The 576,716-nt window shown below is 38.9% G+C and overlaps 2 protein-coding genes and 1 pseudogene across 2 annotated transcripts; 1 reads left to right on the top strand and 2 right to left on the bottom strand.

Annotated features, from left to right (window-relative positions):
- Window positions 1-110,717: 110,717 nt before the first annotated feature.
- Window positions 110,718-111,295, bottom strand: LOC118834026 (annotated as a pseudogene).
- A 10,306-nt stretch (window positions 111,296-121,601) lies between these two features.
- Window positions 121,602-129,630, bottom strand: FABP5 (fatty acid binding protein 5). The gene is given in 6 exon segments (XM_036744300.1): window positions 121,602-121,866; window positions 122,547-122,648; window positions 123,067-123,239; window positions 126,293-126,467; window positions 126,469-126,567; window positions 129,544-129,630. Coding segments are annotated over 6 exon segments (690 nt in total). The 3' UTR covers window positions 121,602-121,812.
- Window positions 129,631-338,028: 208,398 nt separating this feature from the next.
- Window positions 338,029-574,374, top strand: PAG1 (phosphoprotein membrane anchor with glycosphingolipid microdomains 1). Its single transcript, XM_036740325.1, has 10 exons — window positions 338,029-338,587; window positions 378,173-378,217; window positions 413,745-413,804; window positions 484,380-484,446; window positions 532,601-532,810; window positions 534,658-534,709; window positions 542,782-542,878; window positions 544,370-544,977; window positions 559,121-559,180; window positions 569,619-574,374. The coding sequence occupies exons 5-10, from the start codon at window positions 532,686-532,688 to the stop codon at window positions 569,964-569,966; spliced, it is 1,290 nt and encodes a 429-aa protein (XP_036596220.1). The 5' UTR covers window positions 338,029-338,587; window positions 378,173-378,217; window positions 413,745-413,804; window positions 484,380-484,446; window positions 532,601-532,685; the 3' UTR covers window positions 569,967-574,374.
- The last annotated feature ends 2,342 nt before the right edge of the window (window positions 574,375-576,716 follow it).

Below are 576,716 nucleotides of genomic sequence, written 5' to 3'. Positions count from 1 at the left end.
GCTAGATTTGGAGAGGCTGAGAAGTAAGTGAATAGTGAGTAAGTGGAAGTAATTAGTATAGATGATTCTAGTAGTCTGGCAATGAAAAGGAGAATTATTGAATAATAGCTTAAAGGGTCAAGTGAAAGTTGCTTTTTTTAACAGTGGAGGAGATAGTAAAAAAAATTGAGAAGTCAGTCAGTCAGTAAACATTTACTAACTACCTATTATGTGCCAGGCATCGTGTTAAATTCTAGGGATATAAAGAGAGGCAAAAGATGGTCCATGCCATCAAGAGGTTCTCAAACTAATGGGGTAGACAATAAGCAAACAAAAATACAAACAGATTATATGTAAGATAAATAATGAAGACATATAAGAAGATAAATAATGAAATAATGAAGAGAGGAAAGGCATAAGAATTAAGAGAAATTGAAAAAGGCTTCCTGTAGAAGAAAGGTATAGATAAGAAGAGATTGAATGTAAGCTCCACAAGTTCAGGGAGTGTTTTATTTTTGTATCTCCAATACCTAACAATGCCTGGCACATAGTCAGCACTTAATAAATGCTTACTGAATTGTTTAAAGGAGGTGCCCATCTAGGGGAGATGGTGAAATGGGATCAAGGATATAGAGAGGTTGTTCTTGATAAGGGGTAGGACCATTTCATGAGAGACTGGTGCAAAGGAGAAGCAAATGGGAAGGATTTTGAGATGTGAAGGAAATGAGAGAATTCAATGTGTATGGCAGGGTCAAGTGAAGGTTTTTCAAGGATGGAAGAAACTTGGGCCACATCTCTAATAATCTAAATTTTATCCATTGGATGCCCATCAATTGGAAAATGGCTGAACAAACTGTGGTATATGATTGTGACGGAATACTAAGGCGCTATAAGAAATGTAGAGCAGACTGGTTTCAGAAAAACCTGAGAAGACTTGTATGAACTGATGCAAAGTGAAGTGAGCAGAACCAGGAGAACATAGTACACAGTAACAGCAATATTGTAATAATAATCAACTGTGAAAGACTTAGCTATTCTGATCAATATAATGATCCAACGCAATTCCCCAGGACTCATGATGAAAAATGCTATCCACCTCAAGAGAGAAAACTGATGAACTTTGAGTACAAATTGAAGTACAATTTTTTTATTTTTTAAATTTTTCTTGCCTTTTTTCCAAGAAGGCTAATATGAACATATCTTTTACATGATTTTACATGTATCATTGATATCATATTGCTTGCCTTCAAGTGGGGGAGAGATGGGAGGGAGGATGAGAATTCAGAACTTAAATTTTTTAAAAACTTAATGTTAAAAGTAAATAAATAATAAGTTGATTTAAAAAAATAACCTCCCCCCCAAATAAAATAAATTCTATTCATTCTTCAGATCAAATCTCCTCTCTAAAGCCTCTTCTAACCATTCTGGACTGCAATGGTCTTTCCCCTCTGATATCCAGTTGCACTTATAGTCACTTCCAATTAATTGCATTCCTGTTCTTTAATGCTTTATAAAACATTGTTTTTTCTTTTTAAATTCAGTTTAAATGTTAGCTCCTTCAGGGGAAGAACCACTTTTATATTTCTTTTTTATCTCCAGTAACACCTAGCTTGATACTGGACTTGAGCTAGTCATGAACAAATTCTTGTTGAATGAGATTGGCTTGAGAGGACAAGCAACTGTCTGAATTTCTTCAATGAGTCTTTATTACATGGCTACCATATCAGTGTTTCCCCACAAATATAGGTAACATATCATTGTACATGTTTGGGTTGGACTAGATGTCTCCCTTCCCACCCTGAGATTCTGACGTTCTGCTTTTCTGTCATCTCTCATCTAGGCCCTCATACTAGCCTCCTAACTAACTGGCTCTTCTTCCTCCAGTCACTATATCCCAATAATCTGCAGTACTTTGCCCTGGTCAGACCTCTTCTAGAATAATGAGTTCCATTTTAATTGCTGCACTTCAGGAAGGACATAGAAAAATTACAGCAGCTAGGTGGTGTAAAGGATAGAGTGCAAGGCCTGGAATCAGGAACACCTGAGTCTAAATTTGGCTTCAGATACATCTTAGCTGTGTGACCCTGGCCAAGTCATTTAATCCTGTTTGCCTCAGTTTTCTCATCTGTAAAATGAGCTGGAGAAGGAAATGGCCAACCACTTCAATACCTCTGCCAAAGAAACCCCAAAAGGGGTCATGAGACTCAGACACAACTGAAAAACAACTGAATAATAACAAGTCAATAAGTTGGATAGAATCCAGTGTGGGTAAACCAGGATGGTGAAAGTAACCAACACTGTACTATATGAGGATCAGTTGAAATGACTTGTGATGTTTAACCTGAAGAAGAAGAGACTTCTTTGTATTTAAAAGGTTGTCAAGTAAAAAGGGGATTAGCTCTGTTCTGCTTGGCCCCAGAGGGTAGAAACTAGTAGCAGAAGACAGGAATTTGAAAGAAGCAAATTTAATCTTAACATTCAGAAATGTTTCCTAGCAATTCAAGTTGGTGGAATGAGATGCCTTGGAAGGTGATGGGTTGTCCCTAACTGGGGGTCTTCCAGTAAAATCTAGATTTGCTGGTTACATTCCAGGGAAATTATTTTTTGTACATGAGCCATATTTGATGGCATCTGAAGTCTCTTCCACCCCTGAGATCCCATGATTCTGTGAAGTGATTTCACCTTGATGGGCTTTGCTTTCCTCAATGTTAAAATGAGAGAGTTACACAAAATGATATCCAAGGTCCCTTCCAGTTCTCATGTTGTCTGAGAACAGAAAGGGGGAAACAAAGTGTTTTCAATATCTTATAAACATATGAAACCATTCCTGACTTCAGGGATCTTATTTCCTATTGGAGGACAAAGCCTGGACATATGCACATATACCTAACATATACAAAATAAGTACTGGGTAATTTGAAGGCAGAGGAAACAGAAGCAGAGAGGAGGATCAAGAAAGGCTTCTTGGAAGAGGTGCATGAGCTGAGCTTTGAAGGAAGTTTTTAGAAGAAATTTTTTTCAGTGATCAAGTATGTATTTTTTTCTCCCTCCAACCTCTCCAGGGCCCATTCCTGACTCCTTACTATGGCCCAGAAGCTTCCTTGCCCTGGAAGTTCACTCCACATCTGTTCTTCTCATACTAGAAGTGTATTCTATACCTATGGCCTTTTACTCTGATTGACTGGTTCCTCCTAGGACCTTCCTTTTAAGGAAAGTGTTCAGGCCAGCCATATCTTAATTCCTCTATAGGCTCCACTCCTAACTCTCTGGACTTTCTCTACTATGCACAAAGGCCTCCTTGCCCTGAAAATTCAGTGATGTATCTCTCTCTCTATCTATCTATCTATCTATCTATCTATCTATCTATCTCTGCCTATACATCAATCCACCTTCCCTGACACAATGTAAGGTCTTTGAGGGTAGGGATTTTTTCATTTTTGTTTTTGCATCCTCAGCATAGCATAGCACCTGACTCATATTAGGAGCCTAATAAATAAATGTTTGTTGACTGATTTATTGATAAGAATTATGGGGGTGGAGCCAAGATGGCAACAGGAAAGCAGGGACTTGCTTAAACTCTCCCCCAAATCCCTTCAAACACCTGTAAAAATGGCTCTGAACAAATTCTAGAGCTGCAGAACCCACAAAATAGCAGAGGGAAACAGATCTCCAGCCTAGGAGAGCCTGGATGGTCACCAGGAAGGGTCTATCACATGGTGATGAGAGCTGAGGGCAGCCCAGCAGGGGCCACACCAGGACAGACCAGACCTGGAGTCAGCCAGCCAGAAGAGGACCTGGGGCCATGAAACAGTGAGCTGTGGCGGTTACCAGACTTCTCAACCCATGAACGCCAAAGAGCAGGTTAGGGGGAAACTGCGGGATTGAGTTCAGAGTGGTCTGGCTACCAGCTCTGGGGGGTGGAGGAGGTCATGCAGCCATGGCAGTGGCAGCAACAGGAAGCTCCTGAGGCTGCCTCCAGAGTGCTAGCATCAGCTGCTTCTTGAGTCCCTGGCTCACAAGGTGGGAGGAATCTAGCAGCAGATTAGAGTGGGAATGCAAGGAGCACTTTGTGGGCACAAAGGCAGATTCACTTGCTGTGCCCTGCTTGGATCTGAATTGCTGTCCTGAGCACTGCTGTGACAGACCCTGGGGTTCGGTGGAGTAGAAGTAGCTCTGAAAACAGCAGTGCTTGGACCCTAAAGCTTGGGACAAAGTACTCTCTACTCTACAAGCAGTCATATCCTGACAAAAAGCTCAAGGGTCAAGTAGTTGGCTGGGAACATGAACAGGCAGTGAAAATGAACTTAGACTCAAACTCAAACTCTAGATTCCTTTTTTGGTGACAAAGAAGATCAAATCATACAGCCAGAAGAAGTCAACAAAGTCAAAAAGCCTACATCAAAAGCCTCCAAGAAAAATATGAGTTGGGCTCAGGACATGGAAGAGCTCAAAAAGCATTTGGAAAAGCAAGTAAGAGAAGTAGAGGAAAAATTGGGAAGAGAAATGAGAGTGATGCAAGAAAACCATGAAAAACAAGTCAACAACTTGCTAAAGGAGACCTAAAAAATTACTGAAGAAAATAACACTTTAAAGAATAGACTAATCCAAATGTCAAAAGAGCTCCAAAAAGCCAATGAGGAGAAGAATGCCTTGAAAGGCAGAACTAGCCAAATGGAAAAAGAGATCCAAAAGACCACTGAAGAAAATACCACCTTAAAGTTAGATTGGAGCAAGTGGAAGCTAGTGACTCTATGATTTCTATGAGAAATCAAGATATTACAAAACAGAAACAAAGAAATGAAAAAATGGAAGACAATGTGAAATATCTCATTGGAAAAACCACTGACCTAGAGAATAGATCCAGGAGAGATAATTTAAAAATTATTGGACTACCCAAAAGCCATGATCAAAAAAGAGCCTAGACATTGTCTTTCAAGAAATTATCAAGGAGAACTGTCCTGATATTCTAGAGCCAGAGGATAAAGCAGAGATTGAAAGAATCCACTGATGCCCTCTTGAAAAAGATCCCCAAAAGAAAACTCCTAGGAATATTGTGGTGAAATTCCAGAGCTCCCAGATCAAGGAGAAAATACTGCAAGCAGCCAGAAAGAAGCAATTTGAATATTGTGGAAACACAATCAGAATAACACAAGGTCTAGCCGCTTCTACATTAAGGGATCGAAGGGCTTGGAATATGATATTCCAGAGGTCAAAGGAGCTAGGATTAAAACCAAGAATCTCCTACCCAGCAAAACCTGAGTATAATGCTCCAAGGCAAAATATAGATTTTCAATAAAATAGAGGACTTTCAAGCTTTCTTGATGAAAAGATCAGAGCTGAATAGAAAATTTGACTTTCAAATACAAAATACAAAATACAAAAATCAAGAGAAGCATGAAAAGGTAAACAAGAAAGAGAATTCATACGGGACTTACTAAAGTTGAACTGTTATGTTTGCATTTCTACATGGAAAGATGATGTGTGTAATTCAGGAGACTTTTCTCAGTATTAGGGGAGTTGAAGGGAATATAGACAGAGGGCACAGGATGAGTAGAATATGAAGGGATGATATCTAAAAAGATAAAATAAAATTAAAGGATGAGAGAGGAATATATTGAGAGAAGGAGAAAGGGAGAGATGGAATGGGGTAAATTATCTCCCATAAAAGTGGCAAGAAAAAACAGTTCTGTTGGAAGAGAAGAGGGGCCAGGCGAGGGGGAATGAGTGAATCATCAGATTCAACTTGAGGAGGAAATAACATACACACTCAATTGGGTATCTTACTCCACAGGAAAGTAAGGGAAAGGGGAAAAAAGGGGGAGATGATAGAAGGAAGGGCAGATAGGGGGAGGAGGTAATCAAAAGCAAACACTTTTGAAAAGGGACAGGGTCAAGGGAGAAAATTGAACAAAGGGGGACAGGATAGGATGGAAGGAAATATACTTAGCCTTTCACAGCATGAGCATTGTGGAAGTGTTTTGCATAATGATACATGTGTGATCTATGCTGAATTGCTTGCCTTCCTAGGGAGGGTGGGTGGGAAGGGAAGAGGGGAGAGAATTTGGAACTCAAAGTTTTAAAAGCAGATGCTTAAAAAATTAAAAAAAAATTTTTTTGCATGCAGCTGGGAAAAAAGATATATAGGGAACGGGGCATAGAAATCTATCCTGCCCTACAAGAAAGCAAGGGGAAAGGGGATTGGGGGGAATGGGGTGAAAGAGGGTAGAGCTGTCTGGGGAATGAGGCAATCAGGACATATGCCATCTTAGAATGGGGGGGGAGAAGGTAGAAATGTGGAGAAAATTTGTAACTCAAAATCTTGTGGAAATCAATGTTGAAAACTAATATATTAAATTATATATATACATACAGAATCCCCCCCAAAAAAGAATTATGGTGCGGGAAGAGTTGTATATATCTAAATGTTGAAGGCTAAGGATAGAACCTGAGAAGTGTTCTCCATATTTATGAGAGAGGGAGATCCATCAATTTGATCAATTCAAACCTCTCTTAAGCAGTCTTCTCCAGAGGATGGTGAGTTAATAAAGGTTTCCTAAATATGCACACTAGGGGATCAGTGAATCCCCACTATACCTAGAAAGCTTAGCATGAATTCCTGTCTGAAAATGGAAACATCAACATGGACAAATTTGATAAAGAAGTCCCAATTCTTGCCAAAATCTGAAGTAATTTCCTTTGTGGTTATGGATCTTTGAGTCAACAGTTTGGCTTTCTTTTTCTTCTTACTTTTTCCCCAAATGAAACCTGGCTCATTGCCACAAAGGAGGGGCTTTCTCAGAACAAGAGTATGGACTCGGTTCCCATGAGCTATTCCCATTAAAAAGTTGTTTACTACCCCCCTTATAGCCCATCAGAATTATCTAATTATGGCTAAGTAACTAACCAAGACTGTGTGAATCCAGGGACAAAACTGCTGATGGTCGTGGAGACACACCAGCATGCCTTCAGAAGTGTGAACTGAGAGAGTGAACGGACAGAACGTGGACTTTTGTTCTAGCACAGAGGAGTGCTTATGACTACCCCCAACTTTTCTTATCCTGCTACAGCCTGCTATAACTGGGCGGAAGGGGTGGTCTGGTCTTTGTTTCTGTGTGGGTGGGTGAAAGAGTGCTTCCTTCCTGGAGTGGTTCTGGAGAATATCATCTCCATGACTCCCATCTACTGGTCTCCACCCTCCGCACACACACACATTGGATTGAGGGTGGTAAATGAGAAGCTGAATCTGGGAGAGTGTGAAGGACCAGAGTCACAAGCCAGTGGAGGACAAATAAGGAGGTGATAAGATAGGTCATCTCTTCCAGAGTTACTATAACCATAGTCTGGACTGTCCGAGGCATACACCATCCTCTTCACTCCTATTGCCACTGTTCAATATGTTGTATCCTCTTGCCCCAGGTGAAAAGATTTCTAGCTATGCCTCTGAATCCTGTCAAAGCTATACTAATCAGACTGATTCCAGCCCCAAGCTCATTCATTGACCCTGCTCATATTGCCAATATACTAGAAGTGGGCTATTCCGGAGTTAGGAGAAAGGCAGTTAAAGCAAGTACATAGACTACTCACGGAAATGAAATAGATAAGGCTAATACGAAAACACAATGAAGAAAGGGAGGGAGGGAAAGAGAACTACTTCCCTTTCCTGGGTCAGAATTGAGTAGGAATAGACCCAGAAAGAGATAGTGATCTAAGACAATTCACGAAATCATTACACACACCTTTGCTGAGCCCCATTGGTTGCTTGTGCTGTGCTCAGAGACTGTCTCATGCTGAGCAGGATGAACAATAAGGAATTGTGTGGCCTTCTCTGCCAAGAGTATTTTCAGCTACACATTCTTCCAGAGTGGCCCAAGATGGTTTTTGTATATTCTCAATGGGCCTGTGTGAGCAGTTTGACTGACTATCAGATATGAATTAGGGCTAAAGTCTTAAAATGGGCCCTTAAGTCTAGGGATGACAGAGAATGGTGTCATCCTTTATGAAAGGAATGATCTAGAATCTACAAATATCATTGTGGTTTACCTTCTACAGAAAATCTTCCGCAAAAGAGTGATTCAACACTAACTTGCAGCTGAAACTAAGGGCTTCCCTGTACAACATCAGGAAGCAGTAAATTCAAAATATAAGTGATTAGAATAATCTACAAATATGGAAATTTTAACATGATATTAGAGTTCATTTTTTAAAGAGTATAGCCCAATCATGGCACCAATCCCAACTCTTCCCACACTCTCTCTATTCCTAGGCTGGCTTGCTCATCCCAAGTGCTCCCACTCTCTCAGGTCAGATCCCCAGAGGTTGGAGGAATACTCAACTACAACTCACCTTCAGGGTTCTAGGGGTAACACCTGAGTGGGCAAATGCATAGGAGAGATTTAGAAGAAGAGAAACATGGTACAGACTCTCCCCTAGAAGGAACCACCAACATTTAGACCTAGGGGTATTCAGGAAGGACTAGCACTTCTGATGTGAGGGCTTGCTGAGCCCTTTTCAGGGCTGCTTATCCACCTTTGGTGTTTACCTTCACCCAACTCTCAGCTGGGGCTCCAAGAAACTGTGCCACGCCCTGGTAAAACCATATTATCAGAAAGGCTAGACCAAGTTGAGGGTAACTGACAGACCTCAACCTCATCAATGAGTTAGGAAGGTGTACCCCAAGCATGTGAAGACTCCTCTGGGAGAGTGACTGGATAAGAACAGTTTGTTCCAATAGCAGGCGTGCTCAGAGCTTGTTCAGCCATCCAAGATGCCGTGGTCATCCACTATATCTCAGGCTATCACCAGTCATCCTGACTTTTGTCTTACAAATGGACTTCAATGACTCTGGAAAAGAGAGTGAGGCTGACAATTTTGTGCAAATCTGCCTCACTTAAATTTAATTCCTGCACAAGTGAAAACATGATGTCATTAGTCTTTGAAAACAAAGGACAAACAACAACTGCTATAGCTTCTGAGCCCCTACTGGTGGGCTATGTATAAAATCAGTCGCAATGACACAATTGACTCTTAAATATTAAACAAATGAGAAGGCAAAGTTTTTTTAAAAAAAATTATCATAACATTTACTGAAAAGAAGTAAAAAGCAAGAATAATCGAAATATAACAGTCCATCCATAAACTCTCCCAGCAGTGGATACAGTGTCTGTAGGGGGGAGCAGAGGCATATGCTTATAGAAGTAAGTAAGGTACATGACTAGGGAAACCTGAGGCAATTCATGGCTCTAGACCATAGGTCTAAATGTTGGTGGTCTCTTTTAGGGGGAGAGTCTATACCCATGCTTCTTCTCTTCTAAATCTCTCCACTCTCCTGTTGGAGAAAACTGTGTCTGCTGCTCTTGGGTCACTGAAGCAATTTTAAGCTCTTTCATTAAGCAGCAGCATTATGCTCTTTTGGTGATATAGCAACCCTAAGCCTGGGATCATCAGCTTTCCATGTCTGCTCCCTTGGCTGGGCTCTGAAGCAGGGTTAAGCTATTTCAGTGACAAGCAATTCCATTAAACTGGAAAACTGAAAAGCTACTCAGCTATGCCCTCTGAACTCTGAGGAATTTCTCCCTCCAGAAAAGTCAATAGAGGACAATGTGGTCAAGCCCCTTAGGGGTTTCTCCTCTCTCAGGTTGTAGATGGTGCCAGAAGGCAGTCACCCCACCCAATTCATCAGAAGGATGGTTATGCTTCCTCCAATTAGCTTCCAGAAGTTACCAGGACCCCACAAATACCTGCAGAGATGGTAATCTGTGCTTAGCCCCTGTCAGCATCCATATTCTGTAAGCTGATTTCTCTCAGCAGTTCCTCCTATAAACTTTTCTGTATGTTCTTACACCGGCTTCTCAAGCTTCTGCTCTTCTGATCTCATCTCTCTGTAGCTCTTCATCTAGTCATCTCTGGCTTCTCATTCTTAAAATCAAGACCTCTCCTTATGAGGAGAGCTCCATCTCTAATTCAGGTAAACTCAAGGTCCATAATTCTTTCAGGTCAAATGCCAAGTAGAATTTTCCCATAGTCTCCAGATAGTTCTGTGATTTATACTTTCTCATCTGTGTCCTTCAAAATTCTGAAAACAGTCAGATGGAAATGAACTGATGGAGAACCATTCTCATTTCAACCATTCCCATCTTCAGTCAGTAATCACGCTTTTGATCTGCTTTCAGATAAGTTCTTGGTACATTTATTTGCAAGGCAGTTTTCTCTTAGATGCTTAGAACTGTCTCAAGCTGCTTCTCTCACATGTTACAATCCCCAACTTTATAAATGCAAAGAGAGGGGTGTTAATAGTTTCAAAAAAGGAGAATAAGTATTCATGGGTTCTCTTCTATGGCTTCTGGGGGACTGGGCAATATTACATATTCTGGTGTGTCTCCTAGGAATATCAAGGTAGTGGAGTAAGGTACCTCTACCTATCTTAACTTCATGATCATGGGCTTAAGATGAAAAACTCTTGCTCTTTATTCAACTTCTAATCTGAATTTATTTTTTCCAAGGAGGCATTCTATTAAGATGAGACTACAAAAAAATGACTGCATGTATTCCAGAATATTTGACAGTTATATTTCTCATTGTAAATTAACAATTTCAGGTTTGTTTTTGTTGTATTGCTATTTGCCAATTTCTAATGAGTTTGACCATTCACTAGGACATGATCATTCCTTGTGTGAAGCAAAAAAAATCAAGATTGTAAACCTGCAGAGCTAAGGACCATGTTGTTCATCCTTCATTGTCAAAGAGACCAATGACATCACAGGAGTGATGTCTTCACTTGCTCATAAGTTGGATTTAAGTGAGGCAGAGCTGCTCAAAGTCACCAGCCTCACCTTCTTCCAGAGTCATTCCAAGTCCAGAGGCAGGTCAAAAGTCAAGATGACTGGAGATGGCCCTGGATGCAGTGGATGACTTTGGAGTCTTCAATGTCTGACCAAGCTCCAGCATTCCACAGAGCCTGCTTCAGCTGCCTTCGTGGGCATAGGAATGAATTGTTCTCATCTGCTCATTCTACAGGGAGAAGTCTTCATATGCTTGGTGTAGACATCCCCCAACTCACCAATTGGTTTGAGGCCTGTCATTTAGCAAGGTGTGGCCATCACAAATGCTACAGCTTCTTGGAGCCACAGGTGAGAGTTGGGTGGTAGGTGGATACCAAAGGTGGATGAGCAGCCCTGAAAAGTCTCAGCAATCTTTCATACCAGAGGTGCTAGTCTTCCTCGAATACTCCATATACCCGCTGAGGACCATATCCCTTAGGGAAAGGAATCTTAGCTATGAAATATCAATCTGTCAGCCAGGTACCTTTCTATCTCTATTGTATGCCCCTTGTTAGTTGATGATGGAAGGTTATAACAACATGCATAATTCAACAGAACCTGGTATCAGCATTTGAAAGGTAGTTTGTAACCTTCTTAGTAAATATTTGAGGTTTTTCCTTTTCTCTTTCTAATTGTTTTAATATATAGGTCCAAAATATCTCTTTGGGCCTCAATTTCCTCATCTATGAAATGAGAAGACTAGACTCAATGACCTCTAAGATCCCTTTAATTTCTAATTCTATGATTTGATTCTATAATATAAACCATCAGACAAATGAAAGTTTTTTATTCATGATTTATAGCCCACTTGTTTCCAAAACGATTTGAGCCAACACAAAAATATTTTTGATCTACAGTTTTGTATTCAAGACAGAAAAATTCTTAATGTGTAAATCCTGAAGAAGCCTCTATTTAAAATGTATGATTCTTACAACATAAATGGATGTGATTAATGGATGCTTTGATAGTTCAGTGGCTTATGCTCTCACCAATTCAGGCGTGGGCTACTTTTGCCATTCAGTTGATCAGTCAGTAAACATTTATTAAGGACCTAGTATGTGCCAGGCACTGTGTTAAGCATTGAGGATACAAGCAAAAAAAAAAAAAAGAACACAATCCTTGCCCTGAAGGAGCTTATTATCTAACAAGGGAAGACAACACACAAAAGGAAGCTGACAAGAGGGGGGAAGGAAGGTACCATGCATGGGGATGTCATGGAGAAGTCCAAAGGAGCACAGCCAGGTGGGAAATGAAGAGAAAACTGGCCTGGTTACGTTCCTTAAATGGAGGTTTGGGGAGGAGATCTCTTCTCTATCTGGGTCAGGAATGTGGAAAATCACAATGCATTCACATGTACATGAATCTTGCATGTGTCCTGCATAGGAGATCCACCCAACCTCCTAAAGTTTTCCTCTACATTTTTTGGCATTGCATGGATATCAATAAAGCAGCAGTGCTCAGAGGATGAACCCCTAGAGATCTCTGAGACCATTTTCAGGATCCACAAGGTCAAAACTATTTTCGTAATAACACTAAGACATTTTAATTTCTAATATTTAATGTCTAAATATTTTAATTTCTAATATATCGATACATATAACCCACATAAACAAAAGCTCTTTGGGATCCTCAATGATTTTTAAGAGTGTAAAGTGTAAACTTTTTGAGAACAAAAAGTTTGAGAACCATTGCAATAGAGCATATAGGCCGGTGCCATCCATCTTGGTGATATTCTTTATACTATTTCTCTGGTTTTGTTGTTTAGTCGTTTCAGTTATGTCCAACTCTTCACCGCCCCATTTGCTGTTTTCTTGGCAAAGATACTGGAGTAGTTCGCTATTTCTTTCTACAGCTCATTTTACAGATGAAGAAACTGAGGCAAACAGGATTAAATGACTTTCCCAGGGTCACACAGCTAGTAAGTGTCTGAGTCATATTTGAACTCAAGTCTTCCTGACACTAGGCCCAGCACTCTATCCTCTATGCCATCTAGCTACCCTATTTCTCTGGTATAGTTCTTCATTGCTATGTTACAGCCAACTCATGATGACCGTATCCCTTTTTGTTGCCCTTCGAGGGAGTTGCAACATTAATTCTTTAGAGGCTGAACGAATACGGTTTTTAAAAAACATGACCCTTGTTTCAGGGAGAAGCACTAGCTGACTTTCTATTTTAGCCTTCATTATGTGTCTTTTACCTTGAACCCTTGCAAGTACCACCTACAAATAAGAGACATAAAATTATAGAGCCATTAAGATTTCCACAGAAAGGGACGTTGACAATTCCAAGAGGAGATGTAGACCCAAATTACAGTCCTCAATTAAATCAACCTATCAATGAAAATTTAATAAGCTATTATTATATACCAGACACTGTCCTAGGCACTAGAGGGATGAAAGCAAAATTGAAATAATCCCTATATTTAGGAAGTTTATTTTTGTTGGGACGGGCAATAGGTACATACGTAAGCATATACAAAATAAATGCAAGGTTGATCGAGGAGGAAGGCACCTGTAGTTGAGGGAATCAGGAAATTATTTCTTTGGTAATGTTTAAGTTTAAGTTTTGAAAGAAACTGGGAATTCAAAAAGGTGAAGGTGAAGGAGTGCACTCCAGTCATAAGGACCACCCATACAAAATGCATCCATTCCTTCCTAAAGCATCCTCTGGAAGCACACAGTAGGTCCTTAATGCATATTTTTTAACTTAAAATGCTTGCTGAATTAACTGCACATCTGTTGTGGAAGAAATAAACTGCACGTATACTGTGGCTATTAAAAGGACATGGAGAATAGTTTAGATAACTTCCCAGTTATCTCTGTTAGGGATAAAGTTAATGTGGCTCAGGGCCACCAAAAACATGGTCCCAATGCCCCAGGGAAAAGTGATTGCAAAGAGTCAAGAGAGGAAATGTTACATAATTTTCCCACAAAATGGAGAGGTATTTTCAGGTTTACTTGCTTATTTATTTTCTAACAATAGATACTTATCCTAGTTCCTTTAAGATATGCAGTTCAAAAAGTATAAGATTTGTTTATATGGATTAGTGTGGTAAGTGTCCCAATCTTTAAAATAAAATTGTGCTTATTAATCTTGCCATACTTATAATAAATGTTTTAAAATGTACATTTTCTGATTGAGAATGGTCGAAATTTTCTCTCAGAATCCACATTCTGCCCACTAACGTAATTCTTGATTTCTTCCTAGAAACAATCCTCTTATTTTTATTTTTATCATCAATTTTCAAATTCAGAGACTGCAAGTGTTCTGTTTTTCTTTTACAAATAGGTAGACAAAAGGTCTTGTTGTGAGTAATGTTCTGGTCCTGGCCCCCAAAGTCAGGAAGCAGTGAAGGAGATTATTTAACATAGAAAGAAGCTGCCCAACATCACTTCCCTCTCAGGCACTTACTTGTACATAAGGTAAATGCGAAGGAGTTTGTATTTTATTCTAGAAGCAATAGGTAATCATTGAAAGTTCTCAAGCAAGAAAGTGGTCAGACTTACACTTTAGGAAGACTTTTTTGGCAGCTGTGTAGAAGGTATATTGGAGAGGGGAGAGACTGGAAGCCTGGAGTCCAATGGGGAGGCTGCTGAGATTCTCCAGAAGACTGATGATGAAGGCCTCAATTAAGGTGGTGGCCATATGAGCCAAGAGATGGGAACAAGATGCAACCTAACTGGATATGGGAGTTAGTAAAAGAGAAGAGTCAAAGGTGACGCAAATGTGGCAAAACTGAGAAATTACAGTTGTGTTGACCTCAACAGAAACAGAGAAACTTGGAGGAGGAAGAGACTTGGGGAGAGAGATGATGAGTCTAGTTTGGGGCCTACTGAGTTTGTGATATTCACCAGACACCTAATTGAAGATGTCAGCAGTCACTTGGCAATTCATGATTAAAATTCCAGAAAGACAAGGGCTGGATATACAGAACTGGGTGTTATACGCACAAAGAGGTAATTGAACCCATGAGAATTTTTGAGGTCATCAAAGGAGAGAATGTAGAGATAGAAGGCCCAAGATAGAGCCTTAGGGTACCCTCAGTTAGGGGTTAGGACATGGAGTCTTCAGCAAAAGAGACCTCAGAGATTAAATAGCAAACTTTTCTTGCTCTTACCTTCTCCACCCCCAATTCCAATTCACTTCCTTCTTAGCATTACAACTATCTTCTGATACCAAAACAGGCAACTAAGGGCAACAGTTTTTCAGCTTCCATTAATGTTCCCTGAACAGTGCATAATAAAACTCCCATGCCATATCATGTGTCGCCTGCAGCTCTGGAGTCAGCATTTGTGAATGTGCTGATCCATTATTAGATACTAATCTACTTCTTTGCTGTGTAAAAGAAAATCACAATCAATTCAATGCTATCTCATGAGAGCTGCCCACATTAAAAAGCTTTTTGTTTCAATTTCAGGTCCACAATAGGCCACTTCACAAGTTAGCTGGGGTAGGCAAGTGGCACACCAATTGAATTCCCATCCATTTGGGGCTTGGTTTGGCTTATAATCAATATGAAATCAGACATTACTTGCTTTCTAGATCGCTCTCCTGCCCACCCACCCCCCAGCCCAGAATGACCTTTCCTGACTCTATGTGTTTATGACAATGTACTATTCGACATTTATGGATTGCTTTTTACATTTCATTCACCTATGCAGATGTATATGGGCTGCTAGGTGTCGCAGTGGATGGAGTGCTGAGCCTGGAGTCAGGAAGACTCATTTTCATGGGTTCTAATCTGCCCCCAGACACTTAGCAGCTGTGTGGCTCTGGATGACTCCCTCAAACCTGTTTGCCTTTGTTTCCTCATTTGCAAAATGAGCTGGAGAAGAAGATGGCAAACAACTACAGTATCTTTGCCAAGGATATTTTTCTTTTTCATTGGAGGAGCAGAAGGGGAGGAGAGAGAAAGCGAAAATAGCTAGCATTTATTTAGTGCTTTAAAGTTTGCTAAGCGCATTACAAACATCATCTCATTTCATCTTTATAACAACACTGGGAAGTAAGTGCTATTATTAACATCATTTTGCAGATGAGAAAACTGAGGCAAACAGAGATTAAGGGACTTGTGTAGGGTCACAGAGCTAGTAATTATATAAGGCCAAATTTGAACCCTGGTCTTCCTGATTTGAGAACAAGTTCTCTACCCATTGTGCCACCTATCCCCTCCTCCCTGTACATCCTCAAATACATTTGATATGAGGTAAAATGAAGAGGTAGGGCACGTTCGCCTTCTACTTTTTATTTCTCTCCTTTTTCCTTATTTCAGCACTTCCCTCAGTCCAGTTGCCCACTGCTCCCTTGTTGTCTCTGTCTTTTTGCCATCATTCATTAATTTGTTTGGGAAAATGTATTATCCTTCTTTTTGCAGACATTTCAGTGGTCTCTGCCTGCTATCAGAAAGATGTGCTTTCAATTTTGGCCTTAGATACTTACTAGTTTTGATAAATACTTATTCCCTTCTTCCTTTCCTTTGGTATTTTCAAAGATGGCTCTTGTAAAAAGATCATTTACCCAAAGGAGTGAATTTTAATAGTTGACTTTCACATAGAAAATTGAAATGGTTTTTTTTGGGGGGGAGGGGCTACAAAGGAGCACACCTCCCAATGTCCTTCAAATTATGCTGCATAGACATCTTAAAGCCTACTCCTTATGCATAAATTCTGCAGAACTGAGCATGTTTAGTGACTCCTGGCTACAAAAATTAAACCTAGTCTACCAGTCCCTACCTGGGTAATTTTTGCAAAGATCTCTAGCCTTTTCTTCTCATTTTTCAATCTGTAGTCTAACATATAGCAATTGGTAATTCATAGAACCTCATATATAATCGGCTCCAACCCACTTATAGTATTCACAGCAACCTGAGTCCCAGAGAATTGAAATAACCATTGCCAGCCAAGTAGTAAGTGGCTAAGACAAGATTTGAACTGAGGTCTTCTAAATGCAAATCCAGTGCTTTCTCCACCAGGACCTACAGCTTTTTAAAAAGGAATTGTAAAGCCAGAACAGAGTAAACCGTCTCTCTTTGCCCCCAATAAGGTGAGAGGAAAATTGAAGACTGGCCAGTGTGTGTTGTGTTCTAGGTTACGCAAGGAACACTTAGCTTGCAGATGGTCTTTGCAGAGGATTTACAGTTTAGAAAAAGCACTCATGCCAGCTACAGTCACCAAAATTTGGGGCAGGGAGTGGGGACTAAGGTTAAAAGGAAGATTATTCTCTCATCTTCAGTCTCAGGCTAATGTTCACTTCTAGTCCGGTTAATCTACATTTTTTTCTGTTGCCTTAACACTCTGCTCCCTCATCTTCCTTTGAGGCAATTAAAATGTACGGGTAGTTTTAACTGTGAGAAGGAAACATGCTCTTATAATACCACCTTTTCAATTGAAACAGCAATAACTGCAGCAGTTCGGGTGGGTGGTAGGGTAGAAAGTGCTTAGACCCAGCCACTGCGTGGTTTCTAGTAGGAAAGGTATGATTCGTGAACAGGAAAGAAAATGATTTAGATTGTTTATTACTACTGTGAGTCCTTCTTGTTTGTTTTTTTTTATTTTGTCTTGATGAAATAAAGACCGTCCTGTACCCAATATATGTTGTTACCTTGATGCTTGCACTCAAGTCCCTCTTACCTACATCTGTGGAAACCAAAACAGAAGCTGTATTCTTAATTTCCCAGAAAAAAAAAACCTTTGAGTGGGAGCGATCCATACTAAAAAATTATGGTATGGCCCCCTAAGATTGAACCTCATTACTGTAATCCTAAAGCTGGAGTTCTGGATTTTAAGTTACACTTTCATAGCCCTGCAATATAATCACACGTAATTAGGAACAAAACAATAATTTAAAAAAACTCTACTTTTCATTGCTTCCTTTTCCCAGGAAGAATATTTTGAAATAATCACAACATAAACTTCTATGTTCTGTGGCCATTAACTCTTTATTACACCACATATCAGTTCAATGGTTAATTGTTCAGTCATGGTTTTCATTCATGAGCAGGTATTAACATGGGCCATATTTAATGTAACCAATCAAAGACAATGCCTTTATGTTTATTATAGGTTCTCTGGGCAAAGCCTACCCATTATTTATAAGCAATGTTCTTGACAAACAACATTATGCTTGGGAATCAGCTTAGAGCTCAATGGGCTGAATTGTCATTAAGTGCTCAGAGTGAATGTAAATAGTGATTGTTTCTGTTTTGGCCAGAAGCCCTGAGGGTCTTCATTTTACCCGGTTTGCCTTTTTTTGAGTAGATAAAAGAAGCCATTTTTGCCTCATTTCTTACCTAGCCTTAATCACTGAATGGACATTGTCTCAGACAAACTGAGACCTGGGAAAGACCTTAGCTTAAAAAGGCCAAGGCCTTCCGTTGCATCCTAGGCCATGTCCAGTTGTCCCGATTTGTATCTTGCCACTGGACCCAGATGGCTCCAGAGGAGAGAGCGAGTCTGGTGACTTTGCACAGCCCTCCCTCACTTAAATCCAATTCCCTTGCAAGTCATGACATCACCTTCCTGATGTCATGGTCCTCTTTGAGAATGAAGGAAAAACAGCAACAATCTAGAGAGCTGTGATGCAATCAAACAACTACGGAGATTGCTAAGGAAAAGGAAGCTAATGGTGGGTGAGAAGTCTTGCCTCAATGACAATGAACTACATATAGCATTCATTCATCTCTGCATGGGCCCTTGGACTTTGTCCCTTAAAAAAACCTACACATGGCTATTTATAAAGCTCCTATAAGCATAATTGAAAGATGACTCTTTGGAAGTTGTAACCGTCTTTGAACCTTCTGGACTGCAGACACCTGACATTTTTCACTATTTGTTGGTTATGAATAGAGAGATTCTTCAACTCAAAATTGGTAGCCGTGTGTTTTCATTTTTTAAGTATGATTTTTTCTTTCAATTGAGAAAAATGTTAAGAAGAAATAGAAAGGGAGGGATCCAGGTGTAGTGGAAAGAGTACTTCTAACACTTAATAGTTATGTGACCCTGGACAAATGACTTTTCAGCCTTGGTTTTCTCATCTGTAAAATGGGGATAATGATAGAACCTAATTCACAGGGTTGTTATAAGGATCTATTGAGATAGTATATGTAAAGAACTTTTCTGAATAGATGTCAGTATTATCATTATTATTATTATTATTATATAGTTGTCATTGCATAAAAGACACATGTCCAAGATGCTTAATCCCTCAGCCTCAGGTAACTCTCTGACACATTAAATTCTAGATGAGTTGTGATCTTCATTGATGAAGGAAATTCCCAGATGAAGAAACTCCATCTACCAATGCAAGCAAATACCTTCTCAGTAACCCACTCCTGGAGAGTTGCTTAGGGAAGTAACAGGCCAAGTCGCTTACCCAGAGCACCTAGCCAATATGGGTCAAAGGTGAGATATGAATACAAGTGTTCCTGATTCTGAGGACCTATTCCATCTTCTATGCCATACTGTAATAAGGCATTGCAATAATACTTTACTAATTACTTTGGCCTCCAGATCATGGATGAATGAGCTAAACAAAGAAAGTAAGCTAGATTTACATCACAACCCTGCCCTGCCCAAACCCCACTTTTTTTTCCAGAGGTGCCAAAAGGATTTCCAGTCCAATCTCTTTATGCTGTAAATGAAAGGAAAAAAAAACCAGAGAAGTGATGATTTCTGCCTAAGATTACATGATTAGTAATAATAATGTAACCCAGCTTTGTTCATGCCCAGATCACCTCAGATGGAGGCACCCATATGGGAAATATCAGGAACCTGCTTCTGGGAGAAAACATCCTGCATTTGCCTACTCCATGAGAGGGTGTAGCCAGAATGGCCTTTGTTTTCTTTGAATGACTCAGCTTACCTCATTGAGCCTCTGGACACTGTGGCTTGCTCTTCCGGGGCAGGAGGCCCAAGGAGCATTCCAGGGAAGCAGACAACTTCCTGTGTGATGAGTCATGGGGCTGGCTGAGGGGAGGTGTTAACAGCTATGCTAGGGGGAGGGGCCAAGTCAAGAACCAATCGGCCCTGGTCGTTCAGGCGGTGCTTGATGATGTCAAAAACTCTATAAGAGGGGAGAGGACAGCTTGAAGATTCTCTCTTCCTTTTCCGGTTGGAGCCAGAGACAGTTACAACGACAGTTACAGCGACAGTTACAGCGACAGTTACAGCGACAGTTACAGCGACAGTTACAGCTACAGTTACAGCCACAGCCACAGCTGAAGCAGGAGCTGCCAGTAGCAGAGCTGACCTACGGGAGGAAGCTGAACAAAGACTTCAGTCCAGTGGGTAATCTTATTACCATAGAGGGGGAAACATGATTTTGCTTTACGCAATCATGCTTCTCTGTAGCCTCCTGGTTACTCTTTCAAGGCGTACTTATTGGGCCTGGAAGCTTTTGATCAATATATCAAAATGGGGTTGCTGGTTCATGGGTTGGTTACTGTGGAGCCTAAATAAATGTTTTGATTCTTCTGCCTTCTACTTTGAGAGTTTCTTATATCCGGCGGTTCCGAACGTTTCAGACATGTTTATGATCCTCTTTGAGATTATAAACTCTGCCCTCCTAATACAGAGGGAGCAGCCTTTTCCCACTGGCTTCACGGCCAGACCAGGTTATGTCTTTAAAACTGTCTGGCTCGGTCTTGTTCTATCTTTTCAGCTGCACCCAGGGAGTGGAGATCTTTTTATCTGCAACAGGTTAATTGGCTTGCCCAGCTTCACACAGGTAGTAATCAGTGTTGTGGAGAATGAACCCATCTCCTCTGAATTCAGTAAGTACTCTTTCCACTAGACCTTGATCCCTTCCTTTCAATTTCTTCTTAACATTTTTCTCACTTGAAAGAAAAAATCATATTTAAAAAATGAAAACACACAGCTACCAATTTTGAGTTGAAAAATATTTCAGGTAAATAAGCATAGAAGATTTGTCTGCTGGGGAATCCATGTAGAGATTCACACCAAAGCCATCCAGGGCTTCCAGGTGTGACTGCAATAGAAAAGTAGGCCTTTCTGCAAGACTTCTTTATTTGCCTGGTTTAGAAGTGACTGGACACATGGCCAATCCCTGTGTCTTCTCCTAGTGACTATTAATGAGGACACTGAGAGGAGAGCTGCCCACAGATGCTTGGGTTCTTCTCTCTTATTCTGTTCATTCAGGCCTCCTCCCAGCATATCTAATGAATTTGGCAAAACATCCTGGCCAGTATGCCCACTTAGTTCCTCTTCAAGAAACCCAGACACTAAATCTCCTGTCAAGTTCAGCTCCAATTCACCCTAACATTGAGCTTTCTTGGCCAATGAAATCAAATGTTCAAATAAAAAGGATTCAGAAAGTTTGCTTCCTTTTGTCCTTTAATTTAAAAAGAAATAAATAAGGAATAGCAGAAAGTGGGGAGTGGGGCAAAGTGGAAATAAATTTGGATTTCCAAACAAAAAGATGAACAAATCAAAAGCAACAGGAATCCCAGAGAAGTGTTCTTGAATGACAAATGTATAAACACTTTGTGCTACACCTCTAATTTGTAAAAAAAACAAAATGAAACAAAACAAACAAAGCTCCAATTATTTTAAAATCAGTGATTATGGGAACTAGTCAATGGTGACTCAGGCACTGGTAGTTGGTGTCCTAGAAAAAGAGGATTTTCTTTTTAGAAACTTTAATAGACATTACCTTTTGGTGATTGCCAAAATTCCTTCCCCACCCACCTACCCACTCCCATCCTTCAAACACACACACACACACACACACACACACACCGATTTCTTTAAAACAAGGATTGCTTATCTAAAATTTGGTTTTCTGTTTTAATGTGAGATGCCCCCACTCTTTTACATAACTTTGCTTGGGAGAAAGGCTTTCTGCCTCTGTAGATATCCAGTTAAACAGCTCTGAATTTCCAGTTCCAGCTGTTTGCTGGGGAGCTTAGAAATAGGAACTAATAATAGTAATATCAAAAACTATAAAAATACCGGTATCTATATAGCACTTTCAGGTTTGCAAAGTCCTTTATATATATTGTTTCATTTAATCCTTACAAAAGCCCCATAAGGTATTGCAGCTATTATTGGTTCTATTGTACAGATGAGAAAACTGAGGCTCAAAGAGGTTAAGTGACTTGCTCAATATCCTGTGGCTAGTAAATGTGTGAGATAGAATTAGAAATTGCCACTCCCTAGCTAAATTCTTAATACCTGCCTCAATAACTGGTCCAGAGACCATGACGAACTATCTCTTTCTGCTCAGCTCCAGGTCTCCCTCTCTGCAGGCCTTGCTCTTCTGATAGCTGAGTGGCTTGTGTGGTGCTCCTAGCAATCCTTCACTTTACTACCTGGCTATCTTCTCACCAGTTTCCTTGCCACAAGGATGAGCTTTCCAATTCAAGAACCATAATTAAATCAACACTGACACTGCTACTGGGAAGGGCATGTCAACCCACTCCTCTGTGGCTCCACTCACCATTCTCGTAACTTTCTGAACCAAAATATCCCTCTTTGGACATCACTTATAAATACCCATTAGAATGTATCCATCAATCAAAAAACATTTTTTAACACCTACCATGTGCCAGGAAAGAGGCAGCTAGGTAGGTGGCTCAGTGGATTAGTGCATATGTCGTAATGGGCTGCTAGGTGCCGCAGTGGATAGGATGTTGGGCCTAGATTCAGGAAGACTCATCTTCCTGAGTTCAAATCTGGCCTCAGACACTTAATAGCTGTGTGATTCTGGGCAAGTTACAACTTCTGTTTGTCTTATTCCACTGGAGAAGGAAATGACAAACCAGTCCAATATCTTTGCCAAGAAAACCCCATGGCCAGTATGGTTCATGAGTTCATGAAGAGTCTAACATGATTGAATGACAACAGCAATGTGCAGTGGGGTGACCAGTAGAAAGAGTGAAAAAATTTGAACTTGCAAGTAGCTTACATTCTAATGAGGGAATCAACTAGTACTTATAAAAAATATACAGCATACTTGAAAATCAAGGTAGTTTAGCAGGAAGGGCACAATCAATTGGAGGGATCAGGAGAAGCTTCATGCAAAAGATGATCTTTTCAGCTGCCTCTTAGAGGATGAGGGCAACTTTCCAGGTCAAAGGTAAAACATGGGAGACAGCCAATGAAAAAGCTCACAGAGAAGAGATAGGGTGCTGTGAGTGAGAAATAGATGGAAGACCAGTTAGGCTAGATCAGAATGAGGGAAGGGAAGACAGATTGAGGCTGGTTGTGTAGGGCTTTAAAAGCTAAACAAGAGGTTTGTTTGTTTGGGTAATCTTAGAAGCAAGCAGAAATTGGGGAAATAGGGAAGTTGTAAGATCTTCACTGTAGAAAAATTACTTTGGTAACAGTATTTAGGATGGATGTAGTGTTGAGATACTCAAGACAGGGAGACCAATTAGGAGTCTGTGATAATAATGTAGGCAAAGGATAATGAGAGCCTGAACTAAGGCAATAAATGTTTAAGCAGAGAGGAAGGGTCAGATGCAAGAGTTCATGTATAGGTGGAAATGTCAAGTTTTGGCATCTGATTGGAAATGTGGGGTGAAGGAGAGAGGGAGTCAGGAATGCTGATGATGGGAGCCTGGATGGATGTAGGTGACTGACAGGAACAGAAATGTAAGCTCCTTGAGGGCAGAAACTATTTCCTCTTTTGCGTTTATTTCCCCAACAATTAGCAAAATGCTTAATAATTTCACATAGTAAATGCTTAATAAGTGCTTTTTTCTTTCATTCATTCAATTTCCCAATTTTAGATTCAACCACTTTCAAAGCCCAGACTATGTTCTCCATACCTTCCAATCATCTTGAACACAGTATAATCTAGAGAAAAGAGCAGGGAACCAGAAAATCCCATTTCTCACTGCATGATCAGTTTGCTGAATGTTCTTCACAAGCCACTAGGCTGATATAATTATATTAGGCTTTTAGTGAAATTCAGGGAACATAATGAAACCTGCCTATGTCTGCATGAATAATGCTAGTGAACTATATTTTAATAGGGTTGCTTTTAGCCCTGCAGAGGGAAGGAAGAACATATTAACTCACCTTGTGGCCTCAAAGAACTATGATGCCATCTAAGGAGTAGCATATGTAATCTAGTTATGGTTGATTATCATAGGCTTTAACTGAAATATGGTGCCACTCTTGTTTTCTCAAATAAACTGAGGTAAAACGTAGTTTAATAAATAACTCCCCATTCAGATGTAAGAAGAGGAACTAAAACACAAATTGTAGCCCATTATTCTTAGATAGGAAGCTGACCATCATAGACATAGCAAGAGTTCAAATACACTAACCTCAAGAGCCATGTTGTGGTGGCTGGGTTCTGTATGATTCCAAGGTGTAAGGAATGAAAATAACTGATATTTTCCCAGGGAGTGGGGTTGGAAGGTGAGAGTGACATGGGCAGTGACTTGATTCTTAAATTTTTCCTTTTCTGACACCATCTAGGTAAAGCGGTCTCAGTTTCTTTTGTGTCATGGATCTGGTAAAGTCTCAGAATATTGTGCCATAAAAATAAAATATGTAGGATTACAACGAAAAGCAATGATATTGAAATTCAATTAACAAATACACATAGATGTGTGTGTGTGTGTGTGTGTGTGTGTGTGTGTGTGTATCCAGCCAGGTGGTGCAGTAGATAGCATGCTGAAGCTGGAGTCAGGAAGACTGAGTTCAAATCCAACCTCAGACACTTACTAGCTGTGTTACCCTGGGGAAGTCACTTAACCCTGTATGTCTCAGTTTCCTTATCTGAAAAAAAAAGACCTGGAGAAGGAAATGGCAAACTACTTCCACATCTTTGCCAAGAAAATCCCAAATGGGGTCACAATGAGTCAGACACAAGTGAAATGACTGAAGACATTACCTCCCTCCTTAGGAATATTGTACTTTAAAAAAATTATCGCCCAATTTTTTGGATACCATATCACATTCTCTAGTCATATTAAATTTGCAGTCCACTTATCATTCTAATTTTGTTTTATTGTTGTAGCTGTATTTGTTGTTTTTTTGTAGGACCTGTTATATATTTAAGGATAGGATATAAACTGGGCCTATGATTTTATTGGTAGGAACTCCTAGACGAGGAAATTCCCTCCACAGATGCACACAGGCATCTTCTTAGTAACTTATAGTCTTCAAGAGCTGCCAACAGCACATAAAAACTAAGTAACTTAACTCTCTGGAGGGAGATACTGGGTAACGCAAAAAGATAAGGACTAAGATAACTTCTTTTATTAGATATTAAATTTAACTCTTACGAACAATCATTAGAAAGAGAATTCTGAAGAAACTAGCTGCCATCACAAGAGAGATGAATGGTAAGACTGCATTTACAGAATTGAAGAGAAGGCAAAAATAGTGGTGATTGTTTTATTGTTTGTTGTACTGTGAAAAACAAATAAAAATAAGGAGAAGACTTGGATAAGAGCTACACAGGAGTGGGAATGAATGGATTCAATTTGTATTGTGAAGGAAACACTTAAATTGATGAGATCACAGATTTATTTGAATGTTTGAATACACTGTTAACAAATTATGTATCAATAAACTTGATATTTATTTAAGCCTAGGTTATTGAGGGGTTTAAAAGAAAAAAAGGTAAACAAAAGCTTATGGGAAAAGAAATTTCTCCTGTTTAATAAATATTATTTAATAAACTGGCATGGGGGCTCAGAGAGAATTGATTAATTAATGAAAGATGTAATTTTAGTAATTAGTGTGGAAATATCAGAATATCCCCTTTGATTGCCTTAAAACTAGAATGGGAGTAAACAAGGCAATAAGTCAAGGGGCAGGCTAAGGGGTGGAGCTTTGGTGTGGTTGTTGATTAGATTGCACACCCCAGTTCCCCATAGAGTACATGTGAAGGCCATTGGCTCTAAACTGTAATATTCTACCATCTAAAAGGCACTACTATAGACACTTGATAGACAAAGAAAATATGAAATAGTTCTTGCCCTTGAGAGAATTATATTCAGTGGGGTGTTGGTATGTGTAAATAGACTATGCATGTGAATATGCAAATACACAGCAATTATAACAAGGAGAAAACAATAATGTTTGAGGAGATCAGAGAAAGTCTTATGTAGGAAGTGGCACCTGAGCTGAGTTTTGCAGGTAGCTAGAGAAGACAAAGAAGATGTGAGGAGGAAGTACATTCTAGACATGGAAAACACGTACGTTCTGCATAAAGGCAAAAGAATTACAGAAGCATGAAATAAGGTTACAATAAGTGGACTTATTGTGAATGGCAAATGATTAGTAGGCTAGTTTGATTAAAATAGGGAATGCATAGAACAGAGTAATATGGCATAAGACAGAAAAGGTAGCTGAGACATAGACTGTGGAAGACTTTAAATGTTAAGCTGAGGATTTTGCATTTAATCTAGTGGCTCTAGAGAGTCACTGAAGATGAGGGTTTGAGAATAGGGTTATGATTTTGTCAACTTCGAAGAATGGATGAAGAGGGGAGAGAGCAGAAACACAGAAGATAATTAGGAGGCCTTTGTAATAGTAAAAGGGAGATGATAAAGCCTTGCACTAAAGTTGTAGTTGTGTGAGTGGAGAGGAGACAGATGAGAGAGATATTCTGGAGGCCAAATCAACAAGACTTGGCAACTGATTCTGTGTGGGGCTGTAGAGAGTGGGAAGAGTGGAGGATGATGTTGAGGTTGGGAGCCTAGCTAGAAGGATGGGAATAGAAAAGTTTGGAGGAAGGAAGGACTTGGAGTAAAAAACATAACAAGTTCTATGTTGGACATGTACTAAAGATTTTTTTGCATTCAGATGCTTAAAGTTGTAGAGGAAAACTAGAATGCATATTCTTTAAAGTCATTCTCAGTTTAAAAATTATAATATAATGTTCTAATAAGCCAATGAAAACTGATTATGTTTTTGGACTTTAATATTTCAATGGATGCATGAGCTCACCATTGTCAGCACTCCCTTCAATGGTGCAGATTACAGCCTATTCAAACTACCTCGTAAGATTTTGTCTGAGTCCTTCTGTAAGTCTTCAATAGAGGACCTAGTTAATGTGCTGGAGGATTTACTTACTAGGTGTTTTATTATTCCTTGGGTACGAGTGCAGTATTTGGGCTTTCTACCTACCTGCCTCCTTTTATGATCATACTTTTCATGGGTGTTATGCTCCCCACCCCAACCCTCCCCTCTTCCGAACTCTCCTATTTCTGTTGGAGCTATTACTATCTTTCCATTCTGGATAGAACTATCTGTTAGGTTGTCTTACTGGTGTGCCTGATACCTTAATTCAGTTCAATTCAATTCCACACACATTTATTAAATAGCCTCCTATATAAGGCACACATATATAAACAGTTCTTGACCTCAAGGAATTTAAATTCTACTGGTGGTGGGTTGCTGAGGGATCTAACTTGTACACAACTAACTAGATAAATGAAAAGTAAATACAAAATAATTTCAAGAAGTTGAGAGTGCTAACAACTCATTTTCGAGTGGTATAGGACAGAAACTTTGAAAAATCATCTTTTTTTCCCCACAGGATCATCTGGCGTAAGGCTTCATGGTTTCCTGAAGAAATCATCCTTCTTCTTCTCCAGCCTCACCCAAGAATAAAAATCCGGTTGGCACATACAACTATTATATAGAATGTAAAATTTTATAGATCTATATATTTCCAAGGTCCTTTGAAGTCATTAACCATGCATTCCACATAGTATTTCTGCCCATTTTATTGCCCTTTTGTAGGCTAGGAAACTGACACCGAAAGGTCAAATGATTTCCACAGGTCACCCAACGAATTAGTAGTTGGAATTCAGAGTCTGGCTTCTAGACTCGTGCTCAGACACAGGGTCATATTGGCTTCAGCCATATAATTCATCATTGTTCTATTGCTGCCGTATACAGTAGCTTCTTCATTACCATTTATTTGTATTTTTGCCTGGTACAATCTTCTCTTGCTCCCTTATGCCTTTCTAGATGGACAACACAAAGAACAGAGTCATTGAGCACCCCTCCCGCTCCTGCGTGAGTGCAAAGGCCTGGGGTAAGAGATCCAAAAAGATGCTTTGGATAGAACTGTATGCTCAGTAAGCCCCACCTTGCTGCAAGTAAGAAACAGTGCCACTATACACAATTAAGCATCAAACAATTTAATTTTATTAGTGACACTGATTAATATAGATATCAGTTAACTCCAACCACCAACTTTAAAGTATCCCCTAAAGTTAAGATCTCCTTCACCTTAGGCTACTCGAAGGATTCCCAGAGTTAAGTTGGGGTGGGGTAAGAGTGCTCTCCCTCCACCTTCCCAAACACACACACAGACACAGGGCTGTGTGTGAAGCAACTATCCTTGTCTAAAAGGAAGGTGTGGCGTAACTGAGGCAAGAAAGAACAAGTTTATCCTTCTTGCTTAAGCCTGCACAAAGAAAGTGCCAGCTGTTGCAACGACTCTCCTAAAGGATGAAGGCAAGAAAACTGATGAAAGACATGGGTTCATATAGGTGAACGTGCATTCCTCTGAGAGTTTACATGGAACAGTGAAAAGAACGTCAGGTTTAGACCTAGGGAGGGCTTAGGTTTGGGTCCCAAGGGCTGACATTTGCTAGCTGTCTGACCATGGGCAAGCAACTAAGCACTCTGAGCCTCAGTTTCTTCATCTTTAAAATGGGGATAATAATAAATGCAATACCACCTGCCCAGGGTTATTGTGAAATTAAAATAAAATGGTGCAATTAAATACTTCATAAAACTCAAGTCCTTTGTAAATGCAAGCTATCACGACCTGTACCAAACAGCTTTTCCAAGTTCTAAAAAAAGGGTTACTCTCACACAATAGAAATGAGCTTGTCTCATTTTTTTTCAGTTTCCTATGCCTTTTCAATCCTTTAGATTGTGTTTAAAACTTTAAGGGGTTGGGGCAGCTAGGCGGTATAGTGAATAGAGCACTGGCCCTGGAGTCAGGAGGACCTGAGTTCAAATCTGACCTCAGATACTTGACACATTTACTAGCTATGTGACCTTGGCCAAATCACTTAACCCCAATTGCCCTGCCTACCCCACTTCAAAAAAAATGAGTCAAAACTTTGAGGGGCACTATAAAGTTGGTAATTAAATTAACTGACACCTGTGTTAATCAGTGTCCCTAATTAAATAAAAATAACTTTGGTTTTCAAATTGTGAATGGGAGCAGCCTTTCTGACTTGGAGCAAGGCAGAGTTTTTTTTTAAAATCTGTTTTTCCAATATATCAATCAAAGGCTAGATTCTTCTGTCTAAAGCCACCCCAGCTTTTTGCAAGCATTGGCAAACTCTGGCCCACAAGCCAAATTAGGCTCACAACCTGTACCCAACCCTCTCCAAGAATGGTTTTTACATTTAAATTTACATTTAATTACTTAAAATATTTACAATAAATTAATAAAATTTATTAATTATCCTTAGCTCATTGGCCATACAAAATCAGGTGGCAGGATAGATTTGGCCTGCGGCGGGGCATAGTTTGTTTACTCCTAGAGTATAGAATACAGTACTAGCTATATTCCAAATAAATTTATGTTTATATAAATTAAATCTGGTATTCATCTTACTTTATTTGACTGCTTACAGAAAATAATAATGAAGTATACAGGCATTGTTATGGGTTATCTGTCAATACTAAACCTAAGCTACTGCTTTCTCTCTGTTTATTATCTCTAGTTCATGCTGTGAACGTCTTGTATATTGTTCTTTATATATTATCTCCCCATTAGTAGGGAAGCTCTCTGAGAGCAGGACTGGGTCTTTCGGTTGGAGTGGGATGTGTGGGGTGGGGTTTGGTCTTTTTTTGTTTCCTCAGCACTTAGTACAAGGCCTGGAAGATAGTAGTCACTTAATAAATGCTAAGTGATTGAGTATCATAAAGAAATGACAGGGAGATAAAGGATATCTCAATGAAATTTTTTAAAGATCATGGTGATATAATAAAAATAGCCCATCTATATAAATGGGAAGTAGGATATTTTATTCTCAAATATAGTTATTAAAATCTGATGACCGTGCCTTGTAATGATCTGAACCAGGATGAAACAACAAATGTCTAAGGAAATGTTGCAGATGTAATTGAGGTACTTGAAAGACAATCTTCTGCTAAATCCTGCTCTGATGCCTCATGATGACACAGAAGTAACACTATCAGCAGAGTGTAAGCTCTACCAGGCTGATCACACCAAGCTGGAAAGGCTTTGAGTACAGGCCCAATAATGGTTCTTATTTCTATCACCCAAGGACCAGCTAAAGTAAGCTTGAAGATGCTCACTACCACACTAGACCCAGCATGATGAATTCTTCAGCCAATAACAACTCTCAAGAACAATTTGCAAAGTTATGGAGGGTTTGAGTTCTTCATCAGTGTGTGTATTGGGTGGGGGAGTCACAGGCAGAGATAGAGGGGAGGACTGGCCTTTGATGCCTATAGCAATGAAGTCACTGCCCCTTAAAAAGGAACAAAGTTGAAGTATTGCAAGAAAATGCATTTTTCACTAAAAAGGCTTCTGCCAGTTTTTCCCTGTGTGGGCACTTTACCTATTAATGAGTCCCACAGATTCTATTCTAATTACTACCTCCCTCAAATAGTTATTGTAAGTAAGGAAAATGCTTTGTCAACTTTAAAGTGCTATATAAATGGGAGCTGTTATTATTTTTATTACATAACCAAAAATATAGCAACCTTAAATCTGCGAACATCTCACCTTAAAATCAGAAGTTGACTCGCAGCTTTGTTTCTTTAGCTGTGTTTACTGATTAAGACAACGTGTATTTGGCAGAACTGGATCAGTGGAACAATTGGTTATGGGATACAAACCTGTCTAAACTGCCAATTTCTACATAATTGATATGATCAAGCAAGTGGGACTGTAAGTAAGCTCTAAAGACAGCCAAAAGAACCAGTCTGACCTTGTGTTGGCACAGTACTTTTCAACTGGGAAGACAGAGCCCAAATTTCACATACACAGTGCTATATAAAGAGGTATTGAAGGAACAGGAGAAGATAAGACTCTGGTGAGACATATTACTTGTCTTCAGATATTTGAAGGGTTGTTGTCTAGCTCATAGGATCATAGACTTAGAGCTGAAAGAGACCTTAGAGACTACATAGCCCACTTCTTCATTTTACGGGTGAGGAAACTGAGGCCCAGCAAAGCTAAGTGACTTGACCTGAGTCACTTAGGTTACAACCTATATCATGGCAGAGGTAGGATGCAAACCAGATCTTCTGACTTCAAATCCAGTTCTATTTCTGCTGTACCAATAAACTTTTGGAAGAAGGATTAGGTGTGCTCTGCTTGGTTTCAGAAGGCAGAACTAGACAATGGGCAGATAAAGGAAGGAAAAAGGCAGGAAGGCAGGAAAGAAGGAAGGAAGAAAGAAAGGAGAGGAAAGGAGAGGAAAGGGGAAAAAAAGGAAAGGAGAGAAAGGAGAGGAGAGGAGAGGAGAGGAGAGGAGAGGAGAGGAGAGGAGAGGAGAGGAGAGGAGAGGAGAGGAGAGGAGAGGAGAGGAGAGGAGAGGAGAGGAGAGGAGAGGAGAGGAGAGGAAGGAAAGGAAAGGAAAGGAAAGGAAAGGAAAGGAAAGGAAAGGAAAGGAAAGGAAAGGAAAGGAAAGGAAAGGAAAGGAAAGGAAAGGAAAGGAAAGGAAAGGCAAAAGGAAAGGAAACGCAAGAGGAAGGAAGGAAGGAAGGAAAGCTCTTTTTTCTAATTGTTACAATCACTTGCTTAACTCAGGGTCATAGTCAAACGAAGCCTTCAAAGTGTAAGGAAAAATTTTCATGTTGCAAGCTAATGGTGGAGAAAAATCAGATATTACATTCCAAAGGGATAGAATATTGGAAATGGTCTCTTAAACTTTATCAAATTTGAATCCTCTACTATTCTGAGACTCTTTTTGCAAGAGCTTCACATTTTCCAATCACACTCCAGCCCTAATATCGCTCATTGCACAGAGGCTGAAATTAGATGAGGAAATTGAGGCCTGTTTGGTCATTTGCCCCTAGGTCACAGAGCAGTAAGTTGAGATTCAAATTCAGATCTTCTGACTTTCAGTCTAGCATTCTATCTCCTATACCTCTGTTAGAATTGTCACTCAACACTGGGCCATGCCAGTTGGGCAGCCATGCCAGGTACATGAACTCACTTTCAAGCTCCAGAGAGGCAAGAAAGAGGCCAATTTTTTATCTTCTTTTGAGAGATCCCCCTTTGGAAAAACAGAATTCCCCCAAAAGGGGAGTTAGTACTTGTGTCCATGCCCTCAGATTCTCTGTCTTTTCTGTTTTGCTTACTCCGTACTCTTGGTCAACTCTCTTGTCTGATCATAGCAATACAAACATAGTTACCAGAGAGAGAAGCACCAACATCTGGGTTTTCAAAGCTGGGGGTGGTGTTCCTTAACAGCTACCTAGAGTCTTGTCTGGCCTAAACCACTGGGGAACCTTTCTGTGGCTCTCTCTACTGCAACCACCAGTCAGTGAATAGCCCCTTTCTCTTCCCTTAGTGCAACTGAGGAGACTGCTTGTTTGTTTGTTTTTTAGGGGACTTTCATATCATCCAGGGAGAAAAGAGCAAAAGGAAACAAACTTAGAGAGAATTGCTTCATTTGCAAAGCATGATAATCTTATTCCCCAAATATCTCTAAACTACCAGGACCAGTTAGCCAGCTTCCTGATCCAACTAAGTCTTGCTCCCATTTCCATAATACTTGGGCCTGCTTCTGCTAGTAATGGGTCAGTAACTAGCCGTGTTACCATGTAATCAGAAAACTGAATATCTCTGAGACTCATTTTCCTCATGTGTAAAATGATGATAATATTTGTATTACTGGTCTCACAAGACTGTTGTAAAGAAAGCTCTTTATAAAAGTAAAATGTGAAATAAATGTATTATTTTCATTTACATGTAGTCAGTGTTTTTTTTTAATTTGTTCTACAAATTAATGAGGCAGACTGGAAGCAGAGTTGGGTTGGAATTGTAGCGACCTCTCCTGAGTTCCACTGCTAAGCCTTTGATCCTTGGCAAGTCACTTTGTCTCTCATGGATGAGTCTATTATCCTATGATCAAATGATTTCTATAATCCCTTTCTACATCTGAAATTCAAAGATTCCTAATTTCTAACTACAGAGTAATTTAAGCAGGAAGAATAAACTGATTCATTCTCAGCAAATGCTAATTAATTTCAATCATAATGCAGAATGAAGGAGATGTAGGTCTATTCGAACAAGTTCAAAGTGGAAAAAACAATGAGAGATAAAGTAAACAGAAGAGAATCCACCTAGCATTTTTGATATATTCTTCATGGTTTGTGCCTATAGAACATTAGTTCCTTGGTATTAGTGAGGAATTAAGAAATCGACCTCATTACGAAATTAGCAACCTAAAACCTACAAAATGCCCTATAATTATCAGGTTAGTGTGGTAGAGGGCAGAGGCAGGACAGGGCATCTGTGTGCACTAGTTCAGTGCCAAAATTCAGAAAACTTCCCATCCTCTCATTCGTAAATTGCATCCTTGGTCTATGCCAGGGGTGGGACATGTGACCATTTGCTCTGTAAAATTTGGATTTAGTCAAAAGGCTGCACTTAAGGATCTAGAAGGCCACAAGTGGCCTTAACACCACAGGTTGCCCACCTATGGTCTATGCTATTCAACTACCAAGGCTTTGAACTTTCACCAAAATGCTCACAAAGACTTATCACAAAATAAATATCTACATGGCATGGAATTGTTGGCATTAAAACACGCATGTCTATAAAAAGTAATGTGATAAAACATCCTTTGAATTGCACATGTAGACAGGCAGGTGGGTACATACACCCCTCCTTTATATCTGATGTGGCTTAGTCTGCCTTGTCTACCTATTTCAAACTCTGCCTGAGCGGCCCAACAATAGCAGTAAATCTCTTCTCCAGAGTGGCTAGAAATTCAAGGGGATGAGAGAATTGGTATTTAGCAAGCCCCATCTACCTCCATTTTCCAAGTATTGGTTCCTTCACTATAATTTCAGTCTCTGTGCAATGAGCTTGGAGCTGGAATATGATTGGAAAATGTGAAGCTCTTGCAAAAAAGAATTTCAGAATTGTGGAAGATTTCAATTTGATAAGGTAGAAGAGATCATTTCCATATTCCATTCCTTTGGAACATAATATATTATTTTTCTCCACCATTAGCTTGCAACATGAAAAATTTCCCTTACCCTTTGAAGGCTTAGTTTGACCGTGATCCTGAGGTAAGCCAGAAATTGTAACAGCTAAAAAAGAGAGCTTTTCCTTCCTTCCTTTTTCCTTTCTTCCTTCTTTCATTTTTTCCTTCCTACCTCTCTCCCTTCCTACCTCTCTCCCTTCCTTCCTTCTTTCTTGCCTTCCTATCTTTTTCCTTCATTCTTTCCTTTCTTCCTTTTTTTCCTTCCTTTCTTCATTTTTTTCTTCCTACTTTTCTTCCCTCCTCTTTCTTTTTTCCTTTGTTTCTTTTTCTTCCTTTCTTTTAAATAGTCAGCAAGCCGCCAACACACTCTTGGAGGTCATCCACTACAGCATTTCAGATCATGCCAGAACATGTCTTGACATTGCTAAGGCTATTGCTAAGAAAGAGGTTTCCAGGAGCCAGCTTCTGTTGGGTCAAAGAATTAGCTAAGTCTTCAAGTAACCTTGAGTCAGCCTTTGCTTCTTGCCTTATTTTCTCTTCTTTGTAATACTTGCTAAGAATGTGGTAATAGAGCTTAAAGGTTATTATTTCTTATTCACATTGTATAATGAAAAAAAAGCCTCCGGAAAGCTATAAAAGTTGGGGTTTTAATGAGCAAGAAGGGCTGGTAATGGCAGTGAAATTGACAGAGGTGCCCTTTAAAGGGAGCAGGTAGCAAATCTTTAATGCATTTGACTGGGCTACATCTGGTCCTTTCTTCGTATTACAGATCAGTGAGGAAAAGCAATGACAGTAATTAACAATGACTTTCTGGTTGAACTTTTCAGGCTGAAGGTCATTCCACGGAAGACATGGAAAAGCAGAAAGGAAAGTAATTATGCTGGTTTCATGGTCGGAATCCTAATTTTTTTGAGCCGGCCAAATAAGTGGTAGCTGACAGCTTTCCTTTAACAAATGCAAGTTGAACCAAATGTCCCCAGGGTTGCAGACAGGATGTTTTCACAGAAAGATCCTTCGAGAAACAGATGAAATAAACAGCAGTCACTCTAACATTAAAATCTGTAGCAAATCAATGCCTTGTCATCAGCTCTGACGGCCAAACTGGCAGAATTTCCCTGTCAGATCTCATTGGGGGTATTTTAATTTTGGCAAGCTAAACTGAATAAAACTGAGAATCCAGTAGGAAATGAAAAAGCCTGGGTTGGATTATGTTTTACAGGCCTCACAAGCCCCTAAATGTAATTTCCCTAACTTGGATCCAGTTTCAATAGCAGTTTCTATGTTTTGCATGATCATTGTTTCTTAGGAAATTTTCAGTATTTAGATTCACATATATAAAAGTTTAAATATTATTAGTTTACCAACATGAGATCAAGTCATCATCTGGTTTGCAAATTTGAATACTCTCTAAGCTCCATATTCTGGCTTCTCCACACAGCATTGCAAACTCGCCAATGGAAAGGACATTAAAAACTTGCCAACCAAAGAAACACGGAAGGCTCAGTTTCTGGAAAGTGCTACATCTCAGTGGATGAGCTAACAAATATCATAGAAAGTCTCCCAGGAGACTTTCCTCCTGTAGAAAGTCTTTCTTGCAGCAAGCCTTCCTCCCAGGAGTTGGATACAGCTATTTAGGTTAAATTTGGCAAGTATTTATTAAGTGCATACCTCCTGCTAGGCACCATGCTAAGTGCCGGGGATACTAATATAAGCAAAAAGAAAGACATCCTTTTGCCTTCAAAGAGCTTACAGTCTAATGAGGGAAGCACACAAAAGGACAAAAAAACTAGAAACAGGGGTGATCGTGAAGGTACCCACAAGGGTGAGGGGTTCTTGAAGTCCAGAAACTCAGAAACACAGCAAGGATGTGAAGGAGAGTCGGCTGGCCCGGGCCCTTCCACAAAATAGAGGTTCCAGTAGGAATGTACCAATGGGGAAAAGGGGCCAGCATAGTGGAGGATGTTCTAGATTGAGAAGGCTGCAGGGAAAATGGATGTTCCAGGAGGAGACTGTAGATGAGGTATGACATTGAAAACACCCACTATGGGTCAGACACTAAGCTAAGAGATAAGGATAGAAAAACAAAATTTAAAAAAATCAAATCTCTCAAGGAGCTTTCATCATTCTGGGAAGGAGAGATAAAGAGATGAGGGCATATTATTTATTAATTAAAATCTCATCATCTGTGATTATATTCTGTCACTACATCAAATGACATAGGAAGCAAACCCACCCTCCAACATATGATTAATATAAATATGTAGAAAATAAATACAAAATCATTTTTAGAGAAGAACATCTGAGGGAAACAGGAATCTCTTTTCTTAGGGGACCTGATGATGTAGCTATGGCTCATGTTTTCTTTTCCTCTATTTTTCTGACTCCGTCTTTCCTTTGTTCCTCTCCTGGTGCTCTGGACTTCTCTGCCATTCTCCAGCTACCTTCTCATCCTGGAAGATCCCTCTACTTTTGCTGCCCCCTCTTCCCACTGGTGAGTTCATCCCTGAACCTCTATTTTGAGGAAATGCCCAGGCTCACCAATTTGTTGTTGTTGTAACCCTGTTTGGAGTTTTCTTAGCAAAGATACTGGAGTTCCTCGCCATTCCCTTCTCCAGCTCATTTTACAGATGAGGAAACTGAGGCAAATAGGGTTAGGTGACTTGCCAACAGTCACAGAGCTAATAAGTGTCTGAGGCCACATTTGAACTCAAGAAGATGAATCTTCCCGACTCCAAGCCCAGCAGTTAGCCCTTCCTAAGACCTTTATTGCAGTTTTAAAATTAAATGTATGAAAAACATACTTATCTAACTAAAGTCTACACTGGAATAACACTATGACCTGCTGAGCTTATGCATAAGTTTCTGAAGAACTTAGTTCCTAATGAGATCATAACACTTATGTTCCTTGGACATACTCACCCCCACCATTTACATATCAACTGTGTCACTGAGGCTGTGTTATTCCTAAAGCAAAATTCTTTGCTCCTAATTAATAGGTATAGGTAATTAACATTTTTATTTAATCAAATAATGTTATATGATTAATCTCTCTCCTCATTAATCAATACTTAGAGTTTGTTTTTTAAAATATTCATTGGTGTACAATCTATGATTTTTGACAATCTCCTTTATATCTTTAGGAAACCTGAACTACAACTGTCAAACTCAAGATTAATGGAATATAGTATTATAGGTCTATGAGTATATGTGGTAGGAGTAATATTTGACTGAGTCAGAAGGCCTGAGTTCTAGCTTTGACTTTGCTATTAGACAGCTTTGAGATGTTAGGAAAAGTTTTATGAAGTAAGGGGATTGGACTAAATAATCTAGGACAGGGGTGGGGAACCTGCAGCCTCGAGGCTGCATGTGGCCCTCTAGGTCCTGTGCATCCCTTTGACTGAATCCAAGCTTCACAGAACAAATCCCCTTAACAAAGGAATTTGTTCTGTAAAACTTTGGACTCAGCCAGAAGGCCACACCCAAGGACCTAGAAGGCCACATGTGGCCTTGAGGCCACAGGTTCCCCACTCCTGCTAGGCCAACTCTAGGCTCAAGTCCTTAGTATAAACTTTTAGAATATATTTTTGATAACTGCATTGCAATACAGTTAGTTTCCTTTGTAATCCTATGTATATTTTTGTGTTTAAAAATATCATTTGGAGGAATCCAAAGGCTTCGCCAGACTGCCAAAGGTATCTATGACCCCCAAAAGATTAGGCACCTCTGGGCTAGATGTTCTCTCCTAATTCTAAGATTCTTATTCTAAATATTCACTATTTCAAATGCATAAATGGTCTCAATATGGGTACCCCTTCCAGTGGTACAGATCAAAACTTCCCAGAAATCCTCCACAGAGGCTCTATGTAATTTATGGAAGGCCTTCCTTTAGCTCTTAAAATTTGGGGGGTTCCAGTACAGTAGTCAGGCTGTATCTGTTATCCCTTGCTCACCTCCTTTTCTAATTTCTTTTTTTTTTTTTGAATGTACATTTTTTAATTCTTTTCAGTGGTCAGTAATTCACAATTCTTTGGCCAAATTTAGGCACCTAAAGTGATATCCATAGTGTAAGATCATATGTTCAAACCTACAAAGTGATGTAACATTAAATAAAAAGTCCAATACTGAGATTATTTTAATCTCAGTAATGTTGACTGCTGTTTTCCTTGCACATTGCTTTCAAATATTCATGGCATTCAACTTCACCTTTTATAGTTTGCCTTTTCATGTTTCTCTTCAATCTTGTGTTTGAAAGTCAAATTTTCTATTCAGCTCTGGTCTTTTCACTGAGAAAGCTTGAAAGTCCTCTATTCTATTGAAAATCCATATTTTGCCTTGGAGCATGATACTCAGTTTTGCTGGGTAGGTGATTCTTGGTTTTAATCCTAGCTCCATTGACCTCCGGAATATCATATTCCAAGCCCTTCAATCTCTTAATGTAGAAGCTGCTAGATCTTGTGTTATTCTGATTGTGTTTCCACAATGCTCAAATTGTTTCTTTCTGGCTGCTTGCAATATTTTTTTCTTGATCTGGGAGCTCTGAAATTTGGCAACAATATTCCTAGGAGTTTTCTTTTTGGGATCTATTTGAGGAGACGATCTGTGGATTCTTTCAATTTCTATTTTACCCTCTGCTTCTAGAATATCAGGGCAGTTCTCCTTGATAATTTCTTGGAAGCTGATACGTAGGCTTTTTTTTTTTATCATGGCTTTCAGGTAGTCCAATAATTTTTAAATTATGTCTCCTGGATCTATTTTCCAGGTCAGTGGTTTTTCCAATGAGATAGTTCACATTGTCTTCCACTTTTTCGTTCCTTTGGTTCTGTATTATAATATCTTGATTTCTCATAAAGTCACTAGCTTCCATTTGCTCCAATCTAATTTTTAATGTAGTATTTTCTTCAGTGGTCTTTTGGACTTCCCTTTCCATTTGGCTAATTCTGCCTTTCAAGGCATTCTTCTCTTCATTGGCTTTTTGGAGCTCTTTTGCCATTTGAGTTAGTCTATTTTTTAAGGTGTTGTTTTCTTCAGTATTTTTTTCAGTATTTTGGGGGGGTCTCCTTTAGCATGTCATTGACTTGTTTTTCATGGTTTTCTTGCATCATTCTCATTTCTCATCCCAATTTTTCCTCTACTTCTCTAACTTGCTTTTCCAAATCCTTTTTGAGCTCCTCCATGGCCTGAGACCAGTTCATGTTTTTCTTGGAGGCTTTTGACATAGGCTCTTTGACTTTGTTGACTTCTTCTGGCTGTATGTTTTGGTCTTCTTTGTCACCAAAGAAAGATTCCAAAGTCTGAGACTGAATCTGAGTGCGTTTTCGCTGCCTGGCCATGTTCCCAGGCAACTTACTTGACCCTTGAGTTTTTCAGCAGGGTATGACTGCTTGTAGAGTAAAGAGTACTTTGTTCCAAGCTTGAGGGGATGCACTGTTGTTTTCAGAGAAATTACAGCCAGCTCTGCCACACCAGCACTCCTCCTTCCCCAAGAACCCCCAACCCGGACTGGACTCAGACTTTATGCAAGCTCTGACTCCTGCTCTGATCTGCCACTTAATTCCTCCCACCAGGTGGGCTTGGGGCCAGAAGCAACTGCAGCTGTAGTTCTGTAGCTGCCCCACCTCCGCTGCCCCCGGGGCAGTGGCTGAACTACAAACTCTTTCCACTCTCTCCCTGCAGCTTTTCCCACTGACCTTCTCTATTGTCTTTGGTGTTTGCGGGTTGAGAAGTCTGGTAACTGCCACAGCTCACTGATTCAGGGTGCTAGGGCCCGCTCCACCCAGCTCCTGGTCTGGTTGGTCCATGCAGGCCACACTGGGCTCAGCTCCCCTCCTGCTCCCAGCTCTGTGTGCCATAGACCTCACCCAGCAACCATCCAGGCTGTCCTGGGCTGGATCCCTGCTTCCCTCTGCTATTTTTATGGGTTCTGCAGTTCTAGAATTTGTTCAGAGCCATTTTTTATAGGTTTTTGGAGGGACTTGGCGGGGAGCTCACGCAAGTCCCTGCTTTCCAGCTGCCATCTTGGCTCTGCCCCACCCCCCTTTTCTAATTTCTTACTAAATAAAATTTTGCACCACTTCTACACAAGTCATTTTTGGTAATGTGCTACATCCTTCTTTTTTGTCATTTTTTTTGTTTTGTTTTCGTTTGGCTTTATTACATCCTTCTTATGTTCCTGATGAGTCTGCCACTTTCTATCACCTGTCTTGATTCTGTATCCAGTTTAAATAATCATTTTGAAAATTCTTCAGCTATATTGAATTCTGGTCTTATTGGCAGGCATCTATTATATTTCTTTGATCTTTTTTTTATTTCCCTTGCACTGAATACTTTATTTTACTTGTCTGCTGGTTCCCGTTGCTCTCTACCTGGGAAAATCCTCTTCTCTTTTCAACTAGAACTGATGTAGTATTTGCAGTATCTTTCAACATAAAATCACCCTTAAAGGGGCACTGGAGAAGCATTACTCTCTTCATTTAGCCAACGGTCACTTTTAAGTCGGGCAGTCAACAAGCACGTAAGCCCTTGCTATTGTCGGACACTGTGTTGAGTGCTGGGGATACAAGGAACAGCAAAAACATTCCCCACCCTCAGCGAGCTTATGTTCTAGTGGGGGAAATAGCATGTAAATAATTAGACATACACAAGATATATGCATTCACTTGAGCCTAAGAACTCCAAAGTTCAACTGGCTGGCCATCTTTGAGCACCATGGATCAGTGCAACCATCTGTTTAATCACCAAGACGTTGCGTTGACCAAAGAGAACAGAGCTCATAGGAAAACAGCTTGAGTTGACTCTGCGGGCGTGGTAAACTAGCCCGCAAGTTCTTTACTCACCAGAATGCTGTATTTTTCCATTAAATTTTAGCATCTCCTTGTATTTAATGGCTGCAAAACCTGCTTTGCTATTTTTATTTTTCCCTTTCAGAACAAGTAGTGAAGGGTCGTTGTTCATTCTTCCTGCTCAAAGAGGACCAATGGCATCACAATGTTGGGGTCAAAGTAGTGTGTTTGACTGCAGCCGATCAGTCCAATACGAGCTTGGAAGGCTCTACAACAGGTCAGGCACAAACAGTATGCTTGAACATTTGAGATGGAGATGTCTCTATATTTGTACATCTCACATTTCCTTTGTGCTACCACGATTCTGCTTTGCTCGTAGAGGACAATGCCTTCTTTGAGTTGGGCATGCCAAACTAGATGGTCCTGTGCCATTGTCTATCATGTCTCACAATTGATACTAAAGTTCTTCAGAGTGATCTTGAATGTGTCCTTGTAAGAAGTAAAAAGGTAAGAAGCAGGGAAGAGTAATAAAAACTAACAGGTACTAAGACTTTGGGGATACCCTGTACATCTTGGTTATCAGACCTTTACCTGAGAAACTTGCCATACCTATCTTTTTCATAGGAGTAGAATAAGAGACTTTGGCAAATGCCTCCTACCTGTTCTGTACATGCAATTTCATAATTGCTGTGGATTTACCCACTTGGAGGTATGTTCATACTAGGCAGTGACAATTTGTATAAGGTACTGCATTGTGACAGTCAGTTCTTCTTCATTAAGCTGAGTGAAGCCAGGATTCATCTGTGTGGTTTTGCCTACCTTCTGGTGGTCACTCTCTAGCCTCTGGCTTCAGTTTAGTGGCAGATGCAGAATCTTGGTGAGATGGGAATAGCTCTGTCTGAACTGGGGGTGGGGTTTTAGTGTCCAGCGTTTCTGGGGTTGAGGTTCTCTAAATGTAGATTTGTCCGAGGGAAGGAATATCTCAAGTCAACAAGGTGGGGGATGGGAATGGTTAGCTGCTTTCCAAAAGCTGGAGTTTCAAAAATAAGAAGACACAAATTTATAAAATATAGTAACCCCATTTCAATAGAACTCTAAATCTCTTTCTTCACAACAACTCTGTGATGTTATTATGAACCTGATGCATGCATTATTATCCACCTTTAACAGAGGCTGAATGAGTCAGCAATTTGCCTGTGGTCACAAGTAAGTTTCAGAGCTGGGATTCCAACCCTGGTCTCCTGATTTATAGAATCTTACGAAAAATACCTGAGAGTTGGATGAAACCTCAGCAGTCTTCCAGTCCAACCAGTAAATCAAAGGGAATCCCATGATTCTGCAAGTGACCACCCAGCTTAAAGGAAGACTGCCAGTGACAGGTAACTCACTTCTTCCAAAGGTAGTCCATTCCAATATTTTATAGCTATGCAATCTGTCCTTTAATCAAATTCAAGTCTGCATTATTTCAATTTGTACCCATTTCTTGAAGTTTTGGCATCTGGGGTCAACTAGAATAAGATTAACCCACAGTCTATATAATAGCCCTTAAAAGATTTGAAGACCTCTATTGTGTGGACACTATCTTCTACTCTTCCAACTAACATCCTCAGTTCCTTCACTAGCTCCTTGTGTGGTTTGATCTCTAGCTCCATCAAAGTATTTATTGACTTTTTCAGAATATGCACCAGCTTATCAACATCCTTTCTGATATAATATGTGGTCCCAGGAAATGAAAATAGTATAGTATGGTATGGTATGGCATGATTTCTAGCTCCATCAGAGTATTTATTGACCTTTTCTGAATATGCGCCAGCTTATCTATGTCCTTTATGATATGATATGTGGTCCCAGGAAATGAAAACAGTGTGCCAGATGAGGTCTGACTAGAAGAAAATACAGTGAGGCCTTCATTTCCCTTTTTCTGGGCTCTATGCTTCTATTAACTCTACTGAAGATGTCAGTATTTTTGTCTGTTGCATTATACTGTTGACTCATAATTGATCTTGAAGTCAAATAAAATTCCCAAGAATTTTTCATAAGAATTGGTGTCTAGCCATCTATTATTTCTGGAAAAAATTTTTATTTAAAAATCCAAGTTTAGGATGTAATAGAACTCACAACTCAGGGCCTTATAAAAGCTTGGATTCACATGAATTGGATTCAATCATGGGGGTCCAATTCCAAGAAGGTCATTTTCCTCTCTTTGGCTTGATTGCCCCACCTGAACCAATCTCTAAAAATACCATGGTACAACTTATGTCTAGGTTTTCTCAAATATAGGCAAAAGGGAGCCCGAATCCCATATAGGCACTTTTCAGGTGCCAACTGCACATCAGGCATGGAACAGCTTTATTTCATCCCATAGAAAATATCAAAAGATGCCAAGGCCTTGCTGGAGTACACAGACAGATACAGAAACATAAAGCCCTGAAATAGCCCATCTGCTCCCCTGGAAAAGAATCAATGACAATTAGTGGTTGCTACTAAGACAAATTATTCTCATTCCAGTGAGTTCTTTCCCATACAACCTTACAAAGTGTCTTTTAGACTTGTAGCACGACCTGTATTTAGATTACTTCCCACTGCCTCCGTTCCCCTTCCGCTAGAGAGAAAGATACACTGGGACTGCTGAACAAGCAAACCCATTCTCACCAGGTCTTCACACCATCACTTTCTCAGTAACTCACTGACTTTTTTCTCCAAGTGCACCCCTGCACAGGAACTCTGTGGGTTATTTCTCTTCTTACCCCAAGGAGTGCCCTGTCTCGGGAAATCCACAGAGGAGCTGGGGTTCATGAATGGTGTTCATAAACTTCCTTGCAGGATAAGTGACATATGCTTTTTTCATAAGAATTAAGATTCATTAATAAACTAAACTCTAATCTAAAAAGCTTTTGTTACATACCTACTACATGTAAGGTATTCTGCTATGCCTTAGGGATACAAAGACAAAAATTAAAATAGTCCCTGCCCTCATGGAGCTTACATTCTACTGGGAGAATGCCATATGGAAACAGATGAATATATTCGTGGTAAATTAGAAGGTGAAAGGGGAACAGAGTTTATGCTTCTGCTGTAATTCAGTGCTGTGCTGCTCTTGGGCAGAGGGGAAAGGAGAAATTCTCTCTCCATTCTCACCACTTGATGCACTCTGGAAGAAGGTGCCAGGGAAAAGGAGAACGGGTAATCTTGAAGATAAAGACAGGATGGAAAAAGAGCTGGACTTGGTTTCACAGTTTACCCAAAGGGAGGAGTGATTGATTTTTAATCAGCCATTCATCAGAAGGCAGCCTCAGCCTCTGCAACCCAATTAGAATGTCATCAGTGGACATGCTCACATTTCATGAAGTGATATCTCCAAATGGTGTAAATTGTGTAAACTTATCAGGTTGAGGATTGAAAATTCTTCAAATTGATCAAAGGCTTTCCTAATCATCCTTTGCTCTAATAGTTATCAGTTCAGTCATTTTTCAGTACTGCCTGACTCTTCATGACCCCATCTGGGATTTTCTTGGAAAAGATACTGGATAAGTATCTTTGGATAAGCAAAGATACTTGCCATTTCTTTTTCCACCTCATTTTAGACATGAGGAAACTGAGGCAAACAAGGGTAAGTTACCTTCCAGGGTCACATAGCTAGTAAGTGTCTGAGGCCACATTTGAACTCAGGAACATGAGTCTTCCTGACTCTAGGCCCAGTGCTCTATCCACTGTGCCACCTAGCTGCTTCCTAATAGCTGTATTTATCCCCATTAAATTTCATATAATTAGGTTCAGCTCATCATTTTAGCTTTTCAAGATATTTTGGACACTAATTCTTCCATCTATTATGTTAGCCATCCCTTCCATCTTCATGCCATCAGTAAATTTGAGAAGTGTGCTATTTGTGACTTTTTTCCCCATGGTGTTTAGGAAAGAGAATAAACTGGTGAAATAAAAGGCATATAATTTATGATATGTAAGTAAACAGATCTATATATGCACACATATACCATTCCATGCAGGTCTTGTTGGGATATACCTAAGATGAAATATTCGTCTCATTGCTTACGCATAGATCAACATCATTCTTGGTCAGTGAGATTTAATCTTGCATCAGATTAGTCATTGCTTTGCCCCTCTGATTGGTGAATCACACTAAATCACCGATTATGCTCTTGGAAATACATTGCATTTGCACGCTTGATAAATTTAACACATTGGAAAGTATACTTAAGTACTTTACTGCATATTATGTTTTTATCTAATCCAACATCAGAACCTTTACTATGTGCCTATTCACTAACTCGCTTGCCAGAATTGAAGGAGAAAGGGGTGTCAGAGAATAAATGAAAAGCCATAGAGTTACTTTAATTCTAATGCCATCTCTCTGTTAGCTATTTCCTACTTATCCTGTATATAGCTGGTTTGTACGTATTTGTTTGCTTGTTGTCTCCCCTTTAAATTATGAACTCCTCGAGGGCAGGGAGTCTTTTACTTTTCTTTGCATGGGTTTTACCTCAGCAAATTGGCAAAGAGGACAAAAGATGGTTGTGGAAAGACGGGCAAACTAAATGCATGGTTGGTGGAGTTGTGAATTAATACAACTATTTTGGAAAGCAATTAGGAATTTTGCAAATAAAATAAATAAAACGTCCATACCCTTTGGCCCAGAGATTCTACTTCTAGGCATATAGAGAAGCATGGGAAGATGAACATGAACTGATGAGGAACAAAAGAAACAGAGCAAAAGAAACAATATCTACAAAGATGACAACAGTATAAATGGTAAGGATGAAATCCACAAAATAATTTTTTAAATAATGTTGGAAAATTACAAAGAATATACATGGCCCCAAAGAAGAGATATGATAAAACATGTCCTCCTATTCTTTCTCAGAAGTGATAGGTCTATGATTGTGGAACACTGTATATGTAGTCTGATTTCTAGGGAAGTACTGGTCAGCTTTGCTTGTTTTTCCTTTCTCTCTCTCTCTCTCTCTCTCTCTCTCTCTCTCTCTCTCTCTCTCTATCTCTCTCTCTCTCTCTCTCTCTCTCTCTCTCTCTCTCTCTCTCTCTGTGTGTGTGTGTGTGTGTGTGTGTGTGTGTGTTTCTCTATCTCTCTTATAGCACAATTCCCTGAGAGAGGACAGAGAGATGAATACAGGGGAAATTTTAGGTAATGTAACAATAAAATTTATTTTTTTAAAAAAAGAAAGAAGATCTAATGGAGTGCCAGGGCACCTAAAGGCTAATCCAAACCACAAGTCTGCTCTTTCCCCAAGTCATTGTTAAATCATACATTTCAAGCTGGAAAGGGCCTTAGAGATCATCTGTCTTGGATAAAGGCCTAAGTCCAGCTAAACAGCTGACACTGAGAAGTAGCAAGTGGAATGTATGTCCATAGTTGAAATCATGGCACCATTTCAATCTTTATCTGAAACTGTTTCGATTTAAGAATGTAATATCATAATTACCTGTCTTAGCAAGCTAAATCCACAATTCGTAAGGCAAAAAGAGGAAATAATCCTTACAAGAGTCTAGGGATCATAGCTTTAGAGGAGCAAGGGATTTTAGAGGGCATCTAGTCTAACCTCCTTAATTTTATAGATGAGAAAATTGAGTCCCAGAAATGAGAAGTGATTTGTCCAGTCACACATGTAGTAAGTGGCAAAGCCAGAATTTGGACACGAGGTCTCTTGACTCCACATTTAGCATTCTTTCTACTGAGCTGGTGCTGTTCTGAAAGCTATTTTAAACACCACACAATCTTAGTCTCTTATTCTTCTCAAACGTTTAAATCCCAATGGCTCCAGATGGTTAAGGGGAGAAGGGGTTGGCCTTCAAAAAGAGGCAAACACATTTTCTTGTAATATCTCTCTTTGTAGCTATTATAAGAAAATGTGTCTGCCTTTTTTTGTTTTATTATTCTACTGCTATAGAAATGTTTGTTTTATTCCTTAAATTAAAAATAAAAGAAATTTTAAAGAAAAGGGAAAAAAGAGGCAGACAAGCCACAAGCAGAGCATCACTAATTTTTTGCTCCATTCAATTAAAGAAACATTGGCAAATGTTGAAGCTACGCAAGATGTAGAAGTAAACATTCCAGGGTCTATCCTTATAATTTGTAGTCTCACAGATAAAGAGAATATAACATGGGAAGAAGGAGCACTAAAGGTAGCCTACTGCCTAAAAACTCTAGTGGCTCCTTATTATCTCTAGGACAAAATCTTAAGTTCTCTCTCTGTTTGGCACATAAAACTCTTCACAATGTGTCTTCTTCCTATCTTTTAAGCTTTCTTGTATATCACTCATCTCCTGGTAGTCTGAGGTCCAGGTCTACTTCCCACATGATGATTCATATCTCATCTCCATGCCTTCCCACTGGCTGTTCTCCTCTCCCCCTGCCAGGAATGTTCTCTCCTTCCTCACTTCCACCTTGGAATCCCTTGCTTGCTTCAAGATTCTGCTCAAGCATCTACCTTATGAGAGAGGTCTTTCCTATCTCTGCCTCCAGCTACCAACTACAGTTTCTGCTGCTCTCTCTTCTAAAGTTACCTTGTATAGCCTATTTTGTATATGTCCTATAAATACAACAACATACGTATATCATAATTTATGATGTGTAAGATAACAGACCTATATATGCACACACATACCATGCCATGTAGGTCCAGTTGGGATATACTTAAGATAAAATATTTGTCTCATTCCTTACACAGGAATCCACATCGTTCTTGGTCACTGAAGATTGATAATGTCATTGAAGAGACATCATGTGTGCATATATATGTGTACACATACACATACTACATATATACATGCATATGTATATAAACATGAATTTTACATACATATCCATACACACATATACATAGGCATTACATACATATATATGTATACATATGTATATACGTAAAAACATACATTTATTTCTACTTCTTGAGGGCAGGAACTGTTTCATTTTTGTCTTTGTGCCCCTAGTGCCTAGCGGATTTCCTGGCACTTGATTTGAAAAGCAGTTGATTGATTTGAAAGGTACAGACAAGATAGGGAGATAGGGAGTAGGTAGGGAGAAACCAGTGTGGGCTCCAGGTCCAGGAAGGCTTTCTCAAGGAGAGAGAGCCCTTGGGTGTGGTCTAGAGCTCTTGGATTGGCAGGCACCAATAATACTCTAGTTTGAACTACCGGGATATCTCTTTACCCTCACCCGAGTGTGCTGGGCTTGGCACAGTGCAGAGGATGAGTAGGCCCTTTGAGGGGCTCACTCTCTTGCTGCCCATCTCAATGCCTCACTGCCCAGATACTGTCTCAGGCTCTTGGATGTCTGCTTGAAAGATCCCTCAGTAACTACCTGCTTTTAAAACAAGCCTGGTCTATGATTTCTGTAAGGGCTGGAGTACAGGGGTCTCCAGAGGTGATGCCACTGCACAGGGCTGTCATTGAGAGATGACATTGTCTTTGGGGACCCCTGTGCTCCTGCCTCCTTTTGCCTTACAGAAACCACAGACTCAGGCTTGTTTTCAAAGCCGTTAGTTACTGAGTAGTCTTTTAGCAAATATCAAGGACTGGTAGCAGTAGAACCACTTGCCTCTTAAGAGGCTCCCAGCTGAGCATACATATAACAGATATCAAGAGATGTCCAAGTGATTTAGACAGAATGTGACTGACACCCATCAATCCTGGAGCCCTAGACAACACTCCAGGGTTCTACCTCCCTAGGAAGCCTTCCTAGACACTGTAGCTCACGCTGGTCTCTCCCTACCTATTCCCTATCCTGTCTGAAGCCTTCAGAGACTGCCTTTAAAATCAATCCTCATCTCCTTTAAACTCAAGAAGAAGATATTGATCACAGAAGAAGAATTTCCTATCGACTTCTAGATTCTTCACAGGAAGAAAGCTGCTGCTTGCTGTTACGTCTAAACTGATCCATTCTTCTTGGTTCCTGGCATCTTTAGCTTAAGATAAATGTTAATTAACATCCAGGACTGGTAATCACAGCTCACAAGAAATTTTTAGGAGCTAAAGAAGAATCCACAGAAATGAGGTGAGGGTACTGGAAGCTAGAGGTACACAAACTTAAACAATTAGAATTCCAGTTTGTGAGAGGAATGCTCATACTCAGGGTATGATTATGCAGGGACAGCCAAAAGCTCGGCTTGGTTAGGCAAAATCACCATCATTGTGCACCAGCCCATCCTCACCTTTCCCCAGGGCCATTCCCTTCTCAAGGTGACCTTCCTTCACTTGCTATTAGGATACATGAGGATGTTCAGTACATACCCTCATGCTGTCATGATGACCCGACCTTTTTTTCCCATCTATGAAGGGAATTGGACTCCATGTCTCTGAATGATGTCATTTTCCCAACTTGGCATCTCGTGAGTGTAGTTTATCATCAGTGACAATCTTGCTGTGCACTTGGGAAAGGAGGATATTTAGAATTTGGTGGAATTTTCCACCCATGGAAATTGAATCAGTTCTGTCATTCTTCCCACCGTATGTTGTTGTTTATTTCCTAATCTATCCACAACGCTTTTTAAGGACTGTGCTTCTTGATGTTTATATTTATGACATTTCCTTTGGTCCCTTACAGGATTTGTGAAGAAAGTGGAAATTGTCCTTGATCATCTAAAATCTCTCTTCCCTCGCATTGTTGTTCCTCCGCTCTACACAAAAATATTTCAGGATATCCCTTTCCCTCTTTTTCATATTCTCTTGCTCAAGTGCATAGAAGGCAGCTTCCTGTCCTCTTTATCTGTGTTGCACTTGGTTCAGGTCACCCTCCTTGTCACTAGTCATAATTCTTTGCTTATTCTTTATTCCAGGCAGTTCCTCCTCAGTTGTGGCTTTCTGCTGACCAGTGGTGGCCCTGTTCTCTGTTGATTTCATTTTAGTCCAGAGGTCAATCCTCTGGACTACACTATACATACTAGGGAATTGTTGTTCATGTCTAGTTTCAGTGATTTGGGAAAGTTTTCCCTCTTCTTCATTTGCCCTACTTGACACTAAAAAAAAAACCTCATACCCTTTGCCATCTCCAACTTCAGAGAACATACAAATTGTTTCTCTTCTGAATGCCTCAGTGGTGGGGTGGAGTAGGGTCCCTCCTTTGACTTTTAGAACAGAAGTTTGGCTTCACTTAGTGCATACACCCTCCAACTTTTATACAGCAAAGCAAGCATATCATTGACCTTGGGCTCAAATTTCACTCTAAAATCTGTAGTCCAGTGGAATGACTGAGCAGACCCAGAAGGCTCAGAGTGGTTAAGTGTTTGTGTGGGAGCAAGGGAGCTAATGAGAAGGAAATCAATCATATGGAAAATGTAGCCCTGCCTTCTGACTCAAGGACTCAGAATAAGGTGGTTGGAAGATACCATGCTAGCAATGCCTGAAACTGCTTAGAAGATGGACTCTCTTTTAGGCCATGGAAGATCATCTTGGAAGAGGTAGGGCTGTCTGGGGGCACCAAACAGCCTAATGGTGGTATCTTATCTGACCACTTCTTCAGCATAGCTCTCAATGTAGATAAACCATTGGGTTTTTTTTTGGTGGGTTGGGGAGGGATGTACGGTGTGGGTTTTGTTTTTTAACAGAAACAGCCTCAGAATAATAGCAAGTCAGATCTGGAAAGGAACTGTAGACCAGTGGTGTCAAACTCAAATAGAAACAGGAGCCACTAATCCATAATTAAGGATCCCTTCAACCTACATGTTGACATAGAAAGTTACATTATCTTTGTTTTATGGTACTATTAGTACAATTACTAAATATTTAGTAGGACACACTGCCTCCTACTAGAAGAGCTGCCTGTACTAGTACTAAAGTCTTGCTAAACATTTGCCAATTCCACTTTAGTCTTGTTCAGCAGCACTCTGGTGTCCGTGGGACACATGCATCTGCACCTAGGTGTTTGACACATCCTCTTTAAGCCATTTAATTCAACCCTTCTCACTTTACGGATGAGAAAAAAGAGGCCCGGAGAAGAAAAGTGACCTTCCCAAAGTCACATGGCTAGTAAGAGGCAGAGTCAGGACTCCCACCTTGAATTTGAGCCTGTTACTTACCCACTACATCACTATGACTCCTACACTCGCCTTGGTTCCTCCCCCTTCCCCTGCCCCCGGTGATCTGATCCTGATGCATCTCAATGTACACCACTCCCCCTTCTGCTCTGACACCATGCTGCTCACATGTGCCTGATATGGGAGTCCAGGCAAACAACATTATTATCTTCAGGCAACTAAGGCAACTTTCAGAGTAGCTGATTGTTTGCATGGCTTATTTGCAGTTCCTTTACCCCCAGATATTGAAGAAATCCAGGCCTAGCCAAAAATGAAGTGTCCCACACTCACCAGCCACCGTAGTGTCTGTGCTTGGCTTCAACCTCAGCCATTCTTCTAAATCCCAGTTATCAACACCTGCCACTCTGGTGCCATTACTCTTGCTCAAAGACTAAGTCCTGAGTCCTTCATCTTGTCAAGTTTGCGTCGGTTCAATATATTCTGAGCAAGCTGATTTCACCAATAGTTATTCTTAGTCCTGGGAACTGGGTTTCAATTCTGCTTCTCCCACGATATCTGTGCACACAACATTAGCCAATGGCCAAGTCATTCATCAGTCAGTGTAACTGGACTATCATCGATTTAGAGACAGAAGAAACTTTCAGAGGGCCAACTAATCTAATCCCTTCATTTTACAGATAAGGAAATTGAAGACCAGAGAAGTTAAGTGATTTGCCCAAGGTCACACAGAGAGGAAGTGGCAGAAGGAAGGTCGACTCCAGGAACCAAGTCCTCTGACTCAAAGGCAGCCCTCTTTTCACTAGCAAGAGGCTCTTCTTAGCAATAGTGGGCAAGGGCAGGGATCCTAGGAATACCTTCCACAGTGAGACAACTACTCCTTGTATATTATACATATATCCTACAACCTATTTATTAAGTACACAGGCAGCATGGTATAGAGTTTATAGACCAGGGTTGAAGCCTCAAAAACCTGGGGTCAAGTCCATCCCTGACTCATAGTGGCAGTGTAACCTGGGACAAGTCACTTGACCTCACTGAGCTCTAGGCAGCTCTGTAAGACAAAATTGTTGCAGAGAAGATACCTCCTTGAATCTGTACAGGGGATTTCCTCATCTGGGAGTTCCTGCTATATAACAGGTATAGTATAGATACATATATATGTATATTTACATATATATATGTTTTATATATATATATATGCATGTGCATATTCAACTAACAAAGCTTAAAACTACACTGAGACTTTTGGAACACTTTGTGGGTATACACACACACGTGCGCACGTGCACACACAAATGCAAACACACACATGTTCACGAAGAAAAATCTACTTTATTATGCTTGAATCTCTCCTTCACTAACAACATATATTACCAGTTTTCCCAAGAAAACCCTCATGTGTTCCCTCACATTCACCCTTCTGTCTAGGCTTATCGTGAACTCACACCCATCCAAAAGAGAATGACATCCCTGTCTTAGAGAGGACTACTTGCCTTACATCAAAAGAGCATTGGATTTCGAGTCAGAAGATTTAGCTCTGCTACTGACCTCTTGTGTTACCTCAGGCAAATTATCTAACATCTCTGGGCCCCAGTTTCCTTATGAGGAAGATAGAAGCAATGATCCTTCCAGCTCCAAACCTATGATCTTATTGTCTATATAGTTCCTGTTGGAAGACATATTTGTGGCTGTTGGGCTTGTGGGAAAAGACTACCTCCTACCTTCAGCAGCTGGTTGAAGGTGACACTCCCCCACCTTTCAGTACTCACCAACCACTGATGATCCCTGAAGCACAAAGAGAGAGGAGGGAGGGCAGGGGAGGGAAGAAGCTTGGGAATCAATTGTTCATCCATCTTGCTAAACCACTGGGGAATGCCCAAGGCATCCTTTTGCAATTGTCAGAAACTTTCCTCCTTGCTCCAGATGAGGAACAAGGTGATCAGCATTTTGCTGTAGTTATCAAACTCCATCTGGTAGGGCTGATTCATTTCCCATTGCCTCCTTTATAATCACTGTCACAAATCTAAGGGCTTCTGTGGGCTCCAAATGCAATTTCAAAATATCTTTCCTTTACCTATCTTGTTTCAAGTCAACTTTTTACTCTAAGCTATTCATCTTATAGCATGTCCGGTCTATTATTCCATTGGCTCCTAAGAAGGAACAGACTCTGGAATGTTTAAATGTATTTTAAAAAAACCACAAACACCTTTAGAAATATTATTTGGACTCATTTTTCATTTATTGCTTCATGCCAAATTGTTTCCTAGTATTCAAATGGACCAAAGGATCGTAAGCATTTTTGGTACCTTCTAAAATTAGGATAGGGACCTCAAAAGCCATCTTATCCAAACCTGATGAGACTCAGGGGGAACAAATCAAGGACTTGCTCAAGGCCACTTTGGTAGTGATGATCAGGAGCGAGACTGAACCCAGCTTCCCTGACTAGCTAGAGAGCCAGCTCTTCTTCACAACAATAAGACTATCTCAACCATGATGTACTCATATGATCAGGCTTTGAGAGAAATATGATCTTTTAATGGATCTATGAATTTAGTCGCTATGCTAAGAATACTTTCTTCAGGATGGCAAAGCACTCCCATTTAATTATTTCGTTGAACCACAAGTTTGCTTCTCATATATATTCTCAAGCTTTTAATTAGTCACCTAATTATGATCTCTATCCTAATAACAGAGGAGTTCTTAGGGAAGCAAACAATCCATTATTGCATTTCAGCTGCCTGTCATAGCCTCACGTCAATACATTCCTCCCTCTTACCTTCATAAGTCAAAGTCCATTGAGTAATGCGTACCTAAGGCAATAGTCATGTGACTTTCTCCATAAGAAGAAAAGTATATATAATAGCTATATTAAATATATGTACACATAGAAATGTAGCTGGGTATATGTATACTGTACATGTAGATGTACACACACACACACACATATATATATATTCATATATGTATAATAGTTGTGTATTTAAGGCAAAAACTACCACAATTATGGAGCCTTGTCCTTACAGGATGAAGGGATCAAATTGCTTACTTCTCCCCCACCCCATTATTCCAGAGCACACAGAGTCCCTGGAAAGGGTCATTTAAAGCTGCCTTGTATAACCATTTAGAGAGAACCCCTCAATAGATTTACATGGAGCCAAGAGAAAGAGAGCAGAGATCGAATGCTCTTCTGACCCAAAGAGCAGCTATTGGGGGAGTATTCTTGGATGGGACACAGGCAGAACAGGCAAGCCAGCAATCAGCACTTTCAATATCCTACATGGGAACCTCTGTCCTACTGCCCCAGCACATCTCTGTACTGTTTCTGTGTCAGCACCAGCAGTAGAGGAAGTAATTCCTCAATCTGAAAATAAGCCCAGGTACAGAAGATTCACTTCCTTTTGCACTCTGAGGGGGCCCCATTTCCTAGTATGGATAGACAAGCTGTATTTGATACCTATTGTTAAGTATGCTGGTCACACGGGGATAGGGAGGGATCACCAATGGACAGCCCCTGTGCTCCATACGCATTCATGTTTTCAAGGAAAAACCTTGGCATGAAGGGTAGACATGAACAAGAGTTGCAAAGGATTAGAGGGCATGAATGGTTGTGATCTGCATTACTGGTGAGATCATAAATCTATCAATGTGTCTGATACTCAGGATCTGAATACATTTGACAAATTTGATCCCTATGAGACTATTACTATAATAGTGGATATAATTTCTATTTTCTAGGTAGAAAAAGTAAGATATGGAGAAATTGTCCTTTACCCAAGATTAGCCACAACATAAGCCCTTCCTCTAGGGCTCTAGGATCTGAAAAATGAGTTGATGGCTCTAAACTTTATCATTGTGCATGTGTGTATGTGTGTGTGTGTGTGAGAGAGAGAGAGAGATAAAGACAGAGACAGAGGAAGAGTGAGTTGAGACAAAGTCATGTACATAAGGGGAATAAGAAGCATTTTAGAAAATCCGAAGCATTGGATATTAACTCTGTACTATAGGTTTATACCGCCTTTTTACCAAGGATCCTATTCGGGCAATTTTTTTAATACTTCCTTGTTAGACAAGCAGAAAAGTATTATCCCAACTTTATAGTAAAAAATTGGCATTAAAAGATGACAGTGCCCTGTTAGGTCACAAAGAATGTCTTCTGTTTTGATGTGATTTCCCTTTTCAGACTCAAGACTATGGACTTGGATAGCAGGAGGACTTCTGATTCTCCATCCGTCATCCTGCTCCCTAAAACACATCACTAGGGCTTGGTGACAGACCCTCCACAGACTGATTTGCTGACTTCCCAAAGGACAGCACATGTTGGAGAGCCAGTACATTGCCTGCTATGAGAAGAGTCTTCAGATTTAAAATGAACAGAGTGAGAGTTATGGAACCCACGGCCCTAAACACGTGTCCCACAGCTTTTTTTTTTTTATGTCACAATTGTACAAAAGATCTGGCTCTTGTTACACGCACTTGTGAATATCCTCTTCTAGAAGCTATTTGCTGAGCTTCAGATTGGCATCTGTCCCTCTCGGTTATTCATCCATGTGGGAGAACTATGCCAAGAGAGCACAGCATGGGCTTTGTGAGGGTGAAGAGTCAGCTGCGCGAGTCCTGCTTTGCCTAATCGCTTCTTACCGGGTAGGCAGGAGCTCTGTTCGGTCAGAGCCAGCTTTTGTTCGCATCAGGTCATTTCCCAGCCTTCCCATTGGCTAACAAAGCAATTCTCTGCTACTGCAGAGCAAGCCTGGGCTCTGCTGAACGATCATCGCCCTGCCTAGAACCCTCCATTCACCACCCAGGAAGCACTGTCATCATCACACCATTTTCCTATCTGACATGGCACAGCGCCTGAGATACCTCAGCACATTCAGCAGAGCCAGCCTGGAGAAAAAAATTGGGGGAAAAGATCACACAGCCATTTGTTTCTACAACCAGAAAGCCACATCGATGGCTGAAATTGCTGACAGCTTGTTGCATTTTCACATCCTGGCATGGGGGGTGGGGAAGAGGGGCAGGAGTAAATATTCGCTACATTACTTTACTTTTAGAATAAGAATGGAAAATATTTGCCCATTTGCAAAGGTAATTAAGAGAACAGTCAGAGCTCTCCAGGGCTGAGGTCTTTTGAAACCCAGAAATTCCCACTGGAATGTTTCTTGATGGCAAGATTAAATTCCCTTTATACATATAGGATCTGGCATGTTTCCTGGCAGCCCACCATCTAATAGATTTGTGGAATGAAATTGTGGCTCTTTGTAGCAGAAGCTGATTTATTTTCCCCCCCCACAAAGTTAGTGGGTTAGATAGAAGAAAACAATAAATACACACACACACTTATTATTACTTTACTATTATAAAGTGGGAATGCAAAGAACACAGGAGTCAGAGGAGACAAGATTGCTGTTTTCAATGTTTGAAGGGCTGTTAAGTCAGTAAAGATTCGACTTGTTTTTGGTGACAGAGGACAGAACTAGGCACTTCGGGGAAATTTTGCAGAAGACTTCTGCTAGGAAGATCTTCCAAATCCATTAAACAAACAACAAATATTTATTCAGAACCCATAGTGTCCTACATACTATATTAGGCAAAAAAGAAGCAGGCTCTGAACTCAGGGAACTGCTGTGCTATCAGAGGAAACAGCACAGATTGTAGGATGCAACCTCTCCACATATAAGTCCCAAAATGCACCCAAAGTAGGTAATTTTTTTGGAGGAGGACATACTAGCAGTGGGGTAGGCCAAGAAAGGTCTCATGTAGTGGGAGATACTTGAGATGAGTCAAGTATTCTAGGAGATAGAGGTGAGAAGGAAAGGTATTCCAGGCATGAGGGAAGATCCAGAGATAGAACGGTTTGCGTGAGGACGAGCAGGAAGGCCAGTTTACCTGCAACAGAGAGTGTGTGAAGGGAAAGAAATGTATGATAAAGCTAGAAAGATAGGCTGAAACTAGGTTGAAAAGGTCTTGGAATGCCAAGCAGAGGACTTGGTATGGCATCTAAGAATTATTAGTAGTAATTTATAATATAATTCATACAGGGCTTTAAGGCTTACAAAGCCCAGTTAATGTTAATGTGTCTGAAACAGATTTTGAACTCAGGCCTTCCTGACTTCCAGGTCCACCCAGCTGTCCAACCTAGCTGTACAAATTAATTCTTTTCACTACCTTTGACTACTCTCAGAGTGTTGCTTTCCCAGAATAATATTTAGCAATTTGATAACATTTTGAATTGACAAAGTAGTCAACTCTGTTATTCCTTGCCTCTCAAAAGGGGACTGCGAGAAATATTTTGCAGATAGGAAAAATATAAGTGTAACACAAAAAGACCAGATTACCTAGGCATGTCAAATAATAGTAATTGCTTAGGTTTGTCAACCCCCAGGAAAATTCACTAGCCCAAGAGCCAGTGACATTTTTAGACTTGAACATCAAAAGTGAGATTTCGCTGGGCCAATTATATATAGGATGTTACTGGAAAGGCAAAGGCTTTGGGGAAGAGGGAATGTGAAGAACAAACGGAAACACTGACGTGGGAGAATATATGTCTATGCATATGTATTGGTTCAGTTAAACATCTACTACAGTCAGTTCTGCTACAACATGAAAGTGTGTTCCTAAAAATCACAGAGGCAAACAATAAAAAACACAGGGTTTAGGAGAAAAATGTGGTTGGGACAAACATTTCATCGTGAACATAAAAGAAGATAGGAACCTAATAGAAATGGTGGCACAGTTTTGTAAATGTTAAATAATTGTTTTTTCTAAACTACTACAGTGAGAGTAATTTTCAGTACCTCAACAAAATAGTATGAAAAAGTTTGTCAATTTAGCATAACAGATAGTGTGGTAAGAATAGTTCTATTACCATCATGAGATAGTTTATCAACTCAGCATGATGAATTCCACTTTGTGGTAAGCCTCCATTTTGGGATTGAGCTGGGTGGCACAATAGATAGAGGGCCTGGAGTCAGGAAGCCCTGAGTTCCAATTCAGTCTCAGACACTTCCTAACTATGTGACTCTGGGCAAGTCATTTTACCTCTGTTTGCCTTCATTTCCTCAACAGTAAAATGGGAGTAGTTACAGCATCTGCCTGACAGGGTTGTTCTGAGAATCAAAGAGAGAATATTTGTAAATTGTTTAGTATTGCACCTGGAATACAGTAGGCACTATATAAATGCTTATTCCCTTCCCTAATAAGCTGTTTTTAAAAAGTAAGATAGGCTTCTGTGTGGTATGATGTAGTAAACAACATGAGTGGATTCTTATAAACAACCGACAAACATATGCAGACCCTCCTCCTTCTGACTCTACTATTTCTGCCATTGGTACCACCATTCAGATAGCTTTCCAGATTTAAAATGTTGATGTCACCTTTGACTCTTCCCTTTTGTTCAATTTTCACATAAAATGAATCACCAAGTCCTGTGGAATTAACCAGGGTAAGATGCTTCAATTGTCCTATTATTTTATGCGAAGAGAACTGGGCTTTCAAAATGAGGAGGTTAGACTCAATAGTCTCTGAGTTCTCTACTAGCTCTAAATTTGTGATTCTATGATTTGTACCACTGGAAGATCATTGAAAATCATTAACTTTTTAAGAAAGTTTTGATGTCTTTTTTTTTGCATCACCATAATTTTTTCTAGCATCCTTCCCTCATCCCCTCCCACAGAGCCATCCCATATAATAAATTGTATTTTAATGACAAAAAGAGGAAAAATCATGCCTTTCTGTATTTGTCACATTCGCCCTTTCTTATAGCATTGTAATAGTTTACATTCATGTACCACAATTAATTTATCTATTCCTTGATTAGTGAACACCTACTTTGTTTTCAAATTCTTTGCTATCACAAAAGGCACTGCTGTAAATATTTTGGTATACATGTTGTTATTCAGTCATTTCCGACCCTTCATGACCACATTTGGGGTGTTGTTGGCAAAGATACTGGAGTGGTTTGTGGTTTCCTTCTCCAGCTCATTTTACAGGCGAGGAAACTGAGGCGAACAGGGTTAAGTGACTTCCCCAGGGACATAGAAATAGTAAGTTTCTGAGGTTGGATTTGAACTTGGGTCTTCCTGACTCCAAGCCCCATGCTCTATCCACTGCATCACCTAGTTGCCCCTTTTGGTATATATTAGTGCATTCTTTTTATCAACAGCCTTCTTTGGGTATAAGCCTATAAATGAAGTCTCTGACTCAAAGGATATGGACATCTTAGTCTGTTTGCTTAACTACACATTACTTTCCAAAATAATTGTCATGTTTAAATTTTTCTTTTTAAAACTTCTACCTGTTCCTCCCAGTTCTGTCATTTGATAGGCCAGGCAGAATGAGTCTAACCTCTTCCTCACAACAATCTTTCAGATATATGAAGATAGCTCTCTTCTGTCCCTATAAGTCTCTTCTCTTCCCCAAGTGGAGCATCCAGTCCTCATGAAGCATGAATCTGAGGCCCTTCCAACTCCACATTGATACTTCTCTGATTCTGTCACTCATTTCCAAAGGGGTGAATTGCTCCTCCTCCATATAAAACAAGGATGAGCATGCTCTCACATCCCTGGATGAAAGCTGCTATACAAGCAAAAAGAATTCCTGTTTACAAATAATTATCACCCACCCATATAATTCCGTTGCAATTCATGAATTGCTCTGGCTGTGGCCTCTGGACCATTACCCTTTCTTCTTGGCTCACGGAATCTGAAGGCACCCAACAGTTGTATCTTTTTCACCACTGGGTCATTAAAATGAATGAAGTGTGCATTCCACTAGCTTGCAGGGCTGATCATCTCAAATGAAAAATGAACTAAGCATTGGGGTCGGCTCCAGGCATCCCAGTGTGCTCCTGATTAAGAACTAGAGCTACAAGGGGAGGAAGATTCAGCCACCTTTTTGAATGGCTCAGTAGTAAAAAGCTTATGGATTATTATATGAGACTCTGTCCAATGCATCCTCACCATCCTCCACTTTCTTTTAGGCCTACTTGCCATAGGATCCCCTTTCCCAACGTCCATTGAAGTAAATCTTACTTTCTCTTAAATGTAGTTCTGTCTTCTAGTATGAATCACAATTAAGCTATTTCTCTAGTTTGTGATGTGACCTCTTTCCCTTGGCATCACCCTGGGCTCAGAACTCATTTAATAAGCATTAATTAAGTGCCTACCATAAGCCAAAGCCATCAAGAAAGGCCTCACGTAAGTGGTAAGGTCTGAGCTGGACTTTGAAGGGAGCTAGGAATCCTGAGGGACAGAGGTACTGACATCCCCTGTTCTAGACCATTTTCTAGACATACACACACACACACACACACACACACACACACACACACACATGAAAGTATATGCAAAGTAACATAGTGGGGAGAGGGAGGGCACTAGTAACTAGGGGGATGGTCTCATGTAGGAGCTAACACGTGGGCTAATCCTTGAATGAAGCTAGGGATGTTAAAAGGCAGAGGTGAGGAGGGAATGAATTCCAGGTGTGGGGGCCAGCTCACATAAGGGCACAGAGATGGAATGAGGAGTGGCAAGTAGGTCAGTTTGTTTACAAAATAGAGGGTATGGAGGGAGGCCCTAAACAGGAACATGAGGTAGTCCCAGAGGCCTGGCATGAGGTGAAAGGCAGGGAATTAAGGCCTAAAGTCCCAGAATCAATAATTTGGTATGAGGTAAGTAACGGGAGAAGAAGCATGGCATAGTGAATAGTGAGCCATCCCCTGAGTTAGGAAGAAAAAGATTTGAGTCCTTTCTCAGATACATACTGGCTGGGTGATCCTGAGGAAAGCCTTTAACCTCTCAGTGCCCTGGCCACTTTGTGCTTTGGGAATATCTATTCAGCAGCCTTGAGGCTCTGGGTAAACACAGACCATGACATTATTTGAAACCCCATTTGGAAAGAGTGGAGAAGGCTACTGTAGCCAGGTATTTCCAGTACACATAGAAGTCAGAAATGTCCTGCAGACAAACCAAGATAACACAATAGAACACAGGTCATGGAATTAAAAGTCCAGAGAGAGGAGGTAGTGTTATGTCCAAAATATCATTTGTCTGTCTGTCTGTTTGTCTCACTCTCTGTCTCTCTTTCTGTCTTTCTCTCTGTGTGTGTCTCTCTGTCTGTCTGTCTCTCTCTTCCCTCTTTCACTCCTTCTCTCTCTTTCCTTCCTTTCTACCTTCCTCCTTTCCATTCTTTCTTCCTTCCTTCCTTCCTCCCTCCCTCCCTCCCTTCCTTCCTTCCTTCCTTCCTAACTATGCTTTCATTAGCACAAGAAATTCCAGGAGAGGAACTCCCTTGGCCAATACATACCTGTATCTTCTCTGAAAGTCTTAGAGAGTCCCTGGAGGCGCTGAGAAATTATTTGAAATAAATGAAAACTTTTATTGTCCACAAGAAGCACACGTTTAAGGCAGGGTTTGAATGAACCCAAGTCTTCTTTCCTCTGACTGGCTCTCTGGCCACTATGCCGTGACACTTTACCTTGTTGCTTACTCTATGCCAGATCCTTGATTCTGAGACCCTGGCCCTTGCCTCCCTAGATCTCCTGACATTGCTAGGCCTAGGACTTCCTCTGTTTAGGGTCTGGTTTCTATTCTACACCCTGCTTCTACTTCTGGCCCTTTCAACTCTGTGTTACCAACATTGGCTCCTGCTTAAAACACCTCTATTGCCTTCGGCTCTTTCAGTTCAAGACCTGGATGCCTGCCCCCTGATTTCTCCCTACTTGCCTTTTGATTTTATGCCACAAACACCCCCACTGCCTGTAGGCAACATTCTAGATGAAATCTCTGGAAGGAAGTCAGAACCATGGAACCTGCACTAACATCATTCCCTATACAGTCTCAACCTCAGGCCTTCCCAAGGGCAGGATCATGAAGGAGAGAATACTCCCCTCCAGCTTCCACTGAATTCGCCACAGATGATCATCTCCTCATTGGCTTCTATGGCAACAGCTCTCTATAAATGGAAGTGGGAATGATACAGATGCAATATTTATCAAACAAGCAATCAATATTTATTATACGCCTACTTTGTGCCAGGCACTGTGTCAAGGGCTGGGGTTACAAAAAGAGGCAAAAGCCAGTCCCTGCCATGCTCTCTCTCTCATTTGTGGGTTTTTGCACTGACTGTCCTCTATGAGTGAAAGTCTCTCTTTCTAATTTATAGGACTAGAGTATCTGATTTACCTGGGTGTGTCTCACTTTCCAAAACAGGTGTATTTCTGAAAATCTGGTAGATGTATCAAGTTTTAGAAAATGGTATCACACTAGGAAAAACATTACTTAATGTAAACATTGGTAAATTGTTTTTAGTGTGAATAATCATACCTAATTTACCAGTTTCATAATGTTTTCATATCTCATATTTCCTCCGATGGTAATCAATCATCTTCTAGTTGGACTCCCTAACTCAAATATTTCTCCACTCCAATCTGTCCTAGACCTAGCTGCCGAAGTGAATTTCCAAAAGCATAGGTCACCCCTTACAAAATCAGCTCCAATGACTCCCTGTTCTTATAGGATCAAAAATAAACTTTTCTTCAGCCTTTAAAGTTTTTAAAAACCTGGCCCCTCTCTATCTAGTCTTCTTAGACATATCTCCCTTCCATATACTCTATGGTTCTTCCCACTCTGTACCATCCTTCCTGAGGTTCCTCACACAAGACACTCCATCTCTCATCTCTGGGCCTTTCCACTGACTGCCCCCATGCCTGGAATTCTCTCCTTCCTACTCTCTATCTCTTAAAATCCTTGGCTTTCTTCAAGATGCAGCTCATGTACCACCTTCCACAGGAGCCCTTTCTGGTGCCCTCAGGTTTTAGTACTTTCTATTTGGGCCATGTGGTCAATTCCTTTAGAATGAAGGCAGGGTCCATTTTTGCTTTTTCACCGTATGTATCCCCAGGGATCAATATAGTACCCAGCACTTAGTAAATAATGAGCAAATACTTTCTGAATGTTAGATTGATTGGCAGATGATGGTTAAGTTCCAGCATCCCACCAAAGCCTGTAAAAAGAGCAAAAGAGACAGAAATTTCAGGAATGAGGAGGTAGCCCTACCAAAGCCAGACTCCATCTGGAAGAAAGAGTTCAATACAGTTTAAGAAGAATATCAATAGGCTAGAGAGCTCAGAGAAGAGGGCAACCAGGATGGTGACGGGTATTTTGTTAATATCCTGTGAGGATTGGCTCATGTTCTCAGAAGAATTAAAGTTATAAATAATTCAAAGAAGCCACAGTGGGTATAAAATCAGGTACAGATGCTAGAAATGTTGAGGAAAATGAGAGGTTGGATCAGGTCTCTTACTGAGTTGTGAGTGGAGAGAAAGCCAATTAAGAAATAATGTCTTCCTTAGACGTAGAGTGTACACATTCCAGTAATAATAACATTTTATTATTTCTGGTCTTGGAGTAGCATTGCAGTCTTATACACTCTACTAGGCCTTACAGAGGGCAGGAGGGAAGATAAAGAAGTAGGTTAACTTCAGCACTGGTCACAGTGCTGGCACCTGGCACATAGGAGATACTTAATAGTAGAGCACCAGCCCTGGAATCAGGAGGACCTGACTTAAAACCCGGCCTCAGACACTTGACACACTTACTAGCTGTGTGACCATGGGTGAGTTGCTTAACCCCAGTTGCCTTGCCTTCCTCCCTCCCCCCCAAAAGAACCAAAAAACAAATAAATGTTTACTGACTGACTGAAATGGGATTTATGGAATCACAGCTTTGGAACTGGAAAGGACCTTATGGCAGTCATGTAATCTAAAGCCCTCAACTTTACAGGTGAGGAAACTGAGTTCTAAAGAAGCTAAGGGATGTGCTCAAGACCACACAAGAAATACCTCCTGAAAAGCCAGGGTGCTGAGGGGCCACAAAGTCATGCCAAATGAGGATCAGTTAAGGAAGTGAGAACATTTAGCCTGAAGAAGAGAATGCTCACAAGGGACATAATAGTTTTCTTCAAAGATTGGAAAGACTGCCATGAGGGGAAGAGCTTACCCTTGTTCTGTTTGGGCTCTGAAGATACTTACTGTGTGACCCTGGGCAAGTCACTTAACCACAATTGCTCCCCCACTCCCCAGAAAAAGTATCCAAAGGGTTATCACATAAAAGAAGCTTATTCTGCCTACTTCAGAAAGCAGAATTAATATTAAGATGTGGAAATTGTAGAAAGACAGATTTAAGCATAGTGTTACGTACCTCTGAGCTGGAATGGGAGAAAATTGTGCAGAAATCATTAGGATAATGCAATATTACATTGTGTGGACCTATAGTGGGTGACTTATAGGAGGGCATGGACTTGAATCTCACAGGACACAGTGATGGGAATGTTATTATTAGAGAGATGGCCTGCATCTGTGAGGTCACTGACCCATCGAAGTCTTATTCTTGTATGCTTGGGTGGCCTTAGATCTTTCTGAGTGAAGAAGAGCCTCAGTGAATAATGGATACATATATGTATGATCTTCTGCTCCATCCCTCTATGCCTTAGCCTGGTGGCCAAAATTGATTTTTCCCACCTCCACGGAACCAAATGAGAACTATAGAAAAGCTGTGACAAGAAATGGCTCACCCAACCCTATCTCCTTGAGACTGTCATCCCTCTGCATCTGCTTCTGGTTGCCTTGCCCTTATACTCAGACAGACTCTCTGACCTCAGATGACTTGCTTTGGCTTGGGATTGCTCTTGAACTTGAGACCGAATTTGAGACCATCTTGTTTGGCCTTCTTGGATCTCTGAGACCTTGCTGTTCACTCTGTTGTGTGCTGATACAGTTGTGATGACTCAATTCTACCGCTCTCTAGCTGTGTGACCTAGGGCAAGCCATCTGACCTCTCCTGGACTCAGTTTCCCATCTGCAAAATGAGGGGATCAGACCAGGTGACTTCTAAGGTCCCTTCCTGCTTTAAATATATGACCCTATTTTGTTATAATGCTGTTGTACTCTGATAGTATGATAACCACGCTTGTGCTACTAACTAATCAACTAATCCTTGACGTATGTCAGACTCCTCTAGTACAGTTATCCCTTCCACCTTGTGGGGGTTAGGGACACAGTGCCCCTTGTGATCTGGAAAATTCACGTAGGGGCACCTAGGTGGCGCAGTGAGTAGAGCACCGGCCCTGGAGTCAGGAAGACCTGAGTTCAAATCCGGCCTCAGACATTTGACACACTTACTAGCTGTGTGACTTTGGGCAAGTCACTTAACCCCAATTGCCTTTTCCTTCCTCCCTCCAAAAAAAAAAAATCCATGTAAATCTTGTTGGCCTTCCCTTCATACCAGAGAAGAAGTCTGAATTTTTTCTTTTTCTTTTATGGAGTGTTTACAGTACCTTATTGTAAAATCTGGTTTAAGTAGTTGGTCAGAGGCTCTGTGTTATCTGCTGGCCTTTATCTGTAGCTTCCACAAAACTCCCCCCAAATTCCCATTTAATTTCTTATGCTGACCCATCATGTATAGAAACCATGAGAGGGAAAGTTGAGATGTGGACTGGATAACTGTATTTATCAGTATGTCCTAGATGCCACCAATAACCTTCCTGGCCATGCCCCAATGCTGACACCCAGAAACTCACTCTCCACCCTCCTCCCATTCTCTCCATCTACTCTGGCTTGTACTGGGCAGATTGGAAAGTTACTTCACCATGGCAAACCGGCTGTGCCTTCTGTGATTAGCAGCCTATGGCCTACATGTATAATGAAATCTGTGTCTTTATGTTGCAAGTATTTTCGAAATACGCTACAGGTGTAGCCTGCTTTTCAGTATGTGGGTTGCTTGAAACCTTAAGCCTAGTGGCACAAAGTCCTCAAGTTATATCCCTTTTCCTCTCCAAATCCCAGCTTTGTGGAAGTCTTCACAATTACTGTTTCTGCCACTAGATGGTGCTTGAGGGTCAGTAAGGCAATCTGCTGACTGAGTACATCCTTCTAGTTTGGACAGTCTTGAGAAGCAAGTTAAAATCAGCACCCAATAAATAAGCAAGTGAGAAAAAAGGAGATTGGTTTGTTTATTTTGATGACAGTAGGAGAATGTGTTCTAGCTAGAGTTTTTCCTTCCCTTCATTATCTATGACATGTAGTATAGTACAGAGAGAAAATCAGCTGAAAATCAGGCAGGTGTAGGTTTGAGTCCCACCTTTGACACCTAGTGTCTGTATAATTCTAGGAAAGTCACTTAGCCTCACAGGGCCCTGGTGCTCAAGTGCATTGGAAGAAGGAGTTTTACCTTACATGTTCTGTCTCTATCCTTTATTATCTAGAGAGAAGGGCAATAAAGATAAAGTAGTGTGGAAACCTAGCCCAGGATAGCTGATTGTAGAATTTTTAAGTTGGAAAGGAGCTTAGAGGTCATGTGGTTTAACCTCTCATCTAACTAACACAGGACTCTTCACAGTGTCCCTGACATAGATACTACTCTCCACGTGAACATTTATAGTGATGAGGGATTTATTATCTAATGGAGCCAAATATTACATTGTGGTAGCTCTTTCTGAAGAAAGAAAGAAAGAAAGAAAGAAAGAGAGAGAGAGAGAGAGAGAGAGAGAGAGAGAGAGAGAAAGGAAGGAAGGAAGGAAGGAAGGAAGGAAGGAAGGAAGGAAGGAAGGAAGGAAGGAAGGAAGGAAGAAGGGAGGGAGAGAGGGAAGGGAGGGAGGGAGGGAAGGAAGGAAGGAAGGAAAGGAAAGAAAATAAAGAGAGAGAGAAAAAAAAAGAGTAAACATTTTCAAAGTTGTCTTCTTTCTTTTGAAATCTCTCTCCCTTTAGCTTCCACCCATTGGTCCTAATTGTATCCTCTGAAACCACTCAGACTAAACTTCAGTCCCTCTGCCACATAAAAGGCCTTCCAGTTTTATAACCCCCCCACCTCCAAACTCCTTATCCCCAACCCAACAATAAACCTTTATTTGATCAGGCTAAATATCCCTGTTTCTTTAACTCTTCCTCATCTGACATAGTTCCCTGGCCCTGTTTCTGTGTCCCACACAAGTCCCACTAGGGCAGAGGTCAATACGGACTGTCGCCTCCCCTGGGCTGGACATTATATTTTTATTAATTCAGTCAAGTTTGTATAAGCATTTTTTTTGTATAAGCATTTTGTTGGCTGCCAGTTCACATCATTGGCTCATAATGACCTTGCAGTCAACTAGAACTGGTGGGTCTTTTTCACGGGAAGTATTTCTCAAACTTATCACCATTCTCCACTTGTGCAAGTAATGTTTGGAATCTGAATGTAGGCAGTCACAGTTATCACTCTTAAATTGAATGTTCTTAGCTCTAGCCCATCTTTCCAGTCTCACATACATATGTAGGCATGTGTGCATGAATGTACGTATATTCTTCTATCTTTGAACCAGTTCAGATGACACCAGGGTTCAAGTGTTTCCTGCTCCCTTCCCCCATTGCAAAAACCTCTTCCTTTTGAGTCTGTTTATTGTGAGGTAATTTTCCTCATTCTTCTCCCCGCCTCCCAGTGCATCCCTTCTTTTTCTTATGAGATCATCTGAGCTCCTGTCAGTGAGAGCAGAGGGTACTCTAGGGAGAACAGCACCAACACCTTTGGGCTTCCTGTAACACACCAGCCAAGGTGCGCAGAAAGAAAAGAAAGAAGGAGAGGATAGAGAAGGGTTAGGGAAGTCATAGTAAGAATGGCACTGGTGGGAATAGCAGAGACCAGTGGGTTGAGGTTTGCAGAAAGAATTTTTAATGGAGGAAAAAATGAAAAAGAAAATACAAAAGAAACACAAAAGAAAGTTGTCCCAAGGTGACACAGTGGATAGAGTGCCAGACCTGGAAGCAAGAAGACTCATCTTTGTGAGTTCAAATTTGGCCTTATATATTTACTAGCTGTGTGACCCTGGGCAAGTCACTTAACTCTGTTTGCTTTAGTTTCCTCATCTATAAAATGAGCTGGAGAAGGGAAGGGCAAACCACTCCAGTATTTTTGCCAAGAAAACCCCAAAATGGGGCTACAAAGAGTTGGACCCTACTGAAGTGACTGAACAAGAAAAACAATAAAAGTAATTATTAAGGATCTCAATTCTCTCACTCAACACATAAGCTATCCCTATGCCCTAGCTTTGTGTCATCTACAAATTTTATGCAAGATGAATGAATGAAAATGCATTTGTTAAGTATTTACTATGTGCCAGGCCCTGTGCTAAGTGCTAAGTACAAAAAGCATGTCAGTCCCTGTCCTGAAGGAGTTTATTAGTCTCCTAATAAGGAAAGTTTATTAGTTTCCTATAAAGAGGTGGCCAGGGAGTGGTGTTTTAAGCAGCAAAGTCACAGAGATGACAACTGAAATCATTGGACAATTTATTAGCATGTCCTTTCCAAGAATGATTGTCTTGATTTTATTACTATTCCCAGAAAAAGAAGTGGAAAAATGAGGAAGGGGGAATGTCTGGCATAAATACAATCCCGGATAATTAGAGTGGGCCAGGGAGTGCCTAGATATGTTGAATTCTCACCAATCAGAACTGCAGTGCCCCAGGGCTAGGCCTGAAGTGTCTGATCTGAGGCAGAATGTAAAACAAGAAAGCAAGATATAAAAATGTCTGGAGTTCCAGCAAATGCTAAGGAAAATGTTGAACAAAACAGAACTAAAGACAGACCCTTGTATCACTTAGTCAACAGACATTTATTATATGCCTAATGCATACCAAACACTGTGCCAGGGAATGGGGATACAAATTAAAAAGTGAGACAGTCTCTGCCCTCGGGCATCTTACATTCTACTAAGGGGTACAATATATTTACAAACAAGTGGGGGGGGGTGTTAGTTGGCATGTTAACATAGAAGACACTAGTGAGAAGATGGCATCTCTCCATGTGGAGGACCACTAGCGGGCTGGGAGAATCAGCACGTTAATTAAGGGAAGTGCCTTGGAGAGAAAGGCTCTGGAACATGTGTAGACATTCTGTTACTGGTTCTGGCTGACTGACCACATATTGAAGAGAATCTTTGGCTGCACAGGTGGATTCCAAAAGGTCTGCCAGTTTCAGTTTCTGTCTCTTCGCTTCATTCACTTCTGGGAGATCTCAAGTTCTCCTTTGCACATAATTCTAGGAAAGCCACTTAACCTCACAGGGCCTTGGTGCCCAAGTGCATTGGAAGAAGTAGTTTCACCTCACTGATTTGGGGAGTTTTGAAGGGTCAGGAGATGGACCCACAAGAATCTGGGATTCAGAGTCCTAGCCATGATTCTCAGCCAGTGCAACATCAATGCTTGGGGAAGGAAGGCTCGTCTTTGGAAAGACCTTAGATTTCTCTGCCTAGCAGAAGCTGAGAAGAGGACATGTCTAGCAGAGAAGCCACCACCTTTGGACATGAAACTATTGCGCCCAAAGCTGTGTATAAACTGAGCTAAGTAGAACCTACTGCCCCACCTCCCAAGGTAATATAGGGGATGATGCCCCTGAACTTTTGGGGTTTGTATGCTTACTTTTGCTTTATCTTTGAAGTAAGTATCTCTTTCTAAAAGAATAGAGTGATAGTCATCAACCGCCCCCCCCCAAAAAAAAATAGAGAACCTTCAAGGTCCTGAGGTATCCCCAGGAGGAGATATAACAAGTCTTGCCTGAAGAGAGGGCTAGAGTAAACACATTATATAGGTCAATCCTAAACATAGACAATATAAATCTACACAGTGATAGAACACAAGGTAGAGCTATCTTCATGAAGCTTCAGGTTTAGCTTTTCTCAGCCACTATTAACTACTCCTAGACATTGTCAGGAAGCAATTAGATGGCTCAGTGGTTAGAGTGCTGGGCCTGGAGTCGAGAAGACCTGATTCAAATCCACCCTCAGACACTTATGAGCTTCCTTATGAAGTCTTTCCTAATTCCCAATTGCTAGTGTCCTCCCTCCCAAACGACATCAAATTTAACTTTTTGGTATATTTGTGCTTATCGACTTTACATTTATGCAATATACATTTTATATATATTTTTGTCTCCTCTATTTGAATGTAAACTCATTGTAAGTAGGACTTCTTTCAGTCTTTTTACTTGTCTCCGCAGCACCTAGGATTGTACCTGGCACATATTAGATACTAATTAAAAACTTAGCAATTATTGTTAATGGATCTTCCCTCTCCTTCAGTTCATACTTTTAAGCAAGTCCTATTAATTTGATTTTCGAAATATCTCCCGTATCCATCTTCTCTATTCCCACTGCTACCAGCTTAGTAAAGTTCTCATCGACACCTGACTAGACTATCACAATAGCCTCCTTACAGGTCTTACAGGTCTTTCCATCCATCCATTATACACATATTTATGGCCCACGTTCAACCATGTCTGGACCCTCCATGGTCTGAGGTTCTAATGGTGGAGAAATTCAATGAGATCTTATTCTTCTCGTTGAATTTCCTCCCTAACAATTTAAATGAGCACAGGCATAGATAGTCATTTATTCTCATGCCAAAGATCCAGGAAAGTAAGCATTGAATTATAATACATTCAGTCCTAACAACAATGAATGAAGAAAAATCATATCAGCCATATGCACAAAGGAGTACAATTTCATTTCCCTGAACCACAATGAATAAAGGAAGAAAAATAATAACAGGCATGGGTACGAAGGAGTACAATTTCACTTCCCTAGAGTAGAGAAATTAGTCCCTTGAAGATGAATGGCTCCAACAGGGAAAGGGTGTGCAAAATTTTAGCAGTTTGATACTCCTGGATAAATTCAGGTTTGATTCAATTGTCTGCTTCCCAATCACTGCTATCTTCATGAAACTTCAGGTTTAGCTTGTCTCAGTCACTATTAACCACTCCTAGACATTGCCAGGAAGCAATTAGATGGCTCGGTGAATGGAGTGCTAGGCCTGGGGTCAAGAAGACCTGAGTTCAAATCCAACCTCAGACACTTACTAGCTATGTGACCTTAGGCAAACCTCTGTTTGCCTTAATCCACTAGAAAAGGAAATGGCAAACCACTCTAGTATCTTTGTCACAAAGTTAGGCACAACTGAACAACAACACTTGTCATCCTCTTCCATAACTATCTTGGTTTTGTCTGCTTGTTCTTCTCTGATCAAGACTATTATTTGTGTGGAATTCAATAGCAAAATAAACAAATTTAAATTTAAAATCTTGTATCACTGCTAGTCTTCTGTGAAGCTTCCACTGTTTCACGTGGTCATGAACCTGGAAGATAACATCATTCCTTCTCTATATTCTGAAAAGAATATGGAATACCCAGGTGTGCCAGCACACAGCCTCATAGTCAATGGAATCTTTGTCCTCCAATAAACATTTGTGCTCCAGGCCCAGGCACCCTAGGATATGTAGTCCTTCTCCTATCTGACCTACCTGTGACATTTCCATAGTATTTTAAGGCTTACAAAGGATTTTCTTCACAACACCCAGCTCCTATGACTCCAGATCCTTTCTGGATCTATGTATAATAGACATAGACTTATTAGACGTAAGTCTTCCTCTGAAAGCAGATGCTGCTGATGCAAAATGAAGTAAGCAGAACCAGAACTACACTGTACACAGTATTGGCAACATTGTGTGATGATCAACTATGATAGATTTAGCTCTTCTCAGCAATACATTCATCCAAGACAAATGCAAAAGACTAGTGATGGAAAATGCTATTCACGTCCAGAGAAAGAACTGATGGAGTCTGAATGGAGATCAAACCATACTATTTTCACTTTATTTTTTTTGTGGGTTTTTTTCCCTTTTGGTCTGTTTCTTCTTTTACAATATGACTAATATGGAAATATGTTTAACATAATTGCACGTATAACCTATATCAAATTGCTTACCATCTTAGGGAGAGGGAAAAAATTTGGAACTCAAAATTTTATATAAAAAAATTAATGTTAAAATTATCTTTACATGTAATTGGGGGAAAATACTGTTTTTTAAAAAATCAAAAAAAGAAAGAAAGCAGATGCTGATAGCCCCACCTGTTGTGAAGCACTCACAGACTTTTTTCTTGAAACTCCACCACCTTTCCTTAGACTGTACCCTCTTTGATAAACTGTGGTGTGTGTATAGTATATCGTGCCTTACAGAACAGCAAGAAACACACAAGTAGAGAAGTAATTGTCCTACCTTATACAATTGGGTGTACAATATATTCATAGAAACATGGATGGGGGAAGGGAATTAGCAATAAGTTCCTCCATCATTCCTCTGGTTCAGAAGTTCAGTGAGTCCATCTTAGATCTGAGATAAAATACAAATGACTTTGTTTCACTTTAAAGCTCTTCATGGTTGGGGTGCAGCATACCTTTCCTGGCTTATTTCTCATTACTCTTCATCATACATTCTATGTTCCAGTTAAACTGGGCTACTTTATATTTTCTGTATCCAATGTTCCATCTCTCATCTCCGTGCCTGTATAGGAATAGGGACCGGCCCTGAGATTTCATTGATAGAGAGGGGTCCCAGTTAAAGAAGCTCCCTCTGCTGATGCAGATGTACAGTTTGGGAGAGTTTCCCATAGCACTGAAGTGTTGTGTGACACGCTCAGGGTTACACAGCCAGCTGTGACAGAGCAAGGCCTTGAATCCAGGCCCTCCTGGTTCTGAGACCAGGACCTCTATCACTGTTGTTAACTATGTCACTATGATTATGAAGTATAACTTTCCAGTCTGCTTACACGTTACTCTGACACATTCTCTTCAGTCCTGTGATGCAGTCCTCTCCATGCTCTTCCACAATCAAGATACTCCACCTCTCAGCTCTGGGCATTTTCTCTAGCTGCCCCATGCCTGGAAAGCCTTCTCCCCTCCACTCCAACTCCACTCCACTCAGGCTTCTTTTAAATCCCAAGGAAAATTGCATTTTTATTGGAAGTTTCCCCAACCCCTCTTAATTCTAGTGCCTTCTCTTTCTTAGTGACTTCCTATTTGTCTCATATATAGCTTATTATATATATTTATTTGCTTGTTGTTTCCCCTATTAGATTAGAGGATTAGAGTGCACTCCTTGAGGGCAAAGACTTCCGCCTCTTTTTGTATCCCCAGTGCTTAGCACAGTGCCTGGCACATAGTAGGCATTGAGTAAGTGTTTATTGACTGACTGATTTATAACTCACATTTGTATCACAGTTTGAAGTTGCAAAATATTTTCCCCACAGCAACCTGTGAGGTAGGTAGTATAAGTATCATTATTCCTATTTTAGAGATGAGGAAACTAAAAGTTAGTAAGGTTAAATGAGTTGTCTGGGGTCACTTGGCTAGCAAAAGTTGAAAGTGACATTTGAGCCTGGGTCTGCCCTTAATCTAAGGCCACGGCTGTTCTGGAGCCAGACCAAACAGCTGATTGTTCAACATCCATCAGGAGCATTTACACCTCAGAAATTGGCAAATGCTCTGAATAAGCCCTTGGTTTACTGTTTTATTGATTTTCTGGCTAGGCTTAAGAAAGTGTTAATAATGCAGATGAAACTTCAAGGTATGTCATGGTTCTTTTTTTTTTTTTTTTTTGAGAGAAGAGTGTTAAACATTTACCAGCTCAGCCTTATCCAAAACCCAGGGATCTTTTCACTACATTATGTCACCAAGGCAGTGATACACTGGCCAGCAGGCCAGACATGAAGTCAGGAGGAAATGGGTTCAAATTCCACCTCTGAAACACGCTAATCCTGTGCATGATCATGGCACTTCTCTGAATCTGTTTCCTCATCTACAAAATGGAACTAATTATCTCATAGGATTGTTGTAGGGCTCAAATAAGACAATGTATATATATACATACACACACACACACACACATATATAGTCAATATATTGTGTGTGTATATATATATATATAATATCTCTCTCTCTATGTGTATATATATATATATATATATATATATATATATATATAGTCATCCCTTCCATATCATGGGGCCCTTGTGATCTAGAAAATTCACACATTGGCCCTCCCATGTATCAGCAAAGTCTGAATTATTATGCTATTAAAAGATAAAATATGTTAATATTATATAACACTATATATTTATTTTATAAATTTATGAGTTTCTAAACATTTTCTGTGTCTTCTACAGCTTCCACAAAACAACCCAAAATTTAATTTCTTTTGCCAGCCCATGATATGTTACAACTGCAGTGGGGAAAGTCATGATGTGGAAGAGGTAAGTGTAATATGCTTTACAAACTTTTCAAAATTCCTAGATTGCAACCAGGAATGTTAGTCATTGTTAGGTCCCACTGCCTTTTAAACAACGTTTTTTTTTTTTCTTGTATGATTGTATAGGGAACTCTCTATGAAGTAAACCTTAGTGCAGATTGCCCACTGCTCTCCAGTTTGTGGTCTTAAAGAGTTGCCTGGACACTGAGGGGTTAAATGATTTGCCCAGGTCACACAACCAATATGTGTTAGGGGCAAGTCTTGAACTGGGGCCAAAGCTTCTTGGAAATGAGACTGGCTTACCACCCCTTAAACATGCTGCATCTCACAATGATTGGAAACATTCTTTATCTGCTAACCCAGCTCGGCTCTGGTCACCTCTGTCAACTGAAGGGCAGCCCATGATGTATTTTCCATAAAATATTCTTTCTACCTTGCTATTGTGCATCTGCTCCTTCCCAGCCTCAGGGATCTTACAGATCCCAGAGGCATTCTATGCCCTGCCTCGAGGTGACAGAAGGCAAAGCCCGCTCTCCCCAGACTTCATCTCTGCTTGTCTTCCTTCATATCTCATATTCACACCTATCTCTTCAAGCTACAGGGCTGAGAATCCTAGTACGGCCTTTCTACCAAGAGAAGGGAGATTCTACACATTCCTCATGAGGGCTGGCTCAAAGAAAAGTCAAAAACATAACATGAAACTGATTGATAGACTTCCCATTCACCTAGACTCTCACAGGTAGAAAATAACTAGTGAGTTTGGTTTTTTTTTTTTTTTTTTGGTAGCAAAAGTGAATTGGTGGGTATTTTGTTTTTTGGTTTTTTTTTGTTTTTGTTTTGTGAGGGTTGGGGAGAGGTGGTTCGAAGGTCATAGTACATCATCTGTGGTTTTGAGTGTCAGCTTGATTTTGCAAAAGGATCTTAAGAAAGCTGCCATTGTCATCACTGGCTCTGTGATATACTTACTATGAGCAGTTTTCAGATACCTAGAATACAGCCTCAGCTCCATTCCTCAAAACCCTTAGCAATTCTTTGAATTGCTTTACCAATAAGGCACTTCCTTACGATAAGAGAGATCATTACTCAAGCATCATTTCCGGCAAGTCTCTGAAACTCGAGACTACATCTGTCTGGGAAACCAGTGAAGTGTTATGTACCTTTCAAGGTCAGCTTCTAGAGTGGGCTTTTCCCCCCACTTTCCTTTGGGTCCTTGTTTTGGTGAAATAAAGGGAATTCATTTTTCCTCTCCCCCTCTCAAAGTCTATGTATTAATTTTAGAATTGCGAATGCTTGAGGGTTTATGATTTTTAAAGGGAAAAAGAACCCAGTCAAATGATTACTATCCTGAGTGCCTTTAGCAGTGTGGAAAAAAAATGGTTGCAAATAAAATTCTCTCAAATAGAAATGAATAAGCTCCTTGAGAGTATGGATTGTTTCTTCTTTTTCTTTTAATCCCAGTAAATACTTGTTAATTGACTAATTGCAAATTTTTCCCCATTTAACAAACATGTATGTAGATGAAGCTGCTCTGGGCTCCCCCGACCTACCCCACTTGCATAACCATTAAGTGCCTATTATGTATTCGGCATTGTGCTAAGTGCTAGGGATTCAAAGATCCTTTCCCCCTTCAAAACAAACAAAAAAAAAAACCAGTCCCTGCCCTCAGGGATCTTGTATTCTCCTGGAGGGATAGGACAGACACAGCTAAGCAAACACAAGGTATTTTGAGCAGAGGAGGAAGACTGACAGTTGGGATACAGGTAGTTGAATTGAGGAGGACATGCGCCAGAGGTGTGATGGACAACTTGTGTAAACACACAACAGAGAAGAGAGATTGAGTTCAGGGAACAGGTGAAGTCCAGTTTGGCAAATGTTACTCCCCCACATACGTAAAGCATGTGAAGGGAAGTAATGTGAAAGAAGGCTGGAAAGATCAACTATGTGGGACAATTACAAAATCCTCAGTGCTTAACTAAGCAACTCAGTGGATGGAGTACTGGTAGGCGGAAGGCCTGAGTTTAAACCCTGCTTCAGACACTGCCTATGCGACCCTGGGCAAGTCACTTAACCTTTGTCTTCCTCAGTTCCATTGACTGTAAAATAAGAATAATAGTTGCAACTATCTCTAAAATGGGATATTTGTAAAGCACTTGGCACATAGCTGGCACTTAATAAATGCTTGCTTCCTTCCTTTCTCCAGAAGCCAAAATAATAAGATCCACCCTAATGTCAAAAGAAGGGGAAGGAGTGTCTAGAGCAAAGAGAGCCTCTCTTTCAAGAAGTTATGATTGTTAAAAGTTGTCAACATACAAAAATGTTGCCTTAGGAGGACAATTAATATGCAAATGGGTAAAATGGATTTTTAGAAACCAAACATACAAAAATTATACTTAATTTTCTAGAAATACAAAGGATGGTTCTTATTTAACCTTGGTATTACTTGAAGGACAAGCAAGTGCTTTTACAAGCTCACAGAGTTAAATGGTGGCATAGTGAGAAGAGCCCTGGACAGGGAATTAGTGACCATTCGGGGCTCTATCACCAGATGTTTGACACTGGGCAAGTCACATAACGTCACAGAGCCTCAGCTTCCCCTTCCATAAAATGGACACATTAGACTTGATTTCTAAAGGTGCTTTTTGTCTCAGATTTGGTGATTTTGGAAGAAACCACCTGAAATTAGTCTGGCTCTTTGCTTCTTAATTAGATAGCAGATCAACTAGCAAAGACTGATATTTCAGTCTCAAAGATTTCCAAAAAGAAAGAAATCATTCCATAGTTCCTGAATGAATTAGCCATTCTTGTCACGGGTTCTTCCTTGTGTCTAAACTAAGCCTCTGCTAAAAGAACTTAATACTGTTTCCTCTTATGCCTTCCTCAGAGGCTATAGAAAATAGCTGATGACTAGACTCTTCTATGTTGCAATAACTACTCATTTTCTTGAGTCACTTCCACCTTACAACACTGCTGCTTGGCTTTTGTGAGGACTAGATCAGGGTAAGCTCTTAAACAGTGGTGGCTAGATAAGTTAGCTCATCTCAGCAACTTTTCTTGGTGTGTGTGCTTTGAAAGCTATTATTTAACTTAGAAGAAAGCAGTTGTGTTGACATGCCAGGCTATGACATATCTTGCCATTATGGGGGTGAAGAGGGAAAGAAAGGAGATGCTCTGATGTCCTATTAATATATACTATCTGTCCAGGTTTTTTGGATATTTTTTAACCTATTGCATTACCTATTTCCTATTTTTTTTACCTATTGCATTGCTGGCTTCCAGAAATAGCCCCTCTCCCCATTGCCTCTGAGTCGAGAAATAGAGAGTAGAAGTTGTATACCAAAAATGGAGAGGCATCATGGCACAGTGGAAAGTGTGCTGGATTTGAAGTCTGAGAATCTGAATTCTAATTCTGCCTCTGCCACCTGTGTGACCTTGGGCAAGTCATTTAACCTCCTTGGGAATCAGTTTCCTCATCTGTAAAACAATTTCATTGGACTGGATGGCCTTTGAGGTCCTTTCCAGCTTTAGATCTCTGATCCTATGAAGTAAAAGGCATGCATGAAGTCCCAGGGAAGTCCATCAACTAGTATATTTACTAAGTACCTACTGTGTGCCAAGCACTGTTCTGTGCACTAGGTACACACAGAAGAGCAAGAGACAGTCCCTGACATATATATATGATATATATATATATATAGATACACACACATACATACACATGTATATACAAATATACATATATGTGTGTATGTATACATACACACACATATACATATACATGTATATTTAAATAGGAGGTAATCAACAAGGGGAAGAGGTTGTAAGTGCAGGAGACTAGAAGAATGATGATGGTGCTTCTTAACAGTAACAGGGAAGTTAGAAGGAGCGGTGGCTTGAGAGGAAAAATAATGCTGATATTGAGAAGAGTTTTTGTCACCCAAGGAGGCAGAGCGCAGAAACAGTTTTTCCCAGGTCAATGACCAATGAGTCCAGAGTAATACGGGTATTGTCAAGTGCAAAAGGGTGTCTGAGGTATAAAAGAGGGAGAAGTACACGCTGGGGACCTCGGGCTCCCAGCCGTAGAGTTAAGGATTGGGTAGCAGATTCATAAGGATGAGTTACCCAATTGCCCTGCCACCCAGATCTAAATTAGAGAACTAGAACTGAGCTAACGCGAAGGATGGGACCACCCTAAAAGGGATCGGTAAGTAAGGAAAGAGGGAACTAAAAAAAAAAAAAGAATCAAACTTCCTGAATTTGGCATATATGACCAAGATTAAAATATAACACTCGGTAACTTGAAAATTTCTCTTGTATATATTTCCCTGTAAATCCTTTGAGAAATAATAACACCAAAGAAAAGTTATTTGCAGGAAATAGGATAAGGGAAGAAGGAAATCAGTTGCATCCTCTTTCTCATCTAAACTGCGGTAAATGGAGAACACAGTCCAGCAAGGGAAGTTTTAAAAAAACTAACAACAGTAGAGAGCACAAGCGAGCAAGCCCTGCATCATATTGGTGAAAGGCATTACAAGCACAGAATTTTTGAAAGGATCACAGTCATCTTCTAGAATATTCGCCTATGATAGAAAATGCTGTTGTTGCTGTTACTTCATTTTCAAAGAATACCAGTGACATTGCGGGCGATGTCTTGACTTGAGCATGAATTGGATTTAACTCAGGCAAAGTGTTGCAAAATCATCAGCCTCTCTTCCAGAGTCATTGAAATCCAGTGACAGGATGAAAGTCAAGATGACTGGTAATGGCCCAGGATGCAGTAGATGGCCTTGACATCTTCGATGCCTGGCCAAGCTCTAAGGGCTCCCTGGGGGTGCCTGGCTGTTGGAACAAATTGTTCTCAGCCCCTCATTCTGCTAGGGAAAGTCTTCACATGCTTGGGGTAGACATCCTTCTAATTCACTGACAGGTTTGAGCCCCATCGGTTACTCTCCACCTGGATTAGCCCATCTGCCAAACCATTTTACTTGGGTGTTACTGCTGAGCATGCTACAGCTTCCTGGAGCCACAGACGAGAGTTGGGTGAAAGTGGATGCCAAAGATGGATGAGCAGCCGTGAAAAGTTAGAAATTAATCCTCAGTACAACACACCTGATAAGCAATCATCCGGACTGTCTTTGAAGTCCTTCAAGGGAAGGGACTCTGCTTGAGGTAGTCAATAAGTATTTATTAAGCTCCTACTGAATGCTAGGCACTGCTCTCAAAGAGGTTGTAGCCTAATAGAGGAAATAGCATAGCACTATATACAAACAAGATATAAATGAGATAAATTAGAGTTAATCAACAGAGGAAAGGCACCAACATTTAGAGGGATTGGGAAAGGTTTCTTGCAGAAGATGAAACGTTAGCTGAGACTTGAAGGAAGCCAGGGAAGTTAGGAGGCTGAGATGAGGAGGGAGAGAACTCCCAGCATGGGGGACAGCAAATTTCACTTTTAGGTAAGTGTAATTATTAGGACTTTTTTTCCTGAGCTCAAGCATAAATTTGCTTTTATCAGATTCTGCCCATTGCTCCTGGGTCTGTCCCCTGAGGCCAAATGGGACAAGTCTTCAACATGACAACCCTTTAAATACTTGAAGACAGCTTACAATCTCCCCACCCCAAGCCATGTCTTCTGCAGACTATGAATACTCATTTCCTTCAACCTCTTTATATGAAATCTCCTGGTTACCCTCCTCTGAGCACCCTCCAGTTTAACTACATCCTCAAAGAGTGGCACCCAAACCCAAACCTAATACTCCAGATGTGGTCCAAACAGGGCAAAATAATGTGGTGCTATCATTTTACTCCTGGAAGCAATGTCTCTCTGTCAGTGCAACCCAAGAGTATGCTAGCTTTTCTGGATTTCCTGTCACAGACACGCATAGATCTCTTGTAGAGCTAGATCGATTTCTGTACCCCATTGCCTGTATATACGTGTCTATTATTTGACAGACACTTACACGTGCTGCAGATAACAAAGAATGAAATAGTGCCTGCCCTGAAGGAGCTAACACTCTTCTTGAGGGAAACAACACACACACACACACACACAAATCTATAGTATCCACGGGTATACCAGCCAACCCTGAAAGAGCATTTTCATTGGCTCTTTCCCCATGGAAAGCTCTATGGAGGCCTATGCATATCGTGCTGTTTATTTATTTTCAGCTTGCGTTTCCTTAAACCCCTAGATCTGTTGCCTTTGCTTACCACAACCATTTTCTGAAATGAATCATGACTTAGCAAATGCTCAGCTGTGACTCAAGGTCTAGAGTTCCTGTGAATGACTCTCTTAAACAGTAGCCTCCGAGTTCCTGGATCTCTATAGTTCCACATAACCACTGATAGCCACCCCTTAGATCTCAACATCACTCAGAACTACTCCCCTTCCAAGATCTCCAACTGTAAAATTCTCCTCCCTTAGGACAACTTCCTCTATCCCAAATTCTCCCTCCCTTATATTTTTCGAACTTGCTGTTCTTTCCCCCATCAATCATGGCCTGCCAAAAAAACTCAGTGAAGACAATGGAAAGTTGGATAGTGTATTTACTAATTCTGAACATTTAACAGTGAATGTAAGCAAACAGCTGGCCATAAGAATATCTTGCCAAGAAATCTACAATCCAGATTTTTCCTTTGGAATATCTCCATTTATTCACAAGAGTTCATATCTTTGCCATGTGCTGCTGCCTCTCACAAACAATTATTCTACTATCATCTAAAGTCTACAGGCTTCCCTGTTACTTCCTAAAACTCCTTCTAGACCACGTATGCCTGTAAGGACATTTGTCTTTTTGAGGTATTTAAATGCCTTCTAAAATAATTATAACTCATTCTACAGGTTCCTGTTTTCCTCTCTCACGGCTGCTTATGTCCTACTCCCCTCCTCAAAATAATCGAGGAGAAAGTGAGGCTGGCAACTTTGCATAGCGCTGCTTCAATTAAATCTGATTCACTTGTGAGTCATGGCATCACCTTCCTGATGTCATGGTCTTCTTCCAGAATGAAGGACAAACAATAACAACAACCTTGTATTTACTGTGTATATTGTGCTAATATATGTGTATATATTTTTGATTGGATTGCAGAGACATTCTGTAAAATATTCTTTCTTTCTTTCTATTAGAGTGTCATTTACCTTAGAGATTTAGAAGAAGTCATCAAACCTTTACTTCCTAAGTGAGTTGTCATATGTAGCAAGATACACACTGAGTCAACTGTATATATCTGATTGCATTGGGAAGTACCAAATTCATTGGCCAAATCATTCAAAGTTTATTTTGCTCTTTGTTTTTTTGCCTTGCAAACACAGTGAAAAGTATATAGGCTGGGGATGTGGACAGGGAATGGGTTCCTTCCTCTTTTACATGGCCAGTGTAGGATGAGAGCTGATACTTACATAGCTGAACTCCCTGACTTCAATAATCGGCATATATGTGAATCGATAATTGCCATATATGACAATGAAGAAACCTAAAGATTAGATTACAGGAATAATTCAATTCAATAAGCATTTATTACATGCCTATTATTTTAATTATTTTTTTCTCTTTTTATTATTTGATATTTTTAGTTTTCAACATTGATTTCCAGGAGATTTTGAGTTACAAATTTTCTTCCCATTTCTACCCTCCCCCCAGTCCAAGATGGCATACATTCTGATTGCTGCTTTCCTCAGTCTGCCCTCCTTTCTGTCACCCTACTTATCGCCTTTCCCCTTACCTTCTTGTAGGGCTAGATAGATTTCTATACCCCACTGCCTGTATATACGTGTCTATTATTTGACAGACACTTATAGGTGCTGCAGATAACAAAGAATCAAATAGTGCCTGCCCTCAAGGACCTTACACTCTTCTTGGGGGAAACAACACACACACACACACACACACAAATAAATATATAGTATACACAAATAATGCAAAGTACTTTTGGAGGGTCAGGGAGCATTAATGGGGGCAGGGGGGAGGAGTCAGGAAACACCTCTGGGAAGAGCTAGTATTGGAGATGAGCCTTGAAGGGAGTTTGGGTTTCCAAGAGGAAGAAATGCAGAAGGAGGATATTCCAGGCATGGGGACAGCCTGTGGAAAGTAATGGAGGCAGGAAATGGAATGTTGTGACCGGAAGCAGCAAGTAGTGCAATTGGGCTATAGCATAGAATGCATGAAGAGGAGTCATGTAAAATCAGCTGGAAAAATAGGCAGGAAATAGATGGCGAAATGTTTTAAATGCCAAACAGGGGAGTTGGCGTTTTATATTATGCTGTTGAGATAAAGTTATATAAAGAAGAGGATACTAAGAGAAGGACACAAACAAATCATCCCATGTACCATATAGTATGATAGTTCAAGACAATCCTGGGAATCTCAGAGAATTTACCAGGGACAGTACATAGAGATCTCTCTTTCCTTTCCAAAACAACAAACTAGATGAAAGTTGTGTTTGATGTCTTCCAGACTGCTTTTTTTTGTGCCTCTCCCCACTCCTGGCACCACAATAATCCCTGACAGGTAGATTATTCAGCTTCTGCTTAAATACCTTTAGTAATGAGAAACTCTCCTACTCATGTTGCATTTTGAACTTTTCTAAATGTTAACTAGTGAGGATTTAAAAAAATATTTTTATCGAGCCCAAATCTGTCTCCCTGTAACTTTAAACTCCTTATCCTCATTCTGTCTAATGAAACCACTCCCTCTTCCGCATGGCAGCTCTTCTATCACTTGAGGACAGCAATCACATTTACTCTTACTCTTAAGTCTTCTGTTTTCCAGGATAAAGATCCCCAATGCCTTCAATGAATTTTCAGATGACATAGTTTCTCGTTCCCTTGCCATCTGGGACACCCTGGTCTAAAGAGTTTCAGTTCATCAAAGCACCTCTTCAGATGTGGTTCCTAGAGTAAAGAACAATGCGCCAGACACGGGCTGATCAATAGAACACAGGGCGAACACTGGCAAGCTGACTTTGGCTTGTCTAATTCTTGTTGTTAGCTAGTTGTCAACTAATCCATGTAAGGTGCCAGCAGGCAGCAAGGCATAGTAGAAAAAAAATCCAGTTTGGAGTTAGGAGTCCTGGGTTCAAATCTTTCCTCTTCCACTTATTACCTGTATAAAACAAGTTACTTAGCTTCATGGAAGAATGAGCTCCTTTGTCTGTAAATTGAGATGGTTAGATGACGCAATCTTAAAGGTCCTTTATGACTCAACTCCTATGAAATCTTATGGCTCAACTCCAGCACTCAGCACAGGGCCTGGCACATAGTAGGTGCATAATCAATGTTTATCGGATTGGATCTTGAATGGTAACATATTAAGGTATAATCCCATTCAAGAGTATCTGCATCTGCCATCTCTGGGTCTTTGTTCACTAGGCTATTCCTCCGTGTCTACACTCAGGTTGTTGAAATTCTTACTTTCCTCAAAGGTCCCACTAGGATGCCACTTATTCCACAAATGCTTCCTTGAACCCCCTCCCCTCCCTTGCCCCAAGCTAAAGTATCCAATTTTTCATACAGTATTAGACCTCTATTTTTCATGTGACACATCTATGTATTTTTTGTTATTTGAAAACAAGAGTTAAATAGTCTTATAAGTTTTGTGAAGCACTTTGCATAGAAGAGAGGAATTATGGGGTAGTGGAGGGAATAGTAACCCTGGAGGTGGGAAGAACTGGATTCACATCTCACCTCCTAGCCTCCCCGAACCTCAGTTTCTTCATCTAGGAATTGCTAGGAAAAGGAGAGCATAGTGGAGTGCTGGGCCTGGAGTTAGGGAGACCTGAGTTCAAATCTAGCCTCAGATACTTGTTAACTGTGTGATTCTGAGCAAGTCACTTAGCTTCTATCTGTCTTGGTTTCCTCAACTACGGAATAGGGATAATAATAGCACCCACCACCCAAGGTTGTTGTGAAGATCAAATGAGATAATATTTGTAAGTGTTTAGCACAATGCTCGGCACATTGTAGGCACGTAATAAATGCTTGTTTCCTTCCAGTTCAATATTTTATCTCTTCACACAAGCGCACGAGAGCGCACGCGCACGCACACACACACACAAACACACACACCAAATTTGTTCTATGAAGTTTGGATTCAGTCAAAGGGCTGCACTTGAGGACCTAGATGGCCACATGTAGCCTCGAGGCCACAGGTTCCCCACCCCTGGGTAGCCTGTAGTGGGTATTTAATAAATGTTTCCTGAAATTTTTTAAAACCCAAAAGCCAGTAATATTCAAATGAATGAATCTTGGTTGAATTTCAGCTGCTAAGACAAGCATTAGGAGAGATACTTTCAGCAAAAGGGCCCTACCAAAAGCCTCTTAATCTTAAATCGTGTAGCAATTGCCTGCCTACTCCACCTACTCTTAAGTACCCATAGGATATATCGATACTATCCTTTGAAATACAACAGAAAGAATTAAGCTACTACCGTGTTTCTTTGTAGACTCATATTTCAATTTGATGTTTTATTACAAAATTCTCGTTATCCAAAAGAAAAAGAAATATTGTGTGATTATCTGTTGCTAAAACTTGAGGATGCTTAGTTTCGAGAAGAGAAGATTTAGGGAAGACATGACAACTATCTTCAAGTATTTGAATGATGGTCATATAGAAGAGAGATCAGATTTTATCTAGTTAGCCTCAGCGGAAGAACTAGAAGCAATGATGGATATTACAGAGGAGAAGGTTTTTATTCAATATGAATGTCCTAATAATTAGAACAACCCTGAAAGGCAGGGGATGCCTTAGGAGATCATTAATTTCCTGTTACTGGAAGTCTTCAAGTAAAAGCTGGATGTTCACCATTCAGAAATGTTGTAGAGGGAATTAACGGGTTGAGTCCTCCCCTGGCTAATGGGCCATGGCTGGAAGAACTGGCCTGTGCAGGAAATTAATAGGCTTAAGTCTCATCTATGTCTAAACAAATCATAAAGGATCACGATGGCCAAATTCAAAGCCAGAGAGAGATAAAGAGTCAACAGAGTCAAAGAATAAATAAGACCAAGGTCAGAAAGTCCAAATCTTCTAAGTGCCCTCCAGACTCTAAATCCATGATTCTACGATATTACGTCTGTCCATTTTCTGATACTAAGGATATTTAGAGATGAATATTAATTAAATGAATGAATAAAATTAGAAGAAAACTATCACTCATTGTATATCTGGGATAATGATGAAACAGAAAGAGGTCACACAGGACTGAGAACCACATTGTATTTTTCTTTGTTTCTCAGGTTGCCATGGCCAACAAATGAATCATCAGTAGCTTAACCCGGTGTCTGGCCCATTGGTAATGAGCTTCTCTATACTTAGGTCTTCCATCTAATAAACATAGCTATTGCTGAGACCATGCTTAAAGCTTCTCCTATTGGCCATTCTTAAAAGTCTTTCCAGCTTGGTAGGACCTGAAAGAGCTTGGGCTCTGCTGGGATAACCTTTGAGAACCGAGATTCATGTCCACACCGTGATGATGAATAGAATAAGACTTTCTATAAATGAGACATGAACAGATGGTGACCTGAATGGTGGGAAGGAGCACACACAGCAATGAGATCCTAAGCGCAATGAAGTGTGTATATAATGATACAAAAAAATTAACACTCTTTAGCGAGGGGACTAGAAATCAATTGAGAGAATTTATACTAAAGTTTTCAGAGTAAGTGATCTGAATTCTTCTCTCCAACCCCAAGTATTTTTGGCATGAAAAATTGTCAACATTCTCTCTCTGTCTCTCTGTGTGTGTGTGTGTCTCTCTCTCTGTCTCTCTCTCTTTTTAAAAAAATGACTCAATTTCCAATGTCAATATCAACACTCAGTAAAAGAATGAAGTGATGAAGAATCTGTAAGCAATAGAGTTGCTCTGAAAGGAGAAATCATTGTGGAAAAGGGACACACCTTCCTCCTCCTTACCACCAGCAACAGCTGCTGACCAGCTGGCAGATAAACATGAGAGCCCTGTTAGTGGCAGCACTGCCCAGAAGCATTCCTCTTTCCAGAGCAGCCCTCACTGCCATCCTCTGGGGAGGCAGCTCCTGTGTGGAAAAGCCCAATCATTCCCACCAACTGCCACCCACAAGACAGGCAAGTCACCTACTCTGAAGTGTCAAGTCCCCTGAGGGAGAAAGAGAGAGAGAGGAGGCAGCATATGCCAGGTAGATCAAACTGCCCCCACCATCTCCCCTCAGACATTGATGGAGATAGCTCAGAACCTTGAAGTCAAAAATATTTGGAAAAGCAATGCTTCCTCCTTAGTGCCCACAGCCATCATCATGGAAAGTCAAATATGTGGGGATTCGACCTAGTAATTTTGCCTGTAGCTACTACTGTCAAAGCTACTGAAAATTCAGAAAAAAAAAGTTTTTGTCACCAAGTTCCTTAGCACCATCAAATGGTTCAACATCAGAAATGGATCCCATTTTGTTAGTAGAAATGACATTAAAGAAAAAACATTACCATCTACTTTGCTTCTGCTCCCTAAGGACCATGGGAACTTTCTATCTAACTTAGAACTGAAACCTTCTATGTGTGTTGTCTCCTTCATTAGAGTGAGCTCCTTGAGAGCAGGGACTGCCTTTTCTACTTGTCACCTCAGGGCTTAGCACAATGCTTTGCACATATTAAGTGCTTAACAAGTACTTTTTTCATTCTTTCATGAAGGAGAAAGGCATGAAATGATTTCATTCCATTTGCAACATCTTAAGTGCCAATAGAAATATTTTTTAAAAGTCACGGTGAAATTTATGGTTGCTTGAAATTATAGAGCAGCATGACAAAGTGGCTAGGATACTGGGCATTGAGTCAGGATGACCTAGGCTCATGTTGAAAACCAAAAATAAATAAATAGAGCTAATAGGAAAAAAAATTTTAAAGGAAAATCATGAATGCTGGAGACGAAGGAAAATTGGAACATTAATGCGTTGTTGGTGGAGTTGTGAATTGATCCAACGATTCTGGACAGCAATTTGGAACTGTGTCCAAAAGGCTATAAAACTGCCCCTACCCTTTGATCCAGCATTACCACTTCTAGGTCTGTATCCCAAAGACATCATAAAAACAGGAAAAGGACCCACATGTGCAAAAATATTTATAGCAGCTCTTTTTGGGGTGGGTCAAGAATTGGAAATTAAGGGGATGCCCATCAATTGGAGAATGGCTAGACAAGCTGTGATATATGAATGTAATGAAATACTATTGTTCTATAAGAAATGATGAGCAGGTGGATTTTAGAAAAACTTGGAAAAACTTACATGAACTGATGCTGAGAGAAGTGAGCAGAACCAGGAAAACATTGTACATAATAATAGCAACATTGTGCGATGATCAACTTTGATAAACTTAGCTCTCCTCAGCAATTCAATGACCTGGGACAATTCCAAAAGACTCCTGATGGAAAAAGCTATCCATATTATGGAGACTGAATGCAAGTGGAAGCATATAATTTTCTCTCTCTCTTTTTCTTTTTGGTTTTCTCTTTCTTGTGGTTATTCCCTTTTGCTCTGATTCTTCTTTCACAACATGATTAATATGAAAATATGTTTAGCATGATTGTACATGTATAGCCTATATCAGATCACATGCCATCTTAAGGAGGGGGAAGGGAAGGGAGGGGAAAAAATTTGGAACTCAAAATCTTATAAAAGTGAATGTTGAAAACCAAAAATAAATAAATAAATTTAATTTAAAAAATATAAAAGGATGGCCATATCAGTAAGGTAAAATTCATGATTTCTGAGAGGACCATGAGCATGCCTGAATGGTTCAGAATCCCAAAGTATAACGAATTCTCTAGGTAGAAGGCAAAGGAAGTATAACATTTATTTAGACTCCAAAGAATCAGACTCAAGGACCAATGCCCCCAATTTGATAGTGTGGCAATAACATTCCAAAAGCCCACCTCACTATAGTGACAAGCAGATTATAACAAAATATTATAGCAGGAAACCAAACCATACTTGTGCTTCCCCTCAATATAAGAAGATCACTTACGAATCCTAACTCCCTGATCAGCACTCTCTCCTGTAGCTCTGCTGACTCTAAGTTCTGAAACTCCCTCTTGTGCTCAGCAATCTCTGCTCTGCACACTCTAGAAGTTGGCCCTTGGCTTCTGAATCCTGCTGCTCTCTGCTCCCCTGCTTTGGCTCCATTGTGTCCAGTTCTGCTCTCAGTCCTCAGTTTCTCCTGTTTCTGCATTCTGGTCTCTCTTTTTATACAGTCCTTAGAAGTCATCTGATTGACTAGAACTTAGGCATATACCATTGGCTCTGGTCTTAGTAACTCCCTTAGGGCCCTGAGGGCTTCACGCCTCTCTCAAACTAGCAAACTAGTTTGCTAACTAGCCTGGTGCCTCACATCTAATTAGTGAAAGGGTGTGGGCCTGTCCCTAATCAGACCTTCCTTTGTTGGCCTCACCTGAAGCCTATTCAATCCTATTCAATGGGCAGGAAAGATCTTTTCACTTACTGATTGGCTTTACAATGACCCAGGTTCAAATCCTGCTTTAGATACTTATTATCTCTGTGATCCTGGACACATAACTTAATTTTTGTTCCCCTTAGGCAATTGCGTAGAACTTACTAACTCTTAGGTGATAGTGAACTGCCTTAATGCATTGAATTATCATCACATGAACATTTTAGTTTGATTTAAAAAAAACTGAAATAATAAACTCTCTGAATTTCATAATTTTTAACAAAAGGTAAATTTTGAAGTCTCAGTATACCTACAGTTTTCCAACTATCCTCCAAATTTCAGAATTTTAAGGCTATCTCTACAAAACACAAACAAATAGAAAACTGGGGCAATTACTCACATTTACTCAAACATTCAAATGGATCTCTTTTGTCACTTTCTATTGATTCAGAATCATCCTGTGTGACTCTTGTCCGTGTTATCCCTCAAGTTTACTTCAAGTTCACATGCTGAGGTCCTTCTTTGCTTTCTCTTTATACCTTGGAGATACCTGTGGAACAGAATAATGGCATATACATGTTACCCCTACTACGTGCCAGGCATTGCGCTAAGCACTTTATAATTATTATCTCATTTGATCCTCACAATATCCCTGGGAGACAAAGGCTATTTATCATCTCCATTTTACAGATGAGGAAACTGAGGCAAACAGAGGTTAATTGACTTGCCCAGACTCACAGATTTAGTAAGTTTTGGAGTCTGCATTGAACTCAGATCTTCCTGACTCCAGACCAGGTGCCCTATCCACTGCACCATCTAGCTACATCTAGGTAAATTTTACATTGGTCATCCTTCAGACTCCACATGTGAACAGCCCATCTTCTTCTTTCATCATACATTCATTTTATTATGTCATTTACACCTGTTTTTACAGTTCCTTACTTGTTATGTGTTATAGCCTGTTAACTAACATGTGCCTCTCCATTGCCTTCTTAGTCATTTTTAATCATTTTTAATTCTTTGGAGGCAATAGAATTCCTTGACTCATAGCCATACATGTGTATAATAATACCATGGAATATTGGTATTAAAAATATGGACCTTTGTTTATTGGAAAAGTTAAGGATCATAACAGTTTTACATTTTCTTGAAGGCAATTAAATTTGTTGTCCTTTCATATTTAATTCTGCGCCCAACTTCACGGAACTTTTTCAGATCCTGACATACACATAAACACAAATGTATGTATGTTATACACACATTAATACCCACACATTGATAGATATGTCCTGTGGATGGTTTGTCTAATTGCATGTAATAATCTAGTCCATAGGCACTCTTTATCCACTTGTTTGGTTAGGCTAATGTCTTTTCAATGCTTATACAACACTTCTGAGGGTCTCTACAAATGCTCCAGGAATTGAGGCAATCTCATTTGTAAAATAAGAATGTCTGAAGGGCCTTGTCATCCCTGGTGAATCTCTCTTTAACGTTTTGCCATATCTGTGCCATGACAATGGCAAAATCCTTATGGTGAGCATATTCTCCCATTCTTTTATGCTTTCTGTTATATTAGTAGTCCTGTAAGATTTTCTTTCTTGATGTAATTTTCAAAAATCTTGAGTAACTGTGATGCAGGCCTGAAAGATAGGCTATTAGAAGAATTCTTTAAGGTGAAATTTTGTTCCATTTTACCAAATGCCTTTTTTATCATTAACAAACAATAGCCACAATGGAGTCTCATATTCTTTATAATTTTCAGGTAATTGTATATTATCAAATGTTGGTTTGAGAGGCACTGTGACTTAGTGGATGGAATCAGGAATACTTGTCTTCAAGTCCTATCCCTGGCACAGATTGGCTGTATGACTGTTAGCAAGGCACTGAACCGCTGAGTGCCCCAGGCAACTCTCTAAGGCATTAAGTGACAGAGTAGGAGCTGATCTGCTTTGGTAAAGGGGTTTCATCATGAAGAGTTCATTATACCAATAAACTCAGAGATCTAGTTTAAAAAAAACAAAACAAAAAACAAAGTCATGGAATAATGCTTGTGAAAGCTGAACTATCCCTGACTGATAACTGAATCAAAAACTCCCCTGATACCTTTGTAGATAAATCCCATAAAATTTTGATATAGATGGAAAACTAGGCATATGGGTTAGTAGCTGTGAATATTCTCTCAGTCAACTTTTTAAAGTATTAATAAGGTTCAAGTTTTTTCCATACCTTTGTTATCATCTTCTCTTTCATATGCTTGTGAGAATTGACCCCTTAATATCATTCGATTTCAAACAAAAAAAATAATTTTAAAAAAAATCTGAATATTTAGGGTAAAATCTATTTTAGAATATAAATTATCCACTTAAATATTTCAATCCTTTGTTTTCTTTGATCCATAAAGAGACAGACTTAAGGAATTAATTATGACAGTACATGTTAAAAGAGTAGTGGAGACTGGGAAATAAACAATGAAGGGTTTTCTGTGGGAAATTGCTACAAAGGAATTTTCTTACCGAAAACGAACATCTAAAAAACAGCTGAGTAAAGTGAAATTTCTTTAAAAATAACTCTTGGAGGGGACTGAGTTTCTCAGAGATGGAGAAATCCCTCCTGAGTACCTCATTTGAACCTGTTCTATTTTAGCTAAGGATATAGAACATGTTTTTGCTTTTCTTTATTGATGTAATAATCAGTCTCCATTGATTTCTGGTGTGAGTAGGAACTATTCGGTTCTCCTTTAATTCCTGCCTGTTCAATGACAGACAAAAACATCTGCTCACTTACACACCATTTCTACAGATGAGCCAAGATGAGAGAAAAATGGCTGCTAGCCCTACTTCTGCTTTTCCTCCTCCAACAATGACACATCATCATATTTCCAAATCATAAAGGAAGGACAATTAAGTGTCGAGTGGAACCACTAAGCTTTCACTTTTGACAAGTGCGTCTGATTCTCCTTTCATTATACATTTGCTAAAAGTAATAGATTTTTAAAAACTTAATAGTATTTTATTTTTTCCCCAATTACATATCAAGACAATTTTTGGCATTCATTTTAATAAGATTTTGAGTTCTGAATTTTTCTCCCTCCTTCCCTCTTGCCTCTTCCTAAATTGGTAGGCAATTTGATATAGGTTATATAAGTGCTATTATGTAGAACATATTTCCATATTAGTCACAGTGGAGAAAGAAGAAAGAGATTAAAAGGAAAAAAACATGAAAAACATTAAAGTGAAAAAAGTATGCTTTGATCGGCATTCAGAGTCAATCAGTTCTTTATCTGAATGTGGATAGCTTTTATCTTCCTCAGTCCTTTGTACTTGTCTTGGATCATACTGTGTAGAATGTTTTCCTGGTTCTGCTCATTTCACTTTGCATCAGTTCATACAAGTGTTTCCAGGTTTTTCTGCCTGTTTATCATTTCTTATTGCACAATAGTATTCTATTACAATCATATACTACAACTTGGTCAGCCATTCCCTAATTGGTGGGCATCACCTCAATTTCCAATATTTTGGCACCACAAAAAAGGCTACTATACATATTTTTGCACATATAGGTCCTTTCCCTTTTTTTTTATGATCTCTTTCATATACAGACCTAGTTGTGGTATTACTGGATAAAAGGGTATGCAAAATTTGGTTGCCCTTTGGTCATAGTTCCAAATTGCTCTCCAGAATGGTTGTATCAGTTCACAACTCCAACAACAGTGCTCTAGTGTCCCAATTTTGACATCTTTCAAACATTTATCATTTTCCTTTTTTGTCATATTAGCCAATTTGATAGGTGTGAGGTAGTACCTCTGAATTGTTCTAATTTGCATTTCTCTAATCAAAAGTGTTTTGTAGCACTTCTCCATATGCCTGTAGATAGCTTTGATTTCTTCATCTGGAAACTGCCTGTTCATTTTCAGATGAAGAAATTAAAGCTATCTATAGTCCTATGAAAAAATGCTCTAAATCACTATTGATTAGAGAAAGGCAAATTAAAACAACTCTGAGGTGTCACCCATACCTACCAGATTAGCTAAAACAACAAAACAGGAAAATGATAAATGCTAGAGAAAATGTGGGAAAATTGAAACACTAATGCACTGTTCGTGGAGTTGTGAACTGATCCAACCATTCTAGAGAGTAATTTGGAATTATGCCCAAAGGGCTATAAAACTGTGTATACCCTTTGACCTAGCAATACCATTTGTAGGTCTGTATCCAAAATACATCATAAAAACAGGAAAAGGACCCACATGTACAAAAATATTCATAGCAGTTCTTTTCGTAGTGGCAAAGAATTAGAAATTGAAGCATTGCTGAACGAGTTGTGGTATATGAATGTAATGGAATACTATTGTACTTACTATAAGAAATGATGAGCAGAGGGACTTCAGAAAAACCTGGAAAGACTTATATGAACTGCTGCTAAATGAAATGAGCAGAACCAGGAGAATATTGTACACAGTAACAGCTTCATTGTACAATGATTCACTTTGATAGTCTTAGCTCTTCGCAGCAATGCAAGGTTCTAAGACAACTCCAAAAGACTCACAATGGAAAATGCTATCCACATCCAGAAAAAGAACTTTGGAATCTGAATGTGGCTGGAAGCATACTGTTTGCTCTCCTTTTCTTTTGCTGTTTTGTTTTGTTTCTTCTTTCTCATGGTTCCTCCCATTAGTTCTACTTCTTCTTTCCATCATGACTAATGTGAAAATATGTTTAGTATGAATGCACAAGTAGAGTATATATCAGATTGCATGCTGTCTTGGGGAGGGGGAGAAAATTTAAAATTCAAAATCTTATGGAAGTGAATGTTGAAAACTAAAAATAAATTAATTAAGACTGTCAAAATTATATATGCAGAATTAAACATTTTACCAGTCTTGGGAAAAAAAAACTGCCTGTTCATATGTTTTGACTATTTCTCAACTGGGGAAAAAACTAATAGATTTTTAAAAATTTCTGTCTTCTCCTCTCTCTAGAGAGACATAGATATATAGGTGCATCTATATATCTGTATCTACATAAACGTATATATACACATACATACATATACATGTGTGTATATACATATATTATATAATACATATATATGTGTATAGACATATATACATACATACATATGAGAGAGAGAGAGAGAGAGAGAGAGAGAGAGAGAATGTTCCCAAAAATTTTACTGCAGTTTTAAGGTTTAGCTTACTATAGATCAGTGTCTTTTGTGATTATATAATATGTGTGTGTACACACATTATAAAAATATACATATACACACATTCGTATATATATGCAAATGTACAAAGCATATATATGTATACTTATATTTATTCTTGTCTCCTCCATAATAGAATATTTTTCACTATTTCCTAAAGATGAAGGAAGTGGGTGCTTTTAAAAGATTTGTTAAATCAAATTGGGAAGCTAGGCGGCATAGTGGATAAGGCACCTGGTGTTAGGAAAACCTGAGTTAAAATCTGGCTTCGGGCATGTACCAGCTATGTGACCCTGGGCAAATCACTTAACCCTGCTTGCCTCAGTTTCCTCATCTTTAAAATGAGCTAGAGAAGGAAGCGGCAAACCACCCTTTGTCAAGAAAACTCCAAATGGGGTCACAAGGAGTCAGACATGACTGAGATGACTGTACAACGAATGGATCAAATTACAATTTGCTTAATGTCCTGAGGATACCCTGACACTTCTAGACCAGCGAGTATAGACAAGGGTTAAAAAACCAAAGTAAAAGAAGATTGAGGGTAAATTGTCGACAGTTTAAGTTAAATAATGAGACAATTTTTTCATAGACTTTTTAGAATCCATCTGTTTAAGTTTTTACATTCTCTCAGGGCAGACGTTCCCCTTTGGGATCAAAAGATTTTGGCAGCCGGCACTTGATTAGCTTGAAAGAATCCCTTGTCCTGATTCTTCCCTGTGTGGGAGAAAGAAAGCCTGAGGCAAACTGGAGAGAAAGTCTGTTCCCACCTCCCTGTGGAGCTGGTGCTGGGTCACAATACTGACCCCCAGCACCTGAAAAGAAAGTCTCTGCGAGGAATTAAAGTGGTGGATGAAGGCCTAGTACTCTTCAAGGAGCATGGTCAAGTTTCCTTAAACCCCCAAACAGGTCTTTCCCTATGGGGACTTGTTGTTCTTCGATTGGATGATTGCCAAAAAGGAAAACACACAATGCAGAATTTATGTCCAGAAACATTTAATTTGGATATAACTTTCCTTCAAAATTATTCCTGTTTGTTAACACCTTAAAGTTTCCAAAATGCTTTCTTTAAAACAATGCATTGAGGGAGTTTTATATTATTTTATCCTTTTCATTCATTTTACAATCCTACTAAGTAATACAAGCATTATTATCACCCCTGTTTTTAGGATCCCAGATTTAGAGCTAGAAGGGACCTTTTAAACTGTTTAGTTCAATGCCCTAATTTTACAATTCAGGAAACTGAGGCTTATAGAGGTTAAGTTGCCCAAGGTCACAGAGGTAGTAAAAGAGGCTGGATTTGATCTTAAATCTTCTGACTCCAAACCCAGTGCTTTTTGTTTTGTTTTGTTTTGTTTTTCTGTTTTATCAAACTACCTATATATAGAATTCTAGTCCAACTTCCACATTTTATAAAAGTAAAATTATATACCCAGAGAGTAAAAGTTATGTGTTCAAGGGCATAAGGAAGAAAATGGTAAAGGTTATATTTGAAAAAGAAAATCATGACTTTTTTATTGCTTTACAGCCTACCCATGAGTAATATTAAAAAATGCATGACCTGCTGACAGGTGGCTAGAGAGAAAAGGACCTTGAACATCTGGAGCTGATATTAACAGGGCTAGAGCCATTATTATTGATATTATGGATCTTTCTCCATGGAATAAATAGAATTTTAAGGGGATGTGAATAAAAGAGCTGTCAAGTGAGAAGACAAGGTGCAAATAAACATGCAAACCACACAGTGGCTAGACAGATACAACAGATAATGCTTATCAAGTAGGTGTCCGCCATCAACTTGGCTTTTTTATATCATTTCAGTCCTCTGCTATTGTGGCCAAGGCTTGGAATGGGTGACCTTAAGGCACCTTATAGACTTATTTTTATTTGAGTTTATAGTGTAAATTTTTAAAAGGTCTGTTATATAAATGCATACAATATTAAAGCAGTTGGTTGAAAATTTATCAGATCGACTAGCCAGCATCATGGAGATTAAAAAATCAGTTTGACTTCAACAAGCTTGCAGATATACACATTCTTTTGAAATAGTAGTTAATATACATTCACATTGTTGGCAGCATTAATTGCCATTTGCAAACACATTTCATAAAATTCCCTTTAAAAAGATGATGTATTCAGAGGTACCCTGGAAGAATGGAATGAGTGCGGAGTAAGAAATATTGGAGTTCAAATCCTGCCTCTCACACTCTGTGACCATGGACAAGTGGCTGAAACTCTGAGCCTCATATTCCTCATCTGAGAAAAACGGGTATAACGTTGCCTGTAATACTTCTAAAGATGGGGTTGTTGTGAGGCTCAAGTGAACTAATGTATGCAAAATACTTTGCAGATGTCAAGTCCCAGGTAAACATAAATTGTAATTACAAATCTAAATCCTTTATTTAAAAGAAAAGAAATGGGGATTTGTGAAGTATGCTTGAGGAAATTGAGAAGGCATGAAGTTAAATTAATTTCAAGGAAGAGCATTTCTGATGCCTCAAAAGCTTTACAAACTGTAAACATATACCGTATGAAAGCTACGCCTCTGATGCAAAAGCACAAATGGATATGGCTTCATCATAATTCCACAGAATCACACACTGCTTGTTAATGCTCAATTTTTACTGTTGCAAAAAATGTGATATTAAAGTTATCGATAGGCAGCCTAAGTAAGGCAACAAGTTACTTCCAACTATTTGAAAAGTCTACTTGCTAATTCAGAAACTGGTGCTGAAATTAGATTTGAATGAAGTAAAACCACAGCCGGTTTGCAAAACTTTATATCTAGTGTGGTACAAATAAATACATTTATTTATGTAAATTTACATAATTATCTTTATGTAAAATTAAGCTTTGGGAACACTTTATATTATCTTTTTGGAAGACGGTCTTGATTAACAAAGAATTCCCTTCAAACTACATGTTTCCTCAAGCACCATTGTAGAAGACATTGCCTGCTATGGGCCAAGAGTTGGTTTTCAATTCTTATTTCTGTTATCTTATTTAACCCTTACAACAATATGAGGCATTTACTACAAATATTATTTTTGCAGATGAGGAAACTGAGGCTAACTGAGAGGTTAGATGACTGGCTCTATGAGGCAGCATGGTGCACGGGCTCAGGACCACAACACTTTTCACCTGGATTATCTCAGCAGCCTCCTAATGAGTCTCTCTGATGAGGGCACAGTCTCTGGGAACTCCCTTGAATCTGGAGTGCAGTCTCTGGGAGCCCCCTTGAACTGTCCTTGAATCTTCCAACTAGATTTGGCCTTCCCCTAAGGCCACAAGCCTCACATTATCATTAGGCCCAAATCTCTATCTAAACCTCGCCCTCTATTGTTACTTTAGATATGCATGCCTTCAGTTACTTCCCAACCTAGATATTCCTTCAGGAACTTCCTGCCCTTGATCCCATTCTCTTGGTTCCTGGACTCTGACCCCACCTTATCCTCCTTAGACTTCCCCTCAAGACCCTCCCTAAACCCCTCCTCTAGTCACCCCAGACCACCCCTCAATCCCTCCTACAATCTTTGTGTATATAATCTCCTTCTTGCCTCCATGAAGGCGCTCAGATTCAATCTAATTCGGTAGGTTGAATCTGGCCCGCTTATAAAAACAGGCGTCACAAACGGTGGGATTTCTTAAGACAGCCCATTATGGTGAATCCCTAATAAACTTTCTCTTTTCCCTTGGCTGAGAAGGCTTGAGTCGAATTCTTTCGGCAGGACCCGGCGTGTAGGTATTATGGGGTCTCGAGCACCCCTAGAAACATATGGTTTCCCTACAATCATCATTTTTACCAATAACCTCTTCATCTCTGCTTCAAATCTCTCTCCTCTCTAGTTCATTCTCCATACAGCTGCCAAAGGGATTTTCCTAAATCATGATTCTGACTAGATCACTCTCCTACTCTAAAAAAGCCCTACTGCTTTACTGTCATCACTAAAACCAAAAATAAAATAAAATGTTTGGGTCTTTAAAGTCCCTCACAAGCTGGCTCCAGTCTACATCTCCACTCTAATATTTCTCCCTTTCATTCACTCTGTGGTCCAGTCAGACTGGCCTTCTCTCTTCCTCTCAGATGATTCCTCCCACCACTATGTTTCAGCACATGTATACATAGATAGGTCATCTCCCTCACAGAATGTAAGCTGCCTCAAGCAACACTATTTCATTTTTTTTTGTCTTTGTTTGTATCCCTACCACCTCTTGCCTACTGCTATAACCAAGTCCCTGGTATGTAGTAGGCAGCTAATAAATTTTTTGTTGTGGTTTTTAAATTTTGTGTGTAGGAAGAAATCCTTGTTGATTTGGGTTTTGAATGCTGACTCTACTATTTACTATGTATATGGAAAAGTACTTCTCTATACTTCAATTTTCTTCTGGAAAATTACAAGGCTAAACTAGACCATCTCCAAGTACCCTGCTCACCATGAGTCACTGAGAGCAAAACTGTAGCTTGTACCCAGCTATCTGAGTGCCCAGCCCACAGCAGGGAATCAATACATGTTTGTTCTTGATGATTGTGCTATTAATAATACTTTACTAATAGTACTTTTATTTTTGCATGGTGTTTTCAGATTTCAAAGCACTGGCATATACAGGGTGTTCCAAAAGTCTTGGTCCAGTTTTAAGTTTTAATAGCTTGAGTAAACTACAATAGCTCAAGGCCGTTAAAGCTTTAAACTGCACTAAGACTTTTGGGACATGCTATATTATCTTTCTTGAAGATGATCTTAGATAACAAATGAGTCTCTAAATCAGCTTTGAGAGAATAAGTCATTGTGACTCTTATAAATATCCAAATTTAACTGTAAAAGACATATGAAGAAAGACACACTATCTGCATCCAGAGAAGGATCTGACAAATAGAAGCATGTATAGAATAATTTTACACATATATACTTATTCGTGTCTAATGGTAGCCATCTCTAGAGTTGGGGGTGGGAGGGAAGAAAAAAATTTTAAGAAGAATTTCCATTAAACAGAATAGCAAGTTGTACATAATAGATTTGCAATTTTATGTGTAATCATCTTTTTTATTATACTATATTATGGAAATGCTTGTTTTATTTCATAAATTAAAAATAAAATAAATAAGTGTAGGGGGAAAATGAGTCCCTCAAAATGAACTGTTTCCTCAAACCCCATTGTAGACAGAAGATAATCTCTGTTATTGTGCTGAGCATTAGTTTTCATCGGTTACTGTCATTGATAAATAAAGAAAATGCCTCTGGCTTGTGTTTAAAAAGGAAAAATAAAGTGCAGACAGCATGATGAAATGACAAAAAGATTGTAATAAATTGCAAGATTTTTTTCATTACCTACCTGTGCCTTAATGACCACAGTACAAGATCCAAGACACTGGGCCCCGATGCAAACTTGTGCTACTGAAAAAGGTATTTCTGCATAAAAGTCCCAAAGGGCTTGAAAACAGAAAGAAAGGACAGATATAGTTACACTTTGGAAAATGTTGTCTGAACTCCCAAGCAGGAACAGAAAAATGAGGGGATGGCAAACTGACTACCGTGCATATTTTTTTAGCTGCTAAAATGCACAGACAATTTAATGCAATTAAGGAATGGCTAAGGGGCTAATAGCAGAGTCTGTTTCAAATCTTGGATCTGAAACTTTCTAGCTGTGGGACCACAGGCTATTCGTTTAACCTCTCCGAAGCTAATTTAACCTCTCAGCTTCATTATCTGTAGGATGGGGGTAATGTTTTCACTATCTTCCTTAGAAAGTTGCTATGAGGAAAATACTCTGTAAACACTAAAGCCATGTAAAGCTGTTTGTGTTTAAGTAATTTTTTTAAGTGTCAAGATACCATCTCAATAAATTATCTATCAGTTCAGGCCTCAGGACTTTCTTGCCTGAAGAAAAGAAAGAAAATATTCTCAAACTAAACTTGTCTAAAATGGAGCTCATTATCTTAACTACTAAAACCTACCCATCTTTTGAGCTCCCACGTTTCTCCCAAGGGCACGGCCATCCTTCCAGTAATTCGTTTGCAAATTTGACGTCAGTCATTTCCAATTCCTCTTTCTCACCCATATTTCCAAGTTGTTACCAAATCTTTTTGTTTTGGCCTCTACAACACCTCCTACATCTATGCCTTTTCCTCCACTAATGCCATTGTGCTTCAGGCCAGAATCACCACCTGGATGATGGCAATAATCTCCTAATTGATTTTCTTACCTCATATTACTCCTCCTCTATTCCACCTTCCACATAGTTGGCCTAAGTGATTTTTTTGATATGCAGATCTGACGATGATGCTCAACTACTCAGTAAATTTCAATGGCTGTCTGGGATCTGGGATCAGATAGACATTTTTAGGATCGAATGTAAACTCTTTTGCTTGGCATTCAAAGTTCTTCCCAACTTACCTTTCCAAGCTATTACGCATTACTTCCCACACCCTACAATCCGGCGAACTGTCTTTATTCCATATGCATGACATGACTAGGTGACATAATGGATCGAGCACTGGGCCTGGAGTCAGGAAAACCTGAATCTGAATCCAACCTCAGAAACTCATGAACTGTGTAACCCTGGGCAAGTCACTTACTTTCTGTCTGCCTTAGTTTCCTCCTCTGTAAAATGAGGATAACAGCACCTGGCTCCCAGGTTTACTATAAGAATGAGATATTTTAAAGTGCTTTGCAAACCTTAAAATGCTATATAATTTCTAGTTGTGATGATGATGATGTCAGAGGCAGTATGTGAAATCAGGTGTCTTCCAACTCTGGGTCAAGCACCTTTTGTCTTCTACAACATCTCTTCTCTTTTGTTCTTTGAATATAATTATGCCAAAGAGAATCACTAAATTGCCCTTTTTCTATTTTCTCCATTTGAATTGATACGGAAGACTTAAAAAAAATCAGCAGAATTTGGAGATTTCTAAATTTTCCTGTTTATGGGCAAATCAGTGCTACAGTATTTTTTTTAGAAATTGGAATCTCACTCTGGAGATTATTCTATCAGGATACCTAAATCTTCAATCTATAGTCTTGGACCCTAGACCACGACAGGCTCTAATCTTGACTCAAAATTGTCCTGAAATCCCAGGGCCATCCAGGCTCTTCAAGGAAGCTGTTTTGTTCAACTGAAGTTGCTTGTACCAGTCGAAGAAAGAATCTGACCAGATAAGCCAGGAAAAATATTTAATAAGCTTCAATAGCCTGGAGATTATTTAATTATTGGAATTGATCTAATCCTCCTCCCCTCTCGATGCATTTAATTTCCTTCAAGTTTAGGTATCAATCAGTATATAAGATAAGAATATCTCAACATCCCACATTGTCAAAGGTAAAAATCCTTCACCTGCCCAGGTCTCTGAGATCAACTAATTTCATGAACCAAAACAGGTCTTTCCAATAAGCAGGGAACAGAGGACTATTTTTTAAAATATGCATGTATGTATGGGTGTGTATCTATCTTTGTTGTTGCTGTTTAGTCATTTCAGTGCTGTCCTACTCTTTGTGACCTCATTTAGGGTTTCCCTGGCAAAGATACTAGTGGTTTGGCATCTCCTTCTCCAGCTCATTTTACAGGTGAGGAACTGAGGCAAACAAGGTCAAGTGACTTGCCCAGGGTAACACATCTATCTATTCTTTCTATCTATCTATCTATGTATCTGTCTCTCTAATTATAGATAGATGTGTTTGATGACTTTTTTTTGGTAATCGGACAGAATTGATTGAATAAACCAAATCTTCTGTCACCATTCGCATCATGCCCCTTAACTATGAGTATACCCTAAAACCCTCTTCTGGGCCCTTTTCTCTCTCTTATATACTTACATAGTGAGAAGGACAGGTTACATAGTGCAGCAGATAAGAGCTCTGGACTTGGCTTCAGGAAGATCTTACCTCAATTTCCAACTCAGACACTGACTAACTATGTAACCCCCAGTAAGCCAGTTAACATCTCTCAGCCTCCGTTTATTCACCTGTAAAATGAGGATAATAATAACACCTAGCAAGAGTTGTTGTGAGGATCAAATGAGATAAAATACCCACAATGCTTTGCAAACCTTAAACTATAAATGCTACCCATTAGGATTATTGATGGCCTCATCGGTTCCATTGGATTCATCAGCTCTCTGCAGACGACTCCTCTATGTACACATCCAACTCTAATCTTTCCTGAATTTCAGTCTTGCATCACTAACTTCTTATTGAACTTGTCAAACTGAATTTCCTGCGGAACTTATTATCTTTTGCCCAAAATCCACCCATCCCTGTTCTGATTTCATATTTTTCATTTGAGGGGGCACCACCGTTCTTCTAGTCGTCCAGCTTTGCAGCCTTGGTGTCTTCCTTGGCTTCTGAATCTCACCCATCCCACATAGCCAATCATTCACTATGTCTTTTCCTTGCTACCTCTCTCATACTTGTCCCCTTTTCTCTAATCACACAGCCATCACCTTCATTCGGGCCCCCATCACCTCTTCCCTGATGCCCCTCTCCAATCCATTGTTCACACAGGTGCCAAAAAGATTTTCCTAAAATTTTTCCTAAAATTACCCTGTCCCTTCTCTACTCAACAAATTCTAGTGGTTCACTATCATCTCTAGCAACAAATATAAATTTCATTGCTAGGCTAATAAATAGGATAGGGTGCTGGGTCTGGAGTCAGGAAGATCTGAATTCCTATCTGGTCTTAAGCACTTGTTACTTTTGTGACCATGGGCATGTCACTTAACCCCTTCCCATTCAGTTTTCTCAACTGCAAATGGAGATAATAACAGCCCCTACCACACAGGCCTATGGTGAAGGTTAAGTGAGATAATATTTGTAAAGCGCTTGGCACAGTGTCTGGCACATCATAGGCGCCTAATACAAGTTTATTCCCTTCCCCTTCTCAACTTGGCCCCAGCCCAGCTATCCAGAATTATTATATATTATCACATACTTAGTCCAGCCAAACTTGCCTTCTTATTTTTCATCACACATAACACATCATCTCCTAGCTGATAAAAAAATGGCTCCTCTGTTTCCTAAACACTCCGCACATACAGTCTCTTGCCAAGTTATCATTTGTATCTTCACAGCATGTCCTCTCTCCACTCCCAGCCATAAATCTAGTTCAGACCCTCATCGCCTCTTGCCTGGACCATTGTAAGAGTCATCTTTTAACTGGCCTCTCTGCCTTAAGCTTCCACTCCGGTCCATCCTGCATTCAGCTGCCAAAATGATTTTCCTAAAGCACAGAACAAACCATATGATCTCCCTACTCAATATATTCCAGTGATTCCCTATTAAGCCCAAGAAAAAATGTGAAATCCTGTGGTATTTAAAGTCATTCATGACCGGGCCCATGCTTCTACTTCTAGTCTTCTTAGAATTGATTTAGCTCCATGTGCTTTCCGATCCAACATTTGCCTTCTTGCTATTCCTGACACCTAAACTACCTCTCTCAATTTCATGCCTTTTGCTGGCTGTCCCCAGACCTACCACGCTTTGCCTCCTCACCTTTGCTTTCTGGCTTCCCCAATTTTCTTCAGAATTCAGCTCACATTCCACCTTCTGTAAGAGGACTTTTCTTGGTCTTTCCTGCCCCCTGATTCCTAGTGCCTTTCCTCTGAGAGCTCCATCCCTTTTCTCTGTGCATGTCTTATATGGACATAGTTATTGGGCAGCTAGGTGGTGCAGTGAATAGAGCACCGGACCTGGAAGACCTGAGTTCAAGTCCAGCCTCAGACACTCACTAGAGGTGTGACCTTGGGCAAGTCGCTTAACCCTTATTTACCTTAGTTCTTCATCAGTAAAATGGGGACACATAGGAGAAGGAAATGGCAAACCACTCCAGTATCTTTGCCAAGACAACCCCAAATAGGGTCACCTAGAGTTGGACACAACTGAACAACATCAACACGTAGTTGTTGGCAGGTTGTCTCCCCCAGAGGAATTCAAGCTCCTGGGGGCAAGGAATGTGTTTTTACCCTTTTTTGTATCCCCAGCACATATCACGGCACATAATAAGAGCTCAAAAAATACTTGGGCCTGGCACATAGTAAGAGCTCAAAAAATACTTGTGGACTGACTTGCTGGCTGACTTTCTCCACATCTTTACACTGGTTATTTCCCAGTCCTGGCATTCACTTTCCTCCTCATCTTCATCTTAAAATGCTTTGTTTCCTTCATAACTCAGTTCACATGCTACATTTGTTATAAAGCCTTTCTCAGTCCTCCCAGCTGCCAGTATATTCCTCTCTCCAAATAACTTCATATCTATTTTTTACATATTTTTTTTTCTCGGAGCACAGCGCCTGGCACATAGTAGGTGCTATACAAATGTTAGCAATTGATGATGATGATGATGATGATGTCAGAAGGGTGCCATGGTTCTTAGGAGTCATATGACACTGCTTCTTCTTTAATGTCACTTCCAATGACAAAATCCTATCAGTTCCTGATGTTGCATCATTTAACAGTCACCAAGGAGTTTGGTGACAAGAACTTTCTTATCTGGGTTTTCAACAGATGTGACTGTGGCACTTGCAGGAGCAAGTCGCCAGGTTCTAGCTCCATAAAGATTGTTTCCCAGGGTCATAGCTGTGGACAGCGGGCTGGAAGCATTACTATTCCAAAGGCTATTGGATCCAAAGTCCTGGGCTGTCTCCCTCAGGATCTGAGGTCCAGGTGATGGTAGTGGTTTGACTTGCCTGGCACATGCTGCCTCCCGTCTCTCCCTCAGGTTTCCTTGCTGCCTCAGCAAGGCTAGCTTGTCAGTGCTGTGGATGGCCGTTGTTCTTGTTGAGGACTATGACATCAAGGAGGTGATGCCATAACATGCAAGTGAATTGGATTTAAGTGAGGCAGGGCTGTGCGAAGTCACCAGCCTCACTGAAGCCTTCTGGGTCCAGTGGTCAGATTTGGATCAGAACAACTGGAGATGGCCCAAGATGCAGTGGGGGACCTTGGTCTTTTCAAGGTAAAGTGTTTAACAGGTCTCAGTTTGACTAAGGTAGTGCCCACTCAGTGATTAAAGCTTAATAAAAATGAGGCAAAAATGGCCTCTTTAAAAAAAAAAAAAGATCTGAGAAGGGAAGACCCTCATGGTTTCTGGCCAGAACAGAAACAGTTGTTATTTACATTCATTCTGAGCCAATCAGGGCCCAAACAATGACCATGTAGGGCTTGGCCTGTGATTGGCAGAGGTGGTGCATTGGCAATCAAGATGAGCTTTCAGCACTTATTCAACCAAGTGACCTTGAAGACCTTGGTCTTTGTTTCCTTGATTAAATTAGGAGTTCTTGATGACCTCCTTGCCTCAAGGGAAAGCCTAGTTTACCTGGGTTTGAGAGACATGTTTGTGACATCAGAGGCTTTTAGACCACTGTGGGTTTAAGTCACATTTTTGTGACGCTTTTGGGTCACATGGGTGAGTCGCATGTGTGACTCACCTTTGACCCTGAACAAGATATATAAACCCGGAGGTTGGCTTTCTCCTTTGGAGCTCTGAGCCACAGCAGGAGTGGTGTGTGACTCTGGGCCAGCCATTGTTATGAGCTCCCTGGCTTTGGAGAAAACTCAGATGTTGATGCTTCTCTGGTAACTGTATATTGTGATTTTGTCAGACAGAAATCTGTCTGTTGATTCATGTTTATTTGCTCTGTTTGTATTTGCTCTGAAGCTCAGAGTGCTGGCTTTTCCCCCTGAGCTGAGTGAATGATATTTGTATGTTGGATTAAAGTAAGACTGTTAACCCCTTAATGTTGCTTTTCTTAGTAAAGCAGATCAAAAGAGTATGTGTTGGCAGCTTTCTGTGTGCAGGTTGTTGGTGGGTCTTACACCCCTTCAGCAGCCACTAGCAGATTGTTGCTACAGATGGCTGGGCCCTTCCACATAGGAGCTGCTTCCCCAGATGATATCTATAAGGACTAGCCTACAAACAGTCTGAGTAGTCTGTGGGTGCTGCAAATCTCAAAGTTGTTGCACTTATCTGTCTCTTGGTGGCAGCTGATCAACAGTTGTTGCTGGTGGTAAGGGGGAAGAAGGTGAGCCCCTTCTCCACAATGATTTCTACCCTCAGAGTAGCTCAGTTGTTTATAGCTTCTTCTTCACTTCGATCTTTCTACTGGGTGGTGTTATTAGCAATGAAAATGGAGCAATTTTTTTTTCAGAAAAGGAGATTTAATGTTGATAATTCTTTCATGCCAAAAAGTATTTGGAGGCAAAATTTCAGATAATTTACTCTGAAAACTTTAGTATAAATTCTCTTAATTGGTTTCCAGTCCTATTTCTCTCTCTCCTTCTTCTCCTTCTCCTCATCTCTCTCTCTCTCTCACTCTCTCTCTCTCTTTTTCTCCATATATACACACACACATATATAGATAGATAGATAGATAGATAGATAGATAGATAGATGGATAGATAGATATACTTTAACACTTCATTGTAACTGAGATCTTATTGCTGTATGTACATCTACCAATAGCCCTGTGAGGTAGGGACTATTATTATCCCCATTGTTCTCATCATCCTGGTGTGGAGATGAGCCCAGGTTTTCAAAGGTTACCCCAGGAGAGCCTGAGGTCTGGAAGGTCCTGCCAAACTGGAAAGAGTTTAAGTGTGGTCTCAGCAGCAGGAAAGGCTCTAAGTATGATCTCAACCACAGTCTGTGTTTACTAGGTCGAGGAGGACCTGTATATAGAGAGAAGCTTATCACCAATAAAATATACACTAATTGATGTTACTAATGATTCATTCATTGACCATGACAACATAGGAAACAAAGAGAAATACAATAGGGTCCTCAGTCTTATGCAACCTCTTTCTAGTCTTTCATCATAATAGATACATAATGGGTAATAGTTTTCTTCTTAATTTATTCCTTCATTTAGCTTAATATTCTTCCTTAAGATTTTGTGTATCAGAAAGTAGAGAAAATATCATAGAATCATAGATTTTGTGTCTGAAGGGCACTTAGAAGTCCTCTATTCTAACCCAAGTAGGCTGGTCTTCACAGGAATTACTTCTGGGATGATTGCTCTGAGGGTTGGTCAGGAAGTAGGGCTAGTAGGCTGAGTGGTGCCACATCCTGGGTTCCTGTACCGCCTGTTCATAGCAACTGGTCAGTAATTGTTACTAGTGGTGATGAGGAAGATTGGAGCCTTCCCTGTAACAATTTCTCCCCTCAGTGATGGCAGTAGGGGGTTGGATGGAAGCCAAGAGGTTTGAGAAACATTGCTACTCTAAAGGTTCTTGCATTCAAAATCCTAAGCTGTCTCCATCAGGGTTTTAGGGTAGATGATGGTCAAGGGGATGGCGGATTGACACATGCGGCTTCCCATCTCTCTTGGGGTCCCTGCTGTATCAGCTCAGATGACTTGCCTCCCGTGTCATAGTAACGCATCCCATTGAGAGGTGGATAAGAAGTCTCTCCTTTAATGAACCATAGACAGGTATGATAAGGATTCCCAAAGGTCTACATCACACAAGGACTAATCTTATGTCCAGGCTTCTTGTTTACATGATATAATTTGAAGAGTACTGGGAAATATGCCTAAAAATTTACCTTTACTCATCTGTCACATAGCTCAAAATTTCTTTGAGTGATTCTTTCCTTTCTTTCCTCTAAGATCTAGACAGAGAGAGAGAGTGGGAGTTTAATTTTGTGTGAAAGCAGAGGCAAAGGAGGAGAATAAAGGAGAAAAGAGGGAACAATTTTGGAGAACGGCATATTCCCAGAGAAGTTAGGCCTGAATGCTAAAATCCTAGGCTTTGTACAACAAGGTAACAACATGAGGGGATGGGAGCCTATGTGTTAGGGTCTGCCAAAGAGGAAGGAGAGACACTATACAAACTTCACCAACTCTAGAACTTTAACTCTGGCTTGCTTCCCTGGAACCGATTTATCAAAGTTCTGATCTCTAAACAATTCAGATACTTTGAGCTGATCTCTATCCAATACAACTGGTTTGGGATTTGACCTCCAGCTGCCTTCTGTGTCCATAGTTGGCTTCATGTTCTCTAACGTAGGACAAGAGGATCAGCCACTGCCACCTCCATCCACTAGGAGTGACATATTATACTCCTAAAAGTCACTCTTGTGACTGAACCTGATGTCAGTAGCCATGTACTATAATCATTTGTTGGCTAGAGAGATACAATATATATCCCATTCAAGATGGAAGCTTTTCATTTAAGGAATAACCTAGCCCCCCCCCCCCAAAAGTTCATTTATTAGTAATAATAGAATGATAGATTTAGAACTAGAAATGATCCTAGAGACTGACTTGTCCACCCTTTCATATTTTATGAAAATGATGCATATAGAGATTAAGTAATTTATCCAAGGTCACAAAAGTAGTAAATGCCAGCTATAAGATTTATACCCACATTCTCTGACTCCACATGTAGGACTCTTTTCATTATATTAAAGGGACTAAACTAAATTAATATTTATTATCACCAAGTACCAGAGCAAAAAAGGCAATATGTCCATCTTTACAGACTGCTCGAGAATTACATGAAATAAAGGTCAGAAACAAGATGACAGAGTGAGAGGTCACAACTGCCAAAAGCTCTCCCATAATCTCTTCTAAAATGACCACAGAAAACATGCCAAACCAAATTCTGAGTGGGAAAGCCAAGAAAAAGTCACATTGAATTATTTTCCCAGTCCAGGGCAGCTAAGGAAAACAGAAAAAGAGGTCTGTGGACACTGGGGTGGACACTGGCCAAGAACATAGGACAGTGGAGGCAGCACCAGGTGGTGGTGGCAACACCAGGCTGTGGGCAGCAGCCAGAGCAGGGAGTAACCCCAGCACTCAGGGACGTTAAGAAGACTGAAAACCTGGGCGGAAAGAGATCCTGAAGGATGCCTGTACTAGCACTGGGCACAGGATCAGAAGCCATTTAGCAGCTCTTTCACCTATTACTCAGTTCTGGGTCACAGTTCCACAATGGAAAGGAACAGTCACAGTTGCAAGGGAGTAGATGTCTGACCTAAGTAAGGGCCAGAATGCAGATCAGGAGGACAGGGAACAGACCTCTCCCCCAATCACATTATGATGGAAGGACCAAAATCTTACAGGTCTCAGACCAAGCTGTGAAAGCAACAGAAGGACACAAAAGACAGATACTCAGGCTAGTCATTCTCCTATTTATTAAGAATAGATAATTAGGGAAACTAGTCTTGCTAAAAGGTACCATTGACAGTGGATTAATATCAGTACTGAACATATATGTACCAAATGGCCTAGCATCCAAATTCTTAAAGGTAAAGTTAAATGAGTTACAGGAGGAAACAGATGGTAAAACTATTTCAGTGAGGGACCATAATTTACCCCCTTTTAGACCTAGACAAATTAAACTATAAAATAAACAACAAAGTTCAGGAAACAAAAAATTTTTTTAGAAAAGTTAGGTATTGACCTCTGGAGAATGTTGAATAAGAATAGAAAGGAGTATACCTATCTCTTTGCTTACAAGGCATCTTCACAAAAATTGATCATGTATTAGGGCATAGAAAAGTCACAAGCAAATGCAGTAAAGCAGAAATATTAAATGCACCTTTTCAGGCTATAATGCAAAAAAATCACATTCAATAAAGATCTTTTGAAGTAAACATTAAAAATTAATTGGAAATTAAATAATCTAATCCTAAATAATGAATAGATCAAAGAATAAATCACAAGAACAATTAATTTCACTAAAGATAATGATAACAAGACAACATACCATAATTAGTGTGATGTAGCCAACACAGTGCTTACGGGAAAATTTATATCTCTGAATACGTACATCAATAAAAAAGATGAATGAATTGGGCATGCTACTAAAAAAATTAGAAAAACAACAAACTTTAAATCTTCACTTAAATACCTAAGTAGATATCTTGAAAATCAAAAGAAAGATTAAAAAACTGAAAGTAAAAAAATTGAACAACTCAGTAAAACTAAGAGCTGGTTTAAAAAAATAAAACAGATAAACTATTGATTCATTTAATTTTTAAAAAGAAAGAAGAAAACCAAGTTACCAGTATCAACAATTAGAAGGATAAATGTGCAACCAAGGAAGATGAAATTAAAACAGTTATTGGGAGCTGTGTTGCCCAACTCTATGCCAATAAAACTGACAATCTAAATAAAATGGATGACTATTTATGAAAATTTTAATTCCCCAGGTTAAAAGGAGAGAAAATAGAATGCTTAAATAACCTTAACTTTGAAAAAGAAATGGAAAAAACCATAAAAGAATGATATGAAATGACCTAAAATAATCCAATTCCAAAGAAAATATTACTAATACCTGGAGAAAACTCAACATGCAAACTATTTAAATTTTATAGTCAATCTACCCAAGGAAACATTCATCTTTTCATTGCTCCTAGTAACAAATGTGTGTATGTGTGTGTTAAAATTTACAAAGCACTTTTTTTGACAAAAAGTAAGTTTATTTTGACATCTCTAACAACTATGCTACTAGCAGCTGCTGTGGAGATGTAAGACCAACAACACCAGCACACAGGAATGCTGCTAGCACAGATTCTTTGATCTGCTTTTCTAATTAAACATACATATATCATTCACTTAGTTCAGGGGAAAAAGTCAGCACCCTGAATTTCTGAGAAAACACAAACAGAAATTATAAGCAGAAATTATATAAACAGAGCAAATAACACCAATCAGCAGACAGGGCTTCTGTCTGTCCATAGCAATATATACATAGTTACCAGAGAGAGAAACACAAACATCTGGGTTTTCGAAGCCAGGGAGGGGGGCGCTCCTTAACAGCTACCCAGAGTCTCGTCTGGACAAATCATGCAAACACTCTTCCCAAGAGTGAGCCTCTGAAGCAAAATGGTAACATTAGAATATATGTATATATATGTATATATATATGTGTGTATATATATATATATGTATGTATGTATGTATGTATGTATGTATGTATATGCATGCATGTATGTATATGTATATATGTATGTATATATACATATACACACACACACACATTATACACACACACACACACACACACACATACACACATACACTTTTTCAGGGTCAGCCCACAGAGGGCGTCACACCCATGTGACTCAAACTTATGTGACTTAGGCTTTCTTGTGACTTAAGCAGGTCACCAAAGACTCTTAATTCAATCAAAGACTTGATTCAAAGGCAAGGCTCAATCAAAGGCACTTGACTACCTTAGTGCTGGGAAGCATTCCAAAAGAAAAAACAGCAAAAAGTCCCACTTTGCTTGCCATTACATCTGAATAAGTGTTGACTCCTCAGGACATGGCCTTTGGCATCTTTTCCAACTTATTCATCAACTTGTTGCACTATGCCTTTCTCAGAAACACAGATGCCATCCAAAAATTTTCTGATATCCTTGTTTTTCACTGTGGTGGCCTGTTGGATCAGGGACACTGAGTTTGAAACAAGTTCAATATCTTTTCCTTCAAGAATTAACTCATCTTTTTGGGCTTGAGAAATAGCACAAGCCCCACCTGGTCTTATGCGCACTTTAGGATACATTTTTCATCCAAGAAATTTCTGATTTCAGCAAGCAAGCCATTGATTTGAATAACAACATCGATGGGGAAGGGAACATACACAGACCTCATCTTGTAACGAAAACCCAGGGTAATGCCTTTGATCATGTTTTGTACATGACTACAGATTGTGCGCATAGTAGCAAGTTCTTTTTGATTTCCCTACTGTTTGTCTACCCAGAGCCTTTTTTTCTTCTTTCCAAGCAGACTGAGCTCAACATTGATATGGTTGAATTCCCTATGGAGGATTCCTCTGGGCCCCTTCACAATAACTGTCTGACCCTTAAGAGAGATGTCAACATTTTCTGGGATGTAGAAAGTCTGGTTGCTTAGAATGGTCTTCATTCTGGTAGCGAAAGGCCCAAAGCACAAAACACTTTTAATATGCCAAGCAGGCAACCAGCAAACATATATCAAGTACTTACTTTGTGCCAAGAAGTTGGCTAAACTCCAGGAATACAAACTCGGCAGAAAGATAGACAGTCCCTGCCCTTGAGGAGCTTACATTCTGATGGGAGAAAACAAACTACAAAGCAAGAGGGCAATGCCCAGACGGGAGCTTTGTGAACTAGTCTAGAAAATCAAAAGCACAGCCAGGAGGAGGATGAAGTACGGCTAGCCTGGGCTCATCGCCAAAATGGAGGCCCCCAAGAGGAATTCACACATGGAAAAGGATGGAAAGCATGGTAGAGGGATGTTGCAGGGCAAGAAGGTGCCATACACTAAAGGAAGTTCCAGGGTAAAACAGCAGCTGAATCATTGTGAAGTGCAGAGTATGAAGCACAGTTCTGAGGGGAATGATCATTGCTTTAGGATCGTGTCATCTCATTATGGTGGCACAGTAGTTCAATGAATAAAGAGTAGGACTTTGAGTCTGGAAGGTTTGGTTTGGAATCCTTCTTCTGATACTTGCCAGCTATGACCTTGGGCAAAGTTTTCTAACCTTTGTGGAATACACTTTCCTCATTTGTAAAATGAGAAGACTGGACTACATGACCTCCAAGTTCCCTTCTGGCTCTAAATCTATCACCATGATCCATCCTTACAACAACAACCACCTTGTGAGGTAGATGATATGAGTATTATTATGTCCATCTTACAGCTTGGGAAACTGAGGCTCAGAGAAGGTGGGTAGCTTTCTGAGGATCACACAGCTAGTAAGTATCAAAGATGGAATTTGAACCTAGGTCTTCCTTATTGTACATCTAATGTCCTATCCAATACATGTTTCCTCTTGGATACTTGGGTTGAATCTATATCCGATAAAACTTAAACCAATGAAAAACATATATATGTATGTGCATATATATGTATGTATGTATATATATGTGTGTGTATATATATGTATGTATGTATGTATGTATATACTCTGTTCTTTTTGTTGAGAGCATAGCAAAATTGAATGAGAGCATCAATGTACAATGATGGGATTCTTTTTTTTTTTACTAAATAAGAGCTTTTCCCATTCTCAACAGAAGCCAGCTTCATTAAGGATTATATACAGCTCTAGGTATAAGAAGAGAATAAAGAAAGCATTTTTTGGCAGAGAGGTGTTCCAGGGTGAGAGGGCCCAATGTGAACACAGGAAGTTTCAGGATGAGAAAGCTGTCAAGACAAAGAGGCAAAACCCCAAAAGTCAGAAGTAGAACTGGGAGTGGAATGATCAGTCTAGATCTCTCCCAAAATGAAGGCTCCAGGAGGAACTCACCAATGGAAGAAGGGAACCAGTATAGTGAAAGGCTTTTCTAGGGTGAGACAGCAGCTGAGAAATGGAGGCAAAGTCCAGAAAAAAAGCCTGTGGAATACAAACTGTGTTTAGCCTATCTATGATCGAATTTTAATGAAAATTCAGGACTTTTAGGGACATGTCTTAAGAGAATGCTTATGCTATGTTAATGCCTTCAGGGAATTGATACAAAAACTTGTGACATATAGTGGCCATATCAAAGTAAACAGAAGAGTCAAGGAACAGGAGTCAGAGGGAATAAGGCTATAGTATCATGGATTTAGAGATGTTGGGGATCTTAGAGATTACCTAACCCAACTTCCTCATTTTACAAATTAGGAAATTGAGGCCCAGAGATAGGATTTGAACCCAGCCAAATCTGGTGTTTTTTTCCTCTTTACCAAAGGGAAGAAGGAAGAATCTCGTTATGCCAACTCAAAGCAATTCAATTCAACAAATATTTGTTGACCAAGGCAGTGTGATGGGCACTTTGCAAGGTCCCTCGCTCACAAGCACTTCATAACCCCTTAAATTATCTATATATGTGGACCAATTCTAAAATCTACAATTTCATGGAAAACATTGCTGAGGCTTGAGGCTTGAGGAGAGCCGCAAAAAACCAGAGAGTAGCCTAATGAAAATGAAAAGCACTGGCCTGAGTTCACCTTCTAGCACCACAGTTCACTAGATATGTGACACTGTGAAAATCACTTTTCCTCTCTTTATCTTGGTTTCTTTATCTATGAAATAAGGACATAATACATGTATGCCAGTCTCACAAGGTTGTTGTCAATCATTCAAACCAACATTTATTAAGCACTTAGTAATTGTGAGGAAAGTGTGTTATAAGTCTTAAGGTTCTATGTAAATATGAGTTACTATTATGAAAGGCTAAAACAAGCCTCATTCTCATTTTTATCATTGAGATAGAATTTCGTACCTCACATGCACAACCACACTTTGTACTATAATCATTTATTATATAATAATAGGGAACACTTTAATATCATGGACAGTTGGAAAGGTATAGTCAAAATCAATAACAGAAGGCACCTTTATTAAGATACTAAAAACACTGCTAATGGTTATCCATATTTGTATGGAAATATTCTTCTTTATACAGATTTTCTCTAATGGGCTAGTAGTATCCATTTTTCTCTCCCAGGGGTGATTTTTTTTTCTTTCTTGTTTACATAACACTACATTTAGAAGAAGTCTAGGTAACAAGCTTTATTAATCATTTACTATGTGCCAGGCACTATAATGTTCAGAGCACTAGTGTATCAGTTCTAATTTCAAAGGAAAACTAGCCTTAAATAGTTAAAGTGATTTCCTACCCATCCAGCACTCCTGATCAATTTTTGAAACGTTTTTTTAATATATGGCTTTTTTGTTAATGTTATATCAACTCCTGCTGATCAGCATTCCATGTTAGCAGGTGCGTATGCTTACTGTACAAGGCAACAGAACTATAAACTTATCTGTTAAAATTCCCCATTCCTCTGGGAACCACTGCCTGTATCCAGAACAAAGAATGTTGATTTGAACTAGGATCTTTTCCTAAGGTATAAGATTACTTCCTCAGAAATTGGAAAAGGAGCTTATAATCTCATATCATAATATAGGCATTATTTCTAGGTATGCCATGTTTACGGTATTGCATATTGCTGTAAGGCTTGCATATGCATATGTTGGTATACATATTTCTTCCCCACAGAAAGGAGAAAGCAGTGGTTAGGCACAGGGGTGGGGAACCTGCGGCCTCCAGGCCACATGGGGCCCTCTAGGTCCTCAAGTGTGACCCTTTGACTGAATCTAAACTTCACAGAACCAATCCCCTTAATAAAAGCTTTTCTATAAAACTTGGACTCAGTCAAAAAGCTGCACCTGAGGACATAGAAAGCCCCATGTGGCCTCGAAGCCACAGGTTCCCCACCCCTGTTAGGGCAACAAATTGTAATAGTTAACCTAGGTTCTGTTGTTGGCCGTATCATAACTTTCCATATAACCTTCAGTAAATCATATCTCCTTCCCATATAGGAAGTTTTTACCTTTTTTATATACCACTTGCTAGAGTTTTGCGTGAATACTATGTTTAATGGAAGAGTTCATAAACTTTGGGTTGTAATGTAAATCTTTTTTCCCCTCCTGGCTGTGCTTAAGATCCTGAGGACTCTGTCACCATGCCCTCCTATGAAAGCCCTCTCCTGCAATAACCTTCTTCCATGCTGGCCACCTCCCATCACTGAATTCCTTTTTGGGACTTTCAGTTTGGGGAGAAGCTCAGGCCCCCTCCAGGCTTCATTCCTCTCCCATTTTTGCTTCTGACTCTAGGACTTCGCCACCACGCCCCTGCACAGGTACCCTTTAATGTGTATTCTCCCATTAGAATGTAAATTCCTTGAAGGCAAAGACTGTCTTCCTTTTTTAGTTGCATTTATATCCCTAGCACTCATCATAGCGCCTGATACATAGCAAGTGATTAATAAAGCTTGTTGCCTAGATTTCTTCTAAATGTAGTGTTATGTAAACACAGAAAAAAATAAATCACCCCACCATAACTTGGGCAGGAAAACTGAAGATTGTAGAAAGCAAGAATAAAAGGGGAGGAAGCATTTTCATCACTGCTTCCAAATGAAAGGTCTAATGAAAGCAATGGTTTGGGGGAAGAATAAAAGACAGGAAAAGAGGACGTCTTGTTACAACAGTATCAGAGGTTAGAGCTTGGGGTTATGGGCCATCAATTAGGACACGAGGATTATGGGATCTTGGACAGGGATGGATTGTGTTTGATGAGGGCCATGAATAATACATTTGCTTGGAGATCTATGGATCAGATCAAGAAGGTCATAAACTAAAAATAGGGCAGAAGGAAAAAACTGCCTTTGTATAAGTACCAAGCCAGTTACATACGTGTACGTCTGTATCGTGTCTATATATGTAACACCCTCGGGGAAACACAACCCTAAAGCTCCTCACACCTGCCAGCCCCTCCCACCAATCTGCCCTTTGCTCGACTGAGTTGGCTGCTGGGGCCTCTTTCTCACCTCCCCACCCCCACCCCCTCTCTGCCTGAAAGTCTAGGGGCCAGCCACCTTGGCGCCAGAGGCTGAGCCCTTCCCCCACTCTCTCACCTCCCCCCCCCCCCCCCCCCCCCCCCCCCCCCGCCCAGCTCTGTGGCAGACTAATGGGGAAGGGGATGGCTGCTCTGCCCCTCCCCAGGCAAATGCCAAGCACTCTCTTGAATCTCAGTCAAAGTGATAACTCAGAAAGACCTTAGCTTAAAAAGGCCAAGGTTCCCCACTGCATCCTGGGCTATCTCCAGTTGTTCTGATCTATATCTGGCTACTGGGCCCAGAGGGGTCCAGAGAAGAAAGTGAAGCTGGTGACTTTGCACAGCCCATCCTCACTTAAATCCGATTCACTTGCAAGTCATGGCATCATCTCCCCGATGTCATGGTCCTCTCCATCAAGGAAGGACAAACAACGATATGGACATGTACATACATAGGAAGAAAAATAGTAGAGGAAAGGCCCCCATTCGTATTCCCATGAGAATACCCAAGAAGAGGGGCCTTAGACATTTAAGAGACCTTCACACAAGGAGGTAAATATAACTTTTAAGTATCACTGAGGTTTTTTGGGATATAAGCCGTGAATAGACTATTCCAATGGAAGGGTGTGCCTTATTTCAAAGGAACAATACTTATTTTTTCATCTGTTTATTTTATCAAGGAGAATAATGTTTGTTCTAAAAATGACTAATAGAGAATTGATACCTGAGATAAATAAGGATATAGTAAAAGATCATCTAGACCAGCGGAGTCAAACTCAAATAGAAAAACATCTCTGAGGGCCACGTATTGACTTAGAAAACTACAAATTAACATTATCTATGTTGTATTGTACTTTTCATAAAACCATTTCCTAATTACATTTTGGGTTCTGACTCTAAGTCTGCAATTTTGCAGGCCATGAGTTTGACACCTCTGATTTAGACCCCCTGATGAAGTCAAATAACCAGCCCAGGTGAGTTATATCTCTGGGAACTGAAGGAACTGGCAGATGTGATTGCTGATTCATGGTCAGAAATATCGGAAATGGAAGAAGTGCCACAATGTTGGGAAGGGGAAAAAATATCCATTGGCTAGTTAAGGATTAGCCACATCCCTGTTATCCTTAAAAAAAAAAAAGTAAGACAAACTCTTTAAACAGATAGGCAAATCAGGAGAGAGCTCTGAGGAGTGTTACCACTGGGAGTTGAGAAGGCCAACATCAATTATCAGGAATTGAATTTCAGAGAGGCTCAGGTTCAGCTGGCAGAGACACTGTACCAAGGGGAGCAATATGAGAATTATACAAGTAGAGGAAGGATTTGGGGACCTTTCCGTGCCAAAAATGGGAATTCCCTTGGCCACATCTATTCCCTAAGCATGTACCTTTGCACTAGTATATTCTATGTGAGTACCATTCCTTTATTCTTTCCACAGACATGCTCTGTATAGTTGTGGGAGAATGCCCCTTAGGTTTATGAAGGAATGATTTGTTACTACTGTTTTTATGACACCATTTCAGAAAATGCCTTTGCTTTGAGCTGAGTCTTCTAGCAGACTATTAAAGGTAAACAAAATTGGTGCAGGCTCATGAACTACAGTTTTAGGACACAGCATGGGCAGGGAAGGGAAGGAAGTGTTAATTCCACTGGGGACTCCATCTGCAACTATGAATTTGGAGGTGACACATTGGAAAAATTCTAGTACAAATCATTAGAGAGATAGTTGGTCAATGTATAGAAAGGGAAGCCATGACTGCAGAGAACCAGCCTAGCTTCATCAAGAACAAATCATGCTAAACTAGTCTTTTTTTTCCCCTTTTTGACAGTTACTAAACAAATAGATTGGAGAAAGCTGTAGATGGTGGACCTAGGTTTTAGCAAGGCATTTAATTGATAAGAGTATTTCATCATACTCTTATGGAGAAAACTGAGTAGATAATAATAAAATTGTGAAACTGGATAAAATGGTTCATAGAATAGCATTAAATATTAAAAGCATTGTATTCACTCCTGTAAAGAAATACACAGGCCTCAGGGTAAATAGTGAAGATCAGTGGTTTGGGTGAGGATTGAGGAAAGGAGAAACATATAAGATATCATAGTGGGTCTATTTTTAAAACCACCTAGCCATAAGCAGGAATCCTATAATAAGTTCAGAAGGAGATCACAAAGGTGACACAGAGGGAGGATACTATAACCGCTGGAGACTTCAAATATTTTTCTTGTTCATTGTTTGCTACCAGCCCCCTGCTGAAGGCAGCACATAGTGGGGTAGCTTCTAGATATGGAACCCCAAAAAGACCTTCACACTCTTGTAGATGTCCCAGAACTCCTCAGGGTACAAATTTATATAGAGTTTAGGGGAAGAACTGCCTGGCACCAATAGGAGACTGCCCTGTCATCCATAAGCATAGGGGAATTATAGTCAGGATCCAGTGAAATAAGAGTATTTTCTTAATTGCATAATAAGGAATGAGGGATAAGTGGCAGAGATATAGGGGACTTAACTGGCTCAGTGGATAGAGCACCAGGCCTGGAGTTAGGAAGACCTGAGTTCAAATGTGGTCTCAGATACTTACTACCTGTGGACCCTAGGAAAGTCACTTAACTTCTCATTGTCACCACATTCTATGCCAGTTCCTATAAGTCTTTCCATGTCTTTTTGAAATCAACTATTTCCTCACTTCTTACAGCTCAGTAGAATTCCATCACATTCATATACCACAATTTATTTGGCCATTTATTAACAGGCTTAATTTCCAGTTTGTTACCACAAAAAAGGCATGTTGCAATAAATATTTTTGTACGTATAAGACCTTTTCCTACTTCTTTGGTTTCTTTTGGGAATAGGCCTAGCTAGGGTAGCTGGGTCAAAGCACACACTTTGTTTAGTAACTTTTTGTGTATAAATCTAAATTTCTTTCTAGAACAGTTGTACCCTTTCACAGGTCCACCAAGAGATTATCAGTGTGTTTTAATTTCCACAGCTGGTTAGGCATAGAGCAGTCATGCAATTAAAGGGATTTGTCAAGTACAGCTTGGGGAAGGATCCCCTTCAGTGGGTTCATCCATGAATGACATATTGGTATCAGTTTTTCAGTCTGGCTGCTAAGCCTACTTCCTGGGTTTATGTTGGACTTGATTTTCCAATAAACCTGACACTGTAATCAGAGTTACCACTACAGTCAATTTGATAAGCTAGCACAGCCCCATTGCAATCATGGCAGTCACTTGGATGCCCCACAGCAAGGGACTTGGGCTGAAAATGCTGAAGAAAACTCTCTAGGCCCTTGTATGTAGGCACTCTATTCCTACAGCCACTTGGGTTCTGGTGTCCAGGAGACTCAGAAAAGTTCTAGCTTCCCCATTTGGCCATGGGATAGTACTGGGACATATGACCTGTGGTTCTTCCCTGCTGCATGCCCACAGGGAGAAGCCAGCCTTTGGCTGGGGGTGAGAGAGTAAGGGGGTGAGATCAGAATAGAAAATATCTGGGGTGTGATTTCTTCCCCTTCCTCAGAGGGAGATGGGGACAACTGGGTTAGGGGCCAGAGATTTCAGTCAAACAGAGCACAAACCTTTCTTGGGAATAACCTGGTCCTCAGAGGTACTTGAAGGTTCCCCTGTAATCCATTCTAAAGGTGACTCCCCTCCCCCTTCCTGTCTTCTTCATCCAGATCTTCCGGTTTTGCCCCACAATCCTGGCCTAATCATCCCCTAGATCTGCATATCTGTAGACTACGAAGCAAGGTCCCTTCTGTTTCCTGATTCCCCACTACAAGTATTAGTTCTTAAAGGAGACTTTGCTGTTTAAGCTGGCTTTATCTGCTTAATCTATTTTATCTGTTAGCAAAACATTACTACCTCTTTCTCCTCCCCCTCCTTTGGTCAAAAGGGAGATTGGGGCGGGGGGGGGGGGGGGGGGGGAGTTTAAAAGAGGAGAAAAAGGGAAATTTCCCAGACCTGTAGGTCTGATATCAAGAGGTTCATAAATCTTACAGACAGCTACAAAAAGTTATCACTTGAGTCAGATGTGGTTACAGTACAAGTTCTATCTCCATTTGCACTTTTTTGTGCAACCAGCCTTTCTACAGTTGTTGCTACCACCATGAGGAACAGTCAAGGGATAGAATCCTTAGCTCCCTTAAAGCTTAATTTCTTGTGTTTGAATGACCCATTGCTCAGAATCTTGGGCAGTTCAAGGCACATCCTCAACCACTGAATGTCCTCATAATCTAAAACTCCTGGACACTTGAACATTGCACCCAATGGGTAAAAAACTTCCATCCCCAAGGGGTTAATATCTTATTCTCAAACAACTCACTGCTTGAAGTCCTGAGGCAGGGGGAAAGAGGTGTCCAAAAAACACTTGACCCCTTCAACATCCTTGTTAACATTCTCCTGAGTTCCCAGTCATTCCTCTCCTCAGGTAAGATTCCCATCACAGTATCATTGCCCTTCCTGAGGAATCCTTTCCTTCTTCCCCTCCATCCCCAAAAGGCTACCTGGCTATCTGTGCTCTTCATATCCCACTTCTGGCAACAATTTGTAGTGCAGCAGAGTTGGAGTAAAGAACAGCAAAGCCACACAGAAATAGCATTTAACAAAAATGTCTCACAAAACAAAACTCATGAGGGAGGAACAGATGCCAACAAGACTCAATCACAGTGTATGGCCACCTTTGTCCCTGGTAGCACATAGTGGGGTAACTTCTAGGCATGGAATACTGCAATGGCTTTCTCACTCTAAGCTGACTCCCAAAGGTGAATAAACTATATGGACAAACATATAGAAGACTGCCCTGTCCTTCATGGGAGAACATAGTTAGGATCAGTGAAATGAGGGTATCTTCTAAACTGAATAGTAAAAAGTGAAGAACAAAGGGCAGAGTGCTAGGAAATATAATTGTAACTTTACCAATCCACAAGAGGCTGAGGGATTGTCAGGGAATGGCCAAGCATTTCGGTTTATGAGATTTGTCACACATGCGACCAGAGGGCTTGGAGCTGTATAGTTTTCACTTGTTCACAGTGGACTATTAGCCGGGGACATAGTATAGCCTTAACAAGGGATGTCAAAAATATATCTGTCAGCAGTCTTGCTAATATAATCAAAAAGACTTTTAAGATGAAGAGAAAAAGGGGAGAAATCAGCTTATGAATAAACAAGCAAGACACTGTAGAAAATAGTAACTAAAATAATGAAAGAGTAACATTAGAAAAGACCAGTAATTCACAAAAGATAAAATCCAAGAAAGGAATCATCAATAAAACCCATGGCCTCAGATATCTATACAAAAATGTACAAATATTGGTAATGAGTAGGAAGAACCAGAGGTTCTAAAATAAAGTCAAATTTAGCCTCATATGTATTGCTGAGATTTATAAGAATGGGACTTGGTGACTGGAATACAACTCTGGAAAGGTATACCTTATTTACAAGAAGTAGAATGTGTAACAAGAGTCATGGAATATCATTGTATATTAAGTCTGCCAGGTCTGGAAAGGAAGGGAGGGTCCTCGCCTCTTGGGCCAGCCATTCTATTATGCTCCAACCACCCTCCCCAGCCTCTTACAACTTTATACTGGCTGCTAAATATTTAATATCAATAATAGTCACCTTTCCACTAAGCAGTCAGCTTTAATTTTAAGACTGAGATTTAAAGAGGAGTTTGGGGGGATGGGGGTGTTGGTTTCTATTAGAATGACAACTATTACAGTGTTTACAGCAAAACTACCTCCATAAATACAGTACTGGGTTGTATTTTCAAATCACAGTGACCTTATGACTGGTCCAGAGTATAAAACTTATTTAAAATTAACTCAAGTGAATGTTTACTTCTAACTCTACTTAAATGAAAGACAAGAGGGTCTAGTAACAGCATAATTCTTTATTTACTAGCCAAAACAATCCTAATTACATCAAAGCTTGGAAATAAAACTGTTTGCAAGTAGTCAGTCACTGAGATAACAGACCAAAGTAAGAAAAAAGCAAGAGAGTTTGGTTGGAGAATTTGCTCATTGAACTGAGCTGGTTCGTTCATAACAGCTAATTCCTGTCCTGTATGAAGATGGAATTTCTTTACTTGGCCCTCTCATAGACCCTGTGGCAAGTCACATTGTTCATAATGCAGTCCTGTGGAGAGGGAAAGAGTAGAGATTAGAACAGATTTGTGTTAACATCTTGGTTCAGGAGTATAAGGAAGCGTAGAGCAGAATGTTGTATGCTTTGAGAACTTATCATGGCATCAAAAATGTAGAGCAATCCAGCAAAAATGGTCTCTGGGACAGCCCATGACATTTTGGAACCTTAGGACCTTACAGCTGGGATAGGACCAAACTTCATTTTACCACTGAGGAAACTGAGATCTAGGTAGGGAGAGTTTTTCTGAAGGTTCCATGGCTAATGATATAACTGTTCCACAGGGTTGCTGTAAAGAAGGCATTAGTAAACTGTGAAGCAGTATCTAAGTGAGGGCTATTCATGAAAGGAGGAGTCGGAAAGAGCCCAGGTAGGAATCTGTAGATTACTCAATATAAACTCACTGCCGCCAGTAGGGAAGACAATGCTCATGCTTAGAGGCCCACCCGCCTATGATCAATAAGCTGTGTAGTGCAGAGAGTGTTCAATTTGGAGACAGTAGACCCAGTTTCAAAGCAAGGGTAGTGTTTGCATCTTGGACAAGTCATTTGTATTGGGGGCTTTGGTATCCCTGCTGCTGGGCATGGTTCTATTTACTTTCAGTGACATGGTTCAATTTACTTAGTTTAGAAATAAAGGAGGAATCGAAGAGATAGGGGAGGCTTTTGACTTACCACCAATAACTTTCCATCATCTACTTTTCGTGTTATTGTGGTTTCCTTCCCATCCCAAGTCTGTCGCTGGATCAATGTATCATTTTCAAGGGTACAAACAGACTAAAGAAAAATAAAATGTCCAGATTGTATTGTCAAGTGAACATTTCCTAATATGAGTGTTTACTTGATTGAGACCTTTGACAGAAGATTATTTCTATATTTGCAGCTATTTCCCTTGTGAAATTTTATTTGCTATGATTATACTCTAATACTTTAAGAGACATTTTACACAAGCCAAAACTTAGAATATCATATTGAAATATTTCAGCCTTCAAGCTCCCTAAACTATTTTTGTAAATGAATTTTAGTTGTACGAGTTGATGTTTACAAGCTTCTTACTTCAAGATCAATAAGGAAAACATATATGTCCTTTTTCATTTGGTTTTTAACTAAAAACAGTAGAAATTTTAAAGAGGAATTAAACTATTTTTATGGAAGTTACCTCAGCCGTAACAAAGCACAAAATGTCATTACTGACCCGAGTTTTCCGGCCATCAGCTGTGGTTTCATCAAACTCCTCACCAAGTGTGAAAGAGAATTGCGAAGTTTTTATGCTACTCTCAGTCTTAATGGTACATACGCTCCCATTTTCAGAGATATAAACATCTGGTTTGGCCACTCCGGCCATTTTCCTCAGGGCCATCCCCACTCCTGCCAAAGAAAGTTACAAAATGTTAAGCCACATAAAGACTTGACGAAAGTCACTTCTTTGTAGTATTGCATTCGAAATGTAGAGTCCAACTGAGTTTAGCCCACAAGATGTAGGAGAAAAAAAAAAAGATTACTAAAGTTGATTTACTCAAAATTGATTTATGACACTTAGTGGAAGTTAAGTGAAATAATCAAGCCTGGAAACCTCCAGAGCTTAGTCATGCTTTCATGCTTCTCCATACCATTTGCTCTGACTCTGCTAGCATTCTTCCTTCTTAGTCAATACTATTGATGGAGACAGGAAAGTTATTTGAAGATGTTCCAATAAGATAATTTGGTAATTCACATTATACTTCCAATTTCCAAAGGGGAGATTTCAAAGTAACAGGTTTTTAGAATAATAACAGAGGAATTTCAAACATGCTTGCCTTGTCTGCCACCACCACTACCCCACAACACACAAAAAGGAGTGAGTCCTCAGATAGATCTGGAAAGAACCTCAAAGGTAATTTCGTTTGATATACTCATTTTGCAGATAAGTTCAGACTCAAAGGAGGTTAAGTGACTTGCCCATGGTTACACATACAATAAGTGATCAAGCCAAGATCTGAACCCTAGTCCTCTGAAAATTTACTATTAAAAAAAAAAGAACCTATTTGCAAAATTACCTAATTACCAATTCAGCCACACATTTAGGGACTTGTTTTACTAACTAGGCTCGAGATGAAAAAATACTACTTAATCTTAATACCATAATGTAGTTTTTAACGATCTGTTAGATACTGCAACTAAAAGTATATAGTAAGTGATATTTTATTTGCATACTGACCTCTGATGTCAGAATCATTTTTAGTATTGAAATGGAGCACATTTTATACATGTAAAGAGGCCAAGATAAAATTAAGTGATATTTAATGAAAGAGCTGGATTTTTGAATCCCAACACAGTGTTTTTGACCACATACCCAAGCCTTTGCCTTGAACCAATTCATCCACTGTTTACTCACACTCTCAGGTCACAAAATGAAGTATTTGAATCTCAGCAAGTCCAACTGCCCAGAAATGCTAGCCTTCATCCCAAAGAATTCCTCCCAAACAAACAGCACCCCTCCAAGAAAAGGACAGTTCTGGGAGAGAACCCAACAATCAATTCTGTGCCTTCTGAAATGTACCTGGTCCACTCAGCTTCAGGACAAAAGAAACTATTAAGAGTTTGGGTTTTGTTTTGGGCTTTTTGTTGTTGTTGTTTGTCTGTTAGTATAAGCAAGAAATTCTACAGCTCCCTTGAAGCCATTCTAATAAGTTTAATAACAAGGAGTTCAACTTAGTTTTCAATTCCTTTATCCTTAATGTAAGGATGAAAGACAGCAGTCACCAGACAGTTCTGACAGTCTGTCACAACTCCTCCAATTTTCCTCAATCAGCACTGAACTCTAACAACCAAGACTAAGGAATCAATACTATTGACGTAAGAAACACTGACGCTGCAGGCCAGAAAAGCAAACACCTTTGGAAGGAAGCAGGAATTATTTGAAATGTTGTTTTTACTGTTCGGGGTGGGGGTGGGGAGGTGGAGAACCAGGAGAGTATTAAGTATTCTCAGCTCCCAGAGCAGTGTTGGAGGTTCTTGGAGTGTTCATCAAATTCAGTGACTTGTATATTTATCTCACAGGGAAAACTAGCTTGTTAGGTCCTTAAAATAAAAAACTGTATCTCAATCTTCTTTAGATCCCCATTCAGAGATCCAGATAGGGTGCTTCGCCCATTGCAGATACTAAATAAACGTCTCACGTGACTAAAATAGCAAGAGACTTCTATTTCCTTCACAAGCACTGTAGAAAGAAGATCAAAGACGTAGATCTGAAATGGACCTTGGAAGTCAGCTAGTCCAACCTCCTCAGTTTACAAATAAGGAAACTGAACTGAGAAATAAAGTGATGACTTGCCCAAGGTTAGATATTTATAAGCAGCAAAGCTGGGATTCAAAATCAGGTTCTCTGACTATAAATCCTACACCGAGTGTCAAGATATACGAGTTCTAGTCCTGGCTCACTCATCATATCACTTTAGCTGGGCAAAGTGTTGCTCTGGGCCTCAGTTTACCTAGCTGTAAAACCAGATGGCTGAACTGGTTGATCTGTAAGAGGTGCATCAGATCTAGTTCTTTAGAGCTTCCTAGCTGCAAAGATGAAAGGAAAAGAGTAGGTGCTCTCTACTGCATGGCACTGATCATTCTCCAGACAGACTGACTTTTTGGAGAAAGCCGGGAGAATGAATTTCCAAAGGCACATTTTTGAGCAGCAACTGCAATTCCCAAGGATTAGGATACCAAAGAAAGGAACGCCAGGTAGATTCAGGTCCGCCAAGCCTGTTAAGTAGGGTTGCTAGGCTAATTCATCCACCTCTTCAACCCCCCCGCCCCCTCCGCGGCAAAACAATCCCAGAAAAGAGAGAGCCCTAGCGCCACACCCGGTGAACTCTCTCCCCTCCCAGTGAGCAGGATGCTTTTACAAAGGCAGGTGCTATGGCCCTCATGGCTTCCAGAAACTTTAAGGAGAGAAGCTCAGGAATGAATGAAAGCAAGAGCCGCTGCTGCTTCCCCAAACCAGCAATCCCTGATACCACCATGCCTCCCTGGGAGTGAGCACGCCAGGATCCTTCCCTGAGGCCCACCAGGGCAGGATCCCGAAAGAGACGTGGACTCAGCTAAGGCAACCTGGCCTTTGTCCATGAACAAAAGAGCCAGCTACGTGGAGAATCAAGGGAAAATTAAGAGCGGGGAGAAGCGGGCGGCCACAAACATAGAGGGGAAAGGAAAGAAGGAGGAGGAGGAGGAGGAGGTGGTGCTAGGGCTTGTTAATTCTGCAGCCCCAGCTCCCTCCCGGGCCCAGACCCTGCGGGAGCCGCCACGCGGCACCAAGAGCACGCTGAGCACAGGCTCAGCATCCCTCCTCCGGATCCCGCGAGCAAAGGCCAGACAGAGGTGCCAGACTGACACACATCTGTATGCACGCGTGCGCGCGCTTCCCCCACAATAAAGAAAGTATGCCTCACCCAATTCCTTCATGTACTCGTCAAATCCTTTACTTTCCACGAGTTGCCATTTGCCCAACAGCTGCTTAGGAAGAGCCATGGTGAATTCAGGCGAGAAGAGGAGGGAAGAAACCCTGAAAAGAGCAGAGGGTTCCGCAGAAAGGTAGAGGACCGGCGTGCAGACCGCCCCGGGTCGGGCGCCTCCCATATATAGAGGTCTGGCCATGTGAGGCGGTGGGTTGGACCAATGGTAGCAGAGGAAGCCCGGCCTCTTTCCATTCCCCCACTCCACCTCCCTACCCCCCTCAATTTTCCGAGTGGGTTAAGAGGTGTGAATGGGCTTCACCTGCCAAGAGCCTCCCTGAGCCTGGGGGGACTCCCGTAAGCTCCAACCGCAAGCTCGGACACGCAGCTACCCCTCCCAAAGCACCTCGCACCCCTGCCCTACCCTGCCTCTGTCCAGACAGAAGTGCCTATTTTTCCCTTTACTACTCTAAGAAACCATAGACAAGAAACTGGAGAGGGGAAAGGGAAAGGATCCTCAATCTCTCTCTCTCTCTCTCTCTCTCTCTCTCTCTCTCTCTCTCTGTGTGTGTGTGTGTGTGTGTGTGTTGTATGTTTAAATCGCCGATCTGGTGTGAGTTCCAACTAAAAATCTGCAGGATGTTCGCCTGCAATCCACCTAATAGGCCAAGCAAGCACATTTGCGTGAACAGTGAAAAGTGCTGAACAAACATTTGTTAATTGATAAGCAGCTCCAATTGGCCTGCTTTCTCCACTCCACCTCCCCCCAACACTCCATTACTTCACTTTTCTTGAGAGGGAACCTGAGCCCACCCACATTTTCTTACTAATAAGAATAGCTGTCATTTATATAGATCGCTTTAAGTTTTACAGTGCATTTTACGTACCTGCCTGGCAACTTTCTCCTCCTGGGGACTCTGGTTTTTCCAGGATCTGAATACCTACTTCATTCTGACAACCAACCCCTCCTTCCCTGGCCACAGGCAGAAACTGAGACAGCTAAGAGATCCCTTCTCGTTTTAAATCTGATTTCCTTATTTGTAACTGAGATGAACAAAATAAATATAGATTGGAACTGAAATGTCGTTATCTGCTACAGGAAACAAGCCCTGTTGTGGTCTAGGGAAACTGGACGATAAGACAGGGGGCTATATCTGCCACTTCAGTGATGTAAAGAACTCCCTGGGTAAGGAAGCCCAGTCCACTGCAGGTTGGCACTTTCTCTGAAACTTAGTTTTAGAGTGTTGTCTAGAGCACTTTGACGTGAAATGATTGCTCCAGGATTGCGCAGCCAGTATATGTCAGAGATGAAACTCTAATCCCAGCCCTTTATTCACTGCTTCACTGCTGTTAGCTGCCGTTGTGCTGGCTGCAATTCCCCGTTTGTGAATGATTTGAGCTCATACAGTTGTTTCACGCTTCTCAGTCTTTCCTCAAAATGGACTTCGAATTAAGTTTGTCCTACTTAAACCAGGGACATAATTATTCTGGGGCATTTGGGACTATTGCCCCGTTTGGGGATATCTTTGCTGTTTGTCCTTCGTTCTGAAGAGGACCATGACATCAGGAAGGTGATGTCATGACTTGCAAGTGAATTGGATTTAAGTGAGGGAGGGCTGTGCAAAGTCAGCAGCGTCACTCTCTCCTCCGGAGGCATCTGAGTCCAATGGCAAGATATTCCCTCCACACCTCCAGCTCCAGCCAGAGGATTTAGGGTCTGTTGTTTGCTCTGGAGTTTTTTGGAGTAGCTACGTCATTTTCAGACAGATGCCAAGGACCCCTTATGTTGAATCAAAGTAGGGGAAATTGAAGAAGACACTGGATGCAGTCAGCAAATGCCTCCTTATTAATGGCCAGCCAGAAAGGCATAGCAACCAATTACAATTACACCCGAGAAGCATAATAATGAGCAATAATTCAGGCAGCTACGGACATAGATGGAAAGAGGGAATGGTTCCCTTCACCTATATTTTAATGTGCCCCATGACTATTTCAGAGGTCCTGTTATTTCAAGAGTCCAAATGTAACCTTGATTCTAGTAGTAACTCATTCTGTTTTGACTCTCTCTCTCCCTCATTATTTAACCTCTCTTTGCATTAGTTTCCTCAGTCTTAAAGGAAAAAGACTGTTAATTATATCTAAGATCCTTCCTTTCTTTAATTTTGGAGTTACCATGAGAAAAGCTTTAGAAATGGATACAAAGGTTCTCAGTTTAAATATGAACTATGCCATATAACTACCTGTGTGATCCTGGCCAAGTTATCTGACCTCTGTGGGTCTCAACGTCCTTATCTGTAAAATGAAGGCTTAGATTAGATGAACTCTGAGACCTCTCCAGGTCTAAATCCATGATTTTGTGATTTTGTTTAAAAAAAAAACTTATGGAAATATACTTCCCAAAATCTAAGAGAGAATGAAAATACTCTATTTCCACCTAGTGGTGAGAATATAATATTTATTTTGTGTATTCATATCAATGTGCTAATATCAGTGATTTCTCAATTACACATCTCAATTACATAAGTTGGTTATGTGCAATATCTTTACTTATGTAACTGTTTATTTGACAAATAGCTATGAAGTATCTCCTGTGGTCAGAACATTTTGCTGGAGGAGGTAGAAAAGACTGAGATGAGATGTATCTGTCTAGTAGATGGATATGCACATATATAGTGAATGTGTAATATCTATGTATATACACACACTATATATATGTATATATATACTAACATACACTATAGATATACACATACATACACATATGTATACATATATATAATGAATGTGATTGCCGAACCACTCTCAGTGATCTTTGAGAGATCAAGAGGAATAGAGGTGTATCACAGTAAGGACTAAATGAAAATCAGCATGAACAGGTCACGTCAAGCTAATTTTATTTCCTTTTTTGAGGAAGTTACTAGACTGATAGAACAAGAGGGCGCTATAAATGTGATTTACCTTGATTTTAGCAAAGTTTTGGACAAAATCTATCATGCTAACCTTGTGGACAAGACAGCAAAATATCGACTAAATATTATTAGGGATAGATGAATTTGAATCTGTGTGTGTATACATAAATACATGCATACATATATGCATGCATTTATATCCATCTCTCCTCTGAGCTTTAGAACTGCATCACCAGTTACATATTGGAGATCTCTTCCTGGATATACCATAGACATCTCCAACTCAGCATGCCCCCAAAAGAACTCCTTCTTTCCCTTAAACCCATAGCTCTCCCTCACTTTCCTCTTTGTGTTGAAGGCACTGGTATCCTTCCAGTCACCCATGTTCACAACCTTGTCATTGTCTGACTCTTCCCCCTCATCCATGTTCCATATCTAATCACTTGTCAAGGAGATTCTACCTCCATATCTTTCATATCCATTCCCTTCTCTCTGCTCACACAAAATTTTAAAAAAATGAATGATCTACGTGCAGGTAATAGAACATATGCTATGCATTGTTGACAGGAGTGGTGGCGGAATGGATCCTTTGATCACCTTGCAACACCCTTAATTTCCATAATTAGTACACTTCTCATTTTTGCATATTCCCCTCAAGTTACATACAGCTTTCTTATATCCAAAGTGTACTGGACTTGGGATCATAAGAGTGGGTAATCTGAGCCTCCTTAATTTAAGCTTCAGTTTCCTCATCCATACAATGAGGATGAGAATGATTACTTGCTTTACCCACCTTATAGGCTTATTGTAAAAATGCATAGAAAGTAGTAAATAAATGTTATTGGTATTATTATAAACTAAAGTGGGAAGCCACAGAAACTAAACAAGTACACATAGCAAATGAAAAAGAAAAAAAGGTCAGGGCTAATTCAACAAGAACCAATGGTTTCTTCTCTCTCTTCTTCCAAAAGGAGATGGTTGGTAGGGGGAAGAACTTAGAAGGTACCTGTTAAATCTGACTTTTTCCTCTAAATCACTTCTCTAACCCTTTTCCCTTCTGGCACGTTTTACATTAGACTTACTTTGAATTCCGGGCTTCCACCCAGACCTTGGAAGGGTGGGGGTAGTGCCATGTTTGAAAGTAACACACAAAATTTAGGCAACAAAATCCCGGAAGGTGCAGAGGTCACCTGCCTCTTGCCTGTACTGCATAAGAAAAAATTCCCTTCCTGAAGAACCAGGAAATCTTTCATTCTTTCTCATATATATCACAGTGCTTTTTTATATCATCTTAAGGGAGTTTGTAGAGGTCATCATAAGCACATCAATCTCATTGCAGGGGCATCTGAGGTCATCTGGTCTAACCTATACCTGAACAAGAATTTTCACTACAACATCTCCACCAAATGATCATCCAGCCCTTTCTCTGAAGACTTCCAATGAAGAGAAACCTCTCCAGGTGGCACATTCCACTTTAGAATGGCTCTAATTATTAAAATGCTTTGTTTTGTTTTCTTACCTTCATTCTAAATCTGCTTCTTTTCAGCTTCCACTCATAATTCTGCCTTCTGAGCACAAGCAGGTGCTTTTTGCGTTTTCCATCCAGAACATTAGACTGGTGTATTTGGCAATCCAAAGGTTATATTCTCAAGTTGCTTTCCCTGTTCAGAAGAATTTCCTCATTATTCATGGCACAGAAAGACCTTGTGTAAACAGCACTCTTTTCTGCACTGGGATAAATGTTTTGTTTCAAAGTCCTTTTGCTTGCAATTGTAGCCTCTATCTGCAGTGATTGACCGTCAGTGCTTAACCTTTCCCTTTCACCTTAAGGAAAATTCCATCCTTTTACTCCACAAAAGTTGCCGGTTTCTGATTTCTATTCAACAGTACTGTGTGTGGACTGTTTCCCAAGAGTTGCCAGTTGTATTGCATCACAAAAAGCATTTCAATGACAAAAGTCTTCCTTAGGATTACTCTGCTTTGTCTCCTTATAAGACAGTCTCATATCTAATTATGCTTTGATGGCAAAATGAAGCAGAAGTTATAGTGGATAGTACCGGACTTGAAGGCAGGAAGACCCAAGTTCAAATCCTACCTTGGACACCTACTACTTGTGTGAACCTGGACAAATCACTTAGCCTTGGTCAGTCCCAGTTTCCTCTGTAAAATGGAGATAATAAATAACAGTACCTACCTGATAGCCTTATTGTGAAGATAAAATAAGAGAATATAAGCAAATGCTTTTAAATCTTTAAGCAGTATTTAAATTTTAATTATTATTGTTGTTGATTTAAAGAAGAGAATTTATTTAGTCGACTTGCCTTAAGTTCACCAATGGCAATAAATATATTTGTTTTGAAATTATTATGTATTGGTTATTTTCAGATTATCAAGTTTATTTTTCCTATGCAAGTGCATTCCATGCATATATCACTCTTACTGGTCTTGGGCAGCATCTAAGGGGTAAGGGCAGGCCAGAAGAGACCAGAACCAGGAATCCAGCTAAAACAGAGAGATTTGAAGGATCTAGGCAAACAAATTGTCGTGATATAATCAGTTAATATAGGAGAAGATGTAAAGAATAGCAGAATTCTAGAAAGGAAAATCTAGAAGATTGCACATGGGACATGACTATGCAGGCGAGCTGAGTCCAAGATCTGAGAGGTCAGGCAGAATGGAATAAGTAGAGAAGACTGAGGTTTAGGGGAACAATATCACCTTAATATTGTCTGAGTCAAAGGAGTATAATGTCCTTCTTGCTCAGGACCAGAACTGAAGTCAGAATGGGAATAGGATTGATCCCACAGATAGGGGCAAATAAGCAGAAATACTCCAGCCTAGTATAGAGGAGTACTGAGGTATAGAGCCATATAACTCCTTGGCAATACCTGCATTTCGAATTTTTCATTCTTCCAGTGAAAATAAGTATGAAGTAGCAACAAATTGAATCAGTTGTTTTATTTTCTGTACTAAGACGCTTTTTCTTTGGACTCTAACATCACAGTCTGAGATGTGCTTCTTGAGGAGGTAGAAATGACATAGAAGAAAACAAAGGAACAAAAATGGGAGCAAAAGCTGGACTAAACCAAGTTTACACAGAGAAGATCAATGCTGACAACACAATTTTGAGGAATTTGAGGGGTCAGTTCCCAAGGTATCTCAAGGAGAGGGAAGATACCAATGACATGGGGAAAAATCCTAAACATTTTTTTAAGAGGGGGCCACTAAGAGAACATGAATAGCCATTGACTCATATGTCTACTTTCCTGTCTGTACAACAGTTTTATTACACTAATCTGCATATGCAGAGGGCAACCCTGGTGAGGGTAATAGAAAAGCATCAGATAGACTTTTACATGTGATATGCATTTTTACCATCACCTAAATGACTGAAAGATGTAGGGAATATAAAGTCCCACTCTGCCTATTATTTGTGTCCTGTAAAAAATGGCCTTAAACATCAAAGCAACCTCCTGAAATCAAATGAGTTCAAATGAGAAAATATATGTAAAGTTAAGGCACTGTACAAGTGAGATATTAAAGCGTCTCCTGCTGCAAACATATGCCAAAACTATACACAATCATTTGGAAGATATCATAGCCAAGAGGTCTTTATTTGACAATCCTCTGATTATTAATACCAGGTGAGGCATAAAATAGGGTTACATATGTTCATCAGACATATTTGTTACTATCATAGACAAGATCTAGTGAAGATTCTAAGTCAAAAAGTGTTCCCTCTGAGGTTCTTTAGAAGCTCCTGTTTGCAGACAACTGTGCTTGTAGAGTTCAAGCTCAAGAACAGACAATATAGAGCTTCTTAAATGTGAATTTAAATGCACTTAAAGGAGTTTGGCCTGACTAGTCACACAACAAAGCAAAGGAGATAAAGAATGTCTGTTGGTCAGACCATGGAATGGACTATAAAACTTCCCTGGCATTACATGTATCTGTGTGTGTATGTATGTGTACACATATCTTGGACATCACAAACTGAAAATGAGCTGGGTTCCGAATTAAACAGAAGGAAGAGAATGAGTTTATTTGCCTTTGGGAAAATGCAATTTCCATCTTTTTAACACCAATATTATTCTGGTCATACTATAAGACATGGAACACTACAGTCACTGAGGAACTGAAATAAAGGATTACCCAAAGGCAACAGTGGCGACATAAAGCATGTCATTAATGAAATATGATCAAACAAGAAGATGGGTTGGTCAATACCAAGCTCTAGGGATAATTGATGCTTTAATAACAGTATAGCTCTGGTGCTGTACTAGCATTCTTGCAATGTCAAGAAAATAACACATTAGGTGGATCCCATCTTTGGTAAATGTGTGGGCAAACATAGACAATAGTCACATAGAACAGACAGAAATACTACACTGGCATAGGGAATATTCACATCATCACTGGAGTGTTTGAGTAGGACCTTTCTAAATGGCAGAACTTTTACAGATTAATCTATTATCTGAACCTTGTCCTTATGAGTGATGGGAACCCCTAGACCACCATTCCTGCTCCTGGTCCAGCCATGGCAGTCATCCAGGGAAATAACTCTTGCAGAACAAGAGGTCAGCCATCCCACCAACTGCCACATACAGGTCAGGCAAGCCAATCTAGCTAAAGAGTCCAGGCAACCTGAGGGAGAGACAGGAGGTATCAGGTGCCAGGCAAGTCAACCACCACCATTTTGATCACTGTCTCCCCTGAACTCAAGAACCTTGGGAATAGCATAGTTTCCTGACCAGTGCTCTCAGCCATTTTTCAGGGATGTAGAGATGCAGGCTGGCAACTGTTCCTACAGGTGCTATCGTTACGGCTACTGAAAACACAGAAAAAAAAGTTCTTGCCAGCAAAGTCCTTGGCATTGTTAAATGGTTCAACATCAGAAATTGATGTGATTTTATCAGTGGAAATGACATAAAAGAAGAGGAATTAACATCTACTTTGCTGCTGCACCCCAAGGACCTTGGGACTTTTCCATCTCTGTCTTGAAGCTGAAACTTTCTGCATCTGTTGTCTCCCCTATTAGCATGTGAGCTCTGCGGGAGTGGAGATTGTCTTACTATTCTCTTGGCATCTCCAGAGCTTAGCATAGTGTTTTGCCAATGATAAATGTTTCATTTATTTATTCTCTTGAGAAAGGTAACTTCTATAGTATGACTGCCAGAGCAATCAAAACTACCCAATTGTCTAAAAAATCATACATGGACTTGCTACACTAACTAAACTTGAGAATATCTTTAGTGAATAGGAGGTACTATAAAAAGTACAATGAATAAACTAAACTAAAAAGTACAAAAATATCTACAGCAAATAGGAGGTACTATTAAAAATTATAGAAGCCCCCAAAATAATAATAGATACTGGACTTTTAAATTAAATAAAGGATGTCACTGAAGCAGCTCATATCCTAAACGATACGTTTAAATGTAAGATTCATAAGATGTCACATCACTTACCTGATATATCTTCCTTTTTTCTCCTTCTATAGTAATAGGTTTACCTTTTTTAGCTAGCTTGTTATAATATGTTGGAAAAGTACATACAGTTTAGCTTCCCACTCCTACACTTCTCTTAAGTAGTGGCATAAATCAAAATTCTGAGCTTTCAAACAAAAATTCTGCGAAGGGCCCAATGCTTTGGTAACTAAAAAAATAGCCCTTTTTTCCCTAGTAGAGAAAACTCTTGAGTATTTTTGTAAAATGCCATGCATACATACTCTCACACACATTCTGTGATGTGACGAGGTGAGAGGAAGTTATCTGGGTTCCTGTTACTCCTGTGATCTCTGATTTACCTCCTTTCGTGTTCTTATGATCTGTTAGGGAGTACACTGGACTTGGAGTCAGGAAGATCCTTAGTTCAAATCCAACTTCATATACTTACTAGCTATGTGACCCTGGGCAAGTCACTTAACCTCTCTCTGCTTTGGTTTCCTCAACTGTAAATGGGGATAATAATGGCACCTACTTCCCTGGGTTGTTATGAGGACCCAGTGAGGAAATATTTGCAAAGCTCTTAGCACAGTGCTTGCCACATAGCTTGATAACTGCTTGCTTCCTTCCTCCCATCTTCCAATTTTTAAAATAAAAAATCTGGAATAGTCTCCAAAAACAAACTATGATGAGATATTAATTCTTTTAAAACTTTTCTTTTTAATTACGAAAATCACCAACAAACATGAACACTTAACAAAAAAAGAATAAAAATGGATTATATGTTAAACCATTAGTTTCTGCTATGTATTCAAGTTTGTTATATATTTACTTGTTATACATTTAAGTTTACGCATTAAAGTTTGCCTTTAAAAAAGATGTATATTAAATTTAACATGACAATAACAAAATTTCCTTCTGTGTCCCTTTCTGAACTTATTTTTATGTGTATTTTAATGTCTTATTGAAGCTATTTTCTTATTTTTTAAAATCTCTCTATCACTATCCACTATTCCCTGCCCCCCTACATAGAATCCCTCCACTGAAACAAATAAATATAGTCAAGCAAAGCAAATTAACACACTGCCTAGGTCTAAAAGAGCATGTGTCACTACACCTCCAGTCCACCTCTCTGCCAGGAAGAAGAAGGAAGCATATTTCAGCATGAGTCTTCTGAACTCATGATTGCTCAAGTTATGGCATCTTTCAAAGTTAATTTCCTTTACATTATTATAGACACTGTGTAAATTATTCTCCTGGTTCTGATCATATAATTTTGTGCTGGTTCATACAAGTCTGACCATGTTTCTTTGAATCTATCAGACTTGTCATTTCTTATGGCACAATTATATTATGTTACATTATCTCAAATGACACAACAATTCCGAGATGAAAGAACTGTGAATATCAATATTACCATTTTACAAATGAGGAAGCTGAGGCAATTAAGTGACTTGCCCATGATCAGAGAGCAAGTAAATCACAGAAGTGAGATTTGAGAGGTGTTTTTTGCACTATATTTCTCTGACTCTCAGACTATAGCAGAACGGATATGAAGGAAAACCAACTAGGAAAAAAGTAATTTGCAAAAAGATGATGCTCATAACAAAAAACTATGGATGAAGACTCAATAAAACCATGGGTGACCAACTAAGAAGACAGAATGAAATCTTATCTAACTATAACATTTAGAAAAATTTTATTCTATGCCGAAGCAATTAAATTCTATTCAACGAACTTTGATTGAGCACTTACTTTGTGCCAGGCACTGTGCTAAGACAAAAACAAAACAGTCCTGGCCCTCCAGGGCTTATACTCTATTAAGGGAAACAACATGTACAGAGATAAGTAAATTGGGTGGGAATGCTAACAGTTGGGCAGTATCTGGGAAGGCCCCATAAAGAAGGTGCCTCTGGAGCCAGGCTGCGAAGCAAGCAAGGGATTCCAAGAGGCAAAGTGAGGAGGGAATGCATTCCAGGGATGGGGGCAGTTTGTAAAAAGCCATGAAGGAGAAGATAGGATGTTGTGAAGAAGTGGGGAATAGGCCAGCCTAGCTAAAATATGGATCATATGAGAGGGACTAAATCCCTCTGCAAAGATAAATGGGAACCAGATAATGATCTTACAATATGAAGGAGAGGGTTACTGAAAGAAGTGAGTAGTTCCTCCAGGTTGGTAACTGGAACTAATTAATTAATTGCCATATTACCTTCTTGTTTAAACTCTCTTAAGGATTTTTTATTGTCCTTCCAGTCCCAATAATATTCCTTTTGGTGAAAAAGATAGAAATAAAATAAATTTCAAATATTTCTTATTTTGCCAACATCATTAAAAATGTCTTCTTTGTTGACCTTTGTTTTCCTCACCAGCCTCAGATCGTTCTAACTTTTAGAACACCTGACACTATTTTTTTACAGCACCTTGCCACAATTTTGTATTTATCCTTTGTCATCTGCCCTTACTTTTATCATCTGATGAATAGAGGTGGATATGAGTTCTTGCATATTTACCTTGGTCCCCCTTGGACGGCTCCCTCTTTCCTTCATCTTTGAAGTTGTTTCTTTTTGATTTCTTAAGAATTTCATTTTTGATACTATCCTTCTTGGGATGACTTCAGCTGAAATATTTTAGGCAACAGGATCTAAACTATCTTTTCTCTGAACCCTTTTAAATTTGTTCTTTAAAAATCTAAGCTGCATGTCAGACTGCCCAGAATTCCATTCCTCTTTTGCAAATTCTAAGGTGGAATATTCATTTCACCCCAACATTCCTATCATATATATTTCAGCAACAAATTCTTTTCCCACTATGTTTCTCCTTGACACTGATCTCCAAATATCTTTCTACATGTACTTCTTTATGCACTGCTAACTATTTTTTTCCTATCTCTGTGCTACCATCATTGTGGAAGAAGAGGTCATTATGGGCTAGAGGCAAGTTAATATTTTATCTGTGTTACTTACTGATTACTCAACATGACCACCTAATTCACCACCTAATTGTCAATTCCTTACCATTGACCCTTTCCTGACTTAGTTCAGCTAATTCTCAAATAACAGATATTAATCTTTTCCAATTTAGTAAAAATTGCTAATGATTTTATTTTAATGACTTGGTTTTTGAGAACTCATGGTTACCATGATGGGAAGGGGCCCTAGGACTTCTATGGAGGCTGCCTAACATCTTCCTAAAATCCTATTTTTGTTTGTGTCAATCTCCATCTTCAAGAATAGTCAATGAGTTCCAACTACTAACCTCATCAAATCTAAATTCCTCTATCTGAATCTCAGGACTCACTCTAATGTGACTTTTTTCACTCTATCCAATGTTAGTTCAAAACAAACAATTTATTCCAGCTAAGATGAGCTGAAAAACAGCTATTTCCTCCTCACTGTTTTCTGATCATGTCATGCTTATTCTCGCCATCAAACCATTTTTAATATTATACTCCCCAATGTGAATGCCTCCTCAGTTACCTCAGTTGACATTTTCCTCTCTCTCCCCTGAGCTTGTTTGTTGCTTATTTGTCTGTACCTCTCATTTTAACATTGAATCATTTAGCATACTGTAGGTTTATTACATTTCCACTGCATCTCATTTCTCACAATCAGATTAAGGTAAGGGACTATATGATAGGATATCTATATGACGGATGCGATGGGATGCCCCATTGCAGAGTTGGAAAAGCACTAGAGATGGAGGACCTGATTTTGAATCACAGTTCTGCTACATACCAGCTGTGTGACTTAGAATAAGTCACTTCACCTCTTTAGCCTCAGTTTCCTATTTATAAATGATAGAATTGGACTAAATGACCTCCAAAGGTCCCTTCTAGACTTAAATCTATGAATTACTGATTGTACTTCTTTCTTATCTCTATAGCATCTTGAAATACACGTTAGGCATTCAGCAAATACTCTGGCAAATGAATGAGTTCAACTCATAAACCTGTCCCAAAACATAAATTTCTAGGATAGATTTAGAGTGAGGAACCAGAGTGAAATATAACATAATGTGAAATTGGACAGCTAGGTGGCGCAGTGGATAGAGTACTGGAACTGGAGTCAGAAACACTCATCTTCCTGGACTGAAATCTGGGCTCAGACACTTACAAGCTGTGTGACCCTGGACAAATCACTTAATTCTGTTTGCCTCAGCTTCTTCATCTGTAAAAATAAGTTGAAAAAGGAAATGGCAAGCCACTCCAGTATCTTTGCCAAGAAAAACTCAAATGGCGTCACAAAGAGTTAGACATGACTGAAAAACAACCAAACAGCAACCAAAAAATTGGAGTCTTGCCTTATGAAAGGAAACAATTAACAAGTATGCAATGAAGTTTTCATTCCCTCTGTAACCACATTTTAGCTCCATGCATAGATCCCCTAAAGAAAAGGAGAGATGATGTTTTGCACAGGTTCTCACTTCCCTAATTGTATCAGCTACGGAAGCAAATTGCTTTTCAGCTTGTACTTGATAATCTAATGCAACAATGTGTTAATTTTTTGTTTTTAACTGAAATAAACATCTCTGAAACTAAATAAATAGAAGCTCTCTACTTTGATTTTATTTGTCTTAACTTGTATGATATCATTAGAACTATCCAATGATTTGCTTTAGAGAATTTTCATGAAAACAGTGGTTTACGCTCAGTACCTTGTTTTGCCAGATCTATGGTAATAAATAATTTACTTTTGGCTGATCAAGTGGGTATAGCAGAAGTCTAAACCTTAGTACTGCAATGCTCACAAGGGTCTGAAGTTATCACAGACAAAGCCTACTTACTTTAATTATGAAGATGCTTGCCTGAGCAAAGAATCACTTCCGGAGTTAGGAATCATGACACAAAGCATGTTAGAACCCAGTATTACTTTGTTCTGTTGCTATTTCTAAGCGAAGCTAGTGTTTGATTTCTGGGAACAATTTAGTTCAGCTTAGGGCAATAGTAAGTACAGCATCATGTGGTTTAGACGATAAAAATGATCAGTGAACAAGTCAGAACAAGAAGGTACAGCACCCTAGCCAAATCCACAAGAACCAGAAAATCCTGTTATAGTCTCTGTCTCTGACATCACCAACAATCTCAATCCACACTCAGATGTAAAAAATCTCCTGATGCACACACCTAGCTTCTCTTGTGTTTTTTTTTGTTTTGTTTTCCAATAGAAACTAAGCTTTGTCCCGGAGGGAAGGATTTAACCCTTTTATGACAACTTTTCATCAACCTTCTGGCATAGTACAATGCATTCTCACCTCTATAATTATATTTTCAGGGAAACATCATTTAAAATTGGATATAAACAAAGCAAAAATAAAATTTTACAGCAACAGTAGTAATAGTGACTGAGCCTGTGATTTCAATGGTAAAGAACTACTGGATGAGGACACTTTCTCTCAACACAGGTTGGTACCTTTTCTGCTACTTATGCAGCCTTTAAGAGTTATCTCTAGAGCACCGAAAGGCTAAGTTACTTGTCCAGAATCTCAATATCCCTCTGTGTCAGAGGCAAATCCAGTTATTTCTTTCTCTGAGCCTGGCTGTCTGTACACTATGCCAGGCTATCTTTGACGTTAGGGTTAAAGCAACCAGAGACAATGAATGTATATCAATATTAAACATGTGTACATTAAATGGCAGAGCATCTACATCAATGAAAGAAAAGTTAAATGAATAGAAAAAAGACACAGAAAGTAACACAACAATATTAGGAATCTGTAATGTTCTCTTAGACAACAACAAATACATACAGAAAGATGAACAAAAGGGATCATACTGAAAAGAGCAAACATTAAAGAATATATGATATGTAAAAGATGTATTTCTCAACACCACATGACACGTTAATAAAAAGCAGACAATATACTAATTCACAAAGAAATTGTAAGTAGAAATATTAAACACTTTATATACTAATAAAGGGAAGCTAGGTGGCACAGTGGATAGAGTGTCAGGCCTGGAGTCAGGAAGTACTGAGTTCAAATATGGCCTCAGACAGTACACTTATTAGCAGTGTGACCCTAGGAAAATCCCTTATGCTGTTTGTCTTATTTTCCTCATCTGTATGATGAGCTGGAGAAGGAAATGGCAAACCCCTACAGTATCTTTGCCAAGAAAACCACACATGGGGTCACAAAGAGTCAGACACGATGGAAACAACTAAACAAATACCATAACAAAATAAAAAGAGTAATACATGAACACCAGCAAAAGATATAGGCTTAAATGGAAAGCGGATCAAAGCACAAATTGTGGAAGTAGTTAATAACAGTGATAACGAAACAACATAAAACTTCTAGTAGCTATATCAATCCTCAGAGGAAAATCTTAGCCCTAAAAATACATAGGTGGCACAGTGGATAGAATACTAGACTTAGAGTCAGGAAGACCTGAGTTCAAATCCAGCTTCAGATACTTAGCTATCTGACTCTGGGTCCTCAAGACTTGGTCATACCAATATGATAAGAATAATGATACTGCCTAAATTAATGCACAAATTTAATGTTATGCTGATCAAGGATTTAAAGAGCTAGACAGATAAAATTCATTTGGAGGAACAAAATATCTGGAATCTCAAAGGAAATAATGGAAAAAAGTAGGAATAAGGAGGAATAATACTTTCAGATGAGTCGATAATTAATTTCTCTTCTAAGCCATTAAGACTTGCTTATCCTTGGTTCAAATTCTTGCTCTGTCCCTATGTGATCTTGGGTACGTAACCAAACCACACTTGGCCTCAGTTTCCTCAATTATCAAATGAGGGGTTTTGAGTAGTTAAACTTTGGACTCTCCCAATTCTGAATCTATGATTTTTAAAAAACTGAATAGGACTGCAAAATCTTTTATTAAGTTTTTTGGAGTCTGGGACATCTCTAAAGGAGTGAGGCAGATGTAGGTGGGTATGTGTTGAATCAAAAGTTGCAAACAAGCTTCCTTATGAGAATAGAATGAGTATAGTCCCAAGACTCATATATTCCCAAAATAACCCCTCTCTGTTTCTACGATCTGTATCATAAGATTTTAAGTTGGAAAAATCATCTAGTCCAACCCCTTCATTGTAAGATAAAGAAACCAAGGCCTAGAAAAGGGAAGTGACCTGCCCAAGATCATAGAGATAGTGGTGGCTAAGCCATGATTCCAAATCCAGCCATCTTTCCACTACACCACATTGCAGAGACAAAGCCTGATTATTTTGGAAGGCGTGTCTAGTTGAGAGTATGGCCACTTGCCTTATCAAGATAGCTGAAGAACCAAAAGAACAATACATATGAACCACAACAACGTAAATAAAAATATCACCAAATGAAGATGGTCTCTAAGTAAAAGAAAAACCAGTGACGGTGCTGGACAGCAGATACTGAAATGTACCTCCCTCCTCACGGCATGGAGACAAGGAACTGAGCAGCAGAATGTTGCATCCGTTGTCAGAAATATTCCCTGTGTTGATTCTTTATGCTTATTTATTTTTTTTTATACAAGGGAAGATTCAATCTAGGGGAAGAGAGTGTGTTTTTCCCTTCTAGAAATGCTTGTGATATAAAGACAAAAGTAATCCACAAAAATGTGGGTTTTTTTTCCCCTTAAATACAGCTGATAGAATGGCCCCTTGCCATAAATAACCACTGCAACTCCTGGCAGCTCCAAGCACAAGCTAGCTGGGACTATGTGGCTGCTGGCAGCTTCATACCTGGAATGCTGCCTCCTGTCTTTCTGTCTCGCTGCTCGCTGTGTCTCTGCCTGCCTCTCTCTCTCTCTCTCTCCCTCCCCACCCTTCTCCCTCCTTTTCTTCATTCTTCCTCCCTCCTTTCCTCCCTCCCTCACTTTCTCCATCTCTCTTTTCTTTGTGTTTGTTTCTCTTCGTCTTTTGAATTATGGATCAAAGTAAAGAGTCCTGTAGTTTCTCCCACATTTTTTTATAGATAGAATTTAGTCCCTTCTAAACTAACGGAACAGTAAAAGTAATGGCAGTGTGAACAATGATAAAAAATCAATGTCATTGAGACTTTTAACTTGTCCTTGGAGGAAAAGAAAGCCATTAGAATCTAGAATCACATTGTTTGGGAGGGGCTTAAATAAAAATGACTCTAACTTGTTGAACAGGAAGATGGCAAAGCTTTTTGTGAATTAGAATCATTCCTACTTTGACCAACATAATTAGAATGCCATGCACAATTCAACTGTAGTTACTGGCTGGGAAAAGTTCTGCTGAGCAGCAATACTTTCCCCCACAATAATATGACCAAGGGAGGAAAAAGAAAATCATTAATCATTTAAGATATTTTTATTCGACTTCTGGGGGTGGAGCCAAGATGGTGGCTGGAAAGCAGGGACTTGTGTGAGCTCCCCACCACATCCCTCCAAAAACCTATAAAAAATGGCTCTGAACAAATCCTAGAACTGCAGAACCCACAAAATAGCAGAGGTAAGCATGGATCCAGCCCAGGACAGCCTGGATGGTTGCTGGATGAGGTCTATCACGCACAGAGTGGAGGGGAGCAGAGCTCAGTGTGGGAGGCAGCAGGACCAGCCAGACCAGGAGCTGGGCAGAACAGGGCCCAGCACCCTGAATCAGTGAGCTGTGGCAGTTACCAGACTTTTCAACCCACAAACACCAAAGACAACAGAGAGGTTAGTGGGAAAAACTGTGGGGGACAGAGTTCGAGGTTGGGCTACTGCCCCAGGGGCAGCGGGGGAGGTGCAGCTACAGAACTACAACTGCAGTTTCTTCCGGCCCCAGGCCCACGTGGTGGGAGGAATTAAGTGGCGGATCAGAGCAGCAGTGAAGAGCCTGCTGAAGATTTGCGTCAGGTCCAGGTTAGTGGTTCTTGAGGAAGGCGGAGTGCTGGAGTGGCAGAGCTGGCTATATAGAAATAGCTCTGAAATCAATGGTGCATCCCCTCAAGCTTGGAACAAAGTACTCTTTGCTCTACAAGCAGTCATACCCCGACTCAAGGGTCAAGTAAGTTGGCTGGGAACATGGCCAGGCAGAGAAAACGCACGCAGATTCAGTCTCAGATTTTGGAATCTTTCTTTGGTGACAAAGAAGACCAAAACATACAGACAGAAGAAGTCAAAAAAGTGCAAGAGCCTACACCAAAAGCCTCCAAGAAAAACATGAACTGGTCTCAGGCCATGGAAGAGCTCAAAAAGGAGTTGGAAAAGCAAATTAGAGAAGTAGAGGAAAAATTGGGATGAGAAATGAGAATGATGCAAGAAAACCATGAAAAACAAGTCAATGACATGCTAAAGGAGACCCAAAAAAAATACTGAAAAAATATTGAAGAAAACAACACCTTAAAAAATAGACTAACTCAAATGGCAAAAGAGCTCCAAAAAGCCAATCAGGAGAAGAATGCCTTTGAAAGGCAGAATTAGCCAAATGGAAAAGGAGGTCCAAAAGACCACTGAAGAAAATACTACCTTAAAAATGAGATTGGAGCAAATGGAAGCTAGTGACTTGATGAGAAATCAAGATATTATAAAACAGAACCAAAGGAATGAAAAAATGGAAGACAGTGTCAAATATCTCATTGGAAAAATGACTGACCTAGAAAATAGATCCAGGAGAGATAATTTAAAAATTATTGGACTACCTGAAAGCCGTGATCAAAAAAAGAGCCTAGATATCATCTTTCAAGAAATTATCAAGGAGAACTGCCCTGATATTCTAGAGCCACAGGGCAAAATAGAAATTGAAAGAATCCACAGATAGTCTCCTCAAAAAGATCCCCAAAAGAAAATTCCTAGGAACATTGTCGCCAAATTCCAGAGCTCCCAGGTCAAGGAGAAAATACTGCAAGCAGCCAGGAAGAAACAATTTGAGTATGGTGGAAACATAATCAGGATAATCCAAGATCTGGCAACCTCTACATTAAGAGATCGAAGGGCTTGGAATACAATATTCCGGAGGTCAATGGAGCTAGGATTAAAACCAAGAATCACCTACCCAGCAAAACTGAGTGTCATGCTCCAAGGCAAAATATGGATTTTCAATAAAATAGAGGACTTTCAAGCTTTCTCAGTGAAAAGACCAGAGCTGAATAGAAAATCTGACTTTCAAACACAAGAATCAAGAGAAGCATGAAAAGGTCCAGAAATCATTTGAGATTCCAAAGACCCTTGTCCGGATGCCCGCCATTGAAAGGAAGTCCATGCCAAGAGATTTCTACCTCTTCCCAGGAATATACAATTAAGCAATAATACTAACACTTGACAGGAATCCAGGTGATAATATACTATGCAGTCCTGAAGAACTTCTTATTTCCAGAAGAACAATTCCAGATGCAAAATCGTTTTAAAACTTGTGCCGTCATTAACATACCGTTAAAAATGGACATTTCCATCTCTGCTTTTTTGTTTTTCCTTTCCCCCTCAAATCCTGAAATGCTCTGCCCAAGGAGAATTCCATTTCCAAATCCTACCTTAAGTTGCATACCTTCCAAGAATTAAACTCTAATAATTTAATTCCTCATTTGTATTTCTCTTTCTGGTACCTAAAACCCTTATTATTTGCAAAATATCTGGTGACATTTGATAATAATCTGATATGTTTTACTTTTAAATTGTGAATATACTTTGTGTTTCCATGTGTATTGCTAGCTCCTTTTGATCAGTGATGATGCTTACGCTCTCACAGTTCTTCCTCTCATAATTTTTGCTCCTTGTTTTTAATTAAACATTGGAAAACTGTTTTCCATTGATTTAAAAAAAAAGATATTTTTATTGGGGTGGGGAGAAAGGAGGTGGTGGTAAGAAACAAACCAGATGAAACTGGATGACCTTGGGCCTGTCACTTAACATCTCTAGGTTTGTTTCTTCACCTATAAAATGAAAGAATTGGATTAGATGACTTCTGAGATCTGTTCCAGCTCTAAAATGCTATAAATTTAGAAGAAAGATTATTTATATCAATTTCAATATTTGGCTCAGGAAACATATTATTCATTGTAGGAAATCATAATGATACTCTCCAACCTGCGGATATAAAGTGGCTACTAGAAACATAACCCTGCAGAAAAGCTGGAATATGTCAAACCTGTTAGTTTTCAGAAAGTAGAGATATGGACTATTGAATGAGATAGCATGTGATCTGGTGAAAAGAATATATCATCTCGTGAAAATTAGAAAACCTAGGGTCAACTCTAAAGTAATTAGTCAAGTAATTTACTTTTCTTGACCTCAGTAACCTCATCTTTAAAATGAAAGGACTACCTGTTTTTTTCTTTTAAAAAAAATCTTTGTTATAAGAGAGGGTTGTTTTGGAGGGGGAGAGGAGGGAAATCTAGACAATGTAAAAAAAAAAGTATCAACATCTAGGTCATGTGGCCAACAAGATGGCAGACTAAATATTTCCTTTGAAAGAAAAGGAGGTGGGGGAGGGGGCAGGGTCCACCAGGCCTGCTAAGGCTATTCCCCACAGAAGTCACTTGGGGCAGAAGCTGAGGTCAGTGAAAAGTAAATTCACCAGTGTGGGAGGAGGCTGAGAGTTTTGAGGTTCAATCCCCAGGGAAAGCACTATGAGAGAGGAAGGACTTAGAAAATGAGCAAAAAGGAGACTATAACAGGGAAAAAAAAAACAACTAAAAATAACCAAAGATCTCAGGAGAAAGAAAATTCAGGTAAAGATCTTGAGCATAAGCCATTAAAAAGAAAGAACATGAATGCCAAAAAAAAAAAAGAATATGACCTCTAGCCCATTTAAAAGCCTCCAAGAGCTCTGAACAAATATTGTAGGAAATAGAAAATTGAATCAATACCTGATGAGACAGAGGACTCTGTGGATTCCCAAGAGAGCATGGAACCACATCAGAATGTTCCTGAATGGTTCAAGAGAGAAATAAGAATCATGAAAGCAGAATATGTGGCCTGCTCAGTAGAAATAAAACTGACCTATTTTCTATTTCCCAGGTATGATATTCCTATGCTGCCCCTGTGTCTTTTCAGGGGCTGTCCGCCATGCCTAGAATATTCTCCTAGATCCTAGAGCTAGAAGGACCTGTGGTGGGACCCAGGACCCTAGATATGTGGTTTTAGGCCAGGTGTCTGGCAGTTTAGGTTTGAAATTGGAACCAGATGAATTCATTATTGAAGATCCAACTTAATTAAGAAAAGGAGATTCACTTAGCTACATTAGAGGAAGGATATCAAGTGTGTTCAGCAAAGACATTATGTTGTTTCATTTGAATACAGCTTCCTGTGTTGTTGCCTGTCAAGTTTCAGAGCTCTGTGCTTGGAAATCAGGAAGCCATGTCACCTTGGTCTCCTGAACCAATCAAATTTTAAGAATAGTTTTAACACCTTTTAAGGAAAAACTAGACTAACCTCCATGAGATGAGGCCTTAGAATGTCTCCCATCCATATATCAAAATCATTCATGATCCCTTGAAACATGTAACAACAGAAATAACTCTGTTCAGTGATCTTCTAATAATAAACATCACGGAGGCATAAAGAATGAGATACATAATTATAAAAAGTGCTCACCACCATGTTAAAGAAGATTCAGGGCAGAACCCAGGTTGAGAAGGGATTCTCTGTATTTGGAAATGTGCATGAGAAGTTCCTGTTTACAGATGACCTTGTGTTGATTACACCAACACCCAAAACATTACAGAGCCTCCAGGAAGAGAAATCACTCAATGGAGTTTGGCCTGCCCATCCACACAGGAAAGATCAAATGGATGAAGCATGGATAGATATCCTATAGAGCTTGTCCATCAGTAAGTAAATCTGGGACAGACAATAAAGATGGGCAATGAGCTGGGCCCAGAGCATAATAGGAATAGAAGAGTGAACTGAAATGATTTCAGGAAATTATAAAGCAATTTTACTGATTCCAAGCTTCCCATGAAATCAAATGCTCACTTTTTCAAAATAAACATTTTATTGTTGTTGCTATATGGTATCAAGCAATGCTTCAAAGAACTAAAGATAAGTATCACACAGAGGGTAATGGGAAAAGCTCATACCAAGTGTGAACAGGCTGCAACACTTGACCAACTAGCAATTCCAAAAAATAAGAGTAGAGGATGTCATCAAGGAACTGTATGATTGGAAGAGGTCAAGTAGCAAGAATATTATTGATAAATGGCGAATGTGCCCCATCAGTTGTCCTTCTAACATCAGGGAAATTTGAGAGAAGTCTTCATCATGCTGGGTGGATTCTTTATGGTGAACTTTTGAGAGAGGATGGATCTGAGTCACAAAGGCTGGGCAGACCAGGGTGAAGCTGCAATTTATATCTTTGAAGGGAACTCCCAAATGGATGAGATCAATGATCCCTTTGAATGTTGAATGAAAATATAATATAGGTGCCTCCACCTTGCTCTCTGTCTTGGTGCCAGTCCACACATCCAGCCCAACTTAACCAAATGTCTAATGTCAGAAAGTTGATTTAATCTTTTTGTCTCATTTTTTACCTATATATCTAAGAATTAAATAAAATGCAACAAACTATTTAGGTTTTTAATAGACAATGTTTTCTTCACATTTAAAGGACAAACTGAAAGCCAACATTTAGGAAAAAAGACCAAAGCTTCCAGAATCCCACAGTGATTACTTTAAATAGTGTGGCAGGGTTGGGGGGAAGCAGAGAGCTTAAAATGAATAGATAACCCACAATAAAGTTGGCTCCTCAAAGAAAGGGAAAGGGAGGGAAGGAGAACATCAGGGTCTCTTTTTCCAACTCAGATTTGAGCAGCAGGGATGATTTTGTCCAGTTCATAACTCATACTCTGATTGTGCCTTTCACATCTGGATCAGAATTATCATGGAGCTCATGATGGTTCGGAGGGGCAGCTAGGTGGCACCATAAATAGAGCAACAGCGTCTGGGGTCAGGAGGAACTGAGTTCAAATTGAGCCTCAGATATTTCCTAGTTGTGTGACCCTGGACAAGTCATTTAACCTCTGTTTCCTGAACTATAAAATAGGGATGATAATAACCCCTACTTCCCAGGGTTGTTGACATAACATAATATTTGTAAAGCACTTAGCACAGCTTCTGGTTCATAGTAGACACTTAATAAGTGCTTATTTCCTTCCTCCTTCCTCTCTAATGTCTGCTCTCTATGGTTCCACATGTTTCCTCACTTGAGACTGCTCACTGCTTCTTCTTTCTGAAAGCAACTCTCACCTAAGGTCAGGGCCAGAGGTGGACTTCATAACTTTGGAAACTGTGCAGACCCATCCAGTCAGAAGGACAGGTACCAGAGTGACTCCAGGCTCTGGAGTTCTTGCCTTCTCTGAGTGGAGACAAAGATGGGCTACATGTAAGTATTCTTTATTTTAACCTGTGAACATGTTGCATCCCCCTAATAGAATGTAGGCCCCTGGAGGCCCTCTTAGTTATTTGTATCCCCAGTGCCTGCCTAGTCCAATGCCTAGACCAGGGGTAGGGAACCTGAGGCCTCTAGGCCACATGTGGCCTTCTAGGTCCTTGGGTGTGGCCCTTTGATTGAGTCCAAGTTTTACAGAACAAATCCTTTTATGAAGGGGATTTGTTCTGTGAACTTTGGATTCAGTCAAAAGGCTACACCCAAGTGGGTGGAAGTTGGTCTTCTCTTGCTCCCTCTCAGGGGAGTTTTCAAAAGTGTGGAGCAAGACTTCACAATAGAGAAGGCATAAGACTCTTTAAGGTCCAAAATTACAAGCTATTTTCTACTGTAATTTCTACATAAACACAACTACTTTTTTCAATGGAAACAAAATTCATATAAAAGTTTACAAAAACAAGAGTAACATGGTAAATTTCCTCCAACTGACAGTGAATGCTGTACAGTAATAATTTAATATGGTATGTGCAAATGAGGTCAAATTGGAGTCAGTGCATGTTGAATCTTGACAGGACCATGATCCATCACCAATACCATCAGTCAACATAGGTTCCTAAGGAAGGTGAGTTATATTGGCACTGCCTAAAGTTGAACCATCTTTGTATGGAATTTAAAAGTCCAATATCTGTTCTATTTTTCAATGTCATTGATTTTGGTAAATATAACATAGTATTTACCAAATAAGCTGGTTTTTTTTCCCATACACATAGCCCACTCAACTTTAACATTTTAAAACTTGAAGTAATACAAGGAGAGATTTGGACAATAATTTGAAAATTTAACAATTAAATTTAATTGTCTTCCATATTTTGTTGTTGCTAATTTTTAAAGTGAAACAATTCCCTTTATGATAGATAAATGCATAAGCAATTTGAAGGAAAAGTTATTTGAAACTAGTACAAGCAAAGATAAGAAAAAACATTTAAATAACAAAAATAAACAAAGTAAAAAGCCAAAATCCAGAAAATATAATCCATTATATTTGTCATTTAGAGGCAACATGATGGTAGAGATAGCTGACCTCAAGACCCAGAAGATCTGGGTTGAAGTCCTATCTCTGTTACATACTAGCTGTATGACCTGGGGTAAATTACTTAACTTCTTGGTATTTTAGGCAAGTTTCTAAGATAATAAGGATCAGAGAAAGTACCAACTGACCTTCATAAAGGGAGCTTTCCTATAACAATGAAATTATAGGTCCAATCCCTACCCCTATATTTATCAATGGAGTTCACAAGTACTGTTATCAATGGGGAGGAAGCAATGCAGTGTTTGTTTCATATGAATGCATTAGTTCATTAGCTACACAGAGCATAAACACATAAATTAAAATGACATCTTGAAAGTGTAAAAACAGAATACACTGTCTTTCAAGAGAATTTTTCCTGAGAAAATTAGGTGTTTTTAATAAGCAAACCATACTTCTTAGAAAATGTCTGTGACATCAAAAAGGATTGCTTAGATCTTTTAAGGCTGCTTATAGGACTGCTAAACATAAAGAGCTTCATTTGATAGGAGGACCACTGGTGTGATCTATAGCTATTTAATAGAAATGATGCTTGGTAAATTACATTAAAAGAGGCTTTGAATGCTTCCACTTGTAGGAAATATGATGGGAAGGAGAATTTATCTAATGTATGAAGACCCTTGTAATTACTTGAGAAATGAAAATCTTCCTATTTTTAATTGCAAGGGGATGAAGGAACAAATGCAGTTTAAAATGTCCATTTGATAATATATGCAAAATATATCTTGTGATAGGATTAATATCCACTGGTGTTTTCCCACAACATGGGTTAGGTTTATTTCTCCTTTTTCCCACTGTGAGAAGGATTAGTTGTTCCTAAATGGGGACAAAACGATTTCTGAGATTTGATTGACCCTTGCCTTCCTTGGCCTAGCTTCCTAGTTACCTATGAGCCTAAAATGTTCCATCCACATGTAGTTGGAACAGGATGTGTTTCTGACCCACAAGTCATAATACTCTGCTTTGAAAACCAGATGTGTTTCCATGTGGAGACAGGAGTGGGAGTGGGAGAGAGAGGGGCAGGAGAGAGGAGTCTTATCCAGATAAGCTAAGTGCCACTGCATTCTTTTTGAATCTCATTGTTCTGTTAGGGCAAGGTAAGTCTTTTGTTAACTGTTCAGCGATTTGCAATCACCTCATTTCATCCCATCAAATGTGAATTAAGAATGCTGGCATTAGACCCATCTCTAATAGTTGCTGAAAATGATATTAGGGAATATTTGTTACTTTGGAAATCTGCTGATGGCAATGCCATAGCAGGAGAAAATTTCCATTTAATTGACAATAGTATAATATTGGAGAATTGCATTGGGCTTATCTTCTCATTCACTTCTCAATCCCTGGGCTGGCTTCTGAACTGAAACTGTTCTCTCCAAAATTATCAATAATCTCTTAATTCTTATATGCAAAGGTCTTTTTCTCAGTCATCACCCCTCTTAACTTCTCTGTAGCGTTTAACATGAACTACCTCACTGTCCTAGAAACTCCTTCCTCCTTGGGTTTTATGGCACGGCTCTGTCTTGGTTTTCTTCCTTTTCTTCTTTGATCACTCATTCTCAGTCTTATTTGTGGGGTTCAATAATTCCTAATTTCTATATTCGTCTTCTTTTTTAGCTTATCTATAGGCAGTACCATGATTTGTGGAATGATTCTGGCAAAATTTGGAATGGCTGCCTCTGATAGTGTAGCAAAAGCAAACCTCAGAAATAAAAAGAATGCCCTCACATTTAAGTGAGCCGTCTTTAAGTGAGCTCATTTGTCAAATATACTTAAATTTATATAACATTTTTCTCAGTACAAAGAGTTTTACATACATTGTCTTATTTGATCCTCACAAAAAAGCTACAAAGTAGATAGTGTTGTTTTCACCATCTGACAGATGGGAAATTAAGGCTCAAGGAAATGAACCCAAAGTCACAGATTTTCTGCCACTAAGTCCAGTGTCCTTTCCTTGGTGCTATCCATGTCTAGAACTAGTTACGGAATGTCCACACACGTTCCACAGTCTCTCTAAGGCACTTCCCTTACAGAACATCATAATTCTCCCAGCAGTCATCTCTGCAGTGTCCTACATAAGGAAAGATTTCCTCAGCCTCTGATGGAGGCTGCACAGGTGTCAGACCCCCATTACATATAGAATGCAACAAAGTAAGAATTAGTGTTTTTCTCTTCTCTTTTTCTTTTCCTTTACCCTCGAATCCATGCAATTGCCACAGAGGAATAGAAGTAAAGGATATGTGTGCATGTGACTTTTCCACGGGCCCCATAAAATGCTAAGAAAAAGGCAGCAGTGGAAAAATATTGATAAGACCTGCTTATAAACTGCCTCTATGTGGATCAGTTTTATTTGTTTGGTCATTAGATAAATACTAGCTTAAATTTAAATGCATCAAAATGCCAATTACCTTTTTGTCATAATGGAAAATGTCCTTCCTTTTCCTCTCATTGATTTGATGTATAGGATACTCTGCCTTTGGTATATTAAGGGTTCATACTGTCTCTAGTTCAAAATGTTCTTATTCTACCATAGAGAGAGAAATTCCTTGTCTTCATCATGAATATTAGTTCAACAACAAAAAGAACAACAAATGGGACCTTCAGGCAGATTTCATAAACAAATGCTTCCAGCAAATGGTCCTTTTCTGGATATTTGCCATGAAGTACATAGCGCCATCTGCACTTCCCAGGAGGCGAGAGAGGAAATTAACGGAGATGGTCATCATCTGGTGAGTCATTCATCAGTATCACTGTGCTCTTGTGTACAGTGTCCGAATGTGTCCTTTCCTCCCGTCCCCTCTCTCTGCACCTCAGATCCTAGTCTTTCCTCCTTCTCCTCCTCCTCCCAAACCCAAGGATTTTGGTAATTCATTCTATAATGCATATGTGCTATGGCCAACTTATTGAGTAGATTGTGTGGTACCAAGGAAAGGGTACCCAACTTGAAAGCAGAAGATCTGGGTTCAAGCCTCATCTGTAACATCCCTAGCTGAGTGACTTTGGACTTATTTCCTTGAGCCTCAGTTTCCCCACCTGTCAAACAGTGACAGGAACGCTAATACTAATACTACCTACCTCACAGAATTTTTGTCAGGATCAAATAAGACAATGCACGTAAAGCTCTTTGTACTGAGAGAAATGTTACGTAAATATAAGTACGGTACAAACTAACAATAAAGGACGTGAAAAGAGGAGCTGACTCATTTAAATGTGGGGGCTTCTTTTTGTTTCTGAGGTTTGCTTTTGTTTTTTCCATACAATCAAAGCCAGCTGTTCAAAATTTTTTGTACTACCTATTGATAACAAGAAGGAGGAGGAGGAGGAAGAGGAGGAGAAGGAAGAGGAAGAGGAGGAGGAGGAGGAGAATGTAGAAATTAAGAATTATTGAACACCTCATTAAATTGTATGAAGGGAAAAAAATTTCCTTTGACAATGAAACAATTGGTTTAAGAAAGTTAAGTTCACAGTTATAAATCACAAAGCTTTCTCTCTTTCTTCCGCATATGTTCATTGAAAAGAGGGGTTCGCGGGTAATCTGTTAGACTGGACTGGTTTCTACGTAGCCAGAACGGCTCTTTGTGCCTATAATAGCTTAGCAGGAAGAGGAGCCATGGATTTAAATCAATTCCAGGAAAATTCAAGAAAGTCATCTCTCTCATCCCTTCTTAGTACAGAGGAAAGATGCTAGAGTTAGAGTCAAAGGATCTGGGTTAGAGTACCAGTTCTATTGTTAACTACCATAGATAGATGTCATCTTGGGCAAGTCAGTCTCTCTGCTCTGGACCTCAGTTTCCTCATCTACATACTGAGGCTCCCTTGGAACTATCTAAAAATAGAATCAGCTTCCTCAGGAAGTAGTTGGTTCCTCTCACTGGAAGCCTTCAAGCAAAAGCTGAATGATCCCTGTTGGGCGTGATGTATTGGTGGCTAGTATTATACCTACCACATAGTAAGTGCTGAATGAATATATGAAAGAGCACTTATCCAGCACTTTCTATGTGGTAGGTATTGGGGTTATGAATACAAAAATGAGATAGTCTTTGTCTACAAAGCTCTTACATTCCAATGGGAGATAACGCATAAAGCATGTGGTGACCAAAGAAGTTTTGGACTAAGTCACAAGAACTGTTCAGAGAAGCCCAGGGCAGTTCATTATCATGCCCTTTCCCACAGACATGATACTACTGATCTGGATTATAGTCCCAAGGACTAAAGGTAGAAAAGAGATAAGGCATTAGAGGGTACCTAGTAGCAGGGTGGATAGCAAATAGCCTTTGAGGGCCCTGGTTTCCTGGGGCATGCCTGGATGGGGTATAAAGCATGACCTGGGATGGGCTAGCCTAGAGATAGAGTTAGGTGAGATTTCACTCACTTACCTGCCCACCTGGAAAGCTCAACCCAATGGAGGAATTCCAGAGCTGAGGAGATTAAGCTCCTTAATTTCTGGTTTCTGGAAGTCTGGTGAAGAAGAGGATTATCTCAGGAGGATTAATAAATGTATGCGATTGGTTGCTTGATGGTGTAGAAGGCATTTTTTGTTCAGGTGATGGTTGGATTACATGGCCTCTGAGTTCTTTTACAACTCTGGAATTCCTGGGACCATGGATCTAGACCTGGGAGGGATCTCAGAGGCCATCTATTTTATAGTTGAGGAAACTGAGGTCCAGAGAGGTCAGGTGATTTGCCCAAAGTGAATTACTCACGGCTAGTAGAGCTAGGATTTAAATCCAGCTCCTCTGACTCCAGTTCTAGCACTTTTCCCACTCTATCTGGCTGATTCTAGATAATCTCTAAGTTACCTTTCAGCTCTAAATCTGTGATAAGGACGAACATGGTGCCACAGAATAAATACTGTTTGGAGTCAGAGACTCCAGCTCCAATCCCAACATTGCTATTTACTCCCTCTATAACTTGGGACAAGTTACTAAATCTCTAGGGACCTCAGTTTCCTTATTTGTACAATGAAAAGGTTGGACTCAATGGTATCTAAAGTCTCTCTACCTCTAAGTGCAAGTTACTATGATTACCCTATGTTCTCCTCCTTGAGCACTGAGACATTTATAGGCACGTGGTAGTATAACTGTTTTTTTGTAACAAACTTATCCCTGGCATTACCCTTTTTATCCAGAATGAACTTAGCCGAAATATCATTTCTCTTACTTATTCTGTCCTTCCTTCACTTATAATAGCTCTGTAGTTACCTAACAGAATTAGTTCATAATGTACTATCTGTACATTTGACATGGCTTTGACATTCTTAGGAGAATTTTTTTTAAAAAACACCACCAGTATACCCAGTTCCATGAACACCTTTTACTTCTAGAGTGCCCATCCCAGGTAAGTTTCTTAGAGGGTATGGTATGTTTCCAGAATTTCAATCCAATTAATATTAACTAATTGCATACTCTGGATTAGGTTCTTTGCTAAGTGCTAGAGAAACAAAGAAAAGTTCCACAGTTCCTACAATTAAGATACTTCTACTCTCCTGGAGGGATCTGACATGTATACACATTAGTATAACATGAGGTTTGGTGAGATGGGGGCAAAAGAGATTTAAAAAGAAAAAGAAAAGCTACAGAAAATTTTCAAGGAAGAGAGAAAGTCTAACAATCGCTGGAATCAAAAGAAGACTTCATGGAGGAGATGGCAATTGAGTTGAGACTTGAAAGGAGAAAAAATTTCTAAAAGGTAGAGGTGAGAAAAAAGTGAATTCCAAGGATAGAGGCTGGTCTGCTCAGACGTATAGGACCATGTATAGGAGGCATTGTGAAGACTATGTAGAAATCTAATCTTCTCATTTTATAGACTCTTGAGAAAAATGAAATTTAGAGTATTTAAGGGATTTGTTCAAGGTCAAAAGGTAGCAAGTGGCAGTCACAGGGAGTGTTAATCTAGATTTTGTCCCAGAACAGAGACAGAAAATGCTTTCTTGGGTTCAAAGAAGAGTTAGCCATTAAGTCTGAATGGAACATAGAGTTTGTGAAGGACAGTAATGGGAAATACGATTGGAAACAAATTGGAGCAAATTGTGGAAGTCCTTATGAGCCGGGATAGTTAGGGTGGCAAAAATAAATAAATGCATTAATAAACGAATAAACAAACAAAAACCAAGTCCTTATGAGCCGGGATAGTTAGGGAGGCAAAAATAAATAAATGAATTAATAAATGAATAAACAAACAAACAAAAACCAAGACTTGATTGGGAGTGAGAGAAAAGAGCCAGAAATAACTGAGACTTCAAGCTGGGTTAAGCAGGAATGTAAGTGCTATCAGCAGAAACAGAAGCTGGAAAGAGGGATGGATTTTTCAGTTTGGGTCATGTTGGATTGAGGTGCTAGTGGAGCATTCAATTAGAAATGCAGGACTAGAATTCAGGGGAGAAATTACAAATATAAATATATCATAGCAACTAGCACTTATATAAAGTGTCATGCTTTGCAAAGTGTTTTAACACGTTATCTCATTTCATTTGTTATCTCACTTGAACTTTATAATAGCCCTCTAAAGTAGGTGCTGTTATTATCCTCATTTGGCAGATGAGGAGACTAAGGCTGAGAGAAGTGAAGTGACTTGTTGTTGGTGCCGTTGTTCAGTCAATTCAGTTGTGTCCGGCTCTTCGTGACCCCATTTGGGGTTTTCTTGACAAAGATACTGGGGTGGTTTGTCATTTCCTCCTCCAGCTCATTTTACAGATTAGGAACTGAGCCAAACAAGGTTAAGTGGACTTGCCTAAGGTCACACAGCTAGTAAGTGTCTGAAGCCGCATTTGAACTCAGGTCTTCCTGACTCAAGTCCAGCACTCTCTCTACTGCACCACCCAGCTACATCATCATAGGACCAGCTTTTACTCATACAGGCAGTTCCCAGTGTGCTGTACCAATGCATAGCAGCACCCATTCTATACCTTAATAGTCCTAGAAGGTTGCTTGGAATACTAAATTAAATAAGTTACCAAGGTGACTCTGATGTAGACTGTCTATACATTACACACACTGACCTTGGCTATATGGATTTCCAGAAAAGTCTGACATAAAAATACTAGGTGACTAACATAATCCTTAAACTGCCTTACATGAAAGAACTAAATTAATTGACCAGGTATGCTGTGCAGCATAAACATGGCTTCTTCCAGCCTCCATCTTTCACATCCCACCTCGAGAAAGTGAATGTAAAACATCATGATAAAAACTCACAAGTTAGCCCTCCTTAACAGTATTTTACCCCCAACTACATGTAAAGATAGTTTTCAACATTCATTTCTGTAAAAATTTGAAATCCAAATTCTTCTCCCTCCCTCCCCAAGACAGCAAGCAATCTGATATAGGTTATACATGTACAATCATGTTAAACATATTTCCACATTAGTCATGCTGTAAAAGAAGAATCAGAACAAAAGGGAAAAACCACAAGAAAGAAAAAAAAAAACCCTGAAAGTGGTATGCTTCGATCTGCATTCAGACTCCATAGTTCTTTCTCTGGCTGTGGTAAGCATTTTCTATCATGAGTCTTTTGGAATCATCTTGGACTGTTGTGTTACTGAGAAGAGCTAAATCTATCATAGTTAATTATGGTATAATGTTGTTGATGCTGTGTACAATGTTCTCCTGGTTCTGCTTACTTTACTCAGCATCAGTTCATATATGTCTTTCCAAGTTTTTCTGAAATCATCCTGTTTATCATTTCTTATAGCATTCTTATAGTATTCTATTACATTCATGTACCACAACTTCTTCGACCATTCCCCATTGATGTGTGTCCCCTCAATTTCCAATATTTTGTGACCTCGAAAAGAACTACTATAAATATTTTTGCACATGTAGGTCCTTTTCCCTTTTTTATGATCTCTTTGGGACATAGACCTAGCAGTGGTATCCACAGTTTGGTTGCCCTTTGGGCATAGTTCCAAATTGCTCCCCAGAATAGTTGGATCAGTTCACAACTCCACCAACAATGCATTAATGTTCCAATTTTCCTGTTTTTTCTCCAATATTTATCGTTTTCCTTTTCTGTCATATTAGCCAATCTGGTAACTGTGAGGTGGTACCTCAGAGTTGTTTTAGTTTGCATTTCTCTAATCAATAGTGATTGAGAACATTTTTATATGATTATAGACAGCTTTAATTTTTTCCTTCGAAAACTGCTTGTATGTGTCCTTTAACCATTTATCAATTGGGCAATGACTTGTATTCTTATAAATTTGACTCATTTCTCCATGTATTTTAGAGATGGGGCCTTTATCAGAGACACTGGCTTTAAAAATTTTTTCCCAGCTTTTTCCTTCACATCTAATCTTGGTTGCATTGAGGTTTTTTTGTGCAAAAACTTTTAAATTTAATATAATCAAAATTATCCATTTTGCCTTTCATGATGTTCTCTGTCTCTTGCTTTTTCATGAATTCTTCCCTTCTCCCCAGATCTGACAGGTAAACTATTCCTTGCTCTCCTAATTTGCTCATGGTATGATGTCTTGTGTCTAGACCATGTACCCATTTTGACCTTATCTTGATATAGGGTGTGAGATGTTGGTCTATGGCTAGTTTCTGCCATACTATTTTCCAGTTTTCCCAGAAGTTTTTTGTCAAATAGTGAGTTCTTATCCAAGAAACCGGAGTTTATCATATAGTAGATTACTATAGTCATTTACTACTGTGTCTTGTGTACCTACACTATTCCATTGATCCACCATTCTATTTCTTAGCCAGTACCAAATAGTTTTGATGATTGCTGCTTTATAATTCAATTTTAGATCTGGTACAACTAGGCCACCTTCCTTTGCATTTTTTTCCATTAATTCCCTTGATGTTCTTGATCTTTTAGTCTTCCAGATGAATTTTGTTATTGTTTTTTCTAGCTCTATATAATCATTTTTGTTAGTTTGGTATGGCACTGAATAAGTAAATTAATTTAGGTAGAATTGTCATTTTTATTATATTAGCTCGGCCTACCTATGAGCATTGATATGTTTCCAATTGTTTATATCTGCCTTTATTTGTGTGAAAAGTGTTTTGTAATGGTATTCATATAGTTCCTGGGTTTGTCTTGGCAGGATGGCTTCTAAATGTTTTATATTGTCTACAGTTATTTTAAATGGAAATTCTCTGTCTCTTGCTGCTCAGTTTTGTTGGTAATACATAGAAATGCTAATGATTTATAGGGGTTTATTTTATATCTTGCAACTTTGCTAAAGTTGTTAATTGTTTTAAGTGTTTTTTTTAGTTGATTCTACAGGATTCTCTAAGTATCCCATCATAACATCTTCAAAGAGTGATAGTTTTGTTTCCTCGTTGCCTATTCTAATTCCTTCAATTTCTTTTTCTTCTTTTATTGCTAACACTAACATTTCTAGTACAATATTGAATAATAGTGGTGATAATGGGCATCCTTGTTTCACCTCTGATCTTACTGGGATTGTTTCTAGCTTATCCCCATTATAAATAATGCTTGCTGATGGTTTTAGATAGATGCTGTATCTTGTCGAGCTTTTTCTGTTTCTATTGAGATAATCATATGATTTCTGTCAGTTTTATTATCGATGTGGTCAATTATGTGGATAGCTTTCCTAATATTGAACTAGTCCTGCATTCCTGGTATAAATCCCATCTAGTCATAGTGTATTATCCTGGTGATAAATTGCTGTAATCTCTTTGCTAATATTTTATTTATAATTTTTGTATCAATATTCATTAGGAAAATTGGTCTATAATTTTCTTTCTCTGTTTTGGCTCTTCCTGGTTTAGATATGAGCACCATATTTGTATCATAAAAGGAATTTGACAGGACTCCTTTGCTTATTTTTCCAAATAGTTTATATAGTATTGGAATTAGTTGTTCTTAATTGGAATTATTTGGTATAATTCAACAAGTTAATCCTCAATCCTAAAATGGTTTACCTACTCCACACCTGAGAATAGCTTGCTAGTGCCCTGCCCTTGGTTACTAAACTGTTGTAGTTCTCCTTATAGTCCAGAAAGTGCTTACAGCTTGGGTGGCAATAGTTTGCAACTAAAAAGTGACTCAACAATGATGAAACTCCAGATAGTCTAGTAAAATAAAAAGGGACACATTCAGGGTTCTTGCTCTGACTCAGCCCAACACCTTGGGTGAGTCATATAGTTACCTTCTACTGCAATCATACCATGGAGCCTGTTCTTCCTATGTATCAACCTTGCAGAAAAGTTCCAAGCATCAACAATTAAAAAAAATAGAGATCATTGAGAGAACATTGAAGCAGGCAAAGTAGTGTAAGTATTCCTAGCATTTCAAATATACCAATAGCGTCGGCTTTACAATTTCACTTTTGTTCTTTGAGTTAGGTAAAGGGTTATTTAAAATTTCACTGTCTTTTGGGGGCTTCTCAAATGGCTCCAACTAAATTATACAAGTCAGGCACTACTTATAAAATATTCAAGCTAGAAAGCACCTTAGAGAACCACTTCACTTTACAGATGAGGTAAATGAGGCCCAGAGACATGAAGTTATACAAGGTAACACAGCTAGTAAGTGGCAGAGCTAGAATTTGATCTCAAGCTTTTTCTGGGCCTCAGTTTTCACATATTTAAAATGAGATGGTTAGATTATGTTATCTCAAAGGTCCTTTCCAGCTCTAAATCCTAAAACTGTAAATAATAACATGTCTAGGTGGCACTGTTCCCTTTGCCCTTTACCATGACCCCTCCTATCTTTGTCTTTTATTTTTAATACAGCATTGAGTTGCCCACACAGACAACCTCTTTCCTGACCCTTCATCTATTGCCTCTCAGGTTCACGTTATCAATTGGAAATGTGATATTTAACCCATACCCAGAGAATTTAAGATAACAGAATTCCTAACCCTCATATCATTGGCAATTTTGGCCAAACCTATATTCAATTTATAAACAGAAATGAGGAAAACTGGACCAGAACATACATACAATGTGAGCTTGGTTCTTTTTTCGCATGTTCCTGTTGGGTTTACCAAACAGTATCATAAGTCATAGGAGAATATTGGTGTTTTTAAAAAATGCTCTTTGGCAGTAAGGTAAGCCCTAGCACAATTTCCCAAATGGGAGACTGGGGATGCTTTATGCCTCCAAATCATGGAATACTGTCACCTTGAAAGCAGAAGAATTATAAATGACTCAAAGAGCAATGGAAAAATGTGTGGCAGGAGCAAGTCAGCAATAGCATAATACCATGATGACTTGCCATCATCAAGGACAAACGTGTATAACTTGAAAATGAAGGGGGCTAGTTATTTAGGAAGAATGAGGGGCGACAGATGGGCAGCCCAAATGCTGCACTAATATCCATGAAATATTAAAAGACCCAGGGGAGGATCTCCAGAAGGTTGGGTCTATCCTCTGTGGAGTATTTACAGAAATAAAGGAACATATGGGATAAGAAGGTATAGACAGGTTACAGTCCATGCCAGTGGAAGAAGTACCCACATCAATGAGATCATGAATCCATGGAAATATCAGAAAGCATGACCCTAGAGTCCCAATTGATTTATTCAAGTCATCCAATCTCTGCCTCAGCTTCTTCACCTGTAAAATGAGGATAATAATAGCACTTACCTTCCAGGGTTATTGTGATGATAAAATAAGATAATTTTTGAATTAAGTGCTACATAAATGCTAAAATTGTTTTTGTTGTTTCAGTTATGTCTTTTGTAACCCCATTTTGGGGTTTTATTGGCAAAGACTCTAGAGTGGTTTGCCATTTCCTTCTCTAATTCATTTTACAGATGAGGAAACCGAGGCAAACAGGGTTAAGTGACTACACAGCTAGTAAGTGTCTGAGGCCAGACTTGAATTCAGTTCTTCTTGACTCTAGGCCTGGCTCTCTATCCACTGGGTCACTTAGCTGCCCTGCTAAAATTATTAGTGTTACATTATATATAACTGGCAACAAAATCATAACTCATATTTACACAGCACTTTGTATTTTACAAAGTACTGAACTTCATCTTGCAGATGAAGAAACTGAGGCTAATAGAAGTTAATTTGTCTATGGTCACATTGTTGACAGAGGCAAAGACTTGTCTCACATCTTCTAGGACCAAGTCCTCAACCATTTCCTCTCAAACACACTGCTGAAAGGGCAGAGGCATCTAATTGCAGCTTTCCCAGTTGCCTTAGGTTTTATCTCCAGGGTAAGGCTGCCCACTCTGATATCAGGTCCCCATCCACAGAGCATTCATATTTTTTTCCCTCTTGGTTGTGTTGGGGTTAGCCATCAGTAGGATAAACCTAGTCGTTCCATTTTAACCTGGCAACTGGGCAGACTGGTGGAAGCAAGCCCAGCAAATCTGATTGGTCCTATGGTTGCCTCTGAGTTTCATGTCCAATTTAGGGCAGACTCATAGCAATCCCGGGAGAATATAGATTTACTAGGTGGAGAGGAGCATAAGTCTAGAGGTTCTGAAGAAGTCTATTAATCAACAAGAATTTATTATGCATTTACTATGTGCTAGGGACCATGCTAGGCATCAGTGATACAAATCAAAGAATGCTTTGAAGGAGATTACCTTCTCATAAGAAACACAGCATAGTACAGTAGAAACATATAAGTTAAAAATCTGAGAACATGTTTTACTTTAAAATTGCTTAAAAATTCATCTCTGGGAACTCTGGTTTCCCTAGAGATAAAGTAGAAGAATCAATGCTTGTGTATGTTCCCTCTCTCTTCCTCCCCCCAAACTCTCCACCCACCCCCAGGTAAAAATAAAAGAGAATTCCCTCACAGTCTCTACTTTCCTTATGTCTACTTGCATCCAAAGCTATATAGTGTAGAGAGGCCAGTGTTATAAAAATTATGAGAATAATGCTACCTTCAAATGCTTGCCTTCATAGCCTTGGGTAGGATAGGGAGCAGTTATTAAAGATGTGATAATGCAACCATCCCCATTCTACTCTGTATCCTGATATATGAGATAGTGTAGTTGGTGTTAAGTGCTCTGATTTCTATTCAAGATTCCCCTTCCTCTCCCTCTCACCACAATGAACCCTATATGAATTCAAGGTATTGTTATTGGCATAACTTAATCAAGCATGAGGGGGACTGCAACGCTCTAAAAACTTAAAGTGATTCAATTAAACTGAAATACAAATTGTGCACTTCTGCAATGCCATTTCTTCTTGTTGTACTCCATCAGTTCTGTTCAACATCAAGTCACAAGTGACACTTTTCATTTTTTAATTGCATTTTTCATGCTCATCATCATTGGCCTAGTAGCAATTAAATATGAAGAAAATCACTGAAGCAAGAAGTGAGGCTCAAAATATTAAAGCCCCCTAAACCTGTGCTCACTCACTGAACTCTCCCCAGAGTAAACCACTAATCATATCTTCATCCTTTTCTATTCTGATATCTTTTTACTCTTACAAATATCTAAAAGAGTGGGAGGATCAAGAGAAGGAGATTCATTTTCAGAATGAGTTTGTAAAAATTCAGCACAAAGAGCTAACCCATTTTTTATTTTCCAGGACTAGAGAAAGCACTGTTCTCTTCGTTGAACCAAGATAAAGAAGAAACAAGCCTTCAAATGTTTATCTCGCCATACTGATGACAAAGTTCTTTCACATACATAATCTTACTTAGTCCTCCTAACAACCCTGTGTGGTATTCAGGGATTTCTATGATCTTCATTTTACATATGAGGCAACTGATCCGGAGAATCGTTAATCTGACTTGCCTAAGCTCACAAGACTATAAGAGCCAAGTCAGAAGTAGAACTTACCGTAGGTCCTTTGATTCCAATTTCTACTGCACCATGCTGCTTCTTAATTACCAGCCAAATTCTCATTATCTTCCCTCCACTATGGACCACTTCTATGAACAGAGTTGCCTTGGCTCCATGCCCTATATCCACAAAGGGCTGTTATATGGGCTGCCCAGAAAGATGCCAGAAGATCCGATTGCCGGTTTCTAAACAGGATCTCATCCAGAATATTGCTCTTTCTTCTGGGGGGCTTCGCCTCTTGATGGGAAGGGAATGACTGAGAGAGCCACGTACAGCTTTTCCCATTGATTTTATTTCAATGACTTTTAGAGGGATGGGGTGCTTATGATGGTTGCTGCCATTTCAAGGGTCTCCTATTTACAATTCTTTCTCTTTATAAGTTGTCCCCCTCTTAGACATTCAGTCTGAATTTACATTCCAGCAATGCTGGCATGGATCTGGACCACAGAAACTTTACACTTCCACATTTTCCCCTAAATAGAGTATTTCTCATCCTCTGTCTCCACAAAATCTTCAAACTATAGAAGCAAAACTCCCAACTTTTCCAGCAGTGCAATGGGTTACAACTATGAAACTGGCTCCCTCTGTTGATTGTTTCAGGAACTGTAATGCTGTTGTGATGCTGTTGAGCCATTGTTAAAAAAAATGTTTCCCACCTCGCCCTCCCTCCCCAAATACATGTCAATATGAAATACATGTCAATAGAACAAAGGAGCAGTGGGAAGACTGATTTTATAGAATCCAGTACTCACTCTAAGAGGACCATTCTGAAGATATAGTGGTAGAATAGTTGAAATTATTTTATGTTGCAACATAGTTTAAAATAGCAGAATCTATAAAGTTTCCTTTTTTCTCCATTTTTCTATTGGTGTTATGAAAAGGAAAAGCATTTATTAGGCATTTACTAGGTAACAAATACTGTGTTAAATGAAGGGAATACCAATGGAAAATTGAGATAGTCCCTGCTCTTAAACGTCTTTTACACTAATTGGAGGAGAATCCAACCACAGGGTGGATGGAATGACCCTGGATTCGCTGGCAGTGCCAATGGCAAGACCCAGGGGGCCCTAACGCTGCTGTATTGGAAAGGGGACATCCTGGGGAGATCCAGCAGATGGAGTTCATCACCATTCCACGCCCAGCAGCAGCAACATTGTCAAACATTCTCTCATTTTAAAGAGTTATATATAAAAAGATAAAAGACTGGATCAAGAGCAGAAATCTCACAGCATTTACATGCCCCCCTTCCTGCCTACATGTGTTTTCCTGTTCATTTTTTTAATCACACAAGGAGACTTCAAGATTTTTATTTTGATCTTCTTCCCAACATCTTCATTCTCTTCCAATCTTTTAAAAACAGATTAGGGCTAGGCAGGGCTGTTATTAATTAGTATCTGTTTTCCCTCATGAAAGCAGACTGAGGACTATAATGAAACATGGCTCCAGAAAGAGTAGCCAGACACATTTTTTTTAGATAAGGGAAGAAGAATGACTACATACATATTTAAGCAGTAAACTCATTACACCAGGAAATTAAGGAGCAATGAAGAAGTACAGATTCCTCTCTTTTATTGCATCTGTAATTTTCTAAAACCAAAATTCAAATGCTACATTTAATATCCTGAGGGGGTAGTTTTATGATTAAAGCCAAAAACCTATTTGTGCTTTTAACACTTCTCCTCAAGCCTATTTCAAGCAGAAAAATGGAGAGAAACAAATATCCAAAGCAGCTGGGAAACAGACTTTGCTCTTTTATGACCTTAATGGTTTATTGTTGATTTTTTAAAGAAGAACTTACATATATTTCTCCTAGTTCCCATCTCTGTGTCCCTTCTCCTCAGACCTACTTCCTTGAAAAGAAACAGACCTAAAGTACAACCTGAGGTGTAGAACGGACTGCCTAGGAATCTAGCCATACTAGAGGTCTTCAAGCAAAGGCTAACTTCAATGCCTTTCTCTTGTAGGTACGGGAGAGGGGTTTCTTGGTATGGTATGGGTTGAGACACATGGCATCTGAGGTTTCTTCTAACTCTGATTTTTTTAAAAAAAACCTATCCTATGATATCTTGCCTGTTCTTGTGCCATCCTGTCTTCAGCATGCCCCACCTCCAGTTCTATACTACTGCTTAAACAGTTCTGATGGATTATAACGAGGTGATAGCAAATGTATAAACTATTTCAGAAGAGGGGAGGAAGGGAGGGAGAAAAATACGGAACTCAAAATCTTGTAAAAATGAATGCTAAAAATTTTCTTGACATGTAACTGGGGAAAAATAAAATAGTATTAAAAAGATTGTAATGAAGGAGGAAATGATGTTTATTTAAATGCAAAGAGATTGACATAAAGATTATAGGTTATGATATGTTCCTGTTAACAAATACAGTATCTATACTTGGTCATTTATAGTGACTAAATTAATCTGTTACCATCTTCATCTCAATTTGTAATGTATAGGCCTTGTCTACAGCTAAGACCACACCTGCATTCCTAATCTGAAGAGAAGAGATGCCATTCCATCTCACCTAGTCTCCTACCTGGACTCTCACCTTCAGGATCTAGAGAAACGGCACTTCTTCAGCTCCCACTCAACCACTGGTGCCTTTAACTGAGCTGCCTAAGTCCCTGAGAAGATTCTACCTTGAGGCCAAACCCTTAGGAATGTTGATAACTTACCTGAACTCATTCTTCAAAGACTAACTTCTACTCATTCATTCCCTCCCCGTCCCAGTGATTCAGAATCTGTATCTGTCATCATTCAAACCCAGTTCTCTGTCTCCCACTACCTGAGATCCTTCACTCCCATTCCCCTCAACCCTACCCACCCAGTATCCCACTCTAAGGCTACCCACCCCTTCCACTGTGCTTTTTGGAATGCCTGCTCCATAGACCTGCTTTCATCTTGAATCTTCTCCATTGCTAATCCTTCCATCTTCTGGTTTTCACTGAGAATTGGCTCCCTCCTGAGACACAGTCTCCCTGGCTACACTTTTCAGCACTGGCTGTACTTTCACTCATTCCCCCAACTCACTGGTTGAGGTGGGGGAGTTGGAATATTCTTTGCTCCCCATTGCCACTTTCATGCTCTCCCTCTACTACCATCACTTAGTAATCTCATCTTCTTTGAGGTTCATTCAAGGTATATCCACCACCAATTGAAATTCTAGTGGCTATTGTCTACTGACCTCTACGACACTCTGTTTCTTTTCCCTCATTGAGTACAGGGCCTGACACTTAGTCTTTCCCTCCTCCTCAACTCCTGCTTTCATACTAGGAAACTTCAACATTCCTATTGATACTCCCCCCAAAACTCTAATCTTCCAGTTCTCTAACTTACTCATTTCCCATGACCTATTCCTCCACTCCACCTTTAGCCATATACAAAGATGACCATATCCTTAACCTTGCCATCACCCACAAATGCACTACATCCACATCATCACACCTCTCTTTCTGCCTTGCAACCCCAATACTTGTTTTTCATCCTTACCTCATCCTCTAATTCTTCCACCCCTCAGTTCTTTCCCAGGCCATCACCCCTAACTAGGTATGCTGTCCTCCACTGCCCATCTTGATCTCTTGATGAACTAATTCAACTCTACATTCCTCTGCCCTTGAGTCCCTTGCCCCCTTATCCTATTATCGATCCTTCCTTGCCAAGCCTCAGCCTCAGATTATTCCTACCATCTGCTGCCATTGCTCTTAAAGAAATAAGGCGGATCTCCCTAGCTAGGAAGGCATAATAGATAGAGGGCTGACCTTGAAGTCAGGGAGGCCTGGGTTTAAGCCCTATGTGTGACCTGTGTGCATATGTGTGACCCTGTGCATATCACTTGAGCTTTCCGTGTTCTAGGAAACTTGTTCATACTTTAAGTTGCAGAGAAGTTGCATTGGGAAGGAGGTTCTCCCTCAGGAAATTCCCTATATCAAGGCAATTACATGTCCAGAACTTAGCATTCCTGAGCTATGCACATTATATTTTCTCTACTAGAACCATCACCTCTACCTTTTCTGCCCTGGTAACCTGAATTCCTACCCTGGGTTCCTTTGTTCTCCTAAGTACATTTTTGCCTTATCTTGCTGGAACCTAGGCATCCACTGCCAAATCTTGGTACATTCCATATCATATGACCCCTATCTTTCTAGCTACCCTATAAGTGGCTGTCTTCCTCCATTAGAATGTAAGGGGGAAGAATCTGACTTATACTTGAATCTTCATTCCTTAGTATAGCATTTGGAACATAGTAAATGCTTAATAAGTTTCTCTCTCTCTCTCTTTCTCTCTCTCTCTCTCTCTGTCTCTCCTCCCCCTCCTTCTCCTCTTCCTCCTCCTCTTTTCCTCCCTCCCTCTCTTTCCCATTTCTCCCAAGGACCCCATCTCTGACGCAATTCCAAATGGTTCCTAGGGACAGCTAATTGTCCAAGGTTCTATATATTTGCTATGTAGTAACCTACCTTCTTGATCCTTCCATTTTGTATGTTGTAAATGCTCAAATTTAAAGAGGAAAGTTTTCAAAGAATATCCCTTAAGGGATACCTATGGGGAAATGTTCCATGCTTAATAAATAGCTAACCAGATTGGAAGGGTAACAGTATTGTTCATATAAAGCAAGAGAATCTTTCCTATTTGAATAATCAGTCCTTGAGCTCCCAATAAGAATAAAAAAAGAAAAACACAAACCAGATAATAAATGTTACACTCTAGTGCATGCCCTATGGATAAAACTGACGTTATTGTGGGGTGAAATTCTCATCTTATCTCCCAAAGTAGAAGGGAGGAGCTCTGGAAAAACACATTCTCACAGCAAAATCAAAGAAAAGAACTTCTTTTTCCAATGAGAAAAAAAAAGCTTTGGATTTGAGACTCCCCCTGTCAAAATCTGATGCAGAAAAAGAATAAATTGTCCATCTTTTGCCCCTGTTAAGCTGGATGAATGGAGAGATTGCTTCTCTTCAGTAAGAACCTAGAAGATATATATTAATATATGGCTCCTTAGAGTGAAAGCCTGGTGTAAAGTGGTTGGTAGGTAAGTTAGATATTAGTCCTAGCCCCCAAGCACAAGTATTATTCAATATAAAAGTCCTATTCAGCCTGCATTTCACATTGTCCCTGCCCACACTTACCAGTGCACCCCACACCAAATTTCTTACTCCATATCTCTAGGCTATCAGAATACAACTATTCACATTTACATAGTGACTTTCCTGTTAGAGAGTAACACATGTTCCCACTTGAGTCTCATAATAACCCAGGGAAACAGGTATTAACAGATATTATTGTTATCCCCACTCCAGGGCAGCAACAGGACATAGTAGACACAATGCTGGGTTTGGAGTGATCAAGGCTTGGGTTTAAATCCTGCTTCTGACACTTAAGAGCTGTGTGACCATGGGAAAGCTACCCAACACGCCTTGGGAAACTCTCTAATAATATGTTACAGGTGGATTGTAGTTGGCTTTGGTGGCAGGAGTACCAACATCAGAGAGCCACAGACCCACATCTTCCAAATCCAGTGTTTTTTTCTCTCAAGGGTTACCTCTCAAACCACAGATCTAATAAGTTACCATATCTTGCTATTTCTATCTTGACCACACCACCCACATTCACCTATTCTCTTCACTCAGATAGCTACCACTTTAGCTCAAGCCTTCCTTGGCTCTAGCCCAGATTATTTTAACTTTCTCATGACTGATCTCCCTGCCTTAGGCCTCCCACCATTCCAGCCTATCCTACCCACCCCTCCCAAAGTAATTTTCTCTAAATGAAGATCTGATCCTCTACTGCAGTGGTTTCTCATTGTCTCCAGGATAAAAAGATAAATTTCTCGTAGTATTTTAAAGCCCTTCTAAATCTGGTGCTGACATATCTTTGCAGTTTCATTGATCATTACTCCCTTCCTCACTATTCAGCAAACTGGTCTTTCTGTTCCTCACCAGCACACTGCCCCTCCCATCAGTTCTTTTGTGCTGCCCATCCTAGAGTCCTTTGCCCCTTCACTCCTGCCTTCTAGAGCCCCCTTTTTCCTTTTAGAAGACTCGACTCAAGCTTCTTCATAATGTCTTTCCTGATCCCCCAACTGCTACTCTTCTCCTTCCCAAAATACCTCAACCCCCAGTGCCTAAATCAGCGTCTTGTATGTTAAGATGATTTCTTCAAGGCTCTTTTGCTTGTTTTTATAATTGAACTAGAGGACCAAGAGACAAGGGGCATGAGAAAGCAATAGACACCAATATAGAATGGAAAAAAGGTTAAAGAAATGGTGGGGAGAGATTCAAAAAAGGAAATTTTCTTCACATGGGGGATACAATTCCAAATATCTACATAAATCAAGAAAGCTCCCCATTTTCATTATTGTTTTATAAAATATCACTTTAGCAGGAATGTTATTTTCAATGTGGCAACCTCCAGCTTCAAATACGCTTGATACCCAGAGCCATAATCAGCATAGGGCAAGCAAGGCTTTGTCCCACAAAGTCAATATCCATGGGGAAGAAGCATTTGTCCTTCTGCCCTTTGGGTAATTATTTTCTATGTGGCCAGCCTCATGGTCCTTTGGAGTAAAAAGATGGCTGCCAGCGTACCCACAGAACTCTCCAAGGGAAGATCTGTTCTCTCCTGGCTCTGCTGCAGCTAACTGCGGTGGGACTGTTCTCTGCAACCATTTTACCCACAACATTGACCCATTTAGAATGTCCTCTGCCCCTCTATTCACCACTTCAGCTGAACTTGCTGTAGGCCAAGTTTCTGCTTGCTAAAAAACCGCTCATGACTTTGCCCAACAGTTAAAGCCTCTCTTTTATGTCCTAACTCTCAATCCTTCAGTGCTGCTCTCTTATCTTCCTTAGTATGCCAATGCCTGCTAGCATTGTGCTTTCTACATAGTAGGCACTTAATTATTTGTTGACAACTCCTCTGATGTGATGGGCAACTAAAAAGCCTGTTTTGATGCCCCTTTCTGGGGATGTCTTTCTCTCCTAGCTACACTTTCTTCATCATTTCACAAGGAATCCCCACCTTTAATATGTAAAAAAAAAAAATGATGTTGATGATAGATGGAAGAAAGAAGGTACAAAGATCCCAAGGAAAGCAAAGGGAGCCAGCAAACCTGGAGGAGTACCAGTAGAAACAGGCCCTTCTTCACTGACAGCTGGTTTTGAGAAGTGACCACCTCTATTTTGCTTCTGGGTCTCCTTGGAAACCCTTGAAGTCTCTCCGTGTTTAGAACAGCTGCTGGCAGGATGCAAAATGAATGCAGGAAGACTTTGGTTGGGGAAGTAACCACAGGGGTATGCTTATTATTTACAGAGGGCTACAACCTACGATTGGCAAGACTTTCCTATTGATTAAGAAGAAGGCAGAGGGGATCCTGCACCTTGTAGCAAGCTGGGTGAGACTAGGGACTCAAACGGCTCCCACCTGGGAGTGAAATCACCTACCAATGAGCTTAGAGAAAGAGAAGAGGGGGAGGAGATTAATTCCACAGTGGAAATTGGCAATTGCTGTGGATAAGTCAAGGCTTACTTAGGATCATAGATTTAGACCTAGAAGAGGTCATTGAGGACATTATAAATGAGGAAACCAACACCCAGAGTCACATAGGTAGTAAATAGAGAAACTGGCATTTGAACTCAGGTCCTTTATCTCCAAATCTAGCATTCTTTCCACTTCTTTGCAGGAGGCAGTCACCTCAGTGGCATAATTGGAGGGAGGATGGAATGTCCTGCCTGCCAATGATTTCTCTCCAGACCAAACGCCACCAAGTAGTATTGTGATTGTTCAGTTGTTTCAGTTGTGTCCAACTCTTCATGACGCATTTTGGGGTTTTCTTGGCAAAGATACTGGAGTGGTTTGCCATTTCCTTCTCCAGCTCATATTACAGATGAGGAACCTGAGGCAAACAGAGTTAAGTGACTTGCCCAGGATCACACAGCAAGAAAATGTCTGAGGCCAGATTTGAACTCAAGTCTTCCTGACTCCAGGCCCAGCACTCTATCCACTGTGCCACCTAGTTGTCCTTGTTACACCAAGGAGTACAGAGCCCCTTTTAGAAATTCATTTGGATTTAAACATAAAAGGGGATATCATAAGTAAATTAGGGGAGCATGGAAAAATGTACCTGTCAGATATACAGATAAGGGAAGAGTTTATGACCAAACAAGAGATAGAAGAGATTATAGGAAGTAAAATAGGTCATTTTAATTACATGAAATTAAAAGGCTTTTGCACAAACAAAATGAATGCAGCCAAAATTAGAAGGAAAATGGGAAACTGGGGCAGGGGAAGATTTGCAACAAGTTTCAGTGATAAAGACCTTATTTCTCAAATATATAGGGAACTCAGCCAAATTTATAAAAATAAGAGCCTTTTCCTGGTTGAAGGATATGAAGAGGCAGTTTTCAGAAGAAGAGGTCAAGCTATCGATAGTCACATGAAAAAAAAAACTCATTAAAGAGGCAGCTAAGTGGTGCAATGAGTAGAGCACCAGCCCTGGAGTCAGGAGGACCTGAGTTCAAATTTGGCCTCAGACACTTGACACACTTACTAGCTGTGTGACTTTGGGCAAGTCACTTAACCCCAATTGCCCTGCCTTCCCCACTCCCACAAATAAATAAATAAATCACTGCTGATTAGAGAAATACAGATTAAAACAACTCTGAAATACCACTTCGTACCTATCGGATTGGCTAATGTGACAAAAAGGGGAAACGACAAACGCTCAAGGAGATGGAGAAAAGTTGTAGACTAGTCCAATCATTCTGGAGAACAATTTGGAGCTATGCCCAAAGGGCTATAAAACTTTGCATACCCTTGGACCCAGCAATACCACTACTAGGTCTCTATCCCAAAGAGATCAAAAAAAAAGTGAAAAGGGTCTGTTTGTACACAATTGTTTATAGCAGTTCTTTGTGTTGTGGCAAAGAATTAGAAGTTGAGGGGATACCTATCAATTGGGGAATGGCTGAACAAGTTCCAGTGTACGGTTGTGATGGAATACTATGGTGGTATAAGAAATGATGAACAGGATAATTTCCAAAAAGCCTAGGAAGACTGATATGAACTGACGCAAAGTGAAGTGAGCAGAACCAGGAGAACATTGTACACAGTAAAAGCAAAGTAAGGTTGATCAACTGTGAAAGATGTAGCTGCTCTGATCAAGACAATGATCCAAGACAGTTCCAAAGGATCAATGATGAAAAGTGTCATTCACATCCAAAGAGAGAACTGATGAATTCTGAATGCAGATTGAAGCATATTTTATTATTGTTAAAAATTCTTTTACATACTTAAGGAATATTTAAGGAAGGAAAAAAAGGAATCCATTTTGAATTTTTTTTAGTATTTCTTTCCTTTGGCATGGTATGTTTCTTACATGAAAATTCTGTATTTCTGGGAGGAGTGACAAATTAAATTTACTCCATTCCAAAACAGGGGTTGTTCCCTTTTAATAGAGCAAAAGGGTAAGGTCAGAGTTTTGTCTTGTCTGGCTAAGGAAGGAAAGGCCTAAAAGGGCAGAAAGGGGAAACATCTGAAAACTAGCTTTGCTTCACTGTTTGCTTATGGCCTGGTCTACCAGAAATCAGCGTTCTTAATCCATTGATATTTGAATGGACCCCCTTGATATTCTAATGAAATCTTCCCAGAATGGTGTTCTTAAATGTATAAAATAAAATACATAGGATTGCAAAAGAAACCAATCACATAGAAATACAGTAATCAAGATAGTTTTGTTTTAAGTTTGTGAACTTCAGATTAGGAGCCCCCATATGAGATCGTACATTTAGTGCTAGAAGGGAACCTCAAAGGCCATCTAATCCAAGCCTTTCATTTTATTAATAACATTGAGTCTCATTGAGGTTAGTTGACTTGTTACAGTGTCAAACTAGTAAGCATCAGAAATAGGATTTGAACACATCTCCTGTGACTCTAAGTACAAAGTTGTTTATGCTGCACCACATAAGACTATGAGCCAGCAGTTCTTGGGCTTTTGGTCTTAGGACCCCTTTATACTCTTAGAAATTATGGGAAGATCCACCAAAGGGCTTTTGTTTACATGAGTTATATTGATGGGTGTGCTGGTAAATGTCTAATCTACTCCTCTAGGTAAAAAAAAAATATGCATGACACTTAAGTTTAATCTGAGTTATTAACATTTTCACCATTGCTTTCTTAAGTCTAGACCACCACCAAAACAATGAATCGAGCCTTGATTTGTAGTATTTGCTACTGAAAATTTAACAAATGGGTCTCCCCAGTCAGGCTGGTACCACACACTCCTACATACATTTTTTCCCCCTGGAGGCCAGTTATTAAATATTTATAAGTGCAGGACTGGATATTTATCAATATTTACTATGTTAGAAAATTTTAAAACTTAGTATTATCATGAATATGGTTATGATCTCATAGACTCTAAAAGGGTCTCAGAGACCTCCAGGGAGGGGTCCTTGGACCATACTTCGACAACTGCTGCTATATGCAATATCCTTCCCCTTAATTTTGTGTTTAATTCTTAAATTGGTCAAATGAGCAAATTTGAATTCTGCTCATTCACTTGGACCTAATCTTCTAGCGTTTTAAAAACTAGTTCAGGATTCATTTAAATTCTGTCTTTCTGGAGACTATTTCACTAGACTTTCAATGAGAGTTTGAAAAATCCTGATATTTGGAAATCTCCCTGAAACTGCCTCCGCAGGAGACAACTCCATTGTCCCAGTGTGTGACAAGCCCAATCTTAGAATTTTGCATATCATTTTCTATGCAGCTAATAACTTGAAATAGTTAGGAACTAATCATCTCAGCATGGTAATATACCTGCTGTTCTAGGCTAGGCAGAAGATAATTACAACTTAAAGTATCAAAGGAAAGAAAGAAAGAAAATATAACGTAATCCCTTTTTAGAGAATAGGTCCAATTGTGGAAAAATCATATAAATGAGATTTCAGAAATGCTTGTCTTGTGACACAGATGTCAGCCTCCTTGAAGAAGGGAGAGATAGCCTTAGGCCAGTATCCAATCTCAAGTCTCACCTAATAAAAGAAGCTCATTGACACTCTTCCCCCCTCCCCTTCCTAGGAATGGAAGCCAGGAACTCATTAAAAGAAAGCACCCTAAATGTTCCAAGTCCTGAAAAGTACCCAGTCAAGCAGAGAACCCCATAAAAGAAAAAGGCAAGGCTTTTTTTTTTTGAAAGATCAGGGGACACATTCTATTTGGCTCTCACCAGAGAGAGGCAGATGGCCCTGGCAGGATGTTCTAAGATCCAACGGAGGACAGCAGACAGCCGGTGGCTGTGCTTGTTTAAGCCCGCCATCAGAAAAAGAGTTAAACAAGTCATTGCAAAGGAAAAGTGATGCATTGAGTTTATGGATTTCAGGAAGTAAGTGGAGGTGGTGACAGGGCAGATGTGACAATGAAACATTTTCATCTTTTCATGGGTACACAGCTTTAGAAGCCCAATAAAGCTTATCTGTTTGTTGCGTTTTTACTAACTTAAAATGGTAACAACTCCCTGGAGACTCATATTTGCAAAAGCAAAACGGGCCCTTATTTGTTTATAATGAGAAGAATCAAAACCCACGCCTGCCTGCCTGCTTGTGTGAGACGTGAGGACCCAGGCCTTACATCCTTTTACCATGGAGTCTTGTCTATTGAAAAAGTAACTTTGCAGCTATGATCTATAGAAGTCACTTTCATATCACTATCAGATTAATCTTCGTGAAGCACAACCCCAATTACGTCATTCTCCTACTCAAAAATATTATCTTAGTACTGAAAACCTTGAAAAATCTTGACCCAACCTACCTTTCCATCTTCCTCCGTCTTTTCTCAAGCTGCACTTTTTCCACTCTTAAAATTATTGATGATTCACTGAAGATCTCCCTTTTATACACCCTATAACCCACCCAAATTGGAATACTTGGAACTTTTTGAACATGTCCTGAGCTTTACCACCTCCACACCTTTACCCAAGCTGTTCACTTCAACTAAAATGTTTCAACCCCCTCCACGAATTTTTATAGTGAAGTTAACAGGGAAGTGATGTCCCTCCACCCTGTTTCTACGTTTGCATGTTACACCAAATCAGTAAAAGTCTGCACAGTTTTAGCTGATATTTATGGTGAAATCTGAAATCCACATTGCACAAGCCATCATGCATATAATAGCATAATTACATTAGTATGACTTTTTGATCCAAGCCTCCTAGCATGACAACAAAAGCAGAAAGCAGAGCTGGAAACAATGGGCAGAGGTTCCAAAGAGGTAATTTTAGGTCTCATATCAAGAAAAACTTCCCTACAATTAGAATTATCCTAAGATGCAATGGGCCACCTTCGATGGGTACGAAGACCTCCCTAGCGGTCTTCAGACACAAGCTAAATTATACCTTGTCAGATTTGTTGAAGTGGGAACACCTGTTTGTTCACATGTTGGACCAAATGGCTTCTAATATCCCTTCCATCTTGGAGATTATGTGAGAATAAAACATTTGTCAAGTTTGGAGTGCTTTAAACAATTTGTCGTCTCCTTTGGAAAATTCACTAGGCTTCCTGCTCTCTTTCACAAGGTTTCAGAATCAATATCAATCAATCAAATTCAGAATCAACAATTCCTTGTTGATCCAGGTCCAATGGCAGGTACTGGTAGTGCTACTCAGAAGTACCTCCATTTATGAGACATTGTTCTATTTTTCATCTGTGCTAATGAATTTGTGTCACAATTTTGTACAGATGGGGGCAGGTAGGTGGTGCAGTGAGTAGAGTGCCGGCACTGGAGTCAGGAGGACCTGAATTCAAATTTGACCTCAGACACCTGACACACTTACTAGCTGTATGACCTTGGGCAAGTCACTTAACTCCAATTGCCCTGCCTTCCCCACTCCAAAAAAAAAACAAAACGATTTTGCACATATTACCAAAGCCATATTTCAGTCTTATCTACCTGTATTTTGGACACTATTCCTTCTATAAATAGAATAGGATGCTAATAAGCATGAGAGAGATGAGAAGTAAAATAATTATTCTTACTTGGAATATGGTAGCACCTTGATTAATTGATACCTAAATAGTCATAACCTTCTATTCATTCAAATTTCTTCCCTGGATTTTCTTCATTACAGAGGGATAAATGACAACAAAATAAATATATCAAAAATCCTTTTGTTACTACCTGGTCTTTCCAATCTCCTATAACCTGATGAAATGTAAGATCCTAAATCATCAAAGACAGAGTGAATTAAGTTTAGTTTATTGTACTCTTACTATGGCAGGAAAATGGAGTAATCTATTTTTAATTGCTTTTTTTTTACTCTGAATATAAATATCAACAAACATGAACATTTCACCATACAAGGAAGAACAGAAAAGAGAATTGTTACGTGATGCTCTGAACCTCTCTTGTGTAAACTTAATTTTCTGGAAATGTTGCAAAGGAGTTTGAGTCTCAAAGGCAGAAAGATCTGGGGTCAAGTCCTATCTCTATCACGTACTGGCTTTGTCACCCAGGGCAAGATACTTCAACTCTCAGTGCTCTAGGCAACTTTTTATGACCATAAACTGCTAGCAAGTTGCCAACCTGTATTAGTAGAGGCATTTTCTTTCCTGGGAGCTTCTAATCTGATAGAGTAAAAAAAAAAAATAAACTGGGTTGAAAAAAAAATCACTAACTTTTCAGTTAAGGAAAATTCAATTGGTATAAATACTTCATTCCTGAGCATTCTATTTAATCATGGGTTAATTAAGAAATTAGAAGACTAATTTAAGTCATTTAGTTGATTTAGCATAATATAGCTATCTGCCTTCCCCTTAAATTTTCACATTAGCCTCCTCTAGCCTTTCTTATGCTCAATATTGTAGACCAACGAGAATGGAGTCATGACCCTGCTTCTTTATAGGCAGCACAGAGAGTGTTAGCCAATTAAAAGAGAGTAGGATCTTTTTGGGGGGCTCATCATACCAGGAATTCACTGGGGCAGGGGGAGCAGGCAATTGTCATGAGGATAGGACTCAGAGTCCAATAATGTAGATCCTAGGAATATAAGCCAGGAATAAGAACCAAGGAAATTCCAGTCATGGAGAGATAGAGACTTGGTAGGAATCAAAGTATCATGTCAGGGCATAGGATAAGGGCATAAATTCAGGATCTTAGGGCAGTCACAAAAACTATACAATCCTTAAACTGCATTGAGAGGCATGTTATAGAGGATTACGGAGATGATCATGTACTCTACCCTGATGTTCTCAGGCCACATGGGGGGTGTGCTCTATAGTTCTGGCATCACATTTTAGGAAGGACATTGGGAGGTTAGATAGCCTTTGGGGGAGGGAAATCAAGATGGAGAAGGAAGCCTTAAATTCATGCCGTATGATGACTACTTGGAGGAATGAGTAATGTAAAGCCTAAAGAAGGGAAGCTATCTTCAAGTATTTGAAAAACTATCACATGGAAGAGGGATTAGACTTCATCTGTTTGAACTCAGAGGCTGAATTAGGATCATTGGATGGAAGTGGCCAAGATGCTAATTTAGGCATTACAGTTACAGTTATCCAAAAGTCTAGTGGGCTACCTTGGGTGGAAATGGGTTTTGCTCTGTGTAGAGGTCTTTGGGCAAAGGCTGCATAACCATTCATTAGGTATGTTGTAGAGGAGATTCAGGAATGGGTTGGACTAGAGTCCCACTGAGGCTCCTTCCAGTTTTACAATTCTGTGGCTTTTTCTAAACTCCAGGAAACAGGCAAACTGGAGCTGAGAAATCAGAGATGGGGAATAACTCAGTAGGGGTTGGGAACATAGACTGCAGTAACAGTAGCTGACAAGTGTCATCAGTTATAGGCCATTTTTATGTAAAGGCAGCACCTACGTCTACTCACACTTCTACAATCAGTCGCACATCTTAGCAGTGGGTGCATCTGATGACAACAAACACCAGACAGTGTTCCCAACACTGACTGTCCTTTCAGCACTTATTTTCCCCAGCAAGTACATACTGGCAGATATAAACACAAATACTGATGTTTGTGTAAAGCATCTTAAGTCTCACATTTGTCAGTACATTATATGTTTAGACCATAAGGCTAAAAAGTGATCATGAACCAAGATAAATCTGTATTTTAACAAAGTCATATATCATTCTTACTTGACCTTGGTGCAAAATGTCTCTTTCACACTCTCATTCATTATCACTGCCTTTAAGCAGTGAGTAGGTACAACTAGTATTCCATGGTGTGGCACATTATATGTTTCAAGTTTATTTTGGCTTTGCTTTTCATCCAGCATTGCATAGTTAATCATTCTGAAATGCAATAATATGTTTTTCCTCATCTTCCTCAAACATAAATTTTTTTTTTAAAAATTGGTTCATTGCCCAATGATTTTTTTCTTTTCTATTAAAATACTGAAAAATTGGTTTTGAGAGGAGAAATAATATTATTCATCATATATTCAATTTCCATTAAATTTTCTATTTAAATTTTATTTATCCTAAGCCTAATTTCTCTTAGGTCTGGCCTGATTTTGTTTTCTGGTTCTGGATATGAAGGCCTATGCTAATTACATGATATAATTAAGTCTACATCAATTCTCTATGAGCGAACCAGTTGCTATCTTCCACACCCACTGTAATTCAACAGAGAAATCACTAGATGGCAGAACCATACCTTAGGTATAATGTTTAAAACAACAGGAGCTCTCCTTGACCATTACAATTAAAGACTATTTTTTCACCTTACAATTACATATAAGAGCAATGCTTGAAGGTGTGTACTTCCACTCAGGTCTGGCTCGATATTGCTATGATCTTAGTTCCATATAAAGTTCAAGTAGGAAAAAAAATTATCTCTAGATTACTTAACTCAGCAATTTAAGGTTTCAAAACTTGAATATCTCTAAAAATGTATAGTCAAAATGTGTATTTCATGCATTATAAAATATCAGAGTTCACAGAAGAGGGAAATTAGATCATTCATTCCTTTGTATTCTTTCCCAATAAAGTATCTTAAGGGTGGTTTATGTAATTGGGTAAATCTCTGATCTCAGAGGACAGTTCCTAATATTGCTTGTGTGTCATTGACAACAGTTTATTTGCAAACCTATATGGATGCTAGTTATCATCATCATCTTATTTTTCTTCTTCCTACTATTATTATTATTATCTGCTCCACTGAGTTTTTGGAAAAGCTACTCATTGCAGAAAGGAGAAGAAAGCAAAGCTAATTATCAGAGCTTCCTTTCCCTTCAAACTAAGCCAGATCAACATTTCAAACTCTTTATAGAAAGGACTTACCTTGATACTCCGTGCCTACTCCTTTCTCCTTCAGACTGCTATGCCTTAAAATTACTTGAGAATATAATTATCACAACCTGAATATTAGATTTGACCAGGGCAACTATAAACAATCATGAAATCCAACACACAAATTCATGAAAACAAGTCAGGTTACCCCAGTTTAATTTTTTTTAATTATATGTAGCTAGCTAAAGGCTTATTCAGAAAGATTAAAACCAACACTTCAACATATGTTGGCCTTGCAAAGAGCTGACCTCTATGTCTGGATGCATTCCAATCTTCTCTCTGCCTCTTAGAATCCTTAGTCTTATTCAAAAGTCAGTTCACGTACCACTTCCTGTGTGGAGTCTTCATTGATCACACAAGTTATTAGAGCTCTCTTCTTCTTCAAATTAACATATATTTTATTATGTTTTCATTTTTTAGCCCCCAGTAGAACACTGAAAGAAGTTTTTCATTTTGTATTCCCAGTACCTAGCGCAGTGCCTTATAAAAGAGTAAGTGCCTAATAAATGCTTACTGAAATGGATTGGATTGGAATAGACCCTATATAGTAGAAGCCCTTTCCCCAAGGTCACCTCCTAACAGGTGAAAGGTGAGTTCCCCAATCTAACTAATGACTTACTGAATGTAACCAAATCTCTTGTATTGGACAATCCATAAAGGCAAAGACTAGATATATCGAGTCAGAAGCTCCAGGAAAATTATGGTAAACATGGGGTGTGCCTGGCCACATAGTCATTCTTCAGTTCCTGGCAATTCAGCTGCCATACAGTCTGTAAAATAATATGAAAACACTATTCTTCACATTTTTAAAGAAGGGACTCCCTATGTATTTATGGAATTTCTCCTTGCCTATTAACTCTCACCTCCACCTCCACCACCACTATCAGAAAATAAAAAAATTAAAGTTGGCTTTGGATGAATCCAGCTTTTATCACTTCAGGTAAAATTATCAATGTAGAACACAATGGGAAACTTCGATTCTGAAGTGGGAAATGATAGAGACCACTTAGAACCATGTACGTAAGGAAAATGGAGTACATATGGCATTTTTTTTTTTGCTAGAATATGTCCCATTAGACCATGAGCTCCTTGAGAGTAAAGTCTGTTTTTTACCTTTGTTTTTTATCCCCTTTTTGACTTGACTTTAGGCTGTGACATTTAAGGAGGATTCAGGCTATGATAAATCCAGCATATAGAATCTATCAGAACAAGTATATAGTGGGCTTTTAAATACATATGTATATTATATATAGTATGTGTATATATGTATATATGTATATAAATGTGCATGCATGTATGTGTGTATATACATATCTACATATCTCTATATTACATAATTTGTATAGATTATTAAGATATGAATACACCTATGATTTTATTAATATAAGAAATTACCAGATAAGGACATTCCATCTACCAATGTAAGTTTTTTCTACCATTTATATTTTTAGATTTATCTAGAGCACTAAAACATTAAGTGACTTGCCCAGTGTCACACAGCTAGTATATAACTGAGGCAGGGCCTGAACCCAAGTATTCCTGGTTTAGAGACCAGGTCTCTAAGCACTATGTCACATATATAGAATATCAAAATTCTTTGAATATGGAAAAAAGACTGTAATTCATCTCATATCATCAACTACCTAGTGGATATTTTTAATTAGATATCCCATATGTATCTCAAAGTTACCAAGTCCAAAACAGAACTCATTATTTTTTCCCCAAAATTTTTCCCTCTTTTGAATTTTGCTATTGTTGTCAAAGGTACTATCATCCTCCCAGCCACCTAGATTTGAACCTTGGTGTCATGCAAAGCTCCTCACTCTCACACACTTCACATATCTAATCTGGTGCCATGTCTTGTATCTGTTCCTGAGCTACCTTAACTCACCTGGACTGTAGTTAACAACTTTCTGACTGGTTGGTCTGCCTCAGGTCTCTTCCAACTCCCACCCATTCTTCACTCAGTTGCTAAAATGAATTTCCTAAAGCATAGATTGGACAATGTTGCCTCCCTTTCTTAATAAATTCCAGTCATTCCCTACTACCACCAGGACATCTAGTCCAATATCTTTGTTTTACAGATGACGAAATGGAGGTCAAACAATGTTAGCGGTTTGTTCCAGGTCACACAGGTAGTAAGTGTCCAAGGTAGTATTTGAACTCAGGTCTACTGCCTCCAAAGTGAATGCTCTTTTCCATTATCCCATGCTGCCTCATGACAATACTAAGAGGGAAATACTACAGTCCTTAGTAGGTCTACTTTATAGATGAGGAAAATGAGGTTCAGAGAGATGAATTAACTGTTCCACAGCCATACAACTAACAAATGGCAGAGGTGGGATTTGAACTCAGGTCTTCCTGACTCTTACTCTAGCTTTCTACCTGCTGTATCATATAGCCTCTATCATGAAAGGTCATGTGATGTAACTGATGCAGACCTAGCCTTGAGTTTGAAAGCACTTTGGCTTGAATCTAGCTCTGTGACTCTGAATAAATAGTTTAAACTTTCTGAGCCTCAGTTTCTTCATCTGTAAAATGGAGTTAATAATACCTGTAGCACCTACCTCACAGGGCTGTTGTGAGACTCAGATGATTGCTATGTCTTTTGGAAGTTCTAAAGTAACTCTATAAATTTCCATTATTTCAGATCTAGCATATGTCTGTTTCAACTGCAATGGAGTCCAACTGAGAAAAGGTCTTAAAGGGGTTGGAGGCTTTTTCAGAATGATCATAATTTACATAATTTTCAGAAATGAAACTGTATTAAAATGTATTTCTCTAGATCTATGCCCAAATGGCAAACCTTATTGCTCTTGTGGAGTGAAGGAACGCACATTTACACATAAAGACAAAAAAGTTGTCATAATCCTTCCCTTCCTACCTACCCATCCAATACTCACTCTCTACTTCAGTGTTGCATGGAATCATAGCACTTAAAATCAGCCCTTATTGATGTGCCATCTGGAGGAGTAAAGAAGAAGAAAACATAGGACCCAAACTTGGGGTTCTTCCAGTGTAATCCCACCCACACAGAGGACTTTTGCTATTCAAATTTACTTTTTGATGCCCAGCATAGGTTTAGATAGACCTTGGGTTGCTGTTCCAGCACACTCAGGGGAAAACACTGCCACAGCCCTTTCCATTAAAGGAACACATCCAGTTCATGATCTATACATGACTCTATCTGTTGATGAGATAATATTTAATACTCTTGTTCTGCTTTTCATATGCCAACATCCATTTTATCTGTCTAAAAGATATTCCAATAGAAATCAAAAATGGTGCCCAAATCTCCTTGTACAGTATCTAGCTTATCGCCATGTATAATTTAATAAATGTTTCTTGATATGATGGTGGTGGTGGTAGTGGTGGTGGTGGTGGTGGTGGTGATGATGATGATGATAGTGATGATGATGATGAAGAAGAAGAAGAAGAAAATGAGAATAGGCAGCTGGGCAGCACAGTGTATTGATAGAGTACTAGACCTGGAGTCAAGAAGACCTGAGTTCAAATATGTCCTCAGTCACTGACCAGTTGGGTCACCCTTTGCAAATCACTTAACCTCTTCTAGCCTTAGTTTTCCCATCTGTAAAATGAGGGTAATAATAGTACCTACCTCCCAGGGTTGTTTTGAGGATTAAATGAGATAATAGTTCAAAACACTTCACAAACCTTAAAATGCTAAGTATTGTTATTATTATTAATGAGAATGTAAATCATGATAGATGTTGATATTGTAAGTGATAGAGATGATGGTGGTATGGAAATGGTGATAAATTTGATGAAGGTGATATGATGGTTATGGGAATTGTAATAAAATTGGTGAATATATTGGTGATATTATCATTTTTAATGGGTTCAATGATTATCTCTGTTCAGATGGTGAGGGTGCTGGAACAGCCACCCAAGGTCTATCTAAACCTATGCTAAGCATCAAAAAGTAAATTTGCAGCCCACAGTTCTGTATCATCAACTTCCTTCTGGACATCTCCATACCTACATGTTCTTTCAGATGTTCCATTAGTTCCATCATCTCAAACTCAAAGAATCCAAAACAGAACTCATTATCTTTCCTCTGAAACCCATTGCTTGTTTTAACTTCCTTATTTCTATAGAGGGTGATACCACCCTTCCAATCGCTCACTACACTTCCAGTCACTTCTTCCTTCTCCCTAACTCCAATAAGTTGCCAAGTCATATCCGTTCTATCTCCACAACATCTCTTTCATTAATCCTATTCTCTTCACTTATGTGGACACCCATGTTTGGACTCTCATCAGTTTTCCCTTTCATTCATCCATTCATTCACTCCTCAAGAAACTTTAGTGTCTCCATATTTAGCTGTAGGGCAAAATACAAATTTCTATTTGGTATTTCAAGCCCTTTGCAATCTGGCTTCTATTGATCTTCCCAGAGTGATTTCACATCACTCCCACTCATTCAAGGATGTGATGGAACCAGCTCAAATACGCTCTTAGGAGCCAACTGATAAATTTTCAGTGTGAGCATTTACAATCTTGGAATCAGCAAACACTACAGGTTTGGGTTTGATTTATTATTTTGTTCATTGCATAGACTTAAGCAAGTGATAGGGAGAATGTTAATAATGCAGATTAGATTTTAAAATGTGTCATGAGTAATTTGTTTCGTTAGCTAGCCGTTGAAGACTTACCAATGCACTCCTGTGACTCATGGAATCTATATTCAGCCAAATCATACCATGTGGCTATTGCCTAAACTCAACATTCCACTTCCTGTCTTCTTTACCTCACACAGAAAGTCTCCCATATGTCTGTTTCTCTCCCTCTTAACCTCTGCTTCTTGAAAATCTTTGATCCATTCAGGTCTTAACTTAAATTCCACCTCCTACATGAGCTCTTTCCTGACCTCCCATTAGGGGTTAACAGTTTCCTCACTTCCAATATTACTCTAAATTTACTTTCTTTATACTTCTATTTATCTTCGTATATTTCCCACCCCATTCCCAATAAAATAGACTGTGCCATTTGAGAAGGGCTAAAGATATGACAAAACTGGTAGGCATGCTTATCAAGAATCGCATGAGATGCTGTTTTTGTACTTTTCTGTTCGTCTTCTTGTAGAAAATGACTAATATGGAAATGTTTTATGTGATTGCACATGTATAACCAATATCAGATTGCTTACCATCTTAGGGAGGGGATAGTGAAGAGGGAGAGAGGGATAGAATTTGGAACTCAAAACTTTAAAAAAAATGTTAAAAATTGTTTTAACATGTAATTGGGAGAAAAAAATATTTTTAAAAAAGAATCATGAGATATTCTAGGGATAGATTGATAGATATACATATATATCTTACATAAATACTATATACATAATTTACATAATTATACAATATATGTATATATATTGTATATATATATGCATATATATACATATATATATACATATATATATCATATATATATATATATATGATGATACAATATCATCACTTAAAAATAAAAACAGAAAAAAAACCAGAAGCCAGGGGAAACATTTGAATGTGGAAAAGCAAAGTATACATAGGGGCTGTTTCATCTTTATCTTTATATACCCAGTGTCTAGCACAGTGCCATGTACATGATGGATACTTAATACGTGTTTATTGAATTCCGTTGAATTGAATTGAATTCGATGGTGCTGACAATGGCGATTCGAGGCGGCACGGTGGAGAGAGTTTTGGGCCTGGAGCAGAAAGACTCCCATTGTCCTGAGTTCAAATACGGCTTCAAACGCTTGCTAGCTGTGTGACCCTGGGCAAATCACTTAACTTTGTTTGCCTCGGTTCTCATCCTTATCATGAGCTGGAGAAGGAAATGGCAAACCACTCCATTATCTTTGCCAAGAAAACCCAACTGGGGTCACGAAGAGCAGGACGGTACTGAAAAATGACTGACTCACAACAACAACAATAATCGTGATTGAGACGGTAATCACAGTGATGTGATGGTGTTAATGGTGATGGTGGTAATGAAGAAGAATCGCTCATACATGATGGGTACTTAATAAATTCTCCCTGCAAGCCATATTTATGCCCTTAGACAACCCTTTCTTATATGGAGACACATATCTTAAATAGGTAAATCCTTAATATCAAACTTGACAAGTTCTCTAGACTGCAAAGAGGATCAATGATGATCAGGAAAGATAGTTTGAGGTCTCTGGAGCTATTTAATAATATTTTCTTCTTTCCCAGGACAAGACCAGGTATCACTATTTTCAGTGGCATTATGTAAACGTGAATAGGTCCTTCTAGCTCAAGATGTAAAATGAGAATTTATTTGGGGGATATGGTTAACGTGGAAATTAATTTTGCTTGATTATGCATATTTGTAGTTATAAGGGATTTGTTAATGAAGAGAAAGAACAAAGGAAATAAGCATTTATTAAGTGCCTACTGTGCACTGTGCTAAGTGCTTTACAAATATTATCTCATTTGGTCTTCATAACAACGTTGTGATGTAGGTCCTATTATTATCTCCATTTTACAAATGAAGAAACTGAGGCATACAGAGGTTAAATGACCTACCTAGGGTTACATAGCTAGTAAGTGCCTGAGGCCTGATATTTTAACTTCAATTGTCCTGACTCTGGGCCGAATGCTCTATCTACTGTGCCACCAAGCTGTCTGGCAGGGGCTGGGGATGGAGAAGAAGACTAGAGGAGGCGTAGGAATAGAGCTCCTTCTCCTCTTGCTCCTCTAAAAAAGAGACATAAAGTATCACAATCAGGACAACTTTGGAAGTTATATGCTGAATTTATGACAGTTTTTAAAAGTAAAATGAGCTCTACAAAACAGATTCACAGTTTCGTTTATAATCCTCTCCTATTCTACAATGTTTATGAAATGCTTGTCTTATTTGCTGTTTATTAAGCTCAGAATTTTTTTAAACGTGAAAATTTTTTGAAAAATTGGGCCATGCATATTGCCCCACTAATCTGTTCAGACACTTTTCCTCAGTGGGAATAATGTGCAGTGCACAGGCACGAAGAATCTAAGTTGAGTTACCAGTGATATTCATATCTCTGCTCTTTCTGCCTTGTTCTTCAGTCTGGTTATGTACCACTTTCTGTACTGGTGAATGGTGGTATTTAGTTGTGGGAAAGTGTCATAGCCAATTTGACAGTTTATTAATCACAAAATAACATTAAATCTCTGGCTTTCAAAAAGGAAGGAAGGAAAGAAGGAAAGAAGGAAGAAAGAAAGAAAGAAAGAAAGAAAGAAAGAAAGAAAGAAAGAAAGAAAGAAAAAGAGAGAGAGAAAGAAAGAGAAAGAAAGAAAGAAAGAAAGAAAGAAAGAAAGAAAGAAAGAAAGAAAGAAAGAAAGAAAGAAAGAAAGAAAGAAAGAAAATGGACCATAAAATCCCTTCTGTAGCCCTACATCCCTTCAGCCCTGACATGGTACAACTCTTCAGAGATACTTAAACCAAATGATTCTATATGAACTCTAGCTTCTATGTGTAAACCGGAATAAATTCTCCGTCATTATTGAACAAGAGCTAGTAGTCGCATCACTGTCAGAGGTATCCCCCTTTTTAAGGGTCTATAATAGTTGGTCCTACTAACTGGCTCACGATATCAACGCAACTACAAACTTCTTCAGTTCAGCTTTCATCAACATGGGTGTGTAGTCTTCAGTCACTTTGAAGGGAAAGGGCGACATAAGGTGGGGATTAGGGGGAAAACAAATTCCCCTGCTTTTCTTTAAAACCTGCTTATTTTATATTATCTCGACTCTCTTGCTCTTTTATAATTATAGTAAGCAAAACGAAATTTTATCATGTTGTTTAAGAATGCACTCAGCAAAGTTATGAAAGCACAGTTATAAAGATTATAGCATACATATTTATTTACTTGATTGGGGAATCCTAGAGCACACATAGCAAATAGAATTTCCAAGAGAAATTAGTGTAGAAATTATGCCAAAATGCAAATTCAATTTCACAAATATTTCCAATAATGTCAAAAAATTACTGAGGTAAATCAATTTTAAAGAAAATTAGTGCATATTTTTCCTGTATAGATGAAAGGAATCCATTCATCGTCAGAAGAACTGGGTTCAGGATCTCAGGTATACACACACACACACACACACATACACACACACACACACACACACGCACACGTTTATTAAGTACCTGTGATGTTTCAGGCACCAGCCTGAGTGCTGGGGGCACCAAGATAGAAATGAAATAGCCCTGTCCTCACAGACCTTACATTCTATTGGAGGAGACACTGTGAACATATATATATATAAGCATACATAAAATAGATTACAAGGTCAGCAGGGACAGAAAGGGTGGGGGGTGGAGAGGGCAGGTGTAGCTAAGGATCAGGATGAGCCTCCTGTGTAAGGTAGCACATGCTGTATCTTTTAAAAGAACAGGGATTCTAAGAGGTAGAAGTGAGGAAAGTATATTCCTGGTGTATGGATGGGATAGCCAGTTTGAAGAGACTACAGATAGAAATTTGTTGTTGTTGTGGTTGTTCATCCTTCCTTCTTGAAGAGGACCAGCGTTCTGTGTGAGGAAGACTAGTTTAGCTTGACCCTAATTTATCTGAGGGAAACTAGGTGGAATACTTGAACAGAGTGCCTGACCTGGAGTCAGGAACACTCATTTCCTGAGTTCAAGTCTGGCCTCAGAAACTTACTGTGTGACCCTGGGCAAGTCACTTAACCCTGTTTGCCTCAGTTTCCTCATCTGTAAAATGAATTAGAGAAGGAAATCTCAAACCATTCCAGTATCTTTGCCAAGAAAACCCCAAATGGAGTCACAAAGAGTCAGACATGAATGAAAAATTACTGGAACAACAATTTACATGAAGGGGAGTGCTGTTTGTATAAGGCTGAAGAGTGGGGCTGGAGCCTAGTTGTGCAGGCCTTTAAAAGCAAACAAAACAAAACACAAAGACAAAAAAAAAACCAAGAAGTTTATATTTGATCCTTGAAGTAATAGGGAGCCACTGGGGTTTCTTGAGTACTTGCGAGGTTATAAGAAAAGTGATTTGTCTACCTCAAAGTGCTATGGAAAAGCAAATAAATAATCCTATCCATTGTCCACATAGCTACCTAAGTAATTTTCCTAATGTTGATCATGTCGCCTCCCTAATTCCAATGGCTCACTGTTACCTCCAGGATCAAACATCAAGCGTTTTGTTTGGCATTTAAAATGCCTCCCAGCCTGGCCTCTTCCTACATTTCTAGTCTTCTATGATTGAACTACAATGGACTCCTTGTTCCTTGCTCATGGCACTATAACTCTCATTTCTGTGCCTTTTTACTGACTGTCCACTATGCCAGAAATGTTCTAGTGTCCTTAACATCTCCCTCTCATAGAATTCCTGATTTACCTTCAAGACTCCACTGAAACCGCACTTCCTACAGGAAGATTCTCCTAGTCCCCCAAGCTCCCAGAGCCTTCCCTTCTAAGGTTATCTTCCACTGATTACACCTAGTTGTATACACCTATTTATTTACATGCTTTCTACCCTATTAGAATGTAAGTTCCTTAAGGTCTAGGTCTGTTTTTGCCCATCTTTGTATCCCTAGACTTTAGTGCCTATACATGGAAAGCACCAAATAAGTAATTGTTAATTGATTGATTAATAATCATACACTATTGATAAAAATTATGCAGATGTACCAATGAACTTGGTAATGGATAAAAATGAAATTATGTGTTTGGGAAATCTCCATTGTGTTAGAAATTTAAACAGGGGGCACTTCTGCATATTAGCACGAAGGAGCCAAAGACTTAGAAGATATGAGACCAATTATTAGCTTGACTAATGAAATCCCAAATGACCTCAAGAGTCCTGACAGTATGTCAGAAACATTTCCTGCAGTAACTAGTGCCAAAAAGTCCTCTCTGCCTGTCTTCTGAAAAAAGTGAGGAATTTTCCCACAGAAAAAGAGGGAAAGAAACTGTTGTAAGGCAAAGAGTAATATGCAATATGAACCATGTGACATACTTAATCATGGGCCCTCAGGGCATTCAATATGGTAGCAAGGCAACCAAGGCCTTAAAGGTCATAGTCGAGGAGCACAAATCAAACGCAAGAAGGGAGACGAAAGAATCCTGGTCGGGAGGCATTTTAATGAGATGAAACATCCTGTCACATCCTTAAAGTTTATGGGTATTGACTGTGTTCTCAAACCCCCAAGGGAAAAGAAAGCGCTTATTAAAACAGCGAGAAGCACACACTGCATTTAGGAATGAAATACACTACTGCTGAATGCGAGCAACAAAGAATTAGATTGGGCTGTATTTTTACTTGGGCAGTAAAATTGTAAAGAGGGGAGGAAGAAAGTGCATTTCTCTGGTCTAATGATCTTTCCATCTCATTCAAGGAGCCCATTGTTGAGAGGGAGGAGAGACTATGTGCACACATTTTCATGGTTCCAGTTTGGGGGGGTGGGTGGGAATAAAAACTAAGCTAAATCCAACCCCCGGTGGATTTGCCCACAAAAGTAAATAAAATCTCGTATGTGAATAATTTACTGGGAGTCAATGAGAAGCTGTGTGGTCTCGTTATCACAAGCTAAATGTCAGCCTCTCAGCTGTTGCTACTCCCCCTACACCCCCAAGATTGCCGGAGTAATTTGGGCAAATCAGTTGCCTTCTCTGAACCTCAGGGCCCACATTTCTAAAAATGGCATTTCTCCACGTTAATATAAGCTTCTAATAAATGATATGTGGGTGTGTTGAAGATGCAATATATTAAGGCAATTTCCCCAATTATGAATAGAACAACACTAATGAATGTCAAAGCCAGCCCAACTCTCATGAAATAATCATACCCTCTACTTAGAGCACATTTTTCTCCGAGGAGCCAAGAGCACTTTAATAGGAGGGAAATGCTTCTCCCTTTAGTGGAAAATTGTCAAAAGGTTTTTCTTCGAATATGGAGGAAGATAAATGGCAATCATTTCAACTCACTCCTATCTAATTCTCAGGACACCATTCACCAGGCCTCAAACTGTTGATCCAAGGGCTTTCTTTAGGAAGATGAGAGGAAAACGGGGGTAGTTTTTCTTGTACTGTATGTTATCTTAATTCATCTTTGGATTCTTAGAGTTAGCTTAAAAAAAATCCTTTTCCTGGCTTATTCATCCATTCAATAAAACCCCATAAGGAGATGCACACAAAGCCTAGATTCTAAGGCATTGTGAATGAACCATCAATGTTTTAATTTGTACGGTTATAAGTTAGGTCCTTGTAGATTTAAGAAGATAAGTTTTCTTATGAAAAATCACTTACTATTAATACTCTCTAGGAAGGAGATTGACAAAGCCCTAGCTTAAAACAAATGTCATGTAGGCTTTTTCTTCAAAGGCTCAAGAGTCGGATCTCTTTAAAGAGATTGCTCCTTAGCTTTAGTCAAATTAGAGCTTCCCTCAATTTCTCATCTTTCTTCTCCCTCCCACACTTCCTACCCACCCCCAACATTCACAGGACATACCATTGTGTCAGTGGAATAGAGTTGTGCAATAGAGGATAACAGTAAAAAAAAAATCAATATTATAAATTCTTTCAAATCAGTGAATCTTGGCATTTCCTCACTCATGGTCAGCTATCAGTTTCATCACAGAGGCTTGCACTCTGCTTTTAGGTTACAAATGTAACACTCCTCCATTGCTACAGATCTAAGTGAAGGGTGTAGCCATAGTAACTATGAGTGGTCCTTGGTGTACAAACAAGGCACCAAGTGTGAGGGGACACTTGATAAATATGATTCGATGCTTATGATAATTTTCCAAATGCATTTCCAGGCCATTGCAAAATGTCATGAAAATATATCTCTCTTAAGCACTCATTTATTTCTTTCCAAATGACTAACATGATAGAAATAATCTTCTGGTCCAAATATTTCATTATTTTCATATTTTTTCCTTGCAATGGGCTAGTCATATGTATCTAATTTCCTTCTAGAATCTAAAATACCATGGTCTCTAGTGACTATCCTTTGATCATCGAAAGGCCAGAAGTAGGTGAATTCTTTGTTTTCTTCTTCCCCCTCCGGTCTCCTTTTAGTCATTTCTCTCTTCCCTGTCACCTTTACCAGAGCAGAAGTGTGGAACAGGAAAAGAATGGGCATTGGTCAGCTGCACTGATCACAAGCTGCTTTTGTCAAAACTATTCAGGGAAGGAAATGTAAAGCGGTGGCTGCAACAAGATTCTGCATTGCATATGTTTTTCATTTACCCATGCTGTGCCTCCCTTTCATCAGCATGATTATATAATTGAATTATTACGTATAAGATGACATCTTACATTAGACAGGGCCATCCTGGATTATGAATTTCCATCCCTTTTAACAACAAAATCCCCAAATGTTCTTTAGGGCCAAAGGGGTGGGAATGGGAGGAGATGGAATCCTGATCTCTTTTTCCTTTTTTCATTGGAAGTCATATTTATTTCCTGAGCCACGAATGTTTGTATTTCTTATATTTATCCTTTTTAGGGGGAATTTTAGAGCTGGTCCTATTCAGCTTTCATGATTAGGCATTGACAACCTTTTCGTGTATATCTCTATTCTAATTCTACTCATCTATCCATGCAAGACTTGAAGTCAGGAAGGTGCGAGTTCAAAGGCTGTCTCTGACACTTTTTGGCTGCGTGAACATGAGCAAACCACTTAACCTTTCTGAGACTCAGTTTCCTCCTCTGAAAAATGGGGATGATAATATCTGTAGCATCTACCTCAAAGTATTTTTGAGAAGCTCTTGAGATAATGTGTGGGAAGAGCTTTGCAAACTTTAAAGGCCTTTTGTTGTCCTTCGGTCATATCCAATTCTACATGACTCTATGGATTTTGTCCATAGCATTTTCTTGGAAAAGATACTGGAGTGGCTTGCTATTTCCTCTTCCAGTGTGTCCCCATTTTCACACATGAGGAAATGAGGCAAATAGGAGTTAAGTAACTCGCCCAGGGTCGCATAGCTCATATGTATCTAAGGCCACATTTGAACTCAGATCTTCCTGACTCCAGGTCCAGAGCTTTATCCACTATGCCACCTAGCTGTCCCTTAAAAAGCTTTACAGGGAGGGATCAGGACAAGGGAGGGATTTTTAGTGGGGAGAATGAGGGAATAGATAAAGGGAGTTTAGATTAAGGGGAATGGGGGGATAGGGGAGGGATCCTTAGAGGGGGTAAGGCAAGTAATAGGAGGGCAGGGTGGTTGGTGGAGGAGGGGGGTAGGCAAGTAATAGGAAGGCGATGTAGCAGGTAGAAGTAAAGTAGAGGAGGCAGGAAGGATAGGAAACAAAAGATATGTACAAACATAAAAAACAAAGATCAGGAGTAGATTGTGTTTGGGAAAGTATATGTCTATATATATGTGTATATATGTGTAAGCGTATGTATATATCTGTATGTGTATGTAAATATCAAGAAATATCTAAATTATATTGTAGCTTTCTGGGGTGGCGGGGGAGGGGAAAAAAGAACAAGGTTAAAAAGTGCACAGCAGAGAACAAAAGAAAACACAAGGAAGCAAAGAAAAAATGGACAATTCTCAATACAAGGTGTATTATTTATCATACAGGCTTTCTTGAAATGAAAATTTATTGTTACATATTTTGAATCCTCTCCTGTGTTCTGCTATGCAAATGACATGCTTTTTTTCTTTCTTATTTTATATTTAAGTTTCAATATTTAAGTTTATGATATGTTTTTGTTTCTTTTCTCTATTTCGTATTTGTGTTCTGGTAAAATAAAATTTAATAAAAAAGAAAGCTTTATAGGGTATAAATAAGATTAAAGCTACACCAAGGCTTTGGGGACATCCTACCTAAATATCCATTATCACCATTGTGACCTACCCTAGCAACCCCATTACCATTCTGGTGCACACCCATCTCAAGAGATACACATAGATTTTACCAGGTTCCGACCAGAGTCATGCTTTTGCCCATCTTAAATTTCTTCATTTTACTACTAATAAGTAGCACAAGTGTGCGTGTGTGTGTGTGTGTCCATGCACACACACGCACGTGCACATTTCTTTCACCATCTTCATGATGAGTTAGACATGAGAAGGAAGCATTCCATTGGTTTGGTTCACCAAAGATTGCTTTAATGTCACACAATAAGAGACCCATCCTTTGGGCTCCTGACCACGGGACTCTGCCATCTAATAGCAACCACAACTTGTATTTCTGTGACAGGGTTTACAGAGCATTTTTCCTGGTACCTGTACCAGGAAGGGAGTAATAATTAATCCCCAATATACAACTGAAGAAAAAGAGGCTCAGAGAAATCTATGGGGATTCTAAGTGTTGGGCAATGAATTTGAACCCTGGACCTAGGACTCTTACATTATATCACGTTTCCTGTAAAGCTGTACAGAACAGACAACTACAATTAAGTCCCAAAATCCAGTTATCATTACAAATAGAAAAAGACACCTTCATTGCCAGGCTTTATGTAATAACACCATCCTCTTAGCATAAAAAACAAAGCAGCAACAAGAAAACTTAGTGTTCCCACACATTTTTCATGAAACAATCTATGCAAATTATTTTTTTGTGGTTGTTCAGTCATTTTTCAGTTGTGTCCAACTCTTTGTGATGCCTTTTGGGGTTTTCTTGACAAAGATATTGCAGTGGTTTGCCATTTTCTTCTCCAGTTCATCTTTACAGGTGAGAAAACTGAGGCAAACAGGGTTAAGTAACTTAGCCAGGGTCACACAGCTAGTAAGTGTCTGAGGTCAGATTTGAATTCAGGTCTTCCTGACTCCAGGCCATGCACTTCTATCTACTGTGCCACCTTGCTTCCCTAATAATTTTTTTACCTTGCATTTTATCTAGGTAAAAGTAAGAATTTATCATAATTGTATACCATACAAATTTTAAGTATACAATAAAAATAATGTAAAAAGTATTTGTTGAGATATTTTATCATTTCATATTCATAACATTAAATCATAACTGTAATATCATTAATGTAATGGATAGACTCATTTCTCAGTATAGAGATTTTTTTCTCAAATTTGCAGTAATTGGCTATATAACTAATCATAATTATTTTTCAGCCACTACTTTTAGACTGATATTTTGTCCTCATGACAGCTATAGCACAAAAATCTATTTGGAATAGAAAAAGCATTTATAAAATACCTACTGCGTGCTAGGTACTTTGCCAAATGGTTTACAAACATTACCTTACTTGATCCTTACAACAGCCCTGTGAGGTAGGTGCTATATTATCCCACTTCCCACCCCCATTTACAATTGAGAAACTGAGGCAAAAAAAAAAAAGATTAAGTGACTTGTCCAAGGTCAAACACTTAGGAAGTATCCAAGGCCATATTTGAACTGAGGTCTTCCTGATTTCAGGCCCATTGCACCACCTAGCTGCCTTCATACAAATAAGATGTTATGAACAGTAGGAAAATCTGCATCACTGTGCGTGATAAACCACTGACAACTAAGATGTTACAAATTGTTCGGGTTCAAATGCTTCTTTTGATATACTATCTTTTTTTTGAAGCTGTCAACTACTCTCATTTATATGGAATAGGACCAAATGTGTCACAATTAGCAATGGCAAATGAGTTATTTAGAACTATCTCGATCTTTAAAATGAGAATTGCTTCTGTAGACTGACCAAATGATTAGTAAGCAAATCTTTACTTTCTGTATTTCGTTTGCAGGGCAGGTAGAAACATCTAACGTATGTTTGTAAGTGTATTATCAATAGCTTTAGTTTCCTTTATGGATCAGATTATGAATCTGAGGAGTCCATACTGATGTTTTTAGAGGATGGAGTTTTTAAAAATATCCACCAAATAATATACTTTCAGGCAGAAATGTTTGTTATAAAATAAATTTGCTTCATCTTTTTTATTATTGTCACTAAGCAAAATGGCAGTCTTTGTTTAGCTCAAACACCTTTCAAAAATTTTGACACATGAAAGCCACCATGTACCTCAACTATATAGACACACCTCATGGCCTATAGCTTCTCACTAAAAATCCTTGTAAGTGATTATGAAGCATGTACTACATCCAAACAGCACAGTTTAAACAAGTACTCACAGACCTATGTGCTGTCCCAACATTGACAGAGCTCCATTACCATAAAGTCCAATATAATTCTCATATATAATAACACTTCCACCCCCAAAATTCTGCCAAATGTATTGAAAATTTCTCATCAAATGGCATTGCCATGAAAAGATTGGCAACGTAAATACTATTACTTAATTCCAGCTTCATCAATCTATCACACGTATGTAATCAAATGTAATCAAACTATTAATATCAGCTTATCAATCTATCACATGTGTGTAATCAAATGAGCATCTCTAGAAATAATGCTAGTTCATCCACTTGCAATATAAGATAGGAAGATTTTAATTTCTCAATTAATTGAGAAGCAGTATAGCAGAGTAGATAAAAAGTTGGCCTTGGAGTCAAGACCTGGGATCAGTCCCATCGCTGACCTTGTGGAAGTTATTTAACTTCTCACAGTCCCCAGGCTACTCTCTAAAACCATAAATCTCAGAGAATGTGCATTAGTTGAGGAAGTCTCTCACTGAAAGTCCCTGACACCAGTAAAGCCAAAGGTCTGGTCAAAAAAAAAAAAAGAAGAGGAAAAGAAAGAAACCAATTAGCAAAACAATGGTCTTCAGAAATATGAGCTATTCTCCTTCATAGTAAATTATCTACAAGAGGAACATTCAAAGCTGCTTTGTACACAATTCACCAAGCAGTGTTTCCACCATATCTATAGCTGCTGGTAAGATCAACTTCTATCAAATGAGAATTTACAAACATTTAAGAATTCAAGAAGAATTTTGTATGATGTAAGAATCCTTTTGGAAAAGGTCCTTTTTGCTTACTAAATGCTTCTCATTTTCTCAAGAAATATTCTCTTGTCTTGCCAAAGTATTCCACATGAATGCTTTCAAGATGTTTTCAGGTTTTATGCTCTGGTTAAAGAACTTCTGCGAAGGAAACGCATCATTTTTTTTGTTCAGCAATAACAGTACTTGCTTGTCTCAAAGATAAAATATAGAGAATCATATTTGCTCAATTGGGGGATTTTTTTATGTGTGTTTATATATTTCTGCTACTTAAACTGCCTCTATTATCTTTGCTTGTTTTAAGTCACTCCAGTTGATTTTCTTTTCAAACTGCTTATGTCATAAAGGCATATTATTTCTTTTGAAAAAATAAAGAAAATAAAATGTAAGACAATTGAATTTGAATTTAACTGTTGAAAACTTCAAACTATGACTATTCTTAAGTTATTTCTATTTTTTAAAAACTGCAGTCTCTTTGGAAACCAGCTTAGTTATACTGTGCTTACCAAAACTATTAAGAAATATAACAATTATGGTACTCCTAACTTTCACACAAAGATTGTTTAACTGCTAGTCAATATACTTCACATTCAAACACGTCGAACAGAGCAAAAACACAGCTCATCTGTATCAGGAGCCTATGTTGCTAATGAGTAACCATGATAGTGGATCACACCAGTGTCTAGATTTGCTGGCTTATATTTCGTCACATTTGTTTGTGTTCTATTACTTATTGTGCTGCAGTCACCGTCGGTTGGAACGCATGTGACATATTAATCTTGCTTTTTTAAAAATTTTATTTCAAATTCATTATTATTGAAAAAGGTAGATATATTTACGTATTTATAATATATGTAATATATTATTATATATAATAATATCATATTATTAATTATATTATATAATATTATATTGTTATAATTTATTCTGTATTATAATATATTGCTACTAATGTTATATTAATATGTTATAATAATATTAATATATTGTGATATAATATTTTATTAATAGACATAATATTATATTATAAATATTTCTATATTTAGTGGATATGTTGGAAAATATTCGGAAATTCTGGTCATTGTTTTCTTCCTCCCCTCCCCTGAGAGATTCTCCCATCTTACGCTGGACAAATTCTCCAGAGTTTAGAGAACACTGGCAAAATGAAGTGGCAAACTAACTCACTTATTTTATATAAAAATTTCCACATATACATCCATACATGGTGTCTTAAGACATAATTTCTTTGCAATATTTCCCAAGGCAGGTGAAATTCCAAAGATTTTTAATGATCTAAAAAAATCATACAATGATTTCACTAATGACTATGCTTTCCCATATGCAATAGCTTTTCTAAGAAGGATTGTTTCCAAATATTTTTTTTTAATTTTCTTCTTTCATTTAAAGAATCTACATCCTCAGCACATCACCAGAAATTTATGTCATTTATACCAGGAATTAAATGTCATTTCTCTAACACCTATCAAAATTTCTTAAATCATGTTCTGGAGTCTTTGATGTTGAAGGACAAATGATTAACATCTGTTCTCACCAGAGAGTCTCTAACCTTTGACACTGTTGAGTGAGTTAATCTATAAAAGAGTTGACCTTCTGGTGGTTAGGTCAGAGATTTTAATAGGTAGAACATTTATAAAAGGATAAATTGGATATTTCTATCTTAAAAAAGCCCTTTGTTTTCTTAATCGTCCTTTTAGGTCACTGATTACGTTGCCTACCTTCATTTGGAATGAGAAGACATATTTGTCTAACAGTGTAACCAGTGTTTAGAAATATTCCAAATGTTTACATGAAAAAATTTATGTATTCTACATAAAAATAATGTCCATGAGAATTTCTCATTTATATATTGAGGGATCATGTTGATTTGATTTATAGTTGAACCAAAGTAAGAGTCAGCTTGCTATAGGAAAATAAGACCAAACTTGCGGGGAGAAGACATAGTATTATAAGACCATTATAATATTGGATGGTCTTGATAATCTTGAGATGGCCTTGAGACCACCATGACAGTTTTGCCTTAAGGGAGGCTGTAGCTTATAAAATCTATGCATGGAAATGTCTGGTTTTTGTGCCCACGGTCACATAGTCAATAAGTGTCTAAAGCCAGATTTAAACTCAGGTGCTCCTGAATTCAGGCCAGTGCTCTATCCACTGTGCAACTTAGCTGCCCCCTGGAAACTATTGTTATGAGATTAGGCCTGATGGTCTTGAGACCATCTTGATAGTCTCCCCTTGAGGAAGGCTGTAAGCTTATAGAACACACTCATGGAAAAATGCTGACAATAATATTTTTAAAGGTCTGTCCCCCAAATATTATTTTGTCTGCCATCAGCTTGTTTTTCTCCCTCATAAACCCTCCAAATAATATTTTACCCTGACCTTGATATACAAAATGGCCAGCTCCAGGGGGACCATCCTAAATCAAAATATAAGGACCCCACTTTCAGAAGGGTACTTTGGAGCACACCCTCCCCTCCAGTAGAAATATACCTTCCTATTGAATGGACCTGTGTTTCCGTGTTCCCCAATGCAGTGCTGCCTTTATAAAAGTTATACCCTATGTTAGTGTATATGCCAGGTCCCTTTTTCCTTTCTCCCCTTCCCCTTCTTTCATATTGCTTGCAATAAAGCTTTGCATTGAACTGATTCCCACTATTCTCAGCATCCTAACTTATTAAGGGTTCTTTTCCCCAAAAGCTCTGACTGGCCCATAGGCCTCTCCTTAGACATAAACTGGGTACCCACACAAGGACTTAACCTATTGAGAGTCACACCTATGCTGGGGGAGTATGGCACTGTGAGCCCAGTTGTAGAAAGTGAGAGTCAGTAAAGGAACCCTACATCCTCCTGAGAGGGACTCTCTTATGCCAGAGGATTGCCACAAAACACACAGGCTTACATGTGACCATGGACATGTCAAATAACTTCCAAAAGCCTCAGTTTCTTCATCTTCAAAATGTGGATATTGATGCTTACACGATCTACCTTACAGGGTTGCTGTGGAAAAAGCAGCTTCTAAATCTTAAAGTGCTGTGTAAATACGTGCTATTAATATGCCTACATGGAAGAAAAAGAGTGTGAGAAAGATAGATAAATTAACATATCAAAAAGGAATTTTGGTTTTCCTAAAATGAATGTATCTAAATTGGCATTCTCTCCTGTAATTGTGAATTATTTATTTATATGCTTGGAGAGGCCAAATAGAATTCATAGACGAGAATAGTGGTCATGACAGATGAAATAATGGATCCAGATTTTTTAAAAAATGCATCAGTAAGAAATTTTGTTCAGGGGAATCCTTGATCAATATTATGAGTTCCTTTGATTAATATGATTAACACGTGAAAGCAGGTATGCTAGGTTGAGTTCTGCTTTACAGTGTATATAGTACTTTATTTTCTAACATAACTTGTTTTTACTATTTACAAGTGCCAAAATGTGCTACATATTCTCTCTTTTTCCCATATGTTTTATTCAGGACTTTTAAATTTATATCATAGTCATTTCTGGAAAGAAAGAAAAAAAGAACACTTTCTCTGACACTCAATAGAGTGACTTCCTGTGGCAATGTATATACATACATATATATATATATATATATATATCATACTGCCTTACTCCCACTTCTCTGCCATAATGCTTCATTATTAATTCTCTAGTAGCATTCCTGGTTTTTCAGTTACTCAGAGTTTGGCTTCTGAACCAGTGACATAACACCTTCTTTTGTTGTATTATCATAATTATGCCAATTATTCTGTTGGTTCTGCTTATTTTACTCTGGATCAGTACATCCAAATATTCTGAGGTTTCTCTGCATTCCTCATGTAATACTTCCTAGCAACATAAAGGAAGGAGGGATCTTTCCTAAAGCAGGGCTGGGAGCCCATCATTAGAGTTTTGATACATAAAATTAAAAAGCCTTTGCACAAATGCAATTAATAAAGATAGAAAAAGAAAAGAAATTATGGAGTAGGAAACTATTTCCATCAAATATCAGTGGTATTGACATAAATACAGAACACCAAAAGCCATCCCCAACAGGTAAGTGGTTAAAGTATATGAACAAATAGTTTTCAAAAGACAAGAAGAGCTAGGTTCAAATTCTGCTGACCTGTGTGGCCATGGTCAAGTTACACAACATCTCAGTACCACACATATTCCTCTAACATTGCAGTTGAAGACAAGATGCTGATGTGTGTTGGTGGAGGGAGTTTTAACAAAGAGAGTTCCCAGACAGTTGAAATAATGGATCCAGATTTTTTAAAAATGCATCAGTAAGAAATTTTGTTCAGGGGAATCCTTGGCCAATTTTATGAGTTCCTTTGTTTGATTAAGCTTTTTGTCTAGATTCAGGAAGACACCTCACAATATAATGTATATCCATGCATGTCAATGCCTTGTTCAGAGGATGCAGACAACACAGATTGATTTTCACTGCCTGGGGCTACATCTAAGATGATGAACCCATCTTGACCTCTTTTGGACTTCCCTTTTACCTTCCGCCTTTTCTTAATTCAGAAGACAGAAGAGCATGCAAGAGAGTGGACCTATGTCTCTAGGTGCGTGGTTGGGGTTTAGGAGAAAGAGTTGAATCTTGCCAACCCTAGGAATCTACATCATTCACATTTACACAGACCATTCCCCCTAAGAACCAGTTATTGCTACTTTGGAATTAAGTTTATTTACCAATAGCCTTCTGAGCCCTGGTCAGAGGCGATTTCCCAGTGAGAGTAAGAGTGGACTTTCCTTGTCCAAAAAATAGAAACACGTAGGGCTTTAACAGAGCTCCTACTGAAATGCATGGCAAAATACCAATTCAACTACTTAAATGTTATTTTATAGCACTAGAAAAAAGAGAAATGAAATTCAACAGGAGAAACAAAACATCAAGAATCTCAAGGAAAATACATTTTTACATAGAATATAATGGGGCTTAGAAGTACCAAGTCTCAAAGTACTGTTTTTCAGTCATTTTCAGTCGTGTCCAACTCTTTATAGCCCCATGTGGGATTTTCTTTGCAAAGATACTGGAATGATTTGCCATTTCCTTCTCCAGCTCATTTTACAGATGAGGAAACTGAGGCAGACAGGGTTAAGTGATTTGCCCAGGGACACACAACTAGTAAGTGTCTAAGGCCAGATTTGAACTCAGAAAGATGAGTCTTCCTGATTGCAGCCCCAGCACTGTATTTACAGAACCACCTAGCAGCCCCTCTCAAACACTACTACAAAGCAGTAATCACTTAAATGATTTATACTGGCTGAGGTATCTGGTGCTTCAGTGAATACAGCACTGGGCCAGGAAGACCTGAGTTCAAATCCAGCCTAAGACATTTCCTAGCTTGTCAAGTCACTTAACCTCTGATTGCTTGACAAAAGGAACAACTGGAGAAGGAAATGGCAAATCGCTCTAGTATCTTTGTCAAGAAAACCCCATGGACAGTTGATCCACAGGGTCACAAAGAGTCAGACAGGACTAATCGACTGAACAGCAACATCAAAAGACATAGAGTCATCAATCAGTAGAACAGATTAGATATACAACATACAGAAGCAAACAAGCACAGTAGCCTAGTGTTTGGTAAAACCAAAGACCACAATTACAGGGATAAGGACTGACTATTCAACAAAAATTGCTAGGAAAACTAGAGAGAAGTCTAGAAAAAACTAGTTATAGACCTGTACTTCATAGCATATACCAAGATAAACTCCATATGGTTATATGACTTAGTCATAAAGCATGAAATTATAAACAGATTAAGGAGCAAGGAAGAGAATGCCTTTCAGGTCTATGGATAAGAGAATAGTTTATGACCAAAAAAGGGATAGATAGGATCACAGAAAATAAAAAGAACAATTTTAATTACATTAAATTAAGATATTTTAGCATAAAAAAACTAAGGCAGTTAAAAATAGAATAGAAACAGGTAACTTTCCAGCTAGTTTTGCTAAGGTTCTTGTTTCCAAGATATATAAGGAACTGATTCAAATCTCTAAGAATAAAAGCTATTTCCCCGATCAAAAAATAGCCAAATGACATGAAGTGTGGAGAAATCCAATATGAAAAAATGCTCCATGTCACTAATAATTAGAGAAATGAAAATTAAAGCAATTCTGAGGTCCCACTTCACACACATCAAATTGGCAAATTGACCAAAAAAAGAAAGACATTTGTTGGAAGGTCTGCAAAAAAAAGAGGCCCATCAATTCACTGTTAGTAAAGCTAAATATAGAATCAGTCAATTAGGAAAGCAATTCAGAAATATGTTCAGAAGGTAACTAAACTGTGCATGCCCTTTGACCCATAGATACCACTATTTGGACGATGCCCAAAGAGATAAAAGCAGATATGTGTTCATGCACATAGCCCAAGGAAATAGTTCCTGAATAATGTGCATGGGCTTCAACCTCTGCTGTAAAAATGAGAAATTTCTTTGCCCTGGGCAGTGTGATCCTAGCATCTACCCTTTCTGTTGAGGAGAATAAAATTTCCTGGGCAGTACCAGCTTTATGGGTCATTTTGTGAATAATCTCAAATTTGAGAATTCAGGAACTGAATCTCTCAAGTTCAAGAGTTCTACCTTGGGGTCCAGAGATTGGGGCCAGAGGTTGGATTTCAGAGGGTCCATGACTTGAATGGCAAAAACAAAACAAAACAATCATCTTTATTTTTACTAATCTTGGGTTTCTTTTGTAATATTATATGTTTTACTTTATGCATTTAAAAACATTATTCTGAGAAATAGTCCATAGACTTCACCCCTTTGTTTTGTCGAGGTAATCAGGGTTAAGTGACTTGCCCAGGGTCACACAGCTAGTGAGTGTCAAGTGTCTGAGGCTGGATCTGAGCTTAGGTCCTCCAGACTCCAGGGCCATTGCTCTAACCACTGTGCCACCTAGCTGCCCCTGCCTTTTTATTTCCAGTGAGAGAGAATGAATTCAGTTTTATTTTGTCCTCTTGGAACTGTCCATGTACACTGTTTCTGCTACCAAAGAATGGGAGGGGAAGAAAGCTCTGCTTTACACTTTCTCTCAAATGTAAGTGTGTACTTGGTACAGAGCTGGCAGTAAACATCTCTTCCATGTTTTTGGCTCCTGTAGATTACACCTTCAGTACCATTGTAAATAATGGTGTAATATTAATTAAGTTGGGACTTTTTTTACTGTTTTAGAATGATAAGTTAATTAAGTCTCTTTGATTGAGTCTTACTAGGAGCTAAACCCCAGGCCCATGCCCTTTTACTACTAGGTGTAAAGCCCCAGGCCCAAACCCCTAATTACTAGGTGCTAAGCCTATGTGGGTGTGAAGCCCTCAGGGCCCTAAGGGGAGTAGCTAAGACCAGAGCCAATAGTAGGTGCTTAAGTTATGGTCATTCAGATGATGTTTGATGACATCCAAAGACTGTATAAAAAGAGAGAACAGAGCTGTTTGCTTGAGGCTCTCACTCCTGGAGAAGTGTTGGCTTGGGACTCTGGGCAGCTGCTCTAAGAGCCTCCTGGCTTGTCAACCCAGATGTTGATGGTTTCTTGGTAACTATGAGTTGTGATCTGGTCTGTTTATATTGTGTATGTTTGTAACTTGTTTGTATTTGCTCTGAAGTTCAGGTTGCTGGCTTTTCCACCTGAACTAAGTGAGTTTATATGTATATGTTGGTTTAAAGTAAGATTGTTAACCCCTTAACGTTACTTTCCTTAGTAAAGCAGATTGGGCTTGTGTTGGTCTTTCACCCCCACAACAACTGCTAGCCTAATTGTTGCAACAAAAGGTCAAGTGAAGAACCAAGGGAAATCTGCTGGAGAGGTCTCCTGGATTTACCATGGAAAAATTCACTGGAATGATTGCACTTGTTTCTATCTCTGTCTGTGAGCTTCTGTGAGTCCTCTGGATCTTCTGCATTTTCTCTGGGGTGAAATAAAGGCTGTCCTCTCTGATCTGCATTTATTACATTGAGGGCTTGTGTACATAGGAGCTGAGAACACTTTTTATTTAGGGAAACCAAGACACAAACTATAACCTAAGACATTGTGGGAGCTTTATTCAAAAGAAAAGCTGGGATATGAAGATAAAAGTCAAAGAGAAAAATTGGTCCTTATTGACTTAGGTCCTAGAAACAGATTTGCTCCATATGAGCCCAGGACCATGGGTTAAACGTATGTCACAAAAGAGTTATTAAGTGAAACAATTTTTCAGTTTGAAAATAGGCATAATTTTCTTTTTATCCCTAAAATTATTCCTAAGGGTGCCATTGATATATTCCATACCAAAGTTATCCATGGCCAAAGTAGTTTAGAAAATATTTTTATAGACCATAACGACTTACAGAAGAAAAAACTGCTTATCTAACCCAACCAACAATCCTATCCAATAAACATAACATGCCAGGCACTTTGCTAAGCATTGGGAATACGATTAATAAAAAGAAAGCTCTCAATGAGCTTACAATTTAAAGGGGAGGAACACATAAAAGGAGGTAGGAAAGGAGAAAGGAACAGGACACAGAGGGATACCCAGCACTGAGGCATTATGTTCCCTGGAGTTGAAATCAGGCAGGGCAGCAGAAGCAAAATGGAGTGATCTAAGAGTCCAGTTTCTGCCCTCTGTTGTTGTTTGTCCTTCGTTCTCAAAGAGGACCAAAGACATCACAAGAGTCATTTGGAGGAATTTGGTACTCCATGTGCTAGCCCTCCAAAGAGAGGGGAGAGGAGACTGAGAGGAAGTAGAGTAAATCACAGCTTGGGATAGCAGCATGACAGTGGGTTTAGAAGTTATATAGGGAGATAAAAGGTAGAGGTGAAAGCAAGTCATCTATGGGTCACATCTATTGGTTAGAACATGGCTTCCAATTTATTCTTCTCAGTCAGGAGATAATTTCCTGACCAATGACCATCTTTTGGACCCAATGGATAGAGAACTGAGAACAACAACTACTGAATTATACTATAGCTTAGTATGTAACCATGTCATGAAGTTCTTTGATTTACTAAATTCGCCTTCCAAGACCAACTGTCAAGAAGCCGATGAGCATAGAAACATAAGATGGTAAAAGTGTATTTGACCATTTTTCTTACCAGCCTGAACAATCTTGCTGTCTTTGCTATCTATATTTTTTTTTGGTAAGGATATCACCAATCTGAACTCCAAACAGATGGCTCCTGTTTGGCTCACAACTAGATAAACATCTGGGATTGGCTCAAGTGAGTTAATTTGGTGTACCTTTCCCAAACCTTGTCAGTCCTCCAGGGATTATATTATGCTCTGAACATCATTTTCACTTAAACTTAAATATATTTTTCAGTGTTTTAAAAAATCAAGTTCTGACTGACCCTGGGGTGGAAGCAGATGGACAAGCCAATCTCTATGTTCTATTTTTAAAATCCGTGAGTCTGTAAATCTCATATTGTTGAATCAGCATGACCTCTTTTATTTTCCTAAAGACTTATTTCAACTGCTTCATCTCCAAAAGCACACCCTTTAGGGAAATTAAAAGTTTGGCAGCTAGATTTTCTTATTCATGTTCCTACTAATGAAAATAATTTAGGATGATCTTGCAGAAACTGAAGCTTTTCATGCTGAGCTATTTTATTCATACTAGAATTCCCTTCTAGACCTGGTTCTTCAGAGAAAAACCAAAAATTTATGAACTTAATTAAATGTAAGTATCTTCCAGTAAAAGCAAAAAGTGGAGAAACCATCTTTTCATTTTATAATTCTCTTCTTTTTTTCCTTCCACATGAAAATAGACATTTCCAATTGGGGAAGAAAGGGGAAGTGCTATTTGAAGTAATCAGATGTGACAAAACACAGATGAATTATGCAGTTGGCAGATGATAAAATATCAAAAAGGAACGAAAGCATGATTGGGGATGGAAATTTTCAGATCGAATTTTCAGATTTAAGATGTTGAGAAAGAAATATAACTGTGATTCAAAAGTGATTATGTTTCAAGAGGTTCAAAGGGAGCATTACATAAGCTTTAGCCATTTTAGGTAATAGAAATCCACTTAATATAATATACATTATTAAATATCTTTACATAAGAGAATGCAAAGTAAAATCAGAAGCGTTGAATATTAAACATTTCTTGACTTGGAGGAAATAACCTGATAAACATTATAGAACATCTATAATATAATGTATTTGACTATCAAATCACTTAAAGTTGTAGATAATGAAAGACAGGGAATAAAATAACTTAATAAATCCAAGAAAGAAAGAAAATAAGTATGGGGCATCTTGATTCATCAAAGAGAAGATTCTACCAAAACATATTAGAGAACTAGAAGACACACTGAAATAATGTTTATTAGCAGATAAGTTTTCAAGTCACATTTTATCTTAGGTGGAAGCATAATCCAGATTTTAAAAAGGTAGCCAGAAGTGATCTTTAATCTCTGACTTAAAATCACTAGTAACACCCATCATTCTTAATCTTTTCACTTTCCCTAAGCACTCAGAAACCCGCCATTTCTCTATAGGATTGCAGTTATATGTCTGGTTTCCTGTTAAACACACAATACCTTTGGATCCAATCCAACCATCATACCATTAACTACTTTGCCCTCAGGCCTTATGCCTCACAGCTGAGAAATCCAGCACAGAGGGCAAAGCAGACTCACTTCATTTAGGAGGCAGAGAACTGTGCTTATGGTTGGGAAGATGGCTTCAGAGATACTGAATTAGAAAGAAAAGAATATGAATTAATTGTTTTAAATACACAGAGGAGAGTAAAAAAGAGTTCAGAAGAGCAAACAGTTAAACAGAAGAATTGGTGTTGCCATGTTAAAATTGATATATAGGGTTGTTTTTTTTTTAAAGAAAGTCTATACATAATAGACTCATGGTTTCATATACGATACATTTTTTTTCAGTTCTTTGTATATGGAAATGTTCTTGCTGGGGATGTCTGTCAGGGTCATAATTTTCCTGACATCAAGTCTAAGTTTGCCCCTCAGCAATTTCCTTCCATTACTCCTAGTTCTATCCTTCGAAGCTAAGCAAAATAAATCTAATTCTATCCACATGACAGCCCTTCAGAAAAGATAGCCATGACCCCTCTCCCCAACCCCCACCCCAGATTTTCATCTATAGACCAAATAACCCCAGTTCCTTCAAATGATCCTCACATGGCAAGAACCTGAAGCCCTTTACTACTCTGCTTGTCTTCCTCTGGATAATCTCTATCTAGTAAATTCATTTTCCAAGTTGACTGAGAACTGACCACAATACTCCAGAAGTGGTATCAACATTGTGGAGTACAGTAGGATTGTCATCTCCTTATCCCTGGATTGCTTTTTACTTCTCCAATTAAATTTTAGGTTTCTTTAGGGTCAGTTTTCTATATAATTGATTCTTTCCCATAATGCTTAATAAAAGATTTTCTGAATTCAGTAGGTACTACATAAATGTTAATTATTTCACAATTTTTAAAGCTATTTTTTCTAAGGATTAATCCATTGATCAAACTGTGATCCAGCCTTCCATTTTGTGAAACTGGAGGCACAGAAGAGAACTAAGAGGAAGAGGAAGAAGAAAAAAGATCACTTACTCTAGAATCAAACTTAGATGACTGTGAACAAGTCATTTAACCTCCCTGAGTCTCACTCAGTTACCTCATCAATAAAATGAGGTCAGATTACATAGCCTTTGAAATCTCTTCTAGCTCTAAATCTACAATTCTATGTAATTGGAACAGTGAGAGAGAGATAGAGAGAGAGGGTTTGGGGGGAAGAGAGTGAGAACTTACAAAACCTACTACATTTGGAAAAAATGGGTTCCAATTTCATAGGTTTTAGAGTTAGAAGAGATTTCCAAGGCCATCTGTAGATATCTAAATCTATGTAGATATAGATAGACACACATTTATACGTATATATGTAGGTATGTATGTATATAAAATTGATGTTACCTTGATGATGAACACGATTACCCCTCAGGGTCTACTGGAAACTAGTATTAAATCAGTCTGTGGTGCTCAAATGAAGCAATGATAAGGCTGATCTACAGAACATGTGTCGATGTTCTTCTGTTGATAATATATCACTACAAATTTTCCTTTGTTCTTTTCCTAAATCATATCAAGTTTTGGGTTCACATTAATATAATTGACCTGAATTTATGTGCCACTAATAAGGGTTCAGAAAGCAAATCTTCCAGTTCTTTTCATTTTCTGGGATGGGTCATATTTTCATTCTCTTTGGCAGGAAGAAGGAGGAGGAGAAAGAGGAGGAGGAGGAAGAGGAGGAGGAGGAAGAGGAGGAGGAGGAGGAGGAGGAAGAGAAATGTTGAGTGGTTCTATCTCTAATCTGTTGTTGGTTTTCCTCAACCTATCCACCCCAAGCAGCCATGCTATCCCTTCTTTGATCTTCTTCTTTTCTCTGTATAGATAAAAGAAATTAATTTTTGCTGTCTTTAGCTTTTCCTTGCCAGACTCATTTCATTCTGACCTCCAAAACTCTCAACCCTATTTTTACAGAATCATTCTACGGTTTTGACATTCACCCTGCTACTATCTGTTTTGTTCCTGTCTTTTTAAGATCTCTTCAAAAAGTCTAAGCTGATAAGTTTTCTGGGCATCCACCTCAGTCTCTCTAAGTAACTTCCCTTTTCTTTCACTTTGGAATTAATTATCTTTAGAATTTCATTCTTGAGAGCTTTCTATCTCTTCTAGGCTTACGTGCCCCATGGAATTTCTCTTGATGGGGTCTTCCTTATTGTTCCTTATGGCATTTTCTCCAGTTGTCCATGACTAAAATGCTCTCCTCATCATCATCACCCTACTGGTTTCCCTGGCTTCCTTCAAGTCCTATCTAAAATCCCATTTTCTATAGAAAACCTCTCCAAACCCCTCTTAATTCTAATGCCTTTCTTCTTTTGATTTTTCTTATATATAGCTTGTTTGTCCATATTTGTTGTCACATGTGTGCATATTTACACATGCACATATTTGCACTTATTTACTTGTTTTTTCTCCTATTAGACTATGAACTCTTTGAGGGAAGGGTCTTATGTTTCCTCTTTTTGTATCTCCGGTGCTTAGCATAGTGCCTGCATATTCAAGGAACTTAAATGTTTATTAATTGACTGTTCATTTGATCTGAGAACTTTGAAACTGATTGACTTTCCAAAAATCTAGGGTATATACCAGACTATGTCTGAGTTTTCTCACCTTTATCACAAATTTCTAAGGTGTCATGTTCACTTGCCCCCAAGTTTTCCATCAGTTCCACCCCAGCAACTAGTTTCTCCCTGTTAATGACAATTAGATCCACAATAAAATTTGCCTTTTGTTAATTCCTCTACCTTTGGAAGAATTATCATTAGGGCCAATCAAGAGGGTATTAAGTGACTCTACTTTCAGCAGGGAGAGAGCAGTCAGGCAGATCATTTAAGTCCCAACCCTCCCCTACACTGTTACATTATGATTCTGAGCCATTCTTGTGATGTGATTCCTCAACTCCACATCTATTCCCTATCTCTATCTAGGTAGAGTATATACCAATGATAATATCACTTATTTATCTTCTTCCATTGATCTTTGCCCAAATGTTTTCCACCATGGTTCTACTTCTGATTCCCAAATCTCTTTACATAAGCATGCCTTCTCAATACGATGCTATTCCTCTTTTATTTTATTTATCTTGTTCCACCTGAGTAAAGTATACCTTCCAGATCCATATTCCAATTATGGAATTCATTCCACTAAGTCTCAGCAATATCTAAAGGACAAATTTCTTTCCTTGTCTTAGGATTTCCATTTCATCTTGCTTATTGGCTATACATAGCCCATTTTTAAATGAAAAAGCTAAAGCTTTGTAAAGATTGTATTGCTGACTTCTTTTTTGGATTCTGTCTCCTATGAACTTCTGGATGTCATTGTTGGTATTCTCCTAACATAATAATAACTTTCTAAGGTATCTAACTTGGTTGAAATACATAGTTTTCTCCGTTTCCATTCCTTTTAAGGGCAAAGCTCTTTTGATTAGATTTGTGAGACTCTGGGGGGAAAATGGGGACAGCTAGATGGCACGCAGGGTGCTGGGCTTGAAGACAGGAAGACTCGTCTCCCTGAGTTCAAATCTGGCCTCAGACACTTACTAGTTCAGTGACCTTGGGCAAGTCTGTTTGCCTCAATTACTCATCTGTAAAATGAGCTGGAGGAGAAAATGGCAAACCACTCCAGTACCTTTGCCAAGAAAACCTCTTATGGGGTCACAAAGAGTTGGACACGACTGAAAACAACTCAACAACAAAAGAGAAAAAAAATTTTTTTAGCAGCTCTTATTATGTATTCTCTATCCCTATCCCAGAATTCCTATATTTTAAGCTGAGGTCCAGAAATCGAAGTCCCCACTTTCAGACAACTTTTGTTAACCAAATGTTCACTTCCCAAATCTGCCTCTCTCTTCTGAATCCATTACTCACAATTGGCGGCGGGGTTGAAGATACTACCTCTGTCCTTGTAACCTTCAGATTCTTATCTAAAATTTTATAATCTTTAGCAAGGGTTTCTAGATTCCTTTTGAAGTATCATTTGTGCCTCTATTTATCACCGGAAATGAGTAGTAGCTGTCCAGCTTGACAAGTCTTGGGAGGTTTTCTGTAATGGCTTAAATACCTGCCACAGCATGACAGCAGACTTCTCTGTTTTCATGCTGACAAATAGCTACTTCATTCTTTCTTCCCCTGGCCTCTGTTGGATGATCTCTTATCTGAGAGGATCTGTAAGTTTAGTACGTCATTACATAAAGGACAAGTGTTGGGTTCTGCTTATTAATGTACAACTCCCTCCTCTTTGTGAAAAGACTTATCATATTTGTTTCTTAGCTCTAAAAACTCAGCAGGGGTCCCCCCACCCCCACCGTGCCTGCTTTCTCCTCTTCATGACATACTTCTATGCTCAAAATTCCTGACACACACACTGACATGTATCTGCTTCTTCAGATCTTTTTTCCTTCTTTGAAACCCTCTTTTCCAAGAAATTCCATTTAAAATTATTGCAGACAATATAAAATACCTGGGACTTTACCTTCCAAGACAAACCCAGGAACTATGTGAACACAATTACAAAACGCATTTCATACAAAAGAAAGACAATTGGAAACAACTGGAAAAATATCAATTGCTCATGGGTATGCCAAGCCAATATTATAAAAATGACAATTCTACCTAAATTAATTTACTTATTCCATCAAACTACAAAAGAATTATTTTATAGAGCTAGAAACAATAACAACAAAATTCATCTGGAAAAACAAAAGGTCAAGAATATTAAAGGAATCAATGAAAAATGTGAAGGAAGTTGGCTGTAGTAGTACCAGATTTCAAACTAAATTACAGAGCAATAATCATCAGAACAAACTGGTACTGACTAAGAAATAGAGGGGTGGATCAGTGAAATAAATTACAATGACCATAGTAATCTAGTGTTTGAAACCCCAAAGGTACAAGCTTTTGGGACTAGAACTTACTATTTGGCAAAAATTTCTGGGAAAACTGCAAAGCAGTCTAGCAGAAACTAGGCATAGATCAACATCTCATATTGTATACCAAGATAAGGTCAAAATTGGTACATGAGTTAGACATAAAGGGTGATATCATAAGCAAAATAGGGAAACATGGAAAAATTCACCTGTCAAATCCATGGATAAGGGAAGAGTTGATGACCAAACAAGAGATAGAGATGATCACAGGAAGTAAAATGGATACTTTTTATTTCATGAAATTAAAAAAATGTTTTGCACAAACAAAACCAATGCAGGCAAAAATAGAAGGAGAACAGGAAACGGTAACAGGGCTGGAGAGAATTAAAGCAAGTTTTTCTGATAAAGGCCTCATTTCTATAATATTCAGGGAACCAAGTCAACTTTATAAAAATAAGATCCATTCCCCAATTGATCAATGATCAAAGCATATTATCAGACAGTTTTAAGAAGAAAATCAGTGCTATCAAGAGTCATATGAAAAGATACTTTAAATCACTATTGATTAAAGATATGCAAATTAAAACAACTCTGAGATACTACCTCACACCTATCAGATTGCCTAATATGGCAGAAAAGGAAAATGACAAATACTGGAGGAGATATGTGAAACTAGGTTCTCTAATGCATTGTTGGTGGAGTTGTGAACTCGTCCAACCATTCTGGAGAATAATTAGGAACTATGCCCAAAGGACTATAAAACTGTGCATACTCTTTGATCCAGCAATACCATTACTAGGTCTGTACCCCAAAGAGATAAAAAAAAATTTTAAAAAGGAAAAGAACCTATATGTACAAAAGTTTTATAGTACCTCTTTTTGGGGTGGCAAAGAATTGAAATTTGAGGGGATGCCCATCAGTTGATGAATGACTGAACAAGTTGTGATATGTGATTGTGATGGAATACTATTGTACTATACGAAATGATGAGCATGATGTTTTAGAAAACCTGATAAGACATATAGGAACTGATGCCAAGTAAAATGAGCAGAACCAAGAGAACATTGTACACAGTAACAGCAATAGTGAAATGATGATCAACTGTGAAAGATTTAGCTACTCTGATCAAAACAATGATTAAAGACAGTTCCAAAGGACTCATGAAGAAAAAAGCTATCTGCGTCCAGAGAATTCTGAGTGCAGATTGAAGATACTTTTTTCACTTAATTTTTTTTTCTTTCTTTTGTGTAACATGGTTAGTATGGAAATGTGTTTTGCATGATTTTGAATGTATAATTTTATCATATTGCTTGCCTTCTCAATGGGTGGGGGAGAGAGAGAATTGAGAACTCAAAATTTTTGAAATGAATGCTAAAAAATAAAATATAATTATAAAAAATTTAAAATGAAGTCTTCTTTCTACTTTTTCAAGGAACAGTTCCTTCCTCCTGATAACCAAGACAGTTGGAAGGCATTCCTTAAGCTCATTTACTTTTTCTACAAAGAGAGAAACCATCTGCATTTTGAGCATAAAATCCAATAGTCTCAACTATTGCAGGGCTATACATGTCACACACTCGATGAAGGTCACTGAAAAATTATACATATCCTCTATACTTACTGGAAACAAAATGCTTGGACTTTTTCTTGCTTTCTTGGACAATTGAGAATTCCAGCAGATGTCTGGCCTGCAGATTTTAATTTTCATTAATAACACATCACTTACCCTTTGTTCCATGGTCATCATTGAGCCTTGGTTTTTCAACCTAGCTGAACAATGGGGTCATCTGCCCAATGCCTTATGGACTTGACCTTTGGATTGGAGACCAATGATAGTTATGGAGGAAGAAGCTCTCCAGCTAGAGACTTCAGAGGGAACTGGACTCAAGCAAACATAAATATATGCATATTCATGTCTTTATATTGAGAATTTAAAAGTAATATAACACCATCTAGCCTAGCTCAAAGGTCTATTAATCTGTCTGCTACTTGCTTACTACGATCAGAACCTCATTCCAACCTTGCTTCTCCTTAACACCTTCTCATACCAGAGTTTGGTCCTATTTCTATCTCAGATACCACTTTGATCCTACTGGTTCCATGGGTCAGCTCCCAGTTTCTTGACCTTGACCTTTTGTAGAGTTTTTGACTCCTCCCTGCCAGTTTCTCAGCCAACACTCCCTTCCCACATCAAGGGTGAGTGCAGTCAGCAACATGGATCCTGACCAGGGCTGGGTGACTATACATTACCTGATATTTTAGATTCAGAGATTCAATGTATAATACTGCATGAGCTCTAATATTATAACAGAAGTCTTTTTGTTTGGAAGCTTTTCAATCAGCATTAAGGGGAAACTAAGAGAACTCTTCTTGCCATATGTGGAGCAGAGTAAAACTGATGATTACCATGGAGTTCATTCCCTCTGGCCCACAGCCATACTTGGCTCCTGTCCCATCCAATCCTCCAGATTAGCCAGGGTCAGGTTTTGTCAACACTTGGAATGGAAAGCTTCCAGAGAAAACCCCAGGTGTTACAAGAGGTGTGTTGATGATTCAGTGGCTGGCACTCTCCCTTCTGAGTTAGTAATTAACCCCAGCATGCTATTACTGGCATGCTGTTCTGCCTGGTTCCCGTGGTTTACATAGTATGAAAATGAGGCTCTTCTCTCTTTAAGGCAGGGCAGGCATGGGGGCTATAAGGCACCTGGACTTGACTAAATTCAGATTGACTTGGCCTTCTAACTGAAACTGCCCAGGACTTTCAGTAGAAGGCCTTGATTGCTCTACTTCCTTTCCTGAAAGGACTGATTGATTGATTGAAGAAGTGGAGTGAATGAAAAGCACTGAACTAAGTGCTGAGGAATCAAATATGAAAAAGACAATCCCTGGCCTGGAGGAGTTTACATTCTAATAAGGTGAGACAACATACATAGAGGAATGCTGGACAGAGGAGGTTATTTCGATCTGAAAAGTCACAGGGATGACGAGTGATGCCATAGGGCAGCTGATCTGTATACCCTTCCTGAAGACAGTGGAAGCATTTTTAAGTACTCTTTCCATAGCTGAAATGATGGGTGGGGTTGGGGTGGAGAGGATATGGCAAAGAGAGAGACAGAGAGACAAAGACACAGAGACAGACACAGAGAAAGAGACAGAGATAGACTAAATGAGACAAGAAGATGACTGAGGAGAAGTTAAGAAGTTCTTTTAAAAATATGTATTAGGGACACTTCATATCTGTGTGGCTTCATATCTTTTAAGTGATAGTTGAGTAAATTCTTAGTCTATGGTCTTCAGCATTGCTTGAACTTCTAGATGATGTGAAATATGGATCTAAACCAATGGCTCCTAACCTTTTTTATATCATGGACTCCTTTGGAAGTCTGCTGAAGTGTATGGACCTTTTTAGAGTAATGTTTTGAAATAATTGAAGGAAATGCTAAATTTCAGTTTGAGTTTAGAAAAAATAAAGATGAAATTTATTTTCCCCATCCAAGTTCATAGACCCCAGGGTATGAACCTCTGTTCTAAAAGAAGGTCACCAAGAACCTGCAATTTGCAAACATGGCAATAGACCACAGACACCTAATGCTCTGAGTGGCCACTATGATAGTTCTCAAAGGAACTAGGGGAAGAGAGTTGCAATGAAAATCCCAAAAAGAAACAACAATCAAGCTACGTTATGTCTTTTGTCTGACCTTTTATCAGTTCATTATCTGCTCATTCACATTCAGCTTCTTTCATTAGAGCTCACCTTCATGAAATGAAAAATGCTTATGTCAGATGGATACTCTGTTCTCCCAAATTCCTCCCATTGCAGGCTGCTTAGAAATCAACCACCTTGAGAAGGAAAAGTTGGGATAGGGATAAATAAATCTTTCTGGCCTAGATGTCTTTCCCAGTCATTACCCAGGTGATCAATTCTAAGTTTACATATTAATTGAGATATATTTAGCTCAGCTCATATTGTCAGGAATTCCAGGTGGTTGGGGGAAATAAAATGTTTTCCACAAAGATTTGAGGAAGGGGGAAGAGATCATTAATCTAATCAGGTAGATTCGAGGAGATTTAACTGTTACTGGCAGGTTGAATCAATTAAGGTCTTCCATCTTCTAAATATCAAGGAGTTTCTGACAGTGCCTAAAAATTGGTTAATTAAAGATCCATTCAGAAAACAGGGTAAATAAATGAATTAATATCTAGACCACATTCCTACACTTGATTACAAATCACTTACTGGAAGATATTGTAAAAACAATGCTACTTGCCACTACTGTGACTGTGTAAGGCCAATAACATCAGTACACAGCAGGGGCTACTAGCATAGGTTCTTTGATCTGCTTTACTAAGGAAAGCAACTTTAAGGGGTTTACAATCTCATTTTAATTAAACATACATATTCACTTAGTTCAGGGGGAAAAGTCAGCACCCTGAACTTCAGAGAAAACACAAACAGAAATTACAAGCAGAAATTATATAAACAGAGCAAATAGAGACAAATCAACAGACAGGGCTTCTAGCTATGTGACCAAGACATTACATACATAGTTACCAGGAAGAGAAGCACCACCATCTGGGTTTTCAAAGCCAGGGTGTTCCTTATTGGCTACCCAGATTCTCCACATCAACACTCTTCCAATGAGTGTGCCCCAAAGCAAAACTTTTCCTCCTGTAGTTCTGAGAGTTCTAGAATCTAAATTCTTGATTCTGAGTTCAAAGGCTTTCCTCTGGGTATATATACCCTTTTTCAGGACCTAAGGGCTTCATGCCTCTCGAGGGCTTCAGACCTCTTGTGACCTAATTAGCAAAAGACTATGGGCCTTCCTACAAACAAAGCCAAGACTCAATCAAAGGCACTTGGTTGCCTTAGTGCTGAGAAGGACTCCAAAAGAAAAAACAGTAAAAAGTCCCACTTTGCTTGCCCTTACAGATATAAGTAAAATTATACGATCAGTCAATCAAAAAACATTTATTTATTTTGCTAGGTACCATGATAGGTACATGAATACAAAGAAAGAAATAATCTCTACTCTAAATGAGCTTACATTAAACGGGGGAGACATGTAAAATGTGTATGTGTATAGTTATATGTATATATATGTGGGTGTATTTATATGTGTGTATGTATATATATACATACATAATATAAAACAGAACACACACAAATACATATATACATAATGAATATAAAGGGAATAAATATTAGGTAGCTCTCTCTAAAGGTCACTAACAGTTGGGGGTGGCAGGTATTGGGAAAGGCACCATGTAGGCAGCTGAGTGGCACAGCAGATGAAGCATAGGACCTCAAATCAGGAAGACCTGAGTTCAAAACCAGCTTCAGACACTGGTTATGTGACCCTTGGAAAATCACTTAACTTCTGTATGCCACAGTCTCCTCACCTGTAAAATGGGGTTAATAACAGCACCTACCTCCCGTTGTTGTCATGAAGATAATATGATGTCATATTTTGAAAGTGCTTAGCAGATCTTAACGGCCTATATAAACGCTAGTTATTATTATTGTTGTTATTTAGAAAGTAGTACTCGAGCTAAGAACTAAGTTTTAAAGGCATAGAAAGGGATTCTATAAGGCAGAGGTGAGGAGGGAATATATTTTAGGCACGGAGAACAGTCAATGCAAATCACTGAGACCAGAGATAAGAATATGGTGTGAAGAACAGAAAGAAGACCACCTTGGCTAGATCACAGTTAATGGGAAAGGGAGTAACAGTGTGCAATGAGGCTGGAAAGATGATTTGAGGCTAATTTGCAAAGGGCTTTGTACTGGCAATCAAGATGAGCTTTCAGCACTTATTCAACCAAGTGACCTTGAAGAGTTTGGTCTTTGTTTCCTTGACTAAATTAGGAGTCCTTGATTACCTCCTTGCCTCAAGGGAAAGCCTAGTTTACCTGGGTTTGAGTGAAATGTTTGTGACATCAGAGGCTTTTAGACCACATAGGTTTAAGTTGCATTTTTGTGACGCTTTTAGGCCACGTGGGTGAGTCGCATGTGTGACTCACCTTTGACCCTAAACAAGATATATAAACCTGGAGGTTGGCTTTCTCCTTTGGAGCTCTGAGCCACAGCAGGAGTGGCACATGACTCTGGGCCAGCCATTGTTATGAGCTCCCCAGCTCTGGAGAAAACTCAGATGTTGATGCTTCTCTGGTAACCATATATTGTGATTTTGTCAGACGGAAATCTGTCTGTTGATTCATGTTTATTTGTTCTGTTTGTATTTGCTCTGAAGCTCAGGGTGCTGGCTTTTCCCCCTGAATTGAGTGAATATATTTGTATGTTGGATAAAGTGAGGTTGTTAACCCCCTCACCACTACTTTCCTTAGTAAAGCAGATCAAAAGAACCTGTGCTTGCAGCGTTTTTGCTGTTGGGCTTGTGTTGGTACTTCACCCCCACAACAGCTGCTAGCCGAATTGTTGAAACAGGCTTTAAAAGCTAAACAGAGGAATTTTAATTTTATTCTAGCAACATTAAGGAACCACTGGGATTTATTAAGTAGAGGAGTGACGTGGTCAATTCTGTGCTTAAGGAAAATCACTTTAGCTGTTATGTGGAAGATAGATGCAAGTGAGGAGAGACTGAGGCCAGGAGACCAACTGGGAGAATGTTGAACTAATCTAGGCAAAAGGTGCTGAGGACCTGAACTGAAATTGTGGTAATCTGAGTATAGAGAAGGGGTCAGTCAGATACCTAAGATTCTGTGAAGGTAAAAACAGCAATATTTGGCAAATGATTGGATTTGTCAGGTGAGGGAAGAGTGAGGAGGACAAAAATGAAGTTATAAAACTGGGAAACTGGAAGAATGGTGATACAGTTTATAGACAGAAATAGGAAAATTTAGTATAGAGGGGTGGGCTTGGGGTGGGAAGATAAAGAGCTCTGTTTTGAACTTGTTAAGTTTAAGATGTTTCTGGGACATTCAATTTTAAATTTCTGACACACAGTTGATAATACAGGACTGAAGCTCAGGAAAGAGCCTGGGGCTGGATATATAGGTCTGTGAGTCATTTGAATAGAGATTAAAAATTAACCAATAGGACCTGATGAGGTCATTGAGAGATCATAGATAGTGAAGAGGGTTCAAGGCAGGGTTTTGGGGAACGCTCACATTAGAGGGAATGAAAGAATGAAATGTATGATGAACCAGGAGACTGAAAAGGAGTGTTCAGATAAGAAGGAGAACCAAGAAAGAGACTACTATCATGGAAAAAGAGAGAAGAGAGAATATTCAAGAGAAGAGAATGCTCAACAGTGTCAAATACCGCAGAAAGATCAGGAAGGATGAGAAAGGAGAAAAGAATATCAGATCTGGCCATTTGGAGATCATGTTAACTTTGGAGAAAGCAGTTTCAGTAACTGAGTGAAGCTGAAAACCTGATTCTAAAGAATTTCGATTTAGGAGTGAGTGAAAGAAAAGCAAGTCAAAGCAATGAGTGTTGAAACTTTTTTTGAGATCAGAATTAAATCAACAGCTTTACATTGTTCTTTTTCTCTCCCAGGCATTCTTTGGGGTAATTAAAAAGACACGTTTGAAGTTTCTCCCAAGGAAAATGTTTTGTTCTCAGCACTCTTCCATTTTCCTTTTTGCATATCCTCCTCCATTTTTATAACAAACCAACTATATAACTAGAAGTTGTCAAATAAAAAGAAGGGGAAGACGGTGATTTATTTGGACATTAATGAAAAGTTGAATGTCTTCGTCTCATGGACTGCCTCTTTTAAGAGCAATAGGAAAGAGTTTTTAAAGGGGTTTTGTTTTCAGAGTAAATTATGCATTCAAGAGGTTGTCCCTTCACATTATAGTAATAATAACACCTGACATTTATATAGTACTTACTATGTGCCAGGCACCGTGCTAAACGCTTTACAATTATTATCTTATCTGATCCCCTCAATAACCCTGGGTCGCTGTTTATTCAGTCAGTTGCGTCAGACTCTTCTTGACCCCATAGACCATATACTCCAGGCCCTTTTATCCACTGCCTCCTGAGGTCTAATCAAGCTCATGTTTGTTGCTTCCATGACACTATCTATCCATCTCATCCTCTGTCATCCCCTTTTCTTCTTGCTTTCACTCCTTCCCAACATCAATTTCCAACATCTTTTCCAATGAGTCCTTGTCTATCTTCTTGCGTGGCCAAAGTATTTAAGCTTCAGCTTCAGTATTTGACCTTCCAGTGAATAGCCTGAATTAATTTGTTTAATTATTGACTGATGTGATCTCCTTGCTGTCCAAAGACTCTCAAAAATCTTTCCCAGCACCACGATTCAAAAGCATCGATTCTGTAGTGCTTAGTTTTCCTCATAGTCCAACTCTCACAGCTATAGATGGCTACTGGAAAAAGCATAGCTTTAACTATAAAGACCTTCATCAGCAAGGTGAAGTCTCTGCTTTTTAGTATGATGTCCAGATTTGCCATAGTTTTCCTTCCAAGGAGTAAGCATCTTTTAATTTCAGAGCTACAGTCACCATCTGCAATGATCTTTGCGCCCAAGAATATAAAATCTGACATCGCTTCCATTTCTTCTTTCTCTATTTGCCAGGAAGCGATGGGACCAGTTGCCAAGATCTTAATTTTTTTTTTATGTTAAGCTTCAAGCTAGCTTTTATACTTCCTTTTTCACCCTCATCAAGAGGCTTCTTAATTTTTCTTCTCTTTCTGCCATCAAAGCCATATTGTCTGCATATCTGAGATGGCTGCTATTTCTCCCAGCAACCTTAATTCTGGCTTTTGATTCATCCAGCCTGGCATTTTGCATGATGTATTCTGCATATAAGTTAAATAAATAAGGTGATAACATACAGCCTTGCTATATTCCTTTTCCAATCTTAAACCAATTAGTTGTTCTATGTTGCGTTCTAACTGTTGCTTCTTGGCCTGCATACAGGATCCTCAGGAGACAAGTAAGATAATCTGGTACTCCCATCTCTCAAGGACTTGCCTGAGAGGTAGGTGATATTTTTATCCCCGTTTTACAGATGAGAAAACTGAAACAAACAGAGGTTAAGTGACTTGCCTGAGGTCACAAAGCTGGTGTCTGAGGCTGAATTTGAACCAACCTGACTCCAGTCCTAGCACTTTATCTCCTGTGCTATCTAGCCCTAATTTGTCTCCTGATTTCTTTATGGTCAGCTGAAGATTGGCCATCTCTACCCAAATCTCCCACCAGTATCTCAAACTTTTTTGTTGTTTTTTGGAGAGGGGAAGGCAGGGCAATTGGGGTTAGGTGACTTGCCCAAGGTCACACAGCTAGTAAGTGTATCAAGTGTCCGATGCCGGATTTGAACTCAGGTCCTCCTGGTTCCTGGGCCGGTGCTCTACTCACTGCGCCACCTAGTTGCCATGCAGCATCTCAAATTTAAATGTATCGAAACTGGAACATATCATTCCCCCTAAGCCTGTGTCTTCTTCAAATTTCCCTCTTTCTATTGAAGTAACCACCCCAGGCCTCCAGTTTTCTAACCTTGGAGTCACCCTTGGCTCTCCCCTCACTCACCCTCACCCTCAACCTCCACATTTAATCATTGCCATGTCAATATGTATCCCATTTATCTACTTACAAGGCCACCACATTGGTTTAGGCCCTGATCACCCCTCTCTGTTCTAATAGCTTCCTAATTGGTTTCCCTGATTTCAATCTCCCACATCTCTAATTCACCCTTCACTCAGCTGCCAAAATAATCTTCCAAAAGCACAGAAAATAGATTATCTAAACAAGCTGATCTCAGAAAGATAAATTGAGCTGAGCAAACCATACACAAACATCCCCCCCAAAAACCTCCCCTGGACCCAATTTTTAAACATTTTATCAAGTATATAAATAACAAATAGCTCATATCTGACATAAATTTTCCCTAAAATAGAAAAGGTACATTTATGAAGTTCTGGCTATGAAACATTTCAATACATTTAGCATCAATATGCACATTTTTATACCTGTAAATTCTAGAAATCCAAATATAAATTCTATTAAATATCCATTTTATTTGAATCAAGCTATTTTGTCACACTATACATTAAACACTATAGCATTGTATTTGGATTACAGAAGAGGATAGTTTGTTGTTTTTCATATGTGGAAAGAATCTATGAGAGTTCTTATCCTGTGCATCTAAAGAAAGGTAAAGGTGGACAAATAGATAAGACACACCAGAAGTCTAGGTTTATGTGCTACTTTTTTATTTGAAATTAGCAAACCAAGTTATCAGAAGCTAAAATTCACTTTACAGATATTGATTTTATCATTTCCAAAAGCTATAAGTTAAATAAATCCAATCATGAATTTAATAAAATATGATTTTCTAATTAAACAGTTCTCTACAATGTAAGCTGAAGGATACCAGTATTAATATAGCAAGGATATTTTAAAGTTACTAGATAATCCAATTAAAAAAAAGAAAACCAGATGTTTAGAGGGTAGGGTACAAACCAATGATTCCATTCATATTTAAAAACTCCTTCCAGCAATACAAATAGGTAACTTTTAAAAAAAATATAGCTATGTTTGGGAGCACCAATAGATCCAGTGACTTGGCCAGGTTCAGACAGCTGGTATGTTTCAGAGACAAGACTTAAAGCTGAAAACTGGGGGTGGGGGGGGGCAGGGCAGGGGCAGAATTTGCAACAAGTATCTCTGATAAAGGCCTCATTTCTCAAATATATGGAGAACTGAGTCAAATTTATAAAAATACAAGTCATTCCCCAATTGATAAATGGTCAAAGAATATGAACAGGCAGTTTTCAGACAAAGACATCAGAGCTATCTATAGGCATATGAAAAAATAATCTAAATCACTATTGATTAGAGAAAAGCAAATTAAAACAACTCTGAGGTCCCACCTCACACCTATCAGATTGGCTAATATGACAAAAAGGAAAATATTGAATGTTGTAGGAAAACTGGGACACTAATGAATTGTTGGTGGAGTTGTGAACTGATCCAGCCATTCTGGACAGCAATCTGGAACTATCTAAAGAACTGTAAAAATGTGCATGCCCTTTGATCCAGCAACACCATTGCTAGGTCTATATCCCAAAGATATCCAAAAAAAGGGAAAGGGCCTATATGTACAAAAATTTTTAAAGCAGCTCTTTTTGTAGTAGTGTAACAGCAAGCACCCTAGCATACCCGGGATGGCCTGCTAGCACAGGTTCTTTGATTTGCTTTACTAGAAAAGATAGCTTTTTAGGGGTCAACAATCTTCTTTAATTTTATTAATTAGTTCAGAGGAAAAGTCAGCCCTCTGCACATCAGAGAAAATATAAGCAGAGAAATTAGACCAACAGACAGGCCTCTGACTGCCTGAATCAAAGCAATATTGCTATACAGTTTACATACACCACTGGATCAAGAAAGCCTTTACCTCTGAGCAGGTGGGAAGCTCTGAATATATGGCTACTCAGAGTCTCAGCCAGGGAATCACAAGATCCTTCTCATAAGTGAGCCCCTGGAGCAAGAGCTCACCTCTCAGAATATGTACTCTTTCAGCTAATAGGCTCAGAGCCAGAAGGCATCACAACCCTTGCGACTCAGAGCCTAATTAGCCTAGAACTAACAGGAGCCCTTAATGGGCTCCACGAGAGGCCTATTAATGGACAGGGACAATCTTACATTCCATTAACATTACAGGTGGCTAAGAATTGGAAATCAAAGGGATTGGGGAATGGCTAAGCAAGCTGTGGTATGTGATTGTGATGGAATATTATTTTGCTATAAGAAATGACAAGCAGGATGATTTCAGAAAAACCTGGAAAGACTTACATGAACTGATGCATAATAATGTGAACAGAACCAGGAGAACATTGTATACAGTAACAGCAATATTGTTTGATGAGAAACTGTGATTGACTTAGCTATTCTCAGCAATACAATGATGTAAAACACTCCAAAAGGACTCTCTAGAGAAAGAACTGATATTGATTGAACATAGGCTGAAGCATGCTATTTCCACTTTCTTTCATTTTTTCCTCTTATTTGAGCCTTCTTGTATACAATTACTAATATGGAAATATTTTATATAATTGCACATGTATAACCTATATCTGATTACTTACCATGTCAGGGAGGGGAGCAGTGATAGAATTTGGAACTCAAAACTTTAAATAAAAATGTTATCTTCCAGCCTCCAAGGCCAGCCTACTATTGTCTACTCTGGGGTGTATGTTAAGGGAGGATTAGCGCCTCTCATCTGAGAGCTTGCTGAGCCCTTTTCAGGGATGCCCATCCTCTTTTGGGGTCCAATTTCACCCAATTCTCACCTGTGACTCCAAGAAGCTATAACATGTGCAGCAGCCACACCTCAGTAAACCATCATGGCAGATGGGCTAAACTAGGTTTAGGGTAACCACAGGGCCTCAAAATTGTCAGAGAGTTAGGGGGATGTCTATGTGGAGCATGTGAAGACTTCCCTTGGCAGAATGGGTGGATAAGAACAATTTGTTCCAATAGCCATGAAGGTCACTGAAGCAAGAGATGTGGAACGCTTAGAGTTTGGTCAGACATTGAAGACACTAAGATCATCTGCCACATCCCGGGCCATCACCAGTTGTCCTGACATTCATCTTACCACTGGACTTTGATGACTCTGGAAGAGAAGGTGAGGCTGACAACTTTGTGTAACTCTTCCTCACTTAAATTCAATTCACAACCAAGTTAAGACATCACCTATGATGTCATTGGTCCTTTTCAAAAAATGAAGAACCAACAACAACATTTGGGGCATCAAACTCAAATAGAAAAGGGGCCAATGAATCTGCACATAAAGATTGCTCTGGGCCCATATTGACTTAGTTTTTAAATGTAATGTTATTTATATTTTATTACATTTTGTCAAAATATTTCCCAATTACATTTTAATCTGGTTCAGCTGTAGTGGGCCTGAAAGCAGCATGTTTAAACTCTAGGCCAGGGGTATGGAACCTTGAGGCCACATGTGGCCTTCTAGGTCCTTGGGTGTAGCCTTTTGACTGAATCCAAGTTTTACAGAACAAATCCTTTTATTGAGGGGATTTGTTCGCCATTTGTTCTGCAAAGTTTGGGTTCAGTCAAAGGGCTGCACTTGAGGACCCTAGAGGGCCACATGTGGCCTAGAGGCCGCAGGTTCCCCACCCCTGCACTAGGCAGTACCACTCTGCCTTCAAAATTAAACTTACCTAAAAACAGAAATAACAGAAGCAGCTAGGTGGCACAGTAGATAGAGTGCTGGGCCTCAAATCAGAAAGATCTCTGAGTTCAAATACAGCCTCACACACTTAATAGCTCTGTGATCCCGGGCAAGTCACTTAGTCCTGTTTGCCTCAGTTTCCTTATTTGTAAAATGAGCCAGAGAAGGAAATGCCAAACCACTCTAGCATGCTTGTTAAGAAAACCCCAAATGGAATAATGAAGAGTCAAACACAACTGAATAACAACAACAAAAGAGAAATAACGTTACTGGTTTATTTTGAAGGGCCAAGCTGATTGAGTGGAAAAGGTAACTAACAGTTTCTGTGGTAAGAAGTGCCTTTCATTGTAAAGTGATTTCAGTTTTGAAAGTCAAAAACATCAACAGTACAGATGGAACAGTTTTAAGGAACGATGTGTTAGGACTTTGTTTCCAAGGAAAGTTAGTCATTAAAAGTGCTGCCTAATTTCTCAAAGGCAAGTCAGCCCACTCTTTTCCAGGCCCAGCTCACTGTCCCTTTTCTTTAACCAAGATAAATGTACTAACAGACAAACTCTGTGGTTTGCCTATCTGTACAAATCGTGATCCAGAAAACACACATGCTTTATTCATTTGATTTCTTCTCTGCAACAGTTCAAATAAGTCTTTCCACGTCTCTTTGAAATCATCTATTTCATCATTTATTATAGCACAATAGTATTCCATCAGAGGCAGCTAGGTGGTTCAGTGGATAGAGTGCTGGACCTGGAGTCAGGAAGCCCGGAGTTGAAATTGAGTCTCAGATACTTAGTAGCTGTGTGACCCTGGAAAAGTCGCTTAGCCTCTGTTTGCCTTAACCCATTGGAGGAGGAAATGGCAAACCACTCCAGTATCTTTGCCAAGAAAACCCCATAGATAGTATGGTCCATGGGGATATGAAGAGTCAGACACACCTGAATAACTGAACAACAACAACATTCCATTACATTTACATGCCACAATTTATTCAGCCAGCCCTCAATAAATGGGCATCCCTTTAATTCCAGTATTTTATGATCAAAAATATTTTTGTATGTATAGGACCTTTTCCTACTTATTCGACCTCTACTTAGTATGGGCCTAGCAGTGTAGCTTAGTCAAGACATATGCACTATTTAGTAACTATTTGTATATAATTTCAAATTGCTTTGCAGAATGGTTCTACCCATTCATGGGTCAACCATTAATATGCCTGTTTTCCCATAGTCCCTCTATCATTGATCACTTTCCTTCTTTGTCATCCTTACCAATGTTTTGTGTATGAGATGGAATCTCAAAAATGCCTTAATTTGTATTTCTCAAATCAGTAGTGATTCAGAGCATTTTTCCCCCAAGCTTATATATAGATAGCCTGGGTGTCTTCCCTTGAGAACCATCTGTTCATATCTTTAGAACATTATCAATTGGGAAATGGCTCTTATTCTTACAAGTTAGAATCAGTTCCATATATGTATATATAATATAGTTATATGGATCTCATTTCATATGTATGTGTGTATATTTTCATACACAGACTGAGACTTTTATAAAAGAAATTTGCTGCAAAGATTTTTTCTTGTTAATCATTTCCCTTTTAGCCTTAGCTTTATTGGATTCATTTATACAAAACCTTTATAGTTTTGTATCATTAAAACTATTTTATCTTTTGTGATGATCCTCTTCATCCCTTATTTGGTAATGAACTTTTCTTTCATCCATAGACCAGATAAGTAATTGTTTCCATGTTTCTCTAATTTGCTTATGAGGTAACTTTTATATCTAAGTCACATACCGGTGGAATGGGGTGGAGGGTGGGGAGGAGTTGTAAGAAAGAGAAAAGGAAGGGAATAAGCATTTATATAGCTTCTACTATGTGCCAGGTCCTTTACAAATATTATCACATTTGATCTTCATAAGAACTCTGCAAAATAGGTGTGATTTTCCCTATTTTACACTTGAGGGAGATGAGGCAAAACAGAGGTTAAGTGATTTGCACAGGCTCACACAGATAGTAAGTCTCTGAGGCTGAATTTGAGCTCATCTACCTGACTCCAGGTCCAGCAATCTATGCATTGCATCACCCTAGCTTCCTAAATTCCAGTTGGAGCTTATCTTGGTGTGCAGGTGTTGCTGTAAATTAAATTTCTTCCATACTGATAATTCTACCAGAAGTTTTTGTCAGATAGTGAGTCATTATCCCAGTAGCCAAAGTCCTTGTGTTCACTGAATATTAGGGTACTAGATACATTTGCTTCTTTATGTTATATAGCTCATCTGTTTCACCATTAGATCTGTTTTTTAGGCAGCACCAAATTGTTTCGAGAATTACTACTTTGTGATATAGTTTGAGATCTGATGCTATTAGGGCCCCTTCATCCCCGTTTCTTTTCTTTATTTCCCTTGAGATTCTTGACATTTTTTGCCTCCATATAAATTTTATTTTTTTCTAGTTCCAAGAAGTAATCTTTTAGTAATGTGATTAGTATGGCACTGAAGAAGTAAATTCATTTATGTAGCATTGTCATTTTTGTTATGTTGATTCAGCCTAGTCATGAACAATTAATATTTTTTTTTCAAATTATCTAGGTCTATATTTGTTAAGCAATAGTTTGTAGGTGTGTTAATATTTTTTCCAATTATTTAGGTCTATATTTGTTGAGCAACAGTTTGTAGGGTATATTAATATAGTTCTTATGTGTATCTTAGAAGGTAAATTACCAAGTATTTTATAAATTACATGTATATGGAATGGAATTTCTCCTGCTGGGTTTTATTGATATAAAGAAATGCGGAAGATTCGGTGTGGATTTATTTTATATTGTTGAAGATCTCCTGAAGAGCAATGGAAAGGCATGCTTTCTGTTTTGGTGTTTGGGGTTTGTTTTCACTTTTGTTTTTGTTTGGCCTATGTGCAATGTTATCAGGGTTTACTTCCATGTACATTTTTTTCTAGTATTTTTACCTCTTAGGCGATATCATGCTTTTGTTTTTAAAAGAGCTATTCCATGCGTGATTGATCAGCCTGTTTCTGCTTCCTGTTTGGTCTCTGTGAAAATTGCTGTAGAGCTCAGTTTAAAAACAGTTTTCTTCTGTTCGAAAGTATTTTTCAAGTGATTAGAAAAAAATACGAAAGCTTAGTGCCTTTCATAAACAGATTATGCCAGGGATTTTGGCCAGACCCAAGTTGTAAAATGCAGAATTTAGTACAAAAATATCTCTGCACTAATGTTGGCAACTGCTAGAAGTGAAAGTGATATAAATGCCATAATCTCCAAAGGAACCTCTTGTTGGAAAAATATCATAAGGACTTCCATTACGTGCAATCTAAACATAATGGTTGTATATCCTTTTCGGGCATTTTTTTTTAACAATTAAAGAAAGATATGGTTAAAGTAAGCAAGTTGATTATACGTTCTGTACAGTATACAAATGTGTAGTTTTTAAAAATCTTATTCTTAATCATGTTTCACAATGTTTATAATCAGTAACTTATAGTAATATGGGATTTTTAAAAAGGAATTTTGTTTTTGGGGGAGAAAGCGTGAGTACCTAGACTACCTGTTCATCTATGATGTCTATTATTAATGCATGGAGAAAACTAACTTAATTTACATAATCATAAAAATCAAGGCACCATGATTCACCTAAGAGGAGACAAATAGCCACCGTAGAGCCACTTTACAAATCCATACCTAAGAAAGGATGGCCACAAATCAATATATATTCTGTATTGCCTAAAGTTACAAATAGGAAAAACCTAAATATGAAAGACTAATCCCCGAGGTCATAATTATAGCTCCAGGTTTCTCTGCCTCCTTCAATAATACCATGATTATCTGAAATCAGTTCCCTGCCATGAATAATAAATTTATTTCTCAGTACCAAAAAACCTTTCTGCTATCATTAGAATGTTATTTAATTTGACTTAATGTTGTTGTTGTTCAAGTTGGGTCATGAAAAGGTTTTCTCTTTGCGGTTTTCTCAGCAAAGATACTGGAGTGGCTTGCCATTTCCTTCTCCAGTTCATTTTACAGATAAGGAAACTGAAGCAAAGAAGGTTAAGTGACTTGCCCAGGGTCAGCTAGTAAGTGTCTTGAGGCCAGGTTTGAACTCAAGTCTTCCTGACTCCGGGTCCAGTGCTCTATCTACTTCACTACCTACTTGCCCTTGACTTAATATTATTAAAATAATGTTTCAGTGAGGAAAATATGGTTATATTCCTGGTAGATAAGAGTTGTTAGCAATGAGCTATTCAGTTAGTTTGATTGGTTTAGCTGGCCAAACAGGTGCATTTCTTTTAAGATAATTTTCACTAAAATACACACATTGCAAGAATCAATTGGTCTATAATTATAGTCAATGAACATAATCACTTTTCAGCAAGAGTCACGTTTCTGTGTGAGGATGTTCACCATATATATTGCAAAATCAAAAAGCAAAAGTGAATTATCTATGATTGTAACTCAATGGAAATTTTCCAATATAAATCCAATCCCTTCTTTATAGTTCTGTTTAATCAAATGAGATATCCGTAAAGTACTTAGTACAGTGCCTGGTACATAGATGCTTGGGCAGCTAGGAAGGAAGGAAAAAAGGAAGGAAGGACCTATTAAGTACCTACTATGTGCCAAGCACTGTGTTAAGTGCTTTACAAATATTATCTCATCTATTCCTCTCAACAACCCTGAAAGATAGGTGCTGTTATTATCCCCATTTTACAAATGAGGAAAGTGAGGTTGACAGAGGCTAAGTGACTTATCCAAGGTCATACAGCTAGTACATATCTAAGGCTGGAATTGACTGACTCCTGGCCCAGCACTCTATCCCCTGTGCCACTAGGTGCCCCTGAAAATCATTCTATATTTCTTAGAAATATTTTTTTCCAAAATATAAAGGGAAAGGAGGTATATGGGCTATAATATCAGAAATTATTATCTCATTTCCCTTACACAGGGCCGACAATATATCAATGACTCCCACCACCACTACTCCTCATTGAGGCGAAAGTCTAGGTAGTTGACAGCTAATAAGTATAATCAACGGTGTTTGTGAAAGCTATAACACCACACGCACACAAACACACACACACACACACATGCATGCTCATGCACACACACACACTCGCACACACACACACACACATGCACACTCGCACACACACGCATGCACACGCGCGCACACACATGCACACACATCATGCAAGAGCACACAGGGAGGAAGCCATGACAACACACTTGGAGAGTAAAAGCGCAAATAAGCAGGTATGGCTAGGAAGAAGAAAAGCAGAATAATGTATGTTTTGGAAAAAGGATTAAGACCCTGAGGCTTCCTCCTCCCCATCATCAAGTTAATAGCCCATCAAGCAGACACGGCCTTCTGCTGATGACTTGCTGCTGCTCCTGCAAAGAAAGATGTTGTTGAGTTCCACACTTAGAAGACTTTCAAGACTATTTGAACCTCCATTTCTGCTACTGTCTTAAAAATCATGGCTTTACGTGGATCACTCTTAGTAACAGTCAGATTTATTTGTATGAAACATTATAGGATTACTCCCCCTCTCATTGGCTCCTGCGAATCAATCTGTTTTCCCTGAAATCTGTTCATTCAGGTCTGGGTCTGGGGAGCAGTGTCTCATTCTATTTCTCAGCAAAATAGTGGTTCCTGATAGGAATTCTGTGTATCTCTAGTTCATCTGTAGGAACTGGAGGAAACCAAGAAGATGACCCTATCATTATGGGGAATGGCCATCAACGGCTGACCAACTGCCCCTGATATAGCAAGCCACAAGCCTAGCTGAAGCAGCAAGACATCTAAGAGAGAGGTACAGGACAAGTTCTTCAGACCCTGGTGGAGACAGTCCAGGAACCCGAGCCCCCAAACCTTGTCAATTACAGGGCTTCCAAGACCACTATCCTTGCTTCCTGCCTAGCTTCTACAGCCATCATCGAAGAGATGGACCCCTATGGAGAATGGACCCATCATCCTCACCACCACCTGTGATGAATGAAAAGTCTGAGAGACATAATTTATGGGTGATTAACAATAAATGTATAAATTATGGCTAGCAAATAATTAATAAACTGAGGTCAGTGGCTTTCTCTTGTAAACCAAAGTTGCCCATTGGGGGCTGCTGAATGTTTAAATACCCTTTGAGAGTAAGTGTTCCCAACAGGAAGGAATCAACTCTGATAGGTTAACAATTAAGGAGAATAAATGTTATAATGAGGGGTGGACTTATTCTAAGGAAGGGCTGGGGAACATGACTCTGATTAAGTCACCCTTGGAGAAAGAGACTCATTTCCACAGCCAGATCATTCACTCCAGCAATCTATCCAAAAAAAAATCTATCCTCCACCCAGACCACTTATAGTAGTTGAACAATGTATCTGGAATTTACCTAGATAAGATGGACTTTACCCTTCAATCAGAACTAATCTCATCATCAGTCCTGTCCTTCAGAGGCTACCTTGACCTAATAACTAAATGAGGAAATAGAAAGGGGGGAAAGCCTGGATCCCCCAATATTAATTGATTATCAATAATCCTTTCTCTCACACCTAGAACAACCAAGAATCAACTGCCATCACCGGAAGCCCAAGAGCTCTGGGAATAGCAACACTTCCTAGATCCCTGGCCCTGCTTCAAAACTAGCCCCCAAAGCCATCCTCCAGGGAATCATCCCAGTGGAGAAAAGGCTAGCCTTTCCCATCAACTGTCAGCTATCTTGTCCTCTACCAGAGAGATAAGCTGACCTAGCTGAAACATCAAGAGAACATGAGGGAGAGACAGGATGTAGCATATGCCAAGTAAATCAAACCACAGCCCCCACCTCCCCTCAGATCCTGATGGAAACAGGTCAGGATCATGAGCCACAAATTCTGGGAAACGGCAGATTCTCCCCACCCCCCACCCCCAGACCACCAGCCCTGCTCCCCCCTTGACCCTAGAAGCCAGGGTGACTCCTGGAAATCAGCTCTTGTGATGAAAACTGGCAACTGCTTCTAAGCAGCTAGGTCTTATACGGGATAAAGCACTGGGCCTGAGTCAAGAAGACCCAAGTTCCAATTCAGCCTCAGATACTCACTAGCTGAGTGTCCCTGGGAAAGTAACTTAACTTTTGCTTGCCTCAGTTTCCTCATCTGTAAAATGGATATCATAATAGCACCTACCTCCGAGTGTTGTCATGAGGATCAAATGAGAAAATATTTGCAAAGCGCTTAGCACAGTATCTGGCACATAGTAACTGCTACATAAATGTCAGCTCTTATGATCATGACGATGATTTTACAAGTACTACAGGCCCTGCTTCCTCGGTAATCACAGCTACCGAATACTCATGGAAGAAAGTTCTTACCACAAAGTCCTTGGCATCGTCGTGTGGTTCAACGTAAGAGATGGTTGTGATATTGAAAGAAGATGCATCATATTTTACTTTCCTTCCCCACCTTAAGGACTACAGGACCTTTCCATTTGACTATAGCTGCAACTTGTTATATGTGTTGTCCCCACCTGTTAGAGAGTGTGCTTCTCAAGAGAAAGAATTGCCTTGCTTTTCCTACTGGTATCCTCAGTGCTTAGAACTGTGTTTGCATACAATAAAAACTAAATAAATGCTTTTTTCATTCATTCATTCATTTATGAGAATTTGTCCCAGAGTCAACTAACCTGGTTCTTATGTAAGGTGTAGTTCATAGTTATCTATGTTAAATACTATTAAATTCTATTCCATCACTACTATATTTTGGTTCACATACAAAATTCTATCCTCAGTGTACTTCCAAAAAAAACTTAATTGAACTAATGGTTGGTCTAAGTCATCTAATAAAATATGCCCTAAATAGCAGCTATGGAAAGTGATAGCTTTCCTGACTACATTTTCACTCTCTTTCTATCTCTAGCTTATCTGAAATCTTAGGACCAGCACTTAATTTCAGCAACTGAGATACTCCACTCTGGGAAAAGCTATTAAGTTCAGTTCAAGCCTTTTGAAACATTAAAAGTACTTGCAATCTTGCCAGAGCCATTAAAAAAGATCTGGGTTGCTGTTTGATATGGGGAAGAGGTTGATCGCATCTTAAGCAGAAATAGAGATCTTCCAAAACTCTCCATCATCTCTGAGGCCCAGAAACTATGCCTTTGTGGGAGTTGGATTAGAAGGAAGGAGTGGAGGATGGGAATTTTCCCCTTCTCACCTACAGATATTCATGACATTCTTTTGACAGTTATGTACAGAGAAAATCTTTGACTCAATGAATTAACTTGATTATTGCCTGAATGAAAAATAGATAGTAAAAGAAGGGGGAAAAATAAATTCTTTGCACCTCTCTAATGCCTTTCAATCCTGACTCATTTATTTATACCCTTATTATTCTAATCCCAGGTCTGGACTGAATAGATACTAAAAATAATGCTCAAAATATAGTAGTTTTATGATGTGGTTATAGGTTCCTTGGGGAATAGGAATAATCCACAAAACTCATTTTCTGGTGTGATGTGAGAGGTTAATGTGTTAACCAAGGGCTCCAACCAAATGCTTGGTGGGACCACTTGAAGGGAGAGATAAGAGGAAACACTCTGCATGTCTTACCAGATTTGTTTTCTATCCCTTAAACTGCTCTGAGATGAGCCAGAAGAACTGCAGGGAAATCCTCCAAGCTATAAAGAAATTAAATAATGACGAGCCTTTCACTAACACCTTTCATCTAAGTATTTTCAAGCACATTACAATTACTACCTTATTGGTCCTTGGAACACCCTGACACAGTAGCTCAGTAGTAAATGTTATCTATATTTAGCAGGTGGAAAATCTGACTGAGAGATTAAGCGATACATCCAAATTCTTATATCGCTGTTAGAAACCTGAATGAGAATTGGGTCTTCGGATTTCTACTATATTTCTCTGCTATGTGAACCATTCTTTTTCCCTAAGAATTAAAAATTATAATAGTATACATATATGGTTACAAAATGCTTTCATCTCAGAGTCTCATAGAAGTTTTGAGATGTAAATAGAATCATAGGATGCCAAAGTTAGAATGGACCCTAGTATTAACATTACTACGATTTTACAAATGAAGAAACTGAGGCACAGAGAAAAGTTGTGAAGTACCCACAGACACAGCTAATAAACAGTAGTCGAGATTTGAATATGGGTCTTTTAATAGCCAGTCCAATATCCTTTCCACTATTCCATATTATCTCCAAGGAGGAGTAGAGGAATAAAGACTTTAAGTGGCAGAAACAGAATATGCCTTATTTCCACACAAGATTCCTGTCCTCCCAGCCGCTTGTCTGTTTGGTTTCAATTCCTGCTCCTACAGGATTAACTTGCCACCTGGCCAGTCATCTCTGCTATGGCCCTCAATCATTTCTTTGGAGTTACGCACCAGTTCTTGATGAACCAGGGTACTTAGCTTCTTTCACCAGTATGATAGTACATAGCTGGAAGCCAAAAGGTGGCATATGGATGTGAGGCATTAGGAATAGCACATTTGGAGTTTGAGGCAGAGTAGCACAGTGTATAGAAAGCCAGGCTCAGACTTAAGAAAACCTGCCTTCAAGTCCCATCTCTGACATATTGGCTATGTGACTGTGGGTGTTCAATCCTTTCAGTCATGTCTGACGCTTCGTGACCCCATTTGGGGTTTTCTTGGCAGGGATACTGGAGTGGTTCACCATTTCCTTCTCTAGCTCATTTTACAGATGAGGAAGTGGAGGCAAGCAGGGTTAAGTGACTTGCCCAGCGTCTCACAGCTAGTAAGTATCTGAGGCCAGATTTGAACTTGGGAAGATGAGTCTTCCTGACTCCAGGCCAAGAGCTCTATCCACTGGGCAACCTAGCTGTCCCGTAACCATGGGTAGGTAAGTCACTTTAATCTTCAATGCCCCAAGTGATTCATTAAGATGGGAAATTATACAGCACTTGCTGATCTACATCCATAAAGAGAGCTTAAAGCTTCTAAACCAATGAAATCACAACTCTGGTCCCCTCAAAAAATGTTCTGGAGTTTCTATTCCACTAACATAAAAGATGATTTCAAACTCATTAACTATGCAGGGTAGTTACTACCAACATCTGCATTCTCTACTGGAATGGCTCTGGTGAATCCCAGGGCTCTCTCTAGCAGGAACATTGCTTTTACTTTGGTGAGAATACTTTCCATTTTAATGATCTGTCCATCTTGGCCTTTCGCTTCTTCACTTCTACAAACATTCATTAAGCACCCACTGTGTACAAGGGAGTAGTCTGCTAAACACTAAAGCAAAGCAGAACAAAAGGAAAAAAACAAACAAAAACTGGGAAGCTCCGGGCCCTCAAGAGGCTTACATTCTACTAGTAAGATACACAGATCAGTAGAGATAAGAGGGAAATAGCATTAACCACTGGGAGGAGGCAGGGAGAATAAAAGAAGGCTTCAGGGAAGAGGTAGCTTTGAGCTAAGCCTAGAAGGAAAATTCTAAAAGGCAGAAAATAAGGAGGAAGTAGATTCTAGCTATGGGGTCTGGCCTGTGAAAATGAACAGCCACAGCAGATAGCATGTACTGTTTAGCTACAACTAGTAGTTCAGTTGCCTGGAACATGACACTTGAAGGAGAGTAAGGGAAAATTAAGCTAGAATGGTAAATTGGAGCCAGATTGAGGAGGATTTTGCCAGGCTGAGTTTGGCTTTATCCTAGAGACAATAGGGAATCCCTGAAGGTTTTTTCCTAGGGGAGTGGTATGGTCACATTTATGCCTTAGGAAGATTACTTTGACATCTGTGGGAAAAATAAACTGAAGGGGTGTGGAGGGGGCAAGGATCTTGTTACACTAGCAAGATGATGAGGACCTGAACTGAGACAGTAACTGTGGGCAAGGAGAAAAGACAGACACAAAAGATTTCTGGTTTGGTCTCTGACCTTTGTCTCATCTCTCTTTTCAATCTCTCCCTTGACAATCTCAGTCATTCTCAAAGCTTTAATTATCACCTTTTTGCAGATGTCTCTCATATCTGTATGACCTTCACTTCTTTTCCAAGCTCCAAACCTGAAGTTCCAGCTGGCTGCAGGACACTTTCATCTGGAACTCTACCCCCAACTCGGTATGTCTAAAACCAAGCTTGTTATCTTTCCTCGATCATCTGCTCCTCCTCGGATTTCAAAATCTTTGTCATTGGCACTATCATCCACTCAGTCTGCTGTCTGAAACTTTGGTGTGATTCTCGACTCTTTCCTTTTTTCTCACTTTTTATATATGATCGGTTAACAAGTTCTATCAGTATTACCACCACAATGCCTCTTACACTCATTTCCTCCTATCTCATCTCATTTCCACAACACTAGACCCTCCTTGCCTAGATGATCACAATAGCTCCTGACTGGTCTTCCCAGGCAGCAAGACATAGCATATAGAATGCTAGACATAGAGTCTAGAAGTCTTGGGTTTGAATCCTTCCTCTGATGCTTATTAGCCATGTGCTCATGGCTAAATTCCTTGGCCTATTTCATCTTTAGCTTTCTCACCTGGAGAATGAAGATTGTAATGCCTACCTCAGTGTTGTTATGAAACCATGTTTATAACTTTAAAGTGTTGATTTAATGTCAGTTGTTATTCACACCTCTACTCTCTCCCCCTCCCTATCTAAATTTCATTTTGCAGCCATACTAATCCTTCCTTGTGCATAAAGCTAGACATGCATCTACTGTATTCAAAACCTGTCAGTAGATCTTCTGTTGCCTGCTAAACAAAGTTCAACTCCCTTTGCCTCATTCAGATTCTTTGACAATTCATCAGGACTTTACCAGCTTATTTTATGGTCCAATCTTCTGTGTACTCTGTGCTATAGCCAAATTACATTGTTTGTCATTCCAAAATGCAGCCTGTGCTTCCTCCTTTGTTTTTAAAATTTCCTGTGATTGAGCAGTTCCTCACTTCTCATCCTTTAAAGCCCAACCCAAATTTTGTGTCATCCAGGTAGCTTCCCTGATCTTTGATTTTAGTAACAAACTTTTTTTCTCCCTCAGACACTGAGAACTCCATGTGCCATCAGATATTAATCTCCAGTGTCATGCTGTGCTATGTATCAGAATTTTCATGTAGCAAATACCCCTCCTAAAATGTGAGCTCCATGAAGGTAGATTTGGTAAGGCCCATTATCTGCCTCAAGTCACTTTTGTGGTTTGATTTGCTTTCTCTGTAGGACTATGTCATTCACCTACTCAGTTAACTCCAGTGGCTCCCTATTACCTATAGAATTAAATAAAAACTCCCATTTGCTATGCAAAGCTCTTCAAATTCCTGGCCCCAGCCTGCCCGTCCTGCATTGCTATAATCACACACATCCCTGCATGCATTTAAGTCAAAGACAAACTAACTGGATTTCTTGCTATTCCTCAGTCATAACACTGCATTTCCCATCTAACAGGAACTTACTGCCCCCTCACTTCCACTTTTAGAATCCCATTTTAAAGGGGCCTTCCCTTGACACTTCTTAAACAGGTCTAATCATTGAATGGTATTGCCTCACTCAGAGTGGTAACTGAGAAAGACCTTAGCTTAAAAAGGCCAAGGTCTCCCCCTGCATCCTAGGCCTTCTCCAGTTGTCCTGATCTACATCTGGCCATTGGACCCAGATGGTGCTGGAGCAGAAAGTGAGGTTGGTAACTTTGCATAGCCCTCCCTCACTTAAATCCAGTTCGATTGCAAGTCTTGTCATCATCTTCCTGATACCGTGGTCCTCTTCAAGAATGAAGGACAAATCACACAAGAACACAACAATCTCCTTCAAGGTTCCTTCTACAGCTGATCCCTGCAGTTGCTAGGGTCTTCCCTCCTGAAATTATCTCTTATCTACTTTGGATATCCCTATATGTATATATAAGTTCCTTGAGGGAACTCTTTGCCCCAAATCCCCTGGCACAGAGCAGGTGCTTTCTTACTGATTGTTGCTGAGTATCTAAACTTTCTATTTCCTGTCGTGTCCTGGAAAGGCAGATGCTTAACAGCTAGATGTTTAATGATATTTGTTTGAGAGAGAGGTAACAACTGTTGAAAGCAGTCTCCTAGAAGAATGGGTTGAGATGAAGCTGAGGATACAAGCCAAAGGATTAACTTGAGCAAGGGCAGATAACCTCTTCTGAGTTGGAGGAATGAGATAAGAATGGAAATTGATGGCTACAGTATAGAAATGGAATATTGTTATAAATTTCAAGTACAGAATTAATTTGGTGTTGTTGTTTGCTCCCACCAACAGATCCTAGCTCAGTAGCTTGGAGTCAGAAGATTTGGGTTCAAATCTCACCTCAGACACTTACTAGCTTTGTGATTCTGGAAAATTATTTACCCAGTTTATCCTTGAGTTTCCTATTCTGCAAAACAGGGATAATCATACTTGTTCTTACAGAGTCAATATAAGCAAAATGCTTTTAAAATGTTAAAGTGCTTTGTAAATGTGTCATTCTTCTTGTAATTATTGCCATGATCCAAGACCCCCTAACTGTACCTCCTTTAAGACACAAGATAGCTTGGAGCACCATGCCAATGTGGTCATGAATACATAAGCTTTGTCACTTGACAATTCATCTCCATTATAGCCAACATTAACCATTCCTTTTTAGGGATACCCTGATGGTGACCCATGATACCTTAGCTCCCATTTTCCACTTCCTTCGTTCCTCTTGGTTTAATGATGACACTACCAGCTGATTGAGTTTGGACTATGGTTTTTAACTATAGTCATGATTACCCTTTGGCTATAATGCTTTGACTTTAGCAGTCTTCTCTGTGTGACTAAGGATTGTCCCCTCTTATCCTGAGCCAACATGAAGCCGATGTCAAGTGTAACAGGAGCACTGGCCAATGAGCCCAGTCCTTAGAGCATTTATAGAGTCCTCAGCTGATGCTATTCCTCCATGGACTTTGGAGCATGCACAGATATTCAGTAACTGCTTCCAGTCTGCTACACATGTGGGGAATAGGGGTCTCTTTCATTTGGATGTATAATTAAAACTGGGATATTCAAAAGGCAAAAGACCTCCAGAGCTGGGCCTCTTCTCTTTGTGTGACTTTATTTCTGCCTGGTGGCATTCTAGCCAGAGGAGAGAGATGATGCTGTAAAGGGAAAGGCCTTTGCCTTTTTTCCCTTTTGAGGCCAAGTGGCTCATGAATAAGGACCTCTGTTCTTTGCCTCAGCAGTTCTTCTTTCATTTTAGGTGAAGAAGTTTAGAGGTTATGACCTTGAGAATCTCAAAAAGTCGTGAGAGTGAGCCACCAAGATGTCCAGAAGTAGAGACCACTCCACAGTTGGCAGCTAGACAGTCCAGTTTTGAGGCCCCGAGGAGCAATCTTCAGGACTGTAATGGTAATGTGAATTTGAAGATCTTTCCCACCCATTAATAGGCCCATGTAACCTTCTTATGTCACAGGAAGCCTAAGTCACAAGTGGTGGGAGGATCTTGCTGCAGAGAGGAACAGGAAAGGGTGGAGCAGGAAATGCTCAGAGCGGTTAGAGCTGAGAGAGAGCAGAAATGTGCCAGCTGTGCTGTGGGTGATTGTTGGCGGCAAGGCCCCAGCAGGGAGCAGGAATGGTTTTGGGGTGGAGTTGTTCTCTGCTGTGATAATGTGTATTAATTTCTTTGCTGCTACAATAGATTGGACTTATTGGTTTGGGGATCTGGTTCTCTGGTGTCTAAATAAATGATTTACTTCTTCTACCTTCTATATGGAGAGTCTCTCATATTTTGTGATACAGAACCACACAGGCATTTTGATAATTATCGTCTATATTGTGATTATTGCCTTGCTAATACAAGGACCCAGCCCAATAGTAGCTGAGATGAAGACCTACCCAGTGGTGATGGCTGCAATTGGATGTGAACAGTCTGATGCTATATAGAAACTCTATTAAATGAGTCCACTCTCCTCAGGGACCAAGGTGGTGGCAGAGAGAAGAGCATGCGGCAGAGGTCTTATGAAGGAAATGTTTGTACTTCCATTCTTGTTATATCTTCAAAGTAAATATCTCTTTTCAAAGGACAATTTATGTTAATTGAGTAAAATGGTTAATAGTCTAGTTGCTGAGGGTTGGGGGTAGGAAACCAGTCCAGAATGGAACGAGGTAGGGAGAGAAAGCTGATAACATTAGAAAAAGGTACCTCAATCCCTCAGGGATACCTTTAGAACCTACAGGGGGAGATGTAGCCTCCCTTGCTTTGGGAGAGTATTCACTACCCTCCCAAGGGTTTAATTATCACCTCTATACAGATAATTCCACTATATATCCAGCCCTAGGCTCTTCTCTGAACTCCTGTCCCACATCACAAACTGCCTATTGGATATTTTGACCTATATACTCTATACACATCTCAAACTTAACGTGTCTTAAAAACGGAACTCAGAGAGTAAGGCCATAGTACTTGCACTTGTTCAGATATAGGATCATAGTATTAAGAGGGGTAAGTGTTCTAAAAGATCATCTGGTCCAACCTGCTCATTTTACAAGTAAAGAAACCGAGGCCCAGAGAACTCAAGTAGAACTCAATATTCTGCAACACTATTCTGTCTCTGTTTCACAGGAATGATATCTAGTAACTTGGTCCTCTGTCACGTTGGCCTTCCTTTGTCCCCACTGTAGGTACTTCTTATCCACCTTCATCACACTCAGCTGTCCACTGTGGCAGTTGCTAGCCATCTCAACCCTTTACTTCTGATGGTTCTCAGATTGGCTGTGAAATCTTCCTCATTTTCACCTTCCTGACTCTGCTAACAACTCTGAACCCCATCTTGCAACCACTAACCCTGAGATCCCCTAAAAATAATGTTTTCACACATGTCCAAGACATCACCACAAGGTTTTGAAAAACTTGTCAAATTTTAAGAAAATCTCTTAACCTACTTGAATACATTTATCTTACAAATGATTAACATCAAAGGGGGACCTCTTTCATAGAGAATGACTTTTCTATAGACAAGAACGGTGAAGGCATCTGCTCTGATGAATTTTTTGTTTCATAGGGTGTTTATATAGGCAGGTCAGCCGATCACTGTAAACAAGGACCGTCTGCTAGGGCCTAGAAATGGCCTTGTTTTATAGAGCCCGACTTCATAAAAATATTCTTTAAAATGGGATTCTACCTTTATTCAATTGGTTACATAATGGCAGGGAATTTCTATACTGATATATCAGTAGGCTTTACAATTCAAAACAGAGTGAAAAGGGGGGAAGGGAAGCTGGAGGGAAGCCTGATACAAAAAAAATCAAAAGCACAAGATTTATTGCATGCAAACACCATAATCCTGTTTGGTTTTCAACAAGGAACCATCTGTTTTCTAAAAGATGTCCTCCCAGGAACATAATATTTCATATACACATTATAACAGGCCCAGCTTTTCTTTACCATGGGGGTCACATGCATAAAAAATAGAGCCTCACACAGTGCTTTTTATGTAGTATGTGCATAATGCTGTTGAGTCATTTCAGTCGAGTCCAATACTCTGTGACCCCATTTGGGGTTTTCTTGGCAAAGATACCAGAGTGGTTTGCCATTTCCTTCTCCAGCTCACTTTATAGATGAGGAACTGAGAGAAACAGGATTAAATGACTTGCCCAGGGTAGCTAGTATGTGAGGGCAGATTTGAACTCAGGTCCTCTTGACTCCAGGGCCAGCATTCTATCCACTGCGTCACCTAGCTGCCCTGTGCTTAGTGTTGCTTGTGGTTAAAAAGTAGCCTTCCCAATACATAGCAATCAGTAAACATTTATTAAACACCTACTACGTGCCAGGTACTGTGCCAAGTGCACAAAAACAAAAGTTAGTTATCATCATTCAAATTCATGTTATTTGGGCTAACCCTAATTATTCATAGCAATAATGTTTCTTTTCCTTTTATGTTAGTAGCTATAGTTGCCCCCAAAATGGAATGGAATGAACCATGAAGGAGTGAGTCTCCAGTTATTGGATGACTATCTGCTAGGGATACAGTAAAACAGATTTTTGCATTGAAGAAGGGCTGGCCTAGATCGGCTATACAGTACCTTCTAGCTTTGACTCTCTCATCCTTGTTTTTAAAGCATTCATTCTATCTTTATCAAACTAGGCTTCCCAAAATTCTGCGGTAAAAACAGAAGTTTATAAGGCCTGACCTTCGGCCATTAAAATCCATAATGGAGGTTGAGCTTTTCAGTACCTGTACAGAGCAGTCATGACGCTGAGCAGCAGAATTTTAGAACCCACAATAAACTCTATCTCCATTTCTCTTGAAATCCAATTCCCTGTCTCACTTACGACAAAGGTCTGAAATAAATAAAGAGAGAGCCTTGAAGAGAGAGAAGTTGAAGTGAATTTTATTAATTAATAACTTAACCTTTATACAAATATAATATTCTTTCTGAATAAAATTCTCTTGGTTCAAATGGAGCAGTTGCTTTTTCTACAGAATAAATAGTTCAGTTAAAAGTGTAAAATTGAATACAATCTATGTTTTTAGTATCATTTAATAATTTTTTATCGTGTTTGAATTCATTTTTTTAAAAAGAACAAAAACCAAAAAACGAATTGAGGCATCAGTTCAGCCAACCTGTTTGCCTGCGTACAGAGACAATGTCTGAAGTTTTTAAAATGTTTTCAAACAAGGCTTATACTTGTAGTTGCTGTTTTGCATTCTTGTCATTTCTTCTCTATCCTAGCAGAAGGCTTTTAAGGGAAACATAAAGCAGACAAAGATAGAATATTGTTTATGGTACAACTCTTTTGCTAATGGAATAAACAAAACAACAGAATGAGAGGGCTGGTCCTGGTATATCCTGTAGCAAGATAAGGTGGCATGATCTTCAAAGCACATACCATAAATGCCATTTCTGCGTAAAATAATGAAATGTCAGAAGCGGGAAGAATCTCATAAATCACAATTATTCATCTGTTTCTTCATTTATTACACATACTGCACACAGCTATGGAAGTGAGATCTCTGCTTCAATTAAAATGACAATTGACCTGATTGGCTGAAACATTGTCTCCTATGAAAAAACAATCTCGTCCAAATTCAGTGATTTTACTTTGCTTGTTATTTGTTCTTTCTCTACCTCAATTTATATTTATAAGTAATAATAGTAATAATTAACATTTATAATCATTTTACAGAAGGCTCATTTACAGTGACCGTGAGAGGTGTTATTATTATCTACATTTTACAGATGAGGAAACTGAGGCTCAGAGATATTAAGTGACATCCCCAGGATCATACAGCTAGTAAATATCTGAGGCAGGCAGTTTTGAGAATCATTTAAATATATGAAAGTATGCTTTGACTTGTGGCAATATAAATGAAGAGTTATTTTGTCTTTCTACCTAAGGCAATTAGATTGCATCCAGATACTGTAATTTGGGACAGATTCATCACCAGAAAACCCTTGGTTTGGATTCCGCAGAAAGTCATGCTTCACCCAGGATAAGATGATTCCCTGAAATCTCATCAGCATGCTGATTAATTTGGTTTTGGATACTCAACACCTCAACTCTCATTGGGATTAAAGAGTTGACAGGTGGAGTTCTAAACTTCTCTCAAAGTTTTTCTTTATAGAGGTTTAGGATCTGAACTTTCCATTAACTTTCCACTTACCATTAGCAGCTCTGTTAGGTTTGGACTCCACAGAGCATCATCCCTACCCCCATCCCATACTTCCCATCCTCTTTTCTGCTTTCTTTTGGATGTTGCCTTCCTCCATTAGGTGGTAAGCTCTTTCAGAACAGGAACTCTTTCTTTTTCTTATTTGTACACTAGCTTTAGCACAGTACATATAAAATAAATGTTTTGTTTTGTATTCTATTGTTTTCTGTGCCTAGTACCTTGGGTAGCACTATTTCACTAGGTGATCTCATCAGTTCCCATTGATTTAATTATCCTCTCTAGACTGATAATTCTCAAATCTATCATGCCCACACCTCTTTCCTGACCTCACTCTCATATCTCCAACTGCTTTTCAGACATCTCAAACTGAATGTCCACTAGACAGATTCAACATACTCAAAACTGAATTCATTATCTTTCACCCTAAATACCCAACTCTCTAAGGCTCCCTATTACTGTCAAAGATACCACCATCTCCAGTCCACCCAAGCTCAAAGCCTAGGTGTCATCCCCAACTCCTCACTATCTCTCACTCCCTACATCCAATCTGTTGCCAAGGCTTGTCTATTTCACCTGTACAACATGTCTCCAACATGATCCCGCTGTCCTCTGATAATGCCACCACCCTGGTGCAGGCCCTCATCATTTCATGCTTAGATTATTGTACCAGCCTACTGGTGGGTCTACCTGCCTCAAGTCTTTCCCCACTCCAAGCCATCTTCCATTCAGGCACCAAGGAATTTCCTAAAGCACAGATCTAACCGTGTCACTCTCCTACTCAATAAACTCCAGTGGCCCCCTATCACCTCTCAAATAAAAAATCTTCCATTTGGCCTACCTTCCTAGTCTCCTTACACCTTACTGCCTTCCATGTACTCTTTGACCCAGTGACACGGGCTTCCTTGCATTTTTTTCTGGCTGTCTCCCATGCTTGCAATGTTCTCTCTCCACACTCCTGCCTCCTGGCTTCCTTCAAGGCCCCCAACTAAAATCCCATGTTCTACAGGAAGCCTATTTCTTAATTCTAGTACCTTCCTTATATTAAATATTTACTATTTATCCTGTATATAGCTTGTTTGTACATACGGACAATCCTCAGCTTTAACAGGGGAAACATTCCTAGAAAACAGCACAAAAGTTAATAACGCAAATGTTGATACATTGAATCTATGGGAAATAGGGGGTTAGGTTCCTGCAATCACCAAAAACTGTAATCTTTCACTAGAGATTACTGAAAATACATTCTTCTGCATACAATTCCTTATAATAAAACATTAATTCTGATAATACATACTTTTCCTAACATAGTAACTATGAAATAACCTATAAAATACAATGCAATACACAAAATAAAATTGGCAACATGTAAAACATTTTTTCTCACTAGTAATTCCCTAAAATTCTATGACCTTCTGCATTAATATCTCAGTTAAAAAAACCCATTACTTTTAGACAATATTCATTTTTTCATAACACATGAAATCTACAGTACTATAAATACTATACAGCAAATAAAATACTTAAAACGAAACGATTTTTTAACTTGGATCTTACCTTCTACTGTGTATACTGTTGTAAACTATACTGTTGTAAACTATACTGTTGTAAACCTCTCTACCTTGGCTGCTCTCTCAAAACCAAGGAGAGGTTACTGGGACTTTAGTCACTGCTGTCAGAAGACACTGAGACTGGCGAGGTTTTGACCTCACCTCCCATATTCTGTCCTTCGTGGCTGGTGGATGGAATTACATACCAGCTTGAAATAATGCATCAGTGATGTCTGCTTCATGCATGGTTTGAGATCCTTAAAGGTCTTGGAGTATGGGAGCAGAGCAGGTGCCAGTTGACTTTAACCTTGAGGCCACAGTAGGATCAGTAGCCTCAATGTCTCTAGCCAGCTGGTCAATTATGCCAACCCACCCTAGTATGACACCAATGGTACACAAATTTGTACGCATTGCACCTCTCATTTTTCATTCTACTGCACAGCTGTGAATGTACATGGCTGCCAATAGAAAAGTGAAAATGAGGTTACTAATAAAATCATGCAAATGCTTGACAACTGTAACACTTTAATGCAAGAATGTTGAGAATTGACCATTTATTTGCTTGTTGTCTAACCCATTAGATTGTGGGCTCCTTGAGGGAGGGTACTGCCTTTTTCCTTTTTTTTGTATCCCTCGAACTTAGTACAGTGCCTGAAGCATACTTAGTAGGTGCTTAACAAATGTTTATTGATTGTCTGACTGCCATATGTACCAGTTGAAACACCAGTAATCCACTGGGACAAAGGGCTATGCATGTTCCCATCCCCTCAGTGGTTTAAGTATGTTATTTTGCTAACTTGATCCCTTCATAACACTTTTTCATAACACTTTTCACTAATTCATTACAAGAAGACTTGGAATATGTTCATTTTTGTTGCTAGACTGGAAGACTGGGAATTATTTCAAACAGCATATTCAACTATACCATATAACCAAATTCCACCACAAATAAAAAAACTGAAGGTCTAATGAAGTTATTTGTTATATTTAATCTATAATGGGTATATAAGTCACTGTGATTTTCACATTTTCACGTGTATAAGTAGATTTGGGAGAAGTGTATTCACCAGAATATAGCACAAAAAGCGCCTGTATTTCTATTGCTGGTGGACACGCATATTAAGACAGTGATGCGGACCCTGCCTGCTTCAGCAATTTCATTTGAATTCCAGTCAAAGAAGATCCTGGCATCAAGGCTCACCTTAGGTGCCCCAGACTCCGCAGGGTGTTTTTTTTAGCTGAGTCCCTGAAAAATATTAAGAGGACAAAAGACCACAAGCAATCAGGAATCTAACAAAAGTTTTTTTAAATTGTCTAAGCCAAACCTGATAGTTATGTGGGAAGGCTAGTAGTTATGCATTAAAGATGGCCATCTTGTCCTTGTCAGGGAAAGCTTTTTAGAAACAATGCTAGAGAGGAGTGGAAGATGGCAGGAGAGATTGTGATCATGAGAACAGTGTGAAAGCCCAGCAGAAACAACACAAAATTCAGTGGAGATGAAACAGCCAATATACCAGGAACGGCAGCAAAACAGATGGCAATAGTACAATGCTAGAATCAGAAGACATTGGTAGCTCTGTCCTACTGAAGGTACAGTGCCCGTGGCCATCTATATGCCCTGGTCACATGGGTTGCTGAAATCTGAGCTCTTTACTTACATACCTAGACCACAAAGCTCTCTAGTATGTGTCCCTTCATAAATGTTCCCTACATGTGGGCTCTCAAAGTGTGTTCTCTAGTCATCTGCATTTTCTGTGTGTATATACTGGAGTTGTGGTAACTTCTGAGAAAGTATACCCCATGTGTACATGGGGGAGATTTTCTCTTGTCATTTTATTTGCCATGCTGTTTGACTAAATAGCTTTGGTTTCAAACTAATGTTTCCTCTGGCTGAATGGTAAAAATAAACACATTGGAAGAGTGTTGTAAGTTCTGGTTTAGAGTAGGTGCAGACCTGAACCCAGGAGAGCTTTTTTGAGGCTCTATATGAAAAAAAGCATCCTAGGTACTATATATGCTATAACCTAGATCAATAATAATAGCAATAATAACTAATATTTATATAGTATTTACAGTGTTCCAGTCCCTGTGTTAAGTGCTTTACAATTATTATCTTATTTGATTTGACCCTCACAAGAACTTGTAATGGCAAGCAAAGTGGGACTTTTTGCTGTTTTTTTCTGCTTCTCAGCACTAAGGCAATCAAGTGCCTTTGATTGAGTCTTGTCTTTGTTTGAATCAAGTCTTTGATGACCTGCTTAAGTCACAAGAAAGTCCAAGTCACATGACTTTGAGTCACATGATTGTGATGCTGACCCTGAAGAAGTATATATATACTCTGAGGTTAGCATTTTGCTTTGGGGCTCACTCATTGGAAGAGTGTTCATGTGATTTGGCCAGACGAGACTCTGGGTAGCTGTTAAGGAAGCCCCTGGCTTTGAAAACCCAGATGTTGATGCTTCTCTCTCTGGTAACTGTATATGTACTGCTATGGACAGACAGTTAGAAGCCTGTCTGCTTATTTGTGTTATTTGCTGTGTTTATATAATTTCTGCTTGTAATTTCTGTTTGTATTCTCTCTGAAGTTCAGGGTGTTGACTTTTTCCCCTGAACTAAGTGAACGATATATGTATGTTTAATTAAAGTGAGATTATAAACCCCTTTAAGTTGCTTTCCTTCAGAGAAGCAGATCAAAGAACCTGTGCTAGCAGCCCCCTGTGTGCCGGTGTTGTTGGTCTTACACCTCCACAGCAGCTGCTAGTAACATTGGTGTTACAGAACTCTATGAGGAGATACTACTGTTATCCCCTTTTACAAATGAGGAAACCAAGGCAGACAGAAGATAAATGACTTGCACAAGGCCACAGAGCTAGTAAGTATCTAAGGATGGATTTGAGGTCTTCTTGAGCTTGTCTTGACTCCAGGCCCAGCACTCTATCCACTCCACTATCCATTTAGCTGACAGTTGTGTGGGAGGGCTAGTAGTTATTCATTAAAGATGGCCATCTTGTCTGTCTCAGGGAAAGCCTTTTTAGAAACAACACTAGAGAGGAGTAGATGGCCTTGAAGCGCCCAGAAGATGGTAGGAGAGATTGTGATCATGAGAACAGTGTGAAAGCCCAGCAGAAACAACACAAAATCCCTTAAGAAAAGGGATTATGCTACATGCAAACTTGTGCTGTGTTCCTAGCCTAGTTTCATAGATTGACCATTTCCTGAACATATATGGACATTTTCTACCTCTAACCTTCATTTACACTATTCCCTAAACCCAGAATAACCCCATTTCACTCTCGAATTCACTTGATGAATCCATAACCATTTTTCAAGATAAAGCTCAAATGTTACCAGGGGTGTGTTAGTAAAGTTTAACAAAATATTTAACAAACAGCTCTCCAAAAAAGAGTACAAATGACATACTTTTAAGTTAAATCTGCATTCTCAAAATTTTCTCCACCACTTTCTTAAGCCTAGACAATAAGCAAAACAAGTAAAGCCCTGATTTATAGTGTTTGCCAATTTCCAAAATGTAAGTATGTGTGCGTGTGTGTGTGTGTGTGTGTGTGTGTGTGTGTGTGTGTCCAGTCATTTTTCAGTTGCGTCCAACTCTTGTGACTCCATTTGGGGTTTCCTTGGTAAAGATACTGGAGTGGTTTGCCATTTCCTTCTCCAGATCATTTTACATATGAGGAAACTGAGGCAGACAGGGTTGAGTGACTTGCCCAGTGTCACACAGCCACTAGGTATCTGAGGACAGATTTGAACTCATGAAGATGAGTCTTCCTGACTCCAGGCCCAGTGCTCTATCCAATGAAATCTGATCCACTTGACCAGAACTGATGTCTTCATCATAATAATGATGATGACGATGATAGCTAGCACTTACAGAATGCTTTAAAGTTTGCAAAGCACTTTACAAATATTATCATATTTTATCCTCTTACCTCACCACTGAGAAGTAGGGCTATTATCATTCCCATCAACAGATGAGGAAGCAGATAGAGAGGTCAAGTGACTTGCCCAGGGTCACACAGCTAGTATCTGAGGCAAATTTGAACTCAGGTTTTCCTGAGTAGAGGTCTGACGCTCTATCTGTTGTCTCACCTAGCTGCCTAGTGATCATCTTCTGAAATATCCCAGTACCTTTGAGTTTTCTTATTTGCTTATGTAGCATTTTATGTTATACTTATTTGTGTATTTGTCCAATCTCTCTATTATGTTATAAGCTCTTTAATGGCTAGACCCTGTTCTATTTATCTTTGTTATCTCTCCACACCTACCACAGATCTTCACACGTAGGAGGCACTAAATAAGCCTTTGTTAAACTGAACTAAACATAATAGATCCTCATTATAGAAGAATCAAGAAAAAAAAGATAGAGATCACAGAAACAGGAAGTCCAAGGCCATCTAATCAAACCCTCTACAATATCCCTAAAAAATTATTCAAGCATTGGTTTGAAGATCTCCAGTAAGAAAGAATCCAAGCCCTCCAAGGCATCCTATTCTACTTTGGGATAGCTAATTCTCAAATGTTTCCTTACAGTGGGCCTAAATCTGCTTTTGTACCTCTCCCCTACTAGTCCTTAATTCTGCCCTCTAGTGCCAGACTGAACAAATCTAAGGGTCCATCTTCAACATGAAAGTCCTTCAAATACTTGAAGACCACCATCATCCTAAGCACCTCAAAGTCTTCTCTTCTCCAAGCTAAACATGGTAAGTTCCTTTGACTATTCCTCAACGGCCTGATTCCAAGGTCTTTCACTTTCCTGGCCACCCTACTCTGGATGCTGTCCAGCTTATCAGTGTCTAACATATGGAGTCTGCTGCTAAATACTATATCCTTGATAAAGCAATTGTCTCAAATATCAATGCAAGTATAAAGCAAGTCACATTTCTACTAAGAAAATAGTTTTGTATAATAAACATAAGCATAATTTTAAAATATTAATATTAGTATTAACGGCTAGTATTTATGACAGCTAGTGGAACAGTACATAGAGTGCCAAGCCTGAAGTCAGGCAGACTCATCTTCTTGAGGTCAAATACTAGCAATATGACCTTGGGCAAGTTGCTCCACCCCGTTTGCCTCAGTTTCCTCATTTGTAAAATGAGTGGGAGAAGGAAATCGCCAGCCACTCCAGTATCTTTGCCAAGAAAACCCCACATGGGATCACATAGAGTCAGACACAAGAAAGCATTTACATAGCTAAGGTTTAGAGTTTGCGAAGCACTTTACAGATATTAAATGAATGTCATTGTCCTAACCCTGGGTACAATACACCTTCTATCTAGGAGTCCCACTTCGTGGCAGTATCTGGGAAGTATAATGTGGAAAGACCAGGTGGAAGCCAATCAGAAAATTCTCTTAGAAATGTATCTGATGCTGTAAGAATGGAATCACAGATTTAGAGCCTGGAGAGACGTTAGAGGTCACACAATCCACTCCCCTCAGTTTATATAAAGGAAACAAAAGCCCAGCAACCTCAAATGACTTACCCAAAAATACACAAGTAGTAAGTCACAGAGCCAAGATTCACAATTGAGTCCTATAACTCTAAGTACAACATTCTTTCCATTATGCTATCCAGTTAGGGCCAGGAGGTGCCAAGGTGGCAGCCAACCAAAAAGCCTTTCTCAAAGAAATGAGGAGAATATAAGGAAGGAAGAGGAGGAGAAGGAGGAGGGCATGGTGGGAAGAAGGAGAGAAAATAAGGGTTTACTTACTCCTCAACAGAAGGAAGGAGGGATATTGTAGACAAGCCAGGTTAAGGTACCAGGGAGCACCAATCATAGGTTTAAACCACCCAAATTATGGTAGAACACTGGGGCGTCTTAAAAGGATAGTTTAGTTTGCTCCTGTGACCGGCTGGGAAATATTTGTATGTGTCTTCTGGCCCAACCTATTTTCAAAAACATGAGCATGCAATTATGGGTACTGCTATAGCCAGGATTTTAGAGAATACCAAGAAAACAAGCTTTAATCATCTATAAATGAGCCTGCGTCCATTACTAGCATACTGGCTCATCATTAAATTAGTTACTTTTTTGCATTGTGTAATCTCATTAGGTAGGAAAATTCTGGTCTATTGTCTCTGACAAATCCTTTATTAATGTTACTAATTATGTCAGAATGCTGCAATCAATAATATAGTTCACTAAGGACAGACAATGAAATCTGATAAACCAGAAGGAAAAAAATAATTTACTATTAAAAACAAAGTCTTCTCATAAAAATAAGATGATGTACATGAGTGCATTTTGTAAAGTGTAAAGAGTATGCATGCAATTATAAGTTATTCTTTTGCCATGCTTATTATTATTATTATTCTTCCCAGAAAAAAAGAAATCTTTGATCAGCATGAAGGCTGAGAATAGTTCTTTTTTTTTTTTTTAAGGTTTATGAAGCTGCAAAATAGCTAGAGAGAATTTAGTGTCAAAAGTCTCATTAGCAGCGAGGTGGAAAGAGAAAAGGGAGAAAGGTAGGGAAAGGGAGAATGAGCTGAAAAGTGGCTAGAAGTTGGATTTCTGCTTAAAAACTTGCTGCTGCAGACAAGACCTTTCTTCTTGCTCCTTTTTGTACTGAGATTGTAGAAGGAACCTGCTAATTATGGATCAAAGCCACTTGAGCAATCATTTGTCATTTGGGGGGGAACAGACCTATGACTTCATTATTATAAAGAGCTCCCCATGAGGAAAATCTCTCTATTCTGGGGATTGGCCCTCACTCTACAACTTATACTTTTAGAAAGTTGCCTTCGACCCTGATAAGTTATATGGCTCAACTAGAGCCGAACAACCAGTGTATGTCAAAGGCAGGACTTGAACTCAGGTCTTTTTCACTCAAACCCAGTTCTCTAGCAACTATAGCGACTACCTTTCAACTTAGTGTCATATTGTGAGAAAAAACAGGAAAAAGTCTCTCTCTCTCCCCCCCACCCCAAGGTGAATATCTCATTATAAATAAATTCTTAGTAGTCTTCAGCATAGTGTATAACAGAGTCATTTCAGTTGTGTGCCTCTCTGTGACCACATTTGGGGTTTTCTAGCAAAGGCTATTTCCTTCTTCAGCTAATTTTGCAGATGAGGAAACTGAGGCAAATAGGGCTAAGTGACTTACCCAGGGTCATACAGTTAGTAAGTGTCTAAGGCCAGATTTGAACTCAGGAAGGCAAATTTTCCTAACTCCAGACCTTGACCTCTATCTACAATGCCATCTGGCTGCCCAATGTAGTGTATAAATTTGGCAATTTGCCACAGCTGTTGGCCATACAAGTTAGTCATAAGCATGACCAATAAGAACAACAAAGAACTCAGGATCTCATTTCTAGGAAGGATTGTAGAAAAGGAAAATTTTGTGGTGAACTGCAGAAGATGAACTATGTTTCAATTCTCTCTTCTGACCAAATTTTTCCATGCCAGAAACATCTATGCATCTGTAAAATGCAGGTTGACCTCCTTGCCAGAAAAAGATGGTGAAAGGACTGGAATAATACCCCTCACCTCTTCTGGTTATTATGGAAAATAAAGTTCTTAGCAGGATGTGAGATGCTTCAAAGAGAAAACAAAGAAAAAGACTGAAGAGACAGGGAAATTCTCACTTGCATCAAGAGGTGCCTAATAATCAGAATTCACAGTATAACAGAACTTTAGAGTCCTTATGGACTTCAGCATCCATTCTAGACCAACCCGTTGCCTACAGGAATTATCCCTACAGCATATCTGACAAGCCGTTGTCCAAAGATAGATTGGGCTATCTCAGAAGGTCTTGAGTTCATCTCTTAATGTCTTATTAAAAAAAAGTTTCAACGACCGCTTGTCAGTTATGTTGTGGAAGACATTCTTATTTGGGTTCAGATTAAATTAGATGGCTTTCAAGATGCTTCCTAACTCTGAGATGCTGTGATTCAATGCTTCAAATTAGAGAGGAGAAGACTGACAGAAAGAAGGGTAGGACCACTGCCTATCTGGTTACGTAAGAGTTTGGAAACTTCTCCGATGTGGCATTGGATGTGATGATTGCCCTGCATTCATCAGAGGTTTCTGCAGAATGCTCCCCTTCAACCCTTCATTGCAACTGTTGCGGTTTGGGGTGCTGGGAACCCCAAAATGTGAGGGTACGGGGGAGGGGGTCTGCCTGGAAAAAACTCAATCACTCAAGTCTTCTTTCAGTCAAGCGACAAGGTTTACTTTAACACCGGTAGCATTCATACTCCTAGTATGGGCTGGATTACGTGAGTTCTGAAGTCCAACCCTATGATTCCAAAGGAGGAAAGGAAACAAACATTGGGGCCAAACACTCCGTTAAGCACTTTACAAATATTATCTCATTTGATCCTCTCACCAACCCTAGGAGGTAGGTGCTATTATTATTCCCATCTTAGAGTTGAGGAATCTGAGGCAAACAGATTAAGTCACTTGCCCAGGGTCACATAGTAAGTGTCTGAGGCTGGATTTGAACTCAGGGATTCCTGAGCTTTCACTCATGACTGTTTATATAATACAATGCAATACAGGACAAGATAAGACAAGACACATTTATTAAGCACCTACCGTGAGAGATGGGGGAGGGTGGGAAGGGTTTTGTTTCTACAGAGTTGAAGGTGTCCTTCTACCCCTCCCCCACCCCAGCTTTAGCAGAATGTAAGTCAGGCGACTGATTGGAACTACTTCCAGTCAGAGTTCTGATCTAGCAGAAACCAGGCCTCAGGTCGGTCGGTCGGGTGAAAGTCAGAGGCTTGTGTGTGCGATTAAATGAGCCATTTGAGGACGGCATGACATAGGCAGTCAGGGGGTTGTATCTGGCCAATGAAGAGCCTGGTGGGAGAAGTCAATAAAGGACTGGCGTCCACCTGAGTCCTTTGTACTCTCCTGTACTCTGTTCAGGGGATGTGCCCATTTATTCAGACCGAATAAATGTAAAACATAATTAGAACACCCTGCTTGGGTGGCGTCCTTTCTCATGAGAAAGCAATAAAATTCCTTTCCACTTTCTACCTTGAGAAGCCTCTGAATTTAATTTGGGGAAGGGTTGCTGTCCCACACACAACTATGTGCCAGGCACTGTGCTAAGCACTTTATGAACTAAAAGGAGCAACAATAAAAGAAACTTAAATTATAGTATTAACTTGTATATTGATGAGAACGACCAATAAAATAACAACCAAGGGTCATGTTATTGCTTCAGAGACCAAGGCAGTTGTGATGAAATGTGTTTTTTGTCTCAGCAGCTGGATAAGAACCTCAACCTCTGCACCGATTGGTTGTTGTTCAGTTGTTTCAGTTGTGTCTGACTCTTCGTGACCCCATTTGGGGTTTTCTTAGCAAAGATACTAGAGTGGTATGCCATTTCCTTCTCTGATTCATTTTACAGATGAGGAAACTGAGGCAAAGAAGGTTAAGTGACTTGCCCAGGGTCAAATAGCTAGTAAATTTCTGAGGCCAGATTTGATCTCAAAGATGAGTCTTCCTGACTCCAGGCCTGATGCTCTGTCCACTGTGCCCAGAAACAGGCTTTTGCATCACTGCCCGGCTATTTCTAAATCATGTTTTTCTGTATGTATATGTGTGTATGTAATCCAAACTCTGGCTAGGCCCCCATATATGCTGCCTTTCAGCACTAAATGTGAGCTCCTTGAGTGAGGGACTCTCCTGTTTGTTTCTTTTTGTATTCCCAGTGCTTAGCACACAATAAGTGCTTAATATATGCCTTTTCATCCATGCATTCAAAAAGAGAAAGGCTAAAATCAACCACTTTTGACTCCTTTTCTTCCTCAAACACCAAATAGTGCTATCAGGCTATGCCAGATCAAGTATCATTTTGTCTTGGTTACAAGAAAATGGAATGTGAAAGAAATGGAGAAAAGTCATTAAAAATAAAAATAATATGAAGAGGAAAGCAAAATTATTTTTAGAATAATCTAGCTGTTCTCAGACTTCAGTGTTTAAGTAAAAATATAGATTTAAGATGTACATTTAGTTATAAGTTTTGTTAATATACACCCCAGTCTTAATTGATTAATGACTTAAAGGCATGGATTTTTGCAGCCTTATTAGCATAAGTGGAATATCAGCATGCAAACATGGAAATGAATTTAAGGAAATTGTTAATGATTCATTATGCAGAGTAATTAGATTTTTGTATGATAGGAGCAAATGCATTAGCAAAAACAATTATGCAGTAATACAATGAAAAACCACTCTTAGGGGAAAAAAAAAGTCATTAAGATAATACAATGGACCCTTTGCAAGGGCTCATCCTCTACTGCCTTAGACTGAGTCACAACCAGCTGTTACCATCTGCTCAAGAGAGCCTTTGGCAGATATACATTACAAAGTGCTGCCAAACACTTATCTGTTCAAAATGTCTACCCCCAGAACTCTCACAGACTGAATGTCTTTGAGAGATAGCAAATGGCTCTACAATCAAACTGCTTCATATCATTATTAGGGGCCCCCAAGAGAAAAAAAAAACAAGATAAGCAGGAAAACTATATTCATGGGAAACTCCTTTGGCAGTTTCTGCCTACCTTGCCTCTTCAAACCTCTTCCTGTTTATTGAGGGTACATTGATGTGGAATAAGAAGGTTGGTATTCAAATCCTCCTGCTGTTTGTTACTTAGTACCTGTATGTCTTTGGCCAAGTCATTTCCCTGGGTCTCAGTTTCTTCCTTGGCAAAATGAGGAGGTTGGCCTAAATGATCGCCAACATCCCTTTCGGTTCTAAATTCGTGATCATATAAATCAGATGATTCTGAAATAGTCCAACCCCACCTCAGCCTAGCAGAATTAACAGATGTTAAAAGATCATAGATAGATCTTCCAGAGCTGGAAGAGTTCTCAGAAGCCATTTAATCAAAACCATTCCTTTTACAAATAAGGAAACTGAGAACCAGAGTGACTTGCCCAAAGTCACAGAGCTACTAAATGACAGAGGCAGTATTAGAACACAGGTCCTTTGATGCTAAAGCCAGTATTTTTGCTTCTGACTTGGAATCAGAACACAACTAATATAGTTTCAAAGCCTACCTCTGAAATTTATTAACTGGGTCACCATAGGACCAAACCTCCATCAATAAAATGGAGATAACAGTACCTGTAGTCCCCAGGCATTCCAGTGGGATAATATATACTATACATTGTATGGGACACAATTGACTAATTTTAAGGGACTATATAAAACACCAGCTAACCAGCCAGTAGGAGCAGTGGGAGTGAGTGGTGATCCTGATGGGCAAGGTCCCACGATCAGTAAGGTCTTAGAAATATCATTCCTTCTGCTTGCAGGGATGTCTTAGAGAATGACTACAAAGGATGAGAACATCTGAAGCTTCCCCTCACCTGGACCATGCTGCCTTGCACAGACTGAGCCTCTGGCAACAGGAAGAGAAGGAAGCATTCATCTGCAGAGTCATTGTGATCCTGACCAGATCTAAATTTATTAAGAGCCACCCAGAATAATTCAGGTCAAATGAAACTTTTGTTGCCTGAAATGCCCAGACAATCGAGGCCAAAGTGATTCTCTAACTTCCTCCCTTTCCCCTCTCCCAACCCCCACCTCCACCTTGAGTTATTGAGGCGTTTGCCTCAATTCTTCATTTGACTTTGCAGGTCCAGACATAACTTGAATATGAGTAATTGGAAGCCTGGTGTATGAGGGGGTGAGGAAAGGGGAGAGGAGGAAGGGGAGGGGTGTGATGAAGAGACTTGATACATGGAGGAACCCTGTGAGCAATCCTGGCAGTCTACCAGAAGAGTTTGCATCTGTGGACGTGTTGACTGCCTGAATGCGTCCAGGTGGCAGTTTGAAACCAACCAAGTGAAGCTGACTCTCTAGACAAGAAATAATAGTCATTTTCACAAATGATTAGGAAATGCTGGTTTGAATTTTAAACTGATGATTTGGGGTTACATTAGCACAAATAAAATGTTTGATTTCTTCCTGACTAATTTATCAAAAATTCAAAGGCATAGGTATGCAAATGAATAGTTTTTCATTCATCTCATTTCTTGATGGCTTTGAACTGAGAAATTTTTCCGTGGGGATTTCATCTGAAATCAAAAATAAAGGAAATATGGTAGTACAAGAAAGAATATATGAAAAATTAATGACCCAAATAATAATACTATATTATAAATGGCTTTGAAGAGGAATAAATCATACCAAATAGGAGAGGCAGGGTAGTGCAGTGGATAGAACACTGTACTTAGAATCAGGGAGACCTAGGTTCAGATCCAGCCTCAAACTCTTACTAGCTATGTGACCCTAGGCAAGCCACTCAAGCCTGTCTGTGTCTCCACATCCTCAATGAAAAAATGAGAGGAGCTGGTATGATCTCAAAGGTTTTTTCTAGCTCTAAATCTGTGATTTTATCAATATCAATATCAAAGAAACCTCAGCTGGTCTATTATTATCCTTAAGGCTTTTGTGACCAGGCTGCTATAGGCCACAAGACCATAGTTCCTTCAGCCACTTTCAGCAAAAAACCTCATTGTTGCATGTAGCTCAAAACCAAAAATGCCTAGCAGTGTGTTAGTACATGTTTAACAACTAGCTGGGGTTGGCTGGGGCAGGGGGGATTACCCAAGTCACAGTTCAAACTCTATGATTAATAATTTCTCCATCACTTTCTTAAGTCTAGCCAAACAACAGAAGAAGAAATCAAGCCCCTATGTATAGCTTTTCTGAGGTGTAAATGCTCAGACTGAAAATTTAACAATTAGCTCTCCAGTGCATGTTTGCCTACCATTTCTTGAATTCTAGAATCACAAAATCTTAGAATTTAGAGGTATCTTAGAAGCAATGTATATAGGAAAATATATAGTCTCCTTAGCTTGACCCTGTTCGGTGTGTTTCCTAACCTTTCAGCATGGTCCCATGAGCAAGACTTAACTTTGCTCTCCTTTCCTTCATGTATCACCCTTCAAATTCCAGTCAATCTGATGGGGTATAGGCTCTGGGAACCCCCTTGAACCCTACCTTGAATCTTCCCACTTGATCTGGAGTTTTCTTGAGACCATATGCTTTTCATGCCCAAAGATGTTACCTTTAACCTAGCCTAGCTCTCCATTGTAGCCTTCAACTATTTTCCACCCTTAATCTCGTTCCTGGAGCCTGACCTCTAGTCACCCCAGCCTCCTTAGACTCCTCCTCAAGACCCTCCCTAAACCCCTCCTCTAGTCACCCCAGACTACTTGGCCACCCCTAGATCCCTCCCTAAGTCTTTCTGTATATAAGATCCATCTTGCCTCCATGAAGGCACTCAGATTCAGTCTAGCTCAGATTCAGTCTGGGTCAGATTGTTCTGCCTGACTTAGCATTACAAATGCTCAGGTTCCTTAAGATGGTGAATCTTTAATAAACTTTGTTTTGCTTTGACTGAAAGAAGGTTTGGGTCGAATTCATTTGGGCAGGACCCAGCGTGTCAGTGTTCTGGGGTCTCGAGCACCCCTAAACCTCAATAAATCTAGACTTGCTTTTCCCTGCTCTCTTCCTGGTTTACAGCCCACATACTTGTTTTGGCCACACCTCAACCCTGCAATTCACTCTCTCCCTCCAACTCAGTTGATATACTCCTCTTCCTTCAAAGCTCAGCAGTCACATTTTTCATGAAGCCTTCCCTGACTCCCCACCTGACCCCAACCCCTGAAAGGATTTTCTCCCTTCTTAATTGCTTTCTAGATCACTGCTTTGCCCTTATCCCACTTTACTGCGATGGGGCAGTTAGGAAGCCCAGTAGATAGAACAGCAGGCCTGGAGTCAGGAAGACCTGAATTCAAATTCAGCCTCAGACACATACTAGCTGTGTGACCCTGGGCAAGTCACCTAACCCTATTTGCCTCCGTTGCCTCATCAGTAAATGAACTGGAGAAGGAAATGGCAAGCCACTGCGGTATCTTTGCCAAGGAAACCCCAAGTGGCGTCACAAAGAGTCAGACAGGATTGAAAAAAATGGCAAAATATTTTATTTTGCATTATACTTATTTGTACGCATATGGGTGATTCCTGGTAGATTCCTGGTAAAAAATTCTTGAGTTCCTGGAGGGTAGGTGTTGTGTTCCTTTTTTTATGTCTATAGCATTAGCCTCTAGTAGAGTAGCTTTCATGGAGTAGGTATTTGTTTAAGACCAGATCCATGATCTCATCAATGGAAGAAACTCCCACAGAGGAACTTTCTCTCTCAATGATAGATATCTTCTCTCCTTTTAGCTTTTTAGGTTTTTTTTGGAGGGGAAAGGCAAGGCAATTTGGGTTAAGTGACTTGCCCAAGGTCACACAGCTAGTAAGTGTCAAGTATCTGAGGCCACATTTGAACTCAGGTCCTCCTGACTCCAGGGCTGATCCTCCATTCACTGTGCCACCTAGCTGCCCCTCTACTTTTAGTTTCAGAAAGTTGTGTGGGGCACTAAGAGGTTAAGTGACTTCCTCAGAATCACAAAGCCAGCATAGGACAGAGGCAGGATTTGAATTCAGACCTTCTTGACATTGTGACTTAGTTTTATTTCTATTATACTATCCTGTCGATCAACAAGTATTGTTGAACTGAATTAAGTCTAACTTCTAAAGGAAATGTGAACCCTCCCTGCAGTTTCCCTCACCAGTCCAGCTGGTCATTCATATGCATTTATTAAGCGCCTCCTATGTGACAGACATTGTGTTAAGGGCTGGGAACACAAAGGAAGCAACGTACACACAGGATGTCGATGGGGTAAATTGGAAATCATCACAGAAGGAAGGCACTAGAGTGAAAAGGGTTGGTGAAGACCTCCACCTGAAGAACTCCAGTGACACAATTCACTATCACACAGGGCACCCTTTCCATTTTGAAATAGCACTAATTGTTAAGAAGTTTTTGCTTCTATTAAGGCAAAATCTGCCTCACTGTAATTACTGCCTGTTGGTCCTAGATTTGCCCATAGAAGCCAACTAGAATAAATCTAATTCCTCTTCCATATGGCAAACATTAACATCTATGGAGATGATTATTGTGTCCCCTACTCCCCCCCACCCCACAAAGTCTTATGGCTAGATATCCCTAGATCATTCAGCTGAACCTCATATCGCATGGTTGTCTACCATCTCAAGAATGTAGCTGCTGCTGATGCAGAACACAACAGCAGTGGCAGGGGACTGAGTGACTTTTAATAGCTGAAGCCTCAGTGAGCCAAGATGGCTGAATACAAGCAACAACTCAGCTGAGCTCTCCTAACATTCCTCTCTAAACAACTTTGAAATAAAATCAAATTCTGGAATGGCAGAGCCAACAAAAGGTCGGAGTGAGACATTTTTCCAGCCCAAGACAACTCAGGAGGTCAGCAGGAGAGGTCTGTGACGTTGAGATGGTGGTCGGCCTGGAGTGCAGCGGAAGCCACAGCAACGACAGCAGCAGGCCTTGGAGGCAGCTGCAGCAGCAGCTTCAGGAACTCTTAGGCCACAAGAGATTAAGGGGGTCAGACAACTGGCCAGAAAGAGATTACAGGGCACGCTTTGCTGGCACCGAATTCAGTATCCTATTGAAACTGCTTATATGCGGTTCCAAAGAGGAGCACTAGTACTTGTGGCTGCAGGAGAGCAGAGGACCTGGTCAAAGTTCCAGGCCAAGAAGAGCACTAGCATTTATGGCTACAGGGGAACACAGTCTCTTCCTGGGTAAAGACCAGAGCACAAGTCAAAAGAGCAGGTAGATCATACCACCTTGGAAGCAGCAAAAACTTACAGACCCCCAGAACCAGTTCCAAAAACAGCAGCACAAAAAAACCTGGAGTGTCCTGCAATGCCCCCTGAACCCCAGGAAGCAGAGCCCAACTTTAGCATAAAGTTAAAAGTCAAGAAATGGGCTGGAAAAATGAGCAAACCACAAAAATGAACTCAATCACAAAAAAGCTATTATGGTGCTAGAAAAGATCAAGACACAAACTCAGAAGAAGAAATGGTGTCAAAACAGCTACAAGCAAAGCCTCAAAGGAAAAGAAAAAAGTGAATTGGACACAAGCCCAACTAGAATTATTGGAAGAATTCAAAGAGAATTTTTATTTTTTAAATTTTTTTAATATTTAATTTATTTATTTTCAGTTTTCAACATTCACTTCCATAAGTCTTATATTTCCCCCCCCCCCTTTCCCTCCCTTCCCCAAGATGGCATGCAATCCAATATGGGCTCTACACATATGTTCCTATTAAACACATTTTCACATTGGTCATGTTGCATAGAAGAATTATAACAAATGGGAGAAACTATGCGAAACAAACAAAACAAAACAAAAGAGAAAAAAAAGAGACTCCATAGTTCTTTCTCTGGATGTGGATGACATTTACCATCATGAGTCCTTTGGAAATGTTTTAGGTCCTTGCATTGCTGAGAAGGCCTAAGTCTATCCAAATCAGTCCTCAAAGAGGATTTTAAAAATCAAATAAGACAGGTAGAGGAAAAATTGGGAAAAGAAGTGAGAGCAATGCAAGAAAATTATGAAAAGTATTAAAAGCTTGGTAAAAGAGGAACAAAAAAAATGTTGAAGAAAATAATGCCTTTTAAAAATTTGGCTGAATGGTAAAAGAGGAACAAAAATCCACTGAAGAGAATGCCTTAAAAAGCAGAATTGACCAAATGAAAAAAAAAAAGGTACAAAAATTCACTGAAGAAAAAACACCTTAAAAAGTGAAATTGACCAAATGGGCAAAAAAAGATACAAAAGCTCACTAAAGAAAATAATTCCTTAAAAAAATTAAATTTGAGCAAGTGGAATCTAATGACTCCTTAAGAAATCAAGAAACAATAAAACAAAGTCAAAAGAATGAAAAAAAAAATAGAAGAAAATGTGAAACATCACATTGGAAAAAACAACTGGCCTGGAAAACATTGAAGAGAGATACTTTAAGAATCATTGGATTACTTAAAAGCCATGATTAAAAATTTTTAAAAGCCTAAACATCATATTTCAAAAAAATTATCAAAGAAAATTGCACTGATAGCTTAGACCCAGAAGGCAAAATGGAAATTGAAAGAATCCACAAATCACCTCCAGAAAAAGATCCCAAAATGAAAGCTTCCAGGAATATTATAGCTAAATTCCAGAACCTCAGGTTGAGAAGAAAAAATCATAATCAGCCAAAAAGAAACAATTCAAATATTATAGAGCCACAGTCAGGATCACACAAGATTTAACAACTACCATCTTAGAGTAGTGGAGGGCTTAAAATATGTTATTCTGGAAGGCAAAGAAGCAAGGATTACAACCAAGAATCACCTACCCAGAAAAACTGAGTACAATCCTTCAGGGGAGAAAATGGAAATTTAATGAAATAGGGGAATTTCAAGCATTCCTGATGAAAAGATAAGAGCTGAATAGAAATTATGACTTTCAAATACAAGAATCAAGAGAAGCATAAAAAGTAAACATAAAAGAGAAATCATAAGGGACTCAATAAGGTTAAACTGGTTACATTTTTATATAGGAAGATAATAGTTGTAACTCCAAAGAACTTTATCATTATTAGAGCAATTAGAAGGAATCTACACAGAGAGAGGGTACAGGTATGCGCTGACTATGATGGAATGATCTAAAACAAAATTAAGGGGTGAGAAAGAGGATGCACTGGGGAAAGAAGGAAGAGAGAGGAAGAACAGGGAAAATTGATTCACATAAAAGAGGCACCCAAGAAGAGCTTTTGCAGTAGAGGGGGAAATGAGGGAGGGGGAATGGAGGGCAACACTTGAACCTTACTATCATTGGAATTGGCTCAAAGAGACAATAACACTCAATTGGTATAGAAATCTATCTTACCCAATAGGAGAGTAGGAGAGGAAGGGGATTAGAGAAGGGGGTAGGGGAAACTGATAGAAGGGAGGGTGGATTGAGGGACGCAGCAATCAGAAGCAAAACAGACTTTGGAGGAGGGACAGAGTAAAAAGAGATAGAGAAAAGGTTAAGCAGGGGAAAATAGGATAGAGGGAAATACACAGTTAGTAATCATAACTGTGAATGTGAATGGGATGAACTCACCCATAAAATGGAAGTAGATAGCAGAATGGATTAGAGACCCAACTCCAACAATACATTGTTTACAAGAAACACACTTGAAATGGAGAGACAACGTGGAGGGGAAAAATAAGGGGCTAGAACAAAATCTATCATGTTGCAGCTGAGGTAAAACAAAAAAAGGTAGGAGTAACAATCATGATCTCAGACAAAGCAAGAGCAATAATAGATCTAATTGAAAGAGATAAGCAAGGAAACTACATTTTGCCAAAAGGTATCATAGACAGTAAAGTAATATCAATAATAAATGTATATGTACCAAATGGCATACTATCCAAATTCTTAAAGGAAATGTTAAATGAATTATAGGGGGAAATAGACAGTAAAACTATACTAATGAGGGGCCTCAACTTTCCCCTCTCAGAGCTAGATAAATCTAACCATAAAATAAAAAAGAAGTTAAGGAAATGAATACAATTTTAGAAAAGTTAGATATAATAGGCTTCTGGAGAAAATTGTATGACAATAGAAAAGAGTATATCTTTTTGTCAGCTGTACATGACATCTTCACAAAAATTGACCACGTATTAGGGCATAAAAATCTCACAAACAAGTACAGAAAAGCAGAAATATTAAATGCATCCTTTTCAGACCATAACGCAATAAAAACTATATTCAAAAAGGATTGTGGAAATATTGATTAAAAATTAATTGAAAACTAAATAATCTAATCCTAAAGAATGAATGGGTCAAAGAACAAATCTTAGAAATAATCAATAATTTCATTAGCGAATTACAACAATGAGACAACATGCCAAAATTTATGGGATGCAGACAAAGCAATATTTGGAGGAAAAATTTATATTGCTGAACACTTGCATCAAGAAAAAGAGTAAATCAATTAACTGGACATGCAAAAAAAAAACTAGAAAAAAAACAAATTAAAAATCTTCAATTAAACACTAAATTGGAAATCCTGAAAGTCAAAGAAGAGATTAATAAAACTGGAAGTAAGAAAACCGTTGATCTAATAAATAAAACTAGGAGCTGATCTAAAAGGGAAAAACAATAAAATAAATTAGATAAGCCATTGGTTAATTTGAAAATGAGAGGAAAAAAGAAAATCAAATTACCAGTATCAAAAATTATAAGGTTGAATGTACCATCAATGAAGATAAAACAAAAGCAATTATTAGGAGTAATTTTGCCCAATTATATGGCAGTAAATCTAACAACCTAAGTGAAATGGATGAATACTTACAAAAAACATAAATTGCCCAGACTAACAGATGAGGAAATAGAATACTTTAGTAACCCTAGCCAGAAAAGGAAATTGAACAAGCCATAAACAAGCTCCCTAAGAAAAAATACACATGACCAGATGGATTCATAAGTGAATTCTACCAAACATTTAAAAAACAATTAATTCCAATACTATGTAAACTATTTGGGGAAAATAGGCAAAAATGGAGTCTTACTAAATCCCTGACATGTCACCAGCAGGCAGGTATTTACTGGAGCCATCCTGAATTGGCAGACAAGAGTAGATTGTTAAATTTTCAGTGTGAACATTTTTACTTCAGAAATTGGCAAATACTACAAATCAGGATTTGACTTACTGTTTTAGCAATTGTTAACTTAAGAAAGTGATGGAGAAAAGGCTAATAACACAGGTTAAATCACTTTAAATTTAAAAGTGTTTCATGTGTCTTTTTTTTTTAATGGTGACCCTGTTTTTAAATATTTACCAGCCTACCCCTGAGTACAGAAAGAAGCATGCAGGCCTTTGACTTAGAACACAGAATGCTTGAAGTAGAATGGTAAGCAACAGATCTGGAAGGGTAGGTGGCAGTAAGATTATGAATGACTTTAAAAGCCAAACACAGAAATTTGTATTTTATCCTAGAGGCAAGAGGGAGCTAATAGAGCTTTTAGTGAGTACTGTAAGAAAATCAAATTGGCAGCTCTGTTGGGTAGGGATATGAGAGGAGAGAGATTGGAGAGTAGGAAATCAAGGTAGAAGGTACTGCAGATAGGAAATTGATAGAACATTGGGCCTGGAAGACCTCCATTCAAATGTGACCTCAGATACTTCCTAACTATGTGACTCTGGGCAAGTCCCTTAACCTCAGTTTCCTCATCTGTAAAATGGAGATAATATTAACAACCAACCACAGAGTTATTGTGAGGATCCAATGAGATAATGTTTGCAAAAGTACTTAGCACAGTGACTTGCACATAGTAGAGGCTTGATAAACATGCATTTTTCTTTCTCCCTATGAGAGTTGTTGTTTGTCCTTCATTCTCGAAGAGGACCAACGATACCAAAGAGGACCAATGACCAGTGATATCATGATTTGCAAGTGAATTGGATTTAAGTGAGGCAGGGCTGTGCAAAGTCAGCAGCCTCACTCTCCTCCAGAGCCATCTGGGTCCAGTGGCCAGATAGAGATCAGGATGACTGGAGATGGCCCCAGAGGCAGTGGGAGACCTTAGTCTGTTTAAGCTAAGGTCTTTTCCAGGTCTCAGTTTGTCTGGGGCAGTGCTCGTTCAGTAATTAAGGCTACGAAATGAGGCAAAGAATGGCCTCTTACCTAGTCAAGAAAAAAAATCAATCTGGGAGGGTAAAAAATGGAAATAATTGCTACTTATACTTACTCTGAGCTATCAAGGCCCAAACAATAACCAAGTGAGGCTCAGTCTGGGCCCTATTGTTGGTCAATCAATGAGAGCCAGAGTGATCTGGGTTTAGGGCATGGTCCTTTAAAAAGAAATCTAGCCCATATACCCCAAGATATTTTGCAAGGTTTCAGCAATCAAAATTATATTGTTTTGGGCAGAACAACTACAGATAAGGGTATGATTTCCTATGTGGATAGAGAGAGGAAGGAGAGTAGGAAGAGAAGGAGGGAAGGAGGGAAAAAGGAAAGCAGGGAAGAAAGGAAGGAAAGAAGGAAGGAGGGAAGGAGGGGAAAAGGAAAGTAGGGAAGGAAGGAGGGAAGAAAGAGAGGGAGGGAGGGAGGGAAGAAAGAAGGAAGGAAGGTTGGTTGTTACTAGTCCTTCATTCTCAAAGAGGACCAATGACATCAGAAAGGTGTTGTCATGACTAGCAAGTGAACTGGATTTAAGTGAAGGAAAATGTGCAAAGTCATCAACCTCATTCTCTCCTCCAGAGCCAGCTGGGTCCAGTGTCAAGATATAGATCAGGATGACTGGAGATGGTCCCAGATGCAGTGGGAGAAGAAGTCTAAGATAGATATATTGTAAATATCAGATGAGTGCTTTCTCTTTGGCTGTCACAATCACACTGTTAACACGTACTGAGGCTGTAATCCACTAAGAAGGCAGCATAAAATAGTGGAAAGAGAGATAAATTTTGAGCCTAGGATTCGAGTCTGCAATCCTAGCTCTGCCACCTTGATACCTCTGTGGGCCTCCATTTGTAAAATGAAGAGGTTGAAATATCAGAGGTTCTCCACTTTTTTTGTGTCATCCTCTGGCAGTCTGGTGAAGCCAATGGACCAGAATCATGGCTGTTAAACACAAAAATACATTTTATGTAAATATATTTATATAACACATTTAAATACAAAGATACCTAGGATTAAAAGAGACACCAATCATATTGGAATAGTTATCAAAAGAAAATTTAATGCAAGTTCAAGGACTCCAGGTTAAGAATCCCTGAACCAGATGAACTCTAAGATCTCTTCTAAATCTAAGATCTGATGAAATCTTTAGTTCTTTTTTTTTTTCTATAGGTCATGTTTTATGATGGCTATAGCTTTAGATGATAATTTATAACACCATAATTCTAAAGCCTGATAGGAAAATAAGTGTGCGTGATGCCCAAAGAAGATCTACCAGATCCTATGAGTAAAGTCATTCAAATATTGCAAAGTTAACGCCTTATTAGCTCTTGACCTATTGCCTGATTTTCTTTCCTTAATTGCAAAACTCATTTCTCTTCTGAGTACAGATATGCAGATCTGCTGCTGTTTCTTCCTGTCTTGATTATATTTCAGAGAGAAACCTTGAAATACTGAAGCATCACCTCTGGAACTGTGAAAATCAAAGGACCATAGGATTAGTCTACCTTCATTATATGAATTCACCATGGAAACAGCATAAAATAAGAAAAGAAAAATACAAGAGAAAAGCAAATCTAAATCGCTAGGAGACTTCCACCCAGGTGATCGAAACCATAGCCCGAGGTCTCATACCTGCACATACCCTATACACAAGACTTTTAGGGATCTCACATCCTCGAGGCTCTGAGTCTATATGGGCATCAAATGGTTCATGTAGTACAGCTACCCCATCGATTGCCACCATATGAGTGATGAATGTTTATCCACCTGGACCGGCTGCAGAGCTGATGTGATTAATCTCATTTATGGAGGCAGATAAATAGAATTTTTTAATGTATTACTGACACCTTTTGTTTTTATGTCAGTCCTTTCTGAAAATGCTCCCCCTCCCCCATCTCCATTTTCAACTGTCTTGTAACACGGAGAAACAATTAAGCAAAAACATCCTATTCAGACATGGTTTCTGACATCTATAACATCCTACCCTAGTCGTCTCTTACCTCTGTGCTGAGGGGAGGGAAGTATGTTTCATTGTCTGTTTTCCACGACCATTATTGGTTTGTCAATCAAATAGAACATTACAGACCTAATCATTTGTTTTATGCTTTGTGAGCCTCCAAATTATATAAATGAGTTATTTTTTATTTTAATTGATTTTTATTAATTTGATTTTTAATTTTATGGAATAGTTTTTGAAAATTATTTTAAAGTATGATTTCTAGAAATTTAACAAAAATTTTGAATACCTACTATGTACAAGACACTTTTCTACATACCATAGGGGATATAAAAATCAATGAGGCACAATATCTTGTATGCCATTCGAAGGTGTTTGGCATGTGTTTCTTAGGCTTCCACCAGGAGGCTATTATGTATGTCTGAGCACGGAAGGAATGTCAATCAGATTGTGCTTTTGAAGATTATTCTGGCAAGAGGACTAAAGGTGGAAAAAAGGGACCAATAGAGAAGTTCTTCTAATCATCTAGATGAGAGGTAATAAGGGGAAGACCTAGGGTGATGGCAGTGGGATTTGAAAGAAATGATGGTAATTAACATTGTGTGAGGGATAAGAGAGAGGAAGGAGTCCAGTGATTGAGGTTTTCAGTTTGGCTGGTTAAGAAAACAGCAGTACCACTGGAGGATTTCTCGGATCTGTTCTTGTTTGTTTTAAATTAATCTGGTTACTCCCTCCGCGATCAGTCAACAAGCATTTATTAAAACCCCTCCGGTGTGATGAGCATCATGTTAAGCACCAGAGATACAAAGACAAGAGTAAAAGATTCTCCACCTTCAAAGAGCTTATATTTATAACCTGCCAAACTAGATCTTCTTAGAAGATAGTAGAAGATAGAAGATAGTCTTCAGGAGTTAGAAGATAGCCTTTAAGAGTTGTTATGGATGAAAGATTAATTATCCTAGGTCACAGGGGTTGGGAACCTGCTGTCTCCAGGCCATGTATGTCCCTCTAGGGCCTCAAGTGTGGCCCTGTGACTGAATCCAAACTTCACAGAACAACAATTTGTTCTTGGCCTCGGGGCCAAAGATTCCCCATCCCTGTGACCTAGGTCAACCTGGTGATGAGTCCTTTGAATCTGGTTAGGTTTGTCCTCAGCTGACAGATGTACCAGGCCCATACTTTTCCGCCCAGTAGGTCCTGCCAGAGCTGACTTTGGCGGAAGATAGGTAGTACAGGGGACAGAGTGCTGAGCTGGCATCAGGAAGAGCTGAGGTCAAATCCCACCTAAGGTACTAATAGTACTAACCTCAGGGTTTGTGGTGAGGTCCAAATGAGATAACATACATAAGATGCCTTGCAAACCTTAAAGCACTATATATATAAATGCTTATCGTTGTTATTATGTATAATTGGCATGATTTTCTAGAGTCTAGACTCACCGCCACAGTACAACGAGGCATCAGAGGAAAATTCTAGAAGAAGATAGCAATAGCAGCGCATTGATAACTCATGTTTATCGAATGCATTACAGTTTAGAAAACTTTAGGCTTCATTTAAAAGAAATACATTCGCATTACGAGCTTTTTTCCCCAAGAGCCCTTCTCAAGGTCTCTAAGGATGCTCTTTCCCAGAAGGGCCTTTCTCCAACCTTGGGCATTATTTGGGGGGTGAGGGGTGAAGGGCCCTCAATCTGATCTCTGAGAAGTAAAATGTGCACTTGCATGTGCCTTGCTTTCATTAAACTACTTTAATTGTAGTGGGTAAAGCTATTTCTCCCCAGGAAGAGATAATCAACCCCAGCATATGAGACATTGCTCATAATTATATTGTAAGGGATGGAAAAATAATGAAGAGTATTCAGCAACTACTTCCTCCACATACGGCAGGATTAAGATCATTAGCAGTGGCGTGTGGGAAGAGAAGGGCATTATGTGTTTTCTTTCCCAGAGCGGTGCCCTGGGACTTTTGTGACTTTCTGCGCCTGCTTCACTGTGAGTGTGTTACCAGGCAGATTCCCTGCTGAGAAGGTCTCCTACTTTGAGCACTCGTGTACAGAAATATTTTTGCAGCCCTTGATACCCACAAACTATACGCTGTGGAAGTTGGCTTCAGTTATGAGGTCCAAAAGACCACCCAGATTCTCCTCTGGTTACTATGACTTTGTGAATCCAATAAATACCATTTGAAATGAGTAGAGCGAGTTTGTGGCCTGAAATAGATTTGTTATAGAGAGGTTTCGGTAGGGATGTTTGTTGTAATGTGGTTCATTCTAAAGCAGCAAGTCCTTTTCTTTCTCTCTTTTTAAGTTATGCACAATATCAAAGGAATATCATTATTATATTTGCATATGTGTTATTTACCTGTAATTTCCCACTGTGGTGAGTGTTGGAGATTTGTTTATCTTTTCCTCTGTTTTGAATTATTCAATCTCCATATTTAAATCACAGTTAATTAAAATCAATTCATTCAAAAATATCAAGGATTCAGAGCAAAGAGGGACCTAAAAGGTTACCTAATATGATCTCCTCCCCGTATAAATGAAAAAAAAAAAAAACTGAGGCCCAGAAAGGTTAAATAACTGTCTAAGGTCTTAATGAAAGTAAATAAAGCTGGGATTTCAACTCAGTCCCTCTAACCCCAGAGCCCATGCTTTTCCCATTCCACCACTGTATAAATGCTTCAAGTTGCTGTAAGACAATAGCAGGGAGAATACTTCAAATTGGTTTTTTATATTAAAATACAGATTAAATAACTGTTAACACACAGTCACAGAATGTCCCTCATTGCGAATCTCTGTGGCTCTGTAACTGGCAGGGGTATAAGGTGACAAGGGAATGTAACATGCATTACAAGCATGTAACAAGCACCTACTACATGCCAGACACTGTGGTAAACACCTTTGCAAATGTTATCTTATTCGATGCTCACAAGAATATGTGCTATTATTATCCCACTTTTTCAAAGGAGAAAACTGACTTGCCTAGTGTCTGAGGTCAGATTCGAACTTAGGTCTTCCTGACTCCAGGCTCAGCATTCTGTCTTCTGTGCTACCTAGCTGCCTCTAAGGACATTGGCCTTAAGAGAGTCATTTTAACAAGCTGCAAAAAATTGGAATGATGGAATCTTTCCACTGCATCTGATTTGATGACCCCCAGCCTCCCCTCACCACAAACACAGGCTTAGACCAGACAAAGTGAATGTATCCTATCTTCTATGGCAGTCTTTGGATAGATTACATACTTTGTGGATTTTCTACAGAGCATTTTTTATCCTGACCAGCTCTCTCTGGCCACCAAGCATGTTTCTGCTCTGCTTCCCCTCATCACCCAGATGCTGTGTCCCCAAGGAATATAAACTACTTTAATATTATCTTAAACCAAGGAATTAGGAAGGTCGATCTCCTGTGAGTGAGATTAGATAAAGCATTCAAACTTAAATAACTTTTAGAGTATCTACTATTTGGGGCTGCTTGAGAAAATGCAAAGAGAAGCAGGCAAATGAAGTATCAGGAGATGTGCCTGGGTTGTAGTTCAGGTCTTAAATTAACTCAAGGCATTTTCAAGAGAGCTTGGGATGGACAGCCAACTTCATTAAGAAGCTTGGTGGGAAGGAGACATGATACCATTGGGACCAGTCGAGGGAATCCCCTTTATCTGTGTTTTGCATATGAAAAACCCCAGAGCCAGAGGATGGGGCTCTAATAAAATAAAAATCATGGGGAAAAAGTCTTATTGAAGACGCCATTGTTAATAGGGATTTTTATCAGAAAACTATTGGTTTTCAGTTTCCAATTTTTTAAATATATAGGGACTCTCATTCATCTTACCAAAATCCTAATTCTTATAGATTCATTAGTATCGAACCAATGCTTTTCTCATGTTTCAATTCTGTATATATGCATTCTTTTCAGATGTACTAAACCGGGGTGAGGAACCTGGGGCCTCGAGACCTATGTGGCCTTCTAGGTCCTCAAGTATGACCTTTTGTCTGAGTCCAAGTTTTATAGAGCAAATCCTTTTATTAAGGGGATTTGTTTTGTGAAGTTTGGATTCAGAGGCCACATATGGCCTTGAGGCTACAAGTTCCCCACCCCTGTATTAAACAAACAACAACAAAAAACTACCTACACACACAAAAAAAATAACTCCAAGAAGTCTCTTTTTCTTTTCTAGATCATCATTTTTTTCATCTGCCAAAAAAAAAAAAAAGGTGGGACTAATTCAGTAGTTCCCAAACTCTTCCAATATAAGTTCCCTTTTTAAATATAAAAATAATCACAGCCACACACAGAGACACAGGATAGTAGTTATCCCCCCCATTAGTCACTGACTAATGACAGGGATGACACATGACAGGGTATGAAACCCTTGCAGTAACTCCTTGGGCCTTCAGGTATCCACAGTTCTTAAGACAGGAAACAACAGACTCGATGATCTGGAAGTACCTTCTAGCTCTAAGATGCTATAATTGTATGGACTAGACATACTTCTGTTTTTTTCTATTTGTGTGAAAAATAAAGGAAGAGAAGATAGTCTGTGCACATGGCAAGGGAAAAGGAAGACAGCCAGAGTGAGCCACAGCTGCCCTTACGACATCAGGAGAAATTAAGGAAGGCCTTTGAGGGTGCATTGGGTGGACCTCTGGGGTGAAGACCTGGGAGGAGTCAGAGCCACACAGATTGGCCTGGCATGGATGGCTTGCTATCTGTGTCCCTGGAGGGAACGCCTAAATAAAAAAGACCACAGAATAGTAGAGTAATATCACACACAGTGTGTTCTTCTTTTACAGTGTGCTCACATACATGTGTGCACATACATATATATTTCTCTCTTAACATCTTTCTATCATCTATCTCTTTTGGACTAGACCTGTAATGTCCATTGATATAGGAATCTCCTGATAAGGAAACTCTTGTATTATGTATGCATGTGTATTTGTGTGTGTGTGTGTGTGTGTGTATTAAAGGGCGGGGTGGAGGACAGTGGAAAGGACACTGAGTTCAAGTCTCTCCTCTGCCACTTACTAGCTACGTGATCTTGGGCAAACAGTCTCAATTTCCTCATATATAAAACAGAGATAACAGTACTTGTACTACCAGACTCCCAGGGTCAAATATGGCAATAGATGCAATATGAATGGTAAAACTTAAAGTCCCACACCAATGGAAGTTTTTATTAATATTCAGTTTCAGGCCACTTAGTGTTGCTGTTCATTTGTTTTCAGTCGTGTCTGACTCTTTGTGACCCATTTGGGTCACATTTTCTTGATAAAGATACTGCAGTAGTTTGCCATTTCCTTCTCCAGCTCATTTTCCGGAGGAGGAAACTGAGGCAAACAGGGCTAAGTGACTTGCCCAGGGTGACGCAGCTACTGAGTTTCTGAGACTGGATTTGAACTCCTGACTCTAGGCCTGGTACTCCGTCCACTGTGCTACCCACCTGCCCAACTTAGTGTTTAGTCATTTTATTTTTTCATTTAAATTTATGATAAATTTAATAAGCAAAAGTTTTCTAATTGTGTTCGTCTCAGAATGCAGATGAAAATGCTTTCTTTAACATTTGAATTATACTTTGCTTGGATCCTGAATATTTTAATGAAATGGAAAAAATTAATTTTCTCAGCAGTTTGGGAAAATTAAAATGCTACACAAGTCATTTTTTTCTGTAGATTCATGTGTGAATGGAATTCTTATTTATGTCTGCCACAGACATTCCACCTGTAAATAAAGAGGAACAGAGTACTCTTTTATAACCATCATAGAGCATTTGTAACTCTTTAATGGTTTCTTTAAGAGATAGGTGTTGTTTAGTACGTCTATCAGCAAATAACTCCCTAGGGCACCAAGCTCCTTTGTCTGCCATGTGTTCATCATGTATTTCCTAGACCCTCCTAGGATCAAAGAAGAAAAATACACCCTTAAAACAATGACCCCTCTGCATCCATGCTCTACATTCCCAACCCCACCCCTAACCTTTCTCTGCTTTGAAACCATCGCTGACATGTACTGCTGGTAACCTCTGTAGCTGTCAGAGAGATGGCAGCTGCACAGAAGCTGACCCTGTGTCAAGAAAGACCCCAATGGTAGTCCTAGGTCCCCAGGGGTCATACTGTACATGTCAAATCTTCTCTTGCTGTAGTTCAAAGAAAGCTGATCTCATATACAATTGTCAAAACATCTCCTTTGGAAAATATCTGATAAAATGTAAAATGATGTTCTTTTTCTCCGTACAGAAATCCTTCAAGAGTGTGAATCACTTTCACAGGTCAGAGTAGAGAGTTCTAAGATAATAATACTTGACTAGAAGAGAAGAAAAAATCATATTAAAAGGATCATAGATCTAGAGCTGAAAGTAATATCAGAGGTAATCTAGTACAACCACCACGTTTTATAGATGAGGGAACCAAGACTAAAAATCAGGCTAAGTGACTTGCCCAAGGTCATACAGATAGTGATAGAGTGAGGATTTGAATCCAGGTCTCATAATAGTAATAGTCATTTCTAACATTTACAGAGTGCTTACTAAATGCCAGGCATTGTGCTAAGGGTTTTACAGACATTATCTTATTTGGTCCTCACTATAATCCTGGTGAGTAGGTGCTATTATATTACCCTTATTTTACAGATAAGGAAACTGAGGCAAACAGGTGAAGTGACTTATCCAGGGTCACACGGCTGGTAGGTGTCAGAAGCAGGATTTGAACGCAGTTCTTCCTAACTCTAGGCCCAGAGCTCTATCCACTGTGCCACCTACCTGACATAACTCCAAGTTCAGCAGCCCTTTCCTCTTCTTAGAAAGGACCAAAGAAATGATCCAATCCAATTTCATCATTTTACAAATAAGGAAATTAAAGCCCAGAGAATTTAAGTAACTTATTCAGGATCACACATTTGTAGCAGAGGCAGAAGTGTCCTGACTCCCAACGAATCAGGAGTGACTGACACTTCAGCAAATAGAGGCAAGATTAGATTAGAAAAATTATAAGAATCAATTGTATTTGATGATAAAGCTGGCTTTTGTCCACCCGGCACTTAGATAATTTTGTTCTCTTGCCCCTGTGCTGTAGAGTGAAACTATCAAAGGATGAAAGTAGCAGCGGGCTATGTAAGTAGACACCACAGTTTCGTATTCTCATCTCTGCTGCCAGTTTCCTGTTTTCCTTTGTCTTCTCTAGAAATAGCTTTCTATACTTACTACAAAGTGAACTGCTCTTTGACGAGCCTTTCTGTTCCTAAAGATCCGTCTATAATTTCATCTACATTTTTTGGCAAGGTCTGAACTGATACTTTAGAGAAATCCTGGTGAGGCACCAATGCACAAATACAGATCTGCACTTCATTTTTGACATAGCCTTCAGTGAGTTGCCTGGGACAGATACCAAAAGGTTAAATGACTGACAGCTACTATATGCCATGGCAGGACTTCACCCAGGTATTCCTGACTCTGAGGACATCCCTGCGCCCACTAGGCCACATAGCCTCTTTTTCCCTGCATCAAGGCAAGAAAAAGGTTGAGTCAATTATTTCAATACACTGCCAAATGAGATAATAAATGCAAAGTGGTTTGCAAACCCTAAAGGATAGGGCCAAGGGCCCGTATCTAAGATTTCATTAGTATAAAGAATTCTTAGGTGAGAAATTCCTTCCTCTGCAACTTATACTTTTAGAAACCACTGGGAGGTCACATGACTTGCCCAAGATAACAACTCATATGTCAGTCAGTCATCAAGCATTTATTAAATCCATCTTATGTACCAGGCATAGTGTCAAGCACCAGTGATAGAAAGAAAGGTAAGAATACCTCAAGGAGGACATATAAACAACTATGTACATACAGATAGACTGATAGATCAATCAATTCATCTAAATAGATCTCTATCTATCTGTAGATAGATAGATGATAAATAGGTCTATATCTATCTATAGGCAGATAGATAGATATTTATATCAGTCTGTATTTCTATCTCTATCTATGGGAGAGAGAGAGAGAACACGTAATCTGAAAGCAAAGGCCCTGGCAAAAGGGAGGACCAGGAAAGGCCGGTTGTAGAAGGTGAGATTGGGGCTAAATTGGAATGAGGGCAGGGAAGGCAGGAGATGGAGATGAGGAGAGACAGCCAGTGAAGAGGCACAGGCCCAAGCCATGAAGTGTCATAGTTAAGGAACAAGGATTATGGAGTTCATGGAGGAGAAAGAGTCAAGTATAAAAAGGCTAAAAAGGGGACAAAAGGCAAGGCTGTGAAAAGCTTTAAAAGTCAAACAGAATATTATATATTTGTTCCTGAAGATCATAGGGGGCCAGGGGAGTTTATCGAGTATGGGGCATGGAGGGGGGAAATGATACGGCCAGACCTGCACCTTAGGAAGCTCACCCTGGCAGCTGTGTGGAGGTTGGATGGGAGATGGGTGGGACTTAAGACAAAAAGACCAAAAGGAAAACTATTGCAGTTATCTAGGACTGAGGTGCTAAGAGGCTGCACCAAGAAAAAACTCCATGAGTGAAAGAAGAAGGTAGAAATGACAAGATTTGGCAACAGATTGGATGTGTGAGGTGAATAAAAGGGAGGAGTTGAGGATGAAGCTGAAGTTGCAAGTCTGAGTGATTGTGTGGATAGTGGTGCCCTGGTGACATAATGAAAATGAGAGAGGTTATGGAGAAAGATAATGAGTTCTGTTTGAGACATGTTGTGGTTGCAATGCCTACAGAACGCCTAGTTTGAGATGATCAATAGGCAGTCGGTGACGTGAAACTGGAGGTCAAGAGAGAGATTATGACTGGATAAGTAAATCTGAAAATCTTCTGCAGAAAGATGATCATTGAACCCAAGGAAGTTGATGATGTCATGAAATGATACAGTACGGAAGGAAAAAAGAAGGTGGTCCAGGACAGAGTCTTGGGAAAACCCACAGATAGTGAGCATGACCTAAATGAAGACCTTGGAAGGGAGATAGAGAAGCGGTCAGACATGGAGAAGGAAAAAGCAGGAAAGAGTAGTACCATAAAAACTTGGAAGAGAGTACCCAGGAGAAGAGGGTGATTAACACTGTCAAAGCCTGTAGAGAGGTCATGAAGGATGAACAGAGAGACAAGGCTACAAGATTTGGCAATTAAGAGATCTTTGGTAACTTTGGAGAAAGCAGTTTCAGTTGAATGATGAGATAGGAAACAAAACTGGGAGAGGAAGGAGAAAACTAGAGGAAAGGGGGTGAATATACCAATTATAGATGGCTTCCTCAAGGAGTTTAGCCATGAAAGGGAGGTGAAATGCATGATAGCTTTAGGTTTGCTTGGATCAAGCAAGGGTAGTTGGGTTTTTTTTAAGTTAGAGAAGATATGGGAATATTTGTGGACAGCAGAGAAGCATCCAGGAAATAGACAGAAATTGAAGATTAATGAGTGTATGTAAATAATAGAAGGGGCAATCTACCAGAAAAATTAGGATGGAATGGGATAAAGGATGCATGTTGTGGAGTTTGCCTTGGCAAAGATACGGGCCATCTCTTCATATGAGACACGGGTGAAAGAGGACATAGTGAGCAAAGACATGTGAGTGAGATGAGATGAAGAGGAGGGAAGAAGAAGGAGCTCTTGGTAAATGGCCTCAGTTTTTTCAGTGAAAGATAAGGCAAAGTCCTCAGCTAAGGGCAAGAAGGGAAAGTTGAGAATGGACGAAGAGGTTTAGAATGGTCCCTCTCCTGAGTAGGATAATAAATCTGTTAGGCAGGTGTGAAAGGATTGCCTTGCTGAAGTGAGGGTCCAGTTGAGATGATGTCACATAAATGCTCCATGTCAAAGGTGGGACTTGAATCCAGGTATTCCTGCCTACAAGACTAACTCTCTTTCCACGGCACCATTGAGCACACCTAAAAGTGCCATATAAATAATAGTTACCATTATTATTTGACTTTTATTATTATTATCATAAGTTAAAGTTTTTCTATAAATTAAAGAGGCTTTGTAATGCTCTTATCTCCTGGTCTCTTCCTATCCCCTCTTTTTCTCAAGGAGGGTCTCTTCCCCATAGGTGATAGAGAGAGGAAAATCAGGCCACCTATTTATAGTTCTCAGTTGCTGGCCTATAAGAGACTGTGGAGTGGGGGTGGGGTGGGGTGGGGGGTCTCGTGGCAGTGCCAGCTTGCTAAGCAGGATGATAAAGGGCACTTGCGTAATGGCTCTAACACTGGATGACTGACTAGATCTTTCTCATCTCTAATTACTGTGATTCATTGGCTGTTAATTCCGACAGAAGACCAACACATCAGAGACAAAACTGAATAAATTAATTCTAGTCCTCCAAGCCTGAATTATTAACAAAGCAACTAATCTGATTGGGAGGAGGGAGAGAGGGAAAGCATTACAGCTGCACAATTTCATGTTGTAATCACTGCTGTTATCTTCTGAGGTTTATAGTCAATAGTTCTCTGAGAATTTTCTGTGCTGAGGACTGCATATTGATTTGGGGAAGAGTGAATGAGTTTCTAAATACATAAAGCATTCGGGGTGCACTGAGAACAATTCACTTCCCTTTTTCTTTTCTTACTTTTTCTTCTGACATCAAGTCTCATGTGACAGCAGTGGCTTATTTTTAGCTTTTCGTTAAGACATATTTATCAAGCAGGGTACTTGTTTGCCAGTGTGAACACTTAAATAATTAAATTAAATTTCTCCAAAGTAAGAGTTAAATCTGATTCCAATATATACATAAATTGTCAGACATGGTATAGCGGTCACTCATGGGGAGGACCCCCACTTAGAATGGTATAATGGTTTTTTTTTTAAATAGTAGCATTTGAATTCACATGCAAGGCCCTTCAGCTGTCAGAAACCTCAGCATGAGTTCTGATGTTACAGCAGAGTAGACATGTCCTTTCTGACCACTGTTGATTCTTCCCTTGGGTTCTTCTGCCCTAGCTCCCAGGTGTGAGATTGAGGAGGGCTGGCATTCAGATACTCTTCCAGGAGGGACCTCCACTCCTCAATAGGAAGTGTCCTGTAAGAACTTGAAGCTAGAACAAGATATAAGCAGGAGAAGGTACCCCTGCATAGGGCCCCAGCAGGGCTACTTCCTGTTTTTTGCTCCCTGTCTCACTACAGCAAGAGCTGAGCAACAGTCATCATCTCCAGCATCAGTGTTTTCTCTTCTAACTCAGCAAAGGGCTAAATTGATTAAAATTCTGTTCTATAAAGCACACATACAATGTCCTTAATATTGGGCTTGAAAACAGTCTGAGTAAAAATGCTGGATAATTATCTGCTCACGTTTAGGTGGCCTGTCACTTTACAATACAAAGCACTTTATGTATAAGGATTCTCACATAACTCACATGGGGAGGTGGGTAGCAAAAATATCGTGGTCATCATTTTACAAGGTTCAGAGAGGTTAAGAGGCTTGCCCTCGGTCACATGCCGGTAAGTGGCAGAACTTTGACTGGAAGCCCAGGTCTTCTGACTTCAGATCTAGAGTATTTTCAGCTACTACCACACTGCCTTGAAAGTGATTCTGGAATCTCAAAAACTGAGCTGCAGTTAATTCTCAACTATCCTCGGGCAGATTGTCCATATTTTGTCTTACCTAGCAAATCTCACTTCCCAGATCGTTGATAATTAGCATTTAAAACCCTCTCCCCCTGCCTTTAAAACTCCTACCCTTCCTCGTGAAAGGGAAAGTCCAACTTCCACCATGAAACTTTGCCTAAGCATTTCAGTTCACAATCAGCTCTCTCACCAAAGAACTCCTAATCTTTCATTCAATAACTATTAAGAACTTACAATCTACATTTACTATAAAGCATTACTGGGTACTGCAAGGAAATAACAAAAAAAAAATGGATACAGACTCTGCCTTTGAAGAGATTTAGCCTTTAGTGACTATCCCTCTAAGTACTTAATCATGTACTGTTATTTAATTTTGCATATGAGCATATGTTGTTACCCTAACTAAAGTATAAACTCCTCAAAGGCAGGAACAGTATCGCATACGATCTTTATCTCCTCCATGTTGCCATGCACAGTTCTGTGGAATGAATAAATAAATCTCCAGGAAAAGCCTGAGAGAGAACAACTCTTTCATGAGGCAGTTATCCTACATGTAGCACATGAACTCAGACTCGTTATCTTAATCCCCACTATCCCTGGTAGATGAAGTCCATAGACCCTTCCTAGTTTTTCTCTCCTAGGGGTTTTGAGGGTACCTCTGAGGGCCTGGGAAATGTTCTAAGACTGTTATTGCTCATGAGTTCCCATCCTATATGCTCCCCCCCACTCATATCAATTGCTAGTTAATATCTCCCCAATTTAATCAATTAATATCAATTAGTGTTTAAAAAGGGATGCTCAGAGGGCATAACAAGTACTTATGTACAATGACATCCCAGACAGGAACACACTCTCCTCTCTCACTTTGGTCCCTGGGGAGAGTAGGCTCAAACTTAAAGCGGTTATTACAAAACATCGCCCCCCCCACTCCCACCCCGATCGAGCCCACTTCTGGATATGACATAGCTGATGAATAAGTCACTCTCTTAATCACAGGATACAGTGTGTAGACTTCCAGAGCCATTCACTACTGGGTTTTGGTCAAGCAGGCTCCTCACCAGACTCAGTGACTATAGATCCTGGCAGAATCTGCCACTGATTGCAAGGGTAATACACCCTTATAGCATTCTGCCTCTGATAACCAATTACCTAGAAATAATTATAAATATAGAAAGGCAAATGAAACAGTAGTGCTGTGTGTTGGTGGGATTGGGATGGGAGGGAAGAGATCCTGAGGTTCCTCTCCCACTCAGAGGCCTCCAATTGTTCTTGCCTTGCTCACAAGGAAAGAGACAGATTTTATTTGTTTGAACCTTATATACGTATCCTCGGGTCCAGTTTAGCAGGTAATTAAAAGGTCTTTTCTCAAAACCCAGTAAACCAACAGGAAAGTCAGAGAATGCCTGCACCTTGTCTCAAGCAGAGAGAGAAAGAGATCCTCCATCAAGCATTTCCAGAAGCAAGCTCACTAAACTGCCATGTATATTGTCAGCAGGTTGAGAATACTGAGCACGCTCCTAGCACTGGAAGTTGGCCAGTTTCTCCTTCACCCTAATATGGAATTAATAGGACATGGGACTACTGAAGAGATTAGATTGTAAATTCCTTCAGGGAAGGACTGTCTTTGGTCTCTTTTTGTATCCCCAGGGCTTAACACAGGACCTATTACATAGCAGGCAGGTACTTAAAAATGTTTAACTGACTGAAAGAGCTTTCCTCATTCTTCCTATATAAGAGGTACGCTGTGTTTCTCCATAATTTGTTTTGAAGTGAATACCCAGCACACAAGACACACATATCCAAATGTTAATTCGAAGACCTGCTGATTTTCAACCACTTCTTATGTGGAATTGCTTCCTTCTATCATTATTTTGGCACTATGGAATATGAATAACCTAAGTGAGAGATTGAGAGGCAGTTCTGTGTAGCGGACAGAGTGCTCAAGTTGATTTCAAATCCTATCTCAATCACTTCCTGAATGTGTGTGACCCAGGGTAAGTCACTCAACCTCTCTAAGGCTTGAAAATCTTCATTTGTAAAATGGGGGGTGTGAGGAGGTGGATTCAATTACCTTTGTGCCAAAAAGACCATTTGATCACATTCAAAACCACCTTGGTTACGATTCCCACTTTAGTAATATTTTGCATGATAAAAACTACAACATTTCACTGGCAAGCAAGCACAGGTTAGATAACGAAATAATCCACAGCGATGGCAAGTCGGGATTAGTGTGAAATAGAGCTGTGCAGTCTCTACCGGATAGTTTTTTGATATACTTTCAATTGCCTGCTACACTATTACTGTTATTATGGCATTACTGTGCCCTTTTTCCTCATAAATAAATCCTAGCAAAGCATGTGTGGTCTGGAGGCTGTGGCAGAAGGGAAAGTGGGGATGGGTGCTGAGATCAGGATGCCGGGCTACACTGACAGAACTGCAGAAAAGGGACAGATAATTAGAGATCCTGGTGGGGCAATTCTTTGAACTCAAGATGTCTGATTACTTCAGTGATTGGGTAGTCAGATGGTTCACTAGAGAATAGTGATTGTTAAAATTACCTTCGAAGGATCTGATCTCACCTGTAAGTAGGCTTTCAGCCAGATAAAGGATCTTACTTTATACTTTTCAGAACACCTTCACAGCCCTCCAAGACAGGAAAGTATTATTACCCTCATTCTGCGGAAGAGGAAACTGCAGGATGGAGAAGTAGGTTTCCTAAATTCACTTGGCTAGAAAGCCCTGGAGCCAGAATTTAAATCTGTATCACCTGACTCTAAGTCTAAATTTTTTTCTACTACACTACAGCAAATTTTCAGGAACTGTCTTTTTTCTAAACCTTTGCTGTACCGGTAACTAACATAGACTCCTTGTACATAAATGTCTGTTAAACTGATTCAAATTGAATTAAATGATTCATTTTTTCCTCCCTTGATAGGAGGAATATCTACCAGAGTCCCCTTTCATGCACCCTGGGATAGTTACTTTTCCCTAAAAGATATTGAAACCTTCCTGAGGATATAAATGGCTCAAAGAGAAAAACTCTGGCCATTGGTGTTGCTTCCTGGTCACCTGAGTACAAATTAAACAAAAGGAAAGCCCTCTCTTCCCTGATGCTTGATCTACAGACCACCCTAGGCAGAACAGAGGAAGGAGAGGTAGGCTCAACTACTCCAGCACAGTGTCCTCAGTGAATATTATTGCTGAATATCTTTCCTCTTCTGTCATTAAGTAAGTGTTTTAACTGGCATTTTCTATGTATGAGTGTTTTATTTCATTCTAATATTAAACCTAAACTATCAAGAAACTGGCCTAGGTCAGCCCTTTCCCACAACATTGGCCTTCCTGCCACTTTCCAGACCTTTCATTTCACCTGGAAGATCCTCCCCTATCCCCTCTCCGCAATATGAGCCTTTCAAAGCTCTATTTCATTCTCATTTCCTCATGGAAGCTTTCCATACTTACTTTAATCAGTATAAAAGGGCATCTTCTTTTCCTCTATCATGGACCATCTGTTACTTGTCCTTTGCTCTCAAAGAAGACCATGGCACCAGGAAGGTGATGCCATAACTTGCAAGTGAACTGGATTTAAGTGAGGGAGGACTGTGCAAAGTCACAAGCTTCACTTTCTCCTCCAGAGCCATATGGGTCCAGTGGCCAGATATAAATCAGGACAACTGGAGATGGCGCCCCCATGGACTAACAACACACACGAGCATTTTGTTGAGAATGTATCTGTTATGCATTTATTTGCATTGCTCTTTTTTCTCACAGTAAATGGTAAGATCCTTTAAGAACACACACATAAACAACAAGTGACCACATATTTTTTATCATGCTCAGCATTGGACACTTTGGGCCACCAAAGCCATATAATGATAGAGAAACACAGACCTGTAGAATTTTAGATATCAGACCTGAGAACTGAATAATATAGTTAAGAAAGCACTGAGTGGGAGGGAGGGAGAACTTGGATTTTAGACCACACTCTTGTGCTCCAATATGAGTATATATTGTATGTATTATCTTCCTTGATAGAAGATAAGATTCTCAAGGACAGAAACTATTTGATGTATGTCTTTGTGTCCCCAGTACCTATCGCAGTGTCTGGCACACAGTAGGTATCCAATAAATGCTCATTGATGGATGGATGGATGGATGGATGGATGTTTGGATGGATAGATGGATGAATGGATGGATGTATGGATGAATGGATGGATGAATGGATGGATGGATGGATGGATGGATAAATGAATGGATGGATTTCATTAATGCGAGTATATATTTTTCACCAGGATAAATCATAAATCCTCAGCACCTTCTCATCCTATGAGAGTTTTGTCTGTGACCTTCACTAAATCCTCCATAGAGAATCTTCTCAACACACTGAAAGACTTCCCCTAGGTTTTTAAGATTATATGGCCCCTGGTACAGTGCTCAGTTCCTTCATCTATTACTGCTTACCCTCAGAACATGATCAACCAGTCTCCTTTCCTGGTCCTATGTTTCTTCAATAGTATCATCTCTCTACCATTTCTTATGTGAATGTCCTTGCGGACAACATGTTGTAGTATACTTATTCCCACCATGGAACTTTCATTTACCCTTTTGAGTGGCTTGCAATTTGAATTCTTCTGAACATGTGATATTTTAAAATTCATAAGCTCACAACATCACTGATGGCACATCGGAGTTAATATATATTTATATATCATATGTAAACAATATTTATTTTATTTATACATATGATATATATCAATAAAATATATTTAATTCCTAAATAAAATATATGTCACATATAAATAAGCTATGTTTATTTTATTTTTATTTATAAACAGCTTGAAATCATGAAAAGCGCTGTGCCCTTTCCCAAATGTAATCCAGCCTATTTGTCTCCTCAAGGTCCTTTTTGTGGTCCAGATCATTAACTGGCTGCAGTGCCTGTCCAAGGTATAAATACTGATGAAATAACTCAATGATCTTTACTACTCCACTCACTAAATTGGTAATCATGGGCCAACCACTTGGGCTCTTTAGGAGCCCTCATCTGTGAAATGAGAGAGGTCAGATAGAATAAAAGAGCTGAAAAGGATTTTAGAGATTATCTACTTCAAGCCCACCTTCATTTTCAGATGAAGAACTGGAAGTGGGAAGGAGTAAAGTGACTTGCCTACATTCACACAGTTAGTTAATGGCAGTGAGAACTAAAACGCAAATCTATAGATTACCAAAAAGTAAGTGGTGTGTATAGTGAATTGAGTGCTGGATTTGGAGTCAGGAAGACCTATGTTCAAATGGTCCATCCACCACTCACTAAGTCCATGTGGAACCATAGGGAAGTCACTTAATCTGTCTCAACCTCAGTTTCTGCATCTGTAGAATGGGGTTGTTGTGAAGATGAAATAGGATGACACAAAGTAACCTTGGCACAATTTATAAGTGCTAGCTCTTATTCTCACAATATCCCAGATCTGGTCTATAGCAAGCAGAACAGAAGAGAGTAAGTCTATCATTCCTTGCTTTGCATAATCTGCCCTTTATCTAGGTGTCATAAGCGAATCAAATGTTAAACGAAGAGTCAGGAAGACCTGAGTTTGAATCTTGCATCGGACACTTATTAGCTGTGTGACCCTGAGCAAGACATTTAATCTCTATCAGCCTCACTTCCCTCATCTATAGGATGGAGTTAATAACACTACCTACCTCCTAAGGTTAGCATGAAGATGTAATAAGATAACATATGTAAAGTGCTTTGCAGACCCTAAAGCAGCATAAAAATGTGAGCTACTATGCCAGCTATTTCAACGCAACCCATTACTGAATTAACTTGGTCTGCCACTTCACACTGTTGACTCATTTCAAACTTGCCCCAGATCTGTTTTATATAACATGTTGTCTGGTCACTCTCTCTTCATCACACACACACACACACACACGTGTATATGTGTATGTATATACATATATACATATATAAACATGTGTATATGTATACATGCATATACATACACATACATATACATACATATGCACATATATACATATATATGACATTGATTTTTTAATGTTAATTTATTTATTTTTAGTTTTCAACATTCACTTCCATAAGTTTTAAATTTTCTCTCCTTCCTCTCTCTCTTCCCCCTTCCCCAAGACCACGTGAAATCTGATATAGGCTTTACATATACATTCCTTGTGAGCATATTTTCACATTAGTCATGTTGTATAGAAGAATTAGAACAAATGGGAAGAACCATGAAAAAGAAAAAGCCAAAACAAAACAAAACAAAAATATTCTACTTCGTTCTGCATTTAGACTCCATACTTCTTTCTCTGGATGTGGATGGCATTTTCCATCATGAGTCTTTTGGAGTTGTTTTAGGTCCTTGCATTGCTGAGAAGAGCTAAGTCTGTCAAAGTCAGTCATCACACACTGTGGCTGTTACTATGTACAATATTCTCCTGGTTCTGCTCACTTCACTCAGCATCAGTTCATATAAGTCCTCCCAGGTTTTTCTGACATCTGCCTGTTCATCAAAATGGATTTTTTTAAACCAAGAATGGAACTGAGTATTTAAACCTATACAGGTCATCTTACTAGAGTCAATCACAGTACTATAGATTCAAAGCTTGAGATAATCTAATTCAACTCCTATATTTAATTAACAAGGTTTTTGTGATAGTTCTCTCCTGTCCTCCTCCTACCTTTCTGACCACTACTTCTCGGTCTCCTTCCCTGTTTCTTCATCCATCCAGATATCCTGTTGGTCCACTAACTGTGGTGTATCCCAAGGCTCTATTCTGGACCCTCTTCTCTTTTCTCTCCATTTCCTCACTTGGCCTCAGTAGCTCCTATAATGGAGGACTAAGCAATGAGCTGAGTCCTTATGAGCCTTCCCATGGTGCTCTGCCAGTGCATTCCTCATGTGGACTTTGGAGCAGGCATCAACATCTCATAACCAGTTCTGGTCTATCATGTACATAGTAAAGAGTCTCATCTTAGATTACCTGTACCTGTGTAGCCAGAAAACTTCAGATGACTTCTTCCTGCCTAATGATGTTCCTGAGAAAGAATAGGGAGAGAGAGAACAAGAACCTAACTACTATGAGACAATTCTGTGTGAGGAGAGGTCTCAGGCCTTAACCATCCAAGGGATAGCCCAAGGTATGGCCCGTGAATATACACCTTGGTTCTTTGCTATCGCATTTTTTTTCTTTACTTCAAAATAATTATCCCTTCGTAAAAGCTAACTGATGTTCATTGGTTAACTAGAACTGAGATACTAATCTCTGTAGATTAACAGTGGGACACCCCCCGCCCCCAAGAATAGGGAGTCAGGCCAATAGCATTAGAGAAAACCCTTCAGAAGGACTCCTATAATCCTGAGGGTGAGATGTGACCTGTCTTGCTCTGGGAGAATGAAGGTGAAGTACTTGCTATACTCCCGTGGGCTTCATTATCATCTACAGATGATTCCCCCAATTTATTTCTCCAGCCCTAGTTTCTCCCCTGAGCTCCAGTCTGGCATTACAAACTGCCTATTAAGCATTTTGAATTGGATATAGTATAGGCATCTCAAACTCAGCGTGTCTAAAATTGAACTCATTATCTGTTCCCCACAAACCCACCCCTCTTTACAACTCTCTTTTTCACTTTAGGCGTCACCACTATCTTTCTAGTCACCCATGTTCACAACATTGGTGTCACCCTCAAGTCTTCACTCTCCATCATTTCACATAGGCAATCAACTGCTAAATCTTGGTGTTTCTATATCCACATTCTATATCCCCTTCTCATGCTGCTGCCACCCTAGCCTAGGCACCAATCAATCATCCTGGACTATTACAATAGCCTGCTGATTGGTCTCTGTCTCATCTTTCTCCATTTCAACACACAAGCACCAGAGTGATTTTCCTAAACTGCGGATCTGTCCATTCTATACACACACTCCCTCCCACCATATAGACAGTCACTAAACTCCAGTGGTTACCTATTACTTCTAAGATAAATATATCCTGATTTAGCATTCAAAGATCTTTATCACCAGCCCCGTTCCTGCCTTCTCACTCTACTTACACATTATTCTCCTCCATACTCTCTAGAGTTCAGACATAATAGCCTACTTCCTATTCCTCACAGATACTCCAACTCCCATTATCATGCCTTCGTGCTGTCTTCCATGCCTGGAATGCCCTACTGCCCACCTTTTGACTCCTTCAGGGCTCAGAGGTTCAAGCACCATCTTCTACCTACAACCTTTCCAGATCCACCCAGCTACTAATGCCTTTACTTCTAAGCTTTAACAAAGGGATATTTACTTTGAACATGTAGAAAAAACAGGAGTACAAACATTTTCTCCCAAACCCCAACACTCTGGGCACACTCATGGCTTGTATATGCACATTTTGTCTCCTCCATTAAAATGTGAACTCCTTGACTACAGGGATTATCATTATTTTTGTCTTTTTATTCCCAGTCTTCTTACACCCCAACAGTTTATCTTCTTCAATCCATTGACATACACCTGGCTATTCCATGAACATGACATTCCAGCTCTAGGCTCCAGGCATTTTCTCTGGCTGTCCCTATACTGGAATGCTCTCCATCCTCTATTCCAGTCTCTCCTAGCTTCCTTTGTATCTCAACTAAAATCCCATCTTCTACAGGAATCCTTCCCCATTCCCTCTTAATTCCAGTGCCTCCCCTCTGTTCATTATTTCCTATTTATCCTTTGCTTGTTTTGTGTATATTTGTTTACGTGCTTTCCCCCTCATTCTATTATAAGCTCCTTGAGGTCAGGGATGGTCTTTTGCCTCTTTTATATCCCTCATACAATCTCTGCCGCATAGTAAGTGCTTAATCAATGTTGATTGATTCACTGAAAGTTCTTAATATTTAGCAATTACTTAATCAATGTTGATTGATTGCTTTTTGAGGAAACCATCCCAAAGAAATGATTTGCTCAAAGTCACTCTACTAGTAAATGGCACAAGCAGGATCAGAACACAAGACCTCTGTCACCATATTCTGCACATTTCCTGCATTGCCTCTCTCCATAAAGGAGATACTATGCTAGCCTTTGAAAAATTTTTTTTAATCCTGACCTCCATCCAATAGGTGCACAGGACTTCAAATCATTGTTTTAAAAAAAAAAACAAACAAGCTGCTAATATTTAGGCCCAAGGACAGCCACCCAGGCTCCACTTTAGACATGTTTCCAAGTTGAGATCAGCCCATTATTTTTCCTGGTGTCTAGTCCTGTGCACCAGTATAAAGCAAGTACTGATAAGGGGAAAAAATACATAATGGGTCAGTCCTTCACTGAGAGACACTGCAACTTTGTGTTATATGATGGCAATCATGAAGAATCTGCAAAGTTAAACTATAGTGTCAATGCTAGGTTGGTTTTTTTTTCATACTTGGGGTATTTTTTGCCTTTTTTCTTTTTTTGCCTATGGTCTAATTTAGAGTTTGGCCTAATTTCTTTCAGACTCCAGTCTGAGGGGACTTTGTTAATTTGCCCAATTGGAATAACATAATGTGCATTCGTGCACATAATACAACAGTAGAATACACAAGATATACTAATTCAGGTTCTTTTGTTACAGAAAGAACAATCATAGAGTATAAATGTAGATTTTGTAATTTTAATCTGGGTCTTGGGCACCTTGCCACACATATCATGGCCAGTTTTCCTTTTATTATAATGTATTTTGTTTCATGTCTGAGAAATGATACTATGCAACTCTCTGCAGATTTACCAGTTAGGGATGAGCTAAGATTTTTTTTTCCCCATTCAGTGCCTACTGTGTAGTTGAATATTAGAAGCAATAAAAGAGAACTCAAGCTCTTTTCCCACTGGCTCTGGCATTGCATAAACACTCTGTCTAAGGGAGCTGTAGATAAGGAAAATAATCGAGTGGGGTTAGATGAGTGAGTGCATCTACAGGAAGGAGATTAAGAAAAATAGTCTGAGGGAAGAGGGCCTCAGTATAGATAGAGGAATAGAATTGCTTTCACTATGGTCCATTTCTTTATTAAGTGCATCTCTTGATCACCCCAAGACAACAAAAAAAAGTGAGCCTATTGTTCATTGAAAGGAACCTGCTGCATCAAATGGCTGTTAGGTGACAGTTAAGATGAAGAAATGGCTGTGGTGTTTCTACTCCAGACCTATGCCAAGGCAAAATGTGGTTTCCTGCTAGAATCTTGAATGCTGTTTTCTTCACCAACTCAGTTTGGATGATTAATTTAGGGTTGTCGATGTGATATTGGTCACCTTAGGGGACCCTTTGCTGTGAAGCTTGGGAGTTGCTTTCCCTAAGCCTATAGACAGACAGTATATCATTGTGTCAGTTATCCAGTGCCGGCTCCAAATAACCTTCTTAAAAGGCTGTATTGGCTCATCCGGCCACCAGAGGTCAATGAGTCTAAAAATGCCTAGGCTACTCCCCCACTGAAAACTTAAAATGGGATGAGGGTACAAAAACAGTTTTGATTAACCCTTCTGTGACTGAGTACTAGTTTTGCTAGGAGATGAAATGGAATCTTGCTCAACGCATTAAAATATGAAACCTCTCTACTTAGCTCAGAGCCCCCTGCCCATCAGGGTTCTACTCTCTCAGTTCACTGCTCACTGCATTTTTAGATTCATATAGTTAATATACTATGATCAATAATTTGTTATATATAGAATAAAGTGAAAAGGAAAATAAGCCATACTTCCATAGAGATATTCACTTCTGACCATCTTCTAACACTGTGCCCTCTCTCTTGCCCCTAGTCCTTTGGGTATTGCTGGCCATATACATTTGAGTTATGGAAGAGGGATGGGAGAAGAAGTATTTGATTAGGATCAAACCTTACAGGCTAATTAGTCAGACCTCTTCATTTTACATATGAAGACACTGAATCCAATTAGGTTAAATAACTTGTCCAAAGTTACTCTGATATCAAAGGTGAGATTTGAACTCTGACTCTGTCCCCAGAACCCAATTTCCTTTCTGCTATACTATGCTGCCAGTTCATAGAATAAAAACAAAGGAAAATGAGGGAGATGATGAGGGCACCCACTGCTTGTCAGACTCGTGGACTAAAAGGAAAATGAACTTCTCCAACTCACAAGACAAATGAGATTCACAATAGTTGACAGTTACATTTCTTGTCTCTGTTTCAGGACTGGATCCTCTCCAATTATACTCCAACTATACTGTATAGACTTTTGGTTATTTTTAGGGCATAGCCTGATCAGTACCCATCTGTATCAGCCCTTCTTCTAGAATTCCAGACTTCAGAGACAAAGGGAGGCAAAAAGGGAGACTGTAGAGATAAGATCCCTGAGTCACTTCTGATCTCAGCAAGGACAAAAATGGGTGAGGTGATAAATTTGCTGTGCCAAAATCATCAGAAATTGGTCTTCTAAATCTCTTTGTCCATGAATCATTTTCTTCAGTCCAGAGGAAAACAATTCAGGTAGAAAAATGGGCAAATAGAGGCCTACGTGATAAGGATCTCCCACTTCTCATCTTATGAAAAACCCCTTCTAACCAGGAAGAGAGGTTACAGGAAACCACAATATAGAGGTAGCTAAACACAGTGAAAAGTTAGCTGGATCAGGAGACAAAGAACCTAAATTTGAATCCTAGTTCTGCCTTGTGTTCACTGTATGATGTTGGGCAAATTACTTAATCTTTCTAGGCCTTAGTTTGCTAACCTCTAAAATCAGACTAGATAAATTGCATGTCCCCTTCCTACTCCAAACTTACATTCCTTTGAATGTGAACCATGTCAGCCATTTTTTCTTTATTTTCTTAGATTTTATAACATTTTATTTTGTTTATTTTTTGCCGTTCCTGATGTCTAGTGACAAATACCTCTTAAAAGTCAGCACCATTTGGGCAAGTATGATCCAACCGTCTGGAAAAGTTATGTAATGATGGAAAAATAGCAGCTGCTAACACTTCTACTCTAAATTAGCTTCTATTTATTTTGCAGGTACTTTGTGTATGTTATAGATACTCACATTGTACATATTATACATGTCAACTCCCCTTTTACAATCTAAGCTCCATGGAGACAGGGATAAATTCATTTTTCTTTTTATATCCTCAGTGTTTAGCATACCAAGTTTATGAGAAGCATACACTAAATGCTTACTTGCTTGATTAATAAAATAAAAAAAGTGCATTTATATAGCCACAAGGCAAACTCAGTGGGAGAAATTTTTGCCTACTATATGTCTAACCAACCTTTAAAGGACATCTCAAAGGCTACTTCCTCCATGAAACCTCTGAACTCCTTAGCAATTCAGAAACAACTGATGGTGTACTGGACAGAGCTCTGGGCCTGGAGTCAGGAAGACCTGAGTTCAAATCTAGCCTCAGATGCTTCATAGTTCTGTGACTCTGCGAAAGTCAGTTAACCTCAGTTTGCCCAACTATAAAATGAGAATAATAATTGCGCCTACCTTTCAGAGTTATTGTGAGGATCGAATGAAATAATAATTGTGAAAAGGCTTAACACGGTGCCTGACACATCAGACAACAATAACCTCCTTCCTTAGATTTTACATATTTCTTTGTTTATGCATCCCTCTAAGACACTGATCATTTAACATTGTGTCAGAAAGTAATTTTACCTTTAATCCTCCTAGGAGGCTGAAGATTTCACCAAGACTGGACCTGTGTCTTACCACTCATAGTGCCCAGTACGCTGTTCTGTATACAGTCTAGGTGCACAATGAATGTTTAATGGGTGACTGACTGACTGACTAAGAATGAATGAAACTCATTCCACAAGTACTCAGCAGCCTGGTCCCTCATGCCAGTCCAACGTCAGCATAAATGCCACCAACGTGGCTGGCTGCTATAGGATTTTCTGGAATGCCCAGAATATGAAATTCCCATTCTTTACCCCTTTCTCACTAGCTATCTTACCTAGGCATCATCTTGTCTGTAGTGGCTCTGAAAGAAAATCTTTAATGATGAACGCTGTTGTTGGGGAATTTTCTACACACTATATGGTTTTAATTACTACAGGTGTTAGAAATAGGCTTTTCTTCTGCAGCCAATTATTCTAGTGATTCAAGTTAGATAGGCCTGTACACATGCAAAATAAAAGCAGAATCAGAATAGAATGGGATGTTTTGACAAAAGTATTCAGCTAAAGGTTGGGCTGCTAATATAAAGCATGTGAGCATATCAAGTGATTTATGAATGGCTGAAGCAGCAGTAGCACAGCCTTGAATTACAATGAGGAGAGCAAGCTAGCTATTAAAAATGTAGACTGGTTAATAAAATTGCATTTGATTAGAGAAAGATTTGGGGATCATCACTAATGGATAATGGTTTTAATGCAGCCAAGTTTTGTTTTTGATTTATAATACCCACCCTTCATATGAGGCTCAGAATTCAAATAGGCAAAATTGTCAGATGCCCCTACATATAGCCCTATCAGGCTGATCCTGCTTTAACAAATGGGCCCTGTGCTATGCCTAAAGGGAAAGAGATCTTAGATTTTCTTGAATGAGAGGAAAGAAAAATTCTTGAAAATCTGTATTTCTTTAGAAAACACCCCACTATCATTCCTTCCCTAGCCTACATCCTGAAAAATCCTTACGCATAGTTGTGTTTTAAAATCATTTGAAATCCTGTCAGAAATAATTCCTGTGACAAAAAACCTAAATGAATGAAATACAGATAGAATGACACATGAGAAGGTGAACTCCTAGCAGAGGTGCTATTTATCATTATTGAAAGGCAAATAATAAGAAACAAAAACCTTCCAAATGTCATTTGTTCCTGATGTGCTGGCATACTTAGGATCATAAAGCTAGAGTTAAAATGATGTCAATGTTAGCAAGTCCAGACCCTTCATTTTCAGAGATGAAGAAATTGCATGTGCCCTAGGTCACTCAGGTAGTAAGCGTCAGAAGTAGAATTTGAATCCAGGTCCTCTGACTCCAGATTCAGAGTTTTCCATGAATGATGTAACTATGAACTTGTGAGGGGGTCAGGGTGGACTCACATGGCCTTTACACTAGTTCAGGCCCCTATCACTTTTTATACTTAACCCGGACTACTGAAATAGCTTTCTAATTAGGCTTTCCAGCTTCTAGTCCCCTACTCACCATGCATGACAAACTGTTTTTCTCAAAACAAAAGTCTGACCATGTAACTCTCCTACTCAAGAAGTTTTAGTGATTCCCTATTGCCAGCATATTAAAATACAAAGTTTACAGCCTAAGCTGTTTCCCACCTGTCGTTCCAGATTGATTTCACATCGCTTTTCCTCAAGCGTTCTCCATCTCTACTAAACAAACCTAATTGCTCTTCCCCAGGCATGACACACTATCCCCTGCTTCCATGCCTAGGTACAAGGGTTAACTGCTTCCTCACTGGAGATTCTTGGAACTCCTAGCTTCTATTGAATTTTGCTAGGTGGCACAGCGGGTAGAGTGCTGGACTTGAAGTCGAGAAGACTCATCTTCCTGAGTTCAAATCTGGACTGGAGAAGGAGATGGCAAACCACTCCAATATCTTTGCCAAGAAAACCCCACGGATAGCATTAAAATGATAAAAGATATAACATCTGAAGATGAGCCCCCCCGGGTTGGAAAGTGTCCAACACGCTACTGGGGAAGAGAAGAGGACAACTACAGGTATCTCCAGAAAGAATGAAGTGGCTGGGCCAAAGCCAAATGGAAGCTCAGCGAATGATTTGTCTGGTGATGAAAGGAAAGCCCAATGCTACAAAGATCAATACTGCGTAGGAACCTGGAATGTAAGCTCTATGAATTAAGGCACACTGAATGTGGTCAGGAGGTGGAAAGTTTAAACATCAACATCTTAGGTGTTAGTGAAATTAAATTGTCAGGGATAGGTGGATTTAATTCAGATGATTGTTAATATACTACTGTGGGCAAGAATCCCTTAGAAGAAATGGAATAGCCCTCACAGTCAATGAAAGGATGAGGAAAGCAGTATTGGTGTATAATCTCAAAATTGAAAGAATGCTATCTGTTTGAATACAAGCAAACCATTCAACATCACAATAGTAAAAGCCTATGTTCCAGCCACTGATGCTCAAGAGGCCAAAGCTGCTCAATTCTAAGAAGACCTACAACATCTTCTCAAAATAACACCAAATAAGATGTCATATTCATCATAGGGGATTGGAATGCTAAAGTAGGAGATCAAAAGATTGACCTTAGAATACAAAATGAAGCAAGTCAGAGACTAATAGTTTTGTCAAGATAACTCACTGGCCATAGCAAACACTCTTTTTCAACAACCCAAAAGGTAACTCTACACATGGACATCACCATACGGTCAATATAGAAATCATATTGATCATATATTTTGTAGCCAAAGGTGGAGAAGCTCTATATAGTGAGTTAAAAGAAGACTTGGACATGACTATGGCTCAGATCATGCTCTTTGTAGCTGACGTGAAGCTGGCTAAACAAACTGTATATAAGAATTAGCATCCAAAAGATTTTTGACAAGCTAGAGCTTCGGGATGAATGAGATTCAATGGATAAATGTAAAGTCTTACACTTAGGTTCAAAAAAGCAACTTCATAATAAAAGATGAGGGTAGGACATGATTAAATTTCAACTTATTGGGGCAGCTAGGTGGCGCAGTGAGTAGAGCACCGGCCCTGCAGTCAGGAGGACCCGAGTTCAAATCCAGCCTCAGACACTTGACACATGTACTAGCTGTGTGACCTTGGGCAAATCACTTAACCCCAATTGCCCTGCCAAAAAACAAAAAATAATTAAATTTCAACTTATCAGAAAAAAAGATATGTGAGTTTTATTAGAATGTGAGCTCAATATGAATCATCAGAATGATATCACAGCCAAAAATCAAATGAGATCTTGAGATAAATTAATAGAAGTGTAGAGATAGGGACTGGATTTGCAATATCCTTAATATAGGTAACTTCTAGATGAGGAAACTCCTTCTACTAATACAGATTGACACCTTCTCTAAAAATGACAGCCTCAGAGAATTGCCTAAAGCACTGAGAGGTTAAGTGTCTTGCCAAGGGTTACACAGCCAATTTTTAGCAGAACTGGGACTTGAACCCAGCCAGGTCTTCCAGCCTAAAAGACCATTTTTCTATCCATTATGGAACACTGTCTCTTTATATGTATAAAAAAGGCATAGCTTCCAGAAATAAGGAAGTGGTAGTCTTTCTACACCCTAATCAGACCACATCTGGAATATTATATTTAATTGTGGACACCACAGTTTAAGAATGATATTGATAAGCCAGAGAGAGACTAACTAGAGTAGGGCCACCGGAATTTTGAAGGGTATTGAGTCTATGTCATATAAAGAGTGATTTAAGGAACTAGAAATGTTTAGCAAAGAAAAAATAAGACTCTGGTGAAGAATGTTAACAATTTTCAAGTATTTGAAGGGTTATCATGTGAAAGTAGGATTAGATTTGTTCTACTCAATCCCAAAGGTCAGATACAGGAGTAAATAAGTAAAACCTGCAAAGAAGTAAATTTAGGCTTGATATCAAGAAAAGCTTCCTAACTGTTACAGTGGAATACAGGAACCAAGTAGTTTCATCAAGACAACGATTTATTTAGCAATGTATGCGCTTGCAAAGACAAACCAGGACCAAGGCTCTCAGTAGTCTAGGACACAGGACCTTGATTTCTACGTAGTTGATGTACAATAAATTCCCTTAGTTCTGTTTAATTACAGGCAAGAGTCAAAGTTAACAGTCACAGCAAAGTTCTACATTATTCACAGGATATCATAGCCAGGTTCAGAATTAACAAGGGAGGAAAATTTCTTGTTAAGAAAGGAAAGTAGCATGATGGGGAAACTGAGTCAAGAGGCTTCTACCTTTTGCCTGTTCAAGGTTGTCCCCTCAACTCTCCTAGACACAGATAATCATCTATAATAGTTCTCAGACTGCACTCCCTTTGGGCAGCACATGACATTCCCCTTGAATGGTGGACTATTGGCTTAATGACACTTTAGACAACCATACCGGACATAAAAAATTAGAACAATATCAGATTACCTCATTTTACCTCAAATAGCAAAATTTCACTAATCATGACATAGGGCTAGGTTATTCTTCTTCTCACGCTGCAATATATATAGTTAACAATGAGCACATATAAGACCATCTTATTTGTCCTCATTAATAATTTAAGAGTAATTATATTCTGGAATTTCATGATAGTTGACTCCAAACCCTAGAAAAATGCTGACTATAGTAAGTTTCCAATCTATATTGCCTATTCATCCCTAAGGCAAGATTGAAATCTTTGAATCTAAAGTCTGTTGTTACTAAGTTGGCTCAAAGACTTGACTTCAATTCAGAATATTTATTAGCAGGTACAATTTCATAATTTTCACAAGTGATAGCCAAACAATCTATCAGATAAAACTCACGTTTTACTATAAGCAGACTAATAAATTTTCCCACTTTGGCTGGAAGTTGGTTCTAGCTTCTCAAACTTTAGTACTATAAAATTATATCACACATTGTCAGCATGGCTGATAAGATCTTATGACCTCAACAAGTAGAAAAGTCCCAGGGAACTTCACAGATAAAGATAACTTGAAGAGCACTTTGCTGTGTTCTCCCAACAGTAAGTTATTGTTATTGTTATTATCCATTTTAAAGTAAATATACACTTATTAAATATTTAACAGTTTTCAAACATTTTACCACATTCTTTTAACAACTCAATTCACAATCTAATAGTATCCAGATTAAAAGAGAAGGCACTTTTCTAAAAACAGCATTTCTGATACAATGGTTTCCCAAATTTTACAGCATAAGAAAAAATTTTAGAAACAATAATAACATACACATTATCATGTATTTAAAACATGGAACAAAACTTATTACCTGTACTTCAATTCAGTAGAATGCATTTCCAAATTTTACATTAAAAACCATTCATTTTTATCACTTTTGGCATTCTATATTGATTGTATTCAAGGGTACTTACATTTACTAACATTCACAAAATGCTTTCCATGTCTCAAGCACTGTGCTAAGTTCTTTACAATCATGAGATCCTCACAACAACCCTGGAAAGTGGGTGCTATTATTATTATTCCCTTTTGAGGTGAACTGAGGTGAAGTAAGTTATTTAAGGGCATATAGATTTTGCATTAGGTTCTGATTTGCCACAATTTTCCTGATAAGAAAGCATATCTCACTGTAAATGAGACCACATTATAATTTCATTTCAGAACAAAATTTCAACCAAATCAAATCTGGATTTATAATTACTAATGGTAATATTTAAATACAAATTTCCCAAGGGCCATCAGCTACCAGCATTTCAAATTTCATTTTCAGTTAGCTCATGTTTAAAGAGAAAAAAACAATTCATGGTGGTACTCCCATCTCCCCACAACTTTTCTTTCTTTTACTTTAAAATCACCCAATGACCTAAATGAATTCCTTTTACACTAATCTAACCCCGCCTGGCTTTATTTCTCTAGTCTTTATTTCCCAAATATATCCCAGACTGTATAGAACTTATCTTTATTCCACTGAATTTTCCTTTACAATTTGACACAAGTTTTTATTACACAAAACCAATTAATTGCAAGACACTTGCTTTTAGGGTTCTTAAAAACTTGCAAATTCAAGTTCTATTCTAATACCTTTTGGTAACTTTGCTTCTAGTTTACCTAAACAACTAAGTTCTGTTATATCATTCACAGAAGAAATACAGGGGTAACACAAAACAGTCTTCCAAATTATATTTTATTTGCTTTTAAGTTGTTCCTTGATGTAAAACAAGCTTCTCTCTTTTCATGGTCTAGCAATAGTTAATAATAGGCAGCTCTTAAATTTAAACTGCAAACCTATTTTTTTTCCTTTTCTCTAATCAATGAAATCACCTTCCTTCGTTGCACTAAAACAGTAAATCTGTCAGTTTCCAGGGAAAGAGTAATAAAAGTCTAAGTGCTGTTTCCATGTCACTTTCACAGAGTTTGATTCTTATTTTTCCTTAAAACAAACTCTACAGAGTAGTATCTCAAAACTCATTAAAACATTTCAGTATTTATAGAAACATTCAAACCATAATTTGGAAATTCACATTAGAGTAATTTCAGTCACTAATTTAAGCTCTAATTAGTTTACAATATCTATAGATCCCTGCAGATTGGGAACAAAGATTCCTTTCCTTCTTTTCTGTGTCTTGCCTGCCTCCCCAACTGTAATGGCAAGCAAAGTGGGGCTTTTTGCTGTTTTTTCTTTTGGAATGCTTCTCAGCACTGAGGCAATCAAGTGCCTTTGATTGAGTCTTGCCTTTGTTTGAATCAAGAGTCTTTGATTGACTCAAGAATCTTTGATTTCCTGCTTAAGTCACAAGAAAGCCTAAGTCACATGAGTTTGAGTCACATGGTTGTGACACCCCCTGAAGAAGTGTATATATACTCTGAGGTTAGCATTTTGCTTTGGGGCTCACTCACTGGAAGAGTGTTTGTGTGATTTGGCCAGATGAGACTCTGGGTAGCCATTAAGGAGCCCCCCAGCTTTGAAAACCCAGATGTTGGAACTTCTCTCTCTGGTAACTATGTATATATTGCTATGGACAGACAGTTAGAAGCCTTGTATGCTGATTTGTGTTATTTGCTCTGTTTATTTTATTTCTGCTTATAATTTCTGTGTGTGTTTTCTCTGAAGTTCAGGGTGTTGACTTTTTCCCCTGAACTAAGTGAATGATATATGTATATTTAATTTAAGTGAGATTGTAAACCCTTTTAAGTTGCTTTCCTTCAGAAAAGCAGATCAAAGAACCTGCGCTAGCAGCCCTCCTGTGTGCTAGTGTTGTTGGTCTTACACCTCCACAGTAGCTGCTAGTAACATTGTTGTTACACCAACTTAACTATAGTTAGAAATGTAGAGAGAGAGAATATTTTTTCTGAAGACTTTGAAAGTTCCTCAGAAAAAAAGTTTCACTTTCTGCACGCTTTTTCCTTTGTCTGATCAGGGCACGGGAAGAAGTTAGTTTGATTCACCAAGACATAAAATAAAGATAATACGACAAGACCAACACATAGAAGCAAAGTTTGTCCTTCTTCTTTCACACTGAAAGCTTTATCAAAAATTTGTGAGAATAAGTCCCTTCTTGATATTATCGAAAGCTGGGAGAGCTATTTTGAAATAAGAAGTTCTGTAAACCATCAGGAGAAAGACCTTCAAATATAAAGGAACGGAAATCAGATAATGCAAGACTATTCTACACACACCAGAAAACACAAGAAGGAACGGAATAATGTGTTCCAAAGAGCAACAGGGCTCAGCATATAGCCCAGGTAGCCTACCCTGCAACTCTGAACTTAACCATACATGAAAAAAAATGGACATTCTATAATAAAGAGAAGTTTGAAACAGTTTTAGAAAGAAAACCATAACAGAAGAAATTATTTGCTTCTTGAATACTCAAAAAACAGAAAGGCAAGCATGAATAAATGCAGGAGGTAAGGATAGAGGAACAGCAGAGAGACCAGGAAGATCCTCTTTCTAAATGTACATAAGGAGATAGGGGTGGACAGGAATCTAGAGGTAAAGGTGAAAAGGCTGATAGAGGGCATTCTGTATAGAACCTGACAACACCCTAGTAAATCAATGTTTACTTTTTCTTTTGTACTACATTACACTATGGGAAGATACATGAAATGGGGAAAGGGGAACAGTGTGTGATTTGCTGAGGTCAAGTCATGGGCTAGCAATGAGGGAAGGGTGACCTCTGTGGTCTCAGAAAGAGAAGAACCTATAGGGAAGTGGGTGAAGAGGAGGGGGGAAATATTGAAATGTGGGGAGAAAGGAAAGAAGCCTTATTTTGGTGGTGGGAGAGGGTTCCACCGATGAATGTTCCTATGGATGGGGAAAGATGATCTATAAAGGGAGATGAAGACTGTAAATTGGGTGTGACCTGGAGGATTTGGTGCTTGAAAAGTCTACTTGTCCTGGGGTGGGGAGTGTTGGAAGCCCTAGGGGCAACCAGCACCTGAAGGAGTGGGAGAGCGTGGACAAAAGGAAGAAATTTCCAGGCACTGCATTTTACCTTTCTTTGTATGTCCAGAACTTAGCCTGGCACATAGCAGGCACTTAATAAATGCTTATTGACTGCGTGACAATATGGCATGGTCTGTAGTTCCATAACCATTTTAGTCATTCACCTATGGGTAAGCTGCAGTTTATCAATGCTCTTCTTATCTATGTAATAAGCAAAAAAAAAAATAGGGAAATGCTTTCTTTTTTTTTTTTTTACAATTTTCATAACTCTTTCCAGACAATTAAATTAACATTTATTAAGTGTCTACTGTGTTCAGCAAACTGGGAAATTCCAAATTTGCATAATATCTGATGGTTATAAAGTTCTTCAAGTTCCACAAAGAGCTTAACCTGTGTTATTTCTTCTGAACCTCACAACTACCCTATGAGACAGATGTTATTAGTTTTATTTTACAGATGTGGAAACTGGAGATTGGAGATCAGTCCATGGATACACAGCTAGTAAGTGTTGGAGGAGGGATTTGAGCCCAGGTCTTCCTGACTCCAAGTCCAATATTGTACTCTGGTCCAACTTGCTACCTCTAGTAGATTATGGAACTTACATTCTGTTACAGGGGACATGAGATATATATATATATATATATACCCACCCACACCCACACCCACCCACACACACACACACACACACACACACACACACACAGATAATGATAATACTGAATAATATATGATAAGTGAATTTAATATTTGGGAAAAGTCTTATGTAAGGTCTGAGGCAAGGAGATCATTACTGACTGGGAGAATCTTTGAAAACTTCATGGAGGAGAGGTATTTGAATTAAATATTGAACTTTAAAGTAGGATTTCTTAACTTGGGGTTGGTGAACCTTAAAAAAATTTTGATAACTATATTTCAATATAATTACTTTTGTTTACTATCCTATGTGTTTCTTTTTATCTTTTTTTTACATTTAAAAACATTAGTCTAAGGAGTCTCAGGCTTCACCAGACTACCAAAAGGATTCATGACATACAAAACGTTTGAGAATCCCAGATCTAAAAGATGGGTGAAAATTCATCAGGTAAAGAGAGAGTAAGCGATGATATAAGGCATTTTAGGCATTAGCAATAGTGTAATCAAAAGAAACCAGATGGGAAAGCACTGCTTATATTTGTAGGACATTTGACAAACATTTATTAAATCCTTACTGTATACAGAGTACTATGCTAGGTACTAGGAAAGTATACCTTCTAGTCAATAGCCCAGGTTGGTTGGAGCATAGAGCACATGAACAGGAGTAATAGGAGCATATGACTCCCAGGGTTGTATATCTAGTCCAAGCTTTTCTCCTGAGCCCTAGCCTGCCATCACCAACTTCCTATTAGATGTTTCGTACTGGATGCCCTGTAATGCTGTGTGGATAGTGTTCTCAAAAACAGAACTTATTTGTCTAACCTACCCTTCTTACAGACTTCCCTATTTCTATAGATAACACTACCATCCATCCAGTCACCAGATGTCACAACCTCAGAATCATCCTCAACTCATCACCCTTCCTCAGCCCACATAGAGGATCAGCTGCTAAATCTTGCTATTTCTATTCTATTCCGTCTCTTCCTCCCCTCAATAGGCTGGAACTACCCTAATATAGTCCCTCATCACCTTTCACCTGATTTGTTGAAAGAGGCTTTCGAATTGTCACCATGCTTTCTCTCTCTTTCCAGTCCAATCCGTCCTCGATGTGGCTACCAAAAAGACTTTCCAAAAGAGCAAGTCAGACAGTTACTCCCCTACTTCCAGTGACCCCTGAGTACCTCTAAGATCAAAAATAAACCTCTTTGTTTAACATTTAAAGCTTTTCATCACCCGACCCCCACCTACCTTTCCAGCTTTATTATACATTGTTCTTAACACACTATACAACCCGGTAAAACTAGCCTTCTTATTGTTTTTCACATGAATGAATGAATGAGTGAATGAATGAATGAATGAAAAAGCATCTAAGTGCTTACTATATGCCAGAAACTGTGCTAAGCACTAGGGATACAAATGAAAATTTGAAGATAGTCCTTGCCCTTAAGTAGTTTACCTTCCAACAGGAAGAGACAACCCATGTTGGGAATGGTGGCCACAGAAGGGCATTTTCATTTGGAAAATTGCTGGGATAGTGAATAGAGCAGTAAGGGAATAGAGTGAAATACTCTTTCTAGTAGCAAGTACAGTATTGATTTGATTACAATTCCAGGACCGGAAAACAAATGCATGTGGAGAGGGAAGCAGAGGGTAAGCACACACTGGCAAGTCAGCTGACAAGAAGATGCCAAGGAGAAAAGCTAGAGCTGGCCTAGATAAAGTGTTCCATCAGAGACACTCACTGATCATGACAGCAGGGGCTGTAGGGCAAGAGTTCCAGGGCTCAGAGGATACTCCACCAGGGCACAGTTTCTGGTCCAAATAAAGAAAGCTAGTCAAGAAAAATGGCAAGTGAGAGTGTCTGACATTCCATTCCATCTGCCATCTCTGCTTTTTCACTAACAGTCCCCCATACTCAGAATTTCACTAACTCCTCACCTCCACCATTTTTCCTTCAAGGGTCAGCCCAGGCATCACTTTCTGCACGAATCCTTTCCTGATTCTCCCTTAGCTGCTAGTGCCTTCTCCCTTAAAATTATTTTATATTTATTTTGCATTCTTAAAATAAATCTACACATGTCTAATTTGTCTCCTCTAATAGAAAGTAATCTGTCTGAGGGTAGAAGGCTTTACACTTTTGTCTTTGGATCCCTGCCAACTAATGTAGTTCTTGGCACAGAGTAGGGATTAATAATTGCTTATTAATTGTTGATTGATTCAGGTAGCCTGGTGACAGATGAAGAAGCCCTTGATTTTGACCTTGCTTAGTAGGCACCAGGAAATATAAAGATAAAAACTAAATCAACGTTTACCCTCGAGGAGCTTACATTCTACCGGAGGAATATAAAAAGTACAGTCAGGCAGTCAGTGATAAATATCTATTAAGCTCCTACATAGTGTAAGCACAGTATATTGAATCCCAGGGGATACAAGGAAAGGCAAAAGACAATGCCAGCCCTCAAGGGACTCATAATCTAGAGGGGAAATGACACATAAAAAGAAATTGGAAAGAAGTAGGGAGAGAGCACCCAGCTTGGGGTCATGATGAAATCCTAAGTCCAGAGGAGTGCAACCAGGTTGGAAACAAAGAGATGGCTGAACTGGGTGCCTTTGAATGGAGGTTCTGGGAACCTCTCTCCACCCTCAGTAATCAGAGGGAGGGAAGGGCCTCAGAGGCAGGGAGTACTAACGAGGTATGAGTTCCAGGATTGCTGTGTTTAGGCAGAGTTAAGAGGTTCCTAGGACGTGATGAAGTTCAGAGGAATGCAGTCTTATGGGAAATAAAGGAGGAAGGATCTTTGAAGGAATCCAGAGATTCTACTGGGCAGCTAGGTGGTTCATTGGAATTGGAAAAGCCCTGATGTTGGGAAAGATTTAAAGCGAAAGATGAAGGGGATGGCAGAGGATGAGATAAATAGAGAGTATAATGGAAACAAGGAACATGAACTTGGACAGATTTTGAGCGATAGATAGTGGAGGACAGAAGGACCTGACATGCTATGGTCCACAGAGGTCATGAAAAGTGGGACGCAACCAAATGCATTCAAGACATGGGAAACCACTTGCGCAAAGCCACCAAAATGAATGATGAAATGTGAAGTATGAGGTATAGTTAGGAAACCAGATTAACGAATTGAGAATTCATGAAGACAGAAAGCCACATGGGTCCAGATTGTGCAGAACTTTAAATACCAGGTTAAAGATGTTGTATTTTGTCTTAGAGACAACACAGATTTATTAATTTTTTTTTAATATAGTTCCAAGAGGTGCCCGGTAAGACTTGAGTGAAAGCAGATCTACAAGAGACTAAAGACAGAGACAAGGAAAAGAAAAGAGCAAAGCCTTTAGAGGGAAAATAAACCTTCTCCACCCTAGAAGGGTGGGACTGAGAATACCTTAATTGCAAATGAATCCAGCTTGACGAGAGTATGCCTCCAGGCCATAGACTGCATCCACACCTCGGTCCCTAAACAACTCATCTACATAAGATTCCCAAAGGAAGTGAAAATGACTAAATTAAAAGGAATAACCCTAAGGCAAAATGGAGTGGCTGAAGAGGGAAAGGTGTTGAAAGGCGAGGCAGGTCTTGTCTCTTTTCTGGCCTAAAGGTGATAACCCCAGAGCTGAGGTGAGAGTTAAAAAGAATCTCTGACTTCCTAAACCTCAGTTAGTCACTGCCCTAGCTGAAAGAGCTCGGTTGCCCTTAGCTGAAGAGAGTGCAATAGCAGTCCTCCTAAGCCCAGCTGGACCAGCCAGTCACTGACGGTGGAAAAGACTACTGCTGCCCATTGAAGAACAAACATCCCAGGAGGCCGGAGATGGATGGGTCTTGCAGGGACAGCTTGCCCCAAGAAGAGCACAGTTGCTGAACCGCTCACCCAGCACAGCTCACGGTGAGTCACGTGGCTTAGCCACTGACTGACCTGCAGACTCTGTCCTGCGGCAGTTTGGCCCATCCAACAAGTGGGCAGTGACTGGGAAGAGGGAGTAGAGTTGAGGAGTAAAAGAAAGACTTTTTTTTTCTTTTAGTAAAATTCATGAACTTTGAGCATAGTAAGAAGAAGATAATGAAGATTCATGGGAGAGAAAGGATCTTATGGATCTTATCCAAGACCAATTACCTCTAATTGCTGACATATATAAACAACATCATTAAAGGATTTTTTGCATCATTTTGTTGAGACCTGCAATTTCATCAATATAGAGAATTCTCCAGTTAGGAAATTCCTAATACTAATGTAGATCATCAACTATTCTGTAACTTATAGCCTTTTGTAAAGGTTGTCAGGGATGGGGAACCTGTGGCCTCGAGGCCACATGTGGTCCTCTAGGTCCTCAAGTGTGGCCCTTTGACTGAATCCAAACTTCACAGAACAAATCCCCTTAATAAAAGGATTTGTTCTGTAAAATTTGGACTCAGTCAAAAGGCTGCACTTGAGGACCTAGAAGGCCACAGGCGCCCCACCTCTGGAGGGGGATTTGCTCAGAGCCAGCCATAGTTAATATGGCAAGATTTGAAGCCAGGCAGGTCCTCTTGCCTTGGAGGCCAGCTTTCCATTCATTACCTTATACTTATTTCTCTCATTAAAAATAGATGGGAGAGGAGGTAAGGAGAACAGAGCTTGCAGATATAGAAATATGAAATGGATGGCATATTATAAGATTTCATTGTATTCATGACTCAAGAACAGCAGTTTATTCAACAAATATTTATCAGAGGTCTACTATGTAAAAGGCCTTGTGTTGTTGCCAGAGAGGGTATAGACTAATCATCACACACACACAAATAACTTTCTTATAAGGGAGAATGTGATAAACACAAAGTAAGATGAGAAATTTGAGGAATGACTTTTCTTCTCTCTACTTTCCATGTGCAACCAGTCCTTCAAGACTCAGCACAATTCTCTCCTCCAAAAAAGCCCTCTCATTCTTTGATTTCATGTAGCAATGATTGTCTGTATCACTTTCAGCTGAGTGGATTCATGGATGTTTAATGAGTATTATATCATTAAGACCTTAAAGACAGAAACTTCCTGGTAGAGTCGGAGCTGGGGAGAGGACAGTGTCCATTTTAGGAATGAAGGATGTCAGGAATAGAGACAAGAAAAAAAAAAGAGTACAGGATGAAAAATGGAGATAGACAGTGGTTTATTTGGCAGGAATATGGAAGCAGGGTGGGGAAGATTATGAATAGACCTGAAGTATCTGATAAAAATTTAAAGCTTTGAAAACTAGTGATCAGAATAAATGTGCATTTGTAAATATGCATATACATATTTATATTTACTATGTACTTATGTAAAGCTTCCCATTGTCTACAAGATTGAATCCTTTGTCTGGTATTCCAGGCCCTCTATAATCAGTCCCATGTATTAGCTTTCTAAGCTTATTTCATGTTACTCTGGAATTGTGTATAGTAGCCAGACCAGTTTCTTCACTTTGATCCAAGTGGGTCTTATTTATTCTCAGATCAGCACCTTTCCCTATACAATTCTCCAAACTCGGAATGGACTCTGCCTTTCCCTATGCCTTTCTAAATCCCATTGATCCTTCAAGCCCTTCCTTAATTCATAGTGGATCCATGAAGCCTTCCCAAGTTACTCCATTCCCAGAGTGATCTCTTTTTAAAAACTTACTGTAGCACTTACTATCTATGTCATAACTTCCAGTATTTGAATGTGGAATTTTTGAAATCAAAAGGACTATCAAAATCATCTTTTCCAACTCCAGGGACTCAGGGTTTGTGCTGGGTTAAAAGTGAGCATATCTGGCGTACACCCTTCGAAGGTTCGAGGATGAATTCACCAATTGGAGGAGGAGGAGGCTGCAGAAGTAGAAAAGTGGCCTTAAATATTATACCTTTTGTTCCAGAATAAACTATAAACATAGTCAAATAAAGGTGAGGATTTATAATAAGCAGAATAATGCAAAGGAAAGAAGCCCTAAGAAGAAACAAAAAAGATCCATGTTCTGGTCTTCACTCCACCACTAATTGCCATGTAACTTTGGGCAAGTCTGTAGGCTTTCATTCCATTACTTCGAAAAATAAAGATTATAAACCAGATGACCTGTAAAGTCTCTCCCAGTTATAAAAATCTGTTAATCTATGAATAATAGCAAAACTTGCTTTTTTCTATCTTGTCTTACTCTCTACCTCCACTTACCTTCACCCTCTGCTTCTCAACATCTCATCTATTTCTCCTCCTCTTTCTGCATTGATTTGCCTGCTGTTTGCCATTTCTGCTTATGTTCATTTCTACATTTTCCTTGACAACTGTCCACCTTATGGTCTAATGATAATAACATCTCCCATTTGTATAGCTCTTACTGTATGTCAGGTACTATGCTAAGCACTTCACAGTTATTATTTTATTTAAACCTTATGACAACCCTGAGAGGTAGGTGCTGTTATTTCCCTCATTTTACAATTGAGGAAACTGAGGAAAATAGAGGTTAAGTGACTTGTCCCGGTTCACACAGCTAGTATGTGAGGCCAGATTTGAACTCATCTTCCTGACTCTAGGCTCAGTGCATTGCATCACCTAGCTGCCCCCTAATTCATTCTTCCTGTGTTGTTGGATGTCCAATCTTAATGGACCATCCTGGATCAAACAAATCACTGGAAGAATAAGATGAAGAGTTGATTATCTCTCCTAGCTGCTAACATATAGTTAAGTATATCTCTCCTAGGGAGACATAAAGGAACCCATAAAAGAAAAATAATAACCTTGTAGATTAGTCTACTGTTTTTCTTCTCTCCGCCTCTCCCTTTCCTGCATCCTTAATTCTTCTTATCCTCCATCTCGGATGTGCCCCTTTTGAGATATAAAGTTCCAGAGTAACATATTATATCAGGACAAACTGATGTGTGACATTAATATTAGGAAAAATAGAGGAGGGAGCAAAGGAAAGGCAGGGGAAAAAAGAAAGGAGTCAATGAGAATTTGTTCAGGAGAGTGGGACTTACTGTTTTTAAGTGGCATAATCAATATTGTCAACCCACTCAATCAGTAATTTCTGATTAAAATTCTAAATACATTCATCCGTATGCTCTGGGGCATGATTTTGAATAGTACATATTCCGAGTTGAGTTAGGCTGTCAATCTTGCTATTTATTCCTATTTTTAAGTTGAAAACAAAGCCAAACACTTAGACATTGTAATGACTGATTTTGGCCCTGGAGAAGACGTTAGGAAACTTTGCAGTAGAGAGGCAAGGGCCTATGTGTGAGGAATTATTATATTTGGTCTTTGTGTCAACTGTCCTGCTTGTTTTTCTTTGTTACAAGGGAGGACTCATTAGGTGAGAGCTGGAGTATATCAGGAAATAATTATGATGAAGCAAAAAGTATCAGAACATTTAATTAAACAAAAATAAAAAAATATTTCTAAGTTACAATTATCATGAGTTTTTTGCACAAAAAAACCTTAATGTAATAGTACATTTAGGACAGTACCACCTTCATGCTCCCACCCCCCCCCCCCACCCCTGCCCCCAGTACCACCAGGTCTTTACAAAAATAATTGAGAACAATTTTGCTTGGAAATTAGAAGACAGTGATGTCACGATAGATGTCCTCAACTATTGGAAAATCCATTTTGTTAAGAAGGGATTAGACATGTTCTACTTGACTACAGAGACCAGAACTAAAATAAGTGGATGGAAGTTACAGAAAGGAAAACTTCCTAACAATCGGCATAGCCAAACATGCAATAGGCTGCCTTTGGAGGTAGTGGGTTTCTTCTCTCCGGATATCTTCGAGCAAAGGTTGGATGACTACCAGCTGAATATATTGTAGGATTGTTGGGTGTGCTTGTTTAGCATGTTGTCTTTTATCAATGCTTTTAAAAAAAAATATCATTGTCACTACCCAATGACTCCTCCAACATGAACCCTGCTCAACCATTCCCTTGGAATATGTAAGTAAAGGGAAACTAATCAATACATTGACTAAATCTGAAAATGTATGCTTCCAACCATATCTATATTCCATTATATTAATTAATTTTTTGAAGTTGTAAATATGCCGTTTAACATGATGTTTAACACATGTTTAAAATGATGAGCTAAAGATTCAGTATGGAGGAGATGTAAAACAAAGATTTTTATGGTCACCAAAATTATTCACTTATCGTGAGGTTTGGGTAAAGATGATGGGGACCTGCTTCCTGGAAACTAGAGGGATGGATTGTGAATGGCTGTTTTGTGTTAATCAACCCCTTGATTGGTAGCGTACTTTTTCATTGACTCCATAGACAGAATTGTCAAATGACTTTGACTCAACACTTGCCCAAACTTTTGCTATGTTAAAGGCTAAGGGTGGTCTCACAGCCAGTGACACCACATAAAGGGGGAAAGGCCCTGAAGGCTGCCTGCATAGCTACCTCAGGCTATATGGACCCGAGAAACAGACCTGGGTCTTTGATCTTTTTGTCCCGTCTTTTCTCTTCAAGGCACAGGAAGCAGAGTCTCTGATATGGCCCAAGAGCATGAGCCACGGGGATCTAGGGAATCAGACTGGATATTGTAGCCAGCCCAGCCACAGTGCCCTGAGGATCATGGGTCTGAAACACCAGCTCAGCAGAAGTGAACACCGCCAGCCTCAGAGTTAAATTTTGTGGGACCGGCGCTATTTGGAGGTGACCTAAAGTATTAGCCTAATCTTCCTTTATTCTCCAGGGACTCAAGTGGTACAGAAAGAATTGTGGGGCCTGAGGAATTGGGGGAATGATAATAGTAGTAGTACTAATGTTAATAACATGTATATAGCACTTTAAGGTTTGCAAAGTGCTTTACAAATATCATCTCATTTTGTGTTAATAATAACATGTATGTAGTACTTTAAGGTTTGCAAAGTGCTTTACAAATGTCATCTCATTTTTTTCCTCATTACAATCCTATATATTTGAAGTAAATTATGCCTTTGAAAAAGCTAATCTTTATGACACTAATGCATTATTTATAGAGTTGTGAACTGATCCAACCATTCCGGAGAGCAGTTTGGAACCATGCCCAAAGGGCTATAAAACTGTGCGTACCCTTTGATCTAGCAATACCACTACTAGGTCTGTATCCCAAAGAGATTTTTTAAAAAGGAGGGAGGAGGAAAGAACTTATTTGTACAAAAATATTTATAGCAACTCTTTTTGTGGTGAAAAAGAATTAGAAACTGAGGAGATGCCCATCAATGGGGAAATGGCTGAACAAGTTGTGGTATATGATTGTAATGGAATGTTACTGTGCCATAAGAAACGATGAGCAGGATGATTTCTGAAAAAACCTACAAAGGCTTACACGGACTGATGCAAAGTGAAGTGAGTAGAATCAGGAGAACATTACACAACACAGTAACAGCAATATTGTATGGTGATCAACTATGAAGGACTCAGCTATTTTCAGCAATACCAACGGTCCAAGACAATTCCAAAGGGCTCATGATGAAGAATACTATCCACCTCCAGAGAAAGATTTGATACAGTCTGAATGCAAGTTGAAGCATACTATTTTTCACTTTCTGTATTTTTTGTGTGGGTCAGTATCTTCTTTCAATCGTGACTATTATGGCAATAGGTTTGCATGATTGAACATGTATAACATATCAAATTGCTTATTGTCTCAGGGATGGGGGAGTTGAGGGAGGGAAAGAGAAAATTTGGAACTCAAAAACTTTTAAAAATAAATGTTAAAAATTGTCTTTACACATAACTGGGGGAAAATAAAATATTTTTAAAAAAGAAAAAGCTAATCTGATGTTAAATGGCTAGATGGAAATGGAGTACAAGTCAGTGGTCCCCTCAGTAGGGGAACCCAGCCTGTGGGGATTTGAGCCATAGGCAGAGGAAAAAGAATCCCTGCCCTTCCACCAAATTCCTGGTCTCTGAGAACCCTGAGGTAGTAAAATATAACAGGCCTGGTCTGGAAGATGTTTTGTGCAGGGTCCAAGTAAAGAAGGATTTCCTACTGGGATGGAAGGGGAGGATGGAGAATTCTATAGATGTTCCTGCTTGTAAAAGGCTTGGGCTGACTCTTTAAGCACTAGAAAGCTAAAAAAGGCCTCCTCAGCAAGATCCATAGTTACTCATAGCAAATCAACTTAGGGAAATATGGATGAGGGGAGAAGAAAATGAATAAAGAATACTTATTGTTCAAACCATAATTTGCAGTTGGATGATAATAGCGGTTATTTATGACCTTTTAAGATTTACAAACTGCTTTACATATATTATCTCATTTGATCTTTGCAACCACCCTGTGAGACAGGTGCTGTCATTATTATTGAGGAAACCGAAGCAAACAGAGGTTAAGGGATTTGCCCAGGGTCACACAGCTAGTAAGTGTCTGAGGCGGAAACAGAACAAAAGTCTTCCTGCCTCCAGGCCTAGCACTCTATCTTCTGTGCCACCTAACTGCCCTGTGACCCTGGGCAGATCACTGGACCCATTTGCCTCAGTTATCTCAAATATAAAATGGAGATAATAAACAAATCTACCTCACAGGATTGTTGAGAGGCTCAAATGACATGATATTTGTAAAAGCACTTAGTACAATGCCTGGCACGATATAAAGGCTTATTCCCTTCCCTGCCCTACTGATTAGCTATAAAACCGGAATTCCATGGATGTAGTGATCCCTGACCCCTTAGGTCTCCTCTTCTTTCTGGTGTCCAAGTATAAGGACAATTTTATTAGCTGTTCTGAGGATCAGCTTGGGGTGGGGGGGTGGGGGTGGGGGTGAGGGGTGAGAAGGGCAGTGCACTTCCCCCTACTCAACTGCAAATCCAGCCAGGGATAGGATCATTTCCAGTTTCAATCTCCTTTCCTTTAGGACAGGGCCTTGTGAGATCTCAAAAGGCTGACGGCATCTTCCCCTTTCTGGGCACCCGAGAAACAGGATTGCAGCTTCCAGAACAGTTGTAGCAGGCAGAGAAACAGAAGCAGACACAATAAAAGAGGGTAGGGATAGAGAGAGGGAAAGAGACAGACAGACAGACAAAGAATCCATCAGAAATAAAGAGCCCCCTTGGTGCTGATTAGATGATGATCAATGGAGGTAAAGTGTAAACTGACTGACTAGCTGTCCTAGAAAGGAAAATGTTTGCAAATGTTCTAAGGAGGATTGAATCTTATCTTTGCAACTGATTGTGCTAGGCCTAACAAGTCAGTGAATTTTGCCCTAATCATTCTATGATTCTTTATTGTTTAGTATTTCTTTTTCTGCATAGGAATAAAAAACTACCTGGTCTATGTCTGATTGATGTTACATATTGGGTAAGCTAGTGCCAAAAGTGTATTTATTCAAGGAATTCAAGGTGTGTGGGTGTGTGGGTGTGGGGTACAACACTGGGTAATCGAATTCCCCAATTGAGAAGAGAGCCAAACCCAACATAATGAACTCAAGGCAAACTTCAAGGACATAAGGAGCACAAGATGGCCACAGGTCAGCAGCCCAGTGGGGCCCGGCTAGCCATGATGCAGTGCTAGACCAGAAACATATGCCCAGAAAGTGAGATGGGCTAGCCATGTGACAAAAACTGAGAGGTGGTAGATGGACAGTTCAATTTCTGCCCATTAAAATTTAACACATTTTGAGAAAGGCCTCCAACTCGTTGGGTAGATTCTTTGTGGATAATTTCTGGGATGACCTGCACAAGATTATTGGAGGATGAAAACTTTGATAGGACATCATCTGCACTGTTGCCAAGGGTATCTGTATTGAGATCACAAATTCATTGAAGAAGGAAAAAGAAAAAAATTGAAAGGTTAAATACTGATACATCAGAAAGAACATTCCCTGACTGATTTTCCATCTGTTGCTATGTTGATAAATCAGAAAGAGGTGTTCAAGGAGAACTAGCACCTCTAGTGTGAGGGCTAAATGAGTCCTTTTCAGGACCGCTCATCCACTTTTGGTGTCTATTTGACACTCAACTCTCACCTGTGGCTCCAAGAAGCTGTAGCATGCTCAGAGCTCACACCCTGGAAAAACCACTGTTACAGACAGGCTAAACCAGGTTGAGGGTAACCGACAGGCCTCAAACCTCTCAGTGAGTTAGAAGGCTGTTTACCCCAAGCACGTGAAGACTTCTCCTGCAGGATGGAAAACCTTGATAGGACGTCATCTGCATTGCTGTCGCTGTTGCTGGCAGAACGCGCGGAGGTGAGCAATTTGTTCCAATGGCCAGGCATGGTCAGACATCAAAGTCGCTGAGGTCATCCATTCCTGGTTGTCTTTTATCTTGCCACTAGACTTCAATGACTCTGGAAGAAAGGATGAGGCCTGACTTTGTACAATTGATGCACAAGTCAAGACAAGACCTGGTGGTGTCCTTAGTCCTCTTCGGAAATGAAGGACAAACAACAACAACAACAAGCAAGAATTGAAGAGGTGGAGGAAGTTGGCAGGAGAGATAAGAAGTTATGAAATGCTTTGTGTGTTCACGATTTGATTTTTTAAAAGCTATTTTTAAAGTAAAACATAGATATAACCACTGCAGCTTCAAAGCCCTCCTAGCTGAGCATAATTAGAGCTGTTAGATTAGAATTGGATTCTGTAAAGAAAGGGTTTTTTTTAACAATAAATATGGTTTTTGTGCATCTCTTATGTTCCTTCATGTTTTGTAGCATGTAAACTGGTTTTGTAGCTAACTGGTATTGCTTTCCACATCCTGTATATTGCTATTTTTGAGCTTCCCTTTGAAGTAAATGAAAACTCTGCAGATTAAAGCAATAAGCAAGGAGAAAAGAAAACCACTAATCTTGCCTTTTAATATTTAAGAGTAAATAAGGAAAGGCATTTTCTTGACAGATTACAGAAATGAAAATTATGAGGTATTTCAATTACTCTGGAGTAATTTACCCCAAGATGAGAGGATAGAATTGTTTTGATAAAGCAAAGAATATACAAATAAATGTTGGTTGTTGTCCTTCGTTCTCGAAGAGGACCAAAATGGCATCACTATGTTTCAGTCAAGATTCAATGCATCCGACTGGCTGATTAGGCCAACATGAGCTCGGAATGCTCTACCACAGGTCAGGCACAAATGGTCCGTGTAAGCATTTGGGAATACTCCAAACTTGTGTATCCTGCATTTCCTTTGAGCTGTTTCATTTCTGCTTTGCTCATAGAGCACAGCACCTTCTCTGATGTGGGCATGCCATGCTGAGTGGTACTGTGCCAATGTCTCCCATGTCGCACAATCAATTCCAAAGTTCTTGAAAGAGACCTTGAGATGTCCTTGTATCACTTTTTCTGACCACCATGTGAATGCTTGCCCTGTGTGAGTTCTTCATAAAATAGTGTTTTTGGCAAGCCTACATTTTATATTGGAACAGCGTGGCCAGTCCATTGGAGTTGTGCTGAAGCAGAGTTTGAATGCTTGGCAGTTTAAGTAAGGACCTCCATATCTGGTACCTTATCCTGCCAGGTGATCTTCAGAATCCTCCTAAGACAATTCAAATGGAAGCAATTCAGTTTCTTGGCATGGTGCTGGTAAACTTTCCAGGTTTCACAGGCATAGAACAATGAGGTCAGCACCACAGATCTGTAGACGTTCAGTTCGATAATCAGTCCAATACCTCTTCTCTCCCATACTTCCCTTTGGAGCATCCCAGACACTGAGCTAGCTCTGGCAATGCCTGTGTTAAACTCATTATCAATGTGTACATCCCTGGAAAGCATACCACAAGATAAATGAACTTATCCACAGCATTCAAAACTTCTCCATTTGCTGTAATTGATGGTTCCACATATATGGATGGTGTGGTGGTGGCTGATGGAGCACCTGTGTTTTCTTGGTGTTAATTGTTAGGCCAAAATTAGCGCAAGCAACAGAGAATTGCTCCATGCTTTGTTGCATCTCAGCATTGAGTGCACGATAATCCCCAAACAGATTGTAGAAACTCCCTTTACCAAGACAGATTGGAACCTATCTACAACCTAGTATGTAATTTGTAGGGAGTACTAAGATTCTAAATGGTTAAATGACTTTTCTAGGGGTCAGACCGTGATAAATAGTGGTAAAATCTGAATCCAGGTCCCCTGATTCCATGCCCCTCTATCCACCCTACCACGTTATTTCCTTCCTTAATAAGAATTTAATACTAATTTAATTGAATTAAATTGTATTCTATTATCATTATACATTGCCTCTATAAATCTTGATTAAGAAATATAGATATAACTCCCATCTCTTCTATTTCTTTAATTAAAAGTTGACAATCAACTGCAAGTCATTATTTCTCTAAATCACTGTTTCTGAACCTTTTTTTTTTTTTCAGTATTAGGATACCCTTTTAAATGTCAAAAAATTTCCCAGGCTCCCACAGTACAGTAGTTGTATTTTTGGTATCCACTTACAAGATACATAATGACCAAAGGCTACTACCAATTCTGTAAAGTTTTGCATTTTGTTAATCGCATCAGCACCTAGAATTATTTAGAGAATAAAGGCCTAGAGGATGGAAAGCTGTCTTGGGTTCACGCCCTGCTTCTGACACCAACTAGAGGTGGGATCCTGGACAAATCACTGAATCTCTCAGTGCCCCTTGGCAATTCTTAGGTAGGTTTCAGAACAGTTGCCAATTTGCATTGGTACAGTTCCTTTACAGGTGGGGGGAGGGAGTAGAGGGAAGGGATAAACATTTATATAGCTCCTACTATGTGCTAGGGCCCCAAAGATGGGGAAACTGCAGCCTCAAGACCTGTTCTGTGAAGTTTGGATTCAGTCAAAGGGCAGCACTTGAGGACCTAGAGGGCCACATGTGGCCACAAGGCCTAAGGTTTCCCCGCCCCTGCAGCTAGGCAATGTACTAAGCACTTTACAAATATTATCTCATTTAATGAGATAAAAGAGGCAGCTGGGTGGTGAAGTGGGTAGAATTCTGGGCCTGGACTCCGAAAGACCTGAGTTCAAATCCAACCTCAGATACTTACTAACTGTGTGACCCTGGACAAGTCACTTAGCCTCTGCCTGCCTCAGTTTCCTCAACTGTAAAAATGAGGAAAATAAAAGCACCTACCTTCCAGAGTTGTTGTAATGATTAAATGAGATAAATAAGATAGAAAAATGAAATCACAGACTAGGTTAAAAAAATCTATATAAGTAATCCTTCTTGAGAAGGATACTTGGTGCTGTTTTGCAGTTTTCAAAAGCTTGAACCCTCTCTGAAATGTTTTTCATGCCCATTTTTAGTTCAGTTTCTCAATAAGGTATCTCGATTGAAAGCATGCATCTTTCATTCCTGGTCATGTTTGCTCATTTTTCTCCAACTTCTTTATATTTCATTCTCCCTTTCACTTTCTCCTCTCTTTCTCTCATTGAAGAAGGGAAGAGAAAGATGAAAATAAATGAAACACTTTTCCAGAAGTGTTTTTCAAATTATGGTCCAAAGTTTATTAGTAACTTCCAAGAAGGTTAGACTCCAAGTACTCTACAGAAATGGGTCCAACACATTATTCTAAACACTGGGATTAAATGAGTTTTTAAATGACACTCCATGTTCTTTAGAAGCTTAAATAGAGCTTTAAGGTTTGCAAAGCACTTCACAATATTATCTCATTAGGTCCTCACAACAATTCTGGGAGGTAGGGCCTATTTTTTAAACCCCCATTTTACAAATGAGGAAAGTAACTTGCCCAAAGTCACACAGCTAGCATGTGTCTAAGCCTGGATTTGAACTCAGGTCTTCCTAACTCCAGTCTATCCACTGTGCCACCTAGCTTCTTTGATATGACATACACACCAACAAGCATTTGTTACCTACTTACTATGTACCGAGTACTTTGCTAAACTTTGGGGACAGAAAATAAAAAATGAGACAGTCACTGACCTCAAGATATTTACATTCCAATGGGAGAGACAACCCAAATATGGTCTGGGAAGTCTTAGAAATGGTGCGTGGAACAATGGGAAAGTTCACTGAGTGAACATGCTCTTTCCAGAGGCAAGATCGTGGTGATTTGATTATCTTTCTGAATTCGGAAGGGGTGGGAAGAGGTCTAAGTTCTGGGCGCTCAGGCAGCTAAGTGAAGGTTAGTCCAGACACAAGTGACTTCCTTCCTTGCAGGCATGACTTCTTAGTGGTCCAGTTTGGAGGGTAGAATAATGCAGAAGCATAAGGGACCGGGACTTTTTGCCTTGGCAGCAATAATTGGGACAATTTCACCGGCTCCATTCTTACTAAGTGAATTTGATGTGGCTTCTTGAAGAATCAAGGTAATTGGCACTAGCTGCCTGCTTGATAAATTAAATTACTCCCTCTCAGCTATACTTCCCCTTCCCCAAAATGTTAAGTGCCTTGAGGCTTAGGACTGTTTTTCATTTTATTTCTGTATCCCTTTGCACATTGTAGGCAACTAACAAACTCTTATTGGATGATTAAATGAATTGAGACAACAGGCATAACAATCAACTGATGAGAATAAGATTGACTCAAAATATGAATGGACTGCCTTGAGAACTGGAGCTCCCCTTCACTGAAAGTCCTCAAGCAGAGGCCACTTGTCAATATCCTGAAGAAGGAACTTCTAAATGGGATGGGAGATTCAAGGTCACTTCCAACTCTGGGATTGTTCAGCAGTATGAAAAAGCACAGGATTTGAATCAGAAGGCCTAGGTTCAAATTTGGGGTTGTACCTGTGGCCAAATCACTTTAGATTTCTGGGTTTCAGTTTCCTCATTTGTAACATGGGGGGTTGGACTGGACTTCCAAAGCTCCTTGAAGCTCTACTAGTGCTGTCTGTAATATAAATTTGAGTATGGTTTGTGGCCTGTGTGATTGCTTTCTAATCATGCACATGGCCAAACAAATAGCTCTGTCCTTTATCATTCTATCCATGCTTCTAAACCTCTGGAATTTTAGAATGTAAACTCCCAGACAACAGGCACACTGTTGGACTATTCCGCTTCCCCACCCCCTTCCCCCCAGCCCCTTACTTTTTATGAGAGTTGGCCAGAAAGTAATGTGTGATCTCCCTTCTTAATCATTAACAGCTGCCCAGCTGCCTTCATCTATATTCCCTGTAATCTCACAGATAGGCCCTCTGTAGCTGTAACTCAGAATGACTCCAGGATGGTTGACAAATAGAGATCCGTTTCAGAGAGCTGCTTTTGCTTATCCATAATCAATGTGTGTGGGCTCCTCAAAAGAATGCACTTCTTACAGTCTCTGACAACAACCCAGAAGAAAAGATCCAAAATGGTTTGAAGAATCCTTGGGATGAGGGATAAGCTTCCCAATGTGTCTGCTCTGGAGGGGAAAGGCAGATTTTGGATGTCTGTGTTTGTACCTGCACACTGTGCATCCATGGGGGCCAACATGTAGGCAGGTAGATGCAAGTGTGGATCCATGCATTCCTGCCAGAAGTGGGGAACTGCAATGGGACGTGGGACTTTTCAAAAAGAGAATTCTGGAATAAGAAGCATTAAAACTTCAGGATATTATGCTAGTTGAAGGACCCTGAGGAATTAAGGGTTTAAACAAAAGACTAACAAATCAGCAGTCACCAATCTGCATTTGCCAGTAATGAGCAGTTTAAATAACCTTAGGAGGCATTTGGTCTTCTCCCATTTCATTTCTCTCACCTATAAAAATGAGAACATTAAAGTGGCCCAGGGGCCTAGGATAGAAGCAGTCACATTTTAATCTATGAACACTGTATTTTGTTTTTCCTCAATTGTCTGTAATTTCAATTTATTATTATAAATATTATTAATTATTATGAAATCATAATGTCAATGTCTGACTTGGTTAAATGAGTGGAACTAATGCAGCATGAGGAGACATCAATTGCTCTTACTATGATGCCTAGGATGGCAGTAGAAGTCATAGCAGCTTTAGGGCTAAGGAAAGACATTGGAGACAAATAAATCCCTAGGATCTGGGCCTCATCCCTCTATTCATCCCTCATGAGTAAGAATGGAACAGAAAAATGCTTTGGCTTCTACTTAGGAAAATGAGGTGGAGGTGGAGGAGAAAGGAAATTAAAGAAGGAATTTGCAATGGACACAGAATCTCCTAGTTCGGGCTACTTTTTCCTATTTTGGTGGTGTGAATCACTATGACACTGTTCATCCCTAATCCAGAAGAACCCTCCTCCCCATCCCCTTCCCACCCTATCCCCTAAAAAATAATGTAAGCTCCAGGGCCTCCTTCAAAATTTAAGACGGTTCAAAACTGGTTAAGAAGTTGACAAAGTTTGACCCCTAAGATCCACTGTTAGAAAAAACAGATTTGACCTGAACTCTTGGCAACCACTACCAGTGGAAGCTAATTACAATTAACCCATGAACTCATTGGATCACTAATGCCCAAGAGCTGACAAAGTCAAACCACCTAGAGATCCATGAATACAGGCCTGCAAAACCAGAGGATTCTTTGGAACTGATGTGATCTCTACGAGCCAGGGACATAGTCCTATTTATCCAGGAAGCCACTGGACACATACAGTACGAAGGGTCCTAGGGATAGTGGCAGAGATCTTCCACTGACAAGGACAAGACCAGAAATTACAAGAGGGATGATGAGACCACATAAGTCAGAGATGGCTAGCCCCTGATATCAGGGAATCTGAGCAGAAAGCGCATCTCTTGGTATGTGGTCTCTCTGAATCAAGTAACAACCTTTCATCTTAGTGTTTGCCAAGTTACTTAAACTACTGGGAGCCTGAATCAATCAGTCAGTTCCTTGGGGAATTCAGTACTGAGGGGAATGAAATAATCAATCTGCAGTTATTTATTGAATCTATTATATGCTCGGTACAGTGTTAAATAAGCTTTCATGTTTCCAATCAACACAGAAGAGGAAGATTTAAAGCTCTTTAAAATTATTCTGGTGGCCCAGTACAAGTTATAGTAATAAGTATTCCCTAAAATAAAGTACAACAAGAGAAGGGCTTGTGAGAGCCTTGTTCTTATGAGTGTGTACAGCATTTAATATCTGAGACAATTTCCTTTGTGGACTTTGGAGCATGTGTAGGTATTCTGACTATTTCCTATCTACTTACCATGTGGCAAAGAGGGACTTTTTTGATTGTCTTCTGAATCAGAACATACCAAAACAAAACAAAAAAAATACATTAATCAGGCAAATTGAGTTCTTCATTGTGATCAAAGGGAAGACATGCCATAAGCCTTTGAGTGAGGAAAGGCTTTGGGCCTTTATTTCCCTAGCTGTTGCTTCTCTCTCTGTTGCCTACCCTTTCCTGCTCTTAGGTGCAGGAGTATTGAAGATGAGATATTTGTAACCTCATAAGCGTCAAAAAGTCAGAAGTCATTACTAGGGTTTACTCACAGTGAAATCCAATGAGACACCAATGACCAGTTTCAAGAACAAGTGATCAGAGCGTCAGGAAATGAAGTCTATACCAGAATTTACTAGCAGCCAAACCTGGTGAAATGTCAAAGACCTGCTTGACCCAACTTAGATAGAAGGCATCCGAGACAGTGTGCCCTGTAATAAGGAAGTGACATATAGTAGCATTTGAAAGTGAACTTTGGGGACAGAAGCTTTATAGCAACCATTTTAACTTTGAGCTTACTCTTCCCTGTGGGCAGAGATGATATAGAGGAGAATATGCCCCCATATTGGATTTGTGTTCTTGCTTTATCTTCTCAGTAAGTATCTCTTTGTAAAAAACTAACAATTTTTAATTATTTAAATGACATTGGGGGACTAATCACTGGGTGAACCAATACTGTAAGGAAGATAACTATAAATGATAGTGGGGAAAACATACTAAAATGGGAGCTTAAGCCAATGGCATTAAATAAAGATATCCTGACCCTTCAAGTTTAATCCTAGGACACTGAGGGGGAAGATGAAGCCAGGCCTCAAGAGACCTGATTTGACAGTACAAGTGGGAATTGGGATAAGAACCCCCAGAATCTACACAGGTTTACAAAAGGTTACAGTAATCCTACCTGCTCTATAATCAGCAAAGCAAGTACTGGATCTATTTAATATGCAACTAATAATTTCTGAAGTTCATCATTTAGAGGTAGTATGCCTTCAGCAGGGGTGGGGAACCTGTCTCATGTGGCCCTCTAGGTCCTCAAGTGAGGCCCTTTGACTGAATCTGTAAAGTTTGTGAAGTTCTGTGAAGTTTGGATTCAGTCAAAGGGCAGCACTTGAGGACTTAGAGGGCCACATGTGGCCTCAAGGCCACAGGTTCCCCACCCCTGTTAGAGGGTTCGTGCCTAGAGTGCTTGACATGGGACTAGAGAGACCTAAGTTCAAAGCCTGGCTTTGACACTGACTTTGCAACCATGGGCAAAATCATTTAACTTCTCTGTGCTACAGTTTCCTTATCTGAATAATACAATAATATTATTATAATAATATTAATAATAATAATAATATAATAATAATAATATGAATAATATGATAAACTTTCAAATGCCAAATAAATGTCAGTTAATATTAAATTAGAGAAAGCATGCTGAGCATCCTGTCTGTTACCTTCATCTAAAATGAATTGTTATATAGGGAATGGAATCAAATTTATAAAATAAGAGCCATTCCCCAACTGATAAATGGTCAAAAGATATGAACGGGCAGAATTCAGAAGAAATCAAAGCTATCTATAGTCATATGAAAAAATGCTCTAAATCACTATTGTTTAGAGAAATGCAAATTAGAAAAACTCTGAGGTACCACCTCACACCTATCAGAAATGACAAATGCTGGAGGGGATGAGGGAAGATAGGTACATTAATAAACTGTTGGTAGAATTATAAACCGGTCTAACCATTCTGGTGAACATTTTGGTACTATGCCCAAAGGGCTATAAAACTGTGCATATCCTTTGACCCAGCAATACCATTACTAGGTCTGTACCCCAAAGAGATCAAAGATTGTGTATTCTAAAAACTAATAGTCTAAATGTGATAACACAGATTCATGGGCCCGTTTTCTAAAGCAAGTAGGTAAGATTTTACACATCTATAAATGTTCAACTATAACCAAAGATCAAAATTTTTTCTTTCATTTATTCACTGGGCTTATTGGGCTAGATATTCTGTGGGGATCTTAAAACCTAGCTGATATTTTTAAAAAATCATTTACACAAATAGCTGCAATATAAAACAGTATGTGTTAAGTGCACACTGGGACTATAGGCAAGTGCTACAAGGGTACAAAGGGTAATCAGGGAAGGTTTCATGGAGGTGGTAAGAATGGAGCTGGACACTGAAAAATGGAAATGGAAGATTGAGGTCATTCTAAGTTTGGAGAATAGAATTAGAAATTAAAGGAGGCAGGGAAAGATAAAGTATGTTTAGGCATCTACGAGTAATCCAGTTCGGTCAGAGCAAAAGTTTTATGTAGGAGTATAATGAAAATGAGACTTGTTTGTTTGTAATTCATTTTAGATTTTTGAAAAATCTGTTTCCATTGAAAAGTCTAATCCTACCTTTTCCAGAAAACATTTGCATGATTCTACATTTTTTATTTTAAATGTAGACAAAACAACTTTTTGTGAATTTTCCTGTTAGTGGTTTTAATAACAGACGTCCTACTGTTTGTTGGACTGATCAGACAAATCTGAAAGACAAGGTATTCTGCAATGCAACAGCAGAGTGATGTACCAAAGCGATGATTCAGATGAAGAAGATCTGAGTTTGAAGCCCATCTCTCATTGGCTAGCTGTGTGACCATGTCATGTCTTTAATATTTCTTAGTTTCAGTTTCCTCATCTGTAAAGTTGGCACAGTAATACCTGTAGTACCAGCCTCAAAGGTTATTTTGAGGCTCAAATAAGAGAGTCAACTAGAAATATATCAAGTACCTACTATGTACCAGGAACTGTGATAAGTCTCGGGAATATAAAGAAAGACAAAAGAAAGTCCCTGCTGTCAATGAGCTCACGGTCTAAAGGAAGAGACAACATGCAAACTATGTACAAATAAGATATAGACAGAATAAATTGGGGGTAGTAAGTGCTAAGATTAAGGAGAACTGGGCAAGGGTTCTTATAGAAAGTAGGACTTTAGCTGAGACTTATAGGAAGGAATAGATGAGGAAGAAGAAAATTACAGGGATGGGGAACAGCCAGTGAAAATGCCAAGAACTATACAGTGTCATACGTGAAGAATAGCAAGAAGGCCAGTGTAGCTGGATCACAGAGTTTGTGGAGAGGAGTAAGATATAAGATGACTGGAAAGGTGGCAAAAGGCCAAGTTATGAAGGGCTATAAAAACCAAACAGAGGATTTAATCTTTGATTATGGAGGTGATATGGTCAGATGTGCTTTTTAGGAAGATCAAATCAACTGCTGAATGGAGGATGGACTGAAGTGGCGAGAGACTTGAGGTGGGGAGACAAACCAGCATGCTGTTACAATAATCCAATTGTGAGATGATGAGGTGTTGCACCAAGATGGTAGCAGTGTCATAGGAGAGAAGGGGGCCCTATTCTAGAGATGTTTCATAGAACTTGACATCTGATTGCATACAGGGTAAATCTTTGCCATATAGATATTGTTGTTCAGTTGTGTCCAACTCTTTGTGACTCCATTTGGGGTTTTCCTGTCAAAGACACTAGAGTGGTTTGCCATTTCCTTCTCTGTCTCATTTTACAGATGAGGAAACTGAGGCAAACAAGGTTAAGTGACTTGTTGAGGGTCAGACATATACTAAGTTTCTAAGGCCCCCTTTGAACTCAGGCCCTCCTGGCCTGAGGCCCTATGATCTATCCACTGTACCACCTAGCTGCCCATATAGATGTCATCTATGATTATTATTGGGATCACACTTTTTGAGATAGTGATTTGAAATATGTACCAGGGAAAATTGCAAATCTAAAAATGCTATTATTGGTTCCATCTACCAAAATGCTAATTTTCTGGCACTACTACCCTTTGTATATATAAACCAAAAGAATCATGCTTCTTTGTTCTTTTATAGCCAAGAGAAATTATGTTCCCATGACTTCAGACAGTTGTTATGCCTTTTTCTGACTTCTGCCACTTATATATTAGGCTCCTGCAGATCATTACCAATATCAACATCTGGCGCTGCTTGCTTCCCTGTCGAATGAAGTGCTTCAATTTCCTCTATTTCTTCAGTAACAGGAAATACCATTTGTGCTTTGGTGGAATTTAGGATTAAATATTTCTAAAAGCAACTGTTGTTTTTATAAGACATCTTGAAGTGATGATTTATTTTGTGTGCTCTTTTGCCTGTAAATTCTTCTCTCCATCTGAACTGAACCAAAACCCCCCTGCCTACACATCCTGCTATTAGATCGCTCAGCTTTTCTTTCCTCCATCCAGTCCTATTTCTTGAGTACCTAAAGTATATAAGGGATCCTACTGGGTACAAATCATCTCCAGCACCCAAATGCCAATGGCTTCTGGCTACTGTTCATCTGGGGCAGGAGGTGCTGCCAAATATACGGGAAGCACAGCCAGCTCCTCACTCACAGAATGTTATCATTACTTCTTCTTTCCCTAATAGTTAATGCTCCACCTGTCAAGAATGATTCTTGCACATGTAAGAACTTAATAAAGGTTTGTTGATTTGAATTGACCATCTTTCTATGTGAAGGAAAAAGTCCAAAAAATAATGATTGGGGGACAGATAGTATGATGTTGGGGGAAAGAGTATGGGATCCAGGGTCATAGGAGTTAGATTCAAATCCTGACTCTACTACTCACTTAAACTTCTCTGGGCCTCCGTTTCCTCATCTATAAAATAAGGCGGTTGTATTAGTTTAGTCAATGAATTACTAAACATTTATTAAATGACTACTATGTGCCAGCACAGGGCTAAGTCTTGAGGATACAAAAAGAGGTAAAAGACAGTCTCTGCCCTCAAGAAGCTCACAGTCTAATGGGGGAGACAAGAAACAAACACACACAATCAAAGCAAGCTAGATATAGGATAAAGAGGAAATAATCAACAGAGGGAAGGCACCAGAATTAAGAGAGGTTGGGGAAGACTTTCTGTAGAAGGTGAGATTTCAGTTGGGACTTAAAGGGAGCCAGTAGGCAGAGAGGAAGAGGGAGAGCATTCCACTTGGCAGATAGCCAAAGGAAAATACTTGGAGCCGAGAGATGGATGTCACAGATCCTATTTCCACTCATATAGTTACTAATATTCTAGTTACCAAATGAAATAGTTTATGTAAAGCATTCTGAAGTGAATACTTCAATTATCGATATTATTTTTACCATTATTACCACCAATATAGTGAGAAGACAATGCTCCCTGCTGAATACAACCACAGAAATCCCATCTCCCATTATTCAACCCATCAATAAGCATTTATCAGGCATGTGTCAGGTACTGTGTTAGGTGCTGAGGATACAAGTACAAAGAATAAAATATTTCTTACTCTCAAGCAGCTAATATTCTAATGAAGGAGGTTACACAAAGAAACACCCTCCTCTTCACAAAGAAAGCAATATTTTCTTCATAGAGTAATAGGATTTAGAAGTGGAAGAGACCTTAGACATTATCAAATCCTCTTGTCCTTAGCCCTCTCTCTCTCTAATATCAGGGAACATTTTCTGAACAGCAGGTAACAAAAGGAGGGAGGCTCTAGACAGGTGTATCTCATTTTATTGTGCTTCGCTTTATTGCACTTTGCAGATATTGAGTTTTTGGGGTTTTTTGTTTTGTTTTGTTTTACAAATTGAAGGTTTGTGCCAACCCTGCATGGAGCAAGTCTATTGGCACCATTTTTCCAACAGCATGTGCTCACATTGTATGTTTCTCATGTTTTGGTAATTCTCGCTACATTTCAAATTTTTTCATCATCATTATATGCTATGGTGATTGGTGATCAGATCTTCGATATTAAATTGTTTTAGGGTGCCCATATAAGATAGCACACAATCGCAAAATGGTGTGGGTGTTCTGACTGCTCCGCAGACTAGTTATTCCCCATCTCTCTCCATCTCTTGGGACCTCTCTATTCCCTGAGACAAAACAATATTGAAATTAGGCCAGTTAATAACCCTACAATGGCCTCTAAGAGTTCAAATGAAAAGAATAGTCAATTGATATGGCAAACTCCATTGTTGTCTTATTTTAAAAAATTGCCACAGCCATCCCAACTTTTAGCCACTACCACCTTGATCAGTCAGCAGCCATCGACACCGAGGCAAAACCCTCCACCAGCAAAAAGATTATGTCTTCCTGAAGGCTCAGACGATGGTTAGCATGTTTTAGCAACAAAACATTTTTTAAATTACAGTATATACTTTTTTTAAGATGTAATACTATTGCACACTTGATAGTATGCAATATAGTGTAAACATAACTTTTATATGGACTGGGAAACCAAAAAATTCATGTGACTGGCTTTATTGTAATAAATTATTGTGGTAGTCTGGAACAAAACCCACAATATCTCCAAGGTATGCCTGTACTTTGGGGAGGCATAGAGGAGTAGAAGTGGAAGAAAGAACTGAGTGAGAAACATAGAAGAGCCACCACTACCTTTATTGCTAAAGATTATTGGCACAAAAATATGGCATGTTACTGGAAGAATAGTATCAATCATACTAATGCTTAGAATGAGGTAAAGTGGTGAGGAAAACTATAAACAAAAAGGAGTTTTTAGCTATATTGAGAAAAGAAGAGATTCAAAGAATAGATAGGGCCATTGCTCAGGATGGATGGAATGATGAGGATGGATAATAGATAATCCAATTCAACAAACGTTTATTTAGTACCAACTATGTGCCAGCTATGGGCAGTTAGGTGGTACAGTGGACAGAGCACTGGACGTGGAGACAGGAAGATCCACATTCAAATTTGGCCTCAAATGCCTACTAGCTGTGTGACCCTGGTCATATCACTTAACCCCTATTTGATTCAGTTCCTCATCTGTAAAATAGTGATACACTGGAGAAGGAAATGGCAAATCACTCCAGTATCTTTGCCAAGAAAACCCCACGGAAAAATGTCCATGAGGTCACATGGACATGACTCAACAACATGTTCCAGGCCCTGTGCTAAGTGATAGGGATACAAGTAAGAAAAAGAAAGATAGTTCCTGCCCTTGAGGACCTTACCGTCTATTGGGAGAACACAACACACTAAAGAAAGCTGAGAAGGGGAAAGAAGATATGATGTTATATGGTGTCAAAACCGAGCAGAGAAATTGATAGAGAGTAGAAAGTTACCTAGAGAGTTGAGATCCCAGCCCTCTGTAAAGGAAGGTTTTGAGAGGAGTTTAGTGTTCTGCTCCTACTCCCACCCCCAATCAGAGGGGAGAAGCCACTGAGGAGCTGAGAAGCTGTTGAATATTAAAAACTGAGTCAACCAGCATGATGAGATTTCAGATGATCAGCTTCTCCTGGGTGAGACGTGATGTTCCATGGATAAATAAACAGATAAAACTTAGAGTGGCTCCACCTATTTGCAGTTGTTTTTTTCCTGTCAAATAAAATTATGGAAGAATAGAACAAAGTGGCTAATAGCAGTGTTAATATCCAAGATAAATAAGGAGAAACATAGCTCCAGCTGTCCTTTATGAGCTCAAGTTACTGGTCCAGGTGAACTCCATCCCAGGATACTGAAAGACCTTGAAGATACGCTGACTGAACCACTTTCAATTATCTTTGAAAAAGCATATGGAATGAAAGAAGTGCTACAGAACTAAAGGAGGGCAGATATTTTACATAAATGAAAGAATGAAGTTTCCAAAAATATAGGTTGGTGTGCTTCTTTGATTCCTAGCAAAACTCTAGAATGAATTAATGAGCTAGTTAGTGAATATCTAGAAAAGCAAACATTAACCACAAAGAGCAATGTGGCTTCATTAGAAAGAAGTCATTGAAAGCTTGCAGGTCCTCTGCCTGAGCAGTCCCTGAGATCCTGGAATAAAATAATACTCACTATCCCAAGAAAGCAGTCAGAAGACCAACCCAGACATTCCCTGCAGAAGTACACAGAGCCCAACCCCAACCTCAAGCTTGAAAGCAGCAAGTAACCTAGAAGAATGAGCAGACCAAAAGAGAATAAATACCGTAAAAAGCTATCATGATGACAGGGACATTCAAGATAAACCCAGAAGAACAGCCATAAGCAAAGCCTCCAAAAAAACCCAAAACCAGACCATAGTTTGGGTACAAGTTCAATTGGAATTCCTGGAACAGACAGAGCAAGAGATTGGGTCATTTTTTTTTTTAAATGAATGAAATAAGGGGGAAAGGGAAGAGGGGAAATGGAAAAGAACTGAGAGCTATGGAAGAAAGAATAGGAAAGGAAATTAACAGTTCAACCTAAAAGTTTCAAAACCTTGCCCAAGCAATAAACTCCCTGAAAAATGGAATAGACTAAGGAGAAGAGAATGACAAGAAATATTAAAACAAAGTCAAAAGACTTAAAAGTAGAAGAAAATGTAAAGTCGACCAATTTGGAAAACAGATCTAGAAGAGTCATTCATGAATCGCTGTACTGCCTGGAAGGCATAACCAAACAAAAGAGTCTAGACAGCCCAAGAAAGAACTGCCCAAATCTTTAGAACCAGGGGACAAAGTGGAAAGAGAAAGAATCCACCTGTCATCTCCTGAAAAACACTCTAAAATGAAAACTCCCTGGAGGATTATAGACGAATTCCAGGGTTTCCTGGACAAAGAAAAAAATATTTAAAGCATCCCAAAACAAAGAATTCAAGTACAAAGGAGTCACAGTCAGGATGATACAATATTTAGTGGTGACCATCATAAAAGAGTGAAAAGTTTAGAATTCAGAAGGCAAAGCAAATGGGCTTACTCAAAAAGAACTTACCCAGAAAAACTGAGTATAATCATACATGAGGGAAAACAGACTTTTAATGAGATAGGAGATGTTTAAACCTTTTTGATGAAAGAGCTGCATAGTAGTTTTGAAATTCAAAAACAGGAGTCAAGAGAAATAAAAAAGGAACAATAATAAGGGGCTAAACAAAGGTAAACTATTTATTTTCAAATATGAGGAAGATGATTAATGTGTCCCCTCTGAACATTATCATCATCACCAGGGGTCATAAGAGTCTAGTTAGACAGAAGGCTCGGAAGTGCTTCTGTTATGTCTTGATGATCTTAAGAACATAAAATGAGGGGAAGAGGAGAGTGGGAAGGAGGAAGGAAGATTGGAGAAAATTTTTTCACATACTGGAGGTGCTAAAGTAGAAGTCTATACAAACAAGGAAGGGGTGAGTGGAGATGGTGACCCTTGAACTTTATTTTCATCTGTTCTCATTAAAGGAAGGAAGAATATACACACAGAGTTAGGTCCAGAAATATATTTCACTAAACAAGGAAAAAGGAGGGAAAGAGAACAAATGAAGGTGAAATATGTGATTGGATAGATTAACAGAGGGATTAGTCCTAGGTAAAACAAAGAATACATAAAAATGTTTAGAGCAGCTCTTTTTGTGGTGGCAAAGAATTAAAAATGGAGAGGGTTCCCATTACTTGGGAAATGACTGAACAAATTGTGGTATATAAATATGATAAAATATCATTATGCTATAAAAATGATGGAGACGATTTCAGAGAAATCTGGGATGACTTGTATGAACTGATGCGTAGTCAAGTGAGCAGAACCAGAAGTTTATACAATGACAATATTGTAAAGACAAATATCTTTGAAATACTTTGGAATTTTAATCAGTGTAATGACACATGACTCATGATGAATCATGCTACCCACCTCCTTATAGGACTTAGAGGGCAGATGGAGCCATATTTTTTTTTTTCTGGACTGGGCGAATGTGGGAGTTTGTTTTCCTTGATTATATGTGTTTGTAATGAGCATTTTGTTTTCCTTTCTTACTTAATTAGAGAGGGGGAGGTAGAAGGGAGAGAAGGTAGATTTTTTGATTATTGAAAAAAATTCATTAAAAAAAGTATACCAGACTTTTAAAAACTGGGTTACATGACTGATAGATCTTATAACTCAGTTAACTGACAACATTGATTTCAGTTACATATGTGACTAAATCTCTTATGTTATTTTTGTGAATAAAATGGGGAGATCACAACTAGATAATAGTATAGCCAAATAAATTATGGCACTGGTTGGATGGCTAGACCCAAGAAGTAGTCATTAACAGTGTGATGTCACCTTGGAAGTAGTTTCATATGGAGTACCCCAGGAATGTGTGCTTGGCCATATGCCAAGATAATATTTTTACCAGTGACTTGAATAAATGCACAGATGGTATGCTTGTCAAATCTTAAGATGACACAGAGCTGGAAAGAATAGCCAAAACACTGGATGACAGAGTCAGCATTGAAAAAAATCTGGACTCTTAACTCTTGAAAAAGGTCTTCTATGTTCTCAGAATTACCTTACCCAAGATTTTGGTTTTTTGGTTTTTGGTTTTTTTTAGGCAGTCTTCAGGAATTAGTATGCAGTGCAGAACCGTAATTGTCTTAGATGATTCCCCATGGTTGGGAAGAATCTAAGAAGATCTCAGTCCTGGGTCTCCTCCCTTTCTCTGAATGGAGAGGGTAGAGGGTCATCAGACACGTCCTCCCAGATCTTCTCTTTAAGGAGAGGGCCCAGGGCAGTCACCTTGTCATTTCTCACCAGGCTAAAATTTTTCATCACGTCCCTGCATGAAGTACTCTCTCCACCCTTTTCAACTTTTTTATTTGTTGTCTTTCTTTGTATCCCAGTACTCAGCACAGTTAATAAATGTTTATTGACCATCGACTATTATTTATTGACTAATACGGGATTTAATAAGGATTAATGCAAAGTCTCACAGGGGCCTAAACAAATTCACTTCACAAGTCCAAGATGTAGTAGCTGTGTGGGTAGCAATTTGTACGAAAGCAGTTGTGGGGTTTTAGAGGACTGAAATAGAAGTTCAATAGAAATGAACAGCATGATACAGCAATTTGAAAAGCTAATGGTATATACTAGGTCTGTAACCCCAAGACAGCCAAAAAAAGAGAGGTGGGGAGTGGGGGATGGACTTATTTGTACAAAAATATTTATAGCAGCTCTTTTTGTGGTGTCAAAGAATTGGAAATTGAGGAGATGTTCATCAATTGGGGAATGGCTGAACAACTTGTGGCATATAGTAGTGTGATTTCAGAAAAACCTGGAAAGACTTACATGAACTGATGCAAAATGAAGTGAGCAGAACCAAGAGAACATTGTGCACAGTAACAGCAATATTGTGCCAAGATCAACTGTGAATGACTTGGCTGTTCTCAGCAATACAATGATCCAAGACAATTACAGAGGACTCACGATGAAAAATGCTATCCACCTCTAGAGAAAGAACTCATGAAGTCTGAATGCAGATAGAAGCATACTATTTTTCAATTTCTTTATTGTGTGTGTGTGTGTGTGTGTGTGCATGTGTGCACACACGCATTTGGGTGCATGCACATGCATGCACATGTGCCTTCTTGGTCTGTGTTTTCTTTCCCAACATGACTAACATGGAAATATATTTTGCATGATTGCACATCTGTAACCTATATCAAATTTTTTGCTGTCTCAGGGAAGGGGAAGAGGAGGGAGCAAGGGAAGGAGAGAATTTGGAGCTCAAAATTTTTTAAAACGATGAATGTTAAAAATTGTTTTTACTTGTAATTGGGAAAGAAATAAAATATCATCAGAGAGAGAGAGAGAGAGACAGAGAGAGAGAGAGGAAAGAAGGAAGGAAAGAAAGAAAGAAAAAGAAAGAAAAAACAAGAGAAAGAAACAAAGAAAGAAAAAGAAAGAAAGAAAGAAAGAAAGAAAGAAAGAAAGAAAGAAAGAAAGAAAGGAAGGAAGGGAGGAAGGAAGAAAAGCTAAGGGTAATTACAGTAAGAGGGGCAAGCTTCCAGGAATAAGGAGGTGTAGTACTTCTGTGGTTTGTCCTGATTTTGCATCTGCAACGTCTCTGTATCTTGATGTCTACATTTAGAGTGTCATGTCCAGTTCATAGCACCATATTTTAAAAAGGTTATTGATAGCTAAAGAATGTCCAAAGGAGGGCATCTGGGATTATGAAAAGATCCTTGGTTCAGAGATTTGGAACTGAAAGGACCTTAGCTGTCATCTAGTCCAATCCCTTCATTTTACAGATTAGACAACTATAGCAAGATACTATGCCCAAGGGCACACACTTAGTAAGAAGCAGAGCCAGAGTGTGATTCTGCCCCCAGTCTAGTGAACCTACTTTACCTCTCTACCTCCACTCATGCTATTTTCAGGATTAGTTGACCATAAAGGGAATGTTTAACTTTGAGGAAAGAAGACTAGAGGTACATGACAGTTTATCTCAAGTATTTGAAAGGCTGTGATGTGCAGGAGGATTAATTTGTTCTGTTTGGCCCCAGAGGGCAGAAGCTGTGGGTAGAATTTTGCAAGAAAAACTCCCTAACAGTTAATAGCTCTCCAAAAGCGAAATGAGCTGCCTTGGGAGTAGTGGATTCCTCCTTCACTGAAGGTCTTCGGACAAAGGCTGAATGACCACTTGTTATGTATGTTATGTTCAGATACAGGTTGACCTGGATGACCTCCGAGGTCCCTTCTACCTCCGATTCTGTGATTCTCTCTCTGTTGGTGATCCAGAGACGCTAGCACTCACAAGAGCTCTCACTCAAATCCCCTTTCTTCATCAGCTTCTATACCTCAGTCTCAGCACTTTTCTCACTCCCTGATCTTTCCCCATCTGCTGCTTAGGACTACAAATGGTGTTTGATTAACAGAGCATAGCATTTTCTCTGATTACCATTTAAAGGACAAGTTTATATTAATGGTGTTATTGTGTGAAATGGCAAAGCTAGAAGAATTAAAATTGAATTTAAGAAGAACTTTCCCAACAGCTCTAGTAGAAATATCTCTCTCTTTCCACAACCTTTTTTTTTTAACTTCAAATTTCAAGAATCCATGATTTTACGGACTGGCCATTCCATCCATTGCCACCCTTCACTGCTTTAGTAGCTGTTCTTTATGAGTTGTTAGGGCCACAAATATTAATCCCCTGTTGGCCAAGTTATGGATATGCCTCTCATCCCTAAGCTAGAATGTCAGAGGGATCAAATTTGGGGCTCACAAAACTCCAGTGTGCCCAGAGAAAACTCCAGAGTGTAGCTGCAATCAGATTAAAAATGGTCTACACAGCCATGTCAAACTCAACTAGAAACACATCCGTGCCAGCTGCATATTGACTTAGCCACAAATTAACATTATTTTCTATTGTATTTTTATTTATTTTATTAAACATTTCCCAATAACATTTTAATCTTGTTCCAGCCTTCAGAGAGGCAACTTGTTTGACATCTGTGGTCTACGAAAGATATACCAGAAACCATGCCCTGTAGGATTTAACCCTTTCAACTCTAGAACTCCCACCTTGGTGACCATGCTGTCTTGATTGGTGAGTGCGTCACTTCTAGTCAACCCCAACCACAATCCACTTGCAACGTAGAGATATCCTTGTCTCTCAGCATATACTCATTTCCTTTCATCCTTGCTTTCCAGTTTGCAAACTATAATCAAGTCAATATTGCCACTGAATTAATTTACCATGCTGGCAATTTTTCAAACCAAACCACTCATTCTAAAGTGATTTCCCCATTCGAATGCAAGCTCATTGAAGGCAAGGACTTTTTTGCTTTTATGTTCATATACCCAGTGCATAATATAATGTTCAGCACACTGTGAGCTCTGATTAATATTTCATTCTTCCATACAGGCATGCATTTGTTGTTGGACCTATTCTCAAAACCTTCCAAAACTTGGAGTCTACTGGTGTCTTTAAGAACCTAAGGTCACCTTCATGCCAAGATGCAATACTGATGTAGGGTTTACATGAAAGAGTCCTTTTAAAATAGCTGTGGGGGAGATCTTATTCCAAACATTCCTATTCCAAGTGATGTCAAGATGTGTGGGGTTAATAGGGCAATGGACAGGGGTAATTTTCATACTTTAATCTGCAGTACAAAGGCATCACCTCTTTCCACTTTTACAGCCGCTCTACCCCAGCTCCCATAATTTCCTTCTCTCAGTTAGAAGCTCCTGAAATGTCAGGTTCTTAAGCCCTGATTTTTCATTTCAGTGCACTATGTGGTCACAGGACATTAGGAAGCTTTACCTTGATCTCTCTGAAATGCCTTCTCTACATGCCGTCCTCTCAAGGGACCACTAACGACTGAGTTTTGACAGAAAAGGAAAGCACTCCTTCCTACCCTTTTAAAAACTAGAGCCAAATATGCTTTATACTAAAAACAATAGCAGACTTCAAGTTATAAATTTTAACTTTAAATAGCATCTTGATAGACCCCTATTGCCAAATGCCAACTAGGAAATCCCTGAAGGGATTATGAAACAAAACTTAGAAGTCTGTGGGGCTAGGGATAGGGATGGGCTCTGTGATTTCATTAGTATGGAGAGCTCCAAAGTGAAGAAATTCCCTCCACTAATGTAGGTCAGCACCTTCTCTCAACTTACAATCTTAGAGAGTTACTGAGAGTTTAAATGACTTGCCCAGGATCAGACAGACATTAGAGTAGATTGCCTTGGGTAGGTGAAACATTTACGATACTCTAGTTTTTAAAAATCCATACCTTTATTACCTTTTGATGCACTGTATTTTGGTACTGATAGATTTAGTTCTCAATATACACATGGGGTGACTATGTGGTCCAGTGGATAGAGTTCAGGGCCTTGAGTCAGGAAGACATGAGTTCAAATGTGGCCTTAGATTAGACACTTAATAGCTGTGTGACCCTGGGCAAGTCATTTAGCCCTGTTTGCCTCAGTTTTCTCATCTGTAAAATGAGCTGGAGAAGAAAATGACAAACCATTCCAGCATCTTTGCCAAGAAAACCCTAAGTGGGGTCCCAAAGAGTCTGAAAGAACTGAAACAATAGAACAACAAATAAACTGACAGTTCCCAACTTAGAAATATTCAACCTAAGAATAATTTAGGAAAGGATGAATCTTGCACTAGTGGGTTTTGTTGTTGCTGCTTTTAGCTGCTGAGACTGGAGTCCAAATCTAGCTCTACCCTCGCTACCCACCAGGGCTGCTCTCACCAAATAGCTATTCTCCTGACTCAAATTAATTTATCCACCTCCCTGTTACTGGAAGCCTCTTCCAGCACTACCCTGGGAGCCAAAGCCAATATTTAGAGAGGTTCAGGGGACTCAAGGCTGAGGAATAAAAAGGGCTTGAGAATGAGAGATTTGGCTTAAAGTTTTTGTGGGCTAGTCTGGGAACCTAATCATCATTTATAACCCTGTTTCTATGAGAGACTACATTCTAATCAATCACTTTTCTAGAACACAACCCATTCAGAAGTTGTGGACTATCTGAATTATTATAAGAGGAATTGTGTTTTCTGTCTATTTCAAAGAATTCTCTCGTAGAGATTAAAGATCAAATTCGTTCCAGGCATAGCTTTCACTCTGTGCTCACATGAAAAGAGAACTTGAATAAATCTTTTCCAAGAAACAAGTCGAAACTATAATTTAAAATATTTTTATTTGTGAATTTACTTTCCATAGCTTCTCCTCCCATCACTGCTTTTGGGTCTCTGCATATATTAGCTGCTTATCCACAATAGAAAATAAGCATAGAACTCATAGATTTTCAGATGAAAGATGATTTCTAAGTGAAAAGCTTGCACAAATTATAACTAACAATTCCAAAGACACAAACACTGGGCCAAATACTTTTAAATTTAGTGATAATTTTACCATTCTCTGCTGAAATAAAAAAAAGGTTAATATAAATCCATCTTTTATTTGGTCTTTTTTGAGTAGGCCGGGAATAATTAATATGGAGACCTCAGCACATGGATAATGGAAGCTATCACAAACAAGGCCCTTAAAGAACCTGAATATGAGTAGAATCTTAACCCAGGAAATAAGCCTGCTTTGCTGACCTATAAGGAATATAGGCCTTGGGAAAAACTGTGGATATTATCCCTGCCTCTCTGTAGGGAAACCTTATAATAATAATAATAATATATTAATAATAACAGCTTTCATTCCAAATCACTTTCACATACATTAGATATAACAGCACCGTAAGGCAGAAAGTGCAAGTGTTAATATCCACATTTTGCAGATGACAAAACTGAAGATCAGACAGGTCATGGGATCATACATAGATTCTGAGCTGGAAAGGCCCTTCGAAGTCATTGAGTTCAACTACCTCATTTCACAGATGAAGAAAGCGAGTCTCACAGAGGTTAAATTACTTGCTCAAGGTCACATAGGCAGGAGACATAGCCAGGTCCTCAGGCACCAAATTCAGAGCATATTCTAATTCACAATGCTGCTTATTATATGATGGGATTCACTTGAAGGTCACATAGACAGCTAGGAGCCAGTCCGGAGTGCTAGATGTAGGACTAGATAAGACTTTAGTGACCCCTGAATGCCTCATTTGAGGCAGCTGGGTGGTACAAGGGGTAGAGTGGGCCTGGAGTCAGGAAGATTCATCTTCCTGAGTTCAAACCTGGCCTCAGACACTTACCAGTTGTGTGACCTTGGGCAAATCACTTAACCACGTTTGCCTCAGTTTCCTCATCTGTAAAATGAGCTGGAGAAAGAAATGGTAAACCGCACCAGTATCTTTGCCAAGAAAACTCCAAATGGCGTCACGAAGAGTTGGCCATAACAAAAAAAAGTCTCACTTTACAAATGAAGAAACTGAGACCCAAAGGTGTTTGGTGACTGCCCAGAGCAGAAGAGAGGTAGCCAAGATTGAGACTACTATAACATGAGTAGCAATTTTTAGAGCCTTCCCTTTTCTGGATGTGATCAAATTTCAAAACAAGGTATAATGTATTTTGTGAGTTTAGTGTCCATACTATTGGCTCAAAATGCAATTACACTGGGCTGTTTTATATAATTCGAGCCTGGTACTCCTGAATTTTAATATTCAACTTAATTTAATTCAACCAACATTTGTTAAATGCAATTATTTTAATGGCACTATTCTAGGTGCTGGGAACCATAAGAGGAGAGACTATGTGGAGCAAAGGAAAGAGATATATTTGGTATCAAGAGATTCTAGTTTTAAATCCCAGTTCTTCCACTTACTTTTCTATTGGTGTGTCCTTGGGCAAGTCACTTGACCTCAGTTTCCTCACCTATAACATTAAAGGGTTGGACCAGACGGCTTCTAAATTCTCTTCTGGCTCTAAATCTGTAATCCTATAATCATTGTTCCTACCTTCCAGGAGTTTACCCTCTACTGGGGAGGAGATACTATGTAAACACTTAAGTTCTAGTGTTAATAAGTAAAGGGAGACTTTAAGGATGCGGAAAACATTTTCAGTTGGGACTTCATGGAGGCGGTTTTTAGCAGCAGATTAAACGGAGATCTTGGACATCCCTAATGGGTTTTGAAAAAGTAAATGCTTTGTAAACCTTAAAACACTATATAAATGTGAGTTAATCTATTCTTTTTCGGTCGTTTCTGTATTATTTCTGAATGGGCTTCAAAGGTCTTTTTTGGTCTAGCCTGGGAACCTAGCCACCACTTTAAACGTATTTTCCTGGGAAAATGTAAACAAAAGAACTTTGGGACCTAGCCTGAGGTTGGAGGTTTCTTCCACCCAGCTGAGGAGAGGGCTCAGCTCTTCTGCCGCACCCCGCCCTCCAGCCTCCTTCCCCTCCCTCCCTCCCTCCTTCACTCAGTGACGTGCCGCAATGGCCTCTATCACACAGGCTCTGGGGGAACATGCGCACTGCCGCCACTTGTTTCTCAGCTAGCCCGAGCTCGCCGCGGCTCTTGTCAGTCTCCGCTGTGCGGGTCAGCGAGCGGACTGCACCGGCTGCGGTGCCCCCTCGGGAATGTGACTGGCCGGCGCCTGGGAGGCTTGGCGGCTTGGCCGTGCGTCTTCTCCGCCTCTACCTTTCCTCTTCTCCCTTTGCTTTAAAAAAGAAAGAAAGAAAAGAAAACCCAGCAAGTTCCATCAGACTGGAGACACACTCCAGAGGCTCCCGCGACCGTGCAGCTTCTTTACAGGCGACGGCGAAGGCACCGGTAGGAGTCGCCGGGAGCTGCTCCGGGTCGCGTGTCGGTTCGGAGGAATCCCGCAGCCCTAGCCGCTGCTTGCAGCCCCGCTGCAGGTTGTGGCTCCCGGAGCCCGTGCCCGGATCCGAGGCTCGGTGCGGACCGCGCCAGCAGCCTTCTTCCACCATCTACACTGCAACCACTGTCTCCTCCTGCGCTCCTGCTCCAGCTTCTGCTCCGACACAGCCGGGCTGGGCTGGAGCCAGGCTCCGCAATCCCAGCTGCCACCCTAGAGCCTAGGCTGGGGCCGGTGCTGCAGCCAAAGGCGTCTGGATCCCAGTAAGTTCAATACAGTTTTTCTGAAGTTGAATAAGGGGGCGGGGGACGAGGGGAGGAGAAACTAAGAGGCAGTGCTGGTTTTGCGTGTGTTTGTTTTTGTGGAGGGGGTGGGGGGAGGACGGAGAGAATCGCGTTGGGTGCTCGGAGGAATTGGCTTAGGGCCCCCTCTCTCCTCTCCAGCTGTGTTTCTGGGCTTAGCTGCAGCTTGGGGCTCAGGGTGGAAAGCGAGCACCTACCTTCGGGCTGCACATAGAAAGGGGAAAGGGTATCGGGTGACTGGTTGGGGTGGGTGGGCTACTTACTGGGTGACAACCCTTGAACCTCTGACGAAGGCACCAGTTGGAAGCGTGCTCCGCGAGGACAGGTGCTCTGATGGTATTTTGCCTCTTGCTAACCGCACATTCCAAACATCTCTCGTGTGTGTGTGTGTGTGTGTGTGTGTGTGTGTGTGTGTGTGTGTGTCTCCTAGGCTGATATTGTGTCTCATGTCAAGTCTGCGCTGGAGTTGATTCTGCGGGTTTCCGTCAGGCTAGGACTGCAATGGACTCGTGTCTTTTGCGTGAAGGGAGCCAAAAGGAAAAGCTGTTTTTTCCAGGTCACTGGTCTGCGTATCTACCTCAGTTCTCAGTACTGACGGGCAGAAGTTGTTAGCGTTAGGAACAGATCCCTTTAGGGGGAAAATAGATTTACATACAAATCCAACACTTAACGTTGGAGGTGGCATAGGAAGAAACATTAAAACGAAGAAGCAGCTCTAGACACATGTTTTCATGTAACTTTAGGAATGCGGGGGAAATTGACAAAGGGCAAGGATTCAGATTGAGAGGACTCAATGACTTTACCTTAGCTGTCATTGTTCATGTGAGGAGAACAGTGAAGTCTCTCTCTGAGCGCGTGTAATAACTCCATCTCTCACTGCAGTGTCTGCAGCTTTGGGGCTCCCTTCTATTTGGTTAACATCCAACTTCATCAGTATTTAATGCAAATGCTGACATGCTATAGGAGCCAGCCGTTTGAATCATAGTGCACTTTTCAAATTGAAAAGCCTTCTCTTAATAGAATAGCACAGAAGGAAGAGCTGAGTCTATTTTCAAAGCAGCACAAGGAATCAGATGCATAAATCACTTTTGAAAATCAGATAGATACACAATGTGACTGCCTTTGAAGACTTTCCTTTCTGTTTTTTACAAAAAGTAGAGAACATGCTTGCCAGACAGTTGTTGAGCCTGAAAGTTAAGTGTACTGATGGGTCTAATTAACTTAATAAACAGAGAGAATGATTTATGGGTAGCTGAACTGTACTACTTTGAAGGATAGAACTCTTTAACCTTTCTTTCTCATCTGTCCCCCAGAGGATTCCTTTTAAACATGGCAATATATCATCATTGGTGTTTAATTCTTGAGTTGATTAAATTTATAAGAGAAGTAGATTTTGGAATTCAACATTACTGTGAGGCTATTAAACAGTGACTGTAGAAAAAGATTAAAGAAACCACGTTAGGAAGTATCTGATTTAGAAGCCATTGAAAACACTATGCAGAATTGAACTCATTCCAATGTCAGGATATTTTTCTTAATTTGGACTTAAGATAAAAGGAATTAATTCCATTATAAGCACATGACTAGACGTTCAACTGAGAGAAAAGTACATTTTATTTAAGATATTTTGTTATACAGAACTCTTGTTCTGGGTTCTATGTATGCATATGTTGTCTAACGGAGTAGATTTTTTTTATACCTTAAGGCAAATTATAAATTTTTAATTTTTTTCATAAAGCATGGAATATAATGTTATTTTTTTAAAGTGCTATTGTTAGCTCATGGCAACTTATTTGAAAATATCTTGGTCTCTTTTAAATATCTACTTATTTTGGTTTCTTAGGATATTTAATATTAATGATAGCAAAGACTTACAATTTACGTAGTATAATGTATCCTTTTACATTTAAAAAATTTTATGTGTATCACTGTTCTAGAAAATGTGTTTCTAAATGGGATATGTTGTGGGTCTTTGATAAGTGGTAGAGGTAGCAAGAATTGTTTGAGCAAATTGCTATTTTTCCTGTGTAACACTACCGACCTTTTTCCTACCTTTGTAAATACAACTGAAATGACTTGCTACAGATCCTAAGCCACAAAAATCCATCAAATTTATCCATCTAACTTTAAAATTTTTTTTATCTAATACATCATCCTATTTTTTTGTATGTTGCACCATTGTATAAATTAAATAAGAAATATTTCTCCTTCACATAATATAACCATCTGTCACCATTTGTTTGAATCCCACTGTCTCTTCAAGAATGTGTAATTTTCTTGTTATATTTTGCTAAAAGACTCCATACTCAAGTAAACTTCATTAAGTAGTCTTCTAGAGATTGAACATGGGTTGTGTATACACTGTTTATAATGTGTATCTTTTTACTATCTCCAGGACTCTGATAAGCAGTTGGGTGGAGCAGTGGACTGGGCACTGGGCAGGGACTCAGGAAGCTGTTCAGTTGTTTCAGTTGTGTCTGACTCTTCCATGACCTCATTTGGGGTTTTATTTGCAAAGATACTGGATTGGTTTGCCATTTCCTTCTTCAGCTCATTTTTACAAATGAGGAATTGAGGCAAACAGTTGAGGAAACTGAGGCAAACAGGGTTAAGTGACTTGCCCAGAGTCGCACAGCTGTTAAGTATCTGAGGCTGGATTTGAACTCAGGTCCTCCTGACTTCAGTCCTCATGGGACCCAAGAAAACCTGAGTTCCAGTTCAACCTCAGATACTTATTAGCTGTGTGTCCCTGAGCAAGTCACTTACCCTCTGTGTGCCTCAGTTTCCTCAGCTATAAAATGCGGATAATAATGACACCTACCTCATAAGGTTTTAAGGATCAAATGAGATAATATTTGTAAGTACTTAGCACATTACTTAATAAATGCTTGTTTTCTTCCTTCATATGAGGGACATAGGCAGTTGGGTTCATGTAAACTCTACCTTTTCATTAACTAAGATATTCTTTTTTTTTTTTTGGCAGGGCAGTTGGGGTTAAGTGACTTGCCCAAGGTAACACAGCTAGTACATGTGTCAAGTGTCTGAGGTTAGATTTGAACTCAGGTGCTCCTGACTCCAGGGCCGGTGCTCGCTCTACTCACTGCTTCACCTAGTTGCCCCTAACTAAGATATTCTATCAGAGATTATGGAGGCATCCTAGGCCTGTGTTTATCCCCATGCTCCTGGAAAAACATGGCTCCTGCCTTCAAGGAGCTTACAGTCTACTAGTTCAGGGAATAAAAGAAAAGTAAATGTCATCTGGGCAGCTAGGTGGCACAGTGGATAGAGTGCTGCTGGGCCTTGGGTGAGGAAGACTGATTTCCTTCCCACCCCCTCACACCCACTTAATAGTATTTTATTTTTTCCAGTTACGTGTAAAGATAGTTTTCAACATTCACTTTTCTAAGATTTTGAGTTCTAAATTTTTTCTCCCTCCCTCCCCAAGACTGCAAGCAATCTGGTACATGTACAATTATATTAAACATATTTCCACATTAATCATATTGTGAAAGAAGAATCAGAACAAGGAAAAACCACGAGAAAGAAAAAAAAAGCGAAAATGGTATGATTCGATCAGCATTCAGACTCCATAGTTCTTTCTCTGTATGTGGATAGCACTTTCCATCATGAGTGTTCTGGAATTGTCTTCGATCATTGTATTGCTGAGAAGAGCTAAGTCTATCATAGTTGATCATTGTACAGTGTTGCTGTTACTGTGTACAGTGTTCTCTTGGTTCTACTCACTTCACTCAGTATCAGTTCAGGTAAATCTTTCCAGGTTTTTCTGAAATCTGCCTGCTTATCATTTCTTATAGCGTAGTAATATTCCATTACATTCATATGCCACAAATTCAGCCATTCCCCAACTGAGGGGCATCTCCTCAATTTCTAATCCTTGGCCACCACAAAAAGAGCTGCTATAAATATTTTTGTACATGTGGGTCCTTTCCCCTTTTTTATGATCTCTTTGGGATATAGACCTAGTAGTGCTGTTTCTGGATCAAAGGTTATACAGTTTTATAGCCCTTTGGGCATAGATCCAAATTGCTTTTCAGAATGGCTGGATCATTTCACAACTCCACCAACAATGTGTTAGTGTTCAGTTTTCCCACATCTTCTCCAGCATTTATCATTTTCTGTTTTTGTCACATTAGCCATTCTGATAGGTATGAGGTGGTACCTCAGAGTTGTTCTAATTTGTATTTCTCTAATCAATAGAGCATTTTTTTCATGACTATAGATAATTTCAATTTCTGCATCTGAAAACTGTTGAAATCCTTTTACCATTTATCAACTGAGAGGAAGACTCATTTTTTCGAGTTCAGATCTAGCCTTAGACACTAGTTGTGTGACCCTGGGCAAGTCATTTAATCCACTTTGCCTCAGTTTCCCCATCTGTAAAAGGAGCTGGAGAAGGAAATGGCAAACCATTTCAGTATCTATGCCAAAACAACAACAAAAACCACAGAAATAGGGGTCAAGAACTGTTGGACAAGACTGAAAAAACTTGAACGACGACAAAATAAATGTCATATGCTCTGTTTTGAAAGTGTTCTGGCCTTTTGAAGGTAGGAGAAATCACTTTTAGTGGGTAGAAATCATCAAAAGATTTTATGAAGGTAGTATTTGACCTGGACTTTAAGGACTGGTTATGATTTTGTCAAGCAGAGGTGGGGAAGAGGGTCGTGGGTGAAATGAATAGCATATGTAAAGTGCAGAGATGAGAAGATATAAGGAGTGCAATATAATGTGACTGAAGGATAGGAGAGGAGAGGAGTAGGAGGTAAATTATGCAATATAAGTTTGAAGGGCCAAGGAATTAAATGTTTGTGTGAAAAAGGAATGGTCTGACCAGGTCGTGCTTTAAGAAGAAGAATACAGAAACAGTATAGAGGAGAGACCGGTGGAGAATGCTGCAGTAGTCCTGGAGAGACCCTATGAGAGCTGTGAGACTGGAAGGGAGAGATTTGCCAGAAAGCTCCCAGAACTTGGTGGCTAACTGGATAAGGGTAGAGAGGTAAGAGTTGAGGATTCTGAGTCTGAGTGACCGTGAATGGTGATTGTGTTACCAGAAACAAGGAAGTCAGGTGGAGAAGCCTCTTTGATGGGAGAAGATAACAAATTTTGGACGTTTGCTCTGAGGCATTGAGATATCCAGATGATGAGCAATGGGCAATTGAGAATGAAGGACTCGAGCTTCACAGAGAGATGTGAGACGGGAATGATAATTAAGGTCATGAGAATTGAGAGTATGGAAAGAGATGAAATTGTATTCAAATTCAATATGCATTTAAGCACCTACTGTGTGCCAGGCGCTGTAGCTGCTGGAGAGTCAGAAACACGAACGAAACCATCCTTTCCTTCATGGAGCTTACATTCTACTGGGGGGGGATATCATATGTGCACAGACAGATAAATAGAAAACGTACAAAGTAGTTTTGGGGTGGGAAGGGATAAGAAGCACTTCCTACTGGGGGTATCCACAAAGGTGCCCAGTGGGGAAGCAGCACTTGACAGAATGTCCATAAATAAGTACATAGGTGATATTTGGGGCATCTAGGTAGGGCAGTGGTTAGTGGAGTCAGGAAGGTCTGAGTTCAAATTGGTCCTCAGATACTTACTGGCTGTGTGACCCTAGGCAAGTCACTTAACCTCCTTCTGCCTCAGTTCCTCATTTGTAAAATGGGGACACACTGGAGAAGGAAATGGCAAGCCACTCTGGTATCTTTGCCAAGAAGACCCCGTGGACAAGTCGTTGGAGTCGTGTAGAGTGAACAGTCACACAACTGAATGACCGGACAACGATATATAAAAAATAAATGCGAAGTTTCAGAGGAAGGGAGAGCATTTAACAACTGAGGGAATCAAGAAAAGCCTCAGGTAGGCCCTGGAACTGAGCTTTGAAGCCCCCCTGAGAAGGGAGAGAATTCTAAGAATAGTCTTTGGGAATGCCTACATCTGTGGTGTAGAAGGAGGGAGAGGAGCCAGTGAAAGAAGGTAGAGAGATGTTATAAAAATCAAGGTGGTGTAGGGGCAGCAAGATGGCACAGTGGATAGAGGGCTGGCCCTGGTGTCAGGAGGACCTGAATTGAAATTCGGCCTCAGACACTTACTAGCTGTGTGATCCTGGGCATATCGCTTAACCTCAGCTGCCTCCAAAAAAAAAAAAAAAAAAAAAAAAAAGGAAAGAAAAAAAAAATCAAGGTAATTTGGTGTCAGGGAAGCCTAAAGGAAAGAGTTCCAGATCATCATAGTATCACTGAGAGGGTAAGAAGGACTGTGACTTAGAAAAGGCCATCGGAATTAGGCTAACTTTAAGTTATCAGTTTCAGTACAATAGTGGAACAGAAGAATCCAGAATGCAAGGGTTTAAGGAGTAGACCCCCTCTTTTAAGAAATTTGGTTATGAAAGGAGGAAGAGTGATTGATAGATATAGATGGATAAGTAGCATTAAAGGAAGTTTGTTTTTCCACTTTACAAATTATTTAGACCAGGTACAAATAAGCCCCTGAAACCATGGAACCAGAGACCTGCCACCTAGAATCTAGGTTCCAGACAAATTAGGAAGAAAAGAAGAGCTATGGAGAGTTTTCATAGGGTGACTTGGGTATAAAGGAAGTCTAAAGTCTTCATTCTCTAAAATCATCGCTTTTGGGGACTTCGCTGCCTAGGTAATTGTAGTAGCTGCTGGAGATTCAGAACTGCATGGCATTTTATACATCTCAGAACATTTTTACTTTATCTCTCTTGAACTTAATAATATAAGCTACCTAATAATAATCATAACTTAATAATAAACTACTTAGGATAGGTGGTTTTATCTTTATTTTACAGATTAAAAAGCAGGCCGTGGATAAGTGGTGATGTGCCTGAAAAGTGAAGCAGCTCGTTTAAACACAAAGCTCGCCCTAGAATTTGGGACTAATGAGACCCGAGTGAAAATCCTGCCTCAGATACATACCAGCTGTATAAACTCGGCAGGTTATTTACCTTTCTCGGACTCATCTGTAAATGGAGGTAATTGGATTATTGTGAGGGTCAAGTTATGTAATTTAAAGCACTCTGCAAAACATAGAGCACTATATATACGTTAGCTATATTATTTTTGTTATTTATATTATTAGTCTAGTGTTCCAGCCTTTACAGTCTAGTGACAAGATAAACAGGAAGTCTCTGAGGATTGATTTTTGGCTGCTGCTGTGTTGGCCAATGGAAAACAAGTTGATTAGAGGAGTCTAGTGATTGCAGAGCCTGGGCTATGCATCTCTATGTCTTAGGCAAGGTCTGAAAATCACTCTCCTTCAAAAACACCGCCCCCCCCCCATTTCTGCTGTGTTTTAATGGTTGCAGTTATAAAAATGAAAGTTTTCAGCCTTCATTATAACACATTTGAGTTGATTTACAATAGATACCTAAGTGCAATGAACAGTGGCATTTATTGCTATTAAATTTTTTTTTTTACTCATCATTTTTCTCTTGCCCTCTCCCCATCTCTTAAACTCCTTTGTACAGGGTGTCCTAAATGATTGCCCACTTTGTGTACCGCTAGATCCAACTCCAGATGGTGGCACGACAAGTTTCCTGTTCACAAGCAGCAGTTGGTACCCACTGTACAAAACCTTAATATCTACATCTTTTGGGGGAAGAAGATATTAAGATTAGGAGGCCCAACCAACTTAAAAAAGGAAACCACATGCTAGTTTTGTGAAACAGGAAATATAAATCCTTCAAATGATAGTGGAGTCATAGGGTGTTTATCTCTATGAGGGTAAATGTTTGCATCATGGTAATATGTTTATAAAGGAAATGAGAAGCGCAGAAATCTGATTTTTCTTAGATCATTAAAAATGAATTTTATTTAAAAAGCTTAAAAAAAAGTCAACAATAAATATTGGGAAAATCACTCTTCCCCTCACCCTGTGCTCGCCTTCCCTCAGGGTATAGCATATTATCAACAACAATGTCATGTGTCATTTCCAAGAAGAATACCTTTTTATTTAAAAGAAGATTTAATGCATAAATCTGAAAGAATGATCAATGGTGATCATCTGTTGTGAATTGTGTTGTTCTGCAGTAGAAATGTTTCATCAAAACCTCCATATCTCCCCATCCCCCATTTCCAATTCCCATCTTGCCAGTGATTTAAAGCCTTTTTGGGAACCCTTCCAAAATGTATATTCTAAATTTTTTTCTCCTGATATCTGATCACTAGTAAAATGTGTTGATTTTAGTGACATTGTATTTGGACTTGTCTTAGTGGCATCTTCATTTTTCCCTGTGCTTGTAAGACTTTGTTTTATGGGAACTCCTTGGTATATTTGTTTTAAATAACCCACTGATGTACATGGAGTAAGCTCAGAAAATTGGGAGAACTTTAGGTGTGGTATTTAAGGCACGTGTTTTCTGTTTGGCTGAACTCAAAATATATCCCATCTGAACCCCTTCAGTGTTGTGACGGGACCAAAAAAAAGTTCTGAATGTCAAATTACTAACATTTTGTTTTCATTCTACTCCCTGGCTTTCAGCCTGGTTCATGACCTGACATTCTCTACTTGCCACACCCAGTGTTCTTTTGCATTTGACGGTCACCTTCCTTTCAGTTTGCTTAAAATATTAAAGGGTGAATCACCGCTGACATTTGTAACATTTAATTCTGAGGAAGAAAACAAAAAAGCCTATGTTATAGTTAGAATTTTTAACTCAGTTCTTCATAAGAACATATGAGCTGGAAAGAAGCCTTAGGACTCATGTTGTTGAACTTCACATTTTACAAAGGAGGAAACAAATCTAGAAAAGCCATGTGAGCTGCCCAAGTTCACACACAGCATGACCAAAGTGGTCAGATGCTCTCTTCATTATGTAACTTGAAATCAGCTTAACTCTCTGAGTTGGGTCTGAAGTGACTTTATTGATACAATGAGGGAGTTGAATTTGACCCCTTCCAGGTCTAAGTTGCATGATGCTCAGGGTCAGACACAGAATTCATATCCATATTCTCTTACCCCAAGTCTATGATTCTTTCAACCAATACATGCTCAATATACAGAAATGCTTTCTAGCAATTAGAGCTCTCCAAAAATAGAAGGAGTTGTCTGAGTGGGAGTCAGTTTACTTGTGTTGAAGTGACAGCTAGGTGAATGCCCACTTGTCCGGTAGGTATTTATGTAGCAAGTAGGGTTGGATTTGAAGGCCTTTCCAATTCTCAGGCTCTGGGCTTCCATTATTAGACTGTGAGCTCCTTGAGAATAGGGGCTGACTATCTTTTATCTTTCTTAGTATCCCTAGCATTTAGCACGGCCCCTTAGGCACTTAATAAGTGTTTATTGACTGACTGTTTGACTGACACTGGGGTCTTAGCTAAAAGCAAAGGGAAAAAACAATCGCAAGGTAGCTGGATGACTGACATAGGAGACAGCTGATAGCTTATACAATTAGTAGCTGTGATCTGAGGTAGATGAGAGAGATCAGGAAATAATAGCTTTAAATGGAAATAAACTTACTGTAAAAGTCCTTGAAAGCCAATGAAAAGCAGAATATGATTATGGAGTAAATAGGAGCAGTTGGAGAGAGGTGAATTTGAAGAGCTTGAAAGATAGCAAACGAGAAACTTTAGAATTCATGTTTCTGATGTCCACATGAATTATGAAGCCTTGTTTATACAGGAATTTAAAAACAAGTTATTTATCATTATATGTGAAATTATAATTTATTGGGCAATGGGTTTTTGTTTCCTCCTCAATGGCGGTGGAAATTACTGGAGCTCCAGGGAAAACAAGAAGACCACCTGGAGCCTTGCTAGGCAACAGATGGCCCATGGCTTTTGAATATATTGAATAAAATCTTTAGTGCTGTAGCATTTGTGTGGCATCTCTAAAATGGACTTCATGAATGATTGATTAAAATGTGATTTTTATCATAATTATTAAATGAATAAGCTTTGATATTGCTACCTGGGCTATACAAATAACCATAAAGTAGAAATAAGACTGGGGTTTGGTATTTTTTGGGGGGTGTATGTAACCAATCATTGCTTTATAGCTGTACCATGTCTCTTTTAAGACAATGAAATTAAGATTACTTTTGTGGACTGCATACATATACAAAGAGAGGGTGAGAGTGTGTGTGTGTGTGTTTTACTGGTCAAGTTAAAGGACCACACAGTAGAAATTAAGTGTTGGCAGGGATCCAAATATCAGTATTACGCAACAAGTTATTTATGCAAATATCAGTGATTACATTTGTATAGCAGTCATCTACACATTTGCACAAGTAATTGCAGATAGATTTACTGCAGTCAGGAAAGTCTTAGGATTTCTGAAACATCTCTTCTTTTAATTATTTTCATAGTTTTTTTTTTAAAGAAATTCCTTTGATTTATAAGCCAAATGAATAAAATAATCATGAAAAAATGTGATGGAATAGCCTCTTCATGTTCCTTTAGATACATTATCTAGATTAAAGAGTCTGGAAGGAGTGCAATGGAAAGAGTGGTCCATGATACCACTGACTCTGGAGGTGGTGTGGTTTGTAAGTGATTGGTAAGTAACATGGAAGCCTGGTTCTAGGTGAGACCAAGTGAAAACTTTCAGACTCCAGGGACCCAGGGACAGAATCCAGGTGGTTCAGTTGGGAAATGTTGAGGAGGATGGCTGGAACAGAGGCAAAAGGGTCTGGAAATGGCAGTTTCTCATCAGTGTGGATACTCCCTTCTATGATGCTGGTTCCTACCCATCCATGTTGTCTTATTCTTTGTAACTCTCATCCATGTCCTGTCATAAATCTGCCACGAAGGATCCAACCCATGTGCCTCAGGCCTTTCTCCAGTTCTTTTGACATTGTAGGGATACCGATGGGCAGGCAAGGCAAGACATCCTAGCAGAAGCAAGGCACTGGATGGGAGAGATAGGAGGGAGCATGTGCCAGGCAAGACAAACCACCATTTCTGCTACCACCACCTTGATCACCATCTCCCCTCAGACTCTGATGGAGACAGACCAGGATGCTATACTCAAGAGCCTTTGGAATAGCGATTTTTCCATCTCAGTGTCTGCAGCCATTATCCCATGAAGCAACGCACTGGGAGATGCAGCCTGGCAAATACTCCTGCAGGTACTACAGCCACCTTTGTTCAAGACCGAGAAAGGAAAGTTCTTGTCAAAAAAGTTTTTGGTTATTATCAAATGGTTCAACATCAGAAACTTAGATGATTTTATTAGTGGAAGTGACATTAAAGAAGAGGCATTAACATCTGGTTTGCTGATGAGCTTTAAGGACAATGGCTTATAATTTCCATCTGACTCACCACTGAGATTTTCCATATATGTTATCTCCCATTTAGAACATGGGCTTTATGAGTGCAAGGGGCTATTCTGCTTTATTGTTTATATCTTTAGGCTTGGCATAGTGCTTTACATATAGTAAGCAATTAATAAATGCTTTATTCATTCATTCATTTACTCAGTGGATTGTATGGGGCTTGCTTAACCTGTTGGGACAGCTAGGTGTCTAAGTGGATAGAATGCCAGGCCTGGAGGCAAGAATATTCCTCCTCCTGAGTTCAAATCTGGCCTTGGACATTTACTAGCTGTATGACCCTGGGCAAGTCACTTAACCTTGTTTGCCTCAGTTTCTTTATCTGTAAAATGAGCTGGATAAGGAAATAAATCATTCCAGTATCTTTACCAATAAAACTCCAAAAAGTGTCATGAAGGGCTGCACGCAGCTAAAATGACTAAACAATGACAACAAATTTACCTGTTATTCCTCACTCTTAGTATATGACTGGTTAATCTTTCTTCTCATTTTAATTTTCTTTCCAAAACATAAATAAATCTTCAATATTTTACAAACCATGTAAGCATTGTCATCATGACTTTTGTGCTATGTGGGACTTTATAGTGTAATTCTTAGTATGTCCTGTTTTTGAATCGCTGAAATGGGTGGTCAAATGAAGAATTTGTCATGTTGTCCCTCTTAAATTATTCTTCTCTGTAAGATTAATGATGTCACTCACTTTCTTTCCTCCTATCTATGTAATCATTTATGTATCTATTTGTCTATCCATCTTGTTGCCCATGAACCTACAAAATACATTAGGAAGCTAAAGAATTGTGTTTTTATTAAGTAGCATGAAGCAAGTAAGTTCCAAATCTCACTATAAAAGCCATCTGTCATAATATCCGTAAGTGTACATATGATACCTATACAGAGGAATATAAAATCAGTATTAAAATTAGTTCTGCATAAGTCAAAAAGAAGTTTCTTAATTAGCCTGAAGTACCTTCATCATATCAGGTGCTGTATATGAATAATATTAACAAATTGATGAAATTATGTGGTCTATAATGGATATTCTATCTCTCCAGAAGGTGACCAGGAAGCTTGTCAAATGAATATTTCCAGATGAAAGCAATTTCTGAGAAGTTGCATGTGCTAGTGCTTATCCCTAAATCTCAATTTCAGGCTTCACAAGGCCAATTTTGCATTTTACTTCAGTAAGAAAATTGAATATAGGTGTTGCTGGACATAGCCTGTCTCTGCCTGGCTTCCTCTTTTGTCGTGGTTGTTGCTTTTGTTTAGAAAAAAATAAATTTACAGAACAAATGAAGGGAATCTATCCCTGACTCCTTGATGATTCCAATAGCTTGACAAGAAAGTCCTGTCACCAGTGTGTAATCAGCCTCCTTTTCCTTAGTCTGTTCTGTACATGCCACCAGATTCCAGATTGATCATCCCTCAATGTTTCTTGCAAAAACCTTGAGTTCCATCTTGTTGTCTAAAGCCTCTTTAGGGTCATATTCAAGGCCCTCCATGAACTACTTCTCTTCTCAACTACATCTATAATTTATCGCCAACAGGAACCATGTACTCCAGCCGTGATGATATGCTCACTCTTCACCCCAAGATGCATCAAAGTGATCTTCCTGAAGTGCAGGTCCAACTGTGTCACCCCCCAATATAAAATCTTGTTTGGTGTTCAAAGTCCTGCTTAACTTTCCCCTCTCCTTAATGTCACATTTCCTTACATACTGTTTTCTATCACTTGACTTTTAAGGATGACCCAAGTTCAAATCTGGCCTTAGATGCTTACTTGCTGAGTGACTTTGGGTAAGTCCCTTAGTCCCTGTCTACCTCAGTTTCCTTATCTGTAAAGTAGGGGTAATCATGACACCTGTCTCATAGTGTGGTTGTGAGGATCAAATGAGACAGGCCTTGTAAAACTCTTTGCACACTTTCAAGCATTATGGAGATGTTAGCTGTTATTGTCAGTATCATCATTATCATTAACATGTGGTATTAATCTGTACCTTTTTAACTTGACTACAAGCTCTCTCTAAACATGGGCAGGGGCAGCCAGGGTGGCGGAGTGGATAGAGCACCGGGTCTGGAGTCAGGAAGACCCAACTTCATGAGTTCAAATCTGGCTTCCAAAACTCGCTAGCTGTGTGACCCTGGGCAAGTTGCTTACCCCTGCTTGCCTCAGTTTCTCATCTGTAAAATGAGCTGGAGAAGGACATGGCAAAGCACTCCAGTATCTCTGCCAGGAAGAACCGAAATGGGCTCATAGAGAGTCTATGTGACGGAAATGATTCAGCAAGAACAAAAGACCCGGGCAGCCTTACTAAATGTGGTGTAGGAGAAGATGCGTGAAATTGGGAGTCAAAAGACTGATTTGAGCCCCAGCTCTGATCCTTACTAGCTCAGTGACTGAGCAAGTCATGAGCTCTCTAGACCTCTATTTCCGCAACCTGTAAAATATTGTTAATAATGCTTGCTCCGCTCTCACAAGTTTGTTGTGAGGAAAGGGCTTTATAAAACCTTAAAGTGCCGTTATTAATGAAAATTCTTACATTTGCTACCTCTCACAGCTTCTAGGATATTGTACATACGAGATGTTCAGTCAGTGTTTGCTGAGTAAATAATATAATTTTCCTATATATTTCTTCCTGTTAGAAGAAGGGTCAAAGGAGGTGGGCAGAGCTGGATCTAGGATTTCATTGATTACGATAATTCCAGTCCCTTTATCCATGAAAATCAACTGTTCTGCAACACATAATCTACACACTTGCTTTGGGGCATTTAGGAATTAAATGCCTTGCCCAGGATTACACAGCCAAACGCTGGATCTATTAACTAGCATTAATTAATGCCTTTTATGTGCCAGGCACTTGCTAGGCATTGGGGACAGACACATAGATAAAAGTGAAATAATTCCTGTCATCAAATTTCAGATCTACAGTGAGAAGGGACCTTAGAGGCCATCTGGTCCAACTGCTTTTTGCGGATAAGGAAACTGAAGCCCAGGCAAGATTTAAACCATTGGCCTGTGGCAGCTTGGTGGCACTGTGGATGAAGCCCTGGAATCAGGAAGACTTGAGTTGAAATCCAGCCCCACACAATAGCTTTGTAGTCCTAATCAAGTCACTTAACCTCTGTCTTCCTCAGTCTATGAGATGGGGATGACAGTATCATCTACTTCCTAGGGTTGTTCTGAGGATCAAATGAGATCAAGTTTGTAAAGCAATTTGCAAAACCTCAAAGCTCTATATAAATGCTTATTTTAATTTATTATTATTTTATATTATATATCATATTATATATTATTTAATATTATCTAATATATAATGTAATATATCATATTATATACTATAAATACATTTTTGTTATGATAATTATGATTCTCTTTCTACTTTACAAGTCTAATAAAGACAACACTACACATATAGGTGTGTAAAAAAATAGACGAAATAATTTTGTAAGATTAGGAAAGGTGTCATGTAGAAGGTGGGGTCTGAACTGAGCCTTAAAGGAAATAATGGAGTCTAAAAGGCAGAGATAAGGAGAGATGGGTATCATCTGAGAGGAATACTAAGAAGGCTAATTTGGTTAGACCACAATAGGTGTGAAGGACAATAATATGTAATAAAGCTGGAAAGTTAGGAATAGACTAGGTTGTAAAAAAAAAAAAGAGCTTTAATTATCAAATAAAAACACTTGTATTTCATCCTTGATGATAGTAGGGAGCCACTCTAGTTTATTGAGTAGGGGAGCTGGCAACTGAGCTGACATGTCAGAGGCTAAACTGCAACCTGGGTAGCTGTTTCTCTTTCTGTTTTTCTTTACTGTATTTGTCTGTATATGAAGTGTGCTTACAAAATAATGAGGCTGAATTCTTTGAAAAATAGCTCTCATTTTAAAAGTTTCTAATATCTCACTTTGGCAGCTAGGTGGCTATTCAATTCAGAAAGGCTCATCTTCGTGAGTTCAATGCTGACCTCACACACTTACTAGCTGTGTGACCCCAGATGAGTCACTTAACCGTGTTTGCCTCAGTTTCCTCACCTGTAAAATAAGCTGGAGAAGGAAAAGGCAAACCATTCTAGAGTCTTTGCCAAGAAAACCCCAAATGGGGTCATTGAGTCTGAAAGGACTAAACAAGAACAAATAACTCCCTATTGTTAATAGGATAAATTTTATACTGTTTACTGTCATTTAAAGTCTTTCCATCTGACTTCAACCCAAAAGTCTCAGTTCTTTTCTTTATTTTTTTTTAAGTCTCATCTCCTTGCAATTACATCGTATATGTAGAGGTAAAGTAAAAACAGATTAATCATTCAATGTGGATTTCAGTGCCAGTTGTATGAATGAGAAAATTAAATAACAGAAGAAACAATATATGTCATATAAATCCATTGTGTGTTTCACAGATTTTTATGTATGCATTTATATATTGGAGAAACTCATCCAATGAAGTGAAGATTTATTGGGCTGCCAGATGCCCCATGTATCTTTGTTTCAGCCAAATGCAAATATGCTAATCCATGACATGTTGTTAGCATTCTGTTGACTTGATTTGACATTACGGCACTGCTTACTACCAAGGTGGATAATTAAACTGCATTTCACACTAATCTTTGCAAGAGAAGAGATTTCATTATCGGGTACTATACATCTTCATTCTTTTTTTTTTTTTAAAGCAAACCCCCAGGTTTGTTCACCTTTTCTTGTTTATGATTCGTAATTTTCAGATATTTTTAATTTCAGTAGAAAACATGTTATAAGTGGATAATCATAATCAATAATTTTTTGAATATTAGAATTATGTTCCTATATTTAAGAGGTGATTGAATGTGCTATTAATGCCTACTGCACACATTCTTTTTCTTTTCCTTTCAGTGTATTTTATATTTCCTGCTTCATATTTAGTCCTGAGCCTGTCAAAATTCGAGGCTGCAGCTTTGTTTTTTTCTGGTTGACATGTACAAGGCAGGCTCATGACTACATACATGTTATCATCCATGCTAATTCATTCACTGCTTTATTTTCACCTGTCAGTAAAGATTGTGACACAAATGTAAATTGCAGCTTTTTTCTTGAAGACACCAAATTTAAAATATTAAGAAAAAATGAATTGATACTGCTTTTATGTATTAATTATTTATAGATTTGATATTAGAACAGTATTAGCAGAAGCTCCCCAGATTTATTTTCCTAAGGCAAGATCTAAAATGAAAAAAAAATTCAAATGATCACAGAATCATGGAATTAGAACTAGAGGGGACCTGAGACATCATTTGGTCCAACTCTCTCATTTTATATTTGAGGAAACTGAGGCTACAGACCCTAAGAGTTTTGCCTAATGCCACACAAGTATAGGATTCCAACCCATGACCTCTGACTCACATCAGTACATATTCTTTTCTCTGCGCTGTTCTGCTGCCATTGTCTCTGTTTTTAAAATTATATTTTTATTTATTTTGTTAAATATTTCCCAATAACATGTAAAATTTTTTAACATTCATTTAAAAAAAATTTGAGTTTCAAATTTTCTTCCTCTCTACCACCCCTCCCCCACCATTAAGATGGCAAGCAATATGGCATTAATTTTACGTTCCGCTGTCTCTTGAAGATGGTTTCCTTATATATTCGCACCCCCCACTTGCCTAGATTTTAGAATAACTTTGCTCAGGGTCAACATTTATGGTTTTATTTTTGCATGGCTTATTTTTACATTACAGCCTGAATGATTCTATGGCTAATGTGCAATTGAAATAAGGAATTTTGGTGCCCGGCTTAACAAGTGTTCACTCTGAATAGTTGAGTCGAAAATCGCCTTCAAGGAATTATGCTGGGTAGTTTAGAAAAGGACAGTAATCATGCCACAGTGACTGAGAATAAAACAAAGCACCAGGGCATAAAACTCTCATTTAGTTGAATGGTTTCTGTCTACCACAGTTCCTTAACCTTTCAGACTGGCTGACTTATTTGTTAATAGTAGCATGGCAGCTTCTGGATTTATTATAGAACTTTCCTTTTAATAAATAATAACATTTCCAAAATTGTTGTTCTCCATAGCGTTTATAATAAACAGCTCTGGGCTGACAGTGAGCATTCTTCTCTCATACTGTTCTGTAGCCACAGGCCATTTGGCATTTGGATACTCTTCTTATGTATTTTCACAGCATCACATATCCTGAAAACAGTCAGCCCTGGATTAGAATAAGCCCTCTGCTTCCACATTAAGTACTGAGAGAATTTTTTCACCCTTTCTGCTTCTCTCTTTCCTTCCCCCCTCTACTCTAATGCAGTTGCTGGTTGTCAAGACCTCCAGTCTGATGTTCTAGGCAGCTAGTCCTAGGCCTTTCCTTTTATAGATGGTTGTATTAGCTCCAGGGAGTAATAACTTCAGTAGCAATGTGAAATGCGCCCGTATCGCCGTTGCCTGTCTAAGATTGCAAATAATCACGCAGCAAGAATTGTGTCTATTTCACTCGACTTGTGCCTTACCCAACATAGAGTACAGTGGGAGAGACAGACGAATTCTTGATAAGAGGTTTTGGTGATGATAAAATAAACATGCCTTTAGTTCTGATCTAACAGCCAAACTCTGACACGGGGTTGGATTTGGAAAGGGTAATTGTTCCCTGGCCAGATGTGAAACCGAGCTATTTTGGGGTAAAATTAACCCAGTCCCTTGAGAACAAAAGAGATGAGTAGATAGTTATCTTCATCCATTTCAATAGGAAATTAGTTATAATCTCAGAAAAGAAGCAGAGGTAGAGACCTCTCATAAATTGTTCTTTGGAGGTTTGTAAGGAACGCCAAAACTGTTGTGAAATTAAGAAGTCAACTCTTTAACGAATTAAAATGTAATCAACTTTTTCATTCATTCCCTGCATAATTATTGAGTATATATTATGCTGTTTGTTGTTATATGAAAATATATAATATACACACGTATATCATATATAATGTAGATATATGTATACATATCCATATACACGTACAAACATACGTATACGGATATACTAGATTTAGGTATATGGAGATATGTATGAAACACCATCCAATTTTTTTGTCATTACTGTACTATACACACAATTTATTCTTGGCTATCCACGCCTTTCTAAACTTCTGTATTACCTAAGCTTTAAAAAAATGTGAAAAAGTAGGTGGGGAGGGGAAGAGTTATGTTAATATAAAGTTAATATAAATAGAATCTTTTGTAACAGTCGGAGTTGTCAAAACCACAATATAAAGTTAACTATGTTAAACTTCTTTTTGGGAGTTTTCTCTTTTTCTTCAATAAATATTGATTAAATACCTACTTTTACAATAGATCCTGGAGGAAACTTTAAAAAAATAAGTTTGGCTAAGACAAGGTCTCCTTGTGGATATTACAGTACTTCTTTATTCACAGTGTTTGTGACAGGGCCATACCTTGCACTATTGTAGTCCTGTTACTCAGATGATCAGATTGAGAGATGGTATAAAAGAGGCTGGATTTGGATTTAGGAAGAACTAGGTGAAGATCCTGCTTCTGACAGTTAGTAGCTGCCAGGTGCTTTTGGATTTTCTCGCTTCTTTTCTGGTGTTCATATTTATGGAGGAAATGAAATGAAATGAAATAAATATTTATATGGTGCCTGCACTGTGCCTGGCAACCCAAACCTAATATTAACTATTAACAGATATTTGATCCTCACAACCACCCTGGGATCTAAGTATTGTTATTTCCATCTTAGAGTTAACAATTAATTTGTTACTTTAATTGACCGACAGATTAAAGGACTTGCCTAGGGTTACACGGGTAGTGTCTTAGGCTGGATTTGAACTCAGGTTTTCCTGACTCCAGTCCCAGTGTCCCATCTAGCTCTGCCTACCATACATGTATTTTATGTCATAGAGTAATGGCTGCCATTTATATATTCCTTTATAGTTTGCAAAGTACTTTGCAACCTCGTAACAGCCTTCAGAAGTAGGTATTCCAGGCATTATTCCCGTTTTATAGATTAAGGCCATTGAGGCTCAGAAGTCAAGCCACCGTCAAGGGTTATTCAGACACTAAGTTTCAGAGGCAGTATGTGTTGCACAAGAGCATCCAGCGAAGTTTAGATCAAATTCCAGCAGAAATGGAGAATGATAAATGGTTACTCATCCCTTTTGATCTCAAAGGACAAGGGTAATTTTACCCATAAATAGCTTAGTTTTACCTCTGGCTAGAGAGTAATTTATCTTTTCCAAATCTCTCCTTGTCTGTTTGGCTGTTAAATCAAAACTCAGAACTTTTATTTTTCATCTACTGCCAAGTCCAGGGCTCTTTCCACCACAGCACTGACCCAAACCTAAACAGGAATCCCTTGGATATATATGCCGGACAGGGTCATCCAATCTCTGTTTTAAAATCTCTAATGAGGGTGAGCTCACTGTCCGCTGAGACAGCCCATCACACCACACAATCACAGAAACATCAGACAGTTATTCTGCTGGGATTCCTGTATCTTGCTATAGGCGCTGCCTGTCGAGTCCTTGGCCTCCACGATTCTCTTACACATCTCCCAAAATACCAGATTCTTACTCGGAAGAGACCACAGAGGTCATCTAGTCCAATCCCTACCAGAACAAGTAATCCTCTACTCCGTCTCTGACAAGGCAGCTAAATGGCGAAGAGAAGAGAGTGTGGGATTTGGAGTCAGGAAGTCCTAAGTGTATATCCTGTCTCAGACACTTCATAGCTATGTGACTCTGGGTGAATCACTTCATCTCTCTTAGGCCAGAGAGGCGGCGCCCTGGCTAGAGTGCTGGCCTGGAGTCAGCAAGACCAGAGTTCAAATCTGGCCTCAGACACTTGCTAGTTATGTGACCCTGGGCAAGTCACTTAACCCTGTTTGCCTCAGTTTCTTCATGTGTAAAGTGAGTTGGAAAAGGAAGTGGCCGACTACTGCAATATCTTAGCCAAGAGTACCCCAAAGTGGAGTCACGAAGAGTTGGACATGACTGACACGACTGCACAACAACAACAGGAGCCTCCGTTTTCTCATCTTTAAAATGAAATTAATAATGGTACCTACCTTGTCTGGTTTTTGTGAGGCCCAAAGAGATAGCATAGGTAAAGTGCTCTGCAACAGTTAAAGGGCTATCTATGTAAAGGCTAGCCATTGTGGTTATTATGCAGTTTCTATTTGAAAATCTCTAATAACGGAGGCCAGAAAAGATTCCCTTTATATTGAACTAAAATGTGCCTCTCTCTTTAACTTATACCCATTGATCCTTGTTCTGCCCTCAGGGGCCAAGCCTAAGTCTCCTCCCTATTCATGTTTACATCACTTCAGATATTACTTTTTATCTCCCCATGAGACTTCTTTGGTTTAAACATCCTTTAATAGGCCCTCCTATGGCATGGTCCCCAGGCCTCTCTCATCTTCCTAGTCACCGTCACTGGATCAACCTCCTTGCTGGCCCTCTCACACAAGACATTACACATTCCTGTCTTACCTCTGCTTCTTGGAATCCATGATTTCCTTCAGAACTCAGCTCAAGGGCCACCTGTAGCCCTCCCCTAGCTGCTGGTGCCCCCAAACAATTTTGTATGTAAGCGATTAATAAATGCTTGTTGACTGTATATGACTACGTATGCACCTGTCTTCTTTGTTAGACCATTACCTTTTTAAAGCAGGAACTGATTCCATTTATCTTTGTATTCCTACCACTTATTACAGTGCCTGGCATATAGTTGGTAATGAATAAATGCTTGTTCATTGGTTGGTTGGACAGGGTTACTGTGTAAAAGAGCTGGGTTAATAACTGAGGAGACAGTATTTAAGAATTAGTGAGTGGGTAAGGTCTATATGCATATATCCCAAGACATGCATGAGTTAGTGCTAATAGTCCTGTGTTATGATTTCAGAAAGCTTTCCTAGCATTAATTTTGCAAACCCCTTTATTCTCTTACACTAAACTTGTATCTAGCATTAACCCATAACTCCCCAGAACTAACTGGAAAAATCACAGGAAAGGTGCACCTCCCCCCCAAGTACATTTTTCTCTCGGGTACCTCTCATCTTGGCTTCTCTGCCCATTCACCATGCTCTGGAAGCCCCAATCCTTTTTGATACATAGCTTCTTCTTTCCCAGGTTTTCTAACTGTTCTCTGATTTACTTCTGGACGCCCCACAGTAATAGGGGCAGTTCCTTCTCCACAATGTGCCTCCGAGCACTTCCCTTCAACTCAGTTTTGGAAGACTAAATTTCTTGCTAGATAGAGTCAGGATAATAGATTTAGAACTGCAAGATTTTTTAAGGATCGATACTTTAATTTTACAAATGAGGAAACTGAGGCTCACAGATATTAAATGACTTGCCCATAGTCACACAGGAACCAGAACTGGGATTTGAACTCAGATCCTCCACTCCAAATTTGTAACTCTTTCAACTGTACCACACTGCTTTCTCTGCTTATCTTTTAGTATGTGTTTTCTCAAGTTTGCAAAACCTCTCTGTCTTTAGTAGTTTCTCTACTTCTTAAAAAGCTGACCCCTTAGGTTAATCTTGACCATCTCCTTTTAACCTTTCATTGTCTTTGAAGTTGTCTTTTGTCTCTTGGCACATAGCTACCTTGACCAAAAACTCCCGTCATGTACCCTGCCCTTCTCTTGTAGAATGAAGCAACACATGTTTCTCTAATTACTGAACATTTTTTAAATTAAATATTAAATTCAGTAAACCTTCTTAAAGCACATATTGTCCCGGGTATTGTGTATCTACTGGAGAGAGAGAGAGAGAAAAAATAAAAGCATCCCTTCCTATAAGGAGTGTGTGTGTATGTGTGTGTGTGTGTATAGTTTTTTGTATGTGTGAGGGGTGGGGTGTGGTGAGAATACTACCGGCACACAGATAAGTGGGCAGCTAGGTGGGGCAATGGATCCTACGCTGGGCCTGGGATCAGAGATGAGTCATCCTCCTGAGTTCAAATCTGGTCTCAGATACTTACTAGCTGTGTGACCCTGGGCTACAGTTTTCTCATCTGTAGAAGGACCCACTCTCACCTATTGCTCCAAGAAGCTGTACCATGCTCAGAGGCCACACCCTGGTAAAACTGTCTCAGCAGGCAGGCTAAACCAGGTTGAGGGTTGGTGAGTAAGGGGGATGTCTGCTCCAAGTATGTGAAGACTTCCCCCGGAAGAATGGGTAGATGAGAACAATTTGTTTCATGAAGGCAGCTGAAGCAGGCACCATGGGGCTCTTAGAGCTTGGTCAGACATCGAAGACACCAAGGCCATCCAGTGCATCCTGGGCCACTGCCAGTCATCTTGACGTTTTTCTTGCCCCTGGCATCCAGTGGCTCTGGAAGAGAGCATGAGATTGAGGACTTTGTACAGCTCTGTCTCACTTAAATCCAATTCATGCGTGAGCCAAGACGTCATTCCATGATGTCATTGGTCCTCTTCAAAGACAAAGGATGAACAGCACCCACAGAGTGAGCTGGAGAAGGAAATGGCAAACCACCCCAGTATTTTTGCCAAGAAAATCCCAAATGGAGTACCAAAGAGTCAATCTTGACCAAACAACAACACACTGATAAGTGAATAAAAGTATACACAGAATAATACAAAAACATCTCAAGACATAGAGAGCGCTAACATTTGGGAGAATCTGGAAGGGCAGGTGAACTGTGCTTTCATGGAAGCTAAGGATGCTCAGTGGCAAACATGGGGTGTGGGGAGGGAGTAAGTGGGAAACCACCCATGCAAAGGCACCAAAGCAGGACAGAGAATAGTATGTGGAAGAAATAGCTAGTAAGTCTGTTTGAAGGAATATACAAGTGGGATGTGAATGGTTAGGACAGTTACAGAAAGGACAGTTACAGATGTGTGAAAAAGAGGACAGTGTCCAGTCAACTGGCATTCATTAAGCACCTACTGTGTACCATGCACTATTCTAAGCACAGGAACTTAAAAAATTCCTTGCTTCTTTCTTTTTATTCTGTTTTAGCTACTCAGCTGGTATGGCCTTTATAGTTTCCTATCCATTCCCATTAAGTCCCTCTCCTCTACATATGCCCAGCCCATCTTAGAAGACTTTACAATGGAAATGTACTGAAAGGACTAGCTAAAAGGTTATGATTTTTCCTCACAATTCAAATTTGATACATTTTCTGCAGCTCAACATTTCCCCACCCCCACTGCCCAATTTTTGGAGCACATTTTCAAAAAAAGCCTTTTTTTTTTCTCATTCCACTTATTAGCATCCTTTCATCAGCCATCCTAGAAATACATTTAAGGTTTCAAAGGGGAAGTTTTCAGTGAAATGAAATATCCTCTGTCCCCAGGACAGGTGGGAGAGTCGTCCTTGTACAATTTCTATGTAGGACAGAATTTTATAGCAGGAGTGGGGAGGAGTGATTAGGGACTCTTAACAGATGTGTGGGTTTCTTTTATTCAGAATACATCTTATGTGTCTCTGAATTCTTATCCTAAACATTAAAGAATTCAGGAGCTGGGCAAAGATTCATTTGGCTGGCCTCTTAACAAGGTTCTTTCCCATAGTCTTTATGCAGTCAAAACTCCCCATCACTTCAATGAGAGTTGTGCCTGCAGGCCTGTTGGATTGGATCCATTGTTAGACAGCTTCTGAAGGAACTGAAAAGAGGAATAATAACAGGGATGATTTGAAAATAAGGTTTCTCAAGTCTAGAGAGTCTGTTGCTTTAGTGCCCAGACAGATTTTGTTCTTAAAGACAATTGTTTTATTTTTATTGGTTCTTAGGAAACATATATAACAGATCTTTTTATTAAAAAAAATTTCTTATGTGAACTGCTTTGGGTATTAATGATAAGTAGTCAGTCACCAAGCTCTTAGGGTGGGCGAGGTACACGGTGTACCTTATTGTGCACACAGGCCTTCCTTATTCTAAGGAAATCCAAATCTCAGTATATAAAAAAATACTTTATAGCTATAAAATACTATGTAAATATGAGTCATTACACAAAAGATTTTAGGGGACCGCTCTTGATTTTTCAAAAGGATTCGCCACAGGAGTGCTTTTAATAGCAAATTTCCTTCTGTACACTTAAAATATAATTCACTATCCAAAAATTCTGTTTAAGTGCCAGGTTTCCAGGAGCACGGCTTTGGCAGAAATTAACCTTGCAACTTGCCAAGCTTGCACAGGCAGCATGCTGTCAGATCCAGGTTGTCATCCTGATGGGTCACATTAGGGGTCTCCAGGAACTAGAGACCAGATAGAGGCCCAGAGACAGATAAGTCAGTCTGGCAGGGTCCCTAGCAATCGAGAGGTCTGGCCTTAGGCAAATGGAGGTCCCTGCAGACTAGATGACCATAAGGCAGTCCAGCAGTAGGCAGAGGTGCAGGCAAGGAGTGAAATTGGTGTCAGGAAAGTTGAGAAGAAGGTAAAAGGGGACCCAGTCAGAAGATTGGGAGTAGGACTTGCAACATATACCGGTTTGGCTTAATAATCAAAATCATCAATCCTATGAACTAACCTTCCTCATTAAGATACTGATTTAAGGGATATACACCAAACAGCTTCTATAGCTAGGCTCTTGAGACTCCTCATTTTTGTGGAGGAGATACCAGCTATGTATAAGACTGACTGAAAATATATTTCAGGCTGTATCTCTAAGGACAAACCAGTTGCTGTAATGTTTGAGAAAAGTTGGATTGATTCAAATAGCTGATTACTAGCTAGTTATAAGTTTTCAAAATAAAATTTTGCTTAGCTGAATTCAACTACTTTTTGCTTTTTCTTCTCAGATAGTTTATATGTAGAGAGCAACATACCTAGGTTTGACCACCTGAGCAGTTCATTTACCTATTGTGATCATAAAAACATATTCTAAACCCATGATGCCTTAGATAAATGTAAGTAGTGGTGGTATTCCTATTGATACTCTGTTTATGATTCTCCTCCTCTTACGGAAGCTTCCTGAGGGCAGGGGTTATTTTTTTGTTTGTCAGTTTTGGGTGTTCATATCCCCAGTGCTTGTCACAGTGCCCTGCGTGATTGAATATGAGAAGGATAAGGTAGGACTCAAACCCCGGCTGAACTGAAGTATCAGACCAACTCCTGCACAGGTCAAATCGAAGTTACTGGAACTAGGTTAAAGGAAATGGGAAGACTATTAATGCCTAATTGATACTGAGTCAGTAATGCAGTTATTAACCCAGTGAGCCAGGGAGGGTCTTATTCCTCCTGCCCAGGTACGTGGATTGGTCCCAGATTCCTTGGCAAAGCTGGACGTCTCAGTGGGGTTTAAGTGGTCCCAGTTTTGAAGGTTAGAGGAATGTAGGAAAAGGGAACTAAGCAGTTTGTTATTCACACAAATTTGCTAGCTCGTTATTAAAAGTTGTCCTTTATTTACTTATTTTTCTATTCTTAGCATAAATTGCTGTGCCAGCCGTAGCATGAGCAAGTAAGCTGCCTTCAGCATTTAAACCAGTTTCATCTGGTGGAAGAATTTCAAATCAGAAAGATCTGATCCTTTCATGCCCAAACTAGTAGTTCCCCCTCCCTTCCTAACTACTTTGTGTATATACACATATATGGGTTTGTGTTTGTATGTGTATATATGCGTATGGATATATGTGTGTATATATACATACTTACATACATATAGTCTTTCCCCTTAAAATACTTGAGATAAAGAAAAAGTGATTTTTATTTTTTTTATTTCCAGCGCTTAGCTGTTTCATGTGTAAATGGCCATGTTGGCCCTACCTAAATCCTGGAAACCATTCAGGTCCATTCAAAATCCTTGAGCGAAACAGAAGTAACAAGATTCCGCCTCAGTGGGGACTAGCTCTGCTGCCTTTTCAGATCATCAGAATAAAAGCCTCAAAGTTGTAAATGTTTCACAAATGTGTTGTGATGCATTTGGGATTTTTTTTTTGTTCCACTTTCACAAGACATAAGTAGTATATAAATTTGCATTGCTAAAAATAGCCTTCTTATAGAAAATGTCTTACACTTCAGTTGGATTTGAGTCACAAGAGGTGATTCTCTGGATATGGGCAGTTTGGGCACATGGCCACATCCATTATTAATTCAGATGCCTATCACAGTGCCTTACACAGATTTCAGTAACAAGGACCTGTGGTTTCAGCAGCATGGGTATTTCCTCCGCCCGTGCAGTTGACAACTCCTCTATACTTTAGTTAGTGGATAGTTGGTGTAGCTATAAGCAGTCATAACCTGTTGGCCAGACTTCTCATGCTGAGCCTCTCCGAACTGGGCGGTTTGATCCCTAGTACATTGTCAGCCATCTTTTCAAATCCTGTTCAGCTTGGTACATACTTCCAGACATATATAGCCTTCAAGATCTCAGTTACCTCCACATTGCAGATTAGATTAGGTTTTAAATTCAATTCCACAAATATTTATTAAGCTCTTCTATGAGCAAGTCACTGTGCTAATAGCTGGCGATAGGATAGGAAGGACAAAAACATAGATTTCCCTTGTATAAGCCCCTTGTGGAATTGAAACATAAAACAGAAGGGGGAAATGTTTTGGCTTTTGTAGAAAATTCTTTAAACTTTTTATAATCTTACTTCACTAAAAGGTGTCAAGCTGAGACCATACCCAATCACAAGAGAACATTTATTTAGCCCTCACTATATGCAAAGCATTTATTAAGCATTTACTATGTGCTTACTAGTAAAGTGTCTTAAATGCATTAATATGTATTTTTAGTTCTTACCATGTTACATTCAGTAACCTTTTAAAAAGCAACAATGAACATATTGATGTTAGAATTGATAAATATAAATTATTCATTAAGTGCTAGGTACTCTGCTAATCCCTAAAGAGAAAAAAAAATAGAAGCAAGCAAGACAGTCCTTGCCTTCAAGGAACTTACTTTCTAATGGGGAGGTAGGGAGGACATTTAAAGGGCAGGTAAAGACCTGGTCCCAGGCAGGATACTGTGAAAGCTCCCCTATCAGAGCCAAATGACCCAGAGTCAGAGTCTGGGAATGGGGTGGGGGGTGGGCGCAGGGCTGTTGTAAGGAGGAGAAGGGTGAGGTGAGGCATAAGGGATGGAGAATGCAGATGATGGCCCAAATGTAGGCAGAGTGATGAAGAGGTGGTTAGGAAGGATTGAAACTTCTGGGACTGGCATCTTTTTTTCTGGGCATCTTTCACTCTAACCATACAACTTTTTAAAGAACAGTAGTGAGATACCATGACATCTTTTACTAATACCTATTCCTGTGTTGTAGTGGAAAGAACACTTGTCTGAGAGTCACAAAGGATTGAATTCAAGCCCTGGCTCTGCCCGTTACTAGCTGTGGGACCTTGAGCGGGTCACCCTACCTCAATGGGCTTCAGTTTCCTCAGATATAAAAAGAGGCAAATGTCATTGTATCTCGAAGGTCCCTTCCAGCTCCGTCATACTGTGAGCTTGAACATTCTATAGAGTTGCCCCAAAGTGAACCCGTTTTGAAAAATACTGATTTTTCCTGACTGTAACTTTTCAAATGGAAGCTTTTTAAAAAAAGAAGATTATAAATGAAATTCTTGGTTAAGTGTAAGTTGAACTAGAGGTGGCTTCTGTTGTCTCTGAGGTCCTGTGATAGTCAGCCTCATTTTGATCATCAAGAAATTTTTCATTATAGTCAATTTAATTCCTTCATTTTGTATTTTAAGCCCATTTCTTCTTGGTCTGTCTTTAGAGAATGAGGAAGAGCTGATCACTATATTCTGTGTAAAAAGCCTTTCGTGCCTTAAAGATATAAAACCACTTCCTCTGTCTTCTCTTTTCCATTTTTAGTAGTCTCAGTGAGCTTTTTCTCAGACTCTCGAAACATGTTCCTGTCTTTCATCTAAATGTGCTCAGAGTTTCCCAAATCCCTAGATTTTTGAAGTCAAAAGTTCTGATCCACCTATATTTACCACTCTGTTTCATCCCTGAAATGAATAAATGTTCAGGAATATGTACTTTAAATGAGAGGCAGCATCGGGCCTTCATTGCCTCTCACCTAGAAGATTGCAGCAGCCTCCTATTCCATCTCCCAGCCTCATGACTATTGCTGCCAAAGTAATTTTCCTTAAGCACAAATCTGTCCATGTAATTCTGCTATGCAGTCAACTCCAGTGGCTTCCTATGGCCCCTGGGATAAACTATAAACCCCTCTACTTTTTTGGGGGGGGGCAAAGCAGTCAGGGTTAAGTGACTTGCCCAGGGACAAGTGTGTGAGGCCAGATTTGAATTCAGGCCCTCTTGATTTCAGAGCTGATGCTCTATCCACTGTGCTACCTAACTTCCCCAAACTCCTCTATTTTTAAAGCCCTTCACAACCATCCTTGACCTATCTTTCCAACCTCATTGGGCATTACTCCTTCTTCAACATTCTGTGATTCAGCCATACTGGCCTCATCCCTAACATAGGATGAGCCATCACTGTCATCACCATTCCTGTGTCCCTGGCTGTCTCATATTCCCACAATGATTCCCTCCTTACAGAGTCCCTCTTTTAAGATGCAACTCAAACACCATCTTCTTGAGAAGGCTTTCTGGTTCCCCTCAACTGTTAGCGCACCCCCCCCAATTTCCTGGTATTTAACTACTTTGTACATATTTGTATTTATTTATTATTATTTTAGATAAATTTATATGTGCATTTTTTTTGTTTTCCTCATGAGAATACGAGTTGCCACGTAGGTATTGTTTCATTCGTTTGTACGTTCCCCCAGCACACAGTTAAGTTCTTAATAAATGTTTGTCAGTTGCTTAATTGTTGTGCATATATGGCCAGCATGGCATCATGGGCCTCGGATTCAGGTACCACCTTTGACACCTAGTTGATTTGATAGTGGTTGGTGACCTAGGAAATTCATTTAATTTTTCAGTCCTCGAGGTATCTCCCTAATTGTAAGTTGCAGAGATGATGATGGTGATAATAATAATCATATTAATAGCCTACTCTGTGCCAGGCACTGTGATAAGTGCTGTAAAATATTATCTCATTTGATCCTCACAGCCAACCTGGGGAGTAGATAGTATTATCATCCCCATTTTGTGCTTGAGGAAACTGAGGCAAACAAGCAAGATGATGCTGACCTGCATTGGTAAGGGAAGTTTCCTTATCTTGGGGTTCCCCATGTCAGTGAAATCATAATCCCAGTCCTAATCCCTGTCCTTATATGTTTTTTAATTGCCATAGTGGATAGAAGGCCGGTTGGTTGTTGTGTTGTGTTTGTCCTTTGTTTTTGAAGAGGACCATGGCATCAGGGAAATGGTGACTTGACTTGCAGTTGACTTTGATTTGAGCAAGAGAGGGCTGTGCAAGGTCACCAGCCTCACTTTCTCCTCCAGAGCCATCTGGATCCAGTGACCAGATATTCATCAGGATGACTGGAGATGGCCCAGGATGCAATGGGAGACCCTGGCCTTTTTAGGCTAAGGCCTTATCATGTACTCACTTAGAGTGAGGTAACTGCCCATAGGCCTCTTTAAGAAGTGAGTGCATCTTAGGTCACAAAACCTTAAACCCAGTTCACTCTGAAGCCCATAGATTGGACCACACTAGGTCCCTGCCCAAGCTCTATTTAATGGCTGTATTTTGGGCCCTCCTGGCTTAGGGCAAACGTCAATGGTAACTTTCTCTTTGGAACAGCAATCCTGAGGGTCTTCCCCTCCCAGCTGGATAGAATGCTTTAGTTGAAGACTAGAAGACCTAGATTCAAATTCCACCTCAGAAATTTACTCTCTGTATGACTTTTAGCAAATCACTTAACCTTTCTCAGCACAAGGAGGTCAGTGACAAAAAGAGAGGATCCATATATACCAAAATATTGGTGAGCAGCAGTTTTTTGTAAGTAGCAAAGAACTAGAAACATTTGGGGGAATAACTAAACAAATTGTGGTACATTAATGTAATAGAACGTTACTGTGGTGTACAAAACGATGAATATGATAAATACAGAAGTTTGAGAAGACTTAAATGTGAGTTCGTGCAAAGTGAAGTAAGCAGGACCAGGAAAAAAACATACAGGATGACTACAAGAACGTAAATGGAAATGTCACAATCATTGAAAGTGAATGTGGTGATGGAAAAGGCTGTCCACATCCAGAAAAAGAACTATGGAGTCTGCATGCAGACTGAAGCATAGTTTGCTCTCTTGTTTTGTGGTTGTTTCTTCTTTCTCGTGGTTCTTCCCATTGGTTCTAATTCTTTTTTACAGCATGACTAATGTGAAAATATGTTTAATATGAATATATATGTAGCACCTATATCAGAATGCACCTCATCTTGGATGGGGGGAGGTAGGAGGGGGAGAAAATTTGGAACTTGGAATCTTATGGAAGTGAATGTGGAAAACTAAAACTAAATTAATTAATAAAAAAAATTTTTTTAAATTGCCACAAAGAAATAAAGTGAATGTGGTGAAATTATAATGGCCAAGCTTGGTTCCAAAGAAATATGAGCAGGCATTTCTCCCAGCCTTTTTGTAGAGGTGGAGGACTATGAATGTGGAACATTGCATTTAAAGTCAGATTTTTTGGGGGGGGGATTATGTTGTTTTCTTCCCCTTGCCTTTATATATATATATATATATATATATATATATATATATATATTTTAAAAGGATGGCTTTTGGGGAGGAGGAAGGAAAATAAATACTTTGAGAAATGTGTAAAAAAATCAACAAAAATGAAGAAGGGAAAAAGGAGGGGGAAGGAAGAAAGAAAGGAAGGAAGGAAAAGAGGGAAAAGAGTGAGGGAGGTCCTCTTCTAACGTCTAATTCACTGCATTCTGCCTTACCATTTTCAGGCTTTTTCTTTAACAGTTGAATTGTGTATCTTAATTTTCCTTTATGTCCCTAGAAAACTCTTAAAAAGAAAAAGATCTTTCTTGTTCTCATATTGCCTTTTCCCCAATTTAAATTTAAGATCACCAGTAGACCTAGAAACCAAAGTTTTATTTCATGCAGAAAATTGGAATGCTTTCAAGTGCCATGAATCATTTATTTCTTAAGTGGTTCTTAAATTGTTGGTGGCTAAAAGGATGTTTAAAGTAGGGAAGGGGAGGAACTGAGTTGAAAAGTATCCCAATAATCAGAAGATTTTATTTAAATCTTGGCTTTGAAATACATTGATTTAAAATACCTACTTTCCTTTAAGTCTGAATGTAGTTTCTGCCAGCAGTCCATCCTTTCTTTTTTGTTGTAGTTATTGACATGATCTTTGACGCTTCTCTTGAAATCTTCATTTTAGATTGTGTTCCTATTATCTAGCCAATGATTAGGTTACCCTAATATTAAAAAGAGAAGCAAAGCTTTGTGAAAATTGTGTGGGACAGGAAGAGAAGGGGAAAAAGGCAGAACATTTCACACCCATCCACATGGTGTGCAGTGCTCCTCCTTGTGACTACATATGTAAATCAGGGGGGCATCTAGATGGCTCAGTGGATAGAGCACCTAGCCTAGAGTCAAGAAGACTCCTCTTTCTGAGTTCAAATCAGGCTTTAGACACTTCTAGCAGTGTGCAAATTATTTAACCCTGTTTGCCTCAGTTTCAGCATCTCTGCCAAGAAAATCCCAAATGGGGTCACGAAGAGTCAGGCAGGGCTGAAAAACAGCTTGACTTTAAATCGAATCCAGGAGACCTGGCTTCTAGCTCTGGTTCTAACACTATCCTTTTTACTTACCCACCCTGGGCATCAGTTTTTCATTGGTAAAATGAACGTGTAGGCAATTTTTCGGTTCCCTTTCGGGGCTAAATTTCTCTTGCTTTGGTTAGGCATCTACTCTGACAGCTAATGACTAATGGAGGGATTCTCTGCTTCCCATAAGTCTGAGTGGAGAAGTAGAGAATTAATGAAAAGAATGTTTTCTCTTCCCCGTCATTCTTCCGGACACACTGCCGTGCAGGTAGGGGTAAAGCAAACCTGAGGTTTATATTACATACTTTGATCGTTACTAGCTTTTGATGTTGTTCAGTCAGGTTGGATTCTTTCATGACCCCATTTGGGGTTTTCTTGGCCAAGATACTAGAGTGGTTTGCCATTTCCTTTGCCAGTTCATTTTACAGATAAGGAAACTAAGGCGAACAGAGTTAAGTGACTTGTCCCACAGCTAGTGTCAGATCTTCCTCACTCCAGGCCCAGTACTCTCTCCACTGAGCCACCTAGCTGCCCTCCTGTCATTGGCTAGACTGAAACAAAGTTTTCATGGTGTCAGGGAGGCAAGAGAGAATTAATTGTGAAATTGTTACTATAGGCAGTTGTAGATTCTAGCCGTCGCTGTGACAGTCTGCTTGTCCAGAACGACTATTTTATGTCACCCCTTCCTAATGAAACATTTACTTAGATTAGTGTCGGATGTTTAATCCAAGTCTCAGAAGTGTTATGAAGTGGCTGTCAGCCTTGCCCTAGAGAATCCTAAGAAGGCATGATCATTCTCATAGGATCCTTTATGTAGACAGGTCTTCTGATACAATTCCCTCATTTTGTAGATCAGAAAATTCAGAGCCAAAGTTTATTTGATATGCCGATGGTGGCATGAATAGTAACTATTAGACATCCACTTCTCTCCCTGGTTTCAACTCCTAGGAGCAAGATTCCCTTCCCAATTTAAGCTGATCACCTCCTATACCACCATGGTGCTTAACTCGAGCCTTGACTGACACCACCTCCCTCAGCTTCCTCTCCCCTCTGATTGGAGGGCTGGAGAGCAGAGTAACAAACTCCTGCCAATGCCTTCCAGAAAAGGGCTCACTCCATTCTGCCTCTGCTGCTCTGTCTGGTTTCAGCTCCAAGGAACAAGATGTCTTAGCACAGTTACTGGCACATAATAGGCACTTAATAAATGTTTATTGGATCTGATTGGTAGGACTTGAACCCAAGTCTTCTGACTTGAAATCTAATGCTCTTTTCCCTGTACTGTATGACTCAGTTTTAGTAGTCTTAGGTAAAGAGTATATAGAAGAGGTGGCACAGCTAGGTGATGCAGTAGATAGAGAGAACACTGGGCTTGGAGTCAGGAAGACCCTAAGTTCAAATCTGACCTCAGACACTTACTAGCTGTGTGACCCTGGACAAATCACTTAACCCTGTTTATCTTAATTTCCTCATCTATAAAATAAGCTGGACAAAGTGCGTAGGTTTAGTTTTCTATTCTCTGGGGATATTTTTAATCAGGACACACCACTGAAACACTCATTCATGAACAGCAATTTCTTTATGGTGATAATAATAAAAATAAAACCTACAAGAAAAAAGAAATTGATAATGGAGACTCTTGCTGAATGATGACATCATTGCAGGGTCACATATCCCCCTGTACTAGCCAGACCCTGAACTCACCAACTAATGGCAGCACAACACAGAAAATCATCGAAGAATTCTCTGACCTTGGGAAAAGGCACGCTGCCAAAATGGTGATCTGGTAGAATTAAAAAAACTTTGTAAATAGGACCTTATTTGTCAGAAGACTGAAGTTTGATGTCAGAGTATCAGATTTTGGCCAAACTGATAGTTACTATTGAATTTGTCAAGTTAGAGATTCAGGCTTGATACTGAAATGCTAGTCAGAAAGAATGAATATGCAAGATATGCATTATCTCAAAAGGCATGATACAGTTCTTCAAACTTCATTGGAGAATGGAAAACATATAAAAATGGTTATTCATCAGTTCTCTTTCTGGAAGTGATAACATTCTTCATCATGGGGCCTTTGGAATTTTCTTAGATCACTATCTTGATCAGAGTAGCTAAGTCTTTTATAGTTGATCATCGTTACAACATTGCTGTTCCTGTGTACAGTGTTCTCCTGGTTATGCTCGCTTCACTTTACATCAGTTCATATACGTCTTCTCAGGCTTTTCCGAACCCATCCTGCTCCTGATTTCTTATAGCACAATACTATGCCTTCACAATCATATGCCACAATTTATTCAGCCATTCCCCAATTGATGGGCATCCCCTCAAATTTCCAGTGCTTTGCCACCAGAAAAAGAGCTTCTATAAATGTTTTTGTATGAATAGATCCTTTCCCCCACCCCCCTTTTTTAAAATCTCTTTGGGATACAGACCTAGTAGAAAGCATTAGCTTTTTGAATTGCCACATCATGCTGTTCACTTCTATTAAACTTTCACTTCTCTAAAACCGCATAGTGGCTTTCCAACAAATTACTGTCTACCCACATACTTAGTCCATCTTGGACTTGTGAAGTGGATTTTTTGGAAATCTGCCTGAGATGTTGCTTTTATTCTTTTTTTAAAAAATTTATTCTTGTTAAATCCTGTATCAGTCAATCAATAATACTCAGTGGTCAATAAATATTTATTAAGTGGCTACTGTATTCTATCACAGTCGTATATCACAGCTAGTTCAGCCATTCTCCAATTTATGGGCATCCCCTTAATTTCCAATTCTTTGCCACCATAAATAAATATTTTTGTGCATAGAGGATCTTCCCCCCCCCTTTTTTTTGGAGAGGGGAAGGCACGGCAATTGGGGTTAAGTGACTTGCCCAAGGTCGCACAGTGTGTCAAGTGTCTGAGGTCAGATTTGAACTCAGGTCCTCCTGACTCCAGGGCCAGTGCTCTACTCATTGTGCCCACCTAGCTGCCCCACTTTTTCCCCATTTTCTTTAATCTCTTTGGGATCCAGACCTAGTAGTAATATTGCTGGGTCAAACAGTATGAACAGTTTTATAGTCCTTTGGGCATAGTTCCAGATTGTTCTCTAGAATGGTTGGACTAGTTCACCAACAGTGTGTGTCCCAGTTTTTGCATGTCCCTTCCAATGTTTGTAATTTCTTTTCTGTCATGTCAGCCAGTCTGACAAGTATAAGGTGGTAGTATCTCAGAGTTGTTTTAGTTTTCATTTCTCTAATCAGTGGTGATTTAGAGCATTTTTCATGTGACCATTAATAGCTTTGATTTCTTCTGAAAACTGTTCATATCTTTTGACCATTTATCAACTGGGGAATGGCTCTTATTTTTATAAATTTGGCTCATTTCCCCATTTTTTGAGAAATGAGGCCTTTATCAGAGAAATTTGCTATAAAAATATTTTCCCCAGTTTTCTATTTCCCTTCCAACTTGGTTGCATTAGTTTTGTTTGCGCAGAAGCCTTTTAATTTCATGTAATCAGAATTACCTATCTTATTTCCCATAATCTTCTCTATCTCTTTTTTTGGTCATAAACTCTTTTCTTATCTATCAATCTGACGAACATGTTCTCATGCTCCCTTAATATATGTATATATACTTTATATCTAAATCAGTTATCTATTTTGACCTCATTTTGGTATATGGCATGAAAAGTTAGTCTAAGCCTAATTTCTGCCAAACTGCTTTTTAGTTTTCCCGGCAATTTTTTTTCACGATATTGAGTTCTTACCCCCAGAGCTCAGATCTTTGGGTTTATCAAACACTAGATTACTATGGTCATTTGCTACTGTGTATTATATGCCTAATCTATTCCTCTGATCCATCATTGTATTTCTTAACCAGTACCAGATTGCTTTGATAATTATCATTTTGTAATATAATTTGAAATCTGGAACTGCTAGGGCTGACTTCTTCACATTTTTTTCCATCAATTCCCTTGATATTCTTGACCTTTTGTTTTTCCAGACAAATTTTGTTACTGATTTTTCTAGCTCTACAAAATAATTCTTTGGTAGTTTAATTGGTATGGCACTGAATAAATAAATTAATTTAGGTAGAATTGTCATTTTTCTTATATTGGCTCAGCCTACCTATGTGTAATTAATATTTTTTCTAATTGTTTAGATCTGCCTTTATTTGCATGAAAAGTGTCTGTATAGGTCCTGGGTTTGTCTTGACAGATAAACTTCCAAATCTTTGGTATTGTCTATAGTTATTTCAAATAGAATTTCTTTCTCTTCCTGCTCATTTTGTTGGTAGTGTATAGAAATGCAGATGATTTATGTGGTTCCCTGTCTTGTATTAAAGAAAAGAAAATGTTCTCCTAATTAAGTGAATTAGCACAGGAATGAGTAAGACTCTATTCTTCAATTTCTGGAATGAAAGATTGAGGCTGGAAGTTAAGCTGTGCTTGTTTTCCCAAAGAGTAATTTTCACAGAGAGGTTTTTATACATTCTAAAGAGCACAAAGCCTTATCAGTTAACATAACATAACAGCTTATAGAGTAAAGCCAGATGCAGAATATAGTCAAAGGAGGGGAACATCAAAGGAGATGCAGCTGGTTCACTCTGAATTATTTTGGGTCTTCAAGGCCAAGCATATTCAATTTAAAAAAAAAAAGAGGAGACCTCATAGGCTTAAAATAATATTAGTATTTCCCATAGTCACTTGTCTCCTCACAGTAAAACTTACTGCTCAATTAAGAATTATAAATTTTTGTATCTTTATTATTTGTTGTGAAGTTGATATTTTGTACATAAATATCAGATGACTTTATATTTTTCTCCTTTGAATTTATTCTTATTATATTCAGACCAGTTCTCTGGCCTTTTTAAAAGATCCTTTTGGATCCTGATTCTGTCATCTAGCTTGTTAACTATCTCTCTCAGGTTTGTGTCACCAACATGTTTGATGAGCATAACACAGGACCTAACACAGATTCCTAAAGGTTTTCTACTGGAGACCAGCTGTTATGTTGACATTGACCCATTATTGGTGTATCTGGCCATTTAGCCTTTTCTGAATCTATTTGTAAACTGCAGGAACTGTCTCACTCCCATGTTCGTATCCCCAGATACTATATTTGTATTCCTGCCTTGGTAGGTGCTCAATAAATGCTTGTTGAATGGTTTTAGCCTCCTAACTCAGATCAATATTCTTCTTGGCCCCTACAAGTTCTTTATCTTAGTTTTCTCATTGACTGATTTTATCTTCTTGCTGTCCAAGGAACAAAAAAAGAAAAAGTCTTCTCTAGCACCACAATTCAAAAGTGTCCATTCTGCGGTGCTCAGTTTTTCTTACAGTCTTAACTCTCACAGCGATGTATTGCTACTGAAAAAAACTAACTTTGACTATATAGACCTTTATTGGCAAGGTGATATCTCTGCTTTTTATTATGCTGTCCAGATTTGCCATACCTCTCCTTCCAAGGAGCAAGCATCTTTTAATTTCAGAGCCGCAGTCATGATATGCAGTGATTTTTGAGCCCAAGAATATAAAATCTGACATTGCTTATATTTCTTCTTTCTCTATTTGCCAGGAAGTTGCCTTGATCATAGGGTTTTTTTTGTTTGTTTTTTAAGGTTAAGCTTCAAGCCAACTTTTATACTCTCCTCTTTCACTCTCATCAGGAGGCTTCTTAATTCTTTCTCACTTTCTGCCGTCAGAGAGGTATTGTCTGCATATCTGAGATTGTTGATATTTCTCCCAGCAGCCTTAATTCTGGCTTTTTGAGTCATCTAGTCGGGCATTTCCCATGATGTACTCTGCATATAAGTTAAATAAATAAGATAACAATAGAAAGCCTCGTCATACTCTTTTCCCAGTCTTAAACTAATAATCAGTTCCATGTTTGGTTAAAACTTGCTTTTTGACCCAAGTACAGGTTCTTCAGGAGATAAGTAAGATGATCTGGTACTCCCTTCTTTTTAAGGACTTGCCACATTTTGTTGTGATCCACACAATCAAAGGCTTTAGTGTTGTCAATGAAGAAGAAGTAAATGTTTTTTCTGGGAATTCCCTTGCTTTTTCCATAATCCAATGAATGTTGGAAATTTGGTCTCTAGTTCCTCTGTCTCTTCGAAAACCAGCCTGCACTTCTGGTAGTTCTTGGTTCACAGACTACTGAAGCCTAGCTTACAGAATCTTAAGCATAATCTTGCTGGTGTGTGAAATGAGAGCAACTGTTTGATAATTTGAATACTCTTTGGCATTGCCCTTCTTTAGGATTATGACATAAACTGATCTTTTCCAATCTAATGGCCCCTGGTGAGTTTTCCAAATTTGCTGGCATATTGGGTATAGCACTTCAATAGCCTCATCCTTTAGGATTTTAAATAGCTTAGCTGGAATTCTGTTACCTCCACTCATCTTTTATTATCAGCAATGCTTATTAGAGCCCACTTGACTTCATTTTCTAAAATGTCTGGCTTTTGATCAGTAACCACACCATTGTGTTCATCAGGGATGTTAAGATCTCTCTTGGTTAGTTCTACTGTATATTCCCACCACCTCTTCTTAATCTCTTCTACTTCTGTTAAGTCCCTACCATTTTTGTCTTTTATCATATCCATTTTTGCATGAAACAATCTCAGATCTTTCTTTAAAATTCCAAAGTCCTCCAAATCATTTTCCCAGTTATTTTCCCCATTCTCCTAATCTTAGCTCAAGCCTTCTCCTCTTGTTCTTTCTCTTATACAATCTTCTCTGTAGGAAGCTAGAAGTAGAATTCTTTAATAATGTGTGTGTGTTATATGTATAGATAGATAGACATCCTTTTCTTTTGACCAGTTAGACATTTATCATGTTAACTAGTGGTGTTTTTAAACCCATTTTATAGGGTATGGACATTTTAAAAGTCACATTTATATCAAAAGACTTCTTATGGGTGAGGGGAGGGGTCAGCCTAGACAATTACCTTATGCTACTAAAAAGACTTCAACAAAAGGACTTCTAGGAACTGAGTTGTCCCTCTGCCACATGTATTTTATAATTCAGTTCACTTTTTCCTAGACCCTCTATGTACTGGTAGGAAAATATGTCAGAAACTTTTGGGGGAAATGTACCAACTGAACCAACTATATCACTATCACAAATACAATAGCTAATTAAGCTTGGCTTACTAATTGATATCAACTTATAATTGTGGTAGTGAGCATACCAGTGGGGGCTCATGGTCTATATAATACTAGAAAAGACAAATCCAACCCTTTAAGGTTAACTTTAGGATTTTGAGGAAGCTTATAACCAGCCTCTGGGGACCCAACCTGCCAGTGCAAATGAAAGTGTAGGATAGTTGCCTCAGAGCATGTGCTACACTTCTATTTTAGATAGTCAGCCATGGTTTTTGGCTTTATCATTTCCTTAGTTTTCTTTTTACTTTGAATTGAGAATAGGCATTTGAAGAAAAATTTTCTAGCTATTTCACAGTGTGCTTGTTGTGAATTATTTATGACTTGGATCGTGGACACCTCTTTCCCAGATTGCATCTAGTATAATAGAATGCTACGATTTCCCTCAAATTGTCAGTCTTATATTCACTGTTTCTCTCACTGTGATTTATCTCCCCCAACCTCCCCCATCTTAGCTAAAAAAGAGAATACTAACATTATTTATTTTTTACTTACAGATGATCTTGAGATGCAGCTCATGAGAATGGCATACTACAACTGAGGTACAATTTTCTTTGGGATGGTTTCAATCTAACTCAGTAATTGTCTCTTTCTCTTCTAAGTTAGAACTAAATTGAATATGCTATGACTCCTTTAAAGCAACATATATGTTGAATTTATTATTTGTAAAAACATATATTTATTATATTTTTAAAATTATATATTTGAAAAGTGAACTGTACAGTTTCATGTATAGTCCTCTTTTCTGTCCTGTGTTTGTGGAAATGCTTGTTTTATTTGATGTTTGTGAAGTTCAGAATTTTTTAATATTCTTTTTTAAAAAAAGGTATTGATTGTACTTTCCTGTTCCTTCTGCCACTTTAATGGTCCTTTTCTGCCTCCTTCAAAAGCTTCTCTTCCTCCTATCTCAAAATTTTGTCCTCAGACTTCTTGTCTTTTCTCTCTATACTCTCTCATTTGGTTCTAGTGCTAACTGTTTATTGATTGATTGATGGGTGCTTTTTTCCAATTCCATCCAGTTAGTACTTTTAAGCACTTGACTCCCAAATCTATATTTCCAGTTTATGACTCATTTTTGTGGAAGTCTTTACTTACATTTTTATTTTAAGAGAGCTTTTCCTTTTTAAGTCTCTTAAGGAAAATAAGGCATGGGAACATTTTCAATAAAGAAAACTAAAATACAACTTCTCTCAGATATGACTTATCTGTTAAACATCTGATTTGCAAGAGATTTTATGTAATTTTAAACAAATCTATTTTGTGATTACCAAGGATTATCTCTCTGCATTCCCTAGTGAAATTCCCAAATGGATATCCATCTATCTATTTGAATTTTTATTGAACTTAGCAGTATATTGACTTAAGATAATTATTTTTCAAATAAAGCAAGAAATTTGATACATGCTTAATATCAATTAAATATGAATTTTGCAAATACTTATTTTGAATACTAATAAACAATCAAGTGATATTTAGCCATGTGCTAAATTGAAAACACATATTAAAAACATTTGAAAGCTAATATATTCTCTTAAACTGTCAACCCTGTTTTAGAAAATGAATTGTAAGATATATGGTATGTTTGATATACAAATGTTGACTAAATCATTCAGGACTACATAGATATCTATCAGCTTTATACATAGAGATATAATATATAGTTGATTGATCCAATAAACAACAGAGAGAAAAATTGCACGATTAACTAAAGTTTTGTGTTTAAAATCAAATTATCTCTTAAATTGTTTGCTCTTCTATATAGCTTTATCTAGGGCCATGTTGGAATAGAATTTAAATGAGAGATTCTTAACCTGCGGTTGAAAACCTTAAAAAAAATTTTTTTTTGAAACTGTATTTCAGCTTTGTTGGTTTCCATTGTAATCTTCTACGTTTTATTTTATATATTTAAAAACATTCTGAAAAGGGGTCCATAAGTTTTACCAGACTGCCAAAGGAGTCCATGACACAAAAAAGGCTAACAACGTTAAAATGAACTAATTTTGCATTCTCTTAATTTGAATGCCAAACTGCTTTTGTTTCAGCAACTTTTTATTGCTTCAAGCCAGATGGTTTGACCTGGGCTGTCTTCCAAGGTCTAGTCTCAACCATTTTCCCCAAGCCTTTCCAATCATTCCACCCGAGAAATCCAATTAGAAGTCATAGCCATTGTCACTAACCTGTTGAATACATTTAATTTAAACATTTGAAAGGCATAGTGGGGAAAAGACAGGATTTAGAGTCAGTAAGCATTTAAGTACTTACTATATGCCATGTATTGTGCTAAACTGGGAATAGAAGCAATAGCAGACAGTGCTTGTCCTCAAGGAGCATACATTCTAATGGGGGAAGACAGCACATAAAAGCAAGCTGAAAAGGGGAAGGGGGCAATCTGGGAGAGAAATGAATTCACACCTGACGTGGGAACTTTCCTTAACCTGGAGTTTCTGGGAAGAACCAACCAATCAGAGGAAAAGACATCAGAGTGGCTCATATTACTTCATTGTGAAAAGGACAAGTCAGAGTGAACTTCCAGGGTGAGGAGACTGCTATGGCCAGAGAGTCAGGAGTGCAGTCTGGGGAGAACCTGATGTTGAACCCCAGCTTTGCTATTTGCTGCCTGTGTTGACTTCAAACAGATCACTTTGTCTTTTTGGGTCTGGGTTTTTTCATCACAAGATGAGTAAATTAAACTAGATAATCTTTTCAACTCCAAATTTTTGATCCCAAGATGTGAATCTAATAAATAAGTTGGTTTTGTTAATAAAAGATCTAATTTTATATTAGTATCTACTTTTGGAGTGTGGCTGGACTTTGGGAATCAAAAGTCATAAAAACGGTTCATTGTCATTATCATCATCATAACAATTAGCATTTTTATTATGCTTTCAGGTTTGAAAAAATATTTTACAAATATTATCTCATTTTATTCTCGTAACAACCTTGGGAAGTAGGTGCTATTATTAATCCCATTTAACTGGAGAGGAAATTTAGGCAAAGGGTTAAGTGACTTGCAGGGGGTTATGCAGCTAGTAGGTCAAATTTGAACTTAGGTCTTCCTGACTCCAGAACATCAGCGCTCTATCCGTTGCGTGACCTAACGGCCACCCAGTTCGTGAATAATTTTTGTGAATTGCTTCTGAAAAAATACCATTTTAACATATGTGTTTGTTGTGATGAGCTTTCAAAGTAAATGAAAGAATCACACCAGAATCTGAGGCTATCATGTGGGACTATGCCAGGATGTTCTCTAGCTAGCTCATACCAGCTTGCAATAACGGATTATTAAGTTTTCATTATAAACATTTACATCTCAGAAATTGGCAAATGCTGCAGATCAAGGCTTCATTTATTTTGTTGATTGTCTAGACTTAAGAAAGTTATAGAGAAAATGTTAAGAATGCAGATTAAATGTAAAAATGTGTCGTGTATATTTTTTTTCAGAGGCCTAGTTGTTAAACATTTACCAGCACATCCCTGGAACTTGGAATTTGAGGAGGTGTTCCATAAGATGCATATAGCATAATACTGAAGTATCTGCCAAGAAGTACATACTTCCAAGCAGTGCATATGTTGCTAAACTATTTGTTCACATTAGGGATACGATAGGGGACCCTGTTTTCAGTCACGGACCAGAAACCAGTATTTCTTTCACTGACTTAGAATATACCACGTTTGTGACTTTAAGGCATCAAGGAATGATACTAATTCCTTCTGTTGTCGTTTAGTCATTTCAGTCACATCCAACTCTTCGTGACCCCGTTTTGCGGTTTTCTTGGCAAAGATACTGGAATGGTTTGTCGTTTCCATCTCCAGTTCATTTTACAGATGAGGAAACTGAGGCAAACAGGATTAAGTGACTTGTCCAGCTAATACGTATCTGAGGCTGGATTTGAATGCAGGTCTTCCTGACTCCAGGGCTGGCACTCTACCCATTATGCCACCCAGCTGCCTCTTATTCCTTCTATTGATTCTAATAACTTTTTGACTTCTCTACAGCCTTTGACACTATTAGTTTCTTCTCCTGCATATTCTCTCCTTTCTAATGTTTTCATGACATTGTTCTCTCCTGATTCTCCTCTCGCCTGTCTGACCTCTGCTCAGTCTCCTTTGGGGGAATCTTCTTCTAAGTCCTACTTACCATAGTTATCCCTCTCTTCTCTCTGCCTTGGTGAGTTTTCATTGGTTCATAAGCTTTCGTTGGTTCACTTATCTCCGTGCAGATGATTCACAGATCTGTTTAGTCCTAACCTGTCTCCTGGGTTCCAGTCTCACATCAACAACTTCTTTTGTAAATCTTGAATTAGATGTCCCATAGACATCTTTAAATTAACATGTCCAAAGTAAATTTAATTATATCCTTTTCCCTTACCCTCCCCTCTTTCTAATTTCTTTATTTCTAACTTTTAAATTTTTTAAAATAATATTTTATTTTTCTCCAATTACATGTTAAAATCATTTTTAACATTTTTAAAAATGTTTTGAGCTCTAAATTCTATCCTTTCCTTCTTTCCCTCCCCACTTTCTGAGGTGGTGAGCAATCTGATATAGGTTATACATGTGCAATCATGTAAAATATTTTCATATTAGTTGTTTTGTAAAAGAAGACTAGAAGAGAAGGAAGGAAGGAGAAAGGAAGAAAAAAAAATAGTATGCTGCAATCTGTATTCAGACTGTCAGTTCTCTCTCTGGAGGTGGATAGCATCTTTCCTCATCCTTTGGGATTGTCTTAGATCATTTTATTGCAGAGAACAGCTAAGTCACTCATAGTTCTTCATCATACAGTATTGCTGTTGTACTGTGTACAACGTTCTTCTGGTTCTGTTCACTTCACTTTGCACCAGTTCGTGTAAGTTTTTCCAGGTTTTTTTTAAATCATCCTTCTTGTCATTTCTTATCCATCATCCATCCATCAATATTCCATCACAATCATATACCATAACTTGTTCAGCCATTCCCCAATTAATGGGCATCCCTTCAATTTCTGATTCTTTGCCACCACAAAAAGAGCTGCTATAAATATTTTTGTACACATACAAAATTAACACTACATCTGTCTTGTAGGTATATTGTTATTTGTTTATTTTCTCCCCATTAGAATGTGAGATCCTTAAAAGCAGGGATTGGGTTTTTGCTTTCTCTCTATCTCCAGTGCTTGGTATAGTACTGTGCACTCAGTAAGCACTTAATAAATAACTGCCTTATTGACTCTCTCCAAAATCATGGTGGAGTGATTTCTATAAGCCACCACTAGGTATGTTCAGAGCCAACATTGGGTGTCCCAAATCCAAGCAGTAACAGCAATGCAAATTCTAAAAAAATGCGATTTCAACCCAGTAGGACTAACTGAGGTGAGAGCTGAGTGACTACCCTAAAACCTTCACTCAAACTTTCTATTCTTGACTCTTAAGTCATTCAAGAGATGCAACATATGCCCCCGGGATTTCAGAAATCTTGGGAAGACTTCTGGGCTCATTTTTTGGTGAGGAAGGGGTGAGAGAGTATATGCTAAGTCCCTGAACCATCCTTACTGTGTACTCTAGCTCAATTGCCCTTCCCATTTAGTGTCCAGGCTTGCTAGACTCTTACTTTAAGGGAACTTAGGACAGAAGAGAAGAGACAGACAGAGGCAACGTTGTCAATCCCTTAATCATTTCGCACAGTAATATTGACTACATTTACTAAGAACTGTAACGCCAACAATTGAGGATACAGAAGAATGAAATGAAATATGGAATCTTAGGAGTCCATTTAATCTTGCCTTCTCATTTTAACATGTTTGAGGGATTATCAGATCCAAAAAAATTGAAGGGTAATATAATAATAGTTTTCAAGTATTTGAAGTGGGTAGTGATCATCTATTTTCAATTATAGCAAAACAGAAGGCTTAGATTTATAGAAATGGGAACATTTTTCAATTGATTAGATGTTAGGGGAGGGGGAATGGGAAATTCAGGATAACACCAAAGTTACACACTTTGTGATTGGAGGGAGAGTAGATTTTAGGGAAAAGATAATGAATTCTGTTTTGAACATGTTAATTTTGATATGTCTTCAGGATATACAGGTCATAATGTTTAATAGGCATTTGGCCTATCATGAGATTGAAACTCAAGGGAGAAACAGGAACACACATACATAACACACAAACATAAACACACACACACATTTGTCATCTGTAGAGATACATTTAAACTTTAGGAGCTGATGATATTAGTAAGAGAGACAGTATTTAGAGAGAAGAGAGCCTATGTTGGGAAATATCCGTGTTTAAGGGGCATGATATGGATGATGAGCCAGCAAAGGGGCTGGAGAAAGAAAAGACATAAATAAGAAGAGGAGAATGAGGGGAGAGTGGCATCATGAAACTCTAGAGAGAAGAGAGTATCCTTGAGGTACAGGTGGTAAGCAGTATTAAGTTCAGCAGAGAAGTCAAGAAGGATGAGGACTGAGAAAAGACTACCATATTTGGCAATAAAGAATTTATTGGTAACTGGAGAGAGTAAGTTCAGTTGAGTGATAAGGTTAGAAGCCAAATTACAAAGAGTTGGGCAGTGAGTGAGGAGAGCAAGTGGAGAGAGCAAATGTCGACAGCTTAGAAAAGGGGGAGATAGAGAGGATGAGAGCTTGAGGAGAGTGGTAGGTTCTAGCGAAGACTGATTCAAGACAATCCCAAAGGTCTCGTGATGTAAAATGCTCTCCATTTCTAGAAAATGAACGAATGGCATCTGAATATAGACTGGACTATTTTTCACTCTTTTTGGTTCAATTTTTATTCCACAAAATGACTTAATATGGAAATGTTTTACATGATTGCACATGTATAGCCAATATCTGACTGCTTACCATCTCAGGGAGAGGGGGATAGAATTTGGAACTCAAAAATTAACAATTTTAAACATTCAGTATTTTTTAAATCAACAAATATTAAAAGTTGTTTTTACATGTAATGGGGAGAAAAATAAAATTTTATTTAAAAAAAGATGGATGAGACTTCAGTATGTTTGAAGGAGGCAGTAGGGAAGGAACCAGTAGATATGAGGGGCTTCAAGATTCTAGAGGGGTGGAAAGATGATTGAGATTGCAACCTGCTGGAGAACATAGAAGGGGATAGGATCAAGCACCTATGTAGAGATTGGCATTTATAAGGAGAAAGTCCACCTTTGTAAGAGACTGAGGGAAAAAACTAAAGAATGAGGGATAAAGTCAAAGGATGAAGAGGAAGGGAGAAAAGAAAGCACACACATCAGATAACTTAAATTTTCTCAGGAAAGCAAAAGGCAAGGTCCTCAGCTGAAAGACAGAGAGGAGGGAGATCTCTAGGATGCATGAGGAGGAAAGAGAAGGTTTTGAATGAGTTCTTTGGGGAATGGGATAGGGAGTCAGTTAGGGAGGAATAAAAGGGATGCCTTACCGCGATGAAGGCCCAACTGAAGTTGGATGACATGAATTTCTAATGTGCCCAGTCAGCACGGTTGTGAGACTCATTCAGAGAATCCAAGTAGAAGCTGAGGGACAGATGAGAATAATCCAGGGCTCAAGTTTGGCAAGAGATGAATGGCAAAGGACAAGGGACTGAGGGATTCAACATCATAGAACAGGGTTGAGTTGAAATGGCTAACAACGCTGTCAAGATTGGAAAGGCAGGAAAGGCAGATCAGAGCAGGACCAATACCTCAGTAACACACTCAGGAAAAAGGGAACACTGGAGGTCTCTGTAAAGGCAAAGTTGAGGAAGGGTGAGGCATAGAGAGAGATGGAATGGTAGGAAGTTATAGTTGGTGGATCTTAGAGTTTCCAGTTAAGGAAATGGAGCACTGTGGTTAATGATGAGATCCAGCACATAAGCATCCCTATTTGTGGTTGAAGTCAACCAAAGGAGTAGGTAATGGGATTTGAATTTGAGGAACGGGGGGTTTAAAGAGTTATGTAAAAAGAATTGGGGGATTAAGGAGATATCAATGTGAAGTTCCCTAGTCTAAGACTGGTAATTGAGGAGGAGAGGAAGATGGGAAGAAAGGAGGGAGAATGACCCAGTGGTGGTGTACAAACAGCCATCATGATTTAAATTGGATGGAAGTTTTTGATAGGATATTGTTTGGAGAAGAAGAGATTGTTGAGAGATGGAGGAAAAGGGCAATTGAAAGCAAGGAATAATTGGCTCTCCTTCCAGGACCAGTGTGTCTGGCTTGGATCAGAAGGTACAGACAGTGATGGAGAGCATATTTGGGGAGGCAGCGTTATTCGCTAAGTGAGTACTAACAGCAGCAGATGCTCATTATGTCCTCCTAGATTTTCTTATAGGGAGATAGCACTCACCAAATATCAGTAATTATTTCTCTACTCAAAGCCGCAAGTCAGTTTCCACATTGAGCTCACATTAAGATGACAACATTAAGGTCACGTGTAATCTGAAAAGCAAATAGAGGGGCTGATCCGTGTGAAAATAAAACAACGGCCTGAGAGCTACGTAGGTATCCTTATGATAGTTAGGAATCAAGCAGAAGGCTTCCAGCATGTGGGATAAATCTTTTATGGATGATTTGCAGGAAGAGTTGGTAGATAAGCATCACTTAAGCAGAGAATCCCTGGGTGAGTTCAGTGGAGGGGTGGGTACTCACAGTGAGATTACAGATCAAGCTGAGTAAAACGGCAACCAACTCTGGCCCTGTTGGATCATTTAATAGATTCAGACTGAGTTTCCAGACAGAGAGAAAACTCATATTTTTGGAGGCTGAAATGTAAGTTTAAGTTTGAGAGATCTTAATTTTTCATCCCAAGGTATGACGATAGTTTGCGTTCAGTTTCCCATTCCACAAAATGAAATGATCTACCCATTACGATGGTCGTGAGAAAAACTGAGTTGAATTGTGCAATAGCAAACAACAGGGCAACTTTGTGTAACTGGAATGAAGATTTAAGTATGCTTATAGAATGAGATGGATCTTCTTCAAAAGAAATTATGGAATAACGTAATCCCTTTTGACAGGGTTAAAGACTGTACCAAAGATAGGATTTAAATATGAGTACAATTTAAGTGGCATGCTTTCATACCTTTGCAAGGTTTTGCTACTTTATGAAGTTTTTTGTCAGTGAAATATTTGGAATCTTAGAGTTTATCTAGACCTACCTTCTCGTTTTAAGGTGTTTTGAAGATTATTAGAACTGGAGAACAAAGAAATCAGAGGGTCAATTTATTAATAGTTTCCAATATTGAAATGGATAGTGGTCATATACTATAAATCATAAGTCAGAAGGCTTAAATTTTATAGGAAGAGTGATCTGGGTTAGATATAAGGAAGAAATTCCTGACAAAGAGCGTTTAAACTCATTCTTGCCTTCTCAGATTGTTTTTAATATGGTTCATCCTGAGAACAGAAGGATGGACTAGATGACCTTTTAATTTCCCTTCCTGCCTATGAGTTAAGTAGAAAGCTTACCCTAGTTCTTTTGCTAGATGTCTCATAAGAATCTGTGGGATTAAAATGCAGTAGTGACTGGTTTGTTTTCTCCAGTAAATGCAGTGTATCACAGATAGGTCTACAAAAGGTCCTGAAACAGTTAACGAAATCAGCCCAGTCCAACGTGAAAGTTTGTTGTCGTTTTTTAGCAAGATTCAGAGATTCTGCGTATTGACAATATACTCAAGCTCATCGTACTGTTTGTGATTCCGCCTTATTACTATAATATATTAGCACAATCAGTACAAAATGGTGTAATATGACACAAATCATAGAGAAGTCTTATTGCTGCCCAACAAAACCAAAGTCTAGACTCTATGGAGACTGCCTTTTGAGGCAGCCAGAACTGGGCCAGTGCCACGAGGCAAAAATAGGCTGTTTGATGAATCTTTTTTTTCAAATAAAGGGAAAATATTGATGTTGTCCTCATGTAATCCCACACAGCCTGCTTTTGTTTGCTGATTCCCTTGTGTCAAGATCTACTACTGAATTTTCTGTTTTTACAGCAAAATTAAGGTGGTTTTTCAATAAGTTAAGGGGTCATTTTTGATTTGTGTTCAGGAATACAAAATTAACTCTCTTGTTATTCTAGTAATGGGTTTAGTTGGTCCCATAATACAATAATCTTTTCATTTTTGTAATACCTTTCTAAGTTGATATTTCATTTTCTGTGCTTGCTTGTCTCTGGGCTGGTGGTTTTCTTTCCAGGATTTTTTTTTCCTTCTGAATTGACTGTGATTCAAGCTGTTTGATTAAACTGAATTCTGCTAAATCTCCAGAATAGTGTGTGAAGCCTTATTTTACATTTCACTGAGTACTGTGCCATTCAGTTTCTTTCTATACTCCAGAGAGCAAGAATGTGTGTACATAAACCAAATTAAATCTGTAATGTTGAGCTTGCTTCTTATTAGAAAGTTTATTTGAAAGCTGGACAAGTCGAGCTCTTGGGAAATGGAATAGACTCCTTTGTGTGAATAGTGAAGTGCGTATGTGATCATAGATTTAGAGGTAACAGGTCACTTTCTGTCACTTAGGGCAGACTGTGAGAAGTTGGATGAATGCATGTAAGCTGTAGAGAGGAAATAACTAATAATACTAATAGATGACAGATAGCAGCTATAAAGTTTGCAGAGCTCCTTCCGTAGATGATCTCACTTGATCCTTAACATAATGAGGTAGGTGCTATTATTATCATCCCTATTTTATAGATAAAGAGCCAGAGGCCAGAGGAGGGTCGTACACCTGCTAAGTGTCTGAGGCAGGATTTGAGTATAGGCCTTCCAGATTCCAAGTCTAGCACTCCATCCACTGCTCCATCTAAGTGCCTATTAATTGTCACTTTGGGGGATAGACCATCACTTAGGTCCCTTCCAGCTGTAGGAATTTTTGATTCTACATATGCAATTTCAAATTCGTGGTAAACGTAAGCAATTTTTTTTTCTAGCAAACTCATAACCATGTTAATGTTCCTTATGTGTTGAAATGTGTCTTGCTCTTTGTAAGGTTATTCCAATTTACATACTTATTGGTTTCTACTATCCACTAGAAGATTCAGCTGGAATTTCCTTTTTTCTGTAATTGAAATCACTCTCATTTGAGTATGTGACTGTGACGCCATGGTCCACATTCATTTGGATCAAAGAAATTTTATTGAAAGCAGCTGACTTTATCAAATGATTCGGGATATGCTTTCATTTACTTTGTTCTATTTCAATTATTCCTAGCTTAGGACTTAGAGACCCCAATTTTCCATTTCCTTGAATATAAAAGAACTGACTGAAAGTAGATTATGTAATAATGGCTTCATGTCTACCTGATAGAGTTTTTGAAATAGGTATCTATTCCTCTTAACTCTTCAGAGGGGGTAATTTAGTGGATAACACTTTTACAGATATGCATCAACACAACACACACACACACACACACACACACAAGCACACACAAATTAGGGACAATTCATGATCAAGATCCTGTCAGACAAGTGTGCCTTGCTCTTTTTTTCAAATCTAAAACCCTACCTAGAAAGGGGGCAGATGCCTTTAGGACAACAGGTAAAAAAGCTATAAACTGCAATCTGAGCCTCAAGCACCAGAAAGTGGTAGCAAAACATCCCACATAAACAAAAATATAAAGCCCCCGTTTGTTCTTCATTCCTTACACTGTCTGGAACCAAAATGCCAACTAGCATTATTAGATGGTTATTTTTGGCAAATAGATAAATCTGATTGCTTGCAAGATGGTGATTTCAATGTAGACTAAATGTCGCACAGCTATTCTTAGGTTTATCCTCAAGCATTTGAAATTCATTTAGTGAAGAATTTTTGCTGATACCTTGGTGATGTCCATGGGGAAAAAAAAGGAAAATGCAGTTTTCTTTCCATTCTTGGTTCTGGCACTACGTGTAAATAGGAGAGAAAAGTGGCGTGCATATGGGTTTTTATCTTGGAGTTTAGCTAAGTAGCCTGAAAACATGGTTTCAGAGTCAAACTGTACGACGTTCAATGCCATTACAGCATGAAAATTCAGAAAGACACAGAATGAAATTCGTCATAGTGGCATGATCCTAGCTACACAATGATTAGCTCTGCTCTATTTGAATGGGTTCTGTGATAGGAACAAAACTGATGGCGTTTGATAGCTAATTTTCCTAGCAGTAGTAAAATAAATAAAATATACGTAGATATCATGATGTCATTTTGTGATGCATTACTTTAATGCCTTATCTCATTTCTTCCTCATAACAGCCTTATGTGTTATTCTAGTTGACATTTCCAAGACTCAGTTTCATCATCTGCAAAACAAGGTAATTGATAGTACCTACCTCACAGAGTTGTTGTGAGAATTAAATGAGGTCATGAAGGTAAAGTGCTCTAAAAACTTTTAAGTGCAATATAAATATTAGCTATTTTTATTAAGCCAGGTATTGATAGGAAATTTTCTTTGGGTACTTTTGAACCTTGAGGGTTTTTTATTTTTATTTTTATTTTTTTTGCAGCTAGGCGGTACAGTAGATAGAGCACTGGACCTGGAGTCAAAAAGACCTGAGTTCAAATGTGGTCTCAGACACTAGCTGCATGACCCAACGCAAGTCACTTAACCTGTGTCTGCCTCAGTTTCCTGATTTGTAGGTTGCAGATAATGATAGCACTTACCTCCTAAGGTTGTTTTGAGGATAAAATGAGATCGTATTTTAAAGTGCTTTTTAAACTTTTAAAATGCTGAATAATTTTTAGCTATCCTCATCACCATTTGAGTAACATTTTCGTCTTCATTTTCTAAATAAGGGAATTGAGATTTGCCTAGAATTAGCCAGAAAGTAACCGTTTTAGTCGCGTCTGACTCTTCTGTGACCCTGTGGGGTTTTCCTGGCAGAGACACTGGAGTGGTTTGCCATTTCCTTCTCCAGTTCATTTTACAGAGTTACGAGTCCTAGGCTGCGTTTGGATCAGGTCTCCCTGACTCCAGGCCTGGTGTTCTATCCACAGCGCTACCTAGATGCCCAAACGAAAGTGGTTTAGCTTTGGGCTCCACATCTGAATCCAAGCACTTTCACTTTGGAAAGGTCAGTATAAGACAAGAGTCGGTATGGTTTACCTTAGTGTTAGGAGCTCTCACACTAGGACTTGGATGGTCTTCGGGAAGACACTTTCTCCAATAACACAAATCCTTTGTCTATGGCTTCCCTTTGATAGAGAGCTAGGGCTGGGTTGCCTCCCTTTTTACGGAAACATGACTGCTGAGTTCTATAGAATTGGACATCAGGTGACTGAACACTAGCAACAGCTCACTGGAATTGGGAGTTGGTACCTTGGCATGACTACCGAAGGACTGGGCAGTGAGGCCCTGGCTTCGGCCGTGGGCAGGGGGCGTAGAAAGGAAAGGAAGGTAGTAAGTAGAAGAAGGCCTAAAAGATAAACCTGCACATAACTGCCATCCCCTCTGTTGGGGAGTTACGTCTTTCCTCTTTCAAATCGGTTTTACTTAGTACGATAGCCAACGTTTATATAACACTTTAAGGTTACAGAGCACTTTGCACATGTTAGCTCATATGATCCTCAAAACCACCCTATGGGCTAGGTACTACAATAGTACCCCCATTTTACAGATGGGAAGCTGAAGGTGAGAGATGTTAAGTGACTCGTCCACGATGGCACAGCTTAACTAAGTGTCTGAGGCAGGATTGAACCTGGTTCCAAGTCTGGCACACTGTCCAGCAAACGACCAAAAACTGCCTAGATATCTGTGTCATAACATAAGGACATTCTCTCCTGTTGAGGAAGGTGCCTGCAGAGGCATCCGGAACCTTGGACTGTAGTGTAGGCACTTTGATTTGAGGCTTAAAAAAGGGTAGCCACAGACGCTTGTGCATCTGGGACTTCGTAAATAAATATCAAGAAAGGAGGCTTTTTAGACAGTTACTTTTAGAAAGCCCATTTCATGGTAAAATGTGAATGTGACTCTTAAATGATCTACTTGCTTCAGGTTCAGTTTTCTTTCTTTCTGCGTGAGACAGAAAGGAAAGCACGGCTTTGACCTATACAGGTACTGGGGGAAGGGAACAACAAAGAGATGTCTTGGAAACTGTTTTTTTTTTCCAGAACAAATAGTTTTCTTCTTGCCTCTCACAAGGATTGGTGAATGAATAGTTTGATTTAAATTAAATTGAATGGCTCAAAATAAGTTTAAAAGTACTTATTTTACAAATGTGGGCATCCTTAATACTGGATTTGAAAATAATTGCAGTTGTGTACATTAGTTTAACATTTTTTTGAGTAGACAAGAAATTAGAGCTTTCTGCCCTCACTGTGTAAATTTGTGAAAAAATAATATACAAACTAGTGTTTTGAACCAGGGAACACTGGTGTCCCAAAGTTGCCATTCCCCCCAAACTGGCCATAGATGTATGTTAGCCACTTTCATGTGTCATGGTTTGTTAACTGTATATGCAGGCTCCATCTTGGGTTATAGTCTAAAGATTTGTTTTTGAGTCAGCTATTGAAACTCAATGCATTTCCCCCACAAAAATAATATAAATTGTGGTTGTTTAGTCTGCGTGGTACTATAATAGCAAACTATCATTTGTGGCAATTTTTCCATCACAGGGAAATGGATATTTAGGCTGGAAATGTTAAAACCCAAAAGGTGGTTGGGAAGTGGGGGTGGGGTGTAGGGGCAGCTTATGCAGTTACAGACACCTGATGTCTGCTTAGTCCTGGAGCAAGGGCTCTGCCGGGTGTAACCTGGTTGGGGAGGTCTGAGATAAGCAGTAGGAATGGTGGGAGGGGTCTGGAGTATGGAAATCAAGATCAGTGAAAAGACATGTCTAGGGTTTTGATGTTTCTAATAAGTGGTGGCTGGAAGAAGATTTTTCTCCCCACCCCAAAATGGACTGAAACTAGAAGAAGTCAAAAGTGAAATGATGGAAAGAGGACAGGAGGATCAAGGCATGGATGGGATCAGAGCTGAGGTCTATAAAGAAAAGAGAAGAGAAAGGCAAGGAATAGGGGAATCAAATCTCCATTGGGTAGGGCAAAGTGAGTTCTCACCCCCACTCCTAGTGGTCTCTTGGTATGTAAGGACCATACATTGACTGCCACTTAAGTTGGTGATCATCTATACTCTTTACTTTCTGTGCTTTATCAATGACTTGGATAAAGGCATAGTTGACATGCTTGTCAAATTTGTGGATGGCACAAAGCTTGGAGGGTGTAACAGCAATGTTGCTTGCAGCTGCAGTGGAGGCGAAAGACCAACACAAGACCAACAGCAAGACCACACAGGAGGGCGGCTAGCACTGGTTCTTTAATCTGCTTTTGTAAGGAAATCAACTTTAAGGGGTTAACAATCTCACTGAATTAAACATACATATATCATTCACTTACTTCAGGGGAAAAAGTCAGCACCCTGAACTTCGGAGCAAATACAAACAAAAACTATATAAACAGAACAAAATAGCACAAATCAGCAGACAGGCTTCTATCTGTCCATAACAATACATACATAGTTACCAGAGAGAAGCACCAACATCTGGGTTTTCAAAGCTGGGGGGCTCCATGACGGCTACCCAGAGTCTCATCTGGTGAAATCACACTACACTCTTCCAGTGAGTGAGAGCCCCAAAACAAAATGCCAACCTCAGATCTTATATACCCTTCTCAGGGTCAGAGGGCATCATAACCTTGCGACTCAAATCTATGTGAACTAGACTTTCTTGTTTCTTGAGCAGGTCATCAAAGACTCTTGATTCAATCAAAGAAACAAAGGCAAGACTCATCAAAGGTACTTGATTGGTTTAGTGCTGAGAAGCACTCCTAAAGAAAAAACAAAGGCAAAAAGCCTCACCCTGATTACTCTCATAGAGAGATAGCTAATACTTTGAGTGACAGAATCCAAAGAGATCTCAGTAGGCTAGAACAATGGACTAAATTTAATAAGATAAAAATTAATGTAGGTAAAAACATAAAGTTGTAACAGGTTTTTTTTTAACCCTCCACTTCTCAAGTATAATATAGAGGATGTATAGCTAGATAGTATTTCATCAGAAAGAGGTATAGGACTTTAGTAGAATTCAACCACTATAGATCAGCCTTAGGCTGCGTGGAGAATCATAGTGTCCAGAATGATGGCAGTGATAGTCTCACTTAATTCTATCCTGGATAGACCACATCTGAAGTATTGTATTCAGCTTTCTGTGCCAAGTTGACAAACTTTAATATGTTCAAAATGACTAGAAGGATAAAAGGGCTGGAAATGATGACATAGGAGGATGACTTAAAGAATCTGGAGCTGTTTAGTGTGCTTTTATAGATGTAGGGAGATATAGTAGCTATCTTTAAGTATCTGAAGATTTGTCACGTGGAAGAGGAATTGGACTTATTATGCTTGGCCTCAGAAGGCAGAATCAGAAGTAATGGTAGAAAATGGCAGAGGAGCAGATTTAGAGCACGGAACTGCAATTATATTCAAATACAGTATTAAGGGCACAACATTTGTAAAATAAGTATTTTAAGCCACGTAATTTAATTTCTTGATATGAGGAAAATTTACCCCAAAGTAAGACAAAATGCCCAGGGAAGATAGTGTTTCCTCCCTTACTTGGAATCTTCAAGACGTTCATCTTGTTGGGGATGCTGTCAAGGGAATTCTTAGATGTGGAGTAAAATAGGTGGTCTCTGAAGTACCTTCCAACTCTGTTATTATATGATTCTATTAGTGAAATTAAGAAGATAGTGAATCTGCTGAATTCTTTCTGTACATATCTTCAACTATTAACAAAACCAGTATGTCTCATATGTAAGAAGACATTCATATAAGTAAATCTGCCCACTCTAGTTCCTCAAAACCTTAGCACCACCCTTTAGCCAACCCACCATTACCTGTCTCTCATTTCTATCATCAATCTAGTCTTAATACCCTTCATGGTATGACCAGGTTACCTGGATCTTCAATTAATAATGTCCTCTTGTAGTGGAAAGAATATTGGATTTTGAGTCAGAAGGACTTAGTTTACATCTTTGCTTTGTCACTTACTGTATGACCATAGGAAAGTTGCAGTCTTATTATGTGGTTATTGTTTGTATAGCATGTTGTAGGCACTGAGGGAACTACAAAATTTAGATAATAGTCTCTGTCGTTGGAGCTTAAAATTTAATTGGAGATAAGACAAACAGATATCTGATACTCAGTATGGCATGATAAGCACATGAGAACTGATGTAAAGAATGTTTTGGGAGGTCTGAAGGCATTGTCTTTTGTTTGAGTGCTTCTCAGTACTGAGGAGATGGAGTGCCTTTGATGAGTCTTGCTTTCGTTTCAATTAAAAGTCTTTGATTGAATCAGAGTCTTTGATGACCTGCTTAAGTCACGAGAAAGCCTACTTCACATGGGTTTGAGTTGCATGGTTGTGATGCCCTCTGACCCTGAAGAAGCATGTATGTATACTCGGAGGTTGGCATTTTGTTTTGGGGGCACACTCATTGGAAGAGTGTTGGTGTGGAGACTCAAGGAGCCCCCTGGCTTTGAAAACCCAGATGTTGGTGTTTCTCTCTTTCTGGTAACTACATATGCTACGGTCAGACAGAAAACCGTCTGTTGATCTGTTATATTATCTCTGTTTGTAATTTCTGTTTGTATTTGCTCTGAAGTTCAGGGTACTGACTCTTTCCCCTGAACTAAGTGAATGATATATGTATGTTTAATTAAAGTAAGATTTCAAATCCAGCCTCAGATTTTACTAGCTATGTGACTGCAAGTCACTTAACCCATTTACCTTAAGTTTCCTTATCTATGAAATAGCACCTACTTACCAGGGTTGCTGTGAGGATAAACATGAGATAATATTTGTAAAAGCACATAGCACAGTGCCCTGGTACATTGTAAGCACTATATAATTCAACTATAATGGCAATGAAAAAAGAGAAGAATGATTTCCTATTATAATTAACAGAGAAAATTTGGTAGCAGATATATAAAAACAACTAAAAATTTCTCAAAGGACTTCTCTGTGACCATGAACAACTTAAATACCCAATTTTCCTATCCATGCATAAATATTTAGTTATCACAGTAAGTCCATTAAAGGCTTCTTACAAAATATTTATTAAATACTGAATGATACATGAACAATAATGAACTCTCCAATACATATATGCATGTACATAACTAGTACTGTCTCCTTTGTCTAAATTCTTGATGGATCTATTTGATGTAGCAAAGTGTATGAACAAAAGAACCACATCATGTGAATAACTACTGTAGCCAGAAAATGCATACTTAAAGTTTTCTTCTGGAGAAAAAAATACTAAAATATATCCTGTCAAAAGGTGTTTTGTTTTGTTTTTTAACTCAGATCTTATGAATTCCTGAGAAAAGTTATTAACATGTTAACAGAGCTTAATGGTCAAATAAGGAAGTGAAAAAGGACAAAGGAAGATTCATTTCTATACTTCTGATGATACAAATAAAAGGATGTTGAAAATGTCAAAAAAAATTAAAGTGAGATTGTTAACCCCTTAAAGTTGCTTTCCTTAGAAAAACAGATCAAAGAACCTGTGCTAGCAGCCCTCCTGTGTGTTCTTGTTGTTGGTCTTTCACCTCCATAGCAGCTGCTAACAACATTGTTGTGACAAGGATGGGTAGAAGTTCAGTAGGGCAAGGGGAGGAAATTCCAGGGATTAAGAATAACATGCAAAAAACTATAGTAGCCTCTAATTTGTATTATAAAGTAGTATCAGACATAGGAAGGGGAGGTTAACAAAAACATTTTAAGAAACAAAAAAGGTCCTCCTGAACACCCCATACATCCACTTCACCTCAGTTATACCCCAAGTAATTGATTAATAAATACTTGTTGACTAATAGCATCTACCTCCCAGGGTAGTAAGGATCAAATGGAATGATAAATAAATGTAAACTGTTTTCAACTGTTATCATCATTTATCATCCTGTGTATCTAACATTTCCAGGGAGTGATATACCATTCCAAGCACCATATTTACTGCCCATGGGTATTTACACAGCTTACTCTCATTAACAGGCCTGGGAAGGTAAGTGCTGGGAGCCACTAACCTTCAACAGATAACATAACATGAGAATCAGAAAGGTAAAATGTTTCTAGGGACTCCTGAACTCTGGAAGCTGATGTGGTCATTGGTTTTGAGGATATGAGAAGACTTAAAACCATTTATTGCAGGAATTTTAGTAGCAGAATCCAAACAAAGACCTCAAGGAGTGGCTCTGATGGTGGGAGTTTTTGACTGGTTGGTCCCTCTGCCTTTTATCTTAAATCTCTTATGTTGGAGAACATCACACAAATCAAACCATGTAGGCTACTGCCTTAAGCATTAGAAGTAGCCCCCAGTTACTGTTTGATGCTGCTGTTCAGAGAGCCTGGAAGTCTTGGAGCAAAGGTTGGGTGACCTTGTCTAGTACATCGAAGGGGAGATTCTTACTGGGCAGTAGTCCTTTACCTGCCACCAGTACTGCAACAGTAGTTTATAGCTCTTTAAATGATTGTCAACTAATGTGAAAAATGGTTCTGACTAAGGCAATTACGCTTGACAGCCAAATTTCCTAGACTGTGTATATTCTAAATGTATTAAGGGATAGACTGTGTATATTCTAAATCTATTAATGTCATCCTTTGCTCTATGTTATCAAAATGGATATGCATTCTATATGTACATCCTGTCGTTTTGGAAAAGGGACAAGGGAGAATCAGTTTGAAGGGTTATGGACATGATGAGTTGAAGTTCAAAATGAAATTGCTCTTATTTCCAATGATATTAACTTTGAAAAAGATAAACAGATGTTCCACATCATTACTAGTACCAATACGGGAGGTAAATTAATGCGTGTCTGTCACACTGGAATAAAAAAAATGTGTGTGCATGCAAAAAAAAAAAAGGAATTTTTTAAAAAAGATTCACATGTGTCATTAAAAATTCTTTATTTCAAGAGATATGTAGATCTGACTTTTTTTTGAACCCAGCATCCTGAAGGATATGGATTCAATCTTTTTCATTTGACTTGTAATTGCTTGCAGCATGGTGCCATCTGCACTTGGAAGCCTAATACCTTTTATGTACCATTAATGATGCTGGGGAATAAAGAAAGATTCAGCCTGGCTTCCATTTACTGGACATCTGGTTTTCATTCCATAGCTAAATATTTATTAACACTTCCATCTGCAGAGCATGTGTGGATTTTTCAGATCTCTTATACCATCAAGAGTAGCACTTATTTCTCAGGGTACAGAGGCTAAACACTTTTAATGACTTACATAAATATATATATATATATATATATATATATATATATATACACACACATATATATATACACACACACACACACACACACACATATACATATATGTATGTTTGTGTATGTATGTATATGTATATACGTGTGTGTATACACATACATAAATAGATAAAATCGTAAAGTCATAGAATTTTAGAGCTAAAAAGGAGATCATCTGGGTTTCACTTTTTCATCTTTCAGTATAAATAAGTAAAATTCAGTGACTTGTCCAAGGTCTCGCAGTTAATAAGTGTCAGAGCTGAGGCTTGAACTCAGGTCTTCTGAGTTATACCCAGTGTTCTTTCCACACACCACAAAAATAAAAATGGCTAGCAATTGTGTGTGTGTGTGTGTGTGTGTCTGCGCGTGTGCGTGTGTATGTATATGTATGTGTGTATGTGCGTGTATAGGTACCTGTGTATATATATGTAAATAACAATTAGACTTACATGTTGGGTATGCTATTTCCTTTGATCTGCATTATTACTCTGAGCTAGGTTGTGTAGATGTGGAAACTAGGACTCAAAGACGTTAAGTGACCTATCCAAGATCACACAACTAGTGAGGGGTAAATCCAGGACTCAGTCCCATTCTCTTTCTGTGTCGTCATAGCTGTCCTTCCGATAGTAGTCACCATATATAAAGAATTCAGTGTTGTATGGTTTAGAATGTCACTAGCCTTGGTTCCAGCTTCATAGGACTTTGAACTAGACGCAATAAATCTTCAAAATTGCAGGCAGATGAGATGGTGAATCAGTGTATGAATGTTCTTCATATAAATCCAGAGCATTTTATTCAATTTGAAATCAAAATTAAAATGCACAGTACAGACACTTGGTTTGGGGAGTGTGTGTGTGTATGTGTGTGTGTGTGTGTGTGTGTGTGTGTGTGTGTGACACACACATATAGGGAGATATATTTCCTTCACCATATTTAGGTCAGCTTGAAAGAATTGCTTCACATTTTCCTTGAACATAAGTGGTATTAAAAAAAAACTAAACAAAAAACAGGTGAGATTAGTGTTTGAAGTTTTTGTTGATGTTTCTTCACTTTGTTTTGGTTTTACTCTCATCCACCTATTAAGGAAAAAAAAATGTGACCTTGTCATAATATAACACACCTGTCTGAGTCATAGGCAAAGAATTTTAATGTTTTATGGCACTCTGTATCTCATTTCTTGCTAAACCATCTGCCCTGTACACATAATCCCAGAATGATTCATTGATTTTCCTCCATAGCACTTTGTTCTAAAAAGCTCTTAGGGTTTGTCACATTTACCTGATTTATTATTGTTATTATTATTAATTGCAATAGCAACAATTCACATTTTTATAGCATTTTAAGATTTGCAAATTAGTTCTCTCCCCATAACCTTATGAGATCAATAGGACATTATTTTCTCCATTTTACAGATAAGGAATCTGAGGATCTGGGAGGAAAAGTTGCTTACTTGTAGGCACACAGCTAGCAAGTTTTCTGAGGCAGAATTGAAACCCTGAAAAGAAACTCAGTATGTTGACTTCAAGTCCCACACAGCCCTCTTGCAATATTCCTGAGAAATATATTTTCCAGGGATAAATAGTTATTCTCAAATTTTAACTTGTTAAGTTATATCTTAAGTTCTAAACTGATTTGTAAATAAAGGAAATTATTAGAAACTGTTTTGCACAATTATATGCTAACAAAATCCACAACATAAAGGAAATAGATGAATGCTTACAAAAATATAAATCTACAGATTAATAGGAGAAATAGAATAAGTAACCAATATCAGAAAAAGAAATTGAATGAACCATAAATGAACTGCCAAAGAAAAGAAATACCAGGACCAAATGGATTCACAAGTGAATTCTATCAACAGTCAAAGAAGGAATTAATCCAATACTACATAAACTATTTGCAATAAGAAAAGAAGATACCCTTCTAATCTCTATGATATAAATATGGTCTTAATACCTAAACCAAGGAGAGACAAAGCAGAAAAAGAGATCACTAATAAATATTGATGCAAAAGTTTTAAATAGAATATTTAAATTTAATCATAGGAATAAATGAACTTTTCCTCTCTGTTTGGCATTTAGAGTTCTTCATAACCACCCCTCCCTACCAGGTACTCTTTCTTGTCTCTTTGCTCTTTTTTGAACTAGATACTTCATCTCTCAGCCTTCACTAGCTCCCCGCCCCTGCCTACAGTGCTCTCCTTTTACTTCTCCACCTCTTAGCTTCCTTCAAGTCCCTGCTAAAATCTCACCTTCTATGGGAAGCCTTTCACAATCCTTTTTAATTTCATTGCCTCTCCTCTGTTGATTACTTCCTATTTATCCTGTATATGTCTTGTTTGTACATAGTTGGTTGCATGTTGTCTCCCCCATTAGATTGTAAGCTCTTCAAGGGCAGGGTCTTTTGCCTTTCTTTATCTCCAGCACTTAACACTGTCTGTCACATAGTAGGCACTTAATAAATGCTTATTGACTGACTCAGCTTTCTTTGATATTGTAAATAATATTTACATAAACGCAAGAGCAAACATTATTTGTAATGGAGAAAAGTAAGAAGACTTTCCAGTAAGATCAGAGGTAAAGCAAGCATGGTTCTTATCACCAATACTGTTTAACATAGTATCAGAAATGCTAGATATAGCAAAAAGACAAGAAAAAGAAGTTGAGGGAATAATAAAAGGGAGAGAGAAAACAAAAGGATCACTTTTTGTAGATGCTGTGATGGTGTGTTTAGAGACTTTTATAGAGTCATCTAAAACTAATTAAAATATTAACCTCAGTAAAATTGCAAGGTATAAGATAAATCCACATAAATCCACAGCATTCCTGTATATAACCAACAAAACCCAGTCAGAAGACCTAGAAAGATAAATTCTATTCAAAATAATTAGATAAATTACATAATTCTTGGGCACGTATCTTCCAAGAGAAAAATAGACCTGAATAAGTGGAGAAACATTCAATACTTATGGGTAGATCGATCCAATATAATAAAAATGACAGTACTATGAAGATTAATTCACTTATTTAATGCTGTACCAATCAGATTCCTAAAAGTAGGGGAAAAAATTCATATAGAGGAACAAAAAGTAAGGAGTCTCAAATGTAATAATGGGGGTGAGGGGAATGGTAAGAAAGGGAAGAGCTATCAGTACTACATCTTAAATTTTACTGCAAAACAATTATCATTAAAATGATTTGGCCCTGTTTAAAAAAAATAAAAAAGGTTGATCAGTGGAATGGATTACACTTAGAACATGTAGAAGCAAACAAAGATGGTAATGTAATATTCAGTAAACTCAAAGACTCCAGTTGCTGGAGGAAAGACTCACTATTGGACAAAAACTACTATGAAGGCTATACAACAGTCTGGCTGAAAATTAGGTTTAGATTAACACCTCATAACATACCTAGATAACCTCCAAATGGATACATCACTTTTATATGAAAAGTTATATCACAAAGAAATTAGAGGGGCAAGGAAGAAATTAACTTTCAGATCTATGGATAAGGGAAGATCCATGACTAAACAAGTGATAGGATTACACAGGATAAAATGCACAATTTTGATTACATAAAATTAAAACGGTTTTCCACACTGAAATTAAATATAGTAAAAATTAGAAGGACAACTGAGAAAAAAACTTTGCAACAAGTTTCTTTGGTAAAGATCTCATTTCTACAACATAAAAAGAACTGATTCAAATTTTTAAGACTGCGAGCCATTATCCAGTAGACAAATGGTCAAAGGATATAAACAGTTTGCAAAGGAAGAGATCCGATCTATCAATTTTTAAAATCATATAAAAAGTTCTAAATCATTAAAAATTAGAGAAATACCAATAAACTTTGAAGTTCCACCTTACACCTATCAGACAGGCAAAGACTACAAGAGAGGAAAATGACAAATGTTAGGGGTGTTATGGTAAAACAGGTATACTGGTGGAGCCATACATTGGCCCAACCATTCAGGAAAACATTTTGGAACCATGCCCAGAACATAGCCTTCGATCCAGCTATACCACTATTAGGCTTCTACTCTTGCTGACCCCATTTGGGGTTTTCTTGGCAAAGATTCTGGAGTGGTTTGCCATTTCCTTCTCCAGCTCATTTTATAGATGAGGAAACTGAGGCAAACAAGGTTAAGTGACTTGCCCAGGGTCACACAACTAGTTAGTGTCTGAGACCAGATTTGAACTCAGGAAGATGAATCTTCCTGACTCTAGGCCTCTTGCTCTATCCACGACCTCACCTAACACAGTCTTTCACAAACACTCACATGTAAAACAGTATAGGAATACCAACACATTTAGATTTTTTTCTTCTATTCTTCCATTACCTTAAATACTTTATAGAAACATTAGGTATGCCAAAGCATTTCTGCTCAAATACATAAAGAAAATATTACTATATACCACAAATGCATTCTGCTCATGGAGAAGGGAGTAGAATATATTTGCAATGTTGCAATTTAAATTGTGACTAAGACAACACCTTTGTAAACATCACCCTTACAAATCCTAATGGATTGTGGAAGGTCATTTGATATTTAAACATTGGTTTTATACCTACATAATATTTTTAGCAGCTCTTTTCATGGTGACCAAAAATTGAAACAGGATGTTACTGTCCCATGAGAAATGATGAAATTGGACAATTTGAGAGGAAATTGGGAAGACCTTTATGAACTGATGCAGAGCAAAACAAGCAGAGCCAGGAGAATAATTTATACAATGATAACAACATTATAGAGGGAAAAAAAAACACCTTTTAAAGACTTGAGAATTATTAGTATGAAACATGCTACTCACTTTCTGACAGAGAGGTAATAAATTTAAAATACCAAAAGAGATATACATTTTTTGGACATGGTTAATGGGAGAATTAGTTTTGCCAGAATATATGGATACATTTTGAGATTTTAAAAAAATAAGCTTAATAATAAAAATAGCCAATACTTATGCAGTGCTTACTATGTGCAGGCTCTATGCTTTGCACTGTATTATTATTGTCTGTGAAAAGAAGATAGTGGGAGGGACGGATTAACTTTTTAAAAAATTATTTTTTAAAAGTTCTAAGCTGACTTCCTAAGTCACGTGACAAGAGGATGTTACATTTCTTGTCTGCTGTTGTTTTATTATCTGAAGCAAACACAGGGTCAGTGGATTTTAGTAACTAGTTTTCATTAAACCAAGCCACCACTCACCTATTTGTGGGTACTCATAATGACTTGCCAGGCCTTTTTTTTCATAATTGTCTCCCTAGTTAGCTATTTAGCAAAATTATAGGTGGAATTTTTTTTTCCAGGTGGTCTAAATATGATTACTCATTCAAGTTCAGAATAGGAGTGGCAGTCACAGAATTTTTATATATATATAATATATGTGTGTGTGTGTATATATATACATATATATGTATATATATGTGTGTGTATATATACATATATGTGTGTATATATGTATGTATATATACATATACACACACACTCACACACACACACACACACACACACACACACATATATATATATATATATATATAAAATTTCAAGCTACCGAAACCAGTGTTTAAATATCAAATGACTTCCACAATCCATTAATGTTTGTGAGGGTGATATTTACAAAGATGTTGTCTTAGTCACAATTTAAATTGCAACAAATATATTCTACTCCCTTCTCCATGAGCAGAATGCATTTATGGTACGTGGTAATATTTTCTTTATGTATTTGAGCAGAAATGCTTTGGCATGCCTAATGTTTCTATAAAGTATTTAAGGTAATGGAAGAATAGAAGAAAAAAATCTAAATGTGTTGGTATTCCTATACTGTTTTACATGTGAGTGTTTGTGAAAGACTGTGTTAGGTGAGGTCGTGGATAGAGCAAGAGGCCTAGAGTCGGGAAGATTCATCTTCCTGAGTTCAAATCTGGTCCCAGACACTAGTTGTGTGACCCTGGGCAAGTCACTTAACCTTGTTTGCCTCAGTTTCCTCATCTACAAAATGAGCTGGAGAAGGAAATGGCAAAACACTCCAGAATCTCTGCCAAGGAAACGCCAAATGGGGTCAACAAGAGTCAGACATGACTGAAATGACCGAACAGCAATGTTGATAAGGCACTCTGCCATAGGTGATAGAGATCGGGCTTCCAAGTCAGGAAAACCTTGGCTCAAGTATTGCCTCTGGCTCAGTCTTGCTATGTGACCCTGAGCAAGTTACTTAACCTCTCTTCTGCCCTAGGCAGCTGTCTTAAGACTGTCAGCAACCGAACTAGTGCTAACATACACATTGATAGGAGTTTTCCCTACCAAGAAATCAAAGGGCCAGTTATTCTCCTATCCTGTGGTTATGTCTGCAATAACAAAAAAGTACATTTTATTTGTTTAAAATGAAGCCCATTCCTGAGGCAAAGCCTAAATTCATTAAGCTCACCTCTCTTTTTTCACCATGTAGTGTCACATAGAGTTGCCAATGTTTTCTTAGCTTTATTAACTTGACTACGGTACAGAAGCAAAAGACAATAAGCAGATATATAAGCTTGTGCTCCATGGAGTGATTTGTAGATAATTTAGTGGAAAGTTAAACTTTAAATGTGCGACACCACTATGGACTTTTGTTTATTTTTGCATCTACATGCTATAATAGTTAAGTTAAGCTTGAATATGTGATACAACTATGAACTTTAAAAAAATTTGCATCTGTGTGCTATAATAGAAATTTATCTGTACGTAGAAGTCTGCTTACTGAAATTTGGGCACTGAATTATGTAAAAGATTTAACTTGTCACCGCACTGGGTGAAGGGATAGAAGAATTAAAAGAATTCTAACCTACTTTGTATTCCATCTGTGTGGTTGTTACAGGGAAAGTTAGAATGTATTTTTAGAAAGCCATGTCGGATACCCTTTGTGAAATATCTGGAGTCGTATTCAGTGCCCTTTTGAACAGATGGGGCCAAAGAAGATTCCTGTTGTTCCTTGGGTCTTCAATGTGTACCCAGCTTATTTACAGTGTTACCAAGTCACTCAATCTCTTTCAGACACGAGTAGATAATATGACTGCTATAAGTGAAACAGATTTTGCACATAATCCCCCAAATCATCCTGCTTCAGGGATGCTTGATTTTTTTTTTTTTTTTGCTTTTTGGCAGGGCAATCGGGGTTAAGTGACTTGCCCAAGGTCACACAGCTAGCTAGTACATATGTCAAGTGTCTGAGGCCGGATTTGAACTCAGGTCCTCCTGACTCCAGGGCCGGTGCTCTACTCACTGCGCCATCTAGCCGCCCCAAGGGATGCTTGATTTTTAAAACTATATGAGCACAGGGCACCTTTTTCTTTGCTTTTGCCAAAATAGAAGTAACCTAAATTATTTTGGCTTTTTGGTTTTCCAAATCTGCTGAGTCCTAGCAAAGTGAATGAATGAATGAATGAATGAATGAATGGAGTCTGGTGTGATAGACCCTGGGGTTTGTTTGGAAGTTAAGGTATCATATACCTCTGAGCTTTTGGAGGAAAAGGTTTGAGGAGATAAGTTTGAGCATGCTGACTATGAAACAAACACACAGAGAGTGGGGGACATTTCAGTGGTGAGTCTGAACTCCTACCTAGAAAATGGAGCTGTGACTTCTGAACCCCTTTCTCCCTGCTACCTTAACCCTATCACTTAGTGACAGTGAGACTAGGCTGCAGTTGTGAAAGTGCTTGGGGCTTTTAGATAACCTGGATTTAGAACTAGAGAAAGGGAAGGAAGTGTAAAAAGCAGAAATAACTGGGAAATAGCCTTTTTACCCCAAACTATTTCATCACATACCACTATAAGACTAAAAATGAGTCTTATACGCTGCCTGAAATCCCACAAATTAGAGACAAATTTCCTTTAACCAGGCATTCTCTTTTAAAAAGGCAAATTTTTGAAATGTAAACTTTGAGTCGTTCCTGCCATAGTGTGAATTAGTTTAGGTACATTGCTTTTTTTCCCTAATACATAACAGATTAGCTGAGTAGAAGGGAGGAAATATTTTGATTTTGGGCTGGCAGTGACTCAAGATGGGGTTTATGACAGCATAAGGACATTAGGTTCCTGAAATCTTGCTTCTGATAATTGTTACCCTGAACAACACATTTAATTCTGTGCCTTATTTTCCTCATCCAAAATATGAGATGTTTGGGCTTTATGATCTTTAAGATCCTTTCAGATTCTAAATTTTGTTATTCCGCATAGTAGCAGTAAATGCAAAGGGAGGTCGAAGGGTCCTAAAAGTAAATTTGGATAATTTTGAAATTCTATTGCAGGAAAGGCAGAGCAGGAAAATCAATATTTATGGCCACAGCTTCCTCCCCGTCTCCACCTCTACTCCTGCCATTGTTACTTTTCCATAGTTACTTTCGTATTGAACATTCCTGGCCCCATCTCTTCGAATCTCTCCCAATTTCACCCCCTCCATCACCACCACCATCCTAGAGGTTTGTTTTTTTAAATTTATTTAATATATTTAGTTTTCAGCATTGATTTTCACAAGAGTTTGAATTACTAATTTTCTCCCCATTTCTACCCTCCCACCCACTCCGAGATGGCATATATTCTGGTTTCTCCATTCCCCAGTCAGCCCTCTCTTCTGTCACCCCACTCTCCTCCCATCCCCTTTTTCCTTCCTTTCTTGTAGGGCAAGATAAATTTCTACGCCCCGTTGCCTGTGTATCTTATTTCCTAGTTGCGTGCAAAAACTTTTTTTTTTGTTTTTGAACATCTGTTTTTAAAACTTTGAGTTCCAAATTCTCTCCCCTCTTCCCTTCCCACCCACCCTCCCTAAGAAGGCAAGCAATTCAACATAGGCCACATGTGTATCATTATGTAAAACCCTTCCACAATACTTATGTTGTGAAAGACTATATTTTGCTCCTTCCTAACCTATCCCCCTTTACTGAATTTTCTCCTTTGACCCTGTCCCTTTTCAAAAGTGTTTGTTTTTGATTATCTCCTCCCCCATCTGCCCTCCCTTCTATCGTCCCCCCTTTTTTATCTTCTTCCCGCTTCTTTCCTGTGGGGTAAGAGTGTGTATGGTATTCCCTCCTCAGGTCAAATCTGATGAGAGCAAGATTCACTCATTCCCCCTCACCTGCCCCCTCTTCCCTTCCTACAGAACTGCTTTCTCTTGCCACTTTTATGCGAGATAATATACCCCATTCTATCTCTCCCCTTCTCCCTCTCTCAATATATTCCTCTCTTATCCCTTAATTTGATTTTATTTTTTTAGATATCATCCCTTCATATTCAACTCACCCTGTGTCCTCTGTCTATATATATACATATATATATATATATATATATATATATATATATATATACACACATGCATATATACATACACACACACACACACACATTCCCTTCAGCTACCCTAATACTGAGGTCTCATGAATCATACATCATCTTTCCATGTAGGAATGTAAACAATACATTTCAACTTTAGTAAGTCCCTTGTGATTTCTTTTTCTTGTTTACCTTTTCATGCTTCTCTTGATTCTTCTGTTTGAAAGTCAAGTTTTCTGTTCAGCTCTGGTCTTTTCACTGAGAAAGCTTGAAAGTCCTCTATTTTATTGAAAGTCCATATTTTGCCTTGGAGCATGATACTCAGTTTTGTTGGGTAGGTGATTCTTGGTTTTAATCCTAGCTCCATTGACGTCCGGAATGTCGTATTCCAAGCCCTTTGATCCCTTAATGTAGAAGCTGCTAGATCTTGTGTTATCCTGATTGTGTTTCCACAATACTCAAATTGTTTCTTTCTGGCTGCTTGCAGTATTTTCTCCTTGACCTGGGAACTCTGGAATTTGGTGACAATATTCCTAGGAGTTTTCTTTTTGGGATCTATTTGAGGAGGCGATCTGTGGATTCTTTCAATTTCTATTTTACCCTCTGGCTCTAGAATATCAGGGCAGTTCTCCTTGATAAATTTCTTGAAAGATGATATCTAGGCTCTCTTATTGATTATGGCTTTCAGGTAGTCTAATAATTTTTAAATTATGTCTCCTGGATCTATTTTCCAGGTTAGTGGTTTTCCAATGAGATATTTCACATTGTCTTCCACTTTTTCATTCCTTTGGTTCTGTTTTATAATATCTTGATTTCTCATCAAGTCACTAGCTTCCACTTGCTCCAATGTAATTCTTAAGGTAGTATTTTCTTCAGTGGTCTTTTGGACCTCCTTTTCCATTTGGGTGATTCTGCCTTTCAAGGCATTCTTCTTCTCATTGGCTTTTTGGAGCTCTTTTGCCATTTGAGTTAGTCTATTTTTTAAGGTGTTGTTTTCTTCAATATTTTTTTCAGTATTTTTTGGGTCTCCTTTAGCAAGTCATTGACTTGTTTTTCATGGTTTTCTTGCATCCTTCTCATTTCTCTTCCCCATTTTTCCTCTACTTCTCTAACTTGCTTTTCCAAATCCTTTTTGAGCTCTTCCTTGGCCTGAGACCAGTTTTTCTTGGAGGCTTTTGGTGTAGGCACTTTGACTTTGTTGATTTCTTCTTGCTGTATGTTTTGATTTTCTTTGTCACCAAAGAAAGATTCCCAAGTCTGAGACTGAATCTGAGTCGTTTTCACTGCCTGGCCATGTTCCCAGCCAACTTACTTGACCCTTGAGTTTTTCGTCGGGGTATGACTGCTTGTAGAGTAAAGAGCTTGAGGGGATGCCCCGTTGTTTTCAGAGCTGTTTATGTACAGCCAGCTCTGCCACACCAGCACTCCTCCTTCCCCAAGAACCGCCAACCCAGATCGTGACTCAGATCTTAAGCAGGTTCTGCACTCCTGCTCTGATCTCCCACCAGGTGGGCCTGGGGCCGGAAGCAACTGCAGCTGTAGCTCTGGAAGCAGCCCCTGAGCTGTACCACTTCCGCTGCCCCTGGGGCGGTGGCGGAACCACGAACTCCTTTCACTCCCCACTGCTTTTTCCACTAACCTTCTCTGTTGTCTTTGGTGTTTGTGGGTTGAGAAGTCTGATAATTGCCACAGCTCACTGATTCAGGGCGCTAGGGCCTGTGCCCGGCTCCTGGTGTGGTTGGTCCTGCCACTGCCCATGTGGGCTCTGCTCCCCTCCACTCCTAGCTCCGTGTGCGATAGACCTTACCCAGCGACCATCCAGGCTGTCCTGGGCTGGAGCCCTGCCTCCCTCTGTTATTTTTGTGGGATCTGCAGTTCTAGAATTTGTTCAGAGTCATTTTTATAGGTTTTTGGAGGGACTTGGCAGGGACCTCATGCAAGTCCCTGCTTTCCAGCCGCCATCTTGGCTCTGCCCCCCATCCTAGAGGTTTAATTGCTACTTAGTGAAATGTACAGGCTATTGAGTGTTCCTTTCAAGTATAGGGGAATGTTACTTCAATCCTTTTTGTACCCAAAGACCCATCATTTTCATGTTTATGTCTTTTGTCTTTCCCTATGGTGCTTTTCTCATTTTCTTTTTAAAGATAAAGTGTAGGTAGAAGGAGGGATGGATGCATTGAAAGGAATACTTTCAGCCACCTGTTTGTTACTAGAAGTAAAAATCCTCAGAAATCCTTAAAGGCCGCTTGCATCTAGGATAGAGGGGAGAGAAACTGTCAAAATACCTTCTGTTCCATAATAGGTAAGGTAGTGGGAGAAGAAACCTGGGTCATAAGTAACAGGTGGTAACAGCATAAGGGGAAGCTGGCAGGTTAACCCCTGAGTTCCTCAAAACAAAAGAGGAATGCCAGGACGACGACCTTCACATTTTTCCTAGGAAGATTAAACTGGCAGGGAGACACAGTGCCCATCTTCTTCCCAATTGGATTGATATCCTCTAGAGTAGGGGTTCTTAACCTTTTTTCTATTGTGGACACTTTCGGCAATCTGGTAAATCCTATGGACCCCTTCTCAAAATAATATTTTAAAATGCATAAAATAAAATATATGGGATTTTAAAAGGAAATCAATTTCCTTTTGTTTGTGTATATATATATACACATACACACACATACATACACGTACATGTATATGTATATGTCTTATTCAAGTTCTTGTATTCCTTGAAATCTGTAAGGGGTGTGAGGTTCATAGACCCCCAGTATAATACCAAACACACAATACTCTACAACCTACACTGTGTGCAATAGTTTATGTGACAAAAGGTATCAGAGTTCCGTTCGGGATGCCAAAAGCTCCATCTCCATCCGCTGCAGCCCCATCAACTTATTCCGACTCCTCATTAATAGGAATAGGGATACCTCTTCCAACAATTCACATTTCTCCATCTCTCTAAAGGATTTTTGGATCATTGCTGATAATTCACAGGGCCTAGGGCAGAGGTTCCAGATGAGTAGGTCCTGGGGAGAAGCAGGTACTAGGGTTCCTATTTAGAGTCAGCAATAAGCATTTATTAATGGCCTATTGTGTGCCTGGCACCGTGCTAGGTGTTGACCCAAAGACCAAGAAAAAAAAAGAGAGAGAAGGTCTCTGCCCTCAAGGAACTCACATTTTATGAAGTTCTGAGTAATCAACTCAGAAACAGACTTCTGGAGCACATCTCAAATTGCTGTTAAAGACTGCCTGTGTGGGTATTTGTCAGTCAGCAACTATCTGTGCTAGGAAGCTTCTTGCTTGGGTACCACGCCAACCTTTCCTTACTTTTGTTTTTTTTAATAACAATACTTTCTCTTATATGTCTTTTTAAGAAAAGCCTCTTTTCTGTCTGTACTTTTAAAATATTGACATTTTGAAACAGCAATGAAAACTGTTGGTTTATAGTAGTATGCTTTTTGCTTAAGAAAATCCATACTGGTTATTATGTGTTTTTGACCCATTTAAGAACTTTGTGTGTGGGTGTCGTGGAGAAGATGGAGGAATGTGGCATTTCTTTTATTTTATACAGTACAAGAATCAGCGGAATCACTACAATGGAATTGTTGTTTGGGGATTATCTTTCCAAAACAATGAATTAGAGTTGCTATTGGAAAATTAAACTGTTATAGACGATGTAACTTTTTTTTTAAGTAGGAAACACATTCAAAAGAAATCTAGTGTGTCCCAAGACAGAGGGATTAAATAACAAATGAGTATGAAATGTATGAACAGACATAGAAGCTATGAATGTAATTAGGAATGGACTTTCAAATCCATCGTAGCAGTTTAGGGATTAAAAGGATGTTTCACAAAGGAATCTGACCAACCAGTCCTTATATATAATGATATGTTTTAGCTGTATAATGATATATAATGACCTATGTAACTATCTAATGGTAAGTTTTAGCTCTCACAAGGGAAAATTGAGAGCTTGATAAGACAGCCAGGGAGAGAATATAAGGATGGGACAGCAATGTGTATACCTCTATATTATATTGTTAATAATTCTGTGTGGCAGGGCACCTCATACTCCCATATCAGAACCAGAGAAAGGAAGCAATATAGTTATTCAGCAACCAGAAAAAAATGTTGGTCTTAGAGGGAAGAACAGGAACATGGGTGTGCTGGTAAATGTTTAACAACCAGCTCCTCCTAATAAATAAATAATTGGAATGATGCACTTTTAAGTTGTATCTATAATAGCATTTTCTCCAATACTTTCTTAAGTCTAGACAATCAACAAGACAGTAAATTAAGCCCTGATTTGTAGTGTTTGCTGTGAGTTTCAGAGGTATAAATGCTCATACTGAAAATTTAGAAATCTACTAGTTAGCTCCAATACATCTCTGGGTTGGAGTCTTGCTCAGGAAAAACTGATTTCCCATCTCTGATATCACAGGAAGGGATATGCCAGGGATTAGCTCCCCCAAAACATGAAATATTAAATGTTCCATCGGTTTTCAGAAAAGGTCAAGGAAAAAAGCACATCTAAATCTGAGGCAGTCTGCCTCAATTGAGACTTTACCTCAAAAGCCAGAGAAGTTTTTTGAGCTACTGTAGCCATATTTAATAACTGTAGCTCATATTTCCATCACGCTTCCCCCAAGACAACCCTGACAGAGGATGCTCAGATACTTAGATGGATCTGCGATCTCATCATTTGGAGGGCCCTTTCCAACAAGATTGATTGTAATCCATCCATGACTTCTTGTCCTGAGTGACTTTTGTCCATGTATTCCCAAAAGTTTGCCCCAGAGGAATACAACCAATATGTCAAAATCATTCCATGATTTCTTTCAGTATCACAAAGGTATCAGTGTATGGGGTGTTCGAAGAGGACTAGCACCCTTTTCATGGCTGCTTATCCAACTTCGGTGCCTAACTGTCACTCTCCTCTCACTTGTGGCTCCAAGAAGCTGTAGCATGTGCAGCAGCCACACTCCAGTAAAGTCGTCTTCAGCAGATGGGCTAACCTAGGTTGAGGGTAACAGACAGGCCTCAAACCCATTGGCAAACAAGGGAGATGTCTGCCTCCCCAGGTATCTGAAGACTTTCCCTGGCAGAATGGGCAAATGAGAGCATTTTGTTCCAATGGCCATCCATGAAAGTTGCTGAAGTGGGCACTGTGGAGCACTTAGAGCGTGGTCAGTGATCAAAGTCACCAAGGTCACCTACTGCATCCCAGGGCATTGCCAGTCCTCTTGACTTTTGACTTGCCACTGGACTTCAATGACTCTGGAAGAGAGAGTGGGGCTGATGACTTTGTGCAACTCTGCCTCTCTTAAATCCAGTTCATGCTCAAGTCAGGACATCACCCTGTGATGTCATCGGTCCTCTTCGACAGTGAAGGATGAATAAGAACAATCTTTGACATTAAGGATGAATAGCATCAGTGGATCACTGGGGCTGTCAGTTATTTATCACTCACCGAGCAGCCCATCTTATTTTCTGGTCATACAATTCCTTAATGATTCATTTACTGTTATTCTTCAGAGTTCTTCATTGGTCATGTGTCATAGTTGGGTCATATTCACCACATACCATTGCACCCTGTTTGATATACATCTTTAGTTCTTTGGAGGAAGTGGTATCCCACAAGTCACTTCCACATAGCAATACTGATAAAATGTTAGTGTTGGAAAGGTGAACCTTTGCTTTCACAGAAAGTTTGGGGTCAGTAAAATGTACTCTACAGTTTCTCAAAGGCAACCTCAAAGATAACTAGGTGTCACAGGGGAGGAGTCAAGAGATCTGAGTTCAGTCCAGCTTCAGTCACTTACTAGTTGTGCGACCCTGGGCAAATCACTTAACCATGATTGCCTGCCTCCGCCCCCCCCCCCCAAGAAAAGCAATCTCACCCTTGCTTCACTTTCTTTTCCATTCTAGACCTACCTAGCTCATTGTCCATCTACATTGCTCTGAACCTGCATCCTATTCGACAAGCTCTTATAGGGAGCCTATCCAAAACATGTTGAAACCTGGACAGTAAACATTCTTCATTCACTTGGTCTTTGCTGGATAGACAGGTAGTATAGATATGATTATCCCCATTTCACAGAAGGAGAAACTAAGTCTAAGAAGGGGAAATGACTTGCCCATGGACACACAGTAAGTGTCAGAGCCAGGAATCAAACCCAGAACTGCTGACTCTTAAGTCCCCCCACTCTCATTTGCTCAATGTTGCTTCTAAAATATTAATTACTGATACAGAATTTGGTTTTTGAAACTTCACTGTTTATTTCTTTGAATATCTCAGTACCATTGTGTATACATATAGTTCTATGAATATGATAAGAAAGTTTGCATTTTTGTCCTTTAATGTTCCTACTTAAATTCCAAAAGCAATCCCAGTTTTCTTTAATGTTGCTGTTAATTGGGTCAGAGCTTGAATCACTTTTTCTCATGTAGCATTTATCCGTTCCACACATTCAGGATTGTGACAGATTTTTTTCTTGTGTTTTCAATGCAGACGATGCCTTCCTTCTATTATAGATGAATACAATGCGAGCTTTGGCAAAGAGACTTCCAGGTAATTATTCTTTAAGGCTGGCTGGCTTTTAACTTAATTTTATATGCTGACATCAATAATTGATGCTGAGACGTTGACCTGGGCTAGGTTGAGTTTTTTATGATGGTAGGCGGTTCGAAAAGTCTTTGTGCAGTTTTAAACTTTAATAAAGCTTTAATAGATTAAAATTACACTAAGACTTTAGGAACACTTTCTACAGGGAAGGTACTGCTTCTTACCGAACAGTTAATTCTCAACTAAATCATAAGTGTGTCAAGAAAAATGGCGAATGCCTTCAGACATCTACATTATACTTTGTGGTAGGGGAAAAAAAGTTCATTTGAAGATGATTACCTTTTATAAACCAGTAAATGGGTAAGTGCTTCTTCCAAACGTAGAGATCTTTTGCAGCTGCTTTGGGGCTTAGCTTCTCCAAGCCTATAATCTATAATTCTACAATCCATGCTTTTGTTCTAGTTCTGAGCCAGTAGATTTTTTTTGGCTTTTAAGTAGATTTTCTAAATGCTCCATGATATTTTTCATCGTGGCCCCTGTGTCACTAGTAGGGTTAGTGGGCAATGGCAAAGACCGTAGAGGCAGCTGGTGCTGCAGTGGAGGGGGTGTTGGGCTCAGAGTCAAGAAAACTCGAGCTCAGTTCCAACCTCAGATATTTTACTAACTGTGTGGTCTTGGTCAAGTCATTTAACTTCATTTTGCCTCAGTTTTCTCAACTGTAAAGTGGGGAGTAATAAGAGCACTTACCTCCTAGGGTTGACGTATCAAATGAGACATATTGGTAAAAATAGTTATCACAAAGCCTGCCATATATCAAACACTATATAAATGTTAGCTGTTGTTGGTATTATCATCATTATTATATTTATGTAATTATATTATAATTATTATAGTAAGCCCTTATCATGTACTAAGATCAGGGTTAAGCACTGGGGACATAAAGAAAAGCAAAAACACAGTCCTTGTCCCCTTAATTCTGCTTCTTTGGAAAATTTGGAGTTAACCAAAAATGATATAAGTACAGTTATCCCTTCCACATTGTGACTTCCTCCATTGCTGTTTCAATATATTGTGGGTCAGCATAAGAAATTAAAGGGGAATTTTGGTAGAAGCCGTAGAGAACCCATGAAGGCCAGCAGATGACACAGAAAAAGTTTAGAAATTCAGAAATGCATGAAATATGTGTATGTTGTATAATATCAACACCCCATAAAATAAAAACAAAAAATTCAGATTCTTCTCTGGTAGAAGGGAAGGCCAAAAAATTTAACACAGATTTTCTAGGCCACGGTGGGGAGGGAAGGGGGGAGTCACTGCACCCTTAACCTGCACGATATGGAAAGGATAATTCTACTCTTTCCTTTTGATCAGCTTATAGAAGACATTTCTGTAAGATTCAACTTCATTTCTGTAAGATTCAACTTTCTTTTTCCTCGTGCTATGAAATGCAAATTTTCTGTTAGCCAGGGAGGAGCTTGGCTTGGTGACAAATTACCTCCCGCACTCACCCCCCCATCCCTGCCCCCCATTCCACAGGGGGCAAAGATGATATGTATTTTCCCGAATCCTTTGGAAAATGAGGGATGTATGGGATGTATTCTACTGTTAGGACCTGTACTGTCCTAGCAAACATTTGTCGGTTAATGTCCTTACTTTTGTCAATATCTTCTCAGTAAGACTTTCAGTTTTGTTACTCAAAACTCCTTTTTCAACTGGAAAACAAAAATGTCCACTTAAAATTGGCCTGTCTCCAGCTGGTATCTTTGCTTCTCACTTTGAAAGCACTGAGAAATGGATTAGTATGCCAGGGAGTTTCTCTCCCAAGTACTCCCAGGCTTAACTTGAGCTTGTGAGATCAGATAAGACTTTCTCAAACAGCTATGAACCTTGACTCTGGTTAATATGCACAAGATAAAGCACCGTGGGGTGCTTGGGGGATGGTAACAGGTTGCCAGTCTCTTTGAAGGGTGGCAGACGAGGCCCAGGAAGGTGTGTGTCAGCGCCGTCATTTTACATAGTGCTTTCAAAGAGAGTTTGTCTGCCTTTCCCTCATAGCCCCTCTGCATTTCCCTTTTTCTCTTGAGAGCAGCCTAATAATATACAAAACAAACTCTAGCCAACATTGTGACTCTGAAGTTTGTGAGGCTTGGTTAAATTGTGGGAATGTTTTTATTCAGGCAAATGCACTTTGCCTTCTAAACGAAATTATGAAACCACTGTTTTGAGAGGGATCTTGAAGGTCACAGTGTAATGTAATGTGTGGTTTGGGGAATGTGACAATTCCCTCAACTAAGTTAAAGGAGTATGAGATTTTAGACAGGGAAGATTGAGCAGTGGAACAGCAACTGCTTACTCTAATAGGTTAACTGAGGAAAGAAATGAATTCAGTCCTTGTAACTTGGCTTATACTTGTTTTTAAAGCCTGTGTTAAATGACTGAGTCTTCACTGTGGGTTAGATACACAAGTTGGGAATGGAGTATATATTCAAATGATATTGCTAGCAAACCAGGATCATTGAAAAAATATAGTTCAAAAATACATGTATACTTGCATTGGTTATATACTTATCACATTTGACTAGCCTGATTTAATTCTGGTGTGTACCAAGACTGATTTGGACTTACACACAATATGGTTTCCTTCTGTTCAGTAGCCTGAAAAATCACAGTGTTTGTAGTAGGGGGAGAGGGTGGGTTGTTCTTAGATGGGAACAGGAGAGGTCTAATAAAATGTGTTGGAAACATTGGACAAGGAAGAGGCTAAGATGGGGTTGATTCCTTCACCGTGACAGATGTTCATATTCCAGCATCACAACAAAGGCCTCTATAAGGATCTCTTCCTGTATTGAGTGGGAGATTGAACTTGACCTCTGAGGTCTCTTTTAACTCTCTGTGATACTCTGTGTATTGACACATTCTCAAAGAGGCTAATTGATGTCTCTCTGAAGAGTTATAGGACCTGTAGCTATTAATGTGGGGTATTCTTTCTATCTTTGGAGAAAGTTAATTATAATCATGGATATACCAAGCAAATAGCCTCAAATTTTATAATATTATTTGGACTGACATTTTTAAAAACTTTTTTTACATTTTTTATTTTTGTTACATTTTGAATTCCAAGCTGTCTCTTCCCCCCTCCCTCCCAACCTACGCTAGAGAAGGCCAGCATTTGACACAAATAGAGATGTGAAACCCTACACACTTCCATATATCAGTTCTTTCTGTGGAGGTGGATAACACCTTCCTTCGTTGGTCCTTTGTAGTTGGTTTGAATATTCATATTAATCAGAAAGGCTTAGTCATGCACAGTTACTCTTAGAACCATAGTGCCATTACTGCATACATTGTTCTCTTGGTTCTGCCTGTTTCAGTCCTGATTATTTCCTGTAAGTCTTTCCATGTTTTTCTAAAATTAACTTGCTCATCATACCCTACAGCACAGGGGTATTCCATCGCAATCCTATGCCACAACTTGTCCCAGTCATTTCCCAGTTGACGGGCAATGCCTCAATCTCCAGTTCTTTGCCACACCACAAAGAGAGCGGCTGTAAATATTTTAGAACACGTAGCTTATTTTCCTTTTTCCCTCTTCACCTTGGGACATAGACCTACTAGTGATATTACTGGGTCAAAAGGTATAAATAGTTTTATGTCTGTGGTCGTAATTCCAGATCGCTTTCTAATTTTTCCACATTCCCTCCAATAATTGTCATTTTCCCTCCTATTATTTTAGCCAGTCTGATCAGTGTGAGGTGGTATCTCAAAGTGGTTTTATCTAATCAATAATGATTTGGAACATTTTTTCATATGACTATATATAGTTGTAATTTCTTCGTTCAAAAATTACCTATTTATAGCCTTTGACCATTTATCAAATAGGGAGTGACTCATATTCTCATGAATTTGACAAAGTTCTCTATTTAAGATATAAGGATTTTATCTGAGAAACTGTCTATAAAAATTTTCCCCCAATTTTCAGCTTTCCTTCTAATCTTGGCTACATTGGTTTTATTTGTACAAAAGTATTTTAATTTAATGTAATTAAAACTATCCAATATATATCTCTCTCACAATGCTCTCTCTTATTTATTAATTATAAATTCTTCTCCTATTTATAAATCTGAGAGGTCACATGTTCCATGTTATCCTAATTTACTTATGATATCCCTCTTTTTGTCTAGGTCATGTATCCATTTTGACTTTATCTTTGTAAATAGTATGTAAGATACTGGTCTGTACCTAGTTTCTGCCAGACTGCTTTCCAGTTTTCCCAACAATTTTTTACCAAATAGTGAATTCTTATCCCAAAAGCTTAAGTCTTTACATTTATCAAACACAAGGTTACATATAATCATTTACTACTGTGTATTGTATATCTCCTCTATTCCACTGATCCATCATTCTGTTTCTTAGGCAGTACCATATAGTTTTCATAATTACTACTTTGTAATATAGTTTAAGATCTGGTACTGCTAGACCTTCTTCCTTTTTATTTTTTTTCACTAATTCCTTTTATATTCTTGACCTTTTGTTCTTCCAAATGATTTTTGTTATTATTTTTTCTAGCTCAATAAAATATTTTTTTGGTAACTTAATTGGGATGATGCTGAATAAGTAGATTAGTTTAGGTAGAATTATCATTTTTATCATATTGGCTCTCCCACCTATAAACAATTAATATTTCTCCAATTATTTAAATCTGACTTTATTTGTATAAAAAGTGTTTTATGATTATGTTCATACAGTTCCTGGGTTTGTCTTGGCAAGAATACTTGTTTTGCAGTCGTGTCTGACTCTGGAACCCCATTTGGGGTTTCCTTGGCAAAGGTACTGGGGTGGTTTGCCATTTCCTTCTCCAGCTCATTTTGAAGATGAGGAAACTGAGGCAAACAAGGGTAAGTGACTTGCCCGGGGTCCGAGAGCTAGTAAGTAAATAAGTAATGCTGAGGCTAGATTTGAACTCAGGAAGATGAGTCTTCCTGACTTAAGGCCAGGTACTCTATGCGCTGTTCCACCTAGCTGCCCAAAATAACTCTTACTATCTCTTCTTGCAGGGCTTTGTTGGTGATATATAGAAATGCTGATGATATCTGTGAATTTATCTTGGGGGAGGAGGAGCAAGGTGCTTTTATTCTCTTACTTCAAAATAACTTGTAAAGAGATCTGCAAGAAGTAGGACAGAATAGTGAAAGGTTGCTGGACTTAAAGGCACAAGGGCTGGGGTTGTTTACTGGATAAATCATTCCATCTCTCAGATCCTCAGTTTCTTCATTTTAAAAATGAGCGCAACATGTCATTGCCACTTACCCCTTGGTTGTTATAAGAAAAATGTCATGTAAAAGTATGACACACCAAGCAGTGACCGAGGCTGAAGCTGAAGTTTAAATACTTTAACCACATAATGAGAAGACAGGACTTATTGGAAAAGATGCTGACACTGGGAAAGATTGCAGGCAAAAGGAAAAGGGGAAAGCAGAGGATGAGATAGATAGTGTCATGGAAGCAACGAACATGAACTTGGATAGACTTCAGAAGATGATGGAGGATAGCAGGGCCTGGTTGCTATGGTTCTGGGGGTCATGAAGAGTCAGACACAACTAAACAAATAAATAACAACCATATGTTAACAACAACACTGAGGCCCCATCTAGAAGCTTTTCAATTTTCCCCTTGCTAATGGGTCGGCTCCATCTTGGATTCTGATTGAACACAAGGGAACATTAACTATCCTACCTCAAACTGGCTAAATGTTCTGAGCTCCATCTTTGATGGTCTTATACCTCCTTATGTTGACTTAACAAAGTGGCATTAATTTGTGTACCAAGTTCCAAATATTTATTGTATCATGCTTCATTTCCCTTGGTTTTTTGCCTTTCCTTGAAATTTTTTAAAAAAAATATGCAGTTCATAAATTTGGGGGTTGGTCCCGAGACTCAAACAAGTTCCCATAATTTTCTTCAGTTTAAGCTGCCTTATATCTCAACTTCTTCCATTATCAGTTAGTTTGAGAAAGAAATAAATAATCAGGGAGGGAAGAAGACACAATAATCTCTTATTTGGTATCTTGCCCTAGTTGATGCTAGACTTCAGGCATTATTCAATTTATTACTCTACATCACAGCCTGCTCTTTTGTTTTTTTTCCCAGAGATTGGTATTCACTTTTCTTGGAGAATTTCTCTTTTACTTTTTCCTAACTCCTTTATTCTCAGAACCAGATATCAGTGTATCAGTCAGTGATATCAAGTGTGAAATCCTGCAACTTTATTGTTCACCAATCAGGAAAAAGTTTCTCAACCGTTGGACAGATTTGCTTAAAACTCTCCTTGCAATCAGGTATTTGTTTGAAATGTTTATTACAGAGCTGAAAAATCCCATATAGCTTTTACAAAATGGCTCATTTAAATACATCATCTGTCTTTGTCCAGGTAAAAACACAAGATTAGCAGGATATAAAATTTAAAAATAAATTTAGATTATTAAAACTATCTTAAGCAGATACAGTGATTTCACCACATACTGCTAAGTATGTTTCACTGGAAGCCTATCAGAGGTATTACATCCACTCTCATGATTTTTGTTCCCCATTCTGGGTCTTCGCCTACTCAGAACAGGATTAAGTTCTACTCTTGTCATGGTTTATGTTTACGATAGAGCTAGGTCTCCCTGTTCAGTTCCACAGATATTTAAAAAATACATTCAACTTCAGAGCACTGTTCTTGGCAAAAGTTTACCTTCACTGAGCTTAGTCTAATAGAGGGAGATATATATACACACAGGTATATTATAAAATTATAAGGAAGGGGAAGGGAATAAGCATTTATTAAGCACCTACTATGTGCTGGGCACTGTGCTAAGTGCTTTAGAAACATCATCTCATTGAGCATAACAGATGCATGCGAAGTACTGTATGAATTTTGGAAAGGAAAGGGTGGAAGTCAGAGAATGCTTCATGGAGGAAGTAGAATTCGAACCGATCTTTCAAGTATGGCAAGGATTTCAACAGTTGAGCCAGAAGGGCATCATTCTGGACATGGGGTAGAAAAGTAGGGGGTATGTACAGGAGATGGCAGCAAGTAGATCAATTTGACTGAAACACAGAGAATATTGAGAAATCACGTGAGAGAGACTTTAAAGATAAGATTGTGTCAAATTATGGAATCCCTTGAATGCCAGGTTAAGGAATTTGGACTTTATTTAAATATGATTCTGAGATTCTGTACTGTTCACTAATAGTCCTTCCATCTTTAACACTCCCTCAGTACACTTTTTTTTAATTTGTGAAAATAGGGAGTCAGTGTCGTAGATTTAGAGCCGGAAAACCGATTAAATAGCCCCACCTGCTCATTTTGCATATGTGGAAACTGGCCCAAAGTAGTTCAGTTACTTGCCCAAGATTTCACAGGTAGTAAGTGGAAGGGATGGAAAACTCACCTCCTTTTCCTCTAAATCCAAGCCTCTTTCTGCTACAACATTACAGAAGAATGTTGTTGTTCAATTTCATTGGTGTCCAACTCTTTGTGACCCTATTTGGGGTTTTCTCAGCAAAAATATTGAAGTGGTTTGCCATTTCCTTCTCCAGCTCATTTTACAGATGAGGAAACCGAGGCAAACAGGGTTAAATGACTTGGCCAGGGTCACACAGCTAGTAAGTATTTGAGGCCAGATTTGAACTCAGGAAGATGAATCTTCCTGACTCTAGGCCAGGCACTCTGTGCACTGCGGTGCCGCCTAGTTACCGTGAGTGATCTCCTGAGATGATCATGATCTCATCTGTCAAAAAAGGGGGGAATGGGAAGAACATGGATACAGAAAGACTAGTTAGGAGGACACCGGTGGGTTTTCTATTGTTTTATGCTTTTATTGTGTAGTGCTTTTTTGTTGATACTACTTATCAAAAAATAGATAATAAAACTATAAGACTTCAGGAGTTTCTGCAGTTAGACTATAATATTAATTATACTTCCAAACCCTTAATGACTTATGGTCATCTGCATCTACGACAGCTAAATCCAGGAACTTTATTCTACATAAACTTGGTTCCCAGAAATAAAAGACAAGTTAACTCAATTCTCTCCAGTTAATTTTCCACATTCTAAGAATATTGGCTCCAGGAGGAATCCAGTGCATGTGCATGTTATGTGCACCCATTTAAAAGATTTACAAACTCAGATGTTCAAGACCTAAGTGACCCACACCTATTAAACTCCATCATCTAATTGCTTTTCCGGATTTGAAAGGAGTACATCTGGCATGAATTTTCACATTCTTTTTACAGAGAGAATTTTGTAAAATAGGACACTGTCCTTTAATTAAATCTGCCCTTTCAGTAGTTAAGAAATTCTTTTTTCCCCTGCAGGAGTAACTCTTTCCTCTTGGGATCTCAGTGTACTATTTCAGGCACATTCTTGGTTGCCCTTTGAGGTCACAGTTCCACTGAATTCAGCTGCTTATCCTCCCTCATCCTGCCTTTAAACAGCCTGCCTTTTGTTTGTCACTTTAGGCAGAAGGACCAACTCTGTGTAAATCTAGAAAAGTCTACCTTCTGTTATTCTGTGTTACCTTCTCCATTAGCATTGTTTTTGTACACAGGGAAGAAATGTTGTATATTTCTAGCAATCAAAGATAACAAAGTTATCTCAGATAGCTCCTGTGGTTTTAGGGATTTCTTTTGCTTTCATCTTAACTTTCTGAAAATTTGGTTCTATAAGCATTTATTAAGCACCTACTATTTGCATAACATTGAGCTTTGTGCTAAGTATACAAAGTATAAAATGAAACAGTCCTTGTCTCAAGGAGCCTAACAGCACACAATAGTTTTTCTGAGTTTCTCTGGCATGTTTATTTTTTAAACCAGAGCCATTCCTATTAAGCAATGAACCCAGAAAAGTTAATTTCAATTACTTTAAAGTAATTCAGAATATGGAATTTTTTTCCTACTTAAGTATGGGTGTTTCCTTGAGCAGTACCTAAGAAAAGCATAGTGACTAGATTTGGAGTAAGGAAGGCCCTGGTTCAAATCCTGTCTCTGGTACTTACTAGCTGTGTTACAGTGGGCAAGTCATGACACCTCTAAGATTCAGTTTTTCCACCTATAAAATGAGCATAGTAGTACTTGCAACACCTACTCGACAAGGTTGTTGTGAGGCTAAAATTAGAATGTCTGTAAAGCAAATTGCGCATCTTAAAGCATTATATAAATTCCAGTTATTAAAATACTAATTCAATGACAGTTTTATTTATGTATATATACATACACACAACCATATGGATTACAGGAAAGTACAGGCATGCCCAAAAGCACATGACACCTTACTTGTCCTTGTTATTCGCTGATACAATTTTAAACTTTGCTTTGTACCAATAGAGATTGTATTTGGTTTACCTGGTTTTATTTGAAAATAATTCTAATTACATTACACAGTTAAGGACAATCCATAATTTTTGTTTAACAGCTTAAACTTCCGTGATATCTTCCATATTAACCCAGCTCCAAGATTTTAAATTGGAAAGGAAATGCCAATCTTCATTAGTTGAGAAATTCTGTCACTGGAAATTCCCTCTGCTGATGAAATCAGAGATCTTCCCCAAAGGGAAAAAAATGTGTCCTGGAAAGGTGACCAAAATGAAGAGGGTACTTAAAACTTACCAAATCTTTTCAAGGAGATCTTTTTACTTCTCCCAAGGAAAAACAAATATGACCTGTTACTGAATCGGGATATCTAGTGAGATAGCATGTACATTCCAGATAGCTAAACCAAATGCAATAAATAAATGTATTTCTTGCAAAGATAAGGGTATGAAAATAGTGGGACTAAATTATCTGAATAGCTGGAAGAACATAGAATAAAATGCATTCTTAATTTTAACCAGCTCTAGAAAGAACTGCAAGAGTGCAGACCTTCTGGAGTGGTTTTGCAATCAGAAGGTTACTGTGGGGCATGTCAGAACTTAGCAACTGTGCTGATTGTGAAAATAGGTTTAGATTGCACCAAAGTCTAAGGTGATGTCAAGGCCCGCTGAAGTCATTCATTTATTCTGCTTTTTTTCTCACTTTTGATCTCTAGCTCTCAAAACAAAGGGAGATAGTTTCAGAATAAGATAGTGGTTTTATTTTACAAGTCAGTCAATTGTAATAGCCACCAGTTTTACAGGCCAGATGTGGCCTGAAAGAAGAAGTCTAAGAATAGCAAGTGAAAAATAGCTCATCTTCTGTGTTGCAGATATTAGTTAGAAATTGCTTAAGCAGTCATCAGCTGAGTCCTGTGCACCCAGTCCAAGTCTTTCTATTTCACAGAATAATGTCCACACAAATGAAGACCCAGAGTGGCAAAGCAATATAGAATGTTGGCCACTCTCAAATACCTTAAGTTAGATTTATTGAGAAAACAAGTAACTTAGTTTTGTACTTCATGTTGCTTAGTACTTTGGAGATAAGAAGTCACACAGTCAAAGTATAATGCGTGCTGGATGTATATTGATTTTTTTTTCTTTTAGATCAATGTTTCCCTAGAGCATAGTATTACTTATTCATAAATCAGAGGTGATGCCTGACAGGGAGTTACAGCAGTGTAAATCTGTGGTCTAGATACAGTAAGACCTTATGTAAGAATCCCAGAAATCGATAGTCTGATGCTAGAGAGCAACATCTTAATCCTGAACAAATGCATTTGCCACGTCTCGGTATTAAAAAGGAGAATTCGCCGATATATTAAACATCCAGTTTTCTGGGGCGTGGGGTACTTTCCATTCTCTTTTTCAAATGGTTTGGAAGCATTGTTTAAATGGGAAGCTAATAAAACAAGATTGTCAGTAAAGCAGCAAGTTAGCTATAATCACCACTGTGCGGGCCATTAGCTCAGATCCCATGTTGATAACCACTCTGTCAGCCTGTCTCCCAGAGGATATAGCAGGCCTCTTATCTGCTTTCTGTGTCTTTGCTGATTAGTGGGTCATTTGATAATGTGTGTAGCTGAATGTAAAGTTGAAAGCTGTCGCTACATGACTGATGGGAAATCATAGGCTATTTGTATAGGCTCTCAGAATTGGAACAGACCTCAGAGTTCATCTAGCCCAGCCCGACAATCCTGTGCATAAATTCTTTCCTTAAGGCAGCTAGGTGGCACATTAGATAGAGGTCTGAGTTTAGAGTCAGGAAGACCTGAGTTCAAATTTGGCCTCAGACATTTACTAGCTGTGTGATGCTAGGCGTGTGACTTTACTTCTGTCTTCCTCGACTATAAAATGGGGATAAAAATGTACCTACTTAATAGGCTTGTTATGAAAATCAAATAATATTTGTGAAGTGTTTCACATAGCACTTGGCACATAGTTTGTTTTGCTTGTTGGTTATTCACTTGTGTCCAACTCTCTGTGACTCCATTTGGGGTTTTCTTGGCAAAGATATTGGAGTGGTTTGCCATTTCCTTCTCCACTAAAAGGATTTCCCCAGAGATATTTCAGAGCTAGAACAGTAGATTTTGGATACTGGTTTTTGGATGTGTGGAGGAGAGAAGGAAGGTGGAATTGAAAAAGATATTCAGACTTAGAAACTGAAAAGAGAGAGTGGGGCCAGTAGCTCTCAAAGGAAAATTAGGAGAAATGAGTAGGTTTGCAAGGGGTGGTGATGAGTTCAGTTTTAGCCGTGTACAATCTGATGGGCTGTCAGGACATCCAGGTGGAGATGTCCAGCAGCAAGTTGGGAATCCAGGTTGAAAGCTTGGGAGAGAAGTTTGGGTCTAAGAATACAGATTTTGGACATAGAGATAATACCTGAAATTGTGTGGGGTTTCATAGGGCAAAAAGAAGAGGAGTGGTAGCTCCTTTCTACCTCTCCAGTCTTCTTTATACTTTATCCTGCTTCTTTGAATTCCACATTCCAACCACACCAGCTGAACATGTAACTCTGGTCTTCATGCCGTGGCAATGACTTGTCTCCTCCATCCCTGGAATGTACTCCCTTCTCACCTCTGCTTCTCCAGATCTCTGGTTTCCCACTTTCCCCTCACACTATGCTGCTAAGACTTCCTTTCCCCAAACTACCTCTACTCTGTATGTATTTTGTTTGTACTTACTTATTTGCATGTTGTCACTCCCATTAGAATGTAAGCCCCTTGAAGGCAGAATCCGTTTTTGCCATTATTTGTGTCCTTAGGACTTAGCACAGTGGTAGCCTATGGTAAAGACTTAATAAGGGCTTGATTGATTAATGGTCACGGGTGTCAAATGCTTCAGAGAAGTATTAGCTGATCTTGGAAAGGGTGGTTTTAATAGGGTACTGGAATGGAAGCTAGATTACAAGGAGTCAGCGTGTATGCGAGTGCTAGAAGAGTGGAGAAAACAAGGGTAGAATATTTATTTTTTTAATGTTGCCTTCTTTATGCCCGTCATTTCCCATAACCCTCATTAAGGTCTTCTCCACATATCCCATGCCAAAAAGATCTCAGAGTATTCACATCGGGTAGCATGTACCACATTCTGCACCCATACTTTCTCTAATAGGGGAAGGTATCTTTTTCAAAAATAATAAATTCAAAGCAGAAAGAAGCGTCGGGGGCATCAGGTCCAACTCCCTAATTTTATACTGAAAACTGAGGCACAGAGAGGTTAAATGGATCACATCGATGGTAAGTATGTGAGGCAATATCTGCACCCACGTCTTTAACCTCATGTCCAGCACCATAACCAGTACACCACACTCTCTAGAACTAAGGTTGTTTATTGCAATGGAATTGATTTCAACAGTCTTTAATAGTATTTTCATTTACATAATTTTAGTCATTGTATATATTGTTTTATACTAATCTTATTAAAAATTTGACATGATATGGCTAATGTGGAAATATGTTTTACATGATTTCCCATGTATAATTGATATATTGCTTGCCTTCTGAGTGGGTGGGGGAAGGATAAAATTTGGAATGCAAATGTTAAAAATAAATAAGAATTTTTTGGAAACGTAAAAATTTAAGATAAAAATAAACTAAACTGGTAACATAGAAAAGAACACCAGGCCTGCAGTCAGACAACCTGGGCTCAAATCCTTGCTTAGCTATTTACTATGTGACGTTGAGCAAGGTGCTTGACTTGCCTCAGTTTCCTCATCTGTAAAATAAAAGAATTGGACTCTCATTCTATAGTTCCTCCCTGTTTTAAATCTTTGATCCTTTGGAAGAAAAATGGAGATGGAATGTCAGCTTGAAGAGATTATTTTTTTTTTAAAGCATGTTTGTAGGTGATAAGAGAAGGAGAAAGGGAAAGGCTGCAGTTATAACAAAACAGGATGATTGCTAGGGAAGGACACTCATAAGAAAGAACAGTAATTAAGAGCTGGCGTTTATATAGCACTTTAAGATATACACATTCTCCTCATAACAAATCTATTGGGCAGGGTGCTATTTAAGTATTATTGGGGCAGTTAGGTGGTGCAGCAGAGTGCCAGGCCTGGAGTCAGGAAGGCTCATCTTCTTGAGTTCAGATGTGGCCTCAGACACTGACTAGCTGTATGACCCTGGGCAAGTCACTTAACTGTTTTTGCCTCAGTTTCCTCATTTGTAAAATGAGCTAGAGAAGGAAATGGCAAACTGCTCCGGTATCTTTGCCAAGAAAACCCCATAAGGGGTCATGAAGAGTTAGATGCGACTGAAAAAACAGCTGAACAACAGCGTAAGTATTATCTTTATTTCACAGGTGAGGAAGCTGAGGCTTGGATAAGTTACTTGACTTACCCAGGGTTCCACAGCCAATAAATTATTTCAACCCCTATCTTTCTTGGCTCCCAAATTCAGTACTTCTTCCCAGTTACACCAGATTATAATGGTAGATAGCCTTGGTGAAGAGGAGGCCATGTTTTCCTCTCAGAGTAAAGAAAAGGTTGGAGAAATTTGGGAAGATGCTGAGTAGTTTGGTTAGGAGGGGGTGGGAGCCCAGGACCTTGATTTCAGCAAAGAGGCAGAGTCATCCACTCCAAATGCCCGAGGGTTGGAACAGTCACATGTGGAAGTCAATAAAAATTTAATAATAGGATGATGGAACAGCAGGGGCCTACCCTGACACAGACCTCTGGTATTGGTCAGTAGTAGAGTCATTCAGCACAGCTTTGTCCACCAGGGTTCCTTAGACCAGGGATAGGAATGTAATACCAAAGGTTAAAGGGATGAGGGATTAAGTTTCTGTGTTTCATATACAAATAGACACATACCTAAACACAATCCACGTGCACATGCATTCTGTTCCTTCATTAACTTTTCATTATTCCACTCCCACCTTTGGACACAAGTGATTATCCAGGTTATACCAAAACAATTCTTATGCAATAAAAAACCGATTCCCAGTATCCTGAATGGAAGCCATTCACCAGCAGTGACATTGCAGTCTTCAGCTTAGCTCTTTTTTTTTCTATTTTATCTTTTCTTTTTTTAATTAACTTATTTTTAGTTTTAAACATTTACTTTTATAAGATTTTGAGTTCTAAATTTTTCCCTCTGCCTTCCTCTCCCCACTCCCCAAGAGGGCGTGCAATCTGATACAGGTTACATACGTCCAATCCGATTAAACATATTTCTACATTGGTTGTTGTCCTTTGTTCTCGAAGAGGACCAAAATGACATCACTATGCCAGTTATCAAATTTCGATGTGTCCAACTGTGGTTGAACAGGCCAATACGAGCTCAGAATGCTCTACCATAGGTTGGGCACAAATAGTCCACATTATCTAGCTAGTCCAACCCTCTTAATTTGCAGATGAGGAAATAAGTAACCCGCCCAGTGGCATAGTCATGTTGTGAAAGAAGAATCAGAACAAAAGGGAAAAAGAAAAAAAAAGGAAAAATAGCGTGCTTCAATCTGCATTCAGACTCCATAGTTCATTCCCTGGATGTGGATAGCGTTTTCCATCATGAGTTTTTTGGGCTTGTCTAACATCATTGCATTGCTGAGAAGAGCTAAGTCTATCAAAGTGAGTCATCGCACAGTGTTGCTGTTACTGTGTACAATGTTCTTCTGGTTCTGCTCACTTCACTCAGCATCGGTTCGTGTAAATCTTTCCAGGTTTTTCTGAAATCCACATGCTCATCATTTCTTATGGAACAGTAGTGTTCCATTACATTCATATGCCACAACTTGTTCATCCATTCCCCAATTGATAGGCATCCTCAATTTCCAGTTCTTTGCCACCATAAAAAGAGCTGCTATAAATACTTTTGTACATGTGAGTCCTTTTCCCTTTTTTATGATCTCTTTGGCATAAAGACCTAGTAGTGGTATTGCTGGATCGATCAAAGGTTATGCACAGTTTTATAACCCTTTGGGCATAGTTCCAAATTGCTCTCCAGAATGGTTGGATCATTTTACAACTCCACCAACAATGCATTCGTGTTCCAATTTTCAGCTCAACTCTTGATCTGGCTATACACAAAAACCGATGACAGTGGGCCACTCAAAGCGGATACTCCATGACAAGGTGCGGTGTGACCTCTGTAACCCCACTCTTAGAAGTACATGTTATAGCTTTTCCTTGCCCTTTCTCATTACGATCACAAGTTCCTTGTGGGGCAGAGCCTTTACCTGGTCTTTCTCCTTGTATCCTCAGTGACCAGCAACATAGCTTGCACACAGTAGGTGCTTGATAAATAGTTGTTGAATGAATTGGAGCCCATTGCAGGACTTGATTAATATGCCTGCTGACGTGTGACTTCTGAGGGTTCATTTTCCCCTCCCTCATTGCATCCTCTTAGAACTAGTGTTGCTTCTTTATTTAGGGCAAGTGTGTTTCATCCTTTGGGTTTTTGAGCCTTATGTGGGAAATCTGCAGCAAATGATTTTTAATAGTACATTAATGAAAAAAAAATTTATGTATACACACACACACACACACACACATAAAACACACACATATATATTAAATTAATTCCCTAATGAACAGGATGATATGATAGTTATTCAGCAGGAACTTCCCACTACTTGCTTTTATTTTTCAAATTTAGTATTTCAACTGTTTTTATATTTCAGAGCTTTGGCTGACATATTCTGTAAAGCAGACTATAAAATCATTTTTTAGTTTGACAGTAATTGGGATGAGCAGATTCTTTGCTCGTCTGATCAAAACACAGCTCTGAAAGTCTGTTGACAATGCAAAAAAATCTAAGGAGTATATTTCAAGCTTGTTAATGTATTTCCAGACATAATTATTAACCAAAGAAGAATATCCATTTTCAAGATCATTATTAAGCATGGAGAAATGCTATTCTTGGGATCATCATGTGTGAACAGGCAGAAATCATTATGCATTACAGAGAGGCTAATGACGAAGCAAAGGATTAGAATTAAATTGTGACCTCTGCTTTTGACTTAAAGCTGTAAACATCTTGGTTACTCTTGAGGAACACAAAGACAGTTAATAGTATCATTTTCCAAATAGATTACTAGAGAATTAAAATTCCATTTAAAAAAACAACATTTGTGCTATAGTAAAAGAAATGCCAAGATCAAAGACACTCAGCCACTGGGTAAATGTTATCTCTACTAATCCTTTTACATTTCAAAGCTAATTTATCAGTACTCCAGTCTTCTGTACTTATTAACAACAGAATTCAAAATTAATGAGGAAAAAAGAATATTGCATTGTTGTTGTTCCAAGCTTTAAATTTAAAATTAAAATGAGAGAAACACCTGGACTTTGAATCAAAGGATTCAGAAGACCACCCCTACCACTTTCTAGCCATGTCATTTAGGGTAAGTCACATAGCCTCTATGGGCCTCAGTTTCCCCATCTGTAAAACGAGAGCTTTGTATTAAACAATCTCTTAACTTTCCATCTCTAAGATATTATTCTGAGTAAGGATGATAATGCATTTGTCAGATATGTGATGTTTGGGCAAAACAGAAAGGATGTGGTAATTTTGTATTCTAGTTTGATCCCCAAATGAGGCCCTGAGTGAAGAACATGAAATTTTAAAATGTTAATGATGAGTGGCTACAAACTGACATTGTAAATCAAATGTCTCCCCTCCAATTAGATTCATGTCATGAAAGTGCAAGGTTTTTTGTTTGTTTTTTTTTGTATCCAGCCCTCCATCATGCCTAAATTCTGCCTTCCAAGAGCTATCTCAGGTAGGAGACGAAACCCTTTAATTCTTGACCTAATGGAGAGAGAGAATGATATATCTGCCCTGTTGATTATATTGGTTCCTGGTGAGCAGTAAGAGGACTTCTTTGTTTGGAGGAAAGTAAAAGGGAGCAGTCCATTGGAGTTAAGCATGGTATAGCATAAAGAAGTCAGATTCAGAGGCAAAGGATCTGAGATCAAATTCTGGCTATGCCACTGGGCGGGTTACTGCAAATTAAGAGGGTTGGGCTAGCTAGATAATCTTTAAGGGCCCTTCTACTTCTAAATCCATAATCCTTGGACTAGCGTTCTACAAGGGCACGAGTGTGAGCTATAATGCTGATTATTATTATTAGAACTGACACTTATATAAGTATATATTACCTACGGTTGGCAAAGCACTTTGCGTGTAATATCTTATTCAGTCTTCACAAAAGCCCTGTTAGATCGGTGCTTTTATTACCCCATGGGGCAGCTAAGTGGTGCGGTGCATGGAGCTCTGGACCCGGAGTCAGGAAAACCGGAATTCAAATCTGGCTTCAGACACTTAGTAGCCCTGTGACCCTGGGCAAGTCACTTAACCTTGTTTGCCTCAGTTTGCTCGTCTGTAAAATAAGCAAATCACTCCATTGTCTTTGCCAAGAAAACCCCAAATGAAGACACAACTTAACAATAACAACAACAAATTACCCCATGTTACAGATGAAAAGATTGAGGCCCATGAGGCTAAGCCACTGCTTCACATTACACAGTATGTGTCTGAGGTGGGATTGGAATTCTACACTCTTTGATCCAACACTCTATCTACTATTCCTTCATGTCCTTTCAGTCCATTATAAAATGGCTTTTGATTTGATTAAATAAGGCAAAAAATATAAGTGGTTTTATAGACATTTCTGAATTTTGTTGTATTCTCTTTAATATTAGATTAAAATCTGACAGTTCCTTCCTTCCTCCCTCCCTCCCTCCTTCCCTTCCTTCCTTCCTTCTTTCCTTCCCATAGGTCCCAGGCCTAGCCTAGCTTGGTTATTGTTTGGGTCTTGATTGGCCCAGAGTGAATGTAAATAGGAATTGTTTCTGTTTTGTCCAGAAACCCTGAGGGTCTTCCCTTCCCAGATTGATTTTTTTTTTGGACTAGGTAAAAGAGGCCATTCTCTGTCTCATTTCTTACCTAGCCTTAATCACTGAATGGGCATTGCCTTGGTCAAACTGAGACCTGTTAAAGACTTTAGCTTAAAAAGGCTGTAGCCAGATGCATCCCACTACATCCAGGGCCATCTCCAGTCATCCTGATCTATATCTTGCTACTGGACCGGATGGCTCAGGAGGATAAAGTGAGGCTGGTGACTTTGCACAGCCCTCCCTCACTTAAATCCAATTCACTTATTTGTCATGGCATTACCTCCTGGATGTTGTGGTCCTCTTTGAGAAGGAAAGACAAACAACAAACCTACTCTTTCCCTAGGCAGCTCAGTGGCACAGTGGATAGAGTCCTGGAGTCAGGAGACCTGAATTCAAATCTGGCCTCAGACACTTACTAATTGTGTGGCCCTGGGGAAGTTACTTAACCCTGTTTGCCTCAGTTTCCTCATCTGTAAAATGAGATGGAGAAGGAAATGGCAGGAAGAGTCAGAAGTGACTGAAAATCTTAGGGAAAATAGCTCTTTTCCCTAAGAATTAGGAAGAGGATAGTAGATAAGCAAAAGGTGCCAACCCTCATGATCCATTGTCTCCCATCGATTCTCATTAAAACCAGTAGTTCTTTGTGAAGCTCCTTTAACAGGTTTTCAAAGGAATAAAGGGGGTTTTGTTTGTGGTGAGATTTTTTCAGAACCTTACTAATAATAGCCGTAGACCCCTGCTCTTTGAAAATTCATTGGCAGAAAACCCTTTTTAAAAATGCTGTTCTTTTTTTTAAAAATAGTATTTTTTTCCAATTACTTATAAAGACAATTTTTAGCATTTATTTTAAAAAATTTTTTGAGTTCCAAATTTTCTCTAGATATGACTTGAATATTGCCTTTTCATTACAAGGTGGCTTGCAGAAAGTCCTGGACTTGTCATCTAATGACATGAAGGTTTGGGTCCCAGATCTGCTACTTACCAGATGTTTTACCTTGGTCAGGTCCCTTAACCCCTCACCCATGGTTTCATCATCTGTAAAACTCTGCACTGCCCATCCTAGAGGATTAAAAGGGGATTAAAAAGCTGATCCCCACAGTTATTAGGGCACCTTCTCCTCAGACTACCTTGCATTCCTTTTGAATATGTCTTGGTTACCCCATGTGTGGATATGTCTTCCAAATTATCTCATAAGCTCCTTGAGAGCAGGAATTCTTTCATTTTTGTCTCATTATCCCCAGCGCTTAGCACATAGTAAACATTTAATCAATACTTGTTAGCTGATACATAAAAATATGGTAGGAAATTATGCTGTTCTAACATTTGACATCGTACATTTAATACTTTAAAGTGTGTCTTGAAAAAAATTTTTTTTTGTTTTTTGGCAGGGCAATTGGGATTAAGTGACTTGACCAAGGTCACACAGCTAGTACATGTATCAAGTGTCTGAGGTCAGATTTGAACTCAGGTCCTCCTGACTCCAGGGCCAATGCTCTACTCACTGTGCCACCTAGCTACCCCGAAAAAAAATTTTTTTAAGTCGGTTGTTAAACATTTACCAGTATATCACTAGAAGTGACTCAGGGTTTTGGGAGGTTGTGCTAGTGAAGTCCAATCCAAGCAGGTCTTCCCAAGCTGGAAGGAACCAGTAATAGAAGACTATGTCTATTGTCCAAGGACCATCTTCACCAAGTTCAGAGAGATTTCTCACCGGAAGTTTGGTCACAGCAATTCATGAAGTCTATCTGTTGAGGCATGAAGGGAGGGGTGGTCAATCAGGAGGGTTTTCACGGTATTGGAATCATGGCTTTTTTGAAGTATTTAAGTAAGTTTTAATATTACTGAATCCAACAAGCTAGATTCCTCATTAACTCTTTCAGGTCACTACTAATACAATAGATTATCACCTTGATTTACTAAATATTGGCCTGCAGGAGTAGCTATGTCTTTCATTTGTATTAGAGAGCACACAGCATAAAACATAGGAAAATTTGGTTTTATTGGATGTTTTTGGCTCTTTTGCTTAAAATCTTATGCCAAATAATGTCCTGGATGTTAACAGAACCAGTTTTTATTCATGGTGATCTGCCACTGGATCTGTAAAATGGGAATTAAGCTGTACAAGTGGTTCTTCCTTCTTTTAGAATAGTTTGATTTCTGAGGTTCAATTTATTTCTGCCTTGCTTCAATGAAGGAGACTTTTCAGAAGACTGAATCCATTCTCATGGAAAATATTTCACTAAGTAGAAAGTAAGGTAAATGTTCTGTCTTTAGACTAAACAAGTTCAAACTATCACAAGTTGGGTTTAGAGAGAAGGGATTCAAGAGAAGACATAGGATAGATTGTTTTTTTTACAAATCAGGCTCTTAATTTTAGAATATTCTCCATAAAGAAGTTATTAATAGCGTCAGAGGAAATACCAACAATAAACTGGGCTTTTCCTCTTACAGGCTAGATGACCAATGTCCTGTCTCAGCAGATCATTTCTTAAAATGTTCTAAACCTTCTTTCACTCAAATCCGATCCCACCTGTAGGCAGCCCAAGAGAACGTACTTTTACTATGTGAATAGGGTGGGAAATAACCCACCTGTTCACAAATTATGTCATCTCTCTACAGTAAACAGTTTTATTAAGTATCAGGCTGAGGCTGGGGTAGGAGAATGCCAGTTAGTTCAAGTCTTTGGCTAGCTAAGAGATATAAAATGGCTAATAGGAGAGATATGCCAGGAAGAACATTAACATATGTAAGTACCTTTAATCCATTTTCCAAATACTTGGGAAATTTCTGTTTTTTCTTTTTATTCTTCACTCACAGAAATTACATTCATGATCTGAACAAGAGGATGTGAGAAGGAAGGAAATGATTCTATTCTTAAATTTATTCTAACTAAATGATCCAGAGGCAGCTGCTTAACTCTGCTGTCTCTTAAGTTTGATTGACTCCTTCTCCTCTTCATCCTCCTCTTCTCCTTCTGCCCATGTGGAGAGTCATGCCCTTACACGTGGGTGTTCTGTCCAAAGGAATATAAAATTTGACTGCTTATATTTGCAAGATATCTTGGGGTTTGGGGGCTAGATATTTTTTTCTTTCCTATTTATTCTATCATTCTGACATTCTGTCTCTCTGGTCTCATGTAGTTTTTCATTGTGATTTCTTGAAATATAGCTCTGGCAAATCAGGCTTGATAAAGCCCATTGGGATTCAAATGGAGTTTGCTTGACTATGCCTTTAAACCCAAATCACTCTGGCTCTCATTGATTGGCCAATAACAGGTCCCAGCCCAAGCCACATTTGCCCATTGCTTGGGTTTTGATGGCTCAGAGTGAGTGCAAATACCCTTTGTTTCTGTTCTGGCCAGACACTCTGAGGGTCTTCCCCTCCCAGGTTGATTCTTTTGTGGAGTCAAACGAGGCCATCTTTTGCCTCAATTCTTACTTAGCCTTTAATCACTGAATGGGTGTTGCCTCAGACAAATTGAAATCTGGGAGGGCCTTAGGCCAGGGTGTTGCGCTGCCATCACCAGTTGCCTTAACCCACTGGACTTGCCACTGGACTCCAGTGACTCTGGAGGAAAGACAGCCATTCCTCACTTAAATCTAGTTTACTTGCAAGTCAAGATACTGCCATCCTCCTGATGTCATTGGTACTCTTTGAGAGTGAAGGATGTATAGCAAGGATGCTTTTTGAAGCTACATGCTGAAGAGCATCTGTTGGGAAGGAGGCCACTGCCTTTTTCTAGTAATCATCTTATCTGAAGTCAAATAAGAACTCTGATTTAAATTGTGCTTCTCTTTAGCATAGAAAGTCACTATTAATAGAAATTGAATCATTCTTAACATGCGCATAAGGTTGAAAAGCTCATGGCCATGTCATCATTCATCAAAATATCTGAGATTATCTTCAGATCCCAGCTAAAATCCTTTTTCTACCAGAGGCCTTTTTTGATGCCTCTTACTTCTAATGCCTTCTCTCTTTTTTCCCCCTCCAATTTATCCTTTATATAATTTGTTTATACATAGTCCTTTGCATGTCTCCCCCATTAAACTGTGAGCTCCTTCATAGCAGGGACTGTCTTAAGCACAGTACCTGGCACATAGTAGGTGCTTAATACACTCTACTATCTTAGGAATGTGTAATGCTAAAAAAAGAATGGGACCTACTCATGGTATCATTTTGTTTTGTTTTGTTTTGTTTTTCCAATGAGAAGGGGGTAACTTTCATTACCTAAATCCATAACTTGAACGATGTTTGAATCCTAATGAAATGGGAGAAAACAACAACAAAAAACCTCTACAGATTTAATTTATTACTTCGTATACTTTTTTTTTTAACCAAAAACATATCTGAGCAGTGTGGGTTTATTGGCTTGGTGTTCCATTATTAATCAGTTCATGTTCTGCTGCTCACAGCCAGTGTTTATCAGTTAAAAAAAAAGCAGAGGTTTTTCAAAAGGCTATTAGGCCATTTAATAATGAAATCCAGCAGTCCTTGCTCTTTTCATTCAACCTCACCTTCCCTCTATTCATTTATCTTTCATTATAGTTACACTTTTTCTGATTGGAAAACAAATCCTCTTTGACCTATATTTACTACTCATAGTCATAATGAGGATGAATCAAGTGGGGTTAATCCCAGGATTCCCCTCCTCCCCCCAAAACATTCTGGTTTTCTCTAAAGTAAATATCTTTTGATGCTTCTGTTTGCTGCTGCTCGTGATTTTAGCATATACAGCTTATTCCTTTGAAGATGAGAAAAAATTTTTCTCTTCAGTGTTGCATACAATAAACATCAGGCTTTTGTCAATGTTTTATGATATCAGTTCTTATGAAGGAGCTCCCTCAGTGTTTAAATAGTGGCTTAAAATTCACAGCATGGTACTCTTGGCTTAAGACATGTTTGTTTTTTAATATACAAGAATAAAAAGTTGAAGTTGAAATAAGACCCTCTTTAATATGTTTTATTAGTGTTTCTATAAAAATTATAATTTACTTTCTCTTTTATATGAATGTTTTTGCTATTATCTGTTAAGAATAAGCAGAGATATTTTTATTTGTGCATTTATTTTTTCATTCACTCGATATTAAATGTCATTTAAATTATCATTCTAAAATACCAGTATTTTTATTTAAACTTGGTTTCAAGCAAAACGACATGTTTATTTGTGGTAATGGATGTTTGCATTCATCAATTTGCTTGGTTTCTAAAATAGATACTGCATGATTGAGAGGTAGTCTGCTGGTCTGCAAAGAGCATTGGCCTAATAGTCAAGAGATGTGAGTTCTAGTCCTCCCTCTGCCACGAACTCTGACTTTGGTGCATCAGTTAGTTTGCTGAGCCTTAGTTTCCTTTGTCTGCAAAGTAAAGGTACCGTTCCCTAGCAGACTGTTGTCAGGATCAAATGAAACTTTTTCTACTCATGTAGAAGGTGGAAGGATTAGAATGACTCTGCTTGTCTAGGATGGATTAGATTTAGAAGGCACAAAAATCAGATTGTTAAACTTGGAAGATATGTTAGAACTCACTCAGTTGAACACATTCCTTTTTTGGATGTAGAGGAAACAAGACTTAGAAAAGCCAAATAGAACCGAATTCCCATGGATGATAGAGTTGGGACTCAAGCTTTGAACTCAAAGGCTCATGGCAGTAGGTCACACTTAGGCACAATTTCACACCACAGATATAGCACTGATTAGAAGGTGGTTGGTTTTTCCTGAGGGAAAACTTTCTAGCAATTAGAGCTGTATAAAAATGGAATATACTGCTCAAAGAAATAATCAGCTCCCTGTCACTGGAAAGGATGTAAGAATGGGTTGTGACTGGCTGCCCGTTTGTTGGGTGTATTGTAGATGGGTTTCATAATTTGGGTAGGGGTTAGATTAGAAAATCCCAGGTATTCCATAGAACTCTATAACCTTACATTTATATGATACTTTATAATTTTCTTTTTTTTTAAGTTTTGAAATTGATTGTATTATAATAGACTTGTTACTGATGGGAGCCATTCCCAAATCAACCATCTTGATACATAGTGGCTGAAGACTTTTTTTTTAATATTTAATTTTTTTATTTTCAGTTTTCAATAAAAATTAGTCCTCCAGCATTTATAGTTTGTTTTTCTCTCTCTTTTTTTGTGGTTAAGTGACATGCCCAGAGTCACACAGCTAGGAAGTGTCTGAGGCCGGATTTGAACTCCTGTCTTCTTGACTCCAGGGCCAGCGTTCTATCCACTGCACCACCTAGCTGCCTGTGATACTTTACAGTTTTCAGAAGTAAAGTGCTTTGAGAATTGTAAAGTATGATATGTGGAAAGTTTCAACCGTGATTTTGCTTTAATGGCACAAAGAAGAAAGGTGTTTATAAATGAATGTTTTAAAAAAAACAAATAGAAAACAGAAATTATGTACTTTGTGTACTGAATAAAAAAGCAGTGGCAAATTTAACCCAAATCTCTCTCTCTCCCCGTCTCTTCTCTCTCTCTCTCTCTCTCTCTCTCTCTCTCTCTCTCTCTCTCTCTCTCTTTCTTTGCTAGAAAGATCTAGGAAATGGTGCCTCTCTAATTTTCCACCAAATTACTACCTTTGTACAGTAGAGTTAATTTATCGTCATTTCAATCGAGAAAACTCAAGAAAAATAAATATTAAAGTGTTTCTTATGTATGGACATGTACTTTTCAATAAGAATAAAGGATAATTTCCATATGTTAGAGGCAGCTCTAATGCCAGCACTCTCTTAGTTCAGGTTTGATGTTAGGAAGAAATGAAGTGCTCATAGGTCATTGAAAAGTTAACAAAAGGAGGTTTATGATGCCCTAACATAGCAAGAATATGTAATAGCAAGAATATGTAATAAGGATATAGTGCCACTTAACTTTTTGGGGGACACACACACACACACACATATACACACACACACACACACACACACACACACACACCCCTTCATCTTCATATGGAAATGCACCTGGTCATTAGTTTAGGTGAAGGACATGATGATTTGAGTGATCTTTAGAAATCCAAGAGGGATACCAAAAGCTATGCCAGGGAAACAGAGGTCAATTGGGGTCATAGGACCCTGTGTCCTTTTAGAGAAAGCTAAACTATGTGGTAAGAGGGAAGGAGAAGGGGCACATCTCCCTAATTTTGCGGGGAAATGCTGGTAAATATTAGTCCTATCACACCATATAATAGTATAAACATTTGCTACATACAGATAAATGGAAATTTGGCTTATGACAGAAGGCTTTTGATATTAACTGCTTTGGAAATTAGATTTGAGTATATATCACATAAAACACATGCTCAGATATGCTGTAAATTTAATGACAGAGCTCTGTTGAAATGAGTTCTTGTGGTTTGTGAGCAAGAAAATCAGTCTGTATATGCTGTTTCTTTTTTTTTTTCTATCCTAACTCAGTATGCAATTAAATTTAGTCTGAAAGGTCACAGTGTATAATGGGCATTAAGCTCACCCTAACCTTGCTTGTGATGGTACCACTAAGAATAGTTTATCAAGTCACGGTCTTCAATTGTAATCCTAAATTGTTGAAAAGCTTATATTATCTCCATTCCTTATATGTGATTATGTGTATACATATGATTACTTTCAATAAGACTTCATCAATGAACAGTAGAAGTCTTTTATGTTGTGTAATGCAGTGTGATGGCTGATTAAGAAAAGAAAGGAACCCTCCCCCTGAGGAGCTTATAGACTAGTTGGGAAAATAAGCTGTAGACATAAAGCCTTAGAATTTTAGAAATCATCTAACCTTTGGTCTCAGACCCAAATACCTGTTTGTTTTAGTTTATAGCACTAAGGCACTGTATGATTTACAAAATGTTATATAATCTACTGTCTTCCCCCCAGTCATTTTCCAGCTTAGATTCATGACCATTCTTAGTGTCTATCCAGGGTATATGTGCTGATCTTACTAGCTCTAGGAGCTGTTCATAAACTGCATATCATAGCTTATACAGTGGGCATTCTTCATCCACGTGGTTGTTCCTCTATGGATAGTTATATTAAACTTCTGCAAGTGATTATGAATCAGGTCGTTGTTCACTTGTTTCAGTCCGACTCCTCATAACCCTATTTTTTTTTTGTCCAGCAGACATACGGGAGTGGTTTGCTATTTCCTTCTCCAGCTCATTTTACAGATGCAGAAACTGAGGCAAACAGTTAAGTGATTTGCCCAGGACCTGAGTAAGTGTCTGAGGCCATATTTGAACTCAGGTTTTCTCAACTCCGGGCCAAGTGTTCTGTTCACTGCACCACCTAGCTGCCCACCATAATCTGAGGTTAGATATGAGTGTCCTCCAGGATTCTTTGGAGCATTTTATCATATGTTGGAAATCCTTCTTCAATTTTGATTCTGTATAGCACATCCTTTATGACAGGGAAAATACCTTTCAAAAGTATATGTCTGTTTTCTGCCTGGGGACTTATATTAATAAACAGAGGATTATCAAACAAAGTTTATTGTCTTTCAGGAAATCTTATATGATTTAACATAAATGAGGAATACCTTGTAGGAGGAAAGCGTTTAAGCATTTTTCTCTGCTGAAGTATAGTTGGGATTTTTTAATAGTCATCAAAGAACAAACAGAGTGGGACCTGGTGTTCTCCAAATCTTTCAGTCATTTGATTATAAATATATAATTTGCAGCAAAATAATATCTTCAGAAGTCTTCCTGTTCCCCTCTCATACCTTCATCGAAGATACCTCCAATTACATGTGCAGATTATTCTTAAAGATTTGGTGGATAGGAATGTATGCAGACAGCTTATCTGCATAAAACAAACCCATCTTTTAAATACCAATATTCCTCTGAAGCTACTATGATTCACAAGATATGACAGTCTGCGAGTATCAAAATTGCAGATCACTCAAGGGCAGTGGAGATAAACATGGAAGTATGACTGCAGCCTATTACCAGGGAGGCATTGTGCACCAGTGTAAATGATATCATCAAAAAGTATGATCAGAAAAGGAATGGAGTCATCATGGGGAGGAGCCAGAGTCCAAAATGGACAACTCAGCATCCCCCTGGAAATCTACTTTCTTTAATCCTTTACAATCTTTTTGAAATTTGCATCATTTCAAAAAATAGAATTTTTTTTAAAAAATGACACATCTTAAATTTAATAATTTATCACATCTTCTATTGCTTTATCACCACCCCTCCAGTTGCACCCAAGGCTACTACTGCCCCCCTGGATCATTCCAGCGCCCCTCAGGGGGCGGTATTGCCCACTTTGGAAACCTACGAGGGTGCCATAGGTAAGGGTAATGTGAGGTGTGAGAAATAGATGGTTCTCTCTTTGCACTGTTGAAAGGGCTACTCTGACATCAATGATGTTACATATAAATTCAGGTGTATTGTAATTAATTGTTCCCACTTTGTTGTTCCCACTATCACTGTTTAAATTTTTGTTTCTCACAGTTTCTTTAAATCTAAATTTTGTCCTAACAAAGGAACAGAGCATTATCTAGTATACCTTGAAGACTACTGTGACCTTCAGACTCCAGGTTTAAGATCTCTGCATAGAACCTGGCATAAAGTAAATATTAAATAAATGCTCACTGACTGACCCACTGCTTTATTCCACATGGAGGAAAAAACAAATACCATGACAAAAGAATCCAGGGGTGCGGAACCTGCGGCCTTGAGGCCACATATGGCCCTCAGGGTCCTCAAGTGCGGCCCTTTGACTGAATCCAGCATCAGAGGGCTGCACTTGAGGACCCAGAAGGTCACATGTGGCCTCGAGGCCACGGGATCCCCACCCCTGGACTAGACCAATTCAATCCAGCTTACCAAACAACTTACTAAGTACCTATGTTCAAGGCATGTTCTATGCTAGATAATGGGGATACCGGCAGGGGGAAAATAGTCTTCCCTGAAGAAGCTTACATTCTACTGGGGGTGGGGGGTAGTTTATGATATGTTCTCATTGAATTAAATGCAACATATATATATATATATATATATATATATATATATATATAAATAGAAAATAATCTCAGGAGGAGCAGTGTATGGTATGGTCAGGAAAGGGCTCTACAACAGGTCTTTTCATTTAACTTAAGAAAAGAGAGATTTTTTTTTTAGCTGGATGAGGCAGAGTATGTAGCAGCCGGAGTTGTTCCTTGTATTTAAGAGGACTTCACCGGGGAGTTATATAGAGCTATCCGTGGAGGGTCGGTGTGGTCCAGGCCTTTGTGAAGGTGTGGAAGTGGAGACGGCAGAATGAAATGTGGTCATTTGACTGGGACATAGAGTGAAATGAAACTGAAGAAATGGGTTGGGACTAGATCGTAGATGATCTTACTTTCTAGGCGAAGGACTTTATGATTTACCCTAGAGGCGATAAGAAAATAATGAAGGTTTTTGAGCAGTAGAATACATCACCCAGTTGTAACTAGTATACTCTAATAGTTTCCCCTTTACCTCAAGGATCAATTATAAATTCTTCACAACATTGTCTCATCCTCCCTTTATAACCTTATTATGTATTATTCCCCTCCACACGTCATACAGTTCAGGTGTAATATACTGGCTTATTTGTTGTTCCTCACCTAGGAGTGGGGCAGCTAGGTGGCTCAGTGAACCTGAGTTCAAATCCAGCCTCAGACACTTACCGGCTTTGTGACCCTGGACCAGTCACTTAACCCTCATTTGCCTTAAACCATTGTAGAAGGAAAGAGCAAGTCACCCCAGTATCCTTACCAAGAAGTTCCCATGGATGGGGTTATGAAGAGTCAAATACGAATGAACAGCAACTACAGCACACAGAAAGCTCCACCTCCCAGCTATCACCCATGCATGGATTGCTCTTCCTCTTCCTCTGTACCTCTAGGAAATCCCTATTTTCCTTTAAGACTAAGCTCAAACATCATCTTCTTTGGAAGACCTCTCTTGGTTCCCCTAGCGGCTAATGCCTCTTCCCCCTCCCTCCACTGTTAGTCTGTGTCTGCTTATATAAATGTATATGTGTGCATGTTGTCTCCTCTGTTAGAATGTATATTCCTTGAAAGTAGGGATTGTTTTGTTTGAATCTTTGTATTCTCAGACCCCGACACATGGTAGGCACTTAATAAATTGGACCTCCGGCTCATGAAGCCAGTAATTAATCATACATTTTCCAATTACCTATGGCAAAGTGCTTTGGTAGGCACTAGAGAAGTCCAAAGATGATTTTTAAAAAAATTACATCTCCTATCCTGAGACTGCAAAATACTTTGGGAGATGGCTTAATTATAGTATAGGAGAGAATGAGGCCTGCATGCAAAATTGTTTACATATATAACATCCCATATTATCATTTCTTATTTTTCCCTTATGTTGTCACCTCATCAAGGAGGTTCCCTCTAGGAATTTATAATTTAAGTCTTACATTATATAGTACCTCTTACAGCGTGTGACATAACATTGGGCACACATTAGGTATTTAATCAACACTTGTTGAATGGATTTGCAGGTGTATCTGGAGAGCACGTACCTAAATCAGAAAATTCATATGCGCCAGGGTCATTGTATATGCTTTATTGTATTTGACAAACGTAATACTCCAGCACGCAGGCTGTCTATGGATCAGCCTTCAGTCTTGCCACTTGGACAGGATGTCATTTTCCCCAGTCATACGTTTAGGCCACTTCTCTTGCATAATTTCGGTGATGGCTTACTTATGCCCACTGTGTAATTCTCCATCATTCTTTGAGGGCACCTCAATTTCAGTTCTTTAGAAGCTGTAGAACTCCATGACTCACAACTATACCACGTGACTGTTTCAGAGGGGGACTGTGATTAAGTTTGCCTTCCTCACCAATTTGTTTTGAGGCGATAGTCCCTGTTATCTACTGTCTGTTTCTATAGTATTTCACAAATGAGTTTATAGTCTAAAGCACTTCTGGCCTTAGCTGCTTGGCAAGTGTCTCCTGGCTAAGGATGTTTCTGGGACCCCACCCTCACCTAGCTTTGCAGTAACTTCTTTAGGAAATGGTGATAATTTTAGCCAATGTCCTAAACTTTATCAATGTCCATTTCTTTTTTAGTTTCAAAAGCTTGTTCCAACTAATGCTAACATTTATATAATGCCATAAGGTTTTCAAAGTGGTTCACAAATATAATCATCTCGTTTGAGCTTCGCAGTAATGTGTGGTGGTTCTATTGATATCCTCACTTTATACATGAGGAGGCCAAGGCTAAGAGAAACTTGGTCATTTGTCCAGGGTAACACAATTAGTAAGGGTTTGAGGCAGAATTTGAACTCCGGTCTTTCTGACTCTAGTATTTTGTCCATTGTATCACTCGACTGTCTGGCTGCTATAGGGGATAGGGAGCTGGCCCCAGAGGCAGGGAGTCCTAGGTTCAAGTCCCACAGATAGTGACTGTGTGACTCTGCATGAGTCATTTAATTTCTCAGGCCCCAGGCACCTTTCCAGAACTAGAAGTTGCAGAGACGATGTTGATCTGCTTTGGTGGAGAAAGCATGTCATCCGCACGTCCCTATGTCAGTGAAACGGCAGAATCATTCCCATGCTTTTCCCATGTTTTTCCCCTCCCACGGTCAAATCCTAGCTTGGAATGCTCCCCCCATCTGATCTCTTGACTGACTGGCTGAATGATGACGCAGAAGGCAGCTTTAGGGAGGCAGATTTGCATTCCTTATAAAAGAGAAAGCAAAAAAAGGCCTAACACAGCAATCCAAAAACTCAGGAAGCATGGAGCTCTCCATTCCAACAGAGATGGAGGCAGTGTGGTGTAATGAAAAGAGCCTTGGCTTCTGAGTCAGGTGAGCTGGGTTCAGGTCCCACTTCTGATGCTTCACTACCTTTGTGGCTTTGGGTGAGTCATTACCCTCCCTGGGCTTCTATCCTCTCATCTATTAAATGAGAGGGTTGGACTTAATGGGTTCCGAGGTCCGGGCTCCTATGAATGTCAGATGACTGATACTTTGGGTATTTTGTGATTAGATGGTCTTTAACTCCCCTTCTCATTCTGAGATTCTGGTCTTATAGCAGTAGGATTTGGGCATAATATAATGATGATTCTATGAAGTGACATTCGTCATGGCCATGCTAAGCAGGGTTTTCCTATATTCCCATCTGTAGGGGTCTCCCCTCTGGCTTGCTATATTGTAGTGAGTGTGTATTAGATGGAAGAGAGAGGAGACATCATAGTTTAAGAACTGACCTGAATTGTCTCCTATTCTTTTTATTCCTTATACACCTTGTCTGCAGGTTCTGACAGCCGGGTGAATGACAAGAATACCCTACTATAAGACCATTGCCAATCCCCTTGCCCTGCTTCCTTTCACTTGGCCTCATCATGGGAGTAACCTGTCACACCTCTTGTGCCTTCTAGCCTAAGTCTCCTATCCATACAACCTGCCTCTTCTTGTATTTAGTTATTTTCCCCCAGAACTGTTTATGGCTACTTCCTTTAAGGTCAGCACTGCTTCTGCCAGCAGAGACCACTTCAGACCCAATCTTTACACCCAACAGCATGACTACCCTGGTTTATATAAGTCAGGGTAAAAAAAAATACTGCTGCCTGACAGCAGTTTATAGTTATCCTATTCGATTAATGAGAGTTTCTTAGAGTTTTATTATTATTATTTCTTTATTTTATTTTTAATTTATGGAATGAAACAAGCATTTCCATAACATAGTATAATAAAAATGATGGCTGCACATGACTATAAATCAATTATGTCAACTTGCTATTCCTTTTAAAATATAATAGTTATATGTAAATTTCTTTTTTTTTCTCCCCCTCCCCAGAAGACTTTTTTTTAGAGTCTTTTAAAAATCCAGAGTATGGCAATAATATTTCAAAAACCCACCTCACTGTAAGGTTAAGTAGAATTTTATTTGGGTTCAGTACTAAATTTCCTGGACCAATTCAGTATGCATTGAAACTATCTTTGAGGCTCTTGTGTGTGAGCAAGATAAAACTCTAGCGGATAAAATCTGAAGATCTTTTTGACTCCAAGTCTGGTGGTCCACAGGTTATGCCACCTAGCTATCTGATCAGGTCAGTATGCTGCTACTGTACTTACAAGTACTGTCACTTATTTATCTTTTTAAAGAATTTGGTATTGATTCTGACCTTTAACTAGCTGATGGTTGCATACAGACAGATGGTTCATAAATGACTTCCATTTTAGCAACCAATTGTTTAAAAACTTCAATGTGTGAATAGATGCACCAGACCCAAAGAAAACTATCCTAGAAGAGGCACGGAATTGAAAATGTTGGGAGATTCATTTTCAGAACCTCCAAGAAGGTGAGAGAAATTACTGGAAAAAATCATGGATGATATTATTAGGAGAAAAAAAGCAATTGAGAAAATTTAGCAACTGTCAACCCGTAAGCCTATTTTCTTATCTTTATAAAATGTTCATGAAAATGATCTACAGTATCCATCCATCACAGGTATCCTTGATAAAAATGAGAAGATAGAACAGAGTGATTATCTACCGCAAACATCTTTATAACCACACTATCAGGCACCACAAAACTACTAGGTCTCCTCAGCAAGATCCATGACCACTCAAAGAACAAAGGAAAAAATCCACAGAGATAAAAACAAATGAATAATGAATGTCTGTTGTCAGAATTATGAGATGTGATTGGATGAGAGGTCCATTGAATTAGTCCATCAGTTCGTATATCTTGATTAAGAACTACAAATGGACAACAAGCTGGTTCCAAAATTTAATAGGAAGAAGATAGTGGACTGCATTTGCATCAAGGAACCTATTGCAGCACTTTCAATGATGCCAAACAATTCCCTAACTCACATACCATAAACATCTTCTTAACACTGAAATGCTTAATGTACATTATATTATTTCACATATCCAAATCTATCCAATAATAGGTTTCTGTTGTACCTTGAATCCAAACTTCGAAGGATTTAAGTTTTGTTTTTCAGGGGGGAAATGGCACAGTTTTATTCAAATTAGAGGGAAAAATGTTTGAAAGATCAATAAGCACTTTACTTATTAACCAATATATTACTGGAAAGAGTAGGATTCCATTGTGTCTGTTTCTATTGATGTAGTATAAATTGCTTGTGAAAAGTGGCCTCTTTTCCCCAGAAAGAAATTGCTTTTTTAAAGTAGCTGTTAACGTAGGCATAAATAAAATTTTGTCCTGGAAAGGGAGGTAGTATTATCTTTCCGCAGTGTACTTTTGTATGTCATACATTTTTAAAAATTATAGGTTCTCTGCTTATTGAAATCTGATTATCGCTACATGTGGAGTTCAATATAGACCACACTTCTGTAAAACTGATAGTTAAGTGTAATTAGCCAAGACAAATTACAGTGAGAACCCTGCAAACATATCAAAAATCTCTGAAGCCAGTGTACCAAGGTACAATTAGAAAACAGCCTATATCTCATATAAACACACACATATAAATTATAACACCCTTAAACTGGCTTCCCATTGCTTACAAAATAAAGTCCAAACTCCTTAGGCCTGGCATTTAAAGCCCTCCAGAAGTTACTCTTAATGTGTCTCTCCAGCCTTATTTTCCAAAAAAAGTGGTTTGTAAATTATAAAGCTTTGCTCCAGGCAAATTGATCCACCAATCCCCTGATTTTCCCTTGAGGATTCATTCCTCCCAGTCTTTGTTGACACCTTTCAACTTTCCTAATAATAAATCCAGCCTTTAAAGACCAACTCAAATGCTTGTTGCTTTCATCAAACCTGTCTTGATTTCACTCCCCTTCTATCTCATGTTCACCATAGCACTGAGTTTGTTTGTCCTTCGTTCTCAAGGAGGACCGTGATATCAGGGATGTGCAAGTGAATTGGATTTAAGTGAGGAAGGGCTGTGCAAAGCCACAAGCCTCACTTTCTCCTCCAGAGCCATCTGGGTCCAGTCGCAAGATAGAGATCCAGACAGCTGGAAATGGCCCAGGATGCAGTGGGAGACCTTGGCCTTTTTAAGCTAAGGTCTTTAACAGGTCTCAGTCTTACTGAAGCAACACCCATTCAGTGACTAAGGGTTGGTAAGAAATGAGGCAGAGAATAATTCTTTTACCTAGTCAAAACAAAACAAAACAAAAACAATCTGGCAGGGGAAGACCCCTCAGGATTTCTGATCAAAACAGAAACAATTGTTACTTACTTTCACTCTGAGCCAGTCAGGGCCCAAACAATGACCAAGTGGGACTTGGCCTAGGACCTATCACTGCTTGAAAGCACTTATCACATAATTATATAATATATCTTAGTCTGTTGTGTTTCTGTCTTAGCTGCCTGCTATACTGTAAGTTCCATAAAGACAGAGATTTTATTCTTCCCAATTATTGTAACTTCCAAAGCATCTAGCACACAGTAGGCTTCTCATAAATGTTTGCTGAGCCCTCCTGCTTCTGTTGATTAATATTGGACACTTTCCTCTCGAATCCCATGTTTTCCTTATCAGCTCACGTTTTTACACAGAGATCCTGCTGATTCCCCCAGCTCCCAGGGCCTTTTCTCCTCACCTTCCCCCAAAGTGTCTTGTACCTGTTTTGAACCTATTTTGTGTACAACTTTATGGCTGCATGCTGTTTCTCTCTACTTCCTGGCCCTCTTCTCCACAACTTGGCTGCCACTACTGGAAATTTTAACCTTTTCCTCTCCAAACTCCCCCACTCCCGGGGTACTGCTCTGATAGCTGCGTCAGCCTCATGCGACCCCATTTCAGGCAGATCCCAGCCATATTGATTTCATTCACTGTTCCCTGGCCATCTGCCTGATAAACTGACCAGTCTAACTTTGCTGCTTAGAACTTCTCTCTCCTTCCCCATTCTGCTTCCTCACCCCCAAATACCCACTCTTCCTTAATGTATGTTGTTTCCATCTGTTACAACATAATCTCTTTGGGGACTAGGACTCGCTTTACTTTTGTACATCAATAAACATGTGCTTAGCATGTGCCAGGCACTGTTCTAAACAGTAGAGATTAAAAGACAAAAACTTGTCTTCGGGGAGCTTACATTCTTATGAGAGGAAAACACGTGGCATACAGGACACATAGTTTAGAAGGAAGGTAATCTTAGAAGAAATGTTAGTAGCTGCTTGTTTTTGCTCAGTAGTTTCCAGTTGTGACCCCATTTGGGGTTTTCTTGGCAAAGATACTGGAGTAGTTTGCCTTTTCCTTCTCCAGCTCACTTTACAGATGAGGAAATGGAGGCAAACAGGGTTAGGTGATTTGTCCAGGGTCACACAGCTAATAAATGTCTAGATTTGAAGGCTAGCTTTGAACTCAGGGAGATGAGTCTTTCTGACTCCAGGCCTGGCACTCGATCTACTGCAGCATCCAGTTGTTCCATGATACTCGCTTAGCTTGTACTGAAATCCAGGTTTCCGGTGTCTACAGAATTCCTTCTATACTACCAGTTTAGTAACTCTGTCAGAAAAGGAAATGAAGTTAGTCTTGCATGACTTATTCTTAATGAACCCCCATTAAGTTTTTTAATGAACTTCCATTGGGGGTTCATTAGGTTAGAAGTACTTTGTAATGTAATGAATTTACCTTTGATGAAGGTAGGGATCAGTAAGCACCAGCAGCCAAGGTCCAGTATGTAGGGTCCTTAAATACTCATATGTAGCCATTGGTCTGGTATACTGTCATGTCTGCCAGTGCCTGTGGAGAAGACAGAAGTTTGTATATATGACAAAGAAAAAATAAGACTCACTCTAGAAAACAACCTTTATAGAGTACGGAAAGAATTGGCCCAACATTGTTCTTCTCAGCCACATACTTGACACCATTAGTAGTGCGCTCTGCTAGCTCTGAAAAAAAAAGTGTGGATTTGGGGTTTGTTAAAACCCAAATAAAGAAAACTACCCTATTTGCTGCTAGAGAAACTTTCCACTGGGGACTAGTTTCATCTAATTTCATTGCATCTGACAAATTAGCAATATAAAGTTTTAAGTGGCTAATTTTTTTTTAAATTTAATTGTATTTTTCCTAATTAACAAGCATTTTCTCTTTTGCCCCTTTTCACTTCCTCCTCCCCGCTTCCCTACCAACAACAATTAAAAAAGAAGAGAAAAGAAAAGAAAACCCTCATAACAAGTATACATAATAAATAGTATACATGTTGAAAACAAAATAAATTCCTACACAGGCCATGTACAAAAAAATGTATACCTTATTTTGCATCTCACATCTATCACCTCTTTGACGGGAGGTAGGTGGTGTGTTTTCCTCTTTTTTGTCGTCGTTTAGTCCTGTTCAACTCTTCATGACTCCATGGACCAACTTCTATGGGGTTTTCTTGGCAAAGATACTGGAGCGGTTGCCAGTTCCTCCTCCAGTTTTGTGCCGGCAGGGGGTGAATGACTTTCACAGGGTCACACAGCAAGTAAGTGTCTGAGGTCACATTTGAACTCAGGTCTTCCTGACCCCAGGCCCAGTGCCCTGTCCAGTGTGCCATGTAGCTGGCTGTCCCATGCTTTCCTCTTTAGTTCTCTGGAATCATGAATTGTCATTACATAAATTGGCCTCTTATTTTACTCACTTCACTCTGCATCAGTTCATGGGAATCTTTCCTGTTTCCTTTGAAACTGTCCATTTTATCATTTCTTGTGACACAGTAATATTCCATTTCATTCAATTACCATTATTTGGTTAGCTATACCCTTAGTTTCCATTTTTTCCTACTATGAATAGAACTGCTAGAAATACTTCTGTACATATGGGTCCTTTTCTTTGATCTCTTTGGTATATAGTCCTCAGTAGTATAGTTGGATCAAAGAATGTACACAGTTTAGTCACTTTTTGAGTTGTTTACTATTTCTTTTTTTAATGTATTTCATTAAATGTTTCCCAGTTACATTTTTTAAAAAGTTTTAACGTTCTTTTTTAAAATTTTCAGTTCCATTTTATCTCCCTCTGGTCTGCCACTCTTCTACCCCCTTGAGAAAGCAAGGAATATATATCAATTATGTATGTGATGTCACGCAAAACACTTACGTATTATCTGTCTTATGAAAGAAAACTCATCTCTCTCTCTCATCTCTCTCTCTCTCTCTCTCTCTCTCTCTCTCTCTCTCTCTCTCTCTCTCTATCACACACACACACACACAAAAGTGAGAAAAGCTTGCTTTCAGTCTGAACTCACAGTTTGTCAGATTGCTCTCTGGAGGTGGATAGCATTTTTTATCATTGGTCCTTTGGAATTGTCTTGGATAGTTGTCTTGATCAGAGTAGCCAAATCTACAATTTCCAAGTGCTTTGTTTTCACTGTTTCTTCTACTTGCCTTTCTGAACTTCAGTTTTCTTCTTTTTTTTTTTTAGAGGGGGGAAGGCAGGGCAATTGGGGTTAAGTGACTTGCCCAAGGTCACACAGCTAGTAAGTGTGTCAAGTGTCTGAAGCCAGATTTGAACTCAAGTCCTCCTGACTCCGGGGCCGGTGCTCTACTCACTGGACCACCTAGCTGCCCCCAAACTTCAGTTTCCTTATCTGTAAAATAAGCATAATGATTCTTACACTACCCAAATCATAGGTTTGTTTTCAGGGGAATATTTTGTGAATTATAAAACACTTAATAAACATGAGTTGTTTTCAGAATTATGCCTAGTTGTACATTGCACATATGTCCTCTTTGACCCTGTGAAACTTTTATTTAGTGTGTCCAGAGGAGCAGAAGTAAAATGATGAGGGGCCTGGAAATTGTGCTCCGTCAGGATCAATTGAAAGATTTGAATGTTTAGCCTAGAGAACAGCAAAGCTTATTGCTCTTATATTGATTGGTGGATGGAGGGAGGCATGATAAGTATCTTCAAGTACTGGAAACATTGGTTTGTAGAAATGGAATTAAACACATTTTGCTTAGCTCCTGGGGGAAGAACTAGGACCAGTAGGTGGGAATTACAGGAAAATGGAACAGAGGCCCAGTGTAAGACCTTAATTCTAATCCTGCTTCTGTCACTGTGTCACCTTGGGCAAGTCATTTAACATCTCTAGGATGACCTAAGACAACTCCAAAAGACTCATGATGGAAAATGTCATCCACATCCAGAGAAAGAAATACGGAGTCTGAACGCAGATCGAAGCATCTATTTGCTCTCTTTTTTTGTTTTGTTTTTTCTTTCTTATGCTTCCTCCTATTCATTCTAATTCTTCTATGTGTACAGGCTGTATAGGATTACATGCCGTCTTGGGGAAGGGATAAGGTGGAGAAAATTTAAAACTTATAAAAGTGAATGGTGAAAACTAAAAGTAAATTAATTTATTAAACAAAAATCTCTAGGATAATTTCTTCATCTGTAACCTGAAGAAGTTGGACTGGAACAGAGATTCTCCAGTTGGAGCCCAGGCTAAGGACCCCTAGGCTAGAGGTCTTTTCTAGTTCTGAATCTATAACCCTTGTATCTCAACACAAAGAAAAACATCCAAATAATTAGAGCTGTTCAAAAGTGGCATGATCTCCAATAAAATTCTCATGTTTTACATATAGATGTATATGTTGTTGCTCAGTCATGTTCAGTTCTTTGTGACCCTGTGGACTGTAGCTCACCAATACTGTCTGTGGAATTTTCTTGGCAAAGATAAACTATGATTACTTACCATTTCCTTTTCTAGTGGATTAAGGCAAACAGAGGTTAAGTGACTTGTCCAGGGTCACAGGGTAAGTGTCTGAGTCCAGATTTGAACTCAGGTCTATTCACTAAGCAATCTGCCCCTATTTATCTATGAATCCATGTATGTATAATATAGCTGATTAGATTTTATAATAATAAATGGTAAAATGTGTGGTCAAATAAATGGTCAAAGAATATGAGTAGAAATTCAAGCTATCAAAAGCCATTAAAATGCTCTGTATCACTAATCCTTAGTGATTTGCAAATAGTGAAATGCCAATTAAAACAATTCTGAAGTTCCCTGTTCTGGGCAATGAGTTTCCCTGCATTGAAGGGCTTCGAGCAGAGCCTGCGTGGTCATTTTTAGGGGATGATGCAAATGCCATAAAAGTAGTAGATTTCTAAGGTTCTTTCCAGTTCTGAGTTGATGGTTCTCAGAGGACTAAATGAGAGGATGTAATATAAAGCACTTTGTAATGCTAACCTGCTATATAACTGTAAACTATGATTAGAACTGTCATTCAGAGAGTTTCTGATAACTCACTTGTTCTACAATGCAATGTCATATTTCTACATTTGAACCATAGCAAGTATGTATGCGGAAAATAGCTTTTCACCTTGGACTGGATAAGTGCAGTGTGTTGTGAGTTGAAAAACAAATAATCTCCTTCCCTTATCATTGCAAGGAGATGAGATGTCTATCTTGCTTGGTAAGAAGTTTGCCAGTAATCAAGATGGATTATTAAAGGCATCAAAAGAAGTTTGAACAGCATTTATGACTATAACTCTAAATAGTGGGTTGGAGAAGATACACTTCTGGAGTCAGGAATTCAAGGGAACTCAGACTAAGCTACAATACTATTAATTACTATGTAGTAAAACTCTAAGATTAAATCGTAGGTTATACTTGGACGCATCTAATGGAAAGTTTCTTGCTACCTATATGGTTCAACTCCTAAGAGTGGAACCAATGCTTCTTCTTCACCCTTTTTCTCTTTTTTTTTACTCCTTTCTCCGCCTATCCATTTTTTTAAAAAATATAGACCAAGGCATGTGGACTAAACTTGTAACAGAGTTTATTCGTGTAAAAAGTGATCTATTTGGTGTCTTTACTATCGAAGAAGTAGGCTTGAAATCATTTTGGTACATTTAAAACCCAACAAAACCAAAATATCAACTAGATTACACCAACTCAGAAGTTGATGAATAACTACAATGTGGATTTCAATTTCAGAAATATTTGTGCCATGATTCATGAGATTATATGTGTGAGATGGGATGGTATGCGTGTGTTAGACAGCTCATACCTTCCAAGATTTTAATTGGTTGGGGCCAAAGAACAGATCCCAGTGCTCTAGGTGAAGGCCTTCAATTTTCGGTGAAGCATCACCTTCTATGTAAAGTCTTTCCTAATCTGTACCATCCCTAACTGCTAGTGCCCTCCCTCCAAACTACCATGAATATATTTAACTGCGTTGTGTTTATTCTGTTATATGTAATTTTTCTCCCCCATTAGAATGTAAGCTCCTTGAAAACAGAAATTGTTTCCTTTTTTATTTGTACCCCTAGTGCCTAGTACAGTGCCTGGTACATAGTTAGCACTTAATTAAATGTTTGCTAATTGATTGATTGTTCAAACATGTCTGTACTAACGCCAGAAAAATAATTTACAGGTAACAGCCTCACTGTTCATTCATTTGAAAGTCGTGTCTATTACATAATGAGATTTTAACTCCTAAATATAATTATCTTTTTGAGGAGAGGAAGCATGTCTTGCCTCTGACATCCCTTGCACATCATGACTTTCCCCATCACAGTTTTGGGGGTCAGCCTAAGAAATTAAATGGGAGTTTGGGGGGAGTTTGGCAGAAGCCTCAGACAACACAGAACCTATGACCAAATAGTTAACCCAGATTTTACAATAAGGTACTTATAAACACCCCATAAAAGCAAAAAAAAAAAATCAAGACTTCTTCTGTGGTGTGAAGGGAGGGCCAAAAAACTTTATGCAGATTTTCCAGATTGGGCTTTTAATTGGACAATGTGGAAGGGATAACTGTATTGTCTGTGTTACCTGGGACAAATCACTTAACCTCTCCATGCTCTAGGTAATGCTCCAAGATCACAATTTGCAGAAAAGCTGCCTACCTGTACTGGTAAAAGGACTTTCTCATTGGAGAGTTCTTTGTACCAACCAAATCACAGGTCCCATCTCTATTTGTCTTTTTTTTTCCTACATAGAAAACTTCTTAATTGTCTTAAGGGAAATAGCAGAGAAACTGCCACCTGAGTTGTTACCTATGAAAGGTATTGATGCTGTAAGATATGCAAGAGTAATTCAAGCACTAGATGCCCGGAGTACTAAATACACAAATTCTCTTAAGAAAAAAAAATCAGTTATTAAAAATGGACATATGAAGTCAGATTTCCATGAGCATATGTGGTGATATGCCTGGCGCAACAGCTCCCAAACTATCTCGCTCATTTTCCTCTCTCATTACCAATACAAATAGGGTTTTCTCTTCCAAGGATTCCATCTTTAGAATTGAACCTTACTGCCAAGTTATACTCTGTGACCAAGTTAAGTGTTGAAATACATACACAATTTTATTACGAGACAAGGGATTCGGTGCATTCCAAGTGATACGCAGACTGAGTCGATTACATGTATACAATCTGGCCCTTGTTCATAAACGGTCTTGCCAATTGTTTCCTGTCTTACTTCCCAGTTCAAATCAGAACTTGCTTCTTGCGATTTTTCTGGCCTCTGAGAAAAATTCTTCCTGATAGGGTCATAGATCTGTGCTTTCTGGTTGAAACTACAATTTAGGAACTTCTCTGGATTTTTTGGAGAGAAATTCTCCGAATTAGGTTCCCTCTTCCCTACACAGACAGTCCCCAGGCTTGCATCTTCCCCATTTTCACTTCTATTCTACAAGTTTTTAAAAAGCCTACAAATTGTACTTAACTTTACTCCTCCAAGTATCACCATCAGTCATCCTGTCTTGCATTGCAGGTCCACATGTGCCTACACAGTGTATTACACCCCTCCCCTCCCCACATCTTTTCAGAATCAGCATTAACATATCTACAACTTAATTACCTGTTGATCATTCCTATGCAGTTAGATTAGGGCTACTCAATTCATACATTATTTGTGAGGTAAGAGGAATTTTGCCATAGCATTGCCTGTCTTGCTTTTTACCACCCCCCTGAGGGTTTCATGCAGATTTTCTTACCTTGACTGCTTCTTAACCCCAGTATTAGTTACCATAGCAACACCTGTTGACTTCAGGAAAAAGAAAATGTTATAGAAACTGATGCTACCCCTGTTGTTCCCAGTGTATAACAGTCCAGTGGGGATTCAGGGGACCCTTTAATGCTTTTTCTTTCTAGTTCTGAAATTGTCAATTCTGAAATCCATTTCCCCCGTTCGCACGGACTCATGCTGTAACTGCTTAATGATGTTGCAAGCTTATAGTCACTCAGCGTCATAAATTTACCTCCTTTTGGATTGCTCATTTGTAACAGTTTTAACAAAATTTATCTTTTGCCCGTAGTCTTTTTGCTTTCTTCTTTCCATGCCTCCATCTCTCCATACTTCATTTCACCCTTCCTTTTTTCTCCCTTCTCCCTTCCTCCACCCGCACCTAGTCTGGGTTTTCCCTTTCACATTATCCCTAGGAATTTGATAGGTCTTATTTCATCCTATTCTACAGGTGGGAAAATGAAGGCAGAGAGCAGACCACATAATAAATAGCTAAGACTTTACTAGGTTGCAGAATTCAGATTTCCCAGCCCTGGGTGCCTTGTCACTGACCCTACAAAACAGGACCTGGAATCAGAAGATTAGAGTTTGAAACCTAGCTCTGTTAGTTACTACTGGTGACTCTGAGCAAGTTACTTCTTTTCTCTTAGCCTCAGTTTCCTCACTGGACAAAAACTATGAGCATGACTAGTTAATTCGCTTACTAGTGAGATAGAATGAATCTGAAGGAAAGTGTAAACTGATCGGCATAAATTTGTCTCTATCACTTCAAAAGGAACTTAGACCATATATCCGATTGATAGAGGATCAGTATTGTCAACTTTATTCCAAAGGACAACACATTGATTGTAGCAGGGCATGCATTACAAAGAACTGAATGGTCTCCCTGATTAGTTCCTATGTTGAGGCTACTGCGATGCCAATATTTGCCTTTTAAAAAATTTTAAGATTATACTAAGGTTTCAAAAGGCTTCAGGCATTGTGTCCTTAGAGTTTCTTACTTTTAAGTGCTCAAAGCCCCGTTTAATTCAAGTTTTTTAAAGAATATGATAAGTCCAAATCTTTCAAAAACCCAGCAAATCTATTATTCCTTCCCCCCCACATCAAACTGTTTAAAGTCCTATGTCTCTTGTATCCTGCTGCCTGATAATTTGATATTCTTTTCTTGACATTAGTATTAAAATATGTTATAGACAATACTCATTCTCTAGAATTCTGGATTCTCTGAAATTCTAGAGGGAATTTTGTACTTAATTACATGACACTGTCCATTATAAATTCCTCTGTTTATCATCTGATTCAGTGATGACTATAGACTATAGACTTTCTTACAATAATTTAATTGAGCAAAGATGTGTTGAATTCATATTATATTCAGGGTACTGTGCCAGTCTCTAAAGATACAAAAATGAAATAGTCTCTGACCTTGAAAAGCTTATGCCCTAATGGGAGAGAGAATACAACATAAGCAGATATAAGCATAACAAAAGGTAGGGGGTGAAGAGCACAAAGGAGAGATCAGACAAAGTTTTCTAGGAACATTTAAGGAGAAGAACGCTTGCATCTGGGAGGATAAAGACTGTACAGAAGAGATAGTACTTAAATTGGTCCTTGATGCCCAAAGGAGTCATCTGCATAAATGATAATTGAATGCATGGAATTTGACGAGACCACCAAGGAAAACAATAGAGACGATGAAAAATGAGAAAAGTAATTAGCCCAAAACTGAGTCTTAAGGATGCTTAGGTGGTGAGAAGTGAATGATGATTCCTCTGAAAAGAAAGGTGGTACAAGAACAGATACAACAACAACAAAAAAAAATTGATGTCATGGAAACCAAGGCAGAAGCAACTTTCCAGGATTACCCATGCAAGGCTGCAGGAAGGTTAAGAAAGAAGAAAACTGAGAAAAGCAATTAGCCCCACTGATTGAGGTGAAAGGCTCAACAAATAATCATGACTACAAAGAAATATTAATGCCTCATTAAAAAATACACATGAAGAGAATAACATGGGAAGAATTAAATGAATTGATGCTGCTGCTGTTCAGTCACGTACAACTCTTTGTGGCCCCATTTTGGGAGGTTTTCTTGACAAAGATACTGGAGTGGCTTGCCATTTCCTTCTCCAGCTTATTTTACAGATGGGGAACTGAGGCAAACAGGATTAAGTGACTTGCCCAGGGTTACCTAACTAGTACGCGTCTGAGGCTGGATTTGAACTCATGAAGATGTCTGCCTGATTCCAAGCCAAAGGCTCTATCCACTGTGCCACCTAGCTGCACATGAGCTGATTCAAACTGAGGTTAACAGAACGTGGAAAAACAGTAATAATAACTAAAACCGTGTAAAGCACAACAGAAAGAAAGTGTGAACACTGCACAATTGTAGTGACCAGGCCAGAGAAGAATTGAGAAAAATGTACCTTCTTTTTTTCTTTTTTTCCAGAGGCAGGGAAATTGTGGGTATGGAATATTAACATGGTTGATGTGTTATGATGGTTTTGCTCACCTGGTTTTTTTTCTTTTGTGTTCTTTGTTACAAAGAATGACTGGTTGGGCTGGGGAACAGGAATAGATGTATTCAGAAATTAAGGTGATATTAAAACAAAAGATACCAATTAAACAAGAAAGATAGACAAGAACAGCAGTTCAGACATCAGCGGCAGCCTTGGGAAGAGCAATTTCAGTTGAGAGGCCCATTTGAAAGCCAGATTGCAAGAGGTTAAGCAGTGATTGAATGGTGAGGAAATGAAGGCAGCAATTAAGAGACTCTTCTTTCTAGTTTAGTAGTGAAAAGAAGTGGAAATTTATTACCACGTATTGTATGTTGTATCATAGATTTAGAGCTAGAAGGAAGCTCGGAGGTTACCTGGTTCAATTCCTTTATTTTCAATTGAAGGAAATAAGGAACCGAGAGTGCGGGATTTGGCAAAATTCACACAAGTAATAGGTAAACAGAGCCAGGTTTCAAATCCTGGGACTTTGACTCCAAATCAGTGGCTGTTCTACTTTATGCCAGTAGTGAGGAGGGATAGTCAAATTAAGGATTAGGTTGTTGTTGTTGTTGTTTTTTAAGGATAACAAAGACTTGAGCAGATATATAGGGAAGTGGTGAGAGAGCCAATGGGTATTAAGATGGGAAAAAGTTTTGAGGTTTAGCGTAGTGGAGATGAGGAAGAAGGATGACCTTGATTTACTTGGCAGTTATTGTTATCTACCCTCTCATCCCCTACTGTATGTCACAGAGGACCCACCGAGGGAATATCATCAGCAAATACCTTCACACCAGTGTTCTATTTAATTTGGCACCTTCCCTGTCCTTCCTGTTGTTTAGTCATTTTTTAGCCATGTCCAACTCTTTGTGAACTTTTGAGGGGTTTTCTTGGCAAAGATATTGGAGTTGTTTACTCTTTCCTACTCCAGCTCATTTTACAAATGAGGAAACTGAGGCAATCAGGATTAAGTGATGTGCCCAGGGTCACACAGCTATTAAGTGTCTGAGGCCAGATTTGAATTCAGGAACATGAGTCTTCCTGACCTGAGGTCTGGTGCTCTATCCACTGTGCCACAAGTCTCTCTCTACCCTTACCTATTATTATACCTTGTAGAATTGTGAAATGGCTTTGTGGTATTATAATCCCCCTGCCTTCCCTGCAACCTACCTCATTCTCTCCCCCAGGAACCCTTGAAAACAAAAGCCCCATTCAGCAGCCAGGGTAGGAAGAAGAGAACCATCATTTATATATGGCTCTAAGGTTCGCAAGGCATTTTACACATGTTAAATAAAGTGATTTTCATTGGAGATGGTCCTCCTCCTTCCCACCCCCACCCTCCAACAACCCTGGAATCTGAGTAGTTGAGTAGAAATTGTGACATGGCTGTTCTTTTCATTTGACGAGCTAGGAATCATCAGTTACAATTATTCCAGTGAGATGGAAGCCTACCAGACCTTACCATCTGTCCTACAACTGTGTCCTAAAGTCCTCCTAATCTTACCATATTCACCGCCATGCACCCTTCAGATGCTTGGGCACTGCCGTCTCACCTGCTCCGGCATCCTAAAAACCCTTGGGTCTGAGCTATTGCCCTTCAGCCAAATACTCTCATATTTGTTATGAGCTTGTCTCCTTTATTTCTTCTATTTGTGTCTCTAGCGCTTAGCACAGTGTTTCTCACATAGTAAACACTTAATAAATGCCTATTCATTCATTCATACATTCATGTCTATAGACACAAAGGATAGTTATCATAGGCCAGGGATAGAAGAGATTGTACTGCTGGTGACTCTGCTCTTTTCATCCATGTACATGGAGGGGACTTCTTTGAATACATTGCTAGGTACCTGAAAAATGGAATGCCCTAATTATTACATCTGCTTGCCTAAAGGAGAGAAGTTTTCTCATTTTCTTCTTTACTGCCAGTTCATTTCCAGTTAATTATGCTAGTCAATTTAAATGTTTCCTGCTTTCTCTACTAACGAGAGGTTTTAAACATTGAGGCCTAGCCTTCCTGAAATTTCTATCTGTAGGTCCCTGCTTTAAATGTGTCCAGACCTAGCTAAGAAGACAGGTACAGTCATTCGTTGTAGCAAAATAAAGCCTGCCATCACGTTAAAGGTGTCATGGTGCCCCCCGCTGATAAAGATGATTTTGATGTTTCTGCTCTGAGAGGTTTGATACACGTGGCTGGGCATTTATCTACTGGAATTAGGGTTTTAAGGCCACTTGAGCCCTCTGCTTATGGTCTCTAGAGACTACTCTCCTTCTATTCCACTTTCCCTCAAGACTATATATCCTTGACTATGCTCCTTTAAGAACAGTTGAGAAAAAGCAAATAGTGTTGAAGCTCAGGGAAAGATACTTAAATGTGTTATGTATCAGAAAAAGTGTCAATACGCTATTCTCCTTGACATAGACAAATCTCTAATATATGTTCATAACAATTTGGGGTTTTGGGTTGGTTTTTTGCTTTTTTTATCAACACTTTAGATTCTGAAGAAAAAAATTCTCCTTACTTAAAAGATTATTCTTTTCATCACACTTGATCATTTGGAAGAGGAATTTCAAAAGGAATTGTTTTCCTAGTGCCGTAGAAATGATGTCCTTGCCTTGATGCTTAAAAAAAATCCAATTTCATCTTTATTTACTTGTCTTTACTTTAGATTTCTCTTCTGCCGCTTCGCTCTGGCACCATGGTAAACTAATCTCTCTTTTCTTGTCTGCTCCCTCCCCCCCTTTTCTGTCTTTCTCTGTCCTTAGTGGGGAAAATGAAAATCCAGAAAATGCCATTCTCTTAATGGACTGTTGCTTTGGCAGGCATCCGGGATTTCAGCTGTTAGGTTCAGTGAAAAATGAAGCAGAAGACATCAGATGGTGTGAAGACTAGTACTGTTAATACAGAAAATCCCAGGAAGGCTGAGAGTGAGAGTCAAGGCAGCTGGGGTTAGAAAAGATGAGGCACAGCTGGAAGAAACATAGAGATGAAGCTAAAGGCAGACAGCAAATGAGAGATGGTCCCAGAAGGGGTTTGTCAAGGAGAGAAATAAGCCATAGAAAAGCAAGACTGTGTGTGGGGGGGTGGGGGGGATGGGAAATAGATTTTAAAATTTTTTTCTCTACAGATTATACAAAATTCCTTTAACTATGGAGAGAATATGGTATAGTGTAAAGAGCATTAGACTAGAAGGCAGAGGCTCAGGTTCTAGTCTCAGCTCTACCATTACAGGGGTGGGGAACCTGGGGCCTTGAGGCCACATGTGGCACTCTAGGTCCTCAAGTGTGGTTCTTAAGCAGGGCCACATGTTACCTCGAGGTCCCAGGTTCCCCACCCCTGAGTAGGTGTTTGACCCTGGGCAATTCACTAAACCACATCTGTAGACTACAGATAATAATACCAAGTCTGTCAAGGTCACATAGTTATTAGAAGACCAACAAACATGAATGTGAATATTAACTATAAAATAGCAAATGGACATTGCTGGATCTGCGATCTTATCAGTGGGCACTCTTCTATAAGTACAGATGGCAACTTGTGCATAGTTATGGATTTAGAGTGATTTGTCCACGGCCTTCTCTGGCAAAGCCAGGGTGACCTTGTATCAGGTATGTCCTGGTGGACATCCTTTTCAGGTATGCATTGGACTAGGTAACCACAGAGGTCCCTTCCAATTCTCATTCTGTGATTATCTGGTTCTGTAAATAACCACAGGAGGTCCAAGCGATGTGCTAGGGGCCTTCCTCTGGATCTCTTGACATTGCCTGGGTAGACATGGCCAGTAGATCACATGGGCCGTCCATCATTTATACCTTCCCTCATACACTATTTCACTCACCTTCTTTCTTTCATAGATCTCTTTGATATCCTTTATCCAGCTCTCAACCTGGAAAATGCTGCTTTCCCTGCAGCCTTCTCCCTCTGGAAGATCCCTCTGCCCCAGCACAGAGACAGATCTCTTCTGATCAGTCAGTTTCTTCCAGAACTTACATTTTGAAGAAGTGCCCAAGCAAGCTATGCTGGTTCAACTCTCAACTCCTCTCCTGCTCTGCTCGTGACTGTCCAGACTTCTCTACCCTGACCCATTATGGATGCCTTCCCCTGACCCTTTTCAGCTCCTTTTCTTGTATAATTTCAATGTAAGCTCCTTGAAAGCAGACGCTATCTTACTTTTTGCTTGAATTCCTAGCACTTAGAACAGTGCCTGGAACACAGTTTACTCTTAATAAATGCTTGTTGATGTGTTCATTTGACTTCTTAAAAGTAATGCGTGATAATTAAATATTGTATTATTATATTACAATTATAATAATATAATTAGCTAATTGTCTTATTAATATTATTCCTTATAATTAATATTTAAATATAGTTTTCCTGCATGATTGTGATAAGGGACCTTTTTTACGTGGGAAATTTTGACATTTTGAAGTTAATCGCTATCATATAGATTTTTTTAAAATGAATGGAATTTAAAAATGAATGGAATTTAAAATAGAATGGAAAATATGAGTATAGCTCTAGAGCTGGAAGGGATACTGGCTATGGAGTCAAAAAACCTAGGTTCAAATCCCACCACTCCATTTGGGCAAGTTACTTAACCTCTCTGGGCTTGGGTTTCCTCATCTGCAGGCTGAGGTCACTGGACCAGCTGGCCTCCAAGGTCCCTACTAGCTCTGCCTCTGTGTACCTATGTTACTACCCAGAATTGTGGAAAGAGCACTGGACTTGGAGTGAGATGAGAACTGGCTTTGAGTGTCATCTCTGACTTACTATCTGTGTGAATGTGGGCAAGTCATTTAAACTTCAGTTTCCTCATCTGTAATATGAGAATTTCTCTACTACCTAACTCAGCGTTTTTGTGAAGAACAAATGAGATAATGCATATAAAGCATTTTATAAAAATTTAAAAGCTATCTAAATGTTTACTATCATATATGGTAGCTTATTAATATGTTGAAAGAATGGGGAAAAACCTAAAATGTGTAATTTCCAATGATAAAATATTCATTGCATTTTCGTCACAAAATATCAATTTAATATCATGCTAGTTCAGTAATCTAATAACACATTGCATCCATGTAATACCTTAATACCTTACAAAAGACTTTTCCTTTGGGCAAATTGTCCTATTTCTTTGGATCTCAGTTTCGTCTTCTATAAAATTAGGCATTTGAATTCAATGTCTCAGGTCGCTTCCAGCTCTCAAAGTCTATGATCCTCAGCAACCTCTGAGGAAGGAAAGGGAATAAACACTTCCATAGTACCTGCTATGTGCCAGGTACTGTACAAAGGCCCTTTTTACAAACATCATCCCAACCGCCATCCAAGGAGGTGCCGTTTTTATCCCTATTCTACGGTTAAGGAAGCTAAAGCCAACGAAAGTTAAATGACAGGTCACACAGCCAGTAAGTGTCTGAGGCCAGAGTTGAATTCAGGAGAAAGGGAGGCTGATGACTTTGCACAGCCCTCCCTCACTTAAATCTAATTGCTTGCGTGTCAAGGTCCTTTTCCAAGAATGAAGGACAAACTACAACCCTCTATCTACAAGGATTGTGAGATGTCAAGGGTGGGATTGGGGAGCAGAAAGGGTTTGTACTTAGGAGTCAGGATCCCTGAATTTGAATACTGGCTTTGATACTTAACCTTTTTACATTTTTTTAAACCTCAGTTTCCTATTATGTAAAATGAGGTTGACATAATTTTTGCATTTCCTGTATCATAGGTTTATTTTGAAGTCAGTGCTTTATATTACTGTGTTTGTCCTTCCTTCTCAAAGAGGACCATGGCATCATGGAAATGATGACATGACTTGCAGTTGACTTTGATTTGATTGAGGGAGGGCTGTGCAAGGTCGCCAGCCTCACTTTCCTCTCCAGAGCCATCTGGGTTCAGTGGCTTGATGTTCACCAGGACGACTAGAGATGGCCTAGGATGCATACTTGCTTTATACACCTTAAAGAGAATAAGGCCTGGGCCTATGATTTCATTAGTATAGGAAACTTCATCTGCTCCTAGAGGTTGGCATCTTCTCTCCAATTATCATCTTAGACTAGAGAATTGCTAGAACACTGGAAATGCAATACTGCCAGTGTGTCAGAGGCAGGATCTGAACCCAGCTATTCCCGGGTTGGAGGCCAACTCTTTAACCCACCATGCCACACTCCTTCTCGACTTGGGCAGCATCATTTAAATGTAAATCTTTGCTTTAGAGCCTACTGACTGGCATTCACCAGTAAAAGAGAGAAAAAAGAAAAACACCGAACTGTTTCAGCATTCTGTTCTCCATGATTAAAAAAATGACTTCCGCTAATGCTACTGACTTTTGGTGAATGTGCACATTGGGGACAAATCTCTCATTACTTATGGAATTCACTTGTTGGAGAATTTTTATGAAGCTCACCATTAATATGAAGACCTTATTAATATTGATTTAGAAGACAATGTGGTAGGTTGTAGAAAATAGGGGGGATTTAACAGTCTGTTTATGTGATGAATGAAAAAGAAACGTCTTCAATTTGAGCAAATGTCCAGTGCTCAGTATCTCTAATGTTCAGGAAAGACCCTGAGTTAGAAGCTTCAGAGAAAATATTACAGTAGTTGCCTCCTAGAATGGGCTGATAAAGCCACTATAATAACAGTATGTCAGACTGGCATAACAATGGAGAATCACAGATCTGAAAGGGCGACTTGGAAAGGTCATTCAGTATAATACGATGAGGTCCAAACAGCGTTGGACATGGAGTCAGGGGACCTGGATTTTAACTCTGGCTATGACATTAATCTGTTTGAATTTAAACAAGTCACAACTTACATGAACTCATGTTTCCTCAGATGTAGAACGGGGATGGTAGTACTTTTCATAGCTGCCTGTAGAAGCATCACATATTAAGTAGAGAGTGGCCTGCCCTCATTCCACCTCTGACACTTGTGGGCAGTGTTATTTCAACCTCGGGAAGTCCTTTAACCTCGAGTGCCTTAGGTCACTCTGTAAGACTCTTAAGTTGCAGAACAATTGCTGCTCCGTCCTGATGGTAGAAGTTTTTTCACCAGGATTTTCCTGTACCAGGTCCAGTCTCCCTACCCTCTATCCTCTTGCCCTCAATCCCTACCTTCACGTGGGTAGTGACGTAAGAGTCTAAAAGCAGGAAGACACTATGGAGGTAGAAGCTATTTGTTGTTCCCCTACCTCTCAATAGGACTATAGCTGAGCCATTCTATAAAGCTTCACCTAGTTGAGGTGATGATAGGCAGTCCCATTTAGAACTCGAGCACTCAAATGATGGTTTAGCACTCAGCTCAAGCATCATGGACAGTATCTACAGTACCCAAACATTATTTTTTAAACACCAACTAACCGGGTTTGACATTTCAAAAGAAACATGTATACTTTCAATTCCCTCGTGCATTTTTAGTGTACCAATTTGATTTAGGTAATCAAATTTTGTTCACATTTCTAACTAATTCACAAGAGCTCCTCATAGGGAAAATGAGGGGAAAATGGCATAGTGACAGGGGCTACAGTTTTAATCCTTACCTAAATGCATTTGAATATCAAGGGTCCAGAAAAAGGTTTGATTTGAAATCTAATGAAAGGGTAGGAAATAGCCTGAGACAGGCTCTTGTCTGCCAAGCCCTTCACCCAGTGAAAATGAAACTCTACTCAGTTTGCTATGATTGACAGCTAAAGGATCAGGAGAGTAGTGAGTGGAGGATAGCCCATGATTACATGTCTCGTTCAGATCATTTTTCTGATTTATTAAAAAATGAAAATAATAACATAGCCAAATGCAGTGGGAAACCAAAGGTAGCAGCTCCCACTTGAAGAGTGTCACAGATACAGTAGATGAGCCTTCAGATAATGTAAGTAATATGTTCACTCCACTGTGGGAAAAATACAAAGTCTTGTAAATGATAGTATTGATGCTTAATAGGTATCTACACATGCAATAGTTTTACTTTAATGTATACACAATTTCACAAATATGGGTCTTTCCTACCCTAGTACATATCACAGCCCATTCACAGCTTGTGTACACAATTCTTCACATCTTTTGTATGTTTTCTTTACACTATCTTTCTAATATGCTGGAGGCTTCCTCCAGTTCTCTTAATGTTTCATTTACATTAGGGGTCCTCAACTCTTTTCGGAATCTTGTTCTTCAATGCATAAAATAAAATACACCAGGATTACAGAGGGAACCAAGTATATTGAAATACAATTAACAAACTACCTTAAAGGTTAACAAACCCCCTCCACCAATCTACATATTTAATACTTACAAAAGTGAAAATCAGTAAATGTTCTTTGTAATCCCATCTTGTTATAAAAGCAACTTATAAATTACATTTATGAGGGAGCAGTGTTTCTCAAAGATGAGAGTTAACTCCTTGACTTTCATGGGAAAGAAGTTCTCTTAGCCATTTATGTCTGTGCCTCATACTGTCTCCAGCCATGATAGTCTTTAGGATGACAAATTAATTTGATTAAATCAATGTATATTCATGTATGTGTATGTATATACACATATATAATACACACACATTGATTTATTCATATAGCATGGTGGATAGAGTACCAGGCCTAGAATCAAGGAGATTTATCTGAGTTCAAATTGGGTCTCAGATACTTATTAGCTGTGTGATGCTGGGCAAGTCACTTAACCCTGTTTGCCTCAGTTTCCTCATCTGTAAAATGAGCTGGGCAAGGAAATGGCAAACTACTCCAGTGTCTTTACCAAGAAAACCCCGAATGGGGTCATGGAAGAGTCAGACACATCTGAAATGACTGAATAACAAATTTATACACAAGATGTTCAAATTAGGTTGTAAGATCTTTCAGAGCGTGGACTGTTTCTCATCCATCGTTGTATTTTCTCTGCGACAGCCAGGCCAATGCACATATCATGTCCTCAATAAATGTTTGAATGAACAATGTAGTAAAAATGTCTAGCAAGGGTGATAATGGCAATAGATAGTATAAAATCCTCTCCCACAGGGAGAAGAGGAGGCTTAGTGTAGTGACTGATGGCTGTGCTGTTCAGGATGGAAAGTAAAAGGAGAAACTAATTCCATTTTCTACCCTCCTCTGCTTTTCAGACTTAAGTGGGCAGTTGGGGAGTAACTTAGGAAATGATAGAATTATTCCTCAAGACAGAGCCGAGAGGGCCTATACTCTCTTTAGTTAGGGATATGTTGTTTAATGTATTATTATTGCATTTTGTTTTGTTTCACACTGAAGCTACTTCCTAAAATGTCCTAAAATGTCCTTTATCTAAAAGAAATTGGCCGATAATTGTGATTTATTAGTCTTCTTCACCCATAGTGCCAAACTATCAGGCCTCTCCTGAGAGCCATCTGAAACCAATATTGATCATTGCCTTTGATCTAAGTTCTATCATCTTTTGTTTTATCTATTATTGTAGTCATGGTGTACTATCCTTCTGATTCTACTTTCTTTGTTATCAGTTCTTATGTTTTTTATATTTAAAGGACTATGTAAAACAGGACTATAACTGCCTACACTAAATGTCTTATATGATATTTTCAAACTTGTATTTCTAAGCAATTCCGAAACACCAAAAATAAAAACAAACAAAAAAAAAACTTCATGTTCTACCTAAAAACACAATTTCACTTATTTATAAAATTGTTTTAGGACTCTCTCTCTCATATGTCACACATTTGTCAGTAAATATCAGGTCTAAATGAAATAGAATTAAGACTTTTGTTGTTGTTCAGTGGTCTCTGACTCTCCGTGACTCTTTTAGCGATTTTCTTGGCAGAGATACTGGAGTGGTTTGCCTTTTCCTTCTCCAGATCATTTTATAGATGAGGAAACTGAGGCAAACAGGGTTAAGTGATTTGCCCAGGGTTATACAGCTAGTAAATGTTTGAGACCTGATTGAACTCGTGAAGATGAGTCTTCCTGACCCAGGCCTAGCATTCTATCCATTGCACCACCTAGCTGCCCAATTAAGAATTAGCCGAGCTCAAATTTTTTAAAATACGGATTTGCAAGTATGTGTGTAGTTTTGTGTTGCTGTGCCACATTGTAATTTTTCTTACCTTTGGAGAAAAAGCACCCTACCCAGTACTTAGCACAGGCTTACCAATACTTCTAGTGATGAAAGATATCTTCCACAGTTTTTCTTCCTTCCTCTGACCTCACTTGCCCCTCTAAAGTTCCCTGCTTTCTTGTAATCTCAAAAGGAAGAGAATCTTTCTTCCAGTAACATTTTTATAGGTCATTATTTGAGGATCTTGGACTGGTTTTCCAGTACATTAAATATTCTCATTATATTCCTTTAAGATAAACATGATTTTCATTTTGCCATTGAAGGAGATGAGATTGTATAAGACCATCTGATCAGCCAGAGCAGAAGAATTAGGAGCCCAGGTTCCCCATTCCTACTTGTTTTTATATCTGGCCGGATCAAGGTGAGAAGGATGGAGGTAGAGGTCCTCACCCTTCTCCCCCACTTTTTCACTTTCCTAGATAGGACTGAAAGCAAAAAACAGGGGCTCTGGAATGCAGGGGATAATTGTGTTGTTGATGCAAGCTAGCATAACGCCAAATTGGAGCCTTTACTAGTTGCTGTAACCCCTCCATGCAGTGCTGACAGGAGAAACACAGAGAGTGTCTGGGAGCCAGCTGGGCATTAGTGAGAACAGTGGGAAATTGGTTAGAATTCCCTGCTTGCAACTGCCTGCCCTCTACAGATACTCATTGAATGGGAGGGCAGTGTTTGGTATAATCATAAAAATGGCATTTATCCTACTTCTCTCTTTTTCTTCACTCATTTTGGAATAAACCATCATATTTCATTTCTGAAGATTCAAAGTGATGTGTACATGATAAACAACATTACTTATTAATTTCTTTCCTAAATTCCCATTTTTCTGATACTTCTTTTTTTTTAGGTGGGATATAAAGGAAACATTTATTTTGCACCCATTGTTATGCTGATCTATTACACTTTCATGTGTAATATTGGAGTTCTGTGAATTTGGAAAGAGCTTCACAGATTATCTCATTCAGTTTTTCATCCCTGCCCCCATCACCAATTCTTTCACAACACCTTTGACAAGAAGTTAGTAAGCCTCTGAACACTTACAGGTGGGGAATTGCAAACCTGTTCTAATTTTAGAGAGCTCTAGGGGTGGTCTTTATATTGAGCTGAAATCTGTTTCCCTATAATTTTCACCCAGTAGACCTAGTTCTGCCCTCTGAAGCCACATAACTAAGTCTTCTCCCTTTTCCACATGAGAGCTCATCATATATTTGACAACTGTAATCATGCTCCCTGTTATGAGATAATGTGTGTTTTTTTAAAATGGTTTTGTAAACCTTAAGAGGTTGTACAAATGTCAGATATTCTCACATGGACCAGGGGAATTGTGATATAATGGAAATGTTTACTTTCAGTTCCTTAAAATTCTGTCCTTTTGAGTTCCCACAGTTTAATGCTACAGTGATTTCTATAATTTTTGCGGTAATAAAGTTCAATCATGTTGAATGCCTTTTTGTTAATCTGGAGTCTTCTCCAGGAAAATTGCAGCCATTTTATTCTGCTTTTCCCTATGTGACATGGTCCCCAGGGTCTTTGTCTCTAGAAGTGTGCCAGGTAGACTGGCAATGTAAAAATGGCAAAAATTGATAGATTTGTAGTCAGGAAGGATGTAGGTTCACATTCCGTCTCTGACAGGTAAGTCATTTCCATTTTTCCGAGCTTCAGTTTTCTCATCTGTAGTTGGAGAGCAGTATGCCCCTAGAATTTACCTCACAGTCTAGTGTGAGGTTCAAATGAGAAAGTGTATGTAAGGTGCTTTGCAAAATTTAACACACTATACAAATTATTAGGCAATGTCCCTCTTAAAATGTGACTGAGAACTTTATCACAGTTGGTCTGATAAGTGGAATTGCAATGCAGAGTGGCTTTTTAATACTCTTTGATTTTGAAAGTTGTCTCTGGATCACCTGCCTATCCCTAATTAGGGCAGGTGAGTCCATTTATCATAGGATTATTGATAATGAGACTATAGATTTAAATTTAGAGAGGATGTTAGAAGTCATCTAGGCCAGAAGTGTCAAATATAAGAGCAACGCCAGAGTACAGTAGGAACCAGATTAAAATGTAATTGAAAAATATTTAACAAAATAATTAAAAATATAATAGAATATAGATCACGTTAATATGTGGCTTTCTAAATCAATATGCCACTGCCTGGAACCCTGTGTATAATTCAATGTCTCCCATTTCTGTTTGAGCTCAACACCCCTAATCTAGGCCAACACTGTATTTTATAGATGAAGAAATTGAGGCCCAGAATGTTTAAGTATCTTGCCCAAAAACATGGGTCTCAGGTAGGAGAACCAAGATTTAAATCCATATCCTCTTAGTCCAAAGTCATTTTCCCCTCTGCTCTATGACACCTCCATGAAGGCATCATGGAATAGGGGGGAGAGCTTTGACTCGGAAGTTAGAATCAGGACTTGAAGCCAAGGCTTTCAAACTCAGAGGGCAGCCCTCTCCCCACTATGGCCTCTCAAAATCAATCGGTCTATATTTATTAAGTGCCTACTGTGTGCTGGCCCCATTTTAGAATGCTAATGCCTTGGTGATGCCCACTAGAATAATAAGAAATGGACTTGAGGGGTATTGGGGATGATGTAGAAGTGTGATTCTTATTGGCATAGAGAATTCCTGGTATGAAAATTCCACCTGCTGATACAGATCAACATTTTCTAACTTATGGAGTTAGTTGTCTGGAGCTCTGAAGGATTTAAATAACATGCCCATCGTTTAACAACTAGTATGTGGCAGAGGCAGGACCCAAGGCTTCTTGACTTCAAGCTGAACTTTCTATTGGAAAAGGATTATTGCTCTTTAAAAAGTCATTCTTCGTAATTTATCCTGTCCAATAATAAATTTAATTACATTTAGCAACCACTCCAATTTGTTCATTAGCCAAACTTAAGATTTCCTTAAGTCTTTTTTTTATACTGCAATTTATATCTTTATTCTTTTATGAATAGTTGATTGATACATAATGGCAAGGTCTCTTCCTTGTGGATCAGGGAAGAAAAAGAAATTACCTCCCCAGGGCAGAGCCTTCACAAATTCAGCAACAATCCCACCTGCTTGATTGAGAACATTTCAGTTGTCCACATTAGCTGGAGAGAGGGCAGTATCATACTTGGGAGACCCGAGGAGGCAGAACTCTGAGAAAGACACTGTGGTAAAAGTGTGGACAAGTCATGCACATTCTTCCATGATTACACTGTCAGCATAGACATTGTTTCTATTAAAAATGAAGTAGGACCTTCTAAGTTTAGCAGTTAAAATAAAGAAAAAGTACATGCTGTGTCCGGGTCATCAAGGACAGAAGAGCCTTGGTTAATGATATCCAACACCATAAAAAGATTCATGAATATGTGAGATATTTTAAAAATTCAATTTTCTTTTTCCATGAAAAGATCAGTTGAGAAAGCCTTCCATTGTCTTCTGGAAAATGTTCCATGAAATATTTATTCTGAAAGATCATGACCATGATTTCCTGTTAGGAAAAATAATTATACATGATGTAATATGCATGTATGTGTATGTGTTTGTCATATGGATATGTAAACATGTACATATATTCTGGAAAGAAACTAAACCACAGGGAAAGCTGTCAGCCTTGTTTGCTGAGTTTCAGATGTGTGTCTTCAGGCATTTTCTGTACATGAATCACGAGCTTTAGCGCAAAAGGGAAGCTCAGGAAAAGCAGCTGAATTTATAGTCAACCTCAAAAAATAATGAATTTGCTGCCAATATTTTAAAACAGGTTGCTGTGTCATTTCTCAGAAGTTTCCCTGTTGGTTGGTGTTCAGTTTGTTGCTGGAAGCTGTTTTTTTTAAGCCTCGAAATAGCATCTGATGAAACTCCTCCTTTCTTCTGTGTTGGTAGATGTTTGTTCACATACCCACGCACATACTGGAACACAAAAATTTATGAGCCAATTTAAAAGAAAATATACTTGTCAACTTTTTATGTTTAGAACTCAATGTATATTTGTTGTTACTTATTCTTTAGATTTCCAGAATGGGGTTTCAATTTAGCAAAAGCAAAGTGGTGTTTTTTCAATCACTCTTCATTCTAGTTAGACTGTTGGGCGGGGGGGTTGTTTGGGGAGGGCTGTACATTAGAGGAGCATTTTGTGATACTATTCATTCTCCATTCTGACAGAGAAGACATTGTTTGCTCACTGTAATGGACTTGGCAGGAATCTGTGCTGTGCATACAGAATCAGAAACTGTTAGACTAGAGAAGAATCTCCAAATTCCAAGCACTGAATAAGCCGAGGCTTTTAAAATATGTTTTAATACCTTCTTATTTCTATAGAGAGAAGTCATAATTAGGTGGTGAAACATTTTTCCTTTTAAGTAACATTTTCCCCTATACTGCATTTATGTATGTCTTAAATGAAAAATACAGCTATGATAATGATGTAGTTATCTGAAAATGGCAACTAGAAATCCAAAGTCTCAGTTTGTAATGAAGACTTGATAATACTAGAACTGCTAAAATGAGTCTATTTAATTTGACGTGTGAGTCTCTCATCCCATTATTTTCTATCACAGACAGTTACTAGCTCTTTGTCCCTGGACTAGTTGCTTAATCTCTGCTGTAGTTTCCTCATCCATATAATGGTACATATTTCACAGAGTTGTTGCGAGGATCAGTGAGATCATTATGAGTCAAATAGGTGCCAGGGACTGTGTTAAGCAGCGGGGATACAGAGAAGGCAAAACAAACCCTACTTTGAAGGAACTCACAGCCTGACGGGGGAAACAACATAGAAATAATTATGTACGAGCACGATACATAGAATAAATTTGAGATAATAGACAGAGAAAAGGCACTAGCATTAAGAGGGATCAGGAAAGGCTTCTTACAGAGAGTAGGATTTTAGCTAGGACTTGAAGGAAGCCAGGAAGCAGAGATGAATAGTGAGAGAATTTCATGCGTGGGGGACAGCCAATGAAAATGCTTATAGCTGGGCGATGGAGTCTGTTGTTCAAGGAACAGCAAGGAGACCAGTGTCACTAGATTGCAGGGTATGTGGAGATAGGTAAGACATAAGAGTACTAGACAGGGAGGACGGGGCTAGGTTTTGAAGGGCTTTGAAAAGCCAAACAGAGGGTTTCATATTTGATACTGGAGGCAGTAGGGAAACACTGCCTGCCTCTCTCTTGTACTCCCCCTCTTCCAATCCTCTCCTGTCCTCTCCCTCCCTCTTGCATCTTGAACTTGAAGGAGATCAATTTGACTGCCAAATGTGGAGGATGGATTGGAATAGGGAGAGACTTGAGGCAAGGAGACTAACCCAGCAAAGTCCTGGGCCTGCACCATGGTGATGGCAGTGTCAAAGGAGAGAAGGAGGTACGTATGAGAGGTGTTACAAAGGTAGAAATGGTAGACCTTAGCAACAGATTGAGTGTCTGGCGGGGAGGGGTGTGAGAGAGAATAAGGAGTCAAGGATGGCAGCTAGGTTGTGAGCCTGGCTAATTGGAAGGATGGTGGTATTCATTGTAGTAATAAGGAAGATAGGAAGAGGGAAGGGTTTGGGGAAAGATAGTGAGTTCAGTTGTGGACATATTGAGTTTAAACTGTCTATGGGGCATCCAGTTCAAGATGCTCAGTAGACAGTTGGAGATGTGAGACTGGCAGTCAGAAAAGAGGTGGGAGCTGGACAAATAAATCTGAAAACTATTTGCATAAAAATGATAAATGGAAGCTGATGGGATCACCAAGCAAAAAGAGTCTAGAAAGAGAAGAGAAGATGGCCCAAAACATTTACCTTTACAGACACTTACCTTTAGCAGATGAGGAGCCCATAGAAAAGACCAAGAAGAAGTAGTCAGATAAGTAGGGGGAGGACCAGGAGAGAACAGTGCCACAGAAACCTTGAGAGAAGAGGGCATCCAGGAGAAGAGGGTAATCAGCAGTGTCACAGGCCATAGAGAAGTCAAGAAGGATGAGGACTGAGAAAAGGCCATTAGATTTGATAATTAAGAGATCGTTTGCCACTTGGGAGAGAACAGTTTCAATTGGATGGTGAGGTCAGAAGCCAGACTGCAGAGACTTAGGAATTGAAGAAAAGGAAAATAAGTAGAAGCACCAATTTTAGACAGCCTTCTTAAAGAGCTTAACCATGAAAGGGAGTAGATATATAGGCCCATAGGTATTGGAGATGGACATACCAAGTGAGGGGTTTGAAGATGAGAAAGACATGAACATGTTTTAGGCAGTAGGGAAACAGCCAGAGAGAGGGAAAAGAAAGATTGAAGGTCAGTAAGAAGGGGCAGTCTTCTGGACAAGACAAGATGGAGCAAGATCACTTGTCCAAATAGAGGGATTTTTCTTGGCAAGGAGAAGTATCACCTCTTCCTGTGAGATGGGTAAAGGAGTAAATGATGTGAGATGAGGAGAGAAGGCGGCGCTCTAGGTGAATACCCTCAATTTTTTCAGTGATATATGAAGCAAGGTTCTCAGATAAGAGGATGGAGGAGGGTGAGCAATAGAAGGTTTGAAATAGAGGATACCATATCCTATTGCTTCCAAACTCTAAAATGAATGGTTAGCCCAATTCTTAAACTCGTAAGTTTGAGATAAATGTTGCTGTACACCAGACTAGAGTAGAGGATGCAAGGAAAATGTGTCACCTTCTATGTCCTTCTTGTGTCATTACTAGAATGTAAGTTCCTCTGGCATGGGGGTTATTTCAGCATCCATATTTGTAGCCCCACTACTTAACACAATGCCTGGAACATAGTAGGCAGTTAATATAATATTTGTTGATTGATTGAGTTGGGAAGTGTGCATGCATCTCCCTTGCCACAGAGTAATGTTGGTGAGTCAGTTAGCCCTCATTAACTGCCTGTTGTGTTCTGGCACTGTTATAAGATTTAAGGATATAAAGAAAGGCAAAAGACAGTCACTTCCCTTGAGGGGCTCACGATCTAAGAGGAGCCATGTGCTTCTGGAATCCTTCCCAAGTGGAAGACCTGTACTGAGGATTTCCAAAGTCCCCTAGACTAGTAGCATCAAATTCAGATTGCCTGGTTTTCTTCAGAGTTTACATCTATTTGTGTTGTTACCTTATAAATCTGTTTTATTTATTTTAAAAAGATGTGCTGATCTTAATAGATTGGAGAAGCAGAAAAGCAAATGTAATATTCATCTAAACAGAAACAATAGACTACATAGTACGATGAGGCTGTGGCTGCAAAGAGCTCCAAGGACCCCTGTCTTGGTCTACTGCTCTGTCTCTTCCCTACATGAAGGCAATTCCCAATTCAAAAGGTTCCTATATGAGTTGGTTGTCTGCATCTTTGTGACACATTTTCTTGTTGAAACAATGTTGTGTAGTGATTAGGTTCACAGGCCAGCCCACGGGAGTCTATTTATTTTTTAATTATTACATTTATTTATTTATTTTTAGTTTGAAACATTCAGTTCGATAAGCTTTTAGGTTCCAAGTTTTCTCCTCTTCCTTCTCCTTCACCCTCCCCCCTTCCCCAGGATGGCATGCAGTCTGATATAGGCTCTACATACATTCACATTAAACATATTTTCACATTAGTCATGTCGCAAAGAAGAATTATAACCATTGGAATGAACTACGAGAAAGAAGAGACAAAAAGGAGAGTAAATAGTATGCTTTTGTCTGCATTTAGATACTGTAATTCTTTCTCTGGGTGTGGATGGCATTTTCCATCCTGATTGTTTTAGGTCCTTGCATTACTGAGAAGAGCTAAGTCTGTCAAAGTCAGTCATTGTATACTATGGCTGTTACTGCGTACAGTGTTCTCCTGGTTCTGCTCACGTCACTCAACATCAGTTCATATAAGTCTTTCCAGGTTTTTCTGAAGTCGGCCTGCTCATCGTTTCTTACAGCGCAATAGTATTCCATTACGTTCATATACCACAACTTGTTCAGCCATTCCCCATTTGATGGGCACCCCTCAATTTTAAGTTCTTTGCCACCACAAAAAGAGCTGCTATAAACATTTTTGTACATGTGGGTCCTTTTCCCATGGGAGTCTATTTAAGCCACAAGATAGCTAAAATATAGGGGCATACGGCACATGATGTCATTAGTTGGTTCTATGAAAGCTCAATTTTAGGAGAAAATAAACAGTGATATTAGTTATAATTGGGAACTGTAATCCTGTGTTGCTTATAAAACTGGGCTGTAAGAAATGAAAATGAGTCTTAAAAAGACCCAAAACTATAGTGAGAGGAATTTGGGCTACTTAGACACAGTAACAGATGCAAGGTATGGAGATTTGAGTTACATAATACTTGTTAAATAATACATACTACTACCTATCATACAGGGTTGTTATAAGCAAAATCCTTTCAAGTTTATTGAGTGTTATAGAAACATGAGTAGTTGTTTGTTTTATTCAGTAGAGGGAACCCTACAATTTCTGTGGTGATTAATGAGTATTGAAGAATCAGGGATTTTTTTCCCCTCTGGATGTCAGGGCCCAGAAGAAGAAGGTAGGGAGACAAGGGACTATTGAGCATATAGGGGATCCACCAAGAGTTGGCAACCTCAGGGAAAAGAAGCAGATGTGACGGGACCTCCTCGGGGGCCAAGAAAGGCATTTCTAAAACATGAAGGGCAGATCCAAAGAATTCAGAAGCATCCTAGAAGGGCAGTGGGAAGATTCTTTGTCAGGAATCTCAGAACCTCTAGTTGAAAATGTTGGTCAGTTAGTTGTTGTCCTTTGTTCTTGGAGAGGACCAAAATGACATCACGGTGTTAGAGTCAAGGTACAGTGTGTCTGACTGTGGCTGATCAGACCAGTATGAGCTCGGAAGGCTCCACCAGAAGCCAGGCACAAATGGTCCACGTGGACATTTGGAGTGGAGATGTCTCTAAATTTGTGCATCTTACATTTCTTTTGAACTACTGCAGTTCAACTTTGCTCACAGAGCACAGTGCCTTCTTTGATGTGGGCATGCCATGCTGAGCAGTCCTTTGCCAGTGTCTCCCATGACATGCAATTGATTCCATAGTTCTTCAGAGAGACCTGGAGAGTGAGGTAGAGATGAAAACTCATGAATTTGGATATTGTTTCTCCAAGAACAAAATATATTGGTTATAGCTGGGCAAGGTGTGACCTGTTGCTTCAGAGCAGTGGTGTCAAACTCAAATAGAAATGGGGGAGGGGGAGCCACTGAACTATACATAAGGATCCCTACAGGCTGCATATCAACTTAGAAAATCACACGTTTATATATTCTTTTAAAATTAATTTATTTATATTGTTAAATATTTCCTAATTGCATTTTAATCTGGTTCAGACCTCACTCAGGAGTGTTGTGGGCTGTGTGCTGCCCACAAGCTGAGTGACACCCCTACTCCAAAGGACTTAAGGGAATGTGAGAGTGCTGAGCCCCAATGAACAATTTCCAAGGAAAAGGGTGGTAGATAGATCATATATCAATAACATCTATCCTAATCAATCTACTTCCTTCTTCAAGTTACTAGAGAGGCTACTATAATTTATAGAAATTGATATATACCCAAAGACCTAGGAGCCAAGAATCTGGGACTCTCAAAATGTACCAAGTGCAGTTCTCATTTTTCTTTTCTTTTCCTTTCTTTTGGGCTTAGAAGCAATTGAGTAGGAGGAGGTATCTCAATGCTTCTTTTTTTTGTGAATGGAGCTGTTACTGACAGGCTAGGCTAATGTGAATTTCTGTATAATTTATCTGGGAATTAACATTTTGTAGGCTCATATATTAGAGAGGGACTTTTGGGGTCATTCAATCAAACCCACACATTTTGCCAGTAAAACTTAGACCAAAAGACTTTAAGTGACTTGTCTAGTCACTAAGATAGGAAATGTCAGAGCTGGAATTTGAAACCTAGTCTTCAGACTCCAAATCCAGTGTTTTATCCACAGAGCCATGCTGCTTTACTCTCTGATGTTTCATCCGCAGAGGGGACCCAGGGCCCCCAGGGGCTATGCCAGTGGACTGGAAGCATAACGATGTTTACAATAGACTGGAAACATAATAATGTAGTCTTGTGACCTTGCTCCAGCTTCTCTATCTAAAAGAGAGATCAGGAACTGCCCTCCATCTCAGAGATCTTGTGGCTACACCTTGGGCTGAGCTGAACTGCTTTCAGAAGTTTGAGCAAAGAAGTAGAGAACCCCTGATTTAGGAGGTAGTATGACACTCTGAGTTAGGTTTCTGAGAATCTGTTAACTTAGATGGGGGGAAAATTACATCTCTTTCATTATTATTAGTTTTCTTTGTAATTCTGTGCATTTTATTTTATGCATTTGAAAATGGGATCCTTAGACTTCCCTCCAATGCCACAGGATCCATGACACAAAATGGTTGAGAACTACTCCTTTAATGATATTAAAAAAGACACATGTTTTATGTCAGTAGTACTTCAGTAACATGCTTAGAGTGAAGAAATGCATTCAGAGCTCCAACTCTACTACAAGGGACACATCTGATGCAGCCCTGAAAACAACATTAGGAGCTCCTCTCTCCATTCCGCTTTCCTCCTCAAGGGAGTATCACCCACTTCATTCCAAGTCTTTGTTGATTTGTAATTCCAGGCACGGTATCAGGAAGAATATGGCCTGGAAAGAGAAAAATGGGATGAGATTGATATGAAGAGTTTTGAGGGCCAATACCTGATGCCGTTATAAACATCCCAAGGACACTTCTTAGTACGGGCCAACTTCGTCCTTGGCAGCCCAAGGCTTGGCCTTCCTGAGTCACTTTCTGCCCTCCTTGCCCTTTTGCTTCTTACTAGAGCTTCTCCCCTTTAACCTACTGGAGGAGGAGAATTGCACTTTTTTTTCCTTCCCATTTAGACCCTGAAAGGAAAGAAAAAGGAATATACAAACGATGACACCCCTATATCATCACTGTTTTATGCCACTCCCTTCTATGTGCCCCATAACCCAGCCAAGCCAGGAAAGTCATCGTTCCGATGTCTTGCTTTTATATCTTTGTTCATTCTGTCCCTTGTGTTGCCCTTTCCATTTGTCTTGGCTCTTTAAAATTCTTCCCATCCATCCTTCAAGGTCCGCCTAAATATCCCCTTCTCCATGAAACACATCCTGTTCCACCAAGTCAGGAACGATTGATTTTTCCTTTCTCAGACCTTGCATCTCACGACACATCTCGCATCTTTGTACCCTCTATGAATAGAGTCTATTAATTCTGCTCATCATTTATTACATACTTAAAAAGAAAAGCTGGTTATATATAACAGAGATTTGTATTTTCATATACAATGCTCTCTTTCTCTTCTACTTTGTATGCTGAAATGCTCATTTTATTTAGTGTTACATTCAAGATTTTTTAAAAAATCAAGATTCTTTTCATTATTATAGTTATCATAGCCATGTATAGCCATTGCATGTTTGCATACTTCTTGTGTCCTAAACTGCAATTAGATTGTAAACTTCTTGACTGCAGAGAAAATGCTTAATTATCACTGTAACTTACCCACTGCCTTGCCAAATGTTTTGCACATACTTTAGTATTTTATGATTTCAACATTGACAGGAGGAAGTTTGTGCTAATTATGACTGCAGTAGCATTATGTTAACTACACCAAACCAGATGATGACAGAACTTTAGCAAACTGGGCTGTCCCATTTTCTCTACAATCTGCAGATAGTATATCTGCAAAACTATCTCTGCTTCCTGTAGTATCAATATAAATGAAACACAAAGGACCATGAAGGTCTCTCAAGAGTTCATTGTTATTGTGGAGAACATGACAGGAACAAAATTGTTTTCCCAGTTGCCTTCAGTCCTCATGTAACATTGTTTATAAAGGGTTCATCTAATATGGAATGGTTTTCATCCTGAGAGTGAATTGCCATAGGTATCCTTTCACTGATGCAGATTATAATCATGCTGTGACTTAGTAGAAAACAGCTAGATGGTGCAGGGGATAGAGCACTGGGCTTGGAATCAGGAAGACTCATCTTCCTGAGTTCAAATCCAGCTTCAGACACTTAATCACTGTGTGACCCTAGGCAAGTCACTTAACCCTATTTGCCTAAGTTCTCTATCTGTTAAATGAGCTGAAGAAGGACATGGCAAACCACTCCAGAATCTTTGCCAAGAAAACCCTATAAAGGAGGTCACAAAGAATCGGACAAAATTGAAATGACCCAACAACCACATGACTTAGTAGATGATCTTCAAAAGTCACTGTCACCAAAAAACAGAACAAAACAAACAAAAAAACACAATGAGCCAACATAGGCCTCTCCAGATGTAATTAAATTGGTCCTGGAACCATAGATGCATGGTTGACCCATACTTTGTAAGTAATAGGTATATAAGGAAAGGCAGTGTATACAGTGAATAAAGAGCTGGTCTTGGAGTCAGAAAGACTGAAATCGAGTTCCAATTCTGATACATTCATATATACCAACATGTGACCCTAGGCAAGTCACATAACCCTCAGTTCCTCAGTCAGAACTGTAAGACCAAAGTTGCAGAAAAGCTAGATGTTCTGCATTGCTAGGGAAAATTTCCTCCTTAATGTAGTCACATTTGGATCCAAAAACAGTCTTAATATAAATCATGGCTTAATCTCATCATATAGAATGAAAGACTTAGATACAGCCAGGGGTGGGAGGCGTGCAGCCCCAAAGTCACGTGTGGCCCTCTAGTTCTTCAAGTGTGGCCCTTTGGCTGAATCCAGACTTCACAGAACAAGTTTGGATTCAGTGGAAGGGCTGCACTTGAGAACCTAGAGGACCACATGTGGCCTCAAGGCCACAGGTTCCCTAACCCTGGACTAGACAGTCTCTTGGCTCCCTAAGAGCTAGAAGCTCCATTAGAGCTAGAAACCATAACGTTCTCTGTTTATTAAAAGAGATCATGACTGAGAATATTACCCCTAGGATGAGGACCAGGTTAGCTACAGGAGAGATGAAAGACCATCAAGCTTCCCGAGCCTGGCACTGATTTAGAGTGAGAAATGGAATCCAGGAAGCCAAAGTCACAATGGCTTGTGCTATTAAAGGCACAAGCAGAAATTACTTTATGCTTTTCTTCTTTACTTTGTAATTTAGTCAACACTGATGGTCAAGACTAGCATCTTTAACCTAATGCCAGTTTGGCTGCAGAGGAAAGAGACGGCATGGGGCCTAGTATATTGTAAAATATATAATATTGAGGACCAATAATATACCATTTGAATAGATTACAAAATGGTAAACCAGCCTTCTCCTTCTTTATTGAGTCAGTATCACCCTAACATGCACTGTACATAGTTTCCTGTCCTTAGACAGCAGCCTGTGAAAAGAGATGATGTGTCAGATTCTCCTCAAACATGCCTACCTTGCAGTTTGTCGTAAGAATCTCGGGGCAACTTATGTTCTCTTTCTCTCAAGTGGGATATTATTAGAAAAGTTTTTCTTTCTTAAGGTCCTCTACATAAGCTAGTGGCATTTATAGGTTAAGCCTTGCTCTATTTTATAATGATAAAAAGACTTGTATGTGAGAGAACCCATTTTTCTTATTCTATTCAATTTTCTCAAACTTTCCATTCATTGTGTGCATAGACACTGGGGCATTAATCCTGACATCTTCACTGATATGTTTGTTAAGTTATGACTACTGACTCTTTGGCATTCCTGGAGGCAAACGTTTATTTTGACTTTTCTCACGTTGATCATATTTAATCCTAACAATCCTAATCTGTTTTTTGGTTATTTAAATCAGCATGGCATTTCCCAGTGATACTGCTTGGCTTTTCTTCACCCTTCACTGCCTTAAGCCCATCAGCCATCAGTGCTAAGTTACACGGTGAAAAAGAAAAGCATAAAGTAATTTCTGCTTGTGGCTTTAAGGGAAAGTATCCAGGTAGATGAAGAGTTCTTTCCATCTACCTAATTGTATATGAAAAGCTAAAAAATTTCTAGGTGAATTATTCCTAGCTTTGACATTAAAATTTGGGGGGGAAAACAACCTTTTATACTGGGATATGAATACCAAAGAAGTGTTTGACAACTTGTACAATCTTGCTAGTGTTTGGATTTTGTTATTTATCTTAGAGCATGAAGCAGAATAAAAATATTTGGGGCCTCTTGAAGAAATGCAACTGCTTAACATTCCCTTTTCTAACCTAACAATTCATTCAGAATAAAAATGAGTCAGCCTTATTACAAATGTATTTTATACAAATATTGGCAGGAAGCCAATATTTGCACTTGTAAAAATAAATAATAAAACTATTTTCAACATTATTGAGTTTCTCTAGGCAACTGTTTTCTAGATTCTGTCTTCCACTTTCCCACGCACTGCTGCACTTTCTTGCTTCAGAGTCTTACTGGTCCATCCTGAAATTAGATAGCTGGTTGATTGCTCTGTTTTCTTCCAATGGAGTTCTCTTCTTGACACACCTTTCACTGATCAACAGCATTAACCTAAACTGTGCATTAGGCTACTAAGTCACAGATTTATACTGTGTAAGAGTTTACAGGCTTTTTTCCTTACATTGTCTAAATACTAGAGGAAGGAATGAATGTCTCCACTACTACCAAAACAGTCTTACTTTTCATTTTATTTGCAAAGTGAGGAACAAAGCACAAACACTAGTTTGAGTTATATGGTAAATATGGTCCGTACTTTTTTGATGCGATAAATGTGAACAGTTGACTCCTATCCTGTGGGTTACTATAAATCCACTAATGAGAGTATTAGAGAATTGATGGTTATTCCTCTAAATTGACATTAAAATAATACTACATTGTAGAATCTTTTAAGAAATGTCATCATTTATGTGACTAAGAACAAAACTACCCGTAGCCTGTAAACCTGCCTATCACTTCCTAAAACTTCTTTGGAACCCATAAGCATATAAGACTTTGTAGAATTTTTTAATGCATCTTAACACCTGCAACTACTATAGGTGACAGCTACCAAGTGCCAAGATAGGACACCACCACTCTGGCCATTGATTTCCTTGTCATTTATGCATTTAGGGGTCATTTGTGGATCACATCGTAGTACAAAAGGTTGGGTTTTTTTCCCCAAAATTTAATGTCAAAGCCAAGAATCATTCACTTGGAAATTTTGCAGCTTATTATAAACAGTTAGCTAGATGTAAAGCATTCTTCTCTCTGGATATATTTTCCATTAAAGGCACAAGCAGAAATTACTTTACGCTTTTCTTCTTCTCATTGTAACTTAGTCAACACTGGTGGTCAAGACTAGCATCTTTAACCTAAGGCCAGAAAGGAGATGATTATCAGAGAGATTGTTGACATACCATATTAAGACTAGCACATTGTTCTCTTTTTAAAATTGTCCAAGGCTTCCTTTGGCATAACCAAAAAGAAAAAAAAGACATAAGAGACATGAATAAACGAATTCCCCAAACCTTTCCATTACCATTTGAAAATTTGGGTTGGGGTAGTTTGCTAATTGGTAGTTTGCTCTAAATCCCCAGGTATTCTCCAGTTATCCTTCAACAACATGCTCACAGAATTTGTGACATATTGAAGGTACCATTAAGTCACATTTCAATGTTAACCTTCAGTCCAGCACACCCCAAGGTCTGGAATATTCTTCATAGCAACTAGGGTGGAAATATAGATTTTTCTGATATCCTTAATCCCAAGCTGCCCTAGAATTGGTTGGAATTGTTAACTTGAAATGTGTCAAACAAGCTTTTTCTTAGCGAGAGTTACTAAAACCATTCCATCTATTTTTGAGAAAAGTAGCATTTCTAGAAAGACACCCTAGATAAATTAAGAACAAGTTTCTTATTTGTCAGAATTTGTACTTTAGGAGAGGAAAAAAATCTGGCTTCAGATCAATGAAATGCTATCATTTGCAAAGGAAGTGGAAGAGAATATACAGAAATGTTTTGGTGTTGTAATGAATAGTATACATGATGTAGTTTTTCACATTAAAAATTATTCATTTTTTTTCAGCACGTTTCAATGATTGGATTCTGTCAGAGGAAGGATTACATGAATTCAGCTTCCCAAAACAACACTGGTGAGAGTAATTTATATATTAATAAAATGATAGCGGTTGTTATACTGTCATCTGTGGTAAATGTGACCACATAAGTGATATTCTAATATGTTTGACAAGTCAAGTCAGCAAGCATTTATTAAGTACCTGCTATATACCAGCTACTGTTGTAAATTCTGAGAATGCAAAGAAAGGAACCAAGAAAACTCCCTCCCCCCCAAAAATAACAATTTTTTCTCTCAGAGAGCTCATAGTCCAGTAAGCGAGATACCATGCAAACAATTGTAACAAATAAGATATATACTGAATAAACTGAAGATAATCTCAGAGGGAAAGAACTAAGGCAAAGGAAGCCTGGGAAAGGCTTCTTGATTTATGCATACCTATGTAATAAAATGTTATTTCTAGTAAATTAGCTTTTAAAAATAAGTATTTCACGCTAATGAGCTTTTTATATCATATGATACATAGTGCTAACAAATGTAGTGCATTTATTAATAGTTAATAGAATCTGTAGTAATTTAAGTGATATTTTAATTTTGTCCCTAATAAAAGTTTATACGTCTAATTATACTTCATGACTATTAAGCATTACCAAATGCTGCTTAGGGGAGCCAAATATTGACTTTGTGTTTGTATATGATTAAGGAATCATTCATCTGGTTGAATTTATTTCAAGCCTGTGGAATGAAAGAGATAATCCACATAGATTATTTCATCCCTGGATTTTGATTACAGGCATAGCAAAAGAAGAAAGCATGTGACATATAAGTAAGCCTGGTAGTGAGAGCTCTGAAGCAGAATAAGAAGAGAGTGTTATGTGTTGATGAGGATGGGGAGGGGGGGATGTGGGGATGAGGATGGGGATGTTTTAGGGAGGCGGTGGGGAACCTACTACTTCAAGGCCACATGTGGCCTTCTAGGTCCTTGGGTGCATCCTTTTGACTGAGTCCAAGTTTTACAGAAATCCTCTGAAGAGAATGTACTGAATATTTTTAAGGCCATTCTGTAGTCCTTTTAATATCTTTATGGCATCACTATAGCACTTTAGAAGTAGCTTGGTGCAGTGGATAGAGCACTGGGCCTGGAATCAGGAAGATCCCTTGAGTTATCAACACTGTCTCACTCTCTAAATTACCTTATATTTTGCATTTGCTTACTTGTGTATATATACACAAATTTTGTACCTATGTACCCTCTGTCACCTCCCATAGAATGTAAGCTCCAATGACAAGAGATTTTTTTTGTCTTTTTTAAATAGTATTATATTTTTCCCCAATTATATGTCAAGACAATTTTTAGCATTCATTTTTACAAAATTTTGAGTTCCAAATTTTTCTCCCTCCTTATACATGTAAAACATTTCCATATTAGTCACAGTTATGAAAGAAGAAACATATCAAAAGGGAAAAAGCCATGAAAAAAAATAAAGTGAATGAAAAAAGTATGCTTTGATCTGCATTCAGAGTCCATTGGTTCTTTTTCTGGATGTGGACAGCATTTTCCTTCATGAGTCCTTTGTACTTGTCTTGGATTCTTGTGTTGCTGAGAAGAGCCAAGTCATTCATAGTTGATCATCATACAATGTTGCTGTTACTGTGTGTAATGTTTTCCTGGTTCTGCTCATTTCACTTTGCATCAGTTCATACAAATCTTTCCAGTTTGTACAAATCTGAAATCTGCCTGGCCATCATTTCTTATTGCACAATAGTATTCCTTTACATTCATATACCATAATTTGTTCAGCCATTCCCTAATTGATGAGTGTCCCCTCAATTTCCAATATTTTGCTACCACGAAAAGACCTGCGGTCCTTTTTCCTTTCTTATGATCTCTTTGGGATGCAGAACCAGTAGTGGTATTGCTGGATTAAATGGTATGCACAGTTTCATTACCCTTTGGGAATAGTTCCAAATTGCTCTCAGAATGGTTGGATCAGGTCACAACTCCACCAACAATGCATTAGTGTCCCAATTTTCGCATGTACTCTGCAACATTCATCATTTTCTTTTTTTGTCACATTAGCCAATCTGATAGGTGTGAGGTGATACATCAGAGTTGTTTTAATTTGCATTTCTCTAATCAAAAGTGATTTAGATCACTTCTTCATATGCCTATAGAAGGCTTTGGTTTCTTCATCTGAAAACTGCCTGTTCATATCCTTTGACCTTTTATCAGTTGGGGAATGGATTATATTCTTGTAATCAGTTCTCTGTATATTTGAGAAATGAGACCTTTATCAGAGACATTTGCTATAAAGATTGTTTCCCAGCTTTCTGCTTTCCTTCTTGGCTGCATTGGTTCTGTTTGTGCAGAAGCCTTTCTTTGTATCCTTTGCACTTACAACAGTGCCTGGTACATAGTAGCTGCCTAATAAATGCTCATTTACTTTACAGCAGAGCATGATCTCTGGCAAGACCTCTCAAGATGTCATGGCATCAGGTCTGAACCTGGTGACAGATGATATTATCAGTATATATTTTATATATGTCATTTGGAGACCAGCCCAGCCAAGTTTGAAGACATCTATCACAATAGCTTTGGCCAAGTGATGAATTTCTTTGGCCACACATTTTCATGAGGACCTTTTACTATTGGGATCTTCCTCAATGGTGGAAATAACCACAATGTTAAACCCACATACATTTTAAAAATAAAGCATTTTATTCCACATTGTAATGTAGAATAAATACAATGTAGAGCTGCTAGAAGTTACATTACTAACAATAGCTTTTTGTGGGAAATTTTAATATCCTAACATAAAAAGTTGACCAGAATGTGCACACCAAGTATTAGGGAAAAAACCAGAAATATCACATCTTTTAAAAAAAATTTCCACTTAAGTAATTACTTAATTTTATTATCCAAAGTAGGAAACAAGATGATATTTTCTCCAGACTTCTTAGTTACAAACTCCCTGAAAATTAGTGTTGCTGTTCAAAATGTATTCTCAGAGTTTGTTAAATGTTTTATATTCTTCCACTGTTGAATAGAGAGGTAAAGTAAGGATGGAGAAAGTATGGAGAAGCTTACATTTCATGACATTTATTTGGGCACAGGATCAAAGTATGTAATTTGTTAAAAGCTGACTAGGTTTGGCAGCAGTTACCATGATGACTTTCTTTGCTACAGAGAAAACCAAAATGTATCTGTATCTATATATGTATTTCAATTTAAATGTCAACGGTTCTTTTAGTGGACAAGAATTACTTTTGAAGATATTTACACCCATATGAGGAATGAAAATATTTTTAAATTCTTAGTGATTTCATTCAATGCCCTGCCATCACTATTTTCTGAGAATTAACCAAATTGTACTGAGTACTAACCGTATAGAGTAACAAATTGACATATAAATTTCTGAGGGTACCCTTGATTGTCTAAAAAAAGACTATATTTTACTTCCTTTGGGAAATATGGCTACTTAGATATATCTGAGTAGTAATGTCAACTGAAAGAAAGAAACTAAAGGAAAATATCTAACTCTTTGCAAATAAAGTTTCATCAGTATTTCTTTACAAAGGAATTTGCTAAAAACTGCTTTAAGTATATAAAACATTAAATGATATTTTAAAGGGAGACTTGAAAGATTGAAATGAAGTAAAGAATTCCCTTAGAATCCAATTAGGGTGGCATAATACTTATTACAATCATGGGATTCTAGGTCTGTGAGGGATCTCAGAAACTTATCCAGCTATTTTCTATATTAGAGTATATCCTATTTTATCCCACTTCACACCCTCACCATGATCTCAAAGCTTGAAAGCATACATTGTTCAAATACTCGCCATAGTCCTTTGCTAGGTGTCATAGCATATCACTGGATTTAAAGTTCAGAGAGAACTTAGAAGTCCCTTAGTCTTAACTCTTTGTTTTATATAAAACTGAGACCCATAAGGTTTACACAGTGTACTCTAATAAGTTACAAAATAAGATAGTGATTACATAAAGCTATTTAAAGATGCATAATAGTCTATTTTCATATTCAAGGGAGTTATGTTTCTGGAAGATTGTGTGAATATAGTTTAGTACTTTACCAAATGAAAAAAAAAATGAGTTAGAAGGATGAACACAGGCATTGCCCAAGGCAGAGCCAAGATGGTGAAAAAACAGCAGCAACCCAGCTGAACCTTCCCAGAATTCCCCTCCAAACAACTTTAAAATAACTACTCCAATCAAATTTTGGAGCAGCAGAACCAATGAAAGGCCAGGGTGAAATATTTTTCTAGCTTAAGACAATTTAGGAGCTCAGACGTCTGTGATACTGGGGTAGGAGAGAGCCTGGAGTGGGGCAAGAGCACCAGTGTGGGTCTTGCAGGCAGCTATCACAGCAGTGGCAGCAGCAACAGCTATAAAACCCTCAGCTCAGAGGCAGTGAGGGAGTTACATGGCTGGCCGGAAAGAGATTACAGGGGACCCTTTTTTGGAACTGGGTATAGCTGGTACTATTTGGCAATTCTGTTGCTCGTAAGCAGTCCTGAGATTCAGTTCCCTGGAACAGAGGATGACTTGTGATCGGTCATAGGGAATCAGGGACTATGATCACTGTTCCATGGCCCTGAGGACTGTCAGCACTTGTAGATCTAAGAGATCAGGGATCCTTCCTGGGTAAAAACCAGTGTACAGATGGGAAGAGCAGTGACCATGCCTCTCCCTAGATCACATCACCTTGGAAGCACCAAAAACTTGCAGACCCCAAGAACTAGCTCTTAAAAGAGCAGCACAAAAAAAGCATAAACCTTGGTATAGTGTCCCCCTACCCCTAGGTAAACAAAATCCAACTTGAACATAAAGTTCAAAGTGAAGAAATAGGGTAGAAAAATGAGCAAACAACAATAACAAAAAGAAAAAGGAGTGGAGGGCTTGGAACATGATATCCCAGAAGACGAAGAGGCTAGGATTATAGCCAACAATAACTTACCCAGCAAAACTTGAGTATAATCCTTCAGGGGGAAAAAAAATATTTAATGAAATAGAGGACTTTCAAGCATTCCTGATGAAAACACCAGAGCCAAATAGAAAATCTGACATTAAAATATGGTACTCAAGAGAAGCACCAAAAGGTAAACATGAAAAAGTAATCATAAAAGACTCAGTAAAGTTAAACTGTTTATATTCCTATATGGGAAGATGATACATGCAACTTCTAAGATCTTTAGCCTTATTGGGGCAGTTAGGAGTCTACATAGACAAAGGGCATGTGTGAGAGTCAGTTAAGTTGCGACGATCTCCAAAAAAATAATAAAGGGGTGAGAAAGAGGGATCTTATCCAATAGGGAAATAAGTGTGGAAAGGAATAGAAGATATGGGGGAGTCATTGTGGGGGAGATAATTAAAGGGAGGGAGGATTAAGGGAAGCAGTGGTCAGAAACAAAACAGACTTTTGAGGGGGGGGCTGGATAAAAAGAGAGACTGATAATCAAAAGAAAAACGACGAAGGGAAAGACACAACAATCATAACTGTGAATGTGAATGGGATGAGCTAACCCAGAAAATGGAAGCAGAGAGCAGCATAAATTAGAAACCAGAGTCCAACAATTTGTTTGTGTACAAGAGACACACTTGAAACAGACACAACAGTTAAATTAAAGGGCTAGAGCAGAATCTATTATACTTCAGCTAAAGTAAAAAGGTCAGGGCATGATCTCAGAGAAAGCAAAAGCAAAAATAGACCTAATTTAAAAAGATAACCAGGGAAAATACACATTGCTAAAAGGTACCATAGACAATGAAATAATATTAAAAAATGTTACAGCGAGTTTCTCTTAATAAAGGCCTCATTTCTCAAATATGAAAGGAACTGAGTCAAATTTATAAAAATAAGAGCCATTCCCCAACTAACAAATGGTGAAAGGATATGAACAGGCAGTTTATAGAAGAAGAAATCAAAGCTGTTTATAGTCACATGAAAAAATGCTTTAAATCACTATTGATTAGAGAAGTGCAAATTAAAACAACTCTGAGGTGCCATCTCATACCTCTTAGACATGACAGATGTCAGAGGGAATGAGAAAAAACAGGTACATTAATAAACTGTTGGTAGAATTGACTAGTACAGCCATTCTGGTGAACAGTTTGGAACTATGCCCAGAGGGCTATAAAATTGGGCATATCTTTGACCCAGCAATAAAACTACTCGGTCTGTACCCCAAAGAGATTGAAGAAAGAAAAAGGAAAAGTACATATGTAGAAAAAATATTTATAGCAGTTCTTTTGTGATGGCAAAGAATTAGAAATTGAGGGGATGTTAATCGATTTGGGAATGGCTGAACAAGTTATGGCATGTTATTGTGATGGAGTACTATTGTATAAGAAATGACAAAGGGGATGGTTTCAGAAAAAATTTAAGACCTCTATGAACTGATACAAAGTAAAGTGAGACGAACAAAGAGATCGTTGTGCACACTAACAGTAATGATGTAATGATAATCAACTGGGAAAGCCTTAGCTACTCTGACCCTTGAAACAGTTAGAGATGATTCCAAATGACTCATGATTAAAAAATACTGATTAACTTTAAGTGCAAATTGAAGTATAATTTTCTCACTTTTTAAATTTTGTTTTTGCCCTATGGCTAATATGGACATATCTTTTGCATATTTCATATGTACAATTAGTTAATTCCATTTCGCTTGCCTGCTCAGTGGGTACAGGAGGCATCAAAAGGTAGAAGAGAATTTAGAATTCAAAATCTAACCAGAAAAAAATGCCAAAAATAAAAAAAATTTAAAAGATGAACCTATTATATAGTATTAGGCTACATCTGATTGATGGCCATATCATGACTGGTCTAGAAAACTAAAAGTCACATTTGCATTTGTAACAACTGTCCTGTCACATTTTAATAAATTGAAGGACAATTAAATCTTCCTCCAAAATGTCAGTACATTTTTTGTAGAATTATATTGCTGTTGCATAGGGCATCCCAAAGATCTTAGTGAAGTTGTAAGCTTCATAAGTGTAACCGCTACAAACATAAAAAGTATTTGAAAGGTTGATTATTAAAATTTAAAAATATATTCTAATTAAAATTCTTCACAACCACTGTCTTGGGCCTTACATCACTCTAGCTGATTTTCAAACTTTCTAAAAACTTTTATTAGCTGCTGCTCAGTGACTGAAGAGATTACATTTACAATCCTAGCCTTAAGATCATACAGAGAATGAGTTTTTGAAACATACATGTCAATTCTGATGTGACCCACAAGAAAAAAATCTAATGGAAATAGATCAGGTGACTAAGGTGGCCAAGCAAGAAGACCTTCAATTGATTTGAGAAAGTATCATCAAAAAACTGTTAGACAGGCAATGCAAAATAACAGGGTACTCTGTCTTGTTAAAATTAAAATTCAAAATTTGTAATTCCAAATTCACAAATTTAAATAAATGCAAAGATTTAAAGAATTAACCTTTCAGATGTTGTTGTTTGTAAGTTTGCAATCTTTCTATTTCTGAAGTTATCACTTTTGGGGACACCTTGTATATACAGTATGCTATTGTCCATAAAATGAATGCTGTAATAATAAATAGTTTATCTTTTTAAAAATATATTTCTGGAGAATGACATATTTTATTCTATAGAGTAGTGGTTCTCAAAGTGTGGATCAGGGACCCCTGTGGATCCCTGACACCCTTTGAGGGCATCCATGAGGTCGGAACTATTTTCAGTCAGTCAGTTTATCTCCAGCATTTATTAAGCTCTTACTGTGTGCCAGGCACTTTCTAAGTGCTGAGAATAGAAATAGAAGCAGAAACAAAGGCAGTCCCTGCCGTCACATTCTAATGGGGAAGATAACACAAAAAGCACTAAAAGTTTAGGGCAGTGCAGAAAAGTAGGTATCTGGGGTAGCCAGGTAGAGAAAGTCCAGTGGAGATGAATCAGCTATGCAGCCTGGAGAGAAAGAAAGGTAATACCAGGACATAATACTAAGTCATTTTAATTTCTAATGTGGCAAATATCAATAGACATAACCTGTATAAACAAAAGCTCTTTGGTGGGTACTCAATTTTTAAGATTAGGAGTCCTGGGACCAAAAAGTATGAGACCACAGCCACAGTGTAACATGATAGGGCAAATAATAGACTTTGAATATATTATTGAATGGAAACTTGGCATTGTCAGTCTCTGTATCTTTATGAATTGTTTCAGGTTTGAGGCACACATTTTGGAAGGTGATGTGTCTGTCTGGGGTATAATATTTGCCATTGTGAATATTCCTTCCAACAATGCAGGCCTCACTCTTTCTTGTCATTTATTAGGTGGTTTCTGACATTTGCTGTGGCCAAAAAAGTTCATTACCAACCTGGTAATGAACTGCTATGAACTTAATTATAATGGTCCTCAGAAAACAGACATACAGTCCCATCACTGAGCCCAATGTTTTCTGTTCTATCTTGTGTTTCCTAAATGATTAACAATGTGTATATGTGTGTATATGTATGAATGTATTTATACCAGCCCTAATACCTTCCTCTAATCAGCATGTCTTTCCAACCTAAACCAAGATAGAGTGAGTATCTGACCATTGAGAGTTTAGATTTAGGAGGTGGAGCCAAGATGGTGGCTGGAAAGCAGGGACTTGCTTAAGCTCCACCCCCCCAGGTCCAAACTCCTATAAAAATGGCTCTGAACAAATTCTAGAACTGCAGAACCCACTAAATAGCAGGCGGAAGCAGTGCTCCGGCCCATGACAGCCTGGATAGTTGCTGGGTAAGCTCTATCACACGAGCTGGTAGTGGAGCTGAGCAGAGGCCAGCGTGGGCTGCGCCCAGACCAACCAGACTGGGAGCTGGGCAGAACAGGCCGTAGTGCCCTGAATCAGTGAGCTGCCGCAGTTACCAGACTTCTAACCCACAAATGCCAAACACAACAGAGCAGGTTAGTGGGGAAAAAAACTGCTGGGACAGAGTGAAAGGAGTTCAGGGTCAGCCACCGCCCTGGGGGCAGCAGAGGTGGTGCAGCTCTGAGGCTGCTTCCAGAGCTACAGCTGCAGGTGCCTCTGGCCGCAGGCCCACCTGGTGGGAGGAATTAAGTGGTGGATCAGAGTGGGAGTGCAGAGCCTGCTTCAATCTGAGTCGTGGTCCGGGTTGGCGGTTCTTAGGGAAGGAGGAGCGCTAGTGTGGCAGAGCTTGCTGTGTAGAAGTAACTCTGAAAACAGCAGCATAACCCCTCAAGCTTGGGACAAGATACTCTCTACGCTACAAGCAGTCATACCCCGACAAAAGGTGCAAGGGTCAAATAGTTGGCTGGGAACATGAACAGGCAGCGAAAACAGTCTCAGATTCAGACTCAGACTTTGGAATCTTTCTTTGGTGACAAAGAAGACCAAAACATACAGCCAGAAGAAGTCAACAAAGTCAAAGAGCCTACATCAAAAGCCTCCAAGAAAAACATGAATTGGTCTCAGGCCATGGAAGTGCTCAAAAAGGATTTGGAAAAGCAAGTTAGAGAAGTAGAGGAAAAATTGGGAAAAGAAATGAGAGTGCTACAAGAAAACCATGAAAAACAAGTCAATGACTTGCTAAAGGAGACCCAAAAAATACTGAAGAAAATAACACCTTAAAAAATAGACTAGGGAGCTCTGAGCCATAGCAGGAGTGGCGCGTGACTCGGCTAGCCGTTGTGAGCACCCCAGCTGAACACTCAGATGGTGATAACTATGAATTGTATTTGTAAAGCAGATGTAAAGTACCCGGGCTTGCAGCATTGTGTGAGCTGGTTGTTGTTGGCTTTACACCCCCACAGCAGCTGCTAGCTGTATTGTTGAAACAAATGGCGTCACAAACAGTATCTGCATTTTAAAAGGAGCAGAAATGCCTTCCGACAGACTTCAGAGAAAAAGCAAAGAATGGTATTCCTGAAGATTTGGCAGGAGCGGCTGGTGAGGAGAAGGAGGAAGCAGACAGTGGCCGCCAACATATTGACCCAGACAGAGCAGAAGACTGCCTCCATGTGGGTCTTGGTGGCAGAAACTGCCCATTTACTGCTGGGAAGAATCTGGACAGATCCATTTGGCAATCACTTTAAGGCTGCCAATGCTGGAACTGAAGCAACAAACAAGCAATCAAACACATAAATATGTGAATAAATGAGTGAAATTGCAAAAAAAGCAAAACAAAACAAAAAAAAAACAGACTAACTCAAATGGCAAAAGAGCTCCAAAAAGCCAATGAGGAGAAGAATGCCTTGAAAGGCAGAATCACCCAAATGGAAGAGGAGGTCCAAAAGACCACTGAAGAAAATACTACCTTAAAAATTACATTGGAGCAAGTGGAAGCTAGTGACTTGATGAGAAATCAAGATATTATAAAACAGAACCATAGGAATGAAAAAGTGGAAGACAATGTGAAATATCTCATTGGAAAAACCACTGACCTGGAAAATAGATCCAGGAGACATAATTTAAAAATTATTAGACTACCTGAAAGCCATGATCAATAAGAGAGCCTAGATATCATCTTTCAAGAAATTTATCAAGGAGAACTGCCCTGATATTCTAGAGCTAGAGGGTAAAATAGAAATTGAAAGAATCCACTGATCACCTCCTGAAAAAGATCCCAAAAAGAAAACTCCTAGGAATATTGTCACCAAATTCCAGAGCTCCCAGATCAAGGAGAAAATACTGCAAGCATCCAGAAAGAAACAATTTGAGTGTTGTGGAAATACAATCAGGATAACACAAGATCTAGCAGCTTGTACATTAAGGGATCAAAGGTCTTGGAATATGATATTCTGGAGGTCAATGGAGCTAGGATTAAAATGAAGAATCACCTACCCAGCAAAACTAAGTATCATGCTTCAAGGCAAAATATGGATTTTCAAATAAAATAGAGGACTTTCAAGCTTTCTCAGTGAAAAGACCAGAGATAAATAGAAAATTTGACTTTCAAACAGAAGAATCAAAGGGAAGCATGAAAAGGTAAACAAGAAAGAAAAATCATAAGGTACTTACTAAAGTTGAACTGTTTTATTTACATTCCTATATGGAAAGATGATGTGTCTAATTCATGAGTTCATGAGACCTCAGTATTAGGGTAGCTGAAGGGACTATATATATATATATATCTATATATATATATATATATATATATATATATATATATATATATATATACATATATATGGAGAGAGAGAGAGAGAGAGAGAGAGGGCACAGGGTGAGTTGAATATGAAGGTATGATATCTAAAAAAATAAAATCAAATTAAGGGAGGAGAGAGGAATGTATTAAAAGAGGGAGAAAGGGAGAGATAGAATGGGGTAAATTATCTCACATAAAAGTGGCAAGGAAAAGCAGTTCTGTTGTAAGGGAAGAGGGGGCAGATGAGGGGGAATGAGTCAGATTTGACTTGAGGAGGGAATAACATGCACACTCAATTGGGTGTCTTACCCCACAGGAAAGAAGGAGGAAGGGGATAAAAAAAAGGGGGGGGGCAATGATATAAGGGAGGGCAGATGGGGGAGGAGGTAATCAAAAACAAACACTTTCAAAAAGGGATAGGGTCAAGGGAGAAAATTGAATAAAGGGGGACAGGATAGGAGGGAGCAAAATATAGTTAGTCTTTCACAACATGAGTGTTGTGGAAGGGTTTTGCAAAATGATACACGTGTGGCCTATGTTGAATTGCTTGCCTTCTTAGGAAGGGTGGGTGGGGAGAGAAGAGGGGAGAGAATTTGGAACTCAAAGTTTTAAAAGCAGATATTCAAAAAAATAAGTTATTTTCACATGCAACTGGGAAATAAGATGTGCAGGCAATGGGGCATAGAAATCTAACTAGCCCTATAAGAGAGTAAGGGAAAAGGGGATGGGGAGGAGTGGGGTGACAGAAGGGAGGGCTGACTGGGGAATGGGGCAATCAGAATATATTCCATCTTGGAGTAGGGGGGGAGGGTAGAAATGGGGAGAAAATCTGTAATTCAAAGTCATGTGGAGAGTTTAGATTCAGAGCATGGATTGGCAAAAATCAGAAGAATGTCATTTTGTGACACATGAAAATTATATGAAATTCAGGTTTCAATATCCATAAATATATTTTTATGGGAACACAGCCATGTTCATGCATTTATATATTATCTATAGCTGCTTTTTGGTGTATAGGGTTTCAAAAGGAGGACTGACACCTTTTCGGGGCTGCTCATCCACCTTTGGTGTTCACATTTCACCCAGCTCCCACATGTGGCCCCAGGAAGGTGTAGTATGTACCGATGCCATGCTGTGGTAAAACTGTCTTGGCAGATGGGCTAAACCAGGGTGAGAGTAACTCAAACCCATAGGGTAGTTAGGCGAATGTCCATCCCAAGCAAGTAAAGACTTCCCCTGAGAAACAACCAGAAGAGAATAATTTGTTCCAGTGGCCATGAAGGTGCATGAAGCAGGCACTGTGGAGTGCCCAAAGCTTGGTCAGACATCAGAGATCCCAAGGTCATCCACTGCATCCTGGGATATTGCCAGTCATCTTGACTTTTCTCCTGCCACTGGACTTTGATGACTCTGGAACAGAGGGTAAGGCTGATGACTTTGTGCAACTCTGGCTCACGTAAATCCATTTCACACACAAGTCAAGATGTCACCCTGCGATGTCATTGGTCCTCTTCAAAACAAAGGTCGAACAACATAGCTGTTTTCATACTATAATGGCAGAGTTGAGTAATTATGACCAAACCCATATATTGGCGCTCTCATTGCTTTGCACTGCTACTCAGAGAACCACAAATCTCAGCGTGGCAATTATAACTTGATCGTATTTTGAGTGCTATGTGTATCACCATACCACAGCATTTTATTTTTTCATTATTACCACTAGTAAATACCTATCATGCCAAAAACAAGAAAAGTGTACTTTGAATATCCCACGTTTAAGCCCGGTGGAGTATGGATTATTTTGTTATCCATTAGATGGCAAAGCATTGTGTTTATTATGCAATGGCACTCTAGCTGTGGTATAAGAATATAATATAAGTTAATATTGCCAGACTAAGCACTCATTACAATATTCCTAACTCACAGGAAAGCATCAGTCAGAAAATTAGAAAATTTAAAATGCAATTCTCTCGTCGTAGCCGAATTTGACAAAAAGAAAAAAAAAGAAAATGAGGTTCCAACTAAAAGTTTCCAAGTGGCTCATTTGTTAGCCAAGCAAGGAAGCTTGTGTACCAATGATGAGTTAATTCAGTCTCGTTTGATTGAAGCAGCAGAAGTAACGTGATATTATTAATGATAGAAATGTCATTAATTGATTCAATTAAAATTGTGGAAATTTGTTTCTCTTGTCATGTAAATAACTACATAATATCCTCAATTATGCCTCCACTCACAATGCCTAAAATATTTACCATTTGGCCCTTTGGAGAAAAAATTTGCCAGCCTTTGGTTTTTAGAGCATGTAGAAAGTATTGTAGGGCCACTAGGTGGGTCAGTGAATAGAGTATGAATCCTGGACCTGTCTTCCTGAGGTCAAATCTGTCCTCAGACACTTATTAGCTGTACGATTCTGAGCAAGTCACTTAACCCTGTTTGCTTGACTTTTCCTCATCTGTAAAATGAGATGAAGAAAGAAATGGCAAACCACTCCAGTATCTTTGCCAAGAAAACTCCAAATGGGGTCACAAAGAGTTGGACATTACTGAAAAGTGACTGAACTGAAAGCCTATTGGATTGTTTGGAATAAAAGTTTTATCAGTGCAAATGAATGGCATCTACCATTTAGAGGCACGGCATGATTTAATGGAAAGAGCGCTGATCTTGAAGTCATTCAGAGATACCTGGGTTCAACTCCTTGCTCTATCACGTACTGTATTAACAAGGAGCCATTTAATCGCTTGGAGACTCAGTTTGTTAACCTGTAAAATGGAAACAATGAGACTCATACTACCTTTTTAACAGGGTTGTTGGGAGAAAAATGTTTTACAAATTATAAAGGGTCATAAATGTGAGTTACTGTATGATTCTTTACAATCATGCTTATGTCACTCTGTTATCAAGAGAAACTAAATGGTTTTCTAATAATAGTAGCAACCACAAATTATATTTATATAAGACCTTATGATTTATAAAGTTTATGCAAAGTCATATCAGCGATTGCCACATTTTGTGCCTTTGTAAATGTATGAGTTTAAAAATCGTAACTCCCTGAATTTGCAAATGGACCACTGAGCAAAATAACAATGATTGATTGATGATACTTAATTTTGTCTTACATTCAGCCCCTTCTCTTTATTTCTACCATGTATCACCATAGGGCAGGTCTTCATTTCATAACAATAAACACTAATTTACTAATAACCAGTATAATGTTAATAAACAAGCAGTAAAATAGCTAGCTTTCACATAATGCTTTAAGCTTTGCAAAGTACTTTGCATGTGTTATCCCATTTGATCTTCACAGAAATCCTGGAAAGTAGATGATAGTGCTTTCCCCATTTCACAGGTGAGGAACCTGAGGCCTGGAGAGGTTAACTGACTTCCCCAAAGCCAATCTAGCTAGTGTCTGAGGCAGGATTCAAACTCAGGTCTTCCTGACTCAAAGATGCCTCTAATTATTGTAATACCTCCTAATAATTACTTCTGCTGCTTTTCTACTCCTTTCTAATCCACTGTACTGCAGTGTGGCATGAGTCATTTTTCTAACAATATACTGCTCTGAACATGTAACACCATGACTTCAAAGCCTTAACTGGTTCTCCTTTCTAGTGTTATCTCGTATTACTTTCCTTCACGTACCCTCTTCTAACCAATTTGGGTCACTTTCATTCAGCTCTCTCCCTTTTCTGAGTTTTTGCTCATCCATACCACCCACCCCCAAACTTAGAATAGATACCTCCCTTTTTTGTCTATTTCTTTCTACACTTCACAGCTCAACTCAGATCCTAGCTTCTCCATGAAGCCTTCCCTGCCCCTACAATCTAAAATGGTCTGTCCTTCATCAGATTTCTTATACACTCACACTGGCTGCCCCCCATGCTGGGAAAGCTCCTGACCTCTTAGGCTCTGTGGCTTCCTTCAGGGCTCAGCTCACTCTGCATAATGCTGGAGACCTTTCCTTGTGTCTCTCCCATCTCCTCCCCACCCTTTCCATCTCCTGCTTCCCCACTAAAGTTCCTTTCCAGATACTGTATCTTATATGTTCCTAGAGAGATAGGTAGATAGATAGATGTGTACATATGTACGTATATGTAAAATCTTGTCTCCCCCATTGGAATATAAGCTTCTTGAAAGCAGGATGTTTTTCCCCCTTCTTATCTCTAGCTCTTAGCAGACTTCTTAGCATATACTAAGCATTTAACAAATATTTTGTGATTGATTATTATTGCCTGGACTGATCAAATACTTTCTTGATTTCAGAGTTAGTTTTTCCACTTTTATATGAGGAGTGAAAAGTATGCCAGACTGCTAGTAAACAAAGACTTTTGTCCTACAATTCTTTTGTTTCAAGAGTTATTCTACCCTAGCTTAAAATAACTTTTAAAAATAGGCACAAAATGAATGTAAGTGGTTGACATACTGAAAGTCTAGTGGGGATGTTTTGTTTTTTTTGACAGCCTATGACATCGTTAGGAAAATGTTCTTGGATCTGATAGAATTAATGATAGGGTTACTTCCTTACCTGTGAAGTATTCATTCCTCCAAATACCTGATCTGGCTCTTTGACAAGCATTTAATCCTTCTCTGACCTTCTCCCATCTGAAGAGCCCTTGGTAACCTCTGTCTTCCTGCAGCTCCACCCTGTGAATGTCAAACAAACAATCTTATCTCCCTTCCTGTCTGCTGCCTCATCTTAGACTGTCTCCTTCCTTGGTTTTCAAGTGCCTGAACAGGATTCTCAGAAAAACTCTTGTTAAGAGGCTGGGTTGTAGGTCTTTCTCCCATGGCATCACAAAAAGGTATTCTACAACTGAACAGGAGGATAGGGATTTAAAATACAGGTTTGTATATAATGCTACCTTCTTAGAGAATGCTCCAAGTTTGAAACATGAAAAGAGGGACAGTTTCGAAAAAAAAAGGACAAACATTGCTGAAAATCAGAACATTTCTTCTTTTAGCAGGCAAATCTAGTAACAAGTAATGTCAAAAATGTCCAAATGCCAACAGAAATATTTGACACAAAGAACCAAATATCAAATATGCCAGCATAAACAGTGGGGTTCAGCGTCCACCTTGCTTCATTGGCTAGGCCTTATCCATTTCTTTATTCACTTCCAAATATTCTAATAATGGGATCATCAAGTGTGTGTGTGTGTGTGCGTGTGTGTGTGTGTGTGTGCATGTGTTTGTGTTCCACTTTATTTATGTTCTTGCCTATTGTCGGAGTCTCAGAGACTCTCAGTCTGGATCTGTTTCATCTTACATAGATGGGCAAAATTCCATGCTTAGCATCCAGGGCCATTTAAATGTTAAGAGGATACAAATATCACTCTTGTAATAGCATCATTAGCTTCTCTTTCTTGGGCTGGTTTAGGTAATAGCATAATGTATTGGCTTTAGAGTCACAATGGGTAGGTTTTACCACTAACTAGGATGTCACTTGACCTTTTGAATCTCTGCTTCCTTATCTGTAAAATGAGGCTGTAAGACTGGATTTTTTTTTCCAGCGTCTGTTTCAGCTATGAAATTTCATGGCTTAAAGATGTTATGAGCTTTACCCATATACCATACTGTATAAAAAGTATTTTTGTTTCTGAAAAATTTTAAGTAAATCTAATTTTTGAAACCAAATCTTATGTGGAATAAGAAAATTCACTAATTATAGGATTCTTATGATGAAAGCTTTAGTTAATCAAATAACCATCTGCCACTTGTCCTGTTTTGTGGAAACATAATTTCCTATGTTGAATTTGTTTATAACAAGGTACATTTCTACCCTTCAACTCTTAGAGCTTTGTGCTTCAGTGAATGTTGTTCTGTTCTCAGCTAATGACGTTTTATAATCTTGGTACTGATCACTATCACTTAAATTTAATAAAACTCCAATTAGCCATTTAGTTAAAGAAAAAGGGCTGATCCAGCTGTCAGGTCATAAATGCATATGTTTGTGGCAGAATACACCTAACAGAGTTGAAAGCTTTTTTTATGAGTATAATAGGCACATAAATACATAACTTTATAGACTTCTATTTTGAATGGCACATTTATAACATGGGCACATGTGGCACCAAAACTCCAAAACAAACTAATGCTTGACTTCCAGCTCGTTATTGTATTTGGTTATGTGATTTGGTCCAGTGAATATCTTACACCCTTTAAGTACATAGTTACAGACCCATCATTTGTCATTGTGGTTGAAAGATGAGAGAAGAGCCATGGAAACATTAAATATTTGTGAAGGAACTGGATTAGATGTTTTGGGGAATGAATATTTCACAAGTGATGGAGCAAGCTCATCATTAATTCCATTAGATATCAGAACATTTTCTTAAATGTGTCACAGGCAACGATGGTTGTCGTTTAAAATAGTTTAAAATAGTTTAATAAAATAGTAAATAGTTTTTTTTTTGCATCTATTCCAGTAATCTTACACTTGAAGGTAAAGATTAGCAGCAATATTTTTTTTTGCTTTTGTATCTATTCCAGTAATCTTACACTTGAAGGTAAAGATTAGCAGCAATAAGATGCTAGAATGTAAATAGTCCACCAAAAACACAGAGGTGGTCATTGCATGTGCAGCATAAGATGGAATATGTGTCCAAAATGGATAACAACATAGTGGCCAAAGAGTTTTGTGTAGTATAGCAAGCTGACCAGAAGCTGCCTAAAATAAAGAAGGCAGAAAAAAAATCTCAAGATGAATTTAAACACAAATGAGAGTTCTTTCTGAGCAATGACACTGGCCCAATTTCAAGTCTGAGAGGCAGCCACAATTGTAAACCAAGCCAAAAATTTCAACATGTCAACAATACAGAGAGAAGTTTTTTGCCACAATTATTTGTCCACAGACATTAACTTACCATCAGTAGCTTTAGTCTCATCCACAAGAAACAACATATACTGTTTTACATCTTGTATCTTTCTTAGTAAGGCAAATATTTGTGCTGTAAGCAACAAATAAAAAAAAGTTTGAAGTACAAAATAGCCTGAAGGGTAAAGGTAAAATATTATTGACATAATAATGTTGTATCAATTTATATTATGTCTTTTCCCCTTAGGAATTCTGAAGAACTTGGCAAGTTGCTATCTAACAAATATGCCTCCCTTTAGCACTGACACGCACCCTAAAAATATTGGATTTATAAGGCTGGAACCAATAAAACGTCGTATTATTTTACTGTTTTATACAGCTAGATGTATATTCTGATCACTCATGAAAATACATATTAGTCATTTAGCATTTTATGTTTGAAAACATCTTGAAAATATTTTATAATAAGACATCTCAGCAATCATGTTGTCATCTTTATAGACAATTGTATGAGGCATTCAGAAATTAAGACTAATTTAGATGTGTCTCTGATTTCATCAGTGTGGGTACTTTCTCCATTGACTTCCTGTTTTCTTCTCCTTCATGTCTTCCGTAAATCTTCCAAAGAGGATCCACCCAACATGTGGGGTGCTTCCTTTGATTCTTTTAATAACTCAAGTGCTACTAATATAACACTTGGTCTGGCCATCTGTCGCTTTTAATTCTTGATGCATGACCAGCCCACATAATTTTCTCTTCACACATGTCTTTGATGTTTAAAAAGTATTTCTACTCAAGAACACCTTTTTATACACCTCCTATACGGACAGAAAAGAAATCTATTATTTGAGAAGGAGTACTAGCAAAAGCATGGACTCTACCTAGCACGAAGAAAAATGGATTACTGGTATTTGAAAGAAGCTGTATATACCATGAAGTGAAATGTTTGTTTCTGAAAGGAAGAGGGGAGAAAAGTATTCTGGAATTGTGTGACCGAGAAGTAATACAAATGGCCGTGGGCATGTGGTAGAGGTAAATGTAGGGTGACTCCTACATGTGAAATGTCTAAATAAAGAGAATCACGAGACATGTTTCTAAATATCACATCCCTTTACAAATCTTTTCCCTTTCTGTCCTCCAGACCTAGAGACAGCTAGGTGGCACAGTGGATCGAGCACTGAGTCTGGAGTCAGGAACACCTGAGTTCAGATCCAGCCTCAGACACTTAGTAGCTGTGTGAATCTGGCAAGTTACTTAACCTCTGTTTGCCTCAGTTTCTTCAACTGCAGAATGGGGAGAATAATAGCACTTACTTCTCAGAGTCATGGGGATCAAATGAGAACACTGTGCCTAGCACATAGTGAGTGTTATATAAATACTCACTCCCTTCTCCTTCACCCCCATCTGTTGTTACATGCTCCCACTATTAAATTCCCCCCGCCAAAAATCAACAAGTATAAGATATGGAAAGCCTAGTTAGATATTAGTTTGTCTGGAAAAAAATGGAATATTTTAGTAAGCTCCAAGTTTAAAGATGCATCAGCAATGAAATATGGAAGCTGAAAAATGCTTATGTCTGATTGTTGGTGGTGTTAAGTTGTTCTCAGTTGTACCTGACTCTTCATGACCACTTTTGGGGTTTTCTTGGCAAAGATACTAGAGCAATTTTCCATTTCCTTCTCCAGCTCATTTTACAGATGAGGAAACTAAGGCAAACAGGGTTAAGTGACTTGCCCAGCATCACAAAGCTAGTGAGTGTCGGAGGCTAGATATGATCTCAGATCAACCTGACTCCAAGCCCAGCACTTTTATCTCTTCACTGTGCCTAGCTGCCCTTAGGTGTGCTTGGGATTCTCCAGAATAAGGGAGGTAATAGCCCCACTGTCCTCTGCTCCCATCAGCTCATATCTAGAATATTGTGTTTAGTTCAAGGTGCCACATTTTAGGAAGAATGTCTTTAACCTGGTGGGCAGCCAGGATGGCAAAGGGCCTCCAGATCGTGCTATATGAGGATAAGCTGAAAGAACTGGAAATAAGTTAGCCTGAAGGAGAGAAAACTTGAAGTGAGGACATGAGCAGTGTGATGTCTTCAAATATCTGAAGAAATCTCATGTGAAGGAGACACATTCCATTGGTCACAGAGGGCAAGTACTAGGACCAATGGGGTCAAGTTTCAGAAAAGGAAATTCAAGTCCAAAGTAAGGAAAAAAATCCTAACGCCTGGAGCTGTGTAAAATGGAATGGATTTCTCCTCTAGATTTGCTTTAACTAGAAACCTTCTAGCAAAAAAAATGTTTAACAACTTGTCAGGGATATTTCAGAAGGTGCTATACTTCTCACTTACTTTTTTGTTTGGTTAAAAAAATACCATTTGTAAACTTTTCCATTCTTTTGGAATCTATCCCTTCTTTGAGAGATTTCTTCTTTGCGTATTTGTTTATATCCAACCATATTACTGTCTTCATTTTTCTTAAATGTCATTGCTACTTCCTTATATAGTAAATCATGTACTCAGGTGATGGTTATACTCTCACTACCAATGAGAATGGGTCATTATAAACACATCTGAAGATGTTTCATTTTCCTTCTTAGCTGTTCCGCATCCAGTGCCATCTAAAATGCCCTTGATCTTGGTCGCAGATTAAGCTTGTTCTCTTGTCAACTGTTGTTCGGTATTTGAGGGGTCAGTATTACTCTCGTAATCATAGGTCATCTTCCTCTAATTTTTGGCAGAGAAGCTTGTACTCAATGTTGACACTGGCTGTCATGTCCTTTTACTAGTCAAGGAGATTGTGTTTACTGATTAAGATGATTTTGTGGACTCTTTCTTTCAGCCTCCTTGTTGTGCTAATTGTTTTACTCCAATTAAATTTCTCTAAGAAATTGTGATAGCCTTGTGTCCAGTTACCATTTTTCAGATTAAACAACATATTTAAACAGGTAGGGCTAGAACTACAAGAATCAAACTTAGTAGGTTTTTTTCCCCCATCTTTATCCTTTCTTCTGATTTGGTATTCAGTATTTTCTCTGACCTTTGTCCCTGACCTGAGGATTGTCTGACCATACACAGCTTACTCTGAAAATGTAGTTATATTTGATCTTCTCAGTTAAGGCGATGAAAGTTTTTAATGGGATCATTTGGTGCTCATCATATCCAGTGCCATTCTGCCATTCTTTTCCAAGTAATCATGATGTATACATGCAGAACTTCTGAGTACCACATAGCCCCTTTGTCTGCTTCTATTTCTTAATCCATATGCATATTTTTAATATAATTTTCATCATCTTTCCTTTTCATCATCTTTTCTTTGTATTGAGGTCACAATACAAAACTTTGTATTGAGTTGTCATCAGATGTTTCAGGAGTGAGGAGGGACCACACAGTACCAAGTGCATGAATATACTGAGTTATATTTCGTATTGCTGTCCATTTCATTGACTACTGTGACCAAACATTCTTCATCTAATGGGTCATCTTGGGTTTTAAATAGTCTTTCATTAAGTCTTTTCTCAAAGCCCTTCTATTCTAATCATTTTTGCCTAATCTTTTGCCAAAACAAATAACCTGATTTCAATATTTATAAAATTTTTAAAACCTGGAAGGATAACCCTGATTATTTAGAAAGATCTTTTCAAAGTCATGTAAAAAAAGTTGAAAAATATTTTATTACTAAGTTTAAGAATTTGATTGTTGAGAAGAAATGATTACATAACCACCATAAATAATTGCTTACAGAAAGAATTGGAATGAAGCCATTTGCTATGTATTATTTAAACCAGTGAGCAGAGAACAAAGACTAATCTTTCTCTTCCCAGTGGCAATTAGATTAGAGAGCTGGATTTACTGGTTGTCACCGACTGACTTGATATTCAAAATATGATTTTCTTTTCTTCTGCAAAAATCTCTTCTCAAATAATTAGCAGAACTACTTGTCTCACATTGATTTTAGAAGTTTTTTTTTTTCCTTGAGGTCTCTCTTAATAGTTACGTGAGAAATAATTAAATGGTTAACCTCACAGGATTCAACTCTGCTGTTATATTTTCCACATTATTCATTTGGGATGTTTAATGGATGTCTAGACAGTATTTTAATAACATTTTAGGCAAATTAATGTCTAGTTTCCTACATGAAGTGAGAAATGTTCGTTTTTATTAGGAGTATTTAGAATATGTTGTTTTCCTCTTTGGAAACTGGTAGAAATGTTACCTTTCTCCAAAAACAGCAATCTCATGCACTATTAAACACAATTACAGTGGCATGAAAGGAGGGATTTTATGCACTAATGGGCATAATAATTTTGATCTAAAATGTTGGGCTTTTTAAAAGCTGGGTTGCTGTATCCTTTACTTTTTTTTCTCATTTAACAAAATTTTAAAGCATTACTATAGTATAGCTAATATAACTAAAAATAACTAATTGCTTAAGTGCTGGTGGCTATAATACTCAGTAAATGTTAGTTGCTGATAATGGATTACTTATAATTCAATCACAGAATCATGGAATTTGAGAATTAAAATAATTAAATAATTTTTTAAAAAAACTAAAAATAAAAACCTAAACATAGGTTACCTAGTACAAACTTTAAAAAGAAACCCTACACCAGTAATCCTCAAAGTCTTTCCTCAAAGACCCCTAGTGAAAGACATTAGAAACTTCTCCTTTCTCAAAGAAATACTGTACTAATATATCCCAAAACATTCTGCCCAGTACCCTGCAGAATTTGTATGACATATATTGATATTAGAATGTTGAATTCTTAAGAGTCAAAAGGGGTCTTAGAGGATAAATCTAGTGTAATCCCTACCTGAAACCTGTGTCCTCTCTATAACATTGCATCCAAATCACCCCCTGTAGTCTCTGTTTGAACCTCACCAGAGAAGTGAACTCATCACTTATCAAATATTAGGCTTCATCTCTCTTCAGTATTAAGTATTAGGAATTTCTTCTTTTGAGGTAGAGCCAGTGACAAGCTGGAGACTGTCCAAAAGAGGTTGACAAGCTAAGGGGAAAACTTGTCCAAAGGTGAATTGGAGGAACTAGAAAAGCTTACCTTTGAGAAGAAATGGCATAGAGGGCAGTTATTTTGAACCATCACCTCTTCTACCACCAACCTCTGTCTTTTTCAGAGTTTACAAATGGGAAAAATAAAAAAAAAACAAAAACTTTTTTTAACCTAATAATCTTGAGGGAGAACACCTGATTTTCATAAGCTGTGAAAATTTTCCAAATTGCTCATTAGCATTCAGCTTATAAGGGCTTGTCTGATTTACTGCCTGGCCGTTGTAAGAAAAAAAAATAATTCTTGAAGATCTCTTCCTCAGGGCCGTAGATTGACTTTCACTGCCCTTAGCCACAGGAATGGAATATAGAATTATATTTCTTTGTTGCAGGATAGAATCAGGGTAATAAAATGTAGCTACTGTGACTTCAGCAAATTTAAAAAGTTGAAAGAGCTAAAGTTGAATTTAGTTTGCTATTTGTCCTGAATTATCTGTTGAAAGGATATAAATGGATATAAAATCGTTGAGCCTGTATTCCAATGAACTAGGTTTTACATAGAGTTTTACATAGACTCATGATTTCCCTATTATAAGGAATTCCAGGGTATGGAAGCTCCCTCTACCAATGTAAGTTGGCAGCTTTTCTTCAACTTATAGTCTTAACAATTTGCCTTGGACTCTGAGAAGTTAACGACTTGCCCAGCATCACACAGCCAATATGTGTCAAAGACAGGACTTGAACCCATGTCTCCTTCAAAGACCATCACTGCCCGCTATGCTACATGTTCTACATGTAGATGTAATATTACTATTTTTTCCCAAGGAAAAATAGAAGAACACATATTATGAGTGATGAAGTCGATGAAGTTTTAAAGTTGTAAACTAGTTCAGACATAGACACAAAGGTATAATTTACCAAAAATTGTAACAACCATAGTCATTGCTACAATGGTAATACACAGAAGGGCCATTAGGAGTCAGGAAGACCTGAGTTTGAATCTGTGAATCTTTTAAAAGGATGTAAATGGTAAAGCTATCGTGTACTATATAAAGAAAACTGGTTATTTTCTAAACTAAATGTGTATCGATATTAGCAGACAATTAAGTGTTGCCCTAAGGTTTACAAAGTACTACATGATCCTCCCAACAATACTCTGAGATTAGTCTGACAGATGTCCCCATTTTACAGATGACGAAATGGAGGCTCACAGAAATTATGATGTGTCTAGCATCACAGAGTTAGCAATTGTCAGTAGCAGGATTTGAACCTAGGTCTCTTCCTAACTTCAAGTTCATTCTGTTTTTCACTATATCACAATGATGTTGAATGACTCTGTAAACAGTCTGATTTCCTTGATGTTCAAGTATGAAAACTACCCTCTATCAACTCAGAAGGTATTTAGTCTATAACTTTGGTTTTTTTTTTAAAGTGTTAAAGGGTTGTTTGAGGCTCAAGGCCTCTCCCATCCTTAAAAACATTTGATACTGATATCATCACTGTCATTTCCTCAAGTTATTATGCTATATCTCTTCTTCCTTTCACAGCCAGATTTCCTGAAACAGCCATCTGTACCATATGCCTTCATTGCTTCACCTCTCATTCATTTCTCAATCCCATGTAATCAGAAAGATTTTACCATCTCCAAGATTACCCACAAAAGGCAATGATAGGTACAGTGGAACAAGGACAGGATTTGGAGAGAATGGACCTGGGTTCAGATTTTGTCTCTGCCACTGTCTAGTCAGTGTGACCTTGGACAAGTCACTTTACCTCTCTAGGGTATGTATGTCAAATGAAGTCATTGGAGTAGAGGATCTCTAAGATAAGGATCTCATTCTCATTCTAAATCTACTATTCTGTGATCTCTTAAATGCTAAATCTAGTAGCCTTTTTTCATTCATTCTGCTTTTCTGCTCTGTGATTTTTGACACTTCCATTACCCCTCTTCTTCCTTGATTGGGTAACACTGCTTTCTCTTGGTACTTTCTGCCTACAACTTTTGAGTCTCCTTACCTACAGCACTTCACTGAGCAAGACATTCTCTTCTGGCTCTGTCTTAAACCTTCTTCTTTCTATGCTCACCTCTTCGGTGAAGTCTTTAGTTCCTTTGGGTTGGCCTATCATCTCTAGGTTAGTGTTGGTGGTGGTGTTACTGAGTCGTTTCAGTCATGTCCAACTCTCTGTGACCCCATTTAGGGCTTTTTTGGCAAAGATACTGGAGTGGTTTGCCATTTCCTTCTCCAGCTCATTTTACAGATGAGGAAACTGAGGCAAAGAGGGTTAAGCAATTTTCCCAGGGTCACACAGCTAGTAAGTGTCCGAGGTCAGATTCAAACTCAGGTCTTCCTGACTCCAGGCCTGGTGCTCCATCCATTGTGCTGCCTAACTGCCCTATCATCTCTTTGTAGATAACCCCAAAAGTTATACATCAATCCTAATTTCTCACCTGAACCCAAGTCCCATGTTACTAATTGCCTTTTAGACATCTACACCTGCCTATCCATTAGGTGTCTCAATCTCAACTCATTTTCTCCAATACCCATCATCCCTTTAAACTCCGTCTTTTTGACAGTGCCGCCATTCTTCTGGTCCCTCAGGTTCACAACCTGGCAGTGAGTCATCATTGATTTTTCCTTTTCCTTCAACCCTCACATCTATCAGTTGCCAAGCCTTATTGATCCTACCTCCACAACATCCCACACCCATTCACTCCCTTCTCTTTACTCACAGCTTCTGACTATTGTAATGTTCTCCTAATTTATCCTCATTCTCTTTCCTCTCTACTTCATTCTCTGCATTTCTGTAAAATTGTTATTATTTAAACACAGTTCCTCCTCAAAAGTCTTGAATAGCTTCTTATTGCCTTTATGGTAAAATATAAATCTCCAACTTTTCTAGTCTTATTTCACATTAATCCTCTTCATGAAATCTCCATTCCAGTCTAACTGACCTAATAGGTCCCTAAAGCATGACATTGCAACACCTGTCTTTGCATAAGTACTCCCAGACATCTGCAGACTACTCCCTTTCCTCCTCTGCCTGATAGAATCCCTAGCTTCTTCCAAAGCACACACTTCAGTGGCATCTCCTATAAGAGGCCTTTCCTGATTCGCCGCCCATCCCCAGTTGTCTCTCCCCTCCGGTATTGCTCTATATTATGGACTGTGCATTAACTTATTCGTGTTATATCCACCCCCACCACTATACTATGAGCTCCTTGTGGGCAGAATCTGTCTAGCTTTTTGTCTTTGTATCATATCCCTGGGGCCTAGTACAGTGCGTGACACATTGTAGATGCTTAACAAATGTTTATCGATTGATTAAAAATCAAATTAATATCAATGGTGTGGGTGCTTTTTTTTTTGTTTAGTACAGCTATGTGGCATTTGAAGGGCCAGATTCAGAAAAAGGGAATAGCAGGAAGGGGAAAGGGACAGTTGTGTGTTATGTGTCTGATTTTCTTTTTTCCATAGTAAAATCTGTAAATGTTCAATTAATCTTTAAAAAAACACCATCTCTGGGGCTAAATGAATAGGCTATATTAGGTGACTTCCAGCTACAAAACTCCGAGTCTACAGGTCTAAGTTCAGGCAAATTATTTGTTATTAAGCAATATAAACATGTCAGACACAAGAAGAGGCAGCTGTTTAGAGGAAAGACCGCCGGACTTGGAGAGAGGAAATGAGTTCAGATCCTAAGAGGATAGAATGTAAGCTCCGTGAGAATAAGGATTATTTCATTTTCCTTGTCTGTATCTCCAGCACCTAGCATAATGCCTCTTGCATATGGAGAGGCAGCTTAGCTGCTCCAGGCCTCAGTTTCCTCTTCTGTAAAATAAGAGGGTATGACCAGATGACTTCCAAGGTCTTTTCCAGTTCTAGATCCTATGAGCTAAAGTGATTAATAAATGCTTGTTGATGAATTAATTACGTGGGCAAGTCGCTTAAATTCTGTGTCTCACTATCCTCACATACAAAGAGAGAGGGAATTTCATCATCTCTAAGATTCTTTAATTTCTTGCCATCCACAAGGTGAAAAATATATTTGTGGGCAGGGAGTGGTCATCCTGATATTCCTGACATCATGTCAGTGGATGAGCCTTTATGGTGACCCCAAGGCTATGTGAATGTGGCTGAAAAGAAGAATTTGCAACAACAGCCATTTCCACTGTGCACATGGAAAAAGATTCTTTGAATTCATTAGACATATTCAGGACAGTACTCAGCTTGAAACAATATCACTCCAAGGACACTGCTCTTACATAAACCCCATTTAGCTTCTGCATCCAGCCATGTGTATCATATCTAAGTCCAATGAAAGGTATTTTGAACAGTGACTGTTTTTAATGCAATATAATATCCAACTAAAGGTGGAAAATTTACTTTGATTTTTAGATACTTGGGATTCAGCTCCTCAGTACTTGAGTTCTTTCTTTCTCAATGTTTTCAGTATTTTTCTATGACACTGAAACTCTGGATTTCGACTAATGTTCCTGAGCGTTTTCATTTGGGGATTTATTTCAGGAGATTTCTTTCAAAGAATATGTGGATGGGGAAACACATTCTACATGTCATTTATAAACTTGTTTAATTTTAATAGTCAAAAGTTTGGTACAATCCCAAAATTTAAATATAACACAATGGGAAAACTAGGAAAAGTATGACCTCTTGCTGGATAAGCAATAGAGGGGATTTAATATAAATAGGTGATGAAAGTGGAATAGAATCAAATATAAAAGATTGAGAGTAATTAGTAAAGAAAAAATTGGGATTCTAAACCAAACTTCCCTTAAATTGAGAAGCCGTAAAAGAGTATGTCATGTTTCATATGTTTGAAAATGAAATTGCCCTTCTTTATAGTTGTCTTCTAGAATGAGTTTCATAAATTCACAAACTTGAAAAGGACCTCCAAAGACCTTATAGTCTAAATTTCACCCGAAACATAAATACCCTCTATTGCTTACTCAGCATGAGATCATATTTTTTTTCTAGTTTTCAATTATGTTTTATTTAAAATTTCCAGAATTTCCTCAAGAGAAAATAATGGTCCGTGATATTTACATATATGGGGCTCTATATATTATGTCAACATAATTAAATGATTATTATAAGTTTGCACATAAATATGTAATAAAGCATACTGGCCTCAAGGCATTAATTTGTTCTGTGAAAATAATTTTTTTGTTTAAGAATACCACAAGGAAGGGTTAGTTTATATAAATGGGAAAGAAATGCCTGCATGGCCAGAACTTGGATTGTAAAAGCACAAAATAGGGTTCCCTATCCTTCTACTACTCCCCCATCCCTCTTCTTCATCTTTCTCACCCTCAAGGATGAATAGACAAGGAACACCCCACCTGGGATTGCGTAGCAAACAATATCTCCCTGTTATCTGTCATTCATGACTTTTGGACAACTCATTTAACCACTCTGGGTCTCAGTTTTCTCATCTATAAAATGGAAGACAAGTGAACTAAATGGGAACATTGTTTAAGTCATTCTCTTGGTTCTGGTCACTTCTCTCTGCATCGGTTCATACAATTCTTTCCAGGTTTTTCTGAAACAAATATCCTTGATCCTTTCTCATAGCACAGTAGTATTCCATCACATTTATATAATAAAATTTGGTCAACTATTCTCCAATTGATAACTGCCAGCCCCAGTGCCCCCCAGCTATAGCCATTTTTATGTGGTCTTAGCTTTTGTGCTGGTTAGTCCATCTTCCTTCTTATTCCCCCTTCTACCTTCTCCCTTTCCCTTCCCATGTTGAGTGAAATGTATTTCTGTACCAAATTGCATATATGTGTATTCTTTTCTACTTTGACCAGTTCAGATGAGAGTGAGGTTCAAGTATCATTCACTCCCCTACCCCTTCTTTCTTGTTTGTATACAGCTTCTACTTACACATCTCAATCATGTGAGATAGTTCTCCCCAACTTCCTTTTCTCTTTCCCCTTTCCCTCCAAAGTAAATTCCTTTTTTAGTCCCTTTTGATTATTTATTCATATTTGCCTTTTTATGTTTCCCTTGCCTCCTTTGTTTACATTTCAGAGTTTCTATGTAGCTCTGATCTTTCCATCAGGAATGATTGGAAATCTTCTATTTCATTAAATGTTCATTTTGCCCCATGTAGGATTTTACTTAGTTTGTTAGTTATTCTTAGCTATAAGCCTATATCTTTTGCCTTCCGGAATATCATTCTAAGTCCTTCACTCCTTGATAGCAGTGGCTGCTAAATCATGTGTGATCTTGACTGTGGCTCCTCAGTACTTGAGTTCTTTCTTTCTGAATGTTTTCAGTATTTTTCTATGACACCGAAACTCTGGATTTTGACTGATATTCCTGGGCATTTTCATTTGGGGGTTTATTTCAGAGGATTTCTTTCAGATGAATTCTTTATTTCTACTTTGCCTTCTGGTTCTAAAAGATGTAGGCAGTTTTCTTTTGTGATTTCCTGAAATGTGATGTCTAAACTCTTTTTTAAAATTTTGGCATGACTTTTCAGTGGTCTAGCAATTTATAAATTATCTCTCCTTAATCTGTTTGTATTGTGAAGTATGTTAAATTCTATTTTTCCGTCTTTTGACTTCAATTTGGCATTTCTTATTGTCCCATAGAGTCATTAACTTCTATTTAGTACATTCTAATTTTCAGGAAGTTTGTTGTTGGACCAAGGTTTTGTAACTTTTTCCAAGCTGTTAATTCCCTTTCCAGTTCTTTTCTTTATATCTTTCATTTCTTTTCTAAATTTTCCTTTCTTTTCATTTATAAAAAACATTTTAACTGTTTTTTTAAAAAACAAAAACAACTCTTCCTTCATCTCCAGTTGAACTCAAACCCAACCTGTGTTTTTCCCCAGAGGCTTTTCTTGTAGGTGCTTTAGTGGTATTTTCTTCTGGATTTGTGCCTTGAACTTCCTTGTCACCATGATAGCTTTTTATGGTGGGATTTTTTTTTGTTTGTTTGCTCATTCTTCCAACCTACTTAATACCTATAGTATCTTCCTCACAAAGTAGTTCATGAGGAAACAAACTACTTTGTAAAAATAAAAAAAGTTGAGAATGCTTAAGGGTATAATACTTTAAAAAATTTTTCGTTGGAAAAAGCATTGTTTCAAAACAAACATCTACACTTGTTTAGCACCTACCTACATTTAAGGTGATTTCAATGCTTAAAGGACCCAAGTCTTCATTTAGTTCAGGTTGTCCTCAGCTTATTGAAAGCATTGTAATCTGAGGTTAAGCGATTTGACCAAGTTCAGACAGGTAGTAAGTAGCAAGTCTGGGATTCAAATCCAGGGCCTCTGACTTCAATTCCAATGCTCTTCAGAATGCATTACAGTCTAATTTACACACTAGGCATGCTGCCCTGTATGGTACAGTGGTGAAACCCACAATACTAATGACATCATGGTGAGATTTAGTCTGTCTGGGTCAACAGCAGAAAGGTGAGATCATACTATAGGTACAACTATCTTAAGGGGATTTTCACGCAGCAACATGCCTTTATCCTAATATTAGCTATATGCCTTAGCAAACAGATGACTTAGACATCTTAGTGTCTTCTGGCACCAGAAAAGAAGGTCCAAAGAAGAATGTTTGGTATCTTCTGGCTATCCACCCACAAATATATTTAAAAGAGATACTCAAGACAGTGTTCTCCAAGAATCCACTTGCATCTCTTCTCTCCATGGCATCACAGGGTTTTGTGGGTAAAGGTTAAACTTATTCTGCCCGGTAGAACAAGTGGGTAGAAGTTAGTGGGAGGCATATTTCAGTTCAATACAAGAAAATATTCTCTACCAATAAGAGTTGCCTGAAAATGGAATGGATTGCCTCAGGGAATAGTGAGTTCCAAGTAATTGGAAGGCTTCAAGCAGGATTTGGATATTGTTTTTGATCAGGCATGCATTGAACTAGATGATCTCTAATTTCCCTTCCACCTCCTATATTCTACAATTTAATGCAGAAATAAAGAGGCTGGGTTTAATTTCTCTCTAGCCAATATGGAACTGCCAGGAATGCAATTGATTTTTTTTAAGTTATCACAATTGATTACTGTTACTGCACTCTGATGTTAAAGGGTCAGCCACTGTTCTTCTTGACAGACATCTTGCTGGTGTGTCCTCATCAGATTTTCCATTGAATTAAAAAAATCCTCTTCTTGGAATACAAATCTATTGCTGCCATGGTGAATTTAAGTCTTCTGACTGGTCAGTGTCTGTTGTGTAAAAAGCTGTGAGTTATTTCCTTTTACGATTATATGAAACTACCTGAAAGAGTGCAAGTTAGCCATTTTACTAAGCTCCAGGCAAGAATATGAGACTGAAATTTACTTAGAGGAATAGTCCTAAAGTAGCAGACTAGGCTCAATTAAGTATGTATCAAACCAACTGTCATTCATCCATGCCAAGTTGTACCTCCAAAATTGTATTCTTCATCCTTTTGAGGCACTGAATAGAGATATGCTTAAAAGGTACCCTAGAAGCCCTACTGCCCCCCCCAAACCCAGTTCTTTATGCCATTTTATATCTCTTTCTGCCTCCCCCTCCCTGAGCATACTTGTCATAAGACTCTTACGACAGGTTTAGGAAATCTCTGGCTGATATTTCCCCATTATTTATGTTGTGTCATCATCTTTTTTTAAAATTGTTTCTCTTCACTTTTAAGTGTCGTTTTTCTCTCCCAAAACCAAAGTGGCAAAGTACGATTCTTTAAGGTTATTTTGAGTGTTCTTCAAAGCCTAGCTGACATGCAGCAGGCAATAGAATGCTTGTAGTTCATCTATAGTTCAATAAAGCAATAAAGTAAGATTTTTATTTTTTGTCTCTAGGCAATGAATGGGAGTTGGGAGGCACTAATATCCAATAGTAAATCTCAGGAACTGTCAGGAAAAAAAACCCTACACTCTGCATTTAATTCTTTTATTGACAATTTTTTAAAAAGTAACACCTGCTTAACCCCTGTGGCTCAGTTTCTCTTCCTACAAAAGCAAAGCAGATTAGGGTTGTATTTTATATGTACTACAGTTTAAAAGGAATTTGGTTGAAGTAAACTGTCCTGTGCTGAGTGAGGGGAGCAGAACCAGAACATTATACACAATTACAGACACATTGTATCTGTGATGACTAACATTGATAGACTTGGCTCTTCTCATCAATGTGAGGTTCTAAGACAACTCCAAAAGACTCATGATAGAAAAAGCAGTTCACATGCAGAGAGAGAGTTAGGGAGTCTGAATGCAGATTGAAGCAAACTATTTGCTCTCTCTCTCTTTTTTTTGTTTTTGTTTCTGTTTTGTTTCTTCTTTCTCATGGTTCATTCCATTGGTTATCATCCTTCTTTACAACTTGACTATTGTGAAAATAATGTTTAGCACGAGGGTATATGTAGAACCTATATCAGATTGCATGCTGTCTTGGGTGGGGACGAGGGAGGAGAGGAAAGGGGAGAAAATTTGAAACTCAAAAACTTGAGGAACTGAATGTTGTAAACTAAAAATAAATAAATAAATTTAAAAGGAAAAAAAAGAAATAAATAAACTATTCTGTACTTAACCACCCACCTATGGAATACTATGGAGGTTATGATGATGCCTGTATTCTTAATTCTTTGGAAAGAAAGCTATACATTATTAATGTTATTATAAGTGTACAGTGGTGTTATTTATGGGTAGGTAGCCAGAAGATACTAAACATTCTTCTTTGAACCTTCTTTTCTGGTGCCACAAGACACTAAGATGTCTAAGTCATGTGTTTGCTTATTAGGATATTATATTAGGATATATTAGGATTATATTAGGATAACAGCATTATGGCTGCTGAAACTCCCCAAAAGATAGCTATGCTTATTATAAGATCTCACCTTTCTACTGTTGACCCAGACAGACTGAACATCACCATGATGTCCGTGAGTATTGTGGGTATGGCCACTTTCACCACTGTGCCATATAGAACAGCATGCCAAATGTGCAAATCAGACATTAAAAAGAGCATTGGATTTGAAGTGAGAAGCCCTGGATTTGAACCCCAGACCTGCTACTTATTACTTGTATGAACTTGGGCAAATCACTTGGCCTCAGATTACAATGTTTTCATAAATTGAGGACAACCTGAATTAAATGAATATTGTAATGTTGTTTAGTCATTTCAGTCATATCCAACTCTTCGTGACCTCATTTGGGGTTTTCTTGGCAAAGATACTGGAGTGGTTTGCCATTTCCTTCTCCAGCTCAGTTTACAGCTGAGGAAACTGAGGCAAAGAGGGCTAAGTGACTCATCCAACGTCACACAGCTATTAAGTGTTTGAGAATAGATTTGAACTCAGATCTTCCTGACTCCAGGCCCACCACTATGGTATCTAGTTGCCTTGGAAATAAATGAATACATGGCTCTTTCGTTCATTGAAATAATTTAAATGTAAATAGTTACTAAGCAAGTGGGTATGTCTGTTTTGACATTCAGTACTTTTTTTAATGAAACTTTTTTTAAAGTGTTACACTCTTAAACATTCTCAACATTCTAGAGCATTTTCACTTTTACAAAACCTCATTAACTGCCCTGTGAGGCAGGTACTACAAGTATTAAGATCTCTATTTTACAAAAAATAATGTAATAAAAGTAATAGCTAACATTTTTATAGCACTTTACGTTTGCAAAGTGCTTTACACACATTAGCTGATTTAATCCTCACAGCAACCCTGGGAAGACCGCCTTTGACACATACTGGCTTTGTGACCCTAGATAACTTCTGTAACCTCTCAATTGCCGTCTCTAAGACTCTTTACTGGCAGAACAGTTGTATCTATGGAGGGAACTTCCTCACTGGAAATCCCCCACGCCCAAAACAAACAAACCCCAAAACACTAACAGTATAATTCCAATGGAAATTTTACTGTCTTAGGTGATGTAAATCCTAAACAAAGTGCTAGGGGTTAGAGGAGGAAGGATAGAGGAAAGAATGGAGCCATTTGCTTTCAAGTTAAAGATACACAAAGGGATCTGTGATCTCATTGATATGGATGTTCCCTCTAATGATGCCCATCACAAGTCCATCCCAGTGTCACTCTGGTCTATATTTTCCCATAGATTAGCCACAGGTGTTCAACCCCATGTGCTAGGGGCCTTCCTCATCTTCTCCTGTCCTCTTGAGGATATCAATGGAGTACCTAAACTGCCCGTTATTCCTTAGTTTTGTATTTGGCCAGACCATATTCTTTTTTTCAATCATAAATTTCATTAATGACATTCCTTACTCTGGTTCTTCTTTAAAAGTCCTTAGTTGTTATGTCTTGTTGCCAGGTCATACTCATTATGTACCTCTTCTTTGCTCTCTGGGTGAGTCAGTCAGTAAATGTTTGTTAAACACCTGTTGTGTTCCAGGCACTGTGTTAAGCTCTGGATGATATTCTTTTTCAGTTCTTTGGATACTGTAATATGCCATAACTTAAATCCATAAATTGATTCTATTAGAATGTTGTTGGTGATAAGAAGGACTTTTGCTTCTGAGCGGTCCGGGGCCATTAAAGGAGCTTTGCAATTTCTCTAAAATGATTTAGCCCATTATCTTCCTTCTTTTTAATTCTGGGTCTGTGTCATCCTTTTGTACAATTGGTCAGAGATACTCATACACACACATACACACATATACACACACATGAATGAGCTCTATAGGTTGTCCATCTAACTGCGTGTCATGATCAAGACAGTAAATGTTCTTTGTCCCCATGGTTGTTACTGTGTGGTTAATCCACATTCTTTTGAAGGGCTGCAGAGCGCTTTCATGAGGATCTGTAGGGTTCCAAGGCTTGATACAACCTCCACAAAGTCACTGGAACACAGGAGCATCTGGAACAATTGGCTACGTATGGGGAATCCCTCTTCAACTTCGATTCACTTATGGATCTCCATGACAACGGCAGACACCTTTAGAAAACACATGCCATATACAGAAATGAGAGTTATGCTGGAGGTGACAAAATTAATTCATTAGACTTACTGAGGAAAGGAAGATACCGAAAGCATAAAAAAAAAGAAGACTTAGACCCTACCAACGGTGAGAAAAGATGACCAAGAGAACATCCATGCTGACACCGATATAAAACTGATAGGCTTCAGGCACATCCTCAGTAAAGATATTAGTAAGAAAGACAGGTTTTTACAAGCAGAGTGCCATAGTAGACCACATCTTGAGAGAGAGAGAGAGAGAGAGAGAGAGAGAGAGACAGAATACAAGGCCCTCACTATGCTTGCTTGTTGATTATTTTTTAAAGAGTATTTAATTTGGAATAGCTAAACCCTGCCTTCAAAAACATTATTCTAATAAGATGTCTCCCATCTATGCATCAAAATTATTTAAGATCTCTTAAATAATTTAATAAAGGAAAAAACCTTTTCAGTGACCCCATGATCATAAATATCAAGCAGAGCGTAAACCAGGCAGTTGTATACTTGCCAAAGGTATTTGCCACTGTCAGGTCAAGGATGAAAGGGAAATTAGTCAGAATACTAAAAGAAGGCAACTTTACACATCTAGGCTGCTTGCCTTTGATTTTTAAAACAGACAAAAAGCAAAATGGCCAATAGATCCAATGTATTTGTAATGAAGTTATTTATAAGCAATGAAATAAAAGAAGAGAATTTAATCCCTTTCTCCCATGTGGTTTAGAAATATTTTTAAAGAGGACAACAAAAAGAATCTACTTTCCCATTTTCCTACGGCAGATCAATAGGTTCAGGATGGTGTGTACAAAATGTAATCAGGTTATGCTGACAGACTGAGCTGAGGATTTATGACTTGCTCCTTACTCCATGGCACCTTCCTTCTCCCCTAACAGAAAATCATGCTTCTGAATTCCTTCTCATTTTATCTCCATGGTCCTGGTGCTTCCCAGATCCCTTTTCTTATCTTCATTAGAGTAAAACTGTTCCAAGAGAAAATGTCAAACTGTATCTATGGTGGTAAGGGATAAGGACAGGACCAGTGGTTTTATTAGTATAGGGAACTCCAAGGTCAGAAAACTCCCTCCTGCAATGCAGTTCAGCACCTTCTATACAAGTTACAGTCTTGTGCTTAGCATGTGAGGGGATAAATGACTTACCTGGGGTCATACAGCCAGTTCTTCCTGACTTCGAGGCTTACTCTCTATTCACTGTGCACCTCCCTTTCTAGAGTGATAGCATACAATTGTTTCAATAGCTGTTAAAAAGAGAAGTTCATTTTATGTCTGTCCATTACCTTTTAGGATCCCTTCCTGTTCTAGATTTGGGGTCCACCATGGTAATGACCTATTATTTCTAAGTAGGCAATAAAGGTAAACTTTATGTCTACTTTACAATCATAAACACTGATCCATCTGTCTTGGCAATGTGGTGGATTATCTTTTATGCAGTTACAGAAAGTCAGTTATTTAACTGTACTAATTTGTATTAATTTGTGTGATTTTTAAAAAATTATTAGTTATTTAATATTTTTAGTTTTCAGCATTGATTTCCACAAGATTTTGAATTACAAATTTTCTCCCCATTTCTAACCTCCCCCCCACTCCAAGATGGCATATGCCATTTCCCTTACTTTCTTGTAGAGCAAGATAGATTTCTGTGCCCCATTGCCTGTATATCTTATTTCCCAGTTGCATGCAAAAACAACTTTTTTTTTGAACATCTGCTTTTAAAACTTTGAGTTCCAAATTCTCTCCCCTCTTCCCTCCCAACCTACCCTTACTAAGAAGGCAAGCAATTCAACATAGGCCACATATGTATCATTATGTAAAACCCTTCCACAATACTTATGTTGTGAAAGATTAACTATATTTTGCTCCCTCCTATCCTGTCCCGCTTTATTCAATTTTCTCCCTTGACCCTGTCCCTTTTTGAAAGTGTTTGCTTTTGATTACCTCCTTCCCCTATCTTCCCTCCCTTCTATCATCCTCCCTTTTTTATCCCCTTCCTCCTTCTTTCCTGTGGGGTAAGATACCCAATTGAGTGTGTATGTTATTCCCTCCTCAGGTCAAATCTGATGAGAGCAAGATTCCTTCATTCCCCCTCACCTGCCTCCTCTTCCCTTCCAACAAACTGCTTTTTCTTGCCACTTTTATGGGAGATAATTTACTCCATTCTGTCTCTCCCTTTCTCCATCTCTCAATATATTCCTCTCTCATCCTTTAATTTTATTTTATTTTTTAGATATCATCCCTTCATATTCAACTCACCCTGTGCCCTCTGTGTATATATATATATGTATGTATATATACGTATGTATGTATGTATGTATGTATGTATGTATGTATGTATATTCCCTTCAGCTACCCTAATATTGAGGTCTCATGAATTATACACATCATCTTTCCATGTAGGAATGTAAACAAAACAGTTCAACTTTAGTAAGTCCATTATGATTTATCTGTCTTGTTTACCTTTTCATACTTCTCTTGAATCTTGTGTTTGAAAGTCAGATTTTCTATTCAGCTCTGGTCTTTTCACTGAGAAAGCTTGAAAGTCCTCTATTTTATTGAAAGTCCGTATTTTGCCTTGGAGCATGATACTCAGTTTTGCTGGGTAGGTGACTCTTGGTTTTAATCCTAGCTCCATTGACCTCTGGAATATCATATTCCAAGCCCTTTGATCCCTTAATGTAGAAGCTGCTAGATCTTAGGTTATTCTGATTGTGTTTCCACAATACTCAAATTGTTTCTTTCTGGCTGCTTGCAGTATTTTCTCCTTGACCTGGGAACTCTGGAATTTGGTGACAATATTCCTAGGAGTTTTCTTTTTGAGATCATTTTCAGGAGGCAATTGGTGGATTCTTTCAATTTCTGTTTTACCCTTTGGCTCTGGAATATCAGGGCAGTTCTCCTTGATAATTTCTTGAAAGATGATGTCTAGGCTCTTTTTCTGATCATGGCTTTCAAGTAGTCCAGTAATTTTTAAATTATCTCTCCTGGATCTATTCTCCAGGTTAGTCGTTTTTCCAATGAGATATTTCACATTGTCTTCCATTTTTTTCACTCCTTTGGTTCTGTTTTATAATATCTTGATTTCTCATCAAGTCACTAGCTTCCACTTGCTCCAATATAATTTCTAAGGTAGTGTTTTCTTCGGTGGTCTTTTGGACCTCCTTTTCCATTTGGGTAATTCTGCCTTTCAAGGCATTCTACTCCTCATTGGCTTTTTGGAGCTCCTTTGCCATTTGAGTTAGTCTATTTTTTGAGGTATTTTCTTCAGTATTTTTCTGGGTCTCCTTTAGCAAGTCATTGACTTGTTTTTCATGGTTTTCTCACATCACTTTCATTTCTCTTTCCAATTTTTCCTCTACTTCTCTTAGTTGCTTTTCCAAATCCTTTTTGAGCTCTGCCATGGCCTGAGACCAATTCATATTTTTCTTGGAGGCGTTTGATGTAGGCTCTTTGACTTTTTTGACTTCTTCTGGCTGTATGTTTTGGTCTTCTTTGTCACCAAAGAAAGATTCCAAAGTCTGAGTCTGAATCTGAGACTGTTTTTGCTGCCTATTCATGTTTCCAGCCAACTACTTGACCCTTGAGCTTTTTATTGGAGTGTTACTGCTTGTAGAGTAGAGAGTACTTTGTCCCAAGCTTGAGGGGCTGTGCTACCGTTTTCAGAGCTATTTCTACACAGCCAGCTCTGCCACACCAGCGTTCCTCCTCCCCCAAAAACCGTTAACCCGGACCAGACTCAGATCAAAGCAGGCTCTGCACTCCTGCTCTGATCCACCACTTAATTCCTCCCACCAGGTGGGCCTGGGGCCAGAGGCACTTGCAGCTGTAGCTCTGGAAGCAGCCTCAGAGCTGCACCACCTCCATCAACCCCTGGGGTGGTGGCCAACCGTGAACTCCTTTCAGTCTGTCCCAGCAGCTTTTCCCACTAACCTTCTCTGTTGTCTTGGTATTTGTGGATTTTGAAGTCTGGTAACTGCCACAGCTCATTGCTTCAGGGTGCTACGCCTTTTCTTCCCAGCTCCCAGTCTGGTTGGTCCTAGCTCTGCTCTGCTCAGTGACCAGCTCCCTATGATAGACCCTTCTGAGGGACTATCCAGGCTGTCCTGGGCTGGAGCCCTGCTTCCCTTTGCTATTTTGTGGGTTCTGCAACTCTAGAATTTGTTCAGAGCCTTTTTTATAGGTGTTTGGAGGGACCTGGGGGGGAGCTTAAGCAAGACCCTGCTTTCTAGTCACCATCTTGGCTCCGCCCCCAATGCTTTTCAACATAAGGAGTGGCAGCACATTATAGATTAGGGAGCAGTGGACTTGCAGGCAGGACTGGGGTTTAAATCCTGCCTCTAACTCTTACTCATGTGATCATGAGCAAGTCCTTTAATTTCACTGATTCTCAGTTTCCCCATCTCTAAAATCTGTTTGATCCTCAGATACTATACTGGTAGTCCCATCAGGTTTTTGAAGATCAAATGAGATAATGTATGTGAAGTACTTTATAAACCTTGCAAGATTATATACATTTCTGTTATTATTCAGCAGGGAAAATCAAAACCAAAAATTGTCTCTAATGCTTTCACTATGAGAGGAGTGGGGATTTCTCTTCTAGTGCTAAAACTACTTAAATCAATTAAAGTTCTGGACATCAATTAAATGTCTTCAGTAGAGGGAGAGAATTTCGTTCCAACTGTTCTAGAATCCTGAAACGCCCCCAAAAAGGCAGTCCCCTCTGTAAAATGATAGTATACTAGGGAATTGGTGAGAAGTTAGTATAGTTACCAGGCTTGTGTAGTAAATGGGTTGAGATTTTAATGCGGATTTTGCACCCCTTGCATATGATCTTGGGATGTTTGAAGAAACCTACTGTCAGTCTTTATGTCCACAAAGCCAGACTTCCCCTGGCTAAGTCATTCTGGGATGGTGGCGGTTTCTATCCCGTTCAGTTAGAACTGGAATCAGACAGCCGTCGTGAGGAAAGGACGGTCATTCTCAACCCTAACAGTGATTCAAAAGGGTGAAAGTGCTGGTGTCTATCTCTTATTGCCTCTGAGTATCTAGTCTGCACCTGACTGTGCTCTGCAGAAGTGGACCAAATAATATCTGTAGTGTACCTCACTGGAAAATGAAGCCACTGACCTGCTCTTTCTTTTTTTTTCTTCTTTGTTTTATCTTTTCCCCCTTTTCTTTGGTGTGGATCTTGATTGCTGATAGTTTAAAGTAAAGAAGGAAATTAAAATGTCAGCTGTAAAGGATAGGAATAAACCATTTCTTACTAACTGGCTGGCTGACTTGGAGCAAGGGAAAGTGGGCTTATGCTGACACCGTGTGGTGAAAGTGGATACATTCTCATTTTAAATTGAAATACCCACATTTGATCTCTTGTTTATATTCTTTATTGGGTGGGATCATGAAATAGATGGAAGGAACCTCCTGGCCATCTACTATTCCTGGCCCCAATCCTCCATCCAAGCAATTTTCTTCCTAAATTACTTCAAATACATGTTTACTCTAACAGAAAAATTCCCTAGGGAAGTAATCAATCAATGAGCATTTATTAAAGGCCTACAATGCTAAGATCTATGAATATAAAGACCAAAACAAGTAATAAAAATCCCTTCCTTCAAGGAGCTCACCTTCTATAAGGGGAGCCAACACGTGCATGCAAAATATATAATATATGTAGAGAATAAATAAGAAGCAAATACAAGGTCGTTAAAAGAGTCAAGCAGAACATTAACATTTGGGAGATCTCTAAAAGCTTTGTAAGGAAGATAGTGCTTGAATTTTGAAAGATTTAAGAACTGATTAGTAATGATTGCAGAGGTCTGATGATTAAGCGTGGTATCAGGGTGGACTTAGGGTATAGAGTGAAAAGCCTGTTTTGAACATAGCAGTGCAGGAATCTGTTTCACTTGGCTATTGTTGCAAGGGTTTTGCTTTTCTTTTTTTTTTTAATGGGGAAATGGGAAGTAGGAAAAAATTATTTTTGTTCATTGAAAAAAATGCAATTAAATTTTTAAACAATAAGGTGCTACTTGATCTGAGTCTTAAGAAAGTGAGAGGGAGGTGGGGGGGTGCATTCTAGGCAAGTAGGTGCTATTACCAGCATCACTGGCCTATTAATATGTGTCAAGTACTTTGCAAACTTTAAAGAGGGGAGAGTGAATAAGTACTAATAAAGCACCTACAGTCTACTAAGCACTGTGCTAAGCTCTTTACAAATATATCTCATTTGATCCTTACAATAACCCTAGGAGAGAGGGGTTATAATTATTATTCTCATCTAACAATTGAGGAAAATGAGGCAGACAGAGAGACAGCTCTGAGTCACACAACTAGCAAGTATAAGAAAGCAGACTTAAGTTATGTAAATGATAGCCATTATTAATTGAGCAGTGAGAACACACAAATAAATATCATGCCAGATAGAATGGGGTATAGGATAAAAAAGAGATTGAGACAAAGTGTTCTAGAACAATTTGAGGAGGAAGAAACCGATTTTTGCCAGGGGTGGGAGTGGGGAGCCTGGAAGTCTCCTTATCGGAGGTGACCTTGAAAGATTAAAAACACAGTAAGACTCCACAACTTTTCTTCTTATGAATGGAAGTCACACGGCCTGTTTGAGCCAAGAAGAACAGCTGGTGGAATGTCTCTAACCCTAGTCTGTCAAGAAAAAAATTGCTGAATTCACATTGATATATGTTAAAACTTAAATTCTATCCCTCTTTCTGTTAGAATCCACCAATTTTTTTTAAAAGCTTGAAAGTTGAAAGTTGAAAGATACAATTTTTAAAAACCCAAAACTGTCTTCTTTTAGGCTACTCTAGCATCAGTGCTTAACACGGTGACTGGCACATAGCATAGTTGGCACTTGATGAATGCTAGTTGACTGACTGACTAGGATACTCAAAAAAGCATCCTGAATAACCTGAAAGAAATAGATCTTCCAAAATGCCCACCTCACCAGGGCAGGGTCTGTGGGAACTGGACTTCTTAGATACTATTAAACCTGTTCTATAATAAGTATGTTCCTGAGACTCCCAAAAGGTACATGGTCTCAATTTTTATTAATTATCCTTTCTTGTCCCTTTCAATTCAATCAACAAAATTTTTTTTTAGTGACACCCTCACTAGGTTCCAAGGACTGTGATTCAAAACCAAAAAACAAAACAGTTCCTGCCCTTAAGGAGCTTACATTCTCCCAAATACATTTCTTTCCACTTGTTATATTACTCCTAGGAACTAAATTAGAATAGAAGAATCTCTTTGAGAATAGGAATTGCATGATTTTTTGGTATTTATATCCCCAGAGGTTAGCATAGAACTTGATGTGTGTGTGTGTGTGTGTGTGTGTGTGTGTGTGTGTGTGTGTGTGTGCGCGCGTGTGTGTGTGGGGGGGTAGGCTTTTAATAAATGTTTGTTGATGGATCATTTCATTGAATTTGGGTCACCTTGGCAAGAGAAGCTTCTCAGGAAGAGCTTTAACTCTTAGAACCTGTCTTGGGCATACCACACTCTACTGAAATACTCCAATATTAAATTCTAAGGAGATATTTAATTTGGTTCCGAAACTATCATGTTGCTAGATAGCTTGATTAATACTAATAATAGCCTCTATTGACCGGTAGTGATGCAGATCAAACATTCATTCATTCAGGCAGCAGGGTACCTGTATCCCAGAACAGTTAGAACCCCAAAGTTTTCCTCTGGGATTATTCCAATAAAGCCAAACAGCTGAGGGCTTCTTTCCTAGGTATTTTGTAGTCCCTTGCCTCTGATTATTGCTTTCCATTTCTTCCAACAGCTCATGAGAGGCTGTATTTTTTCACTTGATTTCCTTCACTTTACTGTGTGTGATGGAGGTATCCATAAGCCCTTAATGTTTATTGATTAAAGCTCACGTAATATTAATTCATATTTGCATAATCTTTTTGGTTTACAAAGCTCTTTTCTCACAGCAGCGCCGTCAGGGCATTAGAGCAAGTGTTAAACCCATTTTACAGATAAGAAAACAGTCTTGAATGTAGTAGCAATTTGCCCCAGTCTCATAGTCACAGGGACTCTTCCAGCTGTACGGGCTGCAAGCTCATTCACTCTACCTAACTGTTGTGCATTCTTATTTTATCCTGTTCCAAGGTCAAAGGAAATTAATCTCTCCAGTGTAATAATAAAAGTTATGGTGAATAGATACATTGTGTATGAATGTATCTGTAGAATTATATGCATATATGTATGTATTTTCACACACAGTGTAACCAGTGAGAGAAAGATCCTGTCTTTCATTGCTAGGAAGCAAGAGGGCAAGGGTTAACAACCACAAGACATAATCATGGAGAATTGAACTCAGTTTTAGCACAGAGGGTTGTTCAGTTACACAATTTATAAGCCCTTGAAAGAAAATAGTCATATTGATTCAAAGACCTGTGTGGAAAAATTGAATTGCCTCACCTATTGTTACTCTCCCTAATGCTCTTTACAGATAAAAAGCTAATATTTAAAGTTTTTCTTTGGTTTTTTGAGTCTTTAGCCCCAAATACAAGTGGTAATGTTTCACCTAGAAAAATTAGGCCTAATTAAAATCTCTTGGGAGAAAAATGCTTTTTCTTCTTCCATTTTAAGAGTCTGCTCTAAGCACTTCACGTGACCACATAATGTTAGCAGTTAGGGATGACTAGACTGAGGTGAGACTTACTTTCTATCAACCATACAATTGATTCCTGCAAATCGTGGCTGCCTTTCTGAAGCAAAATTTCAGTTGTGAGGTTTTTGATCCGTATCCTAAAACTAGAATGCATATATACTCTTTTTTGTTTTATTCAGCAGTTATACTTAAAATTCTAATACTATCTGAAAACCATGTGTCATAGAATGAGCAACCCAAATACTTCTAAATCAAGTCCTCACACAGTATGATAACCAAAAATGTTCATTCTTTTTTTAAAGTATTATCAGCTTGCTTTGCCTTTTAAAAATACCTGTAACTATTAAGATATTTGGAGCAGATAGGTGGCGCAGTGGATGGAGCAACCACTCTGTAGTCAGGAAGACTGGTCTTCCTTAGTTCAAATCTGGCCTCAGATATTTACTAGCTGTGTGACCCTGGGCAAGTCAACCCTCTTTGCCTCAATTTCCTCATCTGTAAAATGAGCTGGAGAAGAAAATAATGAACCACTCCAGTATCTTTGCCAAAAAAAAAAAAACCCAAATGGGGGTCACAAAGAGTCAGTTACTACGGAAAAACAATTGAAGAACAAATTAAGATATTTGGACATGAAAATCTTTAGCTTTATGGCAGAGATATTGCTTTTTACTCATTTCTTTTAATTAGTTAAAAGTGCACTTCAATTTGTGGCTGTTTCAAATTAATATATTTTAAGAAGATGCCCTTGCATCATATGCTAGTCTCTTAGGCTGACATCTTTGTGGGCACAGGGGATCAGAGATGTCATTCCTTTTCATACCTGTGTCCTAGGCTGGCCTCTTCCTACTTGCGGAGGACCTCCCACACCCTTGCCTGCAGTGGACAGAGAGACTTTATTCTATCCTACTTCCACCCCCTATTTCCTGGACTGGCCTGCCTGTGGGCAGAGAAGAGAAGCACCATTGCATCAGCTCCACCCACTGAGCTGCCTAACACTGTGACAGGATTCTACCCTGAGGCCCAGCAATGTTGATACTCTACCCTAACCCATTTGTCAATGATTAACAAACTCCTACCCAGCCCAATTCTAGTGATTCTGAACCCATGGCTCTCATTATTCAAATGCCACTCTCCATCCCCCCTCCCTTATTACTGTCCCCCTTAACACAACCTCTCACTCCTAATGTCCCACTCTAAAGCTTCCTGCCTCCTCCACTGGGCTCTCTGGAATGCTCGCTCCACGGACAACAAACTTGCTTTCGTCTTAAATCTCTTCTTTTCCCACTTCTTTCATCTTCTGGCTTTGAGTCTGGGTGCCCTCCTGATGACAGTCTCCCTAGTCAAAGTTTCCAGCACTGGTTGGTCATCCTCTTCTCCATGATGCACTCTTCTCTGTAGGTTTTCATGACATTGCTCTCTTCTGGTTCTCCTCTTACCTATCTGGTTATTCCTTCTCAGTCTTCCTTCTTGGATCTTCACCCAAGTCACACTCACTGGTTATTCCTTCTCAGTCTTCCTTCTTGGATCTTCACCCAAGTCACACTCACTAAGTGTAGGTATCATTCAGGAGTCTATCTCTGCCCATCTTCTCCTATCCTTCAGTGCTGCTTCACATGGTAATTTCATCAGCTCACATGGATTCAGTTATCATCTCTATGCTGATGATTCTCAAATATACTTATCCAACCCTAACCTCCCTCCTGATTCAGTCTCATATCTTCAGCTGACTTTCCAACATCTCAAACTGGTTATCCCAGAGACGTCTTAAACTGAACATGTCCAAAACTGAACTCATTTTTTTCCCAAAAACTCTGTCCTCTTCTTAACATCCCTGTTACTGTTAAGGATACCACCATCCTCCCAGTCCCCTAGGCTCACAACCTAAGTGACATCCTCTACATCTCAGTCTCACCCACCCATATGCAATCTGTTGCCAAGCCCTGTCAATTTTCTCTTTCTAACATCTCTCATATATGCCGCCTTCTGTCTTCTGACCCTGCCTCCACCTGGTGCAGGCCCTCATCACCTCATACCTCTCCCCAAGCCACTCCATCCTGCTCTCTGCTGTCAAAGTGGTCAAAGTCCTAAAGAGTAGTCTGACCCCTGCTCAGTAAACTCTACTGGCTCCCTATCACCACCAACATCAAATATAAGACCCTTTCTTTGGTGTTCAAAGCCATTCATAAATTGCCCACCCCTTCCAATCATTTTTCATCTTATTTGCCCACACAGAATGCAGTGACACGGTCTCCTTGATGTTCTTTACACATGAACACTCTATCTCATAAATCCGAGCTGTCCCCTGTGCCTGGAATTCTCTCCCTCCTCACATCCATCTCCTGGCTTCCCTGGAGTCCTTCAAGTCCCACCTAAAATCCTACCTCCTAGATGCTTTTCCTAATTCCTCTTAATGCTAGGGATTTCCTTCCATTGATATTTGTCCTGTACCTATGTGTCTTCCATTAAACTGTGAGCTCCTTGGGAGCTGTAACTGTCTTTCGCCTCTCTTTTTATCCATGGTCTTAGCGCAGTGCCTGGAAAATAGTAAGCACTTAATAAATGTTTATTGACTGCCCAAGAAGTTGCATTCATTCACTAAATATTAAGCTTCTGATATGCCATGGTACTATGGAAAATAGACTAAACCAGAAGACAGTTCCAGGGGTGGGGAACCTGTGACCTCGAGGCCACATGTGGCCCTCTAGGTCCTCAAGTGCAGCCCTTTAAATGAATCCAAGTTTTACAGAATAAATCCTTTTATTAAGGGGATAGAAAGGATTTGTTATGTATATTCCTAAGACCATTGACTTCCTTATTTTACAGGTGAGGAAATTAAGCCAAAAAAGGTAAAGTGACTTCACAGGATCAAAGAAATTTAGTTGGATGTGGGACTTCAACAGCCATAAAGTGCAAATGACATATGAAAGAAAACCCCACTACAACCTCCCTAACAAGTGGTCATCCAGTTTGTTTGAAGATATACAAAGTGGGGCAGCCCATGACCTCCCAAAGCACAACCCATCCCATTTTTGAATAGCTCTAATTCTTAGGAAATTTTTCCTGAAATCTAGCCTAAATTACTACAATAATTTCCTCCCATAGCTCCTAGTTCTGCCCTCTGGAGCCAAACTAAACAAGTCAAATAATGCCTCTTACCCATGAAAACCCTTCAGACACTTGAAGACAGCTTTCCTGTTCTCCTTGCGCTGATTCTCCTGTCCTCTGAGCCAAATATCCCTAGTTACTTCAACCAATATTAAATTAATTGCCCAAAGTCACACAGATGGTAAATAGTAAAGCCAATAATGTCCTCAGACGCCAAATCCAGTGCTATTTCTAACATGCCATATTGCCTATTTCAGGGCATGATTGTCTTTGGTTTATTTTGGGCGTAACAGTGATTCCATCAGTCTAGTCTGCTGATAGAGGTCATAAACCCCCTCCAGTTCTTTCTATTCCTCATTGCTTCTTGTCTTTTTTTTCTATAAACCTTCACAAATGACCCACTTATTAGGCTCATGTTCTTCGAATCTAACAGGACCCCAGTGTAGCACTCAGCTTGTGATACATGGCCCCTCATTCGAGATCTGCCCAGCTCCACTTCCTATCACACAGCTAACTCCTCACTGCTTTCTTTTATGCCATTTTGGTCCCAGGCATCATTCTTTGGTCATTGGTAACATGTTGCAGCCGGCTTATGCCCACCACACATCTTTCTACTGTCCTTGAATTATTTGTCAGTTTGATTCCTCCAGGATCATGGCATTCTATGAGTTACACCTTTATAGTATCGGCAGGAGAATACTGACGTTAAAGAGATGTAACTTTGTTGCAGTGAGCGCGGAATAGTGCTTTCCATAGGGCCATAGAAAGCACTATGCCATTTCCCAAACATAATCCAATCCATTTTTTCTCATCCTACTCAATTAGGCATTGCCTATGGTACATGCTCAAGATGTAAATACTGGTGGATTAGATCAGTGGGCTATTCATCCTGCTGAACATTATTTGTTTTTTATCCATTCTGTTTTGTCAGTGTAGAAGATTAATACAAACTTCCCCACTGCTGTGGATTTCATTGAGGAGGGTTTCTACTCTTCTGAGCTTAATGCACTTAATATGACATATGAGAGAGACTGGATAGGACCTTTTGGAGAACCTGATAATCAATTTTTCCTTTACTTTTTTAAAGTTTACACAGGAATTGTCCAATATTCCTTCTAGTACCAAATTATTTTATTCCGATAGATGTGATACATACTATCTTCATATAGACAATTTATGCAAACAAATAAAAATTAAAAAGAAATTCATTTATTATACTCCCTGTAAGCATTCTTGGGGTTTGGAGGAGCAGGAAAGTCAAGATCATTGAGGGAAAAATTGTGGGGCAGTAAATTGTACATATTAGAAAAGCTGTATTGAATATTTCCTTCTCTGAATCAAGGAAATTTTGAAATTTTACCATGAGTAAATCTATTGCCAACATTAATTTTTATAGTAGACTTAAGGAAATACTTTGCTGTGTAATATTCACCTTCAAATGAAATCTTGTTCTGTAGTGAACACAGAAGTTGCTACCTTTCCATTCCCCAGAGTAGATTATTCTCAAGGGTGTCTTAACAAGGCATGAACTGTAATTGCTAGGTTCTGGAGCTATATTTGATGTCAGGTTTCCCCCCAAAACTTCTCATTCCAGAGGGATCTATCATTTCTGCTGCTGATGTCTGAATGCTTGGAGGACTAACTGCTCAACCCTGCTGGTACCAGTTCCTGAGACCATCATGGGACCTGAAGGTAGCCTTCTGCATAGTGGACAGGTGCACATCATCATCTGGGGGAGTTTGGCAGCTGTCACAACTTTCCTACTCATTACCTTCCTCATCTTTCTGTGCTCCAGTTGTGAAAGGTACGATTTAGATGACCAAACTCTTACTGGAACCTAAACATATCATTGTTTTAGCTACTGCTACATGGCTCAGCCAGCAGAGGCCCCCATGTATTAAAATTAATCCCGCTTACTCTCAGCTATAATGATGATGAGCCCATTTTCTGTTTCGATGAAGATTGAGCCATTGTTTTAACACTTTTGATAACAGTTCACACACCTGTGTATTTGAGGCCTTTCTGAATGCAATTATTTGCTATTCATTTAATCTGATATTTGTGAAGATATCTTGTTATCTTCAAGTAGGTGTGGATATTTTGAAATCTGGGTATTGTGTGAATAAAGGTGACAACCTCCAGTGCCATAGTTCATTGCACAATTTGGTGTTTAATAACTGTTTTTTTTTACTTTTGAACTTTTACTTCTTACAGAAGTATATAAAATATAGTATATATAAGTATATAAAATAATCACCTCAAAGACAGAATAAGATTTTGGAATGCCAGAACCTCAGTTAGTGAATAGATTTCACAGAGAGAAATTTTTTTTTTATGAAAAGAAAGCCATCCTCATGTCAACGTAGACAACAGAATTACTTTATTGAGAAATTTTATATCAATGATACCATAGAAATCAAAGCCATTCTACATCCATCATCTCCTCTAGAAAGAGATTCACTGACTCAAAAAGAGAGGGGAAAATCTTGTCTCATTCAGTCTTAGGCAGAGTCTAACAAATAGCATCCAAGTGCTACCTTTCTATCTCTAAATAAAGCTGATGAGAACTGCAAAACTGGACTTCTCTAGACTAGAACAGAATTCCACTGTCTTCCTGGTCTATATTGAGCCCTTTGGGATTAGAGGCCAGAACCAGACTTTTCCATGAGTCTGGAGTAGAAGAAGCTTGAGGGCGTGTTTGCTTCTGTCTGGTTTTTGTAATAAGGTTACCTCCCATTAGATGTCACTCTTCCCTTATAGATTGCCTGTGGTTATCCTTCTCAAAGACTGACTACATCCTGATTCAAACCAATGCAAGGGAATTCCATTGCCCCTTACCTGTGGCCGCCATAAATTGAAGAACTCTGAAACATCCTACGTGCACAGAGCATTCCCCAGTAGCCCAGAGATTTAGGTTGATTTTGTGTTCACTTATCTAAATTCCCATATAGTGCTTGATTTTTCCAGCAAAGGCTTTCTCTGCTGAGGCAAATTGGAGGGGTAAGGAAATCATCTGCATACTTCAGACCAAATATTTGTTTATGTAAGACTATAAGTTACAGAGAATTTGCTGATTTGTACCGGTAGGAGTTCCCTTATACTGTTATTCTCTATACCAGTGAAATCATAGGTCTAATGTTGGCCTGTACCAATTAAATCATAGGTGTAATGCCTTATACATGCATATGTATACATATACATATACTTATATATTGCCATATACATATACACATAGATGTATATACATTCATGCTCATACACTTGGGATTAAATTACCTATGTATTTCAAGCAGCAGCTTCTTGAGGCATGAACTAAGAAGGCTTTCTCTTTGCACCACAACCACTGTTACTTCATCTGTAATAGCTGGTCAAAACTATTTGCATGGGTTTATGGTATTCTTTTATTATCTCATTCAACTTCCCTCCAGCAAATGAGGTGATAAGATTTATGGCATAATTACCTGGCTGTCCCTTCTTCCTTATGAAGCAATCGTTTTTTTTTTAAATGAAAGAAAAAGATTTTATCAAGAATAAAAGCAAGATTTTCTAAATCTTAGGGAACCAAGTGTATAAAGTACTATATGTTAAATTTTTAGATCTATGTCTCTATAAATATGGAATGTCACTAAAAGTTCATATTTTAAATTTCAGAGAAAAGAAGCCAAAACAACAAAATGGTGACCATGAGAACCTGATGAATGTGGTAAGGCTCTGAATTCTTCTTTTTTTAAAGCAGTTGTACATTTTAGTATGTTGCCACATGCCCAGGACCAGAAGGAAGCCAGGCAGGATGCCTAAAATCAGCTCTGCCTCAGCTATTCTTTGTCCTGAAAGGTTTCATGGGAATTTGTTTCTGAAAAAGCTCAGTACCTATTAACTGCAATTAAATGCCTGTGTTGTTAGCCTAGGAATGTAGAAATCAGTAATAGAATTTCCCATAACCACATGAATTTGATTGTCAATGACCAGCCAAGGGGGCATTTAAATATTCCTGTATTTATGGCAGCACTGTATTCTTTAAAGCAGGCCTGCACAACCTGCATCCTTCAGGCAGCTTATAATGGCCCTGGGGCCACTTGCAGCATGCCAAAGGATTTCGGCAGCCAGGAAAAATATAGAGGAGAACATCCTTTGTATGGGGAGGAAATCCTTTGGTGGGCCATAGGTTGTGTGGGCCTGCTGTAGAGCTTCTGCTAACCCTACTCTCATCACCACTGAGTACCATTAAGCATATAGCACAAGGGTCTTGCCTTCTAACAAAGTTTGTAGGACCATGCCCTTTTGCATTAACTTTGCCTGCCCCTCCAAGCCCTCAGCCCTAGAGGCCTACTGTTCTGATTGGCCTCAAGAGACTAGTATATATCATTGAATAGTAGCAGCTCTAGGGAGTTCGAAAGCTTGCCTTAGGTTATCCCTGCCTCCAGAAATTTCCCTCAAGGGAAATGTACCAAAGGATGACTCCAGAGAATTTGGGATCATCTTAAGAAGAAATCTGAACTCTCATGTTAGTGGTGGTAAAGGATAATACTCTTCACAACATTATGCTGGAAAATACCTCTCATAATCTTCCTGCTTTGGATCCACTATCTCCAGAGTTGTCCCAGAACAGGAATTGTATGACAGGTTGGAAGGTTAAAGAAACTACTTTTGAGAATATTCTCCCGGGTAGAATTAGGTACTTGACGTGGAAAAGGAGGTTTGGTAAATAAAAGTCAATACAAACATTGTGTTATTAGCAAAAGCTTCTGTGAAGTCAAGTCACCAAGCATTTATCAAGTGCCTGCTGTGTGCCAGGCACTGTCCTAAGCACTGGAGACACAAAGAAAGGCAAAAACAGAACCTACCCTCAGGGAGCTCACAGTCTAATGGGGGGAAGACAACATACAAACGATCTATACGGGATAAATTGGACCCCTAAATCCTTCAGAATTTACCGAAAAGACCATATAGTAGAATACATTTTTCCCAAATAGAGTCAGTCCCCCACTTACAGAAACATAGAATATTAGTGTTGAAAGGACCAGAGAGTACATCTAGTCCAACCAGTAGCTAAATAGGAGTCACCTCTGCAGTGGAAATGCCAGCCTCAGCTAGAATCAGATTAAATGTAATTGGCAAAGGTTGAACAAAATATTATGACATATTATGACAAAATAATACAACATAGATAATGTTAATTTGTGATTTTCTAAGCCAATATGTGACCATCAGAGATCCATTTCTATTTTAATTTGACACGAATGCTGTTCTACTGCATCTCTAACAAAGTGATCATCTAACATTTCCTTGAAAGACCTCACCTTCTAAGGAAAAAGCTGCTATTTTTCCAGGCAACCCATTCCACTTTTGAATAACTCTAAGTATCAAGAAGTTCAGGGTGGTTTTTTGTTTTGTTTTATCTTGTTTTTCCCCTTCATATCCAATATAAAGCCATACCTCTGAAACTACTCCACATTGTCATTAGCTATGACTGCCTTTTCAGGTCAAGCCGACAATTCCAAACCTTGTTCCACATGATGGCCCTTTAAATACTAGAAGATAGTTGTCATGTCCCCCACCCCCAACTCTCTCTCTGTCTCTCTCTCTGTCTCTCTCTCTGTCTCTCTCTCTCTCTCTCTCTCTCTCTCTCTCTCTGTCTTCTTTAGGCCAGAACCATAATTGAAGCAGGATGACTGGAATTTTGCCTTCCTTCTGTTGATGATCTCCAATTTATCTTGTATATTTCTTTGTACAGAGTTGTTTGCATGCTGTCTCCCCCATTATTGTGGGGATTATCATGTGGAGATAGTCATGCACCCAAATACATCCACATTCCATCCCTTTTACAGAAGACCATTTGGGAAAGACTTAGTGTGTTATACCAGGATTTTCTCTTGTCTTATATGGCATATACTATAAAATGGGCATGGGGGAAGGAGGAGGATTAAATAATTCACATCATTCACAGTAGTAACACAAATTGTCATGTGGGCAGATTAGAATATGGGATTTTCAGTTCTGATCGTTTTATACTGATATTTGGAATGTGGAGCAGAAGGGAAACAGCATGATTTTTTAAGGAAATGCTTTCAGTGTTGACAGCTTTGTTTTGACTTGTAAATTGCTTAACTTTACTATGGAGGTAATTTAAACAGAGATACACTACTGCCAATTAGTTACCTTCCTGATTATAATCATATACTATAGCTAAATTCTTTCTAACCACAATTTTAAACAAAATTTGCTAACAGTAGCCACATATTATTGTATTATACTTAAATTTACCATATATTATAATGTATGAGGAGGCTAACTAACATGAGTAAAATAGCAAAGTGATCCTGAAAGGTCATTCTTATTTCTGGATGTCCCATTTGCCCTTATTTATATATATTCTTGAGAATAAGTAAGATTTAGAATGCAAGTTCTTTGACATCAGGGACTGGTTTTGCTTTTTATTTGTGTCCCAAGCTCTTATCAAAGTGTCTGGCACATGAATGGATGAATGAAATGAACATTCTTTAAGCACTTACTGTGTGCCAAACACTGTGGTAAGGGCTAGGAATCTAAAGAGAAAATTTGAAACAGGCTTTCCTCTCAAGAAACTGACACCCTGATTGGGGAAGACAGAACATAAAAGGAAGTTCACTTGCAGAATAGACAGAAAAAGGTACAGTGGCTGAGCAGATGGCAAGGCCCAGGGATCCTTAAGTTGCATGATAGGTCAGACAATTGTAGAAGATGGCTGAATGGCAAAGCTTAGTGGTCTTCTGTCTCTTAGGAAGAGAATAAATGACTCCCATCTTGTATAAGAAGTATAAACAGCCAAGCAGCCTAAGTGGGTTCTGGGCCTCAGGACTAGGGGAGGAGGCAAAGGGGGTAACAGTCCCCCTCTCATCCATCTTTCTCACACTCTTCTCCCACCCTTTTAGCCTAACACCCCCACCCCTCAACCCCTAGGTCTTGTTTCCTCTAGAAGGCTCAGGTAAGTTCATAGCAATCTTCTGGGTCAGGGATGAAAGCTAAGTGATAAATAAATACTTGTTGATTAACTAGTGTTGCTTTTAATAATAGCTTAGGTGAGATCATGGATTCTTCTCTAAAAATCTTTTAGACTATAATAGATCTAGTATATGGATGCTCCCACCTAGAGGCAAAGGGAATTAATCAGATTCCTTGAAAGATACCCTGTAGTTCCTTGGTTAATATTGAACGATTTGTGTAGAACATAAATTTGTTCCTTCCTTCCTTCTTTCCTTCTTTCCTTCCTTCCTGGAACTGCCCTCGACAATTTTTATTGATTTACCTTTAACATTCTTTTCTTTTTAAATTTTGAGTTCCAGTTTTTCTCCCACCATCCCGCTCCTCCCCCACTGTAGCAGCAGTGTGGCTAGCAGCTACTGTGGCTGTGTAAGACCAACAACAACCAGCACACAGAAGGGCTGCCAACACAGGTTCTTTGATCTGCTTTTCTAAGGAAAGCAACTTTAAGGGTTTAACAGTCTCAGTTTAATCAGACATACCTATATCATTCACTTGGTTCAGGGGGAAAAGATCAGCCCCCTGAACTTCAAGGCAAATACAAAAAAAAATTACAAACATCAACAGACAGATCTTGTCTGATTCAAATCACAATACATAGTTACCAGAGAAGCACCAGTATCTGTCTGGGTTATCAAAGCCAGGGGCGGGGTGTGGGGGGAATGCAGTGACAACGGCTTGCCCAGAATCTCAACACTCCTATGAGTGAGCCCCAAAATTCAAACACCAAGCTCCCCTCAATTATATCCTGTTTGGAGCCCTGAGGGCTCTGACCTCACCCAGGCTGGGTGTGTGAAAGTTCCCCATCCCCAGCATCACATTACATACAAGTCAATGATTCCTGATTGCCTCAGTGCTGAGAAATAGCAAGAAATACTCCAAAACAAAGTAAAACAAAAGTAAAACAAAAGGTTTCCTACCCATTCAAACAAAGGTGAGACTTGATAGTCTTAGCATCTCAAAAGGGAAGAATAGGGAAAAGTCTGATTGCTGTAACACCCACCCATAGAGAAAGCAAATAATACAATGTCAGCTATACATGTGAAGTCATGCAGAGCATATTTCCATATTAGTTATTAGTATTAGATATTAGCCATATGAGAGAGAGAGAGAGAGAGAGAGAGAGAGAGAGAGAGAGAGAGAGGGAGGGAGGGAGAGAGAGAGAGAGAATGAGAGAGAAAGGAGAGAGAGAGAGAGAGAGAGAGAGAGAGAGAGAATGAGAGAGACTCGAGAGCGAGAGAGAGAGAGAGAGAGAGAGAGAGAGAGAGAGAGAGAGAGGGGATGAGAGAGAGTATTATACTTCAGTTTGCACTCCGAGTTCATAACCCTGGAGGTAGATAGCATTTTTTCATGGTGAGTCCTTTGGAATGGTCTCAAATCATTGTATTGATCAGATTAGTCAAGTCTTTCACAGTTAATCATCATTACAACATTGCTGTTACTGTGCCCAGTGATCTCTCAGTTCTCACTTGGCTTTGCATCGGTTCATAGTGGTCTTGCCACGTGTTTCTGCAGTCACTGCCCCCCCCCATCATTTCTTATAGCACAGTAGTATTCCTTCGCAATCATATGCCACAAGTTGTTAAGCCATTCCCCAATTGATGAGCATCTCCTCGATTTCCAATTCTTTGCCACCACAAAAAGAACTGTTATAAATATTTTTGTACATATAGGTCCTTTTCCTTTTTCTTTGATTTTTTTTGGGGGGATATAAACCTGGTAATGGCATTGCTGGATCAAAGGGTATGTATAGTTTTATAGTCCTTTGGGCATAGTTCCAGATTGTTCTCCACAATGGTTGGACCAGTTTACTACTCCCTTAGCAATTCATTAACATACCAGTTTTCCCTCATCTCCTCCAGAATTTGGCATTTCTGACAGAAGTGAGCTGGTACCTCAGAGTTGTTTTAATTTGCCTTTCTCTAACCAAAAGTAATTTAGAGCATCTCCCATATGACTTTGGTAGCTTTGATTTCTTCTTCTGAAAACTACCAGTTCATGTCCTTTGAGTATTTTTTTTATAAATTTGACTCAATTTCCTATATATTTCATAAATGAGGCCTTTAAACTTGTTACAAAATATTTTGATATTACTTCATTGCCTATAGTCCCTTTTAGCAAAATGTAGTTTCCCTCATTATCTTTTTTTAAAATTAGGTCTATTTTTGCTTTTACTATGTCTGAGATCATGATTTCTACCCCTGCCTTTTTTTTTACATCAGCTAAAGCATAACAGATTCTGCTACAGCCCTTTATTTTAACTCTATGTGTATCTTTCTGTCTCAAGTGTGTCTCTTGTATACAACTTATTTTTGGATTCTGGTTTCTGTACATTGTTCTATCTGCTTCTGTTTTATGGGTGAACTCATCCCATTCACATTCACAGTTATCATTACTAACTTTGTATTTCCCTCCATCCTGTTTTCTTCTAGGTATTTTCTCTCTCTTTTTATCCTGTTCCTCCTCAAAAGTTGGTTTTGCTTCTGACCACTGCCTCGCTTAATCTGCCCACCCTTTTATGTTCTCCCTCCCCCCCCCAACTATTATCTTCTCCTCCTGTTTCCCTGTTGGGTAAGATAGATTTCTATACCCAATTGAGTGTGTTTATATATTCTTTCTTCTTTGAACCAGTTACTATTAGAGCAAGGTTCCAGCTTTGCCTGGTACCACCACTACCCTCTGTATAAAGGTGTAGTGGTGGCAGCAGGCAATGCTTGAAGATTAAAACTTTATAAGTTCTTGAAATATGATGTCTAAGCTCTTTTTTTTGACAATAACTTTCAGGTAGTCCAATAATTATTAAATTTTCTCTCCTTGATCTCTTTTCCAAGTCAGTTCTTTTTCTGATGAAATATTTCACATTTTCTTCTATATTTTTATTCATTTTACCTTGTTTTATTGTTTCTTAATGTCTCATGGAGTCATTTGCTTCCCAATTCTAATTTTTAAGGAACTTTTTTCTTTGGTGAGCTTTTTTACCTCTTTTTCCATTTAACCAATTCTTCTTTTTAAGGAGTTCTTTTCCTTAGTGATTTTTTTTAGTTTTCTTTAGTGAGCTTTTGTGCCCCCTTTTTTTTATTAGGCCAATTCTGTTTTTTAAGGTGTTATTTTCTTCAGTATTTTTTGTGCCTCTTTTACTAAGCTGTTAATTCTCTTTTGCATCACTCTCATTTCTTTTCCCAATTTTTCCTCTACCACTCATTTGTCTTTAACTCTACCAGGAATTTCTGCTGGCCTTGGTCCAATGATTATTCCTCTTTAAGGCCTTTTTCATAGTTGTTTTCACTTTGTTGTCTTATTGAGAGTTTATGTCTTGGTCTTCACAGCTACTGTGGTAGCTTTTTATGGTCGAGCCCCTTTTTTGTTATTGTTTGCCCATTTTCCCACCCGATTTCTTCACTTTGAACTTTATTTTAAAGTTAGACTCTGCTCAGCTAGATGTGGGAGGCACTGTCCCAAGGTTTAGGCTTTTTTGTGTGACTGTTTTCAGAGCTAGTTCTGGAGGTCTGCAAGTTTTCAGTGCTTCCAAGGCTGTATTATCCTGGGAGAGGTGTAGTCACTGGTCTCCTGGTCTGTGCTCTGGTTTTTACCAGGAAGGTCCCTGCTTCCCTACAATTGCAAGTACTAGTGTTCCTCTTGGCCCTGGAATTGTGACCAGGTCCCCTGCTCCCTTGTGACTGATCACAAATGCTTCTCTCCATCTGGGAACCGCCACCCAGAACTGCTTCTAGACTTGTCGGTCAGCTACAGCTGCACCCAGTGCCAGGAAAGAGTCCCCTGTAATCTCTTTTTGACCAGCTGTGACCTCTTTGCTGTGTCTGGGTGGAGAACTCTTGAAGCTTCTGTCACAGCCACCTCCAAGGCCCACCACTGGTGCTCCTGGCCCACTCCAGGCTTGTGTCCACCTCAGTGTCACAAACCTTTCTTCTGGACCTCCTAAGTTGTCTTTGGCTAGAAAAATATCTCCTTCTGACTTTTTGTTGACCCTGATACTCCAAAATTTAATTTGAGGCATTTAAAAAATAGTATTTTATTTTTTCTAATTACATGTAAAAATAGTTTTTAACATTCATTTTTTGTAAGATTTTGAGTTCCAAATTTTTCTCCCTCTTCCCCTCCCCTAGAGAGCAAGCAACCTGATATGGGTTATACATGTTTGAGGCATTGTTTTAAAGTTGTTTGGAGGGTAATGTTAGGAGAATTCAGCTGGGTCCCAGCCTGTACGGGGTGTTCCTAAAATCTGGACACATAGGCGAAAATGCATATTTTCAAGAAATGAAATGAATGAAATTTTCAACAATACTTTATTTAATTGGAATATTAACAAATAACATCTTCAGTATGATTTCCATCATTTGTGATGCAAAGGTTGATGTGCTTTGCAAGATTCACGTGAACTCGATGCAACAACTCCACATTGCCATCAGTTTTAGCACATTCACTCTTTATGCATTCAATTAAGTGTTTTGCATCTGTGATTTTCATTAAGTACACCTTCTCCTTTAGCATACCCCAGAAAAAGAAGTCAGGGGCTAAGGTCTGTTAATATTCTAAATATTTCAAAATATGCATTTTGCCTATAGGTCCAGATTTTAGGGACATCCCATACTTTGCTATCTTCAGGATGAATTCTTCTCTTGCTACATATTTCATGTAGGTTGTTGAGATTTTTTTTTAAGAATCACTTTGTTTTAACTCCTTTGTTACAATACAGAATACATTTCTTAGCTATGTCATATGTTCATTTTTTTACAGCCTTCAGATAAGGAGATGTTCAGCCATTCAGTAACCAGTCTGGGTACTGAACTTCCTGTCAGCAGTGAACAAAATGGGGGCCTTACCAATGGAGACAGTAAGTTCTGCTGAGCTTTCCTATATGTAAAAATCCTATCATACATATCTCATCATGTCCTGAACTTAACAGATGTCCAGAAACTTTAAGTAATTTGTTGAAATTTAGCTTCTCTCAGTTTACTCACTTGTAGAACCAGTTTTACAAAGTCACTCTCATTGAGTTACAGCTATTAAGTCTTCTTCTGGCTCTGATATTTCCTGGTTCTATGGCTTCAAGTTATAATTTACTTTCTCTGACAGTGTAATCTGAATTAGCTGTATCTTACAGCTCTTGGCAGCTAACATGGTGCTTATCATTTGGAAGGTCCTTAATAAATGTTTGTTGAACTGAATAGGTACATAGTGATCCTTCCTGCAGTTCCGTTAGAGTTAGAAGATGAACATGTGAAACATCTTCCAACTTTTGTTAAATCTAAGATCTTAGAATACAGGTGGTATTTTATATATATTTTTAAAACTAGAGTTACTGGTCCATATGTATCATACTTTGTAAAGACATGCCCAATAAAATGAAAAACTTTGGTTTAATAGCTTGCATAAGGCCTTACAGCATTAACAATTCATTGCCAAACTGAAAATTTAGAATTCTGACCTCAGCCTTCTTATCAGGATTAACATTCAGGGGTGGGAGAGAACCTAAAAAAAAAAAAAAAGAAAAAATATACCCAGCCCCTTTGCTCATGGGTGATGTTACTTCTAACATAGGTGAGCTGGCTGTGTTTACTGGTTGATCACAAATGTGCCTCCAGAAATGTAGAGATGATCACAAATAATGCCGTAATTTCTGTACCAAAAAATCTGGTATTCTGCCAAGGTAACATGGAGGAAATGACCTTTATTTACCCTCCAAAGGAGCTTTCATCCCAAAATTGTCATTGGTTGCCCCATCTCACATCACTTTAAAGGACCAGTAGAGTCAGTGAATGTGGAAAGAGGTGACCACTCACTACAAGTTAGAATAAGTATCCTTATTTTTCCCACAAGTGAAAACAAAAGGTGATTTTGGTTGTGGGGGTCTATGGTAAATTAGTGTTAGACATGCATTGAAGTATGGCAACAGGTCATTACCGTTTAGAATGAAAGGTATGTAAGGCTATTTGTAATACAGTGAAGGAATATTCTTCTGAGACAAATTGTGTCCCTTATTCAGTGGAGTAGCATTGGAGATAAAAATTACGTTTTGTTGAAGAAATTAATTTAAAACCTAAAGTCATCATGGGTGAAGTTATTACAACTAAGTAGATTTATTAAAGTGCTACAGTTTAAATTTGAGAGATATGCTCGTTCATTTCCTTCCAAATTATGAGTAAAATAATAAGAATCCTTAGTCCATAGTCATGTCTCTATAATTTTCTTCTTAAAGTCAAAGAAGATGAAGTATTATGATTTTTCCTCATTTTACTGTATAGTAAATCACGCAATGTAATGCTTTAGGGGTGATTGAATCTCTTCCTTTAATTGTTTCTTTCTTCTCCTGCTGCTACTGCAGTTCTTTCAGAAGACAGTACCATGACGTGTATGCAACATTACGAAGAAGTACAGACTTCTGTTTCTGACCTGCTGGATTCCCAGGACAGTACAGGAAAGTCAGCAAAATGTCATCAAAGTCGAGAATTACCTAGAATTCCTCCTAATGATTCCTTGGATACTATTCTTACCACGAGAAATGTGGACAGTGACCAGGGTCTTGGGATGGAAGGACCATATGAAGTTCTCAAAGATAGCTCCTCCCAGGAAAACATGGTGGAAGATTGTCTGTATGAAACTGTGAAGGAAATAAAGGAAGTGGGAACAGCAGCCAACCTAGAAAAAAGCCAAAATGGAAGACCAAACTCTGTAACCGCCTTTAAAGAGATTCAGGGCCCTCACCCTGTGAACAAAGTTGAGTCTGCGGAGTATGCTTCTGTGGACCGAAATAAAAAAAGTCGACACAGTGTCAATGCAGAGAGTGTGCTTGGAAATTCCTTGGATGTAGAGGAAGAAGCCCCACCACCTGTCCCTGTAAAACTCCTTGATGAGAATGAAAACGTGCAGGATAAAGCAGATGGGGAGGCGGCAGATAAAGGGACCACAGAGGCTACTAGTCAAATCAACAAGGTAAGCTCTTTCCTCATATTCTTATAGCACAAAAAGGGCAAACATTATTTAAGTGTGCAAAGTTGACCCCCAACTTGGGGTGAGCCTTTTTAAAATTTTATTCCAGGTACGTACTATGGAACACCCATGGGGGCTTCCAATCTGCATGTTCCTCTGGGAAATTGTTCCACAAATGTTCATGCTACTTGAATGATGAAGACTTTTTCCTGAATGCTAGAACTAGGATTTTTTTTTTCTTCTCTCATTACCAGGGTGACAACTTATGTTTATAACGCACCTCTCTCAGAACTGTTTTTGATTCTTAACCAATTTTCATAATGTGTCTGGTTAGGGGCAAATATTATTTTTCCCATCGTAGAGATGAAGAAACAGAAGTAAAGAAGTTAGTTCATTTGCCCAAGGTTAAAACACCACAGAACCTCACATAATCACCCCAAGCTGGATGTGTATCATGCTTTGTCCCTCAGACTTATGGCTGACATACACAAGTAAGACAACCTCATGGTGTAAATTATTTATGTAAGTAAACTACACATGCCTATGACAATATGTTAACAATAATAACAGATGAAATTATTATAAAACATGAAGTTTTACAAAGCACAGAATCATAAAGTATCATAGTTGGAGGAGAGCCCAAAAGTCCAGTTCAGGCCTAAGGCAAGAATCACTTCTACATTCTCTTCAACAAATAGTTGTCTCACTCTGTTGGATGAGATGTTAAGTCACTTGTAACTAGTAGCACAAGAAATAAAAATAGAAAATCCAAAAATGTCAGTCCCAAATATAGACAAAATCAAAGTCTGAGAAGGCCGCAGAGGAGCTCACAAATTTTTGGCAGCACATATATTCCTATTTCAAATAACACAAATTCTAATAGAAACTATCACCAGACCATAAAAGTGCTAGTTTGGATCAGTAACGTTATGATTTAGTGAAGAGAGGACTGGACTTGGAGTGAAAAATCCTGGGTTCCTGCCCCAGCTCCAACACTTACCAACTGAGAGACTGAAATAAAACAGTCCTTGCCCTCCAAGAACCTGTATTTGATTAGGGAAACATGACATGTGCCCAATTAAATGTAGTACACAGAAAACAGGAGGGAGAGCCCTGACAACTGGGGAAATTAAGTAAAGCATCATGGAGACCAGTCAGGTGGTACATAACTTGAAACTTTGAAAGAAGATGAGGATTCTGAGAGGAAAAGTTGGAGAGGATGGATTCCAGGCATGGGGAATGACTTGTATAAACACATGAAGGTTAGAAATATGAGGTTCAGACAATAGCTATTAGTCCAATTTGGATAGAACCCAGAGTTCACGAAGGGGTGCAGTATGAGATAAGGCTGGAGAGGTAGGTTAGGAGCCAGATTGTGGAAGTATTTAAATGCCAGGCTAAGGAAGACAGTTAGCAGGGAAGGACACATGTTCAGACCTGTGATTTAGGCAGGTACATCAAGGGTAGGTTGGAGACAGACTGGAAGAAAGGAGATTAATTTAGAGGCTAGTCCAGGTGGTGAAAGCCTGAACCAGAATGTTGGCTATAAGGAAAGAGACAGACTTGAGAGCCGCTGTGGAGCTAGAATTGATAAGACTTGGCAACTGATTAGATATTAAGTATGAGGGAGAGGGACGGGTCAAGGATGATTCTTAAGGTTACAAACCAGGATAGCTGCCCTTAATAGAAACAGGCAAGCTGGAACTAGTAGCAGATTTAAGGAGGTAAGTCATAAGTTCTGTTCTAGATATATTGACTTTAAAATGCCTCATAAATGTGGTTTATCTAGGAGGATAATTGGCAATGTATGACTCAAGTTTGGAAGATATATTAGGGTTAGATATGGCGATCTGGGTGTCGTCTGTAAAGAGATAACCTGATCCAGGAGCTGCTGAGATGTCCAAGAGATTGACTGCTGAGAGAGATGAATAAAAAGGAACTCGAAGGATAAAGCCCTGGGAACACCCTTAGTGGGCAGGAGGCAGCTAGGTGGCACCATAGTGCATGGAGTGCCAGGCCTCAAGTCAGGAAGACTCTTTCTGAGTTTGTGTGACCTCAGACACTTACTACTGTGTGACCCTAGGCAAGTCACTTAACCCTCTCTGCTTCAGTTTCCTCATATAAAATGAGCTGGGGAAGGAAGTGGCAAACCACTCCAGTATCTTTGCCAAGAAAACCCCAAGTGGGGTCGTGAAGAGTTGGATACAAGTGAACAATAACAAAGTGTAGGTCTTGGTGTCATCTGTAAAGAAGTGACCTGATCTGGGTGTCGATGGGATGTCCAAGAGAATAAGTGTCGAGAGAGGTTGGGGGCGCAAAGGACAATGTCCTAGGAACACCCTCAGTGGGAGGAGATGGACAGTATTCCATCATGGGAGAATAAGGAGAAGAGGTCAGACAATGAGGAACAAAACCAAAAGAGAACCATGTCACAGAAGCCAAGGAAGGACAGAGTGTCCAGGGAGAAGGGGGAGTGGCAAATAGTTTCAGAAGCTTGGAGGGGTCAGTGATAATGAGCATTGAGAAAAAGCCACCGGATGTAGCATTTGTGATCACTGATAACCTTGCTGTCTGTAAGAAGTAGCCATTCAGTCTTCCCTTGAAGATCTCCAGTGATGAGGCACTCACCACCTTATGAGGCCACCCACTCCACTTTTATACAACTCTGATGGTGAGGGAGCTTTTCCTTATATTAAGTCAAAATTTGCCTCTGCAGCTTCCATCCTTTATTCCACATTCTGCCCCATGAGGCCAAGTAGACCAGTTCTGTCCCTTCTACCATGTAACTCCTTATTCCCCTCCATGTACTCTGACCTCCTTGCTGTTCCTTGTACATGATACTCCCATCTTCCAATTCAGAACATTTTCACTGGTTGTCCCCCCCCCCCGTTGTCTCTCTGTCTTCATTACCACCTCCTAACATCCCTGGCTTCCTTCACATCTCAGCTAAAGTCTCAGCGTCTGCAAGATTTCCAGTCTTCCTTAATCTTGGTGCCTTCCCTCCGAGACTAACCCCAATTCATTGTGTGTGTATGTATACATATATGTATATATGGGTGAGTGTATATATAGATATAGATCTATCTATATCTATCTGTCTGTCTGTCAGTCTGTCTGTCTATAGTTTGTACATAGTTGTCTGTATGTTGTCTCCTCCATTGGACTAGGAGATCCTTGACAGCAGGGATTTTTTTTTTACCTTTCTTACCTTTACCTTTTTTATCTTTCTTTGTATCCCAAGAACTTAGGACATTGCCTAGTGCATTCACTTGTTTTTTCAGTCATGTCCAACTCTTCATGATCCTGTTTGGGGTTTTCTTAGCAAAGATACTAGAGTGATTTGCTATTTCCTTCTCCAGTTCATTTTATAATGAGGAAACTAAGGCAAACAGGGTTAAATGACTTGGCCAGGGTTACAGCTAGTGAGTTTCTGAGGCTAGATTTGAACTCGGAAGATGAGCCCCCAGCAGCCCACTTAGCACCAGAAGGCACTTAATAAATGCTAGTCAATTGACTGATTTACAGCGGTTCACATACTGGTCCCTCAGAAACTCTTCTTCTCCAAGCTAAATAGCCTCACTTCCTTCAACCTATATAAGTTAAATGTCTTCCCTCTAGTCTTACCCATACGGAACTTGCAGTTCACTACTCAATCAGTAAGCATGGATCAGCTCCTATTCCAGGTCTTTTCCATATCAGTTGCTTTCTACACCCTTATCCTCATCTTTTACTTCTCTAACTGATTTTTTTTAAACCAAGTGTAGTCCTTTGCATTTAGGCAGAAAATAGGGTGGAAACATGAAGGCATCGCCATCTCTCCTGTTTTAATATAAGGCACGATCATCAGAAGTTAACTTGGTAGGAATTGGTGGGAGATAAAGTCAGGCTGCATCCAAAGGAAGACATGAGATTCCAGCAGAGCTCTTTATCTTTCACTTTGCTTGGCCCTCTGGAAAACTGCTTTGTTTATTTGTTTGAAAAAATTATATTATGAATAACAGTTTTCAAACAAAAAGTTTCTTGCCATATAAAAATAATGGAGTTTGGTTTTCCACCCCTTCATATCACCCCAAATTAAAAAGTAAAAACAAAACTAAATTAAAAAGTAAAAATTGAAAGTAAAGTAAAAATTAAAAAGTACAAACAAAACTAAAACCCCACAATCCTGCCTGAGGCAGCTAAAGCTTTTTACAGATAGTATCTAACAGATAAGAAGGTTAATGGGCTAATTGCTATTAAACAGTAGCCTAGACTTCACTTCCTATATGTAAATTAGAATAATAAACCTTATAATCCAAGTTAGTTTTATGTAGAAATATATAATATGTGTGGGCAACTAGGTGTGATATCTCCACATTGTAACAATTCATACTTTAAATAATTCCCAGCATTTTAAAAATCCAATATAAAAAATTAGACACTATATTTTCTGGCAATATACAGACATATGTATACATACATACATATATATGCATATATATGTATACACACACACACACATATATATATACACACACACACACACACACACACACACATATATATATATATACATATATATATATATATATATATACACACACACATACATATTCTTTCCTCCTCCTAGTGGTACTGCTATGACTTGATATGCATTCCTAAAAATCACTGGGCTATGCAAAATCACTCAATAAAAACCACAGGGCTTATGGGAAAAATGGGGTTAGGAGTACAACACTCAAAAACTTCACTAGTGACATATTTTTTTAAAAAGATAGGAATCTAATAAGAATGGCAGTGCAATTTTATACATGTTAAATGGATAAGAAATACATAAATACTACAGTAAATAGTGGTAGTGTCCTCAGGGTGCCTGCTCCCAGGTTCCTTCGGGTCTAGGAGTTATGGCTTACTGGAAAGGGGGTGGACGAGGACCATGGGAGTAGAGACCAGCCCTCCTACCCCCACAAATCATATTGTACCATAAGATACACAGTATGTATGACACTTTAATTATTAGTTGTTTGATGGACCCCACTGTGCACTGGAAATACTTCCTCAACCTGAACTCTGTGCTGGATCTCCTCCATCTTGGTGATGAATACCTTTGGCAAGCATCTTCATGTTCCATGCCTTGCCCGATGTTTATTATAAGAGTACCATTGAACAGGGTTATTTTTGTTATTCTAATTTCCAGAGACTCGTATAATTTTGATGTATGAGTGGGAGACATTTTGTTGTAAAACTGACTGTAAGACATTGTTTTGTTCCACCCAGTCAAATACTTTTTTCAAAGCACTGAGAACTCTAGGATTCTAGGATGCTTAGGATTGGAGCACCCTTAAATCCTCTACATTTTCTGCTTAATTTTGAAGTGGTCCAATGTGGTCTATTATTGAACATCACCTGCAAAAGACTCCTTGTTCCTTACTAATACTTTTTCACTTGATTTGTGTATCTATTATATCAGAAAGATTTGGTATTTATTAGAGAGTAGGCAGATAGCTGAGTAATTATTCATGCTTTCTCAGTTGCCTTTTGGGGGGGGGGGTAGGAGGATGAGGCACAGCGGAATTTTTCCACTCTGGCGATGCCTGATGGCTAAATATCCCATGAAATAATGTTTCTTGTTGCCTGTTGGCATACAATAAATCCCATTTAGCCAATTCATTTCTTCGCTTCTCCAAGGAGTACCTGTGAGCCAGACTTCCATTTACCTACAACTTCATCCTTTCTTCTGGCTTTGTTTACGGCAAGAATGTCAAGATTGATATGACAGCTGCTTTAGCAATATGCCCACTTCTTGGTCATTGGACAAGGATCTCACATTTAGAGTACCAACCGTCAAATTAAATTCTATCAATGTGTGATTCTTAGCACCTGCTACACTCTTTCCTTTAACTTTGCCTGTGTTACTGCAGACGTAGTAACAGAACACACAGGACCAGGCCATTCTTTTTCTTTGTTTCAGGGCTTGCTATGACCAAAAAAATCATTATCGAGCAGCCTGCCTGTTATTGCTACTCCTCTCCCTACTTAGTGAGGCTGGTCCCAGAAAAAAGACTTGGTCCGTTACTGAAGTCTTCCTCAAAGCCTTTCTAACATGATAGAACTTGACAAGGCTTATGCTCCACTGACTTAATCAATAATCAAAACACATTTATTAAGCGCCTGCTATGTGGCAGTTACTGTGCTAAACACTGGGGATACAAAAAGATAGATGCAAAAGACCATCCCTGCCCTCAAGAAGCTTATACTCTAATGAGGAAGAGAACATGCAAATAAATATATACAAAGCAAGCTATTATATAGAATAAATAGGAAAGAAGGAAAGCACTACAATAGGTGTTAGGGAAAGCTTCCTGTAGAAGATAGGATTTTAGTTGGGATGTAAAGGAAGCCAGGAAGGTCAGTAGTCAGAGCAGATGAGCATTCCAGGCACGGGAGAGAGCCAGAGAAAATGCCCAGAGCCAAGAGATGGAGTATCTTATTCATGGAACAGCTAGGAGGCCACTGTCATTGGATTGAAGAATACCAGTTGGGGAGTAAGAAGAAAAGGAGGGGTCAAGGTTACGAAGGTCTTTGAATGCCAAACAGAACAATTTGTATTTGCTTCTGGAGGCTGTAGGAAGAAGGTGGAGTTTATTAAGTTGGGGATGGGTGATTAAATGGAGAACAGATTGGAGAAGGGACATACAAGGCAGGTAGATTCACCAGCAGGCTATTGCAGTAGTCCAGGTATGATGTGATGAGGGCCTGTCCTAGAGTCATGGCAGTGTTGCATGAGGTGTGGCAAAGGTGAGATTGACAGGTCTTGGCAACAGATTGGATATGGGGGATGAGGGTAGGGAGTTTGAGAGATGGTGAGGAGTCCATGATGACTCCTAGATTGTGAGCCTGAGAACCTGGGAAGAGGGTGTTACCCTCTACAGTAATGAGGAAGGTGGTGACAGGGTGGGAAGGCAGGAAGAGGGAGGAGGGTTTTAGGGAAAGGATAACAACCTCTGTTTTGGATATATTTAAGATGCCTACTGGACATCCAGTTCAAGATGTCTGAAAGGCAGTTGGAGATTTGAGATTGGAGGTCAGCAAAGAGATTGGAGCAAGAGATTCTCAGAGCTATATGAGAATCATCAGCATGGAGATGATCAATCCATAGGAGCTGATGAGATCACCAAGTGAAGTAATATAGAGGGATAAGAAAAGAAGGCCCAGGAAAGAACCCTAAGGGACACCTACAGTCAGAGGGCATGATCGTTGAGTACCTAGGATGATGTCGAAGCCGAGATGAGGCAATGAAGTGGGACTAGGATTTTAAATTTTAATATTCATATTTATTTACTTAAGTAAATTTTGGGGCCTTAGACGTTTTCCCAAAATGTGGATTAAGAGCTTTTTTCATAAAAACCTGGAAAGACTTACATAAACTTATACAAGGTGAAGTAAGCAGAACCCGGAGAACAGTGTACACGGTAACAGCAATATTATAGGATGATCAGCTGTGGATGACTTAGCTATTCTCAGCAATACAATGATACAAGAAGATTCCAAAGGACTCATGATGAAAAATGCTAGCCATTTCCAGAGAAAAAACAGATGGAGACCAAAGGCAGATTGAAGCATACTATTTTTCACTTTTTTTTTCATTTTTTTGGGGGGGGGTGGTCTGTGTTTTCTTTTCATAGCATGACCAATGTGGAAATGTGTTTTGCATGATTGCACATATATAACCTATATCAGATTATTTACCATTTCAGGGAGGGGAGAGAGAGGGATAGAATTTGGAACTTAAAATTTTTTTAATAATTGTTAAAAAAATTTTTTACATGCAGTTGGGAAAACAATAAAATATTATTTTTAAAAAAGAACTTATAGGGGCAGCTAGGTGGTGCAGTGAGTAGAGCACCAGCCCTGGAGTCAGGAGGACCTGAGTTCAAATCCAGCCTCAGACACTTGACACATTTTACTAACTGTGTGACCTTGGGCAAGTCACTTAATCCCAATTGCCTTGACTTCCCCCCTAAAAAAAAAAAAAACTTTTCTCATGATACACGAATCTTAAGAGTTTGAAAGGATCTCAAAAGAAAGATGTACCTGAACAAGAATCCTTTCCACAACATACCAACCAAGTGATGATTCAGTCTCTCAAAAACCTCCAGTGAGAGAGAACCCATCACTAAGCTTCTTTATGATTTGCACCCATTGCTCCTGGATCTGCAAAATAGGAATAAACAGATTAAGGCTAATCCCACTTCAGTATGTCAACTCTTCACTCACTTAAAGACTTCTCTCCTATCTACCCTACCTCTTCTCTAATCCAAGCTAACCATCCCCAGTTCCTTCAAAAACCATTCCTTGCACAATCTCCAGCCCTCTCATTGTCCTATCGGTATTGCCCTCTTCTGAACATGCTTCGGCTGGTCTATCTCTGTCTTAAACATGGTGGCCAGAAATAGACACTGGATTTCAGATTCAGTCTGACAAGAACAGAGGCCCATTGTTCCTCTTTTTATTTTGCCTAGGACAGCATTCCCTTTGTGAACTTTCATACTATTACTTTGATTCATGTAAAGCTTTGCAATCCCCTAAAATCAAACAGATCGATATTTGTTAAGCACCTTTTCTGGGCCAGGTGTTAAAACCTCCCATTATATTTTCCCAAAGAATTGCTGTCCCTCGTGTTGTACTTGTGAAAGTAGATTTTTTTGAACCCATGTATGACTTTATATTTTTCCCTTTTAAATTTCATTTTATTCGATTCACCCCATCATCCTTCCTGTTGAGATCTTTTTGGCTTCTGACCTAGACATCCAGTGCATTACCTGTCCTTCCCCATTTGATGTCATTTGAATATATTACAAGCATACTATCTCTTTGTCCAAGCCATTGTTAAAAATGTTGAACAGTGCAGGGCCTTGGATAGAGTCTTTAAAGGAAGTGAAAAAACATCATGTAATCACAATTGGCCTTTTCCAGGAGAGAGGGAAGAAGGGAGAACAAGTATACTCATAAGTGTAAACAAAAACTCAAGTACACTGTCTTCTTGCTTGTTATAAGGAAGCTTAAAAAAGAATCCTTCCTAATTATCAATACCAAGAAATTTATTCCTTTGTGTTTAACTCTCCACATATCCATCTAATAGACACACATTATATGAAACTCTGTCTTCAGGGACTGTGAATTGACTGAAACGGTTAAGGCTCTGAAGAATTAATCAGATGATGACAGATGCAGTCCCCCAAGTGCCACCGAAAAGGTGTTCATCTAATTAAAATGTCTTCAGAATCAAAGTCTTTCTAAGCTACAGCTTTATCCTATCTTCCCAATGTTCATCTCTAAGTACATGCATAATGCATTGAAACACAGGTCTGACCTGTTCTGAAGCCCTGTACCCACACTGTAGCCAAAAATGGCAATTGATTTTTAGGCTAAATCTTTTAAAAATCATAAAGTGCTATACATTGTCAGCCATTATCCGATAAATTTTTTTTTCCAGGCAATACAAACTGTAGTTCATTAAGTAACTCTGATTTTAACTGTGCAATTCAGAAAGTCCTCTGTTGTGACAGGCCTTAATTTTTGTTAGAAGTATGTGGCTTTTTTTGGTCACTTCTTGAAATAACATCCAAATCATTTTTCTTTCATCTCTTTATTCATCTAGATTTTTTGCCCCACCTCATGAAATTCATTAGATGTGTCTTTGTTTGACAAAAATTCCATATTTGCTTTGCTTTTGTCCTCACATCAACATGGTATATCCAGATGCAGACATATGCTGATTGCACCAAACAATGTCCTTTAATACATTAATATATAAATGAGATTTAGCCTCGAGTCAACCTACTGAGGTAGGTAGCACTGAAAACTATTAACCCCATTTATAGATGAGGAAATTGAAACTTGGGTTCAGTTGCTTTGCCCAAGATGACGTTGTCCCCATGGCACTGACTGGCCCCTGTAACCCATAATTCTCTAATGTCCCTTGTCTTTCCCCACATGATTGACGGTGGTCTTTGACTCTCTCTGCCTTGATATCCTTATCAGCCAAATGAGGATAATCATACATAAAACAGGGGATTATCATGAAAATGAATTGATAAAGTGTTTATGGAGTACTTTGTAATCTGAAAGGTACAATATAAATGTCAACTGTTATTAAAATAAAATGGTCATGTAGCGGTCTTCTCTTCTACAGTAAGACACATGCATAGGGATCAGAGAAAAATAGTCTGATACACATTAGTCTGGAAAATCTAGTAGTCTTTTCTACACCGTAAACAGAAAATGATTTTCCTTTTAGCAACAACTGCTACATTTTTTGTGCTATTACCCCTTTAATGTTTGCTGTACTCAAAGCCTCTGTTTAATAACCGGCCCACTCCCCTTACCTTGTTGTTCGATCTTTTCAGTCACATCCAACTCTTGTGATCCCGTTTGGGGTTTTCTTGGCAAAGATGCCAGAGTGATTTGCCATTTTCTTCTCCAGCTCATTTTACAGATGAGAAACTGAGACAAACAGGGTTAAGTGACTTGCCCAGGGTCACATAACTAATAAGTGTCCAAGGCCAGATTTGAACTCAGGAAGATGAATTTTCTTGGCCTGGCCCTCCATCCACTGTGTCAACCTAACTGCTCCAGGTTTCATATGCATCCTGATCCTCACTATAAAAGAATGAAATTTCTATCCAGTCCACCCAGGTGAGACTTGTGATACCTGGTTGTCTTCTAAAACAGTCCAGCCCTACTCATGAGTTAAGGATTCCTAATATGTCAGCCTTACAGTGTGGTCACATTTCAAACACAGATAAGATGACTTCTGTATCCACAGGCTTGGGAAAAGATTCTAAATGACTTGATGATTTTCCTGAATTGAAGAAGCTGATATGCAATTCTATAAGTTGTTAAAGAAATACTAGGGGTGGAGCCAAGATGGCAGCTGGAAAGCAGGGACTTGCGTAAGCTCCCCCCAGGTCCCTCCAAACACCTACAAAAAATGACTCTGAACAAATTCTAGAGCTGCAGAACCCACAAAATAGCAAAGGGAAGCAGGGCTCCAGCCCAGGACAGCCTGGATGGTCACTGGGAAGGGTCTATCGCACAGAGCTAGGAGTGGAGCAGAGCACAGCCCAGCATGGGCCGTACCAGCAGCAACCAGACCGGGAGCCGGGCAGAACAGGCGTAACACCCTGAAGCAGTGAGCTGTGGCAGTTACCAGATTTCTCAACCCACAAATGCCAAAGACAACAGAGAAGGTTAGTGGGAAAAGCTTCTGTGACAGAATGAAAGGAGTTCATGGTCAGCCACCTCCCCTGGGGTGGCAGAAGTGGTGCAGCTCTGAGGCTGCTTCCAGAGCTACAGCTGCAGTGCCCTCAGGCCCCAAGCCCACCTGGTGGGAGGAATTAAGCAGCGGATTAGAGCAAGAGTGCAAAGCCTGCTTTGTCCTGCCTGGATCTGGGCCGCAATCCTGGTTGGCAGTTCTTGGGGGAGGAGGAGCGCTGGTGTGGCAGAGCTTGCCGTGCAGAAGTAGCTCTGAAAATAGCAGCACAGCCCCTCAAGCTTGGGACAAAGTACTCTCTACTCTACAAGCAGTTGTACCCTGATAAAAAGCTCAAGGGGTCAAGTAGTTGTCTGGGAACATGAACAGACAGCCAAAACGCTCTCAAATTCAGACTCAGACTTTGGAATCTTTCTTTGGCGAGAAAGAAGACCAAAACATATATCCAGAAGTCAACAAAGTCAAAGAGCCTGCATCCAAAGCCTCCAAGAAAAATATGAACTGGTCTCAGGCCTTGGAAGAGCTCAAAAAGGATTTGGAAAAGCAAGTTACAGAAGTAGAGGAAAAATTGGGAAGAAAAATGAGAGTGATGCGAGAAAACCATGAAAAACAAGTCAATGACTTCCTAAAGGAGACCCAAAAAATACTGAAGAAAACAACACCTTAAAAAATAGACTAACTCAAATAGCAAAAGAGCTCCAAAAAGCCAGTGAGGAGAAGAATGCCTTGAAAGGCAGAATTACCCAAATGGAAAAGGAGGTCCAAAAGACCACTGAAGAAAATACTACCTTAAAAATTAGACTGGAGCAAGTGGAAGCTAGTGACTATGAGAAATCAAGATATTATAAAACAGAACCAAAGGAATGAAAAAATGGAAGACAATGTCAAATATCTCATTGGAAAAACCACTGACCTGGAAAATAGATCCAGGAGACATAATTTTAAAATTATTGGTCTACCTGAAATCCATGATCAAAAAAAGAGCCTAGATATCATCTTTCAAGAAATTATCAAGGAGAACTGCCCTGATATTCCAGAACCAGAGGGTGAAATATAAATTGAAAGAATCTACTGATCACCTCTTCAAAAAGATCCCAAAAAGAAAACCCCTAGGAATATTGTCACCAAATTCCAGAGCTCCCAGATCAAGGAGAAAATACTGCAAGCAGCCAGAAAGAAACAGTTTGAGTATTGTGGGAAAACAATCAGGATAATACAAGATCTAGCAGCTTCCACATTAAGGGATCAAAGGTCTTGGAATATGATATTCTGGAGGTCAATGGAGCTAGGATTAAAACCAGGAATCACCTACCCAGCAAAACTGAATATCATGCTCCAAGGCAAAATATGGATTTTCAATAAAACAGAGGACTTTCAAGCTTTCTCAGTGAAAAGACCAGAGCTGAATAGAAAATTTGACTTTCAAACACAAGAATCAAGAAAAGCATGTAAAGGTAAACAAGAAAGAGAAATCATAAGGGACTTACTGAAGTTGAACTGTTTTGTTTACATTCCTACATGGAAAGATGGTGTGTTGGTGTGTAATTCATGAGACCTCAGTATTAGGGTAGCTGTAGGGAATATACATACATACATACATACACACACACACACACACACACACACACACACACACACACACATATATATGAGAGACACAGAGAGACAGAGGGCACAGGGTGAGTTGAATATGAAGGGATGATATCTAAAAAAATAAATCAAATTAAGGGATGAGAGAGGAATATATTGAGAGAGGGAGAAAGGGAGAGATAGAATGGGGCAAATTATCTCACATAAAAGTGACAAGGAAAAGCAGTTTGTTGGAAGGGAAGAGGGGGCAGGTGAGGGGGAATGAGGGAATCTTGCTCTCATCAGATTTGACCTGAGGAGGGAATAACATACTCATTCAATTGGGTATCTTACCCCACAGGAAAGAAGGAGGAAGAGGATAAAAAAGGGGGGACAATAGAAAGGAGGGCAGATGGGGGAGGAGGTAATCAAAAGCAAACACTTTCGAAAAGGGACAGAGTTAAGGGGGAAAATTGAATAAAGGAGGGAGCAAAATATAGTTAGTCTTTCACAACATGAGTACTGTGGAAGGGTTTTACATAATGATACATGTGTGGCCTATGTTGAATTGCTTGCCTTCTTAGGGAGGGTGGGTGGGGAGGGAGGAGGGGAGAGAATTTGGAAGTCAAAGTTTTAAAAGCAGATGTTCAAAAAAAAAAGTTGTTTTTGCATGCAACTGGGAAATATGATATACAGGCAGTGTCCATAGAAATCTGTCTTGCCCTACAAGAAAGTAGGAGAAAAGGGAATGGGGGGGAGTGGGGTGACAGAAGGGAGGGCTGACTGGGGAATGGGGCAATCAGAATAAATACCATCTTGGAGCAGGGGGGAGGGTGGAAATGGGGAGAAAATTTGTATTTAAAAATCTTGTGGAAATCAATGCTGAAAACTAAAAATATTAAATAAATTTTAAAAATTTCAAAAAAAAGAAATACTGTATTTTTAAAAGATTATTCCCTTCTGCTACACTTACCACAATGTAACTGAAACAATATCCTCTTGAATTTATTGGATTATTTTAGCTCACCATCATATAAAAGCACAAACAAGATTTTACTAGCTGTCACCTGAGCAGATTAATTAGTAGGCCAGATAGTTACTGAAGTGCTCAATTTCTTTATATCCCTTTATATTGGAAATTATTGTTCAGGATCAAGTTATCAAACCCAATCCCAAAACCTTATGGCAGCTTATCTGAAAATCTGTTGTAATAATGTGAAAGGAATTTTTATGAACAAAATATCCTGCTGCTTATGCAAAAGGAAGACTGAATTGTAGGTTTCACAGTACTTCATCTTGATATGTATTTGTTCTTTCTAACAGAGACTTAGTTCGCTGTCTTACAAGTCTCGAGAGGAAGACCCAACTCTTACAGAAGAAGAGGTAGGTTTCTGCAACCATTCCTTCCACAGATGTGTTAGATGCCTAATAGGAGCCAGGCACTGCTTGAAGCTTTAAACAACAAAAGTCCCTAGACATTCCTCTACACCCTCATGAGAGATTAACATAATACAGACTAACTAATTAGAAATCCCTGTGATAGACAAGTACCTAACTCTCTCCAAGTATGTGCCTTGTAATTTTTTTTTTTGATCTATGATAGACAAAATGTCATCTTAGTGTGTTAATAGGAACATGGCTTTGGCATTGAATATCTTAACATGATGGGGAATGACTGACAAGTGACAAGATAAGAAAGAATCAGGGAAAAAGGAATCAGATTCCTGGCTAGAAAAGACTTAGTGATGTCAAAGAATCAGACTTGAAGGCAGGCATTGGAAATGATCAATAGAATCAAATACAGCCAAGGTGTCATTGTAATTGGGAAATATTTAACAAAATTTTAAAAATGCTGTAGAACGTAGATTATGTTAATATATGGTTTTCTCAGTCAATATGCATCCTACAGGGATCCTTATGTAAAGTTTAGTGATCATTTCTATCCCGAATTTGACACCGCTGCTCTAAAGCATGGGCTAGAAGAAGTTGGAGAGAAAACTAGAAGTCATCATTGGTTGTGCGGACACACATTGTAATGTTATATGGAGCATTCTTGTTTCAGGGAAGACTAGGTGGCCAGCAAGATTTAACCCTCTCGTTATTATGACAGCCCAACTTAGGTCCCGAAAGATTAAATGATGTGTTGGGTACCAGCAGAACCAAGGTTTTTAAACTCTAGTCCTCTGACTCAGAATCATTGAATCCCAGATTTGGAAGGGACTGTTAGAGACAATCCAGAACAAGCATCCCTTCTATAACATGACCAAAAAGTTATCACCAAATTTTTCCTTAAAGATGTCCAAGGAAAGGGTCTTCATGACCTCTAGACCTCCATGACCATGACCTCCCGAGGCAGCTCAATTTGTTAGGAAGTTTTTCTTTATAACAAAGCTAAATTTACTTCCTTGCAACTTGTAATTATTGTTAATTCTGCCCTCTGGGGTCCAACAAACAAGTATAATCCTCTTGTAAATGACAGCACATGTAAGTGATGACTAAATCGTGGGAGTAGATGAAGTCATCATGAGAGAGAATTCAGAGAGAGTGAAGAAAAGGAATAAATTAATGTCTTGGGGGAATACCCAAACTTATGAAAAGGATGAATAACTTGCAAATCACATAAAGGAGTAAGTAGTCAGCCAATGAACATTTATTAAGCACCTACCATGTGTCAGCCATGGTGCTAGCAGCAGTTTTTCCTCTGGGTGGTATCCCCTCAGTTGATAGCATTACAGAACAAGAAGGCTGGAAAGGGGCCTTCATCACAGTAAGGTCTTGCCCTAAACTGTAACCCATCTTTCCTCTTGACTTTATAGACATCTTTGACAATCTCTATTCACGTATTCCCTTGACCTACTCCCATTCCTTGAGTTCCGCTTTCAAATCGGTCATTGGCACAGCTTCTGAGGAAAGAGAACAGGCTTAGTTAGCAGTGTTGAGTTTGGGAGGGAAGGTGGTAGAAGGGCAGTAGGAGCTGCTGCTTCTCACTCCCCACTTGATGCTTAGTGACACAGTGCCAGCTGAACCAAGAGGAGAAGAAACCTGGTGATGGAATTGTCTACACTGCAGAAGGTTTAGGGCAGGAGTCAGTGAGGTCAGGGAGAGAGGTTTCTACTGGGAAAGGACCAAAAAAGTAAAGGAGCTGGCTCCCTCGCTCCCCTGAGCCCCTTAGATTTTGCTGTCGCTGTTTTTATCTCTTCCTTTTGCCACTCAGCAGTCACTATCTCTTTTTATCATGGCTTTTGTTGTTGTTTCTTCCCAAGACGTCTTTCTCCCCATCCACCAATAATCAATTCCCCAGAATATTACAATAGCTTGGACCAAACACGAGTTGGTCAGAAGCCTTTTAGGTGAAGGTGTAACAAGACAGAGTCTTGGACTTGGAGTCAGGAAGATGTAGATTTGACCCTGGCTAAAAGAACCATAAGAAAATCACTCAATGTCTCAGAATCTCAGTTTTCTCACAGGATTATTGTTATGAAGATCAAATTAGATTTGTAAAATATAAAGTGCTTTACAAACCTTAAAACACTAAAGAAGTATAAAATATCATTATTACAAAAATCCAAAATAACTCTCCCTTTTGTAAATATGAGCACAGCTTTCTCCTGTTTTCCACTGCTACACTCTATGTCCTTAGGTGTTATTAGGAGGCAGATGTTAAATCAAGAAATAATTTTAGCGTTTTTAAATGCTTATTGGATTATGTCCAGTTATTGTCACTGAAATTTCAAAATTACATAGAAAAAAGGAGAGGTCAGAAGTTAACAACAGTGATGATCTTTGTGTGTATTTTGTTTTCTAATGAGAACACAAAAATGTTTTTCTCCTGGAAAGTGGAAGAGTAACCAAGAAGAAAATAGATTTAGGTTAAAATAGGAGCAATCTCATTTAGACATCAAAATTATATTGTCATTATGACAAAGCATTAGGGAAGTTGACTATAGAGAAAAATATAAGTAGTGACTCATAACAAGGAGGATAATTACTGGAGATGTGCCTAAAATGAACTGAGACAACAAATGAAAGGGAAGGGGGGGAGGGGAAGGAAATATCTTGGAGAGTTCTCCCTTTAAAATGTATTCTAACAGGCAAGCTGTAACAACAGCATTGCTAGCAGCTGCTGCTGAAGTGTAAGACCCAACAAGACCAGCAACGAGAGCTGCCAGCACCGGTTCTTTGATGTGCTTTACTAAGGAAAGTAACTTTAAGGGGTTAACAATCTCACTTTAGTCAAACATACATATATAATCTACTTAGTTCAGGGGGAAGAAGCCAGCACCCTGAACACATACAAATAGAATTACAAACAGAAAATATCAATAGATCAAATAACACAATTCAAATAGACAGGCTTTGTCTCATCAAGACATCACATACATAGTTACCAAAAAGAGAAGCACCAACATCTGGGTTTTCTTCAAAGCCAGGGAGCTCCAGTGGCTACCCAGAGGCTCCACATCAACACTCTTCCAGTGAGTGAGAGTCCCAAACCAAATGCTAACCTCCGAGTTTATATATCTTTCTTAGGGCCCTGAGGGCTTCACGCCTAATCAGCAAAAGGGTATGGGCCTGGGACTTTGCAACTAGTGAGACTTAATCAAAGGCTCTTGATTATTTTAGCATTCTAAAAGAGAAAACAGTGTAAAAAAATAGTCCCATCTTAATTCATATTACACAAGCAAAATGCTTTCCTCCTGGCTTGGCTGAGTCAATGTCATTTGGACCCAGCCTGTGCCAGTGGAAGTTTGACATGGTAGAAAATCAAACACTCACCTGATCCAGATCCCTTTCTCCAAGAAAGGTGGAAGGACCAACAGGTACTCTAAAGGAGCATCCATAGAGATCCAATGATCTTAGCTACCAAAATGATTTTCCTAAAGCAAAGTTCTAATCATATTTCTCCCCTGCTTAGAATACTCCAGTGGCTTCCTCAGTTTCCCTCAACAACTCATGATGGATCTAACCCAAGAATTTATCTAAAAAAATTTTTTTATGTATATCTCATATCCAGTCTAACCCATACCCGACAGTATTCCCCTCTAAAACCAACCTCAAAAGTGGTCATACAAACTTTACTCCAAAATCTCCAGTGAGGAGAAATCCACTCCCTCTGAAGGCTGCCTGTCGTATTTTTCGATCATTCTAACTGTTAGGAGGTTATTTTTTTTTATATTACATTTTCTTTATGTTAACTCTAATTTTGCTTCTTGGCAACTTCTTTCCCATTGTTGCTCATTCTCCCCTTTGGGGCCAGACAGAACATATGACAGTCATTCAAATGCACAGTTTTCTCTTCTCCAAGCTAAATATCCCCAGTTTCTTCAGTTGATCCCTGTAGGTCTTGAACCATTTTCCTTCTCTTCTGGCTGCTTTCTCATTTAATAATGCCCTTCCTAAAATGTGGTACCCAGAACTGGACACATTATTTTTTGCCTTCATACTCCACACTATGCCTCTTTTTTTCTTCTTTTTGCTAACCTGTCACAATCTTGAGTTATACAGAGCTTGTAGACCAATAAAACCTCCATATCTTTTTCAGATGAACTAGCAATTCAGATGAACTCTATATTTTCACTTGTAAAATGAGAATAATACTACCTGTACTACCTAAATCATAGGGTTGTTGTAAGGAAAATACCTTGTAAGTAGTAGCACTTTCTTCCAAGATTCCCAAAGATATTATTACATTATAATTCTTACTCTTCAGAAAAACATAGTAAATGTAAAGCATTTGCCAACTTTAAGTGATATATAAAATATCGATTGTTATTCTAAGGGCATGTTGTTTTTTTTGGGGGGGAGCAGGGTGAGAGGTGGAGAAAATTATATCAAGTCATAAGATTTGGGTAATGTAAGGGACATTAGATTTTATCTAATCCAGTCCCTGCATTTTACAAATAAGGTAATAGACCCCAGAGAGGTAAAAAGAATTGCCAGGTCACACATATAGTTATGGATTTTATGGATGCATTCCCAGATTTCTATGATGCTTATACACTGCGTTGAGCAACACTCCTTTTAGAAATGAACCGTGCTTATGCCAATGACCAGGAAACAAATAGCAAGCCCACATTAAGAAGACTCTTAGACCAGCTGGAAATTTTACCCACAGTGTGTAAGATATGTAGAGGGGAAGAAAATATCCCTTGGCAATTGGGAAGCTGAGCATCTGTCAGAAAAACATGCTCATTTCTTTCCTAGATTTTTTGAAATGGGTGAATTACTATGTCAAAAAAGAATGCCAGGTAATCAAGGATATTTTGACTTCAGTCCAACCATGACTCATAATACCTGAAGCATTTTTTAATCAGTACAGAGCATCCATTCCCTTGTTACCAAAGGAAATTAAGTTGCTGTTGATATTCATGGTAGACAATGCTAAGGATGTGATTGAGTATATTTTCTTGGACGGCAGCCTGCTATTACCATTGGGAATTTCCTGGATATGTATATCTTTCTAAGAGTGCCAAAGACAGACAGATAAGTCTTTAAACTATATAGCATAAGACTTTTGAAATCCGATTAAAAGAAACCAAGACAAAATAATAATAGCTGACATTTATATAGTGCTTATGATGTTCCAGGCACGATGCTAATTGCTTTACAATCATAATCACATTTGATCCTCAAAACAACCCTGGGGGGAGGCACCCTTATTAGCCCCATTTCACAGTTGGGAAAACTAGCGCTTAAGTGGCTTGCCTATAATTATAGAGCTAAGTAGATGTCTGAGGCTAAATTTAAACTCAAGTCTTCCTGACTCCTGGCCCAGCACTCTGTCTGCTGCACCACCTAGCTGCCTTCCAGAATGGCATAAGATACACAACAGCGGATATTGCTTTCTCTTTCTTGTCTATAACTTAATAATCCTGTTATGCTCAGTTTTCTTAGAATTGAGACCGTAGCGATCACGTAGATATCTTTGTTCACTCATATCAGTTGTGCCTGATTCTTCCTGACCCCATTAGGAATTTTCTTGGTAAAGAGACTGGAGCGGTTTGCCATTTCCTTCTCCAGGTCACTTTCCAGATGTAGAAACTGAGGCAAACAGGGTTAAGTAACTTGCCCTGGGGTCACACAGCTAATAAGCATCTGAGGTCGGATTTGAACTCAGATCTTCCTGACTCCAGGCCTGACGCTCTATCCACTACTCCACCTAACTGTCCTGAAGATCATTTAGAACAATGCCATTATTTTACAAGTAAGGAAACTGAGTGGAGAGAAGTGAAACCTCTTGCCCAAGTCATATAGTACCATTAAAACCCAAGTCTAGCTAGAGGATCCATAGATGTAGCTGTGTATAATTTACCTGTAATGATTCCCTATAAAGATTATGCTGTCTTGGACAGTTTTCAAATCAGCATTTTGTTATTGTTGATGGATATCTCTTGGTTTTTCTAATGCTTTCTTATTTACTCATTATCGCAGATCCTTTACATCAAAAAGGGAGACATGAAAAGAGACAGGGGCAATCAGACATTTCAAACTTGGGTCAGGTTTCTGAAGGTGTAGAGCCATATATAGTGCAATAATCGAGATTCATTTACATATAAATGGATCTCGGAGAAGTTCCCTCAGTATACTCAGCAGCATAGATTTCAGCATCTCTCCAAGTCCATCACAGAATATAAATATATAGATGTATAGATAAAGACACACTTACACCATACACATACTCACATAAATATAATGTACATATATATATCACATAGACACATATCTACAGATATAAAATACATCTACCACATGTGTATATATATAATATGATATATGCATATATATTAGATATAATATGCAATTTGTGTGTATATACGCGTATCGATGGAGGCAAACAGGTGACTCGGTGGATAGAGCACTGGTCCTAGAGTCAGGAAGATCTGAGTTCAAATCTAGCCTCAGACTCTTACTAGCTATGTAACCCTGGGCAAGTCACTTAACCTCTGTTTGCCTTTATTCCTGAGAGATGGAAATGGAAAACTACTCCAGTATCTTTGCCCCACAGGCAGTATGGTCCACAAAGTTACAAAGAGTCAGATATAAATGAATGACTAAACAGCAACAACGTATATACATATACACACACACATATGTATATACACAGATACATATAGTGTGTGTGTATATGTAATGTTCATTTGTATATGTAATAATATCTCCATATAGATATGTAGAAAGTTTCTATACCATGTTATCTTTTTTAAATGTGCCAAAAGAAGAAATTGTGTTTGTTAAATAAGTTTCCTTGTTTAAAAATGGACTTTTTTAGTTAGGTGCCATACCTGAAGTAATTGATTTTAGAAGCAGTTTATCATTCTGGACATTGGCAGTCTATTGTCATAAAGAATAAAGTAGTAAAAAGAACACTGGACTTGGAACTTCTTTGACGGGGTTCTGCCATTTACCCACTCTGTGGCCTTGGATGCCCTTTAATCTCTTTAAGCCTTAATTTCATCTTCTGTATAAAGCAGCGTTAACCCAGTGCCTGCCTCACAGTATTACGAGGCTGTAATAAGATTTAAAATGTTTGGTAATCACCAATCATTACATATTTGTAAGCAGATATTGTTATGATTTTATACCTCTTACAAATAGTTGTGGGAGGAGGTACATTGGAGTGGGAAGGGTGATTGATTTGGAGACAAACTGGGTTCAAATCCCAGCCCTGCTACGTCCTGCCTGTCTGATTCTAATTCACTTAACCTCTTTGAGCCTCAGTTAGCCCATCTGTAAGATTAGGAGGGTGAACTAGATAGCTTCTAAGATCCCTTCCAATTCCAAATCTATGATCAATTATCTAATATTACAGTATCCCCCACAATTTAAATCCCCCCATTAATTATAGTTTTCTTGCTAGAAATAACTAACTATAGTGTCCATAAATATTTAGATTTTTTTCTTTTGTGAAAATCACTATTTACCTGCATGTAAAAAACAGGCATTCTCACTGTGGTACAATTGGCATGAGAAAAGGAGCCAGGAATCTGGATTTCAGGCTCAGCTCTGATGTTTTTGCTGTGTGAACTAGGGAAAATTATTTTATCTCTCTGGGCCTCAGATTGGGCTAGATGATGTCTAATGTCCCCTCCAGCTCTAACATTCTGTGATTTTATGATTGTATAAACAGTTGACTTATTAACATCCCATACATACATGTATGCATGTGCTAAACCAATATAATTACAGGTCCTAACACCACCACCACTACCCCCCCAAAAAAATTTGAAAAGAATCCCACTGCACCAAAGTTAGTTTTCATTAAAAGCCACAGAGAACAAGAGGTATTGTATGAACCATTCTGTGCCCTTATTGCCATGCCCTAGGGGTGGGGAACCTGCAGCCTCGAGGCCACATGTGGCCCTCTGGGTCCTCAAGTGCAGCCCTTTGACTGAATTCAAACTTCACAGAACAAATCCCCTTACTAAAACGATTTGTTTTGTAAAATTTGGACTCAGTCGAAAGGCCATCCAAGGACCTAGAAGGCCACATGTGGCCTCCAGGCCTCAGGTTCCCTACCCCTGGCCCAGGCAGACCAGCAGCAACGGGGGAGACCTGGGTGGAAAGGGAGTCATATCTCCAGTGCCTCTAAATTCCCTTCTTGCTACAGCCATGATAGTGAAGATGGGAGATGTATTCTTGTCAATTTTACATTCTCTTCTTAACAAAGTCATAAAAACATATTAGATCCCCAGGTTAGCCTACCAAATTCTATTTACTCCCTAATAACGTCAAAACACTTTAACATTTGCTATAGTGCTTTGTCCTGCCTTTTCCCATTCATTATGGGTTAAATAGAATCTTGTGAGTTGAGCCAGCAACCCTATATTCACCATTTATGACATTCTTTCTATGGGAAAATGCATTCTGAATTTCAAATAGCTGACTTAAAAATGAAATTTTAGGACATAATCTCTTTCTGAGGCAGGGCTTGCCTGCATTTAATTGCCCAAGATATATTTTCCATTTATTCCAACTATTATCTTTCCAAGAAAATGCTTTTCTATCATTGCCTACATTAGAAACAATTATGTATCACATTATACCAAATATATGATACATGAAAGACAGTGGAATACTAGTTAGAGCACTGGACTTGGAGTTAGAAGAGGTTCACATGTTCTCTATTCACTTACTAGCCGTGTGACCACAGGCAAATCACTCTGAGTCTCAGTTTCTGCATTTGTAAAATGAAGATCGAAACACCCATTGTGCCTTCCTCCCACGTGTGTTAGAAATATAAAATGACTTAATATTCCATAAAACAGTTGTAAAGCATCAAAGCATTCTATTAAGGACAGCTGTCCTTACTACCTCAGCTTCTATATTATAGGTTCTCAATTGGGATGGACCAGTCTTCAAGTTAATTTGGTAAAAGTTTTGAAAGTGGCTTTAGAACTCATCGAAAGATTAACTGCTATTCCCTAGACTTACAGTCGTAGCAATATCACATGTCCATGTGGATGTAAAGGAGCATAGGAACCTTCAGTTGTATACTAGAGTAACCCACTCACTTTACAGATCCGAAAGCTGAGGCGAGTTCACTCAGCTAGTTAATGACAGATCTGGGGCTCTAATCCGCCTCTTGATCATGGATGTGTGCATACCTACACACTCACAATCATTCTATCATTCATTTAACAATAGGATGTCAGACATTGATCTGACTCTCTAATTTTCCATGTGAGCCTCAACCCCAGAAATGCTCCCACAAGGCCATTAAAATAGTTAAATAGTACAGTAAGAGTGCACTGAAGGTAACAATACAGTCAGAAGTGCTCCATCTGTTGTTTTCTATTATGTGCTAGGCACTGAGCACACAAATACAACAATTAAGTATTCCCTACCTGCAAGGGGCTTCCATTCTTACTAGGAAGAAGGGATGGATACAGCTTTTTAACACAAAGTAATTTAAAGTCATTTTAAGAGGGAGCCAGCACTAACATCTGGGATTAGGAAGGGTGGCACCCAAATTGAACCTTGAAGGAATTTAAGGATTCTACAAGACTAGGGCAAACGGGGAGTGAATTCTAGATTTGTCAAGACCATCTTTGCAAAGGCACGAAGGTAAGAAATGGAACATTTTCTGTGGGGAACAACTAGCAGGCTGCTTTGACTGGAACAGAAAGTCTGAGAAGAGGAGTAATTGGCAATAATACTAGAAGGTCATTGAAAGATAGGTTACTTAAATGCCAGGCTAAGTAAGAGTTTTAATTTTATCCTGTCACCAAAATTTGTTGTGAAAATCCAATGAGACATTTGTAAAGCACTTAGCACAGGTCTGACTGATAGTGGCAGGACTAAGTGCTTATTCCTTCCCTCCCTCCTCAGCAATCACCTGAGCTACCTTATTTGCAAAATTAAGGACAAACCGAAATGAAAAAAATATATACCCAATAGATGAAGCGTATCTTCAAAATATGTAAATAATAATAATCGAAGATAACCTTTATATAGCACTCACCAGGCACTGTGCTTAACACTTTACAATTATTATCTCATTTGATTCTCACAGTCTTCCTGCGAGATAGATGCTATTATTATCCCTATTTTACAGTTGAGGAAACTGAGGCAAACAGCAGTTAAGTGGCTTGCCCATGACCACACAGTCAGTAAATTTCTGAGGTCAGATTTGAACTCAGGTCTTCCTGACTCCACGCCCAGAGCTCTATCCACTGCACCACCTAGCTGCCCCTAAGTGTACTTAAACACCCATACATGTCAAGTATCCAACATTTCACTAAAAGGAACCGTGGGGGAGGGGGAGCTGGAAAACGAGATGTACAAAAACAGGTGATGATTCAACTAATGATTTCTTTTCTAGATTTCTGCAATGTACTCATCTGTAAGTAAGCCAGGCCAGACTCTTAAAGTGCCAGAATCCACTTACTCCTGTATCCAAGATATAGCTCCAAAGAGATCACCATCTTCTGGGAATGATCTCTATGCTACAGTACGGGATTTTGAGAAGAACCCAAACATCAGCATGCCTCCCCCAGGAGTCAATTCAAATGGAGAGCCAGAGCCTGACTATGAAGCAATCCAGTCCTTGAACAGGGATGAAGAAAAGATCGCATCCATGACTAATGGTAACCACATCGCTTTTCCAAAAGAGAATGACTATGAGAGTATTGGGGACTTACAGCACAGCAAAGACATCACCAGACTTTAATGCCAAGACATTTTTTTAACATTATACTGTCAGCAGTTTGGAAATGTTTCTCTATTTGAAGAAAGACGAAAGGTTGTAATAAACTGCAAATTGTGCATTGCTTTAGAGAACTGAAAACGATGGAGGGGCAGTGACTATTTTCCAACGTTCCCAAGCAATAAGGTACACACAGATATGCACTCACACATATATAATAAAAATAGACAAACATTTCATCCCCCTTCCTAAAATGGTTCATTTCCTCTCACAGTGAAGATAAAAATGTTGGTGGTTCCCGAGGATGTCCAATATTTTAAAATGAACCATATTCACTATAACATACATCACTTGCCTAAAATACTGCCTTTCAGAAGAGCCAGTTGTTCATTGTTTTTGCTACCTGCTGAAAAATTTTAAATGTGTGGCTGTTTTTCTTCTCACCTTCAAAACAGGACAACTCATCCCAAGGATTTTCTCCCCTAACGTTGAGGATTTTTACTCCAGCATAGACCTGTTTGGATGGTGGGGAACTGTGGCTGATGTGTTTGCCATCCCAATCTTCAGTGCTCTTCAGAAAGCTGCTTATTCAGTGGCTGACGATTGCAACTCCAGCCTACCAATAGGATTGGAGACCTTCTGTGAGTCTCTTCAGAGTTTTGTCACTTCTTAGGTTGGCACTCCACTAGTGGCCTACAACAAAAGTACTTGAATTCAGTTTTAGATGCTTTATTTTATTTTTCTAGTCAAAAACTTTTTTCGGTATTTTAAGAAGATTCAGAGTTTTTTCAGTATTTTAAGAATGTTATGGTACTTATAGAATTCTTTTTAATTAGCCGGGAACTCATTATTTCCAACAGAGAGCCTTAATCGTTATGTTTGGACACAGACCACATATTTGGACCGTGGCCACACTGTCTGGCTCTGAAGGCCTGGGAACACGAATGTGTGATTCAAAGTATCTCTTCTGTCCGCATTATAAGAGTCTTGACTGGCTTGAGTAAATTGTTCTCAGAAATTAATCTAGATTCAATAGAGCATTTGTAAGCATTTATTTTTAGTATGTAAATATCTAAAGCATTTTGTTTTGGGCCTAGATCCAAAAGAATATCAGAAATTGTGTAAATTGACTATTTTCATTTTATGATTCATTTATAATCCTCAAAAAGAAAACAAAAACTCAAAAAGCACATAGGCTGGTTAATTACAGCTAGTTGTTTGTTTGTTTGAACCTTTCTCTAACCATGTATGTGAGAGGTGAGGTCTTTAAAGATTCAACTTGTCAAATGGTACATGGAGTTCCTGATCAGAGTCACCTTGGTGAATGAATAAATGAAATAAGTGTATGTTGCTTATCGGTACTAGTACTTTGGGGTACAAAATTTTAGTTGCACAGAGAAGGACAAGGAATCTTCCTCCAGATTGTCACTATCCCTACTAGGTGCTTATTTGTCATTTCTTTCAGGTCATTACAATCCAGCAATTATGCAACCTACATGAACTAATTTTGATGAGCAATTAGGGATTTTCCTACCTTTTTATACCAACCTGTGGCCAGTTGTCAGAATTCAATAAGGAAGGACCTGTTCTGATCTAGGCTGGCCTTACACGTACCCACTCAGGTCTTACAGAATGACCATTCGAAGATTTGTCCACCTTTCCTGATTCAAAAGAAACCTCATTAATGGTATCATTGTGAGTGGTGGTTTATAGTCATTAGAAAACTGTAGGTTCTTCTGACCACTAAAAAAGGAGGCACTTATTCTGTATTGCTACTGAAAACTGTCACCTTTTTGGTTTCATAACTTGTGCTGTTTTACCTCCCTGTAACAATGAAGGTGATTTGGGAGGCCAGAGCAATTTGAAAAAGACATATAGTTCCATGGATGTGCTTTCCAGCAGGTGTAATCATTGCTTTGATTCTATGGCTGCTCTATACATTTAATTAAATTTACAATTCTGAAATAACAAGACCACCTTAGTAGGGAGATTAGCTGATTAGCTAATCAAGCATAGGTTTTATTTCTTCAGAGACCTGATCTCCTGCTAAGACATTAGGGGTACAACGATAGTCTTAGCAATCTTGTGCTACTGAGTAGTTGAAAATCTCTTGTTTAGTGTATACAAATATCTGTGAGCACAAGTAGTGTGTTAAGCACTTTCTAGTCAATGAATTAGGACTTTAAGAGGGCGCATCAATTCTTTTATAGGTCGTAGGGTCTCCATTCAATGTCTGTTAATAGTATTTATCACATATTCATGGGCATCTAGGCTATTCCATAAATAATGGACTAAATTATCATTTCTTAGCCTCAAGAGGTTATTATTCATCTCTAAATGCATCTCTTAACTACAAGAAGATTAACTTGGTACGGAGGATGACAGAATTTTCTAGAGAGAAACCCTCTTTTTTGCAAATAGTCTCCATTTTTCCCCTAATAGCTTTCAAATGTGGATTATGTGTATGAGATCTATAAGATATGCATTGCACATCTTTCTTGATTTTGAGGACCCCCGACAGAGGGAGATCTGAGGTCTGTCAGTTAATTAACAGGTTGTAAAAGAATATTCAAAGAACTTGATTAAAAGTACCACCCCCTAAAACACACATACTTTCTCTCTCTCTCTCTCTCTCTCTCTCTCTCTCTCTCTCTCTCTCTCTCTCTCTTTCTCTCTGATTGGATAATAGTGCAATCATTTCTATTCAGGACAGGGTATAGACAAGACTTTGCCCAGATACTAGGCAGGGCATTATATGTTTTTTCAAAGAAAATTGCTGTTTTCCTTTATTATGCTCGTTTGAGCATTAAACAACAAATGAATCATTTATACAATTTTTCTTACTTCTACCCCAGCTGAAAGAAAATCTGAAGAGAGGTTAGTCACTTCTACCAAACCATGGGTTCTTAAAATTCAAATATACATGAAGGATACCTTTTACAAATCAGTTGTGTTATTCTTTTTATGAATTATATTAGAGTTCTTTAAATATGTGAGAGATCTGTTCAGTTCTTCTGTACATCAGAATTGCAGCCTCACCTGAAATGACCTGTTTATACTCTTTCGTCATTGTTATTGTCTTAAACTGGAGATGTTTTAAAATTCCAGCCTAATTTTTTATGCCTGTTATATTTTTAACAGAATTTTATCAGAAAATGTGTTTGAAAAATTTTCAGGAACAAGTTATAGCCTAGAGAAAAAATAGCACATTTCCCCCCAAATTAATGTTTATTATTGCATCTTCTGCCTGATATAAATTATATCACTAGTTCTTTTAAAACATTTGAAGGTATAGCTCTTCCTTAGGCAAAAGTTGATGATCACTGTTTCAACTGCTGTTTCAGCTGCCTCAAAGTCACAAGAAATCCAAGGAACTATGTTTAATTAGGTGCTAAAATTAATGGCTGATTGTCAACACAAAGCAATATTGTCATTTTACTTCGATGTGTGACAGCATCTATTTATTCAAGAGAACATGTTTTCTTAATTTTTGTAATTCTGTGTATTTATTCTTTTTTTAACTGGTATTTTACAAAGTGAAAGCACCAAGCACCTGGTTATCACTTACACATATCCCTGGCACTCACTGAATGAGAAGCAGTCAGTAACGGTGCCATCTGAATGTTCATCTGAGAGATCAGCTGAACTGTTGTCAGAGAAGCAAGTCTGTAACATATTCTCTAACATATGGTGATTTAAAGGAAAAACTTTCTTGAGGAATTCTGAGTCCTTAAGCTTTTCTTATATGAAAACATTCAAATTCTTCATTATCACTTAGATCTTCATAATTTCCCTGCTGCAGCATAATCCCCATTGAGAAGTTTTCATCACTAACTTAAGAAAGTTTTTCCTGCATCTCTGACTCACCAAGAGGATGGCAATGGAAATGTAAATACATGTACTCCTCAGATATGTCCACAGTAGAAGATTTGGCCTAAAGCTTTAAAAAAGGAAAAAAAAAAAAGGTAAACTTAAGAAACGACAACGGAGCCAATGCATGGTGACTCCCCGGATAGCAATAGCAATGAAAACATGGTGGTTATCTTATTTCATTCTTTTTAGTTATTTTCATGGTTCTAGGCATGGAATCAGCAGGCAGTAAAGTAGTGTGGTTTTTTCAAAAGAATGTACTCCATGGATTGCAGCATGGCTATAATTTCAAGACTTCTGCTATTCTAAAAGTCATTCACATCAAGACTGAATTGCAATTTTGTAAATGAGTAAATGCCAAGATTTCCTTTCAGTCCTCCATGTAATAGTCAGTCTCATTCAGTGTGGTATAGTGATACTGTTGATTTGTGCTGCTCCACCAGATTAGCATTGGCTGCTGAGAGCCCAGTAGGTACTGATGGTTATTTCCTGGATATCTTGACAAGTTCATTGTACAATGCTTTGGGGAAATTGGGGGGGGGGGTGTAGGGTTAAAATAAAATGTTCAGTGTTAAGTGACTTATGTGAAAATAGGAACATGTCTATAAATATAGTATGGCCTTTATTTACAGTGAAACCCTAATTTTGCTGTAATGTCTTCTTGTTTTGTACTGTAACTTGTTGTAAATGCTTTAAATCTCACTGTGCCATTAGATGGTTTGAACAAAATCTACCCAAAAGAATAACCCGAAGTGCTAAGATTAGAATAATGAGAGAACAATCCAGAAAATCATGATAAACTGGAGTTAACCAGTCAGTATTATCAGAATACACTAAGGGAAAAAAAGGATGAAGAGAAGAATGTTGACATTTTGTAAATGTGCAAATGAAGCTTCATTATCCCTGTCCTTCATTTTATCCAGGCACAGAGATTTGTAAAGTGCTTGATGGCTTTTCCTAGTGTTGCTTTTTTTTTTTTAAACCAGTCTCCCAGATCCCTTCAAAATGTCACAGGAAAAGAGATCTACAGTCATGTGGTACTTCTCAGTTATAAGCCAATTTGGTACTATCTTCTCTTAGTACAATTAGATTAGATTTTGCTTGCCAGTATACTGCTTGTACACCGTGGGTATTTGTCAAAGATGTATTATGCTCTCCTTGTCTCATCACACAGTGTAATGTGTTCAAAAGGCTGGTAATTACCATTCTTCAGACTCCTCTGTTTCAAATCTACAGAAATAAAATGCTTCTATGTTACCTTTTAAATGATTGTGTAGGCTTTACACGTTTTATGTTTCTGTGGGCCATAAGATGGAAGTAGAACAAAACACAGGGATAGCAACAGAAATACAAGTAAGAATGTCTGTAGTCTGCATTCCTTATTCATGCATTTTTCCTCTTGAAAACTGATCTTTAGAAAATTATGCTGTTTTCTTCTATATAATCCCCACTGATTTTTAAGGATTTTCCTCATGCAAAAATAATTAGGGTGCTTATGTGGTTCTTTCCTGAATGTCTAAGACAGGATTTTTTTTTGGACGGGGGAAGGTAGGGCAATTGGGGTTAAGTGACTTGTCCAAGGTCACACAGCTAGTAGTATGTCAAGTGTCTGAGGCTGGATTTGAACTCAGGTCCTCCTGACTGTGCCACCTAGCTGCCCCCAAGACAGTATTTATAATGTTAAAATTATGAGATTCATAAAATAGTAAGTAAAAAATATCTCTAATATCACACCTGAATTTTATGGTGAAAGATGGCTATGTTTGCTCCAATGTTTTTATTATTCTTTTTGCCCCACCTTCCCTTACAGTAGCAGCCCACTCTTGCTTCATACAGCATGACTTGCATGGCTCTTCTCAGTCCTACCTCAGGACTGCCAGGCACTTACGGTTCCACTCAAAAATTTTCAGCACCAATTACAGCTCCAAAATGTAAGGTCTTCACAAGCCAATGGTGAGACATTCCTTAGAGAACCTGGAACAGTAAGGCACCTGTATAGCACTTATTTCACTGAATCATGTGACATCTGCCATTTAAAATGATGATACCACTGGCCCTTCATCTGTAGAATGAGTTTTGAGTTGCTTTTCCAATATTATCCAGCCATTCAGGCTTCTTTACCCACTCTTCCTTATGAGAGATTGATTGTCTGTGGTCTTGAAAGAGGATCATTGAGATTGGTTATATTTCTACCTAAACACTTAACAAATGCTTGTTGACTGACTGACCCATGGAGGGATCAAATTCACAATCTTTACTTCATGGCACTGTGAGCTATCCTAGGTATCTAACTGGCACCGGCACCATACCAGGAAACCTTTTTAGCTCTTTCTTTTGCTCTTCCAAGTCCCATAAGAGGCCATCTTATTGACTGATCTTTTGAAGATATAGTTCTTGTTAATAGTACATTTGAATAACAGAATGGCACCCAAAACTTGGTTTGTATTGTCAGCTAATTCTCTTCCAGGTCTGGTAATTTCTAATCCCGAGCTTCATGGCAAATGTACCTGGAAGCATACCAACTTTAGCACTACAAACACAATCATTTTGTTCCTTTAAAATATTCACACGGCTTTACCAGGAAAAGAACACATTCTCAAGAAAAGTGTGATTTACCAATTTGCCATATTTATAATTAATTGGGCTTTATCCCCTCCTCCCAGCACCTACCTGTGCCCAAGTTGCTTGAAATTGTCAATGTGTCTAAATACAGAATGAGTGAGGCATTGGAGAAAACCTGGCTGATTGTGTGCAAGCTACCTGACCTTGAAAATCAAATTCCAGACGCTTCTAATTAGTGATTCAGATGAGTCGATAACATAGCACTAATGACTGCAATTTTCAACACGTATAATACTACAGTTGTCTTTCATTCTCGTGAGATTTTTTTCTTTTTAATACCAT

The sequence above is a fragment of the Trichosurus vulpecula genome, chromosome 1 (genome assembly GCF_011100635.1).
Source record: "Trichosurus vulpecula isolate mTriVul1 chromosome 1, mTriVul1.pri, whole genome shotgun sequence".
Classification (NCBI taxonomy): domain Eukaryota; kingdom Metazoa; phylum Chordata; class Mammalia; order Diprotodontia; family Phalangeridae; genus Trichosurus; species Trichosurus vulpecula.
This window is presented reverse-complemented; position numbering and strand designations above follow the sequence as displayed.

What these genes read in the sequence shown, in the direction of transcription:
- PAG1 (XM_036740325.1), top strand. Translation starts at nt 532,686, where the DNA reads ATGGGACCTGAAGGTAGCCTTCTGCATAGTGGACAGGTGCACATCATC. An exon ending in ATGAGAACCTGATGAATGTG is followed by an intron (nt 534,710 to 542,781) that starts GTAAGGCTCTGA and finishes ATTTTTTTACAG; the next exon opens with CCTTCAGATAAGGAGATGTT. An exon ending in CAACTCTTACAGAAGAAGAG is followed by an intron (nt 559,181 to 569,618) that starts GTAGGTTTCTGC and finishes TTTCTTTTCTAG; the next exon opens with ATTTCTGCAATGTACTCATC.